This window comes from Puma concolor, chromosome A1, assembly GCF_028749965.1.
Source record: "Puma concolor isolate L17-30 chromosome A1, mPumCon1.1.hap2, whole genome shotgun sequence".
In the NCBI taxonomy this organism is placed as follows: domain Eukaryota; kingdom Metazoa; phylum Chordata; class Mammalia; order Carnivora; family Felidae; genus Puma; species Puma concolor.
In genome coordinates this window covers 13,481,344-14,058,059 of record NC_141667.1, presented here as the reverse complement: position 1 = coordinate 14,058,059, position 576,716 = coordinate 13,481,344, and the positions used below count along the sequence as shown (strand labels likewise).

The 576,716-nt window shown below is 45.5% G+C and overlaps 3 protein-coding genes and 3 long non-coding RNA genes across 9 annotated transcripts; 3 read left to right on the top strand and 3 right to left on the bottom strand.

Moving 5' to 3' along the window:
- Positions 1-125,570: 125,570 nt before the first annotated feature.
- Positions 125,571-355,255, top strand: MYO10 (myosin X). 4 transcript variants are annotated; one of them, XM_086676345.1, is made up of 40 exons: positions 125,571-126,073; positions 175,182-175,280; positions 224,265-224,423; positions 242,582-242,769; positions 254,670-254,804; positions 257,394-257,532; positions 258,367-258,451; positions 259,290-259,393; positions 266,636-266,765; positions 268,138-268,256; positions 269,360-269,506; positions 269,686-269,786; positions 269,897-269,963; positions 270,684-270,776; positions 271,200-271,268; positions 271,476-271,558; positions 274,407-274,515; positions 277,305-277,385; positions 313,031-313,155; positions 313,249-313,363; positions 320,449-320,555; positions 321,403-321,636; positions 321,993-322,038; positions 322,939-323,805; positions 324,654-324,777; positions 330,384-330,627; positions 333,997-334,092; positions 337,327-337,420; positions 338,740-338,795; positions 340,478-340,620; positions 340,855-341,049; positions 341,938-342,095; positions 344,503-344,626; positions 345,101-345,398; positions 346,265-346,472; positions 347,323-347,459; positions 348,687-348,807; positions 349,184-349,636; positions 351,944-352,135; positions 353,782-355,255. In XM_086676345.1, exons 1-40 carry the CDS (start codon positions 126,053-126,055, stop codon positions 353,881-353,883), a joined length of 6,168 nt encoding a protein of 2,055 aa, XP_086532471.1. In that variant the 5' UTR covers positions 125,571-126,052; the 3' UTR covers positions 353,884-355,255. The 4 variants fall into 4 exon arrangements, with proteins under 4 accessions (XP_086532471.1, XP_086532473.1, XP_086532475.1 ...); XM_086676351.1 differs by lacking the exon at positions 125,571-126,073 and adding an exon at positions 199,305-199,502 and having other exon boundaries at positions 175,192-175,280; XM_086676347.1 differs by lacking the exon at positions 175,182-175,280.
- LOC147584032 (uncharacterized) lies at positions 346,040-348,709 on the bottom strand. Its single transcript, XR_015240559.1, has 2 exons — positions 348,600-348,709; positions 346,040-347,737 (listed from the first exon to the last, which is right to left on the bottom strand). It is a non-coding gene; the product is annotated as an uncharacterized LOC147584032 (long non-coding RNA).
- Positions 355,256-356,491: 1,236 nt separating the features above from the next.
- Positions 356,492-382,728, bottom strand: LOC147584031 (uncharacterized). Its single transcript, XR_015240558.1, has 4 exons — positions 382,166-382,728; positions 364,056-364,166; positions 358,554-358,734; positions 356,492-357,432 (listed from the first exon to the last, which is right to left on the bottom strand). It is a non-coding gene; the product is annotated as an uncharacterized LOC147584031 (long non-coding RNA).
- Positions 382,729-382,762: 34 nt separating this feature from the next.
- On the top strand, positions 382,763-513,838 carry RETREG1 (reticulophagy regulator 1). The gene is made up of 9 exons (XM_025923750.2): positions 382,763-383,204; positions 416,602-416,708; positions 423,836-423,866; positions 501,007-501,133; positions 503,799-503,883; positions 505,571-505,708; positions 506,508-506,572; positions 506,820-506,946; positions 509,660-513,838. Exons 1-9 carry the CDS (start codon positions 382,912-382,914, stop codon positions 510,157-510,159), a joined length of 1,473 nt encoding a protein of 490 aa, XP_025779535.2. The 5' UTR covers positions 382,763-382,911; the 3' UTR covers positions 510,160-513,838.
- Positions 513,839-517,788: 3,950 nt separating this feature from the next.
- On the top strand, positions 517,789-531,271 carry ZNF622 (zinc finger protein 622). Its single transcript, XM_025924750.2, has 6 exons — positions 517,789-519,026; positions 519,757-520,017; positions 520,247-520,409; positions 523,151-523,263; positions 529,417-529,560; positions 530,989-531,271. Exons 1-6 carry the CDS (start codon positions 518,402-518,404, stop codon positions 531,120-531,122), a joined length of 1,440 nt encoding a protein of 479 aa, XP_025780535.1. The 5' UTR covers positions 517,789-518,401; the 3' UTR covers positions 531,123-531,271.
- A 1,809-nt stretch (positions 531,272-533,080) lies between these two features.
- On the bottom strand, positions 533,081-538,068 carry LOC147584030 (uncharacterized). Its single transcript, XR_015240555.1, has 3 exons — positions 537,897-538,068; positions 536,332-536,388; positions 533,081-533,927 (listed from the first exon to the last, which is right to left on the bottom strand). It is a non-coding gene; the product is annotated as an uncharacterized LOC147584030 (long non-coding RNA).
- Between the last annotated feature and the right edge of the window lie 38,648 nt (positions 538,069-576,716).

Below are 576,716 nucleotides of genomic sequence, written 5' to 3'. Positions count from 1 at the left end.
GTTTTATGCGTTCCTGTGGGTAATTTCTCAGAGCCCTGTTGACTCTACCTCGAAAGAAAAAGCAGCAACCATTTAAGCATCGGCTACAGGAGTGCTGAACCCTGGATGAGCCACACTTGACGCATAAAATGAGATCACTGTGGGGCAGTGCTGGGATGTTGTGAGGTTGCTGTTGTTGGGGGCACGGGCCTCCCTGGCCTTGTCCTCTTGGCCAGGCCAGGCCCTGCATGCTGGGAAGCCAGGGTAGTGGGCATATCAATTAGTTTGTTCTGGACTGCTCGCTCTTCTTCCGCAAAATCTACAAGCAGCACGGGGCCCATTGAGCCCTGCAAATAGCAGACTCTCAACATTGGAATGTCCTCAAGGTCATCCGAGGGACCACATGACAGGCTGGTGCAGGACCTCAAAATTTTCCTGGAAGGTATTTAGATGGAGAAAGTACTTTGTATTTCCTCCGAGAGCTCTCGACTTGGCAAGAGATGGCCGTTTTTGTTCTGAGGGGTTCTTAAACAGGCACGGGAAGGTGAAACGACCTGCCAAAGATGACAGAAAATCTGCTAGAAATTCAAGTGTTTTTACCTTTTCACGTAGTTTATTTAAAAAATAAAGGGATCTGGTTTCTGTGCAGTACACTGTGGTTCGTCATGTTTACGAGATTTATTTTCTTACTTGATCGAGAGTTTGCCGGGGATGGGGAAGAGGAGGCTTAGGGAATTTTTAAAACTCTACTTGAACAGTTAGGGTTATTAATTCTCATGAAGAGAAATATTTATTTAAAGAGTCGATTCATTATATTATAACCTTGTGAATAAACAGACCAAGGGCCTGAGTATGGAGAGGAAGTACATGGAATTAGTAATGAAAAGAGGGACCGACAGTTACTAAACACCTAGCGTTGAGAGGCATTATTTCATTTGGTTCATCCAGCTAAATGCTGTATCTCCGTTTCGTGGATGTGGAAACTGAGGCCTGGACACAGGAAGCAAACTACTTTGAGTTCGTACAGTTAATAACATGATAGATCAAGGATCAGAACCGAGGCTAGTTCAAGGAATGACTCTTTCTTACTTCATATTCTATCATAGAAAGAAAATGGGGCTTAGACATTGGGGGCCGGGGGAAGGGGGGCTGGTCAGAGTTTTAAACCCAGTTCTGTGACTGGGTAATTGTATGGCCTTTGGACATGTCACTTGATTGATCTGGGCCTGTTTCCTCGTAGATTAAGGCGCTTAAATTCAGGCAAGGTGCAGGTTTTTGGATAAACACATTTTTATTCTGCCCACTTTGGTGATGCAAACCAACCTACGATGTTTTAGCCATTTCAGAGAACCTGTCCCTCCCCACCCTTCCACCACCCTCCACTCCTGTGTCTGCTGGAGGGAGAGGAGTCCATGGAGCCCTGGGATCTGGTCAGGAACAAATTAAGACCTAATGGGGAGCAAGTGTGCTTGGATAGAAATGGCTTTATCATGCTTAATTCTTTCTCTTTCTTTCTTTCTTTCTTTCTTTCTTTCTTTCTTTCTCTCTTTTTGTAAAAATGTTTATTTGTTTATTGTGAGAGAGAGAGAGAGACAGGGCGCATGAGTATGGCAGAGGTAGAGAGAAAGAGAAAGAGAGAGAATCCCAAGCAGGCTCCTTGCTGTCAGCGCTGATCCTGATGTGGGGCTCAATCTCATAAACCGTGAGGTCATGACCAGAGCTGAGATCAAGAGTCAGAGGCTTAACCACCTGAGCCGCTCAGGCGCCCTTTAATTCTTTTCTTTAAATATTTATTTATTTTGAGAGAGAGAGAGAGAGTAAATGAGAGAAGGGCAGAGAGGGAGAGAGAGAGAAAATCGCAAGCAGGCTCCACACTCAGCACCAAGCTCAATTCGGGACTCGATCTCACAACCATGATATCATGACCTGAGCCAAACTCAAGAGTCAGATGCTTAACCAACTGAGCCACCCAGGTGCCCTTATCATACTGATCTTTAACATCGTTCACTGATTAATTAATTGAGACATAATTTAAATACCATGACATGCACACATTTTTATGGTTCAATGGAACTTGACAATGACATTCACACGTGTCACCCATCGCCCAATCAAGTTTAAAACGCCTTTCAAGACCCCAGAAAGTTCTCTTTGTCCTCCTTCTAGTCAACTGTGCCCCTTCCTTACCCAGGAAGACAACCACTGTTCTGATTTCCATCACCACGGTTACATTGTCCTGTTCTTGAACTTCATGTCTGTGGAATCGCATGTGTGAAGCCATTTCCAATGCTACATGCACATCCATGCCTCCAGGAGGTACATGGCAAATTATTTTCCTAATGACTATGGATTCAGGGGTGCCAGGTCTATCAGGTGGGAGAGCGAAGGCCAAAGCGGGGTACCAATAATTGTTCCTTATTTCCAGGAAGCTGACAAATTTTTTGAAAATAGGATCTGGTTATTTTTTTATAGGGTCTAACAAAACAATGCAACTATTATTTTCCCACTTCATAGTTATTTAATGAAGTGATACTTTTACACCCTCTGCATTCATTCATTCATTTAGTTATACATTCATTCATTCAATAAAAAATTTATTAGTGTCCAACCGTACGTGCCTGAGACAATCCAGGGGTGGGATCAGCTACAAACGAGATGTATAGTGTGCGTCCGCTGGAGCTTGTGTTCTAGCTGGGAGACAAATGCCCTGCAGTGCAACATAGAGGGTCCTTTGTGAAGGGTGTAGGCGCCATGAAGAAATGAACCAGGGTAATGGCGGGGAGTAGCTGCCTCACACGATACGGGGTTAGTAGGCAGCTTCGAGTCATACTTGACCTCCTGCCAGTTGCAAAATGCAAGATTCACATTGCTCTACCGGCTTGCAGAATGAACTAGGATTTCATTACCCGTGCCTTTATTTATCCATCACTGACTACGCACCAGGCACGGTCAACACCGCGATAGTACAAAAATAACGAGACATGGCTAGAATTTACCCAGCTCTGGAAGGTCCCTGCTTTAAAAGGGTCTGTATTATTTTCTCCATTGTCATCATACGCTGAAAAAACTGAATGCATCTAATCCATATTTTAATAAGTTTTCATGAGTCATGTCTCAGGCTGCTTTGAACGGGGGTCGCTAGGCAGCTTTTAGCGAGGTGTAAAAAACCCCACTCTGCTGGGCAAAGGCGAAGACTTTCTTCTTTCCTCCAACATGTCAGACACCTCCAGGCTCTCTCGGTCAGTTTACTGTCAGAGGCTTAGCAAAATAAACTGTATGCTAGAGGACTTACTTCTGGGATTTTGAGAGTTCCTCGAAAACACAGCATAAAGTGTCTCAAGCTAATAAAATCAACACTCCACCTCCAATACTCTATCTCTCTGTCACTGTTTCTCTCTCTCTCTCTCTCTCTCTCTCTCTCTCTCTCTGAAGCTTAACCACTGTAGCAACTACTGGACAAAAGGTTTCAGATGTGTTCCACAGATGAAGGAGTGTTTGATATCATGGGACAGGACAGAGCCAGAACAATTGAGTCCTCGTTGGCCAAAACTTTCCCACTAATGTGTATCAGAAATGTGCAGGCTCTGATTGCAGAAGAAGTAAACAGGACATAATGAGTTTTCAATAAATACTGCTGAGCCAGACTCCAAGTCTGTTTGCAGAGGCTTACTTGACACGCAGAGCCAGGCAGGGGACTTAAGGACAGAAAGGTACAGGGAGTTGAAGTTTGTGAATGGAAACAGGTACACAAGGATGGGCTGTGACCACCATGCAAAGGGCAAGGAGGTGAGACTTTTCTTATGGGAAGGACCCAAGACCCCATAACATCTTTGTTGGAAATACCCATTTTATTATCAGAAGAATCAGGGTGTTATGGGGAGAGAGAACTGGGGAGGTTTGAAACTCATTTTTTCTGTTTAGTTTTGTTTTTAAAAAATAAAATAAAACACGGGGCGCCTGGGTGGCTCAGTCAGCTAGGTGTCTGCCTTTGACTCAGGTCATGATCTCATGGTCCGTGGGTTCAGTCCCCGCATCAGGCTCTGTGCTGACAGCTCGGAGCCTGGACCCTCCTTCAGATTCTGTGTCTCCCTCTCTCTGCCCCTCCCCTGCTCATGCTTTGTCTCTATCTCTCAAGAATAAATAAACATTAAAAAAATTTTTAATTAAAAAATAAAATAAAATAAAATAAAATAAAATAAAATAAAATAAAATAAAATAAAAAAACAGGGGTCCCTGGGCGGCTCAGTCAGTTAAGCGTCTAACTTTGGCTCAGGTCATAATCTCGCAGTTTGTGGGTTTGGGCCTGCTGACAGCTCAGAGCCTGCTTGGGATTCTCTTTCTCTCTCTGCCCCTCCCTCACTCACGCTTTCTCTCTCTCTCTCAAGATAAATAAATAAACTTGAAAACAAAACAAAACAGAACAAGAAACCCGAAGTTGAGAATGGTAAAGAACCTAAAATCCCACACCCGGTCGGATCAGAATTTGACCCCAGGTCATTTTCTAAGTCATTTTGCCCCTTCAACCAGAAGGTACAACCAAGTGGAACACATTTCGTGTCAGGACATGTTCTTAAGATGCTTGTGTTCTCATAGACTGAAGCTGGTTTGAAGAACTTCTTTCCAATTTTAGCCAGAAACAAATCAATATTCATGTACGTTGGAACTTGTTTTCACTTAGACTGTTTTAAAAACATGGAAGGCTGAGCAACTGAGGGAAAGAGAGAGAGGCTCTAGTCCCAGATGAAACTTGAAGACCCCTCCCCTAAAGCCTGGACAAGCGGCAGAACAGACTGGCCTGGGAGCCCTTGGGCAGCCTTTCTGTTTCCTGAGTATTAACTCTCCACTAACGAGTTAATAAAGTAATCAACAAAGGGCTGACGCATTTGGAATACAGTCAAACATGTTTCCTTAACCCTTTGATGTCCTGGGTCATGTTCCCCAGAAGCAGGGCCTGAGACCAAGATACAGGTACTTGGGGTTTAGTGTGTGTGTCGGGGGGGGGGGGGTCCTCTTTAGGAAAATGTGGAAGGGAATGTACGTATTCGTTTGCTAAAGCCGCTGTAACCAAATACCATAGCCAGGGGTGCTTAAACAACAGAAATTTATTTTCTCACAGTTCTGGAGGCAGGAGGTCTAAGATCAAGACGTTGGCAGGGTTGGGTTCTAGTGAGGCCTCTATGTTGCAGACAGCCTCCCTCTCGCCGACCCTTCACGGGGTTGTTGCTCCATGTACGGGTTTCCCTGGGGTCTCTCTGTGTCCCAGTTTCCTCTTCTTCCTCTTCCTCTTCCAGTCAGATTGGATTAGGGCCCATTCTAACGGCCTCATTTAACTTAATTATCTCATCAAAGGCCCTAGCTCCAAATGGAGTCCCATTCTGAGGACTAGGGGTTAAGGCTTCAGTGGATAAAAATGAGAAGACAATTCAGTGCATTAGGGGAAGGGAGAGAAGAGGAACAAGAAAGAGGAAGGAGGGGAGACAGAAGTTGGTCTCTGGGAAAGCCTAGTCTCAGCCTGGCCCATGGGCTGAGGGGCCATTGGTACCATCCATCAAACCACGGAGTGGTCCCACCTTGAAGTGAGGGGTCTGGGTCTTTCTGTGACCATAGATATGTGTCTGGTGGAGAGAAGGGGGAGGGCGTGGGAGGGGGCGGTCTTCAAGCCTCTGCCTTTGCATCTCCAGGCAAGACAACTCCTGGGAACCAAGAGCGCTTTTCTGGAGAGAGCCAAGCAGCTGTCAGGTTCTGTCCACTCGAGCACTCAGCAGCTGGGGGACGGCGTCCCCAGACTAAGAGGGGCCAGGCACGGCACCAACATCACCTTCAACATAGGTCTTCAAGGGGCCCTCTGTTTAGTATGGAGACTTACCAGTCTTCCATCTTCGTTGGCTCCAGCCCACCCTTCCAGATTCGACATGGGACATGGGGGTGCTGCCGGGGGAGGGAATGGGAAGGTCTGACCTGTTCCTTCCGTCAGCACACGGCACCTCAATGGACCCAGTTTCCCAGGCCTGACTCCTTGACTTCCGGTCAACTGCTAAACCTAACCACTCCACTTCTCCATTTGTTTTCAAATCCATCTTCTCTCCCTTCTTGCGGCCATTGCTCCGGTTCAGGGCACCATTATTTCTCACCCCTATCGCTAAAGAGTTTCTTCTCAGGTCTCTCCGCCTCTACCTAAACCCTAACCAATTCTCCACAGCAGCCAAATACAAGCAATTCACTTCCCTGCTCAACCCGCTAATGATGCTCTCCCTGCACTAGAGAGGGTCCATCTTTAACGTGACTCCCACAGCCTTCCTTCCCTCTCGAGGCTGCTGCCTCCTGCCTCAAACCATCCCCCCCGCTCTGTTCTCAACATCCCAACTACATTTCACTTCTTTTTGTCCTTGGACTTGAAACATCCTTTCTTGGCAGACTGTTTATCCTGAGCTCCGCTGACCCCTACCACCCCCCCCCCCCCCCACCTGGCCATCAGACACAGTGCATGCGACACGTTTTCCAGGAGTCTTGCCTGGCCTCCTGATTGAGCAGGTTGCCTTTGCTACATGTGCCTTTGCTCTGGCACCAACCACACTTCATTGCCACAGCCATTTAATGGTCCAACTCCCTTCCCAGATGACCAGTCCTCGGAAGGCCGGCTGGGAACCTATCTCGTTAGACCTCGTTCCCCCAACCTTGCTCTGCTACTTTCCAGTGCGTGAAATGGGGCCACTGTAACTTTCACATGGGTCTGTTTTCTTATGGGCAAACTACGAATAATATACACAATGTTCTTCATAGTCTGGAGGATTAAACGATCGCCTGTGCGCATAGGAGCTGGTGCTTAGAACGGCATTTGGCGCGTAGTAAGCACGTGTTGGGGTGATTGATTATTTCCGTTGCTAGTAGACTTGGTGGGCACAGCAGGGGTACTGGGATCTCGAGCACCCAGCAGAGTGCCCCGAGTGTAAGATAAGGAAATCTGCAGGTGCTAGAAGGGGCCTGGCAGCCAGATGGGATTAACATCCCCTTCATCGTTTCTCCTGATAGTTTTGCAGCCGGTGAAACCAGAGGCACGTGTGATCCCAGTTTCGGCCTTATCTCTGACTTCACTGGCCTCCAAGGCAAATATTTAATGTTAGTTTATAGTTGACACTAACAGCTTACGTTAATATGAGATAAGAGCAACTCAACAAAACCCTTCTCATCAGAAGAGGTGATTAGGTTACAGCGAACCGTAACAGGGACACCTGAAGTTAATCATTTCGCAGCGTAAAAATGCAGCATGAGAATATTGGCTAATTCTCACGAAATCCTTGCTCACCCGGCTGTTTCGTCGAATAAAGTGCAGCCAGCAGGAGACTGGGCCATCTCACTGCGCCTTTTCCTGTGGCTCCAGGGACTTCATCCCGCCCCAGCCGCCTGTGACCATTCTTGCACATCGCGTCAACTCAGACCCACGCCCGTTTCTGCTTACTCACCAGGCCGCTGGCTTCCGTGGAGGGGGCGGCTTCCCACAGAACCACCTCGACCTCCCTTGGGACTCCTCCCCCTTCCTCCTCCCCTCCACCCAGCCCACTCGGCTGCACAGAACTCACCGAGATACCCTTGGCCAAGGTGCCAGCAAATGAGGGAAACGTCTTTCACGCAGAACGTGTCTGGGCCCATAAACCCCCAGCTAGAACATTTTAGAGTTGGATACGGAACATTCTCCTTTCCATCAATGCCAAGGCAGGAGTAACCAGAACAAGAATAACTTCTTTAAGGCAACTCTGTATGCTTCACGTTTTCTCAGCAGTGTTTCTGTGCGTGTCATTTCTTTCTCCACCTTCGATCGCTCTCTTCTCTCCTCTGGTTTTGTTGTTTTTCTTGTTCTTGTTTTCTTTTTTCTTTCTTTCCTGCTTTTTTTTTCTTTCTTTTGTTTAATTTTTTTTAACCTTTTATTTATTTTTGAGACAGAGAGAGACAGAGCATGAACGGGGGAGGGGCAGAGAGAGAGAGGGAGACACAGAATCGGAAGCAGGCTCCAGGCTCCGAGCCATCAGCCCAGAGCCCAACGTGGGGCTCGAACTCACGGACTGCGAGATCGTGACCTGAGCTGAAGTCGGACGCTTAACCGACTGAGCCACCCAGGCGCCCCTCTTTCTTTGTTTTAATAACATAGTCTGGTCTATCTGCTTGAGTTCCGATCTCATTTCCCGTCTCCTCACTAAGGTTTACGGTCTATTTGAACACCTAGTCAGAATTTGGTGGAAAGGCATAAAACGGGGGAAGGAAACAGACCCCGCTAGGTAAGAGCTGCCCACCCAGAGAATACTGTTCCGGAGAGTTCTGCCATTCATCCAACGCTCACAGACACAGGAACATGAGTCATCAATGAGACACTGTTGCCACCCGCCCTTCTCCCCCAAGCCTCCCTAAATAAAAAAAATTAAAAAAAAAAAAAAAAAGAGGAAATGACCTCTGACTCTGGGATGTATGAACAAGAGTTCCACACATGGCACAAAGCATGAGAACTTTTGCCGTGGACTTCCGCCCTGGTTATAGGATGCTGGTCTCATGTTTGGATTTCAAACCTCGAATCTAAAGCAAATGTCACTTGAAGTATGATTTGTAGGGAGCAACATAAAGGCTGATTCAGGGGGAAAAACAAAGGCCAGATAGTACTCCTGTTACAGGACTTCTGCGATTTTAAAAATAATTATAATTTTTAAAGGGATATTTGGCCATGGAAAGAATGAAAATAACAAGAGCGGTAATTGCCTTTAAGATGCATAAAGCAATATTTTGGAAGAAAAAAGGTCAATCAGCCACATCGGTCAGTAAAGCCGAAACGAGGCGTAGTTAAGCATGCTCAAAGAAAAGTTTGATTAAAAACTGCCCCCCCCGCCAAGAAAAATCCCTCTCTAATTATGAGATAGGAAAGAAGATTCTTAGGCAACTCTGACAATGGAGCTTAGAAACTTGTTAACCCTTTAAGGGATCCTGGGTGGCTCAGTCAGTTAAGTGGCCGACTTGGGTTCAGGTCATGATTTCGCAGCTTGTGGGTTCGACCCTGGAGCCTGCTTCAGATTCTGTGTCTCCCTCTCTCCATCTCTCTCTCTCTCTCTCTCTCTCTCTGCCCCTCCCCTGCTCGCACTCTGTCTCTCTCTCTCAAAACTAAATCAACATTAAAATAAGTAAATAAGTAAATAAATAAACATTAAAAAAAATTAGAAAAAGAAACTTGTTATTTGATAATCATTCGCCGCGTTCCTCCCAGATCTTTCGGGGCCATGTGAGCGAATGTGCATGGTGTCACCAACTTTCTATTTACTCCACTCTGATGTAGCCTGTCAAGGGAAAAGGATCTTGGAGTATTTCTCCTCCAAGCTGTGACCTCCAGGATGCCAAATGAGACATATCAAAAACTTCTTCAGCATCTCTAAAGTCATCCTGTGAAAAAAACTACAATTTGAGGCAAATTGAAAATCAAAAGGACTAGCTAGGATTAGAGAGTTTAGTCAATAGCTATACAACCCCTCCATGGTTAAAAAGCTACTTTTCTGTCTCCTTTGATCCCACCAGCAATGTAGGCGGAATTCACTCTCAATGGTTATTCAGCGCATGTTAGTATTCAGAAGAAACACTCTGACTCCTGTTTATTTTTCTGGTCTTCTCTGCTGAGGGGACTCCCTGGAAGGAGGGCGCCTCCAAAGCTCAGGGGACAATCTCCGCTTTGGCACCTGCCATCCTCACCGCCTCCCTCGCAGACTTTTCTGGAACTGACAGCCAGTAAACTGGCATTTGCTCTGCTTGTGTCCTAAGGAAAATGAGAACCTGTTTCAGAGCACACGAAGTAAATCCCCCCAAAACAAACCCTTGAAAAGGAAGAAGTGTGTGTGCCTCGGTTATAGGCCACGAACGGCGAAAAGGCATATCCATGCATGATCTGGCAGTTCACGGGGGTTTTGAAATTCTCACCAGGGAGGGCAGGCTCAGCAAACCAATTAACTAATTAAACCAATTAACCCAAGGTGTAATTAACCTTGAGAACAGAGGTGTCAACAGAAGCACCACAAAGGAGTTACCCTCCTCCTGAAATTGCCCGGTGGTTTTAAGCCTTTTCGTTTTCTGTCTTAAAGGCATATCCACAGAGGAAAAACACCCTCTGAGCATAGCATTAGCGGCCAAGCAGCATCGCCTACAGAGAGGATGGACTCAATGGCAGGGTTTCCCACCCCAGTCCATTATCTGTAAATAAATATACTGGAGTTTTGGAAGACACGATCCATGAAACACTGGCCAATTCATGGTCGTTTCTTTTGAGGACACGCATGGCCATATTAAGAAGGTGGAAAGAGCTAGAAATTTTCAAAACAGATCCACACTGGGGAAACAGCCAGGCACCTGGTAATTCAAACAACTGAGTCTAGAACAGGAACCAAGAAAGGGAAAATAAAATGTCTGTACAGGCATGAGCTGTACCCAGAAATCCCTGAGAAAGAGGAGCTTGTTATGACTGTACAAATACCTTGCTCCGTGCAGTTCTGACGCACGGAAATTCATCATTGCCAGAACAATAAATTAACACCTTGTCATAATTACTTTTAAGTTGCTCGCCTTATAAAATTCCGGCTTTCAAGTAGCTTCAGGATTGTTATTTAGAATTAGCTATGTGAAAGACACTGGGCTAAGCCTGCTCCTTTAGCTAGCTTACATTTAGGGGTGGTGCGCAATTCACTCAAAAGAAAATAACAAAAAATTATATGCTAAACAGCAAATAGATGATACGGACTCTCTGGTCAAATACCTCATGATTGAGTGAGGCAGACTAAGACTTCGACCACTACTTACAGTCCTTACCATTCCGCGAAACCAAAATCATGATGGAGAGGTTCACACAGTCAAATCATTACCAAGGGAAGTGAAAGCCACAGCATTAGGAAATGTGAAGCTTATCAGGAAAATAAATATGTATGTGAAATCTCATACTGGATTTTCCTGTTCCTCTTTCATAAAAGGCACAGTTCTCGACGTTGACCTTGAGCAAGATCAAAGCTCACCTGTGCTAAGTCAGCACACATATTCTAATCCTTCAGTAAAAAGATACACTTGTGAACGGTAGCACTCAGCCAAGCTCACGGACTGTGCACATAATCAGGAATTTAAAGAGCGATTTAAAACTAGGCAAGGGTGTTTAAGGAGTCGTGTTTCATTCACTAGACCAAGGGTCCCTTCCCTGCCCCAAGTGCAGAGCAAGCATCTGATATCATTTCAAGCAACCTGTCTGGACCTGTGTTTCCTCATCTGAAAAAAAATGAAGGGGTTTTGGAACAGAAAATCTCTATGAACCCCCTCATGATTCAAATATATTAGGGTTTTTCCCCCCCACCAATAGAGAATGACACTCTCCAACAGCACACACTTCCGCTCCTGATTTTTTGGATCAACCAGAACACTGAAAATTTGGTACGAAAAGACTTCTCAAGATAAAGAGATAGTGTTTCCTCAAGGATAATTGCCGGTCTTGTTGAAATTTTAGCCAGAGAACTTATCACATAAAGAAACCGCCCAGTTCCAGACCAGAGGCTGAGCCCAGGAAAGTCAAACCCAAAGCCCCATGGGAATTTAGAATTACACAGTTGTGGGTCTAGTTGAGAGTAAAGAATGTGAATTTGTTTTTCAGAGATTCTCCAAGACCATACAAGCTGGGGGACAGTGTTCTTTAAATATATAATGGAAGAAAACAAACTTCATCTCCACAAGGCTATGTACTCCCAAGTGAGAGGCCGGTCCCCACACAGCATGCTCTTCTGTATCTCTTCCTTGAATCTGAAACCAGCCATTGTCTACAATAGCCTGAGCCCTGGGGATGGACGGTGGTAGTAGGAGGCTGAATTCCACTTCTAAGCAAGGGGCTTCAACACGAATAAAATGGATTCTATTCCATCTACCCCCATGCAAATTAAGGCTATTAGTACCGAGAAAGCATGAATTCGTTAATAACCGTATATTTGATAGACTTGATGCATTAAATGTAAGTTGCTCGAATGTTTTCTAAATTCCACTGGAAGAGCTCTGAGGCAGTCAAGTGCAAGACAAATGCAAGACAAATAGCATTTAGATGTGTAGAAGCATGGCTCAGGCTATTCATGCTGCTATAACAAATGCCATTGGGTGGCTTATAAACAACAGAACATTTCTCACAGTTATGGAGGCTGGGAAATCCAAGATGGAGTCGCTGACAGATTTAGTATCTGGTGAGAGCCTGTCTCCTGGTTGGATGCATAGATGGCCTCGTTCCTGCTGTGTCCTCATATGGCAGAAATGGGAGAAAGAGCTGTCTGGGTCTCTTTTGTAAGGACGCTAATTTTATTCATAATTTATCCACCCTCGGGACCTGAGGGACTAACAAACACCTCACTTCCTATATTATGATTTCAGCATATGAATTTGGGGGAGAGGAGGGCATAAACACTAAGTTCACGTACAAACATGCACATTTCAAATGCTATTTCTCAGGCGCCTGGGCGGCTCAATCGGTTAAGCATCCGACCTCAGCTCCGATCAGGATCTGCAGTTTGCGAGTTCGAGCCCCGCGTCGGGCTCTGTACTGACAGCTCAGGGCCTGGAGCTTGCTTCGGATTCTGTGTCTCCCTCTCTCTCTGCCCTTCCCCAAGTCATGCCCTGTCTCTCAAAAATAAATAAATGTTAAAAAAAAAAAAACTCTTTTAATGTTATTTCTGTTGGGCTTATATTAATTCCCTAAACAATGACTTCTTGAACAGTCGCTGAGTGCCTGCTTAGGTCTGGAAATACAGATAGACTTGGGGATAAGTAAGTCAGCCACAGTTCATACGTTCAGGGTTGTTATAAACTACAATTGTATGAAGGTATTTGAATAATTAATATAAGACTTCAGGGGTGCCTGAGTGGCTCAGTCAGATAAGTGTCCAACTCTTGGTTTTGGCTCAGGTCATGATCTCACCCAGTTCATGGGTTCAAGCCCCCCATGGGGCTCCATGCTGACAATTCACATGGTATTCTCTCTCCCCGCCCCTTTCTCTCTCTCTCTGCCCCTCTCTGTATATATATATATATATATATATATATATATATATATATATGGCTTCAGTATATAATGCCACAATAAACTTGACTTTATTATACTCTGTGAATTATTTGGGGAGTATGTTGTTTCTTTTAAACAATGAATGCAGGAAACACAAATGAATTTGGTAACATATTCAAGCATACTGTAATATACACAAGTTTTGACAACCATTTATAAGACAGATAGCAAACTATTTTTTAGGATCCTGAGCATTCAAGATGCCACAGCCTAATAGGATCAATGTTGAATACTTGCCATTAGAAAATAAAATGATGGTAATAGTTTTAAAGACATGACATGACATAGTTCTAATTTGTTTGCATCTGACAGACCTAAAGAAATGTTGACAAGTTTGTTTATGAAGGTCCCCAGATAATACTTTCTCCGAGAGAGGGAATATAGAAACAGAAACTAGAAAGGAAACATTCAGAGCCTTCTGCAAGTAGGGAGTCTCTAGGCTGGAATCTCATCCCCCCCCCAAACTGACCGGCCACACAAAAGAGGTCAAACTACTTCCTGGGGGCAGTCCAGAAGCTTGAGAAAATTCCCAGAATTTCTGAACATTAAAGCAGGGCTTCCCAGAGGAGGCACGGCTGTCTCCCTGTCTGCCACCGTGACTTTACCTTCGGCTTTCCTCTTCGGCACCGCTTCCTTCCATGGGACTCAACTTTATCATACACTTACTTACGTGAGCTGAAATAAACATCTGACGTTGCAACGTAAAAAGTTGGAAGCTGGGATACCGTGAATCTCCCTCCCCACCTAAAACATCGCATGGAGCTAACAGCCCTGACACATACCGACATCCTCACATGTGATCGCTCCTGTTATGCATTTTGGCCCGAACTGTGATCTACTCACCTCTCTCCCCCTCCACACGTACACTGGAATGGATTTGTTATAAGAAATGGAGATTAGGAAAGTTCCCTTTAGCCTCTGCAGATTGACTTTAGGGATAAAACTAAAAGAGCGTGTTAGTAATTCATCATCTCCAAGCCAGGACAGGATCAATGAGTGAAACATAAGATGGGATGGGACGGTTGCATTTTAGATTTTCGGACTAGATTAACTTTCTGAAAGCTAAGGCCTGTTTTCTCCTCAATGATATGCAGCCCTCTCTCTGGCAGTTGGTGCAATGTAGCTCAAGCTGCGTTTAGACTCGACCCCAAATGTCACAGAAACTTCCAGAGAAAGTCTGCAGACAGTGCCATTGTGTATTTGAATATTTGCTACAGTACTGTTTTCGATGATAACACACACACACACACACACACACACGCACACACTGTTAGAGCATCTCGTAATTTAAGTTTTTTTCTAAATAGAAATAAATTTCTGGAAATTTCTCTCAGAGGGGAATCTGTCTTCTGCACAAGATGCATTGCATATACTGACTGGTTAAGCAGTTTCCTTGAAAAGAACCCCTTTTATTCATACGATTTGAGAACTAGCATAAGTGAAAACACTGGTAAACAAAGCTTGAAATAATTTTTCTTCCATATAATCTCTTTTAAATGGACCTTTTGATTTATGGATAGAGTAATCATAATGTAAACTCGGCTCAGGAGAGAACATATGTAAATGATTAGGGACTATCGGGGATGTCTTCACGGTCTATTAACTCTGATGTATGATATGCTCATGGTAGCTGTTAAACTGGGTGGATATTTCTGCTTCTGAGTCGCTATTTGCATCAATTCACCCCACTTCATCCGTGGAGCTTGGGCACCGAAACCGAAATGGAAAACACAGTGAAAAACTGATATTACAGCAACATGTCACCTTGCCCAAGGGAAGGGAATATTGGGGGACCACAGTTACTTCCCTAATTGTTAGGGAAATGCTGGCTTGCTTTCATTTCTCTTCCTCTGTAATTAAAAAAATATAATCTACAACCATTCGGTCTTTACAGACCAAGGGAAGATTTTTGTAGCCAAAATGCAAACTTCCCGGAGCTTCTAAAGGCTCTCCCACACTTAAGTCAATCAGCGTAAGTAGGTCTCTTCAAAAAAAAAAAAAAAAAAAAAAAAAATAGTATGGCTTTGTGATAAGTTAATATGGTTATCTAGCACAGAATATGATTGTTTCTCCATTGAGAAGTAATTAAAAGCAAGTTTTTTCTAAAATGAATAAGCAAAAACTACGAACGTGTACCATTAAAGTATTGACTCTAAATAAGGAAGATACACTGGAACTAATTTGAATTGCTGCAGCTTTTTAAGATGTTTAAAATTCTTTATACTTATCATTCCTATATCCTCTCATGCATGGAGTCACTGGTGCTAATTCAACTGAGACATAAAAGGTTTGTCCAAAGTATACGCTAAGCACAGAGAAGGAATGGTTTTCTTGTTGTATCTTTCTCTCTCTCTCTCTCTTTTTTAACATCAAAGGGTGAGGCAAGGACTGATTTTATTTTATTTATTTTTTTTTTTTAATTTTTTTTTTCCAACGTTTATTTATTTTTGGGACAGAGAGAGAGAGACAGAGCATGAACGGGGGAGGGGCAGAGAGAGAGGGAGACACAGAATCGGAAACAGGCTCCAGGCTCTGAGCCATCAGCCCAGAGCCCGACGCGGGGCTCGAACTCACGGACCGCGAGATCTTGACCTGGCTGAAGTCGGACGCTTAACTGACTGCGCCACCCAGGCGCCCCGGACTGGTTTTATTTTAAATAATTTTGCAAAATATTTGAGGAAACACTGTGAACAGGAAAAATCAACAATTAGGAAATTAAAACTATAAAAAAGGGGGAAGAGAAAGAATTCACAGTGACCTGGGTGGAAAAACCTTCTCGAAAGAGTTTCAACACTTCTAGTCTCCCATTAAGGAAAAATTCTGAGCGATTGACTGAAGTGTTGAAGTGTCCCCGAAGAGAAAATGTGATAACAGAGTTCATCATAAGTATCAGTAAACCGGTGTCAGATCCTTGGTAACCAGCAGGGCAGGGGTTGGGGAGATTTATGTTTGGCGCTGAAATGGGAACTATATCCCATCGCATATGAAGCTTGCTTCGTCTGAACTTAGATTGGTGCTCTCCATTTGGAATTAAGTGGACAGAGACACATTTGATAGTCTTTCAAAAATGAGATTCTCAACTACTCACCACTCACCCCTCCGTCCACTGCCTTCAGGTTTAGGGCAGAGGGGTGACTTTGCTAATTCCCCAATTCTCCATGGTGGTCCTTGGCTGTGAATTCGGAATGAGCTTACCCCCACCCCCACCCCGCCCCGCCCCATTTCTCATTTCCTTCCCCGAAGGTTGTTTGCCAGCTTGTGTGGTTCACATGGGCTAGCACAGCACTCAGGTGCCATGGGTAGGGTTTATTCCACTCTCCCACTCTTGAAAGAGGCAAAGTAACTCAGTGCCCTCACCTCCTGTCCTTTCCATTGTCAGCGTGTCCCTAAGCCCCAACGTAGGGATGGATGGAATTGCATACTCAGGATTAAAAAACAAGGAGACATCTTTCCATTTCTATCTCTTTCTTTCACCAGCCAGTTTATTAATAAGTTAACATCTACACGATATTTACCACTGGAATACCTAGCCATTCTACAGAGAAAAAGTCCCTATGTCACGAAAGTAACTTGACCTAGAATCAGGCGGTGAACGCACAGGGCTTCTCCGCTAGGGAGTAGCAGACACAGCTTTCAGCCATGGTGAAAAGTTACCACCTTGTACAACTGTTCCAGGAAGAAACTCTCACTCTGAAATGTTGATGTGTGATTGTCGACACCAGACTCAGTGGCTTTTTACCCCAGATGAACTGTTTCGCCAACAACCATTGACTATATTCACACTGGTAGTCACGTTGTTCTATTTGTCATAACCATTGTTTCCCTGGATAAATGTAAATTGCACACTAGGCACATTATTGAGCATACCATTTAAAGGAATACTCTGGCAAATCCTTTGGCAAAGAAATGAGTTTTTTTTTTTTTATAAACTCATGCCCAAGGCGCCTGCGTGGCTCAGTCAGTTAAGCGTCCGACTCTTGATTTCAGCTCATGGCTTAGGTCATGATCCCAGGGTCATGGGATCGAGCCCTGTGTCGGGCTCTATGCTGGACCCTGCTTGAGATTCTCTTTCTCTCCCTCTGCCCCTCTCCCCTGCTTGTGCTCTCTCTCTCTCTCTCTCTCTAAAAAGTAAAATTTTAAAAAATAAACGAAATAATAATAAAATAAAATGAAATAAAATTTAAAATCATGCCCTTCTCGTGTCTGTTTTGTAAGTCTGTTGTTTCAAGTTACTATGTTTACTGAAAGTAGGACTTGCGTATTGGTTACATGCATTTTCTCTCATCAGTCCAATGCCTTGCTGCTCTTTATTTCCTGTGCTGGGAGTGAGTAGACCTCATGGTGATACAAAACGTATGCCAACAACTATTTTTTTTAATGTTTATTTTTATTTTTGAGGGTTGAGGGCAGAGAGAGAGGGGGGGGGGGGGGAGGGAGAGAGAATCCAAAGCAGACTCCGTGCCGTCAGCGCAAAGCCCAACGTGGGGCTCGATCGCACAAACCATGAGATCGTGACCTAAGCCAAAGTCAGCTGCTCAGCCGAGTGAGCCACCCAGGCACCCCGTGTATGCCAACAACTATTAAAGAGAAACTAGTTAAGAATAAATTCTGCCACCATTTAGGCAACTCCTCATGTAAGACATCGGCAAGTAACAGTCAGAGACGATGTGTAATTGTTCCAAGATATAGATGATTAACTGGTGATTATCTGATTATCTGGCTTTGATTCCCAGTGCATACGAAAAGTCTCTAAACGTCGGATCACACCTCAAAACTATACATACGTGATAATAATAGCACCTCCCACATGGAGCTGTTAAGAAAACGTAGTAAGATGACGAATACAGTACGTTTAGCACAGTACCTGGCACGTAGCGAACACTGAGTCAGTGCTGGCTAGCGTTACCAGCAGAAAGACCTAGGCACTTAAAAAAAACAAAAAAAATTAGAAAATACTCCAAAATGGCTCCACCGGGGACACTGGGAGCCCCCGTAACGTTTATCAGGGCAGCCCCAGCAACTTCCCTGTAAGGCCTTTCCCCCTTTGCCAGCTGCAGGAGAGAGTTGAGCGGAATGAGAAGTTTCTGGTAGCTTCGAACAAAAGCTGGCAGCGGTCGCGGGGCCTCCATTCCTCCCGTCCTCCTTGGCTTCCATCCACATTGTGCCCAGCAGAGCATCAACAGGATGTGGAGTCATCTTCCGTGGTCCCAGCTGGCTTTGATTGTGCTACGAAGATTTGGCTACTGCGGATGCTAGATTGAAAGCGTGTCTCAACTTCACCTCTCCGATGCAATATTGTTTACGTTTGCCCAGTTCTTCCCCCTCCCCTTGGGTCATTTAAAGATCATGCCAAATGCCTTGTTTCTTTTAGCTGGATAGAGTCTTCATGCGAGATGTTTGAGAACAGTTACTCTCAGGGACATTTTACAGATCTGGAAGACAGTTCTCATAGCTACACAGCCTTCGCCTTTCCAAAGTCTGGCTCCGCACAGAGTAAATGCGAGCTTTCTAAAATCTAAGCCAGATCATGCTACTCCTCTGTTCCAAACCACTCACTGTCTTTGTCTCGGAGTGAAAACCAAAGTGCTCAGATGGCGGACAAGTCCTTAAATGACACTGCAGGATCTCCACATGCCCCGCCCCATCTTCCTTTACTCTCCCCCTTGCTTGTCTTTGAATAGCCCCAAACATGTTCTTTACCTCAGGGCCTTTGCACATGCTGTTGCCTCTGCCTGGAATGCTCTTTGCCCCCAATATCTGCTCAGCTCACTTCCCTGCTTCCTTCTTTTCTCAACCCAAATGTTACCTTATCAGGCAGGTCTTCTACAACTCTATATAAAATAAAACTCTTTCTCTCACCCCTCTTTATTTTCTTACTCTGCATTCATCACTACCTTAGGTATTCTACATGTATTGATTTGAGAGGTGGGGCGGGCTCCTGCACTAAAATGTGAAGTCGATAAGACAACCATTTTTTCAGCCACCGTGTCACCAGCATGTAGACGCCTGAAAGCCCGGAGTAAGTGTCCAAACAATGGTTATTGAATGTGGAAAGAACCACTTCGCAAGGGATTCCACAGCAAGTGACCAGCCTACTTCTTGTTCGTAGCTTTCTGATATTTTTTCCTTCTGTGTTTCCCATGCACGACTCCAAGTTTCCTTTTTCATCAATATTCTGGGATATGCTCTATCATTCCCTGCTCCCCGACTCTTTTCTGCGATAATCTAACACTGTTGAACAAATTGTATGAACCCATCCTGTAGCTTCAAAAGTGTAAATCAAAATGTATCCCAGAGCTGAACTTAGAAGAAAACACTCTTTCAAGCCCAATTTAGCCCACTATCTTTGCCTCATAAGGCTTCAGACCCCCCCCTCCTCATAACAATGGATGTATTGTTTGCACTTTTGATAATCCTGGTGCACCCAGGTAGCAGCCTTTCTTTGGATTTTGCCTCAGCATTTTGAGAGTGTGCTAGAAAGATGAGGTGAAATGTGCTTCAAGCAAGGTGCATTAACTGTCCACATATGGCAAAGCCTGTCGGTATAACTCCCAAGAAGTTGGAGGTTTGAATTGAATTATATCGTCCTTCTTTGTTCCTTCCTAAAAGCATTGACAGGGTGCCCGGGTGGCTCAGTCAGTTGAGCATCTGACTCTTGATTTCAGCTCAGGTCATGATCTCACTGTTGGTGAGTTCAAGCCCCACATTGAGGCTTTGCGCTGGCTGTGTGGAGCCTGCTTGGGATTCTCTCTCTCCCTCTCTCTCTCTGCCTTTCCCCAACTTGTGCTCAGTGCTCTCTCTCTCTTTCTCTTTCAAAATAAAGTAAATAAACCTTTAAAAAAAGGCATTGACAAGGCATAGGGTCTGTGGCCAATACAGAATTTAAATTGCTAGGGAAAAAAATAAGGAGAGAACTGGAGGAAAGGTTGATAGGATTCCATTGTTAAAGGAAGGAATGCTGACGGAGACAAACATTTGCCCTCACCTCAACTTTCAAGTAATAATAAAAAGAGCCTTCTCAGGAAGAATGATAACAATGAGAACACAGAAATCTCAAAGAAATCAAACTAATAGAATTTTTATGGTCTTAATTCACAAACATGCTAGAAAATTCTAGACGTAACACACACCAATTCTTTTCCCCGTTTCTTCTACTCTTTCTATTAACAAGACTGCCTTATTCTGGGGCGCCTGGGTGGCTCAGTTGGTTAAGCGTCCGACTTCAGCTCAAGTCATGATCTCACAGTCCGTGAGTTCGAGCCCCGTGTCGGGGTCTGTGCTGACAGCTCAGAGCCTGGAGCCTGCTTCCGATTCTGTGTCTCCCTCCCTCTCTGCCCCTTCCCCACTCATGCTCTCTCTCTGTCTCAAAAATAAATAAAAACATTTAAAAAAATTGTTAAAAAAAAAAAAAAAAGAAGGGAGAAGACACTAACTCCCTTCAGCCCCTCCAGGTGCTTGTTCACTGGGTTCCGGACTCCCCACCTGGCTTCCAACCTGACTCTATCCCCTACCAGGCTTGTGTCCTTGGTCAGCTTCTCTCTGCTTGATAGAAATCACAGTAATAGCGTCCGCTTCTAAGGAGCAGGGGGAGGGTTTCAGGAGTTAGTAAATGCAAAGCACACAGAATGTTGATCGCACCCTGGGAGTGACCAATGGGTGGCAGCCCGTGGTCCCAGGAGCTTAGGGATTTCTTTGCTTCTTACTCCTAAACTCAAGGTCAAGGATTTGGTATCCGAGTTGACTCTAAAGGGACCAAAGCATTCTCTCCTCCTAACTTCAGCTCCGTGGCCCTCACCCAGAGGCGGGGCCACCCGACCGCCGTCTAGACCATGGGTGGCTCTGCTCAAATGTCACGTCTCCTCTGGCACCAGCAATGCATTGGGAGGTGATGCCAGGCATCCAAGCAGCCCCAGAATGGACAGCCAGGCTGAGTGTCTGCAAAAGCCACAGTATGAAGCTAGACGATGTGTTTGCATAGGTTGCTAAACATTACTCCACAGAGTCTTGCTTAAAACCCTACATCTGTAATATTGTGCAACACAATGCACACTGCCCTAGGGGATGAAAACGCAAAGGGATGGGGGGGGGGGAATGCCTTCTCGGGAGGAGAGGAAGAAACGGTGTGCGGTTCCCGTCAACATCTTTACGGAAAGACCCCACGCACCGCGGCAACCACGCAGCCTAGGAGAGAAGGGGAAACGAGCTGTCTTGAGTACTGGGAGATGCCAAGGCACATACAAGGAATGTTACGCAAGTTGCCCGATCATCCCGACAACTGCGTGAATTAGCCATCGTTACCTCCACTATAGCAATGAGGAATCTAAGCTGACGATGCTCAAGGACATAAAGTAAATGTATGACAAAGCAACCCTGACTTTCTTAGCACCGCTGTCGCACTCACTATACAAACACCAGGTCCCTCTGGGAGGGTTAGTGCTACCTGGGTCTGCATGTGACGGTCAGAATTTTACCACGTTGAAGATATCCACATCCTAACCCGGAGAGTCTATGAATATGCTATATTACATGGCAAAGGGAAATCAAAATAAGGGACATCGAACAAAGGGGGTCATAAACTGACTTGGAAATGAGGAGATTATCCCGGATGATTATCTGGATGGGTTCGGTGCAATCACAGATGTCTTTGTAAGTGAAGAGGGAGACAAAGGGCCAGAGTCAGAGAAAAAGATATGACGCGAGAAGCACAAATAGAGAGATTTGAAGATGTTCGACTGCTATGTTTGAAGATGGAGGCGGTGACCGCACACCGAGTTCAGGGAGCCTCTCGGAGGATGAAAAAGGCAAGGGAACAGACTCTTCCCTGGAGTTGCCCGAAGTAACAGTGCCCATCAACACCTTGATTTAGCTCAGTAAGACCCACGGTCAGACTCCTGTCTTCCAGAACTGTAAGATAGTAAATAGGTAAAACCAGGAACGACGAGGGGTTTCAGGATGATTCAGTGTATCCTTCCAAGTGGTGTTTGTAGGGATATTTATCAATGCCACGGACACAGGGGGAATCCAACTCAAGCAGATAGTTCCTTCAAGTTGTTTGACCATGATCACATTTCTAGACTTTGACGTGACAGCAATGGTAAAACAGATGAATAAAACTGCAGCTAAAACAAACAATGAGAGGAAGAAGGAGCCTGGAGAATCTTGAATTCAGAAAATAAGCTTCGTTGCATTCTCAGAGATAAATCCCATGGGCAGACGGGAGACCCGCCCAGTGTGAAAGTAGCTTAGGAAATTGGATTTGGTCCATGTGTCCACAGAGAGAACATTCGCAGGTAGCAAGTATATCATATCCAGAAACATTTTGCCCTAAACCTTCTTTACGGGCTCCCGAAACAAGTTGGTGACTGAAGAATAAGGAAGGTGATGGGCCTTACAAGTGCCTTCAGGGGAGTTTTCCTTCAACCAAGAGAGAAGTGAGCAATACGCATCACCTCAGGGAAGGGAAAGGCAAACCCGCTGAGCAGGAGAGTGTGCTGCATCTTGAACTGATGCCTTGACCCTGTGCTGCCCAGTGCAGCAGCCACTAGCCACATGTGGCTTTCCAAATGCAAATTTGAATTTATTACAAGCAAATGACCCTCAAAACTCAATTCCTCAGTCACACTTGCCACATTTCAAGTGCTCGATAGTCACATGAGGCTAGCGGCTACCCTCTGGGACAGAGGAGCTATGCATTTCCCTCAGTGCAGACGGCTGCCCTAGACCTGTGCAGTTCCAATATGGCGGCCGCTAGCCATAGGTGGCTCTTTACATTTGTATCAATTAAAATTAGAAACTCTGGGGGCGCCCAGGTGGCTCAGTCAGTTGAGTGTCCAACTCTTAATTTCGGCTTAGGTCATGATCCAGGGTCATGGGATAGAGCCCCACGTCAGGCTTCACGCTGAGCGTGAAGACTGCTTAAGATTCTCTCTCTCCCTCAGGCCCTCTCCCCTGTTTGTGCTCTCTCTCTCTCTAAAATAAAATACAGTAGATAGATAGATGATAGATAGATAGATAGATAGATAGATAGATAGATAGATAGATAAAATAAGAAATTCTGCTTCTCAATCACACTACACTACCACATTCCAAGTGCCCAGCAGCCATATGACTAGTTGCTACTGACAGAACAGCACAGATATAGAACATTCCCATCATCACAGAACATTCCCCTGGACGGTGTTGCCTTTTAGCCATTTTTCCTGGCTCTTTTTCTGGATCATCTGCATGACTTTCAGAGTCAAACTCCATGACCATCTCAGACAAAAAACATGGTTAGATGTAGCTGCATACTCAGGACCCTTGCCCCATGATTTACGTGGCATTCACATCCAGGTTTTCTTTTTCTGCTGTCTTCCTTGCCCTCTAGGTTATAACAGTAACTCTCCCAGCCACAGTAGTGTAAGACAAGCATCTCCTGGCTCAGGTTTCAGATACAGTTTCCAACTGAAAGAGGAGTCAAGGCCACTTCTAAACACCTCCTCCACTGCTCCTGCCCATTTACTCACCTTGAAGCAATGTGCCAAAGGAATTTCCCAGGAAGGCAGTCGAGGAGGAGTCGGAGTCTAAAGATTACTGGGCAGGGCTGGTCAAGATTTATTATGGTCCTCAGCTGACCCACCGATCATGCATGAGAGCCCGCTTTGGTGATAAAAGAAGGTCTTCAACGCCAGTGGGGGCGGGGGCGATATCAGACAGCACTTGTAGCTCACATCTGTGCACCAAATATGCTGACACACAATTCGGTGGAGGTCCAGACACAGGGACACAGAGAAGACAGACAGACAGACGTGTGTGCACGCACACACACCCACACACAGAACTCTTGCTATGTGTGACAGATTGTTTCCACATTATAAGCACATACCTTTGCAAAGCCCACTGATTCTGTACCAACATCACTGCCCATGGCCATTGAGGTTGCACAAAGCATCCCACTCCAGAAGATGCTAATTGGGGAGCTGGATTAATAGGACCTAGGTGATACCTTTTGCTAGCTGGTCTTCCTCTCCTTCTTGAAAAATCCTTCATTAGACTCACTTTTGGGGGGTTTAAATGACCGAAATAGATAGACGGTTTCCAGACAGGTAAGAATGTTCTCCTGGAGAAGGCAAGAAGACCCTGGATTTTACTTCATTGGTTGTCACATTAACTCGGATTTATTAACCACATTTATATAGAACTTATTGTGGTTTGGGGAAGCACAGGGGTCAGCGTGGGGGGAGGTCAGTAACGTACTTCCTATAAAACACAGATTTTGTGGCAACAGAAGAAGGCCCCGGGTGGAATTCATAAAATCTCTAGGCCAGCAGCGTTAACTAGTCCAACCCCCCACCAGATGGATACGGGAATCCCCACATCATTCCCAAAATGTAGTTCTCTAGACTCTGCACGAACACTGCAAAAGATCCATTTTATTTTGTTAATTCAAACTGCCAGGGATCAGAACAGATCTGTCCCTTCAGTGTCTCCCCCTACATTTGTGTACGGGATACGTACAGACAAAGACACATGCTTCTATGCTCAGTGTCTCTTAATCCCGAACCGCCAGTTGGAGCACAGACTCATCCTTTGGTTGGATTTATGCAGTTATGACAATTTTTCAGCCTCTCCCTCCCACGACTATAGGATAAACCTCCCCTCCGTATACTGCCCGATTCTAGAGAATAGTTCAAGTTTCTCTCTGCTGCCACTTTTCAAAAGCTTGGGTTGTAAAAGTAAACATACGCAGCATTTCTATAGCGGCAATGACCGTAATTTGTATATTGGAAGCCAACTCTTGTCATTTGAGATAGCCTCAAGGGCCAAAACCCTGACAGAAGTAAAGCTGATGAGGGGAAATCCACAGCTCTAGTTCGGCCTTTCTGAGCCCTAGAGTAGGATGTTTGTGTCTCCTCCCAAGTTTGGCAAACTTGTACAAGCTGGTGCAGAGCGCCTTTCCGACTACGTGGATGATGTGCATTTCAAACATACCCAGTGTTGAAAGCACGCTGGCTTTCCTTGGGAAAACAATGATGAAGAGACGGTGAACTAAAACGCCCTTGCTTTCAAAGGAAGCACACCATCCATAGTATCTCTATAATATTGAGTTTTTTCAACGAAGAAAATGCAAGAATTTGGGATGTATCGAAGCTGGTGTTAAATCACAATTAGACTTCATCTGAAACTCCAGAAATTTATAATTTTTTAAACTTCTAAATCGAGTAACAGCGTGGTCTCCCTGAGTGTTAACAGATAGACTAGGACCTAATATTTTTAAAGATTTATCCTTTAAATAAAGAGGCATTACGTATTTAGTGACAGCTACTTTCAAGAGAAAAGAACAACCGCCCATGGATGGTTCTGTTTCAAATGATTAATGGTTATGGAGACATTTGGGGACTGTTTTGATTGAGGTCTAGTGATTTTTCATGACAGATGCAGTCGGCTTTTTATTTACGTGATTAGTCACAAACTGTTTTCATACTTTGAAGGTGGAAATGGAAAGACCAAGGATCTTAGTTAAAAGATTCAACACTACATTTCCTTGATCGGTTTTTGGGTTTTGTTCTCCCTGATGGTTGCGGCAACACATTCCTCATTTTCCTAATTCTTTTCTAAGCTTCCTGCTCCTACTCTCGCTCATTCATTTGCCTCTCCCCTCTCCCTTCCCCTTCACTCTCCTCCCCTTCCTTGCTCTTAGCCCTCTCTCACAACTAAACACCCTGGTTATGGTCCCTGGCCTTATAAAAGTCGCTGATGTCCAATCCATGAAAAGAGCTGTGTGTCAGTCCAGTTCAAGGACTCGGCCACTTCAAGAGACCACTAGTGCATCATGTCCCCAGGTGCCAGCTGCAGGCTCTTCCAAGAGGGGCTCACTGGGTGTTCCACCACCTGCCGAGAGCCAGAAGCATTTGGTTCTCCACTCTGCTCTCAAATCTTAGCTCTGTCCTTCTAGGTGTTTCCATCAGAGTGATTTAAATGCAAATCGCTTACCTTCGTTCTTCTGTGAAAAGAGGACAAAAACCAGTTTGAGATCCCAGAGGCACCCTCTGTCTTCTGATTCATTTCCATTTTTAAAACATTAGCCTGAAACATTAAACGTTTGATCCAAAAATTCAGGTATAGGGAGTCCAAGGAACTGGTCTCAGGAGGTTGGTTTTCAGGCCACATATTATGCTTACCCTAGAAAATATGAGATGCTGTGCTAATGAATTCACTCCGGGAGGAGATGCAAGGGCAAGAGAGAAGTTCTCCCTTGTAAGTCCCATTGGGACTTAGTCCCCAGCTGGAGAGTCTCACACCTGAATCCTCCAGACTGGTCATTTGTTGTGTCTTCTGGACAATTGGGGGTTACAAAAAGTGTTAACCTTACATCTGCACAGTGCATGACAGTTTTCAAAGGGATCTCAAAGATGTGATCTTATTGGACTTTTACAAGGTCCCGTGGCTTGCCAGTGGCAGAGAAAATAGACAGATGTAAGGTGCAGGTATCCTCCAGACCAGAGAGGGAGCTGTAGGGTCAACCCTGAATCGAAATTCCAATCCCACCGTTCATTCACTGTGTAACCCGCGTCAATTTATCGCCCGTCTCTGAGCTTCTGCTTGTTCATTTCTCAGCCTGAGATAATAATAGTACCTGCTTCACAAAGTTGCGCCAGGGTTGAGAGCGATGAGGAAGTCATCCGAAGCATTTAGCGTCATATCTGGCACATGTAAACTGTTCAGGACATGTCATTTATTATTATTAATAAATATGTTCAACCTACATGAGAGGAGCCTGCAAAGGAATCTCCAACACTAAAAGTTAATCCTGTATGTTCATCAACTGGCAAGGACAAGATCCTGAATTGGCAGTGGAATCTACAGACGCAGATCTTAGCATTTGAAGATAACGGCACTTTGTAGGCAACTAATGCTCGGAAACTCAAAAAGGCTCAGCCCCGTGGACAGGTTTTATTACTTGGCCTAGTGATTAAAACTTTGCTTATTATTTATAGACCATTATTTAGAAATAGTTGCAGTGTTGTTATTTCACTTTTTAGCTATGCATTATTCATAAACACAAGTCATGCTTACCTTGACTGTTTTTTGGGTTGTGTTCTCTGGGTTTCCCAGACAATCAGCTGTTGGGGCAACATTGGCTTGATGTACATGCCTCCAGCTTCTGCTTTTCTAAATTTCCTTGCTTAGAACTCTGAACAATCTGTAGCAAGTCTTGCCCCTCTCTAAAATGAGCTAATTTTATAAAATAAGAAATGTGAGAATTATTTTTTTTTAAAGTTTACTCATGCATTAAAACATACTCCACTCTTTTGTTCCACGCCTGCTCAGCTCAGAAGGGTGGACCAAACTGGGGGACACAAGTTTCTTTGTGTGCTAGGCAGCTTCCTTACATAATATAACTGTAATACACAAACAAACAAATAAACAAATAAGCTCACGGGCTTCTAAGAACAAAGATTTAATTCTCACTTATGTTACAGATCAACTGAGAGTTGGTTGTGACTCTGCTCTGTTGTCTTTTCATCCTGGGACCAAGCCCATCTGGATCATGTTGATCTCAAGGAAGAACGAGAATGCAATGGTGGATGCAACCAGTGGCCAAAACACATGACGGTGCGACCACATGATGACTCTTCAGCTTCTACCAGGAAGAGGCACACCACCTTTCCGCTCATGTTTTTATAGAGCCCAGCCTGCCCAATGTTTGCTGAAGGAAATCCACCTATAGGGCGCAACACTGCAAGCCACATGGCAGGAGTGGGCACACACATCCCTCCCACAAAGGGCAGCCAACGACAATAATAACACAGTCTACTCCACTCGGAGGCTTGGTTAACTCTCAACAGCATTCCTATCTGAGATCTTGTTCTATTGGTTTGGAGCCATTCCCAAGACTTAGAGATAAGTATGGAATGAATTTAAGATGCACTCTGGAATAGAACAAGGGTTGGCCAACTCTAGTCCGCTCCTATTTTTACGTGACCCAAGAGCTATGAACGATTTTCACATTTTTAAGGGGTTGTGTTTAAAAAGGGGGAGGCAGAATATGGGACAAAGACCAAGTATGGCCCACAAAGTCTAAAATATTTATTATCTGACCCTTTTACAAAAAGCTTGTCAACCCCTGGCATAAACTTAATTTGAGATTACCTCTGGAACCTCCCTCTCGTCTGCACTAGAAGTGATCCATGTCTATCCCAGTCAAAATCAGCTCTGGAAGTAACAAATGTAGCCTCTAATTCAGTGCCTGTTAATCAGGGTAGAGTTACTCCTCTAGAATCTGGAGTCTAGACCCCAAAGAACCTGTCTATCCATATCTCTGAGACTGCACTTACCACATTGGATTATAATTCTTTTTTTTTTTCTACCTTCATGCCCCACCGAAGGACTATTATCATTTCTCTGAGGGAAGACACAGAGATGTCCCACACTCAGCCCAGTGCTTGACAAAGGTGTTTACACACACTTTCAATCGACTTACACCAAACTACCAGCATGACAGAGACTCTTAGGGCACCAGCTCTCATTTTCATCATAAATCCCCTTGCTGTTAAATAAATTCCTTGACTGAGCTTATTTATCTGAAAAATCAAAATGGAAATGTTTGTCACCATAAGGCTTTTTTAAGTACTTACTTATAGATGGTAGAAGAAAGTTATGTTCAGTCCACCACACTCACTGAAATCCATCAGACAACAAAAAGACCCCAAAGGTACGGAAACTCCATTTTAAATTAAGTGAAGCAAGTCTCTGCCTCACGTTAAAATTATAAAGAACATCAGTCAAACAAAATAAAATAAAATGTAGTAAAATTAAAGAGTATGTAAGAGTTGACATAATTTCCTCAGAAGTTTCTCTCAAAGGAAGAACCATAATCCTGAAAGAGTAGCCTGACTCGTGACCCAACGCAGGGACATTGGGAGGACACAGAGAGAGAGTTCTGGCTGCAGAACTAAGGCGGACTGACAGAGACCCAGGTTCTGCAAACACATCAAGCTCACTATCTAAAGTCTAGCACCCCAGTCCAGGGAAACTACCAGATGTTACAGAAAGGAAGGGTTAGTCACCAAATCAAAATGCAGGGAGTATGTGCTCGCTTGCTAGGATTGCTGGAACAAAGTACCACACACGGGGCAGCTTATCAACAAAAAGCTCTTGCCTCCCAGGTCTGGAGGCTGGAAATCCGAGATTAAGATGTCGGCAGGTTTGGCTCCGTCTGAGAGATGTGAGGGAACCATCTATCCCAGGTCTCCCTCCTGGGCTTGTAGATGGCATCATCCACTCTCTGCCTTCATGCTCACTTGCCATTCTTCCTGTGTGTGTGTCCGTTTCTTCACGTGGGTTCTTTTACAAGGACACCAGTCATATGGATAAGGGGCCCACTCTACTCCAGTATGACCTCCTTTTAACTAATTACATCTGCAATGTCCCTACCTCCAACTAGGTCATATTCTGAGGTACTGGGAGTTAGGACTTTATTAATGTTGGGGAGGGGAAGGAGGAGGGCACACAACTCAACCCATAACACACAGGAAGACTGAGACTTGGGATACACCATGAGCCACCTCTACCTTCTCAATATCAGAGTCTGCAGTGAAACACCCTCTCTGCAAAAGTCAGTGATAGACGAGCAGCTGTTCAAATGATACTTCTTAATTCATTCTGGGGATTGCCCAGCTCACTCTGTCATGCCCTTCCCAGCATCTCCTCTCAACCCTATCACTCCACATTATCCTGTAGCAAATGCAGATAGAATGGGCTCCATTTAAACATGAGTCATACCTTACGAGCCAGCAATAGCACTGCTAGGAATTTACCCAAGGAATACAGGAGTACTGATGCATAGGGGCACTTGTACCCCAATGTTTATAGCAGCACTCTCAACAATAGCCAAATTATGGAAAGAGCCTAAATGTCCATCAACTGATGAATGGATAAATTGTGGTTTATATACACAATGGAGTACTACGTGGCAATGAGAAAGAACGAAATATGGCCCTTTGTAGCAACGTGGATGGAACTGGAGAGTGTGATGCTAAGTGAAATAAGCCATACAGAGAAAGACAGATACCATATGGTTCACTCTTATGTGGATCCTGAGAAACTTAACAGAAACCCATGGGGGAGGGGAAGGAAAAAAAAAAAAAAGAGGTTAGAGTGGGAGAGAGCCAAAGCATAAGAGACTCTTAAAAACTGAGAACAAGCTGACGGTTGATGGGGGGTGGGAGGGAGGGGAGGGTGGGTGATGGGTATTGAGGAAGGCACCTTTTGGGATGAGCACTGGGTGTTGTATGGAAACCAATTTGACAATAAATTTCATATATTGAAAAAAAATAAAAAATAAAAAAATAAACATGAGTCATACACGTAAATGCTCTTAACATAGGATTTATGTGTTGATAATGAAAAGAGAGAAAAAAAAGGAACCTAGGTAGAAAAGCACATAAAGAACATACATCAGAAGAAGGATCACTCTGGAAAATCAGGGAAAATATTTGCAAATTATTCCCCAGAGTCTCAAAGGAACTCAAGATTAAGCGACTTCTTTGAAAAGAGATCTTTCAAAATTTACAAAAAGGGAAAGTAAAGACGTTGAGAGTAGACAGGGGAAAAAGCCAGTTGGCAATGTGTGGGAAGGGAATAGAGGAATAGAATCATTACAAAGCTCAAAGCCACAGCAGAGGCAACAAAGAATAGGATAAACAAAATTTAAGACCGTCACAGACTTGGAGAAAAAGTTTGAAGAAATTAAACAGAATAAAAAAGGAAAGAACAATGGTGTAAATAACTAGAAAGAACATGGTAAATATAGAAAGTGAGAAAAAGATTCCCAATACATGCATAACTGATGTCTTTGAAAAGATACACAAGTGGAACAGAAAACAATACTACTTCTGAAATAAAACCTCAGCCCTGCAGATGAAGAGGGCACACATCTTCTGTATAAATTTATACAGACCTATTTATATTCTGTCTTATCGTGGAAAATTTATGGAGCCTCAAGAACAAAGAAAGAATTCCTCAGACATTTAGGCTGGGAAAACAAGTTATTTCCAAGAGGAAAAAAAAAAAAAATCACTTTAACCTCAGACTTCCTCCCAATGGTCAGTACCAGAAGCCAGTGGATGATATTTACAAAGTCCCACGGCAGAGTGTGATTCTCGAATTTCATATCCAGCCAAACTGTCCTTGAAGTATAAAAGCGACGTACATCTTCAGACATGCGAGAACCTGGGAAATACAGCAACCACGTGACGTTTTCAACAAAGACCACTCAAATATCCCAGTACAACCAGTATTGCACTACAACTGAATCTAAGAGTCAGACAGCTACTCACTGTGTGATCTTGGTCAAGTTATTTAACCTCTCTGTGACTCAGTTTTCTCATCTGTATGGGAGAGTGTCAACCTCAGAAAACTGTTACACAAATTAAATGAGATACTACAAGAAAAGTGTTTATCATAATGTTTGGCACTTCATAAGCACTAAATAAATACTATTTATCATCATCATCATGGTTAGCAAAAGGTAACAGTATAGGCTAAATTGAAGCAACAATGGGATTATATTTCATTTAAAAAAATTTTAAGTTTATTTATTTATTTTGAGAGAGTGAGAGAGAGAGAGTGAGCAGGGGAGGGGCAGAGAGAGAGGAAGAGAGAGAGAGAATCCCAAGCAGGCTCTGCACCATCAGCATGGAGACTAATGTGGGGCTTGAACTCATGAACCCTAAGACTATGACCTGAGCCAAAACCGAGTTGGGTGCCTAACCAACAAAACAAAATATAAATGCTATGAATCCTGTCAATGTATAAAAATATATAACCAAGAAAAATGGAGGCTTGAGGGGCACCAGGGTGGCTCAGTCAGTTCAGTGTCCAACTTCACCTCAGGTCACGATCTTGCGGTTCATGGATTCGAGCCCCACATCAGGCTCTGTGCTGATGGCTCAGAGCCTGGAGCCTGCTTCGGATTCTGTGTCTCCCTCTCTCTCTCTGCCCCTCCCCTCATGCTCTGTCTCTCTCTCAAAAATAAATAAAACATTTAAAAATATTTAATTTTTTTTTTTTTAACCTGGGAGGGTTAAGAGAAGAAAAAGAAGAGAGGAAGTGTACATTTACTAATTTCCTCATTGTTCGCAGCAGGAGGGAAAATAAATAAAATCATATGGGTTACAATAAAGTTTAATCACCTATAAGCTTATTTTTTAATCTCTTTACAAAGTTCTTAAAGCACTAATTTCCAAAGTTTGGTAATTCAGTTCAAATCAGTATTTTTTTAATTTTATATTATTATTATTATTATTATTATTATTATTATTATTATTTTGAGAGAGAGAGAGGAATCCCAAGCAGACTCTACATTTGGTATGGAGCTGGACACAGGGCTCGATCCCGTGACCATGAGCTCATGACCCGAGCCAAAATCAAGAATTGGATGCTAAACCGAGTCACCCAGCACCCCCCAAATTCAATATTTTTTCTATTAAATTCAAAAATTAAATTGTTTTCCACATTGAGCATTGAGCATATGATCCCCATTTTGTAAACAAATCTTGTACGGCATAGAGGTATTTGAAATGTTGATATTATTTTATTCCAGATGGTAGCTTTTAGAGTTTTGAGAGGTTTTTTTTTTTTTCTTTCGTCTTTAGACTTTCTAATGGCTTGAATTTTTATCGTACACATCTATCACTTTAACAAAAACAGTAAACTTAATTTTAAATAACTAACATGCTTTCATTTTCATGCATGAAGTTTTTTACTTGAGGCCCAAAAAAGTATTAATTCAGCTATAAACACACGAAGTTCAATTCCACTGACTTCCAACAGGACAAGAGTTTGGCCGGGAAATAGTGCACTTGTTTTTTAAAAGTATTTGTTTTTCTGCTGTCGTTGTAATTGAGAAATTACCTACCAACAAATCCAATCTTTTAGAACATAGAGAAAGCCCAAGCTGTCATGAAGAATGTGACATTTGCTTCACTGTGATAATTGTTGCACTCTCATACTTGTTTGTTTGTGTAAAGTTTATTCCTTTTGAGAGAGAGAGAGCGTGCACGAGCAGAGGAGGGGCAGAGAGAGAGCGAGAGAGAGAATCTCAAGCAGGCTCTGTGATGACAGTACGGAGTCAGAGGCAGGGCTCGATCCCACGAACCGTGAGATCATGACCTGAGCTGAAATCAAGAGTTGGACATTCAACCGACTGAGCCAACCAGGCGCCCCTTAAAAAAGGTTTTTAAAGAGAACTCCTAAGCAGTAAGTAGATAAAGAAGTTTCTTAAGCCCTTTGAGTACGGCAGCTGTGAGCTAGGACGGACAGGGTTTGCTCAGATCCACGTTTCTCAAGCCTGGCTGCATTTAGGACTTACTCCAAGAGCTTGTTAACTATACTGACACGATGCTGCAGTGTTCAGAGGGAGTATACTGATGTGTGTCATTTACTCTGAAATGTGGCACAAGATAAATAACTACGGGGCTAGACGTGTGAGAAGGCAGGGATAGAAAGATGTTAACCGTAGAAGCTAGGTGTGGAGTATACATGTGTTCACCCTAAAATTCTTTTATTTATTTATTTATTTATTTATTTATTTATTTATTTATTGCATGTTTGGACCTTTCCATCATAAATGTTGGGGAAAAAAGAAATATTAGGAAACGTAGCATACTTGCATGAAGAAGGGAAATGATGGACCGCAAAGTACAATGGAAGCCACTGAAGACTGAATTAGTAAATTAGATTCAGGAACTGTCCCCGGAGGGGGGGGAGAAACCAACAAACAACAAACAAACAGGAAAGAAGAGAGATTTAAAAAACATGAAATGATGAGATGCACGGGATGGTGGCAAGTATGAGAAATCCCAGAAAGACAGATAAATGAAAATCCCGAAAAAGATCTATGTGAAAAAAATAAAGGAGATTTGAAAGACACGGATGAAAACACCACCCCCCGCGGACGCCGGTTTCGCTCTGCCCGCCTTCCCTTGTCGGTGAAACCGGAGGTGCTGAGGCACCGGACTGTTTCATGCTCCCTGTTTCTTCACTGCGACGTCCAGGGGTGAGAGCTGCTAGCCGCAAAGAGGGAGGGAGGCTTGGACATCAACACAAGCTTTAGAAACAAACAGGTTTGGGGGCACCTGAGTGACTCAGTTAAGGGTCCGACCCTTGATTTCGGCTCAGGTCAGGATTTGTGAGATCAAGTCCCAGGTCAGGCTCTACACTGATGGCAAGGAGCTTGCTTCAGATTCTCTCTCGCTCGCTGCCCTTCCCTCACTCGTGTGTGTGCTCTCTCTCGCTCTCTCTCTCTGTCTCAAATAAACTTAAAAAAAAAGCCTTTTTTAAAACCTTAGACAAACGAGAGGTAATGTCTAAGTGCAACATAAAGTCAGTGCAAGCTGAGCGCATCAGTATGATGTGAAACCCCAGAAAAAAGACAAACAAAAACCGCGTCTTGCACATTGTTTGGACGGGTAACAAATAGGAAAGGAAACGGTCGCGTTGGTTTAGCTCAGTGTGTCTCAAATGGCAGCTTTTCTCTGGATATGTTCCTGTGGGGAGCGGGAGAGAGTTTCCTTTGCTGGCACTGTGGGCTCAAAGGGACTCTTCCCACCATGCTGCGCAGTCACCTCCCAAGACTGTCAGCTGTCACCTCTAGGCCCAGCCAAGCTGCCCCGTGGTCCTCACACTATATAAATCATAAGGCTTTCACGACAGCGGATACAACAATTTGAGGAACCCCCTTCCAAGTGGGGTAAATGGATGCCCCCAGTGGCTTGGGAGGAGCCCATCGATCTTGTGACATTGGCCCGAAAACAAAACATGAGTTTGGATGAGTTAGCAGCATTGCTTTCATCAGGGATGTATCTAAAGTTATCCTGCTGAGTACAATCGTCCAAGGACTTCACGCACACGCTTTGTTAATTGATTCTAAGTGTTTGGTCTTCTGATGGGCAAAAAAAGAACCCACACTTGTATGCTTACTGAATTCTGCCAACCTCGGGGTTCTGAGACGTCGCACACCGCATCTGTGAGCAGCCAATGTGCTGTGTATCTGGCCCAAACTTTTCACATACCCGCAGGTTTATTATAAATCTTACAGTGCCATGAAACAGAATGCTGTCATTAATAACATCAACTCACATCAGAATATGTGCTCTTAGGGGCGCCTGGGTGGCTCAGTCGGTTGAGCGTCCGACTTAGGCTCAGGTCATGATCTCGCAGTCCGTGGGTTCGAGCCCCGCGTCGGGCTCTGTGCTAACAGCTCAGAGCCTGGAGCCTGCTTCCGATTCTGTGTCTCCCGCGCTCTCTCAGCCCCTCCCCTCCTCATGCTCTGCCCCTCTCTCTCTCTCTCTCTCTCTCAAAAACAAATAAAAACATTAAAAAAATATAAGAATACATGCTCTTACTCTCTCATTTCCTTTCTTTTACTAGAACACTGCTTACTCTACATTTCGTTAGATGTTCCAAACCATGAAATCGCATATTCGAACAGTTAACATGTGCTGAATACTGGCATTTCTACTCTTTTAACTATAAGAATAACTTCCTTTCAAGAAGTGCAACACCGTTCATGTATATACATGCGTCTCTTCTCGCTTACTCACTACACATTGGACAACAAACATCAGCATTCCTTTTAAATCCTAAGCAAACGCTGAGGGGGGAACATACCTCGCTGGCTGGCAGGCGCTTTTCCTTTCCTAGCAGCCGGCTTTCCAATTTCCCAACCAGATTTCTGCCCAACAAGCCCCAAATACACCTTGTTCCCCTTTGTGGGAAAGGAAGTTGAACAAAGAGCCATTCCGAGGTTTGGGTAACTTCATGCCGCCCGGGAAAATGGCGGCAGAATTGTGACTGTGCTTTGCTCTGATGCTGCCTCCTAGGGGTTTTGTTCATGGGAACACCAGGCCTGGCCTGGCCGGTGCCGGAGGAGGAGTAGACTCCACGAGACAAGCTCGGGGACCCAGGCACTCAGGGACACCATCCCGTCTCCTCCTGCCCCCACTCCCAGAAAAAACAAAACAAAACAAAACAAAAACACCTCCAAAGAGAAGAACACCCCATGTGGGAGAGCTGTCAGAAAGACGAAGGTGAGCAAAGAAAGAAAAAAAGGAGGAGCCTGTTGAAAAAATCCGACAGCCTCGTGAGGCAGGGATTATTAAATTCAGCTTCTTGCTTTCATGAAATGGGCTGGTTCCATCAAGACCACTGTTGCAACAGAGTTCCGTGTGTTCGAGTCTGCGAGAGGCGAACAAGAGCGTGCAGGCCTGTGGATCTCCGGTCGTGCTCAGTTTTGTCTTGTTCACTCTTCTGAGGTAACCATTTCACTTCCGAAGGAAGCTGAAATTCCTCCGGGCTGGTCCAGAGCAGGTTAGTAGAAGTATTTTGCAATGTGGCATCTTCTAGAAGCATGGGGCTTTACAAGAAGATGACTCACGTTCAGCCACAGGCGACTCACATTCCTGTTCCTAATAGACCCCATATTACACACGGGGATTTGAAAAATGGAAAGAGTTCGGAAGACTCGGTTGTACCTCAGAATCAAAGAGAGAGGCTGTCTTCCGACCAACTGGACCCATCCCACAGCTTCTGAGTGTCACCGAATGGATAAAATAAAATTTTCTTTTTGTCACAGGCAGAGACATATACCCAGGGAGTTCTTTATCCAAAGTTAAAAGATTTCTTTCACCAGAAACAACCCCTGCCTCATCCCAAGCCAACCCTCACCAGTTACCTCATGATATATATTTTTTAATTCAACGCAAATAATCGTGATATTGACAGACAGGCTGATTGACGTAACTTAAGCTGCCTTAGTTGCAAGAAACAGAAAAGAATTCCTTTTGAGGAACTACACGTTAAAAAGGGAACGCAGCCCTTTGGTCTAATGCCAAGGGGAATTCGACGTAAAATGGATGTTGAGCCGACAGCTCTATTAACCTCAGAAAATTTTGCACCAAGTGGCTTGGCGTTCCGCGGAGGCCAGGAAGATCCGGGAAGGAAGGCTTGGTTTCCTCTTTCTGCTGATTCAGAGTCCTGCTCCAGACTCAGAAGAAAGATCTTATCATGGCCCTTAGAAAAAGCTTCATTGTTACCGTGGTCCTCGTTTCCTCGGTGCGCGGAAAGGAAAAGAAATAACATTTAAAGTTCACTCCTGCTTGTCAGCTGTTTGCAGCCAAGAGTTCATTCCTTACCAACGTTTTCTGAACCTGTGCGAATATTTCAGAGGATTAAAGGCTGACTCAGGTTGTCTCAAGGATCGGGAATCCCCCAATAAAATTCTCGTCTCCCAATTACCCAGCACCATCGGCTGTAGCGGTATTCACAAGTTCTCAAATAATGTAGGACTTCTATACTACTTATCGCTTCTGCCGATAAAATCTGACATTAAACAGGTTCTACTAAGTGAGGCAAAGCTTTCTTTCATTCGGTATCCTTATATGAACATTGCTGATTTCCAGTCTGATTGGATTAGAAGCCGAGAACATGGCCTCCGAAACTTACTTTTTTGGGAATTGATTTCAGTTCTCTTTGTGGTCAGTTACATGACTGGATGCGGTTAAGTGCCCAGAGCCATAAAAGAACGTACATTTTCGGTAGGATATAAAGTCCTATACATAACTCTATTATGTTGAGGGTGTTCATAAATTTTTTCAAACTCTATTCCTCCATATTTTTTTTGATCTGCTTGGTCTATTAACCTCTGAAAGAGATATATTGAAATCCCCCAGAACAATGTTTTTGTTTGTTTTTACATTTTCTTGATATATCGATGTATTTTTTTTTAATTTTTTTTAACGTTTATTTATTTTTGAGACAGAGAGACAGAGCATGAACAGGGGAGGGGCAGAGAGAGAGGGAGACACAGAATCGGAAACAGGCTCCAGGCTCTGAGCTGTCAGCACAGAGCCCGACGCGGGGCTTGAACTCACGGACCGTGAGATCGTGACCTGAGCCGAAGTCCGACGCTTAACCGACCAAGCCTCCCTAGGTGCCCCATATCGATGTATTTTTACTTTGTATATTCAGCTTTCATGCTTCATGGTTAGCCATTTGGTTAAATGACATGGGGGTTATCACATGTAAAGACAGCACTATTTTCTCTGAATTATTTTGGACAAAACCTGAAAAAAAAAATGCAAGTAAAACAAGTTTTTCATACTTCAAACAAATGTTGCTATGCTGGAACTAAAATTAAACAGTACTTAAAAAACTGAGAAATATGAAAAAATTAAGAATTGCTCTGTTAAGGAGGTGGATTATTAATTATTCTCTAAATTCTCTAAACAACTTCAATTTGAGAATAAAGTAGGTGTGCCTGGCTACTGTCTCTGGGCAGCAATTAATTCCGTTCAGAACGACCCATATCTAGTCATCTGTATTGTTTTTCTGAAGATGAGGAGTCATCAAAAATGCTCAGTGAGTTGGAGGAAGAAGAAACACATGAAATTCTTTGGCTTCTTCTCAGTGACCTCTTTCCTGCTTCAGGGAACAGCATGACTTAGGTTCAAAGAGGTTGGAGCAAACTGATACATTTTTGTAAATGTTAGGAATAGGAAGTTGAGAAAGACTTAATAGACTAGAAGCTACAAGGCAGTCCTTCAACTGATCTTGGTAAATCAACACTGCTTTACATTTGGACTTGACTTTTTGAGGAATCAAATAATGTCTGAATCAATCCCAAGCAACAGAAGAATGTTGTCAGTAGAGGAATTCAGTCAGTACATGGCCATGGCTTCTCCTGTCCTTGAGGACAAGAACCTAACTATTTCCAATATTCTACTGCCCTGGAAATGGCAATAGGTGCTTTTCTCTCTGTTTTTGACATAGGCAGGGACAATCAAGGCAATTCTGTCCGTAAATGGCCCTTCGTCATTTTTAGTGACAGCTGGAGGTCTTTAGAAACTTCTCTCAGAGGGTGCAGCAGGATGTCAAAGGAATTGCAACTTTTAGCAGGACTCTCAAGAGTGCCAAGTTCAACACATGGTTGAAAGATGTTTAGTCCCTAATCAAGCAAATGGGACCAAGATGGTCCGAGAGTCTGCAGAGGGTGCCCGGTCTATAACCCAAGAAGGAGCTGTCTACATTTCTCCAAAGAGTAGAGAGGCAGCTTTTTTATATGTTTAACTGCACACCAAATAGGAATGCTCTAGACACAGATCACCTAGCGAGGAAAAACACAGAAAAGAAAGAAATTATTGCTCAGACAATGGTAGTATAATTCTATTTGCCCTTACCTACACCTAGAGCAAGGGAAAGAACTGCCTCCAACCTTCCGTGTAACAAGAGGTTTTATTTAACTACGTGAAACTTTAGTGTGTAAAGGCAAATTTTTCCTTTGATGAAGTAAAGGTAATTACCAATTCCTTTCTAACCATTTCCCTCTATATTTGACACTCCATCTCCTTCCAAAACTGCAAAAAGGTAGAAAAAAAAATTGTGGGTAGTTGCCGATCCTGGAGAAGAAGGAACTCTCCCCGGCAAAGTGAAGAGAGTACCATCCGCGGTCACTGTTGATGGGACAAGTCAACTTCTGACCCACCAGACGGGCCACAGAACTGGAGGAGGTGGTGATTCTGTCATGTGTGTGTGTGTTTTTCATTTAAATTAAACTGTGCCTTCCTGGGCCAAGCCAGGATCCAAAGTGTTCAGAGAAAGTAGAACTTCATGGGATATTTTGAGTCCAAACAGAAACAGGAAATTCCATTGACCTCTGGAAAGAGAACAAGTTCCCTTGAGAAGTTCTCACTTAGTTGTCCGTATTGAATGAGTTCTGGATAGTTCGAATGACATCCTGAACCACACGCAAACAATCCCAACATATCCCTAGTGTTGAGTAAAGTTCAAACAGCCCAAAATTGTTTTAAAACTTGGCATGTATCGAACTGCAAATGAGCAAAGTTAAATGCTGAAGTCACAGAAAAGATGAGGGTGGTTATTCATATTATTTATGAAAACTTGCCTACCGGAACAATTCAAACATTGAAACATTTTATTAGGTATAATATCTTAAAGTCTCTTATTCAAATAAATACGCTGTAAGTCACAGGAGGTGGTACTTGATGGCAATAAGAACTGTAAATCATCTGGCTCGGTTAATTACCTATCACTTACCAGAATGTAAATGAGGAAAGGAGAGAAGAGAAATAACATCTACGTAGCTCTTTCCATATGCCTACATTCAGCGGGGTTTTTTAGGTCACTTCTGTTGTTGAAGTCTCACAACGTTTTGATAAAGAAATAAAATATTTATCACTTTCAAAAATATTACTGTTAAGAGAATCGAAGCTGAGAGATGTTAATAGCTTTACACACAGCTAAGAAGAATCTGGTTTTGAATCCAGGCTGGTCTGATTCCAAATCCGGCCAGGCTAGTGTCCATCTAATATTTGAAGGAGGAAAGGAATACGAAGAGAATAGAGCAGTGTTGTCCAATAAAAATAGAATGTGCGGCAAACCAAGAAACAAACAAACCAAGTTAACAGTTCTCTTAACTTTAGAGAACAAACTGATGGTTGCCAGAGAGGAGGTGGGTTGGGGGGGGGGGGTGGGTGAAATAGCTGATGGGGATTAAGAGTACACTTACGATGGGGGCGCCTGGGTGGCTCAGTTGGTTAAGCTTCTGACTGTGGCTCAGGTCATGATCTCACGGTCTGTGAGACCTGCGTTGGGCTCTGTGTTGACAGCTCACAGCCTGGAGCCTGCTTCGGATTCTGTGTCTCCTTCTTTCTCTGTCCTTCCCCCACTCTCTCTCTATCTCTCAAAAATAAACATTAAAAAATTAAAGAAAAAAAAAGAGTACACTTACGATGAGCCCTAAGTAATGTATAGAATTGTTGAATCACCATATTGTATGCCTGAAACTAACGAAGCACGTTTGTTAACTATACTGGGCTTAAAATTAAAAACTTGATAAAAATTTTTAAAAAATAGAATGTGAGACACATGTAATTTAAATTTTTTTGTAGCCACATTAATAAGGTAAAAAGAAGCAAGTGAAATTAATTTTAGAAATGTATTTTGTTTACCCCAATGTATCCAAAAATGCTACCATTTCAACATGTAATCAGTATGCCAATTATTTCCGAGACAATTTATGACACAAGTTACATTCTTTTTTCATCCTAGGACTTTGAAATCCAGTATATATTTTTACGTTTATAACTCATCTTAATTTGGACTAATCACATTTTAAGTGTTCAACAGCCACATGTGGCTAGTGGCTACCATAGTGAATAGCACCACCCAGGAGCATGGATTTCTTAACAGATTTATACCATTCAGAAATTTGATCATTATAAATTTTGTCTTCACATAAGTGGCTTATTAAAATATTGATCAAGATAAGTTTCTCAAAAAGCGTTAAGCCTAGAGTTACAATATGGCCCAGCAATCTCACTTGTAGGCATATACCCAAGAGAAAAGAAATAAATGAAAACGTTTCAGAGAGAAATGAAACCATATATCTCCCCCCAAATTTGTACCCAAATGTTCACACCGGCATTATTCAAAATAGTCAAAAAGTAGAAATGACACAAATGTCTATCAACTGATCGATGGGTAAGTAAAATGTGTTATGCCCATAGAATGGAATATTATTTAGCAATAAAAAGGAATAAAGTGCTGACATATACCATAACATCAGCAAACCTTAAAAGTATTACGCTTGGGGCGCCTGGGTGGCGCAGTCGGTTGAGCGTCCGACTTCAGCCAGGTCACGATCTCGCGGTCCGTGAGTTCGAGCCCCGCGTCGGGCTCTGGGCTGATGGCTCGGAGCCTGGAGCCTGTTTCCGATTCTGTGTCTCCCTCTCTCTCTGCCCCTCCCCCGTTCATGCTCTGTCTCTCTCTGTCCCAAAAATAAATAAACGTTGAAAAAAAAAAAAAAAGTATTACGCTAAGTGAAAGAAGCCAATCACCAAAAAGCACATATTATATGATCCCATTTATATGAAATATTCAGAATAGACAAATCAATAAAGACTGAAAGTTGGTTAGTGGATACCTAGGGCTGGGAAGGTTGGGACGATATGGGGAGTGACTGCTCATGGGGACAGAGTTTCTTTTGGGAGTGATGAAAATGTCTAAGAGTGATCGTGGTGATGGTTGTAGATATAAGAAAACACTGACTTGTACAATTTAAATAGGTATATTGTGTATATGTTAATTATATCCCAATGAAGTTGTCGTATAAAAGAAATAAGTAACTTACCCGAACCCTCAAAAAATATTGAGCAAGGCAAACGCTTAAATAGAACTTTCTAAGTAGATATTTATCTGTTCATCAATAATCATTAGGTATGTTGGTTCTAAAACTACTAGCTCTCCTACCTGTACTGCTGTGATCCTATGTTCCTAGTCTTACCTTCGAGGAAAGGATCCATTCAGCTAATCCCTAGGGTGAAATAGCTTGCAGTCAAGCACTTCATTAAATGATCGAGATAGGGTCCCTGCCCAATAGCGCTTGTGGTCTAGAGAAGTTGTCGTGAGAGACACAAACAAATATAAGCCACTGGGAATAGACATATAATGGAGAGTCTATATAGAGACTCACAGGATGCTCTTAGGAAAGTAAGATAAATGAAGCATTTCCTAGGTCTGCCAGTGCACGGCACTGATTAAATTAAAGCAAAGAATGGATTAAAATAATTGGTCATGGCTTTTTAAAAAACGTTTTGAATGTTTATTTTTCAGAGAGCGCGTGTGCGCGCACGCAAGTGGGGGAGGGGCAGCTAGCGAGGGAGACACAGAATCGGAAGCAGGCTCTAGACTCTGAGCTGACAGCACAGAGCCCGATGCGGGGCTCGAACTCACGGACCGCGAGATCACGACCTGAGCCAAACTCGGACATGGAACCAAGTGAGCCACCCAGGTGCCCCTGTCACGGCTTATTTTTAGTGACATTATACTAAGTCATGGGGACCTCATTTTTTTAACCACTCTTATGAACAAATCACATCAAATTTTCTTTTCTTAGAATTTTGTCAAGATTCCTCAACGTGCTCATTGTTTCAATGGATTCTAGATTCCAACTAATCCCACATTTTAAAAATAGGGAAAAGGTTTAGCAACTCCAGTCTTGGGAATTTTGCTCGTTTCCTGATGATTCCTCAAGGAAGGGAGTCTGGAAAACAAAAGCTGTCAATGTCCAACCTGACACATGTTCATCAGGAAACATGTTCACAAATGTTTTTAGCAGTGTGCTCCATAAAGGAAACAACACAAGCATCTATCAACAGTGCAACTATTAAAAGGCCTCGTCATTGGTTTACCAGACCATGGCACCCTACACGGTGGAAATAATGGATCAGGTTACACGCATCCATGTGGCTGAATTTCAAAAGCAACACTGATCCAAAGAAACAAATTATTCATGTAAAATTCAAAAATAGGCAAAATTAAAAATACTATCGGTTGATATTACGGTTATAGCCACATACACACACACACACACACACACACGCATACACACGCACACCACAATAAAAACAAGGATGTCATTAACACAAAATTCAGGACAGCGGTTATGGGGGATGCAAAGCGGGGGAAAGACCCATGATCTAATTGGAGCACACGGCCACTTCTGGGGTACCGGTGATGTTTTCATTTCTCAGCATAGATGTTCGTTTTTGTTTAAACAGTACACGGACATTTTCACATACTGCTTGTCTATCTTACAGTGTTTTCAATCACAAAACAAACCACGGCAAAACACCAGCAATGGTGCTGGCGAAGCAGGTTTTTATGGGCATCGATCATTTCATGCCCATGTTATTCTGGTTTATGAATCCGTAATAGATCCCACATTAGCTGGCTTCTGAAATGTGATGGTACTTAACGTCTATAGATTCCTTTGTCTGCGAGGAGCTTTAGAATCTGGCAAGATATTTGAGATAGAAGATTCCTGGAACCTCAGGAGGGCCGCCTGGGCAGGAACATGGGCCTCCCACCCCCCCCACCCCCCCATCTGGCTTATGGCCTGGTCCGACCACCCCTGGTGAAAGCGAGGTCAGGGAAGCAAAGGAAATATGTGCACCGAGGCCTGATACCTTCATTTGTTAAATCTTTATCCTTGGACATCAAAAACTCCTGAAAGTAGGGAGTGGGGGTCATAATAGTCTCTTGGGCAAACAATAATGGAAGAGGCCCTACTCCGCCTACTCATGATCCTCACAGATCGCACTTGGAGACACCTGCCTGGAGAGAGGCCCAGAAGAAACTTTGGCACGGGAGTTGTCTTTGCATTTAGTCAGCTGTTTCCTCTAAAGTGCACTAAAAGCTACGAGATGGGAAGGAATGGATAGTTGCCGCTGACTCAAAGCTCTTATTCTCCCAGCCAGCCAGAGTCTAAGTGCCGATTGTAGTCAGTTCTAAACACAGACGCAAACACGCCAGTTTATGTCTCCAGAAATATTCGGGTTTCTATTCTGCAAGAAGGAATAGTTTTACTTGTTAGCTCTCCGTGGAGGGAAGAAGGATAGCAGAAGCTTTTAAACGGAGCCACAGTAACTCATCCCCCCAAAAGGACATATTAGACAAAAAGATAGCAAAAAAAAAAAAAGGGATTTCAGGGACTCTCTATTGTTTTCGAATAAAATTAAGGGATAGTTTCTAAATTCAAGTTTGCACAGGTATGCGTGTCCGTGGTCTCTAAAGGTCAGTGTCCTGAGATGGCTGTCCCAGGATGAATTCACAACTCAGTGGCCTTGTTGAATGTGGGGCTCTCTGCCCATTCCACTGAGGCTGCCTGAATTTGCCCAGCATCCCTTCATTTCTGCTGGAATCTGGGACTGGCCCCGAGGCCAGGATGGGGTTAACAGAGGGGCAGCAGAAACCTTTGGCCCTGCTTCCCCAGTCCTTCTCCTGCAAGGCTGCTGGTTATCACCGCCAGAGAACTACCCCCCTCACATTCCCTTCTCACCCCATGGCTTCTTTGCATCTTGCACAAAAGATCCAAAATAATTTGAATCTGTCTTATTTTCCTCAAACTATTGATTCTCAACAAAAATGCATCAGGGTCGGGATAGAGCATGACACCCATGCTCATCAATAGAGATCACTAGAGGACACATTCAACTAAATTACCCACTCCAGATTCTGATAGGTATGGTCTTCAGACTGAGTGCTTGGGAGCAAAAAAGGAATTTGATTGTTTTGTTTTGTTTTGTTTTTAATATGATTTTTGCCTCAATCTTTGGGCTAGCTACGTAGTCATGATTTTCACCTGCATTCGACTTTGTCCTGTCCCATACATGGGTGGTTCTTAGGTCTGTCTGCACATTAGAATTGCCCAGACAGATCTTAAAAAATAAAGACCACCTCCCTGGCCTTGTGCTGACATCCTGACCGAGTTGGTCTGTGGCGGGGGCTCAGGTCCCGCCCTTTTCAAAAGTTCTCCAGATGTTTTCGAAAGCATAGCCAGGGTTGAAAAGCATTAGGTAGAGGCCAAGTGAAAATGGGGGAAGATCAAAGGGAGCCATAAACCAGAGATGTTACTCAAGATGTTTATCTATGCATGTTTAAGTTTGGGAAGAGAAAGAGGGGAAGAAGGGGCACCTCACTGAATGTCAAAATGACCTCTGGAGCTTGCACTTGTGTGAAGCACTGAACTGACATTTGATCCCACCGTGCACTTAGCACCTGTAGGACCTCGGACTGAGCAAGCCAATGCGGGGTGTCTGGGGAACCAATGAACACCAAGAAGTGTCGCCGACCAGAGTTAGGAGATCCCTTCCCTCTCCCAACACGGCAGACACAGAATAATGATTAAGCTTTGCAGTCCAGTCTGGATCCCAGTCTACGTTCTGGTTCTTAGCCACCCTGGCTTATTCTCATCCGTAAAACTGAGATCTTGAGGGTACCTATCTCCCAGGGCTCTCGTGAGACAGCCCCAGGCGCATAGCAAATGCCCGGTTAACAGTGGCTTATTCATGCAGACAGAGTCAAAGTCCTGCCTTGCCACACGGTTCCTCAGTGCAGAATCCAGGATCGTGAATGAGAGAACGCCAAGGAGAAGAGGTAACTGACGCCTAGAACAAATGTTCTCGGTTGGTTAGGGAACAGGACTCCATTTATACATTCATTGATAATATTCAACCAACATGAACTCAGCATCTATTCTAAGGGTTCCCTTGTGATGCTAATATTATCCTAGCTTCTCAGTTGTCCATGTGGGTTGCTGTAACAAAAATACCAGAGACTGAGTGGCTTCAACAACAGACATTGATTTCTCACAGTTCTGGAGGCTGGGAAATCCGGGAGCAAGATGCCGGCAGATTGAGCGTCTGGTGAGAGCCCCGTTGTCTGATTGCGTGGACGTCCCCGCTCTGTGCTCTCACTGGTGGAAGAAAGCGAGCGAGTCCTCGGTGGTCTCTTTTATCAGGGTACCATCCCATTCATGAGGCTTCTACCCTCACTACCTGAGCACCTCCGAAAGGCCCCACTTCCCAATACAATCACATGGAAGGTTGAGATTTCAACATACACGGTTTGGGGAGGGTACACAAACATTCAGTCCCTAACACACAGCCGTGTTACAGATAAGGAAGTGGGCGTGGTTATGGAGTCGCAAACATTGAGCTGGAATCTGGACCCAGATCTTCTCACTCCAAGGCTGCCTTCCCTTTCTTGGTGAGCTCACCCGTCCTCGTGGCTTTCGATATCACCGACAGGCTTAAGTGGTCCAGACAAACATCTCCAGCTCAGACTTCTCTGAACTTTCAACTTTGGGTTACTGAATATTTTGAGCTGTAATCAAAAACAGCAAATACAGGGACAGGCTTTCTCTGAACACCCCTTATCCACCGAAAGACGGCTCCTCCAAAAGGAAGTTCCCCGCTGGGAGTTTCATCAACCAGGAAGGAATCGACTCTTATCACGGGAGAGGAGACTGGGGGCCTAGGAGATACCACACCCAGCAAACTGTGTCACAAACGGTCATAACTGCCATCCCTGCTTCTAAGGGCCCCTTCCTCTTTCCTAAAGATCCTTCACTCCTCCCCTAAGAAGCCTATACACCCCCCTTCCCTGATTAAAATGGTATGTAGGCCTGAATTCTAAAGCCATCTCTGGGAGTTACTCATTTTCACTCAGTTTCTCCCGTGTATCCAAGAGGTACACATATCAATAGACTTGGTGTGTTTTTTTCCTCTTGTTAATCTGCCTTTTATTCCAGGGGGAGCCCGGCCAAGAGCGGGGTACTCAGGAGGGTAGAGGGAAGAGTGTTTTCCCTCTCGTACGGTGGTGACTCCGTTCTTACAATTTGTTGCACGGGCAAAACTCTGAGTCCACCCTGGCCCTTCTCCCACACCTCACATCTAATTGGCCAATACATCCTGTCACTCTGCCCAAACATATACACGCAGAATCTGATGGCCATCCCTCCCCCCATCGCCACCTTCCCGGTTAAAGTCACCACCACCTCTTGCCTGTGTGTGACCACACTGCCCTCTCAGGGTTTCAGGCTCCCAGCCCCACGACATCTGTTCAACCCCGAAGTCAGAGCGATCTCATTAAAGTATGTTAGGTCCCATCCTCCTCTGGTCAAAACTGTCCAACGGCTCCCCACCTCGTCTCGTGACCTATACCCGATCTGTACGTGCCCACCCTGCCCCTGTCTGCCTTCCTCTCTAATCCTGCTCTTTCACTCACGCCCCTCTTGCACACTTGCCTTGACTGTGCTGGCACTCTCCCACCTTCTCTCCTTCCTTCTGCCTGCCGTGCTGTTCCCCATACTCTCCTGGCTTGCCCCCTTTCTCCTTTAAGGTCTTCACTCAAAAGTTAATGTCACCCTGTTCAGTGGGACTCCTGTCTAAATTTGCGATTGGCGCATAAGGATTATCTTGAGCCAGAGGCAACTGAGATAAAGCAGACACAGGGAGAGCTCTCTGCCTCCCCCATCCACCAAAAAGCAGGGCATAAATTTGCCTGGTGCAGGTGTTCCCCTGACCCCCACCCTGTTCCTGTACCAGGAAGAGGAGAACAATCCTAATCAGGATTGATCTGCATAAACAAATTTTACCCAATAACCTTTCTCTACCATTAGCTTTCCCCATATACTTCCTAGTCACCTGCCCGCAATTTATTGGCTCTAAGAACCCAAACCCCCTTCCCTTCGTTCTTTGTCGCTTCCGCACCGTGTATCCCCTTTTGTCAAAATGGTACGTAAGCCCTTGAGCCTAACCACTCGTTCAGATTTTTCACTTCTTTTCTGTGAAGCCCCCCGTGCATGTAAAATTAAAAACCTTAAAATGCGTCTGCCTCTTCTTCTGTTAATCAGTCTTCTGCCTGTTTAGTTCACAGACCCCAGGCACTGAACCTACAGGAAAAGCGTTTTCTTCCCCCACAGTCACTTCTAAGGTACCATATATTTTCTTATTGATCTTGCCTGTGGTATCTCTCCTTGCTCTAGAATGTAAGTTCTATGAAGGCAGAGATCTTTGCCTGTTTTGATTACTACTGTCTCTTTAGCACCCAGAATATTGCCCAGCACATAATATAGGCTTAATAAATATCGGTTGAATGAATAAATGGAGTACTTTCCCCTACAAACAGCACCTTGGAAGGCAGCCAAGTGAAAACTCTAGAATTCTAATATTAAGGGAGAGATGTTACAGTCGTAAAAATATTCTTGATCATTGACGTGAGTAGTTAAGATGGCAAGAGTATAGGAATTCAGAACACTGGAGTGGAAAAGTAATTCAGAACACTGGAGTGGAAGCCAATGTGGCTATTTCTATTCTCGGTATCATGTGACCGGGCAGGGCCTCAGGATTCTTGGGAAATGGGGGGGCGGGAAGGGTAATAACTGACATTTTCAGTAGGAAAAATGGTCTCTAAAAAGGAAGAATTAAAAAAAAAAAAAAAAACAATTGTATACCAAGGAATTTATCAGAGAATAGTTTGGCCATTCAGTTAAACTCAAAGGATGAGATGAGAAAATGGAAATGCAGCCTGGTCTCGGATGAAGTTCAAGATGTATTTGGGCCAGGGGCGCCTGGGTGGCTCAGTCGGTGGAGCGTCCGACTTCGGCCCAGGTCATGATCTCACAGCTTTGTGAGTTCGAGCCCCGCGTCGTCGGGTTCTGTGCTGACAGCTCGGAGCCTGGAGCCTGCTTTGGATTCTGTGTGTCCCTCTCTCTCTGCCCCTAACCCACTCGCATTCTGTCTCTGTCTCTCTCAAAAATAAATAAACGTTAAAAAAAAATTTTTAAAAAGATGTATTTGGGCCAAAGTGTCATCTACCATTGTTAGGGGAATTCCCATGAGCTGCAGAAGCTGGGGCTCTGGCCAGTAAGGGATTATCTCCAGGAAAGCGTTCCCTGAGTGCTTTCCAACCACACCCACTACCACTCAGTGCCCTCCGTAAACCCCAAATGCCGCCTTTTATTGGTGCCAGTTTTCATATTTTTGAAAAACGCTTTTGCCACTCAGCTTAGAAACAAGGGAGAAACAGACTTCGGGGGAGGACCCCCCCCATCTGCTTCCTCCAAAACTGTGAAACACTGACACCTGGCCTGACTTTCAGGCAGAAGCTCCAGGATTTTTCTGTTTCAAAACAAAGCAGGGCAGACTTAGCTCCTGGCTGCTTATAAATCTCGCCAGTCAGTAACTCTTACAAGAGAATAGGCGTATAATGGTTCTTGGCGTCGTCTTTTCTCACATTGACACTTTCTTCATGCGGAAGAAATGATCTGCGATACAGAATATATCGGTTTGCGTTTCCCCACTCAGGACGTTACCTAGAATCTCATCTCTGCTTGGACTTCCTGTTGTAGTTCAGGTACACTATGTTACGGAGGTTGAGATTCAGGAAGCGTAACCTTCCATTTTCTCCTCTCTCTTTCCCATTTGCTTCTTCCTCTCAGCTCGGAGTCTCATTCCAATCAAAGTGCCCGAACAACCAGTTTAGCAAGTTTTTTGTTTGTTTGTTTGTTTCCCTTTGGGGACTCCTGGCCGCCCAGCAGTGCTGATCTAGGAGATCAGCTGAGGCAAGGACTTTTTATCTTGTGGCTCCCGGTGGGAAGTTTTTTGGGACAAAGGGAGACTCAGAATAACAGACCAGGTTGTGTGCAGATTGGCAAAATCCGCTGGACGACCCTCAGAGTTTTCAACACGCCTGTTACTTGTCTGCTTTCATTACGGTGGCTTTTGCCTGGCTCAGTGTGGGGACAGCCTGTTTGCAAAGGTGAACCGTGACCCCGTAACCAATTCTCTGGTGAGTATGAAAACTTTCACTGCCCACCCCCCCACCCCCGCACTGGGTTTAGCAGGAGGTTTCTGCTAAACTTAATTGAACTAAATAAACTAAACTAACCCTACTCAGTGGCTGACAAATATAATATAAACCACCCAGGACAATGGTATCACTTTGATATGGTAAAACAACCAATTTCTCTAGCTTTTTCTGCTTATCATTTCACCTAACTAGTTCAGAATTGCCGATATTGTAAACTGTCTTTTTGGTTACGCTTTTTGGGGGGGGCTATTTCTGCTCACATCTGCAACAGAGGTGAATATTTAAATATATCATTTAAAAGTGTATCTTACCCTGCTCGTGTGAGTTATTTCCTTTTATTCAAGTGTTTAAAGGGACACACTCCCAAATATGTTCCTATGAGCAACGTTATTTTTATCATTTTTAACATCATCGACATCATTCTTTTTCATAGTTTCTTTTTTTTAAGTTTATTTATTCATATTGAAAGAGACAGAGACAGCGTGAATCTGGGAGAGGCAGAGAGAGAGAGAGGAGACAGAGAATCTCAAAAAGGCTCCAAGCACTGTCATTGTGGAGCCGAAGGGGGTCTCAAACCCACAAGACCCAGAAGTCGCGACCTGAGCCTAAACCAAGAGTCGATGCTTAACCGATGCAGGCACCCCGGCATCATTCTTTTATTCATAAATGTTTTACATCCCCAGCATACATAGAAACTTTTAATTTAGTGTTTGTGAAGGTTATTGATAGGCACCTAGAATTCTAGAAGACACACAAAGTTAAGTTCCAGTTTTCAATGTAAGGAGTAGAGAGGTGGGTACCAGATTTCAGGAGGATCATGCTTGGATCATTGGCAGACTTGAAGAGAGAGTTTTTCACAGAAATGTTTCTTTCTTTTCTTCTTCTTTTTTTTCTTTTCTTTTTTTTTTTGTTTATTTTGAGAGAGCGAGCGAGTGGGGGAGGGGCAGAGAGAGAGGGAAAGAGAGAGAATCCCCATGCAGGGCTTGAACTCCCAACCTATGAGATCATGACCTGAGTGGAAATCAAGAGCCAGATGCCTAACCTCCTGAATCATGCAGTCACTCCAGAAATGTTTCTTACATCAGGAAATTCCAGAGGGTTCTTTCAGAGCAGGAATCACCACCAATGAGGGAGATAAACACCACTTCCTGATTGAACTCCACCTGCCATAAAGTGACCATTGACATAAGAGACTTGCTCCCCGGATGCTGCATGTCTGCTTGTCATGTTTCCAGAACAGTATGCTCTTCTCCAGTTACCCCTGAAGCTGAAGGCGCGGGAAGGCAGGCGCTGACATCTGTGAACACTCGGGACATTCTCTCAAATACCAGGTGAAGCCATCCAGAGGGCTTACCCTTTTCCACAAGCATAAGACGAGCATGCGCATAGCTCCAAAATTTTCGCATAGACTTACCCAAAATTGAATCATTTTGAACACACGGAAAAATTCCTCGGTAAAGCCTGTTTTGAAAAATTTCAACCTGCTTCTGCCAAGCAAGTAAGAAAATACGTCGAAGCGGTTCTCAGGGAAACTAAGAGAAAGCAATTACATTAAAATTCCTCCTGAAGCATATTTAGGTTCTTTACGCAAAGCTTTCCTATCTTTGTTTTCATGGTCAGGAAACAATAGAAAGGGGCCATAGAAGGATTTTTGTAGCTGGGTTTCCCGCGGGGGGGCGGGGCCCAGGGATGACCTAATTTACATATCAGGTCGGTTTGAAAATCAAAAAGATGCCTTGCCCCAACGGGGCCTGCCATCTGGTTGTTAAGCCAGCCCTCCACCACTGTCCTTATCGTTCGTGTTTTGATTTCATCTGTATTCATTTGGTGCCGAGGCAGAATTTCATAGTGTTCCATGAAGGCAAAACCCTGTGGTTAGGTCGCATAGGACAATACGATTAAGGTATGTAACACTTATAGAGCAATTCGCTCCGAGCCAAGTTCTGCCAGATTCTGTTCAGAGCCTTTGGCCTGTGAAATCGGGGTCTATCCTCTTTGCAACCTAAGAAGTAAGTATTGCTAATGCCATTACAGAGGAGAAAACTGAAGCAAAAGGAGAAATGACTTGCCCAAACCCTCAGGGTGTGAATGTCACAGCCAGCCTCTGAGCCACCCCCTTTTCACTTAGGGCGACACACCCAGAAAAGCATAATGGGAAGGAACAGAAGTCTTCCTCTTTGATTTTCAAACTTTCAGATATTCTACATATTCAACCTTTCACTTATAAAAACTTACTACATCTTCATATTCTCTGGGTTGTCCCAGGGAGTAATATACCATCCCACTTCAGCTAAAGAATTGTCATTTCAGAAAAAAAGGTTTCGAATTGACGTTAGTGATCTATTCCACTCAAATACATTGCTCAACAACGTACTTTGCCTCCGATGCTCAGTGTGGGAGAATAAAATGTCAGTTTCACCCAAAAGTAGAATTCATTCACGCACAGTTTTATGAAATTCCAGAAATGGAAAGTATGCCAGCATGAGTTGCAAAATTCCTGATGTGTTTAAGGAAAAATACAAGTTGTTTCCACTGTTGGGAAATAATCGACTTTAGTTAATAAACACAACAGTATATGTAAGGCTTGATCACCACGCAGCTTTCTGGGGAAAAACCCCTACAAAGCGTTTTGTTACCTTTCCTTTTCTCTTCAGACGGAAAATTCTACTTCCTCAGTATTTCTAGCGTAACTTTCGCATCCTGACAGTACAATCAGCAGCCTTATAGTCCAATATCAAGTGGTGACAGGACTTTTTCACGTCCCAGAGAAAAAGAGTCCAGCACTTTCTACGTGAAAAGTTGCTTTGAAGGACCCGTGCTATTTCACGCAGATGCATGAAGTTTAACGTTCACATCTCCTTGAGCCAGGAAGCACTAAACTTAAAACACAATTTTTATCTATAGGTTTTAGATCTGATAAGGTGTTCGGTTTTCCCACGCCTTCACAGCTGCCTTGTTTCCAGTAACACTGCTGTGCAGGTTTCCACAAGAATCCCAAAGCTTTGAAACAAAACTTGGCCTCCGCGTGGCGGCCGTGAACTGCAGCGTGAGGTCATGCTATTGTTGACAGCGGTTACTTCCGCAAATAGGAATTTGTATTCGACCTTGTTCTGCATTGTTCTTCGAGGGTCAACAAAACGTGCGGTGAGCATTTTTTTTTGAACTGTCATCATTCAAACACGTTATTCAAATCCACTCATTCATTCGTAAGCTCCTTCAGGGCAAGAACCAGTTTTGCTCTGCCCCTGGTCTTTGTATCCTTCCTGGACTCAGCCATAGACGCTAATTAAAAATGCACGCACACACACACGTATACAAATGTTTACAGTTGAAGTGATCAGAGTAAATTATGATGGAATGGAGGGGAGCTCAAAGGGAGGAGACTGAGCACTTAGAAGATCATTGGATCACTCCAGGCAAGTACTGTAGGAACCAGGGATTGGGAAAAGTAGCCACGGAGTTTAACTGGACACTCCAGCCCCAGAGCCACTTTGTTATCCTGCCTTAGCTTGGGCAACACGCCTAGGAAATTACAATTAATGAGAAAACAAGTTACCATGCTTAATTTTTAGATCTTCCCCATTTGTTACATATCCTATTCTAAAGTTGGATGAAAGTTTATTAAGCTTTGCTGTTTTATTCTCTTACGTGTCTTCTTGAGTAATTCATCATCCCACTTCACCTAAAGGTTTTCAATTTGGGAAACATAAAACAAATAAAAAGCAGTGATTTACCCCGTTAGTAGTCTATTCCAATTAAAGTGTCCTAGGGAAATGCTGAGGAGGTAGAATGGATGGGATGAGGGGTTGACTGGAAGAGGGGTATAAAAGAGAGATGCAGAAACACAGGGAAAGAGACAGAAAGGGAGGATGACAATTTCACCTTCTCTGTTTTGAGAAATAGGACCCAAAAATGGTGGCCCCATTACCGAGACCAGGAAGGCTGGAGGAAATCCTTCCAAGTCAACTATTACAAGGACCTGCTTCTCCTTTCCCATAAGATTTGCCATGATTGTTGGGGTCAGCTCTTCAGTTGATGCCACTGGCATTATATTTGATCACTGTGTAGTTTTTTCACTCCAGATATTTCTGAAATGCTCCAAAGAGTCCTGATCAAGCTAAAAAAAACATAGTGTGTTACACAGCAAACTGAGATATGTCCTAACAACTCAGACCACCTCTCACAGAGCTGTTTGCTTGCTGTCATTGCTAAGAAATATTGTGGATGACCCAACTGATCAACCTGCCATACTGAAGTCTGACGATTAACTTAAAATCATAAGCCTTAATCCTAACAGGTTTGAATTCGAGATGGCATACCGCCTTTTCTATGTTAGTATGTTAGTGCATCTTTTTTTTTTTAATGTTTATTTATTTTTGAGAGAGAGAGAGAGAGAGAGAGCGTGAGCAGAGGAGGGGCAGAGAGAGAGGGAGTCACAGAATCTGAAGCAGGCTCCAGGCTCTGGACTGCCAGCACAGAGCCAGATGCAAGGCTCGAACTCATGAACCACGAGATTGTGACCTGAGCCGAAGTTGGACGTTTAACCAACTGAGCTACCCAGGTGCCCGTATGTTACTGCATCTTTAATTCGAGCTCATAAGAGTTCAGCTTTCACATGGAGCTGCAAAATTAGCTAACTAAATAAGTGTTCAAGATAAAGCAGTAACCTGATCCTCAACAGAATTTTCCATGATGAGCCTGCTTTGAAATGGCTGCAAGACCATCTATCTGGTAACAAGTTCTGCCCAAGAATCCCTCTGGTTTAAAACACACCAGCACTTACAAATGTTTGTTTATCTACCACCAATTTGAGATGCCCATATTTCCACTTCTATATCCTCACAGAACAGAAAGAAAAATCTTCTCTTTCCCACATGAGTCCACACTTCTGAGAACGTGACTGCTTCTTTCTGCAGCCAAAACAAACTCTGGTTCCAAAGGAGAGTATGGCCTTTTGGGCTTGGTCCCGCCCCTACTTATTTAAAGACATAAAATGTGTATCGGGTACTTTGCTTTGTGCCTTAGTGAACACCTATATATCATGGGTCCGCTGGAAATCTGTGCTCACGGTGTGTCATGAAAGGTGTGTGCAGATGGGCCAGCAAGGAGCTGCTGTGCACACGCATATTACACAGTCTCTCCTCCACTGTTCTTGCAGATTCCATTTACAAAACACAAGTTCAAAGGCAAATTTCTTTCAGAACTTCAGGATGACAACCACAGAACATCTACTCAAGCGTGATGCCCTTCTGAGCATGGGGCTCTGAGGGACCGCACAGGTCACACATGCCCAGGAAGCTGGCCCTGGGACAATGTGGATATAGAGGTCGGGGGATACATGAAAGGCTCACTCCAGAAATGTAACGGTATTGAGAAGACAAGTGTCATCCATCTTGCCCAAGTCACAAGTCTCCCACGTCTACCAAAACAGCATATGGATTCCAGAAGATGATGCTAACTGAAGTGGGAATGGAAAGAAATAACACGTGACCCAAAGACCAAGTTCTAGGGGCACCTGGGTGGCTCAGTCGGTTACACGTCCGACTTCAGCTCAGGTCATGATCTCACACTCTGTGAGTTCGAGCCCCACGTCGGGCTCTGTGCTGACAGCTCAGAGCCTGGAGCCTGCTTTGGATTCTGTGTCTCCCTCTCTCTCTGCCCCTGCCCTGCTCATGCTCTGTCTCTCTCTGTCTCAAAAATAAATAAAAACATTTTTTAAAATGTTTAAAAAAAAAAAAAGACCAAGTTCTAGCTATGTGTTGTAACATACTACCTAAAATACGTGGCTTCAAATCATTTTTTTTGGTCCCTGGGTCACCATGTGGAAGGCCATTTATTGACACGAAACTTGCTCCTTGTATGGTTACATGATCCAGAATAAAATTCTATTGTGTTTGAGTCACATATACATGTGCATATGCATATGTATATGTATATATGCATATGTATATGTGTATATGTGTGCATGTATATATATGCATATGTATATGTATATATACATGCATATGGATATGTGCGTATGTGTCTATATACAATGAGAGAGAAAGAGAAAGAGAGGAATTTGGGCAAGGTTTGGCTGGGACATTCTTCAGTCCCTTATGGCACTGACCAGGGTCGCTAGGTGGGATTCAGCGGCCACAGAATTGGACTGGATGGTTTCTCAGATACCTGGGTCTTTTCCACATGGCTCCAGCAGCATAGCCGGACTTCCTCCAGGGCAGCTCGGGGCTCTAAGAGCAAGTGTTCCAGGCGCCAGGAAGAGCAAGCTGCCAGTTTCTTAGGGCCTGGGCTTCAAAACTGGCACAGCATCACAGTTTCAATACCTTATTGGCCGGAGCAATCACAGAGCCTGCCCAGATTCAAGAGAGGCAACGTCAACCCGCCTCCTGATGGGCGGAAAATCTGCAGCCTTCTTTAATCTGCCACACGCCCCTTAGCGAAGATCATGTCTACGTGTACCGTGAAAAACCCTTACTTTCATCGCAATGAACAGATCACTGGGAATTTCCCCAAATCTGTTTCCCAGGCAAGGGTTTGTGAATGAAGGGACTCAACGTATCTTCCGATCAGCCGTGGCCTTGTCCCTTTGAGCTCGTTTCATTGTATGCCATACGTATATTTATTTTTTATAGTTCTTTCCATACGTGCAGGCATAACTGCTCAATAATTATAATATCCTAAAGCACCTTGCCTTCTACATCTTTTGTAATACCTCTCAGAATATAACCTACTCTGTTACAAGAGCAAGGGATGAACAAATCTGACTTCTGGTTAACAGTGTAGCTCCCCCCCCCACCCCCAAAAGATGTGAAGTCAATTTTAAAATTATTTCTCCCGTATATCTGAAGTTTTTCTGGGTATTTCTAGGATGCTGTCTATAACTTTTTGCCTGCCTGTGTGAAGAAAAACTGTGCTTCCCCCTGAAAACCTGTGTATGTTCTGTGCACCCTGTGGGCCTGCCTCTGCCCTGCTTCCGGGTGGTCCATCATACCTCAGTGGCTCAGGACTCACTGTTTCCTGAATCTGATGTCTTGCATCCAGTTCTGGAAATTTCCCTCTTGCTTTATTTTCTTTTCTTTTTTAATAAAGAAGTTCCCTTATTCATCTTGAGACAGAGAGACAAACAGAGAAAGAATCCCAAGCAGCGCAGAGCCCAACACAGGGCTGGAACTCTCGAACCATGAGATCGTGACCCGAGCCAAGATCAAGAGTGGATGCTTAACCAACGGACTGAGTCACCGAGGCGCCACTCCTTGTTGTTTCTTGAATATGAACCCTTCCCTACTCCCTTTTATCTCTTCTTGAGATTCTATTACAGGTAACTTAGACCTTCCTGCCCCATACTCCAGGCCATTTTGTCCTCTACTTGTCTTTCTGTAGTACGTTCCGGGTTAATGCCACAGATGAATTTTGCAACTCCTAGGTTCACTGTGAGAGCCTGTCAAAACAGCTCCTTTGGCCTGTCTTTTGAGGTGTTTAAAGACTTTTGTTTTAATTTCTAGAAATCTTACTCTTTTTCAGACATGCCTGGTCTTCTTGATATGGTATATCACTTTTTTCTTTCCCATTTCCTATTTACGCGTTTATTTTTGGTCTTTAATCAGTTGACACATATTCTCTGGTCTCTAGATGACCGTTCTAGAGTTCTTGGCCGTTCCCTCTGCTGCTGACATCTATTCACGTGGAGTCCTCCCCTGTGGGCTGTGGGATTCACAATAGTGAACTCATGTTCAGTGGGGATTTGCCTGGGGGAATCCGATGCTGCATGAGCCGGGGGCACATTCCTCCTCCTGAGTTACCGAAGCACTTGCTATCTCGGAAGTTCAAGGGGTATCACCAGCCTAAGACTACTTCTTATGTTAATTTTTTCACTTCGGGAGCCCCTGACCCTGCAGGTGGTATAAATTGAACCCCAAATCCATGGGACCATAACGCTGTGGTAACAATTCCTTAGGAGATTCCAGAGATTTTTATTATAGTGAACTTTGGCATTCTAACCATTTAATTTTTTTTGAGAGAGAGAGACAGAGAGAGAGCATGAGTGGGGAAAAGGCAGAGAGAGAGAGAGAGAGAGAGAGAGAGAGAGAGAGAGAGAATCCCAAGCAGTCCCCATGCTGTCAGCAAGAGCCTGACATGGGACTCAATCTCTTCATCATGAGCTGAGCGGAAATCAAGAGTCAGATGCTCAACCGCTTGAACTACCCAGGCGCCCCTAACCATGTTAAGTGTGCAATTCGGTGGCATTTAGTACAACCATCATCATTGGTTCTCGAACATTTTCATCACCCCAAAAGGAAACCCGGTGCCTACCGTCCCCTCCTCCCAGCCCCTGGTAACCACTAACCTGCCCAGTCCAAGACAGAAACATCCCCTTGTCGTTGCTTTTGGCTGTGGGAGCAAATTTTTTTCAGATTCTCAGCTTTATGTGGGGGTCTTGTTTCCTTCTCCTCTCTTGCTGGTCCAGAGACTCGTCTCTGTCCAGGCTGTTGGTGGAAATCCTTTAGACTGAAAGTCATTCTTAGTATAAATACTGAATTCTGGGCTCTGAGTAGGTATTTGTGAATAACCCAGACAAAAATCCCTACCCTCACGGAACTGACTTTCTAGAAGGAAGGAGGCAGAAAACAATAACCAAATTATAAAGGAAGTTAAAGGTGAGGAAGGAGCAACGCGGGGACAGTAGAGGATTAACAGAGAAATTGGAGGGGGGCAGGAATGCATGAATCAGGGAGCTTTTAGGGGCCACTGTGAGAATCAGGGCCTTGGTTTCGAGAGAAATGAAGACACTGGAGACTTTTGTTGAGGAGTACCATGTGTGACTGACATTTGAAGAGGTTCATTGTGGCTGCCGTGTTGAGATGAGACCACAAGGACGCCAGAGAGAGACCTGTCACCACACTGCTGCAATAATCCTACGAGTGACGAAGGCTGGACCAGGGAGTAATAGCAGCAGATTGGTAAGAAGTGGCTGGATTTTCAAGTTATGTGGAAAATGGAGCCCACAGGGTCTCCTAACAGATTGGTTTTATCATGGGAGAGAGTCATCAAGGATGGTGCAGTGATCAAGGCAGAGCAATGGCCCCACAAAGACGTCTGTGTCCTAGGGCAGGGGTTAGAGGGAGAGTGAAATCCATGAAAGGGATTAGGAGGTGCAGAGTTCGAGGTATAAAACAAATAAGTTATGGGGATGTAAAGTATAGCATAGGGACTATAGTCAATACTATTGCAATAACTTTGTATGAGAACAGACGGTATCTCGACTTCTTGTGGGGATCATTTCATAATGTATCAAAATGCCGAATCGCTATGGTGTCCACCTGAAACTAACAGGATACTGCATGTCAATTATACTTCAATAAAGAAATGAATTACTTAAAAAAAAAGATGCCTATGTCCCAATCCCTGAACCTGTGAATATGGTGAGTGACTTACATGCTTCCATGGCACAAGGAAATGAATTAAGGTTTTAGATGGAATTCAGGTTGCTAACCAAATGACCTTCAACTCAAGGCACCTGGGTGGCTTAGTCGTGTTAAGTGTTCGACTTCAGCTCAGGTCATGATCTCATGGTTTGTGTGACCGAGCCCCATGTCAGGCTCTGCACTGACAGAGTGGAGCCTGCTTTGAATCTTCTGCTTCCCTCTCCCTCTCTCTCTGCCTCCCCCCACCCCGCCCCCCCGCTCAAAAATAAATAAATAAATAAACATTTAGAAAAAAAATCAGGAGATCATCCTAGATTATCTGGCTGGACCAAATATAATCCTACGAGGAAGAACCAGAGAGATGGCAGCTTGGGAAAGACTCCACTCAACGATGTTGACTCTGAAGGTGGAGAAAAGGGGCCACGTGCCCAGAAACGCAGACAGCCTCCTGCAACTGGGAAAAGCAAGGGAACAGATTCTCTTCTAGAGCCTCCAGAAGGAGCATAGCCCTGCCAAAGCCTGGATTTTAGCTGGGTGACACCCATGTTGGACTTCTAATCTCAAAAACATAAGACAATAAATCTGCATTGTTCTAAGTCACAACGTTTGTGGTAATTTGTTACAGCAGCGATCGGAAGCTAATACAGAGGGCGTCGAAGTTTTGTACCAAGCAAGTGGAAGGATGGGGCTGTCATCGGGTGACATGGGGAAGGGGTAGGTAGAGGAAGTTCGGGGGCAAGAATCCTCAGTTCCATTTTAAATACGTTCTATTCCTGGAGAGAATCTGGCATACACCCGCACCAGGAGACATTTACGTGCCTGTTCATAACTGCATGAGAGTAAAACCTTGGCCCATCCCAAGTGTCCACGATGGGAGAATGAATGAATATTACACGGCCGTGAAGTGAATGAACTACGTTTGGAAACAGTATAAACGAATCTGAGTAATATGTTTTAGGGAGTGATATGCTTTTGGGGCGCCTGGGTGGCTCAGTCGGTTAAGCGTCCGACTTCAGCTCAGGTCACTATCTCACGGTTCGTGAGTTCGAGCCCGGCGTCGGACTCACCGATGTCAGCACGGAGCCTGCTTTGGATCCTCTGTCCCTCTCTCTCTCTGCCCCTCCCCCACTTGCACTCTCTCTGTCTCTCTCAAAATAAATAAAGTGTAAAAAATAAAAGAGTATTATTCTCTTGTGTGCATCAAACAATAAGCGATGCTTTAATAGTCTCCTAATTGATCGCTAAAAGGCTACCTTCCTCCCCTCAGAGTGCCCTGTCACCAGGCATGGCTACAGAATTCTGGACTCACCAGTCCGGGTTTCGGTTCCTTCTATGATTTGGGGCCCCAGAGGATTTTACTGTCTCAAGAGCTCACTTACACAATTTAAAAGGATGTGTTTTTGAAACTTTGGCATTTCTAGGTATGTAACACTGGGAGGATTTTCTAATTATCTAGCCCTCTTGAAAAGCCTATTAACAACTCCCAGACCTTACACCTTAATCAATAAATGAGAATTTCTGGGTCAGAGCCCAAAGCATCTCTATGTTTTTAAAGCTCCATGGGTGGCTACAAAGCAAACTCAACTACAGCAGGCACGCAATAAATCGCTGATTGATTCGCTGGGGGAGGAGGGAGTCTGTCCTACCTAGAACCTGAACTACAGTCTTTCCTGGGCTTGAGACGACTTGAACACGCCTGGGGCCAACCCACCAGTTATCTGTTGCCCCAAGGGCTAACGGGCTCCAGGGACATAACACAGTCCAGAGGAAGAAAGAACTGGGTACAAGCTTAATTCCGAGTAGACTTCAGGGTCTGTAAGCTGGCTTCATGTGGGTTAAAGGAATCAGACATTTCAAGTTCAAATCCTCGATGATCTTGGCTTCTGCTTACCTCTCTGAGCCTCAGCTCCCTCACTTGGAAAATGGTGACATTTATAGTATCTGTCTTTGGGGGCTTCTGTGAACACTGAATGAGGCCGTGTTTGGAGAGTTATTCCCCTAAGTGCCTGGAGCACAGTAGGTGCTCGGGAAGCATTAACTACAAGTGAATGGAAATCGCCCTTTCTCTAAGACCTCCGGTCCTCCGCTTGCTGTTGGAGTAGACTGCAAGGAGAAAGAGAGTGAGGGGGGATGGAGGGGGCCACCCGTAGTGGCCGAGCCCATCACCTCTGGCACTTCCAGGAGACAGGATGCCTGGCAGACACCTAGGTGATCCTCTGCAAAAACCGTTCAGGGGTCTAGCGGAGGCCTCATCGCAGAAGCAAGAACAGCAATGATCAAGAGGCATAAGGAAATTCTCCAACAGGTTTGCTTCGAATCCCAGTGTGGGTACCATCTTGCCTGCCATAAGGAAGAGTCTTGATCCTGGGGGGCCCGGGTGGTTCAGCCGGTCAAAAGTCCAGCTTCAGGGGCGCCTGGGTGGCTCAGTCGGTTAAGCGGCTGACTTCGGCTCAGGTTGTGATCTCATGGTTCGTGAGTTCCAGCCCCGCGTCGGGCTCTGTGCTGACAGCTCGGAGCCTGGAGCCTGTTTCAGATTCTGTGTCTCCCTCTCTCTGACCCTCCCCTGTTCATGCTCTGTCTCTCCCTGTCTCAAAAATAAATAAAATGTTAAAAAAAAAAAAAAAAAAGTCCAGCTTCAACTCGGGTCATGATCTCGTGGTTCGTGGGTCCAGGCCCCGCGTCGGGCTCTGTGCTGACAGTTCAGCGGCTCGAGCCTGCCTGGGATTCTGTGTCTTCCTCTCTCTCTCTCTGCCCCTCCCCCACTCATGCCCTATCTCTCTCTCTCTCTCTCTCTCTCTCTCTAAAATAAACAAACAGTAAAAAAGCAAAACAAAACCACAACAAAAAAGAAGAGGCTTGATCCTGAAACCAATAGTATTTCAAACACTGCTATTCCAGAGGAGAGAACCTTAGTGAATGGGACCCACCTTGAAGCTCCATATTCTCCTAAATCCGGTGGCCTGCTGGTAAACCCACCCTCAAAAATCAAAAATGTTTAAAGCCCTCATTTCTAGCATTTGTCAGTCTCCACGGTGTAAATTCTCCCACCGCGGCCAATATCAGCAGGGTATACTCAGCGGGTTCTCACTTCATCCAGCACAACATTGCTTCTTCATTCTTCATTTGGGGGCAGGGCCCCCAAAAGGCGGCTGACACCCCGCAGCACTTAAGTGATCATGCTGTCCCTGGAGAAGGGACATTTCTTTTTTTTTTTTTTTTTTTTTTAATTTTTTTTTTCAACGTTTTTTTTTTATTTGTTTTTGGGACAGAGAGAGACAGAGCATGAACAGGGGAGGGGCAGAGAGAGAGGGAGACACAGAATCGGAAACAGGCTCCAGGCTCTGATCCATCAGCCCAGAGCCTGACGCGGGGCTCAAACCCACGGACCGTGAGATCGTGACCTGGCTGAAGTCGGACGCTTAACCGACTGCGCCACCCAGGCGCCCCGAGAAGGGACATTTCTACATACGACTTAGCTCATCTGTGTCCTGACACTGCTGTGCACATAATGTATTCTCTCGTCCTGACCGGCACATGTATAACCACGGAGCAGGTAAATACTGTAATGCCATAATTCATAAATAATCTGCACATCGGCCTGTCTCGCACACTGTTTGACGGAACTTTGTCCTCCTCCTTCATCACAGCCTTCGCGTCTTTGGGGGAAACCACATGTTTAAGGTGCTCCCGGGAAAATGGCTTACGATGTTGTCAAGTTGGAGAGCGCTTGTGGCATGGGGTTCCAGCAGTGGGGGTCATACTTGAAAACCCAAACTCTATAGGGAAGTCAGTCAGAGGACTTGTCACCAAATGTTACATAGAATAAACAATTCAGTAAAACGACACGGCCCGGAAATGCGGAAATTATGGAAAACAGCCATCGGCGCGTGCCAGAATCCCACAGATGGCAGTGAAAACACAGATTCCTGGGCCCCGTCCCCTGAGCTTCCGAATCAGTGGGCCTGGGGCCCGAGAATGCGCATTTCTAACAAGTTCCCAGACATTATTCTCGTGTTGCGCCTTGCTCAACTATCCAGTCTATGTTTGCCAAACAGACGGCAGTCAAAATTTTAGAAGCTGTCCTCGGACTGGAACAAGACTTCTGGAAGACTGTTAACACAAGCATTAAGTCTCTCGTGAAATTTCGTCTAGGAGTTTCAAGGTTATGTATCTGGTTGGTTAGCTTCCTACTTAGTAGCAATCATTCTGGTTTCGGCCTCAGCAAACAGAAGACACAAGTTGCTTGGGGTTGCACAGCAAAGAGTGAGAGAACAGACCCTCCAACATGGAGCTTTCTCCTCTCTGCCTCCCTCCGGGGACTGGAGCACAGGGGTGTACAAGACACGCGCTTGGAACTGTGTGAAATCGTGGAAGGGAGGGAGGGGGACGCAATCCCGGTAGGATGAATCTTCCAGGCTGTCAGCGGGGTTCTGCATTATTTAGCCACACTCTGAAATTCCAGCCTCCCTTTTCCTCCAAAGAAGTTGCTCTATGTACAAAGGTGGTTCGTTTCATAGCTTATGCCCAGGAGAGACTAAAAAAAAAACACCCCAAATGTTATTTTTAACAGTTGATGTAAGCAGGATGTGAAGGTCATTGTTTTAAAATCACATCTCCCAACAGAGAAAAATAATCTTAATTGAAGCGTTTTGTTTTGTTTTGTTCTGTTTTGTCCTGGTCTCACTCACAATACTCCTTTTCTAACTAGCCTAGAAACTGCTGTTTTCATCCTTAGTATTTTCTGAGGTTTTTTGTTTTTTTTTTTTAAATAACCTTGAAGTGAATTCAGATCCACCAAATGCTTTTGAATTTTACACATATTAGTCATGATTGTCAAGCAGGGTTCCCCCCCCCACCCAGGCTGGTTTTTCAAGGTCATTTTGCAAACACCACCCACTGGGCCCCCAACAGGGACACCTCAGCCAGTTGGAGCCAGCTGGACCTAAGCCCTGTCTGTAAATGTTATAAACCGCATTCTCTCCTGACATTATCTTACCCAGCTAGCCAGATGTCACAGGTCCGGTTGTTTGTTATCCTTGCTTTTATTTTTCCCCTGCTAGTCTGATAGCTTTTAGGGTCAACGATCAACAGGCATTTTAGAAATGAGATGTGTTCAACGGCCTTAGGGGTGAATGACCCATTTAAGGGGACTTAGCTCAGCGGCTCAACCCTGATGCATCACTGACTTATGGGTCTCAGGGTGAGCGGTCCCTCGGGGGCCGCATGGCGGGAGATGGGCCTTCGGGTCCTCTTTTTAGCCTCTGCTTAATGAAAAGCAGGTCCTCTTTGTAAAAACTTGGTTGTTCTAGACCTTGGGATTTTAGGTAACAACGAATATGGCTGAAAACTGCTGTTATTCTGTTTGCCTAATCTGTCAGATGGCGTGCTAAGCATTCGTTGGGAGCTTGGAAGGTACCTACAATTGTTTCCATTGTATATGTAGGAAGCAACTTGGAGTCGCTGGGTAACCTGCCGGGACCAAGTGGCGGCCAATTCTATTGTCTCCAAGCAGTAGTAGCCGATGCTTATTGTCTTAGTCAGATCCAGCTGCCCTAACAAAAAGCCATCGACCAGGTGGCTTAAACAACAGACATTCCTTTCTCACTTCTGGAGGCTGGGAAGTCCAAGAGCGAGGTATCGGCTGATCTGTGTCTGGTGAGACCCGCCTCTCTGGTTTGTAGACTACCACGTTCTTGCTGTGTCTGAACTTGGCAGAGAGAAAAGCACAAGACAAAAAATTCTGGTGTCTCTGCCTCTTCTGATAAGGACGAGAATCCATCACAGGGCTCCTACCTTTGGGAGCTCATCTAAACCCAATGAGCCGCCAAAGGCCCCACTTCCTAAGAGAATCACCCTGGGGGTTAGGACATGACAGTGTGAATTTTGGAGGACGCACACACTGAGTATTGACTTCTTTATGCTAATCCCTCTAGGTGTATTACTTCTTACAATCCTCACAAAAGACCTACGAGAATACTCTTGTCATCTCATGGTCCGGATAATGAGATAGCACGGAGAGGTTAAGCAGCCGGCTCCAGGGTCCCCACCAAGCCCCTGAGCCACAGGACCCTCCCACTGAGAACCCCTCCTCCTGAGAGACCACCATGAATCCGCCCCAGAACTCCAGCATCAGGGAAAAAGGTGCGTCACAGACGAGAAAGACGTGGTGAGCTAATAGCTAGATACTAGGGTTCTAGTTCTAGAACTTTCTCTATTAGACATCCCCCCCCCACCACCACTCTTCTGGGTCTTAATTTTGTTTACAAAATAAGGGAGTTAAAAATAAAATAAATCAAATTAATCTCTCTAAGCCAGCTCCCAGTTTTAATAGCTGTGTCTCTGCTTATGTCCACGCGGCCGGCAAACCCTCCCTCAGGCACTGATGCCGACTGGCACGATACGGATCTAGCTGCCATCTCAGACTTGTCATGCGCTGAGTTATGCCTTGATAAGGACTCTCTCAAGAGCCTCCCCCCACGTCAGCTTCTGATCCAGACTCGCTCACCAGAAACACACGGCCACAGTTCCTTCTGGGGTAGGGGAGCCCCCACCCCAGCCCCGCCAGGAGGCTCCACAGGAGACCACACGGCCACGCAGGGTCTCCTGCTCCAAAGGGCCCTCCCTGCACCTGAGTCGATGCTCTGCAGTCACTCTTAAATTCCTAGGAATTGTTGAATAAAGAGACCTTCATTTCCTTTTTGCCCAGGGCCCTCCGGTCTACACAACTGGTCCTGCCCCGACTTGCCTACACCACCTGTTCTCCTAGCCCACAGACGCAGTTCTCTCAGTGGGGATCGCTCAGAACAACCTTGTGCCCAGTCCGCCTGTGCCTTGCTTGTCGGTGACACACATTTTCCCCAGATGCTGGAGTTCCGGGGAGGAGGCACGGTGGTCTCCCAAGAAAAGTGGCTCTCAGTGGGAGGGTCCTGGGGCTCAGGGGTTTGGCGTGGGCCCTGGAGCCGGCTGCTTGGACTTGTGTTCCTGCTGTGCACCCACCTCGCTGTGTGCCCTGCAGCAGGCTGCTTAACCTCTCTGTGCTACCGTCTCACCATCTCTACAACGGCAATAACAACACCCTCATGAGGCTGTTGTGAAAACGAACCTCAGTACCATGGGACCTTTTCATCAACAATTATTATTTCTTGTGTCTATAAAAGAATGAGGTGGTTGATTTTTTACTCCATTTTTTTCTGTTCTGACCAAAAAAAAAAAACGTACAAAAGAATGTCACAGGAGTGAATGTTCTGGTTTTCTTCGGAAAGAAGTTGATGAGGCTTCAGGTCATTAGACCAGCTCAGGGACCGGGTGAGATACTAACTAAAGAAATTAGGGTAAAAGCTAATTAAAGTCTTGAAGACACTAGCGAGGGATCAGGTCAGATCGCAAGTTCCATATCCCGGCGTCCCCGAGGGTTCCGAATCTTCTTGGCAATACTACCAGGACATGACAATCCAGAAGAATTCTAATCTTAAGGGGGGGGGGCGGGGGGAGTCAAGTTTAAATTGAAGAGGTTAATCAACATTGGGATTGATGTGAGCTCAAGTATTAATAATTAATAATAAGTATTAATAATATTAAAAGCAGTCGTACAAATGATGGCTTTCAGATAATGACTAATATCACACGTGCCTCTTTCAAAGTGTCCTGACATAGACCCTTGGGAATACCTTTCAAAAACAAAGTCAGGGAGGGGCACCCGGTGGCTCAGTCGATGATGCGTCTGACTCTTGATTTCGGCTCAGGTCATGATCTCACTGTTCACAAGATCGAGTCCCACATTGGACTTTGTGGACAGCACAGAACCTGCTGGGGATTCTCTCTCTCTCCCTCTCTCTCTGCCCCTCCCCTGCTCCCTCTCTTTCTCTCTCTCTCTCTCTCTCTCTCCCTCAAAATAAATAAATAAACTGCATTTAAAAACCACAGCAAAGTAGGGGATAGCGGTGACAGTGGCACAACCTTGTGAATGTACTTAATGCCACTGATTTGTACACTTAAAAATGGTTAAAATGGGGTGTCCGGGTGGCTCGGTCACTTTGAAACAAACGTTTCCTGCTATCCCTCTCCCAAGTTTCTGGATTCATTTTAATTGGAAAGTATCCCAAGACTGCAAGATGAGGTGTTTCCTAAATGTTTACAACCCGCTATTATTTAGCTGTGTCACTCAGGATTTTTCTCAGTGCTGGGCACCCAAAGCAAATCAACAGCGTAAGGAGATTGCCAAGGTCGACAAGCAATGACAAGTGTCACCCGCGCCTTCCAAGTTCGCATTTGTGTGGCTCAAAATCGCTTCGTTTTATTATTTGCTGTTTCTAGTTAAAGTCGTCATAAGTCTGAAACTGACATGCATTTGTGCTAATAAAATGCTGTCTTTGCTCATTTTTTAAAAGCCGAAGTAGGGGCGCCTGGGTGGCGCAGTCGGTTAAGCCTCCGACTTCAGCCAGGTCACGATCTTGTGGTCTGTGAGTTCGAGCCCCGCGTCAGGCTCTGAGCTGATGGCCCAGAGCCTGGAGCCTGTTTCCGATTCTGTGTCTCCCTCTCTCTCTGCCCCTCCCCCATTCATGCTCTGTCTCTCTCTGTCCCAAAAATAAATAAACGTTGAAAAAAAAAAAAAAAAATTAAAAGCCGAAGTAGGACAGATTAACAGTGAGTTGTCTTGGCTATCCGTTAAATGATGATCTATTTAGCTAAAGAGGAACTAGATGCACTGAAATCTGCTTCTTTCACCCCTTGGGATAACTGTGCACCCCCAAACTTGAGGTATGACTGCTCCCCAAAAGTGCAGGACAAGCCGCCAGAAGGAAATAAGCAGACTCACTGGGGTGGTTGATGCAGAAAGAGCCAGAAGTCCTGGGATGGCCCAACCGAGCCCGCCGGTCAAGTTGGCAAGTCTCCAAAACTCCATGAACTGATTTTTAAAAGGGGGATGATAGTATTGTGAATTTAACAACAAATAAGGAAGGAGGTTTAGAATTCAATTTCCATATGGAAAAAAAGATTCTTTCTCTCCTCCCTCCTTCCTTTCCTTTCTTTCTTTCCTTTTTTCCTTCTTTCCTCCTTCCTTCTTTCCTTCCTTCTTTCTTTCCTTCTTCCTTCTTTTCTTCCTTCCTTCCTTCCTTCCTTCCTTCCTTCCTTCCTTCCTTCTTTCCTTCCTCCTTTCCTTTCCTTTCCTTTCCTTCTTCCTGGCTGGCACCCTGACCTCAAACTTCCCAACCCCCAGAACTGTGAGAAATAAATTTTCATCATTTGGTATCCTATTACAGCAGCTCCAACCAAGAGGATAGTTTAGAGAAGCACAAAAGTCTCTTTTAGCATCAGCTGCTAGGGTCCCAGACTCAGCAAAAGACACACTTCACACGTGGGTGGACTGAGTCCAGACATGGAGTGTGAGAAAAGACAGCCAATGCTGCTTGAGATTAAGGATGCCTACCATCTATAATTTCTTGCCTTTCTCTCTCTTTCTCCCTTTTATCAATGTTTATTTATTTTTGGGACAGAGAGAGACAGAGCATGAACGGGGGAGGGGCAGAGAGAGAGGGAGACACAGAATCCGAAACAGGCTCCAGGCTCTGAGCCATCAGCCCAGAGCCTGACGCGGGGCTCGAACTCACGGACCGCGAGATCGTGACCTGAGCTGAAGTCGGACGCTTAACCGACTGCGCCATCCAGGCGCCCCTCTTTCTCCCTTTTAAATGTCACGTGGACATTAAACCTTGCCCCCTTTTCTTCCCCTTACTGTCGCTGGACTTCTCTAGACCTTGCCTTTCTTCAATTGGGAATAATAATATTTACCTCCCAGAGGTCGCTGTAAGGGATTAATTGTGACAATGTTCATAAAGCTCTCAGCACACACGGTGGCACTTGGTAAGGTCTCCGAAAGGCAAGCTATTAAAATTAACTTCCTGCCAATTAATTCCACGAAAATTAGGCACCATGAGATTCCTCCCACCTGTCCAGCTCCTCCCATGCTTCCTCCTACCGCCCTTTTCCCTTTTAACTTTGACTCACTTTTCTGACCTGGCTTTACATTTAACCTGCTTGGGAAAGCTCTTCTGGAAACGCTCTAGATTCGGTTGCTCATAAGACTGATCTACAGCCGTGGCCTACCGTGTCTCTTCCGTAGAACTATAAACAAAACTACTTGTTTCCTGCTGTCCACTCCCCTTTTCCTTACCCCCACTATAACCTCATGAGGGCAGAGATGAACTCTTCTGAATTATCTTTCCGGTTGTGATCAGGGTGCCTGGCGTTTATATGAGCTTAGTCATTATTGGCTGTAAGAGCGAGTGAATGAATGAATGAATTCTCAGTGAGAACTTGACAGCTATGGGAGTCTTCGTCTACGTATTCCTCCCCCACATTCTCCTTCCAGTGGTTTTCAAGGAATGGCAGTATTTATTTTCCCACTCAGAGCTGGGATATCTCATGCTGAGCACACAGCAGAATGCTCACCACGTTCAACATGCGTATTTGTTTCTCCTCAGTCAGCCCAGTGTGTTTTATACTCTTTGTTCTTACAAAAGGTTTTGTAAACTGTTAAAAACAGACACAGGTGAGCAAAGGACACCTTCCTGCCCTCAGCACAGACTGTGTATCTGGGAGTTCTAGGGGATCGGATGTGCCCTAGCGTGTGTCTACAGGATGTTATGACCCCCAAGCTTCCTCCGGGGATGGGGAATTTCCTCCACTGTCTCTGAGTTTGTTTCATCAGAGTACGACCAAATGATCATCTTAACTTGCGATGGGGGATCTGTCACTGGGTCCAGGTCCTAGGGCTGTAACCAGGTAAGCAGAATGTAAATGACTCAAAGCTATAACCAAAAGCTGACTAAAGCTACATTTTTACCATCAGCCTATGGCCCGGACAAAACAGTGAGCAGATCTCTGCCCCTTTCTGTGTATATGCCTGTGTCTTTTCCCTCTTAGGATTATACTTCTTTTTCTACATAGAAATATAGAAATAACATGCTCCATGAATAATCCAGATAATTACCTTTCCAGAAGTCATCTGCATCCATGAGCTATCCACAAACCCCTGAAGAAGTAGCCCTCCTCTCACTGACACAAAGAAGTTATTTTGAAATCTCGCTAATAGCAGTCGACTAATTTAATCGATAGGTACAGTGGATGATGTAGACATAGTGAAATCCACCTTGAACTAGCAATCATTCAGGTTCACTATCAACATTAATAAAAGCAGATAGAGATAGTCTAGCATCTTAGGGAATTAGATGTGCCAATATAACTGAAGTTTAAAATCCAGTAAGTCTGTTTATCTACCCATAAAATTAGAATGCAAATTTAATCAACATAAAGCAACTTGACCATCAATAATTGACAGAGGTTGGCTATTATTATAATTGCCATCATTCTAATCGTCACTAAATACCTACAGCTCAAAGGACACAGCCCAAATGAGGAATTTGGCTATTACTCCTTCTAAGTATAGAATGAGTTTGCAGCTGCCTTAAGTTTTCGACTAAATAAGTCACTGCCCGTTATTAAATTCCAAATGCTCGAGCTGGTCACAGTGCAGAGTGAGGGAATATTCTAATTTAGCTGGTTGTGCAATATTTAGCAAAAAGGCATGGATATTTGTGGGGAGGGGTGTGCATAGGTTTCCAAGAACAGCTCAACAAATCAACACTTATGATATGAAAATAGTCCCCCAAATTGTCAGTGCTTTGTTTCAGTGTAATTTTAATCCTACACATTTAATCCTACAAATATTACCAGTTGATATAAATGGACACTAAGCCCCTGAAAGATCACATTTTTAGAAAATGTTCTTGAATTCTCAGTGGAAGTCATGGCCACTTGAGGCATCTTCATTGACCTACATGGTTTGGGTTAATGGCAACTCAGCCGTGTTTATAGACCGTCAGTCCCAATGGGGAAGAGTCCATCTAGGTTGGAGAGAGGTGTCCCACATTCTAACTTGTATCAGGAGAAGAGAGCAAAGATTTCACCTACGATTCCTGTGATAGTTAGCTTTATATGTCAACTTGACTGGGCCACGGGGTGCCCAGATATTTGGTCAGACATTTGGACTGAACCTACAGCATCAGCTCTCCTGTTCCCAGACCTTCAGACTTGAACTGGAGCTATAGCATTGGCTCTCCTGGGTCTCTAGCTTACCTGCTGAAGATCTCGGGGCTTCTCAGCCTCCAAAACTGCATGAGTTAATTCCTTAGAAGATCTCTCTCTCTCTCTCTCTCTCTCTCTGTCTCTCTCTCATACGTGTGTGTGTGTGTGTGTGTGTGTGTGTGTGTGTGTGCATGCATGTGTGGACACACACAGTCTACTGCTTCAGTTTCTCTGGAGAACCCTGACTCATACAACCTCATACCATGCTTACCCTATAAGCAAACAGTTGCTCAGGCATGACATGTCCATTCACTAAGTAGTCCGTGTTACTGCTCTCCCTCTGCCTGGGTGCCCTACCCCATCATCCTGGTCTGACAAACACATACTCGCCCTCCAAGACCCAGCCCAAGTGTAAACTTCTGGAGTCCTTCCACAAGTCCCCCGGCCAGAAATGACTTGCTCCATCCTTACTTCTGTCAAGCACTGTGTAAGGTCCTCTGTAATCAAACCTCATGGTTCCACGTATGCCTTCCCTAAAACTCTGGACCGGGAGCGTGCTAGTAAATATTTACAGAGTTCATCACTCAGCACCCCTTTGCATCCCCAGAAGCTAGCACAGAGCTGGAAAATGGTAGAGCGTCAAAATTTCTAGACTGTTCTCATTTATTAGCTAAAGTGGTCCTAGTCAGGGCCAGCGTTGGGCAGGTTCATGAAGAAGACGATTCTTTGGGCGACTCTCTGTGTTTAGCACTCTTTCTCTCCCTTGAAGCTTTTACCCTTCCCAAGCTCTTCCTGTCAGTAAAACTGATTCAACAATAAGAGCGATAATTCAAAGAATACCTTAATGATAAAGCTGGGTAATGATGGTCAAAATGAGTTTAAAATTAAACTAATTAAACTAAACTTAATTCGTTTCAAGGAGAATACCTGTATAAGGCAATGCTTATGGTAAAGTCACAAGAAGTCTGTGGTGGAATTTCACGTACTTCCTATCACTGCAGTTAAGATGTGGACCCTAAGGTATTTTCACCAGACTACCTCAGGTCATATAAAGCAGGCACCCTATTTATGCTATGACGGTAGACCAAGGCCTCCACTTTTCAAATCTGGAAGCACAATCAGTTCTGCAAACCATAGAGCAGAGGAAAAGTACCTCTGCTTAACCAACTCCTTGGGTTAATCAACACTCTCAAACCCATTGGTAAAGCTTACTATTATGAAAAGTAACGAAACAGGCGTATAAGAGGAAAGAGTATTCTTTTCAATGGAAACACAGAATACTGTGCAAAGATGGAATGAAATTGAGACAATAACCATTGCTGTCAAAGAAAATACGGGAGAAAGCCATAAATGACTGGAAGTGAGGGAAGTTCCCAAAAATCCAGAAAGATCGAGGAGCCTGGGTGGCTCAGTCGGTTAAGCGTCTGACTCTTGATTTCAGCTCAGGTTACGATTTCACAGTTCTTGAGTTTGAGCCCCACATCATGTTCTGTGCTGACATTGCAGAGCTTACTTGGGATTCTCTCTCTCTCCCTCTCTCCCTGCCCCTCCCCACCTCAAATTAAATAAATAAAGTTAGGGGCGCCTGGGTGGCTCAGTCGGTTAAGCGTCTGACTTCAGCTCAGGTCACGATCTCGCGGTCCGTGAGTTCGAGCCCTGCGTTGGGCTCTGGGCTGATGGTTCGGAGCCTGGAGCCTGCTTCCGATTCTGTGTCTCCCTCTCTCTCTGTCCCTCCTCCGTTCATGCTCTATCTCTGTCCCAAAAATAAATAAAACGTTAAAAAAAAATTAAAAAAAAATAAATAAATAAACTTAAAAAACACCTAGAAGGATTGTGTACTTTGGTTGTCTCACGGTGTCCTTAAATTCTCTCTCCATTATAAGGAGACTCTTAGGTAGTATATTAGGGAATATTATTTACCAAGCAAAATGGCACTATACTCCAATCAGCGGACCTAAACTCAAAACCAAACAGGTCTTCAACATATCATATATATGTATGTGTGTGTGTGTGTGTGTATACACGTATATACACGTATATACACACACACATATATATATATATATACGTGTATATACGTGTATATACACACACACACACACATACATACATATATTTAAAGTCGAAGAAATTGTATCAGTTTTTAAAGTGATTCCCTGCCTTAACGTACTTCTTCAATTATTTTTTTTTTAATTTTTTTTTTCAACGTTTATTTATTTTTGGGACAGAGAGAGACAGAGCATGAACGGGCGAGGGGCAGAGAGAGAGGGAGACACAGAATCGGAAACAGGCTCCAGGCTCTGAGCCATCAGCCCAGAGACGCGGGGCTCGAACTCACGACGCGAGGGCTCGAACTCACGGACCGCGAGATCGTGACCTGGCTGAAGTCGGACGCTTAACCGACTGCGCCACCCAGGCGCCCCACGTACTTCTTCAATTAAATGAACAACCTCTGTTCTCACGGGACAGTCTCAATCGCTATCACGTTGCAAGAGAAGACCTATAAACTCTATAAACTTATCAGGAGGTCACTACTTATGAGAAATGCTCCCCCAGCATCTGGCTCTCATCTCTGTCCATTTTTTTCTCACCTTTCTTTCTCATTTTTTCAACCTCCAAAAGGCAGAGAGGACTTGCAGGGACTTTCTGATCACCTTACCCCTCGGACATGATGCCATGTTATTCCAGACAAACAAGGATGCTTTTGGAATTGAGGACCAAGGAAGAGGAAGTAACAGAATCAAATGTCTGAAAAAGACAAGTTGGCTTTTGCTGGAACTGAAGAAAAGGATGAACTAAAGAAGCTGAAAAAATAAAACAAAACAAAACAAAACCAGGACCCAGGCATTCTGGCCGTAGTTGGAAACTGAGAAAGAGAATAGCTTTATATTTTTAAGTCTCACTTTCATTTACTCAACTTGGGTCAGATATAAATGGATCTCAAATTGACACCACAGGCTTCCTGCAAGCTCTTCAAACTCTTCCTTTCCCTCTAAGTCTGATCAATAAATGACCATACTTCTGATGTGCCCCAATGTTCAAAAATAACACAGCCCTGTTAATGAAATGAGGCACAAAAGTCCTTCAGGAGGGCCTTTAAAATGTGGAACCAAACGTGGAATGTTCTTGTCTGAGAAAGGGTGAATTTAGCAGACCGTAGCTTGCCCTCTGGGCCGCAGTGGAAATAAGTAATCCAAGATCAGCTCTCCAGAGCCGTTCATCGTCTGAGTCCTGTCTTCTTACGGGTCTTGGCAACGCTCCCAGGAGTCAGGTAGCATGCACTATTAGCCCCATTCGTCCAAAGTAAAGTTTGACAATCTTCCCAGCGTCAAATAACCAGGTCCCCAAATTGGAGCCCAGTTAGTTGATAGGAACCAGGACATCAAGCAAGGACAGCCAGAGACCTGCCTCAGATCAACAACTGTCAGACTCCAAGTTCAGAGCCAGTCTGGAAGTCTTTTCTCTCCCTGCTGTGTCTTTTCTTGATGACACGCTTAGCAAAAAGAAAAAAAGTCTCCCCTGAAAGTAATTATCCTTTGTATTTCTTCCTCTTTGAGTATAGTCTTAGATGATATTTAGTACTGCAATGAATTTTTTTTTAATTGCTGTGCAGCATCCATTGTATGAATATATCATAGTTTAGCTACTCTCCTATGGATGAACAAACACTTGGGTTGTCTCCAGTTTACAATGTCTATACAACAAATAAACACTCTGTGAACGTGCTTAATATAAGTTTTTTCTTAATAGACCTGTATTGTCATTTTCTTGGGTAAATATCTAGGCTTGGGATTTTTTTTTTTTAATGTTTGTTTATTTTTGAAAGAGAGAGAGACAGAGACAGAGACAGAGACAGAGACATGCAGGGGAGGGACAGAGAGAGAGGGAGACACAGAATCTGAAGCAGGCTTCAGACTCCGAGCTGTCAGCACAGAGCCCGACGCGGGGCTCGAACTCATTCCTTTCAACAATGTATTAGAGTTCCAGTTGCTCCATATTCTTACCCCAACACTTGGTATTGTAGGTTTTTTTTAATTTTAGTCACTGTGTTGAAGGTGTAATGGCGCAACTTTTAAAAGTACCCATTTTATACCTTATCCATGGACCTTCTTAACTACCCCAATCTGCCTTAGTTCCAGGCTTTTGTCAATTTATCACCCAAAGCACCGAGTATGGGGGAGAATGGTCCCATTAAAAGATAAAGTCCATGAAAACAGGTATTTATGGACCCGGCACATAATAGTACCTTAATAATACTTGTTGAATGACGTGAATGAATAAGTGAATGGTTATGCACGGCTAGACTTACTGAAATAAGGACGCAGGAAGACTGTATCTGTGAGCACATCTGTGTGATCCCCTTCCAGGCTCTTCCCTGCCATGCTGCCAGCTGCCTTTCATCTCCTTTCTGGTCCACTGAACGCTTTGCTGCTCTGGTGTGTTTCTATTACATCAAAGGGTGTCTCATGTCTAGTGTAAAGACATTCTTTGTTTCGCTACCCACACTCTCTCTGAACTGAAGTATCTAGGAGGCCCTGAATAAATACCTCCATCTACCAAGGTCGCATCATCCTCATGTATCAAATGAAGGGGCAAATTTCCCTTGCACTAAGGCATAGTGATCTTGATTCCTTCCTCATCCTATCTAAAGTCACGATTCCCAAGACAGCCTTGCTTGCTTTGTCAGTCTTTCCTTAACGTTCTACGCATTAGGGACTGGGGCTAGGATTTGCTAAGAACTTAGGGCACATTGGGAAATTTATGACAGAAAATAAATAACACTGGGGTAGGTGTGGACAAAGGTACATTGCGAACATTTCTGGCTATCAAATAACTTAAACTACTTATGTTTTCCTTTTGAGCTAAGCCCTTCTCTTCTTTGTCAAATTTTGTAATTGAATGAGAGATGCCATCTACTCAATATAAATGAAAATGACTTCTTGACTTCTACTGAAATGAATGGATATTGTTATTCTTGTGAAAATTAGTTAAATCGTAATAAACCTGACTTTTACACGTTCACAATGTTCCACTTATGACCCACAATTTGTTGCCTAATTCTAACTAGGGCCAAATCCAATGGCCTTAAAAACAACTTTAAATTTGTAAGTCATCAGAAACCACCACGAGGGTTAAGTACAAAAAAAAAAAAAAAAAAATGCTCTGGGCTTACATGTTCTAAAGGTAACATGCAACAATAGAAGGGGCATGTGACATTTAAAAACTGTAAGGAAAACGTAATTATATTAATAATGGACATATCCAAATTATCTTAGAGCAGAGGCACCAGAAATAAAGAGTCTAGATCTCAGAATCACCTTTGGAGGAGAGCCACCCACCAATAAAGAACATCCATTTCGAACTTTACATGAATAAGAAATGAACTTCTATCATGATTGAGCCATTGTACATTTTGTACAATGTTTTTGTGTTTGTTTGTTATAGCAGCTAGTATTATCCTTTCTAAAACATCATTCCTATTTTAGCCAAAATGCATCACTCTCTGTGGCGGTATTTAATTTCTGATCCTAAAAGCAAGCATTTCAAAACAACCACCACAAAGCATTCATCAAAAATAATTGCAAAAAGTGTGTGTATGTGTGTGTGTGCAAAAAAATGTGCATGTGTGTGTGTATGTAATACAGGAGTATTTATTTTTAACACAATAACTACTTTGTCCTTCCTGTCTAGCCATCTATAAGCTTCCAGAATATTCTGTTGGACCCTCAGATTATTTTAGCAGGACTTAATCTCACTCCTTATTTAATTCTCTGCCATCATCTTTTACCGTATTAATGTTCATGCTAATGATACTTCTAATATGCCGGTCTCACAATTCTTCAATTTCTTCCTTAATAACTTCCATCTCTATTCCATTTAAGATATCCAGTAAGACAAGTAATCACTCGAAGCCATCAACCACCAAAATATTATATTCTGTATTCTTTGTCTTCTTCCTTTTCCCCATTATCTCGTCCTGAAGATAGTGTGTTCCATTGTTACAAATCCCAGCCTCTCACCCCAACATCATTATCCACATCTATTTTCCAACCATACATGCCGAGCTTACATCACACCCCAATGACTGTTTCACTAAATGCTAAGGACATAGATATAAGAATGAGATACTCAATATCTGGAGCCACAGGGAATGTCCTCTGAAGGGGAACAGAGCCGTGTTACACATCCAGGATGAAACAGTATTGGAGACATGCCCCTCTTCCTTTCCTCCACCTCTCTTTCCTATCCCACTGGGAAGGGGATAGCTTTATCCAGATGAACTCTCCCCACTCCTGTCCCCATGTAGGGAGGACATCTGGCTCAGAGTCAGAGGCCTACCATCTTTCTGAACACAAGCCTGGAGGTTCATGTCTATGGCTCACTCTCTCCTGTGGTGTGGGCACAGCTACTGCCCTCTGTGGAATCAGCTTTACTCCAAGTGGCTATGAGATCTAGATTCATGGCTCGGTGTTGATGCAGGTCTAGGGCAGGGCTAGTAGAGTTTATAGAATAACTTTCTGAGTAGTCAGCTTGGATCTAAGCTGTATGCCCTGGCAAAGCGTACTAGAAGTCTTCTAAGTAGAGGCAGAAGGTATATGCTAATCTCTGATTCTCAGCTGAGTCCTTGTCTGATCAGAACTCCAGAACAAAGGACAAAGTACAAAATATAGGCCCTGACTATATGTTCTCAGGGGAGACACAGATATAAAAATCAGTGGTTATTTTTTTTTTAATTTTTTTTTTAACGTTTATTTATTTATTTATTTATTTTTTATTTTTTTTTCAACGTTTTTTATTTATTTTTGGGACAGAGAGAGACAGAGCATGAACGGGGGAGGGGCAGAGAGAGAGGGAGACACAGAATCGGAAACAGGCTCCAGGCTCCGAGCCATCAGCCCAGAGCCTGACACGGGGCTCGAACTCACGGACGGCGAGATCGTGACCTGGCTGAAGTCGGACGCTTAACCGACTGCGCCACCCAGGCGCCCCATAACGTTTATTTATTTTTGAGACAGAGACAGAGCATGAACCGGGGAGGGTCACAGAGAGAGGGAGACACAGAATCGGAAACAGGCTCCAGGCTCTGAGCTGTCAGCACAGAGCCCGACGCGGGGCTCGAACCCACGGACCGTGAGATCATGACCTGAGCCGAAGTCGGACGCTTAACCGACCGAGCCACCCAGGCGCCCCAAAATCAGTGGTTATTTTAACACATGCGTGTGCGTTAGATATGATAATGACATATGTATTAGCTGTTACGGAAACAAAGAAAAAGAGACAGGTGAAATAAAACTCCCTCTGTCCAGGGATGAGTGGAGAACAGGAAAGAAGAAAAGATCAAGAAAGTTTCCCGAGGTAAATAATGGCCGTGTTGAATCTACGGGACATGAAAAAGTTAACGGGCAGAAAAGGAAAGAAGACTTATCAGGCAGTGGAACAGCATGTGCAAAATCTGGAGTGAAGAGAGATCACAGTACTTCCAGGAATTTTGAGTCCTTTGGACATGACAAGCGTGTTTGGTAGGGAGTTGTTAAAAAAAGAAAAAAAAATCAAGGTGAAGCCACAGGTAGAGACCAATTCACAGAAGTTTTTGGGGGGACTTTTCTCAAGTTTTGATCTTGGATCATTCCTGGGTTGTGGAATCAATTTAGTGGGTCATGACCTTTTTTAAATGGAAAACATCAGGGTCTTTTGCATTTAGGAAACTTGAATCCTGTTTCATAAACTTGGGCAGGGAAGCGGGTGCTTGTGTGTGCACTGGTTCCTTAGGTGACATGTTGTCTTGCTATAAAGTGACCGCTCTTCTCTAGGGGGTCCCCGTAAAAATGCTTTCTCTCGGCCCTGAAGCGGCCCATCCACCAACAAGTCCTACTTCAAGATACACAGCTGACGATCAGCTTGTTTAATGCCCCATTCGATAGCTTGCTGGCTATCCAGCTAGCTATTTATCATATAAATGTAGCAATCACTATAATCTCCTTGGTAGTTTATATTTTAAAAATACGTTTTGGTCCCTGATTCTGACTTAACTCAGAGAGTACCTTTTGGTCACAGATAGCTGAACATGGCAACAATAATAGTATTTTTTGGTTTCTTTTCATAATTAACAACTCATCAATCAGTACAGAAAGTTGACACAGGAAATTATTTAGTGTCTTATAGAGGCACTTGTCTCACTTCTAAATTAGTGTGCCTTACAATTGAGCACATTTCAATAGCCAAAGATCATCAGGTATTTGAAGAAAGGGGCTCCCAGACAAAAGACAAAGGCTAAATACCAACAAATAAAAAAAGCTAAAGAAGAAACAGAGACAATCCTGAAGACAGAATGAAATGTTTAAACTGTAATTAATACCCTTAGGAAGAGAAGAGAAAACATCAATCCAATTTTTTTTTTTTTTTAAGAGAGAGAAAAAGACATCTTGCCAATAATTTTAAAAGATACAATTGGGGAAATATAACTCAGGAAATGAATTGGAAGACAAAGTTTGAAAATATCCCCAAATCGGATTAATGATTCTGAAAAAAACACACGTGCGTAACTGGAACTGAGCAATTAAACAAATGAATGGCAGATGGTGGGAGCCAGGATTCTGTCTGGTGAAGAGGGAGGTTATCCAGGCAAGCAAGGGAAGAAGACTAGAATAATCCATGTGGTACTGATTCGGGTTGTAGACATCATTAGGAACTAATGTTTAGCTTACCATACAAATAAATGGATGCAGGGCGCCTGGATGGCTCAGACAGTAAAGAGTCCGACTCTCGATTTTGGTGTAGGTCCTAGTCTCCTGGTTCATGGGATCAAGCCTTGCGTTGGGCTCTGCATTGACAGCACGGAGCCTGGTTGGCATTCTTTCTCTCTCCCTCTCTCTTCTCTCTCTTTCTCTCTCTCTCTCTGCCCTTCCCCCACATGTACACGAGTATATGCACACTCTCTCTAAATAAATATTTTTAAAAAATGGATACATACAGAAGCGTATACAGATATTTATAGATGTATATACAAGGGTTCGCACAAGCACATATATTTCCTTGCTCTGTCGGCTGAGAGGGCCACCTGGAAGCAATGACAACCCCATGGCAGTAAGCTCACATCACATCTAAATCTGGTTTTCTGCTAGCATTCTCTAATGAAAGAAGTCAGGGCCCCTATTAGAGGACAGGCCGGTGCAGGGAATGCACAAGATGAAACTGAAACACCTACTTGGGCCCGCCCTGCGCTCCCCGGAAAGCTTCTGGCTGCCTGTGTGGCACCAGCAGCCTTGAACTCCAAACCCAATTGTCGGTGACCTCCTAGCATGACCCCACGGGATGACCACAACAGAGGGAGACTTTTCTCCCTTCTGTTTTTATGAGAGCAACAAGAAGAACTCAGCTGCTAGGTGATTCCCTCTCGTAATCACGGTGCCATCTCACAACGCATCCTGACGCGACTGTGCCCCGTGGTAAAATACGACAGGAAAGCCATGTCCTTTAGGAAAATAGCCACACCTGCTTTTAACACCCTTCTGGAGCTCTAGCACGGGTTCGTTTAGTCAGGACCAGCATAAGATGGCAAATTCTATCTGTTAATAAGCAAACACTAGGGGCGCCTGGGTGGCTCAGTCGGTTGAGCAGCCGACTTGGGCTCAGATCATGATCTCACAGTTCGTGAGTTCGAGCCCCACGTCCGGCTCTGTGCTGACAGCTTGGAGCCTGTTTTGGATTCTGTGCCTCTCTCTGCCCCTCCCCCGTTCATGCTCTGTCTCGAAAATAAATAAACGTTAAAAAATTTTTTTTTTAAATAAGCAAACACTAGAAGTGCCTTGGAGGCATATGAGCGGTCTTTTAATAACGTAGGTTAGATTCAAGACAGCCCATCCGTCCTGAATGAAAACATGTCCAAGGGTCTGATCACTTGAAAGAAACTTTGACAATAAAAGGATTAGATTGGGCTTGAACCCTCGGGATTTTTAAAATAGGAAAGAGCACAGCTGCATTGAAATCATCAGAGAGTGCACATTATCTAGCGCCTCTTTTTATAACTGTTTGCACTACAGGTGCAATAAGAGGATGTTAATTTTATCTACCAGGGCATTTCCATTTTGTATATGTGTGTGTCATGTGACTCTTCAAAGCCTAGCTCGAAAGCCTCAGCGGAGAATTTTTCTGTTTAGGTTAAACTGGAGCAAAATACTTTCGTTCTAGTTCGTTGTGGGGGAGGGGGGCTCTGCTACGTAAAGCAGGAAATTTTCTCATTAATATTTCCAAGCTCTTTAGTGCTTCCATTTTCAACTGGATTAAAAATAAGAGGGGGGCGCCTGGGTGGCGCAGTCGGTTAAGCGTCCGACTTCAGCCAGGTCACGATCTCGCGGTCTGTGAGTTCGAGCCCCGCGTCGGGCTCTGGGCTGATGGCTCAGAGCCTGGAGCCTGTTTCCGATTCTGTGTCTCCCTCTCTCTCTGCCCCTCCCCCGTTCATGCTCTGTCTCTCTCTGTCCCAAAAATAAATAAACGTTGAAAAAAAAAAAATTTAAAAATAAGAGACACCACCAGAGCCCCAACAACGTATTCTTATCAGGGTCAGAGTAATAAGCGACCGGCGTAGTTCCACTGGGATTATCGTATTACGTTCGTAGAAAAACTACCAACCAACACAAACCAGGTGACGTCCCAGTTTGCCGTTAAAAGTAGTATATAGCTGTATTGTGCTGAGGTCAGACCAATCTGGATAAGAAAGAAAAATGCTCCAAAAAAATAAAAGAAAGCATGAAAAGGAAGACAATATTCCCCTTGTTGGCTGGTTCCTTAAACTGGGGCCCATCCAATACGCACACCCCGCTGCTTCCTGCTGGCATATTCCGGGGGTGGGAATCAATCCGCTCTTTGTAGAAATTAAGAAATCGTGCAGGCATTAAAAAGGGAAACACTGAATAGATCTAATGTAGTTGGAGACAAAGGAATGAAGTGATTTGGAGGGAGAGGGCAAGAGGAAGGCTGGTCAGGATCTGGGGTGACCCGTCTCCCATTGGAGGAAGTCAGAGACTTGAGGTCACTTGAACTGGGGACTTGAAGTCACACAGGAATCCACCCAGGAGCTCAGAAGTGACTTATGTTTCCACCGCCCTTAATGTTTTATGGCACCAAGCGAATACAGAGAGCTGATTTCACTTGGGACTGGATTAAAGGGGACTGTATACATCAATGCTAAGGTCATACCTCTCTTAGGCCAGAGGTACAACATTGTTTTAATGACTTAACCTTGAGCCACTTTTGACCGGTAAAGGTTTCACTCCATACCAGAGAATAAAGCTGAGAGGATTTTTTATTTTTTATTTTTAAGCGAAGGGCCAAAGCATCATTTCGCTAAAGCAATAAACCTCAACTGTAAATCATGCCATGCAGTAAGTAGGTCACTGAAAACTGAATATCAGATGTAGTCTAGGATTTCAGTTTAGCGAGATTATCTTTTTGTAATTGCTGTTAAAAAAAAAACACCTATTTTTACTAAACGTTTGGGGGAATGTTTAAGTGTTTCTAAAGCTATGTTACAAGCGGAAAAGTCTTCTTCCCGTATCAAATATTTATAAAAACCCATCAGTCCACCTTCCTGCTTTAGTAAAACTGTATGCTAAATCGAATTTTATTGACTTTCAAGTTTGTGGGCCACTGCTAATATGGGTTTTCATCAGGCACTCATCTTGTCTTTCCTAGTCCAACTATACCACTGAGTAAGCAAACAATATGTGAAGAGAAACCTCTCTTTATAGAATTCCAGCTAAAGAAGAAGTGATAGGATTAGCATAGATCCATTTTATCCCCCTGTGAACGCCCCGACCTACCCATTGAGTGTAAACAGCTGCAGATATCCCCAAAAAAGGGACAAGCAGATAGATATATCTAGTGAAATATCGATATTTCACTAGATATTTCTAGGGAATATAAGGAATAGAGGGAAATGTTATATAGCACAATGGAGCTGCAATCAGCAAAATCCATCTATGGAAAACTTGATGGGATCAAAAACCCAGTTTCTTCCTCAAATAAATTATAAGGAATAAAAAGAGAGAATGATGGAGAGGGAAGGTAGCACAGATTAAGGGACAGTTAAGAGACTGTACCCATTACAAGGTATGTGCTCATTTGCATCCCGGTTCTAAAACATCAACGAAAAATAACATGACATATATGAAACTATTGATAATTGACCAGATATTTCATTACAATTAAGCGACCATTGGCATCTCCTTTAGAGGTAATAATAGTATTTTGGTTACAGGAGAGGGAGAGAGTCCTTATCTTTTTGAGATACAGACGAAAACATTTACACATTTTTTACAAGTCAACTTTTATTTGACAAAGCCAGTTATTTTCCAGGATTGCTTTCTTCAGGAATTTTCTCTATTCCTATCCACCTTCTGTCTCACCTCTGAGGATCGTCTTCATTCATTTCATAGCTTGCACACGTCTCTATCTTTACACCTACAAATTGCATAATAATCTCTTCGTGTAAGTGTCTCTACTTACGAGAGTAGAGCATCATAATAGACTAGACTAAGCACCATAATAAATCACGCCGTAATTGACTTGGTATCCCCGGTGCCTGGCACGTGGTGACTCATTCAATGAATGTAGAAATTATTTATTAAATCCAGTATTTTATTTTCAGTGATCCATGTATACAGCAGCGATGGAGTCTTTCTTTTCCTTTCCTTTCCTTTCCTTTCCTTTCCTTTCCTTTCCTTTCCTTTCCTTTCCTTTCCTTTCCTTTCCTTTCCTTTCCAGTTTTATAACTTGTAATTGATAAGTTTAATTGTAATACACTTAAAGCATACAAAGTGATGATTTGATATAGCTGTCAAGTTTTGAACTCTTCGATGCAAACACGAAATGGTTTCTGGTTCACAGGACACAGGACTACCACACCAGCCTCTACCATCACTGTGTAGCCACGTCTTCCTCCAAAGAGACAACAAATAATGGTAATAATGGCTAACTCTCACAGCCCAATTCCTCCACACCAGGCTCTGTTTTAAACATTTTTACATGTTTTCAACCATATTTTCTTTTTTTTTTTTTTTTAATTTTTTTTTTCAACATTTATTTATTTTTGGGACAGAGAGAGACAGAGCATGAATGGGGGAGGGGCAGAGAGAGAGGGAGACACAGAATCGGAAACAGGCTCCAGGCTCTGAGCCATCAGCCCAGAGCCTGAAGCGGGGCTCGAACTCACGGACTGCGAGATCGTGACCTGGCTGAAGTCGGACGCTTAACCGACTGCGCCACCCAGGCGCCCCTCAACCATATTTTCATAACAACCAGTGACGTAAGACCTACTGCAATCATCCTCGTTTTTCTTTTTTTATTTCTTTGGAGAAATACAGGAAGCACAAGTGGGAGTGGGGCAGAGAGAGAGAGAGGGGGACGGAGGATCCAAAGCAGGCCCTGCACTGACAGAGTCCTATGCAGGGCTTGAAGTCACAAACCACGAGATGGTGACCTGAACTGAAGTCAGACGCTTAACCAACTGAGCCACCCAGGCGCCCCTCATCTTCGTTTTATAGGCAAGAACCCTGAAACACAGAGATGTGGGCGGGTTCCCAAGGTCTCATCTTGAAAGGGGCAGACTGGGGTTCATGCCCAGGACATCTGACTCCAAAACATCCTTGCTTGACCATGGTCAGCAGCGTCCCTAAGATGACCAGATCCCTGCTAACCTAGTACCAGGGACTTCACAGAAAATAGTAACAGTGAGCACGGCAGTTCCAAGAACCTAACTGATAAATTATCGCTCTAATGCAGCCAAATAACACGCAGAAACAAATGCAAATTTAGGAACATAAATAATCCATATACCATATCAGAATAATTTAGGACTTCCTTCGGGTGTTTAGTTGAGTCAATCAAGTTGCTTCACACCTGAGTCTGGACATTTGCCCAGCTGGTTAAAGAGTGTCTTTTCTAAAGATGAGATCAGAAGTGGCAGTGACCCCCATTCACAAGGCATCCATCATCTACTAACAAAAACAGTTTCCTGATTTAGCTCTTTCCTTTCCACCTCTTGCCCCCAGATGGGTATGCCTTCTGGTTTGGAATAATATCACAGTGAATCAAGGTTACAAAAACACTGAACATTCCTCCCTCATTTGAGGAATTTGAGGTTGGTCAAAATCATTGTTGAACAAAATATCCGAGATAGAGTTGGATAGAATTTACTTGACCCTTCCATTTTTTTTTTTTTTTCCCAAGGAAGAAACAGTCTAACTGACTCCAAGATTCTAGGCTCTGCCATTACTCAAGCCACAAATACTCCAGTTATCCAATGAGTCAGCGGCCTTCAACCACACTTTAAATAAAGGCCTTCTATCATGATATTTTTCACATGTGTTTTACTCCCAGTGGTGTATCCTATAAATACTAAGCTGTTGAGATTTCTTTTGTTGCAGAGATATGCCCCAACCATAATTTTAAGAGGACTATTGCCTGTTTTTCACTAAGGCTCAAGCAATAAATGTTCTAGTTCATTCCACTAACTGATAACTTGAATACAGACATGCTAGCAACATTCTTTTCCTTTCTATTTTCTTCCTTTCCATTTATTTACTGCAATAAAACATACACATGTAAAATGTACCATTTTGGCCATTTTTAAATGGACAGTTCAATGGCATCAAGTATCTTCACACTGTGGTGCGACCATCCACATCCAATTTTTTTTTCATCTTCCCAAACTAAAACTCTATACCCATTAAACGCCAACTCCCCATCCCCCTCCTTAATTTCTAGCACTCACCATTCTACTTTCTGTCTCTATAAATTTGCCCTTTGCTTTTTCAACGGTTTTGGTAAATATGGTAATCGTTACAAGGGCAATGGGTTACCAAAGCAAGGAAGGCCTATACCTTTTTATACTTAATTTTCAAATTTTCAACTTTTGAGTATTATATTTGTGAGTGATGACCGGTATTGATTCTCTGTTTCAGTGCACTTGTTCTCCAGACTGCCTTAGGTACATTTTTGTGGTTCTTGATAAAAATCAAACATTGGACAGAAAAAGCAAAGAGACTCTACTTAAGAATACAAGAGTGCTAGAGAAAGCAGTTGTACCATGGGTTTACTGGCGGTTTTTAAGTATATGTATTTTCATAGCATCTCTCTTCATAAATAGTTAAGCATGGATGATCAAGAATGTTCTAAATTTGAGGCAGTTGATTGATTTCCCATAAAAAGCTTTTACCCCCTTATTTATCAAGTTCTTAAATAAATAACTTCTCCCCTTTCTCAGATGTCTCTGAGCTGACACATCAGAAAACAGGCAAAATGGTGACCCTCTGAAGGAAATAGTCAGGGAAAATTAAATAAGTCAAGAATGGACAACCAGTAAAGCAACTTTTCAGCACCCGAGGGCAAATGGTGAGGCAGAAAAAGACTACTGGTTGTTCTGCTGTAAAAGCCAAGTGGGCATAATGGGACGTACAGCAGGATGAGGTCAGTGTCTGATTCTCGAAAGGCAGAGGTGCGGGTCCAGAAGCTGCAGGAGGCAGGTGCAGAGCTAGTGGAGTCTGAAGCACGTGACTTAGAGCCTGACAATTGAATTCCATCAGCAAGAGTCATTTTTTGTTCTCATACCAATAGGGAAAAGTAGAGTTTGGATAGTACAGTCGATCCCTATCCCCAACCCCTCAAATCTCTAATAAAGACATTTAAAACGGGAGGAAGGTGGTGGTTAGTGTGAAATGGGGATGTGGATGTTCAGTGAGTTTTCAAAATAAATAAATACCTTTGTTATCATCAGAGTCTGGTTTCTGAAAACTTCCCTCATCCCTAAATCTCAGTGGGTGATACACACTAAGATCTTTTTTATTTTAATTTTTTTTTAATGTTTATTTTTGAGAGACACAGAGACAGAGCTTGAGCGGGGGAGGGGCAGAGAGAGAGGGAGACCCCGAATCTGAAGCAGGCTCCGGATTCTGAGCTGTCAGCACAGAGCCCGACGAGGGGCTCGAACCCACGAACCGTGAGATCATCATAACCTGAGCCGAAGTCGGACGCCCAACCAACTGAGCCACCCAGGCGCCCCCACACTAAGATCTCTAAACATCCTTTCTATGCATTTTATTTTATTAAATATATGTGTGTGTGTGAGTGTGTATATATATATATATATATGTATAAAATACATGAATGTAATTTATACATGGTGTGTGGGGGTGTGAGTATAGAGAAGGTTTTAGAAGTGGATTAACAAATGAACCACTGCTTTGGGGATATTATACTCTTGATAGGCAAAAATGAGAAAGAGAAGTCTCCTTAAGATAAAAGGCCAAACATTGATCATTCAGTGGTCTCACAACCCTTTAATAAGGGGAAAAGATGTCTTAAGAATATCGCCGGGGGGTAATTACAAGGAACTTTCTATAACAAGTCTCTGCTCACCATTATCTACCCACTAATTATCCTCCTGGGCAGTGGGGTTTTGCCCAGAGGCCCCTCCATCTAGACCCCCATTCGCTCTCCTTGGAGGAAAGCATTCATCGCTTCCTTCCAGCCCAGGCCTAAACTATCTTGAATTGTGTTGCGAGGGGCTCCCGACAAGTCCAGAAACCATCACGTGTGTCGTGTGACTTTATCCCTCGAACACAGAGGGCAGCACAGTGTAGGAGCACAGAAAGCCTTTACAGAGCCTTCAAACTCCTTTCCAGGGACAATCCTCAAAAAAAAAAAAGCCATTCATCTTGAAAGGTGATCAAAACCCAAAACGGTTTTATAGGAAATCTATCCTCCAGGAGCACCAAACACTTGCTGAACTAAAACAGAATCTTGGGGGAAAACCCAGCCACCCACCTAAAAGCGTAAAAGGATGTGATGAGAGGTGAGCAAAGCCGGGAGCCCTTAATCTTTTTAGACACAACAACCGTGAGGCTCTCTTCAAACGTGGCCGTTTTTTCTTCCAGGGACCGGACAAAGCCAAACCTGTCTGTCTTCTGGAAGCGTTGCCCCCTTCCTTATCCTAACATCTAAACCTGAACTCGGAGAGAACACAACATCTCCAATCCCAAATTTGTTTCTCAGTTAGATCCAGGTCTCCCTCCAGCTGAGAAGGTCATCATATCCCGATTTAGAACCTATTCTTTCTCAAGCTGCCGTAAACATCACAACAGACGCAAACACGCGGCGCAGGTAGTGAGAACATCGCTGCCAAAAATATCACAAGCACCCCGCGGGCAAACTTCCTTTCCCTGACTTCCTTCTGCGCGTCAAGGTCATGTGCCCGGCTGCCTCCCACCCCACCCAGCACACTGCCGCCTTTTATGGAGTACTGTCCCTCTCGCTTTCCTGCCCAGACTGCTCTGTGTGCTGCTGAGGCTGTGAGCCAGTGACCTGGGCCGACACCAAGCCCTTGTGGTTCAGAGATGACTGTCCATTAGCAGGAGAGAAGAGGTCGCCTGTAATGGAATTCTGCTTGCTGAAGTGTCTCGCTCAGCAAGATGCAGCCAGTATCGGATTCACCACGCAGAGATCAATTGTTACAATAGCTTATTGGAGAACAGAACGTTAACAGCTTTGGGGGGAGGAGAAAATGCGTCCTTTCCCCTCCCCCTGCCCCCCCCCCCCCCCCACTTATCTGACACAGAATGTTCTGGCTTCTGGATGGAGAGGATGGGGTACAGCCCCGGAATTGCCCTCCCCCCCCAAGCCCTGGATGTCCACGAAGCCCCCCACCCACCCACCCCCTTCCCGCCTGGGCTGCAAGCCAGAAGGGGATTTATAAGCAACAAAAAACAGATTGTTGCTTTACCTTAGATTTCAGATTTTAAGATTTTCCCACCGACTTGAAGCTCTTCAATAGAGAAGTGAAATGTTACCGACTTTCAAAACACCTCTCTTCCTATATATCTCAGGAAATGAGTAAAGCCAAAGACAGATGGGTCTTTGCATATTTTTAAATATTATTTCTGTCTTGATTGTAAATTCTTGGTGGGTAGAGACTAAAACTAATCAATCTGCATGGTCCCCAGGGACCTGGTAGACTCCTCTGCCCGCATTAGGTTCTGAGTTAATCTTTCGTTCTTGTTTTTTAAAAGGACATCCTTTTCTTTCCCGTTTTGTTCTCACTTCCTCTTCCTTCAACTGCATATCTCCCTCCTGCCTCTGCTTTCTTCCTTTCTTCCTCTTTGTTCACATCAACCCGTCTCTTCCCGATTCCTGCCAATTTTTATTTCACAAGGTGCCTGCCTTCAAGAATTAACTCGGGCTTTCAGAATGTAGATCTTGCCAGTCCTGACAGGACCAGCAGGTGCATACTGAAAAAAACCTATAAAGAAATGAAACTAAGATGCATTCAGGTAAGCTGGGTCTGGTCCTGGAAATCAACACTGGAGAGTGAGAAGGGAAAAATGAAAGAGAAATGGGGAGAGACACCTGATCACTTCCCCTCAATCCTTTTCTTCTTGACTAATGGGAAGAAGAAGGGACTGGCTTGTTGAAATAAGTGACAAATCATACCCAGCTGCAGGAAATGAGCGAGGACGTAATAAAAAAAGTCCCTAAAAGAACAACAGAAAAAAAAAAAAAAAAAGTCCTATGCCAAACAAAAGTGACCAGCTCTCCAGGAAAAACTCATTCATAAATCGGAAAGAGAACGGTGTTCATCTACTTAACAGAAAAGAAAGAACCTTCTGGGGGTAACCGGCACTACAAAGGCTGCAGCACTGCCGTTGGCCCAAAGACCAGGGAGGGGACCTCTGTGAGATGCCACGGTGGAGAATAAGCCCACTTCACCCTGCCAAAAGTCTGCCCCTATCCAGGTGCCTTCTGCACACACCCGGCTGTCAGAAGAGATATCATAATATTCGATAATAAGAAACACAAGTGGGGGGGGAGGGGGCGGTGCCTGGGTGGCCCAAGTCGGTTAACCGGCTGATTCCTGGTTTCGGCTGAGGTCATGATCTCACGGTTTGTGAGTTTGAGCCCCGTGTCCAGCTCTTTGCTGACAGCGTGGAGCCTGCTTGGGATTTTCCCTCTCCAACGCCCCCTCCCCGCCCCTCCCCTGCTCTCTCTCTCTCAATAAATAAATAAACCTAAAAAAAAAAAAAAAAAAGGCAAGTGGTTCACCAAGGCAACTGCTCTGTATGCTGTTCAAGGAAGAGCATCTATTTCCCTTTCCTTCAGTTATCTCATTCCGTCCCATTTAATTTCCTCATCACGTCTTCACACCCTGGGCGATCGCATGTGTGGGCGACATCAAGGTGTCACAGGTGTTAAGGGTTCCTTCTGCCCATCTGCCCATCTGCCCATGGGTGTCAGCACCACACCTGCATTCATCATAAACCACGACAGAACGCCAGTCCACACAGACGCTGACGCGCAAAATTCCTTCCAGGAGGTTCGGTTTTGCCTCCCACGGTGACTCCCTCCCAAGAGCCACTGTGGTTCAACTGTAGTAAGATCATTACCTCCGACCACATTTAAAACCAGGCCCAGGAGGAGGTAACGAGGTTGAGGTTACGGGGAGAGATGAGAAAAGGAAGAAGAAAGGCAAAGAAAGATCATATATCTCCCTGTCTTCTTGTTTCATATATATACATATATAAAACTAATGAGAAAAAAAATATGTATATATATAACAAATGAGAAAATAAATAACATGAGGTCCTATTTTGAAATTCATGAATACAAAATTTGGGAGAGTTCAATAAAAACAAAAATTTGGTAACCGTATGGCGCTATCCCTCACCGTTTTGTTTTTTCACTTGTTTTATAATTTATTCCACTGTCGTGTCCAAAATGCCTTGGACCATGGGCCCCATGCCTGGCCTCAAATCTTGTTCTTCCAGGCAAAACATGAAATGAATGGCTGTTCTCTCTCTCTCTCTCACTTTCTCTCTCTCTCTCTCTTTTTTAAGTCTCTCAACCTAACTCCAGTCATGTCAGCTTCACAGATTTTCATACGATGACAACAACTTCCAAAGAACAATTTTTCATGGCAGGAATACGCTTGTATCTATGGTATTTGTGGCGTGGGCTGGACTCTTTCCGGCTCTAGTTTCCAGAAGAGTTTTAAAGTAAATCTTAAGAGGAAAGTTAAATATTTTCCAGAGTGAACCCTACGCTGCAGCTGGTGGTTAACTCATACTTTCAAAAAAATTGGTCTTCAAAGAGGAACAAAAGATTTTAGTCCCAAACTACTGTGGCTTTATTTTAGGTAATTGCATTTCAGGCTGGATGAAGCCCACTCATGGGTCATTTTTTCCTTCTCAAAATATCAAAGCGCTCTATAGAAATGTACCAATTAAGCTTCATAAATCTTCGTTCTGAAGGTAAAAAAAAAAAAATCTTGTTTACAGGACACAACGTCAGCTTTCTGTCCCAAGGTTCTCTTTTTTCGTTCTCGTGGTAAAAGCAGAGGGGCGCCTGGGTGGCGCAGTCGGTTAGGCGTCCGACTTCAGCCAGGTCACGATCTCGCGGTCCGTGAGTTCGAGCCCCGCGTCAGGCTCTGGGCTGATGGCTCGGAGCCTGGAGCCTCTTTCCGATTCTGTGTCTCCCTCTCTCTCTGCCCCTCCCCCGTTCATGCTCTGTCTCTCTCTGTCCCAAAAATAAATAAACGTTGAAAAAAAAAAAAAAATTTTTTTTAAAAAAAGCAGAGGGGACAGGTAGCCCCAGAACTGTGCAATGTGTTGGAAAGGGGCCGGATATGACCACTCTTTTCTCTTCATTAGGAAAGAAGCCAGGCCTGCGTGCTTTGTGCCTGGAGAAGAATGATCCAGAAGGTTCCCAAGAGAACCACGGTGGCGGGCAGAGTCCCAGAGACGCTGGACTCCCAGACTGAAGCACAGTCCATTGGGTTCCCTCAAAGCTTTCCTCATCCTTCAGTTCTCCCGATTTCAGTCTGCGCTTTATTATCCATGGCCTTTCTTGCCACTGTGATTCTGGCAGATTCGACATTTTCTTTTAACTCTGAAGTTCAAAAGCTTCTCACGCCCCCCAGTTAGGTGCCATGTATTCACGATAGGGAGTATCTTTTAGAAAACAGATCAATTCTCTTCTCACATTTTCTCTCTCTTCCCTCTACCCCCCTGTCCTAAAATAATCTCACTGATCTTCACAATATATCAGTGTCAAAAAAAATAAATATGCTCTAACGTGGGGGGAGGGAACCGGAGGGTTGCTGCTCAACAGGTAGAAAGTTTCGGTTTTACAGCATGAAGAGGCTCTATGGGTCCACTGCAACATTGTGCGTGCAATGAGCAACAGTGCACTTACACTTAAAATTTACGAGCAGGGTAGATCTCATGTTATCTGTTTTTACCTCGACAGAAAAAAAGAAAAAGAGAAGTTAACGTGAAAGGACCAAAAAAAAAAAAAAAGTTTCCAACAAACGAAAACTTCTCTAAAAAGAACGAATATGTTTAAATGCTTGGGAACCTTGGATAAAGAATCTAAAAGAAACAAAAAAAAAAAAAAAAAAGGGGGAGGAAACACGAGCACACCCATAAATTGTTTCAACAGCCACCCTGAGAGATTAGGAGCAGGCAGAAAACAAAAGGTCCCTATGAAGGATTTAAGAGATAAATTGCAGCCCTGATCTACAGCTGTGGCGTTGTTACAAAGGGTTCTTTAAATATTTCTGATGGGAATGAAAATGAATTATGACTGACTGGAGGGGGGAAGGAGGATGAGAAAGGGCAGGATGTTGGGTAAATGAAAATGGTAAATTTCTTTGTCAGCCAAGCGTACCTGCCCCGCGTCTTCACAGAGGTTGATTTTTTTTTTTTTCCTTTTAATTTAAGATTTAGAGGGGCGCCTGGGTGGCGCAGTCGGTTAAGCGTCCGACTTCAGCCAGGTCACGATCTCGCGCTCCGTGAGTTCGAGCCCCGCGTCGGGCTCTGGACCGATGGCTCAGAGCCTGAAGCCTGTTTCCGATTCTGTGTCTCCCTCTCTCTCTGCCCCTCCCCCGTTCATGCTCTGTCTCTCTCTGTCCCAAAAATAAATAAAAAACGTTGAAAAAAAAATTAAAAAAAAAATTTGAGATTAGTGATCCTTTGCATAATCTGCTTCTCACCTCAGTAGAATCTTGCTCAGAATTGCTTATGTGTTGATCGTCTCCCACATTACGTGCATTGTATTTTTAAAGGTATGAAAATGGGATTCTCATTTAATTCATTAAAAGGCAATTCCATCTTCTGACGTGTATAAAAGGCTCTCACCGGTCATCATCTATTGATCATTGACAAGCAATCATTGGACAAGCTTTTATTCAGATCCAAATATGTGCCAGGCCCCGGACTATGGTCTCCGTTTCCTCAACACGGCTGAATTACCTTATAATTGGAGTCCTTTTTATGCAGATGTAAACGGAGTCAAATCCAGGCTGGGAATAAAATGCTTGAGACACCAGCCCTCGTGACTTCTTTCAGACACCAGCATTGTTAGTCACTTACGCTTCCCGAGAACTGTCCAGATCTGCCCTGTTTACTGTTTACTGTTCACAGCAACTCCGGGAAGCAATGAGCCTCTGTCATTCTATTCTGCAAAAGGGGAAACTGAGGCACCAGCAGCTAAATAACTTAGGCAAGTTCGCAGAGGGGGCTCTCCTATCCTGTGCTGCCACTCACATTCTTGAAGAAAACAAGAGGGAAAAGGCTGGATCCACCTTCAAGTAATCCATTTCAAATACTTACATAATTTAAAATTGTTTTAATGTTTGTTTTTGAAAGAGAGAGAGAGAGAGAGAGAGAACACGAGTAGGGGAAGAGGAGAGAGAGAGGGAGACACAGAATCCGAAGCAGGCTCCAGGCTCTGAGCGGTCAGCACAGAGCCTGGTGTGGGGCTCGAACCCACGAATGCCGAGATCATGACCTGGGCTGAAGTTAGATGCTTAACCGACTGAGCCAGCCACGTGCCCCCCGATTTTAAAAAATTGTACCGACCATGCCACTATCTGGCATTCAGCTTTTCTGGGTTTTGTTGCTTTGTTTTGTTTTGTTTTGTTTATTTATTTCTTGAATCTGGTAAAGGAAAAGCAATCTAAAACACATAAAGTTCTTTAAAAACAAAACGAGACGAAACACCACTAGCAGGATGTATGTGTACAAAACCCACCAGACCAGAACATGCGCAGGGCCAGCTCCGTGGTCACGCTCCCGAGCGTTAATCCAGGGGTCAGCAAGTGTTTTCCATCAAGAGTTAGTCAGGACCATTTTGGGTTTTCTAGGCTCTAAGATCGCAGCTGCAACTGTTCAACTGTCTTTGTAGCTCAAAGCGGCCACAGACAATACCTAAATGAATGGGTGTGGTTGTGTTCCATTAACTTTATTTAAGAAACAGCCCCCCAGGCCTGATTTAAGCCACCCTCTTCCACCAGTTACTCTCCCTACAGGGTCTCCTTTAAAGTCAAAGTTCTTTTTTTTTTTTTAACTTTCTTTTAATGTTTGTTTATTTTAGGAGAGAGAGAGAGAGAGAGAGAGAGAGAGAGAGAGAGAGAGAGAGAGGGAGAATGAGTGGGAGGAGGGGCAGAGCGGGAGGGAGACACAGAATCTGAAGCAGGCTCCAGGCTCGAAGCTGTCAGCGCGGAGCCAACGTGGGGCTTGAACTCATGAACCCCAAGATCATGACCTGAGCCAAAGTCGGATGCTTAACTTACTGAGCCACCCAGGCACCCCTAAAATCAAACTTCTTAACCTGGGGTCCTTAGGCTTCAGGCTCTTAAACTCACCATAATTCTTTCAAGATGTTCAAAGAATTCTTTCAACATGTTCTTTTGTATGGGGATTTTTCTGGGGTGGGTGGGATATATACCCCTCATCAGACCCTCGAAGGTTCTAGGACTCAAGAAAGGTTAAGCCCAAGATCCCAAGCTCCAATATCAGCTGCTGTCTACAGAGCCAGCCCATGGCCTTCAGTGGGGCTCACTCCCCACTATGTCTTTCATTACTTTTCCCTGTAATTTACAAGCACTGCTCTCACTAAACTCTTCCTTGGGTCTCCAAAACATCTTGCACGATTTTGAGTCTCTGAGCTCTGCAAATGCTTTTCCATCCATTTGGTGTGGACCTTCCATTTAATTCGATTCAATTCATGAATGTCTCCTGATGAAGTCCTTCCTTGCAAGCCAGCCACACAGGTCATCGGGTTGTGAGCCAGTCAGGCAAGCAAACAGGTAACTGCCAACTCAGTGTGGCAGGGAGAGCGGCAGGTGCTGTCAGAATGCTCAGGGTGGGTGCCTAACCCAGACGTGGGGAGATCAGGAGATGCTTCAAGAAAAGAAATGCTGGTTAAGCTGGGGCCTAAAGAATGCATAGGAACCTAAAACTGGAACCAGAAGTTGGTTGAATGAGGAGATAGAGGGTGGGTAGAAGGGAAGATACATGGGAATGTCTGTAGACAAACGGGTGAATTTGTCAGAACGGGGTACAGGATGGGAAGGACAGAGAATAGACTAGAGACGCGGGAAAGGCTGGACCAAAAGGATCTTGGGTACAGATTGTTTGTGCTGTATTATAAAGACAATGAGAAATCCTGTGTGGTCAGCTGGCCAGCAGCTTTGGCAGAACTGGGACCCGGTTAGAAATGGGATCATGGTGGGGCGCCTGGGTAGCTCAGTTAGTTGAGCATCCGACTTTGGCTCAGGTCATGATCTCGCAGTTCGTGAGTTCGAGCCCTGCATCAGGCTCTGTGCTGACAGCTCAGAGCCTGGAGCCTGTTTCGGATTCTGTGTCTCCCTCTCTCTCTGCCCAGCTCACGCTCGCTCGTGCTCTCTCTCTTTCTCTCTCAGAAATAAAGAAACATTAAAAAAAAATTAAAAAAAAAAAAAAAGAAATGGGATCATGGGCCAACCCAGAACTACTACGTCGAATCAGCATTGTAACACAGCCCCGGGATTCTGAGGAGCTCTTCCTTATCCTGGCTGAAACCTGTTCCCCCACTTCACCTGACAAGCTCCTATCCACCCAGGCTACCAAAAAAGCCCTTGGGTAACAATCTCCCAGATCTAGCTCCACGTAGGAGGGGGTTACATCTTGATAAACCTGTAGTAAGTGGAAAATATCCTAAGTCTAAACTGCATTTATTTTTTTAAGTTTATTATTTGTTTCTTTTGAGAGAAAGAGAGAAAGCAAGCAAGGGAGGAACAGAGAGAGACAGAGACAGAGAATCCCAAGCAGGCTCCGTGCTGCCAGCACAGAGCCCAGTGAGGGGCTCAATCCCACAGACCAGGAGATCATGACCTGAGCCGAAGTCCAGAGTCAGATGCTCAGCCGACTGAACCACCCAGGTGCCCCCCCAAAATGTATTTAATGCCCCTAACCTACTGAACATCATAAATGTGCTCGTAGAGAACGCTTCCATGAGCCTCCAGTTGGGCAGAATCATCTGACACAAAAACCTACTTTATAATAAAATGCTGACCATCTCATGTAATGTATCGGTTACCGCACTGAAAGTTACGAACAGAAAGGCACAGAAAGGTACAAAAGTTTGTCAGTGTATCAGTTGTTGACCCTGGCGACCTCCTGGCTGACTGGGAGCTGTCCCACTGGCCAGCCTCACGAGAGAGGATTGTCCCACATGGTTCCAGCCTGGGAGAAGATCCAAATTCAAAACGTGAAGGACAGTTTCTACCAATTGCATATTGATTTCACGCCACCCTAAAGTCGAAAAACTGCAAAGTCGAACCATCCCGCAATGGGGAACATCTGTGTACAGATTTCCGGCCTCTCCCTGGACCTTCTCGTTCTTGATCTGTGTTGGAATCAAAGCATCTATTTTTTCAGCAAGTTTCTTCTCTTAACTTTTTTTTTGTTTTAATGTTTGTTTATTTTTGAGAGAGAGAGAGAGAGACAGAGAGAGAGAGAGAGAGAGAACACAAGCGGGGGAGGGGCAGAGAGAGAGGGAGACAGAGAATCCAAAGCAGGCTCTGCTCGGTCATCGCAGAGCCTGGAGCAGGGCTCGATCTCACGAACCTTGAGATCATGACCTGAGCCGAAATCAAGAGTCTGGCACTTAACCAACTGAGCCACCCAGGCACCCCAACTTTTTTTTTTTAGGTAGTCTCCATGCCCAAAGTGGGACCTGAATTCGAGACCCTGAGATCAAGCGTCCCATGCTCTCCCGACTGAGCCAATCAGGCATCCCTTCCCAGCAAGTTTTTCAGGATAATTCTTACTTTAAGAACGTTTAGGAAAACACGTGGTCCCCAACGCAGCACAATGTGTAACAGCTGGGTTTTCATGGCTCTTCAATCTCACCTGCATCACAGTGTTGATGGGTTGTTCTGCAATTATTTCTTTACTTTACATTATCTGTTTTCCTTGGTAGACTCTGAGCTCTTCCCGTCTTATTTGCTTTGGTGTTGCCACACCAAAGCGTCTTAAACTCAGTAAACGCCCAAGTGCCAAGTGCATTCATGAATAACAGCTACCTCCAGATGGCTGCTTCCTGGGAGCCCACTGGGCAGAGCAAAGGTCAAATGCGGCAGCAAAACGCAAGTAGCTTCACTTTTCGTGAGCAATTTATCAGTGAGGTCTTGTTCTGAATATTCAAATCAAGGTCGGGCCCTTGTTCCTGTTACCAGTTCAAGCTGAGGCTCTTCGCTCTAAAGCGGGACCTCTCACTTCCTCTTTTAACAGTGGAGAAGCTGGGCGGCCCTTCCTTGCCTTCCCCCCCCCCCCCCCCGCCCTTCCCTCTCCAGCCATCGCCCCCCAAAACGCCTCATTTCCCTGGCCTCTCAAGTCAGCCAGCGACTGCATTTGACCTTCGGTGACAGCAAATTCCTCTCGCTGACCACAAGCTGCCTGATGGAGCTATTTCCTTTTATTTGTTCTCTGTGGCCTTCTTCGCCGGCTGTCCTCATTTAAGGACTAACTTTCTACAGGAGAAATTAATTGAATTACTGTTCTGTTGTGGGTGAAGGCGGAGGGGAGAAGGTCAGGGGATACAAATATTTTAAATGTCCCCTTCAGAATGTCTTATGCCGTTGCAAATTATCTATTTTTTCCAGATATATAAATAGTATGTGTCTATTTTGCTAATGGGGGCCGGTGGGGGGGGTGGGCGGGAGAAAAGTGTAAGGAATATAAATCCTCCCAGGGAGAATGTCATGGTTATATTATTGGTTAATAGGATTTTGTTTTAAATAGTCACATTAGCATTTTCTCATATGTAAATGGTTTTGTCATGTAAGCCCGTGGCAGCTAGAGTCACACAGGCCTGTTCAGTGCTTTTGACTCCTGAAATATGACTGCCTCCCGGGGCAGAAAAGTGATGCGAGGGGTACGTGGGGCCAAGACTACCTGGGGCTCCAAGGGAAGGGAGACGCGGAGGCTAAGCTCCCATAAGGAATTCTGGCTTGGCAGTGGAATTCTGTATGAATCTGTCCCTCCAGCTCTATCTGGCTTGAGGAAGAAATGGAAACCCCACCAGGACAGTATGAAAAATCCAGCTCCCTTCCCAAATGCGTTTGTACTTGAAACCTGCTAGTACTTCGTTGGAGGTTTGCCAACCGGCTCCCCTCATTAACTAGCCCTAACTCCCCATTGCTTCGGTCTCTGGATGTATTAGGTTAGACAAGTGATGGCTTACTCTGTTTACTTCAACAGGAAGAAAGCTCACAAGGTGATTTGTCACTTTAATTAGTCCAAGGGAGAGCTGAGTTTGCCTTGGCAAACTGGGATTCCTTCCCTAAGGGTTTCTAGGAAAAGCCAAAAAAGGGATTTCTTGGGTTTGGGGTTTTCCATGGGCTTCTTTCTTTCTCTTAAATAATTATGAGTTCATTGCTTTCCTCTTTTAAAGGCCTACCCTCATTACAAAACATTTATCGAGGAGGAAGAATACAAAGATGAAAATAGAAAATCATAACTCACCCAACACTTGGCTCCTCTCTCCTGTCTGAGATGTTCTCACTCAGGATTCTGTGCCGAGGTTCACTCCACCCAGTGGTGGGTGTAGCCTATGTTCATGGAGGTTGCTGCAAGACTTAGCCCACAGTTCAGTGGTATCCCCTGGAAAACGAGAAAGCCTGATACATCCTTTGCACTCTGCTCAATTCTGGGGTGGCAGAAGATGAGGCCCTGGCTCCTGCTACTTTTCCCTCCTCTTTTCCCTGGACCTACCCAGTCAGTTCCCACCTTTCCAAATCGGGGAAGCTTGACGAGCACTTTAGAGACTGAGGAAAACCACAGCAGAATCTTCTGTTCCTCTTCTTGGCATCCTAAGCCATTTTGAAGGTAATGGCATGAGGCGGTACCTCTTTGGCTCTTGCCAATAACTTTTTCCCCTGGTTTTGATGATGTTTTATTCATGCCTTGAGGTAGGAGAGAGATTCTGTCCTTTGAATTCACTGCTCCGTATTTGCCCAGACCGGGTTTTAAGTCCCTACGGGACTGGTGGTGATTCTCTGCTTTTCCTTTGATTCCGATCATCAACAGTCATGACCTCCCAATGGGCAGAGAGACAGGTGTGAAGGAATGGACTGCAAGTTCCAGGAAGGGTCTTCCAGAATAGGGAGAAAGCCTTGGCAGTGACATCCCCCATAGAAAACTGGTAGTCTTAATTCATACAGGATGTAGTTATATTTAATTGTTGAATGAACTGAATAAGCACTTTCATCCTCCATAGCAATAATTCATAGCTTGTCCTACTGTTGCCATATTAAACTCTAAGAATAAGACTTAAAAAGATTCTCTCATGTGAATTGGAGCAAGAATCAGGTATAGACAGTTCTATGAAAGGTTAAGTCTTTAAATACAATTTTTTAAAAAAAATCACCTAATAATTTTCATCTATCCCAAGTACGGAAGGAGAAATAGAATACAGTTACAATTCTAAGATCTCAGTGAGAATATCCAAAGGCAGCATTACTCGCCCTGGGTGCTAGGTGGTGTCTGGGATGCCCTCCAAAATAGAACCATTCTAGGGATCTCCCTGAAATCATTTCCGATATTGATTTGATTGAATCTACAAATAAACATTTATTTAGCAGCTACTATGTAACAGGTTCTATGTCTGTGCACTGGAAATGCACAGATGAAAAAGACACAGCCTCTTTCCTTAGAAGATCATAGCCTGCTGGGGGAGAGAGCAGATACATAGCTAATTTCTATTCATGGCAATACTGTAATTTAATAGAGGCATGAACAGATGCTGAGAGTGTTAGAAGGCTATGGAGGTATGCCCTCACTGAAAAACTTATTCAAGAGAGATGTGGTGGTCTTAAGCTGCCAGGCAGAGGGGAAGGTGGGAAATTAAGGCAGAGGACCTAGCATGTTTAAAGGCATGTAGGTGTCAAAATCTGGCTTAATCCAGAACCATGAGATGTTCAGTATAACTGGGTCCCTAAGGTGCATGGGTGATTGGGGGAATGGGAAGGAAGACAAAACTAGAATAAGCCTGAAAACCCACTGAAGCATTGTGCTCGTCATCCTAGAGAATCTGAAAGTCATCCTACCAAAAAGGAGAGGGAGCTAATGGGACTGAATTTTCTTTTAGGACATTAATTCTTGTGTTGTGATAAAACATGGCGGCCGTGGGAAGAGATCAGTAATGAAAAGATTACTGGTGAGGGTCTTGCAGTTTTCCTAGCAACAAAAACACAAATTGGAGCTAGGGTAACTACAGTGGGGAATGAAGAGGGACAGAATCAGGAGATGTTGCAATAATAACACTTGGGGCTGATGAATATCCCGGTGGGAATGGGGTTGAGTAAAATAAGATTTCATTTTTTTCCCCCTTGAAACACAGGGTAGCCGGTGGCCATAGTAACTAAGGAGAAACTGAAGAGAGAATGTGTTTTCAAGGGAGAAAGGGGTTATAGAGAAAAGACAATGAACTCAGTTCTGCAAACTGTTGTTCAGGTTGGGGTACCTGTTGAATGATGGAGAGCTGGGAGTTTGTTCTAAGTCTCAGGAGAGATGGGGCCTAAAGATCTGATTTTAGGAATTCCTCATTAGCACATAGGCAGTAGTTGAAGGACTTTGGGTGGCATTACTCATTTGTGTCACAAATATCTTATCTCTTTCCTACATGCCGGGTGATGGGCTAGCCAGAGCAAAAAGGAAGGAGGAAGAGATTCTAAGGGTAGAATTTCAGAGTGTTAGTATTTAAGGCGTTGCATATTAAACTTCAAGGAGGAAAAAAAATCAACTAGGGAGCTGGCTAAGAACTGAGATTCTCAGGCCCCACCTTGGTGACCTTGGCATTATTAACTACCACCCAGGTGATGATGATGCAAGGGGTGCTCAGAGGAACGAGAACTCAAAGGGTGGCCATAGGAGAGGGTGTCGCTAAGAGAATGAGAAGAGATAGAGGGAAGAGGAAAGGCAACTTATGAGGTTCCTTTAAGATCTAACCCTGACCTGGGGTGCCTGGGTAGCTCAGTTGGTTAAGTATCCGACTCTTTTTTTTTTTTTTTTAATTTTTTTTTTTTCAACGTTTATTTATTTTTGGGACAGAGAGTGACAGAGCATGAACGGGGGAGGGGCAGAGAGAGAGGGAGACACAGAATCGGAAACAGGCTCCAGGCTCTGAGCCATCAGCCCAGAGCCTGATGCGGGGCTCGAACCCACGGGCCGCGAGATCGTGACCTGGCTGAAGTCGGACGCTTAACCAACTGCGCCACCCAGGCGCCCCAGTATCCGACTCTTGATTTGGGGCTCAGGTCATGACCTTGCGGCTTGGCAGTTCGAGCCCCGCATGGGATTCTGCACTGACAGTGTGGAGCCTGCTTGGGATTCTGCCCCCCTCTCTCCCTGCCTCTTCCCTACTTGCTCTCAATCTGTCTCTCAAAAAATATTTCAAAATAAACTTAAAAAAAAAATCTAACCTTGAACCTTAGTACACAGTTGACATTGAGAGTTTAATACATATGAAAATATTCACAGGGTTCACGCCAGAATTGCCTTTCCCTTTTGACCCATTTGAACCTGAGCTTTACCTACAGGCAAAGCCTTTTCCACACTTACCTTTCTCTAGGTCTTCTGCCTAGTGGCTCCTTTGAGGTTCTGAGACGGGGCACCTTCCTGCTTCCTGACATCTGAATTCTAATGTGAATTGTATCTATTCCCTTTAACCTACACCTCTACTGACTGCCCGGACCAATAACGCCCCCTCTTAGCATAGCCCCAGGACCTCCCACACCAGCAAACTCCCTTATGGGTTGCTCATCAAGGTAATTATCATGATCAGATACAGAAGGGGGAAAAATCAGAAGGGACTTGAGAAGTTACTGATCCAAATTTCCTGCCCAATTCAGCACTCTCTCTGACAATATCCTTGACCGGTGGTCACCCAGCATCTTTCAGTCTATATCCCGGGGCACGGAGACCGCCTGTTCTAATGTTGAACAAGCTTCATCCTTGTCGTGAGCCAAACCCTATGACGATACCTCTCGCTGATCAAGTTCTGGCTTCTGTGTCCACAACAAAGCAGGCCTCACCCAAATCCACAAGACAGCCCTTAGATATGAAAGCCTCCATTGTATTTTCTGTTTCAGGTGAAACTTTTCCTGCGGCTTCAGCAACTCTGTATATGATGTGCCTCTGTATATGTTGAGCCTCTTTATTATTCTAATTGTTTTGTCTGGGAACAAAAGAACTCTTCTGTTTTATTATTATTTTTTTAATGTGTATTTATTTTTGAGAGAGAGAGCGTGGCAGCGCAAGTGGGGGAGGGGCAGCGAGCGAGGGAGACAGAGAATCTGAACAGGCTCAGCGCTGCCAGCGCAAAGCCCAACGTGGGGCTTGAGCCTGCTCGTGACCTGAGCTGAAGTCGGACACACGACCGACCGAGCTACCTAGGTGCCGCCAAAAGAATTCTTGATTTAAACACTGCAGTAGTTTCCTATCGCTGCTGTAACAAATCACCACAACTTTAGTGGCTTAAAACAAGATAAATTCAGTGTCTTACGTTTCTGGACTTTAGAAGCGTAAAATGTGGGGCGCCTGGGTGGCTCAGTCAGTTGGATGTCCGACTTTGGCCCGGGTCATGGTCTCGCAGTTCATGGGTTCGAGCCCCGCATCGAGCTCTGTGCAGACAGCTCAGAGCCTGGGGCCTGCCTTGAATTCCGTGTCTTCCTCTCTCTCTGCTCCTTCCCTACTCACACTGTCTCTCTCTGTCTCTCAAAACTAAATAAACATTGAAAAAAAATTCTAGAAGTGTAAAATGAATCTTGCAGGACTGAAATCAAGATGTCTTCTCTGCTTCTGCCTTTCTCCATCTTCAGCTTGCGCTGTCTCCTTCTTGTAGAACGACACTTGCGATTACAGGTAAGGCCCACCCAGATAATCCAAGATAATCTTCCCATCTCAAAATCGTTAATCACAGACGCAAAGTCTCTTTTGCCATAAAAGGCAGCAATCAAAGGTTCTGGCCATCAGGGCTTGGATATCTTCGGGGCCATTATTTAGCCCACCAGTGATACCTCAGCCAACGCACTCTTAAGACTGTATTAACTTTTTCATCAGCCGAATTTCGCCATCAGCCAATACATTCACCCTATTTTTCATATCAACGACTGTTGTGCTGGGTCTAAACTGTGGGGGTCATAAGGACTGTTTTCTCCTTCCAGGCATATGGGAGGGCTGGACTGCCTTCTCCCGAGAAGTAGTCATGTGACTTTCTTGACCAAGGTGATAGTGTGATGCATGAGTCTGCTGCACTGGGGGGCTTTAAGGACTAATTAGAGATTTTTCTCTGTCACCGTGCCTAGCAATGTTCAGATGATAGCTTCTCCAACTGTCTGAATTCCAGAGTGAGGAAAACATAAAGCAAAGCTCCCAGATGACCCACTGTGGATGTGTAAGGTGAACGAGAAATAAAACCTTGTCGTTAAGCCCCTAGAATTTTGGGGTGTGATTTATTACTACCGCAGAATCTAGCCTATCCTGACTGATACAAACTCTTTCTATGGATGAGCCTGTTTTTAAAATCAAAACGGAATTTCTTATTCATTCGCACTCGATTTCATCTTTTCTGTAGTGGCCAAGCCTTCAAGGCTTTCACAATAGCTAAGAATCTTGATCTAATCATGCTTTACAATGGACACTTGATCACTTTAAAATCTGATAAACATTTCTTCTGTGTTTTTATCAAAACTACTGATTTGAAAAAAGTTTATGCAGACAAAGTCACCAGTATCAACCTATGGCAATGCTCCCCAGGTCCACATCGATCCCAAAAAACTATGATAATATAGCACATGTAGACGTATTACCATTCAGCCTGTATTTCCTCATCTTAGCCATAAACCACAGGCTTTTCAAAGTCATTAATCCAAAATGTGTTATGTTATTTTCAGAGTAGCTTTCAAAGAAAAAAAAAATTTAATTCGCCAAAGGAGAGCAGGACTATTATTTCTGATTCCGATGTTATTTCTGATATCTGTTGGCTTCCTTGGATTTCCATAAAATATTTGTTAAAAAAATCTAAAAGGATGAGGCAGTTTATTTTTTTTATTGTGGGATCAGTTAATCAAAATAAAGCCTCCTTAAATATACATCAGTCTATAAGACTGAAGTGTATACTGATTTCTGATAAAAAAAAAAAAATATATATATATATATATATATATATATATATATATATTTAGTCTTTCATAACAGTATCAAAGAATATAGAGCCTATCATTGTTCTTATTATACTTCTTTAATTTTATTTGTGGGATATGTTACATTTACTGATCTGGCCTTCCTCTGCCTTTCTTCTTCTCTCTCTCTCTCTCTCTCATTGGATATCTGTCATTCGTTTGAGCACAGGGACGCTGAGACAGTATATAATGAGAGCCTGAGTCTGTAAGCTCTTTCATCTGTATACTTATTTTCTGAAGTGCATTCCTTCACGAAACCGTGGTCAGCTCCACCCTTCCTAAAATAATACCGTGGCACTTCAAGACCTACCTCATCCCTCCCCCACTACCCTAATTGCACAGAAAAACTCCTGTTGTAGTATCTGAGAATAAGGGGCTGTCAGGGCCGGCTACATAATTTACGGGGCCCAGTGCAAAATGAAAATGCATGACCTTTCGTTCAAAAAGCGAGGAAAAAGTGCCACTAAAAGCACTGAAATGAAAACCCTTTTTCCTGTTTCCATGTTCTCTCTCTTGACGTGTCATGGTGGTTTTTATTTGCTATTTAGAAATTTTAAACTGTTAGCAGGAATCTTACTGTCCATTTTTATGTTATGCAATACCAGTTTTAAATGAAAATATCAGTGTCTGAGTTGTGCAAAATCACTGAATTTACACAATTCGTGTTTTGTTGTTTGTACATGTGTCCTAGGTGTTTCATTCTGACCAGGACGGTGGAAATGGTGCAGAAAACCGCATCATTTCCACTCCCCTTCTGGCTGCACACACATATCCCCCCGTCTCTACCTTTGGTTTACTTCTGAGTAAGGAAGGACTGGATGGGAAAGAAACTATGTGCTGCACTGTCTTTCCCCTTCCTTCTAGATCATCACTTTCGGCCTGCAAGTTGGTGAATACAGGGAAGTAATATGAACAGGAAAGAATATGACAAGGTTCCTGGTGATTTCTTACAACACCATTGCTTTCATTTTGTATTGAAAACAAGTTTAGATTTGAACAGAACTGAGGCCACATGGGGTTTTCAGTAACCCCCGCACCCATTTTACTCAGTCGTAGACTGACACACTTGCTTTGTACTCACTTTGAGTCTCACTGAACTCCCGTGCATTCTGGGTCCTCCAGAATTTTGACCTCATGGGCATTATGGATGCTATATGCAAATAGGGCAACAAGGAACGGCTGAGAACACCTGTACGGTGAACTTCTCCTCTGTGCACGTGCTCCATTGTCCTGTTGGACTTCATTTCTAGAACACAAGTCCAAAGATAAGGTTACCAAGAATTTCAACATGGTGGCAGCAGAGATTTAACCACGCACGGGGCCATTCTGAGCATGGGATCCTCCTGAATACGGGCTCTTCTCAGCATGGAGCCCTGTGAAATGGCACAGGTCACGTGGCCAAGAAGCTGACTCTAGGTATTATTATATGTTGGAGCTCAGTGGCTGTTCATGTATAACAGGTAGGCTGTAAACAGTAAGTAGGACATTTGGCAGATCCTAAAAGGCTAAGTACAGAATTACCATAGAATCCAGCAATTCCAATTTGAGGTATGTACCCAAAAGAATTAAAAGCAGGGACCCAAACAGATACTTGTATACCAATGTTCACTGCGACATTACTCACGTTAGCCGAAAGACAGAAACAACCCAAAGGTCCACTGACATATGAATGGATAAACAAATGTGATATATCCAGACAATGAACTATTGTTCGGCCATAAAAAGGAATAAAGTTCTGATGTATACTATAGCACAGATAAAACCTTGGATACATTATCCTAAATGAAAAAGAGAGAGAGAGAGAGAGAGGGAGAGAGAGGCAAACCAAGAAACAGACTCTTAACTATAGCAAACAAACTGATGGTTACCAGAGGGAAGGATGGGGCTTACGGAGCGCACTTGAGATGAGCACCAGGTATTGTATGAAGTGTTGAATCGCCATATTCTACACCTGATACGAATATGACACTGCATGTTAACTAACTGAAACTTAAATAAAAACTTAAAAAAAGAAGAAAACATGATCCTAAATGAAATAAGCCAGCAACGAAAGAAATAACATTTCGTGTACGTGAAATATCTAGAACAGGCAAAATTATAAAGACAGAAAATGGAATACAGGTTACCAGGGGCTGGGGGATAATGAACGGAGTTACTGCTTAGTGGTTATAGAGTTTCTGTTTGGGGGGATGAAAATATTTTGGAAGTCGACAATGGTGATGGTTGTACAACATTGGGAGTGTACTTTATGGCCCTGAATTATACACTTAAAATGGTTTAAATGGCAAGTGTTATGTGATATATATTTTACCAAATAAAACTTTTTTTAAAAAAATGAGTAGGAACAAAAAATAATCTGATTAAAAAATGGGCAGAGGAACTGAATAGACACTTTTCCAAAGAAGACGGACAAATGGTCCATATATATTCAAAGGTGTTAACATCACTAATCAGCAGGAAAATGCAAATCAAAAACCACAAGATATCACCTTACGCTTGTTAGAATGGCTATCAAAAAGACAAGAGATAACAAGTATATTTGAAGAAAAGAGGAACCCTCGTGCACTGTTGGTGAGAATGTAAACTGGTGCAGCCACTGTGGAAAACAGTAGGGAGGTTCCTCAAAAAATTAAAAATAGAACTGCCACATGATCCCGCAATCCCACTTCTGAGTATTTACCTACAAGAAATAAAAACACTATGATGAAGAGATATCTGCACCCCCATGTTCATCATACCATTATTTATGATGGCCAAGACATGGAAACAACCTAATGGCACATCAATTGATGAATGGATGGGGAAGATGTGATACACACACACACACACACACACACACACACACACACACACAATGGACTATCATTCAGTCTTGAGAAAGAAGGAAATCCTGCCACTTGCAACAGCACGGATAGACCTTGAGGGCGTTATGCTAAGTGAAATAAGACAGAGACAAATACAACACGTTAGCGCTTATAAGTGGAATCTTTAAGGAAAAACATTGCAAACTCCTAGCAACAGAAAAGTGGTTGTCAGGGCCTAGGGGGTGGTGGAAATACAGAGAAGTTGCTATCGGGGTACAAACTTTCAGCTAGAAGATGAGTGAGGTCTGAGGATCTCACATGAAGCATGATGGCTATAGCTGATAAAACTGTATTGTATGAGTGAAATCTACTTAAATGAGTAGAACGTACATGTCTCACAAAAAAAAAAAAAAGCTAAATGTGTGAGGATATATTAATCAACCAAATAACGGGAATCCTTTCACGGTGCATTGAGTAAAGTAGATTACCTTCTATTATGTAGGTGGGTCGTGTCCAATCACTTGAAGACCTTAATAGAACAAAGCCTGACCTCTTTGAGCAAGAAGGAATTCTGACAACAGACAGCTGTCAGCTTTTAAATTCAGCCTGCCACCCCTCCCTGGGTCCCAGTCTGCCAGCCCACCCTGCAGATTTTGGACTTGCCTAAATCACCTGAGCCAATTTTCAAAAAATAAATGGGTGTGTTTGCACATGGGTGTATCTATCCCATTGGTTCTATTTCTACGCTAATGCCCCAGAATGTACAGGAATGTGACGCAGCAGACTTGAAGTAGAAAGATACAACTGTCTTATGGTGAATCCATCACAAGGAAAACATCCCATAAGAGATTTACGAAACCATGGGACCATAGGAATGCATTGCCGCCATACCTCCCAGGCTTCCGAAGACACCATAGCGGGGAGAGACCCTCAAGTTTTAGTTAGGTGAGCTTTTTCTTCAGTCCTACATGGTCCTAACTGAGATCTTGGGGGCTCTTTCTTCTCTGAAGCCCTCCTTCCTAGTCAGCCCCCTTCCTGGACAGTCCCGGGACTAACCCTCCTTCCCTCTCACCAACGCAAAGACATCTCTGCAGTGATGTTCCCCTCCCCACTATCTGCCTTCTTGTCCCTTTCAACTGTGCTGTTCCCATCAGCATCCAAACATGACTTCTCCATCTTAAAAGAAGTCCTCTCTTTCGTCTTTACTTCCTTCTCTACATACCTCTCCATTTCCCTGCTTCCCTTTATAATAAAACTCCCAGCAAGTCAGTACTGGATGTCATCCTGCCTTCTTCTTCCACTGTTTCAGACTCATTCCAATGAGCTTGATAGAAAGTACTGGACCTAGAGGGCCCCAAGGGTCTTGGAGCCCAGGTACCAGCCTTGGACAGCTTACTTCCTTATTTTTTTAAAAAAAAATTTTTAACGTTTATTTATTTTTGAGAGACAGAGAGTGAGTGGGGCAGAGAGAGAGGGAGACACAAAATCCGCAGCAGGCTCCAGGCATCAGCACAGAGCCCGACATGGGGCTCGAACTCACGAACTGTGAGACTGACCTGAACTGAAGTCAGACGCTTAAGCAACCAAGCAACCCAGGCACCTTGCTTACTTCCTTATTTTAATGAGACACAAACTGCTGATTATGTAGGTTTTCTGTTTTATTGTGCATTCACGTATGGCTTATCTTCATCAGTGGGAATTCTAAGGATGTTGAGATGAGGGTGAATTCTTACCTAGATTTGTCTTTAAAGGGTTCTAACCTGTGCGTGTGCTTAAAATTACTGTTTTCCTTGGGTTTTCCTGGGCCACTTGTAAGGGCTGCCATATAACAAAGTTCCACATGTTGGGTGGCTTAAACAACAGAAATTCATTTTCTCATAATTCTGGAGGCCAAACGTCCAAGATCAAGGTATTGGAAAGCCCGGTTTTTCCTGAAGCCTCCTCTCTCCTTGCCTTGCAGACGGCAGCCATCTTGCTCTGTCCTCAAGTCATGTTTCCCCTGTGTGAGCACATGCTCCCGGTGTCTCTCTATATGTCCAAATTTATATTTCTTCTAGGAACACCCATTGTATTGAATTAGAGTCCACACTGATGGTCTCCTTTTAACTTAATAACCCCTTTAGAGCCCTACCTCCAGGTACAGTCACATTCCAAGGTCCTGGAGGTTAGGATTTCAACATATGGATTTTCAGGGGTCCCCATTCTACCCACCACAGGTAATATAAATTGAAATTCTAAATCAGAATGATAGATGCTGGTGTTTATGTGCTTTCAGCAGAGTTTCTATTTTTTACCTCACATCGAGGCTTAAATGGCCACGTTTTCTTGTCAGCATCGTTGACAACAGTTGGGAACTTTCGGTGCTGCATGCTTCTGAGGGTGTAGCCCTTTGAGGATTGCTGCTTTATGCAAGAGTCCCTGCTGTGACTCATGGAAGTTTAGTCCACTATTCCTCTTTGGCACCAGGAATCACTTTCTGGTGCCTTTTGGCCTTGTCTTCCTTTGGGCCTTTGCGGATATCCCTTACTTTCTTGTGGGCAGATGTATGAACTTTTCAAACAATACACTTTGGGGAGGAATAATTTTCAGTTTACAAAAAAGTTGCAGAAGTCATACAGAGAATTCCTTTTCTTTTGTTGACATCTCAGCTTGGTACATTGGTCAAAATGAAGAAACCCACGTTGGAACATTGCTATTAACCAAACGTCAGACTTTCTTCAGACTTCACTGGTTCTGCCACCAATGTCCCCTTGTCTGTTCCAGGATCCCACCGTACATTGAGCCTCCTTGGTTTGTGACAACTTCTCAATCTTTCATTTTCGATGACTGTGGCACTTGGAGGAGTACTAGTCACGTATCTTTGGAGAACGTCCCTCACCTCGAATCTACGTGAACTCCGAAGGATGCTCATTGTACCACGCCCAGTGGGGTCAAAATGTTCGCGGTGATCCCTGCCGCTATTCAACATGGTGCCGGAAGAGGAAGCGTCTACTCTCTGGTTCTACAGGCTGCCCGGGCCGCTGCAAATTAAATGTTTTCCACTTAAGTTTGCCCCGGTTTGGTTTCTCTTGTTTAATTCAGAGAGGCCCATAATTCACAACCCATGGTATAAATATATTTCCCCATCCCTTTTCCCAACCCACCCCCAACATGCTCTTGACAACATTAAATTGATCCTGTTCTTTTTTTTTTTTTTTTTAATTTTTTTTTTTCAACGTTTATTTATTTTTGGGACAGAGAGAGACAGAGCATGAGCGGGGGAGGGGCAGAGAGAGAGGGAGACACAGAATCGGAAACAGGCTCCAGGCTCTGAGCCGTCAGCCCAGAGCCCGACGCGGGGCTCGAACTCACGGACCGCGAGATCGTGACCTGGCTGAAGTCGGACGCTTAACCGACTGCGCCACCCAGGCGCCCCTAAATTGATCCTGTTCTTAACATATTGAGATTCCTGCAAGACTCTTCACGACCTTCCCCGCTTGCACCATTCCCTGAGCTTAATCAGGCACCAGTGCCGCAAACACAGATAATTTTACTCCTTGCTGGGTATCGCTTTCTGTCTCCATTTCTCTTTGTTCTGGGGCAGTGACCAGAACGGGGGGCTGGATGTGAGAAGGCAGAAACAGGAGTCCCAACAGAACTCTAGGTCCCAAAGGGAAGGCAGTTGAAGAAGGGGTGGGCTTGTTTCCAACCAAAGGGAGTGGCCAGGGTTAAGCAGGAGGAAATTGTGGGGCAAGTGTGCTTGTCAGCGTCCCAACCCAGGTGAGGGCCATCCCTGCTGTGGAAACACAGGCACAAATGCCTAGCAGAGCGGGAGAGCTGGCCCCACACAATCTGCCCAGGGTAACTCACTGCCGGGTGCGAGTGATACTGCAGACTGAAGGAAACTTGCCCGTCGTTGCCTATAAAAACAGAAGGGAGCTGGGACACCTGGGTGGCTCCGTTGGTTGAACATCCAACTGAGATCAGTCAGTTTCAGCTGAGGTCATGATGTCACAGTTTGTGAGTTCAAGCCCCGCATCGAGCTCTGTGCTGACGGGAGCCTGCTTGGGATTCTTTCTCTCTCTCTCTCTCTCTCTCTCTGCCCCTCCCCGACTCATGCTCTCTCTCTCAAAATAAATAAATGAACTTAAAATAAAAACAATAGAAGGAAGCTAATAACATTTTTGAGTACTCACTATGTATCAGGTGCTACATTGCGTGTTTCTTATCTCATTCAATCCTTACATTCCTGAAGACCAGGTGGTAACTTCCCAGCCTCACACCAGCCAAACTGCCAAGGAGAAAGTTGTAGAGCTTGCAAAGTCCGATTGTGAGCCAAGGTCTGTCTTTCTCTGAAGTTCACGGTCTTTCTAGGTTGGGACAGAAGAAAGAGCGTAAGCTCAAGAGATGTCACGTTACCGGGTGCCACAGATCAACACCGGGAAAACGGGCGACTGCTTGCCTTCCGAGAGCCTCAGTTTCCCTGGGGGAATGCACTCAAAACTGGTAGAATGAGTCCTCCCTTGCAGAGTTGATGCGAGCATTAACCAAATTGCCAGCAGTGCATTTAGAGCATCTCCCGACACGCTAGCTCTTGCTAATATGCCTCAGCCCTTAGTCTTGGTAGCAGTCCCAGGGGTATCGTAACGCTTATTAGGCTTAGCCCGTTAACACACAAGTTTTAGCTAACAATTCTATCGCTCCTTCGTTATCACCCTCTCCTTTAGGCAACAGTGACAGACATCCTTCCGAGGGCTTGAGATACAGCGGGGAAACAGACGAATGCCCTGCTGTCAGGGAGCTGGCATTTTCGGAGAGAACAGTAAACAAGTTAACCAGGGATCAGCAAATCTTCTCTGAAAGGGACAGAGAGCAAATATTTTAGGCTCTGGGGGCCGCACGGTTTCAGCTCCATAGTCCCAAAGCACCCACAGACCGTCTAAATGAAGGGGAGCGGCCGTTCTGATGAAACTGCATTTCCAAAACAGGTTCTGTGGCAGCTTTGGCCCCGGGGCTGCAGTTTGCTGACCCCCCCCCCCCCCCCCCGCCCCAGGAACACAAAGAGTCTATCGGATCATTTCAAGGAGTGACAGACGCCCTGAAAAACTAGGTGGGGCAGTATCACACAACATGACAGGTGTGGCACACAGAATGAGACGGGCAGGTTCGAGGCTGCCTCGAGCTGAGCCCTGAGTGGAGGGGGCAGCCTTGCAGAGTGAATAGGCTGAGTGGAAGGTGAGGGAACATCGAGGGTACAGGAGACACACGTGCAAAGGCCAGGGGCAGGATCAAGCTCTGTGTTTGATGTGCTCCAGGTGGCCAGCGTGGTGCTGGGCAGGGGAGAGGCAGGAAGGTCGTCCCGCAGGGCTTTGTCAGCCCAAAAGGAGCCGGTATTTGATGATAACTGTAAAGGAGTCCCTTGTGGGTAGGGGGATGGGTGAAAGAGGTGAAGGGGATTAAGAGTACACTACCTTCTTTTTTTTTTTTTTAAGTTTATTTTATTTTTGAGAGAGAGAGAGAGAGAGAGAGAACACGCGAGTGAAGGAGAGGCAGAGAGAAGAGAGAGCGAATTCCAAGCAGGCTCTGCACTGCCAGCGTGGAGCCGGATGCAGGGCTCGAACTCACCAACCGCAAGATCGCGACTTGAGCCCAAACCAAGAAACCAAAGCTTGACCGACTGAGCCACCCAGGGGCCCCACAAATTATGGAAATGTTGAATCACTATTTTGTCCACCTGAAACTAAGGTAACACTGTGTGTTAACCACACTGGAATTTCAAAAGAAAATTAAAAAGTAGATAAAATATAAATAAAGAGGTCCCTTGCAGAGTTTTGGTGCAACAGTAGAGTATTGATTTCCACTTTAAGATATCACTCTAGGGGCGCCTGGGTGGCTCAGTCAGTTACGCATCCAACTTTGGCTCAGGTCATGATCTCATGGTTCGAGGGTTCGAGCCCCGCATGGGGCTCTGTACTGACAGCTCGGAGCCTGGAGCCTGCTTCGGATTCTGTGTCTCCCTCCCTTTCTGCCCCTCCCCCACTTGCTCTGCATCTCTCTCTCTCTCTCTCTTTCAAAAATAAACATTAAAAAAACATATCATTCTAGATGCTGTGGAGCAGAGCAATCATTGGTGACACGGACAGTGGAGGGGGGGCGGGGAGCTGAGGAGGAAGTGTCGATAAGGCGTGGACACCCCAGGACACAGAATCCCTTGGGTATGCTTTTTTGGGAAGACCACAGGGCAGCCACTGAAGGACGAGGTGCCTTAAATGACAGATTGAAAGGTGGGGCTCCTGGAGCAGCTGTCTGCCGGCCAGGAGGGTCTGGGAGGGAAGAAGATGGTTCTGGTGGGGCAGGATGACGAGGGAAGGGAAAGACAGAGCCCAGAGAAAACGAGGCGGTGCCCTGGTCTGGTGGCTGCAGGCCATAAAGCTGCAGGTGGGATGGTGGCTTCCGGAGACGACAGAGGAGTCCCCGTTTGGGTGTGTCTGCGATCTCAGGGAGCGGAGGGCCCCCGGGCTGGTTTTCCTGCATCTTCTGTTGATGCCCTCCCTCTGGTACCCAACCGAGACCTGCATCACCACGGATGTGCGGCCTTTCTTGACCGCCCCAACCCCCCCCCCCCCACCACCACACCTGGAGGTTTGTAGTTGCCAGAATCCCTCCATCTTTGGAGGCTGCGATGCTCTGGCTTTCGAGACAACAGTGAGTCACCCGAGTCAACTGAGTAGTTAGCAGAGCAAGGGTGCGTGGGGCCTGATGTGGTTACTAAGGAGCTGAGCCTGCAGGGGGCATCGAATTTGAACCTGCCCCCCACCCCCACCCCTGGATCTCCTCTCTCCCTGCCATCTACCATTGTCTTCCTCCTGCGTTCCCAAAATGCCCTTACCCCTCTTCTGGAGGGCTTCAGTCAATCACAACTCCTGTGTGATGACATAACTACTACGACAGCCGTGAACATTATTCCTCCTGCTTCCCACAAGCCTCTACCTTCTCAGCACTTTCCTCAGGTTCACCTCCTCAGTCAGAGGACACAATTTGCAAGGTTTTCCTTATTGAGTCCTGATCCCCGCCCCCCTCAAGGGCAAGTGCAATAATTTATGAAATAGTCGATGTAAACAGGGGTGCACTCACAGTGACTCGTGACAACAGATTGCCATGTTGTCGAGAATTAAAAAACATTTTGTTTTAATGTTTATTTTTGAGAGAGAGAGAGACTGCATGAGTGGAGGAGGGGCAGAGAGAGAGGGACACACAGAATCTGAAGCAGGCTCCAGGCTCTGAGCTGTCAGCACAGAGCCCGACGTGGGGTTTGAACTCATGGACTGTGAGATCATGACCTGAGCCAAAGTCAGACATCCAACGGACTGGGCCACCCAGGTGCTCCCTTCTTCTTCTTATAAGGACACCAGACCTACTGGATTAGGGCCCACCTTAACAACCTCATTTTAACTTAATCACCTTTTGAAAGGCCCTACCTCTAAATACAGTCCTATTCTAGAGTATTAGGAGCTAGGACTACTAGTTATGAATGGGGGGGGGGGCACAATTCAGCCCATAACGCTCCCCAAGCTTTACTTCGTATCTTAACGTTGCCCTTAAAATTTTGTGTATGCTTCTTATGATAGAAATTTCCAGAGTCATTTCAAAATTATCTCTCAGTATCTCTCTGCAGCTGGTCTATTGATTTCTTTAGAGATCCTGTCTTGCTCATCTTTATATCTCCTGATACCTGACATCACAGATGCACGATAACATTGTTTGAATAATAAAAAAAAAAAAGAAGAAGAAAAAGAAATGAAATGCTGCTCTTACAAAAAAAAAAATGTGTATTTTCTTTTTCAAAACAGGAATAGCTTTCTGATCCCATACGTGTCACCAAAAAATCAGAAAATCTAGAAGAGGGTCAAAGAGTAATTTCTAATGGTCTTTGTCCTTGTTATCTAGGAATAACATCTGTTAAACATATCTGCTTTTGTCTTTTCTTTTTAACACATTCTAAAATGATTATTTACTTATTTTGAGACAGAGAGAGAGAAGGAGGCAGAGAGAGAGGGAGAGAGGAAAGTCCGAAGCAGGCTCTGCACTGTCAGTCCAGACCCTGATGCGGGGCTTGGCCTCACGAACTGTGAGATTATAACCTGAGTCAAAATCAGGAGTCGGACACTGAATCGGCTAAGCCCCCCAGGCGCCCCTGGGTTTGTTTCTTTCAAAGCTCTCTACACAATTCATTTTATCAGCTGGGAAGAGCCAGGTGGCTGTTCCCTAGTATCTAGCCCTTTTCTTCCTCCCGGTTTCTAGTTCTTGGCTGGGTAAATAGAAACCCAGAATAAATATTATATTTCTCAGTATTCCTCGCAGCGGACGGCTAAGTTCTAGTCAACCGCGTACGAATAGGTACCCTGTGCGACCGCGTACGAATAGGTACCCTGTGCGACCGTCCCGGGGAACCCGGGCATGCTGTGTGTCCGCTCTGTCAGTCCTCGTCACTCACTGCTTCCTGCTGCCTCAAAAGCCGGGGCTCTCTAACTGCCATGAGCCACAGAGGCGTACTGCAGAGACAGCTGGAAGGTGTCAGTGTCCCTAAAGACTGCGCAACATCCCAGGCCTCCTGGCTTGGTTGATGAGAGAAAAATAAACTCGTCTGCCTTAAGCCATGGCCAGTTTTAAATGTTTATAACGTGCAGATATAACATGTCGTTTCTTTGCCTAGTCATATTTCCGCGTCAATAAATATGGGTAGTATGACGGGTTAAAATGGCCACAGACGAGTCCACTCTGGTGGCTCCTCCAAAGGTTAAACGTAGAATTACCATACGACCCGGCAATTCCACGCCTCGTTGAATTGGATTCTGCAAAGGAATTGAAAACAGGTACCTGAGTATTCACGGCAGCACCATTTGCCTTAACAAGACGGTAGAAACGATGAAAAGACCCGTCAACTGACAAATGGATCAACCGAATGTGGTCCGTCCATACAATGGAATATTATTCAATCAGAAAGGTGAATAAAGTACTAAAAACACGTGGCAGCATGGATGAGCCTTGAAAGCACTGTGTTGAGTGACAGAAGCCAGTCACAAGAGCTCTGTGTGGTTCCCCTTTATGTGAAATATTCAGGATAGGCAAATCCATGGAGACAGAGAGCAAATTCGTTGCTGGGGGCTGGGGGGAGACAGGAATCTGAGTGGCTGGTTAATAGGTATGAGGTTTCCTTTGGGGGTGAAAATATTCTGGACTAGGGAGGTGCAGGTACCGTGAATATATTAAATGCTACCAAACGCACTGTGCACATGAAACGCTACAGTGCACTTTAAAATGCCGAACAAACCAAAAAACAAACAACGAGGTCATGCATTCTTTGCAGCTTCTTCCATCAAGAGAGGCTGGAATCTGGGCTGGCCTCAGGTCAGGTTTTGACCAATAAAATGCGGCCCACACAATGTCGTGTAACTTCTGCGCAAGTTCTCATAAGGTCTTGCGAATTCTGCCCTCTCCCTGTCATGGTGCGAAGACAGACCGCGTGGAGAGAGTGGCCCAGCTGTCCCGGCTGCCTCCCCCCACCAGGTCCCTGCCGTATGTGGACGGCGTGTTTGAGGACCAGCCACAGCTGAGCACCTGTCTGCCTGCAGCTGCCAGAGAGAACCCAGTTGACCTTGAAGTCATGAAGCCCAGTCAAGCCAAGTCAAGCCACGGCGTTGTGGGAAATAATAAGTCATTGTTGTCTGAAGCCACTTAGTTTTAGGTAGCTTGTTACACAGAACCAGATCTCTAACCCCGAGGGTGTCTGCTATGCACATTTGTCACAATTTACTCAGCCGGGCTCTTGCCGAGAGGCGCTAAGGTGGTGTCCAGGTTCCTAACTACTGTAAACAACTCTATCCTAGACATTCTTATACAAACAACTTTCTGCCCTTATCTGATTTTTTTTTCCCTAACACTCTCAGCAGCACTTGCCTTCTGGAAACTTTAGGACAACAACAACAACAACAACAACAACAACAACATTCCGAACATATTCTCAACTCATTTAAGAAGCAAAAGCAATAGCCACTTCAGGTGGGGGAAAACAAAGCCTTGCCAAATCGCCAAAAAGAGTTTGCAGAGGATTGGCCCTGCGACGTAGCTCCTGAGTCTTACCCCCCACCCCCCCACCCCGCCAAGTTTCTCTCTTGCGTGCCAGCCTTGAGCTGTTTTCTGTGCTGGTGTTCAAGGCTGCCCTGAAGGTATATAAAACCCCTGTATATATACAAATACTTTGATTTAAATATTTATTACAAAATTCATGGGCCCATGGGAGGTAGAGTGACCCCTCCACGGAGATTTAGAATAAGAGCCCTTCGGTATTTGTTTGTTCCGGCGAACGTACGTGAAGAGTCTTCTTAGGGTCCGGGTGCCGGCTCTCCTGTTGGTAGCCGGGACTACTGTCGTCATCCTGCGTCCTCGGTGAGTGAAAGTCACTCAAGCATGGCTCGTTAGCCTCATTCAGGTGGCCCCATCCCTCACAATCCTGTGAAAAACACACTGCACTGGCCAGCAGGAGAAGCCAGATGGCTGTCCTCCTGGGACTGAGGTCCAGCCACGGGCTCCAGAGGGTCCCCGAGACATGCCAGCCCTGGACTTCTGGATGACACCTTGTGTGGGGGAGAGGGTCAGAGAGAGCCCCGAAGAGGAGAAATGAAGACTGAATCCACATGGGACTGATCTGGGTCCAGGGTGGCTCCCGTGGATGGCCCAGCTGGCCCCAGACAGTTGCAGACACCAAAGGAGCACTGAGACCACTTTGAGAAAAGCAGCCCACGTCTAAAGGTGTCTAAAGGTGGCACTTGCCTGGCCCTTAAGGTGATGCTCTTCTAAGGTATTGGCAGGCTGCAGACCACAAATTGAATTAAGAGGTACTACAAAGGGTATTACAGGGCTTGCTGTATCATTGGAAGGGCTGGAGGAGTGGGTTTTTAGGTCTCCAGAAACAATTCTGAGAACCACAGCCCGGAATGGGCCTGGTGAGTTGGGGGCCTCCCCGCCTACCCCACCTAAGGAACCTGCTGCCGCTCCTGCTGGCCAGGTAGTCGCTGCCCTCACGGCTGACCACAGATCCACTCAACTCTGTCACAAACAGGGTCACCCCCATTTGCACTCCAAGCCCCCATTTCCCCCGAGGAGGGGAAACCTCGAGTGGGTGCGTGGGACTGGTAGAACTGAAGTCACATGTTTGGAGCAAAAGAAGCTTGAATATTCTCCGTTGGGCTAGAGGGATTCACATCATGAAGGCCCCTCTCAGCACGTGATAGGATCATCAGAAGACCCGGGGCAGCTCTAGGTGACAGAGCCCTGCTCATCAAGGTGGCCGAATGCTATCGTTCCACGAATCAATATAGGCCGGTTGGTAGAAGATGATGAAGACAGTGAAGATTTAGTTTGGGCACGTGAAGGGGGAGAAGGAACTCGGGGAGGAAACAATCAACAGGGGTGTGGGAATACGTGGCTGGGACTCCTCAGAGCTTGAGTTACTGACGTGGGATCAATTTCCGAGGAGACCGGAAGTGACGGACCGCGTGCGGCAGCCACGTAAGCGTGGGGAAGAGGAAGTGTGCTCAGGGTTGAGCGTATTTCAGAGGCGGAAGGAGAGCAGGGGCCCGTAAAAGTGGCAGCGAAAGTGCTCCAAGAGACGGGGAAGCCGGAGAAATGCAGCGCTCTCAAAGCTAGGCAGGACTGGCTACGTAATTTTCAGGGCCCAGTGCAAAACGGAAGAACGGGGCCCCTTGTTCAGAAGTCGGTAAGGAGTTTGAGACATCACAACAGAGTATTAACCCAAGCCCAGGGCCCCTTCTGAGCGCCGGGTCCTGTGCGGTCCTGTGCGGACCCGCCGGGTCCTGTCCCTCTCCAGGCTGCCCGCTCTGGAAGCTGGCCCGGAAGCTGAGAAGTTCGAGAGTTCCAGAGGAGGGGCGACGTCAAGGGAGATGACATTTGAGAACGGGCTGTTGAATTTGATTATTTCAAGGTCACGGTGATCTTCGCGAGAGTGGAATTGCGGGCAAATATCTGATTGTAAGGGGTTGGAGGGCTGATGGCTCAGAGAGGAAGGTGTAGAAAGTGACAAGGCCGGGGCTTGAAGAGATGGCCCAGTAGTTCAGAGAGCAAGTGGGTTAGGAAACAGCCATGTATTTAAATTTTATTTTAGGGGCGCCTGGGTGGCTCAGTCGGTTGAGCGTCCGACTTGGGCTCAGGTCATGATCTCACAGCTCGTGAGTTCGAGCCCCACGTCGGGCTCTGTGCTGACGGCTCGGAGCCTGGAGCCTGCTTCGGATTCTGTGTCTCCTTCCCTCTCTGCCCCTAACCCACTCGCATTCTATCTTTGTCTCTCTCAAAAATAAATAAACATTAAAAATTTTGTTTAATTTATTTTAATATTTATTTATTTTTGAGGCGGGGAGGGGCAGAGAGAGAGGGGGACAGAGGATCCACAGAGGGCTCTGCGCTGATAGCGGAGAGCCTGAGGAGGGGCTCGAACTCATGAACTGTGAGATCGTGACAGGAGCCCAACTGGACCGACTGAGCCACCCAGGGGCCCCAGAAACAGCCATTTGCAAGTGGAACAGACACAAACACATTTATTGGCTTGAATAACACAACCAGGAAAAACTGAAAAATCAAGAAAGGAGAGTAAGCGAAGACACGAGGTTGGGAAGTGGTAAACATGTTGTGATTCACGGAAAGTCCGCTTCAGAGCCGCTCTGGAACAATGAAAGAGCAGGAAGATACAAAAGAAATCAAGGAGAAAGGGGGCCGTCACAGTCTCTAAGCAGGCAGAGTATATCACCCTGGAGGGTTTCAACGAGTTGGATTCCATTTGTTTATCACATTCAACAGATCCAGGACCTCGCACTTTAAAAGGAAACAGATTCATTTGTGAAAACCATCCTCTGTGCTTCTGTGGGCCGTCAGTTTAGAAAGCATTCCCTCTGTAGTCTGGAGCCATGGGAATTTAGTTAGAATCTGCTCTCCACTGAGTGGCCTGCTTCTGATGAGGTCAATTACATCTTAGCCCAAGTCCATCGTGTTTAGAAAACAAGGAAGAGTAGCAGATTCATTTTTTTTTTTTTTGAGTGTCTTATCCCTGCTTAATTTCTGTTGATTCTTTTGCACTTGTTTAGTTCTATTACAGGGTAAAACACTTCACATCATTTCACCACCAATTTTATTCTTTCTCGGCAAATCTTTCCCAATCATTCTCAGTTTCACATGAAAAGAAAAATCCCTTCAGGGCTTTTGAATTGCAAGTTATGAGAAATAAACACACACACACAAACATTTGTCTACAGGTTTCAAGAACATGTAAAAATGCCCTTCATTTTTGTTCAGAAAAGCAAATACATTTAATTTTTAAAATATCCAAGATTATAGGTGAAGCCAAAGAACACCCGCTGTTTAGTGGAGCATGAAAAACAGGATTTTAGAGTTGTGTCAGTTATTAACTTCTAATTTGTGTGAAAGAACCTTCCTGCACTTTCCCTTTCCATACCTAGTAATTAAACCATTACTCTGACGGGAGCAATTACAGGTAAGTATTTAATAAAAACAAAAGTAATGGAAAAGGTTCTACACACGAAGACACAACCAGGTTAGGAACTGGTAGCAGCCACAGAACAACAACAAAGAACTCGATTTGAAATCACCAAGGAAGTTAAGACAATACACTTCAAATAAAATCAAACAAACACACGGTGGAAAACAAAAACAGAGGGAGATCATATTACTTCATTCATTATATACCCTACATGATTCTCCCTTTGTGTGGGGAAATGGCCCCAATTGTATTAAAATAAATCTTTCAGCAGTGTGGGTTAATTTTTGCAGCTAAATAAGAGAATGTAGGCTGAGCTTCTTTGGTGTTTTGTTTTGAAAATGACAGCATGGAGTCTTTGAGAAATAAGGATAATTGAGAAGGAATTTTGTCTCTGGAAATGTGCCCATTCTGTCATTAACATTCTTGGGGCGCCTGGGTGGCTCAGTTGGTTAAGCGTTCGACTTCAGCTCAAGGTCATAATCTCCAGGTCCGCGAGTTCGAGTCCTGCATCGGGCTCTGTGCTGACAGCTCAGAGCCTGGAGTCTGCTTCAGATTTTGTGTCTCTCTCTGGGCTTCCCTTGCTCATGTTCTGTCTCTCTCTGAAAAATAAACATTAAAAAAACCACACACACATTCTTGAGCCTGTCACTTGTTAGAGGGCAAGGTTTAACTGTTTTAGCCTAATCAGCTTTGACCAATGGGTAAGACAGCTTCTTAAAAGGAAACACATAACTTTAAAAAACTGGTAAGAAGAATAGATATTCTTAGAGATCTATCGATTTAAATTGCTTCCCCTTCTCTGTCCAATTTTGTCTAGGCCCTTGTAAATTTATTTATTTTTTTAATTTTTTTTTTTAACGTTTATTTATTTTTGAGACAGAGAGAGACAGAGCATGAATGGGGGAGGGTCAGAGAGAGAGAGGGAGACACAGAATCTGAAACAGGCTCCAGGCTCCGAGCTGTCAGCACAGAGCCCGACGCGGGGCTCGAACTCACGGACCGCGAGATCATGACCTGAGCCGAAGTCGGCCACTTAACCGACTGGGCCACCCAGGCGCCCCTAGGCCCTTGTAAATTTAACATGGTCCTTTTCAACAATGGATTCCGAATGCTTAAAATAACATGCACTTTGCTGTTTGTTCAACAGTCTTACTGTTGCAGTTCATCTTTATGCCTTTTGGAGAATGTACGTTTATACAGAAAATCTGATGAATTCTAATAACCACAAGGAGTGATTCTCAAACTCAGAATTGCCTACTTGGGTGCTTACTAAAATGCTGATTTTTAGGCACTCAGCCCACCCCTGAGATTCACAGTTACATATACATATATATATACGCATATATGTATGTATATATATGCGTATATATATACATACATATATACATATATATATTTTTTTCTTTTGTAACAACTGTTTCAGGAGATTTTGATAAAGTGGTGTAAACTTTTTTTAAATTTTTTTTTAACGTTTATTTATTTTTGAGACAGAGACAGAGCATGAACGGGGGAGGGGCAGAGAAAGAGGGAGACACAGAATCGGAAGCAGGCTCCAGGCTCCGAGCCATCAGACCAGAGCCCGATGCAGGGCTCGAACTCACGGACCGCGAGATCGTGACCTGAGCCGAAGTCGGATGTTTAACAGACTGAGCCACCCGGGCGCCCCTGGTGTAAACTTTTTAAACAAATATAATAATTCAGTAAAATTCAACCCTTATGTATTGGATCTGGCTCACAACTCTTTATATGAGTCACAGTGGGGGTAATTATTAACTATATCTTCTTAATCAACAGGGAAGTGACCTTTAAAAAATTAATAGACTTTATGTTTTTGAGCAGTTTTAGGATTACGGAACAATTGAAAGGGAAGTGTCCCCTCACCGCCCCCCTCCCCCCAGTCTCTGTAATTAATGTGCTGTATTGGTGTGGTACATTTGTTACAATTGAGAAGCCAGTACTGGAAAGTGACTTTGAAAGGACATGGCCAAGGCCGCGCAGGACATTGGTGGCTGGGTTGATGCCGGGAACCCAGCCACACCCACACACTGGCTTGAACAAGCTGCCTGGTAATTTCTCTTGAGAGATGTTCTATACAGATTAACACCAAAATGACTGTTAATTGTTTTACGCCAGTATCTGGGCACAGGTGGCCCCAGGACTCCTTTGAGCACTTTGGCTGGTGCCTGGGATTGTTGGTATTTATCCTGGCCCCATCTTAATTTTGCCGGCAACCTGGGACACAAGTTTCCATGGCTTAGGTGTGGAAACATGTGAATCAGGGCACTAGCATAGCACGCTGTCACCAATTAATTTACAAATTGACTCTTTCCAAAGGGAAGCGGGGTGGGTATGAAGCGGGGTGGGTATTGTGCTGAAGCGCTGCTCTGAGATTCAGGTTACAGACACACTTGGATTTTCACCTAAGGATTACAGAAGGATGCTACATCCATTCATTCTCTGAGACAGGCTGGGGATACAAATTTTAAAGCACAGTTCCCTCTGTTAACGAGCTTCAATTCTCCCAACTGAAGAAAGACAGGACACCAGAAAAACAAAACAAAACAAAACCCCAAACAAACAAATAAAAAAAAAAAAAAAAAAAAGCAAAAAACAAAAAAACCTTAAGCCATACAGTGTCCTCAACAGTTTTAGGAATAAGGCACACCCCGTGGTGTGTGGCTGGGTAAGTGGCCTGGCATTTCTGGGAAGACTGCCCCTGGAAGATGTGACTTTCTGACTTGAGTTTTAAAGGATGAGTAGCAGTTGGCAGATCCCCTGGAGAGAACTTCGCAAACCACTTGTGGCGAAGAACCAGTCGTTTTTGTTTCCAATTTGCCAGGTACCAATAGGAGAACTCTGCTGTGCCAGGCATGACTCACCACGAATCCGCCAATACCAAAGCTGGTTTACACTCGGTTGAGAGAGTCCTCCGGTCATTTGTTTGGCTCTCGAGGCATTTTTAAACGGCTACAAAAGTTCCTAAACCTTTGCTCTCAATTTTTCTACCTGTTACGGACGGGCTTCCGTTTGCAGACCAGCACAGGGCCTGGTGCCTCCGTTTGAGGGCACCTGGAAGCTTATTAGAAATGCCCCACTGAATTCCAACCTGTATTTTAATAAGATTCCCAGGTGGTTCCTGTGCACGCTCAGGTTTAAGGACCTGCCTTAGAGGAAACAACTCCTATCAGGTGGTTTGATCCTTCACCTCACTTCCCTTTGCCGGTTTCCTTCAGGTCTAGGAAAAGGGTTACATTTTTTTCTGGTGCAACTGGCCATGTCCTCTTCCAGGTTACAAAACTACATTCCCCGGCTGCTAGGAAAACGTCTGTGAACCCGACTGCAGGACAGAAACTCTACACGGGAAGGCAGCTTCTAGAAATTCTGAACAGCCTCCGTTCTCCGCTTTGATCTGGCCCAACAGCCGGGGCAGCTCGGCCGACCGCGCTTCCTTCCCCGGGGTCGCTCATCTGCCGAGCTGCATTAATGAGATCCGTGTTGAGCGGGTTCCAGGGTCCGCTGAAGATCAAAGGCACAAAAGAATCCCCCAACCCCTCCTCCCCGGTGACTATTTGGTCTCTATCACCAGACGGTAGAGTCGACTCCTCCGCCCACGCCTGGATGGGGAGGCGGAGACACCAGAGGGTGCAGCCCGGCCCTCCCGTCCCCTCCCCTGTCCTCTCCCCTCGCCGCCGAGCCGGCGTCGGCCCCAGGCGGGGTGGGCGGGGCCGGACCCTGCCGCAGCGCGGGGCGGGGTTGGCTGAGGGTTGGGCTCCTGGAGGGGTGGGCGAGTGGGCGGGGCCCAGCTCCTGGAGGGGCGGGGAGGGGCGGGGAGGGGCGGGGCTGGTGGGCGGGGTGAGTGCTCCTGTCTGCAAATCTCCGCGCTGCGGTGAGCCGGCTGAGTCCAGGCGCCCGAACCCTCACCGCGGCGGCGCTCGCTCTGGGGTAGCTACTCCGGGCACGCTTTGTGGCCGCTGTCCCCCTGTCGCGGCGAGCGCCTCCGGCTGGGGCGCAGGAGGAGGGGGCGCGCTCCCAAGACCCCCGCCGTCCTCCCCCAGCCCGGGGGAAGAATGTGTCACCAGCTGTTCTCCGCTCGCGAGCGCTGCGCGCAGAAGTAAGGAACTTGGAGGCAGGGAGACAAAGGCTGCAGTTGGGACGGATGAGTTAGAGACTTGGGTTTGGGCAAACAAAAGGTGCGAAAGACGAGAAGGGGGTAAGGCGATGGCAGCCGGAGAGCCCCGCGGGCTCGGGTTCCTGGGAATCGCGCCGTGACACGCATGGTTTCCCCGGACCGTCTGCTGGGCTGACTTCCGCGAGCCGGACGCGGGACTCGGGCAAGTTGGGGAGCGCCCTGGAACAATGGACAACTTCTTCCCCGAGGTGAGTGCGCTCGCGCCGGCGACCCTGCCGGGACCTGGCCCCCGCGCCCCGGGAGGGATCTACCCACCGCGCCGCGCGCACGCTTGGGACCCTGTCCTAACTAAGCCCGGGAGGGCAAAACTTTCCGGGAGTCGCCTGAAATCACCCCCGGGGAGTCTCCGGATGAGTAAGCCGAGGCAGGTTTTGTTTTGTCCCGCGCTCCGGGACGTAGCGAAGGTGAGCCTCCTTCCGCGTGGGTGGCTGGCTCACCGGGTGTCCCTGCGGCTCCCCGCGCGAGGTGAGGCGGCGGGCGCCGGGCCGCGGCTGCCGGGGTGCGGGAAGCCCAATCGAATGTTCTACCGGGACGTGCCTTTCTCCAAGAAAGTTCTGGTCTGGTATTTCCTTTGCAAAACGTGTCGGCTTCCTGTGAGAGGGGCACAAACCCTTCCAGAGGAGACGGCTTAATGAAGTGCGAGAAGCGAGGCGAGGGTTTAATCATTCACTGTGTTCTCTGCCTATGGGACCTTTGGAGTCTAGGTGGTAGCGCTCCCCAAGATGTGCTCATTCAGGGTTTGAGATCACTCCAGAGGCAGAGATCAAAAGATCATGTGCTTGTGCTGACGGTCCTTGGCAGATTCTGAATTCGAATTTAAAGAAAATCATTTGGGGCAAACGATGATTATTTTTAACGTTTAAGCTGATGCCCCTTTTAGGGCCATTGAGGGCGGGACACCACGGTTACTTGAAACCCTTGACTTGAGAACCTTTTTTTTTCTTTTTTTTCCCCCCCTCCCTGGGATGGAGAGTTACTGTGGTTTCTTGGCTCCCTCTCCTTTCTTGGTTGTGTTTATTTAATAAATTCTGTTTTAAGTTTGAGGTTTGAAGTGGCTCAAAGTAAACTGAGTTGACTTAAGGGAGTCTGATGTGACTTTCATTGGAAGCCAGGGGACGTTTCGTGAATCCAGGACAGTTTTGGAATCTTCCAGCAAATTAGGTTGGTGAGGGCTTACCTCTGTTCGCTAACTTGCTTTATCCTATTTAATTGGATATAATATTTCAAGTCATTCCTCCTGATGGATGCTTACCTTATTCTTAGACAACTGTATTTAATGGCCAAAGTAATAAATACATTCTTGCCTAACAGCAATATCCACTTTTTTCAAGGTGGCATCTATATGTGATACCCACATTTGTCGTGAAAAGCAGACTGGAAAGGAATTATCCATTCATATATTTTTTTTTTCTTTTAAGGAAATCTGTGGTTGAGACTATAGCATTTTTTTTTTAACCCACAGAGTTTTGTTTTCATGACTGTAAGAAAACACCAGAACTTTTTACTGGAGTTGCAGGTTAACCAAAGATAGACCAATGGGCTGTGTTTAATTGCTTTCATCTGTAAGAAAACCTGGGCTCCGCCTGCAGGACACTAATTCGTAACCTTTTTTTATTTTTTTGTGTGTTCTGGGTCCCTTGGGAAAGCTTGTGAGCCGTAGGATTTGTATTCGGTTTTGTTGGGGGTTTCAGTCCCGTTGAAGCCTGTTTTTGGACCAAGGAGGGGAGGGGGCTTGTGACCTCCCCCTGGGCAGAACTCTGCCCCCTAGTGCAAGTGGAGGGGAACTGCAGGATAACATGGGACAGCTGTGACCTGCCGGCACTTTCTCTGAAATACTTTTTCCTTACACCATACCTTGGTTAAGTGTAAGGAGACCTGGTTGTTGGATTTTATTTCAGTGATTAATATGAAGCTGGCCTTTGGCGATCCCCTTTGGCGATGGACTGAAGTCCATCCCCTTCAGTTTTCTGGATGATGGATCTTAGCCTACAGATGTCAAGTCACAAGCCCAAGGTTGAAGAGCTTATTACAGAATCCAGAGCCTTTTTTCTCTGTTGCTGGTGACTCACGTATTTGGGGGAAATTTTCATTTATTTAAAGTTATGCTTTTGGGGCGCCTGGGTGGCTCAGTAGGTTAAGCGTCCAACTTCAGCTCAGGTCATGATCTCGTGGTCTGTGAGTTCAAGCCCTGTGTCAGACTCTGTGCTGACAGCTCAGAGCCTGGAGCCTGCTTCGGATTCTGTGTGTGTGTGTGTGTGTGTGTGTGTGTGTCTGTCTGTCTGTCTGTCTCTCCCCTGCTCATGCTCGCGCTTGCTCGCTCTCTCTCAAAAATAAAAACATTAAAAAAAACTAAAAAAAGAGTTATGCTTTTAAGCTTGTGATGTATTTGTAGTACAATATTCTAATCAACATTCAAAGTTCCACTCATAATTGTAGTGACCTTGGGAGGCCATCAAGGCCAGTCAGGGAGGCAACACGGTGCGGTATTAGAGACAAACTCCTGATATAGATCCTGTCTGTCTCCGGTAGTGTCTTCTAACAGGCCATCCTTTTGTTAAATTTCGTGAAATTCTCCAGTGAAGAAAATCATGGGATGTCCTGTCACAGGAGAAACAGTAACTGTGGAAGTGATATGTTTCCAAGGACAGCAAAACCGTACCGACTCATCGCTAAGTAGTGCCCTGGTAACTGGTGTCTTTGCTAACTTTTTCCATTGTGATTTAGGCATAATGACTTGTTGCTTGTTGGACAGCAGTTTGAGGCTAACTAACACTAGCAATTGAGAAAAAAAAAGGGGGGGGGAACAAGATGTTGCATGTATTAGCTTTATGTGAGCATGGCCAGACAATAGCAGAATGGGAGCTTCTTGTGACTAGCAGCTGCTGTTTAGAGCGGGACCAGGATTTCTCAAACCGGGTGCCATTGACATTGTGGCTCCGTTCATTCTTTGCTGTCAGGAGCCGGCCCTGTGCATTGTAGGATGTTGAACATCACCGGTCTCTACCCAGTAGGTGCTAGCAGAACCCCCAAGTTGTGACAACCGAAATGTTCCCAGACGTTGCTTCATGAGCCACCGGGAGTGAAATCACTCCTAATTGAGAACCACGGAGCCAGCCCGTGGAGCGTTGCCTCGTGGAATTGATTCCTGTGCATGTTGCAAGCACAGCCTTCTGGCCTGCGCTTGCCTGCTTTAAAAAGCCATCAGGGCTTTTACTGCAGGCCAGCGAGATGCCCGTGAGGTTTGTGCCGTCCGCTGATGGCTACCGACTTCAGAATGTTCCTCGGGATTGGAGAGGCCGAGGGCCCCACACTCCCCATGCAGTTCCTTCGTGACCTTACATTTTCATGGCTTCTCTCAATTAAATTGTGTGTGCACTTCTGGGAAAACTCATTTTTTCAGCGTTTGGAGTTAAGCTGTTAAAAAGTTTGGTGTTGGCAGAAACTAAGTTGGGGTATGTCTGTAACCAGAAGCCCTTTTTTTTTTTTTTTTTTTTTTTTAAGCAAAGAGAAAAGGCTCAACCAAGTGGCAAGATTATTTTGCAAACATGTTGTTGATATTTTGAAGTGGATGGTGTTTCCATGTCCCTGGGGCCACGTAGGCAGCTAGGGTAGTGGAGCGGCGGGTATGTACCAGCTGAACACATACAAGAGCTGGACTTCTCTATTTGAGGAAAAGGTATGGCCCCCTAGCCATGTAAACAAAAGATCTTTTGAGGATTATTGATGGAAGGTATAGGACTGCTTTGATTTTCAGAATAAATATGTAAAATGTCCGTGTCATGAATACAAGCATAGAAGGCAGGTTATTAACGTCTTGAGATACATTGTTGGTGAAAATGTCCCTGCTACACCCATTTCTTACTCTCAGGTGGAATCACCTTCCTTGTCTCCACTTAATTTGGGAAGGTGTCTTGGTTTTGATTGTTAACCTAGAGTTCAAATAGCTTTTTAAGCTGGAAGTCATTCTTGAGCCTATTTCTCTCCCCCCTTCTATAGTATTTTTATTTTGTTTTAGGTCTCAGTGATATTTATTGCCTCGAGCAAAAAAAAAAAAAAATCAAGACTTATTTTTGGGGGCTCCTTGTTCCGGCAGATCCTGAAGCCGACTCCTCTGACAACCATAAAATAGAGTCGGGCCGTTTGCTGGGGTCCTCCTTTTTCACAATGGAGTTATAGCGCCTTGCCTTTTCTGCACACTCAGTCAAGGTTTCTGTTGTCAGATACTCGTTTTTTGGCCCCTGCCATGTTGGGGACAGCAGAGCCCTGAGAGCAGCTGTAAGCTGGACAGTTGTTACCAGCAGGGAGCCCTGATCTCCCTGGCCTGGCAGGGAGGGGCTGTTCTCCCCATATCCTGTGGCTTGCTGTTCTCACCTCTCAAATCAGGCACGAACCAGCATGGGCGGGGCCTCCACTCTTTAATCAGAGTGGTGGCAAGGGAGGGCGGTGTTTGCTTTTTTAGCTCTGCTGGCTTTAAGTGGGGTCACCTCTAAGGACACTCGCCTTGAATGTGCCCTTCCATTGAAATTGATTAAGAAATAGGAGACTTTATTTTTTTAGTGAAAAAAACATTTTTTTTAACGTTTCTTTATTTTTGAGAACGAGCACAAGTCAGGGAGGGGCAGAGAGAGGAGGAGACACAGAATCTGAAGCAGGCTCCGGGCTCTGAGCTGTCAGCACAGAGCCCCACGCGGGGTCTGAACTGCGTTACTGTGAGATCATGACCCGAGCCGAAGTTGGACACTCAATTTGAAGAGCCACCCAGGAACCCCTGTTTTTTGCTATTTTTTAAATTTAGTTTTTATTGAAGTGTAATTAATATGCAGCGTTATATTAGTGTCAGGGGTACAGTAGAAGGATTCAACAGTCCTATGTGTTACTACTCCGCGCTCATCACCGTAAGTACACTCTGATTCCTCTTTCTGTGAGGATGCCTTCTTGATGAGTTTCAAAATTTTGCAGAGTAACTGCTACGTAACATTTTCATATCATCTGCAGGGAACTGAACGTTCAAGAATGAGCAAACACTGAGTCTACATTAAGCTTAGCAGTAGCTCCCCACACCTCAATGTCCCTCTGGGCCAAATGAAAAGCACTTCATCCTTCAAAGTAGAACAGATGTAGCTTTGGGGAGCCCAGCTGCACCCCTCACCCCTGTGGGATCTTGGGTTTTCTGACCTTCCCGGGCTTTATTTCTGTGGGCATAATAGTGTCAACCTTGCATGATGATTAGAATTTGAGACTTGGCACATGGCAGGTGCACAAGAAGAGATTAGTTACAGTAACTTAGAAAGTAAGAGTCAGGGGCTCTTGATGGTGAATGAAATTCCAGAATGCAGCGGGGCAGGGAGATCTTGGCCTTAACGCTATTCCCCAGGGTCGTTTCTTGTGCTAGATTGCATTTATTAATTTCCTCCCTTTCAACCTGTACACTTCTGGCAGATTTTGCCTTTCCAGAATTCTGTCTCAAGCGTGTCCATATTGCTTATAAAATCAAGCTCACATTCCTTAGTCTGGTTTTCCAGGCCTTCTGATCTTGCAACTCTGTATTATTTTCCCCATGTGAATTCTACCCTCGAGGATCTCTTACAGGTCCTTCTCCACACCTTTGTGTGTGCTGTGCTCTCTCTGCTGATCAGATGTCCTGCCTGGCTAGCGCCTTTTTGAAACCATCCCTGACTGGTTTAGTTCACGGTGACCTCCTACCTCTCTTTCTTTCCTCTGAACTTGGCTCTGCCTCTTTCTGTCCTGGTCTTGTTAGGAATTTACCCTGGTTTGCTAGAGGTTTTACCTATCTTTTTCTCCCTTTCAAATGAGTAAACTGAGCCTCAAGAGTTTAAATATCGCACTCATAAGTTTTATCACCTTGTTTGCACTGAGAGGTCCTTATGGATAGGATTCTCTCCTTGTATCGCCTTTATTTTTCCCCCAAGTACTGATCCTTTTATGGTGAGAGGGGTGATGCTTCTAACATTTTTTCCTTGATTGTGAAGCATTTTACAATTCTTTGAGGACAATAATAAATATGGCTGATGTTTATCGAGGGCTTACGGTGTGCCAGGCATGTTCCTGAGTACTGGGCATTCAGCAACTCATGTAATCGATTTGCCAGCTCAAGGAGGAAGTCCCCATAGATGAAGAAAGTGAGACACAGAGAGGTTAAGTAAGTGGCCGAGTGTCACACGGTTAGAAAGTGATCGTTAGGATTTGAACACAGACCTTTGTCTCCAGAACCTCTGTACTCTTCACTGTCACTCTTTTCTGTCCTGTTGGTGTCATTTGCCTTCTGCTTGTACCGTTGTTTCTGGGCTCTTTGAAGGGCAGTAGGCGGTTCGTAAATGATTTTTGAGTTAAATTGCATGGGGGTTTGGGTTAACAGGTAATCCACACTCCAGAAACCTTGAAACCCAGTAGGAAAATGTTACATCATGCCATTAATTTTTATCTGGTTTTCTTTTTACTTAAAGAAGACATACACTCTTGTTTCCTTGTAAAATGTGGTTTCTAAAGCGGCCGGCCCTGACCCCATGAGGATGGTAGGAAGATTTATGTAACGAGACACTTTGAAAACTAGCTTTGTGAGATGTGTTTATTACAAGAAAGGGTAGGACTCATTTGTTTCCCCAGTTCTAGCTATCCATTATCCCCGTGTTTGCCTTTGAGGTTTTCTGATGGAATCTTCTCTTTCAATTCAGGGTTCTGGCAACTTTCCCAGCGTTTCTGCATATCGGTTGTGTATTACTTCAGCTTATTAACGCCCATGGCGTGATCACTGACCACACGGCCGGACATTTCTAGAGAGCATTCCTTGATTAAAACAGGAATCTCAGCCTTGCCTAAAGCTTTTCGGAAAATGTGTCCACCAGGTCTAAAGTATGCAACTTGAGTCCCCAATTTAAATCTGGCGTCTCCCGTCACATGACCTCCTGTCACCTGACTCTGCCAGTTACGGGGAAAGGTGTTGGAGTTCTTGTCTGTTGAAATCCAGCCACAGCGAGGGAGTGACACATGGGGGACTGTAAATTTAATACCTTCACCCACGCTGCAGTATCGTTCTGCAGGATTAAAATCGTCTCTGTATAAAAGGATTTTATGTGTGGATTTTTTTTTTTTTTAAGTGAGTTATTACAAAGAAAAGGTAGGCAAGGTTGAATGTTTGCACTTTGGGATAGGCTTATTTTTACTACTGGTTGGTCGTTTAGAGTCGTGAAGGTAAAAGACTTGGGAGATGTTGGAATAGACTGTAAACTTTTTTACGTGGCTTCCTACCCAACACTGGGCCCGAAAAGAAATCTGTAATTCTTTTAAATGCCTTTTTTTTTTTTTTGTCCACTAATAACATTTGAGTAGTACCCACTGACCATGGTATACATGATGGAGATAAGTGGACTTCTCTCCAAAAGCACGTGTTCGTGAAGTCCACTTGTGTGTTAAAGTTCACTTTAAAGGAAGTTTGTCTGTCCATATACCACATGCTTGTGTGTAGCTACTGTTAATAAATTCTTGGTGTTACTAACTTCATACATATTTAAATTACGTTTAAGGGACTATATTTAGAATTAGGAATGTTCAGGCTTTAAACAACTTTCCTGAACACGGATTTACTACATCATCAGTAATTGACATCACCATGTCGAAGGTAATGTACAATTTGCCACATCATTGTTAATTTCTTCTTTCCTTAATCTAGCAAAGATACGTACTAAATTTAGAAAATGCTATAAGCAAGAGACAGAAACTCCCTGAGTCCTGCTTTTTTTTTAATGTTTAATTTTTTTAATTTTAATGTTTGTTTAATTTTTGAGGGGGGCGAGGAGGAGCAGGGGATTGGGGGGGCACAGAGGCCCTGAAGCGGGCTCTGCGCTGAAAGCAGCGAGCCCGATGCAGGGCTTGAACTCACAAACCATGAGATCATGACCTGAGCCAAAGTCCGATGCTTGACTGAGCCACCCAGGTGCCCCCCCCACCCCAGGTCCTACTGTCAATGTTTTGGAATGTTTGTTTTCCATGCCTCTCTATATATGTTTCTATAAAAGCACATCTATAATGTTTTTCGTTTAAGAGTTGAGAAAAGTTTTAATTGTCGCAAAACTTGCACATGTCCTTTTCGGGGCCGGGGGCAAGAGTACAAATGCAGACCTCTGTCACATATCTAAGTTTTTAAAAGTTCTAAATCAAGCTTACCAACCGGTAAATAAAATGTCTTTGCCTACCTCGACATGAGGTCATGTGTCACGAGGGCACAATCAAACAATTTGTGTAAAGCTGTGTTTTTTATTGCTGAAAGCAGAATATCAAGGGTAGAAGAGAATAATTACAGTTGCAAATGCCTGGCCATTCTGTTGATAGGCCAGTGATACTCACATGAGTAATACACCATGTTGTCCGTAATATATTTTCCATAAATCTATTTTTCTTGTCCGTCTTTCAGCAAAATCACTATATGGTTATTGTCAAGATGTTTACAATTTATGTTTTATTGGCATTAACGCCAAAGTAAAAGACCTTCCTTGAGTCACAGTGGTTGTTAGATTTTTAATTGAGTTTGGAAAAGGCCTGCATTGTAAGGCAGGACAGTAGTAATTGGCATTGTCAACAAAGCTCATACAGCACTATTTGTTTTTCTTTTTTTAATTGAAGTATAATTAACGTAGTGTTATTAGTTTCAGGTGTGCAGTGTAATAAATCACCAACTCTACCTTGCTCACTACTCATCAAGATCAGTATACTCTTAATCCCTTTTATCTATTTCACTCATACAGCGATATTTAGATTAGAAAAGTAATAGGGTTACGTGTGATCACTGGTATTGCAGAAAGCACTAAATATTTTCATTATATAAATCCTATCATTAGTACTGTGAATTTTCACTATTCCTTAAACTTTCCCGTGCTTTGTGTGTTATAGAGAAACCATGTTAATTCATTAAAAATCTGTTTTCAATGTTTGTTTGTTTTTGAGAAAGACCGAGTGTGAGCAGGAGAGGGGCAGAGAGGGTGGGAGACACAGAATCCGAAGCAGGCTCCAGGCTCCGAGCTGCCAGCACAGAGCCCGACCCGGGGCTCGAACTCACGGACCGCGAGATCCTGACCTGAGCTGAAGTCAGACACTTAACCGACTGAGCTACCCAGGCGCCCCTAAAAATCTGTTTTCAGATGAAACTAAACCTTGATGCATCTTGGCCACAAAATTATCTGCATAAAAATGTGTTTGGGGATTATGTGTGCCTGCATATTTTCCTTCTTGGTCTTGTGAATGTTTTTATTTCCATAATGTTCTGTTTTACATATTTTCTTGAAATTTTAGTTTTGTTGTATGTATGCGTCACGTTTCGTTTCTGTTTGATGAGATTTTTCTCTAAAATTTTAAGAGCACAGTTTTTTAAAGTGAAACGGCCAAATTCTGTTCGGAGTTTTCGGAAGCTTTTGCTGTTCTTAATGGTAAACAGTTGTTCACATCGAATAACTGTCATAACTGTACATGCAAAATAATATTTTCCACCAACGACCATGATTCATTCTTTGAGGAACTTCTGTTTATTTGCTACATTTTTTTTTTTTTTTGGTCTTTGTGATGTGCAGGGCACGCTGAGGAGCCTACAGCCCAGGGTAGGAGTCCTACCTATGTTTACAGGTCTAAGAATGACCCTGCCTGTTCCTCCTGGGCATGTATCATCATTTATATCACTATTTTAGGTTCATGCTTTTCTAGAAAACCGCACATGAACGTTCTTATACCTAGATCATGTACCCTTGTCTATTTCTTGAGGATAATATTTCCTGGGAATGGAGATGTGTGATCAAAGAGGTTGCACGTCTTTACTTAGATTCTTTGGCAGCAAAAGTTTCATGAGAGGTGTCAGTGCATCTTCCATACAGCAAGCTCTGCAGAGATACCCTGTCATGATGTATTCATGATAGGGATTTTGTGGCTTCTAATTAGAATCTTCATGACGTGCGTTTTTCATAAAGGAGGTTATCACATACTAGATTACTGGGCCCACTGTCAGGCTCTCCTCTGAGCTGCAGTGGAGGAGAGATGTTCTCAGTGAATTACAAGCTGGGCTGCCGATTCACATCAGGCCCTCAGAAAATCCCTGTGTGGGTGCTGATGTTCACTGAAGGTCAAAGTGCACACAAGGGACCTGGCTTTACATTGCCTGGAGAGCCGTTGGCCGTTGGTTTGGGGAATTGCTTATGGATTTTTCTTTTAATTCTCAATCCTTTTGTATTGTAAGTATCCTCGTGTGTTAACCTTGACCCAAGTTACCAGTTGGTTGTTCTAACTAGAGGAATTTAGGTAGCCTACAATAGTATGTGTGTGTGTTGCATTAAAGCTTATTCTTATTGCCTCCACGAAATCTTTCCATGGACTTTGAACTAAGTGTTGAGTGTTAGGTGACAGTAACACTATACCTTTTATAGTGCATGCCATTGTCATTTAATACGGGTTTGCATCAGGGCACCTGGGGGGCTCAGTCCAGTTCGTGAGTTCCAGCCCCACCTCGGGCTCTGTGCTGACAGCTCAGAGCCTGGCGTCTGCTTCAGATTCTGTCTCCCTCTCTTTCTGACCCTCCCCTGCTCACCCTCTGTCTCTTTCTCTCTCTCTCAAAAATAAACACTAAAAAAAACTTAGCATAGGTTTGCATCTGCTCATTCCCACGCGTATTTTGTTCTTCTGATGATGTGAGCTAAGCCGTCTTGGGATGTTAAAAAATGCAGCAAGATATTCCTGCCATCCCTCAGTATCTCAGCACGACTGGATGGAAAGGGGATTTCTTTGATGCAAGCTAAGACGTCTGGGGCCAATGGAAGTGTCCTTAGCGAGTCCTGAGTTGAGTCTGACGCAAGAGTGGCGGCAGTGAGGGAATCTTCCAGGTGAAGGGTGTGATGAGAAGCTAGGGCAGGCAGCTGGCAGTTTCCACCTGCGGGCTTGTCACTCTGTGAGGAGCCGTGTGCCAGGTCCTGAGGCCATGCATGCCACCGGGAACGTCAGAGCCCAGAGAGATGGAAAAGCATCCCTCAGATTCTTGCCCTCATCTGTTCCTGGGTCCTGCCTGTTTGGGCAGACAGAATGCTCTGTGAAGATGAGCGCAGTATGGAAGCAAGGGGAGTGTTTTCCCCAGTTATTTCTTGGGCAGGGGCTCTTTCTTCCTGCTGCTTCTTGCTCCCAGTCCTGTGCTTTGCAAACAGAGAGAGTTTCTCGGGCACAAGGGGAAAGAAAAAGAGCCATCCTATGGAAAGGAACTCTCTTTAACTTTGTTAACCTGCCCCCCAGATGAGGGGCCACCTGCTCACCAGGCACTGGGTTGTCCCCAGCTCCCTGAACTGTCTGCCTGAACTGTCTTCACTTCCTGCCAGTCCCCTGCCAGCCAGCCCCCCCCACCCCCTTTGCCCTGCCTGCCTCACCCCAATCCCAGATCTTGCTACCTCTTTTGTAATTAAAATAGGAGCTGAGAGTACTTCCTGAGTCTTAGGGAGATGCCCTGTATTCTCACCACCCAGCTGGAGAGCAAAGAATTTCTCCATACACAGATTTTCTTTACAGATCCTGCTTTTTATGAAAAATATCCACTTGCCCTTGTTTTTTTCCCACCAAGAATGTGCATAGCGTAGGACTAGTGTTTCACCAACAAGCAGGTAAGCTGTACTTACAAGCCTAAGAGATTTTTTTTTTTTTTTTTGCTTAGTATATAGGTAGGAAATCTATGTGTGTGTGCACCCGTGTGCACGTGAGGTCCCATGCACGCACATATATGTAACACATGTACGTGGACACGCGTTCCACGTGTATACATATATGCACACACGTGTGTGTTAGTTTAGCCTCTTGGTTCTAGACCGAGGCAGTCACAGCTGCTGATGTGGGAAATGAAGTCTCTTACCAAAGCCGTGCTGCATGGGGTTTTTGTCCACATGTAGTAGATGAATTGTTTGCTGTCCAGAAGTAGTCTCCAGTAGGCAGTATTTCTGAACCGCTTACGGTTTTCTGAGAAGATAAAAAGTTATAAGCTGCCTCCCCACTTTTTCAGGCGTGACTTGCCTTGCTAGGATGGGGTCCTCAAAATACCACCTTGTTGATCATGGACCTTGCATTTCCTTAAGATTTTCATTCTTTGGGGATTCTCTCGAAAGTCGGTGCCAAGTTCAAAGATATGAAGTCTGGGCATACTATAAATTCTAGCATTCAACGTTTTAGGTCTTGAGAACCACTGACCTTTGGGATGTTTCTCTTGGTGACCTCGCCTTTTGGCTATAATGGTTTCCTTCCTGCCCTTGGACAGATCTGTTGGGCTACTGTATTTTACGCTCTAAAACCGTGGTCACTTAAGATTCTCTTTGAGAAGGCCAGCGCATCTTTTCTGTAACTATTGATGGAATATAAATAACAAAATATGAGTAAAGTTGGAATCTCCTGTTTTTTTCAAAGCCTACGTCAGAAGAAAAGCATCTGCTACAGTGAGCTCTTGGCTGTATAATCAGGACAAGATTCTGCCATACCTTATTCTGGAGACGAAGCAAGCAGGTCAGGGCCTCTTGGCATTTACCGTGGAGGGTAATTTGTGCGTCTGTCTTTTCACCACATAGTTTTTATTGTCTTGTATTTTACCATCATAAAAAAAATGAAAACACGAGCCAGCAGTTCCGAAAGTGACAATGGGGGGCGAAAACCATTCTAGCGTGGCCCGCCTTTCACGGACTGTGTGCAATGTTAAGAAAATGTGCTTCTGATGTTGCAAAATCTCTGGAGTTCAGAGGGCTCTTGATGGGAATGTAACTGTATGCTTATTTGCCTGTTATCTTGGTGATATCAAGAAGATTCCTTTTACCATGAGTCACAGAGAACGGTTGCTTTACCCAAGAGCTACACCAAATGATAGGGTCAGAAATCTAACTTAGGTTGTGTCACTTGAGTGTCTTAAAGTCGTCGTGGCTGTTAAACCTCCGCCGGATGCCTAAATGTGAATCTCTGTGGTTGGCACGTGCATTTGAAACAAAGAAACGGGGTGTCTTCAGAACAAGAGGCCCCGTGAGGGTTTTCTTTGGTGGTTTGATGAAGTTGAGTAGCTATTTCCTCAAGGAAAGCAGAATTTTGGGAACTTATTTATTTTTAAAGTTTGTTTATTTTTGAGAGAGAGAGAGAGAGAGCTAGGATCAAGTTGGAGAGGGGCAGAGAGAGAGAATCCCAAGCGGGCTCTGTGCTGTTAGCATGGAGCCCCAAGCGGGGCTCAAACTCACAGACCGTGAGATCGTGACCTGAGCTGGAATGAAGAGTCGGGCGTTTAACCGACTAAGCCTTTTAAAAGATGATACAGCCTAACTTTATCACAACCCAGTTTAGGACAAAAATGTCTTAAAAAATGTTTTAGCAGTGTTCTCTAATTCAGGTCAATAGTTGCCCAAGACCAAATACGATACATACTTAGGATTTGGTATAATGTGAGATTTGGGTAACGATTTGACTAAATGGAACTCAGCATCATGGCTAAGCCACGAGGCAGTATTTTCAACCTCTGCGCCTTCTGCGTTTTCTTTTATCCAGTTGAACTAGTGAAACTGTCTTGATCACTTGGCTGGCACTGTATTAAATTCTTTACATGGACTAATGCATTTAATCTGCCCAATAATCTTAGGCGGTTGGTACCGTTCTCCTCTCTCTTACGTATAAGGATAGAGTCTCGAAGACGGTAAGTAATTTGCCCAAGTTCGCAGAGCTGGGCAGTGGTAGAATTGGAATTAGGATCCAAGATCTCTAGCTCTAGGGAGCTCAAATTCATTCGGAGGTGATGTCAGTAGTTTGTGTAGGAGGGGAAGATCGGATCTGTGTTGAAATCATTAGGAATGTATATTCGTATCTCCGTAGAGAGCAGACCAGTCAGGTGACACAAGCCCAAGAAGAATTACCTGTTTTTTGCCAGTGACTGGAACAAGGAATTGAAGTTTTCCTATAATCAAACAATAAAACCATAACCCTGATTGTTTCTGTGATGGGCCACCGAACGTTCATCCTGAGTGAGAGCTATTGCAGGGCGTTCTGTTGGGGAGAAGATTCAGAGACTAGTTTCTTTGTTTTTATTGAAAAAAATTTTTTTAATGTTTATTCTTGAGAGAGACAGAGCATGAGCAGGGGAGGGGCAGAGAGAGAGGGAGACACAGAATCCGAAGCAGGCTCCGGGCTCTGAGCCATCAGCACAGAGCCCGACGCGGGGCTCGAACTCACGAACTGTGAGATCATGACCTGAGCCGAAGTCAGGCGCTTAACCGACGGAGCCACCCAGGCGCCCCTCAAAGACTAGTTTCTATAAAATTTGTAGATTTCTGGGGAGAATTTCTACTGAAGAACAAGGTCGCGTTGAATTTCCTAAACCATTTTTCTTGGCTTTTGTGTGTTTGCGATCAAGTCCAGATTCCCATGAAGTGATGTTGTGAGAAGGCATGTTTGCTTTGGAGGCAGCACGCAGTTTGGGAATCTTGCTTGTCATCTGCATTGCTGATGGCTTCTGTCTGCCTCGCTGCTGTGAGTGGCCCTCAGCTCTCTGGCCATACTTCGGCATCTGGACCTTTCACATCTCCCTCAGCAGGGATGGATGAAAGGGCCATTTCATTTAAGTTTAGGGATAAATCTTTTTTTATAAAGACTTTTCTTTTTAGAGCAGTTTTAGGTTCACAGCAAGTGATGAGATTTTAAGAAACCATTTTGGAAACTGACCCTTCTACTGATCTGAGAGTTTTACTTGATGATTAACGAATGGTTTACATTTAAGTGAACCTTGCAAAGCTGTAATTCGGTGAACGTGGCGCTACGTCGGCTGCTAGTGTTTGCCATTCCTAATGAATACAGATTTTATAGTTTAAAGAGAAAAGTGTTAGCATGAAGAAAAAAAGTGCTGGCGTGGTTATATATCAGCAGATATATTCTTTGTCCTAAAGCGTGTAGTCTGAATGTTGCTCGGGGTTTGGTAGATCGTAATGGATGGGATTTGAATTTTATATAGAACGGTGGTTCTCAACTGGACAATCTTGCCTCTCTGGGGACACTTAGCAACGTCTGCAGACGTTTTCGGTCGTTACCGCTGACGTTGGGCGGGCACTATTGGCATTTAGTGGGTGGAGGTGAGGGTTACCGCTGAACTTCCTGGGATGCACAGTACAGCCCCCCACAACGCAGACTGATTCAGTTCCATTGTCCATAGTATCAAGGCTGAGACACCCTGATACAGAAGACTGACTTGATTCTGTAAGATTGTACCTTTTGTATTTTAGTTTTCTGTTTTTTAAGGAAAATGATGACCGCTAACATAATTTTCTGTAACATGTTTTAGGAGTATGTGTGAATGAGTATCCGTGTTGCCGTCATCTGATTTTTTAATTATAATATCCAAATTCTGTTTATTATGGCTTAGTTACGTTATATATCTAGATTTAAAATTCTGTTCATTCTGAAATTAATTTCTGTGGCATCCATGAAAAATATATTGTATGTCTGTGTATTTATACAGTGGGCTGTAAAGTTATTTTTTCCCAGGCCTTTTTAGCTATGGGCTTCCGTTTGTCCTCAAAGGCAAAGGAACAGACAGTACGACCAATTCCATCACCAAGCACCAGGAGACTGATGTGTAGATTTGACACGGAAGAAGGCTGGAAGGGGCCAGAACTAGAGCTCTGCCCTCCGGTCCTCTCTCTGCCACCATGTGATTATTTTCATTCATTTCTGAGCACTTGGGTCACGGACCCTGATCGTGCTTGAGGCAGCGTCTTGTAAGGGGTGAGCGAACCTTTACCAACAAACTCCACGCCGTCCTTCCTTTTCCGCTTCTCCCTATGCTGATGAGTAAGTGTATGATTTTTCTTTCGGCTTCATTTTCATCTAGCATGTCGTTGCCTCACAAGCCACAGCAATGAATCACTGAATGCTTGGGGAGGGCGGTAGGAACAGCAGACCAAACTGCAAAATAAATGGAAGAATACTAAGTTCACACCCTTCTTGTTCTCACCAAACCTTTGGGCAGGAGGAAAAGTAAGTTGGGTTCATCTTTAAAGTTCCTGGATTTAATCTGTGCTTTACAAGTGAAGGCTTTTTAAAAATTTTATTTTATTATTTTATTTTATTCTTTTATTTCAGTTCTACTGAGGTATGATGTGGCATATAAAATTGTAAAATATTTATTTATTTTTATTATTTTTTTTAATTAATTTATTTTTTTAACTTTCTTTATTTTTGAGACAGAGAGAGACAGAGCATGAATGGGGGAGGGTCAGAGAGAGAGGGAGACACAGAATCTGAAACAGGCTCCAGGCTCTGAGCTGTCAGCACAGAGCCCGACGCGGGGCTCGAACTCACGGACTGTGAGATCATGACCTGAGCCGAAGTCGGCCGCTTAACCGACCGAGCCACCCAGGCGCCCCAAAATTGTAAAACATTTAAAGTGGTAGGAGTTCTTCCCATGTTCTTCCTCACCTTTTCTCCCCCACTAGCGGGAAGACCAAACAGGGAAATAATCTGATTTGCTGTTGACTTTGTTGCTTTTTAACGTGGAAGGTGCCATAAACGAGACCTCTTTGTACGTGAACGTTAGGGTCCTGCAGGTTTCTGTCTGTCGATCGGGAAAGGACTCCAAATAGGAGAGTTAAATTGTCACAGCAAGAGTCCGTACCACTATCTTTTGGCACAGAGTTCATTTACTAAGTGGATCATTTGTTGGGCACGAGCTGAGCCTGATTGGGATTAACAACTCTGGACCTGGTTCATGATGGGAATCTGGGCTGGGTAGGTTGGTAACGAGGCTTCAGCGATGACCTCCTTGCCAAGCCTTCGACCTACTACTCAGGGGACTAAGCCATTCAGCTGATAGGGGATCTGTGCCAAGTACTGACTCACCTGCTCGGTTAGTTCAGATTACTGATAAGAAACTTGAGTACGATGAGGGATTGTCCTAGAGATCACTGCTTGTTAAAGATCCATGTTGATGGAATTCAGTATGATTCAGTTGTACTGATGGACCTGGCCTGCTGTGAGGCTGAGATAGCTCAAGTTGGCATCTGGCTGTAAGTGGGATTCCTACCCCTGACTCACTGAGACCATGAGGCCAGCGGGGAGGGGTGTTCACCAGAGGATCCCTGGGAAGTACAGCTGATTAACTGATGCAGGTACCTTGGGTTGGGGCGCCTGGGTGGCTCAGTCAGTTAAATGTCCGACTTCAACTCAGGTCACAGTCTCATGGTTCACGAACTCGAGCCCCGCGTTGGGCTGACGGCTCAGAGCCTGGAGCCTGCTTCGGATTCTGTGTCATCCTCTGTCTCTACCCCTCCCCCACTCATACTGTCTCTCTCTCTCTCTCTCTCTCTCTCTCAAATTTTTTTAAACATTTGTTTATTTTTATCAGTGGTTAAAACAAATTTATTTTTAAAAGGTACCTTGGGTTTATCCAGAAGCTGTGAACCTCTAAAACTAATAACCATAATAGGACATTTATGAGATGCCTATTTGGTGCTATTTGCTGGGCTCATCCATCCCTTCATACGCATCATCTCATTGAGTCTTTCCCTTGTTAGGAACTATCGTTGATCCCGTCCAGGGTTGGACAACCTGTTGCTTCGAGAGGTTAAGCAATCAGTCAGGGCACGCAGCTGGTGCGTGGGATTCTGCGTCGTCTTGTCCAGCTGCAGAGACTGTGTTCATTGCTTCCAAGTTCGCGTCTCAGGAGTTTAGCACTGCTCTCCAGCCCAGGTGGATCACCGGTCCGGAAGACTGGCTGTGGGTTTATCAAATGTTTCTACTTCTCCTGCTGCCGTATGATCCCCCACTAGGCAGCGACTATATCTCAAGGTTATTTTCATGGTTCGGGGATCTACTTGAGGATGTGTTTTGTCTGGGACTCTCTCAAATACAGGACCTATCTAAGCTACAAAGTCAGTATTCACAAATAAGATGAAAGCAGTGACTTGGCAGAAATAACGGGTCTGCAGGGTTAACACGGGCCACGTAGACTTCTTCAGATATCACCGGTCCCAGTGAGGAGAGAGTCCTGAGATGTTGTGGTGGTTTTGCTGGCCACTCTCTGGTACCATCGATCTACTGACGACGGATCTTAGGTTCCCTCGTGAGCGGGCACTGCGGGCCTCATTGGGAACTCCAGCAGCTGACGAAGCTTCCTTGGGAAGATTGTCTCAGGTTAGAATCCTTCCGAGAGGCCGTGTGGCCAGCGGGTGGGATCACTGGAGGGGACTGTCTCAGGGTGAGCTTTCTCAGCCTGGCCACGTTCACGCTGGAATGTCAAGGTCTTGGTCACTCTGTCAGGAGCACACAGAAGTTGTTCATGCGCCCTTGTCTTTTCTGACCTTCTTTATTGCCCAAGTCCGTGTTCCCAGGTGCCTGCTTCCTGGGAGGAGCCCAGGCGCGTGGAGTGAGGTATATCGTTTCTTGCCTTAACCGGAATGATAAAAGAGCCTTCAACGTTGAACTACAGCGAGTAACCCGCATTATGGAGGTTATTCCTTCTGCCGTGTCTCTTGCCTCTCCTCGGTTCTCACGCCTCCTCAGCGGCTGTGTCCCCGCGGCCTCCCCCACCTCCCCCACCTCCCCCAATGTAGGTCAAGGCTTTGCTTTGCCTGTTGAACTTGGAGCTCTGATTTTTTTTTTTTTCTTTTTGCCAGCCTCATTTTTGAACTTAAATACAGGTATCATCCTTCTGATTTGTCTCTCTCGTTCTGATTCCAGATCTTGTGGTCCCCGCGGCCACGCCCAACCCCCACATCACACACCTGCTTCGGCCACTGACGACTGCCCAGGGCTGCTCTTGCTTCTGTGCGTAACCCCTGCCTTCCCCTCTCCCACCCCTCCTCCCCGGTCTCTGACCTGTTGCTGTCCTGGGGTCTCAGGGATGACCGGTCTCCTTTTCCTCCTTCAGCTGGAGTATTCACCCTGCACGTGCAGTTCCTTAAAAAATAACTTCCTTCACAGACCTGTGGAGAAGACACTCTGATACCAGGGCTGAAACTTGCAGTTAATCGTTCCGTCTTGAGTTCCAAGTGGCCGTGCAAGGAGGAGCGAAAATCACAGTTTGAAATGTTCCCAAGCGGTTCATGGCACAAAGGCCTGGATTCCTTCCAGAGTTACCAAATGTACACCTCCCTGCCTTATTGCTACAGTCAAAGAAGGCTCGATGGTCACTCGGGGTTCGGGCGTTTTAAATTAGCCAGAGTTTTAAGAGCATATTATATCGATAGCGGTGTGTACCTTTTTTGTTTTTAACACCTTTCAATTCTGAGTATGAAAATGGTTTTATAACTGGGGGAAAAGCAACGAGTTCTGGCGGAAGCACGGTGAGAAATGTAGGCTCCTTTTTGCTTGAACTTGATGAAAACCAGAGAGAAGATAGGATCAGGGTTTTTTTTTTTTTTTTTGAGAAATAAACAGAATTTTGCGTTCAGGCGTTCTGTGGGCAGCTGGCCAGGAAGCGTGCCTATAGCTCAGGAATCATCCCAAACCAACTAATGGAAAAAGTCTGACTTGCTGGCGGCTGAAATTCAATATTGAGGCAGCGACACGGGTGTGTGTGTGTGTGTGTGTGTGTGGGTGTGTGTGTGTGTGTGTGTGCTGATGCTGGGGCAGGATGGCGGTAAAAGACGTTGGAAGCCTTAATCCCTGGCAGCTATAAATAGAGCACTTACTTGGGTGGCTAACATTTGTGCTTTTAAAAAAGGGCTTTATTCTGTCATTTGGTCAGAATTAAGATATGATTCAATAGGTTACATCCAAGACTGGCCTAAAAACACACGTTTTCCGTTCTGATTTGAGCCAGCTTTAATTAAAGAGCACTGCTGCACAAACCCATTAAATAGTTGAGACACTTCCCTTCACAAGCTTCCTTTGAATGGAGGCATTCGACACAAAATAATGCATTTTTTAAACAACCCGTATTGAGGCCCAGACTGTGTGGCTGGCTGTCTGAAAGAGTTGCAGACACTGGCCCGTAGGGATCAGCAGGTGAGGAGATGAGTGAAACGAGCCAGGTTGTGCTTGTGGGGAGTGGCGAGGATTGTGGTTAACCAGTGCTCGTGAGCCTGGGAGAATTTAAGACTCGGTGTTGGGGCACCTGGGTGGTCAGTTGGTCGAGCGTCTGACTTTGGCTTAGGTCACGGTCTCGAGGTTCGTGAGTTCGAACCCCACATCGGGCTCTTTGCTGTCAGCACAGAGCCCACGATCCTCTGTTCTCTCTCTCTCTGCCCCTCCCTTGCTTGCGAGCTCTCAAAAATAATCCATAGGGGCGCGTGGGTGGCTCCGTCGGTTAAAGCGTCTGACTTCAGCTCAGGTCATGATCTCACAGCTCTTGTGAGTTCCAGCCCCGCGTCGGGCTCTGTACTGATAGCTCAGAGCCCGGAGCCTGCTTTGGATGGTGTCTCCCTCTCTCCCTGCCCCTCCCCCACTTGCACTCTGTCTCTCCCTCTTTCTCAAAAATAAGTAAACATTAAAAAAATAGTAATAAAAAAATAAAAAGACTCGGTGTTGCCAGACCTTTCCAAGCAGGCTCACACTCAGCATGGAGGCTGACGCAGGGCTGGATCCCACGAGCCGGGGATCATGATCTGAGCCAAAACCAAGAATTAGTTGCTCAACTGACTGAGCCACCCAGGCGCCCCCAGGCCTTCTTTCTAGTTTTGAAAGAGACCAGATATATAGATTTCTGTGAATTGTCCCAATTTGTAAAACGTTGACAAGTAATGAATGCAGGTTGGTTTTTACTGCGTGAGCCAAACGAAACTTGACTGGGGCTCATACTACATGGTGAAGAAGTGACGCGGCTTAACTTTGGAGCAGAAGGAAGGAATGGAATGACTCTTTGCCTTTGGGTTAGTGTTAGCTGGCTTCCAAAAATATATTTACTGTGTTGTAAAACCGTTTTTGCAAGGGTGGTATCTAGGTTAAATTTCTGCATTTCTAGAATGGATCCCCATTTTATTCAGTGTTGTTGGCTCCTTCTTTATGTTTTACTTGGCTAATCCAGGGAGGCTGGATAATCTTGTCTTTTAAAGGGGAAAAAGTTTTATTATACAATTTTAAAACTTTACTCTTTTTTTTTTTTTTTTGGCAAGGATGTGAGGTATGGAAGGTTGGATGCCGTTCGAGGGTCCTGTCCTACTTCTCTTGGTCACTTGGTGTTCATTCAGCAAGAATGGAGTGTCCCTTAGAGGGGAAGGTTGTGGAAGCAGGCTTTGAATGCCGTCCTCCTGCTGGCCAGGTGGATGGCCTTGGCGACCTGCATTCCTCTTCAGTGCCTCATGCCTCCCATTTATAAAATGGGTTTGATCATAACTCTGTAGTCTTAGGGGCACCTGGATGGCTCAGTTGGTTGAACTTCTGGCTCTTGGTTTCAGCTCAGGTCATGATCTCCTAGTTTGTGAGTTTGAGCTCCGTGTCAGGCTCCGTGCTGACAGTGCAGAGCCTGCTTGGAATTCATTCTCTCTCTCTCTCTCTCTCTCTTTCTCTCTCTCTCTCTCTCTCTCTCACTAAAGCTAAAAAAAACTCCATAGTTTTAGCTTGGGCTACCATAATAGAACCCCCCAGACTTGGTTGGGGGGTGGGACTTAAAGAGGCATTTATTTCTCACAGTCCTGGAGGCCAGAAGTCCAAGATCAAGGTGCTGGCAGATTCAGTTTCTGGTGAGGACTCCTTCCCTGTCTTGCAGAGGGGACTATCTTCTGATTGTGTCCTCACATGGAGGGAAGAGAAAACGCTCCGGTGTCTCTACATAGAAGGATCAGAGTTTCACCCGTATGACCTAATTAAACTCCCAAATAACACCCGAACGGTTACTTCCCATTCACCCCCTCCCCCAGCCCCTGGCAACCACCGATGATCCATGGAGTTACCCATTCTGGATATTTCCTGTACATGAAATTGTACAGTATGTGACCTTTTGTGTCTGACTTCTTTCACTTGGTATGTTTTTTAGTTTCATCCGGTTGATAACATAGATGAGTGCTTAATTCCATTTTATGGCTGAATAATACTCCAGTGTTGGCTCGGACTTTATATAGAAGTGTATAAAAATATGGTATAAAACTGTCTCCAATGATACATCTCATGTACATAATGTATATATTTCTATATGTTGATTTCCATCCGTCAAGAGGCTCCATTTACAGAGACCGGAATGGATGTATTGTGTTCTTAAGTACAGTATCCTGGTGGCTTTAACACGGTTCCTACTTTGGGCCTCTATTTTCAGTTGTTTAATAACCTTATTTTTTTTTAATTTTTTTAAATGTTCATGTATTTTATTTTAATGTCTATTTTATTTTTTATGTGTATTTTGAGACTGAGACAGAGCGTGAGTGGGGGAGAGGCAGAGGGAGAGGGAGACACAGAATCTGAAGCAGGCTCCAGGCTCTGAGCTGTCAGCACAGAGCCCGAGGCGGGGCTCGAACCCATGGACTGCGAGATTGTGTCCTGAGCCACAGTCGGACGCTTAACCGACTGAGCCATCCAGGTGCCCCTTAACTAAAAAATAAGTTTTTATTTTAAATGCTTTATCCATAGCTCACAAGCCAGAGGCCAAAGCATGTTCAGAAAACCTAATTGTAGTTTAATTCACAGGAGCCTGAGGCTCATCTCCCAGTGGTCGATTTGGATTGCTCGTGTGTGTGATTTAACACGCACGAATACCCGGTTTTATATTGATTTCATCCTTTGTCTTAAATGTGTGCCAAGAGATAGGAAGATTCGGATTTTCCGCTTACAGCCATGTAAGAGAACATTCAGAAGTGACTTTTTTGCTTTAGTTTTAAGTGATTCACCAGTTTTTTGCTCTTTTTATAACCAGGGTAAAGATGAGTTTTTATATGACATTTTTTAAGGAATAAAGCTCAGAAAAAGGAAGTCACATGGACATGCTGTACGCATTCCCTTCCCTCTCAGCAACTCACACATGGAAATACCAAAGCATTATCTCCCATAATTTTACCATAGTAGTGTTAAAAACCATGCCTTGGGGCGCCTGGGTGGCTCAGTCGGTTGAGCGTCTGACTTCGGCTCAGATCATGATCTCAGTTTGTGAGTTCAAGCCCCATGTCGGGCTCTCTGCTGACCCCTTGGAGCCTGGAGCCTGTTTCAGATTCTGTGTCTCCCTGTCTCTCTCTCTCTCTGCCCCTCCTCTGCTCATGTGCTGTTTCTGTCTCTCAGTAAGAAATAAACATTAAAACACACAAACAAACAAACAAACAAAAACAAAAAACCAAGCCTTAGGGGAGCCTGGATGGCTCAGTTGGTTAAGCATCTGACTTTGGCTCAGGTCATGATCTCACAGTTCATGGGTTCAAGCCCCATGTCGGGCTCCGTGCTGACAGCTGAGAGCCTGGAACCTGCTTCAGATCCTCTGTTTCCCTCTTTCTCCGCCCCTCCCCCGTGCTCTCCTTCTCTCTCAAAAATAAACAATAAAAAAAAAAAGAAGAAGAAGAAAAGAAAAGCCCCAAAACTTAAGTATACTTTGCCTTTACCCACACTGAAGTTTTCTATTCTATGGATAGTGGGTTTTTTTGTTTTTTGTTTTTAAAGAGGGAGAAGCTATCTCCTTCTGTAAATGTTGTTACATGAAAAGCCTTTCGATATTACCTGTGTAATCCTTTGGGATGTGGTGGGAGCCCTTGGACCTTGTTTAGGGATGGCTGAAATTGTCCTGTGGTCTTTCTTTTTTCAATAGAGCACTGTAGATGAAAATGCTCTCACCGGCGATCTGTCAACCGATCGAGGGATCGGTGCTGGTTGGTTTGGTCCTCGCTCTGGCAGTTGATACTTTGTCCTTGGTGTTTCCAGTCCTTGTGCTTCCTGTGAGCTCTACTCTTCTGTGTCCTTTGCAGCCTTGTTCTCTGTCTCGCACTTGAGAGGCAGCAGAGTCTAACTACAAGAGCATGTTCTCTGGCCCTGACCTCTGTTTCCAGTCCGGGCTCCACCACTTCCTAAGTTAAGTCACAAAGAGGCAAGCAAACGGAAACGGAGGAAGTCACTTTTGTCGAGGGGCAATCCGAAATCCCGGGTTCTTGAAGGTCGATGGGATTTCTCTGCTTCTGCCCAGTGGCCAGGGGGATCGACAGGAAGGGGGGCGGTCAGGAGACGTCCCTGTGAAGAGACCGACAGGATCCACAGCATTCTGGCACCTCTTGGGTACAGGTGATGAGGTTGCCCAACGTCAGCTTTCCATCCAGTGGTGGCAGAGACCCTTCAGGACGGGGGGTCGGGGAGGAGGAAGGGTGGAGAGATGATGATAAGGTTTTGGCCAGGCTGGCTTGTGTCTTCCAGGCCTTGGTGGTTCACGATTTAAAACTTCCTCTAGGTGGGATGTCAGTGGGCCATTAACACTCTTTAGACCAGTGGCTCTCACTGTAGGTGTCTTCACTCTGCAGGGGACATTTGGTGACGTTTGCAGATTTTTTTGGCTTATCCCAACTATAACCCCGTGGCTGGGGTTCCGCAGTGAGTAGAGGCCAGGGATGCCGCTGAGCGTCCTGCCATGCGCAGGGACAAGCCTCCACAACAAAGAATGACTTGGCCCCAGATGGCGATGCTGCTGATGTTGGACCATTCCGGAAGTAAAGGATGCACATTCCTTTAGTCCCAGGAGTGACCTGCTAGCGTCTCCTTCTAGTTTGTAGCGCTGAGGGGCTTGGGGAAGGACCGCTCCAGACTCTTCCCCCAGTGCCCCGTGGGGCACTAGAAGCCTGTTAGTGGCCTTAACGACAGGCAGCAGCTGGAGTGTCAGGGAACAGGTGCCTTTAGAGCCTGTAACGGATACGGGATCCAGCCCCGGTGTGTGAGACACATTGTCACTTCTGTGCAAATGCCAAATACGGGGGATTTCTGTTGCTTCTGACAGGGACTGAGATCGAGGGTGTGTCCGTCCTGATCTCTGGGCACTTTCTGTCTTCACTTGGAACAGGAAATCGGACTCCACAACTGTGGGATCGTTCTCCCTCCTCGGATATCCCTTTGCTCGCAAGCTGTTCTTGACTCTCCCCACAGCTCTCGCCCTGGACCCACGCGTTGTCTGCGTATGGGTCAACGCACAGGACGGTTTGTGGCCAATTGGCATCTTGGAAGTCAGGAATTAAATTTCTTAGTTCCACCTGCAGCAGGGAGCTCATTCTTTTTTTATTTTTACTTAAAAAAAATTTTTTTTTTAACGTCTATTTATTTTTGAGACAGAGAGAGACAGAGCGTGAACAGGGGAGGGGCAGAGAGAGAGGGAGACACAGAATCCGAAGCAGGCTCCAGGCTCTGAGCTGTCAGCCCAGAGCCCGACGCGGGGCTCAACTCACGGACCGTGAGATCATGACCTGAGCCGAAGTCGGACGCTTAACCGACCAAGCCACCCAGGCGCCCCAGGGAGCTCATTCTTTAAAGCAAATGAGAGATCGTCAGGTGGTGTCCTGGGAGCCGTAAAATAGAGCTGAAAGTGGGTTCCTTCTGAAGTGACACTGTCTTCTGCTTTGGCAGACCCTAGAAGCAGAACTTTCTCGCTTTGTGACGCTTGTCCGTCAGCGGATCTGGAATGGGCCTGTTTGCCCTGGCATTCGGGTCATTCCCACAGCCCGGGAAGATTGGCTGTCAAGGAGGCAGCTCTGGGCTCTGACTGCCCGGAGCTGCTGGCCTCAGGGCGGGAGAACATTCCCCTGTTGCCCTCCTTTCCTGTCTCCTGTTGAGAGCAGGGAGACTCCGGCTCCAAGGGCAGCCGCGGTTTGGGAGAAGAGGGTTTCAAGGTCAGTGGGAAGATGATTTATCCTCCGAAGACAACGGTAAGCTTCGCAGAATGAGAGCAGACAGATGTGGGTTACGTTGCGTATCCTACGTTCATTCCTGGAAGTGTTTCCTTGAGAAGGTTGGGAAGCCAAGCTGTGTGCGGTTTGCTTAAAGACGGCCCTACCCATCCCTGGAAAGAGGGAATCAGGCCACACTCCGCCGCCGACGTGATTCTATCGGGGTCAGAAACGTAGGACTCCGCTACTGGAGGTTCTGGTCTGTTCTCACGTAGTTCGTGATTCAGTGCGACACTCAACTCCGTGTTCTCATCCCAGGCTCTGGGTTGCAAATGCTTCAGCTCCAGACTCACAGATCTTCCCTCCCGTTTAAACACACTGTTCCCTTTTGTATTTTCATCAGCACCTCTCGTGTCCTTTGTCCCTCTGCCTTTCGTGACGCCTGTTTTCTGTAGCTACTGGTCTGGTCTCTGATTAGATTAAAGTCTTTGAGAGGAGACTAGCTCTTGTTCATTTTCAGGCTGTTGAACCATTCTGGAAGCCAGGGGCACTGGACTGGGCTATTTTCCTAATATCCGTTCCCTTATTTAATCTCTTAGCTCTCCTGCGGATCTGAATTTATCATTTGCGTTTTGTGACGTAGGGAAATGTAGGGCAGAGAATAAACGTGCCAGGCGAGGCAGAATTAGGTGGAGTTAAGAGGATGCACTTGCCCGAGAGTCAGTGACTTTATGGTATATAAATTATACATTAATAGCCCTCTTTTTTAAGAAGAGGAGAGAAAAACCCCACCTGTTGCGCCACCTGTTAGCTCTGGAGCTTTGGGCAAGTTCTTTGCTCTGCGCCTGCTTCCTCACTTCTGTTAGATGGGGGCAGTGTTAGTTGCTGGGGCGTTAGAAATAGGCGAGCGCGTGCGAAATGTTTGGCACCTGCCCGCGGTCCGTGTGTCTGCCGTTGCTGTCATTCTCCAGGCTGATGTGGCCCCGTGGGGTACTGGAGTCCGGTCTGCTGGATTCTGAGGATGCCTCGCCATGGAGTTCGGTGTTCTTCTTGGCCCTCGCACAGCGCCTTGTCAGCCAACGGGGCCGAGTCAGTGTGTGTAGAATGAATCCATGCATTTGGAATTCTGGGTTCTGCTTGTTCTTCAGGTGAAGTGAGTTTGCTAAAAGATGAGAATGTGCCTCAGGTTCATGAGAGAAATAGAACAGCGGGTCACAAATGTGGAAAATTCTCTCGCGTTCCTCAGCCAGGGCTGAAAAAGCAAACAGCTTCTCAGATCAGTCGTTTTAAAGGTGGGAAATATGGCTTCATGACGGTTTGGCTCTAGACGCTGCCAAGGAGCCAAACTGCTGGGGGTTGGGACGGTGGTGGGAATTTCTGGTGTCCTTCCCTCTGTCTAGAGAATGAGTCTGGCCAGCCTTGGGGGCGGGGTGGGCAGAGTGGCATGGGAGGGCTGGACAGGGGGCATGATCGGGTATGTGGGTTCCGAGATAAGTAGCCCCTGAGTGCTCCTTGTTAGAGATTCTAGAAGACAGGAGGTTTCCGTGTATAATCGAGGATAAGTGTTTTTAGAGTAGAGCTATCACTTGTAATATTGTGTTCCACAATGTGAACCCCAAAATCTGAACTAGGAGTCTTCCTACCTATTTACATGCTATAGAGGTAATCTTAGGGAAGGGAGTTGGACACAAAAAGGTCAAGGTCATTGTTGATGGGGCAGGGCTGGGAAAAGGTATACACTCTCTGGCAAAGCATCAACTCCGTTCACGTTGAAGTCTACCGTGTCCTTGGATCTTTGTCAGAAGCCCTTCCTTCTGTCCTTGGCCCTTCCTAGCACAGGGGGTTGTGGCCTCCCAGGGAACAGGGAGGCCTGGCATCGTGCAAGTTTCTTACTTACATATGAGCATACCTCGCTTTATTGCACTTTGCAGGCACTTCATTTTTTACCAGTTGGAGGTCTTTGGCAACCTCGTGTCGAGCAAATCTGTTGGCACCATTTTTTCTAACAGTATTTGCTCATTCTCTGTCTCTGGGTCACGTTTTGGTAATTCTCCAAGTATTTCAAACTTTTTCAATACTACTGCATTCGTTATAGTGATTGGTGACCGGTGATTATGACTGGGCTGTAATCTCAGATGATGATTAGTGTTTGTTTTTTGGTTTTGGTTTTGGTTTTTTTTTTTTTTTTTTTTTTTTTTTTTAGCAATCAAGTGTTTTTCTTTTCTTTCTTCCTTCTTTTCTTTCTTTCTTTCTTTTTCGTTTTTCTTTATTTCTTCCTTCCTTCCTTTCTTTCTTCCTTCCTCCATCTTTCTTTCTTTCTTTCTTTCTTTTTCTTTTTTCTTCCTTCCTTCCTTTCTTTCTGTCTTTCTTTCTTTCTTCGGCTCCAATGCCCAGTGTGGGGCTTTTCATGACCCTGAGATCAAGAGTCGCATGCTTTACGGACTGAGCCAGCCAGGCGCCCCAGCAATAAAGTATTTTTAAGTCAAGTTACATACATTGCTTTTTTGTTTTAGACATAATGGTGTTCCACACTTAATAGAGTACATACACTATAGTGTAAACTTTTATATGCACTGGGAAACCAAAAAAATTCACTTGACTTGCTTTATTGCGGTGGTCTGGAACCGAACCCACAGCATCTCCCTCTGGGCTGTGCCTGTACTGGACAGAAGCACAGGCAGCAGATGTGGCTGGGCTGGAGAGGTGGGCCAGGCCCTTCCGGAGTGGGCAGTGTCGATGGCAGGCCGCAAGGTGCCTCGGTATTGGTGGTGAAGCAGGGAGCAGGCAGGAGGCACTCGGGACAGGCTGGGCGCGAGTGAGCTCAGCCTGGTTGAGATCTGAGAAGAGTCCAGAGGAGGCCGGAGGGGGAGGCAGGGGCCCCTCAGGAGGGATTGTGTCCAAATGAAAAAGGCATTTCAGCAGGGAAGGGATGTGTGTTTAAAAGGGTCACTCTGGCTTCCTGGTGGCACATAGATTGTAAAGTGTCAGGGCTGGGTGTGGGGCCTGGGGTGGGGGTGGGGGGCGGTGAGAACAGATGGCCTGCTGGGCCTCGTCCCCACGTTTGGAAAGGCTAACTTGCCTCTCGGAGCTGCTCACCTCCCTGCTGGGTGTTGGGGCGAATTTACAAGTTTTTCTGCAGTCTGTCTGTCTTCACGTCCCTGCACGCCAGGCTCCAGGGTCGTTTTTACGGTTGCTAACCTGTAGCTCCTGGAAACCCCAATTCGCGCATTTGCCTTACCCTGCCCTCATTACACTGGCAAGACTCTGTCGTCTTTTTGCTCTCCTGTTCAAAAAATCTGGTCGTGGAAGGAGGCGAGGGCAGTTTTGGGTGAAAGCACATACTTCCTACTGCTTGATGCGTAATTAATTGTCTAGCTTTATTTGTTTTAACTCTAAGCCCCATAGTAACTCCGATAATGAGCTGACATGTGCATTTAAGAGTTCAAGAATTTAGAAAGCGTTGCTGTTGAAATCACCGTGAGTTTTGGATTTGGGTAAACAGATATGTTTTTCTTCTTCCCTTTGGTTAAAAAAAAAAAAGAAAAAAGTCACAGGGCAATTTGTGTACCACGTTCTCTAGAACTTTTAAATCATCGGGGCGCCTGGGTGGCGCAGTCGGTTAAGCGTCCGGCTTCGGCCGGGTCACGATCTCGCGGTCCGCGAGTTCCAGCCCCGCGTCGGGCTCTGGGCTGATGGCTCGGAGCCTGGAGCCTGTTTCCGATTCTGTGTCTCCCTCTCTCTCTGCCCCTCCCCCGTTCATGCTCTGTCTCTCTCTGTCCCAAAAATAAATAAAAAACGTTGAAAAAAAATTAAATAAATAAATAAATCATCTTATACACTGGGCATATAGACTACATTCTTAGAGCGATCGTATTACCTCCTTATTTCAGAAGTAGAGAGAAAAAGACTGTTCCGCCCATGTCTCCAGGTAGTGTTGTGCTAAGGTAGGTTCGGGGCGGGGGGGGGGGGGGGGGGGGGGGGTGGGCAGGCGATATGACGAATGATTCATACATACCCTTGCTGGTTGTCGCTGGGGAACGTGTGTCCTTATGCTCCCTAAAACGGGAGGAAGCAAACAAACAGAAGACCTTGCATTCATGTCTTTCTACATATGCCGCTATCTTGGCTCACAAAAGGACAGGTCTAGAGTCTAGAACTGCATCGTCCAGTTCCTTAGCTTCTAGGTACAGTCGGCCAGTGGGCAGTGGGAGTGTGGCTGTTCCGAACTGAGATGCGCAGTGAGTGTAAAATACCCGCTAGACGGGTGCCTGGGTGGCTCAGGCCATTGAGCGTCCGACTTTGGCTCAGGTCATGATCTCCCGGTTCACGGGTTCAGGCCCCGCCTCACCCGGAGTCCGCTTCGGGTTCTCTTTCTCCCTCCCTTTCTGCCCCTCACCCACTCACACACTCTCTCTCTCTCTCTCTCTCAAAAACAAACATTAAAAGACAATTTTTAGATAAAATACCCACTAGAGTTTGTGGGGCGCCTGGGTGGCTCAGTCAGTTAAGCATCCAACTTCAGCTCAGGTCGTGATCTCACTGTTCATGAGTCTGAGCCTCAAGTTGGGCTCTGTGCTGACAGGTCAGAGCCTGAAGCCTGCTTCGGATTCTGTCTGTCTGTCTGTCTGTCTCTCTCTCTCAAAAAATAAACACTAAAAAAAAAAAAAAAAAATACCCACTAGAGTTTGAGAATTAGTATGGAAAAAAGAATGTAAACTATCTTCTTAATACATTGTTTGTACGGATTACAAGTTGAGGTGACACTATTTGTATCTATGGGGTTAAATAACACTGCGGAAGGCAATCTTATGTGTCCGTTTTTAACGAAAAAAAACAACAACGGGGTTGCTAGAAAATGTAAACTTGCACACGTGGCTTGCATCTTTTGTGTTGGGGACATTGGTCTGAAGATGCGCTTACCAGGACGCAAGACAGGCTCCTAGAGACCCGCTGAGCAGCCGGACCTCCTCAAAGTTTTCTCCCTGGAGCCCTTTCAGCTGCTTGTGATGACTGCTGGTACTGTCCCCCCAGGGAGGGCCCCGCCGCTTCCTTTGTGACTTTGCTCAGCAGCTCCAGGGGTCCCTTGCCTGTTTCTCTCCCAGCCTGTAATCGATGACAGCCACAGGACACGCATACTGGGAGGTCATCTCTTTGGCACAAAGAGAGCTCAAGGAGTTCTTGAGATTAGTGGGGTCTGCAGAGTTTTAGTGACCCTCTTGAGATATCGGATAGCATTTGGGGGATGCCTGTGAGATGGTTCTGACTACTGTGTCAGCCACCTAGGCGGTTTTGTCTGGGCTACTTTTCTGTGATCCGCTGGGATTTGTTTTTTTTTTTTTTTTTCCTTAATTTTTTCTGTTTGTTAGTTTCGACAAAGACCGTGTGCGCAGGGGAGAGTCAGAGAAAGAGGGAGAGAGAATCCCAGGCGGGCTCCTTGCGGTCAGCGCAGAGCCCGACGTGGGGCTCGACGTCACGAACTGTGAGACCGTGACCTGAGCCGAAATCCAGAGTCAGATGTTTAACCGACTGAGCCACCCGGGCGCCCCTCCGGCTGGGATTTTTCAACAAACCTCCTCGGGAGCTTTTTCTGTCGAGGGAAGAGGTTTGAACCCATTTGTGTTTGCCCTTCCAAATTGCTAGAGCTCGTAGCCCATGGCAGGGTGGCCCCAGCAACAGCTGGCACTCTGTATTGCCTGTAATTTGGGGCCTTGGAGGTAAGTGGTCGCTTCTCTAGATTTCCAGTGTCTGTGGACCAACCTCTGTGGCATCTGTATGGGGAACAAGGGAGTTTGGATGGTACCATTTAAGATGCCTTCCAGTTTGCCTGGTGTCATTAGCAGGGGAGGACAGCGCGTGGGCATTCTGTGGAAGCCTGTAGGGGGGACCCGTTGCCACTTGAAAAGCTGAGCTGTGGGCTTAAACACTGATTTAATGGGATTTATCCAGGGAAGCTGGTTTCATGCCCCGGGGGAGGCGTTTTGCATTATGTCTTGGGTATGATGATAGAGGAGTATTTGTGGCGGTATCGCGGAGTCCCTAAGTAAATGCTAATAGAGGACGTTTTTTTTAGGTGATGTTTAGCCAGCCGGCTGTGTTATAGGTGCAGTTTTGTGGGGACTTCTAAAATAGCTCTTAAATGACATGTTTTGAAAAATGACTTTCAGCTAATTTCAAAACAAACACTTGGATCGCAGCGGACGTTAATTATTGAGTAAATGAGTACTGCGGGGCCGGGGGGCGGGGGGTGCATGCCAGCATCGTGTAGTAAATTATTCAGGAGTGATGCATTCCATGTGTGGACAGGGTATGTATGTTAACTAACCTCCTTATTTCCTTCCTCTCTCTCTCTCTCTCTCCCGCTCTTCCTTCCTGGTTTTGCTTAGACCTAATGGTTTCCCTGCTAGGAGTAGCTATCTTGGATTGGTGGTTTTGAACCCAGTGCTCTTAAGCTGATGTTTTGCTTTGCGTGGGGTTCCAAAGAGAGCCCCAAGCGTTCCCTCGGAGCCAGACCAGGTTTGAGAGTCACCGAAGTGGTGAATTTGGGAGGGGGGAGGGAAGGGAAGGAGCCCTCGTTCCTTTGGGTGACCACCTATCCTGCTGAGGACTAGCCCGGCAAAGGGGTACTTCCTCACCCCCCCCCCCCCCCCCCGGGCCCAGAAGCCCCAATGGTGGGGCCTCCGAAGACGCCAGCTGTGCACATCTGGAGCTGGTCCCTGGGCACTGTCCAGGTTTACGAGCTCCACGGGTGTTTGATTCTGCTGTAAAGTCAGAGGTGAGAGCCTCCCTTCTGCACGGTTTTCTGTCTCACAAGGGTTTATTGGAAGTTGGCTTGGCCACTGGTGTTTGTGGCACCTGATTCGTGGGCTTTCTCTCTGCCTGTGGTTCCCTTCCTTTGTGAGCCGGTGGAGTGGAGGATGGGCTCCATTCTTCCAAGAAGGGCAGCCAGGCCAGGGGGACTGGGGGCCAGGGGATGGTCCGCAGTTGATCTTGGGAGCAGCATCCTGCCTCAGCTGACCTCCTGCCGGCCCTGCTTAAACCTCCTTCCCGTCCTGCTCTGTTTTATAAGAGGAGCCCCTGTGCCTGGGGTTCACCATTGAGGGGTTTTATTGCATGCATGACCTTGCTTCCGGCCATGAGTCAGGCTTTTTACTGGGTGAGGTGGTTGGGGGAGGAGTGCCTGAATTGCGGCTGGAATGGTTCTAGAAGGCTGGAGCGGGGGTGGGGGGGCTGCTGGACTCCATCCCTAGGAGGTGTCTTCTGGTCTCTTGCTGGGAAACCTCTCCTTTGCTGGGATGAGCCTCTTTTTCCCGCTGGTTGGTTGTGGCTGCCTGGGTGTGGAAAGGGGGGCATAGGGCCTTCATTCTGGACCAGACAGTGCCTGGCATCCAGGAGTCAGGGATAAAGCTGACGAGAAGCCAGGAGAAACAGAGAGGAACGTTCCTTTAGCTTCAGGACCCAGGGCTTTGTGTTACCTGCCCCGATGGGATTGGGCCAGATTTGTCTGGCCGGCCTCAAACTTTAGCCCACCCTGGCCTGGCTTAGTCTCATCTACCCCAGTGGGGGGTCTTAACTGCAGGGCATGCCCCGCCCCCCACTTCTGTAGGCCTGTTGATTCTGCTCAAGGACGTCTTGAGGATTTCCAAGTTTTGGAGAGTCTTTTGAACGGAGGGGGGGATTAAAAGTCGATACCTCAAAATGACTTGGCTGCTGTATTGTTTTGTTTCTTGTTTTTGTAAGAACATAGTTGGAAGAAAGTCTGTTGCATTTGTGAAACAATGTTACTTGGCCTACATTTTATTGGTAAGTGGGGAGGTAGTTTTAGTCCTTTGCGGTTTCTAGAGCTTTGCTCCGGAGAGTCTGAGATTTTATTTTTTCTTGGGCCGGACAAAGGTGAATGCCTTCTTTGTTCAGTTGTGTGGGGCTGTTAATAGTTTCTGGACGGAGATTAAGTAGAGCGGGTAAGCCACTTTGCATTGTCTTAGCCTACACTGGAGCTTGGCTGATTTGCGGAAAATTGCCCTTTCACCTTGGTTTGCACCTGCCTTAGGGGAGTCCGTCCAGTTCTTCGCCCACGGGAGGCCTGCTTCCTTTGTCAACACCCCCCTACCCCAAGTGCAGGTTCCGTGTATACATCCCGGATGAGTCCTTATGGCATCAAGCTTAAGGTTTCTATTTAAACTTTGTCCCCCTTGGACTGCAAGCTTCTGGAAGTAATCTTTGACTCTGGCCCCCCATCATTGTTGCTCACTCAGAGGGTGGCCCCTTCTTTTCATGGGGAATTTCTGGTTACGTGCTCACCTTCATTGTCAGGTTAACTGGTTTAATCCCCACAGTGACCTGGGAGCTGGGTTCCTCTTCTATCGAGGAGGAAATGGAAAGCCACAGAGGTTTAATTTGTTGCAAGCCACGTGGCCAAGATGCAGGAAAGCCAGGATTCCCATTGAAGCAGTTGGACCCCCCTGGATTGAACCATTGTTGGAAACCACCGAACTCCAGCCCAACCACGAGAAAAACCCCCAACCAAGGAATATTCTACAAAATACCTGACATGCACTCCCCAAAACTGTCAAGGCCATTGAAGGGGGCATAGAACGCGAGCAGCGGAGGGGCAGAGAGGCAGACTCGGATTCCAAAGCAGGCTCCAGGCTCTGAGCTGTCAGCACAGAGCCCAAGGCGGGGCCTGAACCCACGGACCACGGGATCATGACCTGAGCTGAAGTTGGATGCTTAACCAGCTGAGTCACTGAGGCGTCCCAGAAAGTGATTTAAAACAACAGTTAAAACCACACATCCCATTCCATTCCACAACTTGTCTGGCTTGTCACACTGTAGGTGCCCTGGTGTCCTCATGCCTCACTGGTCCTCACGGTCAGGTGCACAGGCCCACGTCCTTGGAAGAGCATCTCCTTTAACTTGTCCTGAATTACCAGTGGCATTGCCGTTGGGTTGTTAGACATGCTGCCTTGTTGTTGTTGTTGAGAGAGAGAGAGAGAGAGAGAGGGAGAGAGAATCTCAAGCATGCTTCCCGCCCAGAGCAGAGCCTGAACCAGGGCTCAATCTCACAACCCTGAGATCATGACCTGAGCTGAAATCAAGAGTCAGATTCTTAACCGACTGAGCCACCTAGGCACCCCATGCTACCTTTCTTAATAAGTGTCATTCTGTTTCCCAGATCTCTGTGGAACCCAAGAAGATATTGAATATGGAGAGAAATGAAAATGCCTTTGGTATAGGAGAGAAATAATTTTATTTAGAGAAAGTCTCAGTATATAGCAAGTAGAACAAATACAGGCACTTACGTGATTTAAAAATGTTTCTGTCCTCTTCAGCCCCCACCCCCATCACTCTCCTGGTGGGTGTAGTTTGTGTTGCTAAGTTATTTTTATTCTCTTCTAATTAAAAAAAATGTTTAATGTTTATTTTTAAGAGAGAGAGAACATACATGAGGGAGGGGCAGAGAGAGAGAGGGAGACACAGAATCTGAAGCAGGCTCCAGGCTCTGAGCTGTCAGCACAGAGCCCGATGCGGGGCTTGAATTCAGGAACGGTGAGGTCATGACCTAGACCGAAGTTGGACACTTAACCAGCTGAGTCACCCAGGCACCCCTTGATAAGTTATTTTTAAGTCTTTTGCAACCGAAAAGCATCCAAAGTTGTAATTTTGGAGAAAAGGTTGGTTTACATGGTTAAACTAGGCCTGCACGTTCTTAGATTCTCTAGCAAGGCTTTCCAAAGCCAGTTGTGAAAGCAATATGATGGCTGAAAGCCATCCTAGATGTGACCCGAAGGTGCCTGCAAGGTCCCAGATGTAGGTGCTGCCACGACGGGTCAAAGAGCCCCATGGCTTTGGAGCGTTTCCGTAAGCCATGTCAACTCCATCTCGTGTCCTCTCGTGCCCTGTGTAACAGACAAGCTGGATGGTCCCTCAGCTAATTCACTTCTGAGTCCACACCTTCTAGGGAGCGTCCAGTAGGGTTTCTCAGACTTTGTACTGAAACCCTCTGTGGTCCATCATCTCTGTGAACAGCACTGTTCTAGCAGATGGCGCGTGCATTTGCTGGGCATTGAGCAGAGCACTCGGGTAGGGTTTTCGATTGAGAGTGAATTACTTAATTCTTCATCCTCCCTGAGGATGTCCAGCCCTGTTCCAGGTGCTGGAGATTCAACAGCAAGTAAAACCAACCCATTCCTGCCTTCTGTTCATACTCATGACCTAAATCCTGTCCTACATCAAACAGTCAAAGCACTGAAATAACTATGGTTTTGATGTTCTGGGGAAAGCATATAAAAACCGGTTGTGGTCATCTGCGTAAGTTTCTTGTTGAGTGAATTGCCTTCTGGATGTCTCCCTAAAGTCATGACATTCATGCATTTACAAAGATGGCAACTGATACCTCTCTGTGAAAGCTACTCAATGAAAAGCAGTTGTAAACCAGAAAGGCTTTCTTGACGTATGCATGGGGTGAGGGAGGCCGGGGGTGTAGATGGCCGTGGGGTAGTTGGATCCAGGGAGGGAATGAAGTCAGAAGTGATTCCGCCTGGATTTCTGGTTGGCCTTTCTTCCTCTCCTCTTTGATTTGCAATGTAATTCCCATTTCCTAAAATCCACCTTCTGAAGTACACAATTCAGTGGTTTTTAGCATATTCACTAATTACTCGTACAAGTACGTTAGTATATATTAATACTAGCATATACGAATACTTGCACAACCGTCACTGCTGATTCCAGAAGGTTTTCACCACCCACAAAAATAAAACAAACCCCCAAACCCCCACATGTATTACTATCCCTCCCCAATCCCAGTCGCTACCTTCACCCAACCTTAGGCAGCCAGCCGCCTGCTTTCGACGTCCATGGATTTATCTTCGGGACATTTCACGGAAATGGAATCAGGCAACGTGTGGTTCCTTGTGGCTTCTTCCCCTTGCCACGATGTTTTCGGGCCTCATCCACGTTGTAATGTGATCCTTTGCATCACTGAACGATCTTCCATTGAATGGATGGGGCACACATCGAAAAATCTATTCATCAGTTGATGGGCTATGAGGGTTATTTCCACTTTGGGGCTGTCGTGAATAAGGCCGCTGTGGACACTCGTATACAGGTTTTGATGTGTGCACGTATATTTTCATTTCGCTTGGTAATATGCCTCAGAGTGGGATTCTTGGGTCATACGGAAGCATTATGTTTACCCTTTAGAGGAACTGCCAGTCTGTTTTCCAGAGCAATTGTGCCATTATGCCTTTTGACCAACAGTGTATGTGGGTTCTAGTTTCTCCGAATTCTTGCCAATATATAATCTGCCTTTTTGATTGATTGAGATTATTTAAAAAAAATTTTGGGGGGGCGCCTGGGGGGCTCAGTCGGTTAAGCATCTGACTTCGGCTCAGGTCAGGATTTCACAGTCCGTGAGTTCGAGCCCCGTGTCGGGCTCTGTGCTGACAGTTTCAGAGCCTGGAGCCTGCTTCCAATTCTGTGTCTCCCTTTCCCTGACTCTCTCCCATTCATGCTCTGTCTCTCTCTGTCTCAGAAATAAATAAACATTAAAAAAAATTTAAAAAAAATTTTAATGTTTATTTTTGAGAGAGAGCGAGAGCGTGCACGCTTGTAAACCAGCGCGAGCATAAGTGGGGGAGGGGCAGAAAGAGAGGGAGACACAGAATCCGAAGCAGGCTCTGAACTGTCAGCACAGAGCCCGATGCGGGGCTCGAACCCATGAACCGCGAGATCATGACCTGAGCTGAAGTCGGACGCTTAACCGACTGAGCCACCCAGGTGCCCCGATTAGATTCTTTTTTTAAGCACCTCTTAATTCAGGAAATATGATTGTATGCAAAATAACTTTTTTGAAATTTAATAAAATTCTGCAAAGGAATCACTGTGTGTGCCGCAGAAGTAAGAGATAGCTGTTTTAAGTTTATTTATTTCCTACTGTGTTCTTGGTTTATTTGTTTTTAGGAAATGCTGACAAAAGTCCTGTTCCAAGTAAGTTGGAGGGGTTTTCTTCCCCCTAAAAATAGATAGCAGCCAGGACAGGATTTCATTAAGATGATCCTATCAGTTTTTATCTGTAGGTTTTTTTTTTTTTTTTTTTTTTTTTGTTTTTTTTTTTAATTATTCTGGTCAAGATTAGGAAAGGGCCATAAACTCTAGGAATAAGTGGTAAAGGATGTCTGGTATTCTATTCCATGAAGAGTACAAGCGTCTTGTGATGGTCTCTTATTACCCCTTCTGTTCTGTATCTCCTCCTGTTTCCACTGGAAGGAAGAATGGAATTCAGTTTTAAGTCCCTTAGGGAGGATTTCTCAGTAGTGTTTGAGAGTTCTTAGCACCAGAACAGTTTTCTGCATTTTATAAAATCTACACGTCCTTTCTTCCATTGGCTCCTTTGTCTCTCTTGTCTTGGTCTCCTTGTAATTATTATTTCCTTTGGAAGAGAGTCGATGGGGAAGGTATTAGAAAAGGAAAACTTTCTCTTGGATATGTTGTAAGCTCTCGGGGGCAGCAGCGATTTTGTTTCTGCTGAACCTTTCATAGTGCCTGGTACATAATAGGGGCCTCAAAAGATGTTTATAGGATGAATGGACTTGTGGGTGGGTGGATGGATGGATGGCCTTATGGATCAAGTGACTTATACATAGATGAATAAATTTCAGGTGTACTAACTGATTGCTTAGCACTGGTTTGTTTTCTTTTAAACGTGTGTTGGGGCGCCTGGGTGGCGCAGTCGGTTAAGCGTCCGACTTCAGCCAGGTCACGATCTCGCGCTCCGTGAGTTCGAGCCCCGCGTCGGGCTCTGGGCTGATGGCTCAGAGCCTGGAGCCTGTTTCCGATTCTGTGTCTCCCTCTCTCTCTGCCCCTCCCCCGTTCATGCTCTGTCTCTCTCTGTCCCCAAAATAAATAAACGTTGAAAAAAAAATTAAAAAAAAAAAAAAAAATAAACGTGTGTTGGCTGTGTGATAAACGATTAACTAACGGATGGACTAGTTTGATTTTTGTTCCTTGGATTCTCAGTGTTTGAGATTAGCTCAGCAACTTGGAGATGTCTCATTACCCTCAGATTTAAATGGTTTCTGAGATAGTTTCGAGTCACTGTAGTTTAAAAGAGCAACCGAAAAGCCATTTTAAGGGGGTGCCTGGCTGGCTCAGTCACTAGAGCGTGCAACTCTTAATCCTCAGGGTCATGAATTCTGTCCACGTGTTGCGTATGAGAGATTGCTTAAAAAATAAAATCTTGGGGCACCTGGGTGGCTCAGTTGGGTAAGCGTCCGACTTCGGCTCAGTTCATGATCTCACTGTTCGTGAGGTTGAGCTCCGTGTCAGGCTCTGTGCTGACAGCTCGGATCCTGGAGCCTGCTTGGGATTCTGTGTCTCCCTGTCTCTCTCTGCCCCTCCTTCACTCACACTCTGTCTCTCTCTCTCTCTCTCTCTCTCTCAAAAATATTAAATTTTTTTTATTAAATCTGGGCACCTGGGTGGCTCAGTCGGTTGGGTGTCTGACTTCAGCTCAGGTCATGATCTCACAGTCCGTGAATTTGAGCCCCGCGTCGAGCTCTGTGCTGACAGCTCGGAGCCTGGAGCCTGCTTTAGATTCTGTGTCTCCCTCTGTCTCTGCCCCTCCCCTGCTCATGCTCTGTCTCAAAAATAAATAAAAACATTTAAAAAAATTAAATTTAATTTTTTAAAAAAGCCATCTTAAGGAATTGTAAAGAAGGTAGACAAAAATAGAATATAAAATCAGGGCTGAATTGGTTGGCAAGGTCGGAACCCTGTAACCGTGGAATGAACTCTTGATAGCATCACATGTTCATAATTGAGGCATCTTGCTCTTCAGCACCATTTGTTCGGTTTTGACTTTGAATCGAGAGTGGAGGATACCAATGAGCCTTTGTACCTGTATCTGGGGAAGAGTGAGCAAAGGTTAGTTTTTTTCTGGACGGTTTTCTTCTTTTCCCTGCTTTTTACCTCCTGTCATTTGTGTACTTTTCATGTGATCCTCTGCAAGGAAGCTGCCGTCCAGGTAGCCGATGGTGGTAACAGAGTTTGACCCTCTGGGCAGGACAACAGGAAAAAATGGGAGTGCCTCATGATTCTTGGCAGGTGGGGGCATGGGATCCTATCTAAAGACATGGGACGGGGGGCGCCTGGGTGGCGCAGTCGGTTAAGCGTCCGACTTCAGCCAGGTCACGATCTCGCGGTCCGTGAGTTCGAGCCCCGCATCAGGCTCTGGGCTGATGGCTCGGAGCCTGGAGCCTGTTTCCGATTCTGTGTCTCCCTCTCTCTCTGCCCCTCCCCCGTTCATGCTCTGTCTCTCTCTGTCCCAAATAAATAAATAAACGTTGAAAAAAAAAATTTTTTTTTAAATAAAAAATAAAAAAATAAAGACATGGGACGGATTGTCTGTGAACTTTGCATCATGAATGCACATGTTCCTCTCTTTGCAGCCATACTGTTAAAGATGTGCTTGAGTTGTTTGAGACACTACATGTCTACCTATGGGTCTTAGGCCCATAGGTGAGGCCAGGAAATGATGTTAATAATGACGTGGATGATGTAGCTGAAAGTTACAAATATAATGTACATACACATAGCTGGCATACATTTCTTATAAAAATATACAGTACTTCCGCAATATCCTCAAGGAGTTGGGTCGGCCTGTCTGTGGAGTTACTTAACCCTTGTGGCAAAATCTCAGGGTTCAGGGGGACGGGGGTGGATAGTGTCTCTGAGTCTGAAGCAGAACGTCAGCAACACGTTTTCCTCTGGAATCCAGTGGCCCATCAGCTCTGGTGGGCATACGATGGTTGTCGGGGTTGCCTGTATGGAAAACGAAAGGCATCACCATTCCACAGCCAGCGGTAAAGCGGGACAGACTTGGGGTCCTCAAGCCACACGTTTCCATCATCACGGGCTGTATGCTTACCGTTTCTCTCTCGAGCCCCCCCTTGATTCCCTGGCCCTCCTCAGCAGCCAGTGCAGGATGGAGCACTGGCCTCGGCCCCTGGTTGAAATCTGCGTCCTTTGGGACATGAGCCTAATGCCACCCGGGTTCCGCTTAGAGCCTGGTTGCGGCAAGCCTCTTCGGAATCTGGTACGGCTGTTCAGAAATGATTGCCAGCCTCAGGTCCGAGCCCCTGCAGTCACGAGGGGAGGCAATGAGCCCGAGATCACTCAGCCCCGTGGGCCCCACACTGTGCGTGCTGTGTGGCCAGGGCGTGGGGAGACCGCCCGCCACTGCGGGGATGCTAGGACACCGTGGTCTCCCCGGCCTCTCCACCGCATTTCCAGGCCCCCTCCTGGGCCACCTCTGGAGGGGAGGCGGTGTAGACTTCACCTTCCCCGTGTGTTTCTAATCTGCGGGCTCTGCCCCCTCTGCTGTGTCCGTGCCGCGTTTCCCACACTCGTTTTGTACATGGGCTTTTGCTCCTCTCTTCATTCCTGTCTGCACCGTCTCCAAGCTTTCTGGCAAGTTTTTTGTTGGGGTTTGTGAGCACAGAGGACAGGTTTTTGTCTGTACAGTTCAAGCATCTGTGTACAAGCGTCAAAAGTCAGCTGTAATTCACATGAAAAACAAAACAGACTGGACGGAGGGAGGAAAAGGAGAGCGTCCCTCTAACCCCATCATCAAGCCGTCTGCCTCCTGGACCTCTTTCCTTATGTCTGTCCGGCACTTGGCAGGCTCTCACCGTCCCCTCCCTTCTGTACGCACCTGCTCTAATGTCACCAGAAATTAGATCTGTCCCAGGTCTGCTGTATCTGGGGCTGATCCTACTCTGGGAGGTGGTGGAAATTCTTAGAATGTAGACAATGGAGTCTGCTTTCAATTAGGTCACGGACGATGAGTGGTTTTTAAAAACTCTAATTTGGCTGTGGCTCCAGAACTTTGTATGACTCTGGCTTGGTGGTTTCCAGCTAAGACAGTCCCCTCACCCCCTAGAAGTAATTACCTCGACCAAAATGTCGCGAGTGCTGAGTTGAGGAGCTCGCATTAGCATTTGGTCTGTTATAAAAGCCATGTGTCTTTTAAGGTGGATTGGAATAGAAGGATTTAAAAAAAAAAAAATATGTTGAAGAGTTGTTTCTACTTCCAGTGGAAAAACCATTGACTGTAAAACAGGAGGGATTTCATTCATATGTGGAATCTAACCCCTACCCCACGCCCCCAAAAAACAACATAGATACAGAGGGCAGTTCAATGGTTTGTGGGGGGCAGTGGAGGGATATGGGAGAAGTAGGTAAAGGAGGTCAAAAGGTACAAACTTCTAGTTAGAGTTAAGTCCTAGGAATGTAACGTACAGCATGGCGACCATAGTTAATAATACTGTATTGTACATTTGAAAGTTCCTAAGAAAGGAGATTTTCCAAGTTCTCATCACACAAAAAAATTGCAACCATGTGTGCCGATGGACATTAACTAGACTTACTGTGTTTATCATTTCATAATATATGCAAATATTGAATCCCATACACCTGACGCTAATGTCACGCGTCAAATATATCTCCATTTAAAAAAATGGAGAAGGGGTGCCTGGGTGGCTCAGTCGGTTGAGCGTCCGACTTCAGCTCAGGTCATGATCTCACAGTCTGTGAGTTCGAGCCCCGCGTCGGGCTCTGTGCTGACAGCTCAGAGCCTGGAGCCTGCTTCACATTCTGTGTCTCCCTCTCTCTCTGCCCCTTCCCTGCTCATGCTCTGTCTCTCTCTGTCTCAAAAATAAATAAACATTAAAAAAAATAAAAAAAAATGGAGAAAAAGTGCCATTTAAGTCCTTGATACTATGATATGTTATCTACATCCAGTTTCTGGAATTCAGTATCGTCAGGAGCAGGGTCCCCTGGCCCCTGCCCTGCCCCCGACTTCGACATTAGACACCTTAGAAGATGCCAGGTTAGAGGGGCACCCAGGTGGCTCAGTCGGTCAAGCATCCGACTCTTGGTTTTTGGCTCAGGTCATGATCCCGGGGTTGTGGGATCAAGCCCCTCGTCAGGGACTGTGCTGGGTGTGGAGCCTGCTTAAGATTCTCTCTCCCCCCCCCCACCCCCCCCCGCCCCTCCCCTACTCGTGTTCCTCTCATTCAAAAGAAAAAAATCATTGCAGGCAAAAGAACAGAACTTTCCTTTGGCTGCTGCATTTACTACAGATTTAAATAGCCATATTAATGTAGCCGTTACAAAATTATTTGTCCCCTTTGTCTTTAAAAAAATACCAAATTTCCAAACACATTGTGATTTTATGGTGCAGGTTCTTAGAGAACCCTGAAGTGTAGCACTTGACATGGTCCAAGGAAGCACTTACAAGAGAAAAGTGGGTGTGCTGCTGTGTTCTGGGTCTAAGGCTCAGTTGTGTGTTTGGGTAAAGAATGTTCTCTTTTCTGTGAATCTGTAATTAGAACATGCCACACAGCATGGTATTTAAAGCCCATCATCATTATCTCTTTTTTTTTTTTTTTAATTTTTTTTTTCAACGTTTTTATTTATTTTTGGGACAGAGAGAGACAGAGCATGAACGGGGGAGGGGCAGAGAGAGAGGGAGACACAGAATCGGAAGCAGGCTCCAGGCTCCGAGCCATCAGCCCAGAGCCCGACGCGGGGCTCGAACTCACGGACCGCGAGATCGTGACCTGGCTGAAGTCGGACGCTTAACCGACTGCGCCACCCAGGCGCCCCTCATTATCTCTTTTTAGGGTTGTTTCCCTACCTTATTTTTAAACTTAAGTGTTTTCAGAGGTCAGAAGAGAAAATCATTTTCAAAACCAGAAGAGAAATGCAGTAGTTTTGAAAAGGGTGACAGTAGGTTGAAATCTGTGCTGGCGATTTTATCTTCGTTAGCTTAAAGTAGGGATCAGCAAACTGTGTGTGCGTCAAGGGCCAGGAGGTAACAATTTCAGGCGACTTCGCATGGCCATGGTCAGGGGGAAAAGCCGGATAAAATTCCTTGCCCAGGGAGGAGGCACTCCAGGTCGGCAATAGGCGGGAGATTAGGAATTATCTTCCAGGGTGAGGGGCTAATACCTGAGCACCATGAGACAACGATACACTCTACCCCAGTCTTCTCTTTGATTTGGGCAAGTCTCCAGCGTGGCCACTTAGCCCCCTTGTTGACATTAGTAGAGAGCAGGGGCTGGAATTCAACACAAATCTTCGGAGTTTTCACTCAGCCCTTACCCTGAATCTTTATGGGTGTGTGTGTGTGTGTGTGTGTGTGTGTGTGTGTGTGTGTGCGTGCGTGTGTGTGTGTGTGCGTGCATGTGTGTGCATGTGTGTGTATGTTTCTTGGTCTCTCGTGGCCCAATTATAGAGACGCGATTGGGTTTTTCCCATTTTTGAATGCTTAAGAATGTGCGTGTACAATTGGGAAGTATATAGGTTTGGAAATTAACTTTTCCTAATGATTTGAAATCACCAAGATTTAATTGCAGACAATAAAATTCGCCAATGACATGTCCACATTTGAAGGAGCTGTGGTGTATCTATACAGCTGCAAGGTTATCCACACGATCCAGCTTTCTAATTGTTCCACCACCCCCGGGCTCCCTTTTTCCACATTCGTGGTCAGTGTCCCTCCCACACTTCGCTCCGGGCAGCTTTTCCTTTGCTTTCTGTGTCCACGGATTTGCCTTTTCCAGAAATGCCATATAAATGAAACCCTACACTATGAACTGTTTTGTGTGTGGCTTTTTTCACTTAGCATAATGTTTCTGAGATCCGTCCTTATTGATTATTCTGTCAGTGGCTTGCTGTTTTGTTTTTTTTATTACTGAAGAGTTCCATTGCATGGATTTATTACATTTTATTTGTCTCTATACCAGTTGATAGTCATTTGAATGATTTCTAGTATTTGGCCATTAAAAATGCTGCTACAAATATTTGCACGCATGACTTTTGAAACATTTCTTTCAAGGAGGTAGATCTCCAGGGTGAATTGTTGAAACCTGGGGTAAGATTGTGGTTAGTTTTTCTTTTTTAAGTTTTATTTATTTTTGAGACGAGAGAGAGAGAGAGAGAGAGAGAGAGAGAGAGAGAGAGAGAGGCAGATGAGAATCTGAAGCAGACTCCACACCGTCAGCACAGAGCCTGATGCGGGTCTCACGCTCAGAAACTGCGAGATCGTGACCTGACCCAATGTCAGACGCTTAACTGACTGAGCCACCCAGGTGTGCCCCAAGATCGTGTTTAGCTTTTTAAGAAACTTCCAAACCGTTTTCTTTTTTTTTTTTAACGTTTTTATTTATTTATGGGACAGAGACAGAGCATGAACGGGGGAGGGGCAGAGAGAGAGGGAGACACAGAATCGGAAACAGGCTCCAGGCTCCGAGCCATCAGCCCAGAGCCTGACGCGGGGCTCGAACTCACGGACCGTGAGATCGTGACCTGGCTGAAGTCGGACGCCCAACCGACTGCGCCACCCAGGCGCCCCCCAAACCGTTTTCTAAATGGGGGTACCATTTTACATCCTCCCTAGTTTCTCCACATCCTCACTAACACCGATAGTATTTTTTTTAATCCTATCCAGGAAATCGTTTGTTGGTGATGGAAAATGGAACCCCTAGGAACCTCACTTTTGAAGAAGGGATGGTATTACTTGCCTCCTTATCTTACAGGATTGCTCTAGATCAAAGGAGATGGGAACTTTTGAGCAAGTGCTTTGTATGGTAAAAAAATGTTACCGGTGACTGATTATGCGCAGGAAAATTTTTAGCTATTAAACTTGACACATATCCGTCTCAGAGATCAGGATGGAAACTTGTCCAAGTTTTAATAAAATGTGTATGTTATGATCAAACTTTTAAAGACGGTTTTAAACTCCAATTGTGAGCTTTCTCCATATGCTAGGTTGCCATATTGTACATTATCAGCCTTATTTAACAATGACAGAATATAATGACTTGCATATGGTGGGCAAACTTTTCTTCCCCACTCCCAACTTGGATGGTCTGGTAAATGTCTGCTTGTGACTTCATTTTTAAATGCCTGTGGGTGGCCTCTTTACTGGACCTGGGCATATGTGTTCTATTCCAATAGAATGGAAGCAGAACATTCGGGGGCTCAGAGAAACCACCAAGAACAATCTATGGAAAAATACCTACTTTGGTTTTACTTTGCAGGTCTGATTTCATGAACATTGCCGGTTTAAGCTTTTCCAAGGAACAAAGGGAACGTTTTACATGCATTTCCCTTCCTACCTGTGGCAGACAGCTGCTGTCTGTAGGTCTAGTAGAACTGGCCGTGAGCTTCCGACTGGCAGTCTGGGCGGATTTCCTAGAACTTGCTTACGAGCAGCTCTTCACACCTGTTGAAAAAGACCTTTGGACTAAGGAAGGTGAACTGTGTGTTTGATCATGTAGGACTGTGTCAACAGAGGGCTTTACGGTACCTTCACCTGAGAAGGTAGGAGGGACCACCGCAGCCAGTGAAAGAGTCTGCGTGCCATATAGCCTCTGGAAGTCTGGAGGTTTGTGTTCATCCTTGTGACAATTTATATGAGTTCGGCAATGTCTCGTGACGAAATATCGGATTTGTACCAGACAGATAATTTTTAAAAATAATTGTTTTTAATCTTTATTTTTGAGAGGGACAGAGGGTGAGATGGGGAGGAACAGAGAGAGAGAGACACACACACACACACACAAAATCAGAAGCAGGCTCCAGGCTCTGAGCTGTCAGCACAGAGCCTGACACGGGGCTCGAACTCACTAACTGTGAGATCATGACCTGAGCCGAAGTCGGATGCTTGAACAACTGAGCCAGCCGCCCCTGACAGACAATTTTAATAATCGGGCAGCACATGAAATCCATTTTGATGTAAGAAAAAAAAAAAAATAGTGCAGGTGACGGTTCTAGCAAGCAATGCTTTTGGACTTAGGACTTGGAGGGTGGAGGAACGACTGTGGTTTATGATTTCATGATTGTACCTAATGAGTAAAAGTTCTCACTTTATTTATAGAACTTTGAAAGTTTCCATTTGAATGCGTGTGTGTGTGTGTGTGTGTGTGTGTGTGTGTGTGTAGGTATCTCAGAGCTTTAAAATGTTGCAGTCTCTGATGTGTAAATTCAATGGGATAAAGATGGGGCGCCTGGGTGCTCAGTCAGTTAACCGTCTGACTCATGATCTCAGCTCAGGTCTTCATCTCAGGGTTGTGAGTTCAAGCCCCATGCTGAGCATGAAGCCTACTTTAAAAAAAAGGCGGGGGGGGGGGGGGAACTTGGGTGGCCCAGTTGGTTGCATGTCTGGCTCTCGGTTTTGGCTCAGGTAGTGATCTCAGGGTCCTGGGATCAGGCCCTTTGGCGGTGTGACACTTACTTGATTCTCTCTCTGCTCCTCTCCCCACGCATGCTCTTTCTCTCTACATATATATATATATATATATATATATATATATATATATAAAATGGGGCATCTGGTCGGTTCAGTCAGTAGAGAGTGCAACTCTTGATCTCAGGGTCGTCAGTTCAAGCCCCATGTTAGGTGTAGCGATTACTTAGGTAAATAAATCTTAACAAAAAAAAAAAGATGAAAACAATAGTTCAGGCACTTGGGAGTCTTTTTCTAGGTCATTACAGATGGTGTGTTTTCGGTATGGAGTGATATTTGACAGGACAGTCTTAGAGGATGGCGGGAGTAAATATTCCTTTTCGAAGCAGCTGCCTGCTAATAAATCAGGAGGGACAGGCAGTTGTAAGTGTCATTCTTGGCGTTCCCTGTGTCTCAGCCCGAACCGCCAATCAGAGGTATGTGACTGACGCATGCAGAGATGGGAACTTCTCCCACTTGATGTTGTGTGTGTTATTTTTTTTTTAAGTTTATTTATTTATTTTAACATTTATTCACTTTTGAGAGAGTGAGACAGAGCATGAGCGGGGGAGGGGCAGAGAAAGAGGGAGACACAGAATCCGAAGCGGGCTCCAGGCCCTGAGCGGTCAGCACAGAGCCCGACGTGGGGCTCGAACTCACAAACCGCGAGATCATAACCTAAGCCAGAGGTGGCCGCTTAACCGACTGAGCCACCCAGGCGCCCCATGATGAATTTAATTCCTATATTATTTATCCCCTACCAGCTCTATCAAGAAGCCAGTTGTAGTCCCTTAAACTGCAAGCTGAATAAATTATAAGTAACATATTTTAAATATTTCACTTAACATTTGAAATCAAAACAAATTAAGTAGACCAATAAAATGAGGTTAAAAGTTCTAGAAAAAGCTGTTCGATGTAAGTACCATTTTTTTTATTACACAAAGTTTTTTTTAACGTTTATGCATTTTTGAGAGAGAGAGAGAGTGAGGGAGCATGAGCTTGTGTGCACCAGTTGGGTAGGGGCCGAAGGGGGGCAGGGGCAAAGGATCCGAAGTGGGCTCCAAGCTGACAGGAAAGAGCCCGAGGTGGGGCTCCGACTCCTGAAGTGTGAGATCATGACCTGAACCAAAGTCAGATGCTTAATCGACTGAGCCACCCGGGTGCCCTTGTATGTGCTGTTTCGAGTGATAACTTAGGTATAGCATTTCCACGTTAACACATTGTGTCCTAAGGGTGTGCTCGTTTACTGTCAATTTTGTTGGGATTGAGGACACTGAACTCAGTTGAAATAACTTCATGCGGTATTAAAGGTCAGTGTTTCATTCCATCACGTGGGCGTACAGCATAGCGATAATTCTTTACAAATTGACCGGTAACCCCCCCAGTGATTCCTTCAGACTTTTATCACTGGTTCTTAGAAACAAGTGGTTCTCATGTTGTGAAATCAAAGGAAGAGGAAATTCATCATTGGAAAGGTAAATACTATGCTTGTTTCATTTGTCCAGTGGGGAAACAAAAGATGGAAATAAAATCAACACCAAAAAAAAAAGCACCCCGGGGTTAACACTGGGATCTGGAAGTTGCCGTCTTGAACGCTGGAGTTCCTAGCAAACTTGTCACCTGTGGATTGGGTTCTGATCTTTACTAAAACTTTAGTCCCTCCCTTGGAGAGTTCATCTGACACTTAGATCTGGTAGCAGCCGGAAGTCAGTGGGGTGTTCTGATGCCCTCCATGTGGGCACGTGTGTGGGGCGTGGCCCTGGGAAGATGGGAGCCAGCAGGTCCCAAAGAGTCTTCATCACGAGGTGCAGCATTGTCACGATCTGGTTAAACTTGTTTCTGGAACCCGACTGCCCGGGTCAAGTACTCTATCTTGTGATGCTGGGCTAGTTGCTACTATGCCTTCGGGCCTTCACTTCTCCGACTTGACTTTGCCAACAGTGGCTGCCTCTGGGGGCGTTCGTGAGGGAAACCGAGATCGTCCACGTAAAGCGCTTGTGTCTCGGCAGCACGGGGCGGACCGTTTTCTCCTTCCCTCCTCCACATTCTCTGGTGGGACACCGGGTCACGCTTGGGGTCTAGTGAAGGCTGGGGACGATGCTTCCCGGGGAGCCATTCTTGTCTGAGAAAAACATTTCCTTCTTAAAACCTTTTTTTTTCCCCCCCCGCAAAGGAATGTCGTAGTCAGTAATTTCGAGAGTGGTGATTTGCCACGAAACACAGTCCAAACTCCTAGTTCAATCTTGTGTGTTTTGTTTACAGGGGACACGGGTCTGGCTGAGAGAAAATGGCCAGCATTTTCCGAGTACTGTCAATTCCTGCGCAGAGGGCATCGTCGTCTTCCGGACAGACTATGGTCAGGTGAGCTTGACCTGCAGCCTTCAGGGTGCCCGTGCTCCGCCTCCCGGGGTTGTCTTCCACTAGAGCATGCGTGTTCGCTGCCCCCACCCTCCATACCTTAAAGAGTTGTTTCTAAGTGGGAACACCAAATCCCGGAAAGAATGTGTAACATACACCGTCGCGTGTGAGATGCAATCCAATTCTCCAAATGGAACACACACGGTGTTCTAGCCAGTACAGGGCAGAAAAGCGCTAGACTTGGCTGATTCTCTCCCCCGGGAATCCCGCCAAAGGATCCAGAAGGACAGGGGTGCAAGCATTTGAGAAAAGTTGCCCAATTATTGATACGTGCATCTTGGTTTCATTTCCACTTTCCCTTAAAATTCTGAGATTCCTGAGAGGGTTGGAAATAACGCGTCTGCCAGTGAGAATGTGGGCTGCTTCTGGTTCCCCGTTCTTTAGTGTAACATGAAGGCTGTAGTATCACTGAAAACAGACAGGTGAATTCAGAAACCGAATATTACATTTGGGCAGTTGCGAAAGGAGGCTGGTGTCTCTATTTTATAAAGGAAACGAATTTGAATGCTACAGAGGGATCCCTTTTTCAGAGGCACATATCAAAATTTAAGACCCCTGCTGGAGGGGTGTTGGCTGGGGGGGATGGGCTAGATGGGTGATGGTCATTCAGGGGGGGCACTTGTTTGGGATGAGCATTGGGTGTGATGTGTAAGTGACAAATCACTAAATTTTACTCCTGAAACCATTATTACACTATATATTCATTACCTTGGACTTTAAAAAAAAAAAAAAAAAGGAATAGAGGTTGATGTAGTCTTAAGAAGGCTACACTGAATATCCTGAAAATCAGGGCAGAGGGCAACTATTCAGCAAGCGATTGTAAAATAGCAAGCCGTTATTTGGTAAGTGACAGTAAAAATCGCTGTTAGTTTAATTGTAAAGTAGGAGAGGTGTCATAGTGTTTGTATCCCAAGTCGATGACTTGGATAAAACTAGGTTTTACCCAGTGGTAAACTTCAAAAGAAAAACTTGGAAAGGCATATGGTTACTTAAATCAAAATGGAAATGCACTCCTGTTTTATCTGCCTCTGTCAGGTCTTGAATACGGTCTTTGTCCAAAAACAACCTACTTGTTTTACTACTATATTCTAAGTATATCAGTACGACCAAAGGACTCAAAAAAAAAAAAAAAAAGATTTAAGACCTGAAGAGAGAAGGGGGTCATAATGCCCAGTATTTAAAGCTCACAGGTTCTGAATCTGGTCTGCAAGGTTGTTGAGAACAAAAGCTTCGGTGTCAGTGTTGAGTTGATTAAGGCCAGGGGGCTGCTCGCGTATTGAAACTTCTCAGAGATCGTCCACTTGGTACGTTTCTCATTTCTTGGCTTGATAAACAGCGATGTTCCTGGGCTGTTTTGCGGTTCCTCAGTTTCTTTCTCATCTGAGACTCTTGAATAGTTGCTCAGCATTCGGTGGTAAAGACCTAGCTGTGTTTCGTAGGTGTGGATTGCGGGGAACGGACAGAGACGGCCAATGGATCCCGTGTCTGACGGTCACGGCCAGCGTGGATGCCGTGCTGCTCCCCGGGCTGGTTGCTTTCTCATCACATTCTCGGGTTGTACAGTATGATCTGTAAACTAAGGACAGGCCAAGTGACTTTTGCCCAGCTTTGGGTCACGCACTGCTTCAGTGTTTCCAATGCCACGCAGAGCTGGTCTGCCTCTGTCTGTCTTGCCATTATTCTGTCCCTCTTCCCTTCCTACTTCCTCCAGATGAGAATTCCCTTCCTTGTAGCTTCTGTGCCTACTTCTTAAGGTGATGTGGAAAAGGAGAACAGTGTTTAAACAGTGCACCTGACTTGATGTAACTCGGTTCGTGAAAGTGTCGTGAAATAGATTTTTAGTAGAATTTTCTTTTTTTATGGACTTATTTTTTGATCCCAAAGAGAATTCTTTTTTTTTCTTTTTTTTTTTATGTTTATTTTATTTTTGAGAGAGACCGATCGACAGAGTGCGAGCGGGGGAGGGGAAGGCACAGAATCCAAAGCAGGCTCCAGGCTTCCGGCTGATGGCACAGAGCCAGATGTGGGGCTCCAGCTCTCGAACTGTGAGATCATGACCTGCGCCAAAGGTGGACACTTAACCGACTGAGCCACCCAGGCGCCCCGATTCGTGTTTTCTTTTTAACTCTTCCCCCACCTCTTTTTAACAAAATTGCAGCAAAAACACGTTAAGCGTAGACTTCAGCAGTGTTGCATAGCACTCCGTGAGCAGAGGTGGCATGGGCTGGTCAGGCCAGTAGTTCTGGTCACTGTTGACAGTATTTAGGGATTGTGGGCTTAGAAAGAACTAAACCAGAATAACATGCACTTAAACATGAAAGCAGCTCTCAACTTTGACTTCTAATCTTCCTTCCATCGGGCATCAAATACTTGGTCTTGGATTGTCCACTCTGTCATTCCCAAGTATAATTAGCTTGGAGATTTGTGTAGGAATTACAGGGTTTAAGATACAAGAAGAGTGACACGAGATGGAAAGAACTGGGTTCATACCAGGATCAAGAATTGAGAGTGGCAGAGGACTCTAGTATCTTTCCTTCCTGACCGACTTCTTCCTCTCCCCACATCCCAGGTTTGCGGTGGGACATATGGGTGTGTTCACCAGGGATTAGGGCAAGTTCATGAACTGGTTCTGGTCCCCAGGACAGGAACAGCTACTCCTTAACTGGGCAGGGACAGATTCTGGAAGGAATCAGGGTCAAAGACACAGAGCGTGGCCTTGTCCTGGTCAAGCCTGACTATGGTAACTTTGGAAGGTATTGGCTGAGAGAGAGAGAGAGAGAGAGAGAGAGAGAGAGAGAGAGAGAAGAGAGACAGGATCCAAAGCAGGCTCTACACGGACAGCAGAGAGCCAAATGCGGGGCTCAGACTCACCAACCGAATGGTGAGATCATGACCTGAGCTGAAGTCGGAGGCTTAACCGACTGAGCTGCCCAGGTGCCCCAGTTTTTTCTGCATTTTTAAAAACAATTCTAGTGACATTTTTGTTACTAAAACGTGAACTTTCCCAACAGCCTAGGAAACTACTAGTTCGCCCTCTCATACTTCACGGGAATCACCTTGGCGGTCTTCTTCAGATGCACATTCGGATTGACAGGTCTGGGGTGGGGTCTGACGGAGGGCTTTAGGTAAAGGTGGAGAGGGGTGCCTGTGTGGCTCAGTCAGTTAAGCATCTGACGTGGGTCATGATCTCCCCGGTTCGAGCCCCGCGTAGGGCTCTGTGCTGACAGCTCAGAGCCTGGAGCCTGCTTCGGATTCTGTGTCTCCCTCTCTCTGCCCCTCCTCCGCTCACACTCTGTGTCTCTCTCAAAAATAAATGAACGTTAAAAAAACCCAAAAAACAAAAAGCTGGAGAACTTTCCTTTGGCTTCCAAAGCTCTTCCCTTCCCTTTGCTCTGTGCCCTCCCTTCCTAGGATCTTTTCACCCCGAGCATGGCCGGGTTGGGCCAACTGCCACAAAATGATGCTCGAGTGGACCGCAAAGCAGTTTCTGAGTCCTGTTTGGTGTGGGAAGCCCAGCAGAGCCATGTGTGACTTAAATCCTCAAGTGGGACCTCAGGGACCCTGGCTAGGGGATGATAATAGTGTGTCGTTTTTGGTGAGAGCACCGAAGGGCACGTTCTCTGATTTCATTGGGTTGCTGAGAATTGTGTGCGCGTGCTCAGCCTTTTTTTTTTTTTTTTTTTTTTTGCCAGGGAGATAGTTTTACTGTTAACTTAAAATTCCATTCCACACTAAAATTTAAACTACTGTAGGTTGGTCCAGGGAATAGAGAGGACCAGAATGTTCCCATTTGATTTATAACTTCTGCTCTCCTCGCGGGGAAGTATTTGCAGATGGAAAAAGAAATGTGCAAGAGACATGCTAACAGGCTTTGTTGAAACATACGCATAGTTGTGGCCTGTGGAGGACACAGCGCGCATGGGCAGGTTAGCACTTGCCCTGAAAGTTACTTACAAGCATACGCTCTTTTATTGCACTTTGTTTTGCTGAGCTTTGCAGTGCTGTGGGTTGTTTTTTGGGGTTTGTTTTTCTTTTTTAGTGTCTTCTTTTGTTTTTCGTTGTTTGTTTTCAGATTGGAGGTTTGTGACAACCCAGCGTCAGCAAGGCTGTTGGTGACATTTTTCTAACAGCATTTGTTCGCTTTGTGTCTCTGTCACATTTTGGTAATTCTTGCGAGTTTTCAGACTTCTTCATTTTCCTGTTTGTTATGGTGGTCTGTGATTCTGACTCCTTGAAAGTTCAGATGATGGTTAGCATTCTTTTAGCAAGTATTTGTACATTCAGGTATGTATGTTATCTTTTAGGCCTGTCGCCTTCATAGATTGTGGTAGTGCAGTCACTTCTTGGCCTGGTGGCTACCACAGTGTAGTGTAAACTTAACTTTTGTGTGCATCGGGAAACCAAAAAATTCATTTGAGTCACTTTTTTTGCGATGTTCGATGTGCTGTGGTGGTCTGGAACCGAACCTGCGATCTCTCCGAGGTACACCTGTACCTCTTGGATGCTAAGCTGCGGACAGAGTCTCAGAAGAACACCCTGGCTTAGCAGGGTACAAGTATGGGTAAAAGATCAACTCTTAGGAAAGCATAGCATGGAAGACAGCCTTGAACAGCCTTGAACACTTCTGGAACATCCACGAGGTGCACAGGCAATCAGTATAGCACCCTCTAGGAGCGTTGTAAATTGAGTGATAAGTTCTAAATTAGATTTTTCACTTTGAGAGTAAGCTCTATTATCTTTTCTGAAAAGCACCTAATTTGATTGCTCGGGAAAAAGCTTACAGTGATATAATTTACCTAATTGTGTTTTAAGGGGTAGTTATTTAACTTACCCCAGTAAACTTAATCAAGACGATTACTCTTTGCAGTGATTCTGTTGGGTTTTTTGTTTGCATTGTCTCTCTATGGGGTCTTCAGAAATATTTTCCTGGCTGGGGATTTAATGGCCCCAGTCTACAAATGAATGCCCTCCTCCTCGCCCTTCTCTTTTTATTTGCTTGCAGTAAGTATGATTAGATTTGGGTCTAAAAGTTATTCTTCTCATTTTATTAATTCACAAAAAGGCCATTAGATTGCCTGGTGCTCTCAAGTCGGTCCTCAGCCCCTCAGGAAATTCAGACCTCCTCCGGCCCTGCAGGAGACAACACTACTAAATATTTATAATCACACCTCCCGTTTAAAGCCGTCTCTAACCTTTTTGGTTTGATCTTCTGATTTTGACTGGTTGGAATTAATACTTCGGGCCCAGTTTTGTGAAACTTGCTCTAATGGATTAGTGTAGTGATTTTTTTTTTTTTGGATACATTTTTGATCCTTTTCACACACTTTCTACCCTGTCCAGCTGCTTTTCTTTGCTGTTTTCCCTTCACTTTGCCCCCCTGGGTGTCTTTGTGTGCTCCTCGAATGTCATGTGCTGCATGCACACCCTCTCCCTGCGTGCACTCCATGCGTCCTCTCCGCAGTCCTGGGGAGATCTCCCCCAAGCCTGCTGAGTGCTGGAGAATGGACGTTGGGGCGACCCAGCACATCTCCTGTGGCACAGCACTAAACAGGACCCTGGTCCCACACACTGTCAGGTAGATGGCTAAAACTCTGTGATTTCATTTCCAGGGGCAGCAGGTTGGATCTGACTGCTAACAGGAAGTAGTGGATTCTAGATATTTTAACTGAGTTAGAAATCTTGTCTGCAAGGAAGCCCGCGGCCCAGCTGGCCCCCAAGAGCTCGGGCACGCCCTGGATTTCAGCATGCCACAAGGCTTCACGTGCAAAGCCAGCTGTGGGTCGAGGCAGCTGCCTGCGGAAAGAGGCCTCCCCGCCAGCTCCTTTTGTGTGCATGGCAGTTGGTGCGGCCCCCCAGGTGGGGTGGCCCGGCACCCCCACCCCTTTCCCCGCCCCAGGACCACTCAGATGAGTGGTAGGGGAAGGGGGAGACCAGCTGGGAGACAGTTAGGAAGATGGAGGAAAAGGAATTTGGGGACAGCATTCGTGATGCACAAGCAGTGTCACTAGGGCGCCTTGAGTCTCAGGGCCAAGCTCTGAGACGACAGTACAGAATTCCAGTCCGCCGACTGGACAGAATTCCCTTGCTTTCATATTGTTGTTGTTATTGTCGTGTAAGTATATTCTATCACCTTCTCAACCTTCTTATTTCCTTTTTTGTGGAGAGGAAGATTCGCATTAATGCACAGAGTTTGAGGGAAAAGTTACTTCTTTTGTTTTCAAAAGGAAAAAAACCTAGATTACTTACATTTTTGCCCCTTGTGGCCTCTTCAAGGCTCGAGTGTCCCTTGTATCGTAATGGCTGCTTCCAACCGAATTAACCTGTGGGTCCAGTTGAACCATGTGAAATCGCCATTTCTCTTGGCCGAGAGGATTGAATGTCGGTGGTTCCATGTGGTTCAGCCCAAGAACGTGTTTGTGACCCGCTATTTCAGTTTTGTGCCGTAGCTTATTGAGATGCTTATGACTTGAAGGTGGAATAAAAGATTGAGTTTTCCTGGTGGCTTCCAGCAAAGTTGAACAAGATGGTGTTTCTGCAGTCCAGTCAAGAGGCACAGCGTATCCCTAACACAGTATAGAGCCCTGGCTTTTGGAGTATGACTGCCTTCTTAAATTCTGTTGCTCTTGGGTATGTGTGTTTGTTAACAGCTGTGACGAGCTGCGAGATTTGTACTCCCTTTTGGGGTTTCCATTTTCTCCAGGTGTGTAAATGATTTGCTACGATCCGTTTCTGCCGTGAACATCCAGATTTGAGTGGAAAGAAAAATGAATGTGGGTACGCTTTTTTTGGAAACGGAGTTTGGGTTTTCCTCTCCTGTTGAGGGTGTGTTTATCGTGGTAAATATACATAACATAAAATCGACCATCGTAACTATATTTAAGTGTAGAATTTGGTGGCATTAATTACATTATATGTGAAAGCCTCGCCACTATTCCCAAGACTTTTCTGTCACCCCAAATAGAAAGTCTGTACCCATCAAGCACCAACTCCCTGTGTAATTTATTTTGAAACTACTGTCCGGGTGCCCTTGCTTGTGCTGCTTTCAGAAAACAAGAGCACGTTAGAAATTCTGGTTTGTATCTTTCTTAATAGACCATGTTAAGAAAAACTTGCTGTAGCCTCCAGGTTCCTAGGGGAGATGCTGACCACTGCTGAATATCCGCACTAGCCACGTGATGTGCCCGTGTAGATGGATGGTGCTGCCCCAAGTCTTCCCTTCTCAAAAGGGAAGTGTCCGCATAGCCATCTAAAAGTAAGGGGAGGGGCACCTGGGTGGCTCCGTCGGTTAAGCAAGCGTCCACTTTTGATTTCAACTCAGGTCGTAATCTCACAGTTTGTGAGTTCGAGCCCTGCGGCTCTGTGCTGACAGTGTAGAGCCTGCTTGGGATTCTCTCTCTCCCTCTTTCTTTGCCCTTCCCTCACTCTCTCTTTCAAAATAAATAAATAAATTTAAAAAAAAAAAGGGGGAGAAAGGGGCACGCTGGTGACAAGTAACAGATAATTTTTTTAAAAATCAGCTGTGTTGGCTTCTTTTGTTGAAACTTTAGAATGGGTCCATCTGTTATTCTTGGAAGTCATTTTAATCAAAACAGTGCAGCTGCATTAAAAATACAGCATTGAGCTGAGAAACTCTTAAATTCTCTGTGTGTTTCCCACATTTTGCTACTTCGTCCTGGAAATACCCGTTTCTGAGCTGGATATTAAACGCCAGTCTGGGGAGTTTCTTAGAAATCTGCACTCCAGAGACTGAACACCGCTGGGACTTTCAGTCCTGCTTTGAGGCCCAAGCAAAATGCACTTTGTCCAAAGTGCTTGATTTTCAGTGAGAAAATGTTTTTACGCTCTGAAGGCCACGTGAGTCTTCCTCTCTAGAACTCTTCCAAGAATTTGGTTTGGCATCTTGTGGCTCAAAGAGGGAAAGTCCAATGTTTCCATTCATTTTCACTCTGGGACTACAGCAAAAAAAAAAAAAAAAAAAAAAGGATCTGCTTGTTTATTAGGGAACCTAGCTCCAGAAAGAAAACATGTGCATGTTTGCTGATCTGCGTGGCTCTGTGTGTTGCAAATTGAACTCACTATTGTAAATTTCAGCATTTTGAAACTGAGGTTGTTATCCCATGTACCTCACGTCTGCCCTGAACAACATCTACATTGGAACGGGAAACCACGTGCAGTAATAAACACGACAGGATGTGCCTGTATTCTGAGGCACGCGGGCTGTGTCAAGCGTTGCCAACCTGAGCTTGCTAAGAGGGCACACCATCTCTGGGTTGTTACCCGCCATATTCCCAGTACTAGTGAAAAATGCCTTAGTAAGACCTAAGAAGAATCCAGTCTCGGGGGCCTGCCTCCTTGCACCTTGATGTGAATGCAGCTTAAGTGGATTTAGAATCCAGGGTATTTCTCTTTGAGACCGTGGTGTTTTCCCTATCCCCTTTGGACTGGACAGCTGGGCCCCACCCTGCATGGCCCCACCACTGGCTAGGTAGACAGGTGGCTAGGGACTTGGATGCTGTTAGCAGTATTTATTGGCCCCAGTGAGGTTCTAGCTGAATACGTGCGTGCGCGTGCGCTCTCTCTCTCTCTCTCTCTCTCTCCCTCCCTCCCTTCCTCCCTCCCTCCCTCCCTCCCTCCCTCCCTCCCTCTCTGTCTCTCTCCCTCTGTCCCAGAGAATGTGTATAGCCTTTGCCATGGGTCATGGCCTTCGTTGGCTTCCTGTCCTCCTTCGCTGGGTCAAATTGGTGCCTTTTTCCTTTTCTCCTTTGTGGATCTCTCTTGACTTGGGCCGCTCTGTTCCTCTGGAATGAGCCTCTTCTTCCCATCCTTTAGGCTTGGTCTATTTGTAGCCGAGCCTGCCTCTGACCTGCCTGTGCCTCTCATCTTCAGTTGACTTTGGGATTCCAGGCTCTGCTTCTGGGTGGCACACTCTCCTTGTGCCTCTGTGAGCCTGCGGTACGTCCAGACTTTTCCAGCAGCGCTAATGTGCGGGCACGCAGAGAAGGGTTGACATCTTGTGCCATCAGTCCCATTGTTACTTTCAATTTTGTGGTTAGCTTGGCAAATTAAGTCGCTCCTGCTTAAAGGTTAGCAGGATGCTCTCTTGCATTCCTGGTACCCATGAACTGAACATAACTAACTAATCCCATGTGCTCAGCTCAGACCAGGATGCATTTTATGACTGGAAGAGGTGAATAGAAAATAGTACATCAAAACTTGATTTTTGGTTGGGGAAGGGGGGGTGGCGCCTGGGTGGCTCCGTCAGTTAAGCGGCCAACCTTGGCTCAGGTCACAATCTCGCGGTCTCTGAGTTCAAGCCCCGCGTCGGGCTCTGTGCTGACAGCTCAGAGCCTGGAGCCTCCTTCGGATTCTGTGTGTGTGTCTCTCCCTCTCTGCCCCTACCCTGCTTGCTCTCTCTCCATCTCTCAAAAAAAAAAAAAAAAAAATGAATAAATGTTAAAAAAAAAAAAATTTTTTTTAACTTTTTTTTATTTTGGAGACTTCAATACCATTTGCTTACGATGAGTATCATTTTGTGAAAAATACATGCGAAGATCCTGTTTGGAAACAAGACGGTTTACAGATTGTCTGCAGGAATCAGACATGGCACCCGATAGTACTGGCTGTAATTTCAGCAGAAAAAGCAGAGGCCGTTTGTTAAAACAAATCCAGGTGGTTGTCTGTGTGACTGACGAAGTTGCATTCCATTCCAAAAATTCATTTATAAGCCTGTAATTTGGAACCAGTTTTCCCAGAGACTCTGTGCTGTACATGGGGAGTTGATTGTCCAGTCCGTGTACAAAGCCCGGGTACCCACAGTGCACTGGGACGGTGCAGAAGCCCCCTGTTGCCTGATTCCAATTTTAAACGCGGTTTCAGAGGTCCACCCCAGGATGCCGTTGTGGTGGGATTAGGGGATCACATTCTTCCCGTGATCACCTCCCTGGCAAGTGGTGGCAAAAAGGAGGCACCACGTTTCTTTTTTTAAAAAAAATTTTTTTAATGTTTTTATTTATCTTTGAGAGAGAGAGAGAGAGAGAGAGAGCACAGGTGGGGGCAGAGAGAGAGGGAGACGCAGAATCCGAAGCAGGCTCCAGGCCCTGAGCTGTCAGCACAGAGCCCGACACGGGGCTCAAACCCACGAACTGGGAGATCATGACCTGAGCCGACGTGGATGCTTAACTGACTGAGCCACCCAGGTGCTTCTTTTCTTTCCTTTTTTTTTTAAATGTTTATTTTGAGAGAGCGCATGAGGGTATGCAAGTGAAGGAGGGGCAGAGAGAGGGAGAGAGAGAGAATCCGAAGCAGGCTCCGCACTCTGCAGAGCCCGACGTGGGGCTCGATCTCATGAAATCTGAGATCACGACTTGAGCCGAAATCACGAGTCGGATGCTTAACCGGTTGAGCCACCCAGGCGCCTCTGGAGGTACCTCCTTTCTAAGCCACTTTCTCCGCAGCAGAGTTGGCATGGAGGATAGGTAGGGGGGGTGCCTGGTGACCTCTCCCTACCAGGAACCACGCTGGTGCATTCCAGCCACTTGTGCTTCTTGGTCCTCCCAGCTCCCCTGTGGGGAAGGCATCCTCAGCCGCGTGGTAGTGCTTTGGAGGCTGAACGTAGGTGGAGTGGCCTGTCCAGACGTCCACACTTGGCCGGTGACGAGGGGTGCAGCTGGGGCTTGGGTCCAGAGTCGACCATCTTCCCCGTATGTTACTTCTAGAGGAGCAGACTGAAGTGAGGGGGCTGTGTTCCCACCTGCCGCTTCCCGTCCTGGCCGCTGTGCTGGCGGAGCATCTCTCTGTGGGCCCCAGGGATGGGGTGCACCCGCGGTCTTCCTCCTCGTCATGACTTCTGAAGCTTTCTGCCAAAGTCACTCTTCAAGATTGGCGGGTTCTCCCGCCCCCTCCCCCACCCCTCCTTTGGGGTGGCTTTTGTTTTGTTTTATTGCTCTAGGGAAATAGAAAGGTCTGGAAAAAACCCACACGTTTTGTTTTGATGTTTCATCGTCTTGTGTGCACAACCTTGCTTCCGTGCTGCTGCTTCTGACAAGAGTCCTTCTCAGCCCTGGCCCCAGACGATGAATTCAGCCTCTCAGCTGGGACTCAGGCCGTAGTACACTTTTTAAAAGCTTCTTGGGTGCCTCGTTTAATATGCAGCCAGGTGCAGAACTATTTCACAGACTGAATGAGCATCGTCTCAGAATATTATGGCAAAAGTTGTTGAAAAAGCCTTTTGCAAACTGGGCTTAGAAAATGCTCTCGTAACCCGTCATTGCTAGGCCTGGCTTTTCCCCCCGCACGGCTGCTTCCTGGACATCGTTGGTGGTTCTGCGAAAGGTCTCTTCTGCCCACAGTCTTTGACTACAGCCCCTTCTGTCTGTCCGTCTGTCCGTCTTCCTCTCCCTTCAGGGAGTACCTGCTCTTGAGCTTTTCATCTCTTTTCTCCTCCCACCGTCTCGCATTGGACACTCCTTTTGAGTGGGACTTTGGGGTTTAAGTGTCGCAAACTCGGGGAGCATCGGGGTGGCTCAGTTGGTTGAGTGTCCGTTGAATTTGGCTCAGGTCGTGATCCAGGTTGTGGGGTTGAGCCCTGTGTCAGGCTCCATGGTGAGTGTGGAGCCTGCTTGGGATTCTCTCTCTCACCTTCTCTCTCTCTCTCTGTCTCAAAACAAACAAAAAAATAATTAAATGCCCCAAACTCGAGTGCAGTGTGTCTCCACGCGTGCGCCTCCCTGACTAGCTGCTTCCTAATCACTTACTGGCCCTTGTCGCCGATGCAGGTTCCTTGGCCCCTCCCTGGATCCACTTCTGTCAAGATGGCCCTGGGATCTGTGTGTTAACAAGGTTCCCACCTGTTTCTGTTGGCCCTGAAGTTAGGGAACCGCTGACTCCGTGGGTGTATTGATCCGAGATGAATTGGAGAGCCGGTCTCCTTGCCTTCCTCTCCCTGTCTGATTGGCTGTTTGCTTCCAAGGGGGCTGGTCCCTGCCCTGTGGGGTAGGGGACTAGGGGGAGGAGCTGTGCTCCTGATGGCGTGACCCTCAGGTTGGGTTCTCTCATTCTCCCCATCTCCCGCACCCACAATCCCACCCCCCTTTTCCTTCTGTGTCTGGAACAGAACCCAGTGTTTGGGGACTTTTCCTTCCAGCTGAAGATACAATGAAGGTTTTTCTAATTTGTCAGTGGAGACATTCCACTGGTAAAGCAGCTTCCTGAAATCCCCCCTCCTGTTGTTTTTTTTTTTTTTTTTTTTTAAAGGTTTATTTATGAGAGAGAGAGTGTGTGAGAAGGGGAGGGACAGAGAGAGGGGGAGACACAGAATCCGAAGCAGGCTCCAGGCTCTGAGCCCAACGCGGGGCTTGAACTCATGAACCGTGAGATCATGACCTGAGCCGAAGTCGGACGCTTAACTGACTGAGCCGCCCAGGCGCCCCCTGAAATCCCTTCCTCAAGTTTGAGCACGGAGGCCATCAGTGATGGGCTTGAGTTTAAACAACTCAGTTGAATTACATTTGTTTCTGAGGAACACTGGACCCGTTTCTCTTTCAAGAGAGGGAGGGTCTTGGGGTGTGAAGGAAGGGCAAAGGCCCCGGCGTTCAGAGCAGCCCTGGGTGGGGATGGGTGAAGGCGGTCTCCCCTGGAGGGGGCTTGTTTCCTCATTCCTCGAGCGGTGCACCTGCCATCCTGCCCGGAAAGAGCCCACGGGGCTGGATGAGAGGCATCATAAAGAAGGGATGGGTAAATCCCAAGCAGCTGCCCCACATTCAGGAGGAAAGGGCGCTTCTGCCCGGCGGATAACTATTCTAGTAACTTCCGTCTAAGGAGTGTCGGTTTCTAAAAGCAGCAGGGAAAGCACGAGCTTCCAGTTTTTATTTCAAACCAATTGCATTGCCCTGTTAAAGGTAGGGAATCGAACTAAGTGGTTAGTTAGGAATTTTGGCTGGGAAGGGACACCGTGAACTTTCTAAGGGAATGGAAATGCTCAGTGTGTTCTGTGTGGTTCCTCAAGCTGTGTATTTTGCTGTGTGCAAAGTAAACTTCAGTTTTTAAAAATACCATCTAGCTTTCCTGAAGGCAGCTGTTTGCATTGAAGTGTGTGCACCAACACACGGCTGACCTCCAAGCTTGTGTAATTACTCCAGTGTTCAGTGAAGCGGCCACAGCAAACCCTGGCCCATGCCTGCTGTCTGTTTTTGTATAGCCCACGAGCCTACAAGTTAATGGTTTTAACATTTTTTACTGTTTGGAAACATCAAAAGAATAGTATTTCATGACACGTGAAAGTGACCTGAAATTCACATTTAATGAGGAGGTGTTGGAACACAGCCATCCCCATTCATTGACTGGTCGTGTGAGATTGCCTTCAGACTCCAGCGGCACCCTAGAGGGGTGGAAAAGCTTTTTTGCCCTCTGGTCCTTTGCGGAAGAAGTTTGCTGACCCTGATCTAAAGGACCATTTTCCCCAATTACTTCTGATGTGATATTTGGTGCCAGGGCCTTCTAGTGGCTTCTAGTCCTGGCTATAAATCGGAATCCCTTGAGGGGCTGCTCATGGAGATTCCTGGGCCCCTACTGAGGCCCAGTGGTATAGCCTCTCTGGAGGGGGGGCCCAGGAATCCGGATTGGCAACCAGCCGGCAGGAGTCTGTGCTGTGAACCCCGACTAGCAGATCGATTCGTGGTTAAGCTCCATCATTTTGTTTTCCTTGTGAGGTGGAAATGTCTTGCCCACGAGGATAAAGGTCATCAGTGACAAAACCCAGGTTTCCTGCTACCCTGTAGGGCAGCGGCTCTCAGAAGTGAACAGGCCTCTGAACATCAGACTCCCCCTGACCCCTCCCCAGGGAGGGTTTATTAAACCACGGGATCCTGCGTCTCCACTCACAGTTTGATTTGGCAGGTCTCGAGTGGAGCCTGAAAATGTGCATTTCTGACAGGCTCCCGGATGCTGCTGATGCTGCTGGTTTGGGAACCACACTTTGAGAACTGGTTTGTAGGGGTTGTTAGGTTGTATGTATGGATTGCTGCGTTTTTTTAATCCGTGTTCTAAATGCACCTCATACACAGTCTTCTCCCCAGAACATGTTCTTTAAAAACACAGATGGTCACTCACACAGTCCAGGTACTGTTCTTGACTGCTATAGCCATAAAGGAAGCATTCTTGAAAGGTGTCTTGTCAAAAACGACACGTCGTCTGGCCATCTTAGTTTTAAATACTAACACCTGTTAACGGTTTAGTCTGTAAGCGGCTATTTGGGGGGTGGTGGTGGTCAATGGAGAGCCACTCCCAGGCAGAGCAAAAATAAGAAAGCCAATGTGCTGTGTGTTAATTATATCCCAGCACATTTCCAAAAAGTTTTGCAAAAATGACTTGATGGTGCCTTTACACAACCTTCAGAAGTTACTGTGCAGATTTGGACACCTAATGCCTATTATTTTTTTTTATATATAAGTTTATTTTTGAGAGGGAACGAGAGCTAGTGGGGGAGGGGAAGGGGGAGGGGGAGGGAGGGAGGGAATCCCAAGTAGGCTCCATGCTCAGTGCAAACCCAGCGTGGGTCTCAGTCCCACGACTGTGAGATCACGACCTGAGCCGATAACGAGAGTCGGAGACTTAAACTGACTGAGCCGTCCGGGTGCCTCCCCGATGCCTTTCCTAATATTGAAGAGCAATTAAATGGTTAACCAGTTGTCATTCCGGGCAAATACATAGCCCTCATTTTCTAAGGGAAATGCCAGAAGCAGAGAGGAAGGAGAGCGATTCTGTATTTAGAAGCTGTGGGTAGGACCCCCCAAGCTTTTGACGGTTCGTTTTGGTTTGATATACTACCTTTTGCCATTATCCGTGCCACCCGGGTACAGAGAACATTGGGCTGGTGACCAGGAAGGGGACCGGGACTAAGGTAAGGTAAGCCTGGTGCTCAGTGCAAAATATAAAGAAGCACTCAGTCAGGGTCAGGACGAATTTGCATGCTCCTCCCTTCCCCCTCCCCCCCCCCAGTTGATTGCTCCTTAAATTGTACACCCTGGCCACCTGCCTCCCCCTAGTCCTGGCCCTGATCAGAATCTGGGAGCATGGGGCGCCTGGGTGGCTCAGTTGGTTAGGCGGCCAACTTTGGCTCAGGTCACGATCTCGCGGTCCGTGAGTTCGAGCCCCACGTCGGGCTCTGTGCTGACAGCTCAGAGCCTGGAGCCTGTTTCAGATTCTGTGTCTCCCTCTCTCTGACCCTCCCCCGTTCATGTTCTGTCTCTCTCTGTCTCAAAAATAAATAAACATTAAAAAAAAATTAAAAAAATAAAAAGAATCTGGGAGCTTAAGCAAGGGTCTCTAGGACAAGAGGCCAGCTGTAGACTTGAACCTCCCCCTTCCCTTTGCTTTGCTGCAGTGATTCATTGACATGCCTCATTTCCAACGGTCCTTTGATAGTTTTCAAATATCTGTGTCAGTACATTTTGGGGAACTTGTTTAGGATTAAATGACTGCAGTGCGCACTGCAGGGTGTCATGATGGTTTGGAATATTCATAGGAAGTTTTGAGGGGACAGATATCCCCCAAGGGTTTCCTAGATGAAGACTTTAGAGCAGGCTTGTGCAATCCCTTATAAAACTGCAACATTGCATTTACAAATTCAGCACGTGGACCGTATTAGAAGTTCCAAGTGCCTTCGTTTCAGAGGTTCAAGTTGGTCTTTGATCTAGCTGCGGTGGGGGCGTTCCAAATCATTTTTGTAATAATTTTTAAATAACGTAATGGTATTTTTAAGTCTTCCACTAAGGGTAACTGAGTAGCCAGCCCTTGAGAATTCAAGTATTTTTGTCTTCTGGAATGATCTTCTGTTCTGAAAAGGATCCACCTTCCTGCCGTGTCGGAGTTCACAGTGGCTTGCTCCAAGCATCTGCTTTTATTCTTGCAGAGGGAGCTAATGACAGATGTTTATGGGGTGATTCTGAGAAACATTCGCTCCCGTGACCGTGGCCTGGAACATATGCTGTCCTCAGTTTCAGGAAGCTTTTGTAACGAAGGACTCAAAAGAGATCAGGCCACTGGGGCATGTTGCCAGCAAGCATGCCTTTGTGAAGGGCAAATCCTGTCCGATTAACCTAATTTCCTTCCCCGAGCAGTGATCAACCAGGGACATTAAAATAGCAGATTTTTCCATGTTAGCATTTTTTTTTTCTGACTTAAACAACATTCGTAATTAAAGTTTGAAGATCATTCACTTAAAAAAATATATTCTTTGTTTTTCCTCCTTACATCGAAGAGGACTTGCCTCAGCAAACAGTACATGGGCCTCGTAAACATTCACTGGAGGTTAGCACTAGTGAGCAGAGACGTCAGCATCTAGATCCGCATACTTATTTTGGATGTTTCCGTTTGGGTCGTTCTCCGCGATGGTAGGATGATGTAAATACCATAGAGAAAATAATTCTCGCCTTTTGAGGAAAGTCAGACTCAGAAGTATCCATTATTGGCTCGTTGCTATCTTTGATGGAGACTTTAAAATAGTTTGCAGATGTTACTTTTAGCTAAAAGAGGAAAAGAGACTGTAGTCACATTTGAGCACCTAGGATATGATATGATTAGTTAATAACTCGCAAGTTTGAGCCGTGGTCTGAAATGAAAAGGAATGGTTTTTCTTTTAACAGCTGTACTGCGGTGTGATTCGCATCCCCAACAGTTCACCCGTTAAGAGTGTACATTTGAGTGGCTTTTAATATATTCACAGATTTGTGTAACTGCCACCACCAGAGTCTGTTTGGGAAACTTGGTTACCCCAAAAAGAAACCTTGTACCCCTTAGCTGTCACCCCTAAACACTCCCATCCCAACCCCCAACCCCAGGCAGTGAGTTTCTGTTCCGATGGATCTGCCTGTTCTGGATGTAAGTGAAATCCTGCAAATAATCTTCCGTGGCTGACTTCTTCACGTAGCATGATGTTTTCAAGGTTCATCCGTGTTGCGACGTGTGCACTTCATTCCTTTTTATTGCTGGGTAATTTTCCATCGTATGGTTTTGCCACATTTGATTTAAAAGGAATAGTCTTCTAAGGCTTGGTAGACCAGGGGCGCCTGGGTGGCTCAGTTGGTTGAGCGTCAGACTTCGGCTCAGTTCGTGATCTCGTGGCTTGTGAGTTCGAGCCCTGCATTGGGCTCTGTGCTGATAGCTCAGAGCCTGGAGCCTGCTTCAGATTCTGTGTCTGCCTTTCTCTCTGCCCCTCCCCTGCTCACACACTCTCTCTTCTTCAAAAATAAATAAACGTGAAAAAAATTTTAAACTTGGTAGAACAGAAAAGTATAAAAGAAAATGAATGGCCAGCTGTATAAGCCCACTTTTTATATGGTTTATAATGGGTCACACAGGTAATATTTCCAAAAGTAAGGATGATATTTTACTGTAAAAAACACTTTAGATTTTCTCTTAGATACAATTTTTATTTCTTTTTGAGAGAGAGAGGAAGTGTGAGAACGTGTGTGGGCGGGGCAGAGAGAGAGGCGGGGAGAGAGAGAATCCCACGCCCCATGCTGTCAGCACAGAGCCCAATGTGGGCCCCATCGCACAAACCATGCGGTCATGACCTGAGCTGAAACCAAGAGCTGATGCTTAAGAGTCGCCCAGGTGTCCTTCTTAGATACTATTTCTAATTATGCTCTCACACCTGAAAGTGGGTACTTTTTTTTCAAAGTTCTGGGAAGATCGCAAGATCATTAAGGTTTAGAGAAATGGGTTCTACAGAAGCAGCCCGGGACGTGGGTTATACAGCGTGAAGGAGGCCAGTAGGTTAGTGTAAGTGGATGGGATACTTACATTGATAGTACAGACCAGCTCTTCTCTCTCACTGGGAAAAATGGATGTCAGCCCAGCTAGGAAAGCTGGTGGGGAGGGACATCCTGACCCGGAGGATGTCAAGGACAGCACGGAAGGACAGCAGAAGGGATGGCTGGCTTCCTTCGCCTTTGAGAATAGATAGTTGGCCTCTCATCTGTCTGGAAAAGGAATAATGCTAGGGATCTTAGAACCGAGGATTTCCAGGGATCGTTTCCTCCAGCCTCTTCTAAGCAGGTGACAGATGGTCACGAATATTTCCTTGCACAGGCGAGATTGTATCGTCGTCCCGACTCAGGAGCACAGCTGAGAATCACTGTAGGTCGCCTTGACATTTGACGATGTCGTAGAAATGGAACAATTTTTAATTTTTTTTTTTTTCAACGTTTATTTATTTTTGGGACAGAGAGAGACAGAGCATGAGCGGGGGAGGGGCAGAGAGAGAGGGAGACACAGAATCGGAAACAGGCTCCAGGCTCTGAGCCATCAGCCCAGAGCCCGACGCGGGGCTCGAACTCACGGACCGCGAGATCGTGACCTGGCTGAAGTCGGACGCTTAACCGACTACGCCACCCAGGTGCCCCAAAATGGAACAATTTTTAAAAAGAGAAGATGTAACTTTAAAAAGTGACCTGTGATACTGAATTCTGTTTGCAATGGAATTTTGAGATTCTCTCAGTGGTGTCTCAAACCATCCCCACTTTGTTTGTAGTCCTGCCCCCTGCCGGTCCCCCCAGGGACAGTTTACTGTTGTCCCTCAGCTACTCTCTAGGACTGCCTGGCAGAGGCTTTGGAGGAATTCCTGGAAGGGATGCCAGGGTTCACACAGGTCATTTTACACCAAGCATTTATTGAGTAATTTGGGGGAAGAAAGGGCGGAGCAGATCACGTTGTTCTGCTGGGTCATTTCGTGTGTTGAGTGGACGTGGCCCCGGATGCTTTGTCCAAGTCATCTGAGCGTGAAAACAAGCACGGTGGGCACAGAGGGCTTCCCTTGTATGGCTCCGGCCTCATTTCCCTCTGTGTGCTGTCTTCTGCTTGAGGGTAATGAGGGCGGCCAGTCCCGGCCTGGAGAGTAACCCGGATGAACCGGAAGAGGCAAGGGGCTAACCAGCCGCCATCCGTCGAGGGATTCGTGGCTGGGTTTCACAAACCCGTTAAGAAATTGAATTCATGTCTGGAAGCCAGAGGCAAAAATAAATAAATACATAAATTTTTGGCACCTGCTGCCCAGTAAACCATTGTGAGTGAATGCACTTAGGATAAAACTGAAAATAAGACCCAGTGAATGAGTTGATTCTCCTCGTGCGAGGGAGAAGAGAACTGTTTCTTTACATCCAGTGTTAAGCCAGTGTAGGTAATTGCTCAGTGACAGCACAGGTGTGACCTAGACTGTACTTCTCGTTACTTTGTGACTTTTTCTTAAACCGATGCCCTCGAGTGTATGGCTTTTTTGATGTGGTTGAAATTATTTAAGACTCTGTTCTTACAAGGTTTGTTCACTGTGTCTATATCTCCGTCTCCGTCCATCCATCCCAACCAATGATGAGCACATCTTTTCTGATTTCCTCAACCAAATTGAGGAAGAGCATAGAAGTAATATCATGTTTATATGCAATATCACATGTTTGTATATTGATACTTAAAAGTTTGTTTTCTAAGTTGACATTATTTGGTTGGATCTTCCTGGTGCACCCAGTTCAGGAAGTAAAAATCACTATCACTGTTCTGCAAATCTGAATAGTCTCAAAAAGGTCACTACCTCCCATGGTCCCTGTGAGCCCCCAAATGTGGTGTGGAGGTGCTGGACAAGCCTGACATTTATATCACTCTGTGTGGTTTGTAAAGTATTTTCGTTGGATTGATCTTCTTTTGATCCTTATAACAAACGTGTCACCCAAATCTCTGATTTTTAAAATGTCATGTAAGAGGATCTTTATTACCACTTCTCTGTTGCATAGACAGAAGCAATTTTGGGGTCCATCAGTGTCTGGGACCTGACTTCCTGGTATAAAAGCTAGGTGGCTGGGGGTGAGATTCATTCCTAAGGGACCATCTCCTCTGGGTTTAAGGATGACTTTTCCTTAAAAAGTGTGAAACCATGCAGGGGTAAGAAAAAGGTCCCAGAACCTAAACAGCTGCTTTTTCATTCTGTCCCTGCAAGACTTCAGGTTCAGTCCCAAGGTAGAAATAAAGTTTTTATGCTGTCTGCTGTTTTAATTAAAAGTCATTTTACATGGCAGGAAAAATCCAGGGTGAGTTGTTTTGTTTGTTTGTTTGTTTTACTTTGTCCCCTAACCCCAGCTTTTTTTAGAGCTTGTTTTAAGGTATCAGTGTTACTATTAGGTTGTGCTTCCCTATAAATGCACAACCTTTTCCTCCTCTTTGTCCTTGCCGATGTATTTACTTTTTATGGTTCTAAGTAATGCCTACACCCAGTGTGGGGCTCGAACTCACAACCCCGAGATCAAGAGTTACACGCTCTGACTGAGCCAGCCTTCACCCCTTTAAAATTCTTAAAAAAAAAAAAAAGTGAGCAGCTGGGAGTTGGAGTGTTGGGTTTAATGTCAGGTCAATATAAATAAGAAATAGCTGGGTGAATTGGTGGTGTTTGATGAAAGTCCCTTTCCTGTGATTGTCGGGCTAGGCAGAAGGGCTAATACTCCAAGGGCTCTCTGTGTAGACCAATTAATTTTTTACTCGCCTAAAAGCATCCCTCTTTGTCTTACAGAAATTCCAGGCCTCAAATTGCCGTTGGGATCAGACTTGCTGAATAAATAGTTTATATGTTCGTCTTCTCAGTTACTTTGTGTGAATAAAGTGTGAGCCATCTGGGCCCCTCTGTGCTTTTATCTCGCTGGCTCTGAAAGAGCCAACTCGGCTTTTATTTTGAGGTCAAGGCAGATGTACAAGTCTACCATGTTGATTTCTTTGGTGTGGCTGGCATGGATCTTAGCTGCTTTGAGATGTTGAGAAGATTTCAAACCAAGCTGGGGAAGAACAACATAAATTGGTGGGTTGTTTTTTTTTTTTTTTCTCTCCATCGAAGTCTACTAATGCAAATATTGCATGAACAAGTGTCCTCTGGAATAAGTACATTTATTTAACACCATTTGGATGTTTCTCTAAATTTGTTGTTAATCTTAGGGTTTGGGGCTTTTTTTGTTTTTCTTTATTTTTTTATTTAAAAAAAATTTTTTTTTTAACGTTTATTCATTTTTGAGACAGAGAGAGACAGAGCATGAACGGGGGAGGGTCAGAGAGAGAGGGAGACACAGAATTGGAAACAGGCTCCAGGCTCCGAGCTGTCAGCACAGAGCCCGACGTGGGGCTCGAACTCACGGACCGCGAGATCATGACCTGAGCCGAAGTCGGACGCCCAACCAACTGAGCCACCCAGGCGCCCCTGGGGTTTTTTTTTGTTTTGTTTTGTTTTTGCCAGATGTTTAACTTCTGTCTGGATCCCGCAGTGATGATTTGGTTTCAGCGTATATCAGAGAATGTCAGAACATGAAATATTTTGGTGTTAATGTATTATGGGAAAGTTCCTCTTCCCAACCACAAAAGTCTGCATCGGTCTCTAAATGTATCGTCCTGATTTGACCTTTTTCTTTGCCACCTTGTGCTTGTATAGTTGTACTTCATTCTAGGGGCATGAAGACTGTGTCCTTAATACAAATTTGGTCATAACTGCCTTCTGTGTGAATTTGTTGCTCTTAAGATTATGCCAGAAGCGGTCTTGTGAGTGTATTTTTAGTTACCTTTGGAAAAGCCATTTTGTTTAAAAGATGGGTGAGGCAGGGGATAAAATCACTGTTGACCAGCAGTTTGCAGCTTGGGCCGTGGCAATCTGTAGATGCACGTAACGTGCGGATTATGGAGTGATGCTATTTTCAGTTATCAAAGTGGGAGGAGAAAAATGCTTTAAAAATAATTCATTCAGGGGCGCCTGGGTGGCGCAGTCGGTTAAGCGTCCGACTTCAGCCAGGTCACGATCTCGCGGTTCGTGAGTTCGAGCCCCGCATCGGGCTCTGGGCTGATGGCTCAGAGCCTGGAGCCTGTTTCCGATTCTGTGTCTCCCTCTCTCTCTGCCCCTCCCCCGTTCATGCTCTGTCTCTCTCTGTCCCAAAGAAAATAAATAATAAAAAACGTTGAAAAAAAAAATTAAAAAAAAAAAAATAATTCATTCAGATAGAGACTGAAAGTGCTGCTTCTTTAGTTGCTATTATTTTAATCTTCCTAAGTGATACTCCTATTTCCAAATGTATTTGAAAAAACTTACATGCCCACGAGGGATGCCCTAGGCACAGCTCAAGAGGAGCCTTGATCTGTACCGTCCAGGACTTGTATTTAAACAACGTAACCAGCTATGGCAACTGGTTCCAGTAATGGTGGTGATGATCCTGAGATAGACACCAGCCTCTTGAGTTGTCTGCTGGTGAGACTGGTCCTTCTCTTCGTAGCCGATAGATATCAGCTACTAGTGTTTCTCAAAGACTTGACTAGTCCTAAATGGTGTCAGGAGAAGTAGGTGGGGGGGTTGGCTAACCCAAGTTTGGGAAAGGCTACGTTATTTTTCAGAAGTTTCAAAAGCACATTTAATCTTACTTTCTACAGTAATGTTTGTTTCCTTCCTTCCTTCCCTCCCTCCCTTCCTCCTTCCTCTTTTCCTTCTTGTCTTCTCCTGTCTTCTCCTCCCCTCCCCTCCCCTCCCCTCCACTCCCCTCCCCTCCCCTCCCCTCTCCTCTCCTGTTCTCTCTTTAGTCCCAAACACCAGGAGAAGCTATTGGTAAAATTAATGCCCATTAACAGGACTTCACTTTGAGAAATGCTGACCCAGATGTTGGTTCCTTTTTTTGTGATCGCTACTTTCATTTGGGTTCTCATCAGCATTAATCAGCTAATAGCAACATTGTCTTTAGGAGATGAGTCCTGTGGAAGTACCGTTTGGATGCCTTCCTATTTTAAAAAACCATTAAGGAGTGTGTTTGATTATTGTGTGTCCCTCTTCTTGGGCTCTGAGCTCCATGAGGGCGGAGGCTGGGTTTATTTTGTTCTACATCACCTTGGCACCTCCCAGGACACTGCCACTTAACAAGTGTTCAATAAATAGTGAGTGGATGAAGGAATGAAGACGAGCTGTGTTCTAGACTGTATACATTTCAAGTTCTGTCACCCTGCCACCTGTGTTGAGGGCAGTGGTTTATCTTAAGTAGTCTGAAGAGACGTATCTCCGCAATGAAATATGATTTTGGTGATAAAGACAACAGGGTCCCAGCTTGACTGCCACCGACTGAGGAACTCAGGACAGTTACATAACATTAATCATCTGTTTTCTCACCTGTGACACGGTGACAGTTCTACCTTTCAGGGTTGGTTTGAGGAAAGGGGGGGTATATGAGGGTGCTTAGGGATGAGTCGGCATTGTGTATGCTTAGCACCTGTCACGTATTAGAAAGTGTCGTCCAGGGGCACCTGGGTGGCTCAGTCGGTTAAGCGGCCGACTTCGGCTCAGGTCATGATCTCACGGTCTGTGAGTTCGAGCCCCGTGTCGGGCTCTGTGCTGACAGCTCGGAGCCTGGAGCCCGTTTCAGATTCTGTGTCTCCCTCTCTCTGACCCTCCCCCATTCATGCTCTGTCTCTCTCTGTCTCAAAAATAAATAAACGTTAAAAAAATTTTTTTTTTAAAAAAGAAAGTGTCGTCCCAAAGGCACGCCCTGTCCTTTAATGATTCCCCGCCTTTCAGTGCCAGCTGGCTCATTACAAACCTGTTGTGCCCACCCAGCTTCTCTCCATCCCGTTTTAGTTGCTTTGACAAAAAGAACTGAGAGAATGTCAGCATTGGGAGCTGGTGAGTGACACTTGGGCTGTTCCGTGATGACCAACATCTAAAAGAATTTTTTTATGGTCGTGGACTGTCAGGAGCCAGGTGTTAGCCTTTATGCTTGGGTGTGGGAGAGAAGGAAGAAAAGGGATCTGGCAGATTCGTTCTAGAACATACTGTCTCACAGCCAGAAATGACTGCCACCCTTCAGTGGTTTCAAGGTGGTTTTCAGTGTTGCGAAAAAGCTTGGTGCGAGCCAGCCTTCATCCAAATCCTCTTTAGTCTTATGACACTTAAATGTAGTAATGTTATAATTAATTCTCCAGGAGCTTGTGTTTTTGTTTGGCCTCATTTCACTTTGACAATAAAAGCAATGATACAACCCAAGCACACAGTTGGCCACAATCGGTGCATCTGATGTCCCTCCTCACCTGGGTGCTGCAGCTCGGTGGTCCCCAGGCCTTCTGATTCCTGCATCCAGAGATTCTAGACCGACATAGTTATCCTGTCTCTTACATTGTCAGGTAAGGGCATTGAATAACTCTTGCCATCATTTTAATTTTAAAAGACAGTGTCAACATACGGAAAGTGGGGAAGACGTGATCTCGGAATAAAGGATAACTTTTTAAAGGGAGGAAATTAAGCTTTATGAAAAACTAGTTCCATTGTCTTTTTTTTTTAATTATTTTTTTTAGTGTTTATTTTTGAGAGAGAGAGTGTGAGTGGGGAAGGGGCAGAGAGAGAGAGAGAGAGAGAGAGAGAGAGGGAGTCGAAGCAGGCTCCAGGCTCTGAACTGTTAGCACAGAGCCCGATGCAGGGCTTGAACCTGTGAGCTGTGAGATCATGACCTGAGCCGAAGTCAGATGCTCAACTGACTGAGCCATACAGAGGCCCCTCATTCCTTTCGTTTAAGGACAAGGTTTGATTATTTTTATACAGCTCGTTAAGGCTTCGGTTACATGTTTTGGTAAGATAATTAAGACGGTTATATTCAAAAAAAGAAATATGTATCTGGAATCCCTCTGCTTCAGATAAAATCTTACTGGAAAGCTTCCACGTTGTCCAGACTGCATAAGCCTCTTCGTGTCTTAACTGGGGTTTTTGTGACATTTTGAGTTTTGCAGACCTTGACTTAAAAACCGCCGAGAATGATCTAATCAGTATCACGCTGATTCTTAATGTTGCTATGACTTTCACCTTATTTCATAGTTGGGTTGGCCTACTTTTAAGGACAAAAATTAGAATACAGGGTGAAACTGAGAATTAGTGGTGGAATACAGGTTCTCTTGCTTTTCAAAAAACAAACAGAAAAAACCAACCAGCCATTTGGTTCTGGTAGGTTAATTTATTAGCGAAAAGATCAACTGAGTAAGATTTCTTGTTTGTTTTTTAATATCCCCCTTGCCATGCTTTCATAACTATGTATTTGCCCTTTTTGATCGTGAATATGGAGAAAGCAAAGAGCCAGTTAGTCAAGTTGCTGGAGAAAGTGTAGTGGGTTGTTGGATATACTCTCGATTTTCAGAAATCTTTGTTCTCTGTTCCACCTACCTCATCAAGGGGTGCTTTGAGAAGGAAAACAAAACAAATTATGTGGAAGTGAAAGGTCTGCGTGAATGTGTGCTGTGGGCCTGATCGCAGGGCAACGTGTTTCTTCTGTAATTTTCGTAAAGAATTTGGAGCCCGATGGATCCGCCTTAAGCTGGAAAAGGAATCGATCCTTCAGAGAAAAAGAAGTAGATAAAATTGTTTGGAAGAAAATCGTTTTCTAATAGTATGATTTGAAGGAATCGTTGTAAGGATGCCCAGGGGAAAGAAGATGAAAACAGAAACAGCTCCCCAGGTTTAAAGAGGGGAGTAGGCAACGGAGAAAAGAGAACAATGGATTGTGACTAGTTCAGAGGCCGATTCGACTGGAGACTCGGGCAAACCCACTTTTCCTGTCGTGCCCACTTTTTCCCTCTCGTGTGTCCGTCTTTTTGGTCTGTTGGGATGAAGTATAATAAAGCTCTGTGGGTTCAGTATTTGAAGTTCTTATGCAACCTTGTAATTATTATTTATTGGTGTCCTCGCTGAGCCTTCCCAGCCTAACCTGTGCAAACCAGTTTTGAAGCTGTTAGTGAGTTCAGAAGACCAGCAGGCTTTCTGGCTGAGTGTGAATGTCCAGTTGTCGTTGTCTGGGATGTTTTACTTTCTTTACAAAAGAAAATCTGTAATTTTACCCGTCACTATATATTTGATGTATTATACTGGAGTCCAACTCCGTAGCATGGATGCGGTTTTAAAATGCTGTTCCATTTTAATTTTGATTTTTAGCAATGGGTGGACAAGAGTGACTTTTAAAAATATTCAGGGGCGCCTGGGTGGCTCAGTCCATTAAACGTCTGACTCTTGATTTCGGCTCACGTCATGATCTCGTGATTTGTGAGATCGAGCCCTGCGTCAGTCTCCATGCTGACAGCCTAGAGTCTGCTTGGGATATATATTTTCTCTCTCTCTCTCTCTCCCCCCCTCTCTCCCTCTCTCTCTCTCCTCCTGCCTCCCTCCCCTTCTCTCTCCTGCTTACACACACACGTGCTCTCTCAAAAAATAAACATTAAAAAAATTCTTGAAAAACTAAAAAATTTATTTAAAACATTAGATAAGGGAGTCTTGGGACCTGTGGAAAGAAATGAAACAAGTATTTTGAACCCGGAAAGTATCGCACACACTGATTTGTCCGCAAGCCTGCACTTCGGCAGCAGCCTGGCATGCTCTGATGGGGCATTTTGGACTCCCAGCCCTGCCCGCTACGTACTAACCACAGGACCTTCAATAAGGACATTCTGGGTCCTAGTTTTCTTGTTCACAAATTCGGGATTAGAGTAGCACCTGCCCGGAGGGCTGATTGCCAGATGGAACATGGGCATCTGCCAGGTTATACAGATGAGAATTGCAATAATTATATATGCATATGTGTATGGAGATATTTGTGTATATGTGTATGTAGATGTGCACGTACAGGTTATAAGAATATTGTGAGTGGGTCATTGCCATAGCACTTTATTATTTTTTTTACATTTGTTTATTTTTGAGAGACAGAGCACGGGGGGGCGGGGAGGGGCAGAGAGGAGGGGAGACACAGAATCCGAAGCAGGCTCCAAGCTCTGAGCTGTCAGCACAGAGCCCGACGCGGGGCTCGAACCCACGAACCGTGACGTCATGACCTGAGCAGAAATCAAGAGTCAGACGCTTAACCATCTGAGCCCCCGAGGCGCCCCTGGCGGAGCACTTTCCAAGGTGAGGGTAGGTGTGGGGCACGTTTCTAACTGGAGCACGTGGAAGGTTTTGGGACACGGGAAGGTGGGTGCTGAACCAGGCCAGCTGGGCGTGGTGTCAGCTGGCTGCCAAGGTGGCAGGGAAGGGCCTTGTGGCTGTGTGGCCATGGGCTCGGGGCTGAGAGCACAGAGGTCATGGGAGGAAGCAGGGCGAGCAGAACCAGAAGCCACAGCAGGCTTGTTCAAGGAGACAAGCCTTTGACAGTTTCACGATTGAGCCAGTGGGCTAAATCACATCAAGCCGTGCTTGCTTCTCTTGGCCTGTGCTTCTCGGTCCCCTGCACCTGTGCATCGTAACCACCCTCTCTGATGCTCCAACAGCCCTGTGACCGGGAGTGGGAGGTGTTTGTGCAGCCTTGGGATAGATTAGGAAGGTTCCAAAAAGTGGACCTGTCCGCGTCAGGTCGCATCACTAAAGTGTCAGGACCATCGTGAGGAGGTGATTTCCCTGGTGAACTTGGTCTGCCCCTGCACCTTTAGTGCGGCACCTTTTAAAGGTACTTTCAGGATCCATTTCTGCCTCTTCCCTTCCCTGGATCTCCGCTCCCTCTCTTGACTGTATCTTCTCAGCCTCTTGCACAGTGCCCAGGCCTGGCGTCAGTACGTTTTCAACAAAAGAGCTTTTGGCAAGAGGCAGGCAGGCCGACTTAAACCCCCCCAGCTCGGTCAGCGCACACATCAGAAAGTACATGCATTTAAACTCCGACAGGCATGGGGACACGTTTTCTAAAGTGTGCACGTACGTGTGAAGGGTTTCCTATGAGGGTCTCTGGCCGAGGGCTGACCGTATACTGTGAAACCAAGAATATACTTGCCGCCTGACTTTCTGTTTGTTATGTAATCCTACCCCCACTGCTAACGATACTCCCGAAAGATTTGTCTCCCAGCTTCTGTGATTGAGGCCTGTTTGTGTAGTTATCAGATACTGTGCTAATCTCAGCAGGAAGTCTCATGGCTGTGCCTAGTTGTGGCCTCATGTGTGCCTCATGTTTAGGGAAAAACAAAAAACAACAAAACTCCCAAGGCCCCGAGCCTGGAATAAGGAGGCCAGGACAAAGAGATCATCGACTTTATTCTTAGACACACTTTCAAAAAAGCTTATTAATGAGAAACAGTTTGCAGGAAGAGTTGGCATAGAAGTCAGCTTCCATTGTTAAGAGTTCAAATAGAACGTGGCTTTGTTGAAGGGCAGCCTGAATTTGTTATTAGTGTCTCAGACCACAAAGCCTCCTCCAGTTTGACGGTCCGTGGAGCTCATGAGACACAGCTGTCCTTTCTACCTGGGAGAAAGTTGAAAAATTAGCATTGTTCAAATGAAAGTTAACTTCCGGCCCCGCTGTCTGCTGCTTGCCTGTGCGTGATTTAAAAGGTATTTGCAGGGGCGCCTGGGGGGCTCAGTCGGTTGAGCTTCCGACTTCGGCTCAGGTCATGATCTCGCGGTCTGTGAGTTCGAGCCCCGCGTCGGGCTCTGTGCTGACAGCTCGGAGCCTGGAGCCTGCTTCAGATTCTGTGTCTCCCTCTCTCTCTCTGACCCTCCCCCGTTCATGCTCTATCTCAAAAATAAATAAACATTAAAAAAAAATAAAAATAAAAGGTATTTGCAGAGGCCAGTCTGGTGTCAGTGCAAGGTAAAGAAAGACGTTTTAAGCTGTTTTTCTAAAATCTGGAAAATCTGCCGGACTATCTCCGCCTGGGCAACAGAATCGTTTGCATTGTTAATCATTTGCTCTGACCTTTGGTTCGGTGCAGAAATACTGTCTCCGTTTGAATAGGCTTTGCCCAACCCACAAAATGATTACATGTAATATCTCAATTCTTCTAACACACCGTGAAAAGACTTAAAACTGAATTAATCTGAAACCACGCGTTGTTTCTGAGTAATGCTTTTTTCTGGGTCGGTCTTCAGGGTTATGTAAGCAGCTTCTAAACATTTGAAATCACTTCCTTTTTATTTCTTTTTTTTTTTTAATTTTTTTTTCAACGTTTTTATTTATTTTTGGGACAGAGAGAGACAGAGCATGAACGGGGGAGGGGCAGAGAGAGAGGGAGACACAGAATCGGAAACAGGCTCCAAGCTCTGAGCCATCAGCCCAGAGCCTGACGCGGGGCTCGAACTCACGGACCGTGAGATCGTGACCTGGCTGAAGTCGGACGCTTAACCGACTGCGCCACCCAGGCGCCCCCACTTCCTTTTTATTTCTTAAGTAACGATACCTTCCCTACGTTGAATCTTTCTTTTCCCCCCATATGTTGGTTTTGTTGGTAGCAGCTACTTTAAGTGTTTACACCGTTAGGGGGTTTTTTTGTACCGTGTTGGCAATTATCACCTTTCCTCCGAAGACATAGAAACATTTTTCTTAAATGTCTGTTTATTTTGAGAGAGAGAGAGTGAGCAGGGGAGGGGCGTAGAGAAAGGATCCTAAGTAGGTTCCGGGCTGTCAGCACAGCACCCGACATGGGGCTCGAACTCACACACCATAAGATCATGACCTGAGCCAAGGGATCAAGAGTCGGATGCTTAGTGGACTGAGCCACCCAGGGGCCCCGACATTTTTAATACTCGGCTCAGTTTCCAGTGTGCGAGTAGCAGCTCTGTTCCTCCTAGGAGCAAGGGTTAGAGCATGAAGCGTTTTTCACAAGGGCTTATCGGAACACAGAAAAATCAGGTGTTGCTGCTGAGAAATACAAAGCAAAGAGCCTCATGGGGCAGGTGTGCTTAAACGCTTCCGTGTTATTTCTGTCTTTTTAATTGCTCTGTTACGGGTCATCAGTAGGAAACCTGGCCGGAGACTGTCAGAGCTTGGCGACATTCTGTTCACCCCGTTCTCCTCTCCTCCTTGCATCCGCAGATCTCCCCAACTTTTACCTGGTCGCCCGCACTGCGGCTCCGTTCCTCCCCCTCCCGCTAAACTTGGAATTACGGTGCACAGATAGCCTCTTCGAACTGTAACAGAGCGGCTTGCCAAAATACAGGGCATGGGAGAACCGAGGCTTGAACCCCGGTCGTATGGACAATGTTCGATGTTAATCACTGCTTTGGTATCCAGATCTGAATTCTTGCTTCTGAATTCTTGTTCCCCCGAAATGTGCTACTAAGTCACCCAAGCACATAGACCCTGAAACTCTTCTTCCTTGATATTCAGATGGTTGATGTTCTACAGCTTCTCAGGGCACCTGGGTGGCGCAGTCGGTGGAGCGTCCGACTTCGGCTCAGGTCACGATCTCGCGGTCCGTGAGTTCGAGCCCCACGTCGGGCTCTGGGCTGACGGCTTGGAGCCTGGGGCCCGCTTCGGATTCTGTGTCTCCCTCTCTCTCAGACCCTCCCCCGCTCATGCTCTGTCTCTCTCTGTCAAAAATAAATAAACATAGAAAAAAAATTTTTTTAAATATTCTATAGCTTCTTCCTTGTGCGCTGATAGTCCTTGAATTCAGATCCACATCTGTTCATGCTGGCTGTTTCATGGGACCCATTGCCTGCATTCGCTTTCCCCACCCCGTCACACAGGGGTAGGTACATAAGTATAGTGTTGGGAGTAATAATGGCATCTGTTAAGCATGGCTGGGTACCACACCACGCTCTTTCTAACCATGGTCTCATTGTCCTATGAGGCTTCTGCTCAAATTACCTCGTGTTGTCTCAGGCAGGGGCTGTAGCAAGGGCTCTCAGATTGTCCTCCGGAGGGGAGACTATGATCTCAGATGCTGTCTAGTGGTTCCTGGTTGTCACCAACCCCACTGTCATCTGAGCTGATTTGCCAAAACCCAGTTCACTGGCCCCACCCCCGACCTCTACCCATCAGAACCACTGGAGGTGGGGCCCAGGTGACAGCGTCTTCTGGTAATTCTTCACATCCTCCACACAGCTGGAGGATGAGGATGACCCCCCAGGTCTAGCTTCAGCCTGGCCTTTGTTCTGGGTCTTACGCACCGAACCAGGCTCCTTCTTCTGGGGCTGTGCACAGTGCTCTGCATTTCTAACTAGGTGTTCAGGGAAATGGCAGAACCCAGTTCAGAAAGCAAGGCGATGGGGTGCCAGGCTGGCTCATTTGACAGAACATGTGCCCCCCGATCTTGGGGCTGTGAGTTCAAGCCCCACCTTGGGTGTGGAGAGTACTTACAAATAAAAATGTTTATGAAAGAATGAAAAAACAGAAAAGCAGAATAACAGTGCTGATTCTAAGTCACAATGACCGTCACACTAAAACACCTTATGGGAGAATTAAATGTCACTTCTCAGCTTTCCCGGGACACACTGCCACCCACCGAGGTAGTCACAGTGCCGATGTAGGAAATTTACCATGTGACTTTCAGTCTGGGTTGCTTACCGGTCTGTACGTTCAGGGGGAAGGATGTTTCTTGTAAAAACCCATTGATCACATGGCTGTTGCTAGATGCTCTCACACTTACTGGTTTTGAAGTAGCGAATTTTTTAAAACAAGGATGAATCCCAAACAGGGGTTCTTAGTTTGAGAGTTAATCCGAAATTGTAGAATTCTCTGCAGACTATCAAAGTTCCTGGGAGTTCTGGTTTTGCCTCATTTCTGCCTGAGTCAGTACTGTATTTGAGAGAAAAATGGAGCCAAATGCACCAGTTGATTCCTTAACATTCACAGCCCTGGTGGAGAGATGGAAAACACCTTGTCATAGAAAGTTGTACGGAGAGATCTGTTAATGTAGCTCTTAAATTCTCAGTAAACTCGATTTAATGACTTTTGAGGGCTTTAGTACGTGTTAATAGCATACCTAGTGATTGCAGACAGATCCTTTTCCATCTTACAGAAAATACTCCCACAGACTTAAAAAAATATATATCTTATTCTCAGGTCCCTTGCAAGCGAAGAAATTGGATCTCTTGCCTGGCACCTTTTTGCCGGACTTCACGTAAACGTGCCGGCAAAGTTGTGGAAAGTGACAAGACCGTTGGGGAGATCAGAAAGGAAGCCCATAGCAATGGGCATCCACCTGGCATTATGAATGCCCACCGTTCTCTGCACCTGTCTCTTGCACGGGACCTTGCACTTAGAACAGGAAATGGTAGCTGACTGCCATGACTTCGTGCCCAGGCAACGCCAGGACGGCAGCCACGTGCACAGATTTGCCCTTGTAGGAGATGCCAGCCTGACTTATTATGCAGCCCGGTGCTCAGGACCCCTTTACTCTGCCAGAAGGATTCTATTTTTCGCTTATTGTTAATGAAATGGAATGTGGTGTTTCGAGATATCCCAGTCATCTGAAATAATGCCTAATAAAGTGATTTCAAGCATAGGCGTCTAAGACAGACTAAGCGAATGATTGCTGGTGACTTCTCAAGACTTCTGAGTTTTCCACCTAAACCCCAGGTGTAGCTTTGCATGCCTGTGTTTGCCTGATTTCGTTACGCTGGATATGCCCATGCTCTGTGCATCCCACTGTCTTCCAGCCGGGGGCATTATAGCATTTGGAGATGTGCGGGGTTCTGTCCCCCTGGTCACTGAAACTGAGGCCAGACATTTCAGGGTCAGGGTCAGGGTGTGGGCACTAAATACCTGCCCATGAATGACAAAGAACTCTCCTGGCCGAACGCCACAAGTGCGCTTTACCTTGAACCAGGCGCTCGTGTGAGACCCCTGGGTTAGTGTTGCAGGTTTTTTTTGTTTATTTGTGCAAGAGAATGAGAGAGACCGAACACAAGTTGGGGAGGGGCAGAGAGAGAGAAGGAGACCCAGAATCCAAAGCAGGTTCCAGACTCCGAGCTGTCAGCACAGAACTGATGCGGGGCTCGACCTCATGGACAGCGAGATCATGACCTGAGCCGAAGTCGGACGCTTAACCGCCTGAGCCACCCAGGCGCCCCAGTGTTGAAATTTTTTACCCAAGTAGCGTAAAACCAGGAAGGGCTGGATTGGTGGCAAGATGGCAGACACATCCATGGAGCAGGGCGGTAGGGGAACAGGGGGGTGAGGGGAAGGCACACCCAGAGCGTAGGGAGCACAGGGTCGGTGAGCGGGCTGGTCTGAGCCGAAGGAGACTTGGGCATCCTCAGCCTAATCCTTTGAGCGCTCACTCAGCTATCTCCCCTGCTCCTGACCTCTTCTCCAGAATGCCTTGTGGGCAGCCCAGGGCTCCTGGTTTTTGCAGGGTGGGTCCACTTGTGTGCAGGCTGACCATCCTCGTTCCGGAAATGCTCGTTTTATCCCATTTCTGCCTGCGGTTCCATCATACCCCTTTGGTGCCTGCCTTTTAATCAGCAGGGTGGTGGTCGGCAGGATGTCTGAGGGGGTTCCAGCGGGTGACATTCAGTATGGGAGGGGGGCCCGGCACACAGCGAGGGGGAGGCTCCTGTGTCTTCCTCTGCCATCTTCGGGGCCAAGTGCCTAATTCAAGTATTTGTTCAGGACGAAACAAAACAACTTTTTGTTGTTGTTTTTGAGAGAGGCAGAAAGAGAGAGTGCTTGCAGGGGAGGGGCAGGAGGAGAAGAAGAGAGAATCTTAGCCTTCATGTTCAATGCGGAGCCCCATACAGGGCTCGATCTCAAGACCGTGAGATCATGACCTGAGCCCGTATCAGGAGTTGGACGCCTAACCGACTGAGCCGCCCAGGCACCCCCCACCCTCCGCAAAACAGCTTTATTAAGATATAATTCACGCCCCATAGGATTCACCCATTTAAAGTGCACAGTTCAGGGATTTTTAGTATATTCAGAGTTGTGCGGTCATCACCATGGTCCATTTTAGAACATTTTATCACCTCAAACCCATGAGCAGTCACTCCCCAACTCCCCCCGCCCACCCCCCAAGCCCTGACAACCACTCATCTACTTTCTGTCTCCAAATTTGCTTATTCCGGACATTGATATAAATGGAATCCTATAACATGTGGTATTCTCTGTCTGACCTTGTTCTGACCTTGGCGTAATGCTTTCAGGGTCCACCCGCGTTGTGGCGTACTATATTCCTTTTTCGGAATTATCTTCCATTGTACAGGCATGCCTCGTGACCTTCATTTGTTCATCTGTCAATGGGCATTTGGGTTGTTTCCACTTTTGGACAAATAGAAATAATGCTGTCAGCATTCATGTACAGCCTTTTGCCTGGACTTGATTTAACCTCTCTTGGGTATACATCTAGGAGTGGAATTGCCGGCACGTATGGTAACGTTAGGTTTCCCCTTGGAGGGAGCTGCCAGACCGCTTCCCAAAGCAGCTGCATCATTTTCCATTCTGTTGGGCATTTCATTGACTCCCGTCCTCTTGATGGTAGCCTGTATTACTAGCTATCGAGGGAGTAAGATAGCATTAAGAAATTACTTAAAAATATAGAGAGTGATAAGAATGTGGATGAATTCATTTCTAACGCAAATCTTCGGAGAGAGGGAGCGGACTACTCTGAGTTTGATGCAGCCTTCTAGGTTTTTGGACACCTGCAAGGTGGGCGGCCGTCCCCTGGTACATTTCCATCATCACGTTCTTTATCAGTCTGCTCGTGTCGTGTGCGTGGGGTCACTCAGTTGCTGGTTTCCGTCTTTTCCAGGATCTTTGATCTTTGTCCCTGGAAAGCAGATGGAGGCGGAACAACATTGGTAGTTGATGCCTGAGAGCAGGTGTGGGTGTGAGAGTTTGGACGTGAAAGCGGGGAGTGAAGCTTATAGTGTTGGGTCTACATCCCGGGAGGAGGAGCTGCTCTCTGGTGGGAATAGGGACCATGTGGTGGTGGCAGAGACGCTGTAGGGGCCCCTTTGTCTTTATACTGTGTTTTGACTCTGTCACATTCTAAAGTCGAAATTTGAAGGGAGGCAGGCTTATCCTAAGGATATCGATCACCGGAAAAGAAGGCTCTCCTAACTCCCTTTTTGGGAAAGCTAACCGGAGGAGGATGATATTGACAAAAACATGGCCATGTTTCTCCTCGTGACCTCGGCTCTCAAGATTAAGATTCCAACCAGATTCCCATAAGTTTCTAAAGCTTGGTGACTCTGGCTTTTAGGTATCTGGGCCAGATTTCCAGCAGAAGGCATGCCGGGCTTTTATGTCCTTTGCGTTCATAGACATTTGCGGAGAAACAATTTCTTGCTGGCACCTTTTTAGGGAAAGGCCAGCAGTATTCTTTTTAGCCCCCTTACTTTGCTCATGGTCCGTATCCTAGCAAGAATATCTTAGTGCTTTGTGTTTCATTTTTCATTAAATATAATTTTGTAAAGAGATCTTTTCTGTCTTCACTTAGTAGCCTATTATTTTTTCCGGTCTGTTGTCTTTCAGGCCTTCTGCCTCTTTTTCGTCCGTCCAGTAGTTCCAATAGAGTTCTCTGCCATTTCTAGAGATTTTCTTGGCAGGGGGGTGGGGGTAAGGGGTTGGCCCACAGGGGAAGTGGGGGAGCTCTTCCATGTTCTGATCTGTTGTGCTGTGTTTCTGGCCTTTCCTATTAGCTGGGTGGTGTTTTCTCCTACTTCTTGGACCATAGGTTCGGGTCCAGCAGACTTCTTTGTGCATATGTAGCCAAACTGACTTCTGGCTTCAATCGGGCGTCATTCTGAATCTGCGTTTGTTCACTGCATTCATAAATAACTTGAGTCTCTTATTTGACACTTGGCATGCAAAACACATAATGCTTAAAGTTAAGATTTATAAAAATTATTTAGGCTCTTTTTGAACTCTGAGATGGACACATACTTGGCTCAAAGACCAAGTCTTTTCTCATTTCACTTAAGAACAGCCAAGGAATTACTGTCGTTCAGTTTAAGGCTGTTTCAAAGCAGCCAGTGAATGGAAAACGTTGATTTACAGCTCAGCCTTTGGAGTTCGGTTTTAGATGACCAGTGCAGGGTGCTAAGTATATGATCTCAGCACCATGGAAGGAAGCTGGTGCTCATCACTTTGGCAGACAGTTGGTAAGCAGCTACTGGTGCCAGATGTTTGACGAGGCAAGGAGGACTCAGACGTCTTTGCGAGATACAGCCCAGGTCCTCACGGACTGGTCCAGTATGAGGACGATAGTGCATCCCTGACTACTGTGGCATCCCCATTTGGTCTCGCCCTCCTCCCCACCAGCCCACCTACAGCCGCAGATCTTCATCATGGGGCCCCAGGAAATCACCGCTTCCACACAGGAGCCTGAAAGTTCTGCCAGTCCTGGTCCCTCAGCAGAGAAGACAAAGGGTAAGATAGCGTAGTGTGGTTAAGTGACAGGAGAGGTTCTGTCCAAGGTGCTGTGGGAAAGAAGGGCACTCCAGCCAGGCTGGGCATGGTGATGGAGGCTTGGAAGACGGGTCATCTGGAGGAATGCAGGACGGATCCCAGGACAGTTCATGGAGTATGGAACATGGTGAGGGGTTGGAAAGAGGGGGCGGGAAACTCTAAGTCAGTCTATAATCCTGGAGTCAGTTTGGTAGGAGCAGTAGCGGGGGCCCCTCAGGAAAGCATTGTAGGGAATCCACCCACATGAGGAGATTTTTCTTCATCTTGGAAGTGACTGGGAACAAATTGTGAGAATTCCAATCAATGCACGTCACTGGTAACAGTAACACGGCTAACAGTGAAATATTTGAGTTGCTTGCTCAGTACCAAGAGCTGTGCTAAATTCCTTATGTGCATTATCTTACTCTGATCTCACTACCACTCTGACGTGTAGGTATTATCATCCTTATTTTATAGATGATGAAACTGAGGGCTAGCATGTGGCGTGACCAGAGAAGGTTAAGATTGCTTAGCTGATGGGAAGCAGACTGGGTTCAAAGCCCTCTAGGTCTGTGCTGTTCAGGCTTGTATGGAATCCGCTAAAAGATCCTAGTTGGTCCCAGTTTGGGAAACAGCAGTGTAAGAAACCAAAATTTTATCTCTGAAAATTTCTTTGAATTCAAAGTTATTACGGCCAAGAAAACTTATCTTTAAAACTAGTAGAAAACGTTTTTAGTCATTAAAATTAAAATTCAACGTTAAAAAAATGTTTCTTGGACTCTAATTTGAGGACCATTGGATTCACTCCATGAGACACCGGAGGGAGGCAGAGGAACTTATTAGGAAGTAGTTGTAGGGGTTGGATGAAAAATGTGAGGCAGGCAGAGGAAGAGGAGAGCAGATGGGTTCTGGACAGTGTTGATCATCTGACCTAGGACTTGCAGAGAAGACATGGTCAGCAGTAGGGAGGGGTTTTGAGGTTGACTCCAATTTCTAGCTTGGGCAGCAGGTGCCAAAGGTGTCATTCTTGAGGAAGAGATGAGGGTAAGTTGTGGAGGTCTGTGTGTGTGTGTGTGTGTGTGTGTGTGTGTGTGTGTGTGTGTGTAGAGGTGCTTTTGAAACGTCAAAATGGTTTGGAATTCTAGGAATGGAGCTTCGATACCAGAATTCAAGTTCATGCTATCAGAGTCTGGGCTTCAGACTTGCAAGAGAGGGACCAAAAGGAACACACAAAATTAGAACAAGGATCAGGACGTTAGGACCAGGAGTAAGGAGCCTCAGAAGCAAAAGCTGGTGGACCAGTTGTCTCAGGAGCATGGGACCAAGAACCTGGGGTCTGTAGGCTTTTGTCCCATACCTGCCTCTTGCTTTGTGGTTTCTCTGGGCTGAAACTTATCATGCTTATTACAAGTGGATTAGAGGAGAAGCCCCTATACTCCTTCTAATTGCTGGTGACTCTTGGGAGGGTATTATTTCATTTCGTTTTTGTTATTTGGGGAAAATAGCTCTATAATAGTCACTGTTTAAATTAATTGAATCAGTTATATGTATCCAGATATGTTCACTGATAGTGATTTTTGATTGGGCTGATTTTTTGAAAAAACGTTTTTAAATGTTTAGTTTTGAAAGAGAGAGAGAGAAACAGAGCACAAGCAGGGGAGGGGCTGAGAGAGAGAGGGAGACACAGAATCTGAAGCAGGCTCCAGGCTCTGAGCTGTCAGCACAGAGCCCAACTCGGGGCTCGAACTCACGAACCGTGAGATCATGGCCTGGGCTGAAGTTGTATGCTTAACCAGCTGAACCACCTGGGTGCCCCTGGACTGATTTGTTTTTTTTTTTAAGGCTAGAAATGTTTTAAACTTTTAGCAAATAGGAAAAGAGTGATAGAAAAGTATAAAAAACAAAGTGAAAAACCCCTACAAGCTTGTGATCCATTATTGGAGTTCTGATATATTTTCAGCCTTTTTGCACATATTTTTATACTTTTTGGTAATGAAACTTTTTGTTTTGAGATCACCGTAGCTCCACATGCATTTGTGAGCAATAATACAGAATGATTCCATGTACCCTTTACCTACTCTTTCTCGATGATAGCATCTTGCAAAACTCAAGCACAATAGCGCAATCAGGGTCTCGACATAGAGTCGAGATGCAGAACCTTTCCATCAACGCTGGGACCCAGCATGTGGCCCCTTTGTAGCTACACCCATTACCCTCTTGCCCCCACTCCCTTCATAACTTGTGGCAACCACCAATTTGCCCTTCATTCTCTATAATTTTGTCATTTCAAGAATATTCTGTAAGTGGGATCGTAGCCAGCGTAACCTTCTGGGACTGGCTTTTTCAGCTTTTGCCTTTTACACAAAAAGCTGCTATGAATGCTTGTGTGCATGTTTTTGTGCAAATGTAAGTTTTCACTTATATAGAAGGAATGCCCAAGAATACAGTTGCTTGTGTGTGTGTGTATCTGTGGGCACAGAGTTGCTGGTGTGTGTGTGTGTGTGTGTGTGTGTGTGTGTGTGTGTATCTATGTGCATGCATTTAAAAAAATAAACATAGGATTATATTATGTGTGTGCCTAGTATAATTTTGTCATAAATCAAATTAGTATGATTGTAATGAAAAAATATTTGGGGCGCCTGGGTGGCCTAGTTGGGTCAGTGGCTGACTTCAGCTCAGGTCATGATCTCATAGTTCATGGGTTCGAGCCCTGCATTGAGCTCTCTACTGTCAGCATAGAGCCTGCTATGGATCCTCTGTCTGCCCCCGCCCCCCCCCCCCCGCACCCTTCCCCTGCTCTAGCATGCACCCGCTCTCTCTCTTTCTCTCTGTCTCAAAAATAACATCAAACATCAAAAAAATTTGTATAAAGCCATCTTTTTCTTTCTAAATTCTTCAAACATGGAAAGACTGGCTTAAGGGGCATGACCATCTTGTGATATATACAAGAGAGCTTTCAAGACACTTTCTAGCACAGCTTAGGACCAAGTGTAATTTTTTTTCAGGCAGATTTTCCTAAAATTTCTTTTATGAATAAAAAAGCAGCACAGTCTCACATTTAAAAGAAATCTGTCCATAATTCTGTAAAATCGCCATTCCTAAATGTTGCCTATAAGTTCCGATTTCTTCTTTTCCATTTAATTTCCTTAACTAGCAAGTACTAGTATGTTCTTTAATGTGTGTGAGCATGATAGTCATTCCTCCCGACTCTGCCAACTCACTATAACAGTTAACTTTTTTCTCTCAAGTTCACCAGCAGAGATCAGGGCCAGGGCATCACCTAGACCTTCCAGGCTGGGGGCAGCTGCCCATGCGGACGAGGTAGTTGATTTTGCACCGCTCATCGTGTGGTAGGGCTCTGCTTCTCCACTGGCCAATGTCCTGTCCACAGGTTAGCTTCCTGCTGTTTTACACTTCTCAGATGCTTAAATTTATTTTATTTTTGAGAGAGAGAGAGAGTGTGTGTGCAAGCAAGCGGGGGAGGGACAGAGAGAGGAGGAGGACAGAGCCTCTGCACTGACAGTAGAGAGCCTGAAGTGGGGCTCAAGCTCGTGAACCGTGAGATCATGACCTGAGCTGTAGTCCGACGCTCACCTGACTGAGCCACCTAGGTGCCATGAGACTACTCAGATTCATAATCTTCTTGGTCTGCCTGTGAAGTCTCGAGTATCCTCAGAAAGACTCATGCTCAGTGACCCGCCGAAGCTTCCTGTCCTTGTTGCGTTGTGTGTATCATTGCTGATGCTTTTGGTCGTGTGTTATTTGCGCACAGGAAGGCAGGAAGAAACCTCCAATTTTTATTTAAGTTTGTTTGTTTATTTTGAGGGGAGGGGGAGAGAATCCCAAGCAGGCTCCACGGAGGGCTCGATCTCACAAACAGTGAGATCCTGAGCTGAGCCTAGATGGTGAGTCAAATGCTTGGGACACCTGGGTGGCTCAGTCAGTTAAGCGTCCGACTTCAGCTCAGGTCATGATCCCTCAGTCTGTGAGTTCGAGCCCCGCATCCGGCTCTGTGCTGACAGCTCGGAGCCTGGAGCCTGCTTCGGATTCTGGGTCTCCCTTTCTCTCTGCCCCTACCCCACTCATGCTCTGTCTTTCTCTCTCAAGAATAAACGTTAAAAAAAAAAAAAAAAAAAGACACTTAACCGACTGAGCCACCTAGGCGCCTGGAAACTCTCCAATTAAAAAAGTGTTTTTTTAATTTTGTTTTAGCGAGGGAGAGCATGCGCCTGAGGAGGGGAGGAGGGACAGAGAGGGAGAGAAGGACACTCCTAAGCAGGCTCCACTGGCAGCAGAGGCTTGATCTCACAACCCTGAGGTCATGACCTGAGCCAAAATCAAGAGTCTGGTGCTTAACCAACTGAGCCCCCCAGGCGCCCCAGGAAGAAACCCTCCACTTTGGGGACAACACTGATTGTAGTGATTACGCCTGAAGTGATTTAGGCATTGCTTTCCTGCGGGGTTTCTGTAAAGTCGGACTCATTGAATTACATTTTGTAGTGAGCTCTCTTCTCTGTTTCCCTAGAAGAGCGATCGCGGGGTCGTGTTTGACATCAGCTGTCTGTGATGATGAATAATAAGTGGAGACGTGTCAACCCCCACCTCAGGTCAGAGGCCAAGCGTCACTGCAGGGCACAGGAGGCCCCCCACACCCTGCCCCCGTCACGCCCCGCTCCGCGGGTGCCCTGCACTGTCTTGCCTTTGTCTCTGCTCTTCCCCGGCCGCGGTCTGTCCCACGTGGCTGGTCCCCACCATACCCCGGGAATTTCCTCTGCGCTGGCCCCCACCACACGGTGGAAATTTTTCTCATTTCTTGGTGATCGGGAGACTCTTTGAACGACAGGCCATTTATTGTATTCCCAGGGTCACCCTTGTTTTCCCAGGGGCCAGCTCACAGCCTGCCACAGATGGCAACCGAGGGAACTAGAAATGGTAAAGAAGTGAAACATAGCGGAATAAATGCCCAGGGTTCACAGCCAGTTAGTGGCAGAGCTGGAATGCAAAATGCTGTCTCTGAACTGGTGACCCCCCCAGGTCTGACTGCACCGTGTGTGCTTTTCCACAAGTCCCAAGGAATCAAATGCTAGCTGTGCTGTGTGCCTTTGGGCAAGTTCCCTAGCTTCTCTGATCCTCTGTGAACTCATCCTCCAAAAGACTGAGCAACAGTGTGGCCTCCTCTGCCTCGGATCACGTGAGGGAATATCCTCAGTGTGCCTGGTGCACACGGCCGGCTGTCACTGGGTGCCCTGTGCCTGTGCCCAACCTTTTCCCCTACGCTGGTTTTGACCCAGATGCCATGCACCCTGTGGCGTCAGGCACTGAAAACTTGATGACAATTTAAATGGCTTAATCAGTGGCGCCTGGGTGGCTCAGTCAATTTAGTGTCTGACTCCCGATTTTGGCTCAGGTCACGATCTCATGGTTTATGGGTTCGAGCCCCGCATCACCCAGCATCTAACCAGCGCAGAGCCTGCTGGGGATTCTCTGTCTCCTTCTCCCTCTGCCCCTCCCTCGCTCACTCTTTCTCTCTCAAAATAAATCACCTGAACATTTAAAACATGGCTTCATCTCACAAACTATTTGAATCTCTGAAGAAGAAAATCTCAATCTTTCTTTTATCTGTATTTAGTCGTCAGGTATCCAGAAGCTCACCCAGGGCAGATTCTAGTCACCAAACCCTTACGTAAAGATGATTTTCACCCCCTGTGCCATGTCACTAAAATGCTAAGTCTCTGACGAATGGGAGCTGAACGCAAGGGACCGTGGCCATTTCCTCCCTGCACTCTGGGAGAGTACTTTTACTTTTGATGAGATTTCTGTGGAACTTTCTAGTGGACTTTACATTTTTGTGCCCCGTCTACTTTCTGCAGGCTCCCACGGCAGCAGCAAAAACAGGAGGCCACTTCCTCTTAGACTCCACAGTGCGCCTAAGGGCATCCGTAGCCACCGAGAGCCTTGAGTCAGAGGGGCTGGCCATGAGAAAGCTCGTTTTTGGTTGCCACGATTGCTCAATGTAGCCACAGGTCAGGAGGCAGAAGTCTTAACCTCTGTCATTGATCATCCTTTTAGTCATGAGTTAATGAGTCAATAAATGAAAGAATCCAGAGAAAACCCAAACAAGGCCAGCCGGATTTGGGCGAAGGGAATCGAAATAGAAGAAGGTATATGTCGGTTTTTCATCAGGTAACGTACAAGTTGAGATTGTCCGGAAGTTTGTAGAACTGAATGTGTACCCCTCCCTTTTGCTCATTGCCTCGTTCACACAGCTAGTCTCCAGGCTCAAGTCTAAGGAGTCTGGGCTCCTCTGTGCAAGGACAATTGATTCATTTCCTTTTAGAACGTTCCCTGTTCTTCCTTGCGTTACGCCCCCCTCGTGGGAATAGGTGCCGTTTGTGGAGCCCTTGTTTGTGCCGGTCACTGTGACTTTTACCTACATTCCTTAGCTTTCGTGATAATTCCGAGTTGGGTATTGCTATTACCATTCTTACTTTGCAGGTGGAAAAAAATGATGGGCCAGAGCAGGTCCAAGAACCGTGCTCACTTTCCTGAAACGATCGGAAGCCCAGATCCAGCAGAAATGAATCCAGCTGGATCTGCCTCGAGGCGTCTAAGGCCATGTTTTGGTCATTACCCCACCTTGCCTCTCCTTTCATGTTATAATCATTTGGAAATTTTTTTTAATGTTTATTTTTGACAGAGAGAGAGAGAGAGAGAGAGACAGAGCATGAGTGGGGGAGGGGCAGAGAGAGACGGAGACACAGAATCCAAAGCAGGCTCCAGGCTCCGAGCTGTCAGCACAGAGCCCGACGCGGGGCTCGAACTCACAGACCGCGAGATCGTGACCTGAGCTGAAGTCGGACGCTCCACCCACTGAGCCACGCAGGTGCCCCATGTTATAATCGTTTTGAAAGCGAGGACCACTTCTTCTGTGTTTATGCTGTGTTTATTGAGTCCGTGTAGTGGGCCATGGCTGGCACTGGGGAACGAGGTAGGCGTGCTCCTTGCCTTCGTGGAACTTTCAAACCTTAGTTCGCAACCCACAACAGACGTGAAATCAGTTTACGGGGTCACAGCTGGCGTTTGAAAGAAACAGAGTAGAAAGGATTGAGGTGCGTCGGACATCGCGACAAGTGTTTTATGAAACTGTGCGTATAGTAGTTCATGGAATAAAACCTTTTTAACTGTAGGTTGCGGTCAAATGAGTTAAAAGAGACTGACCTGAGGTCCTAGAGTGGGGGACCCACGGGGGATTTTGAACACGTGAGATAATAGATAAGCGATTACAGGTTGTCCCGGGAGCTAGGAAGAGAGTACCCACAGCAGAATAAAGAGGAATCCGACGTGGTGCCCTTGACCTCGCCGGCGTCTTCTGGGAGGATCACCTTGGGGCTGAGGCCTCAAGGAAGGTAGCGGGATGTACGCGGCCCCGACACGGGAGGGCCGCCCTGGACGGGGTAGGAACAAGAAAGAACTGGCCCATGAGCATCTGACCATGATACAGGTACAGGTAGATCATATCTGTACGAACACATACAGAACAAGGGAGCACAAATATAAGCAAACCCCAATGCCTAGAAACTGTCATTATTTTCACCCCTACCCTTCTTAACTTAGGACAAATAAGAAAGAACCAAAAACGAAATTGCAGAATAGTGTCATGCTGACCTTTGATGAACCCTATTCAGTGTTTTTCTGTCTTTGCTTCCAAAACGTTTTTATATTTGATGAAAGGTTTTGCTCATAGGCGTTGGCTCGTTCGCATCATTTTTTTCCTAGGATCTGTGTAGACTCCTGGTGGGTTGGCCATTCTAGACCAGGGTGTCTCCACCTGGCCCTCTTGACATTTGGCCTGAATAATCCTGTGGTGTTTCTGGCCATCAAAACTGTTTGCAGATAGGGCCGCGTGTTCCGTGGGTGGAGGAGGGGTGCTGAATTCAGAAACCACTCTAGCTGAGGGAGCGCCTGGGTGGCTCAGTCAGTTAAAACGTCTGACTTTGGCTCAGGTCCCGATCTGGCGGTTCGTGAGTTCGAGCCCCACGTTGTGCTCTGTGCTGTCGACATGGAGCTCGCTTCGGATCCTGTCTCCCTCTCTCTTCCTCTGCTCATGTTCTCTCTCTCTCTCTCTCTTTCAAAAATAAACATTAAAAAAAAATACTCTAGCCGAAATTCTAGGATGTAGTGAGATGAGGTTCCCCAGATTGAGAACACCCTCTACCCCATCTGTCCATCAGGGGAGGACATGACAGGATTACTTTCTTTTTCCTTTCTCTTTGATTAGAAAAGCTAAATGTAATGACTGGGGCTTCTAATGACTTGCAATAAGAGAGGTATGTGTGTGTATGTATACATATACCCACATATACATAACTTGGTGTTACGGAGACTCTTGCATTCACGTGGTGAGAGTTTCCTTGCAACGTAAGTGCTATGCTAAGGTTAAAAGTAGATCGGGATGCCTGGCTGGCTCAGTCGGAAGAGCGTGCGACTCCTGATCTCTGGGTGGTGAGTTTGAGCCCCACGTTGGGTGCAGAGATGACTTCAATAAATAAAACTTTAAAAACTTTTCAAGGTAAAAGTGGATAGTAGCTCAGCTATGTTTTACTTAATTGACTTCAGACCTTGTGATTCTCGTGTAGAAGCGGACCCAGCGTTAGGCAAGCCTTCTGAGTTGTTTTTCCAATCATGTTGATTGGTTTCCTTTGTTCTCCCATGCTTAATCCAGCCTGTCTTGTGACCCGCAGCTTGGATTTCTATAACAGGAGCTGTTTGTTCTGAGGCTGCATTTTCTCTAAATTGGTTTCCTGTCTATTAATCTTTCCATATTTTGTTCCATTTTTTAACCTTACCACCTTTCTCCTAGTATATGCTCCATTGGAGGAAGTCCCGTTTATTCTGAATTGGATTTTTAGGAAGACATTTTGGTATTCTGGCTGTTTGTTCCCAAAAAATTCCTGTAAAAATAATCCCGTTCTGTAAAGCTAGAGTTCTCCTGCTATTTGGGAATAATCTTGTGCAACTAATACCCTCTTAATTGTTGCACGTAGCCGTGACTTTTGATGCTTCAAGGGACTCTCCTTAAAAATTCTTGAATAAGACTGTGGCTGTCATGAATCCTTTGAAATCTTTCTAGATTAAATCAGGTGTTAATTCGTCCAGTGCACATTAACACACTGAGTGCAGGGGGGGGATCCCATCCCTTACCTCCTTAGGGTAACATCAACGTAGAGACCCTGTCAGTGAGGCTGTCCTCACATATTTAGCATTAAGTAAGCCTTGGTGGTACTTGGTCCCTATACCCTGATTTATGTCTTCATAAAGATTTGGGGCGCCTGGATGGCTCAGTCGGTTAAGCGTCCAACTTCGGCTCAGGTCATGATCTCGCGGTCCGTGAGTTCGAGCCGCGTGTCGGGCTCTGTGCTGACAGCTCGGAGCCTGGAGCCTGTCTCAGATTCTGTGTCTCCCTCTCTCTCTGACCCTCCCCGCTTCATGCTCTGTCTCTCTCTGTCTCAAAAATAAATAAATGTTAAAAAAAAAAAAAAAAAGATTCATGACCATGTGTGACAGTTACGTGCATATTTGGTTTTATTTTCTTCCCCTTGTTGGAATGTAAGCCATATTCCTAGGGCTTAGACCGCACCAGTAAATATTTGCTCGAATGAATGCATTTCCTTAATTTCTCAGCCACTTATTTAGCATCTACAGTGCCCCACGCACCATTTTAGAATCTTTACAGATATTAGCCCCTCTCTGAAGGGATGGTTATCCTTGCCTTTCCTTCACCAATACATTTTCTACATATCCTACTTTTCTGGGAGTAATCAGTGTTTTGAGCAGCTGCAGTTGGCATAATGTTTTGGTCTTTTTTTTTTTTTTTTCTGCTCGTCGTCTCTCATTTATGTAACTATTTGTTTTTTTTAATGTTGATTTATTTTTGAGAGAGAGAGAGAGAGAGAGAGAGAATGTGAGTGGGGGAGGGGCAGAGAGAGAGGGAGACACGGAATCCGAAGCAGGCTCTGAGCTGTCGACGCAGAGCCCAATGCGGGGCTTGAACCCACAAACCACGGGATCACAACCTGAGCCGAAATCGGACGCTTAACTGACTGAGCCACCCAGGCGCCCCTCTTATTTATGTAACTATTATCTGCCCTCTTGATTCTGTCTTCTTGAGGCCATGGGAAGGATTGGTCTAGTTCTCTGGATTTTCCCACTGCACGTGTTCCCGTTTTACACACAGCATGCTCCTGAAAACCTGAAGACAAATAAACGTATGAAGGTGGGAACTCTACAGTGTGTAGCCATTTCTGTCCGTGCCCGTGTGCCCCCCTCTGTATCTTGGCTCACGCATTGTCTTGTTCCCAGGGCATGAAAAAAGACAATGAAATGTTTACAGATGACATGAGTATTTAGTTTTATGTATATAGACACATATATAAACACTTAGTGTCTAAGTATTGTGGGCTGTATATGATTATTTCCAAAAGGCAGACTCCATATAAATTCAGATGACATGTCCGTATTCTAAAACATTTCTGTCCTCAAATTCTGGAACTCTCAGCATACTCAAGCAGCAGGTAGGGCTGTTTCCACCTTGGGAGGGACTTGCCGATGGTGAGTCTTGGGGGAGTTTGAGCGGGAGCCTGTCGCACCCACTCTGGTGCCTTGTCGTCTTTCCTGTGGGTACATTTTCCTGGGAACCTGGGGCAGCCACCCCGCCTGCTGTGTGGCAGGAGCTTTGAGCAAGCAGAGTGAGAAGAGCCGCCTCCCGTGTGCTCTGGGAGCAGAGAGGGGACACGGGGACTCTTTTCTGCCCTCCTCAGCTGGCTGGGAGCTCACAGGGCCAGACAGGTTCTGCTTCGTCCCCCCACCGTCACAGTCACTGCAGGTGAAGACCCCAGTGCCAGCCCAATGGTTAGTGTTTCCAGAAAACCCGCCTGGATTAGCATCGTTGGCATGAGGCAAAGCTGGGGAAGGGCAGAGGGTTTTTTTTTTTAGCCGTTCACTTCTGGGATTTTCCGGATTGCCCCAAGACGACTTCTACGTTTGACCTAAATCTCTGTTCCTTCGACGTTCCTCCATGAGTTAGGATGGAAAGTCGGTGTCTTAGAAGCATGCCTATGCTCTTGAATGTCCCTGTGCGTTTTCTTTAATACCTGTTATCTTGGCCGTAGCATACCCCACCCTGCACTCCCCACTCGGGCCCCAGGCCTGGCCTGCCCTGTGGGTGCCTCCGTGGCAGGGGGTGAGGTGGGGGGTTGGCTTCCTTGCCAGGAGGTGGGGCCGCTGGGTCTGGAGCATCTCCTGGTGGATGTTCGGCCAGGAAGCAGCTGGGGAGAGTGGCTCGTCCTGAGAAAGGATGGTTCTGGTGTCTGCCCTGGCCTCCAGCACTTTCTCAGGACTGGTTTTGACCAACTTTTGTGGTTCATGTGGCACAAATGCCACGGCTGAAGTTTTATTTTTTTCTCTAGAAAAATAAAACCTGCCCTTTTCCATGGCTACTGGAAACCATTGGATTGGTACTTTTGCTTTCCTTCGTGTGTCATTCTCTTTTGCAATAACATACTATTTGTTGCCATGTAGGCATCTGGTTGATATTTAAAAATAGAATTCCCCAGTCAGGAAGTTCTGCAGATACTCTTCCAGAAAGTCGTTTTGTGCATGTGCACATGTGAAATACATGTGCCTGTGAAGACTGTGCATTTTTCATGTTATTTAGGTCCTTTTTTTATATATTCATGTCTTTAAAGGATGAGTATTATAAAAGTATAAAGTGAATAATTATGGAGTAGACGCCATAATCAAATGATTTTGTTATGTACGTGAGTTTATATGTAAAGCTGGCCAAACTTTGATCATCAGACGGGAGCTGACTTAATATGGTTAGTCCTTTTTTTTTTTTTTTTTTTTTTTTTTTTTGTAAGATTCTGTTTTTAAGTAATCTCTACACCCAACATGGAGCTTGAACTTAAAATCCCAAGATCAAGACTTGCGTCCTCTACCAACTCAGCCAGCCAGCCAGCCAGCCAGGTGCCCCAACATGGTTAAGTCCTTAATCAAATCAGTGGCACAAAAGCATTTCAGAAATGCATGGAAATTCAGTAATCAGTCTTAAAATATCAGAATTCTGTCATGTACATGCTACCTACCGCGTGTATGTGGCACTCATCAATGGTGTTTGGAATTTTGAGCAAGATAGACAAACACACCAGTTTTATTTTAAATCTGAGAAGGCATTTGTTTGCTACATATCCTGGTGGAGAGGAGATAGATTCCAAGGACATCTTTTTGAACATTCCTGGGAAGGTGCGTTCCACTCTTTGAACAAACGTGGAGACTGCCAGGGTGAATTTATGTAACACTTAAATTGAAGAGCTTTTATGATGAAGTTTTGAGATATGCTGTATGATCCCATGGGAAACATTATGCAGGGAAGCCAAATTATTTTCTAAAAGTTTGGTTAGCCAGGGTCCTAACCCTGGGATCCTACCCTACCCAGGGTCCTAACCCTTACTGATGTATAGCAACAGGAGAAATCTGCAGAGAAGCGAACTGTGAATTTAAGATTCCTGTGTCCTCCAAGGGATGGCTAGTACTTGAGCTAATAATGTCTTTTAGGAATATCTAATAGCAATTGTCAAATGATTGCTTCCTCTAAAAATAGGCGCACAGGGAAAATGAAAAAGTTCTCTGCAGTGTACTTTTTCTTGGCCAATTCAGGCTCTTGTTGCTAAAACTGGTACTGGGATCGTATTTTAAGGTGGGAGACGTCTGTGGAGAGCATTCACCGCCGATAACTAAACAACTGAATTCATTCTGCTCCCAGGTGTTCACTTACAAGCAGAGCACAATTACCCACCAGAAGGTCACCGCCATGCACCCCGTGAGCGAAGAGGGCGTCGATGACATGGCCACCTTGACGGAGCTCCACGGGGGCTCCATCATGCACAACTTGTACCGGCGATATAAGAGAAATCAAATATACGTAAGTTCCAACTTTAAGTCTCTGTAAAAATCCCTCAGGTTTGAGTGAATGTTAATTTTTGTTTTCCGAGGGTGTTTTCTGGCCTTTTGAGAACCTCCAGTTAATCGAAGTCAGACTGTGTCTCCGGGTGTTTCGCCAAACTGGAAACGTGGCTCGAGAAATCGTGTTCTCGCGTTTCTTGCCTTGATCGTTACTTTCTATTGGAAAGAGGTGATCTGACCTCTTTTTACGAGCGCATTCTGTTCGCGGTCCAGATCGGTGTTAATGAAAGTAGTATTTAGAAATCCTTTCAAAAAGTCATTTCCGTGATACATACTTTTTGAAATTAGAGTACGGAGATTAGTTGAACTGTCCAGGTGAGCCTGCAGACTTTATCTTATATTTTTTCATCTGCCTGTTTCCAAGTCTTGATAATAAAGGGGGCCACTCTTGACACGTGGGTTTTCTTTTCTTCTTGTCAAGTTCAAATTTATACAGGTTTGTCCCTAAAAACCTCAAGTTTTAGTATTGTAAAAACTCTCGATCTTTTAGTAAGTTTTGTTCTTTAGCTGTTACGGTTAATTTTGCCAATATACTTGTGATTTTGATGAGTAGCGTCAGCCTTCACAGCAAGCCAGCAGGTGCTAATGGAAACTCAAGACGGGCCTGCGTGGTATCCATGTTCCTCCAATTTATTTATTTACCCTTAGACAGGGGGAGGAGGGCTGGGAAAGGAGGAGGAATCCGTTATGTGCAGGTTTACTGCTTAATTTTCCTCTGCTTTTTACATAGTGAGTTTCACGCTTGCCAGATTGACCTGACGTTCGCCGCGTGGTTTTAAACAGCCTGATCTAGAGAAATGCTGTGGTGTTCTCGTCCTCTGACTGGCTGAGCTTGCTTACACTCAGTCTTTAGATTATAGTAATTTCTGTATGTTCTTCAGGAAAGGTAACATTCCTACGTGTTTACGTGAATGGCTGCCTGCTCTGTGCTGTGTGCGTGCCGGCAAAGCTCTGTTCGGTCCCCATGTCAAGAATCTCCAGGGGCGCCTAGGTGGCTCAGTTGGTTAAGCGTCCAACTTCGGCTCAGGTCATGATCTTGCAGTTCGTGAGTTCAAGCCCCGCGTCAGGCTCTGTGCTGACCGCTCAGAGCCTGGAGCCTGTTTCGGATTCTGTGTCTCCCTCTCCCTCTCCCTCTCTCTCTCTCTCTCTCTCTCTCTGACCCTCCCCCGTTCATGCTCTGTCTCTCTCTGTCTCAAAAATAAATAAATGTAAAAAAAAAAAAAAAAAGAATCTCCAGCTGACCAGCGAACTCCCTTCTTCCCAGGGAGTAGCCACTACATGTGTCCAGGTCACCACCCCTGTGCCTTTAGGAGTAAGTATTTGACACTGTCCCGTCATAGCAGTTTCCTTGCTCGGTTTGTCAAGGACTTATTTTGTCTTTCTTGAGCCAAGGACATTGCCAGGCACCTGGTAGCTGTGTAATCAATGTTTGCAAAATAAATGCCAGACGTATTAGAAATAACATTCTAGTTGATGAGAAAGTGTGAGGCTAGATTTAAAAGTTCTTTATTGGTGTGTGCGTCTTGTAGGTATTTCGGGACTCAAACTCTTCTGTCTTTAGATACGAGGCCTTACTCTACATTCAATAGTCAGGAAAAATCCAATTGGAAGGGGTGAAAAAACTACCAAAGGGGTTTAAAAGGCAGAGTCTTTAAAAAAGTTTTCCTAGGGGCGCCTGGGTGGCTTAGTCGGTTAAGCGTTTGCCTTCGGCTCGGGTCATGATCTCACAGTTCGTGGGTTCGAGCCCCACATCGGGCTCCGTGCTGACGGCTCAGAGCCTGGAACCTGCTTCCGATTCTGTGTCTCCCTCTCTCTCTGCCCCTCCCCAGCTTGCACTCTGGCTCTCTGTCTCTCTCTCAAAACTAAATACACATTAAACAATTTTTTTTTAAGTTTTCCTCCCCCTCTTTTCATGATGATGAGGGTATTAAACCTGATAGCTGAATTGCCCACTAAAGCCTATGAGTAGGATATTGGCTTTATTCCCTACAATGAACAACTTTTCCTCCCCCCTGCCTTTTTTTTATGCTTATTTATTTATCTTGAGAGAGCGAGAGAGCGTAAGGGAGGGGTAGAGAGAGGGAGAGAGAGAATCCAAAGCGGGTTCCACACTGTCAGCCGGGAGCCCGACGTGGGGCTCAAACTCACAAACCACGAAGTCGTGACGTGAGCCAAAACCAAGACTGAGACGCCTAACCAGCTGAGCCACCCAGGCGCCCCTTTGTCCTTTGCTCCGAGGGAAAAACACAGGATTTTTGTACGTCAATTTGCAGGTCATTTCAGTTAATACTGCCCTCCTGCGCCTGCCTTGTGAGACTTGGATCATTGTATTATCATGAAGCAGCCACCTTGATTTTCTTATCGCTGAAGCTGTTTGGGGTGGAGACCACACAAGCCAGGCTCTGCCCCATCAAAACAAAACCACCACCTGCCAGAAAAACCACCTCTTTCCTTTCTTTTCTCCCAGCTCTGAGTGATGCCTGGCTGTGTCTTTAAGAGGAAAAAAAAAATCACTTGTGCCACGGGTGCTGTATCTGTTCTCTATTGCTGGCATAAAAAATTGCCACCATTAAAACAGCAGGTGCTGTCCTATGGTTCTGTAGGTCAGTCATCCGGCTGGGGTCTTGCCAGCCTAAAACCAAGGTGTGGGAAGGTCAGTGATCCTTTCTGGAGGCTCTAGGGGGCGATCTGTCCCCTGCTCCTTCTGGTCCTGTATGCGGTTCCAGGACCGAGGTCCCTGTGGTCTTGCTGGCTGTCAGCCAGGGCTGCTCTTAGCCTCTGCGGGCCCCCTTCTTTCACCTTCAGAGCCAGCAACAGTGGACCCGGCCCCTCTCGTGTTTCTCCTCTCCCCTCCTTTCTTCTCATTTCTCTCTCTGCAGCCAAGACGTCTAGTTTTCAAGGATTCCTGCAGTTAGGGCCACCTGGATCCTCTCCCTATCTCGGCGTTTCCAGCCCGAATCCTATCCCCACAGCCCTGTGCGTACGGCAGAGTCACGGGTCCTGGGGATTCTGCGTGGACGTCTGGGGTGGGGGAGGGGCACGTTCTTCTGTCTACCATAGGCGGCCTCCTGTGAGTCATGTTGTCGAGAAGGAACCCCCCGTGGGTCTTCTCCGACACTCTGGATCTTGCATAATTTTTATTTGTTGGCTTTCTCTTCCGAGTGGCAGGTGACACAGGTCGTCGGGGAGCAGACTCCTCTTCAGGTGGGAAGGTCTACTGTCTTGTGTGACAAAGGACTTAGCTTTTTTCCTCCTTGGGGACCACCCTTACTGCCTGAGGACTTCACCAGACCCCAGTAAGATATTTTTCCCCGCCGTTACCATCCTCCATTAAAATGGGGTAGACAGGGATGCCTAGGTAGCTCAGTCGGTTAAGCATCCAGCTCTTGATTTCCGCTCAGGCCTTTATCTCACAGTTTGTGAGTTCGAGCCCCACATTGAGCTCTGTGCTGATGGTGCAGAGCCTGCCTGGGTTATTCATATATTCTCTCTCTCTCTCTCTCTCTCTCTCTCTCTCTCTCTCTCAAAATAAACAAATAAACTTAAAAAAATAAAATGGGGTAGACAGCTCTAAAGGGATAAATGCTCAGAGCAGACAAATCCCAGGTGAGCATGCTTTTCTCTACCCACCTTCTCTTGGGCTCTACATTAATAATTTAATCCGTGTGTCAGTTTTTTTTTTAAATGTTTATTGATTTTTGAAAGAGAGAAAGAGAGAGAGCTAGCTGGGGAGGGGCAGAGAGAGGGAGACAGAGAATCTGCAGCAGTCTCCAGGCTCTGAGCTGTCAGCACAGAGCCCGACGCGGGGCTCGAACTCACAGAGCGTGAGATCATGACCTGAGCCGAAGACGGATGCTGAACTGACTGAGCCACCCGGGTGCCCCGTGTGTCAGGTTTTTTTTTTTTTTTAATTTTTTTTTTTTTTTAACGTTAATTTATTTTTGAGACAGAGGGAGACACAGCATGAACGGGGGAGGGACAGAGAGAGAGGGAGACACAGAATCGGAAGCAGGCTCCAGGCTCCGAGCCATCAGCCCAGAACCCGATGCAGGGCTCGAACTCGCAGACCGCGAGATCGTGACCTGAGCTGAAGTCGGACGCTTAACCGACTGAGCCACCCAGGCGCCCCCCGTGTGTCAGGTTTTTAATTTATGTTTTTTAAAAGGTCAGATGTCATAACCCCCATATCTGACGGGACTCCTTTAAAATCAAGCGACAAGTGGAAAGTTTCTGGAATGTCGTTACCTTTGTACCTTTCCCCCATCTTACTTGTCTGTACTACGAGGTCTTTATAAAGCTCCTGCCTGGAGCTTGGAGCTTGGAGCTTGGCCCTGGGCTCTTGAGGACGGAAACGGAACAGACTTGTCTGTCACTGTGTGGGTCTGCATGACCCTAGCCTCGCCACTTGTCCTTTTGGGACCTGACCCCTGGTTAGGGCAGCTCTGCTCTCGGCATGATTGCCTTGCGCGGGCCCCTTCCTTCGGCCCTAATGCTGGATTGCTTTCCTGGAACTTGAGGTTTCTGGTGCCTGAGGCTCCGCTTCATCTTTCCCACCCTCTGGCAACTTCTGAGACAGGAGCCCTGCTTAACGCTACAGCTCTCAGCCTGGGACCTCGTCCCAGACTCCCCCCTCAGCCTCTTTGCCGTGGGCTTCCTGCCACAGAGGCTGTCCCCTGATTGCTTCTCCTCAGGAGAGGGTCTGACGAGGGTCCCACATTCCTCTGTCTCTTCCTGCCACTCATGAGACCGGGTGAGGACAGATACCCGCACTTGTAAGTTCCGAAAGACAGAGGAGAGAGGAGCATGTGTTTATGGGACAAAGAAGAGGTAGGGAGAGGTAACCTGTAGGTGGGTGAGAGAGCCTGAACTGGTCGTGAGACGCCCTATAGGGCGAGAGGAGGTGACAGGAATGACACTTCAGAGGCAGGGATAAGAGTGGGTCAGAAGGAAAGGCTCGAGGACGCCACGCGTGCAGATGGAGAGACGAGAGTGAATTCAGTGCGATGGCCTCAGTCGGGGCAAGTCCCTTTGCTCATGGAATCTGGTGTGCTGGGGACCGTCGAGCAGTCAGGTGGGAGGGGCAGGCCGGGGTCAGAATACCCTTAAAGCAGTGAGCCTCAGCCGGGAGACCTGTCCCCAGGGGACATTCGGCACAATCTGGAGGGCATCTCTGGCTGCATAGCGAAGGCAGAGGATGTTAACGGTATCTAGCAGGTAGAGGTCAGGGGTGCTGCTGACATCCCACCACGAAAGGTCGTCTGGCCTGAGATGTCGGTCCTCCCGAGTATGAGAGGCCTTGATTGGCTGACAGTCCATCAGAGCGTCTGGGCTTGGTGGCACCCAGACCACCCCGTCTTTGCCAAAGGGTTTTGAAGAGGGGGTTTCCCCAAGGAAGAACTCAGCCGCGTTGATGGCGAAGCGCTGTGATATGGGCCAGGGAGGGCAGGTTGGCAGAGAGTGTGTCGCGAATACGACGGGACAAAGAGACAGAGGGGGTCTCACCCAGGGCGGGGCGGGGAGGGTCGGGAGCCAGAGAAGAAGGAGATAGAAGTGTGGGGGAGGACGGGTGCGTCTTAATGACTCCCAGCCTCGTGAAGCCCCGGTGGCCGTGAGAACTTGGCGCTGAGGGTCCTGGCAGCCCCTCCAGGGGAGGAGCGTGGGGAGAGGACCGGTTGGTTTCGGACGCCTGTCTTAGCGTGTCCTCTGGAGCCTGGCTCGTTTCGGATTGTCTCGTACCCAGCGTCTAAACACGGTGTCGACAAGGGCAGATGAGGTTTTTCTGTCGTGTTGCACGTCAGCCCGGGGTCTGCCAGGCGGGCTCCGTGGTGCGGCAGGTTGGTCTGCAGCCACACGGAAGAGAAGCAAAGGACGTGCCAGGGTTTGTCGCGCTCTGGGTCAATTGCACGGGGGAGGCTCCCCGCCCAGCCTCCAAACCACATCAGGGAGGGAGCCGCAGGGAAGGGCAGGGCTCCTCTGCAATTATGGCCTCGGGGATGGCTCCAGAGGAAGGGGGGTGGGGGACACCCAGCCCGCCTGTCCCCTCGTTGGGCTTGCCGAACCCACAGCACAGACATCAGGATCAGACGAGCCCGTTTGGAGAAGCTGGGGCCAGGCCCAAAGATGAACGCTTCTGTAGGCACAGAAGATTGTAGGCACAAAAGCTAACGTGTTTTGGGGGGTTTCAGAAATACCTCCCCTCTGCTGGGTGGCGTTCCAGACCGAGTCGGTAAGTGTGGCCTGACCATGTTCCCCAGTGAGCTCGGAAGCCGGCTTCTTCGCGCCCAGCGCAGCGTGTTCACGGTCAGTACCCGACTGAGGACTTGGTGACTGTAGCCGGCAGGTGGAGGGCGGTCACCCGTGGGGAAGCCCCGGGCCGTCTGTACTGGTGGGACTGGTCGTGGGATGGGGTTGGAAATCCAAGTCCGCGCGTTGTTTCCTTGCATTGAGTTTCCCCAAAGTAGCCTTTTTGGGGTGGGGGGGACTGGGGGGGGATTCATTTCTGTCCCTTTCCAAAGCCAGTGTCCCGTACCCACGTGCCTCTCAGGGACGCAGGGATGGCCTTAAAACCGGATGGCCAGTCCTCCCTCATACCAGGAACGGCTGAACCCAGTGTGGTTTGTCTGAGACGTTTTTTCTCATGAAATCAAAACTGATGTTGCCAGAAAATGATGATCACCCATCTGCCTTGACCGTATGTATTTTTAAACTTTGCCGAACATTGGTACGCTTGAGTGGCCACTTCTGTATCAGCACATGAGGGTGGCGGTTAGGAACGTTGTTTTTATGATGTTTTCTCTTCCTTTCCTGCCTCTCTTTCGAAGGTTAGATTCCTTTGACCAAGGAGGGAATGTTGGCCCGAAGGTTAGTCCCATTAAATGGAAGTGTCGCTTCTGAATTTCAGAGCTTGACTTCAGCATCGACTGAAGTTTCCGACTAACTTGCCGTCTGGTTTTCCACTAACTTGGATGCTTCACAGTTTGTTTTTAATTGTGTAAAAATGTTTTCAATGGTTTAATTGGATAATGACAGCAAGCAGTTGTGTTTGTTTTTTGTTTTTTGTTTTGTTTTGTTTTTTTTATGTAGAAGGTAGTGGACTTAGAGCGCTGCAACGTGGTTAAAACACAAATTGATTTGTGGTCAAACCACGTGCCCCCAATATAGCTACGTCGATGTCGCCCTACCTGTGGGCCGGGCTGAGCGCTAACCTCCAAGGACGCAAGAGTACTCTTGTTCACAGGAGTTGCTTCCTGAAAGATTGGATAAATGAGAGATCCCGCCTCTCGAAGACCTCACGGTTCCTTGGCGAAGACAGACACAGGCACACCATTGACCACTGCTCAGGGTGCGGTGCGTGTGATAAAAGTACTTTGGAACATCAAGACCGGGCACCCAAAGGAGAAAAGAAGGAAAGGGTCAGGGGAAAGTGATGCCCGGGAGAGGCACTAGTTTGGCCGAGAGAGAGAGTGGCTCATTTCTAGCAGAAGATTGCCACGTGCCAAACACGTGAGCCAGTAGGGTGCGTTTGTCCAACTGTGGGAAACCAAGATGCTGAAATCACTGTGGTGGGCAGCTGTCCGGCAAGATGGTCGGGAACAGGTGAGGAAGGGCTCCGTGTATACGTGAACGAGTTTGAATAGATCTGCGAAGGCCGCGTGGGACAACTTTAAACAGGAGTTCTGGGGGAGCTCACTCTGCCTGCGAGGTGATGGATGAGTGCGGGACGTATCCAGCCTAGGAGGAGAAAGTTGACCAGCTAACTCGATGGGAAACGATGGCGTTCCACACCAATCCTGAGAGAGTTTGAGTATGAAGCATACCGAGAGGAAGAATGCAAGTGTTTGAGAGGGTGGGGGCGGGGGGCCGATAGAGTGAATTTCTGTAGGATGGCTCCTCGATTTCTGGATTAACCATTGGGTTGACTGTGGTGCATTTGTCAAGATGGCACTGAGAAGAAATGGGTGTTTGGGGGGAGCTTAGCCTCGTCCATGTGAGTTGGAGCTAAGGGTCATCCAAGTGAAGATGTCCAGTGGGCCACTGAGTGTGTGGATCTGTGATGTAAAACTAAAGCTGCATTGAAGGTGAAGATTGAGGAAGTAAATTATTGGCATATTGAGCTGTGATGACCAAAAGGGAAGGAAAGAGGAGAAGGGTGTATGGGAAATAAATCTGACGATCCCCACCTCTTAATCGGTTTTCCCTTTAGCAGAGTATGGCAGGGCCCTGACTAGCCAATTTCTCTAATGCATTTCAGATGATCTGTTCCGTATCCAGCTATGTTCAGGATAACATGGGGAAAAGCAAGTTGTGGTTTTTATCCTCATTAACAAAAACGATAAATACCTCTGATTTATGTAGTACTCTCACATAGCAGTCAGGTGGGGGTCATCAGAGGATATGTGGTTAGACTGACCAGAAGCGTAGGCCCGGAGGGGTTAAGCAGTGTTCTGGGGCAAGGTGCTCCGGGCTAAGGACTTCTGGGTTCTGATGACCAAACTTTGTCGCATAGACCATTTGTTCCCGTGTTTGAACAGTGCCTTCTTAATGGTAGCATGGATCCCTCCGTATCTCAAAGCATCTGAGGCCTCTGGGTCACTTTTCGTTTTCTTCGTCACCCCCGGTCCTTTTGGAGGGAGATGGGATGCCAGTCAGGACAAGCTGATGGCCTTTCGAAAATCTTGAGTTGGTGGACTTTGGATTGAAGAGATGCAGTGAGTTTCTTCCAACGTTTTTAAGCAGTATGTGCAACAGCCGTTCCAGATTATTAAAACGGGCAAGGAAATGTATTCTTTGGGGAGTTATGTGGAACTTTTGTGACTAGAAAAATATGTCATGTGCTTCAAAGTAGAATGGTCTGTTTCTGAAAAGCTGTGAAAATGACCAAGCTATTTATTCTTGTGGAATTTGGAATCCAGTATGAGGAGACCAGTCGTAGTCCTGGTCCTGCCTCATGTTTGAGAGTTTCATGTGTCCACAGTCTGAAACTGCATGGGGTGGTCGTGGCCATTTGTAGAGCAGTACTGATACCTTTTTATAGAGTGATAAACGCTATGACACGTAACCAGTGTGTGTCACAGCTTTTAGAATTTCTTACCACATGTGACCTTTGCTTCACTTGGCACTTAATTTACAGCCAGGCTCTTCTTTGACCCCCTTCGCTTGCCGGTCACCATTTTTACTAATACTGATGAATCTCTTATCCACGCAGCCTTTGTTCTAGGGATAAAATTACCCAGGCAGAGTGGTATGTTTAAGGAAGTGGGGAAAAAATAAGAGGTCTTGGGCAGTAATTATTTTTGCTGATAGACCTCTAAGATTCCACCTGACTCGTCCTTCTTTCAATAAGCTGTTAGGAACTATTGCTGTCGTCCCCATGTTGTTTCGTACTTCTGTTTTATGGAGGTTCAAACATGGGCGCGAACGGTGAAAACTCACTAAGTAGCTGGAGCCCCCCCCCCGCCCCCCAAATTCCACAACTGTCATGAGAATAATTCGTTAGGACTCAAGCTGTTCTCTCACCTTTTGGGAGCGGCTCAGACTGTCTTCTTAAATATCCCAGCGGGTGACCCCCAGAGATGGTGGGATTTGGTGAAGAAGGGTTTTCTAAGCAGGAGACTTGTCCTGTTCAGCAATTCCCGTGTCAAGCTTGGAGCTTGGATTGGACATGCCAGACCACGGTGGGAAATCAGTGAGGAATGGGACATTTGTGACATGTAAGCAAATGAGGCCAGGGCGGGGGATGGAAGGGAAGGAAGGAGATAGGTTCTAGGGTTCACGGAAAGTGGGAAAGTGGGGCATATAAATGTGGAGGCATTGGTCACGGGTGATGAGCTGGACAGAGTCTGGGATAATTCCCGTCCGGACGTGGGTGAGTGGTGATGCGGGCCACCGCAGGCCCACAGTGTGGGACGCCAGGAACCCGGGGTCCTGTCCTCGATTTCATCCGCTGGCTCTGTGACTACAGGGGCAGCACTTACCTTTCCCTCATCTGTCAGAGGAGGCAGAACAGTGGCCTCTGGCCTGCCCACATCTCGAGGTTACGTTGGAGCAGATGAGGGCTGCGAAGATGTGTCTCTGTGGGTAGGATTGTCTTTGCCCCACAATTACGAAATGTCAGATAAAGTTGTGTTGGAAACATGTGGGCTTAATTGTCATTTAAAATCTGTTGACAAGCCTTTTAAGAAATGACTTAGGCCATTAGTGAGAAGGTGAAATATAAAACTTGTGCATTCATGTTGGAAGAGCCTGATTAACCCCTGATGCCAAATGGAGGCACTTATATTAGGGAGGCATTTTGAACTCTAAATGAAGTAAGATTTCCTGTCATCTTAAAAAAATTAAAAAATTGAGTTCTCAGTCTATACCAACCAGACACATTTTACATATTCTTTCCTTGTTTGTTTGTTTGTTTTTTGTAAAGAGATTTCAAAATAGTACATGGGGAGAGAGGGGCAATAGAGATTTCAGACGGAATTTTTTGTTGGTTTGTTTTTTTGTTTTTTTTTTTAATTTTTTTTTTCAACGTTTATTTATTTTTGGGACAGAGAGAGACAGAGCATGAACGGGGAAGGGGCAGAGAGAGAGGGAGACACAGAATCGGAAACAGGCTCCAGGCTCTGAGCCATCAGCCCAGAGCCTGACGCGGGGTCACGGACCCCGAGATCGTGACCTGGCTGAAGTCGGACGCTTAACCGACTGCGCCACCCAGGCGCCCCTGTTGGTTTGTTTTAAGTAGTCTCCACACCCAGCGTGGAGCCCAATGTAGGTCTTGAACTCAAGACTCTGAGAACAAGACCTGAGCTGAGATCAAGAGTCCGATGCTTAACCAACTGAGCCAGCCAGGTGCCCTGTTAGATTATTGAGTTTAGGCTCAAATTCAGTCTGGCTGTTTGCTATCAATGTTGGTATGTGGGATTCCCATCTGTTGAATGTACTTTCAGCCACAACCTGTGTAGTTATTAATATCTGAACTCGAATCAGATTATGTCACCCCTGGAAACCTGCGTGCCTTTCATTCTCTCCCTTACTAAACGGTCTGTAATTTGTCACCAGAATATTTTTCTCAACTTGGGTTGGAATTGGAAGGCGCATATGCCTCTTGTTACTACCCTTAATTCTGTGCTTGTTTTCAGATCGCTCCCTGATACTATAAAAAAGAGATTAACATATTCTATCAGCACCAAAATTCTCGTATCTTTTCAATTTTTAAAATGTTTAGTTGCGATCAAATACACATAAACTTTGTCATCCTGACCATTTGAAAGTGTATATACTTCAGTAGCGTTAAGTATGTGCACATCGTTTTGAATCTTTTAGAATGCTTGCAACTTCGAAAACTGGAACTCTGTTCCCATTAACTTCCACATTCCCCACTCATCAGCCCACCGCAACTGCCTCTCTCCTTTCTGTTTTTACGAAGTTGACTACTCTAGGTACCTCGTTTCAGTGGAATCCCACGATAGTCGTCCTTTGGTGACTGATTTATTTCACTTAGCGGAACGTCCATGTTGTGTGTGTCAGAAATTTCCTTCCTTTTTTAAGGCTGCATAATACTCCAGTGTATGTGTGTATCACAGTTTGCTTATCCATTCATCCATTGGTGGATGCTTGGGTTGCTGACACCTTTTAGCTACTGGGTAGTATTTTTTATATGCTCTGTAGAATGCAAAGTTTGAAAACCCATTCTTCCCTCAGGAGTACAGCAAAGAGAACAAGAAAGTACTTGGAGAACATGCATTTAAGGAAAATCTGGAACCGATTCAAGACCTGTTATAAATGTGTGTAGCTTAGCTCTCTTTGCTTATTTAACATGGTCTAAACTGTAGGGATTTTCTTTCTTTCTCTCTCTTTCTTTCTTTCTTTCTTTCTTTCTTTCTTTCTTTCTCCCTTCCCCTCCCCTCCCCTCCCCTCCCCTCCCCTCCCCTCCCCTCCCCTCCCCTCCCCTTCCTCGTAGATTATGTGTTTTATATGCTGGAAGCCTCAACCACAAAGTGGAAGGGGCCCAACAGGAGTGCCTGCATTCTTAGAGTCCTGTTGGAATATAGCCATATGCCAACAGATGCTTGATCTTTTGAAATCGGATGCAGCAATTTTAGCCTTAAGTGCTCTCTCTGCGCCCATCAAGAAGGGTCCTGAACATTGTGGGGACAGAGGGATTCAACCCTTCATCTGGTTTAATGATACAGATGTGCGCATGGGGTGTGAAGCATTGTCACATAGTTAAGGACACGTAGCTGCCAAGGGGCTCCTCACTTACTTGGATGGTGAAAGGTTTCAGCGGTCGAAATGCACATCGGTTTGAATGTGTGTCTCATTTCCCGCAGTGTGTGGTGTGTGCCGTGCAGAGTAAAATAAAAGCCTGGCTTGGTGGCTTCCATCGCCTGTACAGCAAAACGATCTGTCTGCAAAGAGCGCAGACCCTTCTAGCACCTTCAGCCGCTCCTCTCGTGGAGGAACCGGAGGAACAGCAGTTTCGGAAGGAGACGCCCTTGAGATTTGGGGCCACCCTCAACTGGTGCTACGTGGGGCGCGTGGCAAGGTCGAGAGGCCGCAGTGGGAAAAGTAGTCGGGAGCTCCGATCCGGGGCGGGGTTAGTGCACGTAAGACTGTGTCTGCCTCATTTGGTGCGGGCATCGTTTTCATAGGCTGAGAGACGGAAAAAAGCCAAAAATCCTTAAAAGAGTAAATTAGGTTCACTTACCTGGGCTTGGGAACACAAAGGCACGTGCTATATAGGCTTCCAGAAGTATTCCATCAACATGGGAAAAATCAGGCATTCTTGTGTAAAGGGATGAAAGTCTATTTTTTGTAATATTTATGTGGAACTTCTAATTTCTCAAGAATGTGTAATAAAGAACCACATTTTCTTCTTCTTTCTTTTTTTAAATAAAGTTTACTTATTTATTTTGAGAAAGTGAGCAAGTGGGCGAGGTGGGAGGAGAGAGAGAGAGAGAGAGAGAGAGAGAGAGAGAGAGAGAGAGAGAGAATCCCAAGCAGGCTCCACGCTGCCAGCATGGAACCCGATGCGAGGCTCGAACCCACGAACCGTGAGATCATGACCCGAGCTGAAACCAAGAATTGGACACTTAACCAGCCGAGCCACCCAGGTGCCCCAGGACCAGTTTTCTCGATGGCAGTTCACTAGATTGAAAGACGAGGGACGTGTTTCTGCATCTTGCTGTGAAAATCAGACACAGAGATCAATATTGTTTCGGGAAAAGTGTGCTCCAGCTGTGTGGCAGTGATTGTGCTCGGTGGGGAGGATGTCATGATGCATTAGTGGGTCCGCCGTGCGTGACCACCGATGGAGTATTTGCCAGTTCTGCAGATCGCTTTTCTGTTGCACAAATGCTTGTTCAGAGTGCCTGGCTTCCCTTCCCCTCTAGAATCGCTGCGGGTTGGGGGATGGGGATGTCCTAGCTACCAACCACACTGTTCTGAAACACTTTACAGACTGCAATGCGAGTTACGTAAAAGCAGGCCTAAGACCATTTGGAATGTTCCAACTTGATCTGCGCTAACAAGCTTCTAATGCCCTTGGATTCCCTGCCCCCGTACAAAAACTGTGTCGTCCACACTTCCGGGATGAGTGATCTCTTAAGTGATACTGCATGACCATTGGGGTGGCCCAACCAGGAGGGGACAGCGGGCCTACGAGATTGTGACCAAGAGAATCACTTTCAAAGTAAAGCGTTTGTAAAAAGGTTATGATACCCTGAATGAGTAAATCGATACTTTCTTAAAGAAAGGCTCGTGGAGGGACGCCTGGGCAGCTCAGTCAGTTGAGCCTCCGACTGTTGATTTCGGCTCAGGTCAAGATCTCACACACAGTTCGTGAGTTTGAGCCCTGCGTCAGGCTCTGTGCTGACCGAGGGATTCTCTCTCTCCCCTTTCTCTCTTCTCCCCCACCCTGCTCTCTCAAAGTAAATAAATGTAAAAAGAAAAGACTCACCTTAAAATTGTCTAACAATTGTTCAAACACGAGCAGGGTGTGCAAAATTTTCAAGACGTGGGCTGGGCATATCCTTTTTCAATTTGTTTTTGTGTTATTTTTCTTTTTAAGTAGGCTCTACACCCACCATGGGGCTTGAACTCAGAATCCTGAGCTCAAGAGTAACAGTCAGGCGCCCCAGGGCGTATCATTCTTTTTTTTTTTTTTTTTTTTTTTAAACGTTTATTGATTTTGAGACACAGAGAGACAGGGCATGAACGGGGAAGGGGCAGAGAGAGGGAGACACAGAATCTGAAACAGGCTCCAGGCTCCGAGCTGTCAGCACAGAGCCCGACGTGGGGCTCGAACTCACGGACCGTGAGATCACGACCTGAGCCGAAGTCGGCTGCTTAACCAACTGAGCCACCCAGGCGCCCCCGGATCATTCTTTAAAAAGTGTGTTGTTAACGGGTTAATATCCTAATATTAATTTAATGTGCAGTTTGATACTGTGTGGCTTTTATATTTTACTTGTAACTGAGAAAGAGTATTGCAGTGTGTGCCTGCTGAGCTGTTTTAAGAGGGAAGCCATTAGTGTCTTGATTTCTGCCAACGGAGGAAAAAAGTAAGAACGTATCTCACAGAAAAATGAACAGTTTTGAGATTTCCAGATGCAGAGTAGTCAGGGCACCTGGCTGGCTCAGTCAGAAGAGCATGTGACTCTTGATCTGGGGGTCATGAGTTTGAGCCCCACATTGGGTGTAGAAAGTACTTAAAAATAAACGAACTTTAAAAAATATGCTTAAAAATAATCATTCCGCTACCAAAAGGTAGAAACAGCTCTGACATTTTAGACAACATAGTGGAAGGGGCTAAGACACCCAGAGCCTCGACACCATCTGCCTGCCCGCTTTACCTCTGCAAACAGTTGACATGAAGGAAGGCACCAGTGCCTGTGGTCAGAGCATTGACGGAAGACATATGGCATCCTCCAGAGAACCAAGTCGTTCTCTGTTGTCCTTTAGAAGTAGGAGGCTTGGGCACCCGGGTGGCTCACTCAGTTGACTGTCTCTTGGTTTTGGCTCAGGTCATGATCTCACGGTTTGTGAGTTCGAGCCCCGAGTTGGGCTCTGCACTGATAGTTCAGAGCCTGCTTGGTATTCTCTCTCTCTCTGTCTCTTTCTGTCTCTCTCTCTCTCTCTCTCTCTCTCTCCTCTCCCCCCCCCCCCACCCGTGCTTGCATGCTCACACGCTGTCTCTCAAAATAAGCATAAAATATATGTTTATGAGACTTTCCTTCCCCAGAGGAGAAAGCAGTCCCGTCTGTATGGCCAAATCTTGCCCACAGTGCTCTGGCAAGGGAAGATGGGCTTTCTAGAGAGTTGAGGTTTCCAAAGACCTGAACATTTACCCATTAACGTGCTATGTCTTCTTCTGTTAATTGAGGTGAAATTGTCATAACTGAAAAGGAACCACTTTAGAGTATACGATTCAGTGGTATTTCGTACACCCACAGTTCTTGTGAAGCCAGCCTCCCTGTCTAGTTCTAAAATATTTTCATCACCCTGAACGGAACCCTAGACCCACTAAGCGGTCACCCCTTACTTCTGGCTTCCTCCCCCTGCCCATAGTAACTACCACCAATCGTCTGTCTTTATGGATTTACCTCTTCTGGATACGTGAACTTTCAGGTCTGACTTCTTTAACTTAGTGTGGCATTTGCGATGTTCTCCATTGTAACACGTGTCAGTACTTTATTCCTTTGTGTGGCTGAATAATAGTCCGTTGTATGGACGTACCTTCTCTCGTGTACCGGCCCATCTGATCGTTGGCTCTCGGGTGGTTTCCACTGTTAGGTAAGTGCAAAAAATGCTGTTCTTTGTCGGAGGGCCTGTTTTTAACTCTTTGGGTTCTATATCTAGGAGTTGGTCATACGGTAATAATTCTTTTATGTTTTTTAACCTTTTTTGGCTCAAAATGTTTCCAAAACATAATTGGAAACCTCCCTACGTTTGGAAACAGTTCCGCGGAGCATATGATACCGTGCTGCGTGCTCGTGGCAGGCGCTCTGAAAGTGGATGATGGCTAAATGCTGCAGCGTCGCGTGTGGTACAGACGCTCTCGGGAGGGTCGCACCTTCTGTCTAGCGTCGCTTGCTTTTCCTTTCCTTGCTGCACTGCCGTGCCCTGCCAAGGGATATAAGACGTTTCTGCAAATTGGTTTGCTTTCTACCGCGTACTGACTGCGTAGGCGAACGTGCCATTGGTTCCCCGTGCCTCAGTTTCTGCATCTGAAAAATGGGAGTAGTGATGCTGTGGAGCTCTTTAGGCTCTGGTGAGTGTTACAGGGGCCCCGTGTGGTGGTCGGCTCCGGGGGTCCCAACAGAGTATCACTGAGGGGGCGGCTTAAACGGACACTGATCTTCTCACCGTTCTGGGGGCTGCAGGTCCTAGGTCAAGGTGTTGGCAGGGTTGGCTTCTCCCGGGGGCTCCTTCCTCGGCTTGCAGACAGCTGCCTTCTGTGTCCTCACATGGTCTTTGTCTGTGCACACACATCTGGTGTTTCTTTGAGCACGTACCTTTCCTCCTGAAAGGATGCCAGTCCCGTTGGATAGGACCTGCCCTAACAGCTTCGTTTCAGTTTCATCATCTCTTTAGAGGCCTTCGCTCCAAGTGCGGTCCCCTTCGGAGGTGTTAGGGGTCAAGGCTTCACCGCAGGAATTTTGGAGGCTCCCGTGCAGCCCCGAAGGCTCCACGAAGCACTTGGCACAGGGCCCGTGCTCCGTAAAAGGTAGTGGTGGTGACTGGGGTCTGCTTCTACCCCTCTGTCTGCTGCTTCAGCCGTGTCTGTGCCGGGAAGCCCGATAACCGCACTCCGTTAGCGTTTCTGGCGGGAGTACAAGCGGACGGTTTTGTGCACGTGAAGGAGGCAGCAGGCCTCACATTTTAATGAGCGTGGCCTCGGCTTTGCTGCTGTGAAGAGCTTGATTCATTTCTAGCTCGGGTTTTGTTCCAGAAGGGTTAAGGTTGTCTGGCATGTAAGTCCCAGATCACTTATTCAGCACCAGTATTTTCAAAACGGTCTTGGTTTTTAAAAGTTACGGTTAAGGGGTCCCTGGGTGGCTCGGTCAGTTAAGTGACCCACCCTTGATTTTGGCCCAGGATGTGGTCTCGCGGTTCGTGTGATCGAGCTCCGCGTCGGGCTCTGTGCTGACAGCACGGAGCCTGCTTGGGATTCTCTTTCTCCCTCTCTCTCTGCACCCCCAACTCATGCATGCGTATGCTCTCTCTCTCTCTCTCTAAATAAACATTTTAAAAAGGTATGGTTAGATATGCATGACATACAGTTTACCATTTTGACTTTTAAAAAAAGTCTTTAAAAAAAATTTTTTTTTAATGTTTATTTTTGAGAGAGAGACAGAGAGACAGAGCGCAAACAGGGGAGGGGCAGAGAGAGAGGGAGACACAGAATCCGAAGCGGGCTCTAGGCTCCGAGCTGTCAGCACAGAGCCCGACGCGGGGCTTGAACCCACGAACCGTGAGATCGTGACCTGAGCCAAAGTCGGACGCTTAACCGACTGAGCCACCCAGGCACCCCCATGTCGACTGGTTTTAAGTGAACAATTCAGTACTTTGAATGCATTTGCAATGCTGTGTGACTATAACCACTGTCTGTCTCTAGAATCTTCTTACTATCTCAAACAGAAACTCTGCGCGCATTAAACAGTAACTCTCCATTCCCCTCTCCCCCAGCCCCTCGGCGTCTCTCTAGTTCTTTAACCCCGCTGTTTCCTGATAGACACCCAACCAGAAAGAAGATGGGAGTGGACAGTCCTCTGTGCCTGGGACAGGGGAGCAGGGATTTGGGCCTCCGGTTTGCCTTTCACTGTGAGTCCTCTTTGAAATGGCTCCCTTTGTCTGTACAGGATGCCAAGGTTTTATCCCAGAGGCATCTAGGAAACGTGTGCAGAGGGGAACCCCGTCTTTCCCCTTCACGGACCCTCAGGTGGCTTCCGGGAAAGCCCAGGACGGGTGGCTTTGGGGAGTTGTGGCCGCCCTCCCCTTCCGAGTGTGGACCAGCACGGAGCCGCATCCAGACTCTTCCGTCTCTGCCCCAGCGCGCACCCCCCGGCCCCCCAGCGCCCCGTATAACCTGGCGTTCCTCTGTCTCCCCCTCCCATGTGCTTGCAGACCTACATCGGCTCCATCATTGCCTCCGTGAACCCCTACAAGACCATCGCTGGCCTGTATGAGCGTGCCACCATGGAGCGCTACAGCAAATGCCACCTGGGGGAGCTGCCCCCCCACGTCTTCGCCGTCGCCAACGAGTGCTACCGCTGCCTGTGGAAGCGTCATGACAACCAGTGTGTCCTCATCAGGTAACCCGTCCCCCGTGAGGCCAGTGGCGGAGGGACGGAAAGGGGACCCCCCGGAGAGCTGGTGCCTCCGCCGGCCCCCGGAGCACGAAACCTGCTCAGAACGTTCACGAGAAACAGGTCTACTAGGTGCCCCAGTTTCTCCGGTGGAGTTTTCTCTTTTGAGTGGCTTGATCCCTACGGCCTTCAAAAGACCCAAGCTCGCTTAGAAAAAAAAAAGCAAGACGTACCAAAGTTGTTCACTCTGGGCCTCAGAAGAATTACTCCCTTCTTTTTCTTTTTCGTTCTTTTTTTTTTTTTTTTTTTTTCACTACTTGCCTTAATTATTCTTTGGTTTATTCCATTGTGGCATGGTCCTTTTATACATTTAAGAAAACGCGTAATTCTTTCAAATTTAAAAAGTGACAGGTATGCTAGAGTGAGAATGTATATTTGAGCAAGAGGTCTTTTTTTGTCTGATTTGATAAGGTTGCACAGCATTGCCCAAACTGAAGAACTTTAATGATTTTGCACTGGGTGTTCCTGACGTGTACCTTTGAATTCGCGACAGAAAAGGCGCTTGCCGTGTGTGTGCTGAGGGAATGATGGAAGGACATGTTTATTTCCCTTTTTGTAGCAACGGAATAGGGTCTGGGCATCTCGGTTTCAGCCCAGTTGTACTCATTTCTCAAACTACCAAAAGACCCACTGTCACAACCGATCACTAGGAACTGTCTCGAAAAGCAATAGAGTACATTTGCTTAAACATATTTCTTGGGGCGCCTGGGTGGCTCAGTCGGTTAAGCGTCCGACTTCGGCTCAGGTCACGATCTCGCGGTCTGTGGGTTCGAGCCCCGCATCGGGCTCTGTGCCGACAGCTCGGAGCCTGGAGCCTGTTTCGGATTCTGTGTCTCCGTCTCTCTCTCTCTGACCCTCCCCTGCGTGTGTGCTCGCTCTCTCTCTCTCTCTCTCTCTGTCTCTCAAAAATAAACATTAAGACAGGTATTTCTTAATTTTTACTAATTCAGATTGGCCTCATCACTTAAACTCTAGGGACATCCAATTGGATCTTTCTATTCCTTATAAGACCCCGGGACGATATTCGCAGCAGATGTGCTGAGCCTCCCTGCCAGTGAGGTTTCCGTGCAGTTACCGAAGCCTGGATTCTTTCCTGCTTCCAGGGCTGCATTCACGGGGCACGGCCGTCACTGAGAACCTGTGGTGTACCAGAACGGCTGGTGTGAAAGATAGTGGCTTCTGTTTTTGGTGATGACTTTCTAGTCCCAACTTGTGGCTAAAGAAGTCTGTTATTTCAAGCGGGAAGGACAAGGCTGTTTGGATTTGGAGGAGATGTTCAATGAGACCCTCCTTTCCCCGTCCGGATTTCTGATTCCATGGAAGTGAGACCGATGGGGAGCCATATGTTAACTTTAGACTTGCAACCAGCGGGGTTGGCTAACACCGCAGCCCCAGATTAGACGGAACCCCCTGATCCGGATACAGGGCAGGTCAGCGGTGGCCACGATCACGATCACTGCGGGAAGCCAGTTCCCTGACCAGCCCTCCCCCCTCTCCCCCCCGCCCCCGGCTCACCTGTCAGGGAAGCCGTCCTTGCTCCCGTAGGGAGGAAAGGGGTTGCGTAGGGGCACGGGGACGGGAACCGGGGGGCCCCCAGCCGAGGACGTTTGGGAGACACAGTGTCCCGCGCGGTATGTGTTTGGGGATGAATGTGCTCACGGGGTTTGAAGGCGGGCTGTGAGGTGGACGCCGGGCAGGAACTTTTCAGGCATCAACTCACTGAAACCTTCCGACGGCCCTTTGGTGCGTGTGGCTGTTCTGTGGTATTTGCGGGCGCCACACGCAGAAAACTGCTTGAGGGATTGTATTCTTCTGACCGTTTTCACCCGTTGGCCTTGTGCACGGGTCCTTGCTTTTTGTAACAGGTCAGAATTTATACCACTAGAGGGGCGCCTGGGTGGCGCAGTCGGTTAAGCGTCCGACTTCAGCCAGGTCAAGATCTCGCGGTCCGTGAGTTCGAGCCCCGCGTCGGGCTCTGGGCTGATGGCTCAGAGCCTGGAGCCTGTTTCCGATTCTGTGTCTCCCTCTCTCTCTGCCCCTCCCCCGTTCATGCTCTGTCTCTCTCTGTCCCAAAAATAAATAAACGTTGAAAAAAAAAAAATTTAAAATAAGGGGGGAGGTAGAGGGTGAGTGGATCCCGGCTAGAAAGCTCTCATTGTGAAATACTGATGTGAACGGAGTAACTGTATTTATCTAAATTAACTCAGGAAATGGAGTCTTTAAGAATAGAGTTCTCATTAAAATGTGTCTTGTTTAATCTCTCCAGTTGTTTGTTTTTTTTTTTTTAATGGGGATGGGGGCTGTGGGAATTTACAGAAAATTGAGTATAAAAATACAAATTTCAGGTTACTGTATGTAGCCCTGTGTAGATTTCCTCAGGCGTGATCTGCCCCCTGGTGGATACAATGTGTTTTACTACTTTGAAAACCTTTTCTTTTTTTTTTTTTTTTTTCAACGTTTATTTATTTTTGGGACAGAGAGAGACAGAGCATGAACGGGGGAGGGGCAGAGAGAGAGGGAGACACAGAATCGGAAACAGGCTCCAGGCTCTGAGCCATCAGCCCAGAGCCCGACGCGGGGCTCGAACTCACGGACCGCGAGATCGTGACCTGGCTGAAGTCGGATGCTTAACCGACTGCGCCACCCAGGCGCCCCGAAAACCTTTTCTCATGCGATACCTTAAAATCAGAAAGTAGGCCTGTTTGGAATTAGGACTTCAGACATCAATTATTCCCTCATTTCACGAGCCTGGGTCCCTTGGCCAGGGTCCCCATCTCTTTGGTGGCATGCTGAGTCTCCAGGCTTCTAGCCCAAGCCTCTCATGTTAGTCTTACTTAGAAGGTTGTTACCTCTCCTAAGCTCTAATTTTTGCCTTTTTGTGCACATTTAAGCAAATGCTTGTGCTATTATAGTTTTTAAAATATCAATCTATGTTTGAAACTTGAGAATTTTTCTGTTTTTTTCATCTAGCTGGCAAGATCAGCATTTGATTTTGTTTGATCTGGTACATTCTACGTTGACCTCAGTTTCTCACACCTTGATTGGACAGGCAGGGTTTAGTTTATCAGGGCCTATCAGGATACGTGACCTTTTCAGGTGTGTCATGTAAGTCAGGCCTGTGCCTGATTCATCCATGAAACTCACTGTCCGAGTGTCTGGTAAGAGGGCCAGCATTCAACCGGGGTGTCCAGAGTGGCTGGGTTTAGGACCTTTGCTTGCTTTGCATGTTTGGTGTTCCAAAACTGGAGCGATTTCTTTTCCATTCTGGAATGATAATTAAGTGTTCCATCTTTTTCTGTTTCTAGTGATGTACTTAGAAATGATGGGGTTGGAACAGTGAACAAAACTAGTGTCCTGGATTAGAAGGGCACCAAGTTGGGGCACCTGGGTGGCTCAGTCGGTTAAGTGTCTGACTTCCGCTCAGGTCATGATCTCATGGTCCCTGAGTTCAAGCCCTGCGTCGGGCTCTGTGCTGATGGCTCAGAGCCTGGAGTCAGCTTCAGATTCTGTGTCTCCCTCTCTCTCTTTGGCCCCTTCCCCTGTGCATGCTTGTGCGCACGCTCTCTCTCTCTCAAAAAAAATAACATTAAAATATTTTCTTAAAAGGCACCAACCTGAATTAGGCATGAGGCATGCATGCCTCGTGCTCATGTAATATGGCAGGTTGCTGTGCTAGAATTTGGGGATTAAGAAAAAATGAAATAAAATCCAATCGTTGCCTTCAGGAACTTCTCCTCTGATGGGAAGAAACTGATAGAACTAAGCAATTTCAATATAGGCTACCAAAAGCTATACTAGAAATGTGTCCATGGTCGCTCAGAGAGGAGGTGGTAGGTCCTCAGGAAGGAACTCGGTCAGTACTTCATGGAGAAAAGGGTGTATGGTTATGAGTCAGAGAATGTGTGGGAATATGGCCGGCATGAAGGAGAGGAAGGGCACAGAAGCGCTTGTAAAAGCATCGACGTTTGGACCAACAAGGGTAGTTAGGAAGTGGAAAGTAGCCCATGAGGCTGTGGGGTTTGCTGAGGGACACGAAGGGCTGGGGTTGGAAAGGCAAGGAAAGGGAATTGAAAGACACGTGTGTGCGTCATCCCCAGACAAGCCCAAGAGGCTTTCCGTGGGGACACTGAGGCTCTGTGCTGTTAAGTGACTTTCCAGAGGCCTCAGCTGTGAGCAGTAGACCCAGGACTGAGCTCCAGTCTCCCCGTGTCATTTTAGAACGGACTCCTCCTTGCTAGTGCAGGACACGTGTTCAGGGCTTTGTCCTGCTTGCGGAGATCCGTGCGCTGAATCCCATGTAGGTGGACACTTGCCTGAGACCTCTGGCAAGCAAGGATCTCGAGAGCATCGTGTGAATTAAGAATTTGATTCACACAGGACTGAGAATGTTTGCCAGGGGTCCACAAAGTGTTCTATGAGGAGCCAGGAGTATATACTTCAAGCGTCGTGAGTCGGTCTTGTTACACCTACTGGACTCTGCCCTCTGAGGACGAGAACACTCACGAGCTGGTCTGTGTTCCAATAAAACTTTATTTATAAAAACAGGCAGCAGAGCGGATCTGGCGCCATAGTTTGTGGGCACCAGGGCAGGTATCTGGGAGACTAGCCTGTGTGGGTGGGTAAAGGGCCTTGTTCACATCAAGGGGCCCTTTCCTTCATGTGGGTTCAGAATCCCTCCTCTCTGCTTCCTTGCGGGCTTTGCTCTCTGTCTTTGGGCCTCCCTGCCCCTGATTCTCTGATTTCTCCTTTTCTACTGGATCCTTGGCATTTCTAGTACGTTCCATCCTTTAAAAAAATATATTCACCTTTGGTTCCGTATCGCCCTTAGGCCACACACCTCCCCCACTCCTTCCATGGTGCGCCATCATTGTGGGTTGCTTCCTTGTTCCCTGGGGCTCCCCAGTCATCCTCCACCAGCTCCTCTTCCGTCAACCTTTCCGTCTCCGGGTGTGCAGGACTCCCTGGTCTCAGACCCCTCCACCCTCCCCCGCAAGTTTCTCCTCTGAGTTCCAGATGTATGTCCAAGTGCCTCTGAGGTCCCATCACAGAGATGGCTCATGGGCATCTCAGAGCACGGCCTACATTCATCCAAAGCTTCTCCCAGACATGTGTCCCTCCTCTCCTGTTCTCATGCTCAGCAGGTGGACTCCATGCCACCGGGTCACAGGGTCACAAGCCTGAGGTCAAGAAGTCCTTCTTGGAACTAGAAGTTCTTCTCCTCCACATGCCCCCTCCCGCCCCCCCCATTAAGGTAAAATCGTACACAGTAAAGCACCCCGATCTCACGGAGACTGCTTCCTGGGTTTTGCCAGCTGTGCAGGCCTGTGTGGCAGCACTAGGATCATCCCCCTGGCAAGCTCCCCGGGCTCTCAGGAGTCCTTCCCTGCATGTCGCTGTCCCTTACCACCCTCCTGACCGGGGCTGTCCATGTTGTTCCACCCCCACCCCCCACCATCTTTCCCAGGGCCGCTCACTTTTCGTCTCTGCCGCCCCCTCTCTTAACTCCCCTTCTGTCCTCACGTCTGTCTCCCCGTGTCCTCTCTGGCCTCCCTCCATGCACTCACCACACTCCATACTCTGCACAGAGCGATTCTTTAAAACCATGAACTTGGTCATGACCGCCTCCTGCTCAAAAAACTGTCTGGTGACTTTGATTCTGCCTATGAAAACTTCTCAAAGCTTTTAATATGGCCTGTGAGGCCCCCATATCAGTGATTGGGGTTATTTTTCTTTTCTTTCTTTTTTTTTTTTTTTTTTTTTGTTGTTGTTGTTTTCATAGTTTTTTGTTTCGCTTTCAGCAGGCTAAGCTCATGTTGGTTCTGGGAGAACACGTGTTCTCTGAAGCCCATGTTTGTGTCAGCAGTCATGTTGGCACCAAGGGTTAGGACCGTAATTGCCACGGGCTGATGAGAAAAATGTAGGACTGGATGTGTAAGCGATGTGTTTGCTTTTCGTGGAGGTAGAATAACATTGTAATTGCTGTACGAGTCACTGTTGCACGGCAGCTAGAAGAAAGGAACAAGGTGGGAGAAACGAGTCACCACACCGCCCATTAGTGAGACCATCACACTACAAAGCAGTGACGCTAACCAGTAGGTTACAATTAGTCCTGTTCATTTGGATTTTTTTTTTTTTTTTTGGCGTTCTACTTTTGCTTCTATTCTTTTTTTTTTTTTGACTTAACTTTATTTTTTATTTCTTAAGATGTACATCCAAATTAGTTAGTATATAGTGAAGCAATGATTTCAGTAGATTCCTTATGCCCCTTACCCGTTTAGCCCATCCCCCCTCCCACCACCCCTCCAGCAACCCTCAGTTCGCTCTCCATATTTATGAGTCTCTTCTGTTTTGTCCCCCTCCCTGTTTTTATATTATTTTTGTTTCCCTTCCCTTACGTCCGTCTGTTTTGTCTCTTAAAGTCCTCATAGGAGTGAAGTGATATGATTTTTGTCTTTCTCTGACTAATTTTGCTTAGCATAATACCCTCCAGTTCCACCCACGTAGTTGCAAATGGCAAGATTTCATTCTTTCTGATTGCCGAGTAATACTCTGTTGCATATATATACCACATTTTCTTTATCCATTCATCCACCGATAGACATTTGGGCTCTTTCCATACTTTGGCTATTCTCGATAGTGCGGCTATAAACATTGGGGTGCGTATGCCCCTTCGAAACAGCACACCTGTATCCCTTGGATAAATGCCTAGTAGTGCAATTGCTGGGTCGTAGGGGAGTTCTATTTTTAGTTTTTTGAGGAACCTCCATCCTGTTTTCCAGAGTGGCTGCACCAGCTTGCATTCCCACCAACAACGCAAAAGAGATCCTCTTTCTCCTCATCCTCACCAACATCTGTTGTTGCCTGAGTTGTTAATGTGAGCCATTCTGACAGGTGTAAGGTGGTATCTCATGGTGGTTTTGATTTGTATTTCCCTGATGATGAGTGATGTGGAGCATCTTTTCATGTGTCGGTTGGCCGTCTGTATGTCTTCTTTGGAGAAGTATTACTTTTGCTTGTATTCTTAAGTTTGGCTTTCTAGTTCTGTGATTATGGTTCGCAAGGAAGGAAGGGGATACCTAGTTCTGGGTATCACTGTGCTGTGATATACGTGTTCTGTCATATTCTCCACATTACCTAGCAGTAACTCAGTTCTGAGACGGTCTACCTGGAGATGATGTCTCATCCCACAGGTTAAGGGCTCAGTCCCCCAAGACTGCCGTCTCCGTGTTCCCCACCCCCCACTTCAGGTACCAGTCACAATTCCGAGTTGTCACCTGTGCTGCTGATTCGACGGGCTATAGATTGGAGGTTCCAACGGATCCACTCCTTTGTTTGATTAATTTGCTAGAGTGGCTCACAGAACTCAGGAAACCAGTTTCCTTACTGGATTACCGGTTTATTATAAAAGGATATGACTCAGAAAGAGCTGGAAGAGATGGGTAGGATGAGATCTGGGGAAAAGGCCATCGGCTTCCCTCCAAGGGTTCACCAATCCGGAAGCTGCCGGAACAGCATCTCCCACCCCCATTTTCGTGGATTTCTATGCCAGCTTCATCACTGAGGCATGAATGATTAAATCACTGACTATGGGTATTGAATTCAATCTCTTGCCCCTCTCCCCTCCCCGAAGGCCAGTGGTGGGGGGAGGAATTGAAAGTCCCAACCTTCTAATTCTGTTATTGGCTCTCCTGTCAACCAGCCCCGCCCAGTCTTTGGTTACCTGGGTGCTTTCCAAAAGTCACCTCATTAACATAACAAATGACATCTTTATTGCTGTCGTCATTTAGGAAATTCCAAGTGTGTTAGGAGCTCTGTCAAAAAGGAGGATGAGGACCCAATATATATTATAATAAATAATCACACTATCACACGTATTTAGCATGTATATTATATGCTGCATAGATAATAATGATGGTTAACTTGAAAATGTCTGGATTGGGGATGATTGGTGATCTTCCTCACCACCCTACTCCCTTATTTAATGTTTGTTTGTTTCTTTAGAGAAAGAGTGAATAAGGAGGGGGCGGGGGAGAGAATCCCAAGCAGGCTCCCTGCCGTCAGCCCAGAGCCTGACTCAAGGCTCGAACTCACAAACCTGTGAGATCACGACTGGAGCTGAAATCAAGAGTCGGACACTTACCCAGCGGAGCCACCCAGGCGCCCCTCTATTAAAAGAACTACTTGACCGGACAGCAGTGACCTCTCAGTGGGGCCCTACTGTCCTCCCTTCAGTCCCCTGGACTTTGGCCCTGCTGGCTGCTTTTCCTTCCTCCAGGGCACTGAGCAGGGTCCTCCCGTGGGTCTCCCCGCTCTCCCTTCAATTTTCACCCACTTGTCTCCTGTGCATGTTTTCATTTTTTGGTCTCCCTACCTATCAGTGTGCGGCCCGACCCTCCTGCTCCCCCAAAAAAGGTCTTTACTGAGCCCTTACCGTCCACCTAAATCTGAACTTTCCTGTCCTCTGGGACACTTGTGACTCCTTGCTCGGTATCTTTGTGCTGCTAGATCACAGACAGACTGTGCCATTTCGCGCATCCGTGCTTTCTGAGCCCTGAGTGCAGCCTGACACGTAGCAGGTGCGCAGATGTTTAAGGAGGGAAGGAATTACCTGCAGAGATGCTCTTCCTCCATTGCTTCGAAGATTACCTTGGTTTGACCCTCAATAAACTTTTCACCTCACAGGCAGGGGCGGGAGGAGGAGGAGGGAGAAGTGGAGGGGGGGGGAGTGTTCCTTAAAGGTGTATGACCTGCGGAGAGTCCTGTCACCTTGTGATCAGGTTACCTTTACCCTCTGCCTTGTTCAGGTAACACTTCCGTGGCTCCGTATATGGTAGCCCCCACCTGTCCCCTCCTGCTCCGGTCCTCTCTGAATTTTGTGAAACTGCTTTCAAGAGTAGCAGTTCCCAAACCTGGCCTCATGGTAGAATCCTCTGGAAATTTTAATTTTTTTTTTTAATTTTAATTTTTTTTTTAACTTTATTTATTTTGACAGAGACAGAGTGCAAGTGGGGGAGGGGGAGGGAGAGAGAGGGAGACAGAGAATCCCAAGTCGGCTCCACGCTGCCAACGCAGAGCCCGATGCGGGGCTCAAACCCACGAGACCGGGAGATCATGACCTGAGCTGAAACCAAGAGTCGGGCGGGTCACCGACTGAGCCACCCAGGCGCCCCTGGAAATTTTTAAAAAATACCGACAGTTGAGTTCTACGCCTCACGGTTCAGGTTAGAGGTGTATTAGGTGTTTCTGATGTGCAACCAAGTTTGAGAACTGTGGTCACAGAGCACCGTTCAAGTCGGGGTTTTATTTTGTTTCAAGATTTAATTCTGTGCCAAAAAAGATGTACTTAAAGAAGGTGCTTGAAAAAAGTATGCTAGAGTGAGAAAAAATGTGACCGCAGATTGCTATAGATCGATATCCATGACTGGTTCATGGCAGTGAGAGTCTTGGGTTTTCTTCTCTTTGACCAAGTCTCGCTCTTGAATTTGAACCGTATCTGCTCTGTGATCGAATCTTTAACGTGTTATATTTGTCAGGGTAAGCTAATGGCTGTAACAAACAGCGCCCCCCGCCCCCCCAATCTCAGGAACGTTACACAGGAATGCTTTACTTCTTGCTCATTTTGCAGCCCCACAAGGGAAGGTAAGAGACTTGACTTTATTCTGCGTGTCATTTTGTTTAGAGATGTGTCAACCCTGAGGGCACCCAGGTGGTGGGCAAAGAATGCAGGACAAAGAAATGCATTTGGGGAACACGTGACATCATTTCTGTCTCATACGTTTTAACTAGAGAACTTGGTTTTTTAAGTTCTGTGTGTGTGTGTGTGTGTGTGTGTGTGTGTGTGTGTAATAGAGTCAACAACTAGATAGATGTATATATATATTTTTTCAAATGCCAAGAATTACTTAAATCTCTTCTTGCAGTTTTTCTCTCTTAGTTTATGTCATTCATTCAGTGCTTGACTGCTGAATGCCCTCTGTGTGCCAGACCCTGGTCTAGACAGGTGCCAGTGACGTGAAGATGTGCGTACTAGCAAGATTCTGGTTGTTGGTAACAGAAAACCCAGCCGAAGTTGTCGCAACTCAGATAACACCGGGCAGGGCAGTTTCGGGTCTGGGGATTCAGCCACGCCCGCCGGCCCTTCTCTGATTTTCTTGGCTTTTGCTTTATTGTCCCGAGATAGGTGTGGATTCCCAGGTACTGTCTGCAGCAGGGGGGAGGTCTCTGCCTGGTGTCTCTTGTGTGTACACAAAGCCCCTCCACGAGCCCTTAGCACGGTCGACATGAAGTCTCTCTGGCTGGAGTCCTCGCACCTGCCCGTGATCTACCCTGTCACTTACAGAGGGAACTGTGTTACTGAGAGTTGCCTAGACCAGTGTAGATTCCCCGTGGGTCTGTGGGACCCAGCCGGACGTGGCTGTTGTCATCTCTGAGTCATTCCCTTTCCTTTATTACGTGTGGTTAATCATTTCCCATTTCAGCAAAATTCCTCTTGTGTAACTTCCCAGATCGTGGCACTCAACGAGGGCAGCTTTTTCAGGACCACGCGGAGCTCATCCGTGTATCTCGCCCACTTAGCAGTTACGAAGGCGCTGCTTTGATACATTGTTGGTGTTGCTCTTCTGTTGCTTAGACCTTTAGTTGACTTTTCTTATAAGTTCCCTGCCTTTGGCTACTTCTGTTCTCCCCAAAGTACCGGACATGGTGCCTTACACAAAATTGAGTTTCTCCTTTTAAATCCCTGATCTCCATGCCTGCTTGTCCATATCCGGCGGGGCTGAGCTTGTCCGGGACGTGACCACCAGCAACAGCTGATCTCCCGAGAGCCCTTGCGCTCCTTCTGGAGCATTACCTCCAGAGCTGTGTTCCTTCCAGGCCACCTCGATGAGCTTAGTCTTCGCCGTCTGTCTCCTGTCTCCGGCGGTTGGCTCTGAGCCATCAAACTGGATCCTGTGGGCTCTCTCTCTCTCTCTCTCTCTCTCTCTGCCGCCTCTGATCTCAGTGCAGCTGACCCAACCAGAATCCTGCCCCTCTGTGGGTCTTCCCGAGCTCATCTGGCCCTGGTGCCCAACTCTTTCCCTTTCCTCTCCATGGGACTCATGTTTGCCGGTCCGTTAAGGTGCAACTTGAACCTTGTTTACTTCTCTCACCGGCCTCCCCTCCCCGTGTGCTGCTGCGTTCCCTGGCCCTTAATTGTCACGAAAGCGTGATCTCTGCAGGATGTTGGACCCAGACCTGGCGTTACATCCTGGCTCAGACGCTTAGCCGCTGCCTCCCTCGTAGGACTATTGCGAAAGCGATGATACAATGATTCACTGTGGGTCGAGTACCTGTGGGGTACCCTTGTCCCCTTCAATCATATTTATGAATAATTGCATTTTTGTGCATATTTATTTGCCTGCTTTCAGTTCCCCAGAATGACGTTGTTGGTGTGCCTGTTCATGTGACGAGCACTTAATACCAAGTGCCTGTCACCAGCACCAGAGGTGCTGTGGAGATGGCTGGGGACGCTCGAGTGACCAAAGCAGAGATCCTTGCTCATTTCAGGGCCTCTCTGGAAGGATAGGCGCCTTCCAGCCTCTTACCTTAACTTAGTGGGGGTGGTTCCGTTTACTTCCGACGCCACAGAGGCCTTTGCAAGTGCCAGAAACGGTGTGGCCAAGAGCTTTCCCTGCCCTTCAGCTTGCCTCGTGGGACCGACACTTCGACCTCTGTTTTCCCGCCTTCCAACAGGTGTTCTGTGGACAAACTGGAGGGACGTGGGTCAAACTGAGTTTCGTTTCTTTTTTGGTTGGTTGGTTGTTTCTCCTTGTAATTAGAAGCCCAAGCTTGTGCATTTTGTTTTGCAGCGGCGAAAGTGGGGCAGGGAAAACCGAAAGCACCAAATTGATCCTCAAGTTTTTATCGGTCATCAGTCAACAGTCTTTGGAACTATCCTTAAAAGAGAAGACATCCTGTGTCGAACAAGCTATCCTCGAAAGCAGGTATGTCGGGATCATGTTCCTTCTTTCAGATAAATAGGATTTACTGTCCTCCCTGTTGGCGAATTTAAGGATGCGTTAGAATCAGTGGGTCTGTTTTCTCTTTTTCTTCTCTTTTACAATTCCTCGAGAAGTCCCAGCATGCACATAGCAGTTTCCAATAACCTGACCTGTCTCCCCTGCTGCCCCCCATCCCCACCCCTGGGCCAGGTTGGAGGTGGTGACTAAGTGATTCGGAGGAACGTTCTGTAGCCTCCTCTTACAGCGAGCCCTCGACTCGCTTTTGTGGAGGCCTTGTGATGGGCAGAAATTTCAGCCTCTGGCCACTGTGTAACAGAGGACTTAGCACAGCGGTGAGGGAGCCTCTGCTCAACATCCAGCCCTGTGGAGGCACCATGTTGGCAAGATGGCATTTTTTACAAATTTGTTTAATGTTTATTATTTTTTTTTAATACATTTTTTTTTTCAACGTTTATTTATTTTTGGGACAGAGAGAGACAGAGCATGAACGGGGGAAAGGCAGAGAGAGGGGGAGACACAGAACTGGAAGCAGGCTCCAGGCTCTGAGCCATCAGCCCAGAGCCCGACGCGGGGCTCGAACTCACAGACCGCGAGATCGTGACCTGGCTGAAGTCAGACGCTTAACCTACTGCACCACCCAGGCGCCCCTGTTTAATGTTTATTTATTGTTGAGAGACAGAGCATGATCATGGGAGGGGAAACGAGGGGGAGAGACACAGAATCCGAAGCAGGCTCCAGGCTCCGAGCTGTCAGCACAGGGTCCGACGCGGGGCTCGAACTCGCAAACCGCGAGATCATGACCTGAGCCGAAGTTGGACGCTCAACCGACTGAGCCACCCAGGCGCCCCAAGATGGCATTTTTGTAGCCTCCCACGTGGCAGAAGGTCACTGAGACCTTTGATGGCAGCGAGCCTTTGAAAGAGGGCTGTGTGGGGAGGTATCCTCTGAATTTTTATTTTATTTTTTTATGTTTATTATTGAGAGAGGGAGAGAGAGAAAGAGCGTGAGTGGGGGAGGGACAGAGTGAGAGGGACACACAGAATCCAAAGCAGGCTCCAGGCTCTGAGCTGTTAGCACAGAGCCCCAGGCGGGGCTCAGACCCACAAACTACAAGATCATGACCTGAGCTGAAGCTGGACGCTTAACCTACTGAGCCCCCCAGGCGCCCCTGCATTTTTATTTTAAATGTGCACTTGCCAAACATCTGATTTGTGCCTTATAAGATTTTAGAACCAATAAGGACTTCACAGATTCTATTACTTAGATTTTAGTCCCGGGGTCAGCACACTACAGCCAGATGCCCATAACCTGTGGCCTGTTTTTGTTTTAGCATTCATACCCTTTTTTCCGGTGTCGTAAAATATACATAACGTTTATAACTTTAAACATTTTTTTTCAGCGTGCAGCTTAGTGGTGTTAAGTGCATTCATGTTGTGCAACCATCACCACCATCCATCTTCAGAACGTTTTCATCTTCCTGCAGCCTGTTTTGTAAATAAAGTTTTATTGGAACACAGACACGCTCATTTGTTTCTCTATTGCTGATAACTGCTTTCAAGCTACAGTGGCAGAACTGAGTGCTTGCAACAGAGACCGCAGGCCCCTAAAAGATCTATTACCTGGTTCTTGACAGAAAGTTTTCCACCTCCTGACTGGTCTGACCCCATTTTACAGGTGGAGAAGACGCAAAGAAGTTACTGATAAATGAGTTGCTCCAAGACAGACAACAGATGGGTGAAATGCCCAGGACTGGGACTTTTTCAGTTGCCAAAATTTAAGTGGGGGTCTTCTCCTGCGCGATCCCTGGCTTATGTACATAAGCCCAAGTTAATTTGTGCGAGATCGGACCGTAGTGACTCCCTGAGCTCCAGTATCCTGCGCCTGCACGAGCTGTAAGATCTCTCGTTCAAAATGATGAGGATCATAAACCCATTGCAGCAGGGGCTTTGGAAAGCTGGCTCTTCTGTAAATAAACCTAGTCACTGTGGGTCCCGTTGCTTTCAGATTTGTCTCGCAGTTGAATATTTAGACAATTGGTGAGGAATGCTCTTGCAGTTTTTAGACCTACCCTAATTAACACTTGCTGCGGTCCTCGCATCTTCTTTTTAAATTTTTTTTATGGGGGCTCCTGGGTGGCTCAGTTGGTTAAGTGTCCGACTTTGGCTCAGGTTATGATCTCGCGGTTCGTGAGTTCAAGCCCCGCATCGGGCTCTGTGCTGACAGCTCAGAGCCTGGAGCCTGCTTCGGATTCTGCGTCTCCCTCTCTCTCTGCCCCTTCCCGGTTCATGCTCTGTCTCTCTCTGTCTCGAAAATAAAACATTTAAAAAAAAAAAAATTAAAAAAAAAATTTTTTTTTTTATGGAGTATAATGACGTACCATGTCCCGTTAGTTGCGTGTATCACAGTGACTAGGTTTTCTGTGCGTGATGAGATGATCCCGGCGGTAAGTGTCCTTGCCGGCTGTCACCGTGCGCGGGCACTGCGATATTACCGACATAGAGCCGGTGTGCCGAAATTGACATCTCGTGACTTGTTTATTTGATAACGAAGCTGTCCTCACTTCTGTCACAGCCCCATCATGGAAGCTTTCGGCAACGCGAAGACCGTGTACAACAACAACTCCAGTCGCTTTGGGAAGTTTGTTCAGCTGAACATCTGCCAGCGGGGGAATATTCAGGGCGGGAGAATTGTAGATTGTATCCTGTTTCTTGTGGTTCTTGTTTTGAGTATTTGACTCTGTAAGAGGACGAACTGTTCTTGGTCACCACAAGGGCAGTTAAAGAATGTGACACATTCCAGGTTTTGCTCTAATATTACCCTGTTGGACCTATTAATTACCCTAGGAGAACCATCTTTCTTTCGGAAACTTCGATACCGTCTGTAATCAGGAAAATTGGAATCCTCACCAAGCGTCAGGCTTTTTTGTTTGGGATGAATTCTGTCAAATAGTGTGGCACCTCCGAGGAGGTCATGTGTCCTGTTCGAATTGGATTTAGGTGAAATAGCCTGTGCTTTGTTGGCTTGTCTCTTGGCATTGGAGGTCTCTGTGTCAAAGAGCAGGGGTTTGTTTTTATTTTATTTTATTTTATTTTTTTAATGTTTATTTTTGAGAGAGAGGGAGAGGGAGAGACAGAGTGCAAGTCGGGGAGGGACAGAGAGAGAGGGAGACCCAGAATCTGAAGCGGGCTCCAGGCTCTGAGCCGTCAGCACAGAGCCTGACGCGGGGCGTGAACTGACAAACTGAGAGACCATGACCTGAGCCGAAGTCGGCTGCTTGACTGGCTGAGCCACCTAGGTGCCCAGAGAGCAAGGATTTGTCATTATTTGGGTCACAAAGACTAGAAAATTGAAGGGTAATTGAGCATGTGATCTCCTTGTTTTGTTCCTTGACTTGCCATTGCTTTTCGCATGAAGATTTATTAGAAAAAGTAAGTAAACGTTTAATTCACATTTTCTTCTGTAGTAATGATCTTTGGAAATTACTGGTTTGTGCTCACTAAACAGAGGAAACCTCTCTGAGTCGAAATCTGATTTCTCTCCACAGAACCGAGTAGTAAGGCAAAACCCCGGGGAAAGGAATTATCACATATTCTATGCACTGCTGGCAGGGCTAGAACATGAACAGAGAGGTGAGTGGTGGGAGACCGGCGGGGAAACAGGGACTAGCAACTTGCCTTCCCTTGAAAAGCCGTCGGTAAACGCAAAAACTCTCTTTGGGCTTTGTTGGTGTTCCATCGATTGAAACAAAACGTAGGAGAGACAGGCCAAAAGATGCTGAGTCCATTTTAGAGCCAAATAACGTAGGGGGGAAATCATCAAAAGGGAAGTCTTAAATGTCTTGTTTGTTTTTGGAATCTTGAGACTTTTCCGACTTGTACAATATTGATGAGAAACTATATAACGCCTCGTAACTGGTTTACTCTTAAACCACACCCAAATAAAGCTGATTTCTAAACATTTGGTTTTTAAGAGAGAACAGCCAAGACAGGGTCCTCATCAGTTATTTTTTAAATAACATTTTCTATCATGCCATCTAATTTATTTATTTATTTATTTATTTATTTTAACGTTTATTTATTTTTTTGGGACAGAGAGAGACAGAGCATGAACGGGGGAGGGGCAGAGAGAGAGGGAGACACAGAATCAGAAACAGGCTCCAGGCTCTGAGCCATCAGCCCAGAGCCTGACGCGGGGCTCGAACTCACGGACCGCGAGATCGTGACCTGGCTGAAGTCGGACGCTTAACCGACTGCGCCACCCAGGCGCCCCCACGCCATCTAATTTAATGAAATTATTTTTGCTTTCTCTAGGTGGTGATTCAGAACTCTGTATTTTAATAGGGGGCTGTTAGCATAGAATTATTTATGTATTTTATCTTTTGAAGTTACAAAGTGAAAACTCTCTTGGACTCTGTCTTATCCTGGCCAGTCAAGTACTGATACTCCATTTTTCGTTGTCTTTTTGCAGAAGAATTTTATTTATCTGTGCCAGAAAACTACCACTACTTGAGTCAGTCTGGATGTGTAGAAGACAAGACAATCAGTGACCAGGAATCCTTTAGGGAAGTGATTGTAAGTTTCGTTGTTCTTTTGCCTTCTGAAGAGCGACGACCCCCTAGAAAAATAAGTGACACGTTTCATTTTCTGTTTCAAACAATATTTTGTTCATGAAGTAATTACATTTGCACCGCTGTGCGAGAACAGGTGCTTGCTTCTTTGTTCCCACTCATGATAAAGACTGTTCCAGACTGGAAGAGAATCCTCTTTCTTTAGAAGTTGGATGAATGTCTGTGACATTCAGGACAGATGGGAGGTTGACTTGGAACAGTCCACTAAAAATAAAAAAATCATAGGCTTGACGTTGGATCATGCCAAGCTTTCTTTTTTGAGCTTACAAATATATACATAATATATCATATTAAATATGTATATATTATATGTGTGTGTGTAGTTTTGTAATAACCATTTCCATGGCTAAAAACAAATCTCAATCATTAGACCAAGTAACTGTTAGGATCTTGTTTGTTTCTCTGCAAGAATAGTCACCTTATAACTCTGAGGTGTGGATAAGTGAGCGTCTTGTAGTTTTCTGATATCACAAGGACTTGTTATACGGTGACAACATTCAGGAAGCCTGGTTGTGGAACTTTATTAACAGCCCCACCTGACTGAGAGTGGCCGGTCGGTTTTGCTGATGTGGTTCTTCCAGCAATGCCAGAGTCACTGCTGTCCTAGCTGGAGACAGCGGATCGAGGGTGGAGTCACCATTGTCAGTGCAGCTGACATCGAGCACTTACCGTACGGACTTCCCCAGGCCATCTCTCTCATTGCTCTGAACCCTGAGGGTAGGAATCCCGGCTGTCTGCACCCTGCGACCCGGGGAGGTTGGTGACCAGCCTAACCACACACGGTACCTAATAGAGCTGGTGTGGAAAGTTTAACTCCAAAGACGCTAAACCACAAGGCAGGTCTGTGGTACCTGCTTTTGTCTGTCAGGTTCTTATCTTTACAGCTGTCAACGCTTCTCTCTTCACTATCCCCATTTGCTCTTCTAGATTCGTCATAAAAATGCCTTGTGGAATGAAACCAGGGTATTTTTTTTTTAATTTTTTTCAACGTTTATTTATTTTTGGGACAGAGAGAGACAGAGCATGAACGGGCGAGGGGCAGAGAGAGAGGGAGACACAGAATCGGAAACAGGCTCCAGGCTCTGAGCCATCAGCCCAGAGCCCGACGTGGGGCTCGAACTCACAGACCGCGAGATCGTGACCTGGCTGAAGTCGGACGCTTAACCGACTGCGCCAGCCAGGCGCCCCTAAACCAGGGTATTTTTTTTTTAAGTGAATGTATATCATAACATCATTTTTTCACGTCTTAAGTTGAAAATGAAATTAAAAACAGGATTGGCTCAAATATCAGGATCATCTTCCCTCTGTGGGTCTTTTATCTGTCATTTATAATGCAGGGGGCGGGGGGCTTGGACTTCTTTTGCCCAATCTCCTCTCTTGAACCTGTTTACAAAAAAAGCCCCCTGCTGAGGGTGCCTTTTTGCTGCGTAGGCTGGACAGCAGGGGATTTGGCCCTGTGAATTGGATTTTCCAAAATGTGTTTTAAGTATTTTAAGTTTTCTTTCCCAGTTTCATTTGGCCCCTGGATTTGTCACTACTCAGACTTCATCCCGTTTCAGTTCGTTTATTATTGTCTTTACTGTGTGTTCGAATAAATATAAAAACTCATTCTTATTTTTGGTGAAGAAAGACTTCTCTTGGGATTTTTTTTTTTCCTGTTTTCTTCTTTCTTGAAGCTGGAGAACCATGCTTTGTGATAGAAGGACGTTGTGGCAGAAGACAGATAATTATCCAAGAATGGCAGGTCTTGTACTGATTAGCTCGCTGGCCACTAGGGTGCACTGGGCATCAGTCCTCCCCTTGTTCTGGAAGTGCCCCTGAGAAGTTACTTCCTTGGCTTTCCTCTGCTTTCCTCTGGGGGCTTCGTTTTCTGATTGAGAATCGTTTGTTCTTTTTGTTAACTACTGGTAAACTTCTGAGGCTTGCCCTGCCTTCCGTGATTGCTGGCTCCTATTCTTTATTTGAAAGAGTAGGTTTTGGCCTTTAAAATCTGATCTTACGTTGGAAAGATCGTCTAGAAAGGAAGAAAAATTTGTACGTGAAATTGACAGAGAGGTATGCAACAAGCTTACAAGTATTCCATTTATGTATTTACAAGTATTCAATTTTATATATTTACATTGTGATTACTTTTTAGTGTCAACCTACCAGAAATGTAAAGGAAAACTTAGCTGCTAGTAAGTAAAATCAGGAACATGTAATTTTTACTATTATTTAACCTTCTGGAAGTTCTAAGCAATGCAGTCAGAAAAGAAAAACGATGTGCACCTTTTCAGAAAGGAGAAAAAATTCTCTTTTCTATAGCTAAACCTGCAAGAATCGCAAATTGGGGAATGGCTTAAATAATTTGTTATATTGGTGAAATAAGATCCATTACAGCAAGCAAAACATATTCAAGTATATTCAATTACATGGAAAATTTATTTTAAACCTGAGAAAGATAAGCTGCAACACTAGATAATCCTTTTATTTAAAAAACATTTTATGTATAATTTGATATATGATAATTCATATAGTAATTACGTGTGCAGAAAGAAGGCTGAGACAAAAATATACAAAAAATGTTCTCTCGTGAGGCAGAATTCTACAATCTTATTTTATCATTCTGTGTTATATTTTTACAGTAAATAGGCTGCCTTTTATGATTACCTAGTTATGATTATATTCCTAGAATCGTCATTTCTGTAATATGGGAATATAATCGTTAAGTATCCTATCAATGCCAGCCAGCCCACTATTCTGCCTTAGGCAGCACTCTGTAACCAGGAGTGACACAGGAATGGTTAAAAACTCCCCCAGGCATGCATGCTCTCTCTCTCTCTCTCTCTCTCTCTCTCTCTCTCTCTCTGAAACAAATTTTTTTTAAATAAAAAAATAAATTGGTATCTTCATATTTCAATTTCATGAAGCTTTTTTCCCAGAGGTTTTTGGACCAAAGGAAGGAAAGGAACCACATTCCGTTAAGCCTGAAGGACATTTGTTTGCATAATATGTTGAAATGTTCATGGAGAGAAATTGTTTCTGTGAATTCTGTATGAAAATGTCATTTCTGGTGTTCATTCTTAGCTACTAAAAAAAAATGATCCATCAACTTTAATGTCCGTATACTCTGGCAATAGGACCTTTTAAGAATTTTCTTTATTTTACTGAGAATTTGCTTTATGTATTTTTAGAGTTTATCATTGCCACCACTTGGCATGAATATAAATGAGTGCCTGTAAAGTATCATGGGAGCTATAGGGGACCTGTTTGGTTTTTTTTCACCCCTGGGGCAGACTCTGTGTTTCATAACCATTTGTTTATGCAGCCTTTCAAGTTGCCCTAGAAATTGCTTAGATGCAAGCTATTTCAAGTCAATGAGAGCAACTAATTTATTGTATTGCTTGCATTTGACCCACCAGAATGGGGGTGGATGAAATGTGTGAGAAATAACAGGAGTCTTTGGGTGATAATCTTTTCAGATTCTCTTATGCCACAAATGTTGAATATTTTTAGAGTGCTTGGCTGCGGACCAGGACTGGACCCAGCCTTACTGGCTATATCCATGGGTTTTTAGTTGTTTTGAGCCCATGTATATGTATACATAAATTCATTCCACATGAGTCCAATTTTATTAAGGCAGACTTTATACCTAATTGTGCCAAACATGAAAACTTCAGTCTCTTTCAGTGGTAGAGAACTTGGGAGCATAAGCAAATTTATATTATAAAATAACATAATATTGCCTCATAGAGCATTACATGATAAGTTATGATTTTTTTAAGATTTCATTTTTAAGTAATCTCTGCATCCAACGTGGGGCTTGAACTTACAACCCCAAGATCAAGAGTCATATGCTCTACTGACTGAGCCAGTCAGACTCCCCGTGATAAATTATTATCAGATTGTTTATTTGGAACTTACTATGGCCAGAATAGTCTCCACTTCCACCATTCCAGTGGCACCATTTGTTCAAGATTCATCTATGGCCCCTTTGCCTTCCGGAATGGCGTCTCCGCACCTCACAGCCAACTGCCTGAGACCCGGAGTGGATATACCTTTTGGCATCTGAAATTTGCCCCTCTTTTCTATTCATTTCCAGGGTGATGAGCCTGGCTTCCTTTGTCTCTTCATGGTTGGGACCAGATCACATATTTGTCATCCCCCCCACCCCCAACCCCCAGTTTCCCAAACACCTGTTTTTCTGTGTGCCTAATAAGGACGTTACTGAAAATATTCTGTGTAATTTTTTTGCCAGTTTCGTAACTAAATTGCTGCTCAGTGCTTCTGAACTATCCTGAGAATCTCCCAGCATGGTTTTTTGAGTCTTGAGCCCTACTGCTGAGAAAATAAGATCATTATAATAAGCTTTAAAGCGGCTACTCTTGGGGCGCCTGGGTGGCTCAGTCGATGGAGCGTCTGACGTCGGCTCAGGTCACGGTGTCGCAATTTGTGGGTTCGAGGCCCGCGTCAGGCTGACAACTTAGAGCCTGCAGCCTGCTTTGGACTCTGTGTCTCCGTCTCTTTGTGCCCCTTCCCCTCTCTCTCTCTCTCTCTCTCTCTCTCTCTCTCTCCCTCTCACACACACACACACACACTCTCTCTCTCTCTCTCTCTCTCTCTCTCTCTCTCTCTAAAAATAAACATTAAAAAAAATTTTTTTTAAAGTGGCTCCTCTTGCCAAAGGGGTGGAGATTGTGACTAAAAAGATTTTAAACAAGACAATAGGACACAAGTAAAGGGTCTTGCCAGTAATTTTAGCATACATGTCCACATTACTGGTAATTGGTTGCACCCATTAAATTACCCCGTAGTATGATTAATATAATTATTCCTTATCACCATGCTCCTGACTCACTTAGGGTTAGATTGCAAGTAGTCAAATTTATTAATACCGTAAGCACATTTGATTCATTTGCTTTCATGTCTCCATGTATAACTTCTGTATGTATTTTAAGAACTTCGAGAATTTTTTCATGGGGCATCTCTCGATATTTTTCATTTGATAGCTTGACATTTTGTGCTACTGCAAACTTAGTATTTTTAAAGTCTTACTTCCTCTTAGTGTTATGTAGACTCCAAGTAGTTGATTTAAACAGTGAAGACTTACATTTCCATATCGTTCTATGATCTAAGAATTTTTATAAGTTAGTGTTGAATAGGTCTTATTAATATAGGAGGATAACTTTAACCATGGAGATGGAAAATACTAACTTTAGCACAGTGGAGGTGCTTTATAATTATTTTGCTATTTAGTTTGGTTCTTACCACCTTTTCAAGAGGCTTGAGAATAAGAAATTATTTGTATTCCCTAACTGTCATTCCTTTAACTTTTAGGATAAGTGAATTTGAATAATTTTCCATATATTTCTTTTTAATTGATAAGCACTTGACTAATTGTTTTTATTCTTTGTGTCAATTTCTGTTTGCACCCGTGAAATGAGTCTTCTCACCCCTGAGTAAATAAATAGTTTCCCTTAACGTGTTAAGATTACACCGTGGGGGATATTTTACAGAACTTCTTTTCTGTTGAGATTTTCTTTGTAGTAAATTTCTAGCATTGAAGTTATGGAAGATATTGCAGGAGATTGCGTTTTCTTTTTTAATGTCTTTAGAAAGTAATAGCATCTGGCTGGATAATAAGTTCGTGGACTCTGTGTTCGTGGGGCCCGATTTCGAATCTTGGCTGGGTAGCCCTGTGAGAGTTACTTAACCTCTCTGAACACTCAACAGTTACGCACATTTGTGGCCAACACAGTGCTACCATAGAGTCTCGTTTTCCCAAAAGATTATATTAACTTGTGTACTGGTGATCAGTGCATAAATGTCCCAGTTTCACCAGTTTTAGGTTTAACATCCACGAGTTTTTGGCTCATTTAATAGAAGTTATTATCCTGCATTTGCTCCAATAAGAAATGCCTGTTGCGTTGTTTTGCTCATGTGTCTTTTATTACAGCTTAAGCGGTGGCTCCTTCCCTTATAATTTTTAAATTTTCCTGCCTATTGTTGTTGCCCTTTGTTTTCCCTTTATTGTCGTCTCCTTAAAAAGAAGTTGCACTTCTCACATTTTTAAATCTCTGGTTGTTTCCTTGTCTAATTTTTGTTGCTTCAAAATGGCGCGTGGTTTCCTTCCTGGTCTCCCAAAGTGATTGTCGTTGTCGTAGTTATTACGTTGTGGGTCTGACGTAACCCCTGGTGGGTTATTTTCGTCAGTGTGGCCAACAGTCCTGCCCTCAGTTGGGGGCGAGGGGTGGTTTCTTCTTGACAAGCATGTGGCTTCTACATCACACTAGAAAATGGGCACATCTTGGGTGGGATTCAGAAGACGCCTGGCTTCCGCTGTCAGGATACTTGTATTTGGGGACAGACCTCGTCTCCTGTAGTCGCTGGTGTGTTTTTCTCCATTCGTCTGTTCCATGAGGATCTATTATAAAAGGAGCAGAGACTCTCCTGTCTACAGAGTTCCTAAGAAAGAATGTTATTCCCCCGATTTGAGTCCCTGCTGCATTTAACCGTCAAGGGAAGGCTCCAAAGTTTACGCTGGAGCAGCCCCATGAAGTCTCACCCTCACCCCACCAGTTCATGTGGAAGAAAATAAATGTTCCGTTATGCTTCAGTATGTACAGAAAAAGCATTTCCTTATCACTGTCATTACTGTGACTCTCTGAGGTGATTCTGCTGTGACATAACTGGGAAGCCTCTACATATAGTATCTCATTTTTCCCCATTGGTGGGGTGAGCGCTCCACATTCTACAGTTCTTTTTTCTTAATGTTTTTTTTAATTTCAATGTTTGTTTAACGTTTAAATATTTAGTTAGAAAGTGTGAGCAGGGGAGGGGCAGAGAGAGAGAGAGAGAGAGAGAAGAGAGGGAGAGTCCCAGGCAGGCTCTGCGTGGCCGTTGCAGAGCCCGACACGGGGCCACGTTGCTCGCACTATGAGATCGTGTCCTGAGCCGAAATCAAGAGCCGGGCGCTCAACCCACTGAGCCACCCCAGGTGCCCCTGCAGTTCTTCCCTAACATCACGTTATTTTCTGTGTGGCTCTGCAAGGTCTTTATCCCTTGAAATTGAGGGCCCGTGAGTCTGTTTCCTGGTTTCTTGCCTGTAGAACAATACCTGACACTTCTATTGAGCGGGGAGGTTTTCCTTTTCTTTAGTGTGGGGAAAACACCCGCAAAAAAATTGAACACAGTTACTGTCTTTCAGACGGCAATGGAAGTCATGCAGTTCAGCAAGGAAGAAGTTCGGGAAATTTTGAGGTTGCTTGCTGGTGTATTACATCTTGGGAACATAGAATTTATCACGGCTGGTGGGGCCCAGGTGTCCTTCAAAACGGGTAAGATGACCCCTGCCTTCCTCCCTTCCTCCCTTCCTTGGCTTTTTCCTCCTAGGGAACTTGGACCTAAAGTATTTACTATCCGCCCTTTTGCAGAAAGGGCTCTCTGAGCCCGGGAGAGAGAACTTTGTATTTGATGCGAATGATCAGCCGAGAAAGGGTCCAAGCATCTAAGAAGGGATTGCTGGGTGGCATGGTGGCTGTGTTCTCATTCTTACCAAGAAAAGAGGAAAATGGACCCGGTAAAGAAATGGGAGCAACCAGGATAAACGTTACGGGTCAGGGGCGTAGTGTCGCTGTAGTTTTTCGTAGTTCTTGAGTGGTGACGCATTGTAATGGTGAACCCTGTTTTCAAGCGTGACCGCTTGGCTCAGGGTCCAGCTCTGCCATAAGCTGGTTCCTTGGGTTATAACGTGTCCCCTCAACACCACTGACATCTGGTCTATAAAGTGCGGCCGTGTTGTCAAGATTAAACGAGCGAATATGCACATCGCAACGTCAGTAGTCACTTTCCAGAAGTAGTTGATGTGTTTACTCTTGAGACTTTCCTGATGGAAGCCACGTGTGAGGGCACAAGGGCTGGGGGAGGGGGGCAGATGAGTTAAAGTTTGAAGTGGCCTTAGATGAGGCCAGAGCTGTAGGTCAGCAGTTCTCACGCGTTTGGTCCCAGAGCGTCTCAATCATCTTCAAACCATAGAGGACTCCCCAGGGCTTTTTCCTTTATGTGGGTCATGTCTGTTCATGTTATCGCATTAGAAATAAAAACTGAGATGTCTTTGAAAATTAATTGTGCAATCACCATCAGAAGCCCCTTGCGTATTGAAATAAATAGTGTGTTTTTATTCAAAAGACTATCTTCCCAAACAGAAGAAAATCCGCGAGAAGAGCGACATTGGCTTACATTTTTTGCACATTTTGAAAATATCAGTGGTCGGGGAGGACAGCTGGGTTCTCTTACCTGCTACAGTCACTTTGGTGAGCTCCCTCATGTCATGCAGCCACTGGAAACTCCTCTGTATTGCGGTGATGGAATGAGAGTTAAAAGAAACAGCAAGCAACCTCTTCGGATCACTGAAAAGAGTTAGGACCTTGCAAACCTTTATGGCGGGGTCTTGGACCCGGGGTCTCAGGACCACACTTGGTCCGGGCGTCAGGCCACTCGCCTAAGACTCATCAAGGGAGTGATTAACCGAGCGACGAAATGTGCGTTCTCTAGATTCTACCCGCGGGATTTAGGAATGTTCTCTGGCCTCACGTGTCGCAGTGTGGAGTTGGCTCTGAACCCATGTCTCTGCGTGGGGCTCCCTTTGGGGTCCCGTGGCCCGTTCCTTCTTGGGTCAGTCACTTTTGCCTTGTTTGCCTTCATTTCCAGCCTTGGGCAGGTCTGCAGAGTTACTGGGGTTGGACTCAGCACAGCTCACGGATGCTCTGACGCAGAGGTCCATGTTCCTCAGGGGGGAGGAGATCCTTACGCCCCTCACCGTTCAACAGGTACACGCGCTTCGCCACCAAAACTCGTCTTAACAGATACCCCCGGGTTTTCAGATCCGTGGCTTTGATTCAAATGAGGCACTACAGCAAACCATTCAAAGGGGTTTGGTTCATGATCGAAAGAAAGAAGATACCCACGCCGAAGGGAATAGACCAGAGTTGTTCGTTTTCTTAGAGGTAGCGTAGCAGGGTGTTCCAGAGGACCGACCAGGCATGATGGAGGGTTCCTGAGTCCGAGTCCTGACATATTATTTTCTGTCCTTGGAGAATGCATTCGTTGTGTCTGTTTGCTCCTCTGTAAGGCAAGGGTAATTGTCATACCTAAGCCATAGGATTCTTGTAAGGATAGTAATAAATGTGCTAGATATGTAAGCACTAAATAAACACTAACCATGATTATTTGTTATTATTATGTAGTATTATGTATTTCTGCTTCTGTTACTGTCTGAAGCCACAGTTATATGTGCCAGCCCGTCTAATATCGATTTATTTTTTAAGTTTATTTATCTTAAGAGAGAGGGAGAGCGAGTTGGGGAGGGGCAGAGAGAGGGGGAGAGAGAACCCCCAGCAGGCTCCTCGCTGTCAGCACAGAGCCCCACGCAGAGTTCGAGCCCACGAACTGCGAGATCATGACCTGAGCTGAAATCAAGTCGGACGCTCAAACGACTGAGCCACCCAGGTGCCCCATGTTTTAAACATGATAAAACTTGTAGCTACCCATACTGGTTCAGATTCTTTCCTACAATTAACATAAAAACTTGAGTTTGAAAGCCTGATATTTCAAAGAAGTCTTAGTGATGGGCATCGAGGAGGGCATTTGTTGGGATGAGCACTGGGTATTGTATGGGAGCCAGTTCGACAATAAATTAGATTTAAACAAATAATACGAATGAAAGAAGTCTAGGTGACTCCTGCGTGTAGAGCGAGTGAGTGAGCTCCAGTTTACTCTTTCTTGAGACATCCGCGTCTTTCTGGGTGTCGGGTGCGCGGGTGTTCTTCCTGTTCAGTGTGTGTGCGTGTCCCCCGAGGGGCCTGGGATGGACTCACCTGCCTGGGCTTCCGCGGTCAGTGGGAGGCGGTGACCGTGTCCCCCTGTCCTGCAGGCAGAAGACAGCAGAGACTCCTTGGCCATGGCACTTTATGCGCGCTGCTTCGAGTGGGTGATTAAGAAGATTAACAGTAGGATCAAAGGCAAAGATGACTTTAAATCTGTTGGCATCCTTGACATCTTTGGATTTGAAAACTTCGAGGTATGCTTCTCATGGGTGGGATGCACGAATTTTTTTCTATCCACTTATTGACTGAACTCTCTTCACGTGAATACTGGTATTTTTCTCTGCAGACTTTTGTTTCTTCTTTGCCCTTTCTTCACCTTTGTATGTAATAGGAAGGGCACTAAAGATACGTGTTGAATGGTTCCCCCCCTTAGGTTAATCACTTTGAGCAGTTCAATATAAACTATGCAAATGAGAAACTTCAGGAATATTTCAACAAGCATATTTTTTCTCTGGAACAACTAGAATATAGCAGGTAAGAGCTCGTAGAATTCCATTTAAAGGTAAAAAAAAAAAATAAAAAGCCGTAAATTAGTTTTAAAACTCTATTTTATTATAACTTAGCCCTTTTAAATCTTTCCACAGGGAAGGATTGGTGTGGGAAGATATTGACTGGATAGACAATGGAGAATGCCTGGACCTGATTGAGAAGGTAACATTGTTGAAGGCTTGTTACCAGTCCCAAGGGTGTCCAGCTGGGCTGATTCATATTTATGGGAACAGAATAGCTTGTGCGAACATGCACATCAAAGACGTGAATGTTTAGAACACAATGGACCATTTGGAAACATACATGTAAATGTGCAAGGTTGAATTTTAATAGTTGGCTGCTTCAAACTTATTGTCTCATTGAACAACGTATTTTAGAATCAACAGTGTGTGAATTGGCTTCCCTTGGATTTTAAGTCAGCATCAAAAGCTTCGCCAGCACCAGGAGTAGACTGGACAGTGTAAAAGTTTTGTTCACAAAATTCTGGTGGGTTCCATTTTTCCATGTGTGTGTGGAAATTAAATTCTTTGGATGTCTTTATAGTATCATTCTGAATTTTTTTTTACCTTTATTTTGAGAGAGAGAGAGCGAGCGAAAGAGCATGTGTGTGCGCACACACACAAGTGGGGGAGAGGCAGAAAGATGGAGAGAGAGAATCCCAAGTAGGCTCCCCACTGTCGGGGCTGAGCCCTATTCGAGATCATGGCCTGAACTGAAGTCTGACTCATAACCGCCTGAGCCACCCAGGCGCCCCCTGAATTTTTTTAGTCCAAGAAATTTCTATGACTTTTCCTTTAACCACTTACTTGAGAGAGTAGAGAGGAAATATTTTGAGGTAGATGTTCAGCTTTGAATTCAATTTACCTTTCTTCTGTCTTCCAGAAACTCGGTCTCCTGGCTCTTATCAATGAAGAAAGCCATTTTCCTCAAGCTACAGACAGCACCTTATTGGAGAAGTTACACAATCAACACGCTGTATGTCAAAACCTGCCAATTCTTAATTATGTCTGAGTAGGAGATCTGTGGGTTAAGATTACACACAAGCTATTTCAGTGCTGTTGGCTCTCCTCTGCTCCCCACACGTAATTTTCTTCTCAAACCAAAGCTCTTCTCCAGTTGCTGGAACCAAATTGAAATCCGTTAAAGGGATAGATTTGGGGCTCCTTGTCAGAATATGCCCACATTCAGTTTATGAGTTTAGAATTTAACATCACTGCTGTGAGGCCAGGTAAGAGCTCCATGGTTTCGATAAAATTGCGTCACATGCTCTGTCCTCAACCTCTGCTCTGTGGTGGGCTTTGCGATTGTTTTCACTATCTCTGGTAGTCAGTTCTCTCTGGAGGTCTGTGCAAATCAGTAAGTGAAATTAGGCGCTTGTATTTTTTTTTTTTTTATTAGAATAACCACTTTTACGTGAAGCCTAGAGTTGCAGTGAACAATTTTGGAGTGAAGCACTACGCTGGAGAGGTAACTTCTTACTTGAGATCCTTGTGGGTATTTGCCCGTCTGGTACGTAGAGAAATAGCTGATTTCAGAAGCCAACATAAATATGTTGAAATGACTTCCTTCATGGGTCCGGCGTTTAAAGGGGATGCCTATAACCTGAAATCATTCTTTTGACCGACTGTATGGTTTTTCTTTTTCTTTTTCTTTTTTTTCTTTTTTTTAACCCAGGTGCAGTATGACGTCCGGGGCATCTTGGAGAAGAACAGAGATACCTTCAGAGATGATCTTCTCAACTTGCTCCGAGAAAGCCGGTATGTCGGTCTCCAACCCTGTATGTCATTAGCAAGCAAAGCATCCCTTGTGCAGATTTACAAACATAGAAGAAAATCAGTATGGAAGCAGCTTGGTTCACTGTGTTCTTTCATGGGCAATATTTCATTCATAAAATGACCTCGATGCAGAAAATAACATGAGTCGCACTGACCGCCATTTAACGAGGTACCGTAAGAAGAGCGTATCTATGGCGTAGATACTGTCAGTCCTGTTAAGCAGATGAGGGAAGTAGTTTGGGGGGCGGTTCAGGGCCTTGCCCACGAATGCACAGCTGGTTTTGATTTGCTCTGCTTGGGTCAAGAACAGAAGGCCTTGCCCAGGATGACCTTTCTCCTCAACAGGCCGAGAGCTCCGTGTTCAATTGCTTTCATCGTCTGCTCCGTAGGACCCGTGTGTCTCTAGCTGAAGGGATGTCAGGAAAAAACATCCATCCAGCTAAAATTACAAACTTCCACATGCATTGATTCGTGCACGAATCGTAAATCCATGCCCGAATCGTAAATCCATGCCCTTAAATCGGTAGTTGGTTAGCTTAGCTGCTTGTTGGAGGCTGTGTGAGAGAGAAAGGGGGAGAATCGCCCAGAGGGAAAGCTTTCGATACTTGTTTCGGATCCAGAGTGAATCTGTGACAGAAACATTTTTATTATCTAGGTTGGGAAAGTAGCACAATGACTTAGAAATCTGTAATACTTTTAGGAATGTCAACCCCATGTGGCTCCACTGTCACATAGACTGAATTGAGATGAAGGAAGCCCACCCACAGGGTCAGATAGGAGTTTAGAAATGGAAGGTATTTCGATTTGTTTGAGCTCTCCTGTGTGAAGATTCCCTGTTTACAACATTGGCAGCTATTTTTGCTTTTATTTTTTTTGTAATTTTTTGTAATTTAATGTTTATTTATTTTGAGAGAGAGAGAGAGACAGAGCACAAGCAGGGGAGGGGCAGAGAGAGAGGGAGACACAGAATCTGAAGCGGGCTCCAGGCTCTGAGCTGTCAGCACAGCCTGACTCGGGGCTCGAACTCACAGACCATGAGATCATGACCTGAGCCGAAGTCAGACGCTCAACTGACTGAGCCACCCAGGCATCCCAGCTGTTCTTTTTTTTAGATGAGTTTTCAGCTCTTTAAAAATGGAGATGTTCAGGGACGTCTGGCTGGCTCAGTGAGTAGAGCATGTGACTCTTGATCTTGGGGCTGTGAGTTTAAGCCCCACATTGGGGATAGAGTTTACTTTAAAAAAATATATATATATATTTACACATACATATATATATATATATATTTACACATACATATATATATATATATATATACACACACACACATACACACAATAATAAAAATGGTGGTATTTTCAAAATACCATAGCAATGGTACTTTTCTGTCCGCTGTCAAAGCAATTTCTTAGTTATTAGATTTTAATTGATACATTTGAAAATGACCTTCATGTTAAATAAAAGCATTTTGCTGTGAAAAGATCACAGGTGTGGAGGTCAGCAAGGTGACATTTGGCTGGTCGCCTCGGTCAAAACGTAAAGTGGGTTTGTGACTGGAGTAAAAGAGTTTCTTTCTTAGTCCAGGCTTGTCTCTGCAAAATTAGGGGCTTGGGCTGTTACTTGGTCTGTGCTCTTTGACCTTTGACATCTGTGACGCTCTCATGGAAACAGAGCTTTCCTCCGAAGCGCTCAAAGCACACTTAGAGAACTTCAAAGAGCATGCAATAGCACCCTGGAACAAAAACGAAAAAGGGATGGGCAAAGTGAGAGGTGACAGGGCTGCCTTTGATGGTGCCACCTCAGGAGGTGTGGATCCTCAGACATCGTCCCTGCCTTTCCTGGTCTCAGTGAAGCTACTCATCCCCAGTCCTCTGCCCAGAGCTGTAGCGTCTTCCATGCAAGAAAGATAAAAAGTTATCGGAGGGGCACCCGGGTGGCTCAGCTGGTCAAGCATCCGACTGCGGCTCCGATCACGATCTCGCGGTCCGTGAGTTCGAGCCCCGCGTCGGGCTCTGTGCTGACAGCTCTGAGTCTGGAGCCTGTTTCAGATTCTGTGTCTCCCTCTCTCTGCCCCTCCCCTCTTCACACCCTGTCTCTCTGTCTCTCAAAAGTAAGTAAACGAAACAAAAAAAACTATTGGAAGCCTTTTACTTTTTATTAGTAGGGGCAATTTTATAGAGCTTTTCAGCGTTAACAGCAACAAACTAACATGAGTGTTGACGCTGTGCCGGGCACCGTGCTCAGCCTTTTGTATACATTTTCTCATTTCATTCCCCACCCCACCGCCAGCACAGTGGGACAAATTCTCAACTTACCCTCCTTTTGCAGATGAGAAAAATGAGGCTAAGTCAAGCATCTGCCCTGGTCCTGTAGCTTGGAAGGGGTGGGGGCAGGATGGAAACCCTACTGTGTTTCACTGCAGATCTCACTTTTCCCTCTGTGAACTGGTTGGATCTTCGAAATACAGTGAGATGTGCGAAAACATCTCCCTCCTATGGGCAAAGACATCAGGGGTGCAGAAGCATAGGTGGCACTCTGGAAACACAGGGCTCCTTGCTGGCATGCCATCCCGGGTGACTTTCATCCCAGTCCGTTTGTCTTCTGCAAGACTGGGGCTCAGAAGGCGGCCACCATTTCCGCCCCCCCCCCCCCCCCCCCAATGCCTAAAGCCCTCGGGCAGTGGTTGTTTTGAAATCTTTGGAAGTTGTCTTAGCTCTTCCTGGACTCGATGTGTTACTTTCATCGGGAAAGTGTGTTGTAATTATAGTAATCCAGCCCCTGATAACCGGGTGCGTGCCCCTCATGGCCCTGCTCCTCTCTGCTCACACAGATTCGACTTCATCTATGACCTGTTTGAACACGTTTCAAGCCGCAATAACCAGGATACCTTGAAATGTGGAAGCAAACATCGACGGCCCACAGTGAGCTCACAGTTCAAGGTTAGTCTGTCCTGCTGGCTTTCACGAATTTATGGGTGCTGTGATTTTAGGAATTGGAAACAAGGATTGCCGTCTGTGAGGTCCAGGAAAGCGTTTATTTTATTTTTTCTTTTATGTCACCAGATAGGGCTTTCGAAATAAAATCTACTTTTTCTGAGATGAAAACATGTAGGTTTTTGGTTTTTTTGTTGTTGGGTTTTTTTTTTTTTTTTTTGTCTTGTTAAATAGCTGCCTGTTCTAAGTCGAAGGACTGGCCGTTTGGGGTCACCTTGATGTGTATTTAGAGGCTCGTATGAATATAGAGTGTATTTCTTCCCATGTTTGGTTTTTGTATTTTTCCCTGGTACGTTTACAGTATCGTAACTGGGAATAACGACTGAGCAAGCACGCATTTAAATAAGATCCATGTCAGTTACCTTGTCCAGATACCCAGAATTCAGGGAAATAGGGACCATTCCTACTTGCATTTTAAATATGTAGCCATTTTAGAAAGTTTAGAGGTAGAGCATGTGAAGACCGTTTTTGGAAAAAAAAAAAAATTTTAATGTCTATTTTTGAGAGAGAGAGAAACTGGAGCACAAGTGGGGGAGGGGCAGAAAGAGAGGGAGACACAGAATCCGAAACAGGCTCCAGGCTCTGAGCTGTCAGCACAGAATCTGACGCGCGGCACTCGAACCCATGAACCACGAGGTCGTGACCTGAGCCAAAGTTGGACGCTGAACCGACTGAGCCACCCAGGCGCCCCTGACCATTTTCTGACCTTAATCGTTCTGTTTTACCCCCAAGTAACAAATCCTAACAGGAAGAGAAAGAGAGGCATATGAGTCAATAGACATTTATTAAATCTGCCTTCAAAGAGTCTTTCACTTAGTTATTCAGAGTTGGATGCATCCGGTGGGGTTCTGTGTGAGGCCTGTTGTACAACGTAGTTGGCAATGAGCCAGATACGCACCAACCTTGCTAACAAAGCTGGATCATGAGATATGATGGGCAGGCTTGACCTAGGTAGGATATAATAAAAACAGTTGCCATGTGGGGGCACCTGGGAGGCTCAGTCAGTTAAACATCTAACTCTTGGTTTCGGCTCAAGGTCACGATCTCACGGTTTGTGAGTTTGAGCCCCATGTTGGGGCCCCATGCTGACAACGGGGCCTGCTTGGGATTCCCTCCCCCGCCCCTTCCTCTGCCCCTCCCCCACTCACACGGTATCTGTCTCAAATAAATTAAAAAAAAATAGTTACCATTTATTGTGTATGTATTATGTGCCAGTCACTAATCACTTCACGTATATGATCTGAGTTCATTTCTCCCATCTTATAAGTACATACTATTGTCCCCATTTTATAGATGAGGAAACTGAGGTTTGGAGAAATGGAGACCATTCAGGCCCTCTGAGGACTAAAGCTAGGATTTGAACTGTACCTGTCTGACTCTAAAACCTAGGTTTCTAATCCCCCAGTGGAGATGTTATATTACCTTTTTCTAGAGCAGTGTTGTCTGGAGTTGCCTTGGAAGGCTTTGTGGATATTTGGGGATTAAATTGCACTAGGAATCAAGGAAATGGCAGAGAGCGGTCAGGCCTTCCAGGTAGAGAGACTGAGCAGGAGGAGTCCTGAGGCAGGAACGTTGGGTCGTGTTCCCGGAAGACTGATTCGGTGAGGCCAGCAGACAGAATGTCTCATAGGGAGTTAAATTGGCACCAGAATATATATGAATATATATATATATGAAGGGCCACACATGCCAGGCCATTTGGTCACCTGTGAGAAATCCTAAAGCTTTCGAACCCGAGAAGTAACTAACCAATGTAGTGCCGTAGACAACCCAGTTTTTTCCACAAAATTGTAAGAAGAAAAAAGAAATGGAGGGAAACCCAGTGGATTAAAAGACTGAAAGACCCTACGTACAGCACAGGAACCTCATTTGCATTCTGATTTCAAGGAACAGACCAGTTAAAAATTATGAAATTTGAGACACTTGAGGATTTTTGTATGAAATCTGAGACACCTGCTTCTTTTAAGATTGAAATTAAGGAATTCTTGTTCAAGCTTTTTCGGATGATGCTATGGTGGTTACATACAGGTTTGGAAATGTTTAGCCTTTGATAACACATACTGAAATCTTGAGGGATGAACTAAAAACACCGTTTTCTACAAGGGCTGGGCGTAGGGTGTCCTCAGATGGGGATTGGATGAGACGAGATTAGCCATGAGCAGAAGCTGGTGATGAGTGTTCATTACGTGCTCTGTCTGCATTGGGAAACGTTAAAAATTCATCACAATAGCAACAAAAAATTTAAAAAATAATAATAAAGCGGTATTATGGAAGCTTGATCTGCCTGGTGACTTCAGGGTAAGAGTGAGAAAGTGTGAATTATTGGTACAGACTGTCATCTTAATGGAAATAATGAATTAGGAGGAAAAAACCTCCAGTGGGACAGTGCATTCAGCCCAGATTTTCTGTACCAAACATCGAAATAGCCCAGAGTTGCTTTCTGGTGGTTAACAGAATATTGGTTCCCCCCCCCCCCAATGATACTCTTCCAATGAAGTGACAAATGAGTTTTGTATATTGTGAAGTAATTTCAGTGACTATAGATTGTAGCACCTTGGCTTTATCTTATATGAGGATGACAGTGTTAAAACTTAATATTCCATTAATCAGAAAAAAATTATTCCTGTGATTTCTATTGTTTCTTCCTGTTTCTGAGGAGTGCCTGAGATGCTGAGAAATCTAAAGAATGACATAATAAGAGACTAAATCAACATATACTTTTTTCTTTCTAATAGGACTCCCTGCATTCCTTAATGGCAACGCTAAGCTGCTCTAATCCTTTCTTTGTTCGCTGTATCAAGCCAAACACGCAGAAGGTAAGATTTACAGCAGCGCTAGACTGAGGCTGTGTCTTTAAGGACACCGCCTCCCGGGCACTGTCTGTAAAGCCCTTTCATCATAGAGGGTTGGGAGCATATATGACATTATTATAACCTAACATTAAATAGAAAAATTCCCTTTGTCTCCTGGGCCTACTTCTCTGCTTCTGAATGATGCCATTAAGCTTTAGAGAAATCTAGTTTAAAAGGAAACCTTGTGAAACCTTCACAATTTTTTTTTTTTTTTTTTTTTTTTTTTTTAAGGATTTGGTTTGAAATTCTTGGGCAGCTGTCTCTTATGGAAGAGATGGTTGGTGTATGTTTTGTGGTTGGTTTAGTTTTTCATTTTGCTTTCTTGTTAAGCATGATGAAGGGTCTGTATTCCAAGCAGCGGTGCTGACTTTTTTAAGGACTCTGACCAGGTAGTCATGCCTAATTTGATAATTCCTGATAGAGCGTCATCGTGTGTTTTCATGGGTAGACGCTGTGAATTTAGTGTTTTAATGCCATAGCCTGATGAGAACCAATATGAGTGTTACAGGAAGCTGTCTGAACGAAGAAAATTTAGTAATCAATGTATGTCATTGCTGAATCCAAGACTAAATGGGAAACTAGCCGTCAAATGTTGAAAAATAGAAATTGTCTTGCTTTGGGAAACATCAGCTCTTCGTAATCTCCCCGAAGAGAGGAAAACCCTCCACAAGACAGTAATGTCAGCAGCCCCTCTTGTTAAAAAACTAAATGCTGTTCTCATAAGGCGTAAGAGAAGCAGTCTGACCTAAAACTGTTTCTCTTGAGACTTAGGTTATATTCTAGTAATTTTGCTGATACTAGATCTTGTTGTTTACCTTGTTTCCCAGTTGCCCTTGACTTACTATTAGTGGTTCCTCATTTATAGTTTAAAGATGTTCATGGGCGCCTGGGTGGCTCAGTCGGTTGAGCGTCAGACTTCGGCTCAGGTCATGAGATCACGGTCCGTGAGTTCGAGCCCCGCGTCGGGCTCTGGGCTGACAGCTCAGAGCCTGGAGCCTGCTTCCGATTCTGTGTCTCCCTCTCTCTCTGACCCTCCCCCATTCATGCTCTGTCTCTCTCTGTCTCAAAAATAAATAAACATTAAAAAAATTAAAAAAAGATGTTCATAAGAACCACGATACTGAACTCTCTGTCTTCTAGGAAGGTAAAAATGGATGCTGCTTGTAAGGACAAGTAACCTGTTAAGTTTGCTATCTCACTATGAGCCCATGATGGTGACAATTTGGTATTTGTGTGGCATAAAGCAGCCGACGGAGACTGGTCTTACATGGAAGATCTGTGCCTCTGTTCTGGTGGTTTAAAAAAACAGCTCACCTTTCCATGTCTCGAATTTATATTAAAATGTTTTAGATTATCACAGAAAATGGCAGCATAAACAATATGTAGTTTTTGGCCATAACGTAGGAAATTACTAGTTAAAACCTAGCAAGATGTCACGCCAGCTGTTTTCTATTTCTCTTTAATTTTTTTTTTTAACGTTTATTTATAATTGAGAGACAGAGCATGAGCATGGGAGGGGCAGAGAGAGGGGGAGACACAGAATCGGAAGCAGGTTCCAGGCTCTGAGCTGTCAGCACAGAGCCTGATGCGGGACTCAAACTCACAGACCGCGAGATCGTGACCTGAGCAGAAGTCGGACGCTTAACTGCCTGAGTCACCCAGGTGCCCCTATATTTCACTTTATAACCTCAATAGGCAGTTTTTACGATATATATGGACTTGTGATTTGGGTCTATACATACTCCCAGGAGCTGTGTAACCTCTCTTACTTTTCCTCTTTACACAACAGGGATAATAATACCGTATTTCATCGTTCAAAGAGGCTGTTTGTTCCCAATTTAAGGACTTGGGTACTGGGGGTGCATTTTACAACTTCTGGCGAGCAATAGTTTAATTGGGAGCGCTGTTCCTTTCTCAGGGGTATGTGTAACATAATCATGCAGGTTTGTAGGCGTCGGTGTCTTAGATTCAGTAAAATGGGGACCTGCCATATGTCAGCACTGTTACAAGGAGAGAAATTTGAATTTGAAAAACATAGTCCCACATGTATTTGTTTTCTTTCTTGGGTGACATGGAGTTTTTCCTTGAAATTGTAATAGCTTTTGAAATTAGGCCTGCTTGAGCAGTCTTCAGCAGGCAGAATATTGAAGAGATTACCTTTTACTGATGTTTATTTCTTTCTTGCTGGGATGTGACTGTCCCTAATTGCTTTGGTTTTTGCATTTAAAGAAATGAGCCAACCCAACCTCATGTTTCATAAGTACTTCTCACAGTCTTCCCATCAGCTGTTCTGTGGCAGAAACTAATTAATACTCACCAAGAGTTGGACCGTAGGAGACTTTGGAAAAACATCTCGGTACCATTTCAGATGCACCCAGAAAGTGAAGGCACAGACACGTGAACCTTCTGGTCTGAGGCCCAAGACGTAGGTGTGATTTTAAGTGCGAAGATGCTAATTAGAATCTGGAAATCGTTAATTATGGCTTGCTTAGCATTCATTTGGTTCCACTGAAAATATCTGAGTGCTCCTGTTGATGATGTTATATGAAATGTATGTAAACAACCCTCATCTGGAGTTTATTGTGAGCTTTCTTTTGTCCTAAGATCAGTGCTTCTAGAAATCTCACGGGGAAAATCTTGCCAGCCTTTGCCCCATAGAAGAGGAGTGTATATTTCTGGCATGAAGGGATGAGACCATGTCTCTTACTTCATACCCTTTTCTGGTCATTTGCTCCTTAGGGAACCTTCAGAGGATGTATTCGAACTTACGTATATGGAAGTATTTTGTGCTTCATTAAGGAACATGGGTCATAGGTTTGGGCAGATTCTAGAGGGTTCATTTTTGACAACTCTATGACCAGAGGGATAAAGGCAGTGGCCTTCAAGTCTGTGACCTAAAGAAATGTGGCCTTGTGCTTTTGGGAGCATATCCAAGATTACCATGGTGGCCTTGTGAATGTGAGTACACGCCCAGTGGGCCCCAAGCTTGCAGGGCAGGCTGCCTCCCCTCCTTGGCAAATGCATGAAGCTCAGAGTGGGTCCTTGGGCCTAAAGCATTGGGAAATCCTTTGCTGGAAATATTACAGGGTTTTTGTTACTTGGCACTTTTGTGTTTTGCTTTGAAGGCCAAGTGCAAATGGGGAGAATTGGACTGAAATGCTAGGACATTATGTCAGGTCAGCTGTAATAATTGTGGACTTTTTGTCACGCGCAACATGAAGCTGATCTTAGGCGTTGTATAAAAGACATTTCACTCGCGTTGAGGAATCCTGGGGCTAAGTCACAAGGTGAAGTTGAAAAAGCCTACCTCTTAGACGATGGAGTATTACTCAGCCGTAAACAAAGAATGAAATCCTGCCATTGGCTAACGACGTGGATGGAGCTGGAGTCTGAGGCTAAGCAAAATATGCCTGAGAAAGACAAACACCGTGTGATTTCACTCCTATGTGGGATTTAAGAAACCAAGGAGCAAAGAGAAGAAGACAGGCGAGCCAAGAAGCTCTTGCCTGTAGAGAACCAACTGTCGGTTACCAGAGGGGAGGTGGGTGGGGGATGGGTGAAATAGGTGATGGGGAGTAAGAAGCACGCTCATGGTTGTGAGCACTGGGTGTAGTATGGAAGTGGTGAATTGAAACCGACAGAACGCTGTGTGTTAACTATACTGGAAGTAAAATTTAAAATAAAATTACAAAGTAAGCCCCCCTCCCCATAGGGGGTAGTGAGCGGTCAGTTCTCTGGCTTACACATAGCACTGAAGGATGTAATCTTCTCCTTGACTTAGAATTGTGGCGTTTCCAAGGGGCAGAGTTCTCCATGAGACAGTTTTTAGTTGGCAATGTAGCCTGTTAGCTTTTGTCTGTTGTGGCTTTTGAGGCAGTGGTAGTTTCTGGCTCAGAGGGTCCAAACCAACAGCAGATTTCCGTAACAAAGGAAACCTGCCTTGCTTCATCAGAATTTCTCCCCAAGGGTGTCCCAAGGCCTGTGATCTCTCCCCTCTCTCCCCGCCTGGTATTTTAGCAAATAAGTTCTAGTCAGAAAAGTCTGTCATTAACATTCCTCAGAAAAACCCTGAGGAGGTGCAGGACAGAATTAAAGAAGGGAACGGACTGATAAATATCAGGAAAACCTTCGGGGGTGTGAGCACTGGCTGTCTGCAGTTCCCAGGCTCCCATGGGAGGAAAGCGAGGCCACTTCCTGCAGACGCTGTGGGCTGTCACTTGTCAGGAACGTGGCTGGCCGGCCGTCCTCACCGTTCCTTCTGCAGTTGTGAGCTGAGGAGCCCTCGCCTTCCAAGGTGGGGAAGCCTTCGATTCCTGCAGCATCCTCTTCAAGCTTTTAACCCAACGTAGCGGCGTCCTTAAAGATTCTGTCAGAGTCTCCTCCAAAAAGGCAGGACTTGGGTCACCTGAATCTCCCCAAGGCCGGTGGCTGGTGGAGGAAGGCTTCTAGCCAAGCTGGCTGCTTGGAGGGAGGTTTTCCTAAGGGAAGAGGGGAAGAGTGAGGAGAGGGATGTCCATGCCAAGGGAAGGCTGGAGACCAGGCCCCAGGGAAGGGAAACCATGGGGTCTGTGAGGGAGGACTGCAGTCATATTTGCTGGACATTGGAATATCCGGTGGGAGTACAGAGCGGGAGACACAGGGTTAGCCTGACCGTGGTGGCTTGTCTGGAAGCACTGTCTGTGTACCCTGAGACACATGGACCTATCAGCCTTCTCACACAATCGTCTTTCAAAGACTGGAGAGGATGCCGTGCTTTGCACTTCAATGAATCCCGATGACCTGTGTCCCTCTCTTTCATGGTGCCACCATTGATACCAGACTAGATTCCCCAGTTGGACGACACCGGAGACAGGCTGGGACCGCACAGGAAGTGAGAACAGTGTGCAGGCGTTACGAGAACCTAACCCTCTGCTTCCAGAGGCATAATGATTCGATGAATGAATTAATGAATTCAGCACCTGTAGTCCTGGGCGGTTATATTTGTGTCATCCACATGCTGCCTGCCATTTGCTTTCTTATGGGTTTTTTTTGTTTTTGTTTTTGTTTTTCCGGTTTTTGGGTTTTTAAGTAAGCTCTACACCCAATGTGGGCTTAAATTCCTGGCCCTGAGATCAAGAGTTACCCGCTCTACCCACTGAGCCAGCCCTCCCCCCCCCCTTTTTTTTTTAAAGACCAAACATTTCTTTAAAAATGCTGATGATAATGTGGCATATTTCCTACCTTGAATTTTTGTCCTGTTCTTCCTGTATCTGCTGTATCTCATTTTGTTCATCTTCTGTCTCATCAGCCTTACTGAAGTTTACGGAAGCAACTTTTTTTCTCGTCTTTGATCTCTCTACCCTAATCTTATTTTTCTGAATAAAGTGTTCCATGCGTACAGAGGATCTTAACCAAGTACAGCTTCATAGGACCTGCCTTGCCCGTCTTTGCGTCCTGCTGCATAGCTCAGTGTTGCGGCCACAGGATGTGCTCAGTAAGTGAGCACAGAATCGAATTGCTAATCCAAGTACATTGTACACCCACTCGTGGTACACGAGGGCTTAACTTTGCCAAAGATCTAGACCTAACTTGCCACTTAAGAAAAAAAATTAGGGGCGCCTGGGTGGCTCGGTTAATTGGGCATCTGACTTTGGCTCAGGTCATGATCTCACGGTTCGTGAGTTTGAGTCCCGCGTTAGGCTCGCTGCTGTGCAGAGCCTGCTTGGAATCTTCTGTCTCCCTCTCTTCTGTCCCACACTCTTAACGGTCCCCTGGCCTTGGGTTTGCTTCCTCCTCCCTGAGGCGTGTCTGGGGACAGTGCCCGTGTAGGGAAGCAGCCGTAGGTATTAAATGAGCCAAGGGGGACACGAAACAGCTGCATTGGACCATGAGAAAGATTGCACACCCGTGCTATAGGTTGGGGCTAGAGACCGTGCTCAGCGTTTTACAGCTCACTCCATCCTCGTGAATGCAAACCCCAATTTATGCTGGACCACGGGGAAAGCTTCCTAAGGCTGTTGCCAGACCTTTTCCTTTTAAGTCCTTGATGTTGTTATGGGATGAACGTTTCTTTCAGTTGTTTTTAAAACGTTTTAAAATGTTTTTATTTTGGAGAGAGAGAGAGAGAGAAAGCACGAGTGGGGAGGGGCAGAGGGAGAGGGAGACACAGAATCCGAAGCAGGCTCCAGGCTCTGAGCCATCAGCACAGAGCCCGACGTGGGGCTCGAACTCACGAACCATGAGACCATGACCTGGGCTGAAGTCAGACGCTTAACCGACTCAGCCACCCAGGTGCCCCTTATTTCGGGTGTTTTAAAATTGACTTTATTTTTTCTTTTTAAGTAATCTCTATACCCAATATGGGCCTTGAACTCATGACCTTGAGATCAAGAGTGAGATGTTCTACTAACTGAGCCAGCCAGGTGCCCCTAAAGGTGACTTTAATTTACAGAAAACTTGAGCATATAGCATGGGGTTTCCATGTCATTCTCCATGCCCCTCAACACACACACACACACACACACACACACACACACACACACACACACACAATTTCCCCTCTTATTAACATGGTACACGAATGCGGCACATTTATGATGATTCATGAACCAGTATTCTAAAGCCCAAAGCTCTAAAGCCTAGCTTCTAAAGCCCAGCTTAAGGTTAGCTGTGTCGTAAGGCTCTCTGAGCTTTGACATACGCACACTGTCATCCAGTGTCAAAATGCCAAATGTTCCCAATCTACTCACAGTACAACGAACATCTTTCTCAAGTAATATTTTATGAGAACGGGATTGTTTCCAGTGGGACAAAACTTGAGGCCCAGAGAACGTGGTTTCTCTTGCACAGGATAAAATGTGAGTGACACGGTTTTCTGCAGAAGAAACAAACAAACAAAAAAACTACCCGAGAAAGCAGGGAGCGCGAAAGCATCTGGAGCCCCAGGGAGCTGAGGACATTTTAGAACCACCTGGATTGTCAGCCCCTTTGACTCCTCTCTCCGTTCAGTTAGGCTTGCAGCCTGTAGGGCTGGTTCCGTTTCTTCCACGTACTTACTGGAAAATGCCCACTTAGCCCTGAGTGGCCTTCCATAATTCTTCCTGTCTTTCTGACTGCCACTCATGTTGTCTGCTCTCCCGTCACTGGAGTGCCCACTGCCAGCGTCTTTTAACTTTTGAGAACGTCACATACGGACGACTTCTAAAAAGACAGCTTTACCTTTTCAGGAAATTTTGGTGAAGGAAGCATTCAAGCCACCATTCTTCTCCCCCAAACAAAACAATCCCATTAAACCCCTCCGCGGTCACTCGAATCCTGTTTACCATGTTGTCATGGCAACTATTCAGTCCCGCTCTGCAAAGGCGAGGATAAATAGCCATAAATGAAGCCCCGCTCAAGTGAAGAGAGTTGTTCTCTGGGCGGACCTTGCAAGGTCACAACTAAATTGCGTGATTTTGTCCCGTGGCTTTTGATTTTTATTTTTCCTTTTTTAGTCCTGGGCCATCTTTTAAGATCTCGGGGGCCTTCACATGTCTTTACACATTTCTTGGTGCAATGGGGGGCGGGGGGGGGGCGGGTTAGTTAGCTCCTGCAGTTAAAAGTATCGTCAGCAATTGCAAATCCCCGCCAGCCTGGACTTCCTTTCAGTAGAATCGGGAATGAATTAAGCAGGCAGAGCCCAAGACACCACATAAAAGCCTGGGAACACCAGCGAGCCGAAGAAAGCCCGTTTTTGTGTCCGTTGCCTCAGATGCCTGTAGTCCGGACTGCTAAAGATGCCGCCATTTACAGGGGACAAAAGCTGAACGGGCACAAGGAACCCAAGGTAGGAGCTCTTCTCTTATTTGAGCCGCTTCAAAGTTTCACGTGCCTTGGAACGATGATGGTAGCGGGAAATTCTGTGGAGACATTCTTTAAACCGGGGAGAGACGGGTTTTCCGTCTCCCTGAGCACCAGACCTGTTTAATTTCTCAACAGGTGGGTAAGTACTGATCTTGATGGCATTTCCAAGTTTGAACTGCTAACGCTTTGTAAGAATGAAGGACATGGTCGCGCAAGGCGTGGATAATGGGATATGCTTTTGAGAGGCAATTCACCTTTGACAGGAAAAACCATTTTTTAATGTGAGGTCGGGAGGGGAGATTGCTCGCGCGGTGGTTTCTTTTGTTTGAATTTGTTATCTCGAGGCGTGTCCGTTTAAAAGTTTACACGTTACGGGCTTGCAGCTTCTCCTTGTACTTAGTGTGAACCTTTTAAGGAAATCTGCCCAAGCGGAATTTTTGGTTTTTAAATTGCGTTATAAATTGGTTTGTACACAAATGTGGAAATGGAGAAGTTATGGGAGTCCTTTGGTCATCCGTTGACTATCATGTGCTGATTTCACACAAGCAGACCCATGCCACAAGTTTGCAATCTGCCCAGAGAAACCAGATCAGGCACTTTTGGCCGAGATTCTCTTAGTCCCCAAGTAGGTGTCCCCAAAGAAAGAACATAATAAAGAGCGTCTGAAATGCTAATCTCTGCCTCCACGGACACTTGAATGTGTTCTGTGGATTTCCATTCATTTGCTAAAAGTGCCCTTTAAGGGAGCAAGTTTTAAATGTGAAGGTGGTCTTTCATATTAAATCGAGCTACATTTAAAAGAAAGGAATAATAATGTGGCTGACTGCTGCTTAGCTAAATCTACTCTCATGGAAATAAATTTCCAGCGCTAGGTGAAAACCTAATGTTAGAATGTGTTTTACCATCTGGTTTAACAGTCTTACAAGTAATTAATCTGACGTAAAATGAAATGCCATCGGAAGAGTGTTAGTCACCAGTGGGAAATTACCACTTATCTCTGCCTCGCTCGTACTGACTTTCCTTACCCATATTTCTGTGCTGGTTAAGTATGTAGATCCCCAGCTTCAGAATCCCATTGCTTGGCCCCAGGACTAGAGTGACACCATACACGTCACTCTGCTGAGCACTGTTTCGCTCACTCGCTGTCCCTGATGAGTGCCCCACCTTGTTAAAGAATACTTTTTGGGAAGACTGATTACAGACACCAGCCCATCTACACTGAGAGCTTCCTACCTGGGAAGTGACAGCTGCCACGATGGAGTGGCAGCTCCTGCCCGCTCCTGCCCACCGTATCAGATGGTTATAGCCCTCAGCCCTCCCACTGTGCATCTTTACTTTGGCTCTTCTTCCTGAACTTCTGGAAATAGTGACCAATCAGAATAGCAGCCCCACTCCAGCATTTGAGCAAATCCCAGACCCTCCTGTCCCTTTTATGCAGACTGTGGGGCGGTGGGTTTGTTTGTGGGGTTTTTTGGTCGTCTAACTTAAATGGCCTTGCATTGGCATTTTCACCAGCCCCCTTCGTGTGTGTGTGTGTGTGTGTGTGTGTGTGTGTGTGTGTGTGAGTGTGAGTGTGAGTGATTGCTGTTAGAGACTTTGTTCTAAAACTCCCCACTGCCGCCCAGCAACTTTAGGAAGAGTCGGTTCCCCTCGATGACTCCGGAGCAAAGGGCCCAGGTTTGAGCCCAGACCAGAGGGTAGAACAGAGGGATGAATTGTGGCCTGGTGCTCGGGCTCAGAGTCAGCCTCCCTGCATCGTCTCACAGCCTTAGAGGAGGCCCTCTGCACCTCCATACTTTGTTCAGCATTTTGCTGTGTTGCCCTTTGACCCTGGGGTGTTCTTGTCCTTCCTCAAGGCTGGCTCTTTCCCTGATACACAGAAATACTACAATAAATAGTAACAATAACACAAACACCACCACAGGGGTTTGCCTTCAACCCTCCTCAGTATGAAGGCACTACTGCTTGATTCTAGACTATTTGGAAAACGTGCGAAATACAAATTTAAATGGTTTAACCTTTATGTAAATTATAGTCTACTCTTCATTTTGTAATTGACTTTTTATTAGCTTACTGTATCTTAAAACATTCCCGTGCCTTTTTTTTTCCCCATGACTACAGAATTCTGTCAGGGGCTGTGCTTTCAAATAGATTCTATTACTGGATTATTTCCTCGTCGTCAACAGTGTTTCTGCATTATTCATGTGTATGAATACCGGTGCACGCTCAAGATTGTTTTTTAAAGGTAAAATTTGTCAGCGTATTTGCTAAATCATGGCCTGCACTGTCGTGACTTTGACGTATACATACACAGGGCCAAATTGTTCTTCATTTAAGGCCAGCCAACAACGAACAGGAAAAATATTTCGCAACGTGTTTCACAGGGGATTTATAGCCTTAAAAAAGAGCCCTTAGAAATCGGTAAGGGAATCCAGTGTTCTGATAGAAAAGTGAGTGAAACACATGAATGCGAAATTCGCAAAAGGTGATACGCCAATGGAAAATGGCCTGCGACTTCAATAGTGTGATCAAAGAAATAAAATAGGGAGATAATTTTGCCAGTGTGTAGACTGAATGAGTTTCTTGGTTTCGTGTTGCTTTTTCACAACACGTCCGGAGGTGGTAGGGGCAGGGACGACCATTAACGCACCCGGGGAGTTCCCACTGTGGCAGCCTTCCCCAAGACCAGTCTCACCCTGTGTTCTGGATAGCATTTCCTTGCCTCTTCCGGGACAGCCTTCCATCCGTTTTTCCCTCTTGTGCTGTCAAACGTTCCTTTGCTCAGGGTTCCTTCTCCTTGGTCACACTCTCTTTATATCCAATGTCTCTAAACAGTCTGAAACATTCAATATAGAAATCTATACTGAAGCGGGCGGGGAGGTGGGAGTGTATGGGGAATGCTCCCCTGGGCAGCGCTCACCGCTGTTTGCAAAGAGAGGCCATGCCCCTTTACTTATTTCTAACGCTGTGCTCTCTAAACTGCCCCGGCCTCCCTGGTGCCGGAAGCTTCCAGGTTGGGTTCTTGCTGCCCCGCCCTCCCAATCCCCTCCCCGCGCGCCCCCCAGGCCCCCAGGCCTGTGACCTCGCCAGCCACCCCGCCTTCCTGGCACCTGTCTGACTGGGCCTCTCCCCTCCCCCTTTCTCTTGACTGGTTCCCGAGCTGTAGGCCTGGCCTCACACTCTGCCCTCCTCCTCACCTGCCTGCTCCTGCAGAAATGCTCCCTTCTCTCCTCCGGCCCGCAGCTAGGTGAGTCCCTCAGCACCGTGTTTTCCCAGCCCGGGGCCCTCCTCCTCAGGCTTTGGCCCCCCGTAGCCTCATTTTGTAACTGACTTCTTTTCTAGTTTCCTAAAGTTGGCTAGTTCTGGGCTGCCCTATCGCCTGCAGCACACTTCAGGTTAGAATGCGTTCATAATTAAATTTCCCCTTCTTTACCTTCCCCCTCCTTGTTTAATCGGGTGTTTCTGATTTCTCAGGTTATAGTAGGAGATCTCCACCGCGGTGCCGTTGACACGTCGGACGGGGCGATCCTTTGCCGTGGGGCCCTGTCCTGGGCAGTGTAGAATATATGGCAGCAACCCTGCTTTCTTCTACCCAGTAGATGCCAGCGACAGCCCTGTTGTCCCCAGGCATCCCCAAATCTCCCCCCAGGAGGCAAAATCGCCCTGGTTGGCGGCCACTGGGTTATGGTGTCCATGCAGATGATTTCTTGGTTTTTTATCCTGTTTTTCCTTTGCTCGCGGTTAAAAAAAATGGCATCTGTGTACAATTGAACTTGCACCAGTTGTCAGGGCTTTGAACCTCGTGTTTTGCTGTTGGCTGTGTGGTGAAAATAGAAAATTTCACATCGCTTAACATTTTTCCAGAGGTATCGATGGAGTCATTTGCTGACATGTATTGTTTCCTAGTACGTAATCTACTAGGACGCGTAATCTACTAGGACGCGTGAAGTGGGGGTGGGGTGGGGTGCCCTTAATATCGGTGCGCCTGGCAGGATTACGTAATTGCTCTGTGCTACCCACTTTCTCAGATGAATGGGTGGCCTAGTTTCAGCCGCTCTGAAAGGCTAAAACGGCTCATTAAAGTGTGCCAGATGCCCCATTTGTCAATGTTGCACTGAAAAAGGAATACTGTTTAGCTTTGGAGTTACGCTGGGCTATACTCCGCTTGCCTTTATGAAATGCAAGACCAGTGTCCTTGTGAAAAATATCGCCGCGTTCCCGCCTCAATCCCCTCCACGTTTACAACGGTGAAAATTTCGCTACCAAACGAATGGTTCAGAAACTGTCAAGTAAAGCTTTTTTAAAAGTCCCTTCAGAGACACGAGAAAATGAAGTAGGAATATGCATCATAAGGTTGGGTGAGATTTCTGCCTTTGAGCCCGCAGGGAAAGCACAGGGTTCGGGGATGAACTCTTGGGTACCTGGATATTGTTTCCACTGGGACAGTTTCATTAGGGAAATTACAGTACATAAGTAGAACACTAAAGCAAATTTTGTGGAGTCAAATGCCACAGATTATGAGGGCCAAATGTAAGGCGTCTTTAATATGTTCATTGTGGCTTGAGAAATTGCAGAAAGAAAATCAGCCTGGCTTCTTTTCATTTCCTTCTCTATCTTCTCTCTATTTTGGGGGGGTTCGTTTGTTTTAGTATTGACTCTGACACATTGGCCCTATATATTTGATTCACTGATGTCACTGCATCAATCAATTCCATTGAAACTCTGACAGTTCGATTTATATCAGACCTCACTTGCAGGTCCTGGGGGCTGTTACTCCCAGGTCCCATGCAAATTAGGGAAAGGAGGTCCTTCGCCAAGGTGCAAGGGCAGTTTGGACCTGATAATGGCGTCATGTGGATTTGGATTTGGATTTGGATTTCCAGGATTCGAACACACCTGCTGGCACTCAGGGCCAGGCGTCAAAGGTGAAAAAGATACAAAACACCGCAAAGCTCCTTGTAAGTGACCATCTCTTAGACCGGTCATTGTCTGGAGCCCTGATGCATCGGCAGATTTTGGGAGCTTCTGCTCTCTGGAGCTGTGCTGGAGGCATTTCCTGGTTTACACACACTTGGGGCTCGGCCAGTGTCCACAGAGTTAAAGCCTTTCCCTTCTCATGCTCGATTAGAAAAAATTAGCTACAATACAATAGCTGCTTGTTCTCCATTACTCACCTTGCCTGCTCCCAGCACATCCACGCTCCTTGTTACAACATGTTGACGTTTTTAAATGATTGAGAAGGTGGTTTGGAACTATGGGAAGCGCCTTTAGCAACCGACCTGGATGCCCAGGCTTTTCTGTTCTCCGTTCTGGTCATTTTGGTTACCGTGCCTAACACACCTCTGGCAGGTGCGGTGGGAGCTGTAAAAACCGCCAAGGGGGGCCCTGGTGTATGGGCACAAAGGAATGGACGCTCTTCAGTTGAATATTAACTATGTTGAGGACCGGGTGCCAAAATGGAGGAAGGATTAAAGCCATGAACGGATCATGTCTGAATCCTTTCTGTTTCTGCTCATAATCACAGACTGGCCTCAGATGCCGAAACACCGACGTGGGGAAATGCAGAGACTGACCCCGGAGCATTTGTTGAGTGCTCCCCAGAGTATGATAGATCATCATCGTGGTTGTAATCCCAGCAGTTTTCTTGCCTAAATCACAGAACTTAAACTCTAATTCAACACCTGTCCTGCCCAGCCCAGTGACTGTAGCAGTCTACTAACCTGGAACTGTTTCTCTACGTATTCTGGGGCTAATGTCATAAGACTTTCATCACTCTCAGAGAACAAGTTGACTTTGTTGCTGCTTGCTAGTGAATAAGGCAGTGTGTCCTTTAGACAATAAATCGGTGACCGGATGATAAAACGGGTTACTGAAACGTTTTTGGATTAAAATAATTTATGAAGGTGTGGGGCACCTGGGTGGCTTAGTTGGTTAAGCCTCTGACTTTGGCTTGGGTCATGGTCTCAGTTTGTGAGTTTGAGCCCCACATTGGGTTCTTTTCTGTCAGTACGAAGTGGCTTCGGGTCCTCTGTCTCCCCCTCTCTCTGCCCCTCCCTTGCACATATTCATTCTCTCTCCCTCTCTCAAAATAAATAAATAAACTTAAAAAAATTATGAAGATGTATCAGGAGGCCACATATTGTGGTAGACTGAACGAGGTTTTCTAGGAAATGCTGTCCTACCACGTCCCTGGTCTATCTTTTATGTTGTCTGTGTTCTTCTTGATGGAGTAAGGACAGAAGTCTACCCCTTTTAGGGTGGTGGTTACAAGGATTGACTGATTATATCTGTAAAACTCCCAGCTCACAATGGCACACAATGGCCACGGATGGTCTCTCCTGTCTAGTACATAATAATTATTCTGTTTGTCATGGAAAGAGGTAACGAACGTCTCTTGGGAGAGACCATCAATGGTAATTGTGTGGCTGTCCCAGCAAATAGAGATGTTCATTTCCTCTCATGACCTGTCCTTTGTATTTATTTTTATTGTTTATTTATTTATTTTGAAAGAGAGAGAGAAAGCATGATCAGGGGAGGGGCAGAGAGAGGAGGGGGAGAGAGAACCCCAAGCAGGCTCCACACTGTCAGCACAGAGCCTGACGCGGGGCTCAATCTCACGAACTGTGAGATCATGACCCGAGCTGAAATCAAGAGTTGGACACTTAACCGCCTGAGCCACCCAGGCTCCCTGACCTGTCTGTCCGTCGTGTCTCTTCACCACTTACTGAAGTTGGCACCGCACCCTCAGATAGAATTTATAAAGGACGTACATTCGTTTAAAAGCAAATGTAGAAAAAGATACATTTGTGGGAAAAGAACACTGAAAACTATTCTTTAAATCCAGAACTGGGGAATGCTGTTCAAGTAAATGGGGTCGCTAAAGGAAGTGGATGGATGTGTTCTTCTGAGAGAGGTGAAGAGAAAAGAGCATTTTCTTGTCATACATGTTTTCCTGTGGCCTCGGATTTAGGAACGTGTTTGTTCTCTGTATATATCCCTTTTATTTATTTACCATTTTGCTTAGTGGACTAGTGTTCAACTTAAAACCCTCTTTCATATGGATTCTCAGGCATCAGTGACTTAAAGCAAAGTGCCAGGCTACGGACGAGCTAGTGCAGCCCATCACACATTAGGCTCTTTCCCCATTTGGGGGACCGTGGGGGAGGAGCATCAAATTTAAGCATCTTGAGCCAAACAGTTCAGAAGCCTGGCCATCGGTCTGGCTGCTGCAGTGTTTGGGACTCTGTCGGGGCCCCGGGGATGGGAATAACCTGGCCTTTGAGCATTGCCTGACCTCGTTTCCTAGCAACTCTCGACTGCTCAGTGGAATATTTTGTGGTGCTCCTAATTTATACTTAACAGATATTGGCTGTGTTTAAGGCTGGCTAATTTCCCATTATGACTTGCAAACAGCCACTTTAATACATGAATAAGCAAGAGAAAGGACTCCTAGGAAGCTGTGCTCACCAGCACCCCCTTGTCACGAAGCCTTCATTTTCCTTCTAGAACATAAGTAGAATTTACGAAGGGCTTGCAAATCCGTGACCGTTTCTCTCAGGACAGGCTGCGCTGAACTGTTTTCAAGTAAAATTCTGTTACATTTTTTTCTGATACCCCAGCCAGGGTTCATGGATGTTCATAAGTCCGCTACATCCATTACCGAAGAGTAACTCCTTCCTTAGCTGTATTGTTTTAAGCAAATGTAGAGCGGTTGCTTCGTCTCTGCTTCTTCCTGGGTAAATGAGGTGATGGGATGGGGTGATTCTCACACCGCTTCCGGCTCTCAGCTAACATGAATCTGATGAAATCCTGCTCTTTCTAATAATTGACATCTCCAGTTTGGTGCTCATATTTTTCTGAGTTGCCATTTTTATTTCCATACTTTTTTAAAAAAAAATTTTTAACATTCATTTTTGAGAGACAGAGAGTGAGTGGGGGAGGGGCAGAGAGAGAGAGAGAGAGAGAGAGAGAGAGAGACAGACAGACAGACAGACAGACACAGAACTTGAAGCAGGCTCCAGGCTCTGAGCTGTCAGCAGAGAGCCCGATGCGGGGCTCAAACGCATATGGACCGCGAGATCGTGACCTGAGCCGGAGTCGGATGCCCAACTGACTGAGCCATGAGCCACCCAGGCGCCCCATTTCCGTACTTCTTATAACTGTTCAAACTCTTCATTCCTAATTTGGTTTTGTAGCAGTGGTCTCTCAGAACCAGTTTTCTCCTCTTGTGTCCGAACTTAAAAAATAAAAATTTCTTTTAAACTTAAGTATGGCAAATGATCTTCATCTTCCAGTGGCTCAGAAGTTGTGGGTTTGTTTTTTTTGTTTTTTTTGTCTCTGAAGTCCAATTACCTTAAAGCAAGAAACCACACAGTATATTGTCCTGATAATTATCTGTGCACTAATTCGTGCTTCCATTGTGGTGTATCTTAGTACCTATTGAAATAGCATTATAAAAATAATAGCTCTGGCCAAGCCTTACAGATGCCAGTTTGACAGATTTTCCAGGCTATGGACACAGAAGGATGTAGGGTGACTGGCACCTGTTCCCCTTGTTTTCTTCCCCATCCCCTGCTTTTTGTTTTCGAACTCAGCATCCTTATAGCAGTGGCAGAACCTTGGTGATTGTGTGAGTGACTCAGTACGTTCCACGGCTATTCTAGTATTTTAGTGACTGATCGGCGCCTCCTTGCCAACATCTACAAAGAGAGACAGCTGCCCTCCTAATTTGTATTTCTCGCCATGATTTTTCAGAGCGAGCGTGAATAAAGGGGCCTATGACCTATTCAATATGGTGGACGGAGAAGTTGAAATAGAACAGTGATGAATTGTGTGAGATTGAGTTTTAGTTTAGCAAGATAAAGGGTTTAATTACATTCATTAGATTAAATGGCAACAGATTATACCCAAGAGGGAGGCTGCTTTATGAGGATTTCCAGATGGGAGTTATGCTGAGGGTTGGACCTTCTGGTGTCTTTACTGGGGTCTGTGGTCGGTTTAGAACAAACCTGTAGTCTCCCTCTCCACCCCTAGCCCCCCCCCCCCATTTCTCTGTTTTCTTTCTGCATCTTCTTCAACACACATTAGTTGATTCTCAGGATCAATTTATACATCCAGGTATATCTTGAACTCCCAAACCTCTAATTTTAAATATATATGACCAATTCAGAATTTAAATTGGCCCCTCCAGCCCACCCTCTCATCCTTCTATTGCTTTTACTCTGTTTGAGGGAATGTATTTTCTTTGCGTGGCCCGGACCTCAGCCCCTTAGTTTCTCTTTGTCTCCCCCATGGATTCATTCTGGAGTCCTTTTTTGCCTCAGTTGGATTCACTGGTGGGCCTTACATTTTTTTTGATTGGAACACAGCATACATATTTTAAAAGTGCTCAGATCATAAGTAGCCTGCTTTGAATGATCACTGCATGAGCCCAGAGATCGAAACAGTGGCCCACATGGGGAGGAGAGCGGTTTGGTTATGAACTTGTGGCTTTGCTTTGGTCCCTTGGCTCACTAACCCACATTCTCCTCTCTGATTCTGCCATGTTGCTGGATGATACCAAGAAATGTGCTCTGGTTGGTTCTAGGACATGTTTGTGTCCGCCCTGGAGGAGGAGACCTCCCTGCCCTCCAAGCCCTCCCACGCTCGTGACCCTGATGTCAACCTTCCCACTCCAGCGCATGACCTCACCTTTTAATTCAGCAGAGGACTGAGAACATCTGTCATTAGCCAACTCGCCGCCCTCCTCCACAGTGCCCCATTTATCCCTCCCCCCGTGAGGTTCTCACGACGTTCTGAGTGCTGTGTTCCTAGAACTGCCCTGTCCCAGGCCTCTTGTCTATTTGGCTGCTTCCCATGAGCCCACCAACTCGTGGTTCTCACTCTGGCCACAGGCGCTCAGTCCATGCGTTCTGTCTTTGATTCTGACTTCTCTGACCTAGATTTGAACTCCACCACAGCTCTGTGATGGCCATCTGGCTTTGGTATCGCGTACCAGCTCGTGTTGTCGGTGCTGACCTCTGCCGTGCTGCTGATGTGCCTTCTGGATGTTTTTGAAGTTTACCGTGTTCACCACAATAGCGTTTTAAGCTATACGGCAACCTTGCATTTCTACCAGGGATCTTGATCTTTCTGGAGCCTAAGCCCATTCCCCACTGGTGCCCCTTCCTTCCCAGGGGTAATCCTTCCTTCCTTCGCAGGATCTCTTCCATCTAACCAGTGATCATACAGTCTTGTCACACACACTCGCCACCCCTCAGTCTCCCTTTGGAAAAACCTTGACTCTTAAGCAACAAGACACAGCAACTCAGCCGACTCAATATATCCGTACAAGTATCACACTTAATAAGCATTTGTTTAGAGGCTCCAGTGTTGGGGCTTCGCGTCAATGTGTCTTCCATTCTCTTGGTACTTCTTCAAGGTTGCAAAATGGCTGCCATAGGGGCAACCATCCCATCTTCACAGAATATCTTCATTCAGTTCTTTTAACAGCTAGGTTTTGAGTCCCTGTGTGCCCCCTTGGGATCCATCCATCTCTGAATAAAGAAAACAGAGACTTTGTTCTCTTAGAGTAAATATTAACCTGTGAAAGGAATCGGCTTAGGAAGGAAAAATCTTCCCAGGAGCCCCTCCGTGGGTTTGCCTCCCATCTCCTTGGTGCTGGTTTCTCTACTTGGTTTGAGGACCAGACAGGGCCTGTGGCTGAGCCACACCCCACAAGAAGCTTGGGAGAGTGCGTATCTGGCAGAGTGGACGGGTTTGCCTGGTGGGCATGGAATGACCTCCCATTCCCAGGATGGCTGCCCTGAATACAGAGGGAGTTCCGTTAGCAGGGGAGGGCTCATGGGCCCCATCAGAGAATAAAACCACAAGTGAGGAGTGGAGAGGATGAAGATGGAAAGAAGGAAATACAAAAATACTTGGGATGTATCTTGTGTACACTTCAGAGAGCTTTTAGCAGGGATGTGAGATCAGATTTTCTGAACATTTTACACTTGTAACGGTTTTGAGGAAGAAGTTCGATAAATACACTCACCTTATTTATTGACCCTGATTTGATACTAAACAATAGAAAGGGAAATGAATCTAGTACTTAATGCAAAATTGATGTTGTACTAACAGATTTGTGTATGCTTGGTTATCAGGAAATTTCTCATAAGCATTACCCAGCATTGTCCCTGGAATATTCTAGAACACACTACCCAACATTGTCACTGTCATATTTTAGAACACGCTACCCAACATTGTCACTGGTATATTCTAGAACACATTACCCAACATTGTCACTGAAATGTTCTAGAACAGCACTTTTCCCACTGTGGCAAAAGAGCAATTCTTTTTTTATGATTGCCAATTTGTTGTGGACTGGTAATTTAATGGTGTGTCCGTGCCCTCTTGCTGTAAGTTCCTGAGGGCTGACTCTCAGGGGGTCCCGCTCATCATGAACTGCTACCTGTCACCAGCCACACTCGGAGTGATGCCCTTCTGGTTTTTCCGTAAGGAAAAAAGAGCAGAGAATCTCATTCCAGGTCCTGATGCTTACCAGCCACACCCCCTCGGACAAGACACTCAAATTGTATGGATTCACTTCCTTCATGTACATAAGGAAATCCTATTCCTGGCACCCCCCCCCCTTGCCTTAATAGGGTTGTGTGAGGGGCGCCTGGGTGGCTCAGTCAGTTGAGCGGCCAACTTCGGCTCACGTCACGATCTCACGATTCGTGGGTTCGAGCCCCGCGTCGAGCTCTGTGCTGACAGTTCAGAGCCTGGAGCCTGTTTCCGATTCTGTGTCTCCCTCTCTCTCTGCCCCTCCCCTGTTCACACTCTTGACTCTGTCTCAAGAATAAATAAACATTTTTTAAAAATTAAAAAAGGGTTGTGTGAGATTTGATTGAGGTAATGAAAAATCTGTGCAGAGCAGCCCACATTTAAATATTAAATACCATTGTTTGCTGTTTCACTTTTAAATCAAGGAGAAGGCCATAGCTTTTCTCTTCCATAATAATTAAATACCAGTTCTCCTTTTAACAATCACAGGGGTTCCCTTTTTGCAGAAACACGCTGCTTTCTCTCTTCCCCACATGACTGGCAGAGGGTGGCCACAGGGAAGCTCCAGGTGCCTTGTCCCCCAAGAGGGATCTGGTGTGCAGGCCTGAAGGCTGAGAACTTCCTGCAGGTTTTCCTGGGAAGTCATGGCCCAGAGGGAGGCAGAGTTGAGGGCGTCTGCATCCGGCGTGTGCAGGAAAGGAGGGAAGGAAACCCCACAGTGTGCTGTATTCTCCACCACGGCCCTGGAGAGGAACAGAAGTCGGAGCAGCAGGTGCACGCTGTTGTTAAAAGCAGGAAACCGGAAAGGAATAAGAATGGAAGAAAGAAGCTGTGGACAGGGGCAGGTTTGCATTCTTGTAACGCAAGGAAGCGTTGGCCCAGACGTTAAATACCGGTGGCTTTCAGGCTCTTTGTGGGATTGGGAAGCAGGCATGTGATGTGGGCACAATGGTAGCTACGATTCAAATGAGCAAACGTCCTACAGACACAATGAGAGGCAAAGTGCTTGTTCTGGACCCAGGGGGACTGGCCGTGAGCTGTAGCCTTTCTAAAGCATTTACTGGCCAGGTTTGAGGGAGAAAGTAGATCGGAGTGCCCTCCTTCTGGCCTGTTCCCATCTAGCTTTATTACACATTCCCCCAGTGGTGCCCTTTTTTTATTGTTACCATAGGTGCTGGAGATGCTGGGTTCAATGGCTTGTCAAAAATAAAACCAACTGAAGGGCCTAGGAATCTTCTGGAGTGACTTTAGACACTAAATATATTAGGAAAAAAACTCTGTGCATTTTTTGTTGTCTGAGAATTCTGTTGGCAGCTCGCACTTTATTTGAAATTAATGGATATTCCTCACGCCTGATTTCTTTAGAATCATGAGCCTTGTGTGAAATACTCATGGGGTGTCTTTCGCAGTATTTGCGTGTTTTTCACCTTTGAGTCACGAATACTGTGTGCAAAGTAATATATTTTATTTCGGTCTCTGTATAAGCCTTGCATTAAAATAGTCTGACAGTTCATTTATATAAAAATATGCTCCACGTATCAGTACAAATAGAACTACAATGTTAAGCCTTGCTCTTTTGCTCCAAGCCCTCATAGAGTCAGAGGCTCAGCCTGATTTAATACAGCCACACTGTCCAGTAGAAATAAAATGCGAGTCATGTTAAAAGAAGTTGGTTTTTGTGAAATGAGTTTCAATAATCTATTTTAGCCCCGCATAGCCAAAATGTTATTCCAACATGGGATGCATTTCAAAATTATTAATGAGGGCTTCTCCGATGTTTTTCATGCTGATTTTTGGGAAATTGGATATATGATTGTGTGCAGACCGCAGTTCGGTTTGCACCGTGGGAGTGCTTTATTTGCCGGGCTTTTTCATTCTCTCAGTGGTCGACCGCGTGCTCTTTCTGCAACTGGCAAGACAGTGAATATTTTAGGCTCTGCTATTGTCACGTGAAAGTAGTCCCGGACAATGCATGGCTGTGTTCCAAGAAAACCGTGTTTACAAAAACAGGTGGCAAGCCGGATGTGGCCCGCAGGACGCGGTTTGCCAACCCCTGCCCTAACTAAGTGTATTGTCTTCTTGGACTTTTAATCCTCAGAAGTTCATTTCTGTTTTGGTATGAAGTCTGCTACCAAGATATAGCTATTGTGATGAATTTCATTCAAGAATATTCAGGAAAAACGTGCCAGGAAACAAAGGCCGTTGTTCAATAATAAAAACTTTAGAAGAACCACAGGAACTCCCCACCCTGCCTCCTGAACTTGGCCCTCGCAGGGCGGACGGTGCAGCCTAGCTCTTTGTAGTGCTGGCTTGGCCCCCCCCCCCCCCCCCCCCCCCCCGAGACTGGCTCTGTCTCACAAGAGCTTTGTGACTCTTTGTAATTTGCCCTCTCTGTGCCTTAGGTGTGTCCCTTAATAGAGTTGCTAAAATTAAAAGCGGGTGCCTGGCAGGCTCAGTCGGTACAGCATGCAACTCTTGATCTTCGGGTTGTGAGTTCGAGTCCCACGTTGGGTGTAGAGAGATTACTTAAAAAATTTTTAAATAGAATCTTAAAGGGCGCCTGGGTGGCCCGGTCAGTTAAGCATCTGACTTCATTTCACGTCATGATCTCGCGGTTTGTGAGTTCAAGCCCCGCTTCTCTCTCTCTCCCTCTCTCTCGGTCACTCACTCACTTGTGCCCTCTCTCTCAAAAAAATAAATAAGCAAAATTAAATCTTAAAAAAAAAAAACAAAAAAAACAAGGTAACGTTATAAAGTTAGTGTAATGTCTGGCACATGATAAGTTCCTGGTACATGAGCCTTCATTGTTGCTACACGTAGGATTCTCACTATCGTTACCACCACTACCGTTAAGGATTCATCAATACAGACCAGAACAGGAACACGTCAACTTGATCGGCCACTGGCAGGGGATCATAGCAGCTGCTGGCACAGCGTCCCTTTGGACGTGGACTTGTTGACGAGGGGAGGAGCCCTGCCGTCTGGGGACTCGATCGCAGAACCTGCAGAGATTCCGATATCAGAAGTGGTGCCTGTCCCGGTAACTGCTGTTGATGTGTCTCCGTCACCCATTCTTTGGACCTGTTCAATGAAAATACTGGCAGCTGCACTGCCTGCCTCACCGGGTGGCAGAGAACAGCACGTGCTACCGTGTATGTGAAGGACTTTGGAAGTTGCAAAGTGCCGTGCAAATGTTAGCTGGTCCCATTTCCTGAAGAGTTGTCTCTCTTTGCCTTGTATCGCACATTTAATTTGATATCATGGGCTGGTGTAATTCATAGGGCGGTTGGAAGGACTGAGAGAGTTGCCTGTAGGACACTTAATTCATGGTTGGAACCAGGGCCCCGTTCAGTGAGTAGTAGGTGCTATTTTTATTACTAAATTGGTTTAAGACACAGCCTTTTATCACAACCCATCCCTGAAGACTTCTCTCCGTCCTTTGGACTAGAAATACTATGAAAATGACCCTATTACATAGTGTGATAGATAAACTCCCAAATTTCCATGGTCTGACACACTAGAACGTAGTAGAAAATGGACAGAATTAAGTCACCAGAGTCTTCTGGTCAGTGATTACCTTCTGACTGATGAGAGTGTCAAACCAACAGTGACACTTTATGTAGATGGGAGCTGAGGGCGTCCCGCAGTGTGATGTTGTCTCTGTAACCATGTTTCCTTAGAGGTGGGGGGGGGGGTTTCTAAAGCTCCACGTGGGAGCGGTCACCTTCCAGGTCTCCGAGCGCCTAGCCATCGGCCGTCAGAAGTACAGGAGTGCGTTCGCCATGAGACAGAAGGACTCTGGAGGGCCAGGATGGACGTCCACACTTCAGGAGACTCGCTCGTGTGGGGACTCTGCTGTTCTCCTTTCTTATTTCCTTTCATTCAGTGAAAGCTGAAGAGAACGCAGCAAGGATTAGAAACCACCTAAATGTCCTCACTTAGGGAGCTGATGAAATGCTTTCTGGTGGTGATGTTGCTGTATAACTGTGGAAAGAATGTTGGACACCTGTGTGTCCTAACAGGGATTTCTTCCTGAAGGGGAGAAAACCAAAATGCCTTTCTTCTTCTTCTTCTTCTTCTTTTTTTAAACAAAGTGGGTGTTTACCCGTAAGTGCTCATAGGTGTGGATATAATGCACACACAGTTGTATGTTTATGCGTGCATAGAACATACGCAGACACAGACACAGGATTTTCATTGTATGCCTTCTCCGTATTTCTGATTTAAAAAAACAAAACCTTTGGGGGTGCCTGGGTGGCTCAGTTGGTTAAGGGCTGGGCTCTTGATTTTGGCTCAGGTTATAATCTCCTAGTTCATGGATTCGAGCTCCATGTCAGGCTCTATGCTGACAGCGTGGAGCCTGCCTGGGATTCTCTCTCTCTGCCTCTCCCCAACTGAACATATGTGCACGCATGCTTTCTCTGTCTCTCTGTCTCTCTCTTTAGAACATAAACTAGAAAAAAAAACCTTGATGCCCTATTCTGGTATTTAACAACAACTTAATGGAGAAAATGAACCTGCCTTTATCTCCCAATTTAGTTTACGTCCGTCCTCAAACTATATTGGAAAGTTACTTCATATTTTGGAGCTGAACCATTTCCTATAGAAACACGTTCTGGTTATGTCACATAAGTAGTTAAAAAACATAACTGGATGTCGAACTGTGTTTTGGGCATGTGCTATAGAAGCACGTTTTGAGGATGGCTGGGACCTCGTGGCTGGCAGCTTTTAGAGTGCCAAGTAAGCCAACATCAGATCGGATTTTTCTGGGTGCCTGGGTGGCTCAGACGGTTAAGCGTCTGACTTGGTTTCAGCTCAAGTCATGATCTCACGGTTCGTGAGTTCCAGCCCCGCATTGGGCCCCATGCTGTCCATGAGGAGCCTGCTTGGGATTCTCTCTCTCCCTCCCTCCCTCGGGCCCTCCCCTGCTTGTACTCTCTCTCTCTCTCAAAATAAATAAACTTAAAAGCTTAAAAAAAAGAATGGAGTTTTTCTGCTGTTTTCATAAATCTAGTTGGATGGAATTAGTTTTATTAAGGTTTGCTTGCAAACATTCTCTCTTGCAAACAGTGAAAAACCTGACTCCAACCATCTGCCCTCCATTTAATTGTAGAGTATGAGAATTGTGACCTGTATTCCGAGGGTAGAAACTCCATCAGCTATACTACTTATGGTGCTTATGTGTAGCTTCTTTTTTGTTTGTTTGTGTGTTGTTTGAGAGACAGAGTACGATCAGGGCAGGGGCAGAGAGAGGGAGACACAGAATCTGAAGCAGGCTCCAGACTCAGAGCTGGCAGCACAGAGCCCGACATGGGGCTCGAACTCACAAACAGCGAGATCACGACCTGAGCCGAAGTCGAAGCTCAACCTGCCGAGCCACCTACGCTCACCTGTGCAGCTCCCTTTGCCCCTAGTCCTACAGAGCCCGTTTCCACATTTACTTAAGCCTGCCCCGCCCCCAGTCCTTCAGTGAGCTTGGGTCATGGATCTGTAACACATCTAGATTCTTTTGTGACAGGACGCATTATTTCCTGGGGTCCTCCAAGCTTCACTCCTGTGCTTACAATTCTCTGGATGTGGGCAAGTGTATCACGTCGTGTATCTACCATTACAGTATCATACAGAATAGTTTCACCCACCCAAAATTTCACCTGTGCTTTATTCATCCCTCCCTGCCGAGCCCCTGGTGACCCCTGGAGTTTATACTGTCTCTGTATAGCTTTGCCTTATTCAGAATGCCATATGATTGGAATCAAATCATACATACGTATGCTCATTTCAGATTGCTTTCATCTAGCACGGACTATTTAAGGTTCCTCTGTGTCGTGGGGGGAACTTGATAGCTCCTTTTTGTAAATCTCTGAATAATATCCATTGTATGGATAAATGGACAGTTTATTTGCCCCTTCACCGACTGAAGGACATCTCGATTGCTTCTAGGTTTTTTTTGACCGTTATGAATAAAGCTGTTACAGTCACTTGCAGCTTTTCGTGTGTTCAGTTCGTTGGCTGAATCCTTGAGAGAATGATTGCCGGATCATTTAAGACTATGTTTAACTTTGTGAGAAACTGTCTTCCGAATTGGCTGTATGATTTTGCATCCAACTGGCTACGAATTAGCATTCTTGTTGTTCCACATCTTCGCCATCGTTGGGTCGGCTTTCTGGATTTAATCGTTCTAACAGGTGTGTGGTGCTATCTCGTTATTTTAATTTGCAATTTCCCGAAACAACTGCTGTTGAGTATCTTTCCATATGCCTATTAGCCATGTCTATGTCTCCTTCGATGATGTGTCCAGGTCTTTCCCTAATTTTTAACTTGGACTGTTTTTTTTTTTTCATATTGTTCACTGCTAAGTGTCCTTCTATATGCTGGATACATTATTCTTTCAAATAAGTATTTCAAAAATAGTTTCCACTGTGTTGCTTGTCTTCCCATTATCTTAACAAGTGTCTTTCAGAGAGAAGTTAATTTTAAGGAAATCCAACTGTCCATTTTTCCTTTTATGTACTGTCTTTTGATAATATTTCTATGTCCTTGCTGAATAAGTACATTGGAAACTGCTATAAACAGAACCACAGTTTTATGTATGTATGTGTGTATGTTTATGTTAGAGAGAGAGACAGAGTGTGAGTGCGGGCAGAGAGACTGGGAGACAGAGGATCCGAAACAGGGTCCAGTCTCTGCACTGACAGCAGAGAGTCCGATATGAGGCTTGAACTCAGGAACCACAAGATCATGACCTGAGCAGAAGTCAGACACTTAACTGTTTGAGCCACCCGGACACCCCCATAATTTAATTTATGCAGTACAGTAGTATAAGTGTATACATATCTTATGTCCTGTCCAATTTAGTTATGAATTCATAAAATTCAGCTCCTCCCTTGAAAGAATGCATCACCTAATGGGGACTTCACACAGATATGTCTAATGGACGTGCAGAAATGCATGACGTGGAAAAGTGCATGGTCAAGGTCACATCCTAAGGCAAGTTGCACATGTGCCACCAAGGAAAGGGAGGTGACAGATGTTGGCAGATGCATTAGGAACAGATTTCTTTATTGAGGGGGCTATGTTTGAGAGACCCCTCAAAGCTCCATGAAACTCAACAGTGGGAGACAACAGAACATTCTGGTGGTGGGGCTGGCTCCAGCTGACTGGATGGAAGACTGGAGCCGTATTGTGGGCCCTTGAATGTGAAATGGAAGGTTTGTCTCAGTTTGGTATGTGCTGGCTAAAGCTATGGCTTAGGAGGATTGTGTGTGTGTGTGTGTGTGTGTTACTTGTTCTAGCTCCTCTTCTGTTGAGTAGTTGGCGTTTGCATGGATCTGAGGTGAACACAGCAGCTCCCCGCTGTCGTAGTTTGGCTTTTCCTGCTCAGGATGGTGACTGCGCTTCAGTAATGTGAAGGCTGTGCTTGGTGAGGGAGAACTTTCCACGCTTTATACTCTGACCTCCAGGACTGACTCGCAGCCTTAGCCAGTCACGTGACCGAGTTGCTTCCTGTTCCTCACCTGGGAGGGGGGCTGCCTCTTTTCCTGGGAGAATTTGGTTTCTGCCTCTTGGCTCAAAATGTGAAAATTAGCAAGTGGCAACAACTGTGTAAAATGTGTCACAGCCCAGGGTGAAATGACAGAGGTAATTACGTACAAAGAAGTTTGGTTGCTGGTTTAATTGGCTTTTGTTTATTGCCTGTTCAAGGTCAGGAAGATTATATAGGCTGCTTTAGTAACCATGCTTTTGAAAACTCTTCAAAGCACGATAAACTTCTGTTCAATATTTATTAACTGCTTTTGGGAATCTGATGTAGCTAACACAGCGAATAAAGATTGAGAGGCGTGGCATCTTTTTAAATTATTTTTATTTATTTATTTTTTGGTTAATGAGTAAGGTGGACAGGAGCCCTATTGTAAGACTTTCTCAGTCATTATAGGGGCGGGAATGATGTGTTATTAGTGTAACATAATCGACCTAGCAAGCTTTTCTGCAATCTCTGATTTTCTAAAGTTGAAGAAGGGTTATTGGAGGCAGGATTTGTTTGTTTGTTTTAATTAAAAAAAAATCTTTTTTAATGTTTTTATTTATTTTTGAGAGAGAGAGAGAAACCGAGCTTGAGTAGGGGAGGGGCAGAGAGAGAGGGAGACACAGAATCTGAAGCAGGCTCCAGGCTCTGAGTTGACTGCAGAGAGCCGGATGCAGGGCTCAAACTTGTGAACAAAGACAAGGTCAGGATCCATTAAAAAAATATGAGAAAAAGTAGAACTCTTTAATTTTAGAATATTATACTACTCACTTGGAGAAACAGTCTATCAGAAGGGGTGGGAGATTAACTCCTATAAGATAGAAAGCTAAAAATTTTTTTTCTATTAAGCTGCTAACAGCAGTAAGGCACTTGTTGGTATGACGCTCAGATCTTGTCTGATTTTTCTGTGCTCCGAGGACCTAGATCGTTGGGCCTAGGGCTCTCCGCCATGTTGCATTCTAAGCAGATTGGAGCCAAAGCGAGGCCTGCGTTGGTTGAGTCCAGAGAGGGACAGGTGCATTGCATGATGTTACCTGTATGGTTGCCCTCAGTCTATGGAAAGTTGTTTGTTTGTTTTTTTAATGTTTGTTTATTTTTGAGAGAGAGTGGGGGAGAGGAGCAGAGAGAGAGTGAGAATGTGAAACAGGCTCCAGGCTCCAAGCTGTCATCACAGGGCTTGGACTCCCTAACTGTGAGATCATGACCTGAGCCAAAGTCCGATGCTTCACCGACTTAGCCACCCAGACGCCCCTGGAAGGTCCTTAATAAATACATTTGACGGATTAAGAAATAATGTCCGCTTTTACCTAATCTTTAAGACATTATGACCCTGTCAAGTGGTTAGTTATTAATACCTTGAGTAGTTTAAGTATTTCCAAAATAGGGAGGGAAGGGCTCATTCTAGAAATAAATTGTAGCCAGTGTTCAGAGGCATCCACACGAGTTACCTAGTCGTATTTGGTATTTGTTATTAAAGCAAAAGTCGTCATTATGAAGTACGTTATCCCAGGTGGGCCTGTTCCATGGGGTGTAGCTCAGTGCATTCCGAGTGTGTCTGTGCACTGTTGTGTACCGACTCTTCTGGAACATCCGGCCATGGCAAGTACCCAGAGAAGAAGAAATGCAAGTGTAGGTGTAACCGTGAGTGGGTCAGAGAACACTGCATGGTCTGTTCGTCATCTGAGGCTCATAAGGATGTCATCAGCCTCTCACCACCTGTGTTAATGGGACCACAGTGACCAAAGATGGATTTGCTCACAGTTTGCTATTTCATTTTCCGAAATTTTCTCTGTTCATTAGCCATGTCGATATATGTGGCTGAACTCACAGCGTGGTGAACCAGTTTCTGATCTACGTTCCCCTTGAAGTTGTGATGATTGCATCATCTGTATTTAGACCAAGTCAGCACCTGCAGGTTGGTCCCTGAGGCCTCTCCTAATGCTGACATCCTCAGATGTCTCTGTATTCCCAGAAGATGGGATACTCCTGGGATGTAGGGCCCATTTTCTGCTTAGACTCCATCCCCATCTTTTCCCTGAAGAAGTTTGCAGCTTATTCCTTTGAGAATTGTACCCTATGAAAATATGCCCCCGATTTTATAACACTTCGATAGGAAAATGATGTGTACAAGTTTTTTGTTGTTGTTTTTAAGATCTTCTTTTTAAGCAATCTCTGTATCCATTGTGGGGCTTGAACTCCAAGCCCCGAGATCAAGAGTCGCAAGCTCGGGGCGCCTGGGTGGCTCAGTCGGTTAAGCGTCTGGCTTCAGCTCAGGTCATGATCTCGCAGTTTGTGGGTTCAAGCCCTGCTTCGGGCTCCATGCTGACAGCTCAGAGCCTGGAGCCTGCTTCCGATTCTGTCTCCCTCTCTCTCTATCTCTCTCTCAATAATAAATAAAGTTTTGGGTTTTTTTTTGTTTTTTTTTAAAAGGCATCGTAAACTCTATGGACCAAACCAGGCGGATGTCCCTGTTGTGTACAGTTTTGATTCATATACTAGTTTTTGGGAATGCTAAGCTCTTTGAGACTTAATTTTCTAACTCTTTGATTTAAGGAAGTATTAAAACGAGCTTGACCAGGTCATGGAGACTTGCTCACTGTAGTTTCCTCATCTACAAAATAGAATCCTCTACCCTTCTAACCACCCTGACCCCCCAGTAGAGAAGTATCTCCTCCCTGAAATACCAGCCGGCCCCCGCCAAACCCCCTGGGCCCGTGGGTGGCAGGCCGGGTTCCCACTCTGCCTGACTTCTCAGGGCTCCTCTGCTGGTTTCTGAGAGATCTCTCAAATGCAGAGAAACACCAGGCCTTTGAGGATGCACCGATCATGAACTCACTGTATTTTCTGCAGTAAGCACAGACTGAGTGTCCTTGAACTACAGACAGGCAGCTATTTCCAAGTCTGCTTTCATACTTCTTAGGATCTTTATGCAATATTTACAGAATTATGAAGGGCGAGGTAATGTTCAGGGTAATCAGATGCATTAACTTACAAATGCATTTATTTCTGGCTCCAGTTGTGAAGCGTCTCCCCTGCCCTGGGTCCCTGTTTATCAGCACCTCGCTTGCCCTTTATTTCGATCTGAAGCTGCAGAAGGTCAGGCTTACTTGTAATGGGATTTAGGGGATGTCTTACTTAGCATGCTCTGCTGTCAGTCATTTGTTTTGTCTATGAATTCTGAAATCTTATTTTTTAAGATTGTAGGGGCCAAAATTTTTTCTGATTTTTTTTTGTTTTTAAGAATTGAACCACCTGAAACTAAATACATTCGATCCTGTCTCGGGTTTTTTTGTATATTCATGGATAAGTGCAACCATCACCGCCGTGTTAGAACTTTTCCATCACCTCACAAGGAAACCTCCTACCATTGGCTGTCCCCTCCCTCGCCCCCCCTGCTCCCCCTGTCCCCCCCCGCCCCCACCGTTTCCACCAGCCCTAAACACCCTCTATTCTGTCTCTGCAGAGTTACCTTTCTGGACATGTCACATGAATGGAATCCAATAATGTGCACATGGTCTCTTGTGACTGGCTTCTTCCACTTAGTAGAAAGTTATAACAGTTCATATAGCCCGTATTGGGGCTTCATTCCTTTTTATGGCCAAATAATATGCCATTGTGTGAATAGATGTACTATATTGTGTTTATCCATTCACTTGGGGTTTGTTTTAATATTTTTTAAAGTAAGCTACACCCTACGTGGGGCTCAAATTCACAACCCCAAGATCAAGAGTCGCATGCTATACCAACTGAGCCAGCCAAGCACCCTTATCCATTCATTTGTTGATGGACATTTAGGTTGCTTCTACTTTAAAGTATCCTTCCAGTAGCTTCGCACTTGGCTCTCCATTTCTCTTTTCCTTCTTTGCTCTATTCCATGCAGGACTTCTAGATTCTACTCGATATCTGGGTTTTTACCTTGTAAAAAAATATATATACTATTCATTAAATATCTTCAAAAACCTATAGCCACGTAGAAAAATAGTCATATTGCATATATGTGGCTATTTCCTTCTTTCAGCGCAGCCCAACTTTTTCATTCTCTCTTTTCTTAGCAGTCTTTCTCCCCGGCACCCATAAGCCCCCTACTAGGTAACGAGCTAGCATGTGTCTTCCTGGGCTCTTCTGCACGTGTGGTATCTAGACTTAGGCAGGAATACCTCAGAGATACTGCAGTTTTGGTTGCAGACCACCGCAGTCAAGTGAACGTCACAAAAACCGAACCAAATGGATTTTTTGGTGTCCCAGTGCATAGAAAAGTTAGGTTTATACTATACTGTAATCTATTGAGTGTGCAATAAAGAAAAGGAAAATAGACAAATGGTGGGGGGGAGTGTATTTATCTTAATTTAAAAATGCCTTATTGCTAAAAAAGAAAAAAATGCAAAGCATCATCTGAGCTCGGAGCAAGTCATAATCATCGCAACGAAAAAGTTTGAAATATCGCAAGAATTCCCAAAACGGGCCACAGAGCCAAAGTGAGCAAATACTATTGGAAAAAGGGTGCCGACAGATTTGATACAGCTTTGCCACAAGCCTTCAATTTGTTTAAAAAAACACACACACACAACACAGTACCTGTGAAGCAGGATAAAGTGAGGTGTGCCTGCGTAATCGTGGGCACCTAATAAATAGGGGTTTTGGTTTTTTTGGTTTTGGGTTGTTTTTTGTTGTGGTGGTGAGGTCATCGTATACATACTTCTCTGCATCGCTTCTCAACCTTGCAAAAAGGACAGAGAGTCCACTGGTACATCTGTCATTGGGTCTTGTATCTAATGGCTGCATGATATTTCGTGATGTGCACGAAACATACTTGGCGATCCGTCTGGTCTTGTTTCCGGTTTTGCCGCTGCCCGCGAAGGGATCCTTCTACACCTGGGTCTGACCGCATTCATCCCGTGCTCTAAGCCTCCACTGGCCCCTTATCTTAAAAACCATTGCCATCGACGTTGGACACAGGAAGCACCGCAGCCCGGCTCCACTTCGCCCCCCTCTGTCCCAGCCTGCCTACTGGCCATGCCGGCTTCTCTTTCTGCCTCTTAGCTCTGGTTCTGCCTCGCGTGAGGACCGCCCCTTCCCCTGCAGCGGTGAATAGAAGCTGTTTGAGCCCAAACTCCGGGTCAGACCTGGGTTCCAATTATGTGCCACCTGTAGCCCCTCATGCTTTTCTTTCTTCTGTGTTCCCAAGGAACTTAATTTCAATTTTTGATAATGGTTTCATATTAAGCTTTCTATTTTATGAGGAGTTGAGGATTGGCATACATAGCACCCTTCCAAGTTTAAGGGTCCTGGGAAGCAGAATCCAGGCCCTGTGAGGCTATGTGTATGTGGACAGGGGCCTAAGGGAAGTCTCTGTAACTTCCTCTCAATTGCTATGAACCTAAAACTACTACTTTTTTTTTTTTTTAATATTCATTTATTTTTGAAAGAGAGAGAGCGTTGGTGAGGGGCAGAGAGAGAGGGGGACAGAGAATCTGAAGCAGGCTCTGCTGACCGCAGTGAGCCCCGTGTGGGGCTTGAACTCACGAACTGTGAGATCATGACCTGAGCCAAACTCAGACACTCAACCAACGGAGCAAGCCAGGCACCCCCTAGAACTGCTTTTTTAAAAAATCAAATGATAGTTTTCGAACAGAGAGGGGGGGCAACCATAAGAGACTCTTAACTACAGAGAACAAACTGACGGTCGATGGGGGGGATGCGGGAGAGAGAGGAGAAGGGGGGATGGGCATCGTGGAGGGCATTTGTTGGGATGAGCACTGGGTGTTGTATGTAAGCGATGAATCATGGGAATCTACCCCCGAAACCAAGCGCACACTGTATACGTTGTATGTTAGCCGACTTGACGTAAGTTATATTTAAAAAACAATAAGAAAAAAATAATAAAATTAAATGTTTAACAACAGTTACGGAGACAGTGAGAAGATTAGTGTATGCCCGGGGTTTGGGAGGGGTAGAGATGAGTAGGTGAAGCACAGAGGACTTACAGGGCAGAGAAACTATTCTGCGTCATCCTCTAATGGCGGGTGTATGTCCTTACACATCAAAACCCTTTGAATGCACAAGACTAAGCCCTGTGATGTAAACTGGGGACCCTAGCTGGTGATGAGGTGTCAGTGCGGATTCATCAGCCGTAACAAATGCACCACTGTGGTGGGGGATGTTGATTAAAGGGAAAAATAAATCATCTAGCCCCACTTTTTTTTTTTTTTTTTTTAATCTTCCTCGAGCGTGATTCATGGAACCATGCACATAACAGGTGTTTAAAGACCAGCTGGTTTCCTGCTTTATAGCTGTTCCTTCCAAAGCCCATGTTATGGGTTGCCATCCAAACTTCCCCGTTTCGTACTTTGCAGGCAGTCTCTGTGAGCAAGGACTCTGGTTCTGGGAAATTAGTTACCAGCAAAGACCAATGTGCACTGGTGAAGTTTTGAAAGGAACATGCCTTTAAGTTGTGATTTGTCCAGCCCCCAGCAGTGTCATCTTTGAGCATTAAATTCCCCGGGGAAGGACGCTGAAACTAAAAAGAGAACCAGTGGAAATGCAGGCTTACCCCCTCTTCGCGATTGCTGTGTGGGTTGCCCGTGGCGACAATCTGCCTGTGGGTCCCCCCTTCCCTGGTTAAATTACGAGGAAAGGGGCAGAAACACAATCGCGCTGGGAGCCTGGAAAGAGTGGCCGCTCCTGGTGGCTCCCGCCCTCCCTGGGCTGTATGAAATCCTACAACCACACCACACTAATTAGCCCCAGAATGGAAGGGGTTGTCATGGCGACCGAGCACTTTTTAAAGCACAGGAATGGTGTTCATTATTGTTCAGTGTCTTTAGCTGTGGCGGAAAGGTCAGTGTGGCAGTCGGTTTCCATATGAATTTTGGCCCGAGAGCCAAACTGAAGGTGGAATGTTCCTCGGAGAGGCTGAAGATGGTGAGTGTGGCCGAACTTTCTGGATGGGGCGTCACTTTTGTGATATTTTTTTAGGACGTTCTAGAACTGGTGCCGAGCTAAGGAATCGTGTGGACTTTGTTAAATGGGGATGGGAAGACAAGAGGCGAGGAGAAACAGTATGGGTCAGGAGTGGGGAGAGCTTGAGAGAGGGATCGAGAAAAGTCTTTGAGCGTCGCGTGATTAAATATTAAATTAGTAGGTGTCCTTGACTACGAATTTAACAAAGTTGACTAAGTCTGATGCATTATTCCGTGCTTTTTAATTTTAGCTCTATGCCAATCTTCGTGCATTGCAACTGTTCAGATTATATTCCCAAATATATATAACAGAAGCATTTTAACCAAATACTTCCAGAACTGTTGCCTCTCTCCATTCTTGTTTTTTTTTTTTTTTAACATAACGATAGGTGTAAGAGTAACCAAGGGTAATTTAATTTTGTTTTTGTATTTTTATGTTTTTCTTTTCTAAGAATGTTTAAATAACGAAGACGAAAAACTAGTGAGCCACAATTTTTTGGATGTTTGCCCTAACTTATTGGCTGTACTCGGCCAGAATACTGCTGAGTAAAGACAAGTTGACCACATTGTTTGTAGAAGAAACTAAATTAAATATAAGAGAAGTCAGCCTGCTGGAGATGATGGCAGGCTGTTCCATCAAAAGCTGTAGGGGAGATTTGCAGAACATTCTTCACATTTATTCTTAGCTAGTTTGGGAAGTGTACAGGATAACATGGCTTTAAGCCTAAATTTGTGTTAATGACTGCCTTTATGGGGATCGCAAACTTAAGTCACTTTCCTTTCTCTTTTTTTTTCTTCTTTCTGCACTTTGTAACAATATACTTACATTCTCTGGCCCTGGTTTTCAGTCACTTTGTTCACAGTTGTGTAGGATAACAAAATACAAATTAATTAAAGGGGACGGCTGTTTTGATTGAAAAACAAATCACTGCCCAAAAGGCCGTAAGTGGGAAATGGCCTACTTTCGGGCTTTACTCTGAAAGACTATTGTCCTGTCTTCACTGCCAGTTTGTTTGGTAACTTGAGTGGATAGGAGAATACATTTCAGAACATTAAGTCTTGGTCTGATTTTTGTGTTTGGTTTGCATTTTCTGGGATTAATTTACCGAGTGAGCATCGTGTAGAACCCTGAATAAATGGAGTATTTGACTAGGTACCAAGAAAATTACAATTCTTTTTCATTTTTGTCTCTTTGGTCCACTGGTGCACTCTCTTTCTCCCCACTCCCCACCCCCAACCTTGCCCACCCCTCCCTCAGCCCCTCACTGGGTCACTATATTCTCTGGAGAAAAAAATCCCTTTCAGTGCCTTGAAAATGAAGTTCAAAATGTAAATAAAGTCACATCTGGGTGACACTTTAGGTTCTTTGAAAAGCAGTATGAAACATGGTTGTATGTTTTATGATAGTTAAGACGGAGATTTGCACGTGGATATTAATACCAGGAAGTTACCGGTCTCTGTTAAGATACAATGGTGTCGTGGTTATATTAAGAAATGGTATTGACTGTATTTATCGATGACAGGATGTGAAGTCTAGGACTTCAGAGAATTCAAGGGTGGGGAGTAAGGGCTCGTGGAGGGAGCGGGCAGGATTGACAAGGTGGTGGCCCTTGAAGCCAGGTGATGGGTACCTGGGGGTGGGGTTCACTTTCTAGTCTGTATTTTTGTGCAGGTTTCTGTGTGTGTGTGTGTCTGGATCTGCGTGTGCAAAACGGTGACGGGGTGGCCTCGTTAACGCGTCCCCGTCTCGCATGTTTCAGATGCCAGACCAGTTTGACCAGGCGGTTGTGCTAAACCAGCTGCGATACTCGGGGATGCTGGAGACGGTGAGGATCCGGAAAGCTGGGTATGCGGTCCGAAGGCCCTTCCAGGATTTTTACAAAAGGCAAGGCAGGGCCGAATAGATGCTCTTTCTTTTCCGAGGGGCCGGGAAGAGAGCCGTCATAGGAAGGTGACGCCGGGTGTGTTTCTATTGCAGGTATAAAGTGCTGATGAGGAACGTGGCCGTGCCCGAGGACATCCGGGGGAAGTGCACGGCCCTGCTGCAGCTCTACGATTCGTCCAACAGCGAGTGGCAGCTGGGGAAGACCAAGGTGAGGTCGCAGAGAAAAGCACGATCATGCCCCCAAACTCCTGAGCACCTGTTCTGTGCCCCTGCTAACCAAGTACGTTTTGACTCGGGGGAGATACGCTGCCATACTTCCATCCTCTTGTCCCCCGGATGGTTAATCTTTTATCTGAAGTCCTTGGCTTTCTAGGAACTCCGTTTTCTGGAACATTGGCTTCTGAGTGCGTAGGCGTGTGTTTTCATTCGGGCAGTCAGTCGGCCAGTTTTGGCCGATGAGCGGTTCAGTGCCATGAGATGCTGGGCTCTGACTTCCAGGAACGGAGACCCCAGGCCCTGGTAACTGTTGATAATTCCGCTGCTCAATGCTGTCCTGACACCCCAGGAGCCGTCATGCGGGAGACCAGCCGGCAGTCTGAAATCCCATCGGGCTGACACGAATCCGGTCCAGAAAACCAAGAGAAGTCCATTTTCTGAACATGCTGGTGTGGCTGACGTGGGGCCTTGACCCCTTATTCCAGACGGGCTGAACGGCAGGCAGTTCGGCCCCGATGGCAAAAATTAGCCGCAAAATCAGCGGTGTCACCTGTTCTCCCTGTATCCAGGAACTGCCAGAAACCTCATTTGCCTTTCTGCTCCTGTTTCCTCACTCTGCTCGTGGGCCCCATCACACGGGGAAGGCAGAGATGTGACTTGGGGCGCAGAAAGGCAGGCTGCTGGGGGGGTTCGACCTTTGACTATATGCATGTCGTCAAAGGTAAGATGTGGTCCTCCTGTCTGATCGACCTGACCCGAGAGGCTGTGTAGCACCAGGAAACTATGTTAAAGTTTCTACTCCTATACGTTGTTTGTTTTGGGTTTTTTTTTTTTAATGTTCATTAATTTTTTTTTAATGTTTATTTTTGGGAGAGGGAGAGACAGAGCATGAGCAGGGGTGGGGCACAGAGACAGGGAGACGCAGAACCCAAAGCAGGCTCCAGGCTCCAGCTGTCAGCACAGAGCCTGATGCAGGGCTCGAACCCACAAACGGCGAGATCCTGACCTGAACTGGAGTCGGACGCTTAACCCCCTGAGCCACCCAGGCGCCTCTTAATGTTCGTTTATTTCTGAGATCGCAAGCGAGGGAGGGGCAGAGAGAGGGAGGGTGAGAATCTCAGTCAGGCTCCCTGTGGGACAGCGCAGAGCCCTGTGCAGGGCTCAAGCCACAAGATCATTAACCAAGCCAAAATCAAGAGTCAGACACCAAACTGACTGAGCCACCCAGGTGCCCCCTGTGACATTCTTTTTAGCCAAAAAAATCTTTATTTAAGAAAAGGGAGGGCACCTGGGTGGCTCAGGTGATTAAACTTCCAGCTTGGGCTCCAGTCGTGATCTCACAGTTTGTGAGTTTGAGCCCCGCGTTGGGCTCTCTGCTCTCAGCACAGAGCCCGTTTCAGAGTCTCTGTTCCCTTCTCTCTCTCTGCCCCTCCCCCACTTGCGCTGTCTCTCTCTCAAAAATAAATAAACATTAAAAAAAAAAAAAAAGGGTGGGAGTGGGGGAAGGAGAATGATTGATTGTCCTGGTCCATTCGGGCTGTTGTAACAAAATACCACTGACTTAAAGAACAGACATTTATTTACCACAACTTTGGAGGCTGGACGTCTGACAGCAGGGTGCCAGTGAATTCAGGTTCTGGTGAGGGCCCTCTTCCTGTGTCCTCACATGGAGAGAGCTCTGGCTTCTCACCCTCTTCTTACTGGGGCACCAATCCCATCATGGGGCCCCACCCTCCTGACCTCATCCAAACCTACTTACTTCCTGGACGTCCTCCCTCCAAATCCCATCATGTTGGGGGATGGAGAGGGCACAGACATTCAGTCCATAACCTCAACGACAAATACGGAGGCTTCATCTGGGGACCCTCAGCAAGGGAAAGTGTAGGATGGACCTAACTCTTCTACTCTCGAGGAACATCATCCTTGCCAGGGATTTAAAATCCAAACACCTAACTGGTCAGAGATGGTAGGCAGAGGTATTCTGCTAATTATCTGTTGCCGTGTAACAAACTACCACTAACCCCGTCACTGGAACCACACACGTCTATTATCTCACAGTGTCATGGGTCCCACGCCCAGGTGTGGCTCAGCTAGGTCCCCGGTCGGGGTCTCCCGGGCTGCATTCCCTTCTGGAGCTCGGGTCCTCTTCCCAGCTCACGTGGGGCCACAGTCTAGTTACTTGCGGTTGTAGGAATAAGGTCCCTGTTCTTGCTGGCTGCCCCCTAGGGCTGCTCTCGCCTCCTAGAAGCCCCCAACAGTTACCATGTGATCCCTCCAGCGCCCTCTGGCAACATGGCAGCTGACTTCTTCAAGGCCAGCAGGGGAATCTCGCTGTAGTCTCGTCCGAGGGAGTCTTACATAGTTAACACATTCACAGAAGTGACATCCCATCACCTTTTCCGTATTCTGTTTGCTAGAAGGAAGTCTCAGGAGGTGCCACCCACATTTGCAGGATTAAACGGCTATAACTCACTGGGGGTCACCTTAGGATGTGTCCTCACAGGTTTCTAGGTCTCTCTACCTGGAATTCGCCTTCCCCGCTCCATCCCACCCATTTAGCTAACCCATGCTTCCAGTCTCAGCTTAGATATGGACTTCGTCGTTCTCCATTGAACCCCGCATGAAAAACACCCCCCCCCCAGACCAAGTCAAGCTCCCTCCTCTCTACCTCAGTCCCACCGTGACCCTTGACGTGCTCTCGTGCCATCTTGGCATCGCCTGTTGCCTTCTCTACAGTCCCCAGTAGAGAATGTAGACTTAATTGTGTGTTTTTCTTCCCAGTGCCCTTACTAGGAGCTCAGTCAGTCAGTGATCTGTCAAGTGCTAAAAATCTGTGAGGGATGGAACGAGGAAATTCCCCATTTAGCCCCCCGGGGGGAAACTTTCTAGATAAGACGGTTCAAGTGGAGTTCTTGGCAACACAATATGAATCTGCTCTGACATTTTTCAATCACAAACATCCTGCATTCTCGATCAACAGATGTATTCCTCCTGTGCTGCTGCCTTATACAGTGGAGTAACAGCAGAGGTCGTGATGTCTCACATAATACCTCTTGGAGCTCTCAAGGACCAGTCCAGCTTCACCTACAATTACATTATGAAAATCAGGCCCAAGCAAGGCTTGGGGCCAGGCATAGCCCAGGGGACGCACAGACACAATGACAGGGGCATTGCCCTCCAGGTTACTGCGTTGCTGGGAGAGAAGACATGCATGTCCAAACGATAAGCCATATGGTATCATCGCCTCTAGGAATAAAGACACAGCTTCTTCAGGAGAGGGCTCCCCGTGGACTGAAGTGCTCAGGGAAGCATTGCAGAGGAGGAGATCTTTAAAGGGAAGTTACATTTTAATTGGCGACACATTGGAAGTAGAAGTAGGACGGAAGCGTGACCGTTCACAGAAACACTGGGAAGTAAATGTAAACATTAGAGCGTTGGCGATTGTGTCCACTAAATAGCTTTGACCTCGACCAGTGCTTGACTTAATTATACACCAGTATGTGTTTTGGTTGTTGTTGCTGCCAGGTCTTTGTATTGAAAGCCTTGAAACTAATGACCATCTGGGTCTTCTGGTAAAGAAATTTCCATCGTACGTGACAGAGGGAAAGGGGGGGACAGTATTGTAGTCAGCAAAGTAAATGTGGCACCAGGTCTGAATTAGTTGGCTTACATAAAACACATTTAGTTCTTGGAAGGCAAGGATTCATATCGGCTGGGGAAGTGTTCGTACTAAAGGTGAGAGTCCCGCCTGAACCCCCCGGTGAACAGCCCGTGCGGGGGATTCCCAGGTGTGTCCCCACCGAGAGGCTGAGGGGAGGGTGACCTGGTTTGGATTTTGCTGCCTTGTGATTCTGACACGTTTCAGTTCTCTGACCACTTGGACTACATTGCCAGACCTTTTCCCCTTTATTCTTTGGTAATAGAGCCCACAAGAGGTTATTTTTATAGACATCTTACTAGAATCATCCTTAGGCTCTCGAGCTATGAGGATAAGGATGAAAAAAAAAAGCCACAGGAGCTTGTTCGTGTATGAGTCGAGTTCAGCTGAGCAGTCCCTGGAGTGGGCACTGCCCTTTCCTAAGCCGCTTGACAGGGCCTGGTGAGGACAGCACGTCTGTTCACAGCAGCCGGGTCGTGCCGACTCCATCTCGGCCGCATCCCAGGAAGGCGGGGACGTGACAGCAGGTCACCACTGCGCCGGGAAAAGTGATGTGACTTTCTGTGTGTCGTTGCAGAAATTCAGACTGGGTGTTCTTTTTAATTTTTTTTTTCTTTATGTATTTTGAGAGAGAGAAAGTGAGCATGAGAGGGAGAGCGGCAGAGAGAGAATCTCAAGCAGGCGCTACACTGTCGGCCCAGAGCCGGACGTAGGGCTTGACCCCACGAACTGTGAGATCGCGACCTGAGTAGGACGCTTAACCAATTGAGCCACCCAGGCGCCCGGGGGTGGACGTTCTTAATGAAGCTAAGTTGCGTCTCTAGAAGAAATTTGCTCTATTTGTTTGTCCTTGAGGTTAGTGAAAGAAAGTTTAGAAAAAGATGTGGAAGTAAATTTAGTAGGCAGAGCAGAGAGCTCTTTGTGATGGGCGCGAAACTTAACACAAAAGCAGGTATTTCTCTGGTTGTAATTCAAGCCGAGGCAATCCGTAGATTTCCGATAAGGTGTGGCACACTCTTTCCTTCATAAAACTTTCTATTTGTTCATGGAACAAACATATTGCTCATTAGAACTGACACTTGTTTCATCATAGCTTCCCCACTACCATGCTTCCCCAAGATTTGACTTTCTTACTTTAAAAAAAAAAATTTTGGGGCGCCTGGGTGGCGCAGTCGGTTAAGCGTCCGGCTTCAGCCAGGTCACGATCTCGCGGTCCGTGAGTTCGAGCCCCGCATCAGGCTCTGGGCTGATGGCTCAGAGCCTGGAGCCTGTTTCCGATTCTGTGTCTCCCTCTCTCTCTGCTCCTCCCCCGTTCATGCTCTGTCTCTCTCTGTCCCAAAAATAAATAAACGTTGAAAAAAAAAAAATTAAAAAAAAAAAAAATAAATAAAATAAAATAAAAATTTTTTTTAATGTTTAGTTATTTTTGAGAGAGAGAGAGAGACAGAGCACCAGCAGGGGAGGGTCAGAGAGAGGAGACACAGAATCCGAAACAGGCTCCAGGCCCTGAGCTGTCAGCACAGCCCGACACGGGGCTCAAACTCACAGACCGTGAGATCATGACCTGAGCCGAAGCCGGACGCTCAACCGACTGAACGAGCCAGGCGCCCCAACTTTCTTACTTTTAAATGCTCATCAAAGCAACAGCATTAGAGGAAGATCTTTCATATTGAAAAAATAGTCTCAAAGAAGTTAAAATACTTAAAGTCCAGTCTTGATGAAAACTACTTCTAATCCATGGTGTTGATAAACAGATTCCTATTTCTGAAAACTTTTTCTTATTAAAATAAGCTGGGGTGCCTGGGTGGCTCAGTTAGTTAAGTGTCTGCCTTCGGCACAGATCATGATCTCACAGTTCATGAGTTCGAGCCCTGAGTTGGGCTTGGTGCTGACAGCTCAGAGCCTGAAGCCTGCTTCAGATTCTCTCTCTCTCTCTCTCTCTCTCTCTCTGCCCCTCCCAACTCATGCTCTGTTTCTCAAAAATAAAAATGTTAAAAATAAATAAGCCTTATACTTGTAGCTTCTGTCTTTTTTTTTTCTTTTGCCAAAGATGTAGTCTCTTCATGCATCAACCGAGCGTATCATTGCAATTATAGGAAAAGGGTTCCGTGAAACACTTTTCTAGGAGAATTGTTTGTGGTAGGGTTTTGCCAAGTGCTCGGGAATCCAGAGTGGGAGTAAATAAAGCTTCTGTGAGTCACGTGGTGGTAGGAATCTTTATTTGCTTTTTTGCCCACATGTCAGAAGAGACAGAACAGAGAGTCTGGGGAAATGTGCTATTAAGAAAACATAATGCATCATCATAGGCTAGAATGACTCACCGGAGCATAAATCAAAACATCATGAGAGAGAGTGTCATTTAGCCCCCTGCCCACTGCCACCAAAATGTTTCCACGCTGTTAATAGAGGAGCATAAAAACGTGGCACCTAGTTTTTCTAGGGAATGATTCAGAATTTCTTATGCATGCAGTAATTCTGAAATTACACAATTAAAAGCTACCTTGATTGAGGGAGGGTCTTAATATTTTCACATCTTTTCAAATCGTGGGAATTCTGATACAATGCCAGTAATTAGATACACTTCCCTTATGTCATGAGTGTGGGATTCAGGTGTCTGTTCCCAGATACAGGCCAGCCAATAGCTACGATCTTTGTAGTCTCAATTCTGGTATTCTTGTGATGGCCAAACTGAGACGGGGTGGAAATGGTGCCATTCTAATTTCAAACTCAGTCTTCAATTTTTTTAAATAAAGCTCTTTATTTATTTGTTAAGTTTCTTTCTTTTGAGACAGCTAGTGTGAGCAGAGGGGGGGGCAGAGAGATGGGGAGAGAGAATCCCAAGCAGGCTCCGTGCTGCCAGCATAGAGCCCAATGCAGGGCTCGAGTCCACGAACCATGAGATCAGGACCTGAGCCAAAGTTGGATGCTTAGCCAACTGAACCACCCAGGCGCCCCTCTTTCCTTTTTTTTAACACAGGGTGTCTCTCTAGATTTCTTGTGACTTACACTTCGTGTAGGACTGGTGCTGGTTCATGAACTATTTGTCCCATGGTGAGATAAGTGATTATAAACTTTAATGGCAACTTCATAGTCCGTTATGACTATTGAATCTAATAATAACCCCCCAAAATGGGACTTTTCCATATTTTTGCTTTTTCTTTCTAATAACATATTTTTACTATATTTTACAAATGTCTTAGTACATGACAGAGGGAAAGTTGACAAAACAAAGCAGCCCTTCCCTAAGGGGAGTTTGAGAAGCACTGGAGTTTGAGTTCTAGAATGCACGGCTGTGTGTTTGGAGCAAACTTATGGAGAGAGAAGAAAGCCTTACCTCCCCTAGAGATCTCTGACCCAGAAAGAATCTCCTTTTACCAGCCATGTTCTTTGCTTCTAATGTGTCACTTTCCCTCGGGCAGGTCTTCCTCCGAGAATCCCTGGAGCAGAAACTGGAGAAGCGGCGGGAGGAGGAAGTTACGAGGGCAGCCATGGTGATCCGGGCCCACATCTTGGGCTACTTAGCACGGTAAGGGGAGGGGAGAGGCCATCAAGCGCCAAGAGGAGGGCTTCCATACTGTGTGTCCCTGGACGGGGCAGCCCCTGTCATTTGCTTTCATTTACAGTAGACCTGGATGGAGGTTAGGAGCAGGCTATGGAGAGTCTCGGGTCAGTGCTCGTAACTAGTGATGCCAGATGCCCAGTTGGCTTGACCTGGACAGAAAGTAGGAAAGGGGCCTTCTGGTATCTCCATTAGAGCCACGGCAGGAGAGGACAGAGCTGAGATATTTAAATCGTTTACCCAGTTCCTCCGTATCGTGTATGGAAGCTGCGGGCAGCCTGGTTGTTTGGACTTTGCTATTATCTCATCACGTCCACAGAGGCCCGCTCTCCAGTGTTTGCCCAGTGAGGCAGCTTCTGGTCTGGTGCACTTGGGTTCTGTCCATCTCTGCGGACCTGAGCGCCACATGAAACCCCGTGCCGTGACATTTTCTGAAGGACAAAACCATCCTGCTGTGGCATGTCACCACCCACTCCCCCAGCCCCCATCATGGGAACAGGAGACCATATCAAATCTCTTTTGGTCCTGTTTACAACCCAACTTCTGCCAAGACCATTCAGAGTCAGCATTAGGGGTTATGGGTTTATTTAGCCAAGACAATGATAGGGTTCTTACTTTAGCTTTGTTTGTTATTATTCTTTTGTTTTTCTTCTGTTTTGTCCAAAGGGGCCTCCTGTTCACTCCCGTCTCTATAATGAGACTTTCCAAATAGGCCCTGTTCTTTTGTCTTGTAGCATTAACGTAAACTCCTCTGGAGAGCTCGGAGCCTCGTTACCTCAACAATTCTGTTGTGCTGCTCTGTGTTCATTTTCAGGAAGCAATACAGAAAGGTCCTTTATTGCGTGGTGACCATACAGAAGAATTACAGAGCGTTCCTTCTGAGGAAGAGGTTTTTGCACCTGAAAAAAGCAGCCATAGTTTTGCAGAAGCAACTCCGAGGTCAGATCGCTCGGAGAGTTTACAGACAGCTGCTGGCGGAAAAACGGGAGGAGGAAGAAAAGAGGAAACGGGAGGAAGAGGAACAGAGGAAACGGGAGGAAGAGGAGAGGTATGGTGGCTTTCTTGCTCGGATGAGGAGAGCGCCTTTTGAGTTTTAAAGTCAATATCTATTCTTGCAGCAAGAATTCCCAATGGATGCTGCAGAACCATCTATTTGAAACATTAACTCTTGGCAGCTTGGGGATAAAATTCCTTGGTAGCATTGACAGCTGACTTCTGTGCATTCTTACTCATGCACAGAGTGATTAATTTACCAAAGGATAAGGGTCCCATCCTTCATTCTTTTTAAGTTGTCTTGAGCAAAGCATTTTTTTTTTAAAAGTTGGCTCTCTCTGAAAAGTGCTTCTAGGATGTTTTCTCTGCTTTGGTTTATTTTCACTTTTTTTTTTTTTTTACTGTTTTTAGAGAAAGAGAGAGGGCTCGAAGAGAAGCTGAGCTCCGCGCCCAACAGGTAAAGAGTGCCACGACCACGCGGCCTCTCATCTACCCGTTTCCTTCCCGCGTCAAACACGCTGAATCAAGGGTTTGAAGCTAAAATAAAGTATAAAGCTACAAGAAGAATTTTAAAGGAGATCTTTATGATGCAACCCATTACAACCGAGTACAAAGACCGTATTAGTTTGCTAGTCCTGCCATAACAAAATACCACAGCCTACGTGGATTCGACAACAGAAATGGTTATCTCACGATCGTGAAGGCTAGACACCCAAGAGGAAGTTATCAGCAGATTGGGTTTCTTCTGAGGCCTCTCTCCTTGGCTTGCACACGGCCACCTTCTCCCTGTGTCCTCCTGAGGTCTTAAACGTTCGTGTGCGCGCATCCCTGGTGTCTCGGTGTGTCCCAGTCTCCTCTTCCTATAAGGACACCAGTCGTTGGGTGACAGTCACCACCTCATGGCCTTGTTCTAACTCCGTCACTTCTCTAAAAGCCCTTTCTCGGGGGGCGGCCGGGGGCCTCAGTGAGTTAAGCGACAGACTCTTGATTTCTGCTCAGGTCATGATCTTGCTGTTGGTGAGATCGAGTCCTGCGTGGGGCTCCGGGCCAAGAGCACGGAGCCTGCCTGGGATTCCCTCTCCCTCTCTCTTTGTCCCTCCCCTGTGCGTGCCCTCGCGCGCTCTCTCGCTCTCTGTCTCTCTCTCAAAATAAACTTTAGAAATAAAAGCCCTGTCTCCAAATACACATTCTGAGGTACTGAAGATGAGGTTTCAGGGCTTCAGCTTGGAGGGGAGGGCACACACACAGTCTTCCCCTAACACCCACCTCTCCTCACGCTTCTTGACTGCAAAGGAGGAACGATGCTTGCCCTCCTCGCAGTGACCCTGGCTGACCTCTTCCCTCTTCTTCGGCCCAGGAGGAAGCCGCGAGGAAGCAGCAAGAACTGGAAGCCTTGCAGAAGAGTCAGAGGGAGGCCGAGCTGCGCCGTGACCTGGAGAAGCAGAAGGAAAACAAGCAGGTGGAGGAGATCCTCCGGCTGGAGAAGGAGATCGAGGACCTGCAGCGCATGAAGGAGCGGCAGGAGCTGTCCTTGACCGAGGCCTCCCTGCAGAAGCTGCAGCAGCTGCGGGACCAGGAGCTCAAGAGGCTGGAGGACGAGGCGTGCCGGGCGGCGCAGGAGTTCCTGGAGTCGCTCAACTTCGACGAGATCGACGAGTGCGTCCGCAACATCGAGCGCTCCCTGTCGGTGGGCAGCGAGTTCTCGGGCGAGCCGGCGGCGCCCGCGGAGAGCGCGTGCGCAGAGAAGCCCAGCTTCAACTTCAGCCAGCCCTACCCGGAGGAGGAGGTGGACGAGGGCTTCGAGGCGGACGACGACGCCTTCAAGGATTCGCCCAACCCCAGCGAGCGCGGCCACTCGGACCAGCGGACCAGCGGCATCCGCACCAGCGACGAGTCCTCGGAGGAGGACCCCTACATGAACGACACGGTGGTGCCCACGAGCCCCAGCGCGGACAGCACGGTGCTCCTCGCCCCGTCGGAGCGCGGCTCGTCCGGAGGGGAGCCCACCTACTGCTTGCCCCAGAACGGCGGGGGCCTCCCCTCCCCGGACGGCGACTACGACTACGATCAGGACGACTACGAGGACGGCGCCATCACCTCGGGCAGCAGCGTGACCTTCTCCAACTCCTACGGCAGCCAGTGGTCCCCGGACTACCGGTGCTCCGTGGGCACCTACAACAGCTCCGGGGCCTACCGCTTTAGCTCGGAAGGGGCGCAGTCCTCGGTGAGTGCGGACCACGGTTGGGGGGGGAAGGGGGGGCGTCTGTAGTCCACACCCTGGGTGCCCCCTCTCCTGGAAGGACGAGCCAAGATTTCCAAGGCAGGCTCTTGAAGATGCTCCCCAAACCCCCTTCTCTTGCCGAAAGCAGTGGCATCAGCAAATGGAACTTTGAGGTGCCTGTTGTAGGTTGAACAGGGCCCGGAATTGCAATTTTGCGTTTTGCCCCGAGCCTAAGGAAACTGGCATTGTCTGTGGAAACTTGAGCCGGGTCTGTCCTAGCTTCCCAGCAGGTTGGGAAATACGACCCGCTCGGAATTAGAGCTAGAACTGCCAAGGGCATCCTGGAGAAGCGGCCCTTACGGTAGCTTCACGGTCCACCCCACGGGATGTTCTACCCTATGCGGGTTGTAAGGGAGGACCGTTTAGTGCTTATATGTGCTCTTTCCAACTTGTGGGTTTATTTATAGTTTACTCTAATTTTCCCCCATTGACTGCGCATTAAATACCCCCTTGATTTTCTAAGACTTGAAGATATTTTTATCATAGTAATTTAAAGGGAATTAACTCTTGGATGGTTTGATTAAAATTATACCCTTGAACAGCAGTGTTTTTAGAACAGCCTTTGGATTCAAGCCTGTCTCGCATTTTATGTATCCATTGGGTGGGCCATTCGACCTTAAAAGTCAGTATTTGGAGATTCTTTTGATGACCACCGGTGTTGTAATGGTATGAATCCACGTGTTGCCTCTTTGTCAGTTTCTGTTTTGTTCAATGTCAGTCGATGGCTGGGCATTTTTGTTGCTTTTTCTGTTTTGCTCACCACTGGCTCTCTCTCTCTTCTCCTTGTCCAGTTTGAAGATAGCGAAGAGGACTTTGATTCTCGGTTTGATACAGACGATGAGCTTTCTTACCGGCGGGACTCTGTGTATAGCTGTGTCACCCTGCCTTACTTCCACAGCTTTCTGTACATGAAAGGTATGACCTGTGTCACCAGGGTGTCAGGTTTGGGGGTGGAGCCTTATCGCTTGGGCTGATCGAGGGGCACCAGGAACGTCAGTCCCCGTTCCCCCTACCCCTTACCTGATGGTAGGTCCTCTTAGGTGAGTGAAGCGTGCCCTGGTGCCATGACATGGGTGACGTGATCATGCCATGGAGAGCTGCTTTGACGCTCCACAGTTGGTGCACCGTGTTAGGACAGAGGGTGCAGCCCCTGCCACCATATTCCATCCCTCGCTCCTCTCTCTTGCCTCCCCATCTCATTTCTGTCCCCTTTTCCTTTCTTCCTACATCTCCCCTCCCCTGCCCCCAATTTTTCTCTCTTACACACGCGTGTCCACACACACACACACGTGCTTCTGCAGGAGTTGGTATAGCCCATTGTAATGATGCACTACACTTTTCCCTCCCACACCAGTGTCCAAGAACCCAGAAGGGTTTCCTGCATATCCATGGGGGAACAGTAAAGATTTGAGAGAATGGTGCACCTTGCCTTGACTGCTTATGACACCTGCTGTCTGCCCCATCCTTCATGATGAGGATTTTGGTTGTATGTGTTGAGTATTAAATTTTGAACGTACTGAGCTGACCCTTCATACTTAAGGACTTCGGGGGCGCCTGGGTGGTGCAGTGGGTTAAGTGTGGGACTCTTGATTTAGGCTCAGGTCACGATCTCTTGGTCCTAGAGTTCAAGCCCCGCGTCAGGCTGTGTGCTGACAGAGCAGAGCCTGCGTGGAATCCTCTCTCTCTCTCTCTCTCTCTCTCTCTGAAAATTAATACAGAAACTTAAAAAAATAAAATACTTAAGGACTTGGAAGCATTCTGCTTTTGGAAAAGAACTTAATTAGAACCTTCTAGTCCTACCTTATTCCTGTTGTCAACTCTGACTTCTGAATCGGTGACAGGGAGTGTGAGAAGTCACTGTCATCACCATGTTTTGGTAGGAGTTTCACTTGGATCACTGAAGGAAGGGACTGCCTGGTTTCCCACATGCCCCTCGACTGGACGCGGGAAGGGGTCTGGATCTTGGGGAGGAGGCAGGGAGGGATAAGAACCACTGTCTGCCTGATGGCACCCTTCACTCCGCCCTGCCTCTTCTTTCCCTTCCCCGTTTCGTGGTCAGCGAGTGCGTCTTCTCTGACTCTTCACTTTCTTTCTGCAGCTGTCTTTCTTCATTTGCTTTGCCTTTCCTTCTTTTCTCCTCCATGCAAAAGTTTTTTCTTCTGTTTTCCCTTTCCCTGTTCCTTCTGTTCTTTGCTTCTCTCCTCTTCAACTGACATATTTCTTTTTTCATATCATTTGTCCTCCTCTGTATTTTTTCTTTTCTTCACTTACGTTTTTCTTTTAATTTGATTTCTCTCTTTTTTTTTTTTTTTTGCTACTTCCATCCCCGTCTTCAACATCAGTCTAGTTACTAACATCAGTCATTCGCTTTTCAAATTTCTGCTGTGCTCAGCCCCAGATCCCCAAGGCGCTCATGGAAACCCCACCAGGTTTAGTTTAGGGACCATCTTCCTATTGCCTGGAGTCACTGGTTAGTGGAAATTTTTATGGTTGTGCTGAATGAAAAAGATTGAAAAATCCTAACCAAGCAATCAAGTGTTCATTGGAATAATCGATGAAAGAAAAAAATTAATCGCAAATCAGAACCTAATCTAATAAGTATCGAATCAGCATTCTGAGATTTTCTCGTATAAGGAAAAAAAAAAAGATTTTGTCATGCATTTCTCAGAATAAATATAAGCTTTTTATTATTAATATATTTCCCCTGCCCCTAATTAACCTAGTTCCCTAAATGAGCTTTAAAAATTCCCTATAAGTCACTCTTACTTAGAATATATGACATTGGCTTATTGCATGATTGTCTGATTAAAGCAAATGAGATTAGGGAAAAGTAAAGCTATATTCAAAGCATCAAAATTGTAAGATTAAACAGTGAGGGGTGCCTGGGTGGCTCAGTCGGTTGAGCATCCAACTTCAGCTCAGGTCATGATCTCAACGGTTCATGGGTTTGAGCCCCACATCAGGCTCTGTGCTGACAGCTCAGGGCCTAGGACTTGCTTCAGATTCTGTTGTCTCTCTCTCTCTCTCTGCCCTTCACTTGTGTTCATTTTCTCTCTCTCTCTATTTCTCGAAAATAAACATTTTTTAAAAAAGATTAAAGCATTAAAAGCTCAAGAAGGTAAGCAAGTAAATTTTTGGCAAACTCCTCTTATTAAAACAAATTATATAAATGAATCACCTTTAAAAAAATTTTTTTTAATGTTTTTATTTATTTTTGAGAGAGAGAGAGAGAGAGAGAGACAGAAAACTAGTAAGGGAGGGGCAGAGAGAGAGGGAGACACAGAATCTGAAGCAGGCTCCAGGCTCTGAGCTGTCAGCACAGAGCCCAATGCGAGGCTCAAACTCAAGAACTCTGAGACCATGACCTGAGCTGAAGTCGGATGCTCAACCGACCGAGCCACCCAGGCGCCCCTAAATGCATCACCTTTTAATCTTTGATACATCATCATTTAATCTTTAATAAGGCGCTTACAAATTTGCGACCAAAAGTTTCAGAGAAACCAATTATGAAGAAAATCTGACCGTCAGGTTATATTTCATGAGCATCAGTGAGTTTTCACCAGCCCGATAGTCTGCTAAAGGCGTTTGCAGTTAGGAGATGAATAGCATTGATCATATTCTCTCCATGATGAAGTATGGAGAGAGCAGAGTTGGAGTGGGGCCCGTTCAGAACATAGGAGCAGCAGAGGAAATAATAATGACTGAACCAGCTTTATCATTTAAGAACATTTTTTTAACTTTAGTGTGATTAACATACAATGTAATCTTGGTTTCTGGCCTACGACAAAATGATTCACCAGCAGTTCTGTACGTTACTCCACGCTTATCACAGTAAGTCATAGCCCTGTCTGTCATCATATAGTGTTATTCGCCTTTATGGCTCACAGACAATAAGATAATAGAAGAACTTTGTCCTGCAGTTTCCTCCGGGCTTGTTTTGAGAAACCCAGATTAAAGCCACAAATCAGAAAGCAAAAGTCTAAGTCCGGTAGCCCTTTGCGAGTTCGTAGTTTGTGAAGGAAACCGCTCTGGAGCAGGGTGTGGTCACAGACTTCACAGCTAGGTGAGCACGAAATGCTTTAGGTTTAAGAAGTCATCGGTGTGTGCGACAAAAACAGGTCCCTTTGCACACCAAACGCGGACCAGTGTCGTCCTGGCTTCATTTGTTCCAGGGTGAGGTTTAGGTCTGTAGTCATTGAAGCAAATCGTTGAAGAAATTAATCTGAGAAGGTCTGTTTTCAAGTTATATGCGATTTGTAAAAGAAAGCATTTTCTTTATTTATTCTTTCAGTATCCATGTTCAGGGGTGCCTTATTTTTATTACTGGCTGGTCAAAAAAATAAAAATAAAAAACCTGTCACTTTATAATACATTAAATGAAGTAGATTAGTTGGTGGATTTGTTAAGAGATTTTTGATTAATGGTGGTTAAGATGTCATCTTTGAGTGTCCTTGGGAAATCTAGAATACTGAGGTCTATTTTGATAGCATGAGAAGGGAGGGGCGGAGAGAGGGAATCCCAAGCAGGCTCCACACAAAGCCTGACTCCAACCCACAAACCAGAAGATCGTGACCTGAGCCTAAACCAAGAGTCAGCCGCCCCACCAACTGAGCTGCTCAGGCAACCCAGGAAATCTGGAATACTAAGATAAAATTATTCTGCTAGAAAAAAGATTCAAACTTTTTTTTAAGATTTTACTTTTAAGTGATCGCTACAGCCAGTGTGGGGGCTCGAACTCAGATCAGGAGTCGCATGCCTCACCGACTGAGCCAGCCCAGACGCCCTTTAGAAATACTTTTTATCTTGTGAAAGATAAATTTATTCTGTCTGCCTTCTCTTAACCAAAAATATTTCTAGTAAATAAGTTACAGCAAAGTCCTCATGTTTTTGCTTTTTTCCTTTTAAAAAAAATTTTTAAGGTTTGTTTTTCAGTAAGTGAGAGAGATGGAGTGTGAGTGGGGGAGGGGCAAAGAGAGACAGAGACACAGAATCCAAAGCAGGCTTCAGGCTCCGAGCTGTCAGTACAGGGCCTGACACAGGGCTGATCTCATGAACCGTGAGATCGTGACCTGAGCCAAAGTCAGCTTCGCCTGACTCTTAACCGACTGGGCCACCCAGGCGCCCCTGAATTCTCATTTTTAAGGCCTAGTCACAACTGTTTCATGTTCTAAATCTTCTACGTTTTACATATAAACCGTTTTCAGATGATGCTTTTCTTTGAAAAGAATATGTTTACCCGAAAAAGTCCTATTTTATTTTCCTGTGTAAGTTTTCAGTCTTGATCCCCACATTGACCAAATAAGGAATGTGTAAACTTTTGACACCATTTAAAAATGACACCATTGGGGCGCCTGGGTGGCGCAGTCGGTTAAGCATCCGACTTCAGCCAGGTCATGATCTCGCGGTCCGGGAGTTCGAGCCCCGCGTCAGGCTCTGGGCTGATGGCTCGGAGCCTGGAGCCTGTTTCCGATTCTGTGTCTCCCTCTCTCTCTGCCCCTCCCCCGTTCATGCTCTGTCTCTCTCTGTCCCAAAAATAAATAAACGTTGAAAAAAAAAATTTTTTTTAAAGAAAAAAAAATGACACCATTTTAAAAATTAAAGATTTTTTTAATGTTTATTTATTTTGAGAGAGAGAGCACGAGTCGGGGGAAGGGCAGAGAGGGCAACAGAATTTGAAGCAGGCTGAGCAATCTGGGCAATTGAATTTGAGCAATCTGAGCCGTTGGCACAGAGCCCGACGTGGGGCTCCCAACTCCTGACGGCGAGATCATGACCTGAGCCGAAGTGGGACGCTCAACCGACTGAGCCACCCAGGCGCCCCTCTTTGACATCATTTTATTTATTTATTTATTTATTTATTTATTTATTTATTTATTTATTTTTTTTTTTAATTAATTTATTTTTTTTTTCAACGTTTATTTATTTTTGGGACAGAGAGAGACAGAGCATGAACGGGGGAGGGGCAGAGAGAGAGGGAGACACAGAATCAGAAACAGGCTCCAGGCTCTGAGCCATCAGCCCAGAGCCCGACGCGGGGCTCGAACTCACGGACCGCGAGATCGTGACCTGGCCGAAGTCGGACGCCCAACCGACTGCGCCACCCAGGCGCCCCGACATCATTTTAAATTAATTTCTCCTTTCTGGGGCATTTGAGATCCCCATGATCCATACATACAGAAATGGTTCTCGCACCATGGCCCTTGACTCGTGCTGGGGGTTAGAGTGTCAACTCATCATTTGCGTTTCTGATAGCCCCTCACCAGGATTTCCCAGCTGAGTAGGAAGTGCTCCGGACATAAGGAAGGGACAGCGTTCCCGTGTGGTCCAACCAAGCTAGTGTAACATCTCCCCCTCTGCCTCCTGAACACAAGCCAGCGGCACCGAGGCTTCGTTGAGGGGCGTCCGGGGGTGGGTCGGTTGGGTGAGGTGAAGGGGAGGCAGAACCTCGAAACCTGCTGAACTTGTCATCCAATGTGATCGACTTTTCTTGCACCCCTCCCCACCCAATCTGGGGGCCACAGGTGGCTTAATGAACTCCTGGAAACGTCGCTGGTGCGTGCTCAAGGACGAAACCTTCCTGTGGTTCCGCTCTAAGCAGGAGGCCCTCAAGCAAGGCTGGCTCCACAAAAAAGGCGGCGGCTCCTCGACACTGTCCAGGAGAAACTGGAAGAAGCGCTGGTTTGTCCTCCGCCAGTCCAAGCTGATGTACTTTGAAAACGACAGTGAGGAGAAGCTCAAGGGCACCTTGGAAGTCCGCACGGCAAAGTATGTCGATGGACTGTGCAGGTGGCCCCGGTGGGTGGCGCTCTGGGGCTGCTGGACCGTGGGTGTTGCTTCCTCCAAAGCCACCGGTCCGCGGGCTGGAGTAGGGGTTGAGTGCACCCCAGTCATTCACTTCAGTGGACCGGATTGTTAGGAAACCGGGGAAGTGACTTTGTGAACAGTTCGCTTTCTGTGGGCACGTTCAGACATCTGGCTGTCGTTTATGAGATGCCAGCCGGGCCTGCAACTGGCTGTCGGAAATGTGATTGGTCGTATGCAGGAAGCCTGGGAATCTTGAACCACTGGTTAAGAATCTTTTTATTGGTCCACAGACCACTTCTAGTCCTTTTATATAAGCAGATTGCTAAGTTGGAGACAGACTGCCAATCTGGAGTGTTTGGGTTTTGTGCTTAATTTTTAGAGGTATCACTGACCTATGTTAGTTTCAGATGAACACCATAGCGACTCCACGTTTGTGTCTATTGCAAAACAATTACCACGGTGAGGCTAAACCATCCATCACCGTCACCATCCATAGTTATAAATTTTGTTTTCTGCTGTTGGGTACTTTTAAGATCTACTCAACAACTTTCATATATGCGACACAGTATTATCAACTAGTCACCAAGCCGTATGTGACATCCCCAGGACTTATTTTATACCCGGGAGATTGTACCTTTCACTACCTACCTTTCTTCTTTCCTTTCCTCTTCCTCTCCTCCTTCCTCTCCTCTTCCTCTTCCTCTTCCTCTTCCTCTTCTCTTCCTCTCCTCCTCCTCTCCTCTCCTCTCGATTACCTTTCACTCATAGAGGTGTTTTTTGGAATGAATTTTTTTGTCTTTTGCTAACGTGGGATATACCAGCCATCTTCATTCCCAGCAATGACAGGAACAGAGCTAGGCTTTGAATCCAACAAACCCACTTTTTCGCCCCCCCCCCCCCCCCCGTATAGAACCAAATCACTGGACTAGTGGACTATTATTTAGTTAAAAATTCAGGAAGTTGGACTTAGCGGCAACTGGGTAGCTTGGTACATATTTAGAAAATGAGTAAAACAAGCTTCGAGAGATGAGATTAACTCCTGAAATCACGAGACCTGAAATTAGCATTTTGTTTCCAACCAGCACTGGCAACTCTTGAACTTTTTTTATTGAAAAATGGGAGGTTAAACAGGGAAGGCGTTTTGTGCATTTAATTTTAAGGGCAAACAATGAAGTGCAGACAGCAGAGTATTAGACTTTCCAGGCTGCCCCTCGGGGTTTGTTAGGAGCCCAGGCTCCAGAACAAGAGTGAGTGTGTAGGATCGGGAGTCTAAACCCTACAAGAAATTTCCATAGCACGACACAGCTCTGTGCCTCTGCCTCTCAGCTCTGTGTATTTGTTCTTCCTCCTGATTCACCCCACAGAAGGCTCACCCACAAACGCCAGGAAGCTCAGAGGAGGAGGGCAGAGAGAGAATTTCAATGGTGGAAATTGATGTATATTCCTCATGCACCTGACTCTGTGCTGCTTGATAAAGCCCCATTTCCAGGTGCTTTGTGAGAATTCCAGAGTTAAGGAGATGTTAGCTATCATGAGGTCATTTCTGTCCTATTCTGTAGAGGAAGGACATTAAATTCTTAGGGTTTCGCCACATTAAGATTTTTTGTTGAGCTTAATTAAAATGTTTCATTTTATTAAAGAAGATTTCAATCCTATGCAGGAGTAAGTGGGAGAATATAACGAAGTGCCTGTGGTCATTCCCCAGCTTTCAGCAGAGACCCACCCCCGCCCCAAGGCCGAAGTGTTTCACCCATAACCCCACCCTGCACTCCTTCCCTTACTAACTGTTCTGTAAAACATACATCATATAATTTTATCTCTAAATAGTTGAGTAGACACTTAAAGGTTAAGACTCTCAATACATAATCACACTGTAACAGTTAAAAAATAACTCTTTAATCATCCAAACTCCAGTCATTGTTCAAATTTATCCAGTTGTCTTGTAAATAGAGGCGATAGTGCTCTCCTTGGTTCGGGCTGGTTTATTTCTTCAAATCAGAATTCAAATAAGGTCTGTAATTTTTAACTAATTGACCCATCTCTCAAGTCTTTGGCAGTTTATACAACATTCCCCTCCATCGTTTTCTTCACTCACTCGCTGTCACTGATGATGCCACCACATTTATCCTACAGAGTTTCCAGATGATGTGTACCGTGACCCTGACAATATCATCACTCGCTCATCTCCAGGGAAGCTTTTTACGAGTGTGGGTCCCTGCCCCCGCCAGAGAGCACCTACCTGGGTTTTCTGAAAGTTTCCCAGGATTCGTAAGGCCACTGTGGTTCAGACGCGCAGCCTTACGACTAGATCCGTGTCCCCTCTCATTTTACATACAAGATTGCTGAGTTCCCAAGAGGCAAAGCGGCTGGTCCAGTATGACACGGTCTGGACACTTCCCTGGAGCCCTACTCGAGAGGCCCCTCTAACCAGACGCTTGGCTGGTGGCTGCCCACTTATCACCTCTCGCCTCCTGCTCAGCAAGGGCAGGAATTCTCGCTATTTTGACTTTTAAAAATATTTTCTCTTGTGTGATTCCAGCTGTAAGGTTTTTATTTTTTCTAACTAGCAAGCCTGTTGAGTTTTGTAGATGTGGAATCCGTGTTTTACTGTGAAGAGTGGTACTACTTGGGTTGGCAAAGCAAGCTGGCTTTATCCCCAAGACCCTTCTTCATCAAATATTTTACCATCTCTGGTCCCATCTCAATACCTGCTTGTATTTCATCCTGATCTTGTTAACCTGCTCCATCGATTTTAAACCTCTAATGTTGTGCAGGGCATGTTGGGATGAGATCGGGGTGGCACGGAGATCCAGAAACACCCAAATCTTCTGAGCCCCCAATGGAAATAATGTGCCCTTACCAGGTCACACGTGTTGGCCAAGGCCTTAAACCGCAGCAGGAAGCCATGAGGAATTAGGAAGGAGCTCAAGACTAGTCCCCTCATCGGGGGTCCTTCCCTTGTAGAGCAGTGAGAGGGGCCAAGGGAAGGTGCGGGCCAAGAAGGGGACTCCTGCCCCAAGCCTTCTAGGGTCTCGGCAGGGACGTGTCTTGGGCAGGCCAGAGTGAGGAGAGACACTCCTCCCTGGAAGTGTCCAGCAGGCGCCTAGCCCTGGCCCCGGCCTCAGCCTTCCTCTCTCAGGAGCAGAGAGGAGCCCCGCCCCCCCCCCCCCCCCCCCCCCGCCGGAGGCCACAAGGTCGGGCTGAAGTAGGCGTTTGATTTTTCGGTTACAGTCTCCAGCTTAGCCATCTGTTTGGTGAAATTGCTTTGCTCGCTCCCTCTTAAGGATCCCGTAGCCCTGATTTGCATCTGATGCTTGTGCTACTTTGCAGAGAGATCATAGATAACACCAGCAAAGAGAACGGGATTGACATCGTCGTGGCCGATAGGACCTTCCACCTGATTGCGGAATCCCCCGAAGATGCCAGGTGAGACACTGCCGTTGCCCGCATGTGAGCCACATCTTTACTCCCCTACAGGCCTGGGCGCCACACAGTTCAGTGTTTACCCTGCCGGCTCTGAAAAGATTTTTAGTGGATTTTCGAGTTGGGCTTGTCTGTTAGGACGGTTGAAGAACCGCGTCATGAGATTGACGTTCTTGTCCCCTGGGGTATCTTTCACTGGGCTAAGGTGTCCAAGTTACCACACACGGTCGAGGATTTCCAGCTTCGAACGCCACTAGAGCCCTTGGTATCCTGGCTCAGGCTTTTATTGTCCCCGGCAGCGTGCGTCAACCATGCACCTACACAGAGGCAAAAGCCCACCCTTTGGAAGCTTCTGAGCTTCGAAAGGGAACAGCTTGTGTTTGCCTAAGGAGTGAGAAGGCAGGCGCACTCACCACTGGGTGTTTAAATAATTGATAGCACTGTGGCATTGAGAGAGGGTTGAAGGTCTTCACGTTGAAAAATTCAATAGGGTAGAAGAGATAGTCAACACTTAGAATTACTATATTTCAGGCAATGTGGTGACATGTTTCACGTGTCTTATTACACATCGTTACCCTTAAACACATTTTGCCGAGCAGGAGACTCAGGTAAGAGAAAGGGCAGAATAATCTGTGAAGTAACAGAAGTTCATTCTACTGAACAGAGGCATTATGTTTCTTAAGGAGCTTGAATGTTTGAGTTCCAAGGACAGTGTGGCGTCCGTTGGCTGGGTCAAGCGGTCTAACTTTTCTGGACCTCAGGTTTCCATCCTAGTGCTGGAGAGACGTGGAAAAAGTCAAGGAGAAGGGCTGTGTGCTCCCAGCGCGATGCATCACAGGGTCATACGGTGGATGAGATACGGTCAGACGTCTGTTTGTCCACTTGTGTTTTGTGAGCCACAAGGTTACGTTGGAGGGATCTGTTGGCTCCTCTGAGCAATGCCAGAGAGGACCCTCCGCCTGTGTTCTTTACTTTTCACCTCAGAAATCATTAGGATCTTCTAATGAATTCTCCTTGCCTTCCGCTACCCCTTGCCCTTTGAATGTTTGAGTTGATACAACGCCATGGTAGCCACAGCAAGGGCAAAGAAAATAATTCTTCCCATGGGAACACACTAAAAACCCTGCTTGGATCCATAAATTATGACACAAACTGGAAAAACCAAGCAAACCTGGAATTACAGCCCCTCGTTCCATCTGGGACTCCTAGAGACCAGTTGTGGTTGTTTGCAGTCCCAGGAAGGCCCACAGTTCTCGGCTGAATTACAGGCCCCACGTTTGGCAGCCGTCCTCTCTGCTTTGTGCCGTAACGAGCCTGCGAAATTTAACACTGGGGATCTGTTAACTGAGGACTTGTTCCCCTGACCAGCAGAATGTGTTTTTTTTTTTTAATTTTTTTTTTTTTCCAACGTTTATTTATTTTTGGGACAGAGAGAGACAGAGCATGAACGGGCGAGGGGCAGAGAGAGAGGGAGACACAGAATCGGAAACAGGCTCCAGGCTCCGAGCCATCAGCCCAGAGCCCGACGCGGGGCTCGAACTCACGGACCGTGAGATCGTGACCTGGTTGAAATCGGACGCTTAACCGACTGCGCCACCCAGGCGCCCCGCAGAATGTGTTTTTTAAAAATTCCTTTTCGGATTGAGTTAAATAAACTTGATTCATGAGGAGAAATTTGTAAATTTAAGAGTATCACCTGAACAGATCGAAAGCATAGCAAATTTTATTTTCTGTGTGTGTGTGTGTGTGTGTGTGTGATCCCATGTGGCCTACATCTGGAATGTATGTGTTTTTCAGCATCTGATCTGGGAAATTGTTGAGCTTCATAAAGCAATAAGTGAAGTCTTAAGTCTTGCCTTTGAGTTCACCAGAACTGATGAAGCAAATTTATATTAAATATTTCCCTTGGTTGTTTCCTAAGAGTCTGTATATGCTGTTTTGAAACTCTTGGTCACTGGGGCACCTGAGTGGCTCCATCAGTTAAGCGTTCGACTTTGGCTCGGGTCATGATCTCGCAATCCATGGGTTTGGGCCCCGCGTCGGCTTCTGTGCTGACAGCTCAGAGCCTGGAGCCTGCGTCCGGTTCTGTGTCTCCCTCTCTCTCTGCCTCTTCCCTGCTTGTGCACTCTCTCTCAAAAACAAATAAACATTAAAAAAAAATTTAAAAAGAAAAGAAACTCTTGGCCACATTTTTTAAAAAAAAATTTAAAAAGAAACTCTTGGCCACATTTTTCTCCTTCAAAATTAACAGGGGATAGGTTTTAGTGCTTTGCTATAAGTACCTTATGTGACTTAACTTTCTATATAGGTGTAATTTTTTTTTTTTTTTTTTTTTGCTTAAATATCCCATTGTATACCAAGCACTTGGTCCTCTGCTTTACTTAGTAGGAGTGTGTATATATGTCTTAATGAGGCCCTGCAGGAGAAGGATGTCCTAGCATCTCACATTTGGTACCTCTCACATTTTATAGTTGCTTCATAAATGTTAGATGGGTGGATGGATGGACAGATAGATGAATGAATATTCACGGTCATTTTCCTCAAGCACGTATTGTGTTTGTAGTTACATCATGACTTCTGTTCAGCTTGACTTTTCTGAGGTTGACATGTTTTCCTTTATTGTCTGATTCTAATGAGTCTGAAAGTGAGAGAACTCATTGGAAGAGATGGAAGAATTCTCCAGTCAAAATCACTTTCTACTTCAAACAGTTGTGTTCTGTTTCCTGCTCTCCTATGGTTTTGTTCATACTTTGGTAGAAAATCCCATCAGGTGGTTGGAAAACCCCATCCTGGGAGTGAGGAGGGAAAATAGACACCAGTGGCCTTCTTAACCTTGGAATTTACTTTCAACAAATGAAAAGGTCCTTGAATATTCCCTAGGTTAGAAATAATATCTTCAGTAAAGATCCTTGATTATAAATGTTTTGGGTAGAACTGAGGATTTCATTGTCATCGTCATTAAATGTCTAAAGGTCTGGGGGAGCTGGAGGAGGAGAGGGTCTCTCATTGATCTCACGTTGCCACAGGTGATACCCAAAGGCAGTTTGGCTGTTTCTTCCCCCCTTGCCCGTTGGTAGCATGAAACCCACATTTAACCCCTGAGGAGTAGGCAGACGAGAAGCAAAGGTGCTCAGAGGACATGTCATTTTCGCAGAGATCGTGGGGAAGGGCATCATTCACTGTGTTGCAGATGCGACAGCTGGCCCCTCCTTGACGGTCACTCTCTCCTTCCCACAGCCAGTGGTTCAGCGTGCTGAGTCAGGTCCACGCGTCCACGGACCAGGAGATCCGGGAGATGCACGATGAGCAGGCGAACCCACAAAACGCCGTGGTGCGTGAGCATTTTGGAGTGGCGGGAAACGTCCGAGGGAGGCAGGGGGCTTGGGAGTTTCTAGGCAGTATGAAGTGTAATAATTAAAGAGAAAACCAGTAATATTTTGTTTAGAAGTCATGCAGAAAAATAGAATAAGTTAAAGAAGATTATCAGTAGTAATAGATTCCAGTTCTCCCACTTTAAGCCATTAAAAGAACGACAACAAATCCCAAGTCTTCTGACATGGAAGCATATTTATTACACTTTCCTTCAAAGGACTTCGTGAATTTTAAATTATGTGTTTTCAGTCTTCGTTCTATCCTAGATACATACACAGAACCATAAAATCATATTTTAGAAATCAAGTTTTATTTTCTCATAAGAACTACTTAACATCAGAGTTTCTCAGCGGAGTAAGGGGCATCTGGGTGGCTTCCTCAGTTGAGGGACCCACTCTTGAATTTGGCCCAGGTCATGATCTTATGGTTCACGAGAGGGAGCCCCACATCAGGCTCTGTGCTGACAGCATGGAGCTTGCTTGGGATTCTCTCTCTTCCTCTCTGTCTGCCCCTCCCCTGTTCACACATGCACGAACTCTCTCTTTCTCCCCCCTCCCCCCGCCCAAATAAACATTTTTTTTCGATATATGAAATTTATTGTCAAACTGGTTTCCATACAACACCCAGTGCTCAAAATAAACATTTTTTTAAAGGGGGAAAGAAAGTTCTATTTAAAAAAAGTTTCTGGGGCACCTGGCTGGCTCAGTCGGTTGAGCATCCAACTTCGGCTCAGGTCATGATCTCTTAGTCTATGAGTTCAAGTCCTGTCAGGCTCTGTGCTGACAGCTCGGAGCCTGGAGCCTGCTTCGGATTCTGTCTCCCTCTCTCTCTGTCCCTCCCCCACTTATGCTCTGTCTCTGCCCCTCTCTCTCTCTCTCTCTCTCTCTCTCTCTCTGTCAAAAATAAACATTTAAGAAAATAAAAAAAGTTTGTTAGAGTACGTGTAAAATTTAGCAATAGATCATAGTGTAAATCAGAAAAATTTGTACTATTGAAAGAAGTTTGTAAACACTTTTCCCTGAACGTATTTTAAAAACAAGACGGGGAGATTAACTTATATATATTTTTTTTCATAAGTGAACTGTCTCCCCTGTCTAGAGGCTGTACTCACCAACTGAAGGTGGGACCTTTCTTAGATAACGATTATTTTGCATTTAACACAAAAGGAAGGAGCTTTTTTGTTTGTTTGCCTATTTAGAGCTTCGTGATCTAAGGATATTATGATGACGTGTGCTGTATTTCAATGGTTCTCTTCCCTCTGTTTTTGCTCCTTTCCAGGGCACTTTGGATGTGGGGATGATAGACTCTGTGTGTGCCTCTGACAGCCCCGAGAGGTAAGTTCAGATGTGACTCTTGGCGAAAGTGATTAGTAACCTGCATGCTCCCACAGCTCTCTCTGCTTCTAGGTCCCTTCTTTTCTGAGCTGTGAAATGATTTTAGGCTGCATGTTGTCACCTGGTCAATTCCAGTCTTCTTTCTTTGTGCCCAGTTGTATATCACCCAGAAGTCATCCTCTCTGGGTATCTTTGGGCTGCTGGGAGAGACCGTGGAAACCTAATTTAGACAGTCAGTTAAAAACATACACACAAGAGGAATATTCTTCATTTGGGTACAGGGGTAAACCCAGGATTCAAAGAGGAAGAAAATACCTATTTAGGAAAATAGTATTCCACCATAGGGAAGGGTTCTGTTCCCCTTCCTAAACTTAATAAGGAATTTAAAAAGGATCTTGTTGTAACGTATATGTGGAGTGTTAATAAATTAAACCACATTCTTCCCTTGACATCTCAACCTTATTTGTGCCCTTAAGATAGCATGTGTTGGTTTTGTTTTTTTGAAGGCAAACCATCTTCATGGATGCCCTCAGGAGTCTGTACCATTGACCTTTGTCTTCTCTGTGTTTCTTTGCTGCTCTTTGAATTCTGCATTAAGAATCAAAATTGGCTCCTGCCTTCAGTAAGGTAGCTTTAGAAAGTGGATAGAAATGTATTCCAACTGACAACAAAAATAGTGCCTACTAGGTAGAATTATCTAGAGTCTTCAGAACCTTTAACACGTGTGTTTTGTCCATATTCAGCCCAGATTTTATTCTGACGGCCAAGTTCCTACCCTATCTACATCTGTCTCCTAAACCCTTTCGCTCCAGCAGGCTGGGCCATGTGAGGGTCCATGCTTAGAACTTTCCATTCCTACTCACATCCTTCTCTCTTCCTCAAGTGCCCACCTCCTTCCCAACAAGAGACGTGTCTTTTAAAGAGCACCTGTCTTTCCCTGTCTACTACAGTCCCATTATTCTTGCTTTTTCTTGAACTTTTGCAGCGCTTAATTGCCGCGAGCATTTGGAAGCCTGCAAGAAATTCACAGCCACCAGCTTAAGTGGTTCAATATAGGCATGAGTATGAGCTAGGGCCTAGGAGAGACTCAGGGCATTGCCAGACAAAAAGAGGTGAAGGAGAAAGTAAATTTCCATTATTATGTTATCCCTGACTGGGAAATAAGCCTTTGTTAGATTGCTTTGAAAACATGGACCCAGGTGGCTTTTTTGTAGCAAGCATAATCAAGTGTATAAGATGTTCCATTTACACCTATTTACTGATCTGCTTTTATTACTGGTGTCTGACGTTTCATTACCGACCCACAGAAATATTATCCAAGGCAGTACCCAGAGGCAGAGAGAAATTTACTTTGGAGAGGCATCAGAAAAAAAAAAAAATTCCCCCACTGTCACCTTATTTTAGCCTTCCCGGAACCAAGTTTCATTTGGAAAGTTTTGCATGAAGGAATCTTTCCCCTTCCAGGGCCTCCTGAATGTGTTGCTCCAAGTTTAAAGGTTAATGATGCATAAAATAAATCCTGCAGAAATGAGCAAGATTTGCCTTAGCACAAACCACAAATAGCACCGCGCTTTTCGTCCCGCTGACCATAAGCCAGGAAAGAGGCGGCTGGTCTTGGTTCGAGCAGGTGATGCGGACAGTAGAGAGCTAAGTCTTGGCTTCCTTCTTGCCCTGTCGCCCAGACCCAATTCGTTTGTGATCATCACGGCCAACCGGGTGCTGCATTGCAACGCTGATACACCGGAGGAGATGCATCATTGGATAACGCTGCTGCAGAGGTCCAAGGGGGACACAAGAGTGGAGGGCCAGGAATTCATCGTGAGAGGTGACTGCCACCACGGCCTTGCCCCTTTGAGCAGCTTTCCTGAGTAATTTTGACTCTTGAACTTGCTTAACAGACCAACAAGCAGACAAACAACAAAAACACAAGAAAGGGTCGTGGCCCTTTCTAGCAAATATATAGAAATATGACCCATTAGGAAGCATCCTGCAAATTATTACCTGATGTTTGGTGTTTGTCTTCCTAGTTTTTAATTTACACTCCGATCTTCCTTTCCAGGGTGGCTGCACAAAGAAGTAAAGAACAGTCCAAAGATGTCTTCGTTAAAACTAAAAAAACGGTGGTTTGTGCTTACCCACAATTCCTTGGATTACTACAAGAGCTCAGAGAAGAATGCTCTGAAATTGGGCACGTTGGTCCTCAATAGCCTGTGCTCGGTGGTGCCTCCGGACGAGAAGATCTTCAAAGACACAGGTAACGGTGCCGTGTGCCTGTGACGAGCTGGGCCCGAAAGCTCGCACCTGGAGCCCGAGGAGGCCTGGGTTTGCTCGGACCAGAGGGAGGAGTTTGGTTAGCTGTATGCACGCTTAGTATTGAAACCACGGTGAAGAGGTCCCGCTTAACTGAGTTGCAGAAATGTTCTTCTGAAGACAGTCACATATAAACAGGGATTCTCCTGTATGGAGCTTTATTTCTGTATGCCGCGTGTTCATCTTTGTGCTGTGAGAGCCCTAACGCAGCCTAAGAAAGATCAATCCTGACTGTCCCTGAGCTTCACCTAGTAGAATAGCACTGATGTTAGCTTAGTTTTTTTTTTTTTTCCCCTTGTCACTATTACGAAGATATTTCTACATTGTTTGGGTTTTGTTGCTAGTTGTGATTTTGCGCTTTTGCAAACATAGCTCCTCTGTCCCCTGACAGCTTGTTTCTGGACACACAGACTGTTTGCTTAGCAGAAGTGTTTTCTTCTCAAGGGAGAGCCTAAGGAAAGGAGAATAAACAGGAGGGGAGAAGGAACAGCAGGAAGGGAGGGAAGCGTTTTCACTCTTGTGCAGAGCCGGTTTGTGCCTGTTTTTTTTCCAGAGCAAACGTGACCCTTTTATGTATTTACTCCTGGGTTTCTCACTTTATGTGTCTTCCTCTCGGCAGCTGTACGCTCCTCGTTTGGGCATGTGGGTGCTTAGCACAGGACAAGGCACGTGTAGGAATTGGGAGAGGATTTGTTGAATTAGCTAATTAAAGAGGCTCAGGTGGAGAGGACACCGGCTCTGACAACGGGGCTGAGTTTCTGGCTTTCTGGGACTCTGGTGCCAGACCATCCCTGCGGAGGCTGACGCCCGTGGTGTGTGTGCTCTGTCACAGGCTACTGGAATGTCACCGTGTACGGCCGCAAGCACTGTTACCGGCTCTACACCAAGCTGCTCAACGAGGCCACCAGGTGGTCCAGCGCCATTCAAAATGTGACAGACGCCAAGGCCCCGATCGACACTCCCACCCAGCAGCTGATTCAAGACATCAAGGTAAGGATTCAAGACAGGGTGGCTCACGGGAGGTAGCTCACCGGTTCTCACCCTTGGAACGTCAAGATGTGGGTCAAGCTCCATTTTTATTCTGTAATCAAAAACTAACTTTTGGTTGGTTTTCTGTTGGAACGTCACTGCTTTTAGAAATCTGAATTCGAGAGCTGAGCCGAAAGCTTACGCTAAAAATACTTTGTCTCCAGAGAGGTGTCGTGTTGCCGCTGAGGCAAATGTGGGCTTGTGTTGTGTAGACAGAGGAATGATGGTCTGTGGTCTGGGGTGCAGAACTCCCCGTGACGGGGACGTGCTGTGATCTGCGTGGAGGTGACGTGTGCCACAAGTTGCCCTTCAGCCCTGGGTTGGGGACCTTCTAGGAGTAACACGATAATCCTATCCTTACGATACAGTTAGCGGACCACACAGGTGGGTACACAAATAGCCAGGATTGGTCTAGAAAACTTGGAACCTTTAGTAGGCACCCCCAAACACAACAGGAAGCGTCCCAATCTCTGGACCTACACTGACTTTCTTTTTGTTTGTTTGTTTGTTTGCGAAAGTGACTGCATGAGCAAGGTAGGGGCAGAGGGGGAGAGAGAGATCTCAAGCAGTCTCCGTGCCCAGCTTGGAGTCAGCCTGACTCGGGTCTCCCATCTCACGACCATGAGATCGTGACCTGAGCCGAAACCAAGAGTCCGATGCTTAACCGACTGAGCCACCCAGGTGCCCCTAACCTGGTTAAATTTTCATTTCCTTTTTATAAAGATTAATTGCTCAGTTGAGTATACATTGAGTGAATAATGAAATGGCAGCATTATTCATAAAGGGTACTCCACTCATTTTTCAGGAATGGAAACAGACACAGAATAGTCTGATTGCGCTGTTCATGTAGCTGGTCAGTCCCCAGTGTAGAACCGGGTCAAGGGGATTATTTTTACTGCTGTTCCTCCAAGTTACCCATTCGGATAGATTCCCAATACAAAGGGAAGAGCTGGAGCAGTGACAGAGAGGACTTGAGAATGATAGCAAGATAGGTATTTACTGATCTACATCAAGGAAAATTAAGCAGATCCAGGAGGCAAGCTCTGCCTTTGCAGAGGCGGAAGAGGGTCTAATAATGCAGTAGTGCATAATTTCCCACCGAACGCAAATCTGCCTCTTGATTCCAAAGTGGTGCGTTTTCTGGGTATTTGGAGCTCAATTCCACCAAGCTAATTATTCTCCAAGTCTCTGTAAAGCTTTCCATGGAACCCAGGGTGCTGAATACTAGTAACTTCCTTTTTCGCATTTAAAAACTTTTTAAAGCTTCCTTTTGAGAAAGGAGTGAAAAAAACACATCAGCTGAACTTTCTCTTCAAAGCTATGTCAGCTGTATTCTTATCTTCTCTAATTTGACATCTGTCATTAAAAGAGTAATTGAATTTTCCAAATATGAAGCAATGTTTTTTTTTTTAAATTTAGGTTGCCCTAATTAAGTCCATACAAAATTTTTGAAATAGTTTTTTTTTCTTTTTTTCTGGCTCTTAACTAACTGGGTGTTAACTAAAAAAGTTTCATAGTGGAAATTACCACAGTAGAATGATTCACTGCCTCTCCAACTTTTCTGTTTATTTAATGTTCTAAAAGGAACTTTGCCTTTTTTGAATCCCCAATTAACATTTTAGGAGCATAAGTGCATGATGAATTGCTATGAGGAGATCTCTTAAATTTCAAGAAAGAGATGGCAGGCATGTTGAACGGTCTCACTAATAACATACTAACGTGTAACTTTTATGTATAGAGAAATACAGAAGACCATTTAAAGAACGAAAACAATGTATTTTTTTAATTTTTTTAATGTTTATTTATTTTTGAGAGAGATAGAGACAGAGTGTGAGTAGGGGAGGGGCAGAGAGGGAGACACAGAATCTGAAGCAGGCTCCAGGCTCCGAGCTGTCAGCACAGAGCCCAACGCGGGGCTCGAACTCACGAACGGTGAGATCATGACCTGAGCTGAAGTCAGACGTTTACCCAGCTGAGCCACCCAGTTCTTTTTAAAAGAATTATGGATAAAAATACATGGTTTGGCTACATGATTGGTGGCTAAATAGCAAGAGAACTTCAGTGTTTTTGAAGCATATGTAATCTCCAGTGGAAATTTTTGGGTTTTTTTTATAACGTGGGAAAATACATACACATGGACTGAGCTGTGAGAAAAACGTGTATTTGTGATTTGCCTTCAGACACAGATTGCTGGTATCTTCGCGCTTGAATTATTAATGCTAGACCCTCACCACGTCCCGAGGCCCACGGACGCTTTAGACTCTGGGAGAGGTTCACGTGTGGGAGAATACAGATGATTTTGTTCATTTATGTACATGTGTTCTGGATGAGCCGGCTGGCTGGCTTCACCGGGTCCTCTGCTTTACAGGAGAACTGCCTGAACTCGGATGTGGTGGAGCAGATCTACAAACGGAACCCCATCCTCCGTCACACACACCACCCCCTGCACTCGCCGCTCCTGCCCCTGCCCTACGGAGACATCAACCTGAACCGTGAGTCCCCACCCCGCCCGCGCCCCGCTGTTCTCGGTACCGTAACTGTTCTCCCCGGTCACCGACTCTGCCTCTCTGTCCAGCCAGCATCTGTCGCTTGTGGTGAGAAGAGGACTGTGGAACTAAGAGAACGATTTTCAAGGGAGTCAGGAAATGCCAGCCCTGCCTCTGAACTCAGGGTTGCCTTAATTTGCCAGAGAATTAAAAGTCTAGTCCCAGATCCTAAAAATAGAGAACCTGTCTGGCAACAGACCAAATTTTAAGCCAGCGTCTTGTAGAGTGAAAAAGGTGAATTGCGTAGCAAAAGAGCATAACGCTCTCACCTCTGTGTTCGCCTGATTCAGATGTTCAGGGAACGTGGCGAGCCCTGGGTCGTGAAGCCGACGTCTGTCCCCGTTCCTTCCCCCTGTGCAATGCTCAGATTGGACCTTGGCCAAACCCTCCGTGTGACTTGTGTGTGTGTCCTCCTCCTAGTGCTCAAAGACAAAGGCTACACCACCCTTCAGGATGAAGCCATCAAGATCTTCAATTCCCTCCAGCAACTGGAGTCCATGTCCGACCCCATTCCCATCATCCAGGGCATCCTGCAGACCGGGCATGACCTCCGACCTCTGCGAGACGAGCTGTACTGCCAGCTCATCAAACAGACCAACAAGGTGCCCCATCCGGGCAGCGTGGGCAACCTGTGCAGCTGGCAGATCCTGACGTGCTTAAGCTGCACCTTCTTGCCGAGCCGGGGCATCCTCAAGTACCTCCGGTTCCATCTGAGAAGGTGGGGGGTGCATGGCGGTGGGGGGGGGGGGGGTTGCACACCGCAGGGGCGGGGCGGAGCTCAGATGCGGAGAGCCCGAAACAGAAGGCACCTGGCATGGTCAGGGACCTCTAGGCCAGACGCGTGCGTCCCCTTGAGCAGGCTGACACTGTGCAGGCCTCCTCTCCAGCTCAAGCCACACAAGGCTGTCTCAGGGACACGGTCACTTTCAGTGTAGTGTCCCCATGTGGAAGAGGCTGAATACGTTTAATTTTTTTTTTTTAATATTTATTTTTGAGAGAGCATGAACAGGGGAGGGGCGGAGACAGAGGGGAGACAGAGGATCTGAGGCAGGCTCCACACTGACAGCAGAGAGCCTGATGTGGGGCTCGAACTCATGAACCGTGGGATCACGCCCCAAACCAAAGTCGGATGCTCAGCCCCCTGAGCCCCCCCCACGCACCCCAGACGTCAAATACATTTAATTACCGCTGCCTGTATACATGGAGGGGGGAAACCTTAGCTATTTTTGGTCCAGATCAAACAGAAACATTCCCGTGCAGACTCTGATGCAAACTACGTAAGAACAGTTTTCATACGATGGTCTGAGACGTGACCGTCACCAGCATCACGGAGGTGAGCTGGCAGCAAAAGCTTTGGGATTTGTTTTTGGTTGTTTTTTGTTTTTTGTTTTTGTTTTTGTTTTGCTTTTAAACAAAACCTACACAGGACAGTAGAGGCCCCAGCTGGGAAGTGACCGGCATCCGCCGCACGTGTCACTGGGGGGCCACTGGCTCCGCTGACGTGCAGCCTGCTGAAGCATCCCAGCGCCCAGACGGCGGCCAGCCGCAGTCTAGCACATTAACAGCGAAGTGTTTGTCTCCTAGGATACGGGAGCAGTTTCCAGGAACCGAGATGGAAAAATACTCCCTCTTCATTTATGAATCTCTCAAGAAAACCAAATGCAGAGAGTTTGTGCCTTCCCGAGATGAGATAGAAGCACTGATCCACAGGCAGGAGATGACGTCCACGGTGCACTGCCACGGCGGAGGCTCCTGCAAGATCACTATCAACTCCCACACCACGGCCGGGGAGGTGAGGGAGAAGCCCGCCCGCGGCGGACTCCGATCCCTGACCGCCCCCATGCAGACGTCAGGGAAGTTGTGCAGTTAGGTGGGCCAGCGTGTGGTCGTGACCGGCATAGTACAGCGGCTCAGTAAGCGGGGTGTATGTAACCGACGACGAAGCTCACGTACGATGAGACAAAAATACGCATCAAAGATGAGTAGGAATGCAAAAATTAAGCTGGTGCCAGAATACCTGAGCCGCAGTCCTGCTGACGTGCCAAGCAGTTGAGGGTCGAGGAGAGATTTCCTCCCTGACTCGGGTGTGCCCGCCCTGACGTGGGATTTTTTGGTGCATTTCTGCCATCAGGTGTCTGTTTGCCAAACAGAAATCTACCGTGAAGGGTCAGATGAGAGCGTATTTTCTTTTCTTTTTTTTTCTCTCTTTTTTAAAATTTAGTATTGTAAAACCAGTTGGCTAAAAGAAGTAGGGCAATAAAACCCAGAGAAGCTTCTGGCGTGGAAGGAAGAAACACGGTGGAAACCCTTGTTTCTTGGCAGGCGATGGATGTATCAGATGAAAGGGCTTCGGTTTTCATGCACTTTCCTACCAGGATGGGTCTGCAAGAAATCCGCCCGCCATCCATCTCTACCAGTGGGTGAAATACATACCCCGTGTTCTTTTTTTTACAAGGATAAGACACATCTGGTTTCTAGAGAGTAATGGAAAAACGGCACCTTTGAAATTCTGGGTGAACACACAGGACAGTTGTAGGGGGCTGCTTGGACCCTCGCTTGCCGGCAGCTCCCTTGGGGTTCAGGGGAAGGCACATTCTAGAACCGCGTGCTGGCAGCCGAAGCCCTCGGGGTATATTTTGCAGGTGGTGGAGAAGCTGATCAGAGGCCTCGCCATGGAGGACAGCAGGAACATGTTCGCCTTGTTTGAGTACAACGGAAATGTGGATAAAGCCATTGAAAGCCGAACCATCGTAGCTGACGTGTTGGCAAAGTTTGAAAAGTACGTTCCTTCTCCCTCAAGTGCTAGCAGATTTAAGTCAAGGAAATTGAGAGTTGAGGATTTGAATTTCTATTCCATCTTCACCTTCAGTGTGCATTTGGGTGCCTTTTCTTTTACTTGTGCGAAAGCACGTTTCATTTTCCGTACCTTTCTGCTGCCTGTTTTTCTTTCTGCAAATGTTTATTTTGAGAGCGAGAATTCCAAGCAGGCTCCGCACTGTCAGCACAGAGCTCGACACGGAGCACGGAGCTCAGTCCCACAAACTGAGAGATCACGACCTGAGCCAAAATCAAGAGTCGGATGTTTAACTGAGCCACCCTGGCGTTCCTGTTTTTCTTGATTCCTAGATGAAGCCTGTGTCAAATAAGATTGTTCCTTTACCCCATTCTTTCTCTCAGGTCCCTGCTATACTCATTATCTTGGAATTTCTTGAGTCTATGCTTTTCACTTGTCATTAGCTTTGAAGCTGGGCTAACAGACACAAGCAAACTCATAAATTGTTCAAAATGCATTTTATACCTCTTGGGTGTATAATATTTCATCTATGACTTCCCTATGTCCTAAGTAACACAAAAGATATTCCTATTCAATTTTTTTTAATGTGTGTTTTTTTTTAGGAGAGACAGAGTCTGAGCGGGGTAGGGGCAGAGAGAGAGAGAGAGAGAGAGAGACACAGAATATGAAGCAGGCTCTGCACTGTCAGCACAGAGCCCGACATGGGGCTCGATCCCGTGAACCGTGAGATCATGCCCTGAGCCAAAATCAAGAGTGGGACGCTTAACCGACTGAACCACCCAGGCGCCCCAGAATTCCTGTTCAGTTTAAACACGTGCTATTCATGTTGATTTTTATAAATACTGTAGTTTACTCGAGGATTAGTAAAGGGAATAAAGATATATATATATAGCCTTTGTTTCTTTTCTTTCTATGGACTCAGCATAAGGCTTAGCCAGTACTGATTTGACTGGGCGACTCAGAAAATACTTGTTAGCACAGTTTAACTGAAGTTTATGGTCTTGAAGTGAGACGAGAACGAAAGCGTCATTTTTCACCTCTGGCTAAATAACGTAAGGGACTCTGGTAATCAGCCTCGCCCTTGTTCTGTTTTCTCTGCCTCCGTCCCCACCCCCACCGTGTTACCTGAGCACGGACAGAATGTCTGTGTCCTTGGAACGAGCCATCTCAAGTCAGCTCCTAGTGCCTTCTGAACGTCTCTTCTGTCTGTAGGCTGGCTGCCACATCGGAGGTGGGGGACCGGCCCTGGAAATTCTACTTCAAACTCTACTGCTTCTTGGACACAGACAACGTGCCAGAAGACAGTGTGGAATTCGCGTTTATGTTTGAACAGGTAGAAGGAACCTGCAGAAATGGATTCCTCTGCTGGGGAACAGGGCTAAAACCTGTTCACTCCGCTGCTAGGTTAGCGGTTGGGCATAGCGGTATGTTTCCCAGCATGCACAGGGACAGCTGCTCTGTGACGCCTTTCTAGAACGAAACTACTGCGTGTTGTATTTGAACTCCTGTGCCAAGAACTGTTTTAGCTGGCGGGGGAGAGACATTAAAGGGTAAAACATGGGTTCGATGCTGTCTGGGCTAGGGAGAAATGTAAAGCAGCCACAGGGGGTGAGGGTATAGTTTGCAGGGGAGGTGACACGGGAGGGGAAAGCTGGCGGATTTAGGCTCACGCGCCCCTAATGCCGCCGCTGCCCGCCGCCTCCTTTCAGGCACACGAAGCTGTTATCCGTGGCCACTACCCGGCCCCCGAAGAGAACCTCCAGGTTCTCGCTGCCCTGCGGCTCCAGTACCTGCAGGGGGATTACTCCCTGCATGCCTCCGTGCCACCCCTCGAGGACGTCTACTCCGTGCAGAGGCTGAAGGCCCGCATCAGCCAGTCGACCAAAAGCTTCACCCCGTGTGAGCGGCTGGAGAAGAGGCGGACGAGCTTCCTGGAGGGGACGCTGAGGCGGAGCTTCCGCACGGGGTCTGTCGTCCGACAGAAGGTTGAGGAAGAGCAGTTGCTGGACATGTGGATCAAGGAGGAAGTCTCCTCGGCTCGGGCCAGCATCATTGACAAATGGAAGAAATTGCAGGGAATGGGCCAGGAGCAGGCCATGGCCAAGTACATGGCCTTGATCAAGGAGTGGCCAGGCTATGGGTCGACGCTCTTTGATGTGGAGGTGAGGGCTGTTGCTTCTGGGATCAACTGGCCTAAGAGCGCCTTTCGGTGTGGCCTTGGCCGACTACTTTGGCTGGGGATGGGGCAAGATGGAGCCTTTGCTCTCTGGCCCCCTTGTGTTAGAGGCCCCCCACCATGCTTTACCATTAACACACCCTCGCATCCACCAACCGGTCTGGTAGCAAATGCTTTCACAACATTAGGAGCGAATGGAAAATTAAGATGTCACCTCTTCTTAAGTAACTTCTATTTATTTGTTTTGAGAGAGAGCACTGGTGCGTGGGGGGGAGGTACAGAGAGGGAGAGAGAATCCCAAGCGGGCTCCGTGCTGCCAGCGCAGAGTCCAGTGCCGGGCTCGCTCTCCCAAACCATGAGATCCTGACCTGAGCCGAAATCAAGAGTCAGACGCTTAACCAACTGAGCCACCCAGGAGCCCCTCTCTTCTTTATGAGGGAAGCTCTAGATAGATCCAATCAAAAAGTGCTGGTAAAAATCTGTACTTAAAATTTTTTTTTAATTTTTTTAGAATTGTGTACATAGAATTATAAATTTTGGATACAATCGGCCCTTGAACGACATTGGGGTTGGGGCGCCGACCCCCAGGCGGTTGAAAATCCACGTATAATTTTTGACTCCCTCAAAGCATACCTGCTAATGGTCCTGCTGTTGACCGAAAACTTTACCAAGAACATGAACAGTTAACACATATTTTGCATGTTATATGTATTACATACTGTATTCTTACAACGCAGCTAGAGAAAAATGTTACTGAGCAAATCATAAGAGAAAATACATACCGTTAAAAAAAAAAAATCCGCATATTGGCGGACCCGCACAGTTCAACCCCATGTTTAACAACATGGGTCAACTAGGATTTTACGTTTGTTTTTTTTCCCCCATGACTATCTGTTGGCAGGGAAGAATTTGTGTCACAATTGGAATTTTGCTATTAGCATTAACCCATACTGAGTCATACCTCTTTTTTTTTTTTTTTTTTTTTAGAGACCATTTATTGAAAGGAAATCTTACTAGTGGTCTAGATCAAGACTTGGCAGTCCATGGGCCAAATCCTGTCCGCCACCTTTTATAATGTTTTATTGGAACACAGTAATATTCCTTCCTTTCTCTGTCTTCTCTGGCTGTTTTCACACCAAAATGGTGGTATTGAATAGCTATGACAGAGACCACGTGGCCCACAAAACCCAAAATATTTACTCCCTGTCCCTTAACAGGTAGCTTTACGAGCCCCTGGTCTAAATGAGCTTTCGTTTTTCTTTCCACATGTTTGGTATCTGATGACTTTTAAATGAGGCTTTATAAAGATGTAAACATTGGTTATCTTTTCCAAGATCCCTTCATGGCTTTTCACTGGCTTCTATCTTGGGTTCGGTTGGTTCAGTTAGGTTTGTTTTTAGGTGTAAATCAGATGCTTTGTACAACATCTCTTCTCGGTGTCACTAATGTATATCCCCCCATTTGTTTTTCGTTTAATTTTTTATTTTTATTTTTGAGAGAGAGAGAGACACACACAGCACGAGCGGGGCAGGGGCAGAGAGAGGGAGACACAGAATCCGAAGCAGGCTCCAGGCTCCGAGCTGTCAGCACAGAGCCTGATACGGGGCTCGAACTCATGAACCATGAGAGCATGACCTGAGCCGAAGTCATATGCTTAACTGTCTGAGCCACCCAGCACTACCCCCCCCCCCATCCCTCCCATTTGTATTGGTTCCCATCAGCCCTGTGTTCTCATCCCTACATCAGGGCTCTTGTTTTCCAACACCAATCCATGCAGGGAAGCCTGTTACGAAGCCAGTGATATTCCTGTTACCGCTGTGCTCACAGGAGGTCACTGCTGCCTCTCGTCAAGAACCCTATTTTTCAAAAGGAGCCAGGACTGCTAGGCACAGAGTGTTTTGGAGAATTTTTCCCCTGATCTTCGATTTTGTATTTGAAGAATAATTATCTGAAAAAGGGTCGGAGGAAGAGCTAGATACAGGAGACGGGCTCAAGCTGGTGGTTTGCTGGGGAGCTCGGGCCACCTCCGAGAGCTAATCCGGTGAGGCGGAGAGTGATGGTCTCCATGGGTGGAGTCGAAGCACGATGTTGGCATTCACCGATTAAGTTTTCCCGATGCACAGGATGGGTCAACCGGTCAGAAATCAACCAAGACAGCCAAGGAGATGCCGTATCTCCTCATTCGGTTCTCCCAGGCGTGAACACGCCTTGGGTGCATCTGGTGTTCTGCATACGGGGCTTGGCTCCCTCTCTCCTGCTCCTAATTGCTTTGTGATCTGACTCTTGCCCGCAGTGCAAGGAAGGCGGCTTCCCCCAGGACCTCTGGTTGGGCGTCAGCGCGGACGCTGTTTCTGTCTACAAGCGTGGGGAGGGAAGACCGTTAGAGGCCTTCCAGTACGAGCACATCCTCTCGTTTGGGGCGCCTCTGGCAAACACGTACAAGATCGTGGTTGACGAGAGGGAGCTGCTCTTCGAAACCAGTGAGGTAAGAGGCGAACCAAGGAAATCGTTTGTGGCCTTGACAACACAGAAAAATGACACCCCGTTTCCTGGGGCCTTTGGGTAATTTTGTTTTGCTGTAAAATATATGAAATTACAGCGTGGCGGTCCCTCCCCAGCTTCAGGTTCCTAGGGGGCCAAAATCGAATCTCCAGTTTCTTCTATGTTTGCAGCAGAGAAATTTGGTTTCGTTTTATCGGTGGGGTCTTACCCCTAGAGGAAAGGGGAAGGGAATGATGTAGATGTCCAGAATATATATAGTTGGGCAATAGAGCCTCGTGCCAATCAGCTGATGATAACGGCAGTGAATGCCAGCTGGAGGGAGTGAGGGGCACGACCACCCTGGCCGGAGCTAATTCTGGCTCACAGGATGGCAAGAAAGAGCCTTTAAATGTGCGTGCCATCTGCTCTGAAGCTTAAAATGCAGTCATCAGCATCATGATAAATCCAGAAGCCTTTATGAAGGGCTCTGCTTAGGGGGCTCCTAGCGAGCAAAGGTGGGAAACAGACATGAGTGACTGGCTTCTGGTTTGGCCGCTGGTGCGGAGTGACGGACCGGAGGCCAGGAGGGCGCCCAGGGCGCCGGGAGGTAGCAGTGACACCAGGGCTGCGGTGCAGGAGGCAGACTAGGCCGACGGGAGGCCTGCAGTGAGACGGAAGAGGTGGGGCCCCCGACTGGAGGGTCCAAGGCGCCCGGCTGCCAGGTTTGGTCGACGCCAGGAAAGGAGAGGGAACCACTGTGGGCGTCTGATTGTGCCTGATGCAATGACCGTGGTTTTACCAACTGCCGTGGGTGGGATTGGGCGGGATTAAAAGGGAGGGGGAAGGAGGGAAATGGGAGGAGGTCAGGATACCTGAAGAGGGATGCAGGCCAGCCTGAGAAGGGTCGGGCCCCAGGGGGTGGCGGTGACTGCATCACGGGAAGGAGCCAATACGAGGTCGCAGCCGGCACCTGTGACTTGTCCGCAGGCCCGTCGAGCCTCTTTCTGTTCTGCAGCCGCAGCATGACGGGTTGACTACGATACAGTGTTCACCAGCTGGGATTGTGGGATTGTGGGCTCAGGCCTTTACCAGCCTTTTTTTTTTTTTTAACATTTATTTTGAGAAAGAGCAAGGATGAGCAGGGGAGGGGCAGACAGAGAGGAGGAGAGAGAGAGAGAGAGAGAGAGAGAGAGAGAGACACTCCCAAGCAGGCTCTCCACTGTCAGCGCAGAGCCTGATGTGAGGCTCGAACTCATGAACCACGAGATCATGGCCTGAGTCGAAACCAAGAGTTGGACGCTTAACCACCGGAGCCACCCAGGGGCCCCTCATTTACCATCATTTTAAGTGGGGATAGTGATCCCAGCCCGAACGATACCCACAGACTTTAGTGTCCTCGGGCAGGTTTGTTTTTTTTCCCCTAACGTGTGAAATCTGACAATTGTACACCACGCAGAATTGTCATTTTTGTGTGCAAGAACCACCAGGTGGTGCACACCGTATTCGGAGAAGCCACGACTTCCCTTCTCACTGCCCAGGAATAGGTTAAAGCAGCTGAGCTCTCAGCCTCCTCCAAACTTGGGGGGGGGGGGGGGCCCATCATCCTGGCCAAGACTCTGACCGTGTGCCCCTTCTGCTTCCCCTGGGCAGGTGGTCGATGTGGCCAAGCTCATGAAAGCCTACATCAGCATGATCGTGAAGAAACGCTACAGTGCGTCGCGCTCCGTGAGCAGCCAGGGCAGCTCCAGGTGAAGGCGGGAGGGAGTCCGCGTGTCTTCAGCGTCCCGATGGGCCACCCTCTGGCCTCGGCCGGCTAGGGCAGAGCTGCCCCCGCTTCTGGAAGCCCCTCGTCGGAGGGAGGCGTCTCCCAGGGTCCTTTCGCCCCGTCGACGTCCGCGATCCTGTATTAAGCTGTCAACCTTAACAGTCCGCCCAGTTTCGAAAGCTTTACTACTCTTAGATGACACATGCCTTAAGACAGAGAGGAAAAAAGCCCCCACGCTGCCACCAAAGCAGCCAGAAGTGCCTTAACGTGTGGAACCAACACTAACTGACCTTAACTGTGCTACTGAAGGGAAATGCCCCCCCAGCCCCTGTTTGGGGGGAGACTTACAAAGCTTGGTGGGGGGTGTTCATCTATCAATTCTGCACTAACCTCCCAGCCTGATTTCCCTACTTGGAGGGAAGGTGAGGGGGTCGGGAGGGGGGACAGAGGGAGCACAAGGGGACAGGATATTTTAGTTGGAGTGCTGCTGGCAGCCTTCCTCATGGACATATATTAACTTTTTTTTGTTTCATCTTTTAAGTCTGTGTGCCTGCCTGTGCGCCCATGTGTTCATAAACTCATCACTTTAATCACTGTCTCATGAGCATTAAAAGCAAAGGGAAAAAGGATGTGCAATGGTGTAAACAGTCTGTATATTTTAATAGTTCAGAGTTCTAGTCTTCAGTCGTTACTTTATGAGGTGGTTTTATTAACATACCAGAATCCTGGGTTTTCCTGTCTTTGCTGTATTTCGAAAACCACATTTTTGACTCCGTTCTGTTTTACATGTAGCAAAAGTCTGCACTCTGCATCTGCTGTATTATAAACAGATATGCAGCCTATACAAATAATTGTATTTATAAACCACTCTTCAACAGCTGGCTCCAGTGCTGTTTTTAGAACAATATGAAGTCATTTTTTGAGTCTTTAGTTCCTAAAAAAATAAGTTAAGAAAAAGTTTTCTTTGAAGGTTAGTCTGGATCGCTCCGGGTAGATTACCAAATACCACGATGGATATGGCGGCAAGATGCCGCGTTCCCGAAGGGTGTAATGCATGAGCGAGTCTTGTAAAGGACCCTGACAGTATAAATGCTAAGGCTTTAATATAATACGTCTTCTCCCAAGTTTATAATGATAGTCTGACCAGGTGCCTGTAAATAAATCAGTGTTTATGGCCAGAAAAAAAAATAATCTGGTCTCGGACTTTTATTTTTATATAGAAAAGTTGTAAAGACTTAGGCCAACTAAGTCTACCCACAAAGAAAGAAAAAAAAATTGCCTTATCCCTCCAGGACAGCTATGCGAAATCATGGTCTGTTGGCTCAAAGAAAGTCTGACAATAAAAGATATTAGCTATCACGCAGTGTGTTTTCTTTATCAGGGTGACTCGAAAGACATTATGGGGTTTGGGTTTGCTTTTTTTTTTTTTTTTTCATTTAAACCCAAGCTAGTTAACATATAGTATAATAATGGTTTTAGGAGTAGAATTTAGTGATTTATCACCTACATAGATCACCCAGTGCTCATCCCAACAAGCGCCCTCCTTAATGCCCATCACCCATTTAGCCCATCCCCGACCTACCTCCCCTCCAGCAACCCTCAGTTCTCTCATTTTAAGAATCTCTTGGGGCACCTGGGTGGCGCAGTCGGTTAAGCATCCGACTTCGGCTCAGGTCACGATCTCGCGGTCCGTGAGTTCGAGCCCCGCGTCGGGCTCTGGGCTGATGGCTCGGAGCCTGGAGCCTGCTTCCGATTCTGTGTCTTCCTCTCTCTCTCTGACCCTCCCCCGCTCATGCTCTGCCTCTCTCTGTCTCAAAAATAAATAAACGTTAAAAAAAAATTTTTTTTTAAAAAGAATCTCTTACGGTTTGCCTCCCTGTTTTTAATCTTATTTTTCCTTCCCTTCCCCATGTTCATCTGTTTCTTAAATTTCATGAATGAATCCTATTTCTCTGACTTATTTTGCTTAGCATAATACACTCTAGTTCTATCCGTGTTGTTGCAAATAGCAAGATTTCCTTTTAATTAATATTCCATTGTGTGTGTGTGTATATATATATATATATATACACACACACACACACACACACACACACATACCACTTCCTTATCCGTTCGTCAATCGATGGATATTTAGGCTCTTTCCGTAATTTGTTGTTGATAGTGCCGCTATAAACATTGGGGTGCATGTGCCCCTTTGGATCAGCGTTTTTGTATCCTTTGGATAAATACCTACAAATGGGCAATTGCTGGGTCATAGGGCAGCTCTATTTCTAATTTTTTGAGAAACCTCAGAGTGGCTGTACCAGTTTGAGTTTCCACCAGCAGTGCAAAAGGGTTCCCTCTCTCTCTGCATCCTTGCCAACATCTGCTGTTTCCTGAGTTTTCAACGTTTATTTATTTTTGCGACAGAGAGAGACAGAGCATGAACGGGGGAGGGGCAGAGAGAGAGGGAGACACAGAATCGGAAACAGGCTCCAGGCTCCGAGCCGTCAGCCCAGAGCCTGACGCGGGGCTCGAACTCGCGGACGGCAAGATCGTGACCTGGCTGAAGTCGGACGCTTAACCGACTGCGCCACCCAGGCGCCCCTGTTTCCTGAGTTTTTAATTTTAGTCATTCTGACAGGTGTGAGGTGGTTTCTCGTTGTGGTTTTGATTTGTATCTCCTTGATGATGAGTGATGTTGGGCATCTCTTCGTGTGTCTGTTAGCCATCTGGATGTCTTTCGAAAAGTGTTCACATCTTTTGCCCATTTCTCACTGGATTACTTGTTTTATGGGTGTTGAGTTTGAGAAGTTCTTTGTAGATCTCAGATACTAACCTTGTATCCGATATATAATTGGCAAATATCTTCTCCCATTCTGTTGGTTGCCTTTTAGTTCTGTTGATTGTTGGTTTGGTTTTCATGCTTTTGGCATCACTAAGCTGCACGTCTCCTAACTTAATTATCTTTAAGTGGACGTGTAGACCTCTTAACTGCTCTTTTAGACATGCGGCAGGACTCCAAGAAGGCAGAGAAAGTAAAGATTCAGTGAAATCCAGAAGTCTAAGGCCTTGAAATGTGTGTTTATATCAAATGGTCTCATAGCCCCATAATGTGCCGGATGGTGAAATCTGACCCTTCGGCCTGCTTGCAGCCTTGCTCACTGTGGAGCAGAAACAGAGGCAGCCTGTCTGGCCACTGATCTACCCAAAGAACCAGCGCTCACCCCGGGATCTCACCTGGTTGCCCTGGCCAGACGTGGGGCATGAGTGGCACCAGTCCCCCGGATGTCCCTTTCTCTTACCTCTGAATCTCACCTCTGCTTGCGTCCAGAGCGTCTTCCCACTCCACAGGGACTGGGAAGTCCCCTGAAGACAGGTGATGCTGAGCGCCTGTGGCCTCGAGATGAGAAGGAAGATGGGCTAGACTCCATGGGTGGTGGTGTTTTCATTTCCAGCCCACAGGGAAATTGACAGAAGGGCCTTCTGCCCTGCTCACCACTCGGGACTCGCTCTGTGACTTCCCGCATCGCAGAAGGCTGCCTCTTCCCCAGCTGTAAATGAAGCAACTGGGCAAAGGAAGGCAGAGTGGCTCAACTTAGGCACTGCAGCAGCACCAAAGCCAGAACACAGGTCTCTACACATAGGCCTTTACACGTCAGCGGCTTCCTTTGTTTTAATGTGTTATTAGAAGCGGTACAGATGCAGACGAAGCTGCATTAACACATACAGGGAGACCCAGATACCCTTCGCCTGGTTTCCCCAATAGTAGCATTTTGCAGAACCACAGAACGGGATCACAATGGTCCGTCATAATTAGGATTTTGCTTCCACGTTTTATACAAGGACTAGAGCCCCCAGTTTTGAGGTTCTTGCTTCAAGCATTTCTTGTCCGCTATTTTGAACGAGCCCTCTGCTTCCCTTCTCTCCCTGCACGTCCTCATCAGCATAGACTGGCTCAGCATCATCTCTCATTTCTACTCGAGCCATCAGCATACGGACGAAAGCCTCTCCAGGAGAGCGGCACTGTCCTCCTTTCACATGGCCCAAGAAATGCAGCGTCATGCCTGTCCAGAGCAGGTAGAGACGTGACCGGGATGGCCAGGGAAGACTGCAGGTGAGGGAGTGCTGGGTCTTAAGCTGGCCTTGCAGGATGGCGGAAGGCCCTGGAAGCAGCCCAAGCGCAGGTGTGGGGGAGGGGATGGTGTGGGGCGGCTGTTAGGGCAAAGGTCAGGAGCCATGCTCTAACTCCCTTATCCTAGCTCCAGACAGCATCTTCACTGGCCTCTGTGTTCTACCACCTCAGGTGCAGAATGGGGATTTCTAAGTAACCCTCCCCCCTATATACGCTGTTGACAGACCAGACATCTGGAGGGATCCTTATAAAGTACCCAAAGGCATCCCTCTCCTAAAAGCTCTCCTATAACTTTGTCTCACCAACATACGAATCTCTACTCCAGGGCTGTGTTCTCCGTCCCACCTGCCTCTCGCCTTGTCTCACGCCACTCTCTTCCCTACTCAGCGCAGATCTTGGTCATGATTTCATTTTGTCCCCATTCTATGGGCTCCCCCACTGAAGAGTAGTCTGCCCGGCAGGGAGAAAGGTGCCCTGATGTTTTCCTGGTGAAGCTTTGTGTTTGTGCTCAAGAAGAGGAAAGCTGTAATTCCCAGGTACCTGGAGCTTAGGCAGGGATGTGCTGGCAAATGTTTAGCCACCTGAGGAAAACAGTCCCGCTTTGTAGTGTTGGCCGGTTTTCATGGCGTCCGTCATTCCCACCATGGCTCGTTTCAGGCTCCAAGGTGAGGTCACAATGTGGAGCTGGATGGGATGTGTGGTTGGCTCCGAAAGCTTGGTCCTGCACACCACAGAAAGGATACATCAGTCAACAATTTTTCAATAAGAAAGTTGCATCTTCTTCATAAGAAAACCTCTAAAGCAAGTAAAAAGACACTTAGAAAGCTTTAAGCACTTTGTGTGGGGCAAAGTTTCTGTGGGAAAATTAAAGAGGTTTTCAAAGTGTATCATTTGTTCCTATCTTTAGTTTTCCCAGAGACTTCTTTTCCCTTTCAAGTAAGAACAGGATTACAGTTGATTAGTGGCTTGAGACATAAACAGGGTCGACTCCCCCTAGGCATCCAGACATTGCTGGTGGGAACTAGTTGCTGAATTAGAATTCTCATCAATCCCTCAAGACATGCCAGAAAGAAAAATGAGGGATTCTGGTAACTCTGATCTCTTGGGGGAACTGTTCTCTGTAAGTTTACTTAGTGACTTGACATTGAGCAAATGTAACAGGCCTCCTAATTAGAAATAAGGTAACCCCAATGATCAACACCAACCACAACATAATTGACTTTAATTTACTAAATATTTACTAAATTCTTGTTTGGGTTAAAACACACACACACACACAATCTCAGTGGGGTTTGCAAAGGAAATAGAAAAATTGTCTTAATTGCTTGGAGACAAGTTGGGGGGTAAAAGGTGTGAATAGATGAAACAAGTCGACTCTAATCGGACCACCTGCTAATGTGTCGAAGGGGCGCAGCAAGTGAGAGTGTGAGGGTGGGAGTTTTCAAAGACAGCGGAGCCGAAAAATGCAGATTTGTGATACGTGAGCACAAGCCAGTAGAACACATGACCGAGGAAAATCCGGGTGACAGAAATGAGAATGGGGATTTCTAAGTAATGCCTCCTTTTATTCTCATTGTGTCTTTCCCTGGACCATCTTTCTCTGATGTGATCCATGACATTAGCGTACCATTTGCTCAGAACATCCTGTTTCAGGCTTCGCATACCATCCTCCCTCCCATCGTAGCCCCCCAGTAGCCATTGTGGAGGTGCTAGCAAACCCGTGTTTACCCTGAGGATCCTGAGATCCAGAAAGCAGGTTCTTTAACTTGCTCTAACAGCTTTGCTGTGCAACAAGTCGCTCCAGCATTCAGTGGCTGAAACAATTTATCCAGGTCGTGAGTCTATAGGTCATCAGTTGGAGGTGGGCTCATTCATGACTTAGTTCGGTTGCATCCGGGTCAACTCTGTGGATGCTGCCTCGGCGTTCTCATGTGTCTGGGGCCTCAGTGGGAGGGCTGAGCTCTGTTCCATGTGATCTCTGTCTCGGTCGCGGTCAGCTGGCCTTGGCTGATTCTCGGCATTTGGCAAGGTCTTGTGAAAGCGAGTAGGTATAGGCAGACCCTCTTGGGGCTTACGTTCAAAACTGGCACACTGTTACGTCTGCGACATTCTACTGGCCAAAGCCAGACCCAATGCCAGACCAGAGCCAAGAGGTGGGGAACCAGACTCCGTTTTTTGTTTTTTGTTTTTTTTTAATGTTTTACTTATTTTTGAGATAGAGACAGAGCATGAGCAGGGGAGGGGCAGAGAGAGAGGGAGACACAGAATCCGAAGCAGGCTCCAGGCTCTGAGCTGTCAGCACAGAGCCCGATGCGGGGCTCGAATTCGCGAACTTCGAGATCGTGACCTGAGCCGAAGTTGGACTCCCAACCAACTGAGCCACCCAGGCGCCCCTCCGTATCATGATGGAAGTTGCTGCAAAGTCACTCGAGGTTGAAGAATTACGGCCACTTTTATAATCTAAGCACACTTGGCGGAAAAATGACAAAACTACAGGGGACAGAGCATTCATATCCAAGTTTGTCTGAAAGATTGCTTCTCTCACAAAGCTACCCGAAAATCCAAATCCTTTCTTTTTTTCTTTACATGGACACGCCCCTCGTTTACCACTGTGCTATCACCAGCTTCCCCTGATGTAGACAGACACACGTGACCCCCTCAGTCCTTTTTCCAGGTATCCGTCCACACAGATTCTTCTCTTGCCTGAAATGACCTTCCGCCCTGCTCATAATCTCTCCGGCTGTGACAACCTGGCTTTGATTTTAATCTCTTGCAAAGCTGTGGGGCGGAGACTGCGAACCATCCCCTGGGGATCTGCCCTTTGACCATTTGTCCTTTTTCTTCTTTGACCTTTTATAATAGAACTCCCCTAAATCGTAGCTTGCGGTCAACGCTAAGCTACAGAATCCATTCCCCAGCCTCCCTTGCAATTTAGCGTGTGTGGTAGTTTTAAAAAATGTTGCAACTTCTTGGGGCGCCTGGGTGGCTCATTTAGATGAGTGTCCAACTCTTGGTTTCAGTTCAGGTCACGATCTCCCGGTTTGTGGGATAAAGCCCCACGCTGGGCTCTGCACTGACAGTGTGGAGCCTGTTTGGGATTCTCTCCCTCTCTCTCCACCCACCCTCCTCTCAAAATAAATAACCTTAAAACAACAACAACAACAAAATAATACACCTTGCAACTTCTTGGGGCACCTGCATGATTCAGTCGGTGGAGCATCTAACTCTTGGTTTTGGCTCAGGTCATGGATTCATGAGATGCAGCCCCACGTCAGGCTGACCGTGCGGAGCCTGCTTGGGGTTCCCTCTCTCCGTCTCTCGGCCCCTCCCTCACTCACACTCTGTCTCAAAATAAACATTAGAAAAATTAAAAAAAAATTGCAACTTCCTGATAAACCCTCCCATAAAAAAGGTGAACTCTAATCCCCGTGAATATTGGCCAGCCATAGTCACTCCACTTCTGATAGAATGTGGTAGAACAGATACCGTATAGCTTGTGAGGCCAGGGCGACCTACACCTGAGGAGGACAAGGCAGACATGAAAGAAATCTCACCAACCTGAAGATTCTGTGCTAAACATGCCTATGTAAGGAGGCCACAGAGAGACAGACAAGCCCCACAGGGACTGTCCCCCAACTGGTCTGTCTTCTCAACCTCAACACGCGGGTGCGTCTGCAGATTATTCCAGCCACTAGCTCTATGCAAAATACACTCCCTCCCTCTCCAGACCCATCAAAGCCTTGCTTATTAAGGCATCCAGGGTTCGGGCCTCAAGCCCAAGATTTTGTCACGTCAGTCAAGTTCCAGGGTGAACGAGGCTCGTTGGGTGTAGTTTCTCAAGTGCAGCTGGTTAACACGGACTGGAAGAGCTTCGTGCTACAGAGGCAAGTTTTCTGTCCCCCATGGACAGTCGTGGGACAGCCATAACTGCCATGGAGACCGTCATTCCCACAGGGGAAACGGGGAGGCATAGAAGTCTGTGGCACTGATGGAAAAAAAAGAAGGATGACTCAGGGTATATCCAAGAACCCATGGAGAATGATTCCCAGTGGAGCTGAGCCCCAGTCATGGGATTGGCATCACGTGCCCAGAAACGTGTGAGGGAGAAATGTAAATAATTTGGGCCGGAGAACCCACCGTGCTGTCTTTTGACATATCCACAAATTCTTTGACGATCCTCCCATGAAAAGGTGGGGTCTAATTCTCCTCTCCCGACAGAGTGTGACAGGAGGGCTCCCACATGACACCCAAAGCTAAGGTCAAACAGGGAGGGGGCAGGGGCGGGGCACTACAGCATCTGCTAGGCTCTTGGGACACGGGGCATGTGCTTTTGGAGCCAAAGGGGCACATCTTCCCAACAGCAACTGCCAGACATGCAAATGCTGGGCCTGCAGATGACTCCAGCCCCCGGCCTGCAAGGCCACTCAGCTGATGCAGGGGGGACAGATAAGTGCCGCCCCCCTCCCCCACCCCCAATGAGAAATTCTAGCCATGCCAGTAAGCCAAAAAGAGGAATAAATGTATGAGGAATGGGTGAGATTTAAAAGTGTCACTATTTACAGCTAACGTGATGAAGCACCTAGTTTATCAACCGATCGTGTTGGATTTTCTATTAGAGTTGATGAATGTAGCAAGGTCACTAGATAAAACATCGAAATTCCTTTAAAACCCAACTGCATTTCTATACGGCAGCAGCAACCATTTATAACTTTTCTTTTTTTCATAATACATTTTACAGTGTTATTAAACACATTTACTATCGAAGAGAAAATCTGAAGAGATGTTGTGTCCTCTGGTTACGAAGCCCACATCTCCTTTAGGCCATGCTCGGAGTTACGATGTAAATTGATCTTGCAAAAGCATTTGAAATGAGGCAAAGCAGAAAGCACTGTGACACAAATACCAGCTAATCATAAAAACAAAACCACAGTGGAGACGGAAATGGACTTATAACCCAATTTCTGTCTGATACACGTGAGGGAGCTAGAGACTCAGAACTTCTGGTTTCACAGTCCTTCCTCTGAAATGAGGTTGAGCTGAAAACACAGCAGGAGGAAATCTTACTTCTAAAATAAAACACATCCCTTCACGACAAAGAGAAAGTCCCATTTACGGGCGAGCAGAAAGCTCCCGCTTCAAGTGTTTATTTTGCATTTTAAACCATCTGGCCTTCCGTTGCTCGGTAGAATCATGAATTTTTTAAAAGTAAAGTTGTGCTGCTGTTCAACCAGACCGTGCCACCTAGAACCATCCGTGTGAGAAGCACATCGGTTGCAAATTGGTTGAAGGCAAGACTGGGTCCCCATGTGATGTCACCTGCCCATTCAGCCCACTTCTCCTCCCCCTGATTCTGCACCTGTGACTCTTTGTGGTTCAGGCCTCAGCTTACATGTCACCTCCAGAAAGGCTTTTCCTCACCACCAAATATAGAAGAGCCTTTACTGTATCACCGTGCCGTAAGGAGCACTTGCCACGAAATAGCATTTTCTTACTTAATTGCTTATGGTAAGTCTTCTGCAATTAGAAGGTCATCTCTAGAAGAGCAGAAATCTTCTTGTACTTCTTATCGTCACTCTTAACCAGACCAGGTCTGAACACGCTAGATGCTCAGGAATTGGTTCTTTTTTTTTTTTAATTTTTTTTTTCAACGTTTATTTATTTTTGGGACAGAGAGAGACAGAGCATGAACGGGGGAGGGGCAGAGAGAGAGGGAGACACAGAATCGGAAACAGGCTCCAGGCTCCGAGCCGTCAGCCCAGAGCCCTATGCGGGGCTCGAACTCACGGACCGCGAGATCGTGACCTGGCTGAAGTCGGACGCTTAACCGACTGCGCCACCCAGGCGCCCCAGGAATTGGTTCTTAAACGAAAGAGGAAATGGTAACTTTCAATGTGGGGGCCTCCCTGGCTGAGACTCCCCCCCACCGGAGAACAGAGGTCAAGTGCTAGTGCTTTGGAAAGTGCAGCCGGGGCAGCAAGGGTAAGGGAGCGAGGCAGAGAAGGATGGGAAGCCATGCAAAGCACTGCCCTGCTGTGCTCGCACCTGCTTCCCCGCGGGCCACCAGGAGACCCGACTGTTGCTCAGCAAGACCGGGGCCACGTGGGATGTCTCTGCACAGGTTGTATAGGAAACTCCTGCCTCAGAGCAGCTGTCCTGGAGAAGGAAGAAAAGACATTTCCTGAGTTGGTCCTGTCTCCTGTTTCCCATTGGCTGAATTGCACTAGGTGGGGAGCCAGTCCCCTCCCATTTCTTTGTCAGCTGGTGCCTTTCAAAGCCACATGGAAGCCACATCCCACACTGTGGCAGGCTGGAAGGTGTCCACATCCTAATCCCCGGGACCTGTGAGGGTTACCTTCTATGGCAGAAGACACTTTGCGAATGTGATCACACTGAGGGTTTTGAGATTATCCTCATGGGGCCAGTGCAATCATGTGTCCTTGTAAGAGGGAGGCAGGAGATCAGGCTCAGTAGTGGGAGACGTGGTGACAGCAGCCACAGGCTGTAGCGATGCAGAGAAGGGGTCACAGTGGAGCCACGCAGGCAACTTTTAGGCATGCAAAGGATTCTTGCTTGGAACCCTCGGGAGGAGCCAGCCCTGGTGACACCGTGGTCTTGGCCCTGTGGGTCTCATTTCAGATTTCTGACCTCCAGAACTGTGAGAAAATAAACTACTGCTTTAAACTACTGAGTCGGTGGTAACTTATTACAGCAGCAATAGGAAACCGATACCACGGCCTCCAGGGGAGTGTTTCCTCTAAATCGATGGCAAGAGCATCCAGAGAGCCCCGGATAAGCACGGCCAGACAACTGGAGGTACGTAAGATGTACAGCCTACAAGGACCCACGTGACTGCTTATATCAAGGAGCTCAGGACAGAGAAAATGTGTACTTGTTGATTGTATTAACATTGTCCTTTATTATAATTCATTTTTTTCTTTTAATTTTAGAGAGGGGAGGAGAGAGTGCAAGTGGGAGAGAGGGGCAGAGGGAGAGAGAGAGAGAAAATCTTAAGACAGGCTCTGTGCTCAGAGCAGAGCCCGGTGCGGGGCTCGATCCTATGACCCTGGGATCAAGATCTGAGCTAAAATCAAGAGTCAGACGCTCAACGGACTGAGCCACCCAGGCACCCCAGTTATACTTCATTTTCACTTGTGAATAACTGCCCAGCTCTGAAAAACGTCCCTGGGCCTCTCCGGTGATGTTTACATATGTCACATAACCTATACTCTAGCCAGACCATCAGAGACACGCCTTCAAATCTGGTAAAAATCCACCCTTACAGAAACGATTTTCTTCTAGGTAGATTTGATAAAGAATGTATAGAGAGCATAGTAAGTATTAGGTAACCCCAGCTGCTTTGGCGAACACCTACATTTCAAGTGCCCACTGCTATTAAGGACCATTTCTTGCTTGCATAACTGACCAAGAAGGATGTAATGGTAGGAGGGTATTGGCTCTGCTCCTATAGCTATTCAGGGGCCCAGCTGACAGGGGTTCTGCCTTCTTCAACATTTATCTTCCGAGGTTACCCTAGCCACAAACAAAGTCGGCAAAAAGAGAGCAACTGACTGGATAAGAACATATGCCTTTTAACCTCCTCAGTCTAGAAGTGACATCACCTGGCGTTACTTCTATGCAAGGGATGCTGGGAAATGTAGCTCCAGGCTGGGCAGCTACCTTTTCAGTTAGTTACACTCTGCATCACGTAAGGGGAGAATGTGTACGTGCTGATTGTATTAACAAGCTTCGGTGGGCAACCGGCTGTCACTTGCCACGGTCTGTCCCTCTGGCCAAGAGATATTCGTGAGGACTCTGTCCCTCAAATATGAAAAACTCTTCTCCCAGCCAGAAAGGAACATCCAAGGGAACTAACTCAAAACCCTATTAGTTACTGCATCCCTAAGGGCAAAACAGATGGGTAGCCAACAAGAGACTGCTCAATCTGTACGATTAAAAGAAGTCAAAGATGGGGCACCTGGGTGGCTCAGCTGGTTAAGCGTCAGACTCTTGATTTCTGCTCGTGTCATGATCATGTGGTTGTGGGATTGAGCCCAGCACCGGGCTCCATGCAGGGTTCTCTCTCTCCCTCTCTCGTTGCCCATCCCTGCTCAAACATGCACTCACACTCTTTCAAAATGAATAAACATTAAAAAAAAAAAAAGTCAAGGATGGATGACCAGGAAGCTGAGGGGACACCACCCCAATAAAAAGTCTCAAGTCCTTGCCTGGTTTCCCGGCCTGAGCCAGTTTTTGGACCCAAGCCCATTGGTTGAAGGCAAGACTGTCTCCCCAGCCCCCTGCCATACCACACAAGTCTGATCTCCCGGTCCTTCACCAAAGGGATCTACTTGGGTAACAATGCTGAGGAATACCCAGGTGTTTTGACGACTCTTTGACAGGGGATTGGTAGACATTAACACCTAGAGTCTCTACTCATCCTCACAGGCCTCTGTTAGAGTCAGGAATATTGGGGCTAGGTAATAAGTGGATCCCAGCCCCAGATCCAAGTTACAATGGCTACAGCGGGTCCGTGGCCCCATCTGGAGGTCATTTTCCCAGACCCCAAACATATAACGGAACTAGACATGCTTGGTCGTTGCACAACCTCGCCTCACATTGGTTCCTTGCAGCCGATGGTAAGACTACCACCACAGTGCAGACGTCAAGGAGAATGCTCTGAAACGACTCCCCTCTGTGGAAAAGACGGTGAATCAAAAGTGCTATGGTATCCCAGGGGGAATGGCAGGAATTAGTGTCATCACCAGAGAACTAGAAGATTCAGGGTGAGGCCCCCATCCTGTTCCCTTTTAATGCACAAATGTGGAACCTACAAAAACCAAACAAATCCAGTGGACTATGGCCAAGTCGCCCAAGTTGTAGGCCCAAGTGCAGCTACTGTGCCAAGTGTGGTGTTGTTCCCAGGTCAGAACAGCTTCATCTCATTGCGTGTTATATATGATTTCACATTCATTCTTCCTTAGACTCCTGGTTTTTTCCATTAATTTCAAATAAACTTAAGTCAGAACGTAAAACTTTGAAGATACCCAAGATATATAGGATGAGATTGAGTTCTTCCAAGAGAGCTACGTAATTAAAGCTTAGTAAACATTACCTATGATGATAAATTATTCATAGAGTGCTTATCCGGCAATTTCAGTAGTTCAGGACATGGCCGAAGAAGCGAAACTTGGCTTCATGTGAGTAACAATTGCTAAGTCCGCATGAGCTTTGCTGACTCTGATTTTGCTTCTGCCTGGAGCGAGCCTGAACAGCTTATCCCCCCTTTCGCCACACGCGACAGGTGCCTCCCTCTCTCCCCATGCTGCACCCTGTGTTCTCAGCCGCTCATGACCCGTCACCTGCAAACTGCCCATAATCACCTCCTCTCTTTTATGTTCCGCCTTTTATTTTTTAAAATATTTTTAATGTTTATTTATTTTAGAGAGAGAGAGAGTGTGAGTGGGGGAAGGGACTGAGAGACAGACTCTGAGGCAGGCTCCAGGCTCTGAGCTGTCGGCACAGAGCCCGACGCGGGGCTCGAACTCATGAACGGTGAGATCAGGACCTGAGCCGAAGTCGGCTGCTCAACCGACTGAGCCACCTAGGTGCTCCAATGTTCCACCTTTTAGCTCTAACTCAGACTTGGCATGTTCCCTGCAGCCCTCTTGGGTGAGGACTCTCGTTCCCAGCCCTGTACCGCCGGGCCTACTATGCCGTAACTGTCCCCTTGGTACTTCCAGACTATTTCTCTCATTTGCGTGATGTAATCCTCAGGATCTTTAGAGCAATGCTATTAGACCATACCATCTACACTCCCTCCTCATCCAAGTATCTGGCTCACTGACTTTCTCTGCAGCATGATTCTGCAGACTTCTTTCACATGAACAATCCACCCGGTGCCCTGACTTCTTGATCCTTCGGCCTCATGACCTCCTCCCCCTCCAAATTCTAGCTTCCACTGACTCCTTTCCACTGCTTTTTAGCATACTCCCTGCTAGGTACACTTTTTAACCATGTTACCTCACCAGGACGTCCCAGCCACGAAGCCACCATTTTCTTCAACGCTTTCACTTCCCTCCTGCCCCAGATTAGAATCTCTGGTCCATCACTATAATCATTCAATTGTGTTCACCCTCAACTCCTTTCTTATCCCTTCCTCTTCTCCACTTAGCCTTAAAAAAAAACCCATCCACAGTAAACCCAATTCTCTGTCTGTATGTGAGCGGCTGAATGTTGCTGGAGAAACACCCAAGCACACTCTCACCTTGAGCTTATGACCATGATTCTCAGAGGCCGCCCATCACATCCACCCTCCCACCCTTCCCTAGTGAAGGGACTCCCATGGTTTCCTGGGTCCCAAGGCCACTATCTCAAAATCCCTCTCTTTTTAAACTTCATGTCACTATTCCTCCCATCCCCCAACTTCTTACTTAATTATGAAAACCGAAGAAGCAGAAAACAGTGTACCTTCTACCACATCTTCCAATTTATCCCATGGATTCCTGGGGCTTTTGTGCCATTTAGATGTTGACTTTCTCTTCCCTGAGCTCACAGTTTTTATATCCAGTTTCCTGTTTGTCTGCACTTGGACCCATATTAGGCATATGAAGTATAGTATGTCCAAGAAAGAATTCCTCTCCCAAGAGAGAATTTCCTCTCCCCCATCTTCCCTTATGTCTACAGGTGTTAGATGTCATTTGTAATTCTTCTCTGTCCCTAACAGCTTACTTTGGATGCATCAGCAATTCCTGTTGGCTGTGTGTCCCAGAGGAGTTCCAAATCCAATCATTTCTCACCATATCCACCGCTACCAATCTCTCTGGCTAGTCCGGGAATCGCTAACTGATCTTGCTTCCTGCTTGTCTCCTCATCAATGACCAGGACAATCTTTGCAAGCTGGAAATTGAGGGGCTCTTGGGTGGCTCAGTCGGTCAAGTGCCCCACTCTTGATTTTAGCTCAGGTCATGATCTCACACAGTTCCTGAGATCGGGCCCCACCTTGGGCTTAGTGCTGAGTGTGGAGCCTCCTTGGGATTCTCTCTCTCTCTCTCTCTCTCTCTCTCTCTCTCTCTCTCTCACTCGCTCTCTGTCTGTCCCTTACCTGCTCGCATGTGGTCATATACTCTTTCTCAAAATAAATAAACTTTATTTTTTTTAAATTTTTTTACTTATTTTTGAGATACAGAGAGAGACAGAGCATGAGTGGGGGAAGAACAGAGAGAGAGGGAGACACAGAATCTGAGGCAGGCTCCAGGCTCTGAGCTGTCAGCACAGGGCCCAACGTGGGGCTCGAACCCATGAACCGTGAGATCATGCCCTGAGCCGAAGTCAGACGCCTAATCGACTGAGCCACCCAGGGTGCCCCTCAAAATAAATAAACTTTAAAAAGAAAGATGAGGGGTGGCTGGGTGGCTTAGTCGGTTAAGCATCTGACTTCGGCTCAGGTCATGATCTCGCAGTTTGTGGGTTCAAGGCCCATGTCGGGCCCTGTGCTGACAGCTCGGAGCCTGGAGCCTGCTTCGGATTCTGTATCTCCCTCTCTCTCTGCCCCCTCCCCTGCTCACGCTCTCTCTCTCTCTCTCAAAAATAAACATAAAAAATTGTTAAAAAGAGATGAAAATTGAACGAAGGCATGTTTTGCACAACACCCTTCATTAATTTTCTACCGTCTTTTAGAACAAACTCTAAACCGTGCATGGTCTGCTGTGCCCTTCGTGAGGCCCCACTGCCTTCCTCTCCTCACTCACTGATCTTCCCTCCCTCTGCCACCCCTCGTCCCCGGTCACGCTGCTCTTCATTTTAGCTTCTTGTTCCTGGAGCACAAACTCGTTCTCACTTCACGATCCTCACTCGCTCTTGCCTCTGGAACTCCATGTGACTGGCTGTCTTCCCTCATGTAAGTCTGCTCAAAAGTCACTTCTCTCACCCGCCCCCCGACCCCGTCTCTTCCAAAGCACTTCCCCTTTTCAGTCTGTCCTGTTTTTCTGCACAGCACTTAACCTGTGTTACGTCACGTTCATGGTCCCCGTGCTCTTGTGCTGTCGCCTCTCACACGGACTCGGGGCTTAGCCATGTGACTTGCCGTGGCCCCTGGGACGTTAGAAAATGTGACCCAACCAGAAGCTTGCGACGTGCTGGCACCTTGGGGGATGCCTTCACGGACCGCCAGCTGCCAGGTGAGGAAGCCTCAAGCCAGCCTGCTGGAGAGGCCACACGGGGGATGACTCAGACACATCTGCTGACAGCCCCAGCCTCCTGCCATCCAGCACCTGCTAACTGGGCTGGATGCACACGTGAACCCCGCATCACCATGTGGATCTGAGCCACGCCCTTCCAGCTGATCTCTCCCCAACGCCAGTGCACGGAATCGTGAGCAAATAAAAGTTGTTTCAGGCTGCCGGGTTTGGGGACGGTTTGTTATACAGCAGTATACGATACCAGAATATATGATACATCACAGCCTAGGATTTTATGTCCATATGCATATTTGCTCACGGTCTGCCAAGTCTTCTAACATTTACGCTCTAGGAGGAGAGGAACATTACCTTGAGTACACCGTGGTCTGCCGTCTGGCTCACAGAGGCATAGAGGAGGCATTTGTTGCTGAATGAATGAACAGTCTTTTGTGGAACAGCCTCACCTTGTCCCATGGCTTCCACTAAGATCTCTAAATTTGGCCCATTAGACAGCTCTGTCTAACGGGGCACCTGGCTGGCTCAGTCCGTACAGCACGTGACTCTTAATGTCAGGATTGTAAATTCAAGCCCCACATTGGGTATAGAGATTACCTAAAAATAAAATCTATTTAAAAAAAAAAAGGAAGGGAAGATCTGTCTCCTATATTCTAATTGACCATTAGACATGACCAGTTGAAATTTAACACCTTCTAAATTGATGGGTTTTTTTTTCTAAGTTTGTTCTCAACTTTTCTCCTCTACGTCATATTTTAGCAGTGGCACAATGAGGTGTGACAACACTTAATTTTATGTGTCAACTTGGCTAGGTGATGGTGCCCATTTTTTTTTCCTTTTGGTCAAACACCAGATGTCACTGTGAAGTTATTTTTTAGATGTGATTAACATTTATTTTGTTTTTGTTTTTTTTTTTTTTTTAAATTTTTTTTTTTTCAACGTTTATTTATTTTTGGGACAGAGAGAGACAGAGCATGAACGGGGGAGGGGCAGAGAGAGAGGGAGACACAGAATCGGAAACAGGCTCCAGGCTCTGAGCCATCAGCCCAGAGCCCGACGCGGGGCTCGAACTCACGGACCACGAGATCGTGACCTGGCTGAAGTCGGACGCCTAACCGACTGCGCCACCCAGGTGCCCCATTTATTTTGTTTTTTAACGTTTATTTATTTATTTTAAGAGAGAGCGAGCAGGGGAGGGGCAGAGAGAGAGGGAGAGAATCCCAAGCAGGCTCTGTGCTGCCAGCGCAGAGCCTGATGTGGGGCTCGAACTCACCAACTGGAGATCGGGACCTGAGATGAAATCCAGAGTTGGATGCATAACCAACTGAGTCACCCAGGTGCCCCTAGATGTGATTAACATTTAACTCGGTAGACTGAGAAAAGTACAATACCCTCCATAGTATGGGTGGGCCTCATCCAATCAGTTGAAGGCTTTAACAGAAAAGACTGAAATCCTTTGAGTAGGAAGGAATTCTGTCTCCAGATTGCCTTCAGACTCAAGACTACAACATTAACTCCTGCCTGAATCTCCAGTCTCCCAGTCTACCCAGCAGGTTTCAGACTTGCCTGTGCACACAACTGCAGGTGCCAATTCCTTAAATCCCTCCTCCCCAGCTCTACAACACACACACACCCACACACACACACTCCATTGGTTCTGTTTCTCTGGAGAACCCCAACACAGGGTTATCTTTGACAATCCTCTCTCCTTCTTTTTCCAACATCCATTCAGTCACCAAAGCCCCACTGGTGCCGTATACAACATGCCTCCTGCCACTACCCTTTCTCTGCCTCCCTGTCCCCTGTCTTGCTTTCGACTCTCAGCATCTCTCACCTGGACTATTTTATAATTTTTTTTTTTAACGTTTATTTATTTTTGAGACAGAGAGAGACAGAGCATGAACGGGGGAGGGGCAGAGAGAGAGGGAGACACAGAATCGGAAGCAGGCTCCAGGCTCCGAGCCATCAGCCCAGAGCCCGACGCGGGGCTCGAACTCGCGGACCGCGAGATCGTGACCTGAGCCGAAGTCGGACGCTTAACCGACTGAGCCACTCAGGCGCCCCTCACCTGGACTATTTTAAAGTCTCCTAACCAGTCTCTCTGCTTTATCTCCTGCCAATCCACAAGCTACTCCACCACCAGGGTCACCTAAGAATCTGATCGTGACACTTACACCACCAAAGTCTCCCACGGTCTAACGAATACAGCTCAGACCCCTCAATGTAACATGAAAGCTCTTTATCAACAAGTTCAAGTTCTATTCCCAGCTCCGTATCTCTGACTCCTCTCTAAAAACCCCAAATTCTAGCTATATTTAGCCCCTGTGGATCCCCAAACATGCCATTTCATACCTTCACGCTTTTACATATTTTATTCAATTTACTTGGAATGCCTACCAACTTGTTTTGAAAACATTCCAACCTACTCCTCAAGCCTTAACTCAGATGTACTCTTCGTTCGTAAGCTGTCCCTGGATGCTTGGTCATAGCGTTTAGACAATGATAAAGATCTTTTCGCTAGTCTTGTTGTCTTGAAATTGATGTATGTGTCTGTGTTTCTCAAAGACAAGAGGCTCCTTGATGGCAGGGACTGCGTATAATAATAGATACTAACAGATTTTAATAGTAACAACAGTAATTAGATCCCTAAAGGAAAAATAAGGTAAAAACAGAAAGGGGGACAAACCATAAGAGAATACAGAGGACAACTGAGGGTTTCCGGGGGCTTGGGGTGGGGGAATGGGCCAAATGGGTGATGGGTATTAAGGAGGGCACTTGTTGGGATGAGTGCTGGGTGTTATATGTAGGTGATGAACCACTAAATTCTTCTTCTGAAATCAATACTACACTATATGTTAACTACCTTGGACTAAATTAAAAATAGATAGATAGATAGATAAAATTAGATCCCTAGTCCTGGTCTTCTGTTTAGCTGATAACAGCCATTCAAAACCTGTCCACTGAGCCAATTTTTGTGCGTTAGATTTTAAGCCCTTTGAAGGCAGAAACCATATTGATGTTCATCTTTGTATCACTCATGGTGCCTCTCATAGGATCTCGTACAAAGTATAAGGATTGGGTACATAGAACAATGTACACAGTGGGGCGCCTGGGTGGCGCAGTCGGTTAAGCGTCCGACTTCAGCCAGGTCACGATCTCGCGGTCCGTGAGTTCGAGCCCCGCATCAGGCTCTGGGCTGATGGCTCGGAGCCTGGAGCCTGTTTCCGATTCTGTGTCTCCCTCTCTCTCTGCCCCTCCCCCGTTCATGCTCTGTCTCTCTCTGTCCCAAAAATAAAAAAACGTTGAAAAAAAAAAAATTAAAAAAAAAAAAAAAAAAAAAAAAAAAAAAGAACAATGTACACAGTACACAGGTTAAGTACCTAGTACATAGGCTCTTGCTCAATAGAAGAGGGAATTAAAGAAAAGCTTCAGTTCTCTGGAGAAGACAGAAACATCTCATTTCCTGTAGCTACAATGTGTCTGCCATCATTGGATTCCCTTGCTCGGGGTTGTCACAATGATATTAAGTCAAGCAAGAGTTTGTGCAAAGAAGAAACCACTGCAGGTCACAGTCTTGAGGAAGAGGAAAGAGAAGGGGACTGTCTGTTTAAAAAAAAAATGAGGGGCGCCTGGGTGGTGCAGTCGGTTAAGCGTCCGACTTCAGCCAGGTCACGATCTCGCGGTCCGTGAGTTCGAGCCCCGCGTCAGGCTCTGGGCTGATGGCTCGGAGCCTGGAGCCTGTTTCCGATTCTGTGTCTCCCTCTCCCTCTGCACCTCCCTCGTTCATGCTCTGTCTCTCTCTGTCCCAAAAATAAATAAAAACGTTAAAAAAATAAAAAAATTAAAAAAAAAATGAAAACTATGAGAACTTTATTTCCTATTTTCTCACAGTCTTCTAGAAAGCATTCTTTTTTCTTTTGACAGATTTCAAACCCACAGGAAAGTTGAAAGAACAGTACAATGAACAGCCGGATACCCCTCACATAGATTCACCAACATCTCACCACACCCATTTCCCCCATCTCTCTGTTCCTCTATCTATACTTCCCTAGTGCTGAAACGCCGTCACGGCATTTCACCCCCAAATACTGCGTGTTGTACCACTCAGAAGGAGGACTTTCTCTTCCATCACCAGAACACCATTATCACACCTAAGAAAAGCAACATTAATTCAATAAAATCATCTAGCATAGAATCTGGACTCAAATCTTCCTTATTTTTCCTCCAAATGTCTTCGATGGCATTTTTTTGGACCCAGAATCCAGTCAAGTCTCACACATTGATTTGGCTGTTAACATCTCTTCTCCTCAAACTGTTCCTCTGTCGATATCAAACACCTGAAGATCCAGGTCAATTGACCTGTAGAACATAGGACGTTGCTCTGTTAGGATTTGGTTCAGGTCAAATGCTTCCAGCAAGGTTTGTTGTGTCCCTCCTGTAACATCAGGTCAGGGGACTCACAAGGTCACATTGTCCCACTTCTGGAGATGCTCAGCGTGATGAGGTGCAGATAAGGTGGAGGTATCTCCAATGCAAAGACACACTGTGTGATTAGTAAGTAACCTGCGAGATCATGTAAACATGTCTTCCTCGGGGCGCCTGGGTGGCTCAGTGGGTTGGGTGTCCGACTCTTGCTCAGGTCATGATCTCACTGCTCGTGAGTTCGGGCCCCATGTCAGGCTCTGTGCTGACAGCTCAGAGCTTGGAGCCTGCTTCAGATTCTGTCTTCATCTCTGTGCCCCTCCCCTGCTTGAGCTCTGTCTCTCTCTCCAACATAAAAAACAAAACACTTAAAAAAATTTAAACACATCTTCCTTAGTCTTTTTCCCAGTGGGTCATTGATGATCATCGCCTGAACCACTGATTACGTTGAGAGTTAACAAAATGGTACTTTTCTAAATCTACAGTCTATACTTATTAACTTAGAATCTTTTCTAAAGCAGAGCCTCCCTCCTACCCCTTTTGAGTATCATTATGGAGCCACAAGATTTTTTTTTAACTCAATATCATCATTTACCAAGATGATTATTTTGATCCTCAAAGTTTCCCAGATTTGGTAAGTGGGTTCACTTTCAAAGCTGGCTTCTGTGTCCCTGTGACATAGATTTTTAAATAATCTTTGAACATATCTTGCTTCCTGGCACACAAGATGTTCCTAACGTAGACCCAGCATCAGCCAATTCTCTAAGGAGCCACTGTTCTTTTCTGGCAGGAAATAGAAAGCAACACCTGGTCTCTAAGTGAGCTCCCTGCCATGGGGTGCCATTGATTCTAGGCTCTTTCTATGGGCATGGCTAGAACATCACATCATGATCTTACACTCATGGATAGCTCCAGTTCAATTCTTCCCCCAATTCCACATTCTTTGGCTTTCACTGAAAACCCTCATTAGTTCCAAGAATGAGGAACCCAGCCTGAGAAGATCTGGATTTGGAAGAGGAGGGGGGCACACTGGCAGCAGGTTATGCAGCTTGAGCAGGCATGGAGGCCCTGACACTGGAGAACGAGGGATATGGGCATGAGAGCCTTTAAGAAGAAGGGTTCAAAGGATAAGAGACTCTTAAAAACTGAGAACAAACTGAGGGCTGATGGGGGGTGGGAGGGAGGGGAGGGTGGGTGATGGGTATTGAGGAGGGCACCTGTTGGGATGAGCACTGGGTGTTGTATGGAGACCAATCTGACAATAAATTTCATATACTTAAAAAAAAAAAAAAAAGAAGGGCGGCTCTCAGCGATTGTCAAAAGCCTGGAGGTAGATGGGGAGTCCATATAATTTATCGACCAAATCAAGACACTTCTGAGAAAGAAAGCAAAGTGGCATTAATAACCATGCCAGAGGGGCTCCTGGGTGGCTCAGTTGGTTGAACATCCGACTCTTGATTTGGGCTCAGGTCATGATCTCAAGCCCCACATCAGGCTCTGCACTGACAGCACAGAGCCTGCTTGAGATTCTCTCCCTCTCTCCCTCTCTCAAATAAAACTTGAAAAAAAAAATTAAAAATAACCATGCCAGACAGCACGCATAAAGTAGCACTGTTTTGGGCTGGCTTAACACATGGTTACTCCAGGTGGAGAGAATAAAGGGGAGACCAGAATAAAACTTACTCCAGCGTTTCCTGTCTTTGGGACTGTGGGTTACTGTACTTGAAAAGGCAGTTGTAAATGCTGCTTCTCGGGCTGGGGGTGGTGGGCATGTCTGTGTGATGGCCCCTTGTCCTGCGGAAGAGGCTTCATTTACAAGGTGTGTGGCCAGGGTCCTCTCTGGAACCCACTGGGGTGGACATTCTTGCAGAAGGAGACTCTCCGCTCCAACTCTGTCCACCTCCCTTCCTGATAGGACAAGAGCGAGAGCAACTTCATCCACAGGAGAATAAACTGTCTACAGGTATGCTGGATGCTAGCTGCGGGCAGAGTTTCTGTAAGAAATCCTGCTGCCCGACACCAGGGGAAGTGGGGGGCTGCAGAAAGCCAGCCCTAGAAGCAGAGGCCACCCCTGGGTTCACATGTATCTTCTCCCTAGAGAAAGGAGAATGGCCTTCAGTCCCAGCCAGACTCTTGTCCAGGTAGCCCGGACTCTGCCTCCGGTTTTGGGGGTAGTTCTGGCTTAGGGCAGGGGGAAAGTGCAGGAGAATGCAAATGGGGTACAGAGAAACCATCCGGTTTCAGTGAATTAGCTGCAAACATACTCAACTCTGAACTGTGTTAAATCCTAAAACTCCTTTGATGGTTCAGAAGACGCTTGAGTCTTGTAAAGCTTCGGGGTCCCCATGAACACGCCTGGCTGTAAACACCCAGCTGTGCCCAGCCGTACACGGCCTGAGGGATACAGGCGACACGCCTTGCGTGCGTGTTCTCAACACGCCCTGGGCCACTATCACAGCCTAAAGGGTCACCAGGTTTTGTGCCTAATTTCTAGTGAGCTAAAATTAGTAACAGGTAACAAGCTGTTACATTTTGAAGGGATGTCCGTGGGCTGTGACTCTCACAGCTATTTTCATTACTTTCCACGGATCTAATTCTGGCTTAGAGACTACCCCTGGAGGCTGGAGGCCTGATTTACAGACCTGGGTTTGAAGAACACACCGCAGTTTTGCTTTGATAATGGAGGTCAAGCTGGAGTGTCTGGGACCCCAGGGGACTGGTGTGTTGAGTCTACGATGTTCTTGGTAAAAACAAACAACAACAGAAAGAGATCCATCCACAAACTTTGGGAACTCTCCATTGCTCGCGGGACTAGGGACTTAGCTTGTAGAATAGTACTCAAAACTCTCCTCCATCTGATCTGCGTACCCAAAAGCCTCAATATATTTTCTATCCCATACGCAGTCCATCCGCTGTGGCCGGTGCCTCTGAACGCATGGAGATGAGTTTCCACCCCCTCTGCCTGGGTCCACCCCTTGCCCAGGAGCCTGCTGCCCTCGGAGCTACAGACCTCAGTATCCAGCACCCTCCTGACACGGCCGAACGTGTTCCCACCTTAGTGACAAGGAAGAAGTTTCTTCCAGCGGTTTTGCCAGGCTCTGTTTCATCCACTGTCCAGAGACACCTTTCCAACGTTTTTTTTTTATTTTTTTATTTTTGGGACAGAGAGAGACAGAGCATGAACGGGGGAGGGGCAGAGAGAGAGGGAGACACAGAATCGGAAACAGGCTCCAGGCTCCGAGCCATCAGCCCAGAGCCTGACGCGGGGCTCGAACTCACGGACCGCGAGATCGTGACCTGGCTGAAGTCGGACGCTTAACCGACTGCGCCACCCAGGCGCCCCAGAGACACCTTTCTAAAACACAAACCAAGCCCTTCAACTGTCCTGCTGAAAGCCCCCTGATGACCCCAAAGCTCAAACTCCTTATCACTACATGGGAGGAGGCCCTTTTGAGCAACCACCGGCCCATCCCCCTTGGTCCTCTAGCTCAGGACTGCTCAGGGTTTCCTCCCGGGGCCAGGATGGCCTCCCTTCTGCCTCCTGGATTTGTGTATCACCTGGCTACCTTCTGCAGGTTCCCTTGCCCGTGACCTAAGCGCCGGGATGGACATAAGCAGCCTCGTTTCTCTCACTAGAAGCCCACAACCAGCCTTTAATGAACGTTTCGTGATCACTAAAAGAAGAAAGACGGGATGAATGATGTAGAATTGCAGTGAGATAGATCCAGGACCATAAGGGGAAAAAAACCCCACAAGAGGTTGTAGACCAGGGTGGTGGTTCACAACCTTGGGGGCTCCCCAGGTGAAATCTGAACACCCCACCTCTGTACACACCCACGGAGGGCAGGGAGAGACTGGAGGAGGAGGCAGACCACTGCAGAGGGCTGGGTGGCGGGTTAAACAGGCAGGGACCTTACAGACCGGGCTTGTCTTGGGCAAGATCTCCACACCCACTGGCCAGAATCTTAAGTCTGTAAACAGGCCTTAACTGGGTTCAGTCACATATACTGTCCAGATAAGCAACAACACCTGACTCCCTCAAGAGTGTACCCTCGAAACGGCTTGCGCTGTGGGGACGATGTATAAAACATACATCAAGGACAGGGGAGGGGGTGGGGAGCCTGCAGTTGCCCAGGTCCAGTCTGTGGGTCAACCGACAGTCACGGCCCTCCATGGTGTCTCCGGCATAGGGCCAGGGCAGTGGCTCGTCTGCTGATTTGGGTGTGACTGCTAGCCCAGTGGGAAGGGCTTGGAAGCTAATGTCTTGGAGTGATTCTTGTTGCCCGTGCACGTGCACCTGCCATAGACAGATTGTACCTTTTCGGGATACACTCTTACGGTAGTGTGACCTCAGTTCTCTTTAACCATTCCGAAGTCTTGAAAACCTCTTTTGTGTAGCACCAGGGAGCGATACCTAAACTGGGTGCCCCAGCTGGTATACAGACGGCCACCATCTTGATGTAAGGTTGTTCATCTCCGGTAAGCACGTCCCTGACAGACACTTGTCAAGTGTAGACTATTCTAGCTTGGATATTCCAATTCTTATAAGCACAATAGTCAACCCCAAAGCAGAAATAACCAATTCCTTCTATCAGCTGTGCCTTGGAAACCGGGTACAGTTTTCCTTTCCATTTCCTACGTGTTTGCATTTTGGAATATGGTTCCTATTTATCTGGGCTTACTTCTCCTGGCTCAGTGACAAGGAAATTAGGGAAAACTAGGAATAAGGACTAGATATGGTGAGAATAGGAAGGCAAAATTGCTTCAATAATATTATCAACACAAAAGCATCTCTTTGCTGGACGAATAAACAATACAACATGTATGCACGGCTCCTTGTATGTGACTGGTCACAGGCTCACTGTAGGATTCTACCAGAAAACATTTTAAGGAAAAAAAAAAAGCAATACTGGGGCACTGCTAGCTCATTCTTAGGCTTAGCTTGATGCTACGTCGATCCTGAAGTGAGAATTAATTATTCCTTATTTTTCTCTCCTATTACAAGCTTTCTAGCTACTTTTGGAAGACAAAAGTGAGCAGACTCTTTTAAGAGTTCCTATGTGTATTTTGGCTTTCTTTGCTGGGGTTGTGTTATTTTCTAAAAGTGATTTTCTTTTTTTTTTTTTTTTTTTTAATTTTTTTTTTTTTCAACGTTTATTTATTTTTGGGACAGAGAGAGACAGAGCATGAACGGGGGAGGGGCAGAGAGAGAGGGAGACACAGAATCGGAAACAGGCTCCAGGCTCTGAGCCATCAGCCCAGAGCCCGACGCGGGGCTCGAACTCACGGACCGCGAGATCGTGACCTGGCTGAAGTCGGACGCTTAACCGACTGCGCCACCCAGGCGCCCCCTAAAAGTGATTTTCTAATCTCTTAGATTCGGTGGCCTCAACTATTTTCTCTCTTTCTACGCCCCGCCCCACCATCCCTCCATACATTCCCAATTTACTCATTTTCCTCGGATACATATTTTCAAATTGTCTTGCTCATTGGTGGTCATCATTCTGTTCCCAATATACAGAGATGCAAAATTCATAAGAGAATCCTGAACAGTGAGGTTACCCAAATGAGTTTTAAACATGACAGGTTCTTGAAACTAGGGGACAAGGCTTGGTGTAATCATAAGTATTATTTTTATGCAATCTTAGTAATGAATAAATTGCTGAAACATCACAAAGACAATTAGACAAAGAAAACACCCCCCGGAGTAGCACCTATTTACGTGTCTGTGTCTCCTCCTGTGACATTGTCAGCAATTATTAGAGGTCAGAGGTGAAAAAGGCAGATTAGGGCAATCAGGCCAGGTTTTTTCGCAAACAGTTTTGTGCAGCATTTTTGTGTAGCAATCTTAAGAGAGAGAAAAAGATTTCATATAGCCTGCGGTAGGCATAATAAGATATAAGAGATACTCTCTCTTATTTTATTTTTTTAATTTTGAGAGGGACAGAGAGAACGTGAGCAGGGGAGGGGCAGAGAGAGAGAGAGAGAGGGACAGAGGGAGAATCCGAAGCAGGCTTAGCACTGTCCGCAAGGAGCCCGACACGGAGCTGGAACTCATGAACCCAGGGATCGTGACCTGAGCCGAGATCAGACACTTAATCACTGACTGAGACGCGCAAGCATCCCGATATGTCTTAAATGTAGTAAGTGTTGCAAACCGCATAGAGAAACCGAAGTTTAGCTTTGCCGTGCCGTGTCCACATTTTTTACTACTTCCACAGATCCTCGCAGCAATAGTTAGAATTCAGGGGGAGAAGAAGGCATGTGAAGAGTCACATTCGTGTTTCTGGGAGCACCTCCCCACTGGTCTGGACAATGGGGATGACCTGGCTCCTCTTCTGCTCTGCCCTGCACGTTCCCCTCCAGCTGCAGAGTCTAGTGAAAACTAGAATATCGTACCCCAGGGGGCTGTGCCCCGTCCTAAACAAAGGCCAGATTACACAATAAAGCATCATTTCTCTTTCAGAAGCTTCTGCAGCAGAGGGCCAAGTGAGCGAACCAACACGTGGGAAAAGGCAGTCCTTCTTCCGCGGAAAAAACACCCGAATTGTTTCCACGGTGCTTTTTCATTGCCTCCCTGGCCACTTTCTATCCGGTTGTCAGCTTCTCTTCAAATGCAAGTCAGATGCGCCAGAGATCCTGCACCGCCTTCTGGAAAACCCCAACCTTTCTACCCCCGGCAGATCATCAAGGCCTCAGTGCACCCTGCAGGTGCACACAAGGAAGTGTGCATCCCCATCTGTAACAGCACACCTTCTCATGCTGATCTCCCAACAGAAATTATTCCCCCCGCCCACCACCTTGTTTCCCTCCTCCTCACAACTCAGGGCAGATGCCATTATTACAAAGAGCTCCTAAAACCTGACTCTGCCGCTCTTTCCCTAATTTGGGGTAGCTTGATTTAAATGAAGACTCTCAGCACCCAGCAATTATTTCCCACCACAGCAGTTATCACATTGTAATTAGCCCCTCCTTGGCCCGTGAGCTTCCCGTGGCCACCGAGCTTAGCAAAGCGTTTGGGCACATAGTAGGGGTTCAAGAAACCCTTGCGTGAACTCTAAGAATATACCCTCCTGAGGTATGTCATCTAAACGGCCAAGCACACACACCCGTAATGTACAGATCAATGAATTTTCACATACGTATCCATGGAGATAGAAACATAATGACGGCCCAGGTGAGCATTATCGAGCATTCCCCAGAGGCTCCCTTGAAACAACTGGCTTAATGAGCCCCATGCATCTTGTGAAAGCGGGCTGGTGGCCAGTATGAACCCCAAGAAGATAGAAGCAGCCCTAATTCCCTGCCGGTAGAATGCCCCGGGAGAGGGAAGGGGAATTTTTACTCTAGAAAAAAGCGAGAACAGGAGCATTGAAGAATGGAACATTAAAAAAAAATGCAACCGGCGAAAAGCGAGCATAACAATGATATTGCTTGCCTCCCCCCCCCCCCCAACTCAACCCTGCAATACCAGGGCCAGGCCCGGTGTGGGTGTGGGCGGTCTCAGGGTTGCCTGTCACCCCCTCACAGCCGCCTTACCCAGGTTCTGATGGCTGTTGAGACACGGACACCAGAGTGACTCAGAAGTAACCGTAGTCAAGGCTTGCCAAACCTTAGGTGACACGCGCAAGGGGTCCCTTCTCCGCCTGGGTTCTGGCTTCTCACCTGCACCTCCCACAGACCAACGTGCATTTTTGAGGCAGCGGACTTCGCTTAAGTCGCTCCCCTCCCCCGTCGCTGCGGCCTGACGCTCCGTCATTGACCCAAATGGGTTTTTGTTTTTTTTTTTGCTTTTGTGTTTTGCTTTTTTTTTTTTTTCCTTTCTCAGTCCAGCATGTCTAGCATCACATTATTCCCAGAGGACTAAAAGAAAGACCTCCGCGCAGGCCGTCCAGACGGTGCCCGCAAAGGCGCTGGGCTGCCATCCGCTGCCCGCGGAAGGGGCGCCCCGTAACGCCCTCCAAGGCCGGCGGAGGGGCGAGCGGCGGCCCCGGCCCGCGGAAGCGAAGATGCCCCTTTGATTCCGCCGGGTCCTGGGCGAGGCCTTCGAGGGGGGCGCGCGCGCTCCCCGGGACGCCGCCCAGCGCCCCGCCCCCGCGCGAGCTTGGCCGCACCCACTTCCCCCGGGAGGCGCCCCTGCCGCCGCCGCCGGGGCTGACGTCACGAGGCACCCAGCCGCCGGCGCCCCGCGGTGCGCGCCCCGCGCGGGGACCCGCCGCCCTAGCCGCGCCGACACCCGGACGCGCCGCGCGCGCGCCCGTCCCCGCCCGCAAGCGCGGCCGAAGATGGCGAGCCCGGCGCCTCCGGAGCACGCCGCGGAGGGATGCCCGGCCCCGGCTGCAGCGGAGCCGCCCCGGGCTCCCCCCGAGGAGCAGGGAGAGGAGGCGCGGGAGGAAGGGGCGGTGGCGGTCGTCGCGGGGCGACAGGTGGAGGAGGCCGCCGGCGGGGCGGCCGCCGCCGTGACCTGGCTGCTGGGGGAGCCGGTGCTGTGGCTGGGCTGCCGCGCGGACGAGCTCCTGAGCTGGAAGAGGCCGCTGCGCAGCCTGCTCGGCTTCGTCGCGGCCAACCTGCTGTTCTGGTGAGAGCTCGGGCTGGGTGGGGACGCCCAGGAGGGCAGGTGACCTTGGGGCGCCCGGGAGCGGGCAGAGGGGGCGCCCCGGGCGCGGTGTGTGTGTGGGGGGGGCGGGGGGGTTGTACACGCTGAACCCTGCGACGGAAGTGTCCGCCCTGCCCCACGTTCGGGGCCACCTTTCTCGAACAGGTAGACACACACTTCAACTTTCCTGCAGAAGCGCTTCGCTACAAACACAGTTGTCACCCTCCGTGTGTGTATCCACCCTGGCTGGCATGGGAGGCGGTCGGCTGGCCCGCAAGCACCTGTACCTACAGGTGTGCCGAGCGTGCCCGGAAACTTGGGCCTTTGCTTTCGAAAACTCACGGGTTTTCACCTGCTTGCCAAAACCATGCCAGGGCAAACGTGCTTGAACTTGTATTCTCTCTCGCACCCCGAGCAGGCGTCTGGACCAGGTTAGGTACACGCTCAAGACTGCGCCGCCTTCATCAGCCACCTGAGATAGGCACTGAATGATTTGTTTTTCCATTCCCTGGAGGGTTGGGTTTACTCTCTTAACTCCCTGATGAGAAAACAGGAGGCAAACAGGTGGATTAGGTACATCACCCCCTCCCCCCCGCCACCCAGGTGTGCACAGTGTGGAAAACAGTCGTATTTTCAGGTGAAGTACAGATAGAATACACAGGAATGTTCTCTGAAAAGCCCCTGATCAACAGGTTTGTCTCTCCAAAAAGAGCCCTTCACCAGTAAGGACAGGGAAAGTGTCTCACTCCTTCACCGAAGGACGTGCAGTTCCTCTGTTACCAGTCTGCTGGGGGGTGGAGAAAAGCGTTCTTTGTTTGCAACTGTGTCCTCATAACAAGCACGATCCACACCAGTGCAGGATAAGCAGGGGTTTGGCAGGAGATACCTTGTTACAGGACATAGATTTCTTAACCTTAAAGTTAGGATATAAAGTAACCAAGACATACACAGTCTGCCATTTTCTTTGTTAACCAGAGCAACTTGAAGATTTCTCTACTGATCTGTACCAGTCCTGGTTTCCTCTTAAAATGAGCGATATCTTACCAGGGTCCTTGAATGTGAATTTACTTTGGGTATCCTAGCTGTGTGTGTTTCTACTGTTTATTCCAAATTTCTTTATCCTGTTATAAAGTTTTGTAAGGCCTCAAATAAGGAGGATATATTGTATTATGCTACATGGAGCCACAGTCAAATAATCTCAGGGCTGTGTTTCCCTCATTTTTCAAATTGTACTTATTTATTATTAAAAAATAAGTTAATAGCCTCGTAGTTCAGACGTTTAAAGGTACAAAATGATACACATTTCGAGGTTGTCTTTGCTATGCCTGTCTCTGGCTACCCAGTTTTCTCTCAGAGGCAACCAATGATACAGTTTCCTCTGTAGCTTTCCAGATTGTGCATGTTTTAGCAAATAGGCAATATTCTACACAAATTGTGAGATACTATTTGGGCTATTCCTCTTCTATGTCTTGGCAATCACTTATTCTTTTTCAACTGCATAGGATTCTATCATTAGGATGCTACAAATTATTTAACCTGTCTCCTAACGGACCAAGATAATTTCCAAACTTCTGCTATTTTAGTGTTATAGCTAATGGCCTTTGACACGCATTATTCTGCATATGTGAAAGCATTTCTGTAGGAAAGAGTCCCAGAAGTTTAATTTTTGGGTCCAAGAGAATGTGCATGTGTAATTTTGATGGGTATCATCGTAGAATGTCCTTGGAATTCTATTAATTTAAACTCCAGCCAGCAATATGGGTGACTGCCTGTTCCTCTCTAATTTTGCAAAGTGTTATACCAAACTTTTTGATCTTAAAAAGCAGGTAGGTGAAACAGCGTGTCCCAATTTGGCATTAAGTTGCATTTCTCTGGGATTGAGCAGTTTTTCTCATGTTCAAGATCCATTATAATTATCTTTTCTTTGCATTATCTATTTATGTATTTATAAATATAAATCTATATATTTTGTATATATATATATTTTGTCCATATTTTTAGTTGTGCTATTGGGCTTTTTCCTATTTTTTGTAGGAACTCTTTATATTAACAACTTTAGCCTAATGAGTGTAAGTTGTAAACATTTTTTTCTGATATATTTTTAATAACAGCCATTGAAGAGAATGTTTTTTGCATAAAGTAATTGAAAAGCATATTTGGTGTTATTTTGGGGTGATGTCTTCCGTCCATTAAAAGCAATAGTTAAGTAAGCTCTGTGCCCAGCGTGGGGCTTGAACTCATGACCCTGAGATGAAGAGTTGCATGCTTTACCTACCAAGCCAGCCAGGCACCCCCATCTATTTTTATGAGTCTGATGGACAGGTAAACAGTGGCCAGGCATTCAGTCCAATTACAGCTTTCTGCTTCTCTGTTTTATTTCTTCTCCCGTTTGCATTATCTACATTCTGTGCATGTTTTCTTTGACAGAAAGATAATTGTCCTGCTTTTTAAGTTCTTAAATACTTACTAATTGCAATTTCTGACCCATTTATTAATTTCATTAAACTGTTGGTGTTTTATCCCCCTCTGTTGCTTTTGGGGTTAAAACAATTTTCACAGTCACCGTATTCTTTAAATAGTGTGCTTATCAAGTGATCTTAAATTATGTGATACTCTAACATTCTGTGTCCTGGGGACTCTCAAATTTGGTATTTTTCATGAGAAAAACAGATCAGTGTTCAAAGTAAGGAACCCTAATCTTAAGCGATGGTGATGATGTTTTCTCTTTAATTGGTGTTATTTCATTTTTGTGGAAGTTCACTTTTTAAAAATATTTTTTTTTTTTTTTGAATGGTTTAGTACTTGATGTGAGCTGTAGCTTTCGTGATTTTGAGTTTGGGCTCAAAAGCTCTAACATTTTTTACCTGCGTGTGTAAAATCTGCAAGATTTTCGTGCTGTGAACCAGGGGCACAAAGTCTGAGAGATGCCTGTAACCAATGGGTATAACAGAAAGTTGCGTGAAGCAAGCGTAAGAGAAGAATCAGAAAGAGGATAGTTCATTTGATGCAGTTTGGGGGGAGTGACAGCAAAGTGGATGGAAGAGCTTGTGGCTCTTCATAAGGCAATCATGCTTGAACGAGACCCCGACGGACAGGAATGATTGGGGTAGATCTAACATATGGTCAAAAGCATTTCAACCTTAAGAACTTGTACTTTGTGTTTTCATGCAGTCACACAGTGGTTGGTAGAGAAAATAAGGAGATGAGGCTGGCTAGTTGTTTGGGACACATGTTTGGGGGCGGTGGTCACCTCGAATGTCAGACCGTGTGTTTGAACTTGTTTTTTCTATAGACAATGGGGACCCCCCCCCAAAAAAAAGTCAAAGTGTCCATGAATATGTTAACGGGTAAGTAAATTTTGGTACATGTTTTCCTATCATAAAAGACTATAGCACAATGAACATAAACTACAGCTATAGGCAACAATATAGATGAATTTTACAAACATCACTTTGGTCAGAAGAATCACACAATACATGTAGGACGATCCAGTTTCTTGAAAGTTTTAGAATGTGCAAAACTACACAGTATTGATTAGGGCCATGCACATAGGAGATTAGAAAGACACTCTTATCCCTAAAATCAACAAAATGTTTATGCCTGGGAAGAGTGAGAAGGTATGACCACAGAGGGACACATAGAAAGTTCTGGGGCACAGGCAGTGTTTTATTTTTTGACTCAGGTGGTAGTTACATGGCATTCAAATTCTAATTATTTTAAACCTGTGCATGTGTTCTTATCTATGATGTATTTTATGAAAAATGCTAGAATGCTAAATAATGCTTAAGAAATGGTATGCTCTCACGGCTCAGAGGAGCTTGATAAAATGTAGACCCCATATAGTGCCTGTCTCGAGAAGCAGGATTTCCACAACCTGAAATAGATTGGGCACCAGCCCAGTAGTCTCAGGGCTGGGTCTTCCTCATTTTACCAACAGAGGACATGTTTTTAAAATTGTCTCTCTTAATTTTAAATTTTATTTATTTTAAGAAAACGCTAATACCGCCGCACAGTTCAAAAGTTTAAAAGTACAAAAGGCTAAACAGCCTGGAGATCTCTTTCCCACGCCTGTCCCTGGCTACCCAGTTTCCTCGCAGAGGCAATCAAGGACACCACTTTTCTTTTAAACATAATTTATTGTCAAATTGGCTAATATGCGGTATGCAGTGTGCTCTTGGGTTTGGGGGTAGATTCCCACGATTTCTCGCTTCCATACAACACCCAGTGCTCATCCCAACAAGTGTCCTTCTCAATGCCCACCACTCATTTTCCGCTCTCCCTTACCCCCCCCCCCCCATCAACCCTCAGTTCTCTGTATTTAACAGTCTCTTATGGTTTCCCTCCCTTTCTCTCTGTAACCTTTTTTCCCCCTTCTCTTCCCCAATGGTTTTCTGTTAAGTTTCTCAAGATCCACATATGAGTGAAAACATATGACATCTGACCTTCTCTGACTTATTTCACCCAGCATAAATTACCTTCCAGTTCCATCCACGTTGCTGCAAATGGCAGGATTTCATTTTTCTCGTTGCCAAGTAGTATTCCATTGTATATAGAAACCACATTTTCTTTATCCATTCATCAGTTGATGGACATTTAGGTTCTTTCCATAATTTGGCTATTGTTGAAAGCGCTGCTATAAACATTGGGGGTACATGTGTCCCTATGCATCAGCACTCCTGTATCCTTTGGGTAAATTCCCAGCAGTGCTATTGCTGGATCATAGGGTAGATCTATTTTTAACTTTTTGAGGCACCTCCACACTGTTTTCCAGAGCGGCTGCACCAGTTTGCATTCCCACCAACAGTGCAAGAGGGTTCCCGTTTCTCCACATCCTCGCCAGCATCTATAGTCCCGATTTGTTCATTTTGGCCACTCTGACTGGCGTGAGGTGGTATCTCAGTGTGGTTTTGATTTGTATTTCCCTGATGATGAGTGACATTGAACAATATCTTTTCATATGTCTGTTGGCCATCTGAACGTCTTCTTTGGAAAAGTGTCTATTCATGTCTTCCCATTTCTTCACTGGATTATTTGTTTCTTGGGTGTTGAGGTTGGTAAATTCTTTATAGGTTTTGGATACTTTATCTGATATGTCATTTGCAGTTATCTTTTCCCAGTCTGTCAGTTGCCTTTTAGTTTTGTTGATTATTTCCTTTGCAGCGCAGAAACTTTTTATCTTGATGAGGTCCCAGTAGTTCATTTTTGCTTTTAATTCCCTTGTCTTTGGAGATGTGTTCAGCAAGAAATTGCTGTAGCTGAGGTCAGAGAGGTTGTTGCCTGCTTTCTCCCCTAGGGTTTTGATGGTTTCCTGTCTCACATTTAGGTCTTTCATCCATTTTGAGTTTATTTTTGTGTATGGTGTAAGAAAGTGGTCTAGTTTCATTCTTCTGCATGCTGCTGAAGGACACCACTTTTAAGCACAACATAAAATAGAATGAACACAATAAAGCAGAAAATACCCATTTTTTTGTTTTTAAAAATTAACTTTTTTGCAGTATACTGTCATCAATAAAATGCACACGCTTCCAGTGTACAGCCAGATGTATATGCTTGTGTATGTGCTGTATGCACATACAGCAATCAAGATCTAGGACATTCCGCAGCACCTGGGTGGCTCCGTCGTTTGAGCGACCAACTTCGGCTCAGGTCATGATCTCGCGGTTTGTGAGTTCGAGCCCCACATCAGGTTCTTTGCTGTCAGTGCAGGGCCCACTTTGGATCCTCTGCCCCCCTTTCTTTGCCCCTCCCCTGCTTCCATTCGCCCCCAAATAAGTATTTTTTAAAAAAATATCTAGAACACTCCATCAATCCAAAAGATTTCTCTGATTCCCTTTCCTGTCAGTACCTACCTCTGGGGATTGATCTGCTTTATGTCACCATAGATTAGAGTTATCTTCCGTAAAGTTTCATGTAAGTGATACAATATAATATGATGTCTTTGTTTGGCTTTGTTTACTCGGTGTGAAGTTTTGAGATCCATCCCTGTTGTGTTTTTGTTTTTTTCCTTTTTATTGTTGCCCGGTATCCACTTAAGGTATTTGCCACAATTTGTCTGAGCATTAGCTAGTTGATGTTCATTTGGGTTCTTTTCAGGGTTGGCTGTTATGAATAAAACTGGAGGGGTGCCTGGGTGGCTCAGTCGGTAAAGCGTCCGACTTCGGCTCAGGTCATGATCTCCTGGTTTGTGAGTTCAAGCCCCACATCAGGCTCTGTGCTGGCAGCTCAGCCTGTAGCCTGCTTCAGATTCCCCCTCTCTCTTCGCCTTCCGTGCTCATGCTTTGTCTCTCAATAATAAACGTAAACATTTTTTTAAAAAACTGGTAAAAAATTCGGGTCCAGATCTTTGTGTGAAATGTCTGTTTTCGGTGAGGACAGGGGCAAGGTCTGACCCGTGTCTTGCGTGGCTATGTAGCAGTTGCCTTGCGTAGTTAAGCGATGGGACCAAATGCCCATCTTCTTCACTTGCTTGCTGGAAGTGCTGAAATCGAATGCCTTACAATGCGGCCGTCCTCTTGAGGCACATTCTACCTCTGCAGCCTAGAAAGCCACCCTGATGTGATTTCATTTTGAACCCACGGTTGGAGCCCATGACATACAGAACAGTCCCTGCACAGGCCGTTTTCCTCAGGGCCTCTGGCGTTGCGTGGTGACATTCTCTTCCATTTCTGTAAATAGTAAAACTTCGAGAAAGGGATTTGCTTGAGGGGACTACGCTAGGGTATACCTGGCAAGAGGCACATGGGACTCTGCCTTTTGGGTTTTCTCAGGCCAGGCGTCTGTGCTGTCTAGAATGCCCGGGACCCACTGAGAGCCCTGGCAGCACTGTCCTCAAGAGTTGGTTTGGAAGGTTGCAAAGTCCAACTCCCACTTGCTTTCAAGAGCCCCTCTGTCCCGTCGCTGATGGGTTCTTCCAGCTTGCATCGGGGTCGTGCCCTCTCAGAGAGTTGTCTCTGACTGGCATCATCAAGGGCGTCACCTGGGCACTTGTTAGAGACAAAGATTATGGGCTCGACTCCACACCTACTGAACCAGAATCCCTGGAGGTGGGACCAAAGCATCTGAATTTTCTCCAGCTCCTCAAATGACTCTGTACACACTCACGTTTGAGAATCACTGCATTTGAGCACTTTCCCGGATCACAAGCCGTCTTGTCCACGAGGCAGCATTTCCATTGGCGGCAACTCTAAGTGAATATTTTCCTTATAGTGAGTTGAGTCAACCTACCTTTTGATTGCTTCTGCAGATGCCCAAGATCCACACCCCCCTTTCTAGAGTAATCCTTTGTTGCAAGCCGCATTCTCTTCTTACTCCTACCGAGTCTTTTTTCTCCCAACTGAGAAATTCTGGGCTCCTTCCCTCACTGTTTTCCAGACTCTTCTGTGCATGCTTCAGTTTATCTGTATTCGTCCTGAATGCAGCATTCCTGAGATGGTCTGAGCAGTGTGTACACTGCCCCCCCCCCCCGACAGCCTCCTTCTATTCACATAGCCTGAGACAAGAATTTCTTTATTCTAATTGATAGTAACCCCCTTTGACAGCAACTATTATTGACAATTGTTAGATTCTCATATATATGTGTATATATACACACACACACACACACACACGTATACATATATATATGACTATACAGTTATAGTTTGTCAAACTATAACTACCAAAATTAAGGACATTCACATTTAGCACTTTATTTAAATCTTAGAGCAACTCGACGAGGGAAGTACTGTTCTCTTTTTACACAGTAGGAAACAGGCTCATAGGAGTTTAACTGAATTATCAAGGATGACTTTGACCTGTGCAATTCAATAGAATGTTTGCAGTGATGGAAATATTCTGCATTTGTGCTGCCTGGTGTGGTAGCCTCTTGTGATGGTTGAGCATATGAAATGTGGCTAGTTTGACTCAAGAACTGTAATTTTATTTCACTTAAATTTAAATAGCCACATATGGTTAGTGGCTACCGTATTGAATAGCATAATCCTAGACCATAGTCATGAAGCCATGCCCTCTCTCCACCAATTTAGTATTGTTTTGGTTTGTGTTTTGTTTTACTGTGTTACTCTAGAGAGTAATAGAAGATAGATTGTGGGAGCCGACAATTAGGGCTTCCATTTTATACTATTACAGACTTAATGATTTCACCATAGGGCAAAAATAACTGTGTTGGAAGAATGTTGCTTTTAGGAGGGATTTTGTTTAGTCTTAGCTGGTCTAGTTCATGTTCCCCACCTTATCTCTGTTCCACCTGGACAGTCAGCAGCTACGATGAGTGTCTGCTCCAGGCCTACGTGGTGTGGGCCCAGTGGGTATACGAGAAGCCCCAGGTCTCTGTCTCTGAGAGTTTATACTCTGGTTTAGGAGGCATGGCTGCTTCAGTGAACTGATTGAAACGCTACACCGCAGTTCTGAATTGTATGCCACGGTCTCCAGAGCCTTACAGCTTAGGAATAGCGGAGATCAGGAGGGTTGGGATAGTTAATGAAAGCTCTGCGCGAATTATCGTATAGACCTAAAAAGAGAGCTATAATTGTACGAGCAAGAATAACAATCAGGGTTTTCCATGTAGGACAAACCCAGGAATAAATGGGGCCTAAGTACCTGATGCTCTCAGCCTGGGGAGACTCACCTGCCTCACGCTGAGGGTCCATCCTGGGGAACACGAATAAAAATTATTATTCTTGATGCCTGGAACCAGTGTGGGATCGGAAACGTTGTTAGATGTGCAAAAGGTGTGGTGAACTGAGCTGAACTAGAGAGTATTCCCCAAGCTCAGATAGGGTGGGGCTAGTTTAAGAGAGGTCTTGCAAAATAGAAGAGGCTTCAGTTCCCTGAAAATAGTCATGGACTTTTTTGTATTCGGCATTTAGCAAACATTTCTTGAGTGGTGGTCTCATGTGCTTATTATTAGACCCAGCGGCCCCTCGTGAGATCCCGCGTGAGGCTGTTTTCTCAGACTTTAGTACACTAGCACCGGGAACTTGGGGTTGAGGACTTAAGAAATGGGGCTGGTTTAACCAGATTGATACTCCTCCTAGAAAGCCCATGAGGGTTTCCTCTTTAATAACTACACACCTCGTCTTTAGTCATTTTGCACAATTTTATGCTTACGCTATTTGAGCGATAACTTTACCTCAGGTTCTTTCTGCTACTCTCCTTTTTCCCTTTTATCCTGTTGTGCACGACTGTTTTTAAATTGCTGGATTGATCCAAATGAGTACAAATAAATGAGGTGTATCATTATTACTAGCCGCTGGGAATGCAGTGATGATTAAGACGCATTCTGACCCCTGGTGCGAGAAACAGATCAGTAAGGAAACAATTCTTTTTTTTTTTTTTTTTTTTAACGTTTTATTTATTTTTGAGACAGGGAGAGACAGAGCATGAACAGGGGAGGGTCAGAGAGAGAGGGAGACACAGAATCTGAAACAGGCTCCAGGCTCTGAGCAGTCAGCACAGAGCCCAACGCGGGGCTCGAACTCACAGACTGTGAGATCATTGACCTGATCCAAAGTCGGCCCCAGTAAGGAAACAATTCTAATGCAAGGTTACGCTGTGCATACTGAGGTAGCACACATGGGCTAGGAAGAAGCAATAGAAAGAACTTCCTTGGATCCTGAATGAGGGGGTCTGGGTCTGGGGCCGGGGCAGGAGGCAGGATGGTAAGTACCTAAAAAGTCAAAGAGAACTAATACCTATCAAAGAGCTCTTAGGTACTAGGTACTAGGTTAATTCATGGGAGCTTGAACGGGGCACACAGTGGCACTCATCACTGCTCACTGTTATAGTTGAAGAGACAGAAAGAAAAGGAAGAGGGGACACGATGAGACCAGAGGGGAGGGAAGAGTTGTCTTATGTGCTCTGGGGAATATCCAGAGGTCAAGTAGGAAAGAGAAACGTTGGGGCCAGTTTGTGAAGGGGTTACTCTTGGACTGTGCGGAGGAATTCGGACCATATCTAACAAGCAGTTTCTGTCTATTACTCTAATGTAAATACCATCATGCTGGACCCTTTCTTCCAAAACCTCCATTCAAAAATTCAACAAATCTTTGTCTACCGCCACTGTTTTAGGTGCTGGAGAGGTAAGAGTGGACACAAAATATGTACATATAGGGCTCCCTTTTTCCCTTTTATACTCCAGTGGTGGGAACAGCAGAAGAAAGGCAACAAATACTCAAAATGCTAGAAGAAGCTGGACACTATGGAGAAAATTGAAGCAGGGACAAGGAGTGACAAGGAGGTGCTACTTGGCTGAAGCGGTCAGTGCAGGCATCTCAGAGGAATGACCTCGAACAGACACCTGAAGAACGAGTCTGGGAATGATCCAGGCAGCTCCCTTTCTGGTGGAATGTTCCAGACAGAGGAAATGGTGTGTGCCAAGGCCCTGAGGGAGGTGGACTTGAGGTGTTAGCAGAAAAGCAAGGAGCCCCGTGCGGTGGGAGCTGGGTGAGCAGGGGGGAGACACCACTGGTTTGGCGTGAACTCGGTGCTGCAGCTGTGCCAGATTCTGTATTTTGGCTTTTCCTGAGCCCTCCTGGACGAAGGAGGGGAGCGAGAGCCTGGGGCCTGAGGCTAGTGAGGAGTTTCACCGAAGCACGTGGTGGTGAGGAGAGGCGGTGGGGGTGGGGGGGAGAAGATGGCTTCGGGGGGACTCTGGAGGTATAATCCGGGGGATTGAGTGGTCTGGGGGTGGGAAGAAAGTGGTAGAGGACCGGCGGGCCTGCGAGGGTAGGTGAGGAGGGGCTGGCATGAACCAGTATGAGGGACCCTGAGGTTCAGCGGGTTGGGGCCATGGGGGAAGAGGGTGACCTCAGTTTTGGGATGTTAAATTGCATGTGCCTTTGGGCCACCAAATGAAGTCCAAGTAAGTCCCTGTGGGGTTCGCTCCATGGGCTGATGCTCGGGGGACAGAAGGTTGCAGTACAGATTCGGGTGTGTGGGGGTGCAGGCTTGGGTAGTTGGGAATTCCCAGGGGGAGCACTTGCTGGGTAACGAGAGGAGGGCCTGGAGGACAGTGTTGAGGAAACTGTCATTAGCAAGATGGGTGCCCAAAAGGAGCCCCGTTCGCAGGAGCGTTGGGACACAGTGGGGCCCAGAGGGAGGTGCCGGGCAGATAACCGTCCAGGTCATTCCGTGTGCAAGTGTTCCCTCTTGGCCCCGGTGGGACCCATGTCTGCAGGAGCCTGGCCTTCAAGTCACAGCAGAAGGGACTGATTCTCTCTTCCGTCCTCCTGGCCGTGCCTTCCTGGCCACTTTGCAACTTGGCTAGCTCCTGACTTGGCCAAGAGTTTGAGCAGTTCCAGAAATTCCCACTCTCGAATGTCGGGCTTTCGTGCCTGTGGAGATAACCTGTGTGAATGTCAGAAGCTGCATGTTAGCTGTTTCTATTTGCACTCTTGTAGAGTCCTACCCCTGTCCCCTCCATGAGACGCCTGGGCGGGTTCTCCCAAGGACACTGGGATTTGTGGGGCTGGAGGCAGTAGGAAGGAAGGTTGATGACATGGGGCGGGAAAAGTGACACAGGGGGCTCTGGGGAAGCCCCAGGGGGCTGGGCTTGGAAGGATACCTCTTCCTGTGATGCCTGAGGACAATGGGCAAGGTGGACAGGCCTGAACTGGAGGTGGCCAGGGGCAGTGTGCAGTGGGGGCCGATTTCCCTTTGAAGGAGGAGGAGGAACTATTGAAGACATTGATGGAGTGTGAGGCTGGCTAGAGCTTTCGTGGGGAAGGATATCAGGAAATCACAAATGATTGTGTTTGGGGTCTCGAGATAGATGCTCAATTGCATTGTTTTCCTGGCTTTATATTTGGCATTTCTTTGGTGAATTTATTTTTATCAGATTCCTGTGTTTTCATCTTTGCCCCTTTTTTCAAGGTGCAGTATTAATTAATTTAATTTTTTAATGTTAATTTAACATTAAATAAAGGAGAGGGAGAGACAGAGTGCGAGCAGGGGAGGGGCAGAGAGAGAGGGAGACACAGAATCCCAAGGAGCCTCCAGGCTCTGAGCTGTCAGCACAGAGCCTGATGCGGGACTCGAACTCACAGACCCTGAGATCATGACCTGTACTGGAGTTGGATGCTTAACCAACTGAGCCACCCAGGCGCCCCCTAGGGTGCATTTTTTAAAATGAAATAGTACCAAATTTAGCAATATGGTCATCCCACATTACTAATGTGTAATTAGTAATGTGTATTAGTTTAACAGTAAGTATTTTGAGGGATATTTTCCATTTGCTTAAAGAAGTGAGATCATGGTATCCTTATATCATTGAAGACATGCTTTTGTTTTTTATTGTTTTAATTTTATTTTTAGAGGGAGCATATTTGAACAAGGGAGAGGGGTGGGGGGCGGGGGAGAGGGAGAAGGAGAAGGAGAGGGAGAGAGAGAATCCCATGCAGGCTTCGTGCTCATCATGGAGCCTGACGCAGGGCTCGATTCCACGACCCTGGGATCATGACAACTGAAATCAAGAGGCGATGCTCAACCAACTGAACCACCCAGGTGCCCCCAGGCATGTCTTTAGAAGCATAAAATGCTTAACTATTTTCAAAGATTTTTCTGAAATATTCTCTCTAGTGCTTTTTTTTTCTCTACAGATTTCTGTTTATTGGGGAAGGAAATCTTTTTGTCTCGGGAACAAAGGTGGCAATACCCAGGTGAAACAATTGGGCCAGGTATGGCCACTTGCACGGTCCAGATGGAGCCTTGGAACTGGGGAAGGAGCAGGAGCCACCGGCCTACGGGCAGCCAGCTGGCCGAACCTTTCATGGGAAAGTTCACCTCAGGTGGAGCAGAGAGTTCACTCCTGCTGTGGCCACCCAGGCTCACTGGGTTTCTAGATAAACCGATCCGGCTACTATGGAACAAGGCAGGTTTCATTTGACAAATTCTGGTGCACAGTATTGTAGCCTTGCGTGATTTCACTTTGTGATGCCTGCAGTGGTCATTGATTTTAACAGTGACCATTTACTGGACTCTCCTGGGCACTTGATGTGGTTTGTATCTTACTGAATTCTCACACCACCCGGCAAAGGATCATTGCCCCATTTTACAGGAGGGATATTGAGGCTCAGGGCTTTTAAGTTGCTTGCCCCCCATGTGACCATATGTGGCACCAGCCCTGGTATTTTCACTGGGCTTCTTGTATGTTCTTCCCTCAATAAACTAGACTCTACCACAAGGGGAGATTGAAATATAAAATGAGACATGATTTTATATGACTTATCCCCCCCCCCCCCCCCCCCCCCCCCCCCCCCCCCCCCGTCTCCAGGACAGAGTTAATTTACTTCTCAAATTAAAACATCAGCTGCCTCCCACATAGCCGGAAATGCCTGCTTTAGGGAAAGAAGTTAATTTATTTTTCCCAGTAACGTTTCAGTACCAACCATGGCCTCATCCACAGCTCCACTCGGCCACCTTTGTATTCCATTTGAGGCATGAATTACCAAAACAAGTTGTGCATTTCTCTGAGATGTCAGATGGTCCAGTTTTATCATACTTCATTTCCCTCCTGTGTGTGCCCTCTTGACTCAGGGAGGCTCTTTCTCTAGGTAAAATGTCAAGTGGACTCTTGCAAATTCTCAGATGGCCACACCACTGATACTGTACCTAAAACATGTACTTTAGAATGTACGTCTTGCTTAGTGTTTGGGAAATGATACCTTGTCTTTATTTTTTGTTTATTTTTTTTAATGTTTATTTATTTTTGAGAGAGAGAGAGAGAGAAAGAGAGCCGGAGTGGGGCAGAGAGAGAGGGAGACACAGAATCTGAAGCAGGATCCAGGCTCTCAGCTGTCAGCACAGAGCCCAACGTGGGGCGGGAACTCATGGACCTCGAAATCATGACCTGAGCCAAAGTTAGATGCTCAACCAAATGAGCCACCCAGGCGTCTTTAAGTAGCATTCTGCCATGCCCTGGGTGGGGTTGGGCTGACATTGATGGTGATGTCTTTTTTTGTTGTTGTCTATTTATTTATTTTGAGAGGGAGAGAGAGACAGAATCCCAAGTAGGCTCTGCACTGTTGAACTGTGAGATCATGACCTCAGCCAAAATCAGGAGTCGACACTTAACTGACTGAGCCACCCAGGCGTTCCAGACGGTGGTGTCTTTATTTATTTATTTTTTAAAATGTTTTTATTTATTTTTGAGACAGAGAGCATGAGCAGGGGAGGGGCAGAGAGAGAGGGAGACACAGAATCTGAAACAGGCTCCAGGCTCTGAGCCGTCAGCACAGAGCCCGATGAAGGGCTCGAACTCACAGACCCTGAGATCATGACCTGAGTGGAAGTCGGACGCTCAACCCCCTGAGCCACCCAGGTGCCCCGATGGTGGTGTCTTCAGTGGAGGAGCACGAGGTGAGGTCAGGAGAGCCCAATGTGTCCTGCTTCTCTGGCTCACGTGCAAAGCCTGATGGTCTGCAGCTCTTCTGGGCCCCAGGGCCACCCCTTCTCAGGCTTGTATTTAACTCCTCCGTGAGTCATCCCGCTGGGTCTTCTGTTAATTTCAGTTGCAGATCTGCCTGTATTTTCCATGGCACCTGCACAACCTGTAGGTATTTTATTTTTCTGTGTGTTTGTTCTAATTCTTAGAAACTTATTAAAACTCTGTTGAATACCCTCCAGGTCAAAGAAAAAACCCTGTAATTAAAGAATATGTAGTAATGATGAGAATCATACACATGAAAATCAGGGAGTGGCCTTTTTTTTTTTTTTTTGTATACACACCAACACGCTTTCTTTCTCTGATTAACGCCAACAGACTTTTAATGAAAAACAGCAGTCTCTCGCCCTGCCTCTCCCCAGTTCCCAGTCCTGTTTCTCAAGGCAGCTATTGTTAGTTTTCTGCTTTTTAGTTCTGTTTAGGCTTTTCTAAATAAGATCCTTCAAATGCCATTCCTTTTTTTTCCCTCTACAATTATAAACAATACCTTAAAATTTCTGAAGTGTAATTGACATAGAACATATTAGGTTTAGGTGATCAACATAACGATTTGATATTTGTATATATTACAAAATGATTACCACAGTGAGCCTGGTTAACATCAGTCACCAAAGTTACATTTTTTTTTAATTTTAATTTGAGAGAGACAGGGAGAGATCTTAAGCGTCTCCATGGTCAGCACAGAGCCTGGCGTGGACCTCAATCCCACGACGCATGCATCAGGACCTGATCTGAAACCAAGAGTCGGATGCTCAACCGACTGAGCCTCCCAGGTGCCCCACAGATTTTTTTTTAAAATGCCGTTTCTTGACTTAGCTATCCAAGACATTTTTTGCTCCCACCCCAACCCACATATACACCTTTCCTTCCTCCATCCACTATCAGGATGCCACAATTTGGGGTTCAGTCACTATGACTGTGCAAGCATTGTTCATCCACGAGTGAAGGGGAATGCCACATTTATAGCTCCTTTCTGGAATAACTTTATTATGCTGTTACTCTCTGTTCGGTCTTTTTAACTCTCCAACATTTCTAGAAAACTCCTTCTGATAAAGGGCAGACGTATCAGGCTGACATTTCAGTTCTCTCTCCAGCAGGAGCCATCCCTGCTGGAGCCCCCACCCTCCCGTTCCAGTCTAGTGTCACTGTGCCCTGGGCCTGCTGTCCCCGTAGGACTTCTGCACGTCACCTGCTCCTTCTCTCCTGGGGTAAAGCCTCTTGTTACTGGATCCATGCTACAAATGGGGTCAGGGGAAAGTTAGCAGCCTGAACGGGGAGGTCCCATTTCTTCTTGAGGACATTCAAGGTAGTTTAAGATTTTCTCATGTTAATTGTGAGTTCTTCATTTGCTTTTGCTTTTGTTTTTGTTTTTGTTTTTTCTCTCACTAGATGCTTTCTTGGTGAACTCTTCTGTTGCGAGAGAACACATTCCCCAGCTTAGATCACGAAGGAAGCACATGTTTTGCGAACGTGTGTGCAGAAAGCATCTTCGCCCCACCCTTTCAGCTGGTTGCTAGTTTGGCTTGGATTAGAGTTCTGGGTTGGGAACAATTTCCCCTTCCAGTTTTGAAGCCTCAGCTTCCCTGTCTTCTTGCTCCATCCCAGTGTTGCTTTTGAGCAGACGAATGCCTTTCCAACGCCTGGTCTCTCATAGGCGATCTGTGGCTGGCCTGGCTACTGATTTATGGTTTGTGGTGTTCAGGCGAGCGGGCGGCCGGCCGGCCTGCTGTGTAGCAATTGCCCGTGCTTCAGGTCTTGGGGAAAGCCTAAAGCATTTCTTTTCGGCTTTCATACTTTCAGAACTCAGCGTTTGTTTGCCTCGTAAAAGCTGCGGATGACTTTTGTAGTCCTTTCTCTAGGTGGATGGAGTTGCACCCGAGGCTTCTGTGTGCGTCCAGTGGGTATTCACTCAGAAAACAGCACGAGTGGGCCCCCGCTCTCCCCGGAGTGGTGCCGGGAGGCTTCCCTGGCTGGATGCTGTAGGCTTTGCTGAGTCAGTCGTCCCCCCCGGGGGGGGGGGGGGATGGGGGGGGAGGGCTGGGTGTCAGGCCTGGCAAGTGGCCTGGCTTTGTGTGAACACATGAGATCCTAGAAGAGGCTGAGCCTAAGAGAACCAAAAGGTGGAGAGAATTCATGCCTTGATCTCGTTAGCACAGCGCTCAAAACAAATATCCCAACCCGGCACAGGCCGGAGGCACTGAGTTGAGAGAGTGTCGGTGCCGTTTACATTTTAGATTTGGGCTGGAGCTTAACGCTCCATAGGTGCCAATTCCCGCCTGTCAGCTTCCAAACGGCCACCGTGGCACTTTTGCCTGTGTTTTGCTCGGCCGTGGAGCACTGCAAGAAATGTGCATCCAGAGTAGCAGATTTCAGCCAAAGGTGGATGGAATGAATCTATTGGAATCCTCTGGGACCCTGAGCCCCCTAGTTCTCTGAAGGTACCAACCTGTGTTTGGTGTTACAAAGAAGGTGCTCATGTCTATGGTCAAGTGGGTGTAGCTTTGACCCAGTAAGCCACGCTATTTATTTTGTTAGCAGCTAGAGCCTTTCAAAAGCAGGCACCTGTGTAATAAAATCAGAGGGAGAGGATCTTTGCTCCAGTTTAACCACCTCATTGCACAGATGAAGAAACTGAGTCCCAGGGCTCCACCGTGAGCCGGTGACAGCGTGACCCATGTCACAGCCTCCTGACCCCTTTTTCTCAAAGCTGTAGGCCACTACGTGTTGAAACCGGGAGCGTGAGGAAACCTGGGAAGGCAAAGTAATAACGCTCCCAAGTGCCAGGATCACCGATGGCGGTTTGCAGGTCGGTGTGGAGATTTTGCTCTGTTGATCCAACCGCATCTTTGGGGGCTTGGGAATCTGGAGTGAGTGTGTTGACCGGCCTCCCCGCGATTTGCCAGGACCCTCAGAAGCTCCCGGCAGTGAGTTTCAGACATTTGCTTTAGACTTCATGCTTCTGTCTTTACCCACCACCAAATGAGCTAGAGTTTGTCAAAAGTTGCTTTTGACAAAAGAGAACTTCCTCTCTCAGTAGTAACGGCTTGCATTCGACTAGGTCTCCCTGAAACAAGGTGTTTAATATCCAGCTAATGGGAAAAGAGCCTTCTTTCAAATGATGAGGGTAAGTTCATCCTAGAAAACCTTTTGTAGGAAGAATTCTTGTCAGTTGAAAATGCATCTACTATTCAAAGGAAACATTTTAAATTTTTTTTTAAGGTTTATTTATTTTGAGAGAGAGAGAGAGAGCACGCACCGGGGAGGATCAAAGAGAGAGGGAGAGAGAGAATACCGACGTGGGGCTTGATCCCACGAACCATGAGATCATGACCTGAGCCAAAATCAAGAGTCATATGCTTAACCGACTGAGCTACCCAGGCATCCCCAAAGGGAACGTGTTTTTATATGTTCCTGAATTACAGATTGATATTTGCGTTTGCTACAACACTAACAAGACCTGTGAATGTAGAGTCACTTTAATACGTACATTAGTTATCAAACATAACTTAAGGGCTTTTGTTGTTGTTATGACTAAAAGGTCTTCAAAAGAGCTGCTGACCTTTTCTCACCAGGCTCTCCTGCTTGTTCACAAACAAAAAACATGCATGCACTTCGTTCGTGAAAAAACTGAAGGTTTCATGGGAAATGAAAACAAAATAGAAAAATAAAGACCAAAGTTGTCCTTCCGAGCAGCATGATTTAGGGAGTCTGAGAGGATTCCACCATGAGTCAGAAGGTGGTCAGTCGCTCATCTGGGGCTCAGTTGCTCACAAGTGCATAAAACCCAAATCCACCTTTCTATGAGAAGGAAATGGCTCAGAAGCTGGAGGAAGGACATTATATGAAATTCTCTCTGCAATTGAGTTCCTGTACCCTGAATGGGCGTGTCACAGGGTATTGACCGTGGAGCGCTACATCTTTCTAGGAATATGTATTTTCTTGGGGCAGCTTTTGACTTTAACTTCCAAATACCATCTCAGTAAAATCGGGACAACAGCTACATTGATATCATGTATAACATCAAAAACTTCTGGTGAGAGACTTTACTTATTGTAGTTTATGAGAAAATGGTATACTAAACTTGCAACTTTTTGTTAAAAATGATCTCTAAATACTTAAAGATATTCAACAATGAAGTTTCATTTTCAGCTCAGATTCTGTTTGTTAGGATCAATTAAAAAATTTTTTTAATGTTTATTAGTTTTGAGAGAGAGAGACAGAGACAGAGACAGAGGGTGAGCGCGGGAGGGGCAGAGAGAGAGGGAGACACAGAATCTGAAGCAGCTCCAGGCTCTGAGATGTCAGCACAGAGCCCAATGCAGGGCTTGAACCAACAAACCATGAGATCATGACCTGAGCTGAAGTCTGGCGCTTCACCGACTGAGCCACCCAGGTGCCCCCCTGGATAGATTTTAAAATAAAATCCAATGGGAATGGAAAATATGATATAAAAATTGCTTTTTAGGGGCGCCTGGGTGGCGCAGTCGGTTAAGCGTCCGACTTCAGCCAGGTCACGATCTCGCGGTCCGTGAGTTCGAGCCCCGCGTCGGGCTCTGGGCTGATGGCTCAGAGCCTGGAGCCTGTTTCCGATTCTGTGTCTCCCTCTCTCTCTGCCCCTCCCCTGTTCATGCTCTGTCTCTCTCTGTCCCAAAAATAAATAAACGTTGAAAAAAAAAAATTTTTTTTAAAATTCACTAGTACTAGTGAACACTAGCTTTCCTGTATCAAAATGAACAACGATCATTTCCATGAAAATTTTTTGCTTTAACATCACTAAATATAGCTGAAAAGGTGACACATTTGTGTATTAATGCCACGTATGACTGACTGCAACATTGGATTCTGTCTATTTGCCAGCTCTCAGCTGCCCCGGAATCTCTGCTATGTTGGGGGATTACCTGGTACAGTCAGGTGGGTGTCTTAAGGCTTATGAGCCCATGATTGCCACGTGCGTAGGGCATTCGAGATCATGGCTGTTAGCAAAAGAACCACTCTTGGGTTAAAGTCCCTAGGATGTCAGTGCTGATCTTTGGCTTCTAGTTAGAACTCCCAAGTGCCCAGAAAGAAGCCCGGACCTATGGTGGGCATTGGTGTGGCTTTCATCGTGAGCATGTCTGCTTAGGCTTGAGGGAGGTACATCTGCGACCACTCCTCTGGAGTGAGGATGCATCAATTGGCCAGGGCATCGTCCTCTTTGACCTCAACAACCACATCATTGCAACAGGGCATTGCGTATTAGGACTGCCAGACTGACTTCCAATAGGTTATGAGAAGCCAGATCTTCCCTTAAAGAAATAAAAATTGATCTAAGTAGAGGTCCAAGGGCCATCCATGCTATCCATTGCTCTCCAAAAGGTCTTCCAAATTGTACAGAAATTTTGATGCTTCCCATATATTTTTTTTCCATAAGCTGTTACTGCTATGATAGTGTGCTTTAGGGAATTCATGGTAAATGATTACATTAATACATCCGTGATTACTTAATTATTGTAGCTGACTTGTTCATGAAACAAATATTGAGTGAACGACAATGCAACGACGTATTAGTTGAGCAGCTGCTGTCATCTGGCTCATGACCTAGTGCTGGAGTGGCACCGGCCAGCAGAAGAGCATGGCCCCTTCCCTCCTATAACTTGTAGTTTGGAAATAAATGAACAGGCAAATCGATACACAAGTAGAAATCAGGATGAGTGCTATGAGAGGAAAAGACTACCCTCGGAGGCCACGGGGTGGACTAATGTGGTCGCAGGCTGCCAAGGAGACTGATTTTCAGCGCCATGTTGACCAAGGGTGAGCCCCCTCACAGGGTGGTATCTTGATTTATTCTTGGGCCTTTGCCAGGCTTCTGAAAACAAACACCTTTTGCTAAAGAACTTATATTCTCCTGGATCAGAATAGCCAATTCCTTTTGGGTATGGCAACTTCGAAGTTCTGATGTCGCTGACTGCATGGCTGGGTGGTTTTTAAAAGATGGGTTATTGACACTCAGAGGGCATCTCTATCGTTTGTAGGCTCAGCTTACCTCCCACTCAAGGGTCATCTGATTGAAATGCAAGCTCATGATTGAAATGTAGATCATATTCTACTCCGGGCTCACAGTGCTTACCCACTGTGTTTGTGGATGAAGAGAGGTGTTTTATTGGTCATGTTTAACATCAAATGTTATAAACACAGACACATTTGGAGAGCTTAATGAGAAACTGTCATCTTCCTTATTAGATTTTTTATTCTTCTTCCCTGCATTGTTTTTCATGGGTATTGTCTGTCTTGTTTGGAGAGTTAATATGGCCTTGGGCATCTCAGGTGAAATTATCAGGAGACACCTGTGTTTTCCATTGGAGTTTGGTGAGGGCTGTGCTAAGGGACAACTTTTTGTTGTCTCCCTTGTTTAATTAGAGAAAGTTGTTAGGGTTGTATCTACCACTGTGTACTGCCCTTGTGGGCACAGAGAGGGGACAGGGAATGGACAAAGCTATAAAGACAGCACCTTCTGGGTCACCCATGTGAGGTTTTTGGGTTGGTTTTTTTTTTTTTTTTTTTGAGAGAGAGAGAATGAGCAGGAGAAGGGCGGGGGGGGGGGGGGACAGAGGATCTGAAGCAGGCTCCGTGCTGACAGCAGAGAGCCCCATTTGGGCTTGAACTCACAAACCTGGAGATCATGACCTGAGCTGAAGTCACACGCTTAACTGACTGAGCCACCCAGGTGCCCCATCCCCATGTGAGGTGTTAAACTGAATGTGTTGGAGGGGGTGGCTTCTGTAAAGTGTTACAGACTCATCCACTGGGTCTCTCATTCTTCCCATGTTAGGGCTCCCTTTGGCAAAAGGTGAAAAGCATTAAAAACAAACACGTCCAGAAATTCACTTTTAACAAGTTGGGCCGTTTCAGTTCATTATTGTGGCACTTGAGCTCTTGAAGTGAGCTTGGGGCGGTCGTCTCTGACGTTTGTGTATTTCACTTATCCACCTGCTGCGTTTTATTAATTGATTCCACATTAAGAAGATATGGAAAGGTTCACTGTTTTAGTCTACTTCTCCTACTGGGGTGAAGAGGGTGAATGATGAAGTATTAAGGTCTACGCTAGGCTATTAGGCTATGATGAAGATTCGTTCACCAGAGAAGGGATTGGCTGGAACTAGGGAGGCAGAGCCCAGGCAGGGCTTCCTGTGAGGAAGGAGAGGAGAAGGAGCAAGGTAGCGATGGGCTGGAGAACCAGGCTGACGGACAGAACGGAACCAAGGCAGGGTGGGTGCCACATGGAGGCGTGGGGCTGAGGTCCAGCTATTTGCACCCTTGAGTTTTTGGCTAAAGGAGATGGAAAAAGAAAAGGGTCATTTGCAGCTGTGACAGTGCCCTCAGTCTTGGAACTGCAGAGTGGCTGGATTCTTTTTGGGGCCCTAGAAAGGTTCAGGTATGTTGGGGGTGGGCTCTTGAATGTGGACATGAGCTGATGCGTGGTTGACCACAACTGAATGGGCATTTGTTATTTCTTAAAGTTTATTTATTTTTAATAATCTCTATACCCAATGTGGGGCTCAAACTCATGACCCCAAGATGAAGAGTCACATGTTCTTTCGACTGAGCCAGCCAGGCACTCCTGAATGGTCATTTGAAAGGCAGGAGCTCATATGACAATTGTTCTTTCAACTCTGCTCTCTAGAACATTCTGGTGCTTTAGATCAGTTGATTAAAGTGAGGTGCCAAAGGGCTCTATAAATGGCATGTAAATAGAATGTGTAAATGGACTCAGTAAGTCAATAAGACTTACAGGCTGCGTGGTTTGGGGCACACTGCTCCAGCCTACTCTATTTATGAATATATCGCCATACATCTTATTTTGTCGGGTTGTTTAAGAGCATTAAATGAGATAGCAGTGTGAAGATATTTAGTATATGGTAGGTTCTCATTACACATCAGTTCATTTCTTTCTTGGGTGTGCCCATAAAGGTTCACTGAATTCATTAGTGTGTGTCTGGCCTCGCTTAAGAGCTATTCTTCTTAGAAACCTTTAGAGCACCTGCCCTATGCCTTGCACCCAATATATGCGTTTATTTATGAAGGAAGAAGCCCCAAATTTCAGCTTGATATTTGGATCAATTATGTTTAGAGTTCATGGATTCAGAGAAGGTTTGAATGAGAAACACCTTGAGAGATCTTCCCTTCTTCCCTCTTAATACTCCTGTGCTCCGTGGCAATGCATGACTTTGATCGGGTCTCTCTCTTCTTCTTTTGGTTCCTTTCTGTGGCTGAACCTGGTAGTATTTAGCTTGCTGGTGACCCAGCTGGGGTGGGCTGCACAGACTGAGTCACCCACCCTGCTTGAGAGTCCGCTGCTTCTGAGCTGCAGTAACTAGGCAGTATGAATTGGCAGATACCATCCACTAGGTGGAGGTAAAGAACCCATTGACCACCCCCCTCCCCCTACCCCACCCCCCCACCGCATGCCCCGGGTTCTCCTTGTTTGACTTGCTCGTGGCTTCTCTCCTAGTTCCAAAGCAGGAGTGGAGCAGACCCGATTTCACATTGCCTTGACCTCACATGGATTTGGTGCCACTCCAGCTATGCCCTTGGCTTCTCCCATTCTCTGGGCTCAAGAACGCAAGCTCCATGCTGCTGCCCACCACTGTCCTTGTATTTCATCACCAGTGCCTTGCTGACCTGGCACATTCCTTGAATTCACTGGATTATCACCACCGTTTTCTGCTAGAGACCGCCTAGTTCCCTCCTCCCCTGCAGCATACCCTTTCTGACGGCTACGACCCAATGTTTCTCTGCCTGTGGGTGTCTTCCAAAATGTCCCATCTCCCTGCAGAAAGTGGCTCGTCCCTTTATTTTTTTTTTTCTTCATTTTTCTCTTCTCTCTTGCTTCTAATTCACTTTTTTTTTTTTTTGCTCATAGCTAAAGTACTTTTCTAGAAACAAAGTATTCTGAGTTTTATTGAGTCTTCGATTTATAATTAATAGTCATTACTTTATCTCACTTCACTTCATGATTACCCTCTTTCTTTCCAAATTATTTGAAACTATATATTTTGTTGACTTTTAAGAAATGTATTTCCCTCTCCCCAGCATACATGCATGTTTAAACAGGTCTGAAATTGGGATGTATTTTCATCTTATAATTCAGTGAGTCATGGTTATTTGGCAGTTCTCCCCCCTTAATTGGGCATAATTTAATTTCACAAAGCATTTTCAGACACTGTTTTTGCATGATCAGTATAAAAGGCCAGGAAAAATGAAAGCCAACTTTAGTTGAGATTCAGAATTTTGTGATATTAAGGAAGATGGCTACCCATACGCCTAAGTCTCGAGAAGATGACAGAACTATGTGCCAGCAAAATGTGATGATCTGGACTTGAAATAATGTTGGATAAATCATTATGTCTTAGGCCCTTTTATGATTTGAGCCACCATAGTATCACATAAAGCCAACATCATAGAGGACTCTGTCTAGGCAAAGTCTGGAGTTATATATATTTCAGCAAAGAGAAACAGATCTCTATCTCTATCTTATAAAGCAAATACTACCGATTAATTCCCACCTTATAACTATGGAGGTTTCCAGTGTTTTTGTACATAGACTCCCTTTCCTTGAAGACAAACACTTTGTATTTTTGCTGTTGACATCATTCACTTCATGAGACAAAGTGGGTTATTCTGTGCCCAGAAGTGAGGGTTAGAGTTTTACACATGGAACACACTAAATAGTATCCTTTTCATTCATAACCACAGAAGCTTTTTGTTTGCTTTGTGAGTTCTTTTTTTATTTGCTTTATGACAAATTTAGCCTGTTGAGCCATTTTATTTGGCCATGAAGAAATGGCATAGTTAGGCTTTCCTTGTCAAATGGATACACAGCTAGGAAAGAAATTTTTAAAAGAGATTTGTAATTAGCCGCTGAGTAGAGCCCACAGAAGGTAGCTCTGGTACCTTCACGTCCTTCTCCATCACGTCGGCCACAGAGCCCAGTGCCTGTCCCGGCGCTCCGGCCGCCCTGGCCACTGTGCTATGGCTCCCTCCCGTTGCCCAGGCTGAGTAGGCACCTCCAGGGCCCCACATGCATGTGGAATGCTTGACAATCCATAAAGGACAAGGAACAGTGGTGGCCCTGAATGAGCCACGCACAGCAAGCTACAATGATGGGTTACCTGAGATAATTTAGCTCCCAGCCTGATGTTTCCCTTTTTGGGCATCTTCATAGAGCGTCTGACGGTCACCTGGCAATGAGCAGTGAGTGCAGACTAACTTGACAGTAGTCAAAGCCCATAATTTGATGGGAAACTTTTTACTTAAAGTCATGGACATAATTTAGGGGGTCCTGCAGCCTCTTCTACTTTCTGTGTTCCTTCCTTCCTTCCTTCCTTCCTTCCTTCCTTCCTTCCTTCCTTCCTCCTTCCCTCCCTCCCTCTTTTCTTTCCCTTCCTTCCTTCCTTCCTTCCTTCCTTCCTTCCTTCCTTCCTTCCTTCCTCCCTCCCTCCCTCCCTCCCTCCCTCCCTCCTCTTTCTTTCTCCTTTTTTCTTTCTTTTTCTTCTTTCTTTCTTCCTCCTCTTCCATTTTTCTCTTTCTTTCCTTCTTTCTTTCACCATTTTAGATCCTTAGAATCTTCTAGGCTTTCTCTGGGTCTTTACCTGTTTTCCTTACACTCTCCTTCACCCCTGGATGGAGTCTTATTTCTTAGTTGACCCAAAGAGCAGAGTAGAGACTCAGTCCTATGAGTATGACTAGTAAACCATCCCAAGTAAGCCAAGTGGACTATGGCAGTAGGTTGGTTGAAAACCAGATTAAAATTGAATGCTGCTGAATCAGAGAATGAAAGAGCGGAAAGTAGAGGAGAAATAAGAAAACAGTAAGAAAAAAGCAAACAGATTCAGCCAGTCTAAAAGTGAATCCGACATGATGCTATATGAGCGTGGCTAGCAGCCGTCCATGGGCTGTAATCATCACAAGCTAAACATGAGTCACCTGGGCAATGTGGTATTTTTAAAAATAGTCATTGAGATGTAGAAATTGGACACAGCTTGCTAAAGGAAAGTGCACGTAGCGATTTGGAACTTTACCTTTCCAAAGCAGCTCATCCATATAGTATGTCTGTATAAAATAAATGGGGTGTTTTTACGTATATGCAATCATATATACGTATACGTGTACATATATACATGTACATATATGTACATGTATACGTATATATATGTGTATATATGTATATATACGTATACATATGTGCATATATGTCTATATATGTATATATATATGTATATATATATAAAACATTGAATTATCATTTGCACTGTTTGTCATGGTGTGTCTGTGGATATTATAGTTGTCACATATAATGTTTACTTGCCTTGGTTTCCAAAATTGGAATATCCTTTATCAGACAGAAATTATATCCAGCATCAGCTAAAAGAAATACATGTATCAGACAGTGATATTTTAATTTTAAAAAGAGGTAGTAGGTTTTTTCCCCTATTAATTGGGTATTTAAACAAGCACATCCATGCCTGGGTAGCTCAGTCGATTAAGTGTCTGACTTCGGCTCAGGTCATGATCTCACATTTCATAGGTTCGAGCCCCACATCGGGCTCTGTGCTGACGGTTGAGAGCCTGGAGCCTGCTTCAGATTCTGTCTTTCTGTCCCTCCCCTGCTTGCACTCTGTCTCTCTCTCTCTCAAAAATAAATACACATTAAAATTTTTTTAAAAAGCCTATCCATCTATAGAAAGATGTTTCTGATAGCTGGAGACTTAGGGATTAGTGGTGCTTTGTCCATTCTAGGATCCACTAATGTGATCACAGGTCCCTAGGGTAATTTGGTTAAGGGTTGTTGGCCTTTTTTTAAGAACTATTTTGAGGAGGAAAAAAGCCTTTGTTGGTCAGTGTTGGGGACCTGCCCTCCAAGCTACCATGAGGGGAGAGCTGGCTAAGTGGGTGAGTGGCCTGTCCAGTCGCACAGAGTCTGGCGTTCAGAGGGCCCCACCCTTGGGGAGTAATGCTCTGCAGTTGCTGTCTGGCAATTCTTTATTCTTTGATGTTTGAATTTGTTTTTTTGTTTTTTTTTTTTGTAAGTACAGCGTGACGGGCCAGTGGAATGGGCATGGGGAGGGGGGTGGAGCTTCCACTCCCGGTAGCTTCCCTTCCCCTCTGCCACCTGCCAGCGGTCCTGCCCCGGCTCCCCTCCCCACCCAGCTGCTCTGCGTGACTGCCCAGGGTCGTCTGCCCAGGACCGAGGGCAGGTCCTCCCCCAGGATGGGGGAGGCTTGTGTTCCACCGTGGCCATCTGCCCCTCATGGGGGGGCCTGAGCACAAGTGAGAAGCGTCCTCATCAGGCATGTGCTTTGCAGCCTCAGGATAAGGTGCTTGCTGTCCTTGTCCCAGCTGGCAATGCCACGGTGCATTCAGGAGTGACTGGTCGGGGCCCTTATACCCACCCTGAATCCGGATCCCAAACATGCCCTGGAGGGGAGGTTGAAATATCTTGGGGACCCATTTGTTATGTGTTGGGGCTACAGACTGGTGGAAATGGGGTATTGACTTCTCCACCCCCCGTGAGGTCTCTGCATTGTCACCTTGCACTGGACCTGGAAAACTATGAGTGAGGGTGATGTGTATCCACAGACCTCCCTCTTCAAAGTCTCATGATTTCTTGGGCCTTCTGCATTTTGACCACAATTCATCTCTTCATAATTACTCCACAGCCTTCAGGAATCCTCTGATCACCTGTGTGTGGCCATCTTTGCCTTAGAATTCCGCCATGGGTGACGTGGTGGCCACGTGTGAATTCTGTGAATGGGCACATCAGCAAGGTCACCCCAGGGTTCAGAACAGGCTGTGCCCCATGACACCCTTTGGCAGGTTCTAATGGTGTTTAGTTCTGCAACTGAGAACTGTTTCATACCTCAAAGTAATTCTCAGCATCAGTCAAGCAGATCGACACTTAGAAACACATAGACCTTAGGAATGTATTAGGCTCCAGCAAGGTGTTTAAGAAAATCTGTTGTTGTTATGTCTTTGTGGATAAGGTGGAGTGACGGGGACAAGAATGGACTGGCAGATTAGGTGGTCTGTCATGTTCATAAAGTGCTGATTAATCTAGGTCACTCTGAGAGCAGCTGTTAATGGGAAGTGACAGGGCATCAGTGCTGATCAACACCTTTGATCAATAGTGTGGAAGAGGACAAACGACCTGCAAATGTGTAGGTGTTAAGAAGCTGGACAAGAGAATGAATGGGGTTGGGGACACCATTAAGGTTTGTAGGTTTGGATGACGGGCTGTGTCAGACAAGAACAAAGTTAATAGGACATACTTAGATTCAAAAGTTGCATCCAAAAAGTAGAATCCTTGGAGGTTTTAACTGCCCATAAATCCAAAATAAGCTGGCATGCTGATGAACCTGTTTTTTTTTTTTTTTAAAAAGGCTGTTCCCAAAGAATGAAAAACTTGTAACCACACAAAATCTGACACAGAGTAGCAATTTTATTCTTAATTGCCCCAAATCGGAAGCAACCAAGATGTCCTTCAGTAGGTGAATGAATAAACAGTAGTATATCATACAATAGACTAGTATTCAGTCATAGAAAGAAATGAGCTATCAAACCATTAAAAGACACAGAGGATAGTAAAAACTGCGTGTCCTTCTGGAAAAGGCAAACCAGTGGAGACAGTTAAAAGACCAGTGGTCACTTGGTTTCTGGGGAGCGAGAAAGGACTGAATATGTGGCATACAGGATTTTTAGAGCAGTGAAAATACTCTGTGTGATGCTGTTATGGTGGATACATGACATTATGCATTTGTCAAAATCCATAGAAGGTGCAACACCAAGAGTGAACCTTAATGTGAACCAAGGAGTTAACAATGTATCCATATTGGTGCGTTGGTTATAACATGTGCCACACTGAAATTAGATGTCAATATCAGGGGCAACTGTATGTAACAAAATGTAACACATTTTGTTTATCAATCTAGCAAATTTTAATAGCCATTTTTAAGATAGCCTCTGGTGAATGACTGGTTTTGTTTAAAAGTTTAATGTTTGTTTATTAGAGAGAGAGACAAAGACAGAGACAGAGCACCAGCAGGGGAGGAGCAGAGAGAGAGGGAGACACAGAATCCAAAACAGGCTCCAGGCTCTGAGCTGTCAGCACAGAGCCTGACACGGGGCTCGAACTCACAGACCGTGAGATCATGACCTGAGCCGAAGCTGGATGCTCAACCGACTGAGCCACCCAGGTGCCCCATATTTTGTTTAAAAGTTTAGTTCTATACCCCTTTAAACATTTTAACCCACGTTTGTAAATTTTGTATTTTCTCTATCGGTTTAAAGTACTTAATTATCAAAGATTATTAAAGTTGTACCAAAGGACTCAGGAACCAGCCCGAATAAGCTCCCACCAGCCAAGATGGGACACTTTTGAGGGTCAGAAGGAATAATACTGCAGTGGACTGAAGCATATCGAGTATGATCATAACAACACTACAGAAAGGAAAGAAGAAAACCAACTTGGTTTTCGTTAGAGGCTACTGAGGAACTGTCTCATTATCTTGACAGCTGCTGAATAAAGAGAAAGACTCAAGAATTAATCCTGCCTCTCCTGTGAGATCCGGGTCTCAGGGCAATCAGACATCCATAGGGGACGTTTCTCTTTATAGATCTGATCCAGCTGGTGGCTGAAGCAAGAGTGAAGAGCTCTCACTCTCCTGTGTCTCCTAAGGAAGATAGGTAGACCTCGTCAGTGGCTGCTAATGTCACAGGAATAGAGACCCCAGACACCCAGACAGTATCTGCCTCCTGATGGAAACACACACCAACACCTATGATGTAGTTTAAATTTTGAACCTAAATCTGGCCGGGTCTCTAGATTGAACTGCCTGTTTTTATAGTCCGCCCAAGGCATTGAGGAAAATGTTAAACTAAACCACAGGATTCAATGACTGATTCTCAGACTCTGGAAGATTTTACTGAACAAATGAGTCTGTTTCTTCCACAAAGAATTTCAAGCAGAGAGAGAGAGAGAGAGAGAGAGAGAGAGAGAGAGAAGGCAGTAAACCTATAAATTACAGGAAACTCAAAACTCCCATCATCAATTTCAGTGTATGATTTTTTTCCAATCTTGTTTCAGTCTTTGTGTGTATGTGCACATGTGTGTACAGAAGGTGATTGGGTAAATGTGCATCCTGTTGGGATATCTGATGACATTAAGGGATTAAAACAATTTTTTAAGATGAGACAGTGTTTTTATTGTTAGGTTAAAATTTCCTTTTTGGGAAGATAGGTGGCAATATTTGTAAATTCAATTATATGATGTTTAGGATTTGCTCCAAGTAATCCTGGGTGGTGGGGATGGGTGGGGGGAGAGCTTGGTGGGAACATGGAAGAAACAAGACTGGCCATGGATGCAAAACTGTTGATTCTTTTTTATTATAAGTTGGTCTCTCTTTTTATGTGTGTTTGAAATTTACCAAAGTAGAAGTTGGAAAAAAAAACAAAAAACCAGGCTTTCCTGAACATTAGGCAGTTCCTGCAAAATGAAGAAATTAAACTCCTGTGTTCCTAAGATTTTAATTTCAAGTCACAAGTCTATACAGCTATGCATTTTATTTGTTTGTTTAATTTTACAGCTACATATTTTAAATTAGAACCATGAGATGAATCATCTAAAACAGTATAAATAATTAAAAAACCAAATATGCATAGGTTTTTCTAAATATGAATGATTAATATTAGGGATTAGTTTCACAAACATTTCTGTACTTAATTCTTGGGGTCAAGGATGCTAGCCTGCCTAGGAGACGATTATGGAATCCCATACAATTTTAGCATTCCCTTCCTGAGCAGTTGTATGGATTGCCTTTGTTCTGACTGAGGATTCGCGGGTGTGTGTGTGTGTGTGTGTGTGTGTGTGTGTGTGTGTGTGTGTGTGTGTGTTGATAAATGAAGTTTATTGCAACATGACCCATTCTTTCATATAATATCTGTGCTGCTTTCATACAGTGACAGAGCTGACAGTTGTGACAGAGACCAGAAGACCCACGAAGCTGAAAATATGTTCCATCTGTCCTTTAGGGAACATGGGCTGACCTTGTTGCAAAATATTATTCCTTTCTCATTCACCTTAATTTGGCGATAGATATACAGTTTTCCTTTCTTTCAGATGGATTGCAAATGATCACAGCATCATTTATGAAATAGCCTATCCTTTATGATTGAGGATTCTTAATGACCATTGAGACCCTTGGCCAAAATGTCCACTGGACCCCCAACTGGAGTTGCCATGGCAACGCCCTCCGAGTGAAGTCTTCCAGCAGCCAGGGCTGAGGGTTACACTCCTGTCATTACCTAATTTTTGTATTCCTGGAAGATCATAACTTCCACTAAGACCTTCACTGCTTGGGTTGTTTTTGCATTTCTTTATTTCTTCAAAGATATGTAACTGGTTTCCTGGCTGAGTCTGAAGACCTTTAAACTTGAGGGAGCTTTCCTAGGGCTTTGCTTGACTCTGCACAGCAAGTCATCTAATGAAACATACTAATTTAACATTTATAGATTTTCTCTGATGCAGCGAATGAAACTGTGAGTTACATACAACCCATGCAGGAGCCCTGAATCACCTTAGAATTGCAGTCAGCATTAAAAAATATAATAGAATTGAATGGAAGGTATCAGAAGGCATTACACATTATAAGGACAAATATTATTTTTTGAAACTTTGGTTTCATTTGTATGTATTTAGATGTAAGTGAATTTCTCACTGTGGGTCACCATGAAGACTTTTGAAAACTTGCCACTTTGATGTCAGGTGGGGAGATCAGAGAGAGCCTGGCATGTGGATCACAGCAAGCAGAGGTCATAAACTGATAGGAGGAGGTAAGCCAAAAAGAAAACAAAGACCAGAAAACAGCCTCACTTAATAGAAACATACGAGCTCAAAACAGAGAGCCAGCAGCAGTCCCAGATTAGCAAATGAAATCGTTGCTACTAAAAAAAGAGATGTTGGTGTTACGGGTTATCGGGTATGTCTGCTCTTTCCCTCTGTGCCTCTTGCTCAGTATTTATTTCCTTCTGGTAGCACAGTGGCTGGCCCAGTGTAGACACTCTCCAAGTAAGTATTCACTGAGTGTAAACACTGGTAATTAGACCACCTGTTTCAGGGGACCTGGGGGAGGAACGTGGGGTCTGGGAGTCTGTATTGTAACAAGCTTTCCAGGCAGCAACCTGGTGGCGGTGGCGACCGGTATTTACGAAGCACTTACCTGTTCTACCCGCTTATTTTACCGGCCCAGGTGACACTCACTGTGAGAACCAGAGCTGGCACCTGGGTTGCCCACCTTGCACCGGCGGGCTTTGACCTTGACGTCCCCAGCATCTCACATCGGCTGCTTCTCACCAAACACGTTACACAACCTTCTAGCAGATGTCCCGGACTCCATGCTTCTTCACTCTCCTACCTCATTCTCTCAGGCATCTTCTGAAATCTCCCATCATTCCACTTTCCTACCTGATACCTGTCTATACCTTTGGCTTTCTCTTTATTGCTGGTATTATTAAGACCAAATGCCCTAGCAGATAATTCAGGGCCTGCCACAGTGTGCCGACAGCCTGTCCCCTCGATATCTTCTCTATCTGCCCATCTCCCACATATCTCCTTTATCCATGTCTTGCTGGGGCACCCCAGGACACTCAGTGTGCCCCAGGCACACTCCCCGTCCCCGACTATGATCTTCTGTACATGTTGTATCCTGGAATATTCTGGAATACTGGAACAACCTCTGTTTTCCTCTCAATTTCATCCGTCCTGCCAGACCAAGTTCAAGGGCCACTTCCATAAAATCTTCCCTTATTATTGAGTTAATCATTCCTTCTTTTGCTTCTGTTTGTTCTTTGCTCATGTTTTACTTGAGTACCTCAGACTCCTTGCCTTGGATTTTGTTAGGTTGGCTTGGCCCGTGTTTGTCTCAGATGAGGAAGTTAAGTTCCCGGAAGACAGGATTCTTTCTTTACAGTATGTGTCCTTCTCCATAAAGCCTACAGTGCCTTGCAACTAGTTTTAAATGGCATATATGTTAATTTTTCTAGGATTATGATTACACCAAAATTAATATTAACTGGAAGTTTGAGCATTTAATCTGTAAGCAGGCTTCAACCTCTGTATGAAGGCTTATTCCGTTCCTTTATAAGCCCAATCATAAAGTACTGCAAAGGTGCCTGGGTGGCCCAGTTAATGTTCGACTTCGGCTCAGGTCACGATCTTACGGTTGGTGAGTTCGAGCCCCACGTCAGGCTCTGTGCTGACAGCTCAGAGTCTGGAGCCTGCTTCGGGTTCTGTGTCTCCCTCTCTGTGACCCCCCCCCCCCAAAGATAAATAAACATTAAAAAAAAAAAAAGTACTGCAATGTTTGTGTGCTGTTCGTGATAAAGAATTCTTGGTTTCCCCTCGGAGAGGACCTGGCTGGATAGACCACAGGATGTGATCTTAAAGAGAAGGGGCTAGTCCCTTGGATCCTTAATCACTGCTGTTTCCAAGAGATCGGAGGGAGGGGCTGGCGGATGAATGTAGATAGAAGTAGAACAGGGAGGGCAGTAGCCCCTCCACATAGTGGAAAACCTACCCTTCTGCCTTTCTAGTGCCTCATGATTTGGTTTCAGGTCAATTCCACTCTCCATCTGTTAGCAGGGTGATATTTGGGCCACACCCAGCATAGAGAATCCTCTGCCCAAATTAGAGGTTACAGCGGAAAGTCTAGCACCAACGCATACGTGGCCCAAGCGCTTTTATTTTGCTGACTTTGATGCCTATTGGGTAACTTTGATGTGGTCTCGTTGGGGTGATTCTGAAAACTGAAATTTGTGTCTTCGTTTCTATGCTAGGAATTAAACCTAACTTAAAAAAAAGATGAAAATCGTCAAACTGAAATCATGATTTGTCTGTTTTTGCTGTTACAGGTTCCTTGCACTGACTCCATGGAGAGTGTATCACCTGATTTCTGTCATGATGCTCGGGCGTGTTATTATGCAAATAATAAAGGATATGGTTTTGTCCAGAGCTAGAGGTAAGAAAACTGAGAATTCATTTTTATGGTATGTAATTTGCTAGACCCCAAATATCTGATCTTTGTGTAGGCACATTAACCAAGTAGTTTTAAAAGGGAACGGGCGCTCTGGTGGCTCAGTCAGTTAAGCATCTGACTCTAGATTTCAGCTCAGGTCACGATCTCACAGTTTGTGGGTCCAAGAGCAGAGCCTACTTGGGATTCTCTCTCTCCCCCTCTCTTTTTGCCCCTCCCTCCCTCTCTTTCTCTATTAAAATAAATAAAAACATTGTCGAAGGGAACAAAATAACGTCATGTAGGCATTGACTTGGCTATTATTAATGTTTGTTGAATATTTATTTATTTGGCAAATATTTATTACGTACTTAACTGGTGTCCCTAGTCAGAGCTACTGGTCCTGAGCGAAAGGTTTGTGTGTGCGTGCTGGTTTCTCTTTGGCTCTAAGTGCTACTTAAAGACCATTTTGATATGTAAGCAGGTTGCAGTGAGGATGACAGTGAAATATTTATAACGTCCCCCAAGATGAAGCTTGGGCCACTGGAAAATGGGCTCGTTTATATGAAAACTTTCTCTGCCTCCATGAAGAAAAACAATTCTGGGCTTAAAAACAAATAACAATTGGGGTGCCTGGCTGGCTCAGTCAGTAGAACATGTGACTGTTGATCTTGGGGTTTTGAGTTCAAGCCCCATGTTGGGGGTAGAGATTACTTAAAAAAAAAAAAAAGTAGTAGTTAAGTAAATTTTAACAAATGAGTTCATGATAATGAAAAGTGAACTGATTGTTTAAAAATGAGACTTTGAGTTAATTTTGGAAATTTGCTCAAGGTGTTTTCTGAGTAATTTGTCTGTGTTATAAATCTGAGTCCAGCTTTTCTGTACTTGGAGAGGCCCTCCGACCAGAGCCTGAGCTAGATTTTGTGAATGAGCAAAAGTCCCTCCTTGGAGTAATTGGGCCCTGGGTACTTTAAATGTGGTAAGATTGATGGGATCAAAAACCAGGATGACTCAGTCGGTTAGGGGTCCGACTCTCTTGCTTTTGACTCAGGTCATGATCTCATGGGTTGGTGAGATCGAGCCCCATGTCAGGCTCCACGCTGACAGTGTGGAGCCTGCTTGGGATTCTCTCCTTCTTTCTTTGCCCCTCCCCCGCTTGCACACTCGCTCGCTCTCCTCTCTCTCAAATAAGTAAATTAAAAAAAAAAAAAATAGCCAAGAGAAGGAGGTTCCAGTGAGACATTTGATTTCCCTCAGTGTAACACCCACATGGAAGGATAATATTGGCTGGGGTCCATATGGATCGATGCGCATAAGACCTTCCCAGAGTTCCCGCCCTGGCAGGGTACCGAGGCCTGCCTTGTAGGAAGCACCCTTGTTCTCCCTAAAGCCAACTCTGAGACCAGGGATCTCAGCTGTTACGGGTTTACCATCATCATGTTCCACAGTGGGCTTGAGCTCCAGTTTATATTCTAAGTCTTCTTAAAGTAAATTATGTGTAGAAAGACTGTGTTACATTGCTGCATTAGAAGGTTTGAAGGTAATTCCTTCATTCTGCTGAATCTGAGAAGGTGAAAAAAACCCAATGTTGTTAACTGTAGGAATTTACGTGAGGAATACATCTACTGGAATTGGGAAGTGCCAAACTGGAAATTTGGTTAGGAGACCTCCCACAAATTCACTTATGTCTAGTTCCTTCCTTTCTTTTTTTAAAAATATATTTTAAAATCTATTTTGAGAGAGCGCAAGTGGGGGCGGGGCAGAGAGAGAGGGACGGGGGATTCAAAGCGGGCTCTGCGCTGACAGCCGTGAGCCCAATGTGGAGCTCAGACTCGCAAGCCGTGAGACCATGACCTGAGCAGAAGCTAAGAATCGGACTCTCAACTGACTGAGTCACCCAGTGGCCCCCAATTACTTCTTTTCATGAATCTGTGGATTAAGATTGCATTCGTGTACGGGTTCTCCCCTCGTTCCCCTCCCTCTTCACCCCACCCTTTTCTGTTTCAGAGAATAGACACCCAACTCCCTGTTAACCCTGTCAGACACCTGCCCCAGTACTCTGTTCACCACAGATGTATTAAGGCCACCTGGAAGCCGAGCATCGGTCTCATGTTGTGGGTTTTGCACAGGGTCTGTCAGATGCACCCGCGGTGATGCCCTGTTTCTGCCCTGATTCAAACTTTTCATTTCATTGTCTCTTTTTTAGAGAGCGCAGGTTGGGGAGAGGAGGTGGGGGGGGGTGGAGAGAGAGAGAGAGAGAGAGAGAGAGAGAGAGAGAGGGAGGGAGAGGGAATCCCAAGCAGAGTCCACACTCAGCACAGAGCCTGACACTGGGCTCGATCTCATGAACCATGAGATCATAACCTGAGCTGAAATCAAGAGTGGGCGCTTAACTGACTGAGCCACCCGGGCACCCCTCTGCCCTGATCCTAACGGACAGAGGAGAGACCCTTTTTCTCCAGTAGACTTTGGAACATTTTCACCCTCTAGGACCTTCCTCAGGGGAATCTTAGAAGCAATAACCACTTACACATTTTTATCAGCAGCCATTTTAGCCGAGCATCTCGATCGTTTCCGTTTCGAGTCAAATCTGGTCCCCATTTGGGCACAAGTTGTAGGAGCAGACAAGCGTGGCAGGCAAGCACAGGGCTTGAAGGCTTCGCGACTGCTCTTTTCTCACTCTTGGACGCTTGCACAGAGGTTGTTATCAGCCTTGACTCGTTGTCTTGACGTTCCTGTGAATACGGGACCTCCGCGTTCACAGAGTGCAGGCCGCCTCCGCTTGCAAGGATTCGGCCCTCGGCGAACGGAAGCTGTGGCCTTGGAAGAGTGGGAGCCTGAAGGGTCTAGTCCGGGCTTGTTCGCTTCACTTCCCAGTGTGGCGGGGACCCACCGGATACTGGGTTAGTTTCCTGGGGCTGCGGTAACAAGCCATCATAAACGTGGTGGCTCAAAGCGACAGAAATCTCTCCCCTCGCTGTTCTGGAGGCCACCAGCTCAAAATCAGTGCCACCGGGCCAACATCGAGGTTCCGGCAGGGCTGTGCCCCCTCCGGAGGCTCTAGGGAAGCATCCCCTGCCTCTTCCTTCGGGTGGTTTCGGGTGGTGGCTTGTCGTGCGTGGCTTGTGGCCACGTCCCTCCACTCTCTGCCCTTGCGCTCACCCCCTCCTCTTCATCCTCGTCAAACCTCCATCCTACAAGGCCCCTCGTGGTTGTACTTGGGGCCCACCTGGACAGCCCCGGACAGTCTCCCCATCTCCTGGCCCTTGACTCAATCACACACAGTGCATCCCGCTTCCGTAGAAAGTGGCATTTTGCAGGTTTCGGGGATGGGAGACCTGGCGTCTCTGGGGGCTGTCATTCCGCCAGCTGCACAGCCTGAGCTTCTTCATCCCGTGACACGGCCGAGACCAACCCAGGCCGCTCGGCCGGGTAGGGTGGACTGAGACCGTGGAACAGGAGTGCCCTGGGCCCAGTAGCTTCAGTGCGGCCCGGTCCGCTCTGCCGCATCATCTGAACGTCATGGGGTGTGTTCACTCGGGTGGCCTGTGCTGAGCGCCTTTCTGTTCAGGGCCTGCTGGTGGCCCTGGGCTGCCAGGGGCATCCAGGCCCACCCCGGCCCCAGCGCCCCAGGCGAGCTCTCAGACCCCATCCTGCACGCCAGGCGCTTGCCCCAGGCCAGGCTTTCTCTGAGGGTATGAGCCCAGCGGCACTGCTCCGAATACAGCATTTCTACTGCACAAAGGCAGAAGGTCGGGATTAACTCTGCTCTCTCCCAGCGCCCCTCGGCCCGCGATGAAGGAGCACAAGTGCCGGCCTCGGCCTCCGTTAGTGGAGGCTTTGGAGACAAAGACCCATTTGAGCCCTGCGGGTAGTGGGCAGGGGCCTGACTCTGCAGACTTTTCAGCCCAGGCCCGGCTGAGACGAGTGGGTCTCCGGGAAGCTTCCATCTTGAGCCACATGCTGTTACGGAGACGCCATGGCTTCAGCCAGACCCGCCAGCCACTGTCGCTGCTCACGTTGGCTTTAGGACAGCAACTGGGAAAGCAAGAGCGAGCCGTCAGGCTCCCGGGGCCATTCTCTCCCCTCCCGTCTCAGCGTCCCCGCTTCCCACGACGGTTTCGGCTAAAGAGCTGATGCTTCTGCTGTTACGAATTTCATTTTATTCCTCCTCTCCCCCCCTCCCCCCCATTGCTATTTTTAATACCATCTCAGATGCTTAATATGAAGGAGGTGGGCAACAGTGTGGAGATCTTTCACGTGAATTCATCTTTGTGGAACCTACTGGAATCCACGTCTCTGTTACAAGTCGGCAGCAGGAGCAGCCTGCAGCTGTGGGGGGGGTTCGCGCTCACTCCTGTTGTGTACCTTGAGTGCACACTTTCCTGTGTGAGCCCCTTCGTCCAGGCCCTGGGGGACCCTTCTGCAGCGTGGAAAATCCCTCTGCAGCCGTAGGCTGTTGCTCGACCGTCCCCCGCCTCCCTCTCCTCGCAGAAGAGCCTGTCCTTCTGCCACCGGCTCCCTTTAACATCCTCTTCCAGCACCGCCCTGTGCGGCGGGAGGGGGGCTCAGCAGGTCCCCACGCGGCCACTCGTTTTCAACCTCTGTCCCTTCGTACCTTTCCTCCTGCGAAATCTGCACTGTCCGTTTACGCCATTTTCTGGTCACAGTTGAGCATGGGCCATCAGGGATTGTGGCGGGTGGACTCGTGTGCCTCCGTTCTCGGTCCCTGCGTCCTGTAACCTGGATTTGGTCACCCACTTGCGTGGCCTCGTCTTTGACCTGAGCCACCAGAAGCACTGTGTCTGCAACCCCTACAGAGGCTGAGAGTCACCCCTCAGGACACCCTCTGGCCAGCCCCTAGCCCCTCACTCCTGCTGAACCGGCTCTGCCCTCAGGGTAAGTGCCGTCCTGCTCGGCCTCTTACCCGCCCCTCTGTCCTGCACAGCCCCCACCTGCTCGGTGCTCAGTGGCTGCAGGTCTGCTGTCCTTGCCATTCTGAATGTCCTTGTCCCCACAGCCCAGCAACCATGCTCATTTTCGCCACTTTTAATAAGCAAACAAGCAAGCACCCCCTGATGTCACCCGCTTCCTCCACTCTTGGGGCCGGTGCTATCAGAGAAGGGTCGTATGACAAGGTGAGCGTTAGTGCCAGAATTTAGTCTCTCGCACTTTCCAACTTCAGCTGAGGCATCACTAGTGTTCGTAAGCCCTTGGATTCTTTGGAATTGTTTCTTTGCTTTGTTTGCTGTGCCATCTAACCCCAAAGTATTTGAGGCAGCTTGTGAGGAACATAAAAAACAAGGCTATTTTTAAAAGGTGTAAGTAGAGGAATAGATTCTAATATGGTGACCATAATTGAGCAACAGATTGATCCCTGTGCTTACTGGCAGCCAAGGTAAAAAGGGAACCTAGATCCACTGAATAATTCTAATAGTCTGATGAAAGAATGCAAGCAATTTCAAGAAACTTTTTTCTTCCCTGGGACTAAATTTTAAGAATTTATCACACAGATCTCCCTCCCTCCCTCCCTCCCTTTCTTTCTTTCTTTCTTTCTTTCTTTCTTTCTTTCTTTCTTTCTTTCTTTCTTCCTCCTCCCTCCCTCCTTCCCTTCCTCCCTTCCTCCCTCCCTCCCTCCCTCCCTCCCTTCCTTCCTTCCTTCCTCTCTTTTTCTTTCTTTCTCTTAATTTCTTTCTTTCTTTCTTTCTTTCTTTCTTTCTTTCTTTCTTTCTTTCTTTCTTTCTTTCTTTCTTTCTTTCTTTCTTTCTTTCTTTCCTCCTCCCTCCCTCCTTCCCTTCCTCCCTTCCTTCCTTCCTTCCTTCCGTCCAAAGTAGGCTCCATGCCCAGCATGGAGCCCAATGTGGGACTTGAACTCACAGCCCTGAAATCAAGACCTGAGCTGAGACCAAGAGTCACCTGCTCTTAACCAACTCTTAGCCACCCAGGCACCCCTAATAGATCTTTGATAGGGGATACTGAAGAACAAAAGGGACAACATCTTTGGAAAGATGGAAAAATGCAGAAACCACCTCATGGCCATTTCTAATATCCATTAAAACTGGCAGCTGGGTGTATAATATTAAGATACAGTGCAATGAAGAAAGTAAGCCCATCAAGAAAGCAAATGAGAGGGGCTCCTGGGTGGCTCAGTCGGTTGAGCATCCGACTTTGGCTCAGGTTATCATCTCACGGTTCACAAGTTTGAGTCCCATGTCAGGCTCTGTGCTGACAGCTCTGAGCCTGGAGCCTGCTTCGGATTCCCTGTCTCCTTCTCTCTCTGTTCCTCCCCCACTCGTACTCTGTGTCTGTCTCTCTCAAAAATAAATAAACATTAAAAAATTTTTTTAAAAAGCAAATGAGATCCAAGTATGCATTTTTTTTCTGTTGATTTCACTTGAGCCTCAACATAAGCTCAAAATACCTAAAGGATGAATAGATAAAAAGCTCCTTTCTCAAATCACTGTTGTCTCAGTTCTCCTTTTGTCAGTACCATTTCAAAGCCCACCGTAAATGGCACCTCTGTTATTGGGACTGTCTCGAGCAGCCATACTCTCTCTCTCTCCCTCCATACACCGCCTCAGTGCATGCTAGGTCTGCCCCACTGAACACTCAAGTCTCCGAGGCAGGACCATGTGTGATACAGGGTTCCATCTCCCAAGGCACCTATCCAAGTGTTTTACAAATAGCAGGCTCTGAAATACTCGTGGACACATTGCCTGAATTAATTCTGGTACCAGAGGTGTATACTGAATGGTGTGATAATTTCTAGAGTTGAAAGATCTAAGCATTCTGTTTTATTTTATTTTATTTTTTAATTTTAAATAAAAATTTAATGTTTGTTTTTGGGAGAGAGAGACAGAGCACAGGCAGGAGAGGGACAGAGAGAGAGGGAAACAGAGAATCTGAAACAGGCTCCAGGCTCTGAGCTGTCAGCACAGAGCCCGACGTGGGGCTGGAACTCACGAGCTATGAGATCATGACCTGAGCCGAAGTCGGACGCTTAACCGACTGAGCCACCCAGGCGTCCCAACATCTACGCATTTTTGATAGCTCAGAAGATTTCTGCGTTGAGAAATGCTTCGAGAGAAAAACGCCTCCATTAATGTTTCATTCTTTGCCTCTCCTTGTTGCAGGTGCACAGTTGTGGAGAAGCCTCAGTGAAAGGTAGGGAACTTGGTTTCCAATGTCATGGCTAATGGAGGGCAGGTGACTGCACCTCCCAGATGTCCAGTGGGTTCAAATACATAGTTGGTTCTCTCCTTCTTTAAAATGGACTTTATTTTTTAGAGCAGTTGAGATGTACAGACAAATTGAAAAGATAGTACAGGGTTCCCATATAGAGATAGTACACCCCCACCTTTCTTCTGTTAACATTATTACATTACCATGATGTATGTGTGATGATTAATGAGACAGTAGTCAATATATTCCTATTAACTAAATGTCCACACTGTGTGCAGATTTCCCTAGTTTTTGCCCAATGTTCTTTTTTTTTTTTTTTGTTCTAGAATCCCGTCCAGGATTCCTCAATGTGTTTCATAGTCGTGTCTCCTTCCGCTCCTCTTGGCTGTGACAGTTTCTCAGACTTTTCTTGTTTTTGGCGACCTTGATAGTTTTGAGGAGTCCTAGTCAAGTATATTATAGAACCCCCCTTTACTCTGGGGTTATGGGTTTTGGGGAGAAGCCAACAGGGGTGAAGTGCCATTTCCATCGCTCCGTGTCAAGGGTGCTTCCCATTGGCGTGATGTATCACTCACGATGCTAACCTTGACCACCTGGCCAAAGTGGTGCTTGTCAGGTTTCTCCAAGTTGGTTATGGGTGTCTGTTTGGGAAATCAAATGAAGACCAGAAGGCTATTGATGAGAACAGGACCAGAGAGTGATCTGAAAGTGTGGTGACGGTGGTGCCCTTGTGGCTTGCAGGCCACTCTAGGCGTGACCCCGCCCCTGGCCTGGCAGTACAGGTCCCAGCTCCCAGTCCTGTTTGTTGCAGGCACGCTGGAGCTCCTTGGGCATGTCCTGGCCTTCTGTGCACGTGCAGAGAGTGACCCGGCTCCCTAATTTGGGGCAGGGGGAAGATTCCACCCAGTGGGCTAGTGTGATTTCACAGGAATCTTAAAAAGCACTTTGTGCTCTCTGGCGAGTAGCCTTTCAGATTTACTGGTACTTATTTTGACCCGTGAAGGTATCGCATGCCTGCTTTTCTAGAGGCCTTGCCGTCCAAGCCCTTCTAGCATAGCCTAGAACACGTTGCCTGTTTAGAAGCTATTGGAGTGTTTGATGATGATTTGGAAAAAAGTATCAGCGAGCACAGCAGGACCCAGGGACCCCCTTTGCCAGCGCACTGGCTTTGGTCAGGGAGTGAATAGCACCTTATAACATGCCTTTTGTGTAGATTTGTAATATTTCACTACTTTGGGAAAGTGCCCGTGTGCCCCCAGAGAAGGCGTGATCATGGAAATAACCTTTTCAAGGAAGGGTCTCATTCACTTCAGAATTGCCCAGATACGTATTCAATTCACCCCCATCCCCCCCCCCCCCCACCAGCTGATGATCTTGCCAAGTTCTCTCTGGGCCTCAGTTTCTCATCTGCTGACTGAGGAGGTAAGAGAGACAATAGTTTCAAATATCCCTCCCAGCCGTAAAGAGTCTGTAATACAACTTGAGGGGTTTGTTGTGTTGGAGATGTTGTGATTTATAATAAGAATATAGATTTGGTCTTTGTCCCCAAGTTTCAAGGACAGAGTCCTAAAACCTTTGCAGTTTCCTAATTATTGAGAGAAAGGTGTCTTTTGTCCATGTTAATGAAGTGGCTTTTCCACCACACCTAAGGACCGGTGCGGGGAGGAGGGGGAAGGGTTGGTTGGCTGGGGAATTAACCTTGTGATTTGAGGTTTGGAACTTTCAGTCCCTCCCCCTTTCTCTGGGGAGCGGGGAGGGGGCTGCAGGTTGAATCAACCATCCATGGCCAATGATTTGATCAATTGTGCCTGTGTAATGAATCTCCGTAAAACCCAAGGGACAGTGTTTGGAGAGCTCCCAGGTTGGTGAACACCCAGAGATTTGTGGGGAGCAGCACTGTTTCCCCGCACCTTGCCCCATGCTTCTCTTCCATCTGGATGTTCCCGAGTCACATCTTTTGTAACAAAACCGTAATCTCGTAAATAAAATGCTTCTGAGTTCTGGGAGCCCCTCTAGCAAATTCATGGAACCAAGGCAGGGAGGGGGTCGTTGGAACCTCCAGTCTGTAGCCAGTTGGTCAGAAGTGTGGGTGACTGCCTGGGCTTGTGAATGGCACCTAAGTGGGGGAAGAGGGCCGGAATTTTGTCGGACTGAGCCCTTGACCTGTGGAGTCTGACGCTATCCCCAGGTAGATAATGTCAAAATCAAGGTGACTTGTAGAACACTCAGCTGGTGACCTGGAGTCTCTAGGTGGTTCGGTCAACATCCCCCTCCTGCAATCCACCCCACCCCCCACCCCCCAGGTCAGAATTGGTACTAGAATTATAGTTGGTGATCAGAAATGGGAGCAAAGAATCATTCCTGTTTCTTTCTTATTGTTATTACGTGTTTGTTTGGCCAAGGACTCTTTCAAAGTGATTTAATCCACCACAGAAGGGATACTTCCTGATATTTTTTTCGCTGCAGTTTCTATTGTGTCATTGTATTCTGTTCTCTTTTCATCATGGAGATGTGGAATTAAAATATTTATTCCTCTAATTTCTTTGATATGTTGCTTGCAGTGATTCCTGGTGTCTCGTGCTGGGTAGTGCTTGTGTTTTTAACATCGAAAAATTCAAAACCACTTTCTTTGAAGGATAGAAAGCAGTGCTGTGTAAGAGGATCTTTGGAGGCAGAGAGGCGCCATTTTGCTCATGTGCGCCGCGGGGGGTTAGGGTCTTTGCACTTCCTGGTTACTTTGTCCTGTGTCGCATATTGCTAGTGGTTTGTGCTCAGTCTCACAATGGGCCAGGCCTTCTCTCTGTGGGGCTTTAACTGCTTCGTTGAAAGATCATTAAGTTCACTGTAAAAAGGTAAATCAAGTAATGGACATTCTCTCTTCGTAATGCCATCGTAATGCTTTTAAATGAAAAAGGAGCCCCTTGAAAATGGAACCTTTGTGTACTATTGGTGGGGACGTAAATTGGTTGCAGCCACTATGGAAGACAGGATGGAGGTTCCTACAAAATTAAAAAGAGAATTACCATATGTGTGAATTACCATATGATCCAGCATCCCGCTTCTGGGCATATGCCCGAAGGAAATGGGCTCACTCTTGCAAAGACGTGCCTGGAACAGCATGGTTATTGCAGCATCATGCACAACAGCCCAGATGTGGAAACAGCCTAAGCCTCCCATTGGTGGACAAATGGATAAACAGGTACATATATACAATGGAATATTATTTAGCCATAAAAGCAGAAGGAGATTCCGCTATTTGTGTGAAATAAGTCTAAATGAAATACTGTATGATCTCACTTATATGTGGCCTCTAAAAAAGCTGCTGATAAAAATGGTGAGGAGATTGGGAGTTGCCAGGGGCTGGGAGGGGAGGGAAACGAGGAGATGCGGCCTAAGGGCATACACTTGCAGGTGGAAGCCCCGGGAATCCTGGGGATCTAATGTGAAGCATCGCTACTCTGGTTAACAGCGCCATATAGTAGACTCCAAAGTTACCGAGAGTAGACCTTCTATGTTCTCACCACCACCACAACAAAATGACAGTTGTGTGAGGCGAGGGGTGTGTTAACCACCTGTGTGGTAATCCCTTCACAATTTATATGTGTATTAAGCCATCATATCGTACACGGTAAACTTCTGCGATGTTACATATCAACTGTATTCTCAATAAAGCCGAAGAAAAGGGACCTCCTTCCTTCCCTGTAGTCTAATGGCTTCTTCTTTCACAGACTTGTCACTTCCTCCCGGGGAAAATATGCTTCTGTCAGTGAAGCCGAAAGTATTTCTCTCAAAATTTCGCATGAAGATGGTGACGTGTGTGTATACTTACACACGTGTGTAGTTTCTCTGGACATTTAACAAAGGCTGTTCCTAGTGTTCACGTGGGTGTTACTTGTAAACGATGGTAAAGCCAGCATCTAGTCTGACGTGGTCATCAGTAATGAAAGCTGGATAATTTTAATCAGATGCTACTCACAGAACGGCTTTTGTACCTGGAAAGTTGATTTGGTGAAAATGTGGTTCATAGTGTTTCAGTTCTGAGAAGGGCTCGTGCTTGACCTATTTCCTTAATGAACAGTTAACACTGACTCTACAGCCTGGACAGGGTGTTTCCAGAGCAGTCTGTCAACTGAACCCAATTCACATCTTAGGGCTCATTCCTAGTATTGAAATGCAACCTGACCCTTAGCGTCATAAGGGCTTTTTATTTCTGCACGTGACTGTGGCAGCTGACTGAATAAAATCATCTGTTAACAAAGGACATGTTGTCCACATTGCCTTTTAAAAACCTAAAATTGTTTTTATTTTGGCCAGGTTTTTCAAAGTGTAAGTTTGACAGAAATGACTTGCCTATATAGAGCGATCATTCAAAATTTCTTTACAGAGTTCTTTAATGGTTTTGTACGTTATAACCAGATTAAGGAGCTATTCGCATCAGAAAACTTCTTTTATTGTTCGGTTCCAATTTACAGAAAATATCTTTTTTTTTTTCTTCCATGGCAACTAAAGAGTTTGAAAATTATGGCTGAGAGCGCTGGGATTTCCTACCAGACATCCTTGGAATCCCGATGTCTGTAGCAATGTGTCCTTCACAGGAATTGGGGAGTGGCTTTCCAGTGACTCATGAGGACACCAGGTCTACTCTGCCTTACCTGGAGTTGACTGCGCAGGGGCATAGCAGAGAATTAACAGTCAGGGTTTCTAGAGCCAGCAGGGATTAGCAAGAGTTGTGAGCTTTTTGCCTGGATCTTGGTCACATGGTCGAGGTGCTGGCTTGTCTCGGACTCCCCTGCCGTCAGGAGAAATAGTTGTGTGGCCCCACTGCGAGGGATGAAATGCCTTTCTGCCTTGTCAGCTTCCTGATAACTGCCAGTCAGAACATTCTAGCTGGTTCTATTACTATTATTATTATTATTGTTGTTATTATTGTTGTTGTTGTTGTTGTTATTATTATTATTATTATTATTATTATTATTATTATTATTTTGCCCCCAGCGAAAAGGAGCCAAGAATCTTTGATTGCAAAACCCAAGTCCTGAGCTTGCCCCGGCTCATATGCCCAGAACAAATTGGAGTGTTTAAGAAAGGGATGTCTAATTAATTAAATCCTTGAGCACGACATTCTGTGTCTGTTAAAAGTGAAAAGTCATCTACCATTTGCTAAATTGCCTCTTCTGAGGAATAGAATTTAGTGTGAAAACCGCATTTTCGGTTATTTATGAATCATCCTTACTTATCAAAATTGCATAGAGAAGGTGAACTACTAAGTAAAAAGCATTGAACATGGTATCTTATTTGGTGTCCTTTCTTTGCCGGTAGACACAGGAACAGTATCGACTCATACATTGAAAATAGTCGATTTTACAGTTTGGGCATTTTTGAGTGTGCCTAAAAGTGACCTTGTAACTTGTGTTTTGTAACCTTGTCCCTGTACCTTTGTAATAAGGCATAATATTGAAATCTGTATTTTTTCAATTTAATTTCAGCCAGAAGTGTAGACAGGGAGCCACATCTCCATGAGCTTTGAAACACAGCTTTGCCGGGGTGCCTGGGTGGCTCAGTTGGTTAAGCCTACGAATTCAGCTCAGATCATGATCTCACTGTTCGTGAGTTCGAGCGCCGTGTCGGGCTCTGTGCTGACAGCTTGGAGCCTGGAGCCTGCTTCAGATTCTGTGTCTCCCACTCTCTCTGCCCCTCCCCTGCTCACACTCTGTCTCTCTCAAAAATAGACATAAAAAAATAAAGAATTTTGCTGTGAAGGATACATTTGATTGAATTAAATTATTTAGTTTAGAAAAAATATGCAATTAAATTCAGGTAAGTATATCTGAGTGTGGGTAAGTCCTCGGCTGATGATGTCTGGACTGGCCTGGGAATGAAACACTACTATTCAAGTCTCTATCCTGCCAAAATAAAAATCCAAATAGGCTTTTATTCCCTTTTTTCCCCCCAAAATAATAATTGAGCACTATTCTGTAGTCATGCATTGTACAATGGAGAGTCAAAGCCCTTTTCTTCCTCTCTGTCGGGAAAGAACAGCCCCATTCAGTGACTGATAGATAGCGAGCTCTCAGCCAGAGCTGCTGAGACTTGGTCTGGAAAGTTTCTCGAGTTCTTCATCCGGATTCCGATCTGTTGGATTCATTTTTTAAAATTGTGCTTTGAAAATTAGACCAGTTTGAAGACCAGTATGAAACAAAGGACTCTAAGCAGTTTTTAAAGCTAGTTTGGAGGAAGGACACGATACGGAGAATTCTGCCGCTTCTCTCTCCACCGTCAATGGTGTATATATACACATACAAAACTATGTACAAATTTTTGAAAATGGCTCCTGCCAGACATTTAGGGGCCGTTCTTGTCTCTCAGGAGTCCGTCAAACTAAAGTAGGGCACATGGGTTGAATGTGAGTTCCAGAGAAAAGCGCTCCCTGAAATTGACATGGACCCTCCTGACGGCAGCCGATACATTTCTTGAAGCATTAAAAATAAAACCAAACAGGAAGTGCATTTCACAGCCCACTGGCTTCACTGACAAGGGCAGTAAATCGTTAGACCTGTTTCTGGTCGCGGATTCCTTTCATGAGTAGCATAGTCTCCTCGTATCCAGGCAGATTTATCAAGTCAAAACCTGGACAGAAAACCAGGGGTCAGGGCTTCCTGAGTCTGGAGAGCAACCATCAGGGGAGCCCTAAGTGACTTAAAACTCAGGGCTCCTTAAGTGAAAGGCACTCAATATTATGTTTTCTTATAATTTACAATTATTGTGTATGATAGTTTCTTTTCTTTAAATTAATGTCACTCCGTAATCGGTTTATAACGTGAGTTCAGTCACCCCCGTTTTTAGAATTATTTTAGAGCTGCTTCATATTTGCATACTTAAAAGTGTGAGTACGCTGCCATTTCCCATGTCAGCACCTTGAGTCCCTACGAACACTTGAAAGCAGATGAAAATTTCAACTCCGATCATTTTAATCCATGTTTCAGTTTCTCTTAACCCCATGCTTATTGGATTTGATTAGGTAGTAGATCCTGAGTTATTGAGGGTTTGAAAATGTAATTCATTTATAAATATATTTTAAAAATTAAGCTAGACTAATTAATGCTGCCTTCTAGCATTCTTGCTTCATTAGATTTTAATAACCGGAGAAAGAAGAATGATTAGTGGTTAACACTTCTCTTAACTTACCCTGGCCTATGTTGCGGTTATTTGAATATAAATTAAGACTTCACAGACAGTTGGAAGTTTCTATCTGCCTCTCGGTCTCTTTAATTTTTCTTTTTTCATGCCTTTCTGTCTCTTTCTCTTGGGTCTCTCTCTGCCTCTCTTTTGTTCCTCTCTGTTTCTTGGTATTTTTTTTTTTCTCTTTGTCTCTCTCTCTTTTTTTTTTTTCTTTTTCTTTTTTTCTTTTTAGGTCATTCCTGGGAAAGGAAATCTGGGGTTTTTTTTCCTATTTTTTTTTTCTCTTTGTCTCTTTCTTTACTGTTCCCAAACATGTCTATTTATAATCCTGCTTGCCTAGTAGCATTTAAAATATATTTTCCCCCTGATTTTAAAAGTAGTACCCACTAATATAGAACACTAAAAATCTAGGAAACCTGTAAAGAAGAAAACCTAAATCCTGTAGAAATCCACCACCCAGAAATTAAACTCACTTCCAGTTTTGTTTGTTTTCTTCCAGTCTTTTCATGAAACTATATGTGTGGGTTTGTTCATTCATCCTTTCAAACAGACTTTTATTGAGTGCCTTAATTGCTGGTACTTCTAGGCATCTGTGGAAGAAAAAAAAACAACAAACTCGTTCCTCCTGGAGTTCATATTCTAGTGACTGAGCCAGAAGATAAATTGCTACACTACGTAATGTTACATGGTGAACCACGTTTAAGGAAACTAAACCCAGATGAAGGGATTAGGGTGTGTGAGGGTGGGCAGGGAGGGATGAATTATAATCAAGTGCTCGAGAAAGACTTCACTGAGGATTTTTGAGCAAAGACTAGAAAGTGAGTTGTGAGTCCTGTCTGAATAAAGAGCTTCTAGGCTCTGGGAACACTCAGTGCAAAGGCCCTGAGGCAGGAGCTATAGATGCGGGTGATTTTTTTATTTTACACTGTAAGTTTTTTTTTTTTTTTTTAAGCAGCCATAGTAACTGGGATAAATGGGATATTATGCAGTTAATTAAGACCATGTTATAGAAGAGGATTTAGTGATATGAAAATTTCCCCTTTGTTGCTAATTGTGTAAAAAAGAAACCCAAAAAACTATAGGTTTAAATAAGTACGGGAAGGTATAATGTACGGTGCCTCATAATTATTTGCTGTCACATACGTGGTGTCTCTGTGTGAGGGGAATACAGGTGATTTTTATTTTCTTGATTTGGCTTACCCTTACTACGTTTCTCTCTCTGTAGTGAACACGGTAGCTTTTATCATGAAGAGAGACAGTGGGGGGGGGGGTCCCTCATCACGCAGGATGAGGTCTGTGACTGTGCATGTTGGAGGCGACTCAACAGAAGGCTGCAGGCAGTCAGTTTGCCCAAGTGCCTAATGGCTCCGGCTCCAGAGCTGCCGTCCAGAGACAGGGCTCTGGTTACCAGGAGAGGGACTGGCACGGCCCAGTCATTGGAAACAAAGGTCAGGGCCGAAGTCCAGAGACGCAGCTGGGCTCAAAGGAAGGCTGGAGCCTCAGAAATCAGAGGCATGACAGGGGGGCCCTGCTCAGGCCAAGTGCCACTTCACGCCGAGTCTCATGGGATTGGGGTGAAGAAGAAGTGGTCATGTGTTGTGAAGTAATAAACCGAAGCGATTGACTTCCAAGATCAGGCGGTGTCCGAGGGGTGGAGTAAAAGTTCTAGAATTCTTCCTTTCTGAGACTTTGCCACAGGCCCGAGGTTGAGCCTCCAGGCATAGGTGAGGGGTCTAACCGCATAGTCTCATGATTGAGGCATGCTCCGAGAGAGCTTTTACTTCAGCAAGATTTGGAAACTCTTTGTATCATCCAGACTAGGATTTGTATCTCTATCCTTGTGCTCCCGATGATAATCTTTGGGCAATTTAAGCAAGAATGAATCTGAGAAGACGTTATGTTCTCTCGTGAACGACCCATCCCAGCCAAGTTCTGTATATGTAAATATACATACATTGAAATTACATATACATGTGTTCCCAATTTTTTTTTTTTTTGCGGTCTATAAAAATGGTACCGTATTTATGTAGCCTTCTAGAACTAATGTCGTAACACTAAACATTTTTCAAAAAGATTAATCCACGTTGCTGTGTATAGCTGTGGTTCGTTCTAGGTTGCTGCTGTAGAATATCCTACCATGTGACCATACCACAGTTTATTTTTACGTGTTTTCTTTTCATTGGACGTTGGGCATTTTCTTTCACCAGACTGTTCACTGCTTCTTTGAGTTTCTGAGTTTACTCTGGCAGTATGAAAAAAATCGCAAAAAGAAGAAAGGTAAATGCCTAACACATAAAGTAAATAGTTTCTTAAGCCAGAATACTGTATATTTGAAAGCGTGTGTGATATCTGTACCAACCTATTGAAGAATTACTCTCTTCTTGTTACATGGCACTGTTCACACGGGTGTAGGCCGCCACTAGAGGGCGTGTGAGGGAGGGGACATCAGCCTATTCTAGAAGCTAGAAATGCCCTGGCTGCTGTTGAAACTTAGCTGCCTGGCAAGTTTTCAGGACTTGCACATTTCAGAGCAAAAATATTTGCGTCGCTGCAGTTACAAGAAGAAAATCCAATGATAGGTTATGTCTGTATGTGTGCATGTGCACGCATGGGTAGGATGCACATATATTTGAATATAGGAGGAATGAACAAGGACAAAAAGTAGTGACAAGGTCATATCTGTGGGGATAGGACAGACCGGCTGAGGAGGACATTGACATACAAATGGCCCAAACCAGTGGCAAATGCCTATGCTGCTTAGTTTAGAAACAAGCTGGTGATGTGCGAGGCCGCGGAGAACTCAGTGGTACTTTGAGTTCATCCTTTTCCTGCTTATTTCTGTCTAATGTCTCGGGGAGTCTTCTGCGTGTTCTTCATTATGTGCTCTCCAGAGTCTCCTCTTCCCTCACCTGTCCCTGACGTAGAACTTTCTCCTCTCTTGGAAATGAAATGCACGGATTCCTACCCCCCCACCCCCAGAGCTCTACGTAACCTTGAATAGGGAACCTTAGAAAATGGCTTCATTTGCTCTTGTGTGAAGAGAAGACTTCTTGGTGAGCTGTTGGCCCCCGGGCACGAATTGACCTGTCAACTATTGAGGGCAAAGGTCCCTGCTTGTCATAAAAGCATGCAAAAGAAACGGCTGTCAAAGGTTTTCCTCAGGACCTGGGAGTATTTGTGGTAGAATGCACACCTCCCTCTTCCAGCACCACCATCAAAGTTTCCACCTCCCAACACCCAGCGCCTGGGTGTGACTGTGTTCCTTATACAACAAAAGGGACTTTGCAGATGAGATTGAGTTAAGGGTCTTTAAGATGGGAAGAGGATCCTGGATTATCCAGGTAGGCCAGTGTATTCACAAGGGTCTTTTTTAAAGCTTATTTGTTGTGAGAGAGAAAACATGAGCAGGGGAGGGGCAGAAAGAGAGGGGGAGAGAGAGAATCCCAAGCAGGCTCTGCACCATCAGCCTGGAGCCCAGTGCAGGGCTCGAACCCCCGAACCACCAGATCATGATCTGAGACCAAATCAAGAATCAGACGCTTTACTGATGTGAGCCACCCAGGCGCTCCCACAAGGGTCTTTATAAGAGGGAGGCAGGTGGTCAGAGAGGGGAGAGATGCTATGCTGTCGGCTGAGTAGATGGAACACGGGGCCACGGGGCCTCAGAGCCAGGAATGCAGGCCGCCTCTGTGAAGCGCAGGAGAGCAGGAAACAGACTCTCCCCCAGAGCCTCTAGAAAGAATGCGGCTCAGCAGACACACTTTAGATTCTCATCACCAGAACTGAGGGAAGATCAGTGTGTGGTTTTCAGCCACCAAATTTGGTAATTCATTACAGCAGCAGTGGGAAACAGTGTTCCTTATCCCGTGAAAGAACCAGCCCTGTTAGACAATGTTGAGGGTGCATTTGCCAACTCACATCTCCGTCCACTGAAGAAATGCACTTTGACCCCAGTTTGTGGGAGAACTGCCTCCTGAAACAAGGAGGCTGGAGCACCAGCCAGAGCGGTCCAGTTGAAGAAGCACCAGACAGGGAGCCCAGAATGGGCCTGGAAGAATGCTCCCAATGGACAGGTAGGAATAAGAGAGCTCGGAAAGGGAAACATGTGGTCAAGAAGGGTCTTGGAGACGCCACGCTTGGAGGCCAGCAGCAAAGAGAGTTTCGAGGAGGAGGCTGTAAATGGTGTTCTGAGAGTTCTGGCCCCAGAGGGCCACTGGGTTATATAAAAAAGTTTGTAGAGGGGGCGCCTGGGTGGCTCAGTCGGTTAAGCGGCCGACTTCGGCTCATGTCATGATCTCTTGGTCCCTGAGTTCAAGCTCCGCATCGGGCTCTGTGCTGACAGCTCAGAGTCTGGAGCCTGTTTCAGATTCTGTGTCTCCCTCTCTCTGACGCTCCCCTGTTCATGCTCTGTCTCTCACTGTCTCAAAAATAAAATAAAAAAAAAAAAAGTTTGTAGAGAACTGTATAAAGAATTTTTCTTAATGTTTGTCTAGTTTTGAGAGGTAAGGGGAGGAGGGGCAGAGAGAGGGAGACACAGAATCCGAAGCAGGCTCCAGGCTCTGAGCTGTCAGCACAGAGCCCGATGCCGAGTTTGAACTCACAAACTGTGAGCTCGTGACCTGACCCAAAGACGGCCCTTAACCGACTGAGCCACCCAGGCACCCCTATGGAGAACTGTGTAAATAGTTCCCCATGCCTTTTGTTTATATGTGTGGAAGAGGCAGAGACTTTTTGGAGAGGAAAACCAAATTAAGGAGCTTACAGATAAGATGAGGATTGAGAAAATGGAGGTGGGTAGTGTGAACCACACATTTGAAAATATTGGCAGTGGGTGTGTGAAGAGAAAGCAGCAGTTTGTTTTTGGTTAATTTTTTTTTTTATTGTGGTAAAAGATCCATAATTTACCATGAGTGACAGTACGTTCACCGTGTCATGCAACCATCGCCACCGTCTGGTTCCAGAATATCTCCTCACCCTCAAAGGAAACCCATAACCTTTGAGCCGTCACTCCCCATCCCTCTTCCCTCTAGCTCCTGCCAACCACGAATCCGCTTTCTGTCTCTGTGGGTTTGAACATCTCATTCTAGATGTTTCATGTAAATAAACCATACGATAATGGGACCTTGTTTTGTCTGGCTTCTTTCGCTTAGCATAATGTTCTTAAGGTTCATCCGTCTCGTGGCGTATGTCAGTACTTAATTCTTTCGTATGGCTGAAAACTACTCCGTTATTTGGATATACCACATGTCGCTTGCGTAGTCATCAGTTGGTGGACGTTATGGTTGTTTCTGCCTTTGGGCTGTTGTGAACGGGGAGCAGCTTGGTTCTATCTTGTTTGGTTTTGTTTTCCGAGCGGGGAACTGTGACCCTGTGGGTGAAGGAGGGTGTGTGGCCCGGCAGGACTGCTTCGGTCCGGCACACAGCACGTCTGTCTGTCGTTCCTGCCGTCCAGCTGCAGGGGGGGGAGTCTGGACTGTCTCTAGGGGGCAGGGTTCTGTCTGGGGGGAAAGGGGACCTGGGCTAGCGGTTGGCTTCGTTTGTCATCCACACATCCTATGGGAGGACGGATGGCAGCGTCAGGTAACTGGGCCAGTGCCCGATGCCAGAGTAGAAGCTGAGTTCTAGGCAGTGCCCGTGCCTCCAGCAGTGAGAGGGTTGGTTCTGAAGGCAGAACCCAAGAGTGTGCCTTCACTCGTCATCTTAGTCATGCTTCTTATTTATTTTTTAAAGGGGAGAGAATATGCTAGAAGGAGGGAAAGGTGGGGGGGGGCAATGCTATTATTTAGAGGTATCTGGTAAAAGGAGGAAAAACGTGCATGATACGCTACCCTTATTGGGCAGATTGCATTGCCCCTGTGCTATTTGCTAGTTTTTTTGAAGGCTATTCTTACTTGTGCCTGTTTTTAAAACCTGAACAACTGGGAGGGAGAACTTATAATCCTGTAGTCATTTGGCTTGTATTCTTAGAGAGTATTTTTAAACGCTAACTTTCAGAGCCATCTCATGTCATTTAAAACACAAGAAGTGCTTTCACTATTCATTTCTCCTGATCTGCCAATTTTAGATTTTGAATAGTATTTTTACTTCCACTGAAACACTTTTTTTTTCCCCCCAGATCTGTTTCTTGGTGTTTGTCTGAATTTTTTTTTGGTGAGTTGTCATTATCTTTATTAAAACGAGTGATGATATATTTTCAGTCATGACTCAAGAGTCATCTGCTATGGAAAGAAAACTGAATTCCAAAGCTTATCAAGCTAAACATCCTCAACTCAGAAATGGATGTTTATTTTGAATAAATTGCACATTTAAATATTTTTCCCCCCTGAGGCTAAGTTGAAATGAAATCATCTTGCTTTAAAGGGCTTTTCATGGATGCACCATGCTTGAAATATGTAATGAAGACTCAGTAATTGAGAAAATTTTTAAATGAGGCCTCGGTAATTGAAAGAAAAGAAACATATTTCTAAGGAGAGAAATTGATCTACAACTGATTTGAGGTCAAAACAGGAGTATTCTAATCTAGGTCTTGATTAAACTGGAGTAGAAAAAGACGGTCCTCCACAGTCTTGCTTACATATGAGCGTCCAATCGGACCACGTCTACTTGCCTAATGAAAGGGGAGAAGGAATCCGGGTTTGAGGAATGTGTGCTCTTTGTGTGTGCTCTTTGTGTACAGCATATGGAAAGTTAGGGATCAGTTTGTAAGTTTGCTTTTGTTCCTTGGTCAAGGTGCAAAAGTCTCCCAGCAGTGAAAGGAAACATGGCTGGTAAGGAATTTTCTCATGCTGGTTAGACTCTGGGATTGATCATTTAATTAATAGCAAGAAGGTAGTTGGCTAAAATCCTAGAGAAAACTTTGTCTCTATGGTACCGCCGGCTTATTTCTGGACTAGGAGAAAAGCTATTTATTCTCTGCTAAGCAAGTGATTTCAAGACGTAGAGGGAGGCCAGTGAAAAGTTGATACAGCTGCTTTTATTGGAGTCAAGACTCCGATATTGCATCCGTTAATGTTGGCTGAGCTCACCACCTAGACTTTGTGTGAACTCTTGGCCTGAGATTCTCTCTCTGCCCATTTCCCCCATTTCTCCCTTTTGGATTTAATCACGGGGGGAAATAGAGGGAACTGATTGCTTGATCCGATGCCTAGGAATGCAGAATTAGAGAGGAGGATGAAGCTGCTGGGAAACCAAGCCTGGAAAAGATCTTAATGAAACAAAATCATAAAGACAACCTGTCCAGCACTCAGGGGCCCAGAGAACGGATTATTTGCTAGTCCCTTTCAGTTAAATAGTTAACTGAGGATCATCTTGTGATCCTCCTTCTTTTTAGATACGGAGAAGAAATGTTCCCTTTCATGTTCAGTCACATACTGCCTTCACTCATTTACATTCTGACACTTTTAAAAGATAGCTTGACAGCTACTGCTACGGGTCTGACACTGTGGTAAGGTCTGAGAAGAAGTGGGGGTCATATGGCAGGGTCACCTAACATCAAGATAGTATCAAGAGCAGAGTCATTAGCCGATCCTGATCCCCCTCCCCTCTCCCAACCCTTGAGTCTGATAAATCCTGGCTCCTTATCCATGTTGTATAGGAGGAGAGAATCCAGACAAAGTGTGAAAGTGGATCTATATAAAATATTTTTGGTCAAGAAGGCTATAACACAGCGTTCTCGGGATCTTTAAAATTTTTTATATATTAGTTCACGTGAAGCTAAACAAAAACAGGCTTGATAATAAATACGTCATGGTTCCCTGATTTGCCGTACTTTTCTCTTTATCGAGAAAGGACTTGTCAACGAGGAGGCACTGTTGTGTAGCAAGCATACAAATCTCAGTGGCCTATAGTCAGCATTTATTCCTTGCTCACGTAGCTGTAGACCAGTTGCGCTTCACCTGGTTTGGGTTGGACGTGGCTGCTTTGGGTTGGACGTGGCTGCTTTGGGTTGGACGCGGCTGGTCATGGCTCCAAGCGTTGGGTGTACCTAGGCCTGCTCCTCAGGCTTGCAGCCTTGCTGGACCAGAGGCTATCCCAGGCGAATTGCTCTTGCAAAGACTGTAGGAACCCCAAAGGGCAAACCCAGTCACTCATGCACAGTTCAAGCCTCTGTCTACTAATATCCAGTTGGCCAAAGGAAGTCACATGACCAACTTCAAAGCCAAAAAGAGGAAAATATATCTGGTCACTATAGGCCGTGGCAAGGGTGTGGACCTGTAATACTATTGTTACAGGGAGTGAAGAATCAGGACTCCTAATTTGATCTGGCATTAGGTTTTTTTATTGTTAGAATAAAAACCAATGCAGCTATGTGAAAACTATCCTAACCTATGTTCAGAATATTTTCTGATGTGTTGTATGTATTTTTTTTCATTCATGGGATAAAAAGCTTCTCCGTCTAGTCTCCCTATTTACTTCTGAAGATAATTACTTTAACCACCTTTTCTTAACCCTTAGCATTTATAGGTGCTTTGTAGATTTGGGGCCATAATTATTAGTTTTTCCCAGCACTAATTTTAAGAAGTTTACCTTATTATTCTTCTGTCTTTCAAAACCAGAACAGTTTTACACACTAATAACGAGTATTTGAAATTATTAGCAAATTTGACATTATGATGGCACATCTGTGTGTATTCTTAGATTCAGAGCTATAGGGCTTTCTAAAAGCTACTGTTCTAGGACTGAACATATTGTACATCTTTACCTTTACAGAAGGGTCTCACTGTGCATATTGAAAGGGGAACCTAGAAGAACCAGGTATTTTCTCGGACAAAACCATCCACCTATCTGTATCCTAAATCAATGTTGCTAAAACAAGAGTTACTGTTTGGGTAAGACCGTAAATTCCCGTTGTTGGTAACGCACTCATGGTTACTCAGCAAAGTTAACAAGAGAACTGTGTGCTAGGCTCTGCGAGAGGACAGAAGTGAAGTTGGAACATATTAAAATGTTCATTTATTCTGGGGCGCGTGGGGGGCTCAGTCGGTTGAACATCTGACTTTGGCACAGGTCATGATCTCACGGTTCGTGAGTTCGAGCCCCGCATCGACCTCTTGTGCTGACAGTGCGGAGCCTGGAGCCTGCTTCAGATTCTGTGTCTCCCTCTCTCTCTCTGTCTCTCTCTCTGCTCCTCCCCAGCTCACACTCTGTCTCTCTTTCTCTCTCAAAAATAAATAAATGTTAAAAAAAAATTTTTTTTTTTTAAATGTTCATCTATTCTGAAGAAACCAAATCCTCGCGGCACCTGTTCAGGAGCTCATTAGGCAGCTCTGCTTTTCCTGTGATAAAATACCTTTTATCCCTGGCCCGACTCAGAAATGCTTCACTGGAACTTCTTGTGACATTTGTAAAGGAATGAGACACTTGACCAATGTCCGTTTTTTGGTTGTGGATCGAGAAAGGGAGGTGGTGGCCGTTGCCATAGTCACCCTGTAGAGAGGGCCCTAATAGCTCATCGCTCTTTTGGATTCCTGCTTCAACTCTAGGGCCACTTTCCCTGTCAGTGGCTCAACTGTGAGTCAATGGCTCCATTCTTCCAAGATTTAGTAAGCACCTGCTGTGTGTAAGGCACTCTGCTGGACATCTATCAGAGGACCGCATATTATGCCAGGATTTGATTGTATCTCCCTTGATGTCAGAACAAGGGAGAAGGTCTCAAATGTCAGAGAGGTGGTAGAAATAACAAGAGACTTGTACATTGGCAGGCATTTGTCAAAGCCGTGTCGATTCACTTTTCAAACGATTCTAAAGAGATTCCGTTGCTGTTTGCTCTACATAAAGAGAGAGAGCCCGCGGGCCCCCCGAATAAAAAGAGCTGTAAAGTATTAGATCATCAGAAAAAGTTTTCATTGGTACCTCACACCATGAGAGGAGGAAGTCCATGGTTGTATTTAGATCCATTCTGCTTTGTTCATTGAAACGTTAATATCAAGACAATGTAAGAAACAGGAAAGGGGCGGGATATTTGAAGGCCGCCAGATTTATGGCGTACCCATTGATTAAAGTTTCAAAATTGGAGTCTGGTATTTCCATGTATATCAGCATCCTCTTTTGTGCCTGTTTTCCAATCAGCTGTAATAACTGTACCTCGCATTTAAACGATAAAAGCACCTTTGCGGTAACATGTTGCATCTAACAACATGCCTCTTTTCAAAGGTTGCATGTTTCTTTACCAAGAATATGAAATTTCAAGATTTGTGCAATGAAAAAGCAGAGGTACCAAAGGAAATTTTTGGTGTTTGTTTGTTTTTTGACCTTAGGATTTTGGTCTTTGAACCGCGTAACTTTATTTTTCATGACCCATGAACACTGGACTTGTTTAGATTCTCTCAGAGGATGCAAGTTTGTGATACATTTTGTCCCAGCCCATCAGTGCATAGCGTCCAGGACCACTTCCCCGGCCCCCCTGGAGTGACCGAGCCCAAATGACCCAGAGCAGCATTGTGGACAGGGAGAACCACGAGTCTCTAATTTACCTGTCTTTTCAAGGAGGCTCCTGTGGTCACAACAGAAACCCCTCAACCTAGCATTAATCAGGAAAGAATTATTATTTGGACCCAGAGTAATCACACATGGAAGCTGGACCCGAGAAATGCAAGGAGCCAGAGGCTAGAAAGTTACCAGGATCTGAAGCAGCTTTCAAGGGCTCCCCAGGAATCAGAGGGAGCTGATGGGGAGCTTGGAGTACAGTAAAGAGCAGTTGAGAAAATGGGACCACCCTGGATGGTGCTGATGGTGACACCTAATTTTCAGCAAAGGTTCAGAGGCAATTCAGCAAAGAGAAGATGGCTTTTTAACAAGTAGCACAGAAATGTTGAATTTCCATGTGCAAAAGTACAAACTTAGATCCATACCTGGCATCATATATACGAATTAACTCCAAGGGCATTGAAACAGGCCTAAATATAAAGTTAAATCTGTAAAACTTCTAGATGTGAACAGAAAGTCTTCATAACCCCAAGTGAAGGAACGATTTCTCGGATGCAATACGGTAGGCATCATCCGTCAAAGAAAAATTTAACACATTGGACTTCATCGAGATGAAAAAAAAATCTTTGCTCTTTAACAGACAGTATTGAGGGAAGAAAAGTCCAGGCACAGATTGGGAGAAAATACTCATAAACCATACATCTGAAAAGGTCTGCATCCGGAGTAGATAAAGAACTTTTATAACTTAATAAGAAAACAACCCAGTTAAAAAAAAATCCAAATGATTTGAACATCTTTAACAAAGATAAATGCATAAAAAGGATGCCCACGATCATTGGTTATTAGAAGCTCAAATTAGTACAGTCACAATGAGATAGCACTACACTTACTTGAATGGCCAGAATGTAAAAAGACCCTACTGAGTGTTGTGAGGGTGGGAAGCAGTTGGAAGGCTCATATTCTGCCTCTGGGGATGCATGTTACATGGTCACAGCCATTTACTACAACACTGGGGCAGGTTCTTGAAAAGGTAAACATATACCTACCATGGGATTCAGCCATTCCCGTCCTAGGTATTTACCCAAGAGAAGTGAAAACACATGTCCATACAAAGTCTTGTACGAGAGTGTTCATAGGAGCTTTGTTGGTCATAGCTGAAAACTGTCCATCAGAAGGTGGATAGATAAGTAAATTGTGGTATATCCATATGGTGGGATACTGCTCAACAATAAAAAGGCATGAGGGGCGCCTGGGTGGCTCAGTCGGTTGGGCGTCCGACTTCGGCTCAGGTCACGATCTCGCGGTCCGTGAGTTCGAGCCCCGCGTCAGGCTCTGGGCTGATGGCTCAGAGCCTGGAGCCTGCTTCCGATTCTGTGTCCCCCTCTCTCTCTGCCCCTCCCCCGTTCATGCTCTGTCTCTCTCTGTCTCAAAAATAAATAAAAAACGTTAAAAAAAAATTTAAAAAGGCATGAATTATTGAGACACTAGTAAATGAAACAACCAGGATGAATCTTGAAATAACTAGTCTGAATTAAAGAAGCAATACAAAAAGAGTCAGGCTGGATGATTCCATTTGTCTAAAAAATTTTTTTTTAATTTTTTTTTTTAACGTTTATTTATTTTTGAGACAGAGACAGAGCATGAACGGGGGAGGGTCAGAGAGAGAGGGAGACACAGAATCCGAAACAGGCTCCAGGCTCCGAGCAGTCAGCACAGAGCCCGACGCAGGGCTCGAACTCATGGACCGCGAGATCATGACCTGAGCTGAAGTTGGCCGCTCAACCAACTGAGCCACCCAGGCGCCCCTGTCTAAAAATTTTTAAATGCACACTTGTCCCTTGTTACTGAAAGCAAATCGTTCCTTACCTTGGAAGGGAGCAGGTGGTACAGGGAAGGGCAGGAAGGAAGGATTCAAAAGGGCACCAGGAACCTTGGGAAGGGTGGTGGCGTTGTGCGTTGTATTGATTTTAGTGATGGTTTCACGGGTGCATAAATGTGTCAAAAGTTATCAAATAATGCACTTTGAATATGCACAGTTTATTGGAAGCCACTTACACATCAATAAAGCTATTTAGAATAAAGTGGGTACAACAGTCACACTGAAACCTGAATGCAAACGCAAACAGAAGTAGGATCTGTTCTGTTTAGAAGCCGGCAGGAATTTTTATTGTTTTCTACAGAGTGCCAGAACTTGTTTGACTCCCTTCCATATTGCTGTGTGCCGTGCAGCGTGTGTTTCTTTTAGCTGAACTAATTAAAAGGTCCTTTGACTTTTGGGAATGACGTATTTCTCCTTTTTGAAAAATGCTGTACGGAGGCACAGTACAAAGACAGGCAAGTGTGGACCTGACTTACGAGCTGTGTTTGCTCACGGGATGGTTTTTGGCCCTCTTGTCTGCATGTCCTAAAAACAGAAACCAAAGAGGCCTGGGTGCTCGGAGGACAAGTTGCACTGACTCTGAGATGAGCCCCCCGCCACCAGGCCTGTCTTCTGTCTTTCAAAAGCCCTGTCACCTGCTGCTGCCGTATATAGAGGAGCAGCATGAAACACACATGTGTTTTAACACCTGAAAAGCCTTCAGGTAGGAGTCAGGTAGGGGGTTTGGTTTTGTGGTCTTCCTGGTACCTTCTACTCATCTGTAGTGACAGCACGGGTGGTTGCCTGGATTTTAAAGGAGGTGACCAGGTAGGTGGGTAGGTGGTGTTTTCCAGGTGGGTGTTGGAAACATTCCGTATCTTGCTTCCGATGGTGGTTTCAAGGGAGTAGACATCTGTTAAAACTCACCAGATTTTATGTGTTTTTTTTTTTTTTTTAATTTTTTTTTTTTGTTTTTTCAACGTTTATTTATTTTTGGGACAGAGAGAGACAGAGCATGAACGGGGGAGGGGCAGAGAGAGAGGGAGACACAGAATCGGAAACAGGCTCCAGGCTCCGAGCCATCAGCCCAGAGCCCGACGCGGGGCTCGAACTCACGGACCGCGAGATCGTGACCTGGCTGAAGTCGGACGCTTAACCGACTGTGCCACCCAGGCGCCCCTGTGTTTTTTTTTTTTAATGTGTAGTTTATTCTCTATAAACTACTCAATAAGGTTGTTATTTTAGCAACTGCATACCTTTTTCTGCCTTCAGCTCTCAGCTGTAGAAAATCGTGGCCCTGCGCACACACACACACATCCTGGTCATGTCTTCATAAAATAATCATATCATTGCCTCCCTGAGTAAATTTCTTCTTAGGAAGAAATAAAACTTTGTAGCTGCTATTTGAACCATCGCCTATAGATTAGTTTTTATTGTTAAACTTGGGTACTGTTTCTTTACATCTGTGTTTGTAAGGGCAAAGTCAAGGTGGAATGGAGGCAGTTTGTTTTAGCTAGTGAGCTGTAAAACAAAGTATGATTACTAGTCTGTCAAACGTGATAGCCCTGGGGCAGGACAGGGGCCAAGGTGGTGTTCATCCTGGAATGTCTCAAGCACAGTGATGCCGTATAATAAATACTTGTTTACTTGTCACTTGACTGAATTGATGCTTTCCCCCCTTTTTAGTTCCAAATCACCCCCATTAGACAACCTCTCTACTCCCTGATCCCCCGAACAGCACACAGGATATATTAGCCAGCCGGGAAAGATGTCTTCACAGTCCATTAGCATCCCTTCTCTCTGTGCTCAGAAGTTGTCTCTGGTTCCTTGGAATGTAGGTGAGCTCATAGATGCGGGGTACCCAGCACCCAAGCTTGTCTAGACCAGGCATACTGCGGTCCCTCTTCTTCTTATCCCTTGCATATAATCATCAGCTGGTTCCAGATTATTCCCTAGAAGCCCAAATCTTTCCCAGATTTGATCTTCCTGCAGCGAAGGAGTGACTCATTCACTCCTGTATGAATTCACCTGCGTGAATTTCCTGAAGGGAGCGGAATCAAAGGGTTTCAGCTTCTCAGTTATTAAGATCCTTTTTGGACTAATTGAATTGTGTTCACAGTAGAAGTGAAGGCATTATTTAGTCCTGGCCTGTATCTGCAGAAGCCCTCCGTGTGACAGAAACATTAATCCTGAGCTCAGAGTCAAGCCCCATCAGTTCTGCCCTGTTAATCGCTTCTCGGCCTTTTGGCTAAGATCAAGTGTAGTTCTGCCCTGTTAGACAGGTACACTTTGTCCTCTCAAGCTTGATCAATTATTGACTCCACAGATGACTCTGCTCAATAAACAAACTAATTGGCTTGCTCTTAAGAAATTTACAGGTGCTTAAAATGCACCAATAGGATAGCGATCACTGCCCTAGGAAATAAAACTTACTGTGTTGGTAATTTAATTTTGTTGGGGGATCCAGGCCAGACTGAGAAAGCTGATCACTTTGGCTCCCGTGATCCCCATTAAAAAGCACCCCAAAGAACCAATTTTTGTAAACTTACTCCCTGAATCTCTGCCCTAACCTATAAAAGCAGTCACGAATATAAATTATAATACATTTTACATCTTAAAATTTTATTTGAATGTGTACTTCCTTTGGGCAGAATTCTTATCTGTTCATTTAGAAGTCATATACAGGGGCACCTTGGGTGGCTCAGTCGGTTAAGCATCAGACTTCGGCTCAGGTCATGATCTCATGGTTTGTGAGTTTGAGCCCCACCTTGGGGTCTGTGCTGACAGTTCAGAGCCTGGAGCCTGCTTCGGATTCTGTGTCTCCCTCCCTCTCTGCCCCTCCCCAGCTCGTGCTCTGTCTCTGTCTCAAGAGTAAATAAACGTTAAAAAAAATTGTTTTAAATAAAAGTGTCATGCACATTTTCTACTCTGAGTGAACGTTACTTTAAAAAGAATAGTTATTTTAAAACATGTCATTCAATTCAGGCATATTTGATAAGTGGAGAGTCTGGTACTCGTAATTAGTTGACATCTAAATATCTGGTGAATAAAATACTCATTAAATTTTGACAGTTACTCAAAACATGTCAAAGTCAAGGAAGTGCTGGGACCTGCCTTCAGTGATAGTGAAGGGACACGACAGGACACAGGTTGGCTGTGTCAATTGGCTTTCTTGGTGGTGGTTGGGAAGGGACCTGGGGGCCCAGGGATGGGGTAGCAAGCAGGGGGTGGTTTGTGTGGGGACCCGATGAGCGGGGGGGCGGGGGGGGGGGGAGATTGAGGCTGGATGCCGCAGGACAGGGGACTGCCTTTTGACCTTTCCTGTCTGGCTCACTAAGCCCCAGCCCTAGATTACGAAACATGTTCTGGAAATTATTTCCAGAGGGCACACATCCCTTTGGTGACAGCTTATTTCTGGATTCCTGGTGCAAATGCCTGGCCTCTGATGACATTCAGGGGTGTGCTTCTCGGCCCATCATCTGATTAGTCACTGAATGCTAAGGACTCACCCTGCTGGCTGAGGGTCACAGCATGTGAGTGCAGGAGCAAAGAGAATTGTTTATTTCCCTCAGGCTCCTTGTGACAGACCCTGAAGGCAGGACCGCCCCCTTCCTTCAGTGTCCCCCTTTATGGGTGTCCCTGGCCCTGTGGATGTGAAATGCTTGGGCCTTCCCCAGAAAAATGGTCTTTCAGCAGAATTCTTTGAGGCTCCCATGGTGAAATTTCAAGCTTGATGTCTGAAGAGATGATTGCAGTCATGTCTGAGAAATCTTGGAGCGCGACACGAGGCCGTAACAGATTCTTACAGAATAGTCCTCAGTTTTGCTTTGAACAAGGGTGCGTGCGTCCATTCCTTCTGGGTTCTGGGGCGAGGTCTGTGACCGCACCCCCCCCGCCCCCCCCCCCCCCCCCCCCCCGCTGGCCAGCGTGCAGGATGTCACAGGAGGTCAGAGGTTGCAGCGAGAGGTAGGACAGTCTCGAGCTCACACCCGTCTCTACCTCACTGAGCTCACCTTTAAAATGGGTGTAATCACAGAAGCCGCTTCCCAGAGTTTTGGGGGAGGCTCGAAGGATCCCGCACGCGTAGCGTCTAACACAGAACGGCAGGCCTTCCGTTCATCTGAGCTGTCATCGTCGTCAGTGTTCCTGTCACGCTGCTCTGCCCTGAGAAGTGGAAGAGCCCCGATTTGCAGCCATTTGCATGTTCAGAGCAAGACTCCCCCGGGGACCGGGAGGCTCACTAATCCCCCAGCTGCTGAGAGCAGTCAGCTCGCAGACTCCCCGGGGCTGGCGGCTCGGTCCTCAGAGTCGGAGCCAGAGGCCATCTGCTCCGGTTTGGGGGAAGGCGGGTGGCGTGGCACTTAACTTTCCGAATCCTCTCCAAGGCCAGAGGCCGCCAGCTCCGGCATCTTGTTCCGATTTGGGGCCCTGCTCCGCCTCTGTGTCTGACCTTGCAGCCTCGGGTTAAGAGGAAGGGGGCAGAGTGGATCCTGTGCTCTTTCCCCCCAGAACATCCTTGAATGTACTTGAGAGTTGAACTCCTGTATAGTCTGCGAACATCCTTGACAGCTGAGGACTCCTGTGCTTTATGGGCCCGACACTTGCTCCAGAAGCAGTGGCCCCTGCCTGTAGTCCGAGAGAGCAGTCCCCGGCAGGGGCGTCCCGCTCTCCTTGGCCTTAGTGTGAATGCAAGGAGCTGAAGGCTGCAGCTCCTCTCCTCCTCCCCGCCCCCCACACCCCTGCCTCACACCGTCCTGTCTCTTTAAAGAAATGCAGCCTTTGTTTGATCCGTGGTCCCATCCACCCACCAGGCACAACTCGCTCCCAAGCCCTGTGGGGTAGCTGCTGCTAGATGTTGGCCGCTGGCCGGCTTGCCGAGGCCTGGGCACCCCAGCCCGGCAGCTTCCTGCAGACAGAGGAGGCATTGACCGAATCGGCTCCGAGGCTCAGGGCCTGCAGCTTCAACCAGCCCCCTTAACAGGTACCTGGCCCCGGGCGACTTACGAAACCTCAAAACTTCATTCTTTCGCTGCTAATAGGTGGGAAGTGCTACTTCGTTTGGGGGTCGTGGTGAGGATTAAAGCACATGGAAACCTGCAAGTGCCTGGCCCCTTGGTGAGGCCTCCGAGAGTAAGAATGGGTGTTCAGTTTGTGCGGCTGTGCGAGGCCGGCTGGTCAGTCGCGTTCAGGCTGTACCCGCTCGTCCCAGACAGGCAGAGTGGGATTGGCACGGGGCTGGCCAGAGGAAGCTTAGGGAAGAATCTGGAAGGGCTGTCAGTTGAGATCAGGCCTTTTGCCGTTTTGGACCGTGGTGGCTTGAGGTGCAAAGGACAGCCCTTTTTCCAACCATGAGTATGCTTTCCTGGTCTGAGGGTGCATGTCGGGTGCCCCCCCAGGCAAATCCACGTTTATAAAACATCCTTTAAGGGGCACCTGGGTGGCTCAGTCGGTTGAGTGTCCAACCTCGGCTCAGGTCATGATCTCACGGTTCGTGGGTTCGAGCCCCGCGTCGGGCTCTGTGCTGACAGCTCAGAGCCTGGAGCCTGCTTCGGATTGTGTGCCCCTCTCTCTCTGCCCCTCCCCCGCTTGTGCTCTGCTTCTCCCTCTCTCAAAAATAAACAAACATTTAAAAAAAATTGAAACGATAAAATACAAAACATCCTTTTAGTCTGCCGAAATGCTCTCCCAAAACAAGAGGCGGAGATGACTTCAGATGCCCGTAGTTACAAAACATTCCCACTCTGATTTGTATAAAACACCATTTCAGGCATCCTTTCGTTTGGGGCCTTCAGCGCTGTGCACAGCTCTCTGGTCTCCTGGCAAACAGCGGGAGCACCCCCACGACGATCCCAATGTGTTCCATGCAGCGTATCCTGACCTGTGTGTGGAGTGTGTGTGTCCCACTGGGATGAGGGAGTTAATGTTGGACACTGAGGACGTGCAGTGGGACGCATGTGTCCTGAGACCTGGGCGTCTCGGTGGCACCTTGGGAGCAGTGAAACGTGTCCAGGTCCCAGGGCAGAACCAGGTTTGTGATTTCATGTTTTGTGAGGGGATCTGTCTCGTGCTAATAACCCATATCCTTCTTGTTGCCACTGTGAGTAATCAGATTCTTCACCTTTGAAGATGGGAGAAGTGAGTTTGGGTCCTGTCAACACTGTCCAGCTTCAGGGCATTTTGTGAGAGCTTCTCTCAGGGAAAGAGCCGGTGACTCACTGATTTCAAGGCCGCCTCTGGAAAGAGGCGGGTGTCTTCCTTCTTGAAAGCTGACCTGAAAACGTCCCTCCATCCCAGCGTGTGGATGGTCCATTTCGAGCAAGAGGAGTGAAATGGGTTGGGGGGGGGCGGGGTGGAGAGGTGGGGCCCAAAGGAGAGAGAAGGATTTGTCAAACCCTTGCGGGCTCCTGGGCAATCTGCAGTTACTCATGGCAGCTAGCACTCCTGTCCACTCGCCCGTCTTGTGGCGGGCGCACTCTCTGCCCTTGGTATCACTGAGATCAAGAAAAGCACTCGGATCTTGTAAGGACTGATGCTGACTGTAAATACATTTGCGTATATTCGAGGGAGAGGGGAAGGAAAAGCAATGGAGGTGTTCTGGTTTAAATGCTACCTCCTTAGGACCCACCTTCTCACAGCCCCTAACAGAATGGGTCTTTATATGCCCGTGTCTTCACTTGTTGAATATCCAGCTTCTCTGACACCGAGGAAGCTCCATGAAGCAGAGACCATGCCTCCTTATCCACTCCTGTGTACCCCGGGCCCTTAATAAACGCTCAGTAAAAATGCTTGATGAATGAATGAGTGATTCGACTCCCATAAAGAGACCATCATTTCCAGAGGAAGAAAAATGGTACCAGAAGACCTTGCCTTTCGGAGGTCTGGCAGGGATATTTTACCGGTGTAGCAGTCCCTGGTACAGGGCACGATTCTGAGTGGGGGGTTCTCCTCTCAGCAAGTTAGTAAGATGGGGTTTCTGAGTCTCACGTGGAAAGTGACTAGTAAAAACCCAAAAGAGAAAAATGAGAGCTGACTGGAATTGAAGTCTGAATGTTGCTCTGAGTACAGAAATACCCGGGCTACCCCTTCTGATTCATTCACACATTATCACATGATTGCCTTGGCCTTGATAAGGGTGGCTGGAATGAACAGGGTAATCTCTCCTCCCTGCCCGCTCTATACATCATCGCTCTCCAGCAGGGCTGGGCCAGCATGGAGTGCTATGCACTTCAGATGATAACCTCGGGGTGGGGGGGGGGGTATCCCTCCACACGGCTTCAAGCCAGTGGCTCTGTCGGCTCTTAGAGTATGTGTAGACAGTGTAGTCCTCACACATAATTCAAGTCTCAGCCACTCTGAACACACTGTGATGCTCATTTTTGTTGGTGTTAAAATGTTCCCTATTGTAAATCAGTGGGTGTAGGGAACATAACGTCATTCTTTCTGGCTGCGTAGACCTTCTGAAGACCCATGACGGGGAATTTTCTGTCCTGGGAGATGGTGACGTTTCACACAGAAGCCGGAGCTCATTTTCCCAGGCTTCGTTGAAGCTAAGGGGTACTCATGTGACCCAGCTTCACCACATGCCTGGACACCATTTTGTTATTTTATTTGTTTAAAGGAGGCTCCACACCCAGTGTGGAGGCCAAGGCAGGGCTTGAAATCACGACCCTGAGATGAAGACCTGAGACGAGATCAACAGTCAGACGTTTAACTGACTGAGCCACCCAGGCACCCTGTGGACGCCATTTTGAATTAGAAGCTGGTAATGAAGAAAACAGGCTTAAAGGAATCCATTCTGGTGAGGACGGCAGTCATTACATGCATTCGCCAAGGTTGTAGTGGTGAAGGTTCTAGAGTGCCCAGCATTCTGTGGGCTGCCCGGGTGCTTCCACTGGTATTTCTGATGGGACAGTTCTGTGGTGCGATTGCAGCAGTGTTTGTGACCTGGTTTTCTGGCCCTTCTGGTACTCCCTAAGCTACCCTTTTGTGAATTCCTTTTCTGTTCAGACCAGCCAGAGTAAGTCAGTCTTGCCACTAGAAACCTCAGCTGATAATATTGGTCATTCAAGTTCTAGACCCATGTGGGTGTGAAATAGCACCATAACCACCTTGGGCTCTCTGTTGGACTTCTGCTGGTTATCATATCCTGAGCATCAGTCAAGAAGTGCTTAGACCTGGAGACATCTAGGTTGGTCTGCCTTTGACTTACTTCCTCCCCATTCGAAATTTTCCATTTGTCCTGGGAGGTGGGGAAGAATGGGGTAGTGATCAAACTCTTGGGTTAAACGGTTAAGAGAATCTTTGACCTCTGGGTTTGTCTTGACAACTGCTGGAGTATGCATTTCAGTCCTTTGCAAATTCCCTTCAACTCTAAAGTCTAGAATCCAGGATGGGGTGCCTGGGTGGCGCAGTCGGTTAAGCGTCCGACTTCAGCCCGGTCACGATCTCACGGTCTGTGAGTTCGAGCCCCGCGTCGGGCTCTGGGCTGATGGCTCGGAGCCTGGAGCCTGTTTCCGATTCTGTGTCTCCCTCTCTCTCTGCCCCTCCCCTGTTCATGCTCTGTCTCTCTCTGTCCCAAAAATAAATAAACGTTGAAAAAAAAAAAAAATTTAAAGTCTAGAATCCAGGATGAACGCATCCTCCTAAAAGTTTTTCACCTTTTATAGATCTTTCCAAAGTGCCACATACAATGAATTCAGGTAGCATATTGTATGAATTCCTGTTTGAGTTTCTGTTGGGATTTGCTATTTATTTTGTGGGGTGAAATAATTCTAAATTATCTATATTCAAAGTTGTCATTGTTTTAAATTTCACCACAGTATTTTTTACACGAGCTCTGTTATATGAGCTAGAAGAGGTTACAAAACAAAGATACTGACAAACACTGAAGGAACCCCTCTTGCTTTCTCAAGGCTGACTTAGACTGTGGTCACTCCAGCCATCGCTTCATGCAGAGGATTCATGCAGTTATCTTCATGTTCACGTAATTTTCAAAAGTGTCTTGAAAATATGAAGATCATACAGGTACTCTTTGCAAAATAAATTAAAAAAAATTTTTTTTTAGTGTTTATTCATTTATTGAGAGAGAAAGAGAGCATGAGTGAGGGAGGGACAGGGAGAGAAGGAGACACAGAATCTGAAGCAGGCTCTGGGCTCTGAGCTGTCCACACAGAGCCCAGCACGGGGCCCAAACTCCTGAACTGTGAGATCATGACCTGAGCTGAAGTCGGCTGTTCAACGGACTGAGCCACCCAGGTGCCCCTGCAAAAAATTAAAAAAAAAATTTTTTTTTTTAACATTTATTCATTTTTGAGAGACAGAGTGTGAGTAGGGGAGGGGCAGAGAGAAAGGGAGACACAGATCTGAAGCAGGCTCCAGGCTCCGAGCTGTCAGCACAGATCCCAACGCGGGGCTTGAACTCACGAACCATGAGATCATGACCCGAGCCGAAGTCAGACACTTAACCGACCGAGCCACCCAGGCGCCCCCCTGCAAAAAATTTTTAAATGGCATCTAGGTAATTGCTTTAGCAGTTATCTATTGGCTGCATGGAGACCCAGAATAAGGAAACAAAAGGAAAAAAAAAAAAAACCTTTTGAACTGAGATAAAGCCTCTGATGTTCTAGAAACTGTGTTACCACTTCGACACCCAAAGACTCCAGTAACAGACTTAGTAACATTCATTGTCATTGGGTTTCTGTTGGGTGTCAGGGCACCTTGTCTAATCTCCGTGTCTGGCTTCCTGTGACCATCTTTTAAGGGAGATTTCCAAGGCCGAGGAGGTCGTAGGTCCCTTCCCTCCCTCCCAGCAGTCCCTGTACAGGAAAGGGTCCGACACATCCCTGATTGTCTCATATGTAACCACTGCCATTTCCTCGGGTGTAAAGGAGCCTGGGAAGTCTTCCTAATCATTCTGCTCGCTGCGTGTGCTGGGAAAGAGAAGCCCAACTCAGAGCAGTCCAGCACCTAATTCGTTAAAAGCAACCTTGTTTAACGCTTGGGGAGTAAACCTTTTCACAACCCCTTTAGTTCCTTTGAGACTGTCCCATGTGCCTGAGTGTCTTGTTTCCGCCTCGAATTCCTCCTCTCGCCCCTGGCCCCAACCCTTGCTTCACTGTCCCTGAGACATCATTTCCCAGGGAAGCCCCTCTGCTCGCCACACCCCCCAGGCCTGTCTCACGCTCGCCTTGTGACTCCATGTCACTCGGTGCCTTCCGGTCACCACGGCACTGATCACATTGCTCTGTAATCTCTTGTTCATTTGCCCGAATTCCACTTGGGGATGATAGGGACCATTTCTCCTCTTTGCCCTCCTACTGCGTGGCCAGCCAGTGGCATCAATAAATGAATCATTTAACCGAAGTGTGTAATTAATAAGATCTACGATGAGTCTAGGACTGTGGCGTGAGCCAATGGGTGGTCCAAGGGCAGGAAAACAGCCCTGGCTCAGCCACTGACAAGCTCTGTGTGGGCACAGTGTCTGTATCTGTGTACCATTCTTCAAGACCTTTTTTTTTTTTTTTAAGTTTATTCATTGATTTTGAAAGAGAGAGAGAGCATGAACGAGCAGGGGAGGAACAGAGAGATAGAGGGAGAGAGAGAGAATCCCAAGCAGGCTTCACCCTGTGAGTGCAGAGCCTGATTGAGTGCAGGGCTCAATCTCACAAACCATGAGATCATGACCCGAGCCAAAATCAAGAGTCGGATACTCAGCTGACTCAGCCACCCAGACACCCCCTTCCTCAAGACATTTAATATGAAACAATTAACATAAAGTCCTTGGTACATAATAAACACTCCCTGGCTGCTGTTATTATCATCTGTCATGGGGAGAGGGGGTGAGCTGGCCAGCGGTAACGAGGGACCAAAAATGAAGAAACAGGAGATCTAAAGCTTCCTTCCTTCCTTGTGTTGATATGCTGATGAAAGTCAGAGAAGGGAAAGATCATTGTGCTTGGAGAGAGCAAGGTGGAGTAGGTGAGATGGAAACTGTTCATCTCTTGGGTGTTTTTTAATTTAATTTTTAATTTTTTTCCCCTTGGGTGTTTTTTTTTTTTAAAGGAAACACGTGAGACAGAATGCCTGCAGTCTTCCCAGTGTTTTGCATGTGATTATATTCTCATCCACCCTGCTATCCTGAATCCAGGCTACTTAACAATTACATACGTGTTAAGTCTTCACAACTGTGTGAAATGCTACTATTACCCCACTTTCCCGATGAGGAAACAAGCACAGAGAGGTTAGGTAACTTGCCTGAGATCACACAGCCAGTAGGTCGTAGAGCCAGCATCCGAACCCAGGCAGGCTGGCCCCAGGGTTCCTGTGCCAGAATTGCCCCTCGGAGCACATGCACTTTGCCCGGCACGGTGAGGGGGTCAGATGCCAGAGACTCTGCTCTTTAGTGGTTTACCACTCGGGCAAAGAGTTACAATGCCCTTGTGAAGTCAAACTTGAGAAACAGAGGAGAGGACTGTAGTCAGGGTGGGTTTCCTGGAGGTAGAAGGGAGGACGAGGACAAGGAGGAGTGGGCAGAGGGCAGGTAGACCTTTCCAGGCAGTCTGGCCTTCTGGGGCAGGAAGAGCCGTCTCAAACGATGGCAGGTTTGGGGCGTGGGGAGCGGGAGTATAGCGCGCAGCCTTCTAGACACAGGGCGAGCTACGTTAGGCTTTGCTTAGACTTGATCGATGGTGATGGAAACAGAGGTTGAAGATGCACCTGACCACCATGCGGGATAAACACGAATCGCGGGGCGGGGTGCGGGTGGCGGTGCTGAGGATACTGTCTGTGCATCCGAAAGACACTTAAGGTTCAGTTTCCCCCTCTACCTTGTGACACCTCTGGGTGGACTGACGGAATGTGCAATGATGCAGTTAAAGGCCTGAAGAAGAATTCAGGAAAGTAGCTGCAATCGCTGGGAACTCGACGTTTGTGTTCTCAGGTTCAGCTGACTGTTGAGCAGGGCTGCAAAAACAGCCCTCAGGTGTCCTCAGCGGGCTGGTGATGTTATTCAATCAGATGTTGATACATGAAAAGAGTGTTTCTGGTTTGTTAAATTACCACACTGCCAGCGAGGGCTGCCGGTTTGATTTGCACCTGATATGATAAGAGGCTAATTATACGGCAGGATGACCCACGTGGCAGGACACTGTTCAGTCATAGCAACACAATATTTATCTGGACAGCAGACAGTCAAGCTGCTAATTCAAGATGCAATCTTTTCCAGGGACTCGGCCAATGCAGTAAAAACAACTTTCCCCCTTCCTTACACAGACACCCTCTGGTTCTCGGAAATACAACCACAGGTTATTTTCTGATTAGCTACCATTGTAAAAACTTATTTGCTGATGACCTTTTTAAGAAGCATTTTTATATTGAATAATCACCATTATAAAAAGTCTGATCAGTGACAGGGCACCAAAACACAGAATCCCAGAAGGGATTAAATCCTTTGTGGATTTTAAGAGTAGAATTTCAGGCTTACTTTCTTTTGATGTGTAGATTTTATATGATCGCAAAAGGAATACATGTGTGGAAAAAGTTTTGAAAATACTTAATGCGCACAAAATAAGAATCCTAGAGATAATCACTAATAATATTGGGGTGATAGTTCCTTTGACATGGTTTTCTTTAGTCGGTTATAAATAGACACATTCTTTGTATTTAATGTTTTATTTTTGAGAGAGAGAGAGAGGCACAAGCGGGGAAGGCTCAGAGAGTGAGGGGGACGGAGGATCCGGCGTGGGTACTGCACTGACAGCAGAGAGCCCGACGCGGGGCGCGAACTCACAAACTGCGAGATCATGACCCGAGCCGAAACCAGACGCTGTAAGCCGGTGAGCCCCCCAGGGACCCTGACGCATTTTTAAAAATAATTTGTAGGGCTGTGCATGTGTATGAAATACAGGGGTTGGCAAACTGGCTTGCACTTTATTCTTACATATGGTCTATGTACAGTAGCGGAGTTGAGTAGTTGTGAAGAGACCATATGGCCAGCAAACCTTTGAATATTTACTATGTGGCTGTGGACAGAAAAGTTTTCCAACCTGTTTTATAAAGCTTTTTTTTAATTTATTTATTTATTTTTTTTTTTAATTTTTTTTTTTTCAAAGTTTATTTATTTTTGGGACAGAGAGAGACAGAGCATGAACGGGGGAGGGGCAGAGAGAGAGGGAGACACAGAATCGGAAACAGGCTCCAGGCTCTGAGCCATCAGCCCAGAGCCCGACGCGGGGCTCGAACCCACGGACCGCGAGATCGTGACCTGGCTGAAGTCGGACGCTTAACCGACTGCGCCACCCAGGCGCCCCCCAACCTGTTTTAATATGTTACGGATCCCACTGCCATTAGATGTTCTTCAAAATTATGCGTTCATGGGGTCCCCGGTGGCTCAGTCGGTTGAGCATCCAACTCTTGATTTCATCATCCCAGGGTCATGGGATCAAGCCCCATGTTGGGCTCTGTGCTGAACATGGAGCCTGCTTGGGATTCTCTCTCTCTCCCTCTGCCCCTCTTCCCTACTCACTCATTCCCTCTCTCTCCAAATTAAAAAAAAAAAAAAAATTGTGTGTACAAGCGAGTAGATTGAAGTTCTGCTTGTTTTCACTGGGTCCCTTATTCTCTGCATTCAATCAGTAAACCTGTTTGGCTCCAGGATATGTGCTAGACAGCCCCCCACCCCCACCCCATCATCCCCTTGAACCTGTGCTGGCTCTCATCCCTACCGGCCTCCTCTCCTTCCTCGATCATGATGAGCTGGTCCTGGTCTCCACACCTAGCCAGAGCTAACTATTTCGATGATTTTCCATTCCACTTGGAACACGGCATGCGCCAACACCGAGGGACCTCGGATGCAATGCCCTCCTAGCTGCCAGGATCCAAGAAAAGCTTTTGGCCACCTGGAATGTATGGGCTTCCAGGCATATCAATTTAAAGGGCCCAGTTTTCTACTCATACTGGTTACAGTCACTCTAAAATCACTGTTGGCTAATTTAGTTACGTTGATAACATAAACTCACGTCTTGTTTACGTCATGTGTCAGCTTGAAAACGCTCCTTTTCCCGGTCTCCCTCCACGTCCATTCTGTTGAAACCAGGGCCACTTTTTGAGAGTAACACATTTTCCAGGTTGTCGTCACTCCTAGTTGTGATGGAGCTCTTTAAAAAAAAAAAAAAAAAAAAAATCAGTCACTGGAAATTGTACCAAGCAGTAAACAACTGTTTTGATTGGTCTCAGTTTTACCTTTTTCCCCCCGTTTTATCGAGATATAACTGACACGACACTGTGTAAGTTTATTTATTTATTTTTTTTTTAATTTTTTTTTTTTTCAACGTTTATTTATTTTTGGGACAGAGAGAGACAGAGCATGAACGGGGGAGGGGCAGAGAGAGAGGGAGACACAGAATCGGAAACAGGCTCCAGGCTCTGAGCCATCAGCCCAGAGCCCGACGCGGGGCTCGAACCCACGGACCGCGAGATTGTGACCTGGCTGAAGTCGGACGCTTAACCGACTGCGCCACCCAGGTGCCCCGACACTGTGTAAGTTTAAAAGGTACAACATAATGGGTAGATGTACGGAATTTTGCAAAATGATGACCACAATAAGTTTAATGAACACTCTTCACCTCATACAGTTACAAATTTTTCTTCCGTGGGACGAGAACTCTCTTATCTACTAAGACCTGCTCTCTTAGCAAACATATGATGTTATTAACTATAGTCATTAGGCTGTGTGTTGTGTCCCCAGAACTTATTTACCCTATAACTGGACGTTTGGGCCCCTTGTCCACTTTCACCCAATCTCGCCAACCCCTGCCTCTGGCAGTCACCAATCTGCCCATCAGTCTTTATCATGCGACCGCTTGCTATAGTACTCTTTCAGTAAATTATTTTATTTTATTTTATTTTATTTTATTTTATTTTATTTTATTTTATTTTATTTTATTTTATTTATTTTATTTTATTTATTTTATTTTATTTATTTTATTTTATTTTATTTTATTTTATTTTATTTTATTTTATTTTATTTCATTTCATTTCATTTCATTTCATTTTACCAATTCTATTGAGTAACCCCTATGACATCTAAAAGCTTCCCATTGATGGATGTCATTTCCGCCATTCTTCTTCCCCGAGCTCTTTTCTACTCACAGTAAAGAAATTCAAGTTGCAGCCCTCGTACAAGACAGATTGAGTTAGAGCACAAGCATGTGGCCACATCCTCTTTTTGAGGGTTAGTTTCAAGTGAAACAAAGCAAAGCATGTTTTAAAGGGATGACGGTTACCCCGTGGTGGACTCTGAGGTCCCCCCTTGGGAATGAACCCTGGTTAATACCCCTCCCAGGGGGAGCCTCGCTTTTGCCCTCAGGGTTTGTAAATGGCGAAGAGCCTGGGAACAACTGTTTCCCATTTTGGTGAGACTCCCAGTCCATCTCACTTGAGGACAGTTGCGCTTTCATGGGGAGGGAAGGGGACTCATCATCCTGAGACTAGGTACACATAGTGTCCCCTCTTGCACATCCATCCACAGCTGGTGTTTCCTGGCCTCTGTTACAGCCTCTGACATGGTGTGTCCCTTGCTCTGTGCTTCTATTTCGGACTCGAGGTGGTTTTAGATTTTAACTGCTGTGATGGCCACAGAAGCCAGACCAGGAGGAGTCTTAAGTGAGTCATGCCCTCCACAGTTTTCGATACGACTTGTGATTTCATTGTCTCATTAAGTCAAGTTTGATATAAACAATTCACGTTGGTTATAAATAAGCGGATTGAAAGCAGCATCTGGCAGTGCGAATCCACTATGGAAATTTATGATGAACTGTGTGTGTGGCGTTGCCATGGTTCGATGCTAAAAGTAGGTGCAGGTAAGAAGCCAAGTCTCGTTTCCATTTTTAAACCATGAACTTCCTCTAATACTCAAAATAGGAAAGAAACATGAAAGGTAAGGACAAATGGCACACGTGGAAAGGAAACCTGAACTTGGTTTCAATCCTGGAAGTTTTTTCAGAGTAAGGGAAAAAATGGCAGGTTGTTACGGCTTTCCTGAGAACACCTTGGGAGTAGCTCACACATGCTCACAGCTCACCTCCAAGGACACTGCTTCCCCCAAGGAGCGTGCCCAGTGCCCTGTCTTGCGTATGTCCACGGAGATGGGTGCACAGGCTTCTGTTGCCCTGAGTCAGCCCACCTCTGACTGCTGGGTCCAGTCCTGGCATTGCCTCTTGGCTGGTGCTGACACCGGGTGGGAGGGAAGCAAGATAATCTTGGGGGCTCTTGGGGAACACGGGGTGCAGTGTGGTTAGCACCGGGCTCAGCCGGAGAGTGTGGGCCAAGGTTGGGTAGGTCGAGGGGAGCAGTGCTAAGAGGGCAGCGAGGTGGCCTCTCCAGGTCTCTGAAGAGGCGAGGAGTCCTCGGAAAGGGCAGGTGGGCAGAAACCAGTTTGTGGCTGGCATAATTGGATCATCGCCATCAGTAATGTGGCACTGGATTATAACCCGAATGATAAGTTCTGAGTCCAGCTGAGTCTTCACTGATACAAATGATTGAATAAATAAGTGAATGAGGGAGGGAGACAAATCTACTTTGCAGAGGAATTTCAAATAGTATGTATAGTCATCACTGCCCCATTCAGGAGGCAGAGCTGTGTCTTTGTGCAGCCCTCCCTGCCCCTTGAATATGAGTTGCACTCAGTCTTGCTTCCCGAAGACTGTAGCATGGAAAGGGAAAAGCAATAACCTTCCAGTGGAGAAGACTGGCAAACACAGCTTTATCCAAGTGAGCAAGTTAACATCAGCAGGGAGAAGTCATGTGGACATCATGGACCCCTGACATGATGTCAGGAGAAGGGCCTTTCATCTCCGTGATCTTTTCCCCCAAAAGCCACAATCTCCATCTAATCATGAGAAAAACATCAGACAAATCTAAATTGAGGGGCATTCTCCAGAATACCTGATGTCTACAAGATACTCCTCAAAGCCATGAAGGTCATAAAACCAAGGCAAGACTGAGCAAGTCTCCGACCAGAGGAGACTGAGACGCTATGGTGACCAAACACAATATGGCGCCTCAGACGGGCTCCTGGAAGAGAAAAAGAGTGTGGGTGGAAACTGGTGAAATACAAATGAGTCTGGGGTTCAGGTCATGGTGATATACCAGTGTTGGGTTTCGTTTTTGACAAGTGTACCGTATTAATAAAAGATGTGAACCCAGGGAAACTAGGTGGGGGGTGTGTTGGAGCTCTGTGTACTATCTTTGCTACTCTTCTGTGAGTCTAAAATTATTCCGAAATTTAACATGTATTAAAACAAATTTGTGTATGCTTATGGGAGAGAAGCTGTGGATGCTGGAGGAAACCTCTCATAGGAATTCCTGGAGACAGGAAGTCAGGGATTAACACCATGAGAGGCTCACTGGATCCGGTTTCCCTTCCAAGCCTCTTTAAGGTTCACATTCGGGTTTATTTCTCTCTTTTTTTAAAGATAATTGTTTTGCTAGTCACTGAAGGGGTTTTACTCACACCCTGATAGACATGATGTCACTAATGGGACACCGTAAAGTTGCTATTAGCATATCATTTGGAAGCCTGAGCGGCCTAAAGGAGGCAAACCACGTTTCCGAGAGATCAGGTTGATTATCAGACGGTGGTTGAGGCAATAGGGAGACGCCATCCCATTAGGTTACCGGAGGGACTTGCCCTTTCCTTCAAGAAGAAATTGTGAGGTCTCTTAAGGCCCTCCTCTTTCCCACTTATCAAGACCACGAGATGTTCAGCTTTTCTTGTCGCAAATGCTTCTAAAGGGGTCGGTTCCTCTTCAAAAATACCCCCTTGCCTGGAGGAGAGGTTCTCTCAGTGTCTGAGGAGATCTCTCATCCTCAGGCTGCCTCAGCAAGGGGAGCTCCCCCAGCCAAGGCCACAACAGGGCCAGATGGCACACCGTGAAAAGGGACTAGGAAACTTTCTGGTCACCCAACCTGTAACCTCAAAAGTAATATGGAAATAATGATTAACTATCGTAGGACTGTTGAACTGAAAAGTCTTCATTTTTGTTTGGCTTCTCTACAAAATACTGGGGGAATGTATAGCCAGGAAGCATCTTATCAGGTGCTATTTAAGGAATGAAAAATAATTTTTGACACTGACATAAGCAAAATATGATAAGGACGATCAACATATAACAAACGTCTTACGCAATCCATAGTTAAACAGAAAGTTACGATGGCCGTCTTTGGTTATGTTTTTAAAAAGTTCAAGAGGTGAAGTTTGTTTTGAGCTGTGTGTCACTCTTGTAGAGTCACCCCGATCCTTACCATCCACACAGACCTCTGTGTCTGCAATTTGCGGCCAGAAATTTTCCATTTCCTGATGTTTGCTAAGAGCAGTGGGGCCTGCCAGAGTTCTTTCTCTCCTGTGGCTATTTGTTCTAAGTTTCTTGGAACCAGAGATTCTCTGTCGAGGACCTTCACCCCCCGAAATACACGTGCAGACTTAGAAGAGAGCTTTAAAGAAGCAACTGAGCAAGACATCGCAGGACAGGTGTCTTCTGCGGAGGGACGTTTGAACCAATGATAACACTTGACTTTGATTTTTGTCAGTGGGTATATTCCTCCTGGAGTTTTATAAGTTTTTCTTTCTCTTTTTTTTGGAGGGGGAGGGTAGTTTGGGGATGGATGGGAGGAAGAGAGAAAGAAATTAGCTTGATCCAGAGGCATGTCAACTGTTTTAAGGAGAGAAGGGGTGAGGAAGTAAGTAGGAAAGAAACCAGTCACAGGTGACCAACAGGCCCTCTGAGAGGAGATCACAAACCAGAGTTTGTAGCGGCCACGTTTAGTGCCACAAAGTGGGTCTCAAGAAACGCAGGACGCAACAAAAAACAAGCCAGTGCCATAGGGTGATGTGACGCGTGAGGTCCCAGCACCCTCCCTGTTTCATACAGTCTTTTTCCCTGGTCTTCCTTAAGCCATTGCCAGACTGCTGCTTCTTCCTTCTGTCAGTGTTTTTCCTGAGGCTACGCTCCTACTCTCTGTTCATTTCAACTTCCTGCTCTTCTCCCCCATCATCCCTTATCCCCGACCCTTCCTGTTGTGATCCCACTGACTACTCAAAAGGGTTACTTGCCATGTTCACGCTTCGCTTCGTGGATCCCAGTGGTTGACAACTCCTGTATATCCCAACTTACCAAGAAACAGTCGGCTCTAGAACAATGAGAGTGTTAGGGGTGCCAGCTCCCTACACAGTTGAAAAAATCCACATATAACTTTTAACTCCTCAAAAACTTTACTAATAGCATACTGTTGGCCAGAAGCCTTACTGAGCCCATAAAGGGGTGATTAACACACATTTTGGATGTGTGTTATATGCTGTATTCTTACAATAAAGTGCTAGAGAAAAGAAAATGTTATTAAGGAAATCATAAGAGAAAATACATTTACAGTCCTGTACTGTATGGATTGGAAAAAAATTCATATATAAGTGGACCCATGTTGTTCAAGGGTCAACTGCATAATGAACTTTTATTGAGAAGAAACATATTTGGTCAGAAATTTAGGACATTAGTGTTCCCTCACAGAGATCAACGTGACAGAGACACAGCTAGCACAGGACATGATTCTTGGAGGCTCTTGAGTCTGTTCCCTAGTAGCCTTTCTACCCCCGTCTTCTTTCCATTCCTTGACCCTCTTTCCCTCCGGCCATTTGCTGACTCTTCTCCCCTGTTGTCATCCTTCATCACATGCCATCCTTCATGAAGCTTTATTTCATCACACCACTTTGGGGGTGGGGCACAGTTCAACCCATGACAGGGTCAGATGGCAGGTGTAGCATGGACCAGACAGGAAGGGTGTGAGAGTCACCCGCTGGCCAGCCTGAGGGTTTGTGGCGACGTTGGGTCCAGTTGGGGTCCCTACTGAGACCATAACAAATTATGTGACATTCTAGCACAACCTAATACGATGGAAGTTCCAAGAAATAGGGGTAAGAAAATGGTGCTATATTGGGTCCTGCAAGTTGGTGGCCTAAACTGATGAGCATGAAGGGGTCCGTTATTGATCATACCAGGACATGAGGTGCAGCTGGGGACTGTCCTAGGCTGGGAAATAGGGTGACTATGGCTATACCTCCAGAAAAAGAAGGAAGGTCAACCAGAAAACTGGAGGGCAGGGACTTCAGGGGTGCCATGTCTTCAGGGGTGCTATGGTTTTAGAGTACCAGCTATTTTTGGATGAAAAGAAATTTGAAGAAAACACTCCATGTGCTAAGCTTAAAAAAAAGTAAAAAGATAAAATGGGTAACTGGGTTGATTCTGTTCTCATTATTTTGAAAAGAGACCAAGGAAAAAAGTTTCCACTTTCTCTTCCAGGCTATCCAGATGATCTAGGTCGTAGGTTTTCCACTGGAGTACCTGGAGGAACTCTGGATTTCCAAGGACTGGATTCAGGGGCTGTGTTTGGGGGGCGGGGGGTGGGATTGAGGCCATGTTTCAGTGCCCTGGCTCCCATTTAAACCTGGGTAACTCTTTTTGGTTGTTGTATCTTTTCTGTACTAAAGTTTGTCATAACATAGCATTTGGGGAAACAAAGTTTCCGTTGCTCTGAAAGGCACCAAGGACAGGTCTCCGTGTGACTCCGCCAGCCGGAGAGCAAGAGAGACGGTACCGACCCTCTCGTTAGGGTGAGTGTTGTGATTATTCATCGGATTACTGAGTGCTGTGACTAACACCACATACGTATAGGGTCATCTGATCCCTTGGTTTTTTGTTTTTGTTTTTGTTTTATCTAAAGGAAATGTTCGTCTTTTACTTTATTCCAAAAATATACTGGCTTTGATCCTAGTCCCATACGTCTATTCCACTTCTGCAAAGCACATAATACATACTCTGAATTGTCCTGGGAAACATTCTCTCCTGGCAACACGGGGAGCCTTCGGTGGGAGATGAGGAAGACGGACAAAGGGACTTCTGACCCTTTTTTTTTTTTTTTGATTTAGGTAAATGTTTATTTATTTTTGAGAGAGGGAGAGAGAGCCAAGTGGGGGAAGGGCCCAGAAGGAGGGAGACAGAGGGTCCGAAGCAGGCTCTGCAGGGACAGCACAGAGCCCGATGCGCGGCTCGAACCCACAAACCCCCAGATCATGATCCGAGCCAAAGGCAGACGTTCAACCGACTAGCGCCACCCCGGTGCCCTGGCAATTCTTACACTTCTGAGTCACTGGGTGCAGGGCAGTCTCGCTCACTTGGGTTCTCTTTCCCTCATTCTTTCAACCAATATATGTCTGCTACCAAACAGCTCCTCAAAGAGGGGGACTGTTACTGGCCTGGCTTAAGTGAGAATCCTGAAGCCTGAGATTTCTGCTGGGGATGTGCTTCTGAAGGCCCTGTTTCCCAAGTGAAAGAGCAGGGATTTTTTTTTTTTTTTCTTAAAAAACATTTTTTAAAGAATATTTTTCATTAATGATAGCAAGCTACAGAAGAATTCCCCTTCCATTTAAAAGTCATCTTTCTTTTTTGTATTTTAAAAACAATTTCTTGGGGCGCCTGGGTGGCTCAGTCGGTTAAGCGGCCGACTTCGGCTCAGGTCATGATCTCGCGGTCCGTGGGTTCGAGCCTCGCGTCGGGCTCTGTGCTGACAGCTCAGAGCCTGGAGCCTGTTTCCGATTCTGTGTCTTCCTCTCTCTGACCCTCCCCCGTTCATGCTCTGTCTCTCTCTGTCTCAAAAATAAATAAACGTTAAAAAAATTAAAAAAAAAATTAATAAATAAAAAATAAAAACAATTTCTTTTCTTACAAGAGCAATTTGTATATATTTGTTACAGAAAAATGGAGAACCCAGGCAGGCAAAAAGAATAAAATGGAAAATATTCCTTATTTACTTCAGCCAGGGGAGAAAACCACGATTAACACCTCAGTATAGATCCTTCAAAATGCTTTTCCTTTCTTCTTCCTCTCCCTCCCTTCCTTGTCTTCTTAACTAAGAAGATCTACCTTTCTGTATCTTCATACGTATCTTTCCAGATATTTTCACCAGGATATAAATGTATATTTTTATATGAATGGGACTATACACCTTTTCTTTCCTCTCTCTTTTTTTTAGCTAACTGTACCATGGAGAGATTTTTATAACAATCTCATCCTTTTTAGCAGCAGCACAGGATTTCACTGCACCGAAATTTAGTTAGTCCCTTATTGACAGGCCTCTACGTTGTTTGGGGTATTGTTTGTTTTTGTTTTGTTTTGTTTTGCAGTTATAGGTGCCTGTATTTATCTCTACATTCAAAAGGTTTTCGTATGATTTATGAAGTACGTAAGATATTTCAAATAACATGACATTGAACGTATATATGTGCTTCTAGCTTAGCATTGCACAGTATATTTACAGGGCATGTACTGCTCAGGGTATTTGATCACAAGCATTTGGCCGCCCTTAGGCTAGGCGGCAGAGGAAACCAGACCGAACTAGGACAAAAATTACAGTGAGCACAGAGTTTCAGGGTGGGCTACAAACATAGATCAGTGCATTAGAGCTGATGGTGAGAATCTTCTCCGTGGGTGAAGGAGAGCAAAGAGAGCATACAGCTTCCATTTTTCTGACCCTGTTAGCCATTTGGAACATTTCTTTACTCACATAATTAATATTCATTAATAACATCACCTAAAAATATCAGTTTGTTCATGGAGCACCTGGGTGGCTCAGTTGGTTAATCGTCTGACTCTTGGCTCAGGCCATGATCTTGGCTCAGGTCTGACGTTTGGCTCAGGCCATGATCTCGCGGTTTGTGGGTTTGAGCCCCACATTGGGCTCTGTGCCGAAAGTGCGGATTCTCTCTCTCTCCCTCTTTCTCTCTCTCTGCCTCTTCCCCACTCATGCTCACTCTCTCTCTTTCTCAAAATTACTAAAAAAAAATACTAGTTCTGTTTCAGGATCTAGCTCAACCATTGCTGAGATACAGTAATGGACAGGAAGGGTCATTGCCTGCTCTGAGAGGGAGAGATTAGGACAGCTGGTGTGTAAACAGCTGATGTGTAAACAGATAGTAAGATGACATATTGCTAAATTTTATGGAGAAAATGCATCAGAATCATGGGACTGAGAATGATATGAGGGATTACTTTTTTAAAAAATTTTTTAATGTTTATTTTTGAGAGAGAGCACAAGTGGGGGAGGGGGAGGCACACACACACACACACACACACACACACACACACACACACCCCACCCCCCCCCACCGAAGCAGGCTGCACTTGCTTCAGCTGTGCTGACAGCTCAGAGCCAGATGCGGGGCTCGAACCCACAGGGAGATCGTGACCTGAGCTGAAGTCAGACGCTTAAAAAACTGAGCCACCCAGGCACCCCAAGGGATTCCTTTCTAAAAAAGGCAAGAAATAGAAAAGCTTAAGGGAAGGGCAGGGGGCAGAGATGCTGCGTCCTCTTTGGATGTGGTATTTGGAGATACTGGTGGGACTTCGGGAGTTAAAAAGATAAATTGAGGCACACTATAAATTTGAAGAGTTTATCTGCATGAAAGTCAGTTTGAATCAAGTGGCACCAAGCTGGAAGTGGCTGGAGCAATCCCCTGACGGGACCCAGGGGAAGACTTTGCTAGAGATCCTGTAGGAGCCAAGCAAGGCAATGATCTGATTGGTTATACGGAGCTCAAGCGACTCCCTTCTTTTGGAAAGCCTACTGGCTGCTTGAGATGGGTCCTCCTTAGATTACCCTTGAGGCATTTGTAGGCTCACATTTGGGTTTGTTAGAGTGTGCTGCTAAAGCATGAGAACCGTTTCGATCTAACGGCCTCCTTGTTTAATTAATGCAGCACAGGTGAAGATGGTGAGTAATCAGTGGCGTGTGGGTAAATTTTGAGCAACTGACTCACAACGGGTAGGGATCAGGCAGCCGATTTGTAGCATTTGCCAATTTCCATGGTGCAAAGGCTCCCACCACTGCTGGCCCCAACTACCTATTTTATACCACTGGACGCGAGAGGGAAGAGATAGGAACAGTTTCCATGAGCCAGTCAGACCACAGCTGGTGGGTGGTAGGACATATGGGCTTGGAATTCTGGGGCATGTTTGACGGGGAATATAGATTTGGGCCTCCAAGTGGGGGGTTAAAGGCTGGGAAGAGAGAGATTTCCTAAGGAGATCATATAGCATGAGAGGGGACTTGGCCGGTGTTAGAACACTGGGACTGTGCTCTCCAAGTGTGGGTCCCCCGTCAGCAGCATCAGCAGCATCTGGGAGCAGGTTCATGGCACATCCCTGGCCTGTGGAGTTAGAGTGGCCGAGGGTGGGGAAGCCCTGTCCGCGTGATCACCAGCGTTGAAGAGCCAGTTAGAAGAAGGGCACCTAGGGGCGCCTGGGTGGCGCAGTCGGTTAAGCGTCCGACTTCAGCCAGGTCACGATCTCGCGGTCCGTGAGTTCGAGCCCCGCGTCGGGCTCTGGGCGGATGGCTCGGAGCCTGGAGCCTGTTTCCAATTCTGTGTCTCCCTCTCTCTCTGCCCCTCCCCCGTTCATGCTCTGTCTCTCTCTGTCCCAAAAAAAATAAATAAAAAACGTTGAAAAAAAAAATTTAAAAAAAAAAAAAAAGAAGAAGGGCACCTAGAGAGACCAGGAAGGAATGTTGAGAGAAGCTGGAGCTGAGCACAGGAAGTGGGAGTCTTTGAGCCAAGCATGGGGACAGTGCCAGGACAGAGGGAAACGGGCTGCAGTGAAGGGCCCCCAGGAGGTCAAGTCAGATGGGATGAACAGTATCAGCTGCATTTGAAGAGCAGTACCGGAGTCATGGTGGGGGCAGGAGGTAGGTTGTAATTGGTGAGGAGTGACTTGATCACGGGCCATTGGTTAGGACCTTTGGCTTGAAGAACAGAAGACAAAGGTTAGTAACTGGGAGATGTGTGCTCAGTGATAAGGTTTCTGGAAGAGGCCCGGATAGATTTGTGGCTGAGAGAAAGAGCCAGTAGAATTTGGAAAGGCCCTGAAGGCAAGAAGGAGATGGGATAATTTTGGCACAAATTGGAGGAGAGTAGAAGGGAGGGAATCAAGACCTTGGGATGCACCCTGGCCTTGAAGAAGTTACCTGTGGGATCTTATCCTTGTCTTCAGAGGCTGGAGGGAAGGAGGGATGGAGAAGATTCTGGCAGATGGAGTAAATGCTCCATGGACTCTTCTTAGTACTGTCCTATTGATAGATCTTCTGTAAATCTCTACCCTTATCCCTTTTGATGAAAAGTGATTCTGGAAATGTTCCTGAAGCAGTTGGTAAGATTGTGTTAGCCAGTCTGCTCTCACGGGAACTTTTGTTTTATTTCTAACTTAAACCAATTTTGGCAAGAGAAGTAGAGAATTAAAGTTCTAAAGCTGTACAGACCACTAGAAATGCAATACAAGCGACGTATAGCATTTAAAATTTCTAGTAGCCGGGGGCGCCTGGGTGGCGCAGTCGGTTGAGCGTCCGACTTCAGCCAGGTCACGATCTCGCGGTCCGTGAGTTCGAGCCCCGCGTCGGGCTCTGGGCTGATGGCTCAGAGCCTGGAGCCTGTTTCTGATTCTGTGTCTCCCTCTCTCTCTGCCCCTCCCCCGTTCATGCTCTGTCTCTCTCTGTCCCAAAAAAATAAATAAACGTTAAAAAAAAAAAATTTAAAATTTCTAGTAGCCGCAGTAAAAAATAAAAAACAAGTAAAAGTAATTTTAATAATATATTTTACTTGATTGATACACCCAAAATATCATCACGACATGTAGTTAATATGAAAATTAGTAATGAGATATTTTACATTCTTTTTTTTTCTGTGTCTTAAAAGCCTGCACTAGCCACAGTTCCTGTGCTGGGTGGCTGCCGTATTGGACGGTGCATCTCTAGAGTCCATAGGGTTCTGTAGCACTGAACGCTGATAGAAGAAATGAAAATGTGCCTGTTCTTAGGAGGTGACAAAGACTCTTTGGTCAGCCTCCTCTGAGCTCTTTTGCATCTAGGCTATATCCTTGGGTATGTTCTCAAGAACCCAGTTTGCTTGCTTGTTTTTAAGTTTTTATTTATTTAAGTAATCTCTACACCCAACAAGGGGCTGAAACTCACGACCCCAAGATCAAGTGTTGCTTCCTCCTCCAACTGAGCTAGCTAGGCACCCCCTCAAGAACCCAGTTTTAGCAGGAGTCCTGTCAGGTCCGTTAAGCGGGAACCCCTCACCCTTGACATCTGATCATCCTCAGTCTCTGACCAAATTCCTCATCTCCCAACTCCCTGGGTAATATCTGACCACCTTGGCCTCCCTTCAGCAAGAATGCCATCAGGTCAGCTTGGCAAAGAATCACCCTCCCTATCTTAGTAATTTTCTGTGCACCAGTGACTCCCCCCTCCTGCACCGGTACCCAGCACTTGGCCATTCGTGATAATATTGCCCTGTAACCCTCAAGAGAGGGAGGATCCCTCCTATTGTCTCTGATAGAAAGTTCCAGAGCCTTAGTGAATGCTGCTATAGAAGAGTGGGAAGAAAAAGTCAGACCAATGATTATGTGAAGAGAAAAAGCAACATCAAGAAAAGTGGACAATTAGCTTTGATATGGCAGCGACTTCCTTAGGTCATCCTATACGACTGAACTGCAAAGGAAATAAAAATGCTTGTTTAACATATACTACTGAAACCGAATGTATACAGATTTTGGGGGAGTATGAATACAAGACAACTTGAACTGTGGAAGTGTGTGGCACACGAGCTTTCGCCAGAATGCGTGGTTTCTGCTGTCTGTTCAGCTGGAGAAGTGAAAAGAATGCTCTGCACTCGGGTCTCTCCTGATTGGTCAACGGTGGGTCACCTGACTTTGCCGGGCCCCTTTTCTTCACCCAAAATGTTGGATGGCTTCTGGGGCCCTCAGGGTTTCTCCCACGTCTGTATGCTGTGAGTCCTTTCGTCCAGGATGCCCAGTGAATTGCAGGTCAGCAGTGCTGAGGAAACCCTTGCAACCCCAGCCCCCCACAGCGCTGAAGGTGTCGCTGATGTTAGGAAGCCACCCGCTGTGTCAGCGATGTAGCTACACTCTGGTTTCTGTTACGGTGTTGTCCCTGTTCCCCCTCCCTCATCCTTGTGAATTTCAGAAGCTCACACATTTATACCTAAAGGAGGATCCATTGTTGGAGCAAGTAATTTAAAAATGCATGAAGGAGGGGCGCCTGGGTGGCGCAGTCGGTTAAGCGTCCGACTTCAGCCAGGTCACGATCTCGCGGTCCGTGAGTTCGAGCCCCGCGTCGGGCTCTGGGCTGATGGCTTGGAGCCTGGGGCCTGCTTCCGATTCTGTGTCTCCCTCTCTCTCTGCCCCTCCCCCGTTCATGCTCTGTCTCTCTCTGTCCCAAAAAAAAAAAAAAAAAAAAAAAAAAAAGTTGAAAAAAAAATGCATGAAGGAGTACTTAAAGGAAGTATTTTAATAAATATTTCATATTAGTACTAAGTCATCTGTTGGGACACTAATCAGTTGTCCTTTGAACTGAGAAGCACATTTCAGGAATCTATTTAGTTCTGTAGTAACTAACCAACTAAGTTTGACGACAGCTATACTCAAAAGTTCAAATGTTTGTTTATTTTATTTTTTTTTAATTTTTTTTAACGTTTATTTATTTTTGAGACAGAGAGAGACAGAGCATGAATGGGGGAGGGGCAGAGAGAGAGGCAGACACAGAATCGGAAGCAGGCTCCAGTCTCTGAGCCATCAGCCCAGAGCCCGATGCGGGGCTCGAACTCAAGGACCTCGAGATCGTGACCTGAGCTGAAGTCGGACGCTTAACCGACTGAGCCACCCAGGCGCCCTTATTTTATTTTTGAGAGAGAGAGAGAGCGAGAGCCCACATGAGCAAACGGGAGGAGCAGAGAAAGAGGGAGACAGAGGATCTGAAGCAGGCTCTGTTTTGGCTGCAGCGAGCCCAATGCAGGGCTTGAGATGCGGGGCTCGAACTTACAAACTGTGAGATCACAATGTGAGCTGAAGTCATATGCTCAACTGACTGAGCAACCCAGGTGCCCATGCACTCAGATATTCAAAAAATAGTAAACTGGGAGTTTAGGGGAACAAGAGTTAAAACTAATGGGATAGAATTGTTAAAATTGAGAGATCGTAGAATTAGCTTTTTGGCGTTGATAAGTGTCAAGTGCTGAGTGGGAACCTGGGTGGCTCAGTTGGTTAAGCCTCTGACACTGGTTTTGGCTCAGGTCATGATCTTGAAGATGGTGAGGTCGGGGCCCATGTTGGGCTCCATGCTGACAGTATGGAGCCTGCTTGGGATTCTCTCTCTCCCTGTTTCTCTGCCCCTTACCCCCTCCCCGCTCATGTACATACACCCACGCTGCGTGTGCTCTCTCTCAAAATAAATAAACTTAAAAAAAAGTGCTGAAATATTCTCACTGATAACGTTTGCAGTGTTGCAACTTTTCTAACAATACAGCACCCTGCTTTGGGTCTGAGAGGCATTTGCAAAACCTGATTTTCAGAACTCTGCTATGACTGTTTTCTTTCAAGGTCAAAAGTGTTTGAGTTATGTGTTTGAGTATCTGTGCTGACTTAACCTCAGACTTTGAAGTCTGGAGCTTTCAATCTTGTGTGAGGTATTAAAGAAATTGTCAGAATTGTGACATGCATGTGTCACAAAACAGCTGACACTATCCCAAAGAAAGCAGATTAATATGTTATCTGCGTCAACTCTTCAGTTCTTTAATGCTCTAGAAATCACTTCGACACACGTAAGTGTCAAATATACATTAAATGTAGATAAATGGCTGTGTAGTGACAATGGGACATACACATCTAAAATTTGTTTTAATGTTTATTTATTTTTTGAGAGAGAGAGACAGCATGAGTGGAGGAAGAGCAGAAAGAGAGGCAGACACAGAATCTGAAGCAGGCTCCAGGCTGTCAGCACAGAGCCTGACACGGGGCTTGAACTCACGAACCTGAGATCATGACCTGAGCCGAAGGTGGACACTTAACCACTGAGCCACTCAGGTGCCCCATGGAACACACATGTTTTTAAAAGTAAAGCGTTTTCTTTCTTTCTTTTATTTTTTAACATTTATTTTTTGAAAGAGAGAGAGAGAACAAGCAGGGGAGGGGCAGAGAGAGAGGGAGACACAGAATCCGAAGCAGGCTCCAGGCTCTGAGCTGTCAGCACAGAGCCCGACGTGGGGCTCGAACCCACGAACTGTGAGACCATGACCTGAGCTGAAGTCAGACGCTTAACCGACTGAGCCACCCAGGCATCCCTGTTTCTATTTGTTTTGAGAGAGAGAGAGAGAGCACGTGGGGGGGGGGGCGGAGAGGGAGGGAGAGAGCACACAGAGAGAGAGAGAGAGAGAGAGAGAGAGAGAGAGAGGAGAGAATCTTAAGCAGCCTCCATGTTCAGTGCAGAGCCTGACATGGGGCTCGATCTCAAAAATCATGAGATCGTGACTTAAGCTGAAATCAAGTGTCAGACGCTTAACCAGCCAAGCCACCCTGGCACCCGAAAAGTATGTCTCTTAATAATTAGATCCTGCTTACTACTTTACCTAATGTTCCTAATCAGGAAAAAAAAATGATCTCAACTTTTTATGCAAAGCTTTTAGGGTATATTCCTAAAAGAATCTCGGTAATATTTTTCTTAGCCGTTTTTTTTAAATGAAGAAGGAGCTATACTTTCTTTTTTAAATTGAGATATAATTGACATATAACGTGCATTTCAGGTGCACAACATAGTGATTTGATATTCATATGTACTGAGAAGTGATCAACATGATGTCGAGTTAACATCCACACACACAGTTAACAATTTTTTTTTCTTGTGATGAGCACTTTTAAGATCCATTTTCTCAGCACCTTTCAAATACACGATACAGTGTTATACTCTGTCATCACCATGCTGTACATTACACCCCCCAGGACTTATTTATTTTATAACTGGAAGTTTGTACCTTTTGACCACCTAGGTGCAACCTTCTAGCCTCTTTAGAAGCAGGAAAAATTGAAGTGATTTTTGTCCTGCTCATAGAAGCTGCAGCAAATGAGGGTACTTGGTGATTGATTACACGTATGTAATGATGAGCCAAGCTATAAAAATATCTTGGGCACGCGGCCCAGCCGTGTGCCAATGTCAGGCTGCTTGCTCTCTGATGACAGAGGGGAGCCTGTGGGAGGAGCCCTGTTGCCCAAAAGAACACACGGACTCATTTGTGTCCATACCCATTCTGGGTTGAGAAATCGAGATGACCCAAAGGAAGGTTTTCTTGCAAAACACTGTCCCTCAAAACACAATTGTTCTTGGTGTGTGTTTCTCTCTCTCTCTCTCTCTCTCTCTTTTTTTCCCCTTTGGAGTAAACGACCTCTTGCTGAGTGGCTGAGCATTCTCAGAACAAACAAGGCTCTCAGCTCTGGCACGTCCAGCCCATCTCACTCTCCGCCCCCAGCCTCCTCCTCTGAGTCGGAGATATGATGGCCCAGGCTGAGGTTTTAGGCTCCCCATGGCCATGCCACCACCCTTCAGTGGGTGCCTCGTCATGCCAGGAAAAGAAAACAAGAAATAGGAAAGAAAAAGGGTGGGCAGGTCTAGGTGAAGGTCATCCCAATAGAGGTTAATAGCTGGGCGGTGACACCTTCTCACACCACTGGAGAGAAAATGCTTGCTCCCAGCTGCCTGTCACCGTACTGGGAGTAAGAGGTGACCTATTTATTTTTAGAAGGGGACAGTCATAATAACCCGGCTCCTAGCTTCATTCAAGGCAGGCAGGTGCTTTGGACGTTTGTAAACACCTACTTTCTGAAGAAGGGAGGAGCGCCTTTTTTTTTTTTTTTTTTTTTTCAAAAGGGAAAGAACTTGAAGGCTGGGGATCTTCCCCCGGGACACTCGCTGTTGAGTGGAGAAGAAGCCATTGTAGCACACGAGTGCTACAGCCGTGTCCACTCGGCCATTATTTTTATACAGGGCAGAAATGCCTGAAGGTGACGACTTTGGACCAGGCCAAAGGTAATTGCGATATATATTTACTTTTTCTTGAGTCTTTTTTATTTGCTAGTTATCTTTTTTAAAAGGCATTATCACTCATTTCAAAGTAGTTTAAAACAAACAAACAAAAAAGATGAGGAGTGCCACCCCTCAATTCCAGGAAACTGAAGAGAGAGACCTAAAATTAACCGAACATACACTAGAAACATAGGTGAATAAGTGTTTTTCTTAAATGAGGAAGGCATGGCCTGAAAGTTTACAAAATGTTTCCCCCTTCACCGTGTGGAATCCACTTGAATTTTTTGATGATCTTTAACTTTAGATAATGGTTGTTGGAAATCTAAGCTAGTGAATATTTTGTAAAATGTTTGAACACTTCTAAAGGTTAAAAATTAGACCAATATACCAATTATGACATGGTGATACTTCCTTTTTTTGCTATAATTCTTATCTTTGGAAATGTGATCAGTCCCCCCACCCCCCCCCATGCAGTACATTAATTGTATCGGTGTTTTTATTAACATTGAGCTCTAAGAAGGGGGAGAGCCAGGAAGAGAAGCAGGCAGTTATTCCTGCTAATATGGGCCTGACGTGTGCCCACAGTGAAAGTCTCCATTTCTAGCCCCGTGGCTGTGTTCATAAACTTTGTATGGATCGGTTTCACTGGAATGCTAAGTAGGGCCATTGAGATTCAGATAGGAAGGAGAAAGAAAGCTGTTAAAAACAGAAAGGAGTTAAATGACAGTCTTATTATTGTCAGAAAAAGTGGAAACTGCTAACTCTTTAGGAACAGGAATGCCAAAATATGTTTTTGTCCTCGTACTAAAGATCAGCATCCCTTAAAGGCACAGCATAGGGAATAGTCAGTGGTATTGTAACAGTGCTGTGTGGAGACAGGTGGTGGCTACACTTGTGGGGGGTGCAGCATAATGTGCACACTTTTAGTACACCTGAAACTAATGTGACATTGTGTGTCATCTATACTCCCCCCCCCCCCCCCCCCGCCAAAAGAAAACAAAACACCCATCCCTTTTCAGCCATGGCTATAAGGGGTGTGTGTGTGTGTAGGTGTAGTCCTGTCCTTAAAAGCTTCTGTTTAGTTTTCTAGTCTTTATTTTCTTCCACATTCTTTTCCAGTACATTAAAGGGGACATTCAGTTGACATTTAATTTAATAATGAAACAACTTTCCACAGAAAATGAGACGGTAAATCGAGTACCTAAAGATGACATTTAGGAAAGTGCCTAGATTCAGCCCATGGACTAACTAGTTAAGAAAACATTTTCAGAGAAGTGTGAATGCCAATTTAGGTTTGAGATGATGGGTTGATCTGTTGATACTGTGTCCCCTGCCATGTCATTTCAACACTTGTGAAATCAGAACTTTATCTTTTTCTCTTTGCATCATGGCATTCCTCCCAGCTCCCTGCATAGAATTTTGCACAGGAGAGGCGTTTTTAATAAATATTTGTTGGATGAAATGTATTTATAAAGCATTTTAACACCTGCAGCAAATATTTAGGCAGCCTGATCATCTCAGAAACTAAAGGGAGAGATTTGGCAGAAATGTAGGACAGGTGCCTTTAATGAAATGTAACATTATCACAATTAAATTAAGTAGTAAATAATTATTGGTAATTATACATATTTGGAATGAACTGTTTTAGACGTAAACAAACATAAGATCTTTTGCTTTTTACAAAGGGTAAACAGGCGAGAAGACGACTCTTAAGTATATACAACATACAAGTATCTATTAATGGTTCTTCGGACTGTTACCAAGGACTAATAATATATTTTCTGAAAATGGGAATCTCCTTCTCACTCCTTTGAAGTGCTGGACCCCCACCCAATTTTTTTATTTTGATAAGATAAATGTCAGCTCTTAACAGTTAATGGTTTTCTATACAAAATACTTTGTTTTGCCTCATACATTCTTTTTTCCCTCTATCTGTGCAGAAAGTGAGAAAGGGCACCCAGGCCAGGGGAAATTTTAGAGCTAGGCCAGAAATAAAATATTACACTTGAGGGGGAATTTTACTCTTGCTGCATTTGAGATTGGATGCCGTTGGCTAACTGGTGCCACGTCTGAAAGAGAAATAACTATTACAGCTTGTGGCTGCTGACAAAACGTGTTCTCAGCGTTCACGTTCAGCCGGTTCTGGTTGAATTTCACAGTCAGGCTCTTTTCTTGTTACTTTCGTCCCATTTTGCAATTTGGCGACCCGAATTGTAACAGGCAGTGTTTGTAACAGGCAGTGAGCTAAATCTGCATTTAGTCTTGGAAATCGGCGGAAACCAAACGCTGCGGAGCTCCAGGCACACCGGGCCCGACCGCCGTCTGCACGGAGGGTCCACGGGCTCCCAGGGTACCGTCTTGTTTCACCAAACGGACAAACGTGAGCACACGTGCCTGGGAGGGGAAGGGGCCGAGGAGAGACCCTCCTCCTCCTTGCTGTTTATCTCGTTCCCCGAAATAGACGCTCTTGGTGAGAGCTTCCACAGACCCTCCATGCCAGTGTCAAGGTCAGGAGATGAGGGGAGAGGGTGTGAAAGGTGCCATTCCGAAGCAGGGTAAGGAAGGCAGACACCCAGGCAGGAAGCACTTGGTGCCAGAGGAGAAGGAAAAAACGTGGGGGCGGTAACCAGGGAAACAGGATCAAGAAATGTGAGGAAAATTACAGTCTGGCCAGAGGCCCAGCCCTCCACGGTTTCCTGCCCCACCTCATTTTGGTCTCCATCGTGGAGGCAGCAGCGTAGCCCCTCAGGTGTCTTTAGCAATGGGGAGGGGGGAGGCTTAGGTAGGTGACACATGTCCTATTCCAGCTGCCAGGAAGGGGGATGGACCCTAGGCTACCAAGACTGAGCACTCAACGTGCCTTATCATAGGAGCACTTCCCACAGGAGATCCGTGGGTCACTCTGTATGTGTCTAAGTGCTGCATCGAGGCCACTTCCTGTGCCAGGTGACAGGGTGATGAGTTAGGCCCCCGCTTTCACAGGACATACTGTCGGAATGGGGGAGACAGACACTAAACAAGTTAAAACAAATAAGGAAAGAATATATATATATATATATATATATATATATATATATTTTTTTTTTTTTTTTTTTTTTAATTTATTTGAGAGAGACAGAGCATGAGCAGGGGAGGAGGGGCAGAGAAAGAGGGAGACAGAGAATCCCAAGCAGGCTCTGTGAGGCGGAGCCTGACGCAGGGCTGGAACCCACGAAACCATGAGATCGGGACCTGAGCCGAAATCGAGAGTCGGACACTTAACCGACTGAGCCCCCCAGGCACCCCAGGAAAGAGTATTTTAGATACTAAGGGCTAAAAATTGTCTTAGCAGTAATGTGGGGGAATGCTTGGTGTGTGTGATAGGAAAAGAGCACTTACACGAAAGCCTCTCCAAGGGGGTGTCCTTGAGCTGAGATTTGAAGGAGCCAGTCATGTGGGGTGTGGGGAGAGCGCAGTCCGGGAGGCAGACCCAGCACAAGCACTGACCCTGAGAGGGGAGCACAGTGATGCCTGCTAGGAACAGGGGGGCGCAGGGATGGGGGCCAGTGCATAGGAAAGAGGCTGAGGCTGGGTCAGGCAGGAGGCTGGATGTTATTTAGAGAGGTGAGGATTCATTAAGGGGTTTGGAGCAAGGGGATTGGGATACGGGGCCATCTGTGTTCTTCAGCGACGTTATCAGGTAATACGCTTTTGTGAATTGGCCTGAGAGCCTCCGAGCCATGTGTAACTTCTCATGAAGCATGGATTCTGACATGTAAAAAATGCTAATGTTTGGAACATCACAGCTTCATAAGTTGGGAATTAGCCAGATCGGTATTTCAGAAATCAGTATAAATCAGACATCAAGAAAATCCAAGGATACAGGTTGATCTATTGGAGGTTAAAGACAGCACTATTTATGAAAGTAGTTTGTGGTCACCCTCGGGTCCCCTGCGTGATGCTAGAGCCCTGTCCCAGGTGCTGGGACTTAGGGGCTCTACCTTCCACAGAAAGAGGGCAACTTTATGTATGTATGTATGTATGTTTATTTTTGAGAAAGAGAGTGTGCGCACACGAGTGGGGCAGGGGCAGAAGGGGGTGAGGGGGACAACGATCCGAAGTGGGCTCACACGGACAGGAGAGAGAGCCTGATGGCGGGGTTCAGACACCGAACCGTGAAATCATGACCTAAGCCAAACTTGGACGTGTAACTGACTGAGCCACCCAGGCGCCCCAGAAGAGAGCAACTTCAGACAGAGTCTGACCCAGTGGGGTGGGCTCTGAGTGTGTGACAGGCTCCAGTGTCATTTTATTTGCACAAGTAGCTCGTAAATCCCTGGTAAAGAAGGGTGACTAGTATCTTGCTAACCATGGGACAAGGAAAGCTCACTGATAGGACGGCCCCTTGAAGATCCCAGGTAGATTGTCCAGAAGCATCTGCTTATGTTTTATTCAGACCTAATCCTTATCCAGTAAGTGGAATGTCATCAAAAGGACAATGTGCATTTTTAGTGATTAGGAAACAAAATATTGGCTTCTCACAGGGGACTCTCTGAAGCATTGTTATTTGACTCGTCATATGACATAATAAAGCCTTAAAAATTTGATTGAAGAAGGCCACTGAGCCTCTAAAACCGTAACTGTGTAATAGCAATTTCGATTGCTCCTAGATCATGCTGCCTTGTGCTGGACTGGTTCCACAGCAGTTAAGCGAAGGCGTTGCTGTTTGAAGGCACGCAGCGGACTGAGCCTGTGAAGTTAGACATAGATATTTAGATGGTGGTGAGGCACTGGGTGGGCTTGATGTTCAGAAAGGGCAGTATGGTTGGCACACAAGGACGAAGGAGAGAGTAGTGGGAAGTGAGTGACAGAAGTATGAGAGAGCCCCTCATTGAGCCTTGCTGGGAATGCCCTGCTGGTTGATGTTTAACATCCGGCTCTTGGGGTGGGGGGATGGGGGAGGGGAGGCTCTGATCTTTAAGCATTTGTTGATCCCTTGTGAGGCCACCCACCTGAGGTCACCAAAAGTGGAATTGGGAAAAGATGCCCAAAATTGGTTCTCGCAAGCTGGAGCGGGTCGACACCAGCACACAAAGTGATTGGGGGCTGATGTAAGAGTTAGTGTTGAGTTCTAACTGTGCTGTTTCCCCCTCGTTTATATTCCCCGGGGAATATGAGGTGTTCAGTAAAGGTTTGTTGAAGGAATTAGTGATTCAGTTCTCTTCCATCCTCCAATACAGTCATGGAAAATCTCTCTCAGGCATGGAAAATGTTTACCACTTGTGAAATCCTGCTTTGACCCAGCTGGGCTAATATTTGAAATTGATTAAGAACATGGGGAACAACGCAGTCTGTCCTTGTTGCAACGTGGGTTGGTTGTGTGTGAGGTCTCTTGATCGCCCGTTAACGGGCAGCACCCTTCTCCAAACTTTGAAGCACCGACCACCAAAGCTTCTGCTAATCAAGCTCCTGTGAAAGCTGATTTCTATTTTACAAACACGGGGGACATTCTTTGCTATCCCCCAAATGTGATCAAGGTCCCTGGCTTCAGATGCTGGCCCAGCTGCTGCGTGGTGGGGCGTGGAGAGATGTGTCCCAGGGCTCTCCTGACAGAGGAGGAGCCCACTGTGTCAGCTTTGCTTACTCCCAGCCTTCTGTCCCCTCATGAGCAGATCTGTGGCAAGAGCCATTCAGTTGTCTTCCTGCGTCTCTTCACTGTGTACGTCTGGGTCCCAAGGAAGTGTGTTGGGTGCAAATGTTATAACTTTTCGTGTGGGGAAATAAAAATAGCATGGGGAAAAATGAATAAAAAGATGAAAGGATCGTCTGTAGTCTTATGATTCTAAAAAATCCTATTAGGTTTTATTTTGTAGCACTTTGGACGGATTTTCTTGGCATAGTTACTGTAATCGTATAAGATAATGTGCAATTTTGTATACTGTTTTTTTCCCCCCATGGGCATTTCCCCAGTGGCATATATTGGGAAGCATTTTTCAATGCCTGCAAAATATTCTCATCTTTGGATTTTTCCATACCTATTATAACTGTACTATTGAACGTTATTTTGTCATGAAAACGTGAGTGATGTATACCACTTAATTTTTTTCTAATTTCGGGATTGTTTGATCAAAGTGTGTGAAATACGAGCTGCCAGTTTCCTGAGGACTGGACCCAGAAACATTTCCACCATGCCCTGTTGGTCAAGCAACCAAGGGATCTAGAGTTCAAGAGAGAGGAAGTGGACCTCACTTCTTGGGAAGAACGTCAAAGAATTTGGGGGCTTTATTTTAAAACTTGTAAAAAGGAAAAAAAATGTTTACTTAATATTTATGAAATATGTATCATTTCTCACTTGAGAAGATATCTATGGTGAAGCTGTTTATCTGGCCCCTTAACAGAATCACAAACTAGTGACATTTCTTCCTAACAGAGGAGTCCAGTGGTCTTGTTTCTTGATGAATATACTTACTTGTATAGAATAGCTTTCCAATCAGCTGAAGCTCATATCTTTAGGCATAAGCACTCAACTATTTTAACCAGTCTGTAGAGTGCCTATAGGCATGGTCTTGGAATTATGCAAAACTTTTTTCAATCCTGGCTACTGGTCCCAGGCTCACCATTTACTAGCTTGGTGACCTTGGGCAAGTTGCTTAACCTCTTACTTTATCAGTAAAGTGGGGATAATAATGCTTACTTTATAGGTTTGTTTTATGGATCAAATATGGTAACCCACACTAAATATTTAGTTTAGCGAATGGCTCCTTTGTGAGTCCTCAGAAAGTAGTTAATAGCAGTAATACATAAGTTAAACACTGCCTTGAGCAGTATAAAATAGGTCACTCTCTACTGAAAACACTTTAGCTGTCTGTGGTCCCATCCTTGTGAATATCCCGATCGCCCGTCATGACCTATATGGAGGATTCACAACATGTGCAGGCCATCTGCTCTGTCTAGGTGGTGGCTTGGCCAGGGATGGTTGCAGAATTGCCCACTGCAATCCTAGCTGGTCAGGTCTAGATGGTCTGCGTGTTCTTTCTGTTTGGAATAGGGCCGTGAGGGTCGTGTGTTTGATTCGCAGTGTTTTGACCCTTCCCAGGATTGCTTTAACCCAAGTGAGCATGTGCCGAGTGAGAGTATTTACCTCTTTTGGGGAAAGCGAGGAGGTCTGCCCAACATATCTTTCACTGAGCTGAGTATCCACAAGAGGAAGTTCAGGTTCAGGACATGCACGTGTCTTTTGTCCAGGTGGTTTGTTTTTAAGCTTGTGAGCACCTGTGATCTTGCAAACGATCGTATTTTCATCTCTGATTTAGCCATTTGGAGGTAAAATTACAGCTCATCTCTAACAAGTTATCGGAACCCTCTGGAACACATGTCCCCTCCCCCTGGGATTGCTGATTTTCTTTCCCATCAGGTCTCGTAGCCCACCCCCTCCTGCCCCATGGCCACATAGGCTGTGCACTAAGGCATCCAGCCGAGCGAGCCCGGAGGCCGTCTTCGTCTCTGACTCCAGGCTGTGTGGGGTCGCATCTCCTGGATGAAGGTGCATCATATTGTCCAAGGGCATCTCTTGTTTTCTGTGTACTTCTATCAGTAACCCCAAATCTTTCGTGAGCGGGGGTGAGGCACAGTAGTTACCAAGAGGGTGGCCTCTGCCAGACACAAATTGATACACACATATATGAAGAAACCGGAAATTAAGAGTTCCATCTGCCTCGTTCTTAACTTGGACCAGGAGACAAAAAGCTATTCAGTTCTAGAAGAGGCTCGTCAAGGGATGGAGACAGGGAGACAGGAACATGATGCCTCAGCTTTGTGTTTGAGAAAATAGGGCATCAGCTGGCAGTGCTGAAAGAAAGGTCGCTTTGAAAATCAGTCATTTTCTTCAGCAGACTTCTCTTTCAACTAAAATTCAGGGATTTCAGCTTGTGTCTGGGGCTGTTGGGCCGCTTGGCAACCCAGTAAGAATGGCTAATAGGAGGCGTCCTAAGCTCCAGAGGAGAGACCTCCGGGCAGAAGTGAGTTAAAACTGTTTCTCTTCTTTTTCCCAGCGGTTCTTGTGAAACCACCGGTAAACCCTGAATGGGAAAATAAAAATGGCCTCCTGGGGACTTCTTGGCTTCTGGCTCGTTGGCCAGAGTAGTGTTCCTTCATTCAGTGTCTTCTGTGAGTGAGAGGAAGTCTGGCACTACGGCTCTACCCCTGATCTGCCCTTGCCTGTGCTTTTCCTCATTTTCTCTCCTCCCCTCGCTCCTCCACTGTCTCTCGGATCCCCATGCTCCCCTTGGACCTTCACACAGGGAACTGCCTTCTCTCGCCCGCACGGCCTGCCATCTCCTGAGTCCCACGTTGGCAAAACCCGTACATAGCAACACATGGCACGACGTCTAGGTCACAAAGTGTTCTGGTGCAGAAGTTGGGAAACAGTGGGGGTAGAGAGTGTCCCGGACGTCCCTGGAAGAAAGCGCAAGTGAGGTGGTGGTCAAGAGGACAGGTGTGTGACCGTGCTTCATAGGGACGAGCTAATCCCCTCATTAGGGATACAGATGAAGTAACGGTCTTGGAAGGAGGCTCCCATGAGCCTTCCGAGCCAGGCCAAGCTCTCTTCCCTACTTCAGCCAAATTTGCGTGGCGTTGGCCTGCCCCGGGTATGATTGTCACCCACTGGGTAAAGTCCACCAAGTTCTATTAAGGATGTTGCTCTGTGGCTTTAGCAGTATTGGGGGAGGAATGGCCACACTCTGAATTCTTTGCCTTAGAAGAGAGGACTGCCATTTTGAGTGTCTGATGTGGAAGAGGTTAGGGAAAGACTCCAACCCCCAAATGTCCCCTCTCCCTGGTAACTGACTTATGTAGGGTTGCTGTTTCTCAAGAGTGGAGACTGGTGCTCCGGAGTTGGGTACCCACACACGTGTGGCAGTGCCCAGGGAGCGTCACATAATCATCCCAGGGTGAATGTGGCCTCCTTGCCAGCTGTAAACAGAACAGGAAGCTGTGCACAAATAGTGCTCTGTGACTCAGGCAGGGACCTCTCATGGTGGTGTTTTAGTTGAAATGTAGGTAAATAGCTTTCTTTCTGGAAAAGAAAACAAACCCTCTATCAGTGGAGCATCTTCATATTCTATAAAAATTATACCTATAAACTCCATTTTCAGATAAGGGGAGGAGATTGTAAGCGAGTTTCTATTTTTCTGGAAATTACTAGTGTCTACTGCTTAGAGCATATCTATTCCTGTAGGCAGGAATCACAAATTATGTGACATATGTATGTTTCAATGTGGCTCCCTTTTCGTCAGACGTTAACAGAATGTTTCTGGAGTAGCTTGTAGCATAAGTGGCAGATAAATTTCCTTCCAAAGTCATTGGACCAAACGTGAATTGTAAATAGTCGTAGTTTCTCCATTCAGAGATATTTTGGACACTTCCTTTTAGAAGCATATTTGTTTGTGCTAAGGAAGATTTCGAGATGTAGGTTTTGTTATAAAAGGAACACGCATGTAGATAAGTTATAAACCTAGAATGAATCTACTGGCTTGCTCAAACAAGAAGAGATGTGCTCAGTAAAGTAAGACACAGCCAACATTGGCACTGACGAGAAGAGAAGTAACTGATAATCCCTTTTTGGGAACAGCAGAGGGGAAAGTGGGGAGCTGTTGAGGCAAGTGTTGAAGATTTGATGGCACAAGTCTTTATTGTCTCATGCCAGCTCCTGTGAACTGGAAAGGGTGCCTGGAGTTTTGATAAGGATTGGGAGTCCTGGTCAGGAAAGTTCTGGAAAGAGTGTTATGCCAGATCAGTGTGGTCCGTCATGCCTCGGGGAGGGCAGAGCAGTTGTGTGAGTGAAGCACAGGGGGTCAGGGTGTGGATGGGGAGTATGGCTGTAACAATGGTCTGTGTTAATTTAGATAAATTTTGAAAGACTCTAAAAGCTTTCAAGACTGTTGATGGCACTTTGACTTTTTCCTTCCCGTTAGTTAACAACGTTCTAAAGTTTGAGACCTTAGCAGCTTTACCTGGGAAGAACCTGAGGGTGAGATATCTCTTTGCTAAAACCTGGATAAACTTCTAGAACAAGATCTATTTTAAGATCAGAAGGAAACTTTTCTCACCGTAATACTTCCAGTCCAATCTGGCATATGTAACAGCTTCACCAGTGATACAAGAAATCGTGTGCTTCTATTTCATTTATTATTAACAGGAGGGCTATCTTGCATCTCACTGCTGTCCGGTGGCTTGCAAGGCGGGCGGGTTGGAGCCAGCAAGACCTGGGTTTTGATCCTGGTGCTGCCAGTTCTTGGCTGTGTCAACTTTCTGGAAAATGGGGGTATCCTGCCCCCCTTATCAGATTGAAGTGAGGATTAGAGAGAACGTAATGAAACTCCTTATTGCACTTCCTAGCACTTGGTGCATGCACGATACATGGGAGGTGTTCTTGTAGCCCAAGTTCTCTGCACAGTTCCCAGTTAGCTGGCTGAGTTCATCGACGGCTTCCATCACTGCCGCGTAGCTGCACGGCTCAGGCCCCTGATGCCCTGAACCTGGCAGACTGGCGCAGCTCACGGGTCACGTCCACACTGCAGCCTGTTTTTGTAGGTCACGTGTTGGCAGAACACAACCACGCTCTGTCATTTGCATGTTGTCTTTGGCTTTCCCCGTGCTGTAATGACGGAGTTGCTCTCTGGCCCTTTACAGAAAATGTTTGTCTACTGTGCACTTGCTTCCACCGTTTGAGTTGTGTTCTTAGCAACTCAGTGTGTTTATTCTCCAGTCTCTTAATGCTATTGTAATTGCATAATTTCTCAATTACAAGTTAGGTAAGTTGATGAAATAAAAATCAAAGGAGTATTGTAGGAGATTCTGCCGGGTGTTCCCAAATACCCAGTTTCCCTTTCTCTGGAAATAGCATCCCAGGTTTTAGTCGAATGATACCACCAGTCATTGAATTACGTTTCCTGGGCTCTCTTGCAGCTACGTATGGCCATGTAGCTGTGCTCCAGCCAGCAGGAGGTGAGCGGAAGCTTCGCATGCCTCTTGTAAGCATGACCTTTAGGAAAGGAGTGCTCTCCGCTTCCCTCTCCCCTTCCTGGTGGCTACAACGTGGATGGCGTGGCAGGCGCTGCAGTTAATGGCCTTGGACCATGCGATGTTGAGAGTATCTGAGCAAAAAGATGCAAATAGCTTGGGTCGTGAACATCATGGAGATCCCACATCAGCCCCGGACCACTATGCCCTGCAGTATATGAGGGAGAAATGACATTGCTCCTGTTGAAACCGTTGTCATTTTGACATTTGATAGGATAGGTGAACTTACATCCTCATCCATATGACTGTTTACCTCTATGAAAACTAAGGTGAATGCATTTGAGAGAGGAAGAGAAGTTGCTAATCCAGCCTTTTTAAAAAAGCGGACAAACAAACAACTAAAAAGGTTGGTGGGCGATGGGCATAGAAATGTGGAATGATCCTTTATGTGAGTTGTTCGATCTGTCATTAAATGTTTGGGCCTCTTTTGGGGTGCCTGGGTGGCGCAGTCGGTTAAGCGGCCGACTTCAGCCAGGTCACGATCTCGCGGTCCGTGAGTTCGAGCCCCGCGTCGGGCTCTGGGCTGATGGCTCAGAGCCTGCAGCCTGTTTCCGATTCTGTGTCTCCCTCTCTCTCTGACCCTCCCCTGTTCATGCTCTGTCTCTCTCTGTCCCAAAAATAAATAAACGTTGAAAAAAAAAATTAAAAAAAAAAATGTTTGAGCCTCTTTAAATAAATGAAACGAGAAATCATGGTTCATTCATGGGGATGTGTTTTATGCAAGAACACCAATCTTTGTTTCAAGCCCTAACTCATTTGGTAATTTTGTAACCCCCCCAGCACATATAGGCGAGCTAATATTTATTGGACTGAGTTGAATCCCCAAGAGTATACTGCTTGGGTGTCAGTCCCCAGGGAGCATCCAAGCTGTACCCTGAGTCTAAGAATAGTCATATGAACTTCTTGTTAAAATGGTTTAGAATTAATATATAACCTATACCATCCTAGAGAAGGGAAGGAAGACGTTACCTAATCCTGAAAGACCGGCTTGAAAGTGACCACTGTTTGCAACACATAAGGATGGGATATGATAGCCTTTGTAAATCCCATGATGCAAAGCTGAGAAAGGAATATTTAAGCACTCCCAGGTAATTAGGGCCTGAGGTTTACAGCACCCACTGGTTTTGGTCAATTTGCCTTTACATTCTTCCTCCTCCTCCTCCTCTTCTCCTTTTTAACATTTATTCATTTTTGAGAAAGAGAGACAGAGTGCGAGTAGGGGAGAGACAGAAAGAGAGAGCGAGACACAGAATCTGAAGCAGATTCCATACACTGAGCTATAGCACACAGCCCGACGCGGGGCTCCAACTCAGGAACCATGAGACCATGACCTGAGTCAACTGACTGAGCCACCCAGGTGCCCCTGCCTTTACATTCTAACCCCATCTCTGGAATCTCCAGCAACATGTTTCCAAGGAAATCATAGTTTCCTGCTTGGACCAAACACAGAATTTCTAGTTGTATGTTTTACTGACTCTGCAAAAGAAATTGAAGTCTGCAGCGTGTAAGCCACCCTCACAGATCAAGCTGACTGAGTCTGCAGAAGGCAGGCCAGCAGGGCATCTGAGTGCCTGGAAATCAGCGAGCCATTGTAAAGGAAGGACGAAATTCCTTATATGGCTTTCAGTTTCTCCATTGCAAGACCATAAATATTTAACATATCCTCACAGCCTCAGAAAATGGAACTAGACTAGGCCTTTCTCAGCTTATTAGGAGGCATGTTTGCTGGGAAGCCTTTTTGGCCTGATCTGGCACTTTGACATTAGTACTTGGAGTGTCACTGATAGCCACTGTCTGTCTAGAAGGTTCCTTTTCTCATCGGTATCACTAGGGACGTTTTAAGGGATAGTGCCAGCCTCAAATAGTCCTCTCTCAAGTTAATACAAATTTCTGAGTATATTCCTCATGTGAGAACGTAAATGTTTGTTTAATAGCAGTAGAGGACTTATTCAGAGTTTTTGTGAATGAACAGATAGATACCTTCTGGAGTTTCAAATCCTTGAACAGAAGGCGTTGATTATCCCATCCAGCAGTACTCCAACTAGTGTCCATGGACTGTCTGATTTCCAGAGGCGTTTCAGAGCTGGGCATGATCCCAAAAGAAATCCCAAGAAACCCGAGTTCTTCCGTAGAGGAGTCGGGCCTCCCAGGGGCCTCTGTGGTTGCCCTGTCACTGATCTGCGTGTTGTTACATCCCTGCATTCTTCAGCACAGTTTGTTAAAGGAATGCCAATTTCCTTTGCTCTTGTGATTCTGAAGAGTTGATACATAACAGAATTGGCAGAGTTGATTCATTCTTGGCCTTTCCAGCTATATATTCAAGGCGAACTTAATTTTTACCTTAACCTAATCATATACTTGGCATCTGAGGTGTTTGCTGGCTATGATATGTAGAGAGGTCACCCAGACCGTGTTGGATCTGGATAGTTTTGTTAAAGATGACATAAATTAGAAGGGACAGGGCCCTTTTTTGTTTATAACACGAGGAGCAATGGCACATATTTTTCTTTAAAAACAATTCGTTTCTATAGAACCCAGCATTTTGATGAGCCGTTTTTTCCCATTTCTTGAAAATGCATTATGGTCACATGAGCTAGAAAATAACGAGAAGAATGTGCATGATAGATTCAGTTCTGATGAAAATATAGAACATCTTTCACAGAATATCTTTTAAGGCAGTGATTAAAGCACCTATCTATGTCTGTGTCTTTCATTGCATGTTGTTTGTTTAAAATAGTCTTTGTGGTGTTCAGAGTCGCAGGTGATTTTCTTTGGCCATCTGGCTCCTTGGGTGCCATCTTGGCTGTGGTGAGTTCCCTGAGGACTCATTACCTTTATGGCTATGGCTTAAGGTTATGAGCTCCCGAGTAGGCCAGCACGAAATGTTTAGCACCACTTAATTAATCTACTTAGCTGGGTGGAGACGCCCTTGGAACGTCCAGGCCCAGTTACATGCTGCTTCCCAGCTGTTTTGTCCTTGTGGTTCTAGACAGTTGTCCCATAGGAAAAGTAAATGATGGAGGTTGATCAAAGAGCTGTTTCATCTTGCTCAAGGATCTTATCAAGTCTACTTCACATACTTAAATTATAAAGGACAAGCAGAAAATGGAAGAAAGAAGAAGAAGAAGAAGAAGAAGAAGAAGAAGAAGAAGAAGAAGAAGAAAATGGAATGACAGTCAACTATGCCATACCTTTTGCTGACCAGCGAATCCAGGGAACAATGACCTGGAGTGAGAGGAGTAAGGGGCATGAATATAGCCTGGTGCCAGAGGGATCTGTGCTAGGTGTGAACACACACTTGTCACTTTGCTGTGACATCTGATGTTGTGAAGGTGACGTCCTAGAAATGGCAAGAATACTGGGCAAGCAGATGGTCTCCAGCCTTCTGGCTGGGCAGTCAACCCACACATAAGACACACATAGCCACCATCAGCTTCTCCTGAACACCAGACAGAAACTTGAACTCTGGAGGCGGAGATAAATGTCTGTAGTAGGTAAAAATGAAGAGCAGACGGGTGGACAGCTCGCTGGCATAATGAGGTTCAGCCCACATCATTCGAATCTCATTTATTTGCACGTAATTACATCTCACGAGAGAAGGGTAATTTTTAAAGCTAAGGTTTCCTGAGCAAATTAATAATGTGAGTGAAAACGAAGTATTGGAGGAACTCTTTCAGTAGCTGTTTTGGGGACCTCTTTAAGTTTTTATACATAAAAGACACAAAGACGATCATCTGATGGCCGTTCATTTAGAGATACATCACAGGGCAACTCCTTTTCAGTTCATCATTTGCTGAATTCCTATTGCGAGTTCATGTGTAGGAGAAAGTAGGGGAAATGCATTCCCACAGAAACGCTCTCTAAATCATACAAGTTGGATTCATTCATTGTTACCATTTTGTTTTCCCAGGGAGCCTGTCAGTTGGAGCAATAACTTCTTTGAGGTCTGTCCCCACTCCATACCATCAGCCACTGCACAGCCTCCCGGGGGCAAAGACACCTCCAGAATAACACATTTAGTGTGCCATTATCCACTTCTGCCTTTTCTCTAACACATCCCTCTGCGTCACAGACATTCTTTCCAGATCCAACAGCATGTCAGGAAGGTAACCTCCACCATCCTCTTTCTGGTCGGTGCCTTCCACGCCCCCAAACACGTACCCGTCTTCCTTGCGTGCTATCGTTGAGTACTGCGTTCTACTGTTTTACCATGAACGCGCACAGTAGTCACACAATAGCTTGTTCTCAAAATCTGCTCTCGAGGGAAGAAGATTGAAGGTTTAGCAAGCATTAAGACGGCCTAGTGAGGGGCGCCCGGGTGGCTCAGTCGGTTGGGTGTCCAACTCAATTTCAACTCAGGTCATGATCTCATGGTTCATGAGTCTGAGCCCAGGGTGTGGCTCTGCACTGACAGCATGGAGCCTGCTTGGGATTCTCTCTCTCTCCCTCTCTCTCTGCCCCTACCCCCCTCCCTCTCAAAATAAACATTTAAAAGAAAGATCATAATGAGATTCTTGGGGTGCCTGGCTGGCTCAGTTGGTAGAGCATGTGACTCTTGATCTCGGGGTCATGAATTCAAGCCCCACATGAGGTGTAGAGATTACTTAAGTAAGTTTAAAAAAAAATCATAATGAGATTCTTATTTTTTCTATGACTGATAAGAATGATCCTCTTGGTGGTGTGTTCCTTTAAAAGCCACTGATGTCATCCAGTGGCTGACTTAAAAATGAAAGTAAGTGAAAGATGTATTCTTTTAAAGGACTGAGGTGGGGGCGGGGAGGTCGTGCCTGGGTGCCTCCATCGGTTAAACATCCAATTTCCGCTCAGGTTGTGATCTCGTGGTTTGTGGGTTCGAGCTCCGCATCAGGCTGTCTGCTGTCAGCACAGAGCCTGCTTCAGATCCTCTGTCCCCCTTTCTCTCTGCTCCTCCCCTACTCTCTCTCTCTCAAAAATAAATAAACATTAAAAAAAATAAATAAAAGGACTGAGGTGGGAATGTGGCCCATAATTTAACAGCCCAACACTTTGAACAAGTATCTCAGTGACTGATGGTCACTCCAGGTTTGCCACATTCCAGGGTAGGCCCCTCTTTCACAAGGACTGACAACGAATTATGCAAGCAAAATTAATTTTAATTGGCCTTCATCACAAAAGCACTTGGGCGGAACTTGATCATTCAGTCTGTTTGGCTCGTACCTGCGTATTCAGGCCCAGTGCAGCGGGTAAGGTCCCCGGAAAACAAAACTCGGAGCTCTGTTGTTAATGACAGTCTTTGCACTGTAAGAAATGTGTTCTTTTGTATTGTCACAGAAATTTTGGTTTCCTATAACTCTGCCAAAAGCGAAAGAAACAGGAGGGATGTTAACTTTTGACTCCAGCGGCAGATTCTGGATTATACTTCACTGGAAATTGTGAGTCATGCGTAGAATGCAAAGAAAGGCGTTTATCTGAATTAGCAAACTCACCTCTCCATCACAGTTTCTGTTTTCCTTGAGGAATGTTTCTTGAATCCCAGCTATTATTCGCCCTTTGGGGTTAAAGTAGAACTTTTTCTTCCCCCAGGGCCCGTGATTGAAGCAAATCTTGGCATTCACGAATGAAAGGGTGTTTAATCTCGTGCCTGTGTCAAGTGGGCGCTTGTTCGGAGCTAGTAATGGAATTTCACTTGTTCTCGCCCGGCCTGCTGAAAGTCTACTTGTTGAAAAGTTAACAAAATTGAAAACCCTGAAAAATAATGTCGGACTGGCATCTGTTCATAGAAACCAGAATAACACAAGAAGTTGAGTGATGGCGGTTGAGTGCCAGCCTTCCAGATTATCACTGATGGGGGTGGGCGGATGCCTGGGTGACGCAGGTCATGCCCTCACGATTCGTGAGTTCGAGCCCCACGTCAGGCTCTGTGCTGACAGTGTGGAGCCTGCTTGGGATTCTCTCTCTCTGCCTCTCTCTCTCTCTCTCAAAAATAAATAAACAACAACAACAACAACAACAAAAAGGATTGATCTGGAAGGGGAAAGGGATATTTTCACAAAGTGACTCATCTCTGACTCGTTTGAAACTTGGTATAAAAAGAGAGCCCCAAACAGAACACTATGTTGCCCCAAGGAAGGTGAGGCTCAGCGTCTTGGGCCACAAGAAGCTGGCACTCCGGTGGCGCCTCCTGGTCCCTGGCCTCATGAGGAGTTGCTCACGTGGCTAATTGGTCTGAGAAAGTGCAGGTTTCAAGTTGAGTGCTATGTAATTTCTTAATCTCGTGTTTGCTTACTTAATCCTCCGGTTGACACATCTTATTTGCTTTGTCACGGCTCTAATTCTGTGAGTGTTTGTGCAGAGAAACAGATCTCTGTTTCTATTTTGTTTCTCTGCCTACACACACTCACGCGAACACGCATGCACGCGGAGGAACATATTATGTATCCACGGGATTCAGAAAAATTCTAACACGTTGCACTAAGAAATGTTAAAATCTGTAACTGGATATTGACTGACCTTTCTAAGAAAAATTTGACAGGAATTAACATCAACAGATGTTCTCTACCGCAGAGAGCATGAGACCGTTAGTCACTAGCCGAGAATGAAAAGTACATCGGGCTCGCGGCCAAGGCGTATTTATAGGTGTGATGGTAGAAGCAGCCGTATGTCATGGTTGGTAGGGGACAATTTAGGCTCTAACTGATCCTTTTTAAAAAGTTTGCCGATAAGGGATACTGACGTAGTCAACTTCCCGAAAAATGTTGTTTGGCTTCCATTTGTAACTCCTATGAATAGAAATAAAATCAAAGAGTGTGAAATAAGGTATATTCTCCAGAGGTAGTGCGACAGAATCCTTCTATCCATCTTTGGAGGTGAGTATTGCAGTGTGAGTTCCTGGAGATGTGGAAAATCTAAAAAGTGATTAGAAATGTGTGTGTGTGTGTGTGTGTGTGTGTGTGTGTGTGTGTGAGAGAGAGAGAGAGAGAGAGAGAGAGAGAAAGAGAGAGAGAGAGAGAGAGAGAGAGAAAATAACAGTATCCGAAAATGTTCTCCAGTGACTTGAGGTTGCCCAACAAAAACAAAAAAGGGACTCCTTTTCCTCTGTCCCACGTGAAGGTTGGATATTTGTTGATCTTGGCATTCTGGCCCACTCAAGTTGACAGGGTCCCAGTCCTATAGTCTGTGGGTGTCACAAATGCTCTCGAGTCCTGTGAGGGTCGGGTCTGCAGGAGGCGCTCGTGGATTCAGGGATCCCCATGGAGAAGTCAAACATTAGGACCCGCGTTTTGCCAGGAGGAATTCTACACACACCACTGATTTCCAGTTTAGAATGCTTCTTGGAATAAAGGAGACATACTTCCCCTAATTGCCTAATTTTGAAGACAGTTTGCAAGAACTGTCCATCGCAGGAACAATGAACTTCTCCATTTGCGAGAAAAAGAATCGAAAACTATTCCATATAAATGAAAGTTGGTTTCCAAATTTTTAGGGCTTTTTGTCGATTATTTTGTATATTTTTATGTGTCTAAGGGAATACATGCTAATTGTTGCTGCTCTGTCAGGTATAGAAGCATTAAGATAAGTCCATAAAAAGCATGCACGGTGTCGCTAAATAACCACCGCTGACTACATTTGATACTCTTTTTTTCATCTTAATTTGCATTTATTGCGTACACCCATTCATTCAATGTTTTATTGCCTCATAGATGTCAAGCTCTGTTAGCTGCCGAAGACAGAGCCGTGCCTGTGAATTCCTTTATGGAATTGAAAGTCTAATGGGGAAGCCAACCTGACAAACATAAATTACAATTGAAAATTGCTGCCAAAGACCCTTCTCATGTGAGAAGATGCCATCGCTGTCCGCAACAGGGGCTCTGGCAGGTTGCTACCCCTTTCCCCCCTGCTGTCTCTTGGGTAAACTAGACGTTGGAGGCCCTCCAGTCCCTACCTTGCAGGTGTGGTACTGATGGCGGCCGGGCTGGGGCTCAGGTGGAGAGGACCCAGTGGGAAATGCACAGAGTGCTTAACACCTGAGTGTCTGGCCCAGGAATGCTCAGCGCGTGGTAACTGCGGACATGGTCACCATTGCCACACGCTGTGGAATCACTCTGTGGGACCTGAACTAGAAACAGCTGACGTGGTGGAGACGGAAGACAGGCATCTGAACCCCTGGGTCCTCAGTTTCACCTGGGAACCAGAGCTGCGTTTCAGAAGTTTTATTTCAGCGGCTTGGCATTTAGGGGTTCCAGATCCTTCGCTTGTTACTCCTCTACTGTTGTTTCCTCCTCATCTTTGCAATGACCCCTGTCTTCCAGTCCAGAGTGTTCTTCCTGCATCTCACTGCACATTAGGAGCATTCTCAGTTTCATGCAGTGGGGGCCTCTTCCATTGGGGATTAGTTCTGTGACCTTGAGCAAGGGAGTTAATGTGTCTAGGCCTCAATGTCCTCCGCTGTAAGACAGAAGTCTGTAATCTCATTCCATAACTCTTTTGAGATTGTTGCTTCTGCCTTATAATTTAAAATATAGTCTACTTCTCCACTGCTCCTACTGAAATATATGGCACTTTATGTTGTGTTGAAAATGCCAGAAACCAAACTGAAGTCAGCCTAAGGCAGAAGGGCCTTGGCTTCCACAGAGGGATGTCCATGGATGGCTTTGCCTCGGGCCTTTCTCTTGGGCCTGACAGAATCAAGAACCAAAACCAGACCATTGGGAAGCATTCACGCAAGCAAGCATGCCCCCACCCTGGCTCCCTGTCCCTTCTCCATCTCTCCACCCACCCTGGGTTGCCTCGCCTATGTCTCGTTGCTAGCGACCTCCTCAACTCTAAATATGTGAAGGAACTCCAGAAATATGTGAAGGAATTTCAAGTTTGAGATATTAAGAAATCTATTTTTTTTTTTTTTGCTTTAGAAAAATAACTTCCAGTTATAAAAAATATTTTGACTTAAGCTCCCTGGAATATGCTAGAAAGATCCATTGTCCTGTAAAGTATACACTAATGGAAAGGCAGTCTTAGATTCTCCTTGCTCATCCAATCCCCAGCTGTGTTTTAAGTTCTGTTTTTCTCCCCAATGGCCCTAGATGCAAGTAAATATCATTTTATAAAGGTGAGTTTTCTGTGTCGTGTGTGTGTGTGTGTGTGTCTGATTATTTTGGGGTCCCATGTAAACTTTCACTTACTGGTTGGGGCTGTGCCTTAGGCATCACTAAAACCCCGGAGCTAGGAACAGCGTCTAACAGCGTGCCCTGTACTCCGTGCGTGTTTAGGGAAATGAACGGAAAGGAAATGGTGCAGAGAGAGGTTATGTGCACTCTGCCAAAGATCCATTTGTTCAGCGTTATATATTCTAGTGCGCAGAGACTCTTTGGGCAGAAGAGATGAAACCGGCTGCTAGCACATGCTCTTACTGAATTGCGATCTATTTTTAAAGAGCATAGGAGTGTCACATTTCTGTCTTCTAGAACCCCCTAATGGAGGAGCCTGTGTGCTGCATTCTAAAATTCAGGTGCCTTCAGATTTCACGTCTGTGGCCATTAACCTCCACGGAGACAAATTTGACTTTTAATACAAAATGTCGACATTATTTTTTATTGAGATATATATTGACCACGTGAGTTGTTCGGCTCTTAACAAAAATTCACCACTTTGTATTTCTACACATGACCCAGTGAGATTACTTTAAATCAGTTTGATCCTTTGGGAGCTTGCGTTTAAGGCTTTGATGGTCAGAGCAGCCTTTAGAGAAGACTAATTATTCTGCTACTGATGCGAGACCCTTCTGAGTATTCTACCCGACGTCTGTGACTTCTGAGGTTTTCCACCCTGGTCAGTGAGACAAGGCGTGATTCCCGGTCCAGGACCCAGGAGCCTGCTCCCCCTCATCCCTTCTGATGGCGTGTTCCTCCTCATGCACGTGTACCATAGCCCTCAGCTGAAGACCAGGACCCCCGTACATGTTCAACATTCTTTCTGCAGGCTGGACTCCCCCACACTCTGTCCTGCCATCTCCAGCCTCTTTGGTCTTGGATCCCCAATATTTCATCTTGCCTAAAGCAAATTCTCCTCTTGTCTCTGTTTTTGAACCAGGATTTCTATGTAACTTTCTCATGGGGGTATTTCTTGCAGTGGTGCTTTGGGTTAGAAATAGCTGCCTCTGAACCACTTGGGACACTTACTAAAAACGTAGATTTCTGAGCTTTTTACCCCAGGGCTGCTATTTATACAGTGCCCTACGGGTTCACACAAACTCAGTGTGGGAACTGTCTAACGGGATTAATTTGGCCAGATCCCCTAATGTACATACTTAATCGATTTCTAATAAGGATATGGAGGCAGAAAGAAGGGCAGGAAGAAGGATATTGGCTTTAAATTCTACTAGGAAGCTTCAGCTCCCTTCTATGACAAAGTGAGGCTGCTTGTCTAAGGAGCCATCTTCCTCATTTTTATTCTCCTTAGACTTTCGCAGGCAGGTAAATCCATAAATTCTTCAGCTGCTGAAAAAGCACTTCACCTGGCTTAGGGTTCCTTGGCAAATAATTGCTTACCTTGCCCATGCAGAATGTCCTTTGTTAAAAATCCGCCCTTTAGTTTTTGTTATTTGGAAGGAGATGGTAACTAAATGGAATCTGCCAGGGCCTTAGCTTGGGTACCTTTTCTTGAAAGCACTGCACGTCTGCAGATCCTTGGGCAAAGCCCATCTGAAAGCCATGAGGGGACAGGGAAGCCACTTGAACTGGATCCACCAAGAGGATGGGAAGCTGGGGAGAACGGTCATGAGGGAGGGACTCTTAACTGATCCTTATCTTGTGGCTGGAACATGCAGCAGGTTCACTCCTTAAGGGGGGCATGAGTGACAGAGAAAGCTGGAAGACAGCTGGGGGTCAGGTGGGGGCTGGGGAGGAAGGACCAAGGAACCTTACTGGAAAATGCATGTTCTCTCTCAAACTAAAGGGGAAAGAGATAAACCCTGGAATCTTATACTGAAGCCATTGGTAATTAATTTGCTCCCTCGGATGAGCTTCAATCTTAGAAGACTTACACTCTTGGGTTAAGAATTCAGTAAAGCCTCAAACTGTTTTTAAACCTCTGTTTTTGTTAGTTGGGCCTTACCTTGCGTGCTGATCAGCGCCAAGGATGGTGGGAAGACAGCCACACACCATGTAAAAGATCTGTTTCCCCAGCATCATCCAATATTCACAGGAGATCCTTTCTCTGGCCATGTGTTTTCCAGATGAGGCTCTCCAGGAAAACCTAGAGTTTCATTATGTAGCAACTCTGTGTGTACGTGTACATCATCTGTGTTCAAACATCAGCCAACCGCTAAGCATGAATCTTAGTCTCTGCTAAGTATTTGGATTCTGCACAGGAAGTGTTCTTTTTTCCTGGAAAGGGTGGGTCCTCACGATGCCGTGTTGATATTGATCAGTCACACCTCATTCCTCTCTACTCTGGAAAAGAGTGAGGGGGAACATAGAATGTTCCTCCTTGTTCTAAATTACATGTCGTCTCTTCAAGGGAGGTCACTGGATTTACCCAGTCTTTGAAGAGGGCACATGTTTTAAAGGAACAAGAATTACTGGAAATCAGGAGTCTTGGCCACAGGTCATGACTCTGCCCCAAACTAGCTGAGAAGACTTGGGTTTCACTTTCCTCTTCTGCAAAATAAGACTTTGAAAAGCTGACATTAAGTGCCCCGTTTCATTCTAAATTTTATTACTATATTAGATATTCAGTTACACATTATGTAGCTGTGTTACCTAAATTGAAATTCGGTGACATGACATCCATTAATGGTAGACTATATATAATGGAAGACAGTAGAAATGTATGTTCCAGTGGTACTCAGGAGTACTCGCTAGACATTTTCAAACTATTATGAAATTCCAAGAGAGTAACTCTTCTGGGTGCATGTTTCATTTAAAGAAGAGTGGAGTGGTATCTCTTCTTAGCTTTTGGTTTGGATATTTTTAAAATCATACATATTTCCACCAAATTTTAGTCAGCATAACCTATACATTTTTTCCTCATTTATTATTCTTTTCACAACCTATTTGGTTAGATAATATTTTCATGTTTTACATGATAGATTTCTCATTTCTGTTTGTGATTGTAACAATAATTCACAAATATCAATTGGAATTATTTAAGATTATTATGTTCATACAAATATAAATAACCATGGAATTTATTGCCCTAAAATATTGTCACATAAGCCTTTTTTCCAAAGGGGAGGCAGTTTAATAAAAGTGTCCTTGTATGGCTATGGAAAATATTTGCAAGTTGAATATTCTTTTTTTTTTTTTCTCCTTCTCACCAAGTAGACACAGAGAGGGACAGGGCTACGGGTACTCAGTTTGTGTTGGTTTAGAATAGCAAACACACTGAGTATAATGTAAGACCAAGGGGGAACTTGATAACTTTTAATTGAAGAAATGAATAAGGTAATGGATGAATGGATACTGAGTTTTATTCATATCCACCTGAATCCCACTAGGAAAATAGGTAAGATCCTTAAATGTAAGACAAAATTTTCAGTTAAGTCATTGTGATATGTATTAAGCACCTTAAACTGTATGAAGACTTCACCATAACATTATTTCTATAGAGATAATTTAGTTTATTTTAGTTAATTTAGTATTAGCCTAGGCTCCTTTCCAATTTTAGGATATTTACTTACTAGACTAGCGAAAACTGTATAGAAATGTCATGTCACTTCTGAGATATGAATCCTAAAGGCAGTATTAGAACAGGGTTTCAGCATCTATAAAGTACAACTTACTCAAAAACTATTTTTTATGGCTTTCGCTAGCAGAAATATTATGTTTGCTTCACAAATAAACTCAGGCAAAAACTTAAGTAACATTTTTATTTTGACTATGGAATGTGAAGTGAGATATACTAATTAGAATGTTATTCATTCTAATAAATGAAAATAATAAGCATGATTATACATTTAAGTATGTAAAATAAATAAGCATGATTATACGTTTAAGTATCAACAAATTTTCAAGTAAAGGCCATGTATGTATACATCTGTGTGTGTGTGTGTGCGTGTGTGTGTGTGTGTGTATAGATTAAAGGACAGTAGTAAGTCAAGTTTGCATGTAACCTTCATCTAAGTTAAGAAATAGAACATGACCAATACCCAAGAAGCTCCCATGTGTCCTGCTGGTCACATTCCCTACCTACCCCACACATCCCATGCCTTAGGTAACCACTTTCCTGAATCTTTTTTTTTTTTAAATCATTTCCTTGCCTAAATAATGTTTTAGCTAGAATGATTTTGAGCTTTATATAAATGAAATAATATCGTATGTTATTCTGCGATTGTCTTCTCAACATTATGATGCTGAGGTTCATATATAAACAGAGTTCATTCATTTCCAGTGCTATTTCAACTTTCATTGCTTGAGCACAACTCACTTTATCTGTTCATTATCCTGTATAAATACAAAAATATATTTTAAGTTTGATTCAAAATATGAAATGTTCATTCATTCCATTTGAATCATTAAGAGAATGATAAACCTTTTCGTTGTAAGTTTTTCATTCATTTTTGTTAGAATTATATTTGCCAAACCGCTCAGCCAAATCTTTAAATACTAAATATGCGCGGGGAACAGAAATGAAAGTCTTTATTTCTGTCAACTGTATGGCCCCAGCAAAACAGAGCATGGCCTAGCCTAGCCTAGCCGATTTGCAATAGATTGTTCTCAGAAAGGAGGCCACAGTTTAATAATCTTTTTTTTTTAATTTTTTTTTAATGTTTATTTATTTTTGAGACAGAGAGAGACAGAGCATGAATGGGGGAGGGGCAGAGAGAGAGGGAGACACAGAATCGGAAGCAGGCTCCAGGCTCTGAGCCATCAGCCCAGAGCCTGACGCGGGGCTCGAACTCACGAACCGTGAGATCGTGACCCGAGCTGAAGTCGGACGCTCAACCGACTGAGCCACCCAGGCGCCCCTTAATAATCTTATTTCCTTTGCCACTTGCAGGTTTTTGCACTCCTGTATAAAATCTTTTCCCATCCAACAGGCGTATTGGCAAAATTCTGTTACAGATAGTGGCTTCCGTGCACTTAGTGTTTCCTTTAATAGGTCTGGAATCATTCATGAGGTAGGCGAGCCCAGTGCTAGATTTGGTCACCAATGAAAACAGACTTGCTCAATGGTGGTTCAAGAGAAGGGTAGAGTGCACGAATACATAAACCACTCTCCCTAACAGCTAAACGTCCCCGAAAGTTCGTTTCTAATGATAGGCAGGAAATCATTTGGCAAGTGTCTGCCTCGTGGAATAGTGTCTGCCTGGAGAGCTGATGATAACTCAGTGACTCTCTGGAAGAGCATTAGTTGACTCTGATGGAATAAAGAGGAAGGAAAAGGACATTTTTTTTTTCTTTTTTAATGCACTTCTTTAACTATAACTTAAAATTTGTATTAAAAAAGGAAATTTAATTATCTAATCTACAAATTGTCTTAGTGTTCAAGGTATATTAAAAAGAAATAGAACCTACATGTACACAGTCTCTGGGGAGTTGAGCATCGAAGGGCCAGGGTAGTTTTGTTTGTCTTAGGACTGCTGGATTTGAATCCAGAGATCCTCTCACCCTGACTCCCTTGCAGTCATAGCTCGGATGATAGTTCACTAACAAACATTCATTTATTGCCATATCCTTAGCTCTATGGCAGCAGGTTCCACAGGGTAGGTACTAATGATTATCCATTAAATGAATGAATTTGGGGGCCCTCGATAGATTGTTTGAACTGGTATATTTTCGTGACGAGTTAGTATTGCAAGAGTGGGATTTGAACTCGATGTCATTGTATTTGAGGGAATGCCCTGTGTCTGCATGCCTTCCTCCTGGGGAGATTGTTACTGGTGTTAGCTTATTGAGGTCCCTGCCGGAAAACGAGGGCAGGGACACACAGCACATGCCTGACACAGGCGTCACAGCCAACACATTCTACCATGATGATTGGGAGAAGTTACAGTAGAAAAAGACAAGGTACTTTGAGACTGTTGAATTGACCAACTAGAATATATATTGAAAAGGCATTATTGATGACGATGATGATGGTCAGAAGATGGATGCCAAAGTTTCTCTAAAAGCACTGTGGCTTCCCTATCCTTAAGGTTCAAAACATTCCTAACAGGTCCCTCAAGGCCCAGTATGATGAGGTCCTATCTCACCTTCCCAGCTTCGGGCAGCGTTATTCTTCTGGCCGACTCTGCAGGGCCACACGCGGGGCCCTGTGGGATGGTGTCACTATCTCCTTCTGGCTCCAGGTCTCTTCGTATGTCGTACACTGTGCTGTTTGGAACTCTTCTGAGCCCTCGGCATAAACTACTACTAATCCAGATGTTAGCACAGAAGTGACTTCAGAGATGTCCCAAAGCCCCCACCCTATACCTCTCCCTCAGCGATCCCTTCATTGTAATGGGACAATCGTGTAGTTAGTTGTTCAGCCTGTATCTCTTCTCTCAGGGCGTCAGCTTCATCCGACAGGTATCTGGCTTGTTCACCTCTGAATTCGCAGGTCGTTTCCAGAGAGTGTGGCCAATAGTAGGTGCTCCAGAAATATTTGCTGAAACAAGCAATGCTGAATGGATCATCAGAAGTTCGGCTAAAACTCGTTGTTTTCTTTTTCTCTCTTTAGCTGGGAAGTTATCAATTCCAAACCGGATGAAAGACCGAGGCTCAGCCACTGTATTGCAGAATCATGGATGAATTTCAGCCTATTTCTTCAAGAAATGTCTCTTTTTAAACAGCAGAGCCCCGGCAAGGCAAGTCTTTCAGTACAGGAGAATGACTGTGTGTGCTTTAAAATGTGCAACAAATTGGAAACGAATGAATTAACCTAATGTACCAGCTTGTAAGGGTTCTCCAATCCTGGATATAATATGCTAGGAACACATGCCATGAAGCTGACATTAGCAAGGTTCGGAAATGTTAGTGTGTTAACCCTAGAAAATCCTCAACTTTATATATTGAAATCGTGTTAGTTTTCTATTTTATGCATATTTATCTAACTCATTAACAAAAACGAATGATGATTGGTCTTATGGGCCAGACCGAGGAGAAAAAAATATCTTATGAGGAATTTCAGTTTAAAAGCAGACACAGTAAAAAAAAATACATACAATTACAGAGAACACATTGGTGGTTGCCAGAGAGAAGAGGGCAGGGCGATGGGCAAAATAGGTGAACGGGATTAAGAAGTACCAGCTTCCAGTGATGAAACTCACCACTGTGTTGTACACCTGAAACTCATATAATATTGCATGTCAGTTACAATTCAATAAAAAATGTCAGTTTATATTATGTAGGCCAGTGCTGAAGTCAGAAGGAGATGAAGTGAACAGATAGTCCTTTGAGGATGCTTTTGGAGATAACGGAGTCTCCCTTTTAGTCTAAAAAGTAGAGATTCTTGGTTTATTTAAAACTTATTTAAGAAAGAAAACCTCTGGCAAAGACACTCATAGGGATGATGTAAATGGAATGAGTGTTTTTCCAATTACGATGCAAACCCCTGGGGAGAAGTTTCGAAAGTGGTTTGGAAGGGATTATGTGGTGCACATCTTTGGAGTACTTGGATGTGTCGAGGTGGCTTCAGCTGTGATGGTGAGAGCATGGGTTTAAGGGCAGAACCATCAACAGAACCTTTTGCTTCTATGTCTGTGTTCGAGTTCCTTGAACCTCCGCCTGTAGTTGGAAGGAAGAGCCTAGGAATGTTGGTACAGCCTAAAAATCCCTCTGGTTGTACCATGTATGGGCAATCTCTTAACTTCAGTAGAATTGAGTAATAGAATTATGTTTAGACATATTTTGAGCATATTAAAATGGCAATGTTGTATATGCATGGATTTTTTTTTTTTAATCACTGAAGGTAATTCTTAGGATAGATACTCATGTGGTGGCGAGGGAGAGTTGCATTTTTGATGATTATTGATCATCCAATCATCAAAATCACTGACATGATTAAACACATTTTTAGAAGATTCTGAACGTAAAATTTGTGTGTTGGATTGTCCTAATGTGCTCTTAAGTCAGTTGGCTTAACATGATGATGTTACAAATCTAGTGGATAGTATGAAATCTCTTTCTGAAACTGAATTCTGGATATGGTCATGCTTTCATAGACTTATTCTTTCAACTTTTATGGTCTTTCCTCTTCCATTTTGCTATGAGAATTCCGTATTCTTCAACGGCCTTGCTGCTTCAGAAACAGCTCCTAATTTTGTTGCGTAAGCTCCTCTGTTCTTTTGACTAGTGAATTAATTAACCCAATGCCAAAGAATGGAAAATCAAAGTTAGTCTGAATTTTAGACCCCCTTAGTGTCAATCAGTTACTGATCGGAGTTATGTATCCTTTCCTTATATGGCTTTTTGAAATTCCCTTAATTTTGCTTCCCAGTTTAATGCCGTAACTTAAAGATGAATCAAAAGAAGAAAGATAGTTTATTTTTAAGAGTAGGATGAGGAAAACCTGTGAAGGGCTTTATAGGAGCATTTTTTTTTTATTTTTTCATTTTTTTATTTTTAATTTTTTTTTTTCAACGTTTATTTATTTTTGGGACAGAGAGAGACAGAGCATGAACGGGGGAGGGGCAGAGAGAGAGGGAGACACAGAATCGGAAACAGGCTCCAGGCTCTGAGATCAGCCCAGAGCCCGACGCGGGGCTCGAACTCACGGACTGCGAGATCGTGACCTGGCTGAAGTCGGACGCTTAACCGACTGCGCCACCCAGGCGCCCCTATAGGAGCATTTTTATCATGATGTTTAAATTTGTTAAAACAACCAAGATTTTGTTGGTCCTAACTGACAGAGAGAAGGAAATGAAGCACATTTCACTTAGGGAATTTCATTTCATTCCCAGCTGGTTTCTAAGTAACCTAGAAATGGGGTCAATCTGAGGGATGGATATGGTTAGGAAGGAGGATAGTAATGGCCAGTGGATTCATCCCAGCTGCTTATCAGCTGTGCAAATTATATTTATGTAAGTGCCTCTAATTTCTGTAATATTTTGCTGTGTTTATGAATTTTGATGAGCTTATAGAAGTAGTTTGAACTTGCAAGTTTATTTGCCAGTCTGCATTATTTTCAGTGACTGATCCCGAGTAAAAAAAAGTTTCTGGGGACATACTACTCTTCAGTTCTCTTGCATCTGGCAGGAAGAGAGCCACAGGGATGATTAATGGGAGATGTTCTCGGTGCCAGAAACGAGCTTCTAGAACCTCAAAATGATGGTTACTAAGTGTTAAAGTGGACTGAGGCTGGTTGAACACCAGCAGTCATTTGTCAGACCCGAGTACAAAAGAACATGGTTTGAACAACGTTTGCCGTAACGGGACAGATCGCATATAGATAACTAATTGGGTGTGTATCCTGTCCTCTAAAAGGTCTGGGAGTTCTGTATAACTGTCACATGTTGTTTCTATCATTTCTAGTTTTGTCTCCTGGTCTGCAGTGTGTGCACATTTTTTACGGTCTTGGGAAGTTACATTCCTGGGGTTATACTCAGCTATCTACTGTGTAAGTATAGTAGAACATTCGGCTGATTTATGTGATGCATATGGTATCATTTAATGGTCAGCAGGACCTTCCATAGTTTGGAAGAGGAGGGATGAGTTTTTAATTATAAAGCACATGGATCCTTCTTTAAGTTCCTGCTGTAAAAGGTTTTTCCTTTTCCTAGAGACCTGTACTGGTAGGGGGTAGGTACAATGGCACAGCCAGTTTGGGTAACAGTCTGGCAATTTCTTAAAAACTCTACGTGATCCAGCTATTCCACAGCCAGGTATTTACCCAGGAGAAATGAAAGTATACATTTACGCAAAGACTCGTATGCACATGTTCACAGCACCTGTATTTGTAGTAGCCAAAAACAGAACACAGTCCTTACGTCCACCCATAGAGGCATGGGTAAACAACCTGTGGCATAGCCATTCAGTGACCACTCAGCACTAATACGTTGATGTATGCCACAGTCTGGCTAAATCTCAAAATAATTAGATCGAGTGGGAAAAAGTCAGGTAAAAAAGAACATTTACTGTATGATTCCATTTATGCATAATTCAAACTAATCTTCAGCGGCAAAGCACACAGAGGGTTGCCCAGGGAGGAGGAGGGAGGGAAAGGCAGGGGAAGGATTAATGAATAGGAAGATGAGGAAACTTCAGGGGGTGATGGATATGTTTACTATCTTCATTGTGGTGATGGTTTCTTAGTTGTATGCGTATGGCAAAATGTGTCCGACTGTATAATTTAAATATGTACAATTTATTGTATGTCAAATACAACTCCAAAATGCTGTAAAAAAGTATAGATTTCCAGCTTGGCTTGGAAAATATGATCTGGTGCTGCCACCTTGAGATGGGACAGGCACTCTCCATTTAACTAACCCTCATATTTCCCTATTTTTCTTATACCAGCTTTTAAAATGTACATATACTTCCTTGGCTTCTAGTGATATTGGGGTTTGCAACTCCTATTTAAAAGGTAAATGGGCACATTTTCTAACAACAACAAAGAAATAAACACCAGGGAATACAATACATTCACGGTGTCCATCTTCGTTTGTTTTTGTATTCCTGGTGCATAACACCCATGGCAGCTGATCCAAGCTTACATCCATTCTCCCACGTGGAACTCATGTACATATCAGCCCATGATCTGCCTTGTCTAGGAAGTAAAGGAACAAAGAGCCGGGGAAGGAGAGTCTGATATGGGCAAGGCATTATTCAGATGGTTTGCGTTGGCCTCATTTATTCTTCACAAAGCCCTAACAGATGTTATTATCCCAATATTACTGATGAGAGGCTAATAGATAATAACTTTCCTATAGTGAAATGGCTTATTTAACAAATAAATAGAATGGAGATTTTAATCCAGGACTGTTGTCAAGAAAGCATGTAAGCTTTGTGTAATTGTTGAGACTGAAAGAATTGAAAGGAGGAAGTTGATGCGATAGCAAGTCTTTGAAAACAATGACCTTAAGCATAGTGTGGGTATGCACACACGTGCACACGCGCACAGGAGAAAATGTTTTCATTGTGGGAGGAAGAATACAAATGATGAGCTTACTTCACAGAAACATTTCTCGAAGTAAAACACTTGCATTTGTCAGTAAGGAAACTGAAATATTTTTGTGAAATACTAAGATGTAGCCTTTTGAAAGGAAGGCCATCTTACCTACGTTCTCTTCCCTCTTATGTTTCAGTATTGTGTGCATTTTTGTGTCCACTGTTTAAGTGTAATGATATTGGACAAAAAATATACAGCAAAATCAAGTCAGTTCTGCTGAAACTAGATTTTGGAATTGGAGAATATATTAATCAGAAGAAACGTAAGAGATCTGGTAGGTAAAATTTGAATTTTAGATACCGTGCATGGAATCAGACATCAGCTGGCCACTTATTATGAAATCAATTTTAATACATTTCAAGGCGCTTTTAGCCTTTTATTGCATATTATTACAGAAGTTAATCCCCCACAGTAATACAGCTTTTGCCTATTTAGGCTTTTATTTTTTTGTCGAACATACAAGAAATTGACTTTTTGATCCAAATTGTCAGGGGAAGGAGAAAAGGATTCAATAATTCTGTATTTGCTATTTATGATTTCTTTCGTGTAAGTTATTTTATTTTGGTGTGGACTATTGCAAATAAAAAAAACAACACTAGGGCTGAGAGCGTGGGAGCAGTGTAAGGGGATTGAGAGAACAAGGGGAGGAAAAGAAAACAGAGGAAAAATGAATGTAATCATTATTCACTACTGAACTTGGCCTATGACTTTATAGATTCTCAAACTCTAGCAAGCATCAGAATCACCTGGAGGGATTATTAAAGCCTGGATTTCTGGGCCCCACCCCAGAGTTTCAGATTCAATTGGTGTAGGGCGGGGCCTGAGAATATGCATTTCTAAAAAGTTCCATCAGATCAGCGATGCTGATGCTGCTGGTTCAGGGACCACACTACGAGAACCACTCTATGGACCATTTCCCTTGGAAATCAGACTTTTGCAAATACGTCGTGTGCACACATTTGATTATATGGGAGCATTGGAGACCGTGAGGAATGCGGGGTCAGGATATCACTGTATAATGAATGAAATGTACTGTCTAGGAAACTGAAAGCCTCTAAATTTTCTCTCAACAGAAGCAGATAAAGAAAAAAGTCACAAAGAGGACAGTGAATTAGACCTTTCAGCTCTTTGTCCTAAGGTATTTTTTTGTTTAGTTTTCAGTTTGTTCCTGGGTGGTTTGACTGTTAAGTTTACTTACATGCCCTCAAGCTGAATGATTTTCCTAATAGACTCCTCTCATTCCTCTAAGATGACTGAACAGTTTCAAAAGGAAAATTACTCATCTGGTTTTTATTATTCTGACATTCTTTGGTGTTCATATGGAGTTTTGAAAAAGATTTCTGTCCGAAGTTTAAAATGTGCCACTGCTATTTATCTTCACACAGATTAGCCTCACGGTTGCTGCTAAAGAGTTGTCTGTGTCTGACACGGACGTATCTGAGGTCTCCTGGACTGACAATGGGACCTTCAACCTTTCAGAAGGATACACTCCACAGACAGACACTTCTGATGGTATGCTCACATTTCTGCGTGCCCTTATTATTATTAGCACGTGCAAAAATATTTACCTCTGTCAACTGCTGAGTGGATAAACAAAATCCGGCATATCTACACGATGGAGTGTCACTTGGCTATAAAAACAAAGCAGTGACACATGCCACAAGATGGATGGGCTTTGCAAACATTATGCTAAGTGAAAGAAGCCAGACGCACAAGTCCACGTATTGCGTCAGTCCATCTATAGGAAATGTCCAGGATGGACAAATCCATGTGGACAGAAAGTAGGTTAGTGGCTGCTGGGGCTGGGGGAAGGAGGAAAGGTGACTGGTAATTAGTGTGGGTTTTTCGTCACGATGTAAATGTTCTGGCATTAGATAGTGGGGATGGTTGCCCCACTTTGTGAATATATTAAAAACCACTGAATTGTACGCTTGAAATGTGTACACTTTATGATCTGTGAATCGTACCTCAAAAGCTATTCCTTTTTTAAAAGTATGGAGAAAAAAATCCAAGCCAGTCAGTATCCAAATCTGCCTTTATTTTCAAAACAAATAAACAACCGACAGTGAAAACAATGAACTTGTGAAGTGTCTGGTGGCATTGTGTATGGCGACAGTGGAAGGAGGGGAAGAGACACTTTCATCCTGTGTATTCAGGGCTGGTCCCCATCAAAGAGGATTAAAGTATGGAGGACAAGCTCCCCAAATCCGAAGCTGACTCCATGGTTTCTCATGGTTTTCTTCAAAGTTAGTTCTTTTTTTTTTTTTTTTTTAATTAGGATAAGTTTAAAACAGAGAGACAGTCTTGTACAGTAAGTTAATTTTTGCTAGTCTCCTTGGATTATTTCAGGTCATTTTAACCATATATTGAATACATGAGATTACACTGGAAGATTATGAATTGTTCTATATGTGTTTTTACAGGCAAGAACGTACTTTCTTTTTCTAGAGGAGGAGGGAGGCCATACAGTGTTTGAGAAAAGACAGGCTTGGAGATTGGGACACCCAAGCGTAGTCTTGCCTTGGTCATTAACTGTGTGACCTTGAACAGGTGACATGATTTCTGTGGACCTCAATTTCCTCAACTTTCAAGTGTATCAGAACACTCACGGGGTGCCTGACTGGCTTAGTTGGTAGAGCATGCGACTCGTGGTCATGAGTTTAAGGCCCACTTTGGGTTTAGGGTCTACTGAAAAAAAAAAAAAAAAAAGGAAAAGGAACACTCACGCTGTACAAGCCCTACATATCAAGATGAGGATAACAAACCCGTTGTTCTTAAGCATTCTGTCTCAGACTTACACAACAAAAGGGGCAGCAGTCATGCCCCCCACAAAGAAGGCTTTAATTAAATTGAAGACTTCAAGTTACTATTGTAAAGAGTTAACTGTTACACTGAAAGATTTTCTATGGAAAGTGAAAAACAATAAAATCGCTGTCTGCCTACTAACCTGACATTGCTTTCAAATGTCCCAAATCTTAAGTGATCCGATATGTATTCAGGACACGAGTTTGGTAGACAGGATATGGTCACTTTCAGCTATATTTATGGAAAGCGAAATGTTTCCGTAAGCTCTTAGGTTGAACATGGAATAGAAGGAGCGATACTTTCTTTTGATTCATTGCTTTAAACAAACATCGGTTACAGATGCTGAGATAGATCTTCACGGATGAAAATGCTGGGCCAGGATAACACTCACCATCTGCTGTACCAGAATCCATGAAAACCTCCAGTTGAAATATATTGTTTTTACTTTGTGATCATACAGCATACATATCCACATTAGCTTAAAGCTAATACCCTCCCTGGGGCAGGATGAAATTTTTGTTTATGATGAACATTTAAAACTGCAGTACATATATACAATGGAATATTACCCAGCCATTAGAAGGAATGAAATCTTGCCATTTGCAACAACGTGCATGGAGCTAGAGAGTATTATGCTAAGCAAAATAAGTCAGAGAAAGACAAATACCATATGATTTCACACATATGTGGAATTTAAGAAACAAATGAGCAAAGGGGGGAAAGAAGAGGGAGCCAAAAAACAGACTCTGAAAATACAGAACAGGGGCGCCTGGGTGGTTCAGTTGGTTGAGCATCCAACTCTTGATTTTGGCTAGGGTCATGATCCTAGCTAGGGTCATGGGATCAAGCCCTGCATCCAACTCCAGGTTGAGCAAGGAGCCTGCTTGGGTTATCTCTCTCCCTCCCTCTCTCTCTCTCTCTCTCTCTCTCTCTCTCCCTCTCCCTCTCCCTCTCTCTCCCCCCTCCCTCCTTCCCTCTCTTCTCTCCCTCTCTCTCCCTCTCCCTCTCCCTCTCTCTTTCTCTCAAATGAAAAAATAGAGAACAAACTTATGGTTACCAGAGGAAGGTGGGTAGGGGCGTGGGTTAAATAGGTGATGGGGATTAAGGAGGGCACTTGTGATGAGCACTGGGTGTTATATGTAAGTGTTGAATCGCTATATTGCACACCTGAAACTAATACACTGTATGTTAATTCATTGGAATTTAAATTAAAAACTAACATCAAGTCATTACATACACTGTTTTGTACTTAAGAGGAAAACTAAGGACGTAGGGGGGACATGTGGAATTTGTGCACTTGTAGAGAGATGGTCAGGTTTGCCTAGAGTGTGGGATGGACAGCAGATTATCTTTTAGACAGTTCTTTCATTTCAGATTCATCACGGTGCTTAAGCATGAACTTCTGTTACACATTCCACAGATCTCGACCGGCCTAGCGAAGAAGTTTTCTCTCGAGACCTTTCCGATTTTCCATCTGTAGAAAATGGCATGGGAACAAACGATGAAGATGAATTCAGCCTTGGCTTGCCCACTGAGCTCAGGAGAAAAAAGGAGCAGCTGGACAGCGGTCCCAGAGCAAACAAAGAGAGGCAGTCCGCCGCTGGCCTCACCCTTCCGCTGAGCAGTGACCAAACCTTTCACTTGATGCGCAACCTGGCCGGGGACGCCATCACAGCCGCAGTGACGGCTGCCATCAAAGAGCAGTTAGAGGGCGCCGCGAAGCAAGCACTCTCTCAGGCTGCCCCCAGCCCGGGAGACGACACAGACACAGAAGAAGGTGATGACTTTGAACTACTTGACCAGTCAGAGCTTGATCAAATTGAGAGTGAATTGGGACTTGCACAAGACCAAGAAGCAGAAGCACAGCAAAGTAAGAAGGCTTCGGGCTTCCTTTCAAATCTTCTCGGAGGAGGCCATTAGTCTGGGAATCAACTTGTTCAACACAGCACAGATAAAACTACCAAAAAATTATAAACAATGCAAAAAAAAAAAAGAAAAAGAAAAGGAAAAAAAATTTTTTTGAACTGTGGGCTTTACTGATTACTTCAGATTGTTTTTCTTATTTTCCCTTCTGCAGTGAATTAATTGGATCTATATCAGCTGATACTGATAGACTGATATTTCCTATAGTTATTTTTATGTAATAAGCATGGAAATGAACTTTGTATACGTATATATACATGCTGTGTTATCAGAGATGAATATTAGAGGTTGTTTTTAAAGCAAAACACCAACTTATTGAGATCCTCCTACACCTATTCCTTATTTTTCCTTTACAATTAATTTTTCAGGCATGCAAAAACTTTATTGTAACTCACTGAAATATTAACAATTCGTTGGTGAATACATGCGGTATCAGCTCCTTTGTTTACCGATACTTGGAAACAGTTAAAAAAATTTTGGTAGATTCTGATGTGAAAAACCAAAAATTATCAAGGTATCTTCAGGTGGAGGACTTGGGAAATATTAGCAAAATTAATTTCTTAGGAAAAAATTTTAAAAATATATTTAACTACTTTGGATAGGCTGATACATTTCCATGTTATTTCTGCAGTTATAGACTTAGGCTTACCTATAAATGGCATGCTCCATGGACTACCAGCTCTGGTCTTGCAAACGGGTGGTATTAACCCATCGAAAGCAAGTAATTATATATCACATAGACAGTGGTTTTGATGTAAACAGAGGTTGGGCTGTGTTTTGTTGTTCAACTGTCATATATTTGTAATAGAGATGTTATGAAGTGCAGGTATGTTCTGCCTGCTCAGACCTAAGTTAAACCCTCATCTTTCATATTATGTCATAGAAAAAGTCTCTTAAAATTGTGAAATTAGTTCCTGATACGTTCTATGAGTGGCATTGTCATCAGCGGTAGAGAGACAAGAACTGTTTTCGTAGTCTGTCTTAGAGTTTCCTAAAGGAGAGAAATTTGCTTGGCTTTAAGGTGTATTTATTTGCTATTGAAGTCTAAATAGGTAACCTGTTTCTCATTGGGAAGCTAGAATATATTCTTCCTTTATTTTAAACTTTTTTAGATCACCTTTAAATAACCAAATTTGACTTAGGTTTTTAACAAAACACTTAGCAGAAATCAAGCTAATTTTGTTTTTGTGATACAAACTTTTAATAGTGTTGAGGGACCATGTCAGCCAACTACCAACAATCCCTTCAGTCTTCAGGTACAGCTGGCATTTCTACAGACGCATGCAGACATCTGAGACCCTCAGAAAGGAAGGATAATCCAAGAATATAGGAAATCTGTGGTCTCTTCCCTTCGTTTTACCCTTTCCTTATATTTCTAAAGACTGTAGGTAATCTTATGTTTTAATGTAGCATCTCTTATTTATTTTTTCTTTCTGAGGTATTAAAATATCTAGACTGAATTTTGCCAAATGTTAAAGGGAGAAAAGTTACTGAGGACTTTGAACACTTGCTTTTTGTGATTGACTATGCTTATATGTCATCAGTGCCTCATGACTGTGTTTGATGTCCTTTATTGATACAAAGTGAGCCTGTGCCTTCATTATCTTGCCCATTTTGGTACAAATGAAAACCTGGTGTTAGATCAATGAACTGTGTGGGTTAGGGAGGAATAGACCTGAATTCTATTCAATACAAGTTTCTGGACACAAAGAAAAATACAGTCACATATTTATGAAATAGTTGTCACCAGGATTCTTCTTTTTTAAATTTTTAATGTGCATGTTTCTGCATTTAAAAAGCATCTGTGGCCATTAAGTCAAAAAGTGTACAGGTCATTTCAATTTCTTCACTGAGGGGAACACAAGAAGATTGATCCAAGTAATTAAAACGTGTTAAAAGTCACTGGACAAGCTTGCAAGAAGATAAACTCAAGAGTTGGTGGTATAAGCCATAAAGATAGGATCATATATTATAAACTATAAATTAAAAGGGATGTGGGGATGGCAAGGTTGGTAGGGTAGAAAAATGTGTAACACTTTCGAGAAGACATACTAGCTCTCTATGGAGAGTAGCATTATAACCATACGTGTACTTCAATATTATTTATTCAAGAACATAAGTGATTACAGATTCACACAATTGATACTCTTTGATAATGGTACTCTTAATTCAGACAAACAGGGATGCCGAAGGTGTGTGTGTGTGTGTGTGTGTGTGTGTGTGTGTGTGTGTGTGTGTGTGTGTTGGGGGATATATTTCTGATTTCAAGATATAGTAACAATAAACCCTGGTGACTGATCCAGTACCCTGGGAACTATTTATCCCTTATCATGAGGATTTCTGCATTCATTAAAAGGTGAAACGTGGATTTTTTTTTTATTATTATGTAAAGGAATTGTAGAAAAATGCTTTGCTCTCTTCCTATAGAAAATGATGAGCAAAACCAGACAATGGGAATAACACACACCGATCATGCATTTTGACCTAAAACGATAAAGCAGGGCTCAGAAGTTCAAGCTTGCTTTGGAAGGTCAATCCAGGCCTAAAACAGTGTTTATATTCTCATTTTGGATCATCGTTGCTTTTTCTTACCCTAAAAATCTTCAAATGTGATTTTTAAAAACTGTCCCCCTTCTAGTGTGGCAGAATATTAGGAAAAGAAACATTTATAAGGCTTTGCAATTAGCAAACACCCTCAACATATTTAGGCATATCACTCATATATTTGAAGTAAGTGCAACTTTTTTCCTTTTAAAAAAATGGCAAATGCCAGTGTACTAGCGATTTTAGGCAAGAAGCAAATCTACAGTCAAGAAAAAAAAGTGACTTAAACGTTTTCCTTTTCTGTTTATAATTTTGGTTGATGTAGTTCTTTACATCACTCCAGCTATATTCGTTACAAGATAGGAAATTATTCTGAAAACACTTACTAAACTGTTTTCATAGGTCATTTGTGTCATGATGAAGCTAGAAAGTCTCAGAACTATATTTTTGTGTATTATTCCTCCATTTCCATTGCAGCATTTAAGGTGGGATGAGAGGTCATTAATAAAATTAGGAAGCGAACTATTCTGTCATACGGGGATGTTTTTAGAATAAATGGAAAAACGTCTGAAGCATTTTCAGGGGAGAAAAAGGCTATATAAAACCAAGACAGTGAAGTTTTTTCCTGCCTGTGTTTCAACTACGCCATCTTTTCAAACATTAAAACAAAGTCAATCAATAAGTATCTGCTTATAAGAAAACTCTAAAGTTATTTCAGTGGGACTGGCACTATATTGGCCTCGTAATCCAATAAATGCTATGGAATAAAAAGATGAAAAGTGTTGCAAAAATGTCTTTTTTTTCAGTTGACTCTGGACCATGTGTGAGGTTCTACACTAGTCATTTTTAATGGATCTTACCCTGGGAGACTCCAACTAAGTCACATAACATTTGCACCTGTTTCTTTCATCTATGAAATTAGCACCTGCGTCTCATAGTGTATAATTGTCTAAGACGGGGTTTCGCAAACTATGGTCTATAGGCCAAATCTGACCTGCCACTGTTTTTCTATGGAATAGCAACTAAGAATGCTTTAAAAAAAAAAAGTTGAAATCCGAAGAATAATTCATGATGTGTAAAATATGCAAAATTCAAAATTTAGTGTCCATAAATACAGTTTTGTTAGAACACAGCAACGTTCACTTATGTACTGTCTATGGCTATTTTTATGCTAAAGAGAAAAGCTGTACAGTTGTGGCAGATAATAGTTTTAGGCCTACAAAGCCTAAAATATTTACTATCTTGCCCTTTATAGGAATGGTTTGCCAAACTTTGGCCTAATACATAGAAAACACTCAGTTATAGTTAGAATCATGTGTAATCCTCATGACTCTACACTTAAGTAGTAGGAAGAGCATTTTTCAGAAGGACAAGGTTAGATAAATTATCCAGTCACATAGCTAGTAAGGGGGAAAGCCAGTTTGACCGCAAAGCCTATTCTCTTTCCAATATGTCACATTATCTAATATTTTTTGTTTTTTAATACATTAAGAAAGATCATAATTTTAAATAGCTTAGCAGAACTTTACTAAATACTAAAGACTGTTTTTATTTTATTGAGATTATTTTTTTCTCTTTCCAAAGAATCCGGAAACCAGCTGATCTATACTATTTTAAATGCTCTGATAACCCAAGTTTTCTCAATTCTTTAAGAATATCTCAATTCTTTGTTAATCTAAGAACAGCATATCTAGATACCCAAAAAACAAGAGGTAGTAAAATGTTTTCAAATTGTTTACTGAAAATCATAATTTTTTACTTAACATTTTTATAAATGCAAAATTCATAGAAATTGTAAACCATTTAATAAATGTTAGTTTTTATATTCTTTGTTACCACCCCAAAACTAATCGCAAACAGCCCAATCCCCTTTAGTTTTCCTTTTAAAAACCAAGTAGCTATTGCAATATGGGTATATGAAAAGTAGTAAGCCTGTCACAAGATAATACTGCCTATCAACACCAGTATCTCAATTGACTTGAAGATGAACCTATTGCCTCTTACTTTAAATTTTGTAATTATCAAAAATCAACATCCCAACATTTTCCAGCATTGAAAAGGAAGCACATCTTCATGGACACTGTCCCTTTACACTGTATAACATAACTTCAGTAGTTTGGCAATTAAGTGAAGCTCGTGTATCTTAAGAGCTATGTCACAGTATCCAGAAAGAATTCTAATTGTTAATATTTTTCAAATCTAAATCTTTCACGTGGGCAGTCTCAGTTTAAATTCTTCAGCAAAATGATTAATTTGGTAAGAAACATTTTTTATAGCATTGTCAGCAGAGATCAGACACATTAACATAATTCTCTGAATGTACTGAAGTTTAATGCAAGGTCTCTTGGTCAGTCATCTTGCATTTACCAAGGAGCTATTGGCTATAGACCTGCTCCTTTCTAGTATTTTTTTCCAACAATTCCAGATACTGCTGCTGGATCTCAAGGCCCCCTTCTATTCCCAATGCCCATATAAACTGAAACACTACTGTTTACCGGATGAAGATAGAATTCGACGCTTTACCTAATACCTTAATCCTCTCTAGTCTTAGTTTCTCTTAATTACCTGTATCCTATGCTTCACCCAAACTAGACATATTCTTCCTAAATATGTCTCTTATTTTCCTCTCTCCACAGTATTTCTTCTACCTTCTGCCTCCCTTCTCCATTCGCAGATGAAGTCCTCAATCTTTCCTCTCCTTCAAGACCCATCTGAAATGTCAGCTCCTCAACAAAAACTTTTCTAATTGGATGAGAGTTCTCTAAATACCCATTGCCTCTTTATATTTTGTTGTACGTGATCCAGTCTTTAATGTGTTCATTGTGTATTTCTTACCATCCCTATCAAATTATAAGAAACTCCTGGAGAGTAGGGATGTCTTAATTTAGAACTAGTAGACTATTTTAAAGGATAGAGTGTGATTTTTAATAAATATACATTTGATCTTTGTCCATTCGGGGCATAGAGCTCACAAAAACCCAAGTGTTAAGAGGATAACAGTGTTTTTGGTTATGTTAATGAGGTGATTTTTGGAAAGCCCTCAGGTAACCTAAGGATGAGAGCGGGTTGCCTGGGGAGCCAACCACGTGATGAGAGGGTGGAAATTTTCAGGCCCACCCCCTCACACCTCTGGAGTGGAGAAAGGAGCGGGATATTCAGTTCAATCACTTAAGATTTAATCAATCATGCCTATGTAATGAAAGCTTTATAAAACCCCAAAAGGATGGGACTCAAGAGAGCTCTTAGGTTGTTGAACCAGAACAAATCCATGTGCCAGATGGATGGTGCATCCCAAACTCTATGGAGACAGAAGCTCCTGAGGCGCCTGGGTGGCTTGATCGGTTAAGCGTCTGACTTCGGCTCAGGTCATGATCTCACAGTCCGTGAGTTCGAGCCCCGCGTCGGGCTCTGTGCTGACAGCTCAGAGCCTGGAGCCTGTTTCAGATTCTGTGTCTCCCTCTCTCTCTGCCCCTCCCCTGTTCATGCTCTGTCTCTCTCTGTCTCAAAAATAAATAAACGTTAAAAAAAAAAAAAAAATTAAAAAAAAAAAAAAAGAAGCTCCTATGTTTGGGACCCTTCTGGACCTCACCCTATGTAGCTCTTCATCTGGCTTTTCATCTGCATCCTTGACTATCCCGTTCAAAGATGCTGAAATGGGTTCTGGTCATGAAAATGGATTGAAGGAGGCAGGGAAGAAATTAACACATGAAGAATGAACAGATGCCAGAGAACCACAGAAGAATAAGAAACAGTAAAACCACAAGTTCTTTATGTAGCCATCTTTTGGTTTATTTTTTAGAGAAGCTTGGAAATACAGTGTTTTTGCTTATCCCCATTGATGATTAGTACTAGGTACATTTCTTCAAGTGGGTATCTTGTCCAGAGGCTATTTTAAAAGATTTTGATAAGCTGAAAAGCAAGTTTTCTGGAATAAAAATCACCACCAGACAACACTGCAGTAAAAAATTCATTTAACAAATACCGAGCCATCTACGTGCCAGCACTGTCCCAACACCGGGTACAGAGCAATGGCAGGAGTCTGGTTTGCCCAGGATGGTTGGGTTTCCTGGGACACAGGACTTCAAGTGTTAAAACTGGGAAATCGGTGACAAACAACAAACGCTAGTGGTAGCCAGTCTCCCATAATGGTCCTCAGACACCCTCTTCATGCCCCTATGTAGTCTCCTCCCACATTAAATAGGGCTGGCCTTCATAAGTAATAACACACCGTGGAAATGACAGTGTGTGACTTCCAAGGCTAGGTCATAAAAGACACAGTGGCTTCCACTTTGCTCCTTCTGGAGAAGCCAACTGCCATGTTATGAGGACGATCAACTGGAAAAGGCCACTAGGTGAGGAACCAAAGCCTCTTGCTATAAGCATGTCAATGAGCCATCTTCAACAATGAGCCCGAAGCCTTCAACATTCACGTTTCCTAGACCCGCGCTGTTGCACACGAGGCCACAGTTAATTGAGCACATCAGAGAAGGCTGGCCCCTGCGATGTGCTGTTGTGTAATAATACACACCAAAGTCCCAAGATCTAGTACCAACAGACGAAATGTAAAATTTCTCATTAAATCCTTTGGGTTGAGTACAAGTCCAAATGACAAAATTGTGTATATGTTGAGTTAGATCTTACAACCCTTTCTTTTTGCATTTTAAAAACGTGGTTGCTATTGGACTGACGATAACCTCTGTGGGTGGCTCCGATTACATTTCCAAGGCCTGCGGCTTGGCTGCGCTCCCAGCAGGCAAACTTTGCATTTCAAGCGTTTCGCCTGCGCCCTCGGCTGGAAGGGGCCGCCTCGCAAAAGCCGAGGCTCCGGCCCGGCCTCTGGTTTTCTTGCGAATTCCCGCAGCCTCCAGCTCCAGTCTCCGGTTTCCCGGGACTCCGGATGGTCCGGCGAGCGCTCGGGCGGTCCGCCCCTCCCGGCTTCCGGGACACCCATTTTCTGAGCTGCCAGAGCGCAGCGCGCGGTTTTCAGAGAGGCCCCGCCCTTCGCGTGGCTACCGGACCCCCCCTCCCCTTCCCCCCTCCCCCCCCCCCGTCTCGCGTGCCTCCCCCTGCCGCGCAGCCGTCGCCTTCATCGCGTCACCTCACACCGCACAACCACCAGGGAAAGTCACCTGGGGTGCGCAGCGCCTTTTGGTCAACTCTCACCTCCGTGGACCCAACACTCACCTCTGGCTGGCCCAATCGACACCCACCTCAGGTCGGCCCAGTCAACACCCTCCTCTGACTGGTCCAATCAACACCCACTTCAGGCTTGCCTACTCACCACCTTCTCAGGCTGGCCCAATCAACATCCACCTCAGGCTGGCCCAGTCAACACCCCCCTCTGGCTGGCCCAATCAACATCCAGCTCCTGCCGCTCTGATCAACACCCACTTCAGAATAACGCAATCAGTACCCGCTTCAGGCCGACTGGGCGGGGCCTGGTTTGTCACAGGCCTTCCCTCGTCTTCCGGGACCCGAGGCGGGGGCGTAGCTACAGATCGAAAGGCGGGACTTCCTGCCCAGCGGAGCATAACTTCCCTAGTGTGCCGGAACTCCTCACAGATCGAGGCTGGAAGCCAGCCGGCGCTTTGGTTTCCTGTGAGCTCTGAGGCGAGTAGAGGTTTGAGCGTCTGGTGTCGTTCAAGCTGTCGTCGCTAGACTTCTGCCTTGGTCGCCTCTAATCTCGGCCCTGGAGATGGCGACGTACACCTGCATTACCTGCCGGGTGGCGTTCGACGACGCGGAGGTGCAACGGGCCCACTACAAGACGGACTGGCACCGCTACAACCTGAAGCGCAAAGTGGCCGACATGGCCCCGGTCACCGCCGAGGGTTTCCAGGAGCGGGTGCGGGCGCAGCGGGCGGTCGCGGAGCAGGAGAGCAAGGGCACGGCCACCTACTGCACCGTCTGCAGTAAGAAGTTTGCCTCTTTCAACGCCTACGAGAACCACCTCAAGTCCCGGCGGCACGTGGAGCTGGAGAAGAAGGCCGTGCGGGCCGTGAACCGGAAAGTGGAGATGATGAACGAAAAGAACCTGGAGAAAGGCCTGGGCGTGGACAGCGTGGACAAGGATGCCATGAACGCGGCCATCCAGCAGGCCATCAAGGCTCAGCCGTCCCTGTCTCCCAAGAAGGCCCCCGCAGCGCCGGAGGAGGAGCCCAGGAGTCCCGTGGCGGTGGCTGATGGAGGACGTGCGCCTCACGACCGGGACCCGGCCGAGAAACCTCCCCGGCTCCAGTGGTTTGAACAGCAGGCCAAGAAGTTGGCAAAGCAGCAGGAGGAGGAGGAGAGTGAGGAGGAGGAGGACCTCGACGAAGAAGGTAGTGGCTCTGTTGCGGGGGGCGGGGAGGAGGTGAAACTGACGAGTGAGGGTGGTTGAGATCCTTTCCCAAGTGACTTGTCGGAGCATCAGGCCCGCAGGGAATTTTGTCTGTTTCGTTAACTGTGGTAGATTCAGGGCCTGGAAGCTTATCGGGGGCGTTATTTAATAAATAGTTATTTAATAAATAGTAGAATGAATTGATGACTTCCGTTTTGAAGGAGAAGGCATCGAACACACGCATGGGGTCGGGGGGGGGGGCGTGTTACCGCGCACACCAACTGCGGCAGGGTGTGTGATTCTGCTCGGTTTCTAGTTATGATGGCTTCGCACTTAATTCAGTTAAGACAGCAAAGTGAGGGGTTCAGAATGCGGGGGTTAACCTGAAATGTGGAGCTGGAGCCTCCTCCGTTTTACGAGCTGTTTATTCCTTCCTGCCCTCGTGGCACGTCCTGTTACTACTGATTGTGTAGGTAGAGGCCTAGGAAGGAAGTACAAAGAGATTCCTGCATGCTGGAAAAGAAAGCTTAGGGAACGTTTTAGCGCCACAGATTTGTCCGTGTAACTTGAGCTAACGTCGAGATCGTGAAAGAGGGTTTGTCCTGCAAGTGGCATTCTCCAGGCCCAAACGGAAGGCTGCTCTGCCTCATGCTTGGGAGTCTTTGTGGTTTCTTCGCCGGCAGTTACCACCTTGTTAAACTAACTTTGTTTTTCAACTCTCTGCCTTGAAGATTGGGAAGATATCGATTCTGATGAGGAGTCGGAATGTGAGGATGCTGAACCAATGGACGAGGCGGAGGAGCCGGATGCGGAGGAGGGGGAGGCTAGGGGAGGCCCCCTCAGCGGTGCTGTCCCCATAACGGACTGCTTATTTTGCCCCCATCATTCAAGCTGCCTCATGAAGAATGTGGCTCATATGACCAAAGTCCACAGCTTCTTTATTCCCGACATAGAATATCTTTCTGATCTTAAGGGACTGATTAAATACTTGGGTAAGTACAGTAGTTTTCCTTTTAATGAGCAAGTGCCACGTTATTGGGGGTCAAGTTTTAGGAGAACATTTCGTTTTTTGTTTCTCATCGACGTTTGATTTAGTTATCTGCTTATTTTGTAAAGATCAAAAATTTGATGCATGTTTTTTGAATCGCGGAGATACATTGTGAGCTTTGAGCTGGCCGCAGAAAGCTGCCCTTGTGTTTTGTCCTCCACTTATTTTTCCAGGAGAGAAAGTTGGCGTTGGGAAGATTTGCTTGTGGTGCAATGAGAAAGGGAAATCCTTCTACTCCACGGAAGCTGTACAGGCACACATGAATGACAAAAGCCACTGTAAGCTCTTCACGGACGGTGATGCTGCTTTGGAATTTGCAGACTTCTATGATTTTAGGTAAGTCTGTCGTGTGCAATGTGAAGCCAGGTGGGGTCATCACACTTGAACCTAATTGATAGCGGTGTGCCTGTGTCTGATGCATGTGCCGTATATGCATTACGGCTCTTTTAACACTTCGTGTGGGGGACTGTTCCGTGTCATTTTGTCAATAAGAAACTAAGAGTTGAGCCCACACATCTAATAAAAGAGATCTGATAAAGAGAAGATCTCAGGTCCAAACTGAAGTTTGTCTGACTTGAGAATTTCTTTTTCTTTATCGGTGGTTTAAATGATTAGGAGGTCACTTTTGCCGGCCCCCTTGTGAACAGAGGGACTGAAGTGAGATTTCATGTTTTGGTTTCCCTGAGAGTCCTTGAATCACAGGCTGTCTCCTAAGGGAATTGAGTTGGTTGCTGAACTAGGCCAGTCCCAGGCATTCGATGGTGAGATTATCCCATAGGTGGCTCACCCTTAACTAGAAAGTCAGATAATTCACGCATGATGCCAGGAATCTGTGGCAGGCACTTTTGAACAGCTGTAGTGTCATGATGCTTAGGACCTAGCACAGGTGTGCTAAACAAGCAGATGTGTGTAATTACCATGCCAGATATCCATCTCCAGATACATGTGTTCAGAAAAGTCCTAGCCTTTTAAATTATCCTTTTGCATTTTCCTCCTGATTTCTCACTCTTGTCATCGAGGAGAAGTTTTTCATTCAGCCGTGTCGGTGGCTATGGAGTGGTATCCCACTGTGGTTTTAATTTTCGTTTCCCTGATGTTACCTAATGTAGTTGAAGACCTTTTTGTATTAATTGGTCACTTGGATATCTCTTGTGAAGTGCCTGATCAAGTCTTTTGTCTGCTTCTTTATTGGGATTGGGTGATCTGTCTTATTACTAACATTTTAATGTGTAATTCTCCAATTTATTTTCTATGTGTATTTGAGAACATGTCTACGAACATAAAGAATCTTCTGGAATTGCACTGTCCAATAATGGTAATTACTAGGTGCATTCATAGGACTATTTAAGTTAATTAAAAATCGAGTTAAAAACGTAAAAATTCGGTTGTTTAGTTGCACTACCTACATTTCAAAACTCAGTGCCTAAAAGCACATGTGACCAGTAGCTACTTTATTGGACACACAGGCACAGAAAGTTTCTGTGGTCACAGAATCTTTTCAGACAGCACTCTCCTAGAAGTTGTTTTAGAATGGCTAAATTCAGGAGAGCAGCATCTCTAGCACTACCTTCTCTTCCCTCCTACGGAGAAACAAATAGGTGAAAGAATTCAGTTGGAGGCCATTTGCTCAGTCATTTGTGTTTTTTTTTTTTTATAAAGAAAATTTTAGATTTACAGCGAATTTGAACAGGAGGTACAGAGATTTCCCATATAACCCTTGCCCCCCGACACATACATAGCCTCCCTCGTTGTGGACGTCCCACACTAGTGGTACATTCCTGAGTGATGACCTTACATTCGTATGTCATCATCGCCAAGTCCGTAGTTCACACTAGGGTTCACTCTTGGTGTCGTACATCTTCTGTTTGGACAAATGTATAATGACCCGTGTCTACCGTTATTGTATCGTACAGAGTAGTTTTACTGCTCTGAAAATCCTGTGGGTTCCGCCTGTTCTTCCCTCCTTGTCTCTTCAGACTGGCTTCTTTCACTTAGTAACGTGCATTTAAGTTTTCTCCATTTCTTTTCATGGCTTGATAGTTCATTTCTTTTTAGTACTGAATACGGTTCTGTTTTCTGGATGTACCACAAGTGTATTTATCCACCCAGCTACTGAAGGGCGCTTTTGTTGCTCCCACGTTGGGACAATTATGAATAAAGCTTCTGTAACCATCAGTGTGCAGGTTTTGTGTTGTTGACATGTTTTCAGCTCCTTTGGATAAAGACGAAATAGCACGATTGTGGATCCTGCGGGAAGAGTATGTTTGGCTTTGCAAGAAACCCCCAAGCTGTCTCGGAAAACGGCGGCACCATTTTGTGTTCCCGCGAGCGATGAGTGAGGATGCCCATTGCTTCACGTTCTTGCCGGCATTTGATGTTGTCAGTGTTCTGGATTTTGGCTGTTTTAATAAGCGTGTGTAGTGTTATCTCTTTTTATTTTGCATTTCCCTCATGACATGATGTGGAGCACCTTTTTACATGCTTATTTGCAGCCTGTATATCTTAGTGAGGTGCCTGGTGAGGTCCCTGCCCCATTTTCATGTCTGGTTTATATTCTTATCACTCAGTTCTAGGAGTTCTTTACATGTTTTGAATAACGGTCCTTTATCAGATGTGTCTTCTGCCAGCATTTTCTCCCAGTCTGTGGCTTGTATTGTAATTCTCTTGACATTGTCTTTCCCAGAGAAGTTTTTCATTTTAGTGAAGTCCATCTTACCAATTATTCCTTTCGTGGATCGTGCCTTTCGTGATGCACATAAAAAGTCCTCACCGAATCCTAAGTCATGTAGATGGCCTCCCATGTTATATTGTAGTCATTCTTATAGTTTTGTGTTTTACGTTTAGGTCTGTGATCCATCTTGAGTTTATGGGTCACTTGCACACTCTGTCTTACAGAGGATGCGACCAAGTTGGCTTTCCTCCTAAACGTTTCAGCTTGCCGTGCCTGCAGCGGTTGGTTCCCTGCGCTTAGCTTAGGTAGCCAGTGGGTTTGCCGGTTTGCAAACACGATTTGTCTTTTAGTCAAATTTGAGGTATTAGTCTTTTTATTAATGCCATTATTAATGCCGCTGTTACAGGAGTAGCTACCCAGATTACACGGAAGGGGGGCAGCCTGATGGGACTGAGGACTTACCCTCCGAAAAGACATTAGAATATGATGATGAAACCATGGAGCTGATTCTGCCTTCTGGTAAGTATGTTTGGCAAAGATGGCATAACGCGGGTGAGATGATTAGAGAGGCATGTTCCCATCAGTTCTCTTCCGTACTGGGGGAAGTCATTACAGTTTTATGTTCTCAGGTACATAATAATGAAGGTCTCCACTTAGCTCTGTGTTGGCTGTTTTGTTTAAATTAGATCAGTGCTTTTGCTCACTTCTGTTACGATTTTGAATGCTTTCATCAGTCATCTTTCAGATACATAGACATTTTCTCTTTGGTTCTTTCTTGTTATTATTGCCTCATTTAGGTTTCTCTTGTTAATGTTGGCCGTACTCTTATTCTTTGAACTGATTCCTGTTTCCTCATGTTGCTCAGACTTCCAGGTAGTCTGGCACGGGTGTATCGGGCTGACAGTGCCTGGCCCAGTTGCCTGTTTATTTTCTAATTGTGGCAGGGAGGCTCGGAGTTTGAGTTCTGCCTTCTACTTTAGGGAACAGGATTTGACTGATATGGTGGGGATTTATCCCAGGTATGAAAAGGTGGGGGGAGAAAAAGCCATGAATATGAGAAGCATCTGCTGTTGTTTATAATGTTATGATTAGCTGATAAGAACGGGAGAAGCTACAGAAGACCCGTGGGAAGGAAAGGGAATGGAACAGAAGAGCTGACAAGATCCTAATAATACGTGGTATTTACTGAGCACTTAGCATGGTAGGTGGATACATTATTTTATCTTTAGGAGCCAGTGAGTTGGATTCTGTTATCCTTATTCGACCTGTGAGCCAGCCGAAGCTTAGATAGGTGGAGTAACTGACCCAAGATCATAGACCAGTCAGCGAAGCCTTCTCCACTCCCCCCACCCTGCCTTGGGAGATTTGCAGTGATGCTGCGTAGGAGCAGCTATCCTGCTCATGGACACGACTGGGGGGAAGAAGCCATCTTATGTTACTGCTTTTCACAAGGAGTATCACTGCTTAGGTACAGACATCCCTCTTTAATTCAGAATAATAACCTTTTAAGGCTAAGGACAGCTTTAGAGTATGACAGTAGAAGAAAAGGGCATGTGGAGCCTGTCTTGAAGATATAGGTCTCCTTACAGTGATAAGAAAGGTGTGGAATGCACAATGTCGTGGCCTGTGCAATAAACAGTAGCAAAACCAGCCTAGATATATCACAGAGAACCTCTTCTAGTCTTCCTCTGGTGAAAATGCCAGTACATTACATCAGAAATGAGCTTCCTAACTTCATTTCTAAGACTATGACCATCTTTTTTCGCTCCTTATTTCATTAGCATCCACTTCCTTGACTGTAGAGTGAGATTACAACACTCTTTGAGTGAGTTGAATAAGGTGATCCCTTGTCAAGCAATGTCTGGCACGTCACTATGAATGGTGGCTTCGGTTTGCATCAACTGTAGCCTGGTACCTACCAAATATGCACAACAGTGAGCATAGCCTATTTAAGAAATAGAGTCTATTTGAGAGAAATTTTCATCTAAACCTAGAATTTTGAAACTTAACTAGGGATTCTTTTTTTATTTTTTAATCTAGAAAACACATTTTCCTAGGATGATTGCGTTTTCCAAGATTAACCAAAGCCAAAAATAGGCATCATCTTAGGATACTCTCTTTGGTCGTCTCCCACACTGGAGTGATTACGAAGTACAATTCCTAAACAACCCTTTCATATTTTTCTTCTTTGTTTCCTGTTTAACATTTGTCTGTGTCACCATTACCGCTTCCTAAATGGCCATCTGCAATCTGATTTCTGTTCAACCACTTAGCACATTCTTCTTAAGACAACCAGTCTGTTTTCTTTTTCCCTCTGGAATTCTTCCAGGGGGAGCCATTGTTTTTCAGGTAAGTTAGGTTCTCTAGCTGCTGCCCTCTCCCCCCCGCTCCAGGTATCTATTCCTTTACCTACCCACTTGCAGTTTCCCTCCTCTGAGTCTTTGCATGGGTGATGCCTCTGACTTACTGCTACTTGTCCTTTAAGACTCGGGTCCACCCCTCCATAAGCCCTTTTGAACTCAGCTCCTGCCCTGAGTATGGAGAGTCTCCTCTGCTCCTGGGGCACTTGCCAATCTGTTGTAACATTTCTCTCACTGCTTTGTAAGTGCTGGCTTGCTTGCCTGCCTTCCCCCATTACTTTTGAAAAAAAGATTGCTTCTTCCATCTCACCACAGGGTCTCAGGCACACATGAGCCAGATGATGTTTGTTGACTCAGTGACTGAGAGGTTGGAGGCGACTTTAAAAGGAAAGCAAGGTTGATTTCCTTGGGCCTGCCATAGTGTAGGAGAAGCAGGGCAGAGGGAACCGTTCTGGGCTAAGAGGGGGCCCTGGTGGCTTGGAATCATTGGTCTGCAGGACTGTGCAGCGGGTTGCTTTGTCTCTACATCATCGTGCAGTCCAAGGAGAAAGTGAGAGCGTAGGCACAGGAGGGACAGAGAGAGGGACAGAGGATCCTAAGCAGGCTCTGCTGACAGCAGAGAGCCCAACGCGGGGCTTGAACTCATGAACCACAAGATCATGACCTGAGCTGAAGTCAAGTCGGATGTTGAACTGACTGAGCCGCCCAGGTGTCTCAAAGAAGGAAGTGGCGTGAGATTAATTTGAAGGTCCAACTTCCCTGGTCTTTAGAGCCAGGGTTTCCTTGCTCAGTGCTACTGGTCTACCTACTGAGTCACATTATTTTAAAGTACTGGATAATAAACCCCAGGACAACTTTTTTATATCAGACTTGGAAGTAGTAAATTACAGTAACTGGTTTGGTGTTAGTGTGAAATACTGTACTTTTAGACACACTCAGGAAAGACCTAACCCAACAGCCAGATAACCTTACCCCACAGGTTCTTAACCAGGCCGTACACATTTTTTTCTGTGAGTGTGTGTACTCTCCTGGGTAAAGGCTGTGCAGAGTCTTAGAGTCACCTGTGTGGCCATGAATGCCTTTTTAAATTGAACAGCTAAGTACAGTTTTTCAGGGTAAAGTCTGTAGTTTTTTATTCCTTTATTTCCTTCCTTCCTTCCTTCCTTCCTTCCTTCCTTCCTTCCTTCCTTCCTTCCTCCCTCCCTCCCTCCCTCCCTCCCTCCCTCCCTCCCTTCCTTCCTTCCATTCAAAAGCATGCGGGAGCAGACAGGAGAGGAAGAGGGAGAGAGAATCCCAAGCAGGCTCCACACACAGTGCAGAGTCTGACGTGGGGCACAATGCAGGGCTCGATCTCAAAGCTGTGAAATCAAAGTCAGACACTTAACCTATTGAGCCACCCAGGTGCCCGAAGGCTATAGTTTTTAAAAGCACTTGTGACCCGGAGAGGATTAAGAGCCACTAATAAAAATATCTAAATATATGTTACTCTGTACCTTCATGGATCTTCCTTAGTGGCTGATTGCTAAGACCTTATTATGGAATTTGGTTAAATAATAGCAAAACATAGCTTTCTTAGTGAATCAGAAACTGCTAGTATTCTTATGAAATTTCTTCCAGCTATACTGATATCTTGCTTTTCATGTCACCCATACTTCCATCATCTTATATTAAAAATTAGTCCTCCTTCAGTTGATCCTCATTACAGTGAGACACGATGGTTTATATTCCATTGGTTTGCCCTCCTGTCTTAGTACTGGTTTGGGAGGTTTTGTAATGAGCCAAGGGAATGGGAGATCTCTGAATAAGCACTGTAAACATGTAGCAGTATTACAGCAGTATATTCAATCACCTGTTTATGTCTTTGAGCAAATTTAGCATTCAGAAACCTTTTCAGTTATGCTCGGTTACTTGACTGTTAGCATAATATGTTAGCATGAAGCTAAGTCGGGAAGGATTCTAGTGTGGAGAGCTTGGTGATACTTCATCAACCACACTCGGTAGAGTCTGCTTTGAACTGGTTTCAAAAGCAGTAGTGGTGATGTATGTCTTCAATCTGGTTATTTCAGATCAAGGAGATGATCCCAGAGCCAGTGACAAAGAGCATCCGGTAGAGGGCACTGTGAGCATTTACTGCAAAGGCGGTGGTCTGGCTCTGTTCCTTGAGTTTGCTTTAGTGTTCTTCAGCTCCCGTGGAGTAAGTTGGTGTCAAAGACACATCCAGTTAGCTGCTGAATAGCCAGATGAAACTGTTGGTGGATCCACGGGAATACATAATGAATCTTAGGAAAATTACCATTGGAGATATTTTCTTTTCCACTGTCTAATGTCTTCAGTTGTAGGATTGGACAGTTTTATAAGTGGTTATTGCTACAATGAAAGGTAGATAGACAGATTGTGGCTTTACCGTAACTAAGACGGAACCCATCTGTTATTTACTGGGCAGTCACACTGTGTTCTAAAAATAGTTTTCCTTGATAGGGCCTTCAAGTCGAGCTGCTCTTGGCACATTCTTGGGGCTTAATGTCAGGTACTGACTGTCATTGACACAGGGCAGGGGTAGCTCTAATCTGTGTGTTTTCAGTTCCCCCGCTGGCTGTCAGAAACCTTGGTATTGAGTTATGACACCTTTTCAAGGATGTTCTTCAATAATACATATTTGTCCAAATGCTGCTTATCACTATAAATACGTCGGTTGATTTTGTACTAATGACCGGCACTGTCATGTGATGATTTTGAGCATTGCAGACCTGGAGCATCCTGACCTGTTCTTATAAGTAGAAAATTATAATAACAGGCTTTCCTGCCATAGCAGCCTTCGTTTAAGCTTGAGTCTTTATTCGTTGGCTGCGTCTTATTTCTTGTGGTTTAGGAGCTTTGTTAACTCTGAGGCCACCAGAAGAGCCAGGTTCAAGGAAACATGTGTTCATCCATACTGGTAACCAAAAACCAAACCATCTTTGAATTGAAAGGTTTCTTTGCATTTCTTTCTCTTACCACAAAAACAGTCATGACAGTAACTACTTTTCCGTATCTGTGTAGCAAGCAAACTGTTTTCCAGGTAGCTTGCCCTACGGGTAGGGACTTAGAATAACCGGACCGAATTTTTCATGTAAGTGAACGGTCTGGATCAATGTAAAACTTTCCTAGCAGCTGTACACGTGGTTCTCCCGAGCCGTATTTCCTCTATTCATTTTCAGTGGAAATAGCTGTTTCATGCCTTGTGTATATGCTCTTGCCAAATTTCTACATGTATACGTCTGTCTGGGAAGGCACCTGATTAATATTCTTGTGAGGGAATTGTATTTAGTGTTGTATTTAGCAAGCTCTCAGGTAAGGCTGACACCACTGTCCCAGGATCACCTTTTGAGAGCCACTGCGCTGACGGAGCCTGGAGTTAGCCCTCACTGAAGCCTGTCCCCTTCCGTTTCACTTGCTGTGAGCCTAAGGGTCAGCACACTTTTCCTATAAAAGGCTCCATAGTCCATAGTCATTCACCTCTGAAAGCGTGATTGACTTGCATAGTTTTACCAGATCCTTCTGGATAAGCCCAACCTGGAGAGGGAATTCAGCTGACTCATCCTTTAAAATTGTAGCTCACCAGGTGAGTTCCATCATTTAGAAAATAACAGGGCAGGGTTTCTCAATGTAGTGACCTTTTAGGCCAAGTAAATCTTTGCTGTGGAGGACTGCCCTGTGCATTGTAGGATGTCCTCTAATATCCTTGACCTCTATCCAGTAGATGCTAGTAGTCCCCCTCCAGCTATAACAACCAAAAATGTCTCTAGTCACTGCCAAATGTCCCTGGAGGTAAAATCATCTTTGTTTGAGAACCACCACCGTGGAGAATTTAAGCAAAAGAATGGTGGATTGATTCTTGTTCTAGACCTAGACCGTGGCTTTTAAACTTAAACATCATTATTGTGTGCTTTATCTTTATATTAAAAAACAAGTTAAAGTCCCTTACCTCTTTCCTAGGGCCCTATTACCCATATCAGTAAGAGTTGCCATGTAAATTTCTGGAGAGGCATATCGTATATAAGTCTGTAAGTACAGGATGCTGAGATCTCACGTGACAGTGACTTGCCATTCTCTTTTTTAAAAAAATCCCTCTACTTTTTTATTTTCTGTCTTTACTTCATTTTTTAATATGCTACTTCATCTTTCTTTAGCAGATAGAGCATTTTTTCTTCTGGCTTCTCCATTTTCCAGCTAGATACCCTTAGAAGTCTGATTTGGAAAGTCCTTGCTCTGTAGCTCTACCTTGAAAAACTATCTAACTCAGCATTTCAATATTGTTTTTTTTGAAAAACAGGTGCCAGAGTGGGTCATCGCTCCTTGATGAGATACTACAAACAGCGATTTGGCTTGTCAAGAACCGTGGCTGTTGCTAAGAATCAGAAGGCCGTGGGCCGGATACTCCAGCAGTACAGAGCCCTGGGGTGGACCGGCAACACAGGTGTGTTGATACGACCGTGGACCAGCCTGGGAACTCGGATCACAAGAACAGGCTTGGGTGAAGTCCTTCCCATTTATGTTGTCCTTGTGGATCCTCTCTAGAGGAAACTTAACTTCTTGGCTCAGGGGGCTTCCATTATTACTTGATTATGGCAAGAAGCCCAAAGCTCCATTCGTTAAAAACTTCATATTCCTGGCACAGTAACTTTCCAAAACAGAATACAGATAATAGTTATAGACATGAGTACTTAGTAATGAGCAAAGATTGAAATTATCCTGGAGGTTATACAAAGGAATTAACTAGTATCCTTGAGGGCAAATTGCTTAAGCCATGGATTCAAACATGACTTACCTGATATACTTAGAGGTTCTTAAATGATGAGCAGGAGTAATTTAAGTAACTGAAGCCTCTATTGCCTCATTTATAAAACTGAGATGATCATAAGGGGACCCACCTGGTAGCGTTGTGTGGGTTGACTGTCATAACGCGTGTATGATGTAGTACGTGGACGTCATAAAGGCCAGCAGTCACTCCTTTTTGTAGTTTTCCCATAGAAAAGGTAACAAGAGCGGAATAAAGCAGGCCGGAATTGTTAAGCTTTGAAACCTCATCGGTATGAAATTCTGTAAATCTGTTCTGATGTGTCTGCTAACGTGGAGTCCTATCCTTAGATCTGCAGGGAGAACACGGGTCCACTAAAGGACTGGGGAGAGGACAAAGGAGAGCTCCCTTGGGAGGGCGTGGGAAGCCCTGGGCAGATAAAGTCCGTGTTAAATGCCACGGTGTTCATATACGCGTGGTTTCCTTCACGGTGGCTGCCTGTGAGCCGCGAGGCCGCTGAAATCCAGCAGACACTGACTGCATCTTATTTTTGTCAGGAACTATTATCTGCCTCACTTTAGAGTCTCCGTCTTTCTCTATCACCTTTGGTCAGCGGGATTTACCTGGGGCTTATAGATCCTTCCAGGTGACGAAAACTAGAGAGGCTTATTCCAGAGAAATGGGTACATATACAGGTTCTGTGCAGTTCTGGGTGCGCATAACCCCTCACACCCGTTGCATGGAGACCTCAGGTTAGCAGCTCTTCTTTAAATATAAGAACCAAGTTTCACCCAAACTAGCTTTGAGCTTCTCTGTAAAGGTTGTTTTTTTTTTTTTAATGTTTATTTATTTTTGAGAGAGAGAGAGGGAGGAAGAGTGAGCACTAGCAGAGGAGGGGCAGAGAGAGAGGGAGACACAGAATCCGAAGCAGGCTCCAGGCTCCGAGCTGTCAGCACAGAGCCCGATGCGGGGCTCGAACTCAGGAACCATGAGATCTTGACCTGAGCTGCAGTCGGATACTTAACCGACTGAACCACCCAGGCGCCCCAAGATTGTCTTTTTTTCTGATCACAAATAACCAGCCTTTGCCACGTGTCCCCTTTCCAGCCACAGGAGCTGCTCTGATGCGTGAGCGAGACATGCAATATGTCCAAAGGATGAAGTCAAAGTGGATGCTGAAGACAGGAATGAAGAACAATGCCACCAAGCAGATGCACTTCAGGCCCCAAGTGAGGTTCTGAGTGTCTGCCCAAGGACTGGGTGGTCTGTCCCTTGCACAGGTGTCCTTGCCCGAGGGCCAGGGGAACCGGATTGTGTGACAGCCCCTGTTTGCTGCTACTTCTCCCTGTACTTGATCCGTTCTGACCTGGTAATAAAAGTCAGAATCTCATTGGCGTTTAAATGTCATTTTTGGACAGGGTTCACAGGTTATGTTTTCACAAAGTGAGTGGTGTCTCTGCTGGGCTCTGGGACCCAAACTACTGGCTAGTAATTGTCTCACTGCCTCCGCTTTTACCTGACTCTGCCTGTCGGATTCACATGGGAAACTCGTGGGTGACTTGTCTGCTCCACACTTGGCTTAATTGGCTGCGGGGTAGCTTACCACGTCCTGGCACCGGGACTTCAGTAAGGGTTTGGAAGATCCTGGAGCAGCTAAGTTGAATGTCACTTGTTTGAAAGTGTCGTGGCTCGTGGTGTGGAGGAGGTCGCTTTCATTGTGTCCAGATGAAGTTAGACAACATGTCATTGGCTGGCTGTAAAGGTTCTTTCTTTCTAAGTGAGAAGACGCAGAGAGTGACGGTGCTGTGCACTCAGACTCAGTATCCAGGGCTGCCTTTATTTGAGTAGTTAGATGAGGAAGAAAGGAAATGTAAAATGTTTAGATCTTGTTTTAGAGACAAAAACTGACCTCGGGGTTTAATACGAAGAGAGTCTCCGTTCAGGCGGCTCAGGGGAAGGCAGTCGTGTATCGGAAATGAAGTGAAACACGAAATTCAAACCCATCGAGCTACCTCGTAACTTGAGAAAAGCGACTTGGGTAAATCTGTAAAATGAGCTGTTTGTTACCTCACAGGTTGTGGTGGGGGGGGGTGAATAAATCTGCCGAGTCCGTGTTCAAGTTCTCCCTTAGCAGGCCTGCTGCACTGAGGCCGGCCGGCGATCTGCTGGAGCCGTAGTCTTCCTGTGGTGAGTTCAGGACGCCAGGAGAATGAGCTTGCCCACCAGGTACTCACTGGGCCTCGTTTGCCAGATGCAGGCCTTTTTCTGTAAACTCTGGACGCAGAGTTGAATTCGTTCTACTTCCTCAGTACACAGGTTCACTGACAGTGGAGGACTCCCTGGTCTTTAATTTTGCTCCCTCATCCTGTTTTCTAACATTCTCGCCCCGGTACCCACTCTCTTGTGTTTGACACATCTTGAAATCGGTATCCTAGGCAAGAGAAGTCGTGCTTCACGGGTGGTATGTTTTTAATTTCTACTTGAGCGAATGCACATGCTCCTGGGCTGTAGCTTGTGTCAGTTTTGTTCCTCAGTCCACACTTTGTCACTCAGCATAAGCTGAGATCATTGCTGCCGACGCCCGCTGTCTGCAGCCCCATTGCCACACCAGCCCGGCACGGTCCGTGTACCTTCTTTGCATCCCTGCCCTTGAACATCGGGGTGTTTTCCCTGTGGGGAGCAAACAGGACAGTATGTTTGCTGACCCATAAAATACTGCCCCCATTTACTTATCTGCTTCCAGGCTTCAAGAGATCCCTTCTTAGCTCTGATTTGGGGTTTGTGGAACAGCTCTCTCCCACTTCTATCTACATCAGAATTTTATAAAACTCCCACTTCTGTCCACATCATAATTTTATAAAAGACAGTTTATTTGCCTTTGGGAGGGAGGGCAAAGAAAAAATTTAAACATCACCCATACATAGTCATAAAACCTTTTTTCTTGCGATGAGAACTTTTGAGATTACTTTCTTAGCAACTTTAAAATATGCAGTATAGTATTATTAGCTATATTCACCATGCTGCATATCACATCCCGTGAGTTATAACTGGAAGTTTATACCTTTGACCCCCTTCACCCATGCATTTCCTTTGACTGACTTCAGAATTCATCCAAATTAACCAAAAAGTAAATCTTTATTAAATTGTTTTTTAATATTTATTTACTTTTGAGAGAGAGAGAGAGAGAGACGGCGTGTGAGTGGGGGAGGAGCAGAGAGAGAAGGAGACAGAATCCGAAGCAGGCTCCAGGTTCTGAGCTGTCAGCACAGAGCCCAATGCAGGACTCGATTCCACAAACTGTGAGATCATGGCCTAAGCTGAAATCAGCTGCATAACCAACTGAGCCGCCCAAGTGCCCCAAATCTTTATGAAATCCAAATTTGGATAGATACTTCTCCTCAGTGCCCCTTATCCTTAAGTCTGTTGTCTAAAGGTAAAGTGGATACCAGGAAAATCACATTAAAGGCCCCTCATCAGTACCAAGGTAGTGCTGGCTGTGGTGGTTGGCTGACCATGACTTGTGTGGGCTCTCCTCCTGGGAGTTACCCCATGGCCAGATGGCCTTGGCAAGTTGATTCGTCTGTCTTTAGCTTCAGACATCAAGGCTGGGATCAAAAGGGAGAGAGCATAACCTTGTTCTTTCCTCATTTGTGTAACCAAAGCCCCTGGCGGCTTTGCTCATCGCACTGCCTATCTACAGACTAGCCACAGGCTCAGTATATTCTTTCTGTTTTGCAGAGTGTGAGTGTGTGTTTTATGGAGTATAAAATGCTTTCGTGCGCCATTTTGTTTCTTGGCTGTGAGGTGTAGGTAGTGTTGCTATTTTACAGATGAGAAAATAGATTCAGGGAAGTTCAGTCACTTGTTTAGGGAGACACCAAAGGAAACCAGAGATGGTGATTTCTGGTACAGCATTCTTAATGTTGCAACACTCGAACGGAATCTTCACAACGTCGTGTCTTAAGGAGCAGCCTCTGTCGGGCTATAAATGTTTACACAAGCCCATTAAATTTCCAGCCAGCCGTGAAAAGAATCTTGTTCTAAACCTAGAAATACATAGAATTTAATGTTACACATAGTATATACATGCATAAATAAGTGTTTACCCCCATGAAAGAAAATCTACCTTTTCTATCCTGGAATGTGAGTTTCTCTTACAGGAGCCTTGTTTATAATAGCGTAGGACCCCATGACCATGCTAGTGTGACATGGCATAAGGCAAATTTGTTTAAGATGTGATTAGCAATTGCTGTTTCTTTTCTTCCCTCTTGTCCCTGTTCTCAAAGTGAGGTGAGCTAAATTCTCTCCTGCGGGGTTGGGTAGGGAGACAGGGAAAGGGTGCCTCGTGATCATTTGGAATTTTGTTAAGTTGATACTTTCAATATTGTCTCTTTTATATTCTTTTGGAGACAGTACAGACCGAAAAGTAACGCTTTAGTTGGCAACTTGACGCCATGTCTCCTAATCATTTGACAGTCCTGCCATGCAGAAGGAGCGTCTCTTCCCTTCCCTTGAAGCCGGGTTGGCCTCAATGACTTGCTCATAACCCATAAATTGCAGCAAGAGTGACACGGCTGACTTCGCACGAGAGTAAAATGCAATGCAGCCCCCACTTTGCTTCCTTGGACACTTGACCATCGAAGAACTCTGACTTCCCCAGGACGTCACGCTATAGAAAAACCCACGCCACGTGGAGAAGTCACTGTAGGTGCTCTGGTTGACGGTCCCAGTCAGCTGCCAGCACCACCTGCTGGCATCTGAGGTCCCCATCTTGTATGTGCAGCCCGATCGAGTCTCAGGAGACGGTGCTACCCACTGACGTCTGGTCAGAACCGTACGGCAGATCCCCAGCGGCACCTGCCCAGGTGAGACCTTCCAAAATTCCTCCCCCACAGAAGCCATGAACATAAGAAAATGGTTGTTTGACACCCCTCAGTTGACGCAGCATTGGTAACCGGAACGCCTCCCTGTGACACTGGCACACGTTTTGCTTGGTTGACTCTTTTGATTTCCACTTAACCACCTTATGGTGGAGTTTTCCTGTCAATATGTCTTTAAGGGCAAGGACGTCATGTACATGGTTTTACCTTATTTAATCTTTACAACACCCGTAAGAAGTAAATATAATTATTGCCATTCTCCAGCTGAGCAATCTCAGGCAGAAGAGCCCAAGGTCACGCTGCTCGTGATCACTTTCTATTGTCTATGCTGAAAAACGCAAGCCTGCTTGAGTCACAGAATTTTACACTTTGGTGACACATTGAACTGACTTAAATCGATCCCCACCATCCCACCTCTCCCCTCGCTCTTACGTGCAGGAAGCTGGATGCCCAGGGCGTTATATTGGGACTCAGCTGTGGTGCACATCGTAATGGACAGAGCAAGGGAAACCCTCCACCTCGTGCGTGCTGGTCCCTATGCTCGGCAAAGTCAAACTTTTACAGCTCCTTCAAAAAAATCTAAAAAATAAAAGAACTTCTAATATAAACTATTTGCAGAGTAAACATGATGCATTTTTTTAATGTTTATTTATTTTTGAGAGAGACACAGAATGTGAGCTGGGGAGGGGCAGAGAGAGAGGGAGACACAGAATCGGAAGCAAACTCCAGGCTCCGAGATGTCAGCACAGAGCCCGACACGGGGCTCGAACTCACAAACTGTAAGATCATGACCTGAGCCGAAGCTGGACGCATAACCGACTGAACCACCCAGGCGCCCCAACATGATTCATTTTTTAGAGGAAGAGAATGCGTGTTTAGTGTATGCCTAAAACTATATTAAAAGCATTAAGGGGCGCCTGGGTGGCTCAGTCGGTTGAGTGTCCGACTTCGGCCCGGGTCATGATCTCACGGTCCATGAGTTCGAGCCCCGCGTCCGGCTCTGTGCTGACAGCTCAGAGCCTGGAGCCTGCTTCAGATTCTGTGTCTCCCTCTCTCTCTGGCCCTCCCCCCGTTCATGCTCTGTCTTTCTCTGTCTCAAAAATAAATAAATGTTAAAAAAAAAATAAAAAAATAAAAATAAAAGCATTAAAACTACCCAAAACATCAAATCTGTTTCTTAAAGAAATCTACCATTTTTGTTTCACTGAATAAGACCTCTAAATCCTAGATTCAAGGCATTTTATATTGCCTCCTCATGTTTTATTATTAATCACCACATTTGGTATTCTATCTGCAACTACCATTTTCACCTGGGGTAATGCATCTCAGACATGCTGCCCTGCCCGAGATTACTCATTTTCTAAACCTAGCATCTGCAAATGCAGAAAATAGACTCTAAATAGAGTAAGGGATTTGAGTTTTTCTGAAGAGATTTTTATAATGCTTAGTGCCCGAGGAATGAGAATATTAAATTGACGGTAAATAGAAACTATTGAAACACTTATGCTCGAAACATGACTCTCCTTGCAGAATATTTTTCCTATTTCTAATTCACGTGCATGAAGCTTACCTGGATAATTTGGTAATGTAGTCTTTTTATTCGCCTTAAAACTTGGGGGAATTTTTCCTGGAAATAAACACAAAAATATGTAAAAATTAAGTAGGAATAAAAGCTAAAACAAAGAGCTTACTAAATGCCAAATATTGTTGTATGCACTTTACAATGTGTCAGCTCAGTCCTCACAATCGAGTCTCTGAGATAGGAAATATCCCCATTTTCTAGGTGGGAAACTGAGGTACAAAGAAGGTTCCCTAGCTACTACGTGGCAGAGCTGGGGTATTTCATCTAGCTGGTAAGGTTCCAGAGTTTGTGCTTGTAACCACTACACTAGCCATTCTTAAATCTTTTGGTCTCCGAACCCATTTACCCTTTTTAAAAGTATCAAGGACCCTGTGGAGCTTTGGTTTTCGGTAGTTACATCTATGGATACATACTGTGTTGGAAATTAAGACCAAGAAACTTTGAAATGTTAATTAATTTCAAAATAATAAAGCTATTATTTACATGGTAACATTACTGTGTTTTTATGAACAATAACTGTACTTCCTTAAAAGAACCATAGTGAAAAGAGTGGATTTATTTTCCACTTTGGCAAATATCTTCTACATCCAGCTTAACAGTAGACAACTGGATTGTTACATCTGCTTCTGCATTTTGTCTGTTGTAGAACACACACCATGTGGACATTGGAAACTCTCCTGAAACCCAATGAAAGCACAAGAGTAGAAAAGACAGGTACTATCTTAATATTATTATAAAAATAGCTTTGGCTTTGCAAACCCCCTGAAAAATTCTCAGGGCTACCCAGGGGTCTATGGATTGTACTTTGAGAACCACTGCGCTCCATTTCACTGCCTCTCAGGACATAGGGGCAGTGTGTGGACGAGTACTAAGTACCCCTGAAGAGATAGTGTTTCCTTAATTAAATCCCAGGCTGGGGTGCAGCAGAGCAGCGGCTGTGGGGAGACTAAAGTGCAATTCTCGTTCTGCCTCGGTAGTTCTTGACCTTGGCTAAGGGACTTCCTTACTCTCCGTCTCAGATTCCTCAACTACAATAGGGCTAGTTACAAATCCCTTGCAGGGACATCGTAGGCATTCCAAACAATGTGCGACAAGGTGCATAGCAGGTGCTGAAACACAGAGGATGCCTGATCAAGGGTAGCCTGTATTCCAAGTTGGCCCGTGATGTCCAGGGAAGGAAGAAGAGGGGTCACACACAGCAAAAGGGGAAGGAAAAGAGAGCCAACGAGGGCAGATGCACAAATTCTTATCTGAGACCCAGATACATATTGAAAGCTGGATGTGTTTAGGGATTCACAAATTTGGGGTTCTAGAACGCTAATACAGTGCATATATTGTATATAATGTCAGACCTCCAGGGAACCTAGAAGGACCATGTGATGACTGAACACATCACTGTTTCAAGAGAGAAACATCATCTACTCACACCAAGGTCTGGAAATAGCCTCAGTCTGTGCAGGCCAAGTCTTAATGCCAAACGATTTACAAAAACACTTTGCAGTGTTCCTAGCTCTGGGATGTTTGGATTGCAGGGAAGGGACTGTGGGCCTTACCAAATGCACCGGTGACCGTGCCCGTGCGATGTCATTTCATTCTCCCAACTCCATGAGCAAGAAGCAGACATCCTAGGATCCAGAAACATCTTTGCTACTTGTTGCCATTCAACCAGCTTTAGAGGATCCCAGGATCAGAGCAGTGGCCTCTCACCGTCTATGGCTGTTGCCTGCAACTTAAAATGCAAAGTTTGTTATGTTTGGGTGGTGAGAGGGGGTTATAATTATGATTCACAATTATATATGAGTGAATTATATGTGTGTGTGACTGTGTGTGTGTTTGAAAATGAACAGAACAGCACCAACAAATGTTATTTTCCCCTCCCCTCCCCTCCCCTTCCCTTTCCTTCCCTTCATGTTATTTTACCTGTCAAAAGTGGGTTTTAATGTTTCTGTAGACAGTAAATCACTGCTCCTTTTTCGCTTTCATTATCTAGAACTCCTTTCGGAAAAACAATCACAATCCCAACAATTAACTGAACCCAGGACTTTCCCAAGATCCCTAGTAACTAGGGTGTGATGGTAAAAGCCGAGCTCATGGGTGCCTACTAGGGACACAGGAACTCAACACGCACTGGTAGTGGGTGTGGAGCCGTGCAGCCAGGATTCTTGCTTCAGGACTGAGGCACTCATTACCCCGGCTGCTCGGACTGCTGACCTTTGGTGTCTCGCCAGGAATCCCTCTCTGAGAATGGCCCATGGGGAAGGAAGCCCCCCTGCCCACAGCCAAACCCCCTCTGCATCCAGGGGCTCACCCTGTGGCCTTGATGAGGACGATGCTGATGTTCCCCAGCTCCAGAACTCTCCATGGGATTGCCTGAGGCCTTTATCCCAACTGCATCATAGGTCAGCTGCTCCCTCCACGGACTCCTTTTTCTCTTCCTTCCTTATAGGTAGAGATCACGAGAACAGCCCCAGTAAAAGTCCCATGTAAGGCTCTATCTCAGAGTTTGTCTTTTGGAGAAGCATAACTAAAACTATTGATTGGTGCCAGGAATGGTCCAAGGAAGAATATTCTTAAATGGGTCACCAGCTGGCCTGCTATCAGTGAGAATATCATCTCTAGACGCGGGGGAAGGGAGGGAGTGCTGATGGCTCCAGACATGCGGTAGCCCTGAAATTACAACTTTCACTGTGACAATTAAAATTTTTCCCAGACTGCCAAGAGGCCGTGTATTGGCGGGTACAGGATCTGGGCATTTGAGATGTTTAAGGGAGGTGGCAATCGTAAGTCCAATGGAATGGGGTGGTTGCTGCTCACACTTTGAAGTGAATTAGAGAAAGGCAAAGAGAGGCTGGCATGATTAATCACCAATATAAGGCTACGTGTGAAAGCCAAAGGGCCTTTGTATTTTGTAAAGACTCTCATCTCCTGCGGCCAGAGGCAGAAAAAAAGCCAGGATCAAGCCTAGGACTTAACTACAAGGCCAGCGCAGCTCCGGAGAAGGTGGCATTCTCAAACCCCAGCACATCTGCGTTGTCAAGGTCAAGGCCTTCATTGGGCGGGAGTGAGACGCAGAGACTTGGGATGCATGCAGACATTTGTGCCCATGCACTCAAAATCCCGAATCGCCAAATGCCCCTGAACCCTCTGAGCCCACACCCCCCCTATGAAGTCCAGTGCTACCCCCTTGCTTGAAGATGATGCAGAAGCCTATGCCTTGCAGGACAGCATGCTCCCAACTCGGGATGTACCAACCCTGGACATTAGACCAGTAACGAGCATAAGGAACAGTGACTACAACCTACAGGCCAAATCTAGCCCACAGTCTGCTTTTTAAATAAAGTTTTATTGAAACGCAACACGCCCATTCAATTACATATCATCTATGACTGCTTTCATGCTTCAGTGGGAGAGTTGGATAGTCGCAACAGAGTCTATATGGCTCACAAAACCTAAAATATTTACCATTGACTCTTTACACGAAAAGGCTGCTGAGCTCTGAACTGGAGTCAGATCATAATAAAATCTAGCATGGAAAGTGCTGGTCCTGATAAGGGAAGAAAAGGAATATGCACCAAAGAAGATGTGAGACCTAGCCAACAAGTACTAGCAAGAATGGAAGAGTATTTATGTGATTGAATTCTGAAGGATTTAAGGATTAAGGGGGATGGAATGTATAGTTAGATAATGGGCAGTTTACCCATGTGAGAGCACTCTCCTCTGAGATCCAGGACTTAACACTCTCTTGGTTGGCTCTTAGAAACTTAGGGAGGCAGTGCCACACTAAAGTGGAGGAGATAAGCAAGCAATGCTTTGGCAGCCGGTGGAGAAAAAGATCAAAAGGCTCGAAGGAATGGGCATATCAGAGCGGATCTACTCTAAAACTGGAAACTATACCAGTTCACTATGTTTCATAGAGTCATCCAGAGGGCACACCACTTACCAAAGCTGTAGGGAATGAGCTGATGAGAGGGGTAAGCAACACAGAGAAACTCAATGGGGACTGTCCTCCGTGGGGCAGGGCTGACATTATAGAAGATGACATTGTACAACTAGCCTCCCTGAAAGCAATGGGTTGATAAGATCTCAGATTGACAGAGCCCAGGTGGCAGAACTTGAACATCAGAAGCAAGGAGGATGCATTGTAATGAGTAGCAAGGGGCTCCTGCCCATGGAGAGCTTTGAAGATGATCGATAGAATGTGGTGCTCTTAGGAGCAAGACAGAGGGGTAGCTAACAAGGGTAATGTTAACAAACACCTCACTGAAAAGTAAAGGCCAATCTTCAGACCTGAGCTTGTCCTTTGACCCACAGCCTGTTGCCTGAAGGAAAGCCTTGTCTGAGGAAGGACTCTGCTATACCATGGCAATTGCATACGGCAATACTTTCCCTAACTCGTACTCAGAGGGATCTGTGGCCATTTCCTTGGGTAACTAATAGGGGGACAAAAGGCAAGCCCAGATAGTTCAAGGATTCTTGGGCATGGCAATCTCCATGGATATTCAAGGACTTTTTGTTTCATCATGACCCTTTGCTAAAGTGGGGACTTCTGGGAGGTAGGTAATAAGAAATCTAAGCCCAGTCTAGTTCACAGTGGCTTCTTTGGCTTCAGATCCTCTCGGTGATCATTTGTTCAATATCCGAATGTTATTAGTTGGCATAATCTCCTTATTAGCTCCTTGGTTTACATAGCAAGATACTATAAAGAAGAAGCCACATGGAAGCCTTGGAAACTTTCCCACTATGAACAACAGAGTAGATGAAAAACAATGTCATATCCAGGGAGAATGGCAGAGATATCTGCCATCTTCAAGACTGCAAGAGTAGTGGTCCCATCGCGCCCTCATTCAACTCACCATTCTTCCCTGTTAAAAACCAGGGATCTTGGTTATTGTGAGTGGACCACCATAAAATCCACTGATTACCTAATCACCTATTGCCACTACTGAACATCCAACCTTGTAGCAGTAGAAACCAACATGGAGGCTCCAATACAACACCTTCTTCTGAGGACACCAACTAGTTCCTTGTTAGCAGCTTGATTCGTGGGATCCTTTTCAATCTGGAAGTGACAATGATATACCCTGACTGGAATTGGCACACATTCAAGAAATGGCTTTTCCTTTCTTGCTCACAGGGGCTCCACCAGGATCACCATCTATATGAACTTATATATTACTTGATAAACTGACATGAGATCCTGCATAATGTGACGCTGGACCAAGGATCCCATTTTATAGCAAAAGAAGAGCTACAATGCACCCACGATCATGGATCCACTGGTGTTATCACATACAAACCACCCAGTTGTTGTAATTCTGGGGTTTAAAACAAACTAGTGATTAATCAGTTTATTTGTTTGTTGTTGTTGTTGAGTTGTAGAAGTTCTTTATATATTAAATATCCCTTGCTGGATATATCATTTGCAAATATCTGCTCCCATTCAGTAGGCTTCCTTGTCCTTCTGTTGATGGTTTACTGTGCAAAAGCTTTTTATTGTAGTGTAGTACCGATAGTTTATTTTTGCTTTTGTTTTGCTTGCCTGAGAAGATGTAGCTAGAAAAATGTTTATATGGCTGATGTCAAAGAAATGTTTATATGGCTGATGTCAAAGAAATTACTGCCTGTTTTCTTCCTGGAGTTTTATGGCCTCAAGTCTTACATTTAGGTCTGTAATCAATTTTGAGTTTATTTTTGCCTATGGTATAAGAACGTGGTCAAGTTTCATTCTTTTCCATGTAGCTGTTCAGCACCATTTGTGAAGGAGATGGTGTTTTTCCTATTGTATATTCTTGCCCCCTTTGTCATAGATTAAATGACCATACAAGCATGGGTTTATTTCTGGGCAATCTATCCTGTTCTGCTGATATATGTGTCTATTTTGTGCCAGTACCATACTGTTTTGTTTAATTAAAAAATGGGCAGATGACCTGAATAGATATTTTCCAAAGAAGACCTACAGATGGCCAACAGAGACATGAAAAGATGCTCAACATCACTCATCATAAGGGAAATGCAAACCAAAAACACAATAAAATATCTCTGTACCCCTGTCACAATGGCTAGAATCAAAAAGGCAAGAAATAAAAAGTATTGGTGAAAAAGGAACCCTCGTGCACTGTTAGTGGAAATGCAAGTTGGTGCAGCCACTGTGGAAAACAGTATGGAGGTTTCTCAAAAAATTAAAAATAGAAATACCTTATAATCCATTAATTCCACTACTGAGTATTTACCCAAAGAAAACAAAGACACTAATTCAAAAATATATATGCACCCCTATGTTTATTGCAGCATTAATTACAACAGCCGAGCTATGGAAGCAATCCAAGTGTTCATCAGTAGATGAATGGGCAAAGAAGATATATACAATGGAATATTACTCAGCCATGAAAAGAATGAGATCTTGTCATTTGCAACTACATGGATGGACCCAGTGGGTATAAAGTTGGTGAAATAAGTCAGACATAAAAAGACAAATACCATATGATTTCACTCATATATGGAATCTAAAACAACAAAAGAGATAAAGAAACAAAGGAAGAAAGAGACAGACAACAACAAAAAACCAGACTTAAATACAGAGAATAAACTGGTGGTAGCCAGAGGCTGGGCAAGGGGAAAAGGTGAAATAGACAAAGGGGATTAAGAGTTACAAGTAAACTCTTGTAAAACTGTAAAATTCCAGTTACAAGATAAATTAGTCACAGAGATGAAAAGGGTACCATAGGAATAGAGTCAATAAGATTGAAATAACATTATTTGGTGACAGATGATGACTACCCATATTGTGGTGAGCATAGAGTAATGGAGTTGTTGAATTATTATGTTGTACACCTGAAACTAATGTAACACTGTATATTAATTATCTTCAATTTTAAAAAACTGCTAACCATGGGGCGCCGGGGTGGCTCAGCCTGGGTGATCTCACAGTCCGTGGATTTGAGCCCCGCAATGGGCTCTGTGCTGGCAGCTCAGAGCCTGGAGCCTGCTTTGGATTCTGTGTCTCTCCATCTCTCGGCCCCTCCCCTGCTCATGCTCTGTGTCACTCTGTCTCTCAATAATAAATAAAAGTTAAAAAAAATTTAAAAACCAAAAAACTGCTAGCCAGTTTTCCTTCTAATCAAGGTACACTGAAGTGGAATGGTCACACATAACAATTTGCCAAAATACGCCATTAATAAAATATATTTAAAAAAAATCAAACCAAACTAGTGATTAAGAGTAAATAACTTTTCCCTTACAAATTGAAAATTAAAATATTTCGCCGTTTCATTCAGTGGCAAACACTGAACGCAAAGGGCTTTTTTTCCGGGAGAAGGTGTCTCTACCTAGCACCTTTTTTTCAATGAGCGTTTGGGGTTTCAATTATTTATTTTTTAATCAAGTTCTAATCCATTGTTTGGATAGATGTTTCTGAAGTATTTTTTAAATGTACTACGTTTTAAAATTAGATCTCCATCTGTCATTATACGGAATGTGTGTAGGCAGATGGTGAATGGACTTATTTTTAACCCCTGAATGCTACTGGCTTGCTTAACAGTATCCCAGGGAAAGAGGGACCATTATGAGTGTTCTTCTCCTCCTCCTCCCCCTCCTCACAATTCATTTGCTCCACTTTGTGATCCACTGCTTCACATTTTGTAACAAACAAATCATCACTTTATCCTCTTTAAAGAGGATCACAGACAAGCAATCTGCAGAACGTAAGTTCTCTTCCCATCTCCAAATTACTGCTTAGCATCAAGAAAGACACGTTCGCTGAGTATATCAGAGAATTCTTAATTCACTGAATTTTTGTCTTTTTTAAAAAATGTTTACATATTTATTTTGAGAGAGGGGGCATGAGCACAGTAGGGGCAGAGAGAGGGAGAGAGAGGATCCCAAGCAGGTTCCTTGCTGTCATCACAGAGCCTGACGTGGGGCTTGAACCCAGAACTGTGAGATCATTACCTGAGCCGAAATCAAGAGTGGGTTGCCCAACCGACCAAGCCACCCAGGCGCCCCTCACTCAGCTTCTTTCTCAAGCTGATAGTTTTGATGTTCTTTTTATTTATTTTAGTGGTAGTGTTAGATGCCAGAACAACATAGAATGTGATTAATCTTTTCATTTCTACGTGTTTCAGTGTCCTCTGAAACATCACTTTTTTTTTAAGGTTTATTTTGAGAGAGAGAGAGTGAATGTGAGCACAGGAGGGGCAGAGAGAGAGAGAGAGAGACCCCCAAGCAGGCTCTGCACTGTCAGTGCAGAGCCCGACTCGGGGCTCAATCCTACTAACTTTGAGATCATGACCTGAGCTGCCAAAATCAAGAGTCAGACACTTAACATACTGAGTCACCCAGGCACCCCCTAAACATTACTTTTTAGTGTTAAAAGTTTTTCATATAAACATTTCCAAACACACAAAGGAACAGAGAATAGTTTAATGACCGTCATTTATCCAATGCTTAGGTTCAAATTATCAACATGTCACAAATCTTGTTTCATTTACCTATCTCTACCTTCTACCCCTTCTGACAACACAAAAGCACACACACACACACACACACACACTCACACACACACACACACACACACACACACACACACACACACACAATGTCTTCCTGGAATATTTGAAGACATACCAGACATCGTGTCATTTTCCTTATAAAGTACTTTATGTGCATTTAACAGTAAGACTTGAAAAAAAAAACACCTGGGTATTATCAGACTCCAATATAACAATATCCTGAATATTCTAATACACAATCCATATTCAAACTTCCCCAACTGTCTCAAACAGCTGGCCTATTCAAATACTAAGACACAATAAAGTCCATAAACTGCCTAGTCACTATCTGTCTTAAGGAGTTAGTCTACATAATCCCTCTCCCCTCTTGTGCCCTTGCGTTTGTTAGAGAAATCAGGTTATTTACCCCCTATGTTCCATATTCTACAGTTGGAGGATGATTTCTCTGTGATGTTAACTCGTTCCTCTGTCTCTGTACTTTCTATAAACCAGTAGTTGGACCTGAGACTTGATTTAAGTTTAATTTTTTTAGGCTGCACTATTCCTTATGCTGTAAACGTCCTGTGGAATCATAGCGTGAACTCATGGATGCCCGGTTGCCTCACATTCAGTGATGCCAGTGATCAGTCCCAGTGACGTCAGCTTGCCCCGTCCTCCACAAGCTTGGAAAGCATTTCACTGATGGCTTAGCATTTACTGGACACCATTGCCAGTGTTTCTTTAAGGCCTGAAAGGGCAATTTTCTTCCCATCATTCCTTCTGCATTAGTGAGCCACAATTCTTCGATACAGAAGAATTTATCCTCATCAATTATTTTGCGACCTTGAAATACAGTGCGTATGGGAAAGGCCAGACAAATTCTTGATTCTCTCTGTTTATCAATTTTCAGAGTAATGACTTATGTCCTTATAACCTCCAATGGCAACTAGTAGGTTTTTTTAGAAAGTGTCATTTTGAACTCAAGAATTTCTATGTATTTAATATTTTAATTGAACAAATTTCTATATATTTAATATATTAATCAATAGTCATACTGTGCCATTTTGGCTAATGGGATGCCTTTCAAGTTAGCTTTCTTTTGAAATGATCTACTTGGTCTTTGATAGTTTCTTGCTTCTCTGCATTTCAAGATGTTCCAGGCTTATCTTGTACATTTCAGATTCCATATGGATTCCAAAAGGTGATTTACTGGGTCAAAAGGAGTTAACTATTTTTTTTTTTTTAATTTTTTTTTTTCAACGTTTATTTATTTTTGGGACAGAGAGAGACAGAGCATGAACGGGGGAGGGGCAGAGAGGGAGACACAGAATCGGAAACAGGCTCCAGGCTCCGAGCCATCCGCCCAGAGCCCGACGCGGGGCTCGAACTCACGGACCGCGAGATCATGACCTGGCTGAAGTTGGACGCTTAACCGACTGCGCCACCCAGGCGCCCCAGGAGTTAACTATTTTTAAGGTGTTTTGGCATATTGGAAAGAGTATGGGTTTCAGAGGTGGGTAAATCAGGGTTAGACTCCTAGCTCCATTGCTTACTAGTTCTGGACTCTTAAAAAGGATTTACCTCTCCGAATGAGGATAAGAAGAGCCTCTACAAGGAAGAGGAAGTTACAATAACATAGAAAATTCTTTTATCATAATGTTAAGTAGAAAAAGCAGGATTCACCCTTTTATATAGAATGCACAGAGGGGCGCCTCCATGGTTCGGTCAGTGGAACATCCCACCCTTGATTTCAGCTCAGGTCACGACTCCAGGGTCATGGGATCGAGCCCCTCAGTGGGTTCTGCACTGAGTGGGGAGCCTCCTTAAGATTCTCTGTCTGTCTCTCTCTGCCCCTCTTCCCCATTCATGCATTCTCTCTCTCTCTCTCTCTCTCTCTCTCTCTCTCTCTCTCTCTCTCTCTCTCTCTTTCTCTCTCTTTCTCTGCCTCTCTCTCCCCCTTACCTCCCTCCCTCCCTCCTTCTAAAAAAAATGCATAGGGCAACTACTTGTTCAAATATGCTTAATATGTTAATAGTGGTATGTTTTGATGGTGGGACTACAGGTCAGGGGTCTCTTCTTCATGTCTCATACTAAACTCTTCCATATAACCTAGAATGGAAGGAAATAAGATAATTTTATTTTATTTTTTTTTTTTTATTTTTTTTTTATTTTTTTTATTTTTTTTAACGTTTATTATTTTTGGGACAGAGAGAGACAGAGCATGAACGGGGGAGGGGCAGAGAGAGAGGGAGACACAGAATCGGAAACAGGCTCCAGGCTCCGAGCCATCAGCCCAGAGCCTGACGCGGGGCTCGAACTCACGGAGTGCGAGATCGTGACCTGGCTGAAGTCGGACGCTTAACCGACTGCGCCACCCAGGCGCCCCCTAAGATAATTTTATTAAAAGAACAATAAGCCTCTACCACAAATCCTACAGTGTTGGTTAAAATTCATCTGGGATGTGATTCATTGCATCCTCTTTCTGTATCCCTCATGGTCGATTTCATCTACTTTTCCTTTAACAGAATTTAATGCAAAGCGTATAATAAAGAAAAATATTGATATAACTATACTCTGCCATCTGCTTCCTTTCCCTGTGCCATGTCGCACTGATTTCAGCAGACCAGGTCAAAGCTGAGTGTTTCCTGCTTTCAGGGATGACCTCTGAAGGCCTCATACCGTGTTGCTTCCTTGCTCCCAGCGGGGAGCCTCTAATTTCTGGATTGACAGCTGAAGGCAGAGCAGTAAAAATAGGAGGTAAAATAAGGTCTCCATTTGACATGCTTATAAATCAATCTTATTGATTTATAAGGAACGGAATTGTTGCTGTCGGTGCTCATTGAAGAGAATCTTACTGACCAGAAACCTAAACCAATTGGTTTTTTACTCACCTAAGGATTCAGATTGATTCAGGCTGACTTGTAAAACATGAATCCATCTGTAATCCTTCAAAACTATGGCAAATAATAAAAACTTCTGTGGAAGACATCTGCAGAGGTTTCTAATATAGGATTCCATCCGATTTTCAGGAACGGTATTTTGATGTTGGAGGCAGGGGTCGTAATTTCCTCTTTTAAACAGTGCAGTGAAATTCTATAGACATGTGGGGTCAAAGGGAAGGTGGTAATCACAGATGACATTTTTCTTCATATTCTGCCCCCCATTTAAGCATCTCTTATTTCAAAAGAGAGTTCTTTATTTTAATTTTGAAACAGGGTAGGCTAAGGCCTGCATTGTGAAAGCTTGACAACCACAGCCTGCCTAACCGATGCGAAACAACGAGTTGCCTCTGATAAATCTTCAGGTGGCTGTGTAAAAAGAAATACATAGAAGAAAGTGTCGTGGTAGTTGCAAACAACTGGGAGGAGTTGGCTTTTTTCTCTTTTCTTCTTTCTCCTCATCGATGAGCTGATGTGGATGCTGATGTACAGATGAGCCAAACCCAAGCGTTTAGCATCAGGGCTATTGTCTGCAAAAGTGCCGCTTCATTCCCAGCACATCTTTAGTGAGCACTTGTTCCTGGAGCAGATTCGCTGTTGAATGTTAGACATACATTGGTGATGAAGACAGTATACTCACAAGGGCCTTCAAAGCCTAGCTAGCCGGGCTGTATATACATACGCCAGCATATAAGACATGAGCAGAGGACATGCCAATGCGTGCCATCCCTACCGATTAGGATTAGGATTCTCATAGGATTCTCTGTTTCCAGGGAAACAGAACTAATAGCATCGCTCTCTCATTATTTTAAGGAATTGGCTTACGCAGTTGTGGGAAGCTGAGAAGTCTGAAATCTATAGAATGGGCTGGAGACCTATGGAAGGATTGATGTTGCAGTCTCTAAAGTCTGAAGGTAGTTCTGAGGCAGAATTCCCTCTTCCTTGGGGGATCTCAATCTTTTTCGCGTAAGGCCTCCAACTGATGGAACGAGGGCCACTTGATTCATTCCCATGGCAAAAAACTCAAGATTCTAAAGGGTAGACAGTGAAAGTAAGTATCCCTCTCATTCTGGACCTCAAGCCACCTTGAGTTCTTCCCCAGAAGCAGAAACTATCACCAGATTGTGGATTTCCTTGTAGAGATGGTTCATGCATCTATGAGCAAATGAGTGTAGACACTTTTTAAAGTATACCAGTAATAACACATTGTTTCTTTTCGGTTAACAAAATATCTTGGAGATTTGAATGAAGTTGAATGAAGTTAAAGCTGCCTTATTTTTGTATGGTCACAGAATATTCTGGTGTGCAAATAGATCATAACTTACTTAGTCCCTGATCTAGATTGTTTCCAGTCTTATGTAGTAAAGACAATCTGGTCACAGATATCCTTGTACACACATTTACCCTGCCTTTCTTTAAGATAAGTTCCTAGAGATAGAATTGCTGGGTCAAAGGGTATGTGTACTTGAAACTTTGACATGTTGGCAAATTATCCTCCATAAAGGATGTGCCAGTTAACACTTACAAATGTACAAACACGATTTTGCAGGAGGTATTTTCATATCTCACACATGATCCCGAGGTATTCCATTGGCTGGCCCATTCTCTCCTTTTCCCTCAGATCCCCGTGGCCCATCATCACCAGCATTTGGAAGTCAGTTGCCTGGGTGTAGTCTGAAGAACGGGGGCAAAGTGGAGAGAACCCACCCATGGATACAGCCACCCCAGAGCTTCGCCTATTGGCACTGGGCTCCGATCAAGTACGACAGGGTCGGTCTCCTCTTGGTGACTTGCCCAAGGTCACACAGTTCGTAGGCGTCAGAAGTACCACTTAAAAGTCTCATTCAAGTTCTTGTTCAACTCTTGACTTCTTGTGACCCTTAGGGCCAGAGACTTGTGACCATGTCTAAATGAGCTAATTTGGCTACATCGTTGACGAGCTGGCTCTTGTGCATTGTTTAGGGCAGTGCCTGCTACCTAGTAAGCACTCAACAAACAAGTACTTGTTATGGGCATTCCTGTTCTCTCTCGGGGGCGTGGCACGGGTGGGTGGGGGGAACCGGAGGGACTATGAGGACACGGAAGTCACTGGGACTGGAGGTGAAGTACCAGAGACAGCTGGCTGGCATGCATGACCTCCCCGGTCCCTCCAGCCAAGTAATTCAAGCAGGTTCCAGCTTCGTAGCCACATTGGAGTCATGGGGGCAGATGAGCATTTTTCTTAATTGAGAAAGAGCTAATGAGAGCTGTATTTCTTTGAATCTGCCCATTGAATGAGAACAAACACTAATTACCGCTGGGCTGGAAAGGCCAGATACAATTTGCCAAATGAGAGGGCATCTTTCCCCATCAGTTACAAAACAGTGTGCAGAGGACCCCACGCTTTCCAACAGTGAACGTCCATCGCTGGCTCAGTGTTAAATACAGAGCGAAGGCCCCATAAACTGGCATCCGCGGGTGAAGCAATTAAGTGTGGCGCTGCCCCTGCAGCGATGTCCCAGCAGCTGCCCCCATTGGAGGTTTCAAGGCTCAGCAACTTGTAGGATGACTAGGGAATGATAATATGCTGGTTTTCTTTGCGGGCACAAAAGAGGCAGCAGCGGGGGAGCTCTGGGGTGGGGATCGGAGCGCCGTGTCACCTGTTGATGGCTGTGTTTAGGCACATTTGCCACACTCGGTGGGACATCCAGACTCCAGGGGAAGCAACAGGGATCTGGCTTCTCTTTAAAGTAAACACAACCTCCTATTTCATATTTTACATCTCCCATTCCACCAAAGGCCTGGTTTCCCTACTCCAGTTTGGGAGCCCAGAGAGTATTTCTAAGTCATTGGGGCTCAGTGAAGCTGGTGGTTATTCTGAATACAGTAAAACCTTGGATTGCGAGTAACTTGTCCTGCGAGTGTTCTGCAAGACAAGCAGACATTGCTAATAAATTTTAACTTGATAAACAAGCAATGTTTTGCCATACGAAGGGTACGTGATGCCGAACATGACATGATCGCAACAGGGCCAGTGGTTCTGGAAATTTGCTTTGATATACGAGTGCTTTGGATTACAAGCATGTTTCCAGAACAAATTGTGCTTCCAAGCCAAGGTTTTAGTGCATGTGTTTCTGAGACGCTGTAGTTATGACAGCATTGGCTTATAACAACAGCATAAGCCCCTTCATTTTGTGTCCGAGATTTGAGGCATTGAAGACACTGGCATTAGTCCATGAAGGGCAAGACTAGGTAAGGTCTAGGCATTGATGAAGTGAATTTGTATGTAGGGGCCCACAAAGCGGAGGCTGCCCCAGTGGCCCAGCCCATATCACAAGTTCAAACCTGAGTGAGCCTGCGCTTATGGGACAAGGAACCTGACACATACCAGTCAGTCCTCCAACCCCGCTTGAGCTGACTCACCTTCCCCTGGGAAACAGGACCTGCCGGCCTTGTAAGAAAATCCCTGACCTCCTAGCCAATCACATTCAGTTTCCGAGTGCCTCTTCTAAAGCTCTATACACTCGCTCTTGCCCCAAATCCCCAGGAACAGTGCTCCCCTGCTCATAAGGCACCTACTCTCCATCTGCAATGTGTTTTCCCTTGACTAAAGGGAAATGACTCAGACTCATTACTAAGTTGTTTTAGTTTTGTCCTTTGGTGGCATGGGGAAAGAGTAAAGGAGGGGCGCCTGGGTGACTCAGTCGGTTAAGCGTCCGAATTTGGCTCAGGTCATGATCTCACAGCTCGTGAGTTCGAGCCTTGCGTCAGGCTCTGTGTGCTGACAGCTCAGAGCCCGGAGCCTGCTTCGGATTCTGGGTCTCGTCTCTCTCTCTCCCCTCCTCCACTCATGCTCTGTCTCTCTCTGTCTCAAAAATAAATAAACATGTAAAAAAATTTAAAAAAAAGGTGTAAGGGGGCTTCTCTGTCCTCTTTTTGACCACTTCCTGCAAGAGCTGGGAGCCTGAGCGAGTAGCACTGACCCAACACCCATGGCTCCAGAGCAAACCCAGGCACCTACTTGACTCTGGGTGTGTGGAGCAGGTGTGCCTGGGCATGGGACACCTTCTTGACTCACCCTGTCTGCTCTGTAATTCTGGCCAAGGGGCCATTGCCGTCCCCGTTCTAAGGCGTCTGAGGGATCCTGTTCTGCTTCAGTTCTCTGGGTTTCTGGCAGGACGGGGCCCTTTGTCTTATGTCACCTCTAGGCCTCAAAAGCATCCTTGCCCGTGTAGCTGGAGCACCGTTTCTCTGTGGTTGAGAGTTTGATTGTCTCTATTAGAATTTTTTTTTTAATGTTTATTTTTGAGAGTGAGAGAGACAGAGAGATGGCGAGTGCGAGTGGGGGAGGGGCAGAGAGGAAGCCCCAGAATCCGAAGCAGGCTCCAGGCTGTCAGCATAGAGCTCAAGGTGGGGCTCAAACTCGCAGACCGTGAGATCATGACCTGAGCAGAAGTCGGACGCGTAACCGACTGAGCCACCCGGGTGCCCCTCTGTTAGCATCTTGGTTCCACCTCTTACTGTGTGTCTTTGGGCAAACTACTTACCCTCTCTGTGACCTGGTTTGCATATCTGTAATATACGGATAGGAGTAGTATTGTTGTGAAAGTTAGATGAGATCGTGTAAGTTCATCCGAATGGCGTCTTCTGTAAAAGGAGCAGTCCAGTCCCTGAGCAGAGCTACTCTTTGCTTTGACCTCTCTCTTGGGACTCAAACCTAGTCTGGCTGGGATGGCAGTGGGGTAGGCGGGATGTGGGAGGGCACTGCCATGCTGCCCTTTATCTCTTGCCTTTGCACAGCCAGGCAAGTACTAAGAAATGTGAAAGCTCCCAAGTATGTCAACATCAGACCTGGGGGGCCAGAGGGGTCACTGTCTGCAAACTGCATGTGTAAATCCAGTCTGGCCTTTGCGAGGCCCCTGTGGACTGTTTGGGGTGGCCTCCGTAGGCCTGTTGCACGCACTCTGAGGGCCCTTCAGGGCTTGCTCGCCTATCTTCTCAGCTAAAGCCCACTTAGTGCCTGTCATTTGCCATGAGATACCATGGCTTGAACTTTGGGTAAAGACAGGCCTTTACGGACATTCCTACCCCCAAAGTAGTTTTATGCCAGACATTGTCCGGTGAGCCTGACATTTATTGGCTATGCCTCCCCAAGGCTTTCCCTTCCAGAAGGACTGCGCACCAGAGGCGAGGCGTTCTCCTCCGGGTTGAGTGGTGGAGCCACCCTTTCAAGGACAGGACGTCCTTCCCAATCTCCCTCCTGTCGGAGAGCACTGTGGGAAAGTGTGTTCTCTCTGAGCTCCTGGCTGGGCCTCACCGCTTGGCCTTTGCCCCCTCCCCGGGCATGTCCCAGTCCTGCTGGAGTCGGTGGGGACGATGGGCGTGATTTGTTTGCCATTATAATTATTTTTGCGTGATGTCAATTATAATGATTTACCTTTTTATTCAGCAATTGTGATTCTTATTCCCTTCCATTTCGTCTCCAAATGACTCTCTTGACCCCTCTTTCATCTTTCCCTTCTGATTTATAATTACTTCCCTTAGCCTTTAAAAATTTTTCTTTTTAACTTTATTTATGTATTTTGAGAGACACAGAGACAGCCCGAGTGGGGGAGAGGCAGAGAGAAGGGAGAGAAAAAGGATCCCAAGCAGGCTCCCTGTTGTCAGCGCAAACTCCAACATGGGGTTTGAACTCACGAAACTGTGAGATCATGACCTGAGCTGAGACCAAGAGTTGGATGCTTAACTGACTGAGCCCCCAAGGTCCCCCAGTTTCACTTTTTTTAAGTAGGCTCCACACTCAATGTGGGGCTAGAACTCATGACCCTGAGATCAAGAGTCCCATGCTCTACAAACTGAGCTGGCCAGGTGCCCCTCTCTTAGCCTTTTGTAAAACAGCTTTATTGAGGTACAACTGATAAAGAACCACACATATTTAATGAAGATAATTTGATGAGTGTGGACACATACAAACACCCTCGGTACCATCAGCACAATCAGGTTGGTAGACGCAGCCAACACCTCCCAGAATTTTCTGTGTGCCCCCTCCCCCAACACACACCTCTTGTATACTGTAGGAAAACTTATTTTTTTTATTATGAGGTTCCCTCTCCTTTCACATGAAAGTATTTATTGAGCATTCATTTGCTAATATTCGTCCTTGTAGTACTGTTAGAAACAATAAAGCAAGCTGTATTAAAAAATGGTGAGATTTTTTGAGCAAAAATCTATTTGAATCAGGCAGCCCCCCAAATGGAAGTCAGAAGCGCTTCACCCACAGGAGCTGGGGAGAGATTTTATGGAGAAAAGGGGGAAGCGGAGTCAGGACATTACTGATTGGCCATAGATTAAGCGTCGCTGGCTGTGATTGGTTGTTCTTGGGTTTGGATTTCTTAACCCTGAGGCCCTTCCGGGCTGACCTCTTTGGTTTGCTTCCAGCAACCAGCGCAGCGTTAGAACCACATCAGTGGAACAGCCTCCTTGTTTAATTAATTTAACGGTATCAACTGAATGAGGCTGTTCACCAAATACAAATGGTCAATAATTTAACCATCTATATTTCTGTAAAAAGAGAAAAGACTTTTTTTTTTAAACGTTTATTTATTTTTGAGACAGAGAGAGACAGAGCATGAATGGGGGAGGGGCAGAGAGAGAGGGAGACACAGAATCGGAAGAAGGCTCCAGGCTCTGAGCCATCAGCCCAGAGCCCGACGCGGGGCTCGAACTCACGGACCGCGAGATCGTGACCTGAGCTGAAGTGGGACGCCTAACCGACTGAGCCACCCAGGCGCCCCAAGTCTTTAAAAAAAGACTCCTTTTTAAAGAAGTTCATCGATGGGCGACACTTACTATTAACTGAGCACAATCTGCAGTTAAAGGGGGTGAGTCCCAGAGTTTGGGAACAATGATTTGGGGATGAAACCCCTCACCCCTTCCCTACTTGTGTGTCAGTCTCTCTCTATCTCTCTTTGTCTCTCTCTCCCTCCCTCTCTCTCTCTCTCTCTCTCTCTCTCTCTCTCACACACACACACACACACACACACACACACACACACACACATTGGTGAATTGATGTTAATCCGGGACTGTTTTTATCCCTCCTGAACTGGGGTTATAGAGTAGAGATAAAAGCATTTGGAAGGGTTCCTGCAGAGTCCACTTGGTCACCCTGAACCCTAGTTTCCTCATCTTTAAAATGAAAAAAATTCGACTTCTTCTCTAAGGTCACTTCCTTCTATCCCACAACCCTACCCACTCCCCCCCCCCCTCAGGTTCCCAAGAGCTCCAATTTATAGTGATGATTAATCCAACAGAGGCAAGTACTCATCTGCATACAAATAGAATGCAAATCATGAGGTGCAGACAACGCACATCAGAATCAAGATGGGCTATCAGGGCCCCATCCTTCTGGAGGTGTCCAGACAGGCAAACCCAGGCTGGACAAATGAAATTTAGCAGGCGCGGTAGAGGGCTCTGTGTTATCGTCAGCCCCAGGCGCACTGGATGGCGTCTGGCTCCTGAGCTCTCAGCATGGGGAGGCTTTATCGCTCCAGTCCTGGAATTTGGAATCATTATCTACCAGTGCAGAGGGATTAAAAATAATGTTTGGGCATGATGGGCAGTGGCTAGCAGCCAGCCAGCCACACAGTGACGTTTATTGCTCGCAGAAAAGGGTCTTGGCAGAGTCAAAGTCAGGAGACCAAGGCAGGTGACTAGCAGATTATCAAGGTCACCTAGTGAACATTATTATTTGATGCCTTCTTATCTCATTGTGTTGTTACAAGAATAAAATACAACAGAGTGGCAACAGCCCATTGGAACATTATAAGTATATTCCACATAAACCGTCAATTGTCAGGCATCCAGTATTTGGTATTTATTGTCTGTTTGATACTGTGAATGGTGGTAGCCAACATTTATTAAGCACTCAGTATGTGGCAGCATTATTATAGGTGGTTTAAATAAATCAATCTATGGTTGTAGGAGTTTTGAATCCATCAACTTAGTTACTTCTTACAACCTATAAGATAGGAACCATCATCATTGCTATCTAAGAGATTAGAAAATGAAGGTAATTTGCCCAGGGTCACAGCTAGTATGTGGCCAAGCTGAGGCTCCAACTCCATCTAGAAACTGTCCTTTTTTTTTTTTAATTTAAATTTTATTTTTTGAATTTATATCCAAATTAGCATCTAGTGCAACAATGATTTCAGGAGTAGATTCCTTAGTGCCCCTCACCCATTTAGCCCATCCCCCCTCCCACAACCCCTCCAGTAACCCACTGTTTGTTTTCCATATTTAAGAGTCTCTTATGTTTTGTCCCCCTCCCTGTTTTTATATTATTTTTGCTTCCCTTCCCTTATCTTCATCTGTGTCTTAAAGTCCTCATATGAGTGAAGTCATATGATATTTGTCTTTCTCTGACTGACTGATTTCGCTTAGCATAACACCCTCCAGTTCCATACACGTAGTCGCAAATGGCAAGATTTCATTCTTTTTGATTGCTGAGTAATACTCCACTGTATATATGTACCACATCTTCTTTACCCATTCATCAGTTGATGGATATTTGGGCTCTTTCCATACTTTGGCTATTGTTGTAGAGTTGCTATAAACATTGGGGTGCAGGTGTCCCTTTGAAACAGCACACCTGTATCCCTTGGATGAATGCCTAGTAGTGCAGTTCCTCGGTCACAAGGTAGTTCTTTTTTTAACTATTTGAGAAACCTCCATACTGTTTTCCAGAGTGGCTGCACCGGCTTTCATTCCCACCAGGAATGCAAAAGAGATCCTCTTTTTCCGCATCCTCTCCAACATCTGTTGTTGCCTGAGTTGTTAATGTTAGCCACTCTGACAGGTGTAAGGTGGTATCTCATTGTGGTTTTGATTGGTATTTTCCTGATGATGAGTGATGTGGAGCATTTTTTCATGTGTCGGTTGGCCATCTATCCAAAGATGTCTTTGGAGAAGTGTCTATTCATGTCTTCTGCCCATTTCTTCACTGGATTGTTTTTTAGATATTGAGTTTGAGAAGTTCTTTATAGATTTTGGATACTAACCCTTTATCTGATATGTAGTTTGCAAATATCTTCTCCCATTCTGTCGGTTGCCTTTTAGTTTTGCTGATTGTTTCCTTTGCTGTGCAGAAGCTTTTTATTTTTATAAGGTGCCAGTAGTTCATTTTTGCTTTTGTATCCCTTGCCTCCAGAGATGTGTTGAGTAAGAATTTGCTGTGGGCAAGATCAAAGAGGTTTTTGCCCGCTTTCTCCTCGAGGATTTTGATGGCTTCCTGTCCTACATTGAGGTCTTTCATCCATTTTGAGTTTATTTTTGTGTATGATGTAAGAAAAGTAGTCTAGTTTCATTTTTCTGCATGTGGCTGTCCAGTTTTCCCAGCACCACTTGCTGAAGAGATTGTCTTTATTCCATTGGATATTCTTCCCTGCTTTGTCAAAGATTAGTTGGCCATATGTTTGTGGGTCCATTTCTGGGTACTGTATTCTGTTCCATTGATCTGAGTGTCTGTTCTTGTGCCAGTACCATACTGTCTTGATGATTACAGCTTTGTAGTATAGCTTGAAGTCCGGGATTGTGATGCCACCTGCTTTGGTTTTCTTTTTCAAGATTGCTTTGGCTGTTCGGGGTCTTTTCTGGTTCCATACAAATTTTAGGATTATTTGCTCTAGTTCAGTGAAGAATGCTGGTGTTATTTTGATAGGGATTGCATTGAATATGTAGAATGCTTCAGGTAGTATTGACATTTTAACAATATTTGTTCTTTCTATCCAGGAGCATGGAATATTTTTCCATTTTTTTGTGTCTTCTTCAATTTCTTTCATAAGATTTCTATAGTTTTCAGTGTGTAGATTTTTCACCTCTTTGGTTAGAGTTCTTCCTAGGTATTTTATGGTTTTTGGTGCAATTGTAAATGGGATCGATTCCTTGATTTCTCTTTCTGTTGCTTCATTTTTGGTGTATAGGAATGCAATCAATTTCTGTGCATTGATTTTATATCCTGCAACTTTGCTGAATTCATGAATCAGTTCTAGCAGTTTTTTGGTGGAATCTTTTGGGTTTTCCATGTAGAGTATCATGGTCATCTGTGAAGAGTGAAAGTTTGACCTCCTCCTGGCTGATTTAGATGCCTTTTATTTCTTTGTGTTGTTTGATTGCAGAGGCTAAGACTTCCAATACTATGTTGAATAATAGTGGTGAGAGTGGATATCCCTGTCTTGTTTCTGACCTTAGGGGGAAAGCTCTCATTTTTTTCCCATTGAGGATGATATTAGCGTTGGGTCTTTCATATATGGTTTTTATGATCTTGAGGTATGATCCTTCTATCCCTACTTTCTTGAGGGCTTTTATCAAGAAAGAATGTTGTATTTTGTCAAATGCTTTCTTTGCATCTATTGAGAGGATCATATGATTCTTGTCCTTTCTTTTATTGATGTGATGAATCACAGTGATTGTTTTGTGGATATTGAACTAGCCCTGCATCCCAGGTGTAAATCCCACTTGGTCGTGGTGAATAATTTTTTTAATGTACTGTTGGATCTGGTTGGCTAGTATCATGTTGAGAATTTTTGCATCCATGTTCATCAGGGAAATTGGTCTATAGTTCTCATTTTTAGTGGGGTCTCTGTCTGGTTTTGGAATCAAGGTAATGCTGGCTTCATAGAAAGAATTTGGAAGTTTTCCTTCCATTTCTATTTTTTTGGAAAAGCTTCAGGAGAATAGGTGTTAACTCTTCCTTAAATGTTTGGTAGAATTCCCCTGGAAAGCCATCTGGCCCTGGACTCTTGTTTTTTTGGGAGATTTTTGATTACTAATTCGATTTCTTTACTGGTTATGGGTCTGTTCAAATTTTCTATTTCTTCCTGTTTCAGTTTTTGTAGTGTATATGTTTCTAGGAATTTGTCCATTTCTTCCAGGTTGCCCATTTTATTAGCATATAATTGCTCATAATATTCTCTTATTATTGTTTTTATTTCTGCTGAGATGGTTGTGATCTCTCTCATTCTTGATTTTGTTTATTTGGGTCCTTTTCTTCTTCTTTTTGATCAAACTGGCTAGTGGTTTATCAATTTTGTTAATACTTTCAAAGAACCATCTTCTGGTTTCATCGATCTGTTCTACTGTTTTTTTGTTTGCTTGTTTGTTTGTTTATTTGTTTTGTTTGGTTTTGATAGCATTAATTTCTGCTCTAATCTTTATTATTTCCTGTTTTGTGCTGTTTTGGGGTTTTATTTGCTGTTCTTTATCCAGCGCTTTAAGGCATAAGGTTAGGTTGTGTATCTGAGATCTTTCTTCCTTCTTTAGGAAGGCCTAGATTGCTATGTACTTTCCTCTTATGATCATCTTTGCTGCGTCCCAGAGGTTTTGGGTTGTGGTGTTATCATTTTCATTGACTTCCATATACTTTTTAATCTCCTCTTTAACTGCTTGGTTGGCCCATTCATTCTTTCGTAGGATGTTCTTTAGTCTCCAAGTATTTGTTAACTTTCCAAATTTTTTCTTGTGGCTGATTTCAAGTTTCATAGGGTTGTAGTCTGAAAAGATGCACAGTATGACTCGATCTTTTTGTGCTTGGTGAAGGATGATTTGTGTCCCAGTATGTGGTCTATTCTAGAGAATGTACCATGTGCACTGGAGAAGAATGTATATCCTGTTGCTTTAGGATGAAATGTTCTGACTATATCTGTTAAGTCCATGTGGTCCAGTATGTCATTAAAAGCCATTGTTTCCTTGTTGGTTTTTTGATTAGATGATCTGTCCATTGTTGTGAGTGGTGTGTTGAAGTCTCCTACTGTTGTGGTATTACTATCAATGAGTTTCTTTGTGTTTGTGATGAATTGATTTATATTTTTGGGTGCTTTCACATTTGGCACATAAATATTTACAATTGTGAGGTCTTTTTGGTGGATAGACCCCTTAATTATGATATAATGCCCTGCTTCATCTCTTGATACAGACTTTATTTTAAAGTCTAGATTGTCTGATGTAAGTATGGCTACTCTGGCTTTCTTTTGTTGACCATTAGCATGATAGATGGTTCTCCATCCCCTTATTTTCAATCTGAAGTTGTCTTTAGGTCTAAAGTGGGTCTCTTGTAAACAGCATATAGGTGGATCTTGTTTTCTTATCCATTCTGTTACCCTATGTCTTTTGATTGGAGCAATGAGTCCATTGACATTTAGAGTGAGTACTGAAGGATATAAATTTATTGCCATAATGTTGCTTGTAGAGTTGGAGTTTCTGGTAGTGTTCTCTGGTCCTTTCTAGTCTTTGTTGTTTTTAGTCTTTCTTTCTTTCTTTCTTTCTTTCTTTCTTTCTTTCTTTCTTTCTTTCTTTCTTTCGTTTGTCTGTCTGTCTGTCTGTCTGTCTTTTTTTTCATCTTTTCCTCTCTCAGAGAGTCTCGCTTAAAATTTCTTGCCGGGCTGGTTTAGTGGTCACAAACTCCTTTAATTTTTGTTTGTCTGGAAAACTTTTTTTCTCTCCTTCTATTTTGAATGATAGCCTTGCTGGATAAAGAATTTTTGGCTGCATATTATTCTGATTCAGTACATTGAATATATCCTGCTACTCCTTTCTGGTCTGCCAATTTTTTGTGGATAGGTCTGTTGCAAACCTGATCTGTCTTCCCTTGTAGGTTAAGGACTTTTTTTCCCTTGCTGCTTTCATGATTCTCTCCTTGCCTGAGTATTTTGTGAATTTGACTGTGATATGCCTTGTTGATGGTTGGTTTTTGTTGAATCTAATGGGAGTTCTCTGTGCTTCCTGAATTTTGATGTCTGTGTCTTTCCCTAGGTTAGGAAAGTTTTCCGCTATGACTTGCTCACATAACACTTCTACCCCTATTTCTCTCTACTCCTTTTCTGGGACTCCTATGATTCTAATGTTGTTCCTTTTTAATGAGTCACTGATTTCTCTAATTCTTAAATTGTGCTCTTTTGCCTTAATCTCCCTCTTTTTTTCTGCTTCATTATTCTCCATAAGTTTGTCCTCTATATCACTGATATTCTGTTCTGCCTCATCCATCCATGCTGCCATGGCCTCCATTCAAGACTGCAGCTCAGTTATAGCATTTTTTTATTTCATCCTGACTAGCTTTTCTTTCTTTTATCTCTGCAGAAAGGGATTCTAATCTATTTTCGACTTCAGCTAGTATTCGTATTATCGTGATTCTAAACTCTGGTTCAGACATCTTGTTTGTATCTGGGTTGGTTAAGTCCCTGGCTGTCGTTTCTTTCTGCTCTTTCTTTGGGGGTGGATTCCTTCATTTCATCATTTTGAAGGGAGAAAAAGAATTAATGAGGTAAAAAAATTAAAATTTTAAAAATTAAAATTTTTAAATATTAAAATTAAAAACAAACACACACAAACAAAATCAAGTAAATGATGCTAGATCCTAGGTGTGTTTTTGTCTGGGTGTTGAAAGAGGCTTGATAGATTAGAGAAAAAAGGGGAAAGAAAAAAGAAAAAGGAAATTGTTTGAAAATTTGAAAAAATGAATACACTGAAGTAAACTAAAATGAAATGATGGAAGTAAAATAGACTTTGAAAAAAATTACACAAAAGTAAAAAATATAGTAGAAAAAATTTAAAGAAAATATTTTAATAAAAATTAAAAACTTTTAAAAAGGAATTTTTTCTTTCTGTATTCAAGAGAAAGAAACGAAAAAAAAAAGAAAAAAGACAAAAAGAAGAAAGAAAGAAAATTGAAGAGATGGACTGGCGAACAGACTGAAATACCACTGAAATTACTTTGTTTCCCCTAGAAGTCAAACTATGAAGCGCTTAATAGTCCATAAACTAAGCAGGCGGAGAGACTTGTGTTCCTGAAGAGCGAGGTTGGCCCTGTTGGGCGGGGCTTAGTGTAATGGCTCCGTTCTCCACTAGATGGCGCTGCTTAGCTTATTGGGGTGCATTTTGAGGCGCTTGTTGGTGCGCGTACGCGCATGCGCGGCAGCGGTGAAAATGGCGTCAGCCACCCACCCAGCCTCTAGTACCGGAATTCTGTTCTGCCTGGTCAGTAATCGCACACCTGTCCTATGTCCTTGGCTTCCATCCACTCGCCGCTTTTACACAGTCTGTGAACCAGCCCCAGGCAGCACCTCCCTCCTGAGGTTTGTCTCACATGCGGCTGTGTTTCCCGATCCCTTACTTTTGAGAGACTGCGGTTTTGTCCCGCCCAGACCTTCTGCAGGAGGGTCTCACTGAGCGATGGCCGGTGCCGGCTGCACCCAGGAACGTTTGCGGGTCCGTGCTGCTGCCGAGGCCCAGAGACTGCGGCCGGGTGCCAGCCCGCCACAGGATGAAGTTCGTGAGACAGGGTAGCAGCGGCGCCTCCGGGATTCTGGAAAGTCACAACGCACACCTGACGCCAGGCTTCCCCCTTAACGACCTTGATCTAGCGCCAGCGAATGTGGTTGTTCTCCCGGGTCCGCCGGGGCCTTGCCTTTGGGGACCCACACAGCCTCTACTCGCTGTCTTCCCAGCAGGGCCACCGCTTCTCCCCATGTGGCCTGAAGACCCCCGGACTCCACTCTGCTCCTGGGGATTCGTCCTTCCCACCAGAGCACCGCCAGGTATGGAGCTGCGCGGTTTCAGACTTTGTGCTCCCCTTTTATGGTCTTAATGGAATGTAAACCCTGTCCTTTCTCCATTCTCCCTTTTTAGTTTGGTCCCTGCGGCTGTTTCCACTTTCCCACTTTCTCTCCAGCTGCTTTTGGGGGGGGTGCTTTTCCCATATTCTCTCCCCTCCCCATCTCTGTCCTCTCTCCACACCGCACGCAAAAGCAGCTTCCTGCCCTCCGCGGCTTCCCTCTCCCCCAGTTCACCTCTCGGCGCCGCACACCTGCTGAGTCCTGTGGTTCAGGTTGTGCAGATTGTTGTGTTAATCCTCAGATGAGTTTTCTAGGTGTGCAGGATGGTCGAGTGTTGGTCTGGCTGTATTTCATGGACGCGAGACACACAACAAACTGCCATGCTGTTCTGCCATCTTGCCTTCTCCCCCAGAAACTGCCCTCTTAACCACAATGTTGTATGCCCTTTAATCGTAACCATGAGCCTTATCTAGTAATGAATCCAATCTTTTGTGGGATATATATTTCACTTACTTGAGATAATATTATAATTTTGATATGTATTTTAGTTAATATTATGTAAGCATATTCCCACATCTTTAAAAACTATTCCGGGGAGCCTGGGTGGCCCAGTCAGTTAAGCGTCCGACTTCAGCTCAGGTCACGATCTCACAGTTGGTGAGTTCGAGCCCTGCTTCGGGCTCTGTGCTGACAGCTCAGAGCCTGGGACCTGCTTCAGATTCTGTGTCTCCCTCTCTTTCTGTCCCTCCCCTGCTCGCACTCTATCTCTCTCTCAAAAAAATAAATAAGCATTAGAAAGAATTTTAAAACTATTCCTAGAGATAATTGAAGGCTGAGTATCATTCTATTGAGAGGTATTATTATAATTGGCTTGAACTGTGAGGAGACATAACACAAATCCTGGAGGCGAGAGCACCAGTGAGGATACGAAGGTGGACTTGGGAGATTAGAGAAGGCAAGAATCATGGCCTTCATGAATAGCTTGGACTGCCGCATTATGCATCGATTAGATGAGGTATAAGCTTGCTTTATGCAGCGTTTCCACTTATGAAGTAGAAGAAATGTCTCTTCTTGGCCAATACGTGGGGATGTTGTAAATATAGGTGGGTTCTGGAAAGTGATTTCACACACTGGAAGAAAAGGCCTGCATAAATTCAGGGGGGTCATCTGGAGAAATAGTTTTGGTGATGTCACCATGCCTGTCATCTTCCGCCGTGATGTCTATTGTGGGAAGCTGGGAGTAGAGTGACGTGAGAATCTTTTCTGTAGGTCCCAGGTCAGAAGACAGGGCAAGGAGTCAGCCCCAATGAGGCAGGTGACTCCGAGGGAATAAAGGACCATAATGAACTTGTTCTGTATTTACCAGGAGGATTTGGATGGAGATTGATGATCTGGCCAAACGTTCCATCTGAATTTAGTCTGGTCTCATTACGACAAGTCATACATCTTTTCAGGTCAGGTTGTGGCGCAACTTATGCTATTTTCATCACGTTCTGACCTGTTTGTCATTTGCAGTGAGAAGCAAATGACCCAGAAACACCAGGAAAGGGATCTGTAAATAGATTTTCTCACTCGACCAATTAGGAAATAACCCCCAACAAAGTGTGTTGTAAAAATATCGTTAATGACTGTGTTGTCACCTTTAAGCTCCATAAATAACAACGGTCACTGAGCGTTTACTAAGTATCAAGGACTAGTACTCAGAGCTGGACTAGGTGAGATGAGTAAAGCACTCACCTGGCTCACAAAACTTGAGCGGCATCAACAAGCTCGGTAATCAAGGTCAATAATGTTCGTATGTAATCTTAAAAAAAATCAGTCAGCAGACTCTATCCTTCCTCTTGTTGCCAATGAAGCTTTAGCATCTGACTGATGCCTGTAAGTGCTCTGAGTAATCAATGCCTTCATTCTAGTCTGTTACCGTTCTTTAACTCGTCATCTTAGTCAGCCTGGGCTGCCATAACAAAGTACCGTAGACTAGGCACCTTGAACGGCGGACATTTATTTCTCACAGGTCTGGAGGCTAGAAGTCCAAGATCAAGGTGCCCGTATGGTTGGGAGGGCTCTCTTCTTGGCTTGCAGGTGGCTGCCATCTTGGTGTGTTTTCACAAGGCAGAGAGAGAGAGAGAAGGGGTGGAGGAGAAAGAGGGGAGAGAGATCAGGAACTCTGGTCTTTCTTCCTCTTCTTACAAGGACACTAACTCCATTGTTGGGGTCTCACCCTCATGACCTCATCTAAACCTGATCACCACCTAAATAAAGACCCCCACCTTCTGAAGACCATCACACTGGGGGTTGGGGCTTCAACACATGAATTTGTGTTAGGAGATATAAGGTATTTACTGTAACCCTTTTCCCCCTTTCTCTGTCTCTTTTTCTGTTTCTTGTGTGAAAATGTGGGCACAGAGATGTTAAATAACCTGTCCCAGTTCACACAGTTATTTATGCAGTCAGGATTTGAACCCAGTGCCCTAACCCCAGAGCCTGCACTTTTATCCACTCTTGTTATATTGCCTGTGAAGAGAAAGGATATTTTCTCAAGAGAAATCTTGCCTGGGCTACGGACAGAATAGAGTAATAATTTCAGAGACAGTATACCGACAGCTGTAAAGTGAAAGCGCCCGCTGAGAGGCAGGAATAAAGGATGGGGGGGGGGCACTTCTTGACCTTGAATCAGTTAGTTGCACCTTAGCTTGACAGTAGTTAGGTGAGCTTTCAGGCCCAGAAATCCTGGCATGTAGGGGTACGTTTTGATGAAGTTCAAAGGTTAGAGAAGAATCGGGGTAACAGTGTACAGTCCCAAGAAGAGGAAGAACATAAGGGGTGCAGGGGGCAAGCACGGGCATACCCCAACCCCATGAAGCAGGTGCAGGAGAGCTGAGCAAGGATGGGGCAGGACTAAGTGGAGCGTGTGAGGAGCGTGCGACGGGTGCACAGGGCCCCTTCCTTCTCTCCAAGGAAGTAGCATCAAAATGGAAGTTGGTAGAATCCCCAAACGCTGCAGCATCTTGCTTAATGTTCAGTGGTGTCCATGAGTGTTATGGTTTCTAATTTCTGTGGCGTCTGAATTTGCAGTGCCCTGTTTGTGAATAATCCCCGTTTCCTCTCATGGCTGACACAGAACATGCCCCATGTTGTTAAACGCCATTTGGGCCCTGCCCACGCAGTCCAGAGGGCCTTGTCCAAGGTCGTGCCATGATCCACAGCCAGGATTTGGACTCAAGCCCAGATTCTGACTTCTAAGCCTCTGCTTCAGCCTTTACTAGCTGACATTCCTTGTTAATTCCCCTTATCCACAAATTTGCAGGCTTCACAAGCTCCACAGTGAAATTAATTTCTGTAGTAGTGGTGCCTTCTCTCTCTCTCTCTTTTTTTTTTTTTTTTTTTTGGTTCAACTGCCCACTGTGGAAAGCCAGGTGATCCTCAGAGATCATTTGGCGTGCTCTGTGGTCTCCATACAGTGAATCAGAAGCTGAGTTGTGAGTCTCGGCACGTGCCCATTTCTCCTGTTTTCACACCGGTCTTGCTATGGACTGAATGTTTGTGTCCCTCCCAAATTCGTCTGTTGAAATCCGAAGCCCTAATGTGATGGTACTAGATAGGGCCTTTGGGAGGTGATTAGGTCATGAGGGGGTAGTCTTCCTGAATAGGATAGTGCTTTTTTTTTTTTTTAAGTTTATTTATTTATTTTGAGAGACAGAGAGACAGAGACAGAGAGAGAGAGAGAGAGAGAGAGAGAGAGAGAGAATCCTAAGCAGGCTTCACACTGTCAGCCTGATCTGGGGCTTGAACTCATGAACCTGTGAGATCATGACCTGAGCAAAAATCAAGAGTCGGACACTCAACTGGCTGAGCCACCAGGGTGCCCCAGGACTAATGCTCTTATAGGAAGAGACACAAGAGAGCTTGCTTCCTCTCTCTCTCTCTCTCTCCTCTGCCACGTGAAGACACAGCAAGAAGATGGCTATCTGTAAAGGTGGAAGAGACTTCTCACCAGAACTGGACCATATGGGCACCCTGATCTCAGGCTTCCCAGCCTCCAAAAGTGTGAGAAATAAATTTATGTTGCTTAAGCCAGCAGTCTATGGTATTTTTGGAACAGCAGCCCTAGCTGAATGAGGCATAACTTTGTGGAATTTGTGGTTCTGTGTGGTAGATGCACTTAAGAATATAATGCCTTTTCGGGTTTCTCCTGGTACCTTGAAAGATGAAAAATGCCTTTTGATGTCCTTAAATAGTGACCCAGCATGGTGGTACTTGAGTATCTGGACCTTTGCCTCAGAGGTATGTCTAAATAGGTGAAGACAGTCATTTCCAAAGTAGTACCAAGAGGGATCCTCCAAAGTTCAGGCAGAAAAATCCTTCCATCCTCCTCTTCATCCAGTCCTGAGCCCCTGGAACGGAGAACATGGACTGTTTATACAAAAGCATTCTGCCCCTACCTCTGCACCATGGCTTTTCATTTCCTGGGAGATCCAGCTTCCCACTGTGGTATACACATGCCAGATATGTGACTAGATTCTCCTGAAGATTCTCTCGAAGCTAGTCCTGGCTAAAGAGACCTAAGAGAAAAGGGTACTATATGAAAGAAAGGGTTGATATCCCATGATAAGAGATTCACCGAAAGAAGCACCCATGTTTTCACTGGATGCTGTTATGATAGTATATGATGCCTGGATCTTTGACAGCCATCTTGAGACCCTGAGGGTAAACATTGCAACATTGTGAGGTGCTGAGTGAAAGAATGGGAGAGCCTTGGATGCCATCTTTGAAGTGTCGCGCCAAACTGGGAATCGTCCTTTCTCTGGTCTCCTTGCTTTACAGGATAAGTGTTCTTATTGTTTGAGCTACTTTTAATTGAATACTTAGGACCTGCAGCTGAAAACATCCCACCACACTCTTGCCCCCTACTTCCCTTGCACACTCATTCTCCCCGGAGCTGTGACTAAGGCAGCTCCTTCTTCACAAACATGACCTCATTTCCAGGCTCATTTCTTTTGGCACCAGGTTTAAAAGCTGCATGTGTACACACACACACACGCACGCACGCACACACACACACACTTATGAGGCCTTGATTCACACCCTGTCAGTCCAGTGTGTGTGTGTGTGTGTGTGTGTGTGTGTGTGTGTGTGTGTGTGTATGTGTGAGTGTGTGATGTATTTTAAGTGCCCAGGGACTACTGCTGAAAGGAAGGAAGTATACAGATGTATAGGGACAGTGACGACTGGCTCTGAGTCATAGCTGGTCTGGGTAATGAATGAGATGGTCCTCAGCTATGTGGGCGGTGGCGGGTCACCTCTATTCAGGGATCGCTCCTGCCTTTCCTGATGCTCCCGTCAAGGAGACATTTGTATTCCATTGACTCAGCACTAGCAGGACAATCCAGCAGGCTGGATTTGCTCTACAGGGCTACTGATGCCCCAATAATGGGCTCCGAGCAAGGGATGGGAGGCATTTAGAGGGGGGCCAGGAAAGGGGAAGTGCTGCCCTGGATTTACATGGCCAATTAGATAGATTCTTTCATGCAGGGCGAAGCTGCGAAGGATGGTGCCTTGGGAGACAGGAGCCATGTGATCCGAGCGAGAGCCAAGCCTGGGACCGCTAGACATTGTCAGCTATGAACCCCGGCATTAGGAAGGCAGATCTGCAAGGTCCGGGGGAAAGAACCCGTAAGAGGCTAAGGTTGTCTTGGTTTCTGGAAAAGTGGAGCTTGGAAGAGTTAGTGTAGAGGATGGGATGGTCTGAGAAGGGCAGGGCGGGGGGTAGGCGTGAAGCCAGGCAGTGGGGAGGAGAAGGACTCAGTCCATTGCAGGGGGAGGAGAGCCACACAGGAGGGTTTCTAGAACATTACTCATTACGGAAAAGCATAGTCACAGAGAGCAGTCTTTGGTCTGGGCTCCTCACAGGGAAGGAGCACTTGAATGGGACCCAAGGCTGGAAACAAATGGGAATTACCAGAGAGATAGCTTTTATCAAAATAAAAATCAGGGGCGCCTGCGTGGCTCAGTTAGGTAAGCGTCTGACTTCAGCTCAGGTCATGATCTCGCGTTTGTGAGTTCGAGCCCTGTGTCCGGCTCTGTGCTGACAGCTCAGAGCCTGGAACCTGCTTCGGATTCTGTTTCTCCCTCTCTCTCTGCCCCTCCCCTGCTCACACTCTCTCTCAAATATAAGTAAACATTTAAAAAATTTTAAAAATGCATCCTGAATCCCACACATTTCCACCCAGCATTTGGATTCAGGTATTTCAGAGATTCCGATTAATGGGTCCCTAGAATTTATATTTTGAGAGATTTTCAGGTGATTCTAATGATCAGACAGGTCTCAGAACTTCAGAAATTAGCAGTAACACCATTGACCCTGGGGGGTTTGGAGCAGGGGGTGGAGGTACGGAGGGTGAGCAGGCAGTCTGGCCTCAGGGGTCCGGTCAAGGATATAAACTCTCTCCTCTGGAGATTACAGAATGACACAACAGGGGGCGGGCCAGCAGCCAGCCTGGAGAGAGCACCCGGACCGGTGGTATGTGGTGTGTGTGCTGGTGTCTTTGCACCTGAGAAGACGTAAGGTACAGGGGGATCTGCCCGAGGTCCCAACTCCAGGAGGGGGTGGGACTGGGAAGAGGGCCCAGGTTTCTCTTGTCTGCCACTAACCGTGGCAGGGTGGCTTCAAGGAAGGAGGAACAGACCACTTGCTGTGGATAGTCCAGAGGGCCCTTGAGAAGCCTCGGTTGTTTGGTTAGAAGAGGAGGAAACATAAACGCTGTGGCTGGTGTTCTTTCCAGAGTTTACCAGTCAACGGCAAGAACTATATTCCCTTGGTTTCTGCAGTAGATATTTGGGGCAGCAGTGTGTTAGGCCTTAAGTTAAAATAGCAATTAAAATATTATGCAAAGCATTCCTTTACTTATAACATACTAATTTATTGTAAAGTAGTTTACGTTCTTGTATGTTGAGTTTAACGAGCGTCTTTCAGAAGAACTGTTAAGAGGCGAGCTCACAGAGAGGAGGCTATGTTGCTTTTTTAATAAGCAATGTAGCTGTCACCAGATGTTATGAAGATTGATTACTAATGCATTTTTAATGTAGATAATTTATTAGATAATAGGGTTTTTCCCCTCTAAGTTTCCAGTAGGAGGAAATCACTGAGTTTTTCCATTTTAAATTAAAGGCTTTCTACAGTTGGTTTTTCAATAAGCCTTAAAATGGATGATCAAATTCAATTATGTAACAAACACACTTAGGATGGAGCCCACTGCTGATGCTTCTCCCTCATGCTTTTATGTCTGAATTCCAACAAACGTCTTGAGAGCAAGAACCGAAAATGACCCATACCCTAACCAAGGTGCCGAGTAGAGCAGAAGTAGTATATAGGAAGTGCTCCATAAATGTTTGCTGGATGAATGAATGTCATATGCTGTCGTTTTATTGGAAACACTAAAGTCAAAGATTTCCCCTGCTAAGTACACTTGTCGTGAGCTTGTTGATCAGTGATGGATTACCCCACAGGATTCCTACTTCATGTGTCTCTCTTCTAGTGGCCAGGAAGAGGGCAAAGTGCCGAGGTGAACTTGGACTCAGGTCTCTATGCTCGGCATACATGGCCGACTCCCTTGCCTACTTGGGTTAAGAATGAATGAGCCCAGGGGCACTTGGGGGGCTCAGTTGGTTGAGTGTCCGACTTTGGTTTGGGTCGTGGTCTCATGGTTCATGGGTTCTAGTCCCACATCGGGCTCTCTGCTGTCAGCATGGAACCCCCTTTGGATCCTCTGTCCCCATCTCCGTCTCTGCCCTGCCCCCGATCCCCTTCACCCCACTCGCATGTTCTCTCTCTCTCTCTCTCAAAAATAAATAAACATTAAAAAAAAAAAAAAAGAATGACTGAGCCCAAATGTATCCCTGTTATCCTTGCTGAAGGGAGTTTGACACTGTTCCTAGCAATACCAAATTGTTGACCTATGTTTCAGCTTCATCGAGACGGCTCGTAGAAAATGTCAGAGTGGCCAAGAGCTCTAAAATGACCAAGTTGATGCTCCCACAACAATTCTTAAATTTTTACATCTCATGGCAAAGAAACATAAGTTCAGGAAGAATTGTCTCTGGGACACATAGCCTAGTGGGACTTATGGAAAGAAAAAACATTTCCTTGAATTCTCTTGTTTTATTTTAAAAATGCATGCAAGTTTGCATTGTAAACCATAATGGACCCATTTGCTGTAATAAAATAAAACAGAGTAAGCAAAGCAGAAACTTCCTGAGCATATTTGGTTAATATTGAATTGAGTATAATTTCTGGAAAAGTAGCCTGAGTTGAAAAGAGCTGACGTTGAATATCAGATTCAGAACCCACTTAATGTTCTGCTCTGACTTGGTTCACAGTTAGTTTGAAAACATAGACTCACATAAAAATGACGACTGCATCTTCTGCTTGCCAAGCTACATCTGGGTAATGACCAACGACAGATGCCCAGAATGCAGCCCCACAGCTGGCATGATGCCACATTGTCAGCCATAGTTTATCCAACCTTGGTGAGTGTCCCTTACAGAGAGGTTAAGTCATTTGTGTCATATTATGGTTATTTTTTTAATGTTAACTTACCTAGACTGTGGTACCCAGATTTTTTTAATTTTTATTTTAGGGAGAGAGAGAATGTGTTTGAGTGGGGCAGAGTGAGAGAGGGGGAGAAAGAGAATCTTAAGCAGGTTCCACATTCAGCATGGGGTCTGTTGTGGGGCTCAATCCCACAAACCTGGGATCGTGACCTGAGCCCAAATTAGGAGTCAGATGCTCACCAACTGAGCCACCCAGGTGCCCCTCCCAGATGTTTCTTCAAACATTATTCTGGATGTTTCTGGGAAGCCTTTTTTTTTTTTTTTTTTTAAGAGATTAACGTTTAAATGCATAGACTCCATGATGCAACTCCATGATGGTGGAAGAGAGAATTCTACTACCTTCAGATGCAAACTGCATCTCTCCCCTGGGTCTCCAGCCTGCCTGCCTGCCCCACAGAGTTGGGACATGCCAACCTCCACAACTGAGCCAGCGAATTCCTTAAAAATGAATCTCTCTCTCCCTCCCTCCCTCCCTTTCTCCTTCTGCCTACCAATACACACACATACACACATTCTATGGGTTTTATTTCTCTGGAGAACCCTGACTCATACAGGTCATGTGGTGGGCTGAAAGGGTAACTGATTGATTGGCCATCAAGAGAATAGTCATCAAAGAATTTTTTCAGAGAGGAAAAATGACCGACAATGCCATTCCTCACCAATGCTGGAATGTTCAATTTATGTATGTGAACTAAGTCACAAAAGTCTTATCACCTCCATCATGATGAACTTGTCAAACTTTCACACCACATCTTCATCACAGCTTTGCCTTGGATTACATGTTTGAGAGAAGTTGTTCTAGATGATCTACTAAGAAAGCCAGTGAACAAACACTGAGGTTAATTTAATGAATCCAGTTTTCAACCTTTTGTAAAAATGCCCTTTGTTTTCACTTCAAGAGGAAAAACTACCAGTTCACCCCCGAGTTCCTAAAATCTGATTTACACCTCCTATTGTGACAACCGTCTGGGTTTCCCTGAGACTGGGGTTTTCTGGAATATGGCACTTGGAGTGCTGGCAACTGGAGAGTCTCATGCAAACTGAGACTTCATAAGTTTACAACTCTCTGTAGTACACCATGCTTTCAAAACCTCTTCCTTTTCATTACAAATCAGTCTGAAATAATGAGTCTCCAAGTCAACAATATTTGTTCTTTCGCGGTCGCCCCACTGAATGTGGAAAGAAACTGACGAGGCAGGCAGTCCCTTAAAGAGGTCTTCGTGAAAGATACAGTAGCTGCTGGCCTTCGGGACGCATGATGGAGCGCCAAGATTTTTACTGCTCAAATTAGTCCTGGGCTCTCATTTTCCCTTACTTTTTTCTAGTTGACAAAGCATTAATGAGACTTGCTTTTTTCTGTGGCTATATAATAAGAAATAGAAAGGACTATGTTTTTCTCAAGTGACATAACTGTGAGTTGTCGCACACTCTGAGAAATCAGACAAGCCAGATCCTGCTTCCAGGTGGCCAGCTCCAGTGCTGTGTTCCAGGCACATTTGCATAATTCATTCCCTCCCCAGGATGTTTCCCAAAACATTAATAATCTCACCCAGTTGCCTGGTAATGCAACAGAACCAAATTACCCACCCCCTTTCAGCATCCCACAGTGTTTTATTCCAGCCTCACGGAAAACACGATATATTTTCCGGTACGGAAAACTGAGGTGCTTCCCGTTTTGTTTGTGTATGGTGTCACAACACCTTTTGAGGGCGACATGTCAAAGTTTTCCTTAAATTGTTGGTAAAATCAGGGTCCCTGAAAATGTGTGATAGACTTAAGGAGGTTGGGGAAGCATTTAGGGTAGTCATCAAGGACAATGGCAGTTGATCTCACTCTGTTATCCTTAAGGTAAGGGATGGGATGAAACAAAATAATTTTTGAACTAGGATGCAAAAATGACTATATTTGTGGCTAAGATTTATGAAGTGAGTATGTGTGGTACTTTAGTGGGTACGGCTAATTAAAGGGCTAAAGGCTAGAGAGACAAGAGAGGATTCACAGTACTGGCTGTTGGTCTCCATAAATGTAAGAAAGATTTCAAATAGGCATGATTGCAACCAATGGAATGAATTGATTGTGTAGACCCTAGACTACAGGGCTCTTGTTTACAGATCTTTATATGCCCCTCAGCTCCTCACCCAGTGCCCTGTACAAGAAGACGATCAATAATAACAGTTGACGTACCGCCAGCAGCTTTAATTTGTACAAATTAACGAAAAGAAATGTGACGTCTATTGTCACGGTTTCATTGTGTGTGTCAACACCCCGGAAATGCATTTCAAAGAACGTAAAAATTATCTTGCTGTTCAGGCTGTTCTTTTACCAAATAAAACCACAGTAAGGAGTCATTTAATTAGCAAAATGTAAAGAAGAAAAACTTAGCTGGTGAAGAGGGAGAATAACAATAATCTGGAAGAGATAATCGGGAAGGGAAGTCAAGCCAGGGAAATATCTGTCAGAGGAAGGTGATACATTTCCACCACCAAGGCAAGGTTGGGTTGCCAATAGGACTTGGGAACAAATGAAGTAGGAGTCTGTTATAAAACCAACATTTTAAGCAATGATATCAGTTATTATGGTGTGGGAGTGAGAGATTGGGAGACAATTTAGGAAATGCAGGTAGAAGTCTTCAAATACTTAGAAATATTCTATTTGGCTGCATTTTGACTGTTTATGATAGTATTATTAGTTAAATAATAAATATAATAAATACAAATGATAGTATTTATTATATGTACATTTGTGATATATTTTGTATTTCTAAAATATTTTAAGATCTTACACTGAAATACCCACTCACACATTAATTAATTTTTTTATGCACAATATATTGTGAGCACCTGTTGTGTAAGAGGCACTGGGCTGCTTGTTTGGAAAATAGTCGTTGTCTTTGAGGAGCTCAACACCTAGTGACAGAATTCTTGTCACTAAGCGTCTGGCCTCTGCTTGGTAAAGTGGGGTTTTCTTAGGATGTAATAGCATCCGAATGTATGCATGGTGTGGTTTCTAGAATTAAATTTTAGCACAGACCAAAGCGTTTCTTTATTCACTGTGATCGCTGGGAGCGCCTAGCATTGCCTGGCACACAGCTGGTGCTTAATGGTACTTATTGAAGGGAGGGACGAAGGGGCAAGAGGATGGGCGATGCACCTGTTGGAAATTACGGAAGTGCCTAGGCATTGGTAAGATGTCCCCATAGGCCCATGTTCCCTGGGGACATGGCGTCCCCTCCGTCCTGTGCACCCTCTCCTTGCTTTCTTGTTTCCCTACTGTCGACACCAGCAGGAGCCACTTCCTTCCCTCACAGCTCTCTGGGGCCAGTCATGCCTGCGGAAAGGACAGCGACCTTCTTCTGAGAGACCCAGAAGCATGGAGCCTTTTTCTCTTCTCCTCTCTGTATTCACGCAATGTTTTCTTCTCGAAATCCTCTGCTGTTCTCCATACTCCTGTGCCCGTAAGTTTCTCAGTGCGCACAGACCCCTCCTTCCTTTCTTAGGCCTTTGTAGCTAATAGACAAACTTAGAAATCAGCCAGAGTGCAAATGTTTGACAAATACCAGGTATGGGTTTCATTTTAACAGTTCCCTGATCCCAAATATGAACTTGGACTTCTAGGTTCATTGTTTTTATTCATTTAAGTCAGATACTCAAAATGTTTTTGAGTTCTGTTGCTGAATTAGGAAAGGGACATCTGTTTCCTTTGTAAAGGGGCCCAGCGACTAAATTGGTATTACATTACACACATTAGATTGCAGGATAGGTCACATGTCCTTGAATCAGTCTGGCGGTGATGTAATTCTGATGTGAAACAGTGTTAGAAATATTGAAGATTTTCCAGCTATTTGGAAAATATGTTTATGATCCAGGAGGCTTTTGGACTTCAAGTTCCCGTTAACTTGTTTTTACTTATATCTGTAGTCAAGTAAGGAATAACTTAAGAAGTGTAGAGAGCATGATTTTATTCCTAAAGATCTACACTGTGCCTCAGAAAGGGATAGTTGTAAATAGCTTCATTTTAGGATCCTGGACCCAATTTCCAATGTGAGGTGAGGGTCTCCCTATGCACAACACCAAGCAATTCTTGGCCAAGAATTCATCTCAATTCTGATAATACCTACCTACAGATAGCATTGGATTCTGCAGGTTAAGGGCTCAGTCCTTCAAAGATTCCCCCCATTTGGGGTGCCTGAGTGGCTCAGTCGGTTGAGCATCCGACTTCAGCTCAGGTCATGATCTGATGGTTTATGGGTTCGAGCCCCACATTGGACTCTGTGCTGACAGCTGGAGCCTGGAGCCTGCTTCAGATTCTGTGATTCCCTCTCTCTCTGCCCCTCCTCTGTTAGCACTTTGTCTCTGTCTTGCTCTCAAAAATAAATAAATAAACATTAAAAAAATATTCCCCCCATTTCCCCCCCCTTCAGATGCCGTCACAAACCCAACTGTTACTTGTGCTTCTGACCAATCCGTTACAGATTGGAGGTTCCAATGACCTCCTCCCTATGTTTAATTAATTTGTTAGAGTGACTCACAGGACTCAAGGAAACACTTATCTACATTGACCAGTTTATTAAAGGATATAGTAAAGGATGTGAATCAAAGCCAGATGAAGGGATGCATAGGGAGAGAGATGGGGAAAGGACAGGAACTTCCTTGCTCTCTGCAGGGCACCACTGTCCCCAGATCTCCATGTGTTCACCAACCTGAAAGCTCTCCAAACCCATCCTTTTGGGTTTTTATGGAGGCTTCATTGTAGAGTCATGACTGACTAAGGCATTGACCATTGGTGATTGATTCCACCCCCAGACCCTCTCCCCTCCCTGGAAAGTTCCAATCCTCTAATCACATGGTTGGTCCCCCTGTTAACCAGCCTCCATGCTTAGGTGGGGCCCAAAAGTCCCCTTGGTAACATAAGACACTTTTATTACTCTGAACACTTAGGAAATTCCAAAGGTTTTGGGAGCCATGAGTCAAGAACTGTAGAGAAGACCAAATATATATCTCTTGTCAATCACAATATCCAAAGCTAAGTTTATTTGACCTGTTCTAAGCACTTGGCTTACTTGAGAACACATTTCAACACTTACAAATCCTTTCCTTTCCTCCTTTCTTGAATGAATGGCCATTTTCCTCTCTTTTCAAATAGCGAAATTGGCAGGACACATTGATTTTTGGTGAAACTCAGGTGCTCTTCTGATGGGCCATACCACCTGCTGCCTTCAGGAAAAGAAGTTTCTATGGCATGTGCGCTGAAACATCACTGTTGTTCTTTTTTAGTGATTTTATTACCATAGCATGTGTTTTCTTAAAGAAATGATTAAAATATTTATTGAGTTCTTACTATGTGCAGATGCTATAGTAGGGGTTTTATATATTTTAATTTCAATTTTGAGATATGTATATAATATATATATTATAAAAGATATATATAGTTCCAGATATATATGTGTGCCAGATGCTATAGTAGGGGTTTTATATATTTTAATTTCAGTTTTGAGATATATATATACATATATATAATATATTATAAAATATATATATATATATTTAAAATTCTTATTTATTTTTGAGAGAGAAAGAAAGAGACAGAGAGAGCACAAGGAGGGGAGGGGTAGAGTGGGCCGGTACAGAGGATCTGGAGTGGCCCCGCACTGACAGCAGAGAGCCCAATATGGGGCTTGATTGAACCCACGAACCGTGAGATCATAACCTGAGCTGAAGTCAGAAGCTCAACCGCCACCCCAGATGTCCCTTGAT

Excerpts from the sequence above, each read along its gene's own strand:
- MYO10 (XM_086676345.1), top strand. The coding sequence starts at position 126,053 with ATGGACAACTTCTTCCCCGAG. Across the intron at positions 268,257-269,359 it reads CGCCCCTCACCGTTCAACAG|GCAGAAGACAGCAGAGACTC; the intron begins GTACACGCGCTT and ends CCTGTCCTGCAG. Across the intron at positions 345,399-346,264 it reads CTCCGGTTCCATCTGAGAAG|GATACGGGAGCAGTTTCCAG; the intron begins GTGGGGGGTGCA and ends TTTGTCTCCTAG.
- RETREG1 (XM_025923750.2), top strand. The coding sequence starts at position 382,912 with ATGGCGAGCCCGGCGCCTCCGGAGCACGCCGCGGAGGGATGCCCGGCC. Across the intron at positions 416,709-423,835 it reads GGTTTTGTCCAGAGCTAGAG|GTGCACAGTTGTGGAGAAGC; the intron begins GTAAGAAAACTG and ends TCCTTGTTGCAG. Across the intron at positions 505,709-506,507 it reads GAAGAAACGTAAGAGATCTG|AAGCAGATAAAGAAAAAAGT; the intron begins GTAGGTAAAATT and ends TTCTCTCAACAG.
- ZNF622 (XM_025924750.2), top strand. The coding sequence starts at position 518,402 with ATGGCGACGTACACCTGCATTACCTGCCGGGTGGCGTTCGACGACGCG. Across the intron at positions 523,264-529,416 it reads GGAGCTGATTCTGCCTTCTG|GTGCCAGAGTGGGTCATCGC; the intron begins GTAAGTATGTTT and ends TTTGAAAAACAG. Across the intron at positions 529,561-530,988 it reads GGGGTGGACCGGCAACACAG|CCACAGGAGCTGCTCTGATG; the intron begins GTGTGTTGATAC and ends TCCCCTTTCCAG.